The following is a 452,151-nucleotide window of genomic DNA, read 5'->3' on the forward strand; positions in this document are numbered from 1 at the left end:
CCCCAGTCACACCAGTTGGAACTATGAAAGACGTGATGAAGAATATACACTTCACACCACAGCAGTCATCCAGGAAGGGTTAATAATACCCCAATGCGCTCTCCTCCCCCTTCTTCCCTCTTGCTCCTCCACCAAGCAGCTAATGAGGGGCAGCTGCTAAAGAAGACTTCAAAACAGCTTGTGTAAAGGCAATGGGTGAAGATACCACAGGTGCCTTTGAAATGGCTGGAGCAGCCTGGTGGTGAGAGGAGCCTTGTCCACGGTGGAAGGCATCAGCAGGCTAACACAGGTTGCAGCCTGCAAGAGAAGCTGAATTTGAGCTGGCACTTCCCTGCAAAAGGAGAAATGTTGGCTCTGATATTAAAGGACTGATAATGCAGGACTAATCCATCCTTGGTTTTGTGTTACTCAGAGGTAGGTGATCCATGCTGTATGTAGGGGTAGTGAGGTGCTCCTGTGCAGACATTATGGGGTGTGCCTTAGAAATGGATGTTGGCTCTTGGCACCCTATACTGAGATTAAGAAAAAGCCTGATTAGATTGAAATGGGGGATTTAATTTTATTAAAAAAAAAAAAAAGTTTAATTTATTTTTTCCTCAATTTCATCTCAGAACTTTTTCTTCAACTCCCTCTTTACCAAAAGAAACCAATTCTGTAGTCTTACACTGCAGTGGTCCCCAGGGCCAGGCCAAGTTCTTCCATCAGTTGTAGCAATGAAGCTGTTAGGGAATGACAGCCCTAGGGAGGAATCACCTGAATTAAGAAGAGCAGAATCTTGCTTTCTGTGTCTGTGGTGACATTTGTTTTTACTTGAATAGCTTTTACGGCAGAGTTTACAAGTTTTTTTGCTGATGTGTAATAAAACACTTTTACTGTGGTTGGTTTAATTTTCAAAGCTTAAAAAAAAAAATCAATTTGTTTCTCTGTACTCAGTATATTGGAGTTGAAAACCGTAATGTACTATTACTTTGGGGTCAGTGCTTAACTTCTGTTGACCCTCTTGCCTGTGAATATTTCCTGGAGTTTATTACTACAGTCTGTCTCCTGGATTTTTTTATGCATAAACTTATCATTTCTTATTCTTAAGTAACCACTATCAGAGTCCTTAAGAACAATTATTTATTTTAGGGCAAAAACAATTTACCACATGCATGAACACAAAATCCATGAGACACTTCTCTTGAATACCCATGTTCTTCTCTTTGTACTGCAAAGATTTTGAGAGGTGTGAGAGATGCAGATGTTTCAGATGGAGCAATATACAATGGGGAAAGAAAACAAACAGTGCATAGAGCAAATAGGACACCTTAGCAAATATTATTCTTTGCAGCAATTTTGAGTTAAATACCTGCTATTGTATATCAACAGCTTCTTCAACCAGGAAGAGGAAGACAAGGACAACAGCAAAGCCTTGTCAAGCTTTTGACAATTGTTTTGTCTGTCAAATTACTGGAAATATTAAATTTTTTTTCATGCAGTCTTTAAGAGCTATTTAAAGTATTGCAAGTGGGTTGGAGAGTAGCATTAAAGGCAAACTAGAATTCCTGTTGTAACTGTCCACTAAATGGTTGGTCAGTGGAGTTTCTTCTTTCCAGGCAGCCATCAGCAGAACTGGGGACAATATATTACACCGCTTATCGCTGTTGTTAAAGGGTGGTATCTGGAGTTTTTTGACAGATGTATGTATTATTATAGTTACCACAAGAAAACTAAGATAAGATTTCTGTCTGAATATGTGTATGTCTATATTCAATTACTCTCTTATGCCTTACTAAAAACATCTCTCTCCTCATCAACAAGAAGGTGTTTTGTATAAGGACTTCTATTATTTCACTCCTACTAGCAAAAAAACCCCATTTTTTATAACAACGAAATATATATAATGGATGAGATGCCAGAGTTTCCTTCACTTTTGTTATCCAGTTTGGATGCTTTGTGACAGTATTTCTTACAATCCTAGTACCTCTGTGTTTTATAGGTTGTAGCAATATAATGATGCCACATTAGTCACACCACTGATTCTCACTCTACTTATCAAAGCAGTCTTTTGATAACTTCCAGATGAGACATGACAGTGGATAATCCATTATCCTCTTTGCTGGTTCTTTTGTCTTCTGAACAAAGGATTTGATTCAAATTATTAAATTTATTCCAAGACGTAGCAGTTAGCACCAGCATTTTTAAAATGTTTTTTCCATGTTTGAATGGAATGAATGAGCCTCTTCTACTTGCTCTAGGGAGAGAGGGCTAAGTATGGAGAGTGAGATAAATAATGGCCTGACTTAGTGGAGGAAAACTGCTGTTGGGAGAGAGAATACTAGGGGAAAAGACAAACAAACAAAACAAAACAAAAAAAAGATTTAAAAAAAAAAAACCAAAGCAGGAAATCTGAATGTTACTTGAGGAAGGTGGGGGAAATGTCTTAACAATCCTGCTCTTTGTGTGAACATTATAGGAGAGAGGAGAAAAAAAAACCCAAAACCAAAACACAACAAAAAACCAACAACAAAAAGAAACAATCAAAAACCCAAACAAACAAACATCCTCAGGGCATGACCTGCAGCTTGACAGACCTCAGGTCACCCAGGTTCTGAAGTGTGGGAATAGCACCATCTATTGCACAGCTGTCCTTACCAGTGCGGTGTCAGACCTCATAGCCTCCCTGCATGGTCCTCATAGCAGCTTTGTAAGGTAAGGACAGGGTATTTTCTTAGTTTAGGAGGGGGAATCAGCTTTCTTGGTGCCTCGCAAAAAGCCAGTGATAAAGCAGGGACTGAGCCCAGTTCTGTTTGACAAGCTCCTGCTGTAACTTCTGGCTCTGTTTCCTCTTCTACTAAGAAGTCCAATCTGCTTGAGAACCTTGATAAATCAGGCTAATGAGACCACTTGTAACTATATATCTTTCCACTAATCTTAGGGAGCATGTTCACCCTTAGCTTCCCATGTATGAGCTATGCTGTCTTTCAATTACAATTGCATCACATTTTTCAGGCACTAGAAAAAATGTGAATGTTTGTATTGGGAAAACATGTTTGCTAGGGTTGCAGGTAGAAAGTAAGACCAAGGAAATTTGTATAAGGATGTGGAAAGACAACACATACACTAGAACTTTTTAAAATCCAAGTTTGAAGCTTGGAAAATAGCTGCCCTTTTTGGAAAAATTACATTTCAGCATTTTTTCTTATTTTCTTGCAATTTGAAAGATTCAAGCAGTTATGATGTCTTGAAAATGCAGTTTAAAAGATGAGAAAAGAAGTCATCATGTTAGAACAGCTTCTTCTTTGAAAATTGGTATCTGTCCACAAACCACAACTTTCAAAAAGCAGGAAAGGGACTTAAAACATCATATCCGTGCTTCCATGCGTCATTTTTACGGATTGCTTTTAATTTTCTTACCTTTTATCATGTGACTCCCAAAATGAGAGTTGGATTAAAATGGGTCTGTCCAGACAGACGGCAAACTCCACCCAACGGAGTCAGTAACTGGAGAAGAAAACCACACAAAAATAATCATTGGACTTGGACTATAGTTACTAATATGCAGAAAATCTGCTGAAGAAAACATGAAAGAAAAGAAAAAAAACCCAGAAGGTTATAAGCATGCAGTGCTGTATTTCCATGTAAGCAGGAGAATAACCTGTCTTTAAGTTCTTGCCAAAAGCTGATAGTGTTGCATGGTGGCTACCTAAACATAAAAAAACCCAAACCAACCAAACAAAAAACCCACAGAAGTGTGATAATGTAATGACCCTTTGGAATATTAGATACTTATACGCTAAATAAACCTTGGCGACTGCTCAAATGGGAAAGAGTTAACTTACAACTCTCCTGCTACCAAAGAGGCCTGGGCTCACATTTTCCAGCTGGCAGAGGTGTGTGCTTGTACACACATCCCTCACAAACCCCCACCCTGCCTTTTCCCTTCCATATCAGCTTTGTAAAACTCTCCAAGTTACAGTCATGCTACCTAATAATTACATTTCACCTGATTGTTATCCAGCAAAACTAAAGGTATTGTAACATGTTAGACTCAGTTCATTTATTGTCATAAAAACATAACATTTTTTTAAATGCTGGATAACATTAAGGAAACAGCAGTTCTCTAATCGTTACCTGCATAATTGTTTCACCTGCTGAAAGACTGCAGGCTAGTCTGTAACTCATTTAGGGGGCTGTTCTGAAGAAGGGCTGTGGAGTCTGGCCATGTTCTTCCATTATATTGCAGAGCCTCAAGTAGTCTGAGCTGACATAACTCTCTTGGACATCCAAGGGTTTCAGTTCACACCAACTGCAGACCCTCCTGTGATATCTTAACCAGATAAGGCTTTTTGCCTGGCATCGGCCTGGATCTCTAACTGGATCTCTAGCTCCAGGAGGAGCTTTTGCTTGGCTATAGAAGAAAGTTAAAATATTCTACAATTGTTGTAGTGAACTAGCAGAAACAAAAACAAACAAAAAACAAACAAAAAACAACAGCAGCAACAAAAACAACAACAAAACAAATCAAAACAAAAACAAACAAACAAAACACAAACCAAAGAAACAAACAAAAGAAACTAGGAGGCCCGAGTCAGTTGTGTATGGGTTCTTTTTTTCCTCCCTAGACCACAACTGGTTATTATTTTATACATACTGGCTCAGTTGTCTAACTTGGCTAAATTACCTTAGCAGTGTTGAAACTGCAGTGCTACGTGACTGATGCTAGCCAAGAACCTCTCCCTCTGGTCCTGCACATTTAACTCTTATTCAGACCAATGTAATTGACATTACAAGGAATGTAGATAAACGGGAAACATAAGGCTTCTTCCTACTTATGTTTCAATGACTGATAGAAATAGTATTAGCTATATGAATTGCTGTGACTAACAGTCAGTAATGAATAAAATACTGAATTTGGGAAAATGTGCTGTTCTCTTTCCTAAACGAACAACAACAAAAAAATCAGATGTGTCCAAACCTCAAAAATTATAATTAAAAAGTATTTAATGATTTTGAAAAACACTTGGGCAGAATTAGTCTACTGTCAAACCTCTAAAAACAATTCAATTGAATGACAAAGACATTGTAAATTTTTGACGTATGTTTGACATAGACTTATTTGCACAGCCTACAGTTTATAACTTTCTTGCTTCAAAGCACCATTCTTCACAAGAAAAAAAAAAAGAGTAATAGCTAAGGAAAGATACAAAGAAAAAAAATACAGGTAGAAAGAAATTGATGATGGATTATAAATTAGAGGAGCTTCTTTTTCAGAACAGAGTTTGACTTGTGACACCGACTGACCTGCATCTTTGAATATATAGCTGCCAAAGTACCTAATAAAATTAATTTAGATAAAAATTCTCAGACCACACGCAAAGGAATTAGCTGTATAGATTTCTTATTTTATTACTGAAAAAAATGTAAGAGGTTTCTTTTGCATCTTTTCCTTCCTTTACATTATTAAATAGCTACTTGTTGCCAAAAGAACAGTGTGGTTTGAGGAGAAACCCTGAGTTATGACCTCATGAGCTAAACAGACTTCAGTTAACATTTTTATGTGTCATCTGTCCCTAAACATTCTTTAAGTGCTTCCAAACGTAATAAAATTTAGCACCATTTTCCTTTTGCTTGCTAGGATTCAAACACTGTCAATTTAAGATGTTATTCTCTATTTTGATTTTAAAAACATTTTGTTTTACAATCTACATATGCACTGTTTGTCTTCTGTATGCAATATTCGTTATGCAGTAGAAATAAAAGAATCTAATTCTTCTTGATGTTAACAGAGCAACTTTGACAGTTGCAGCTGGGCAACTCAGATCAGACTTCATGGTGAAGCATTCTACAACAAGGCAAGCCACCCAGTAGATGAGGGAAAGGCTGTGGATGATGTGTTCTTAGATTTCAGTAAAGCCTTTGACAGGGTATCCCACAGCATTCTCCTGTAGAAGCTGGCAGCTCATGGCCTAGATCACTTTCCTCTGCCATGGATAAAGAACTGGCTGGAGGGCTGGGCCCAAAGAGTTGTGGTGAACAGAGTCAAATCCAGTTGGCGCCTGGTCAAAAGTAGTGTTCCCCAGGCCTCAGTATTGGAGCCAGCTCTGTTTAATCTCTTTATCAACGATCTGGATGAGGGGATTGAGTGTACCCTTAGTAAGTTTGCAGATGACACCAAATTGGGTGGGAGTATTGATCTGCTGGAGGGTAGGAAGGCCATACAGAGGGATCTGGACTGGCTGGATCAATGAGCTAAGGTCAATTGTATGAGGTTCAACAAAGCCAAGTGCCGGGTCCTGCACTTGGGTCACAACAACCCCAGGCAGCACTACAGGCTCAGAGAAGAGTGGCTGGAAAGCTGCCTGGCAGAGAGGGATCTGGCGGTGTTGATCGACAGCCAGCTGCATATGACCAGCAGAGTGCCCAGGTGGCCAAAAAGACCAACAGCATCCTGGCTTGTATCAGGAATAAGTGTGACCAGCAGGACTAAGGAAGCGATCATGCCACTGTACTCAGCGCTGGTGAGGCCACACCTTGAATCCTGTGTTCAGTTTTGGGCCCTTCATAAGAAAGACGTTGAGGTACCAGTAAGAGTGCAGAGGAGGGCGACAAAGCTGGTGAGGGGTCTGGAGCACAAGTCTGATGAAGAGCAGCTGAGGGAAATGGGGCTGTTTGTCCTGGAGAAAAGGAGGCTGATGGGAGACCTTACCACAGTCTACAACTACCTGAAAGGAGGTTGTAGCATGGAGGGTGTTGGTCTCTTTTGCCAAGTAGGAAGTGATAGGACAAGAGGAAACGGCCTCAGGTTGTGCCAGGGGAGATTTAGCTTGGGTATCAGGAAAAGATCATTCACGGAAAGGGTTGTCAGGCATTGGAACAGGCTGCCCAGGGGAGTGGTGGAGTCACCTTGGAGGTGTTAAAAACACATTTAGATGTGGTTCTCAGGGACATGACTTAGTGCTAGAGGTAGGTTACAGTTGGACTCAATGATCCTGAGGGTCTCTTCCAACCAAAATGCTCCTATGATGAATCTGAGAGGCCATAATCTCAGAAAATTCTTATATTTACTGAGTGTTTATATGTCACTTGTACGTTTTTACTATCCTCTTATTTTGGAAATTCAATCTGAATTGGTGACATGACCATACTGGCAAGCTCTTTGAAAACTTATTTATTCAGCATTATGTGAATTAAATAGATGCAACAAACTGAAATTGTGAACAAGCATCCTGAAGCTTTGCACTTGATCCCTCAAAAATTAGAACTCCTATTGATTTAATGAGACTTCACTTAGTGTCATCATACAAACACTACCGTGAAATTGTTTTTTCTGATCACGTGAAATAAGACTGTTCAAAATTACTGTTTGGAGAAAGATAAGTTGACAAAGTAGTGCATGAAACATTTCTGAATCAAGCTTATGACTGGATTTTGAAAACAGTAACCTCAAAATGTTTGCATGAGCTGGCATTTTGACCTTGACAATTGACTAAGTAACAATAATAAAGATGTATACCTTGGTATGGTTTTTCCTGAAGATGTCAGCTGCTTGCCTTTGCCAAAGGTAAGAGAAATTTACATTTACTTAGAGCTTTGTTTTGAAATCTGACTCTTGGAGGTAATATCCACATACAATTTGGCATAGAACTAGATAAATTTTCTGAGATTCCCAAACTTTTCTGAGTTCTAAGGTACTCAAAGGGTTTGTCAGCAATACCAGTTTGTTTAGGTTCCATGAGGGAGATTAACTTCTGAATTATCAGAAGTGCCTGAGCTCATTTTAAACACCACAACAGGTTAATAAGAAAATCAGAAGTTTTATTATACCGAAAGGAAAAGTTCTAGGTTCTTAACCACAAAACTGGAAAATAGCTAATGTAGTCCTGATTCATGTTAACTGTAAACTTCTTCCATACCTTCTCTAGTGTCCTGGTTGACATGAGGCAACCCTGGCATGTTAACATCTCCTGTTTTCACAGCTGACTTGTCTTAGAGAACCTTCTGAATTTATATTTACTTTCTGGATCATGCTTAAACCAGAATCTTCTTCCCTTCCCTTTTCAGATCTCTTTTCCTAAGTCTATTATCTTGTAGGACTGCGCTAAGACAGCTCTTCATTAGTTATGACTAAGATAACTTAGTTTTCTCTTCCCCTGGTCAATACATTGCATAAAGTAAATACAGCAATGTTGGACATTTCCCGAGATTATCTCTGGGACTTAACATGTTCTTTAATTAGCATTAATTAAATAGCCTTTCTGCAAGTGTTAATGTTTTCAAGACTCTTAAATGAGATATATAAGCTGCAAATGCACATTATCAAACTCTTTAATCTCTAGGTCCCTGCTAAGGTCTACATAGGGACCATATGTGACCTAGCACATATGCCAGATTTATTACTGCTAATAACAGTGGGGTTTTATCCCAAACCACCTTATCGTTCTTCATCTTTCAAAAGTATTAGACGCTTGCATCACCACGAAACAAAGCTGTGTAAATAGGGTCATCCTGAGGTAAACATGTTAGGTACGTTGAATTGTTGCAGTTGAGTTTAAAAGAGGATGTAATCATCTCTTTCCACTGTCTAGACACTTGAAAGGGTTGTCAGGACTACAGCTACAGCTTACCAAGCATCTGCTTTTGCTCTGCAGGGAGAGCTAAATCTTTGAGATCAAAGTCTCATGATAAACACTTAGCTGGGGTGGATTTCTGACATGAAAAATCATCAAGTAAGTGCTACCCTTCACTGAACTCTTGCTTACCATTTCTCATTAGGCACAAAGCCAGGCTCCATGGTGTATGCAGAAGCCACAAAGAATCACATCTGGATGTTTATGAGGCTAAGGTGTTCAAGGGTAGGCTGGAATAACATGCAAATCACAGGGAAACCTTAGTGTGGAGAGAAGTGGAACCTGTCAGAAAGCAGGACTTAGTGCTTGGAGCTAGCCCATTGCCTGGCAAACGGGTATATCTACCTTTCTTGTCTTTCTGAGAGATAGGAGCCACTACAGAAATCTTTTCAATTTGCAATATCCAAGTAAGGACTTCATCTGCTTTAGCTTCCAACTGCTCCTGCACAGTTCTCCCCTTCTTGAAGACTTCCCTGGCAAAGGAAGTATTGCCACAGTGACTGAAAGGAGGAACACATGCTAGATTATACTCTTCTTTGAAGGTATATCCCCTCCTTAAGCCTACTATCAGCACAAGTCACAGTGGAATTTTGCAAATCTGCTGTGCATTCCTACACACTGAATGCTGATGATGCATTTTAAGATGCACCATCACAACACAAGAGAATTATTCTAAGCTGATGTCTAAGACAACACAGCTTCTGAGTAACTGCATTTCTCATTTCTTTGTAGCCAGAACAGCTCTGTACTGAAGGTGATTTAGCTCAGTTCAATAGAACCACTGCTAAAATTAATGTCTCTGGCAAATGCCATTCCCTGCCTGCACAGGCTGCAGCTTCTGTGAAAGGTTTAACTGATCAGGTCCCGGCTTGCCCACCCTGGTGTGGTCCTGAAATGCCCATGCTGAGGATGCAGGCTGCTAACACGCTTCTGAAGCAGGCTTCAGGGTATTCACATCCTACTCCTATGTGAGGTTCTGATGGGAGAATCATTTGGGAAGCACATGCAGAGGTCACACAAGCAGAGTAACTGGACATCAGAAAAGACCCAGGAACAGGAGGACTGCCTTGCAGTTAAAAGTTAATCTTCTTCTCTTTGGAATTGAGAAAGTCTATTCTAAAGTGTTCTGTGTTAATCTGGGCCTTTAAATTCCCCTGTTTATTAAAACTGTGCAGAGGAAAATGATACAGACCTAAGCATAAAGTCTTCAGCTAGACTGTGTCAGCTAGTAAGACTTACTGATTAATTTGTTGGTTGATAAAGACTCTTCAAGACTATTCCTTGAAAGTAAGCAAAATCCTCTCAACAGTTTTGCGGAAGAGATATAAGTGGATACACAAGTGCTACAAGGAAAAAACACAAAGCCTTAATACAGCAAGATGCTAATACAGCAAAATGCTCTTTTTCAGAAAAGAGCACATGCTGTCAAATGGGACTTTTGTGCTTGTCTAACCTGTGTAAACACCACACTGAGATAGATGGATGGATAGATAGACAGATAGATAGAAGTCCAGAACAAAAGCAGGACATATATTTGATAAAGGGGACAGCTAAGCCTAGATACATGAGCCCATATGATAGGGAATAAGCCACAGTTCTGTGCTGCATAGTCCTCATATTGTAAGGAAGCCAGTTGTTCAACAGTATTATTTCTTCCAGGTGTTAATTTGAAAAAAAAAAAAAAACAACAAACCACCATTTATAAGCTTCATCTTAAGCATGTTGCACAGTCTTGATGCCCATAATGAACCAAACCGTGGCAATCCAAGCTACACAGGTCTTCCTGGACACAAACTGCCAGAGCAGTCTGTGGTGTGGTTTCATCTGCAGGCATCTTGGGAAAAGGCAAATGGGCAATGAGCTGAAGGAGGTGCAGCAGATTGTTATGCTACTGTGGCCACTACACAAGAATGTGCTAGCTGTTTTCAAGACTTAACTCCCAAATTTTTGCTACTGGTTGCAGCTGTCCCATTCCCCTACTGCCGCAACCATAGTTAACACCAGACACTGACCCTCTGCAGAAGCTCTGTGCCATAGCCACGCCTGTGTCAGCTGTCTCAGCTAAACACTTGTTAAGATCATTCTAGCATTAAAGTTCTCCCAGGCTTGCTGACCTAAAACCTAATCCCAATCCAATTACTTTTGGTAACACCAGTCCTAACCTTTGTCTGCCTTCCCCTGCTGTGCCCAGCAGCAGATTTTGTTCTTTGGTCTCGGCTGATTAAAAAAAGTTAACTCTACTCACAACTGTATGGGCCATAGTAATTACTCAGGCCCTCCTACCAGCTCCAGATCATGAGTAAGAAAGGCCTTATTGTGGAATTGCTTGGTAAACTTCTGCAGATCCTAATAAAGGTTGCTTTATTGGAAAATGTGGTCAATGAAAAGATTTGTTCAAAACTTATTGGGTTTTCATTTTAGCTGATTTTTTTTTCCTATTCAAAAACTTTCCCCAGATTTCTTTAAATTAACTACTTCAGTGACTACTGGTACCAACATACCCACTAAGAAATGTGTCCATTCTGAATATCATTCTGTGCTGATTGCCACTGCCCTGACTGAGGCCTAGTGGATTGCTCGGGTCACCATTCCTCTTTTTAGTCCATCCAGCCTTCCCTGTGGCCACCCATTATAAAAGGCCTGGGTGCTGTGCACATACGGCTCATCATACAAAAGTTTGTATCCATATATATTAAAGTTTCCATCACAGCAATAGAGAAATGGCACTGGCAAAATTGCCTTTTTCTTCTTTCACTTTGATTTCCATGCTTGCTTTATCTTCTGTGCCATACTTTAGCCTCTTTCAGTTCTCTTACAGCTTTAACTTAGCCTGCTGACCAGTGCTATATTGAAATATGAACTTCTCTGTTAAACACGGCCCCGTCACAAGCATTCTGGGAGCCTTCTGGTTCTTTACCCATTCCTGGGTCCCATAGCTATCACTGTACTGGACATATGTCAAATAAGGGTCACAACCACAGTCTTTGCTGGAGTTGCAAGGATGGGATGTGGGACTTGGAACTCTCAGACCCTGTTTTGGGCTTTGCTGCCTTGTGGTTTTCAAAATTGAGTAATGTCCTTGGAGCTCCTGATCACAAGTAGGCAAAGGCATTGTTTGGTGCTGTGTTGCTGGTGCCTGTCTCAATGTTGTTGCAAAGGCAGATTCATTGAAAGAATGTGTGAAGCATGTCTAGTTCAAATAATTAAACTTTAGCTGGAACATTTTGGTTTCTCTTTTTGAAAGGATGTTCCTTTTCAAAAACTATTCCATTATTTTAAAATCATCCAGAACTCAATTAGGAATCAAAACTGGTTTAGATTAAACTTTTGTTTAACCTCAAACACTATTATTTTTTCATGCTGCCTTGCTTGCTGAAATGTTTCTCCTTAATTCCCGCCCCCCTTCAAATTGCCAGTGAACCAATTTATCACTACATATGATAAATAGACTGACTCCCAGTTTCCACATCACAAAGTGTCCACTACACCAGGAATCTGAACTATCTCTCCCCCCTCACAGAACCTCTCTCTAACCATAGATTCAGCCATAGGCATAAGGCAGTACATGTGGGAGGTTTGTCATACTGCTGTCCTAGAGATAAACAGAAAGCTTCACTGAACTAAGCTGCACCAGCATTAACCACACAGCAATTAGAGCTAAAGTATGGGCATATTCTAATTAATCACAATTATGCAAACTCATGCATTTGCATATTGTACTGCATGGAGTTACAGGGAATTTGGCAGATGCCTCCTGGATGTGACACAGCCAGGAAGGGAATGTCAGCGTTTGCCCCAGGAATTCAAGCTGAGTGGTGGGACTTCAGGCTCTCCCAGCCAGAGGAACAGGGTAAGAAACAAAGGCTCTTTTAAGAGTGCAGTGCCACTTCTCTGGAAATTTCCTGGTTTTCCCTATTTAATAAGGAAGGCACCTCTCCTCCTCATACCTCACATCTGAGTTTTGCATGGCCCTTTAGTGATTCAGCTAAAACGCTGTGCTCGTCCTTTGAACGGGCAGATTCAAAGGCAGCTGCCAGCTTGGCAGCACTCTAAATTCACAGCTCTAGCACCTCTACTTTGACAATACCAAACCTAATGCCTCAGCTGAATTCCCAATAGCAATACTATTCACCTTCTTGAGCCCTAATCAGCTATCAGCAGAGCTCCAAAGGGAGGGAGGTGAAACTCAGTGGGAAATTCACTCCAGGGCATTAAAGTCTATGTGCAGCATCAGTCTGTGATACTCTTAACATCAAGCTGTGGACTACTTACCTCATAAGGGTCACATACTCAGTTTTGTCCCTGTGGGGACTAATCCTGGAAGATCAGGTATTATTTATGGCTCTAAAATTATCTAGATCTTTTTGTCACTGCTGCTGGGAAAGTAGATAATTTTTAGACATTGCTCAGTTACAGAATAAGATATTGCTGGTTGTAGTCTATTTATTAATATGCAGGCGCAATCCTCTGCAGAACAACAGCAAATGAAGTTCACTAAACAGGAAAACTTGCTTTAGTTTGTTCCTGGAAGAGAATACAGAGGTATTCTCTCCCCTCTCATGGATGCTGCAATTACCTGTCAGTTTCTTTTTCCCAAATGGAGATCCTCCCCTGACTTCTCAAATTCAAAAGCAGGTATCCTTCCAGGGCAGCACTGAATGCTTACACGAGTGCAGCTGAGGGGTGCCTCAGCTCTACCTATCAGAGCAAAATAGATAACAGCATGTTAAAAAAAGGACAGAGAAAAGAAATGTTAAAAACTCCACTTTTCATAATCAGATGCAATAAGCCCAGAAGACATGTAGGTTGAAAAGCCTATGTTGATACAAAAAAAAAAAAAAGGCAGATTCTTAAATTAATGTGTGAATGAGAGTGAGCACTTGCAAGCCATATGACAGTGGAATACAATGAACAGGGAGAATCTTCCCACCTTTCTGTCCTGAATGATTGATGTTATAATCAGGGATACCAGAGCTATGCAAGAAGAGAAAAATATAAGGCCATATTCTTGACTGGTGAAAATGAAAGCATTCACATTGATTTCTATGGAGTCACTACAAGTTACACCACTGCAAAATACAACCCTGAGAGAGGTGAGATAATGTGCAAGGATGGTGAAGATAAAAGCACATAGGAGAAATGAAAACTTATCAGAGGCACTGTGCTCCAAATAACCACAGCTCATAACCTCAGGAAGCCTTCACAAAGTTGTTCTTTCAGTTTTACTTGTGCTTTATAAATAACAATGAATGCATCTCCAGAAATGACATGTTGTCATTAATCATTATAGGATTCATTATTAGCTTTCATCTGAGCTTTTTTTTTCAGTGCAATAAAATGTTTTGCCTGTGCTTTTACACATGATTGTACCAAGATATAGCTATGTCTCGATTATCTATTTGAATACCAGAGGGACAATGCATACAGCCTTCCTCAGAGAGCATGGTTTGAATTTTACCATGGAGCACGAGAGGTATTGAATGCAGTGACTGTATGCTAACCTCCCAGCATGCACACTGAGAAACTGTCACACAACAGCATAAAGCATTGCAAATTAGGACTGTGGGACCTAGTCTGTTGCTAGTACTTTTATCTGCAATGGCATGCTTCAGCTGACTATTGCTAATCCTTTCCTTTCATTAGTGTACCAAGTTTTTTGTAGTCCATCTATGAAGAATATAAATCTGAAACTATTAACTTCAGTAAGACTGAGAAACAGATGGCAAATGAAAGAAAATTTGAGTTGCCCTCATTTAGGCTTTTTAAAAATATACGTGGGGTCTTGAAGTATTTATTATTATTTATTCTAGCAACATGTAAACTTTTTTCCTCAAATTATTCAAGTTTTCTGTGTTTTAAGATTTACTATCACTTTATGATATGCTAATTTATGATAAAAATTACAAAAGCAGATGTAAAAAGATTTTGAAAGTTCTCCAGACCTTACTGTTCTGATTCTCACCTAATACTGCTGCAAACAGCTGAGAGAGAGAGAAGCAGTCCTTCTTTAAGACTTCCTCCCTACCCCTTCCAGTAAAGGCCAAAAGCTCAATAACCCTCTCAGCAACTTCAGCAAAACTTGGGGAAAATTAGGCAATCTGACCAAGTGTCAAGGAACAAATTGGTATTCAAACAGCACGAAGAAAACTCCCTCCCCCCATTTTGTTTAAGAAATGGCAATAGTTTAAATAATAACTTGACCAAATCTGCACAAACATCTGGCATAAGCCAGATCACCTAGTATACAGGGTGATCGCGCTCCCCAAATTCCCACAGATTTCAGTGAGGCCACGATGTCATTCCCGATGTTACTTAGCATAAGCTCTTCAATATTGTCTTCTCCTATAAAATAATTTCTGCAGTTACATTTTAGCAAGACCTGGACTGCTTGGTTTTGTTTTGGTTTAAGGAGATGTGCAAAAAGCTTGGACTACAAGGGCCTGCCACAAACTCAAATGGATAAACCTTACTCATATTAGCTTCCAGTATCCTATTTGAATATATGTTGAGAAAATTTTGCAAATTTCTGCTTATACTTCAAATATACTTCTTACAACCACAAGTGTTCTGCTTTGATTTATACATAAGCACATCAAAGATTAAAGAGCAAGTCAGTTACAATGGAGCTGATGAATTCTTAATCTCAGAAACAGTGGTAAATTAAGGGAAAACACATCCTTGTTACTGGTGGTTCTTTTGTGATTAAGTATTAGTTATCTGCTATGTTTGACATTCTGTAGCCCTATTTATTTGATTAACTTAATTGTCGTCTTAATTAATTTAATTATTTTGTAGCACGGGTTGAGAGGCTGGTGCATTCATGGATCTCTACATGGAGCTCAACTGATTACCAGCGCCACAATTTGCTGAACCGGTAAAAGGCCACCACCCGGTCTCCACTGCCCCTTTTGCTTGTCTGTGCTTGACTGATTTGCCCTCTGCTAGACTCTGTCTCCGCACCGTTGTTCACAGATTAATGTAGGGGATGGGATTATTCACAGTGCGTTAAATTAAGCATATAGATTTTTTTTTTTGTTGCGGGAGAGATCCCTCAATTCTTGCACTTTTGAAGTGATGACTCGTCGATTACCGAAGAGAAATCAAAGGGGGTGTGGGTGGGGAAGTGAGTGTGAAGAGAGGCTGGTTTCCCCAGAAGCACGAGGGGGTGGGATGGGGAAGGAAGCGGGATCTGGGGGTTGCTTTAGTTTGTCACTCCGCGAAACGGGCGCATCACTACAGAGCAACTTCTGAATAACCAGGCGACGGTGGGCTGGGCTCCCTCCATCCCGCGGAGCGGCGGGGCTCCAGCCGGGCCCTAGGGCCGTCCGTGCCGCCCGCCATCCTCTCCCCGCCCACACACCGTGCCGCTCCGCGGCCGCGCAAGGGGCGAGCATCGGCCCCAGCCTACCACCGTGCACGGGAGGTTCCAGCGCTCCGGGGCAGCGAGCCCCTCTGCGCGGGGAGCCGCGCTGTAACCGGGTGTCCGAGAAGGCAGCGCCTCCGGGAAACTCCCTCCGGCTCCCTGTTGTGGCCAAGCGGCAGCCCGCGCAGTTTAGCGCGGCCGCGGGAGCGCTCCATCGCCGTCAGTGGCTGGAAAGACGGTGCAGTACCGGCGCCTGCGCCCCACCGCGCTCCTGCGAGGGGGGTGTGGGGCAGAGCGAGAGGGGCAGCAAGGACCCGACCCAAGGCGAGCCCCCCACCCGCCCTTGCGCAGCGGGTGGCGGCGACAGCACGGGCGCACACGACAGTGGGGGATGCGCTGTGGGCCGGGGGAGCGCCCGTCTCTCGCGGCTGCCCTCAGCCCCGCACTAGCACCGCCGGCCGCGGAAACCGCCCCAAAAGAGGAGAACTTGTTCGTCTCTGCCTGCTTCCCCACCGCCCGCACATCCTCTCCCGCGGCGTATCCGCCCGCCCTTCGGGTCTTGCTCCCCCGCCAGGGCTCAGGGCCGACCCGCCAGCCGGCCAGCTGGAAGATTTCCCCGCTCATTTCCCTTGGAGGGGTTTTGCCGGTAGCGGTGTACCGAGGGGAGGCTCCGTCCCTAAGGCACCCTGCCTCACCCCGCGGGGGAAGGGAGCTGGGTGGGGGCAAGCCAGGAAGGGAGGATCTCAGTGGCTCTCCTGAAATCTATCACCAGGCTGCGAGGAGGGAAGAGTTTAGCACTTCGCAGGCGAGGCTGGGCTTGTTTTCCCCAGCGGTGATGCCGCTGGACTGAGAGCGGCGCGACCGTGCAAGTTGGGGGACGGAGCTCCCTCCCTTCACCGCCCCCCAGACCTGGTCCAGCGCTTTCAGCGCCAGCGGCTTGTCCCTGTCGTCCCCGCTGTATGAGAGCTCGTCCGAGGACTGAGCGATTGGGAGCCTGCTAGGGCTACTCTCCGCCGCCTCCCCCGGACTTTCCCACCCCAAACGAGGAGCGGCGCGCACCCCGCACCCCGGAGAGTTGTCTCGGCAGGCTCCGTGCTATGGCGAGGCTGCGGAGAAGCAAACTAGCCGCTGGATTTCTATTACTTTTCCAGTGTCTGAGCGAGCGCTGCCAGCTCGCCGGCGGGGAGACGCCGAGGCAGAGCCGCGGTAAGTGAGGCCGGTACCTGCCGGGCGGGGCTGGTCTGGGTGCTGCCGCGGAGCCCGGGGCAGCGCGGCCGGGCCGGGGGGGGGGGAGGGCCGGGGTGCCGAGCCGCCTTCCCGCAGCACCGGCACTGCGTGGGCTCCGCCGGCAGCTCCGCGGGCTGCGTACCCGGAGAGGGCAAACGCTGTTTGGGGGTTGGCTGCCCCTGCTCCCGAGGGAGGCCCGGGGTGCCCCGGTCCTGGCTTCTCATCCTTTCCTCCCCCGGCTTCTCCGGAAAGAGCTCTCCATTACTTCATGTTTTATTTTAATGAGAATTGGGGGTTTTCCTCTTTTCATAAATCTGACCAACGGTTACCGTGACCCGGTGCTGTTCCCCTCCCCAGCCTCCTCGCGGGGTCCCAGGAGCCTCCTTCCCAGCCGTGTACGAGACTCCCTTGAAGGCGAAGGGCTCCATTCAAGCGCCGGGAAGGGAGGGACGGAGACACCGGCGGCCCCGGGAGCCCGAGGCAGCGAGGAGCGCCGGCCCGGGCGCCCCGGCAACCTCCCCCCGCCCGCTCGCGGCGGGGCCCCGCTGCTCTCCCGGCAGCGAGCCGTGGAAGGGGAAGGGAAAGTTTCCCTGCAGATCCTGCCTGGGAGAGCTAGCGGGCACTCTCCTCCCCGGCGGAAGTCAGTAGCTTGCAGCCTTTCCTGGAAACCAGGCGTTGAGAGGAGCAAGATAAGGGAAGGAGCCCCACAGGGCTGTGGGACCTGTTCGTTAGGAGCGAGAAGTTCACTCTGTTGACTAAGTTTACTTGTGACAGTATTAGGGTCCTTTTGTCAGTCCTTCTTGGAGACACCTGCTAATGCGTGACACGGCACCTGTAGTGCTTTCTCTTGGGCCAGTTTCCTGCAGCATGGAGTTCCCTTTTTATCACTAAAGGCTTCTGTATCCCACATTCCTGTGCTGTGGAAGGGAAAGCTTCTAAAGGAAAGCTTGGTGAGCTTGTGGATAGATATTTACAGAGCTAGTGGGGAAAGTCGTGGGTTTTGTGTGTCAGGGGACCTTGCTGCAGCAGCTTCTAGCTTACAGATATTTTTAAAAGCTGTACCTTTATGTTTGAAATACCAGCCAGATCAGTGTCAGCTGAAACATGCCCACTGGCTTCCCTGGTGCAACAGAACTGCCCTTTCTTCATTTTCTAGAAGGTTTGATATAAATGTGAAGAATTTTGTGGTCACAGCATAACTGACCTGAACAAGAGAGACTGGGAAGTTTTTTTTTTAAATGACCGGTGAGATAATGTGCCAGACAGAATGAGGATTTTCCCAGGCAGGGGCCTACCACTGAGTTTGGGAATTACTAAATGACAAGGTAGCTCAGCAGGTTGCTGGGGCTTGTATGTCACTTGGGACCAAAGGGAAAAAAAACAGGAGAAGACTTTTCATGTGCTACTGCAAAATTAATGTGCTGCTCTCAGGGCTGTAGAAAACAAATGTTATTATTTGTTAATGTTAGTTATAAACAAAAAGAGAGTGTAGTGTAGAGATTAGAAAAGAAATTTACTATGTTGTGTGACGGTGGACTGAGCTTACAAAGTTGGCTCTTCTAGCCATTGTATCTAGAAAAGAAAATGTTAGTGCTAACTAAATGGAATATAAATTATCAGCGGGCAAATAATCACCACACATTTAGGCTATTAAGTTGTAGTAGTCATCAATGGCTGCACCAGGAGGTGCTAAATAGAAGGTATGCCAACAGCTTGCTTATCCATAAACCATTCATTAATGTCTTGTGTCTTCCTGAATGTGATATGAAGTATCAAGGAGTTTATAATCAGGCAAATATTATTTTGATATTTAATACATTCTGAAGAAAATATACTGATCGATTTTTTTCTTCAACCAGTAAGGTGGACAATCTGATGTCACTTTCGACTGCTGGATGTTTATAGCTTTGGTGTCTTCTCCTTCCCCCTTGGTTAAAAAGTCTGTATTATGACAGCAGTAACTAAATGTCATTAACATAATCAGAGTTGTATTTAACATGTTTGCATTTTTGTTTGTTTGGTATTAATACTGCTCTTAGGAAAAAAATGCAGTGAGGGACTGTGATCAGTAAGAAGACGATAATTACGTAAAGGTAGGGAAATTGAACTTAATGTTCTGTGGGTCAAAATAAAAAGTGCTGTTTCAAAGTTTTATTATATTTAGCATCTACTGTATGCCTTTGGATGAGCTCAGATAAAACCTTTGAAGAATTCGAGTAAAAAAGTAAATCTTTGAAGTGGCTGAAAATTATTAAAGGAAGGCTGTTGGGAGTATTCTTTGAATACTCAGTAGCAAAACGCCTTTTTGAAATGGAGTGAAATAATAGTATCAAGAAATGGAAATGTTGAGTATTCCCTGGCAGAGCTGGAGCCAGGAGAGGATTTCCAAGGATGCTACCAAAGTGATATGCCATGGTTCCAACAGGGATGGAAAGATACACACAGGCATTTTTTGCCAGCTCCTCAGAATTATCTTGCTGGGTAAAATCAGGTCAGTTCAATTCAATTTTAATGATTTTCTAGGCACGCCGGAACTTCTCTGGTTGCCTCTGAGTGTTTTTTATAACCCGGTTTTTGCGAGGAAGGTGCGAGGCTGCGCTGGCCGAGCGCGGCTGGCCCCGCCAGGGGGCGCAGCGGCGGCGGCGCGGGGCGCCCCCATCACCCCCCAAGGGCCGGACAGGGCCTGGGGTGTGCGGGCAAAACCGCTGCGGATCAAGGATGAAGGCTCCTAAGCATCAGGTTTGTGTGCGTGTGTGTTTGACAGTAAGCAAACTGAATATGACATGCGTTTAGTGAACTGAAGCAAATGGTCTTTTGAAAGCTCGCATGACGATTCCAGCTCCCAGTTGTTTAAGTGAGGGCTCGCTGCTTGTTGAAGTGTTGCCACAAAAAGCCTTCAAAAGGTTGCATTCTTTTGCAAAGACTATCAGTCAGAATTAGGAGGCTGTTATTGTAATTTTTCTTATGTCAATATTCCAGAATCCTGGTATAATTTTTATTCATTGGACTGCTGCTGTCTCCAGGCATCAGCATTCAGAGAGGGGCAGAATTATTTTTAAGGGATAAACTACTATTAAAGAATATTTATTTATCATTTATCTACTGCTGAAATGGTCACATTTTCTGTATTACCTGAGCTTTACTCCATTTAAAAACTAAACAACTGAAACCAACTTCCATTATTACACATTAGGACCTTCAGCTTTTATCTTAGAAGTATCAAAAGAAATACGATATTAGACAACATGTGCATAGGGATTTTTTTTCTCTTTGCATTCAAAATTACTTTTTTTTTTCCTGTACAGTATATATAAATGGGGAATTAGAGAAACCCAGTGACATTTGAGAGTAAATCCAATTTACATGTAATATGTATTTTATTAAGAATTCTCTCTAAAGAAGTAATCTTTTTTAACTTTCACCCTAGTTCTTCCTTTTCTTTTTCATGCTTTTTACCATTGTCATTTCATCTGAAAGGGTAGTTTGAATATTGTTAGTAAATAGTGGGTAACTTAAGACTATGATAAGGTTGACTTAGGTATTAAATTCAGTTTCACAGAAACTCATTTCCACAAAGTTAGACTAAGATCAATACTCATACTTCATTGAAGATTTAAAAATCCCTTGGGGAAAACAGTGTTTTTGTTTGTAAATATTCCGCTTCAGAGTTTACATCCTCGCACAGGCACTTAAAACCCAGCAAACACGTGACTCAGATGCTAGGTTTTGTCTGACACTTGGAGTTGATGATAAACAACAGGGAAACTAGCTCTCTACACTGTAAACAAATGTAGAAAATGAGGAAAGGTCTTCATAGTTTGATAAGTTCTTTTGTTCTGGGCAACAATTTATTAGCAACACAGACAAGCCATTTAGAGCAGAACGCTGGGACAAGGTCTGCTGCCTTGCTGAATACCAGATTCCTCTCAAAAAATTTGCAGTTAAGGAGGGCAGTTTCCTTTAGGGGAAGACAATCCTGAAACCATGAAGGAGGTAGATGAGGGAATTCATAGTGTCAGGTGATGAGAGAGACCCACTGAGGAAAATAATCACAGCTCTATGGTGAGTTTGCATTTTCATTAAGGATGTTTTGGCACATTTTTTGGTGAAGCAGTGCTGCAGGCCGCTGCACCTGCACACACCTCAGGAGATGGAGATTAGGGCCTGAAGCTTGTGTTTCCTGCAGCACTGCTGTGCAGCGATGCTTGGAAAGTTGCTTTGCTCTGAATTATGCTAAAGACAGCTATCACACAAGAAACATGGTCAGTTGAATCCTGCTGGTTTTCTCCACAAAGGAAATAAAAATTTCCCGTTAAAGAAATAAAAATAAAAGCATTGTTTGACTCCCTTTTTGATAAAAGTCACTGTGGTTTCACTGGACTGTCTGAAGTACTGAGCAGTTTCTGCTGCTCATACCCTTGACAGTGCTGGCAAAAAGAAAGCTCTATAGCTGCCCCAGTTTCAAAACTTAGCAAGGCTGCAGTCTCTTAGGCTGTGAACACAGCTGGGATAACTGGTGTGAGCGTATTCTGAATTCCTGGTGTGGTTCATGATTCCCAAGGAAAATGAGTATCAAAGCAATTTAAGAAGGCAGTAGTTAAGGTAAGTGTGTGCTGGGGGCTCTCTGCAGAGTGAACAAAAGGTAATTTGACAGGACCATTTCTCATCCAGTATAAGGAAATTTTGCAAGCTTGCCAGCAGTGTGAACTTATATCCAACTATTAGGTTTGATGAGGGCTGAGCTGGGAGTGTTAATGCGATGCAATTGGCAGATGTCGTATTTACTAAACTGGAGAATTGCATAATCACAGCAGGAACTGGAAGAACCCAGGAGATTACTTTCCATGGAGAAGTATGCAGAGAAGCCATGCTAAGTACACGTGGGTTTTGTTTTTGTTTTTGTTTGTGGCTTCTGACAAATGAGCATAAAACATTGCCCTGAGGTAATATTTGTGAGTGCTGGGTGCTGGGTCTCATCAGGGAACACTTCCTCCGCTTCCTCCTCTTTTCCCTCATCCAACTAATAAACAGAGCTTCAATTAGCACTCCTTGCTGTCAACATTGAGCAATCAGTTGTGCTAAATGCCCTAGTAAATTCTGGGTTTGAAAGATCTTGTGTAACATTTTCATGTCCCCTCGACCGAAAGGCAGTGCGTAGGAGTGTATTTTCAAGTTGGATTTGGCTCAACCTTTTTCTCTTCTGAAACAGGCAAATAGGGCAGGTTTTTAAGCCCGATCCAGGGTCAGGCTTGACTCTTGAATTGAACACACAGTTTCAAAAGTAGTAAACATCTTGATGGGATGATTCATCAAGAGAAATATAAGGATTAATATGAAGATAGATACAAGACATCACAAAAGTGATGCATGTGCTCTGCTCAAAAATTATAAGATCCCAACAGGAATATTCCCTTCAGTTTCAAGCACTGCACTTCTAGAAATACGTGGACTAATTGAGGAGTGTCATATGAAAAACAAAAGGAAAGAACACTGCTAGAGACCATGAAACTAAGAGATTACATGGTAACAATCTTCAAATGTGTAAATGGCTCCACAGAGAATGGACTAACTTGTCCTCAACAAAAAATAATTACTTAAATTGCAGCAAGGCAGACTTGTAAATGTTAAGGCTAGGGGAGCAGACTACTCTAAGTAGTCTTAATCACTGAAAACGTGTTAGATAAACATATGTCCGAAATGTCATTCTCTCCAGAAAGGCAGCTGTTTCTGCCTTGGAGCAAATGGCTGGACAATGTGACCTTTCAAGGTCTCACTCAGCCAACTTGAATGATTCTGTGTGGTAGATTTCAGTACACAAGGGTTCACCTTGAAGTTCCCACCTAGATAAAATATGAGCATGAATTCAAGTGCTTTCTTAGCTTGAGGCCTCTGTCTCTCATTTGCCAATGATATATGTGGCTTTAATGCTATTTTAACATACGCTTTTTGTGGCTGTAGACAAGTTTAAGACATTCATAATGCTGCTGTAGTTAGAGTTCTGATGTCATGAAATAAGGCTTTTGAAATCAGATTTTGTTCTTACTTGATTTAGAAATTTTGTCTTTTAATATGAGCAGATATATATGTTTTTCTTCTAAGATACTCTCATAGTGTTGTTTTTTGTTTTTTGTTTTTTTTTTTTACTTTATGGAAGCATCACTTATCTCATGTCATTTCATTGAGTGAAAAATGCTTGACTTGAATAGGGAGAGTTCCACAAATGGCATATATAAACCTTTCTATTTAACCTATCTCTAGTAACGTTTCAAGTATATGTTGTTTCACAGTTGATGCTAGGAGCTCTGGTCCTTTATAGATGTAATTGAACTGTGTCAAAGGGCTGCTTATATTACAATGATGCAATGACATTTGTAGTTTTTACTGTAGCTTCCCTTAACTGCTGTAGTTAGTAGGGCAGATTCTGTTAGAAATTTCATCTGCATTTAGTAGTAGAATAGGATAGATACAGTGGTTATCCAGTAATAACCACAAGCCAAGTTTTTTTTCTTCTATTCAAGCATTACCTTTTTTTATTTTTTCCCCTTTGGTCATAATGTCAGTTCTGCAAATATTAAATGGGTAATACTGTATCTGAGCTGAATAATTACAGTGTTTCTCTTCACAAGAGTTATTACATTACTAGTCTGATTGTAAAAAGCAAGTATCATCTGTTGTAACTTGAGGGTTTTCTGAAGATTGAAGTGTTAAAGACAGGGGAGTTCGCTACTATGGAGGTTCTTCTTTTTGAGAGTCAGCAGTTGAACTAAAAATCCATTGGAAAATGCTATCTTTACCTCTGTAGAGAATTGGGAGCCAGCATGAGTCTTTATTACTATAGTTGCTCCATGATATTCTCCAGCTGCATGTTTCTGGTTTCCTGTGCAGGTGTATGTGAATCTCCTTTTGAATTTGCAAGCCAGAAAGTATTTGTTTGCAATTCAGCCTCAGTCACCCCTGGGGTATAAACCTAAGGCCCTCTGTTAGGAGCCCTTTTGTGGCAGGACAGGTTTTAGCATCCCCAGGCTCTTCTCTCCCGTCCTTCATCTCCTCATTGCCCTCCCTGCCTGCTTCAGAGATTCCTTCCTCTTCACTTGCACTGTTTCAGTAGTTTGTGTGGCCATGCTCTAGGTCAGATGGGTAAGACCTGCTCTCATTAGTCAACTGAGATTTAAAAAAGATAGGGAGAGAGAGAAAATACTACATTGACGAAGAGGCAGGGGAGGTGAAAACAAAATTATGAAGAGAATGAATGTAGTATTTTTAAATCCTTGAGCATTATAAATCCTTTTAGAACAACATAAAAACTCTGCAAAAGTGGAATACCTGACTGCTGTTTACTAACACTAAGTGTTATATATGCTTAGTTAAAAAATGTTCAAAGAAAAAGCTAGTTGAAATGGGAAAATTACTACAAAGTTGACATGCTCTTGTCAAAATATTTGAACTGGGAGGTGTCAAAACAACAATTTTGAGTTTCTTATTTTGATGATGATGAAATGTCTCATTCAAAATTTTTCATTTTGACTTTTAGATTAAAATTATTAGGATATATAAGCATAAAGCACTTTGTTTTGGAGTTTGTCTCAGTATATATACATATTTTTCATTTCATATCCTATAGCAAGCATTTTAATCAGAACAAGGTAAAAATTTTGATTTAGGGTGGGAAATGAACTTTCTAGTCATCTCTAATTGAGACTGTTGTTGAGAATTTGACTATGTACTGTAAGCCCTATTAGAACAGACCATTTTATCTTGTAGAAACATTAATTTGATAACAGGAAAGGGGGTAATGGCTGAAAAAAAGTCTTCTTGATAATTCAGTAAGTTTTGTGGGGTTGGTTTGTTTGTTTGTTTGTTTGATGTTGTTGGTGTTTTTGTTGGTGTTTTTTGTCCGTTTGTTTTTTAACTTTATAACACATTTCTCATTCAGGTTGCTTCTTGGTTAATAGGATATTCATGAGGCAACTAAATTAAAAGAGAGCACATTTTCCAGATTGCAGCTGCTGTAAAGATAATAGATTTATGGTTTATTTGCAGTGAAGGCATTTATGGACTAGAAGCTCAGCATTTGGTTTATTGCAGAAACCTGACCTCAATATCAAAACAATTTATGACGTGTTCCTATTTAAACATATATACTGATCTAAGTTGTCGTCTCAAAACAAAGAAAATGGATAGAGTGAATGACCATTATAGATTATCATCAGTTCTGGTTTCCATTTACTTTTTCTGACATCTGTTATTAATTTTCTTTAAAAGCAGTTTTTATGAATAAAGTATCTGTAATGCAAAGCTTTTTGGTTTATTATGCAAATTATGCAAGACTTAATAATTGAAATTTATAGTTGTACACTGTGGAAGTACACAACTTTTCATGTTTGCATTCAACCTCAGAAAACCTAAAGGGTCTTCCTTCAATTAAACATCAAGCTAAGCAAAACCATAACAGCTTTCAGTTTTGCTAATGTTAATATATGTACCCTTCCCAAACCTTCTCATTTTACTTCTAATACTGCAAGCTGTTCAAGGCATTTCCATCTTTCCAATGCACAAATAAAACAATAACAATAATAGTAGTAAGTTATCCTAACAATTTCTTTTCTAGGACCACATAGCTAAAAGGGACTACCTAGGTCATCAAGTCCTTCCCTGGGATGAGAAGCAGTTGTGTCGTGGTTGTCTGTTCCACATGCCCCCATGTGCCGCAGGCCACCAGTAATGCTCTTCCCCATAACACTCTTCAGGCATGTGGTAAAATAGAAGTAGCCCCAAGAATAATGTGCTACAGGAGATAACAAGGGCATTGATAACAATTCAAGTTTAGGAAAGAATTTTTAATTTTAGTACGCTTTTTTTGAAAGCTTGTCTTTATCTGTCTTTGCTTAGCCTGTTTTTCTGCTTGTTTTTTTGTGTTTGTTTTTTACCTAATATACTTGTTTTTTTCAGCCCCTGCTTTGTTTCATGCACGATTACATGGACATTTATTGCAGAGTTGGTAATACTAGTTTTGTTTCAATTCAGAGCCATTTTCTTGAGTAGTATAAATGACCTGCAAAATGGCTCTTCCTATAGTAAACTTGTCAGCATTAAAGGAGAAAAGGAGCCACCATTACCTTTCGTCAGCCTCTGAGCTAGTCTGCCCACATCCTGAAAAGTGGGCTAGTGTTTAAAGCGAAGCAGGTCTGTACTCTGCCTCAGCTGGGATGCCTGAGGACTGGCAGTTCTATCATACGAAGGCCAAACTTTGTACTTGTTTTTTGTTGTTGTTGGTTTCTTTTTTTGTTGTTTTTGTTTTTCTGTTTGTTTGTTTTTCCTTTGGATATGAATTTATATTATTTCAGCTCTTTGGACTCATTTTAATCCTTTAAGATTGTGTCATACTGCAAGCTTGAATCCAGCTTGTGTTCCTAACTTAGTTTAAAGTATTCTCTGAGGTTCAACCCCAGATATTTTATTTTCATCACTCATCAGCAGGCAATTTGTACACTTTACATTTCCATTGCTGTTTGCAGGCCAGACTTGTCTTACAGCTTTCTCAATTATTCCCATAATCATCATAGCTATATGCTTTATATACCTGAGTATTTTTATTCTGTGAAAATCTTGTAGAAGTAAGGTAATATCCTGATTTTACAAATAGGAAGGTAGTTTTGGAAAAGTGGGTACCTTGCCCAAGTTAAAAATGTGTCACTCGTGTCTCAGAGTATAAGAGTTGCTTTTTATTCTGCAGTAGTACAATTGTCTTTTGAGTTTCCCCTTTCTTCACCAAATTCAGGGCTGTAATTTCTCTCTTTGTTCCCATCCTGGAATTCGCTAATCTAAGTTTTTAAATCTCAGTCAGACCCTGATCAAATAACTTGTGTCTGTCTTGAAAAAAATCCAGATTAAAGTTGACTAAGGGCTGTGGTTAGTGCAGAGACAAGAAGGCTTAGTTTGAGACTGCTGTAGATTTTGCTATTTCTTACGTTCCTCTTCTCTTTCAGTCTTGCAGCAGGAGAGGGATGTGTCTCTCAGCTGTTTATACAGTAGATCCTAAACTGCCACATTTTGTAGTCTAATGTAATAAGTTTCTTTTCTAAACATAAGTGTGTCTGAAGGATAGACAAATACTGGGTCAGATTTCTGCTACTTGGCAGTCTGGCAATTTGGAAGGATTATGTCCAAAATGTTTTGGTTTTGCCATTGAGTTCTTGGAGAGAACAATGGTGTTTCACAAACTGTAAAATTATTTTTCCTGTAATTAAATTTTGAGAATAACAATCCAGATTCAGTAATTACTAGTCAGAAGGATGATTTCCAAAGCAAACAGTTTGCAGCACTGCTGTTTTGGAATATTTGGGGTTGCATATCTAGGCTCCAGTTATGGAAAACTTCCCTGATTTAGAACTGTGTTTAAGTGTTTGCTTATCAGTAGCAACATATACAAGTGGTGTCCTACAGATGAGTGGACTCAAAAAGATGTAGCTGTTTAAGATATTTCACTGATCTTGGACACTGGAATTTAGTTGGCCCAAACATATGGGGCCATTTGCAAGAGTGGCAATAAGTTCTGCTGCATTGTTGCAGATCCTGAAGAAATTTCTGCAGAAAAGATGACTGCCACCTTCTTGTATTGTTGTAATGGATAACAGCAGAGGACTACAGAAAGTAATCTTCTGATGCATGCATGTTGCATTTCCCTTTAAGAGATGGGTGTTAGGATACTTTTTTTTCCCTGGTTATGAACAAGACATATTTAGGAGATGCATGAAGTAAATATTCACTTAGATTTTTATGATCTGTCTCCAAGGGACTGAATTGTGGCCTGAGCTTGAGAAGCAATAAGCACACACAGCTCACATCAAATTTAAGTGTAAACACTTATTACATGCTGTTTCTTGAATACAAATTTATAGTTTATTGTTCTACTCTTTACACAAACAAATTTGCTGTTAGCTTCAAGGGATGACCCAGAGATGTTAATGAATCACTTTTTTTTCCCCAGGCAGGCATAGATAATAATCTGAAGGTGAGATCTTCAGGATAGGAAGTTATGTCCAGCTTTATCAGCAGAAGTTTGCTGTAGTTAGTGTAGCCTGTAAAATGAAAACAATTATTTTAGCTTTAGCCTCTGCTGTCCCATGGCTATATTTGAATTTCATTATTTTATCCGTATTCTGCTATTTCATGGCACAGCTTAGTGGAGGTACACACCAAGCCAGCATTCCTACTGAAATTTAAAAACTCTGTGGCTGTGGAGACTGTCCAGTGTTTGGTTATGTCTTGCACCAACACAATCATGTTTTATTACTCAGCATAAATCCACTGCAGTTTTAACTTCATATCTCTAATTATCTGAGAGTCTTTGAGACTGATGCTGGTATGGTTGTAGAGCCAGCCAGTTGGCCCACTTATTCCAATAATCTAGTATTTGGAGACCTCGATAAAGGGGCTTTGGGTTGTGGGCTTTTTTGTTTGTTTGTTTTTGTTTTGTTTTGGGGTTTTTTTGCTTTTAAAGTAGTATACAAATCCATTTTGAGTTTTTCTATAAAGTAGGAGAAGACAGAGAAGAAAGATGTAAATTCATTATAAAAAGAAAAATAGTTGCTACCCTTGCAAGTCTTGATTTGGCATAACACTTAAAAATGTAACTGAAGTGTGTTCTTGAAGAGAAGTCCATATGTAAAGTCTTTACCAAACTGACTTGTGCTAGAACACACTGATAGGTGTTGCTAAAATGTTTATAGGGCCTTTTATATCTAGAAATTAATTTAGGAAAAAAAGAGGTTAAATTCTGCCCTCACATACTTCAACACAACCACAGTTTACTCCTCTAAGAGCAGTTTGGGTCTATTTGAAAAGAGTCTTTAGCCCACAAAGCCTTCCCTCTAATTCTGTCCAGAGCTCAACAACCCCTAGTGTATGTGAAATATTGCAGTGTGGGATCTTTGGTCACAGTGCAGTTTGATTCCACTTTCCCATGAGCAGCAAGCATGGCTTGTACACTCCTAGGAAGAGAATGAATGGGAGTGATTTTTACCTTGGTACTGAAGATATATTGCATTTCTCAAAGTTGTTCATTATACTCTTAGAAGGTATTTGGAAGGTTCTGAGTGTCTGTTGCTGATGTTTATAATTTAATTATCTGCGTATAATTTATGATAATGTCTTTTACTTAATTGGAAGGGTGAAGGAAGTGTGTTGTTTTTCAGAGTGCTTGAGGGTCTTGAAATGGGAAAAAGAGGAGCAAGTAGCGCAGTCTATGGATTGACTGGGAGAGCTATCAGAACATTTGCTGGGCAGGAATAAAAGGCCTGATTCAGTTCGCTCTATACATTTAAGCAGCCATATTAATTCTGTGGGGCTATTCAGCCTGGAAATCTAGAGGAAAGAGATCAAAACATCCACATTAATTAAAAAAAAAAAAAGGTTACTTTGAAGACAAATATTCTGCTCCTTTAATTTAAATCTACAGGGAGTTAGAAAGCAGAGATAGGAAAGGATATATTCAGAAGCTCTGTAGGGAAGCAGCATTCTTTTAGGGGAAACTACTGCATTTTCTATTCTAATTCAGTTTCTTTTTCAGTCTTTGAAAAGAAGCAAATAAAAAAAGAAAAAACACACAAAACACACACACACAAAAGACTTTTTCTGATTCTGTACTCCTGAAAATCACAGAAAGGAGCAACTATCTGTTGTACAGTTTAAGGAATGTCAGAAACTTCTTAATTATATAGGACAGGTAAACTGGAAAAGGAAGGTTCCCGACCTGTATCTCCCTGCCAGGTGACTGCTCTTATCAATGGCCGCCTTGTAAAAAATATCTGAGGAATGAAAAGACTTTTTGTCTGGGTCTGTGCTGGGCTATGCTTCTAGGCATTCAGGAGCAATGCTTCCTTTTTCATTCCTGAACACCTGTTTTAGCAAGGCATCACTAGATGGAGGGAGGATGGGCCAGAAGGGCAGAGTGGGGCCCTTCTGGTCCATAGCATTTCTTCAAAGATCCAGTTGTTTATACACTCCCGTAAACATGCTTTTATGAGGGGGAAAGAGGAACAAAAATGAATGATGATGATGAAGATAAGTACAGGCTGAGTTCTTTTGGCCCTGTGGTAATTATCTGTATATTTACAGCTGTACTGTGGCAACAGTGGTTCAACTTGTAACTTGACAGAATATCCTCTGACCATCATTGTGGCATTTCAAATCACAAAGATGTAACCCAAAATAATGGTTTCATTAGAAATGGGATGCTGAATGTAAATGTGTTCTGCTCTCACTGAGCATCCCTCTGCAGTTGTGGGCTGTACTTCCTTAATTTGTTAACCGACATGGTAGATAATTTATCTTTGTTTGCCAAGGCAAATTGCTCCAGTCTTCATCTTTCCCAGGAATCCTGAAACATGTTTCTGGGTCACAGATGCTCATCACCCTCAACTCGCTCTTATTTGTAATGAGGCATCTCTGCTCTTACTCAGGGATTTTGATACCCAGCTGCCAAGGTATTAGTAGGAAGTTCATTGAACTATAGCTATTCCTGCTGTTCATATTTATCCTGCCAAATGACATTTGAAGAAAAATAGCCATCATTCTACAAACACACCAAGGAATCCCATGTACATTTCATGATTTAAAGTCATGACATGTGCTTTTTCTCCCTCCCATCCCTCTTGATATTTATGATGTAATATGTTTTACTTAGCATTTGTGGATTTAGAATGGATGGCTTTGAATTTTGAAATAACTATTTATAAGCTTTTCTATAGGTTTCATCATCATCATATTTTAAAGTTCTTTGTAAAGACTGATGGATTTAGCCACAAAACTGCCATGTCTAATAACTGCTATTATTTATTTTCATTTTACCAATGGAACATGGGAGTATTGAATAACTTGCCAAGATCACACACAGCAAATTTGATGTAGGCACAAGAAAAAAAAATCTCACAGTTCTAATTTGTGTTTTCATGTTTAACCTTCAGAGCAGACATTGTGTATACTTCACATTGATAGAACTACAGACTCAAATATACTACTCATTAAAACAGAAGCCCATAGCCTCTTTACAGATTCTGTCAGAACTCCACCATACTGCCAACAGCTCTTTAACTTTCATTTAAATATTTGGCAGTCCAAGACCAGGTTTTTCATCTCTCTGTTGCTGCAAGGTGCCATTCAAGCTTACTGCTGAGTAGAGTTGCAGTCTCTTAAAGTAATTAGGGAATCGGTTTTGCTTCCATGGGAATATTGATATACACTTGACAAAAAACCCCAAAACAACAATAGCAACAACACCTCAAAGAAATCCACCCAATAAACAAATCCTCCCCCCAAAACAAATGAAAAACCCCACCTCTGTGTTAAGTTAGTAGTTTAGTTAGAGGTTGTATTTATTTGCCGTTTTAGATTTTTGAAAAACTTGCTGCAATTTATTCTCCTCTTTCTCAGCTCTTTACTTCTAATTTTTTCTTTCAATGCTATGAGCAAGAAGTAGAAGCTGAAGTTATGCGAGGTCAAAGGTACAGGCAGAGATCCACACTGTCCTAGAGCCAAGGCTTGTCAGAGAATGGAGGCCTGGAAGAGTCTAGGCTTACATTCAGCATCGCTTGTGTGTATGTGAAGGAGATAATGAAGGCCCTAGAAATCTTAGAAGAGAACAAAACTGGAGAGATGACATAGCCCAAGGATAGCTACATTACTAAGACATTTTTCCAAATGATCCTTTCCAATGGATTTCACTAATAGCATGCATTCCTCTACCTCAGTGTGCAAGGATAAAATAAAAAGTATATGACTCCTTAACATTTCTTCTGGCCTACACATTAAATGTACCTGTTTTTTAACTAAATTGCAGAACATTTTCACAGTCAGCAAAAAACTGACTTGATATTGTGACTGAGCTTGGCTTTGGGACCTACCAGCAGCAGAGGTACCCAAAATTTAAGCTCTGGTGCTAGAAGAGCCTCATATTCTTCAGGATGTGGAGCCTAGCACAACAGCCTTTTGCATTCTTTCCTTGACCTGAAGAATGTAAAGTGGGTAGCCTAGAAATCAATATATAAGTCATTCATCAGCTCAGTTTACCTTGAAAAAGGTACGCCAAGTTACTGAAGAGTTATTCCCAAAGAAATGATGACCAGGAAAAGGCAGCCAAATGTGAACTGTTAATTTTCTTGTGCAATATATGCAACTGAGCATTTAATCTAATTTATAGGACTTTTACAATATAAAATTAATGACCTGTATGATTTATTTTAAGGTCTGCTATAATTAAATGCATCAGCTGGATGTTTTTCTTTTCTCTAAAGAACAATTATCTGTTTTGGAAATTTAATCAAGTCATCAAGTAAAATTATTGTCTGAAGTCTGAAAGATATACAATTGTCTGAATATTTAGAGCAGATTTATAGGAACAAGTATATTAAAAGTTTTCTAATCCTTTGCTTAATAACTTCCATGAAACATGTGCTCCATTAAGCTTGGAATGTCTGGCTTTACAATGACCACATTACATTTGGAACCCCCTCAGCAGAACTGAAAGTACAAGACTTTAGTTAATAAGATGAAATTAACTTACAGTTATACCATGCAGTTCTCTGACTATTATTGTACTGTTCCCTAAGTGCTTGATCTTGGGCATTTAGCACTGGCGTCAGTGGGAGCTAAATGCCTGAAAATCTCCTTAAGCACTTCTAGATGTGCAGTATAGAAGGTTATATTTTACATTCAGTTTGGGACAGTTTATTTCCTATTCATTTTTAATAATACCAGGTAATATGGAGGTTTTGCAGCTTTGCAAGACTTTTCCTTGGGAGCAAATTGAATTCCAGCCATTTAGTCCTTGAAATCAAAGTATATAGAAAGGATAGAAGTCAGTCTTGGGACACGATGACTTCTGATCAGTAGTCCCATGTACTCACGGGACATTTGAACATGTGTTTCTTGAAAAACATTTCCCATCGATTCCTGAAGTGCTGAGCTCTGCAGCTCTCACGGGCCTGAGGGAAGCTGTTGGTCTGGGAAGAGCTGAGCTGCATGTACAAGGGGCTGCCAGGTCTCATGATCCTGGCTGTCTTTGTTTCCTGCCACTAAATATTATTTAAGGAAATGTAAAATGTCACAACTGTGTCAGAAGGATGCAAAATAAATTAGAAATATTTACAAGGAGCTGTGGGACATCGTGGCTTTGTATGTTGATAATATTTGTGAACCCATTTTCATTGGTGCCCAATTGCAAATCATTTTGTCATCAGTGTGTAACCTCTTACATAAATGTACAGATAGAAGGGGTGTGTATAGGTACATGTAGGTACATGTGTGTATATATAGACATATTTAAAGACAAGGCCCTGTATCAGTTATACAGTAAATTACATTGATTTTCATGGTCTCTATAATAAGTAAGTTATTTTGAACACTTAGTGTATTTACTTAGTGTATTTACTTCCCAGAGGTAACATTCCTTTTTCCGTTCTAAGAGTATATTCCACACCAAGTTTTGCTTTTATTTATTGATACAATGTGGTATATTCAGGAAAGTGCAACATTCTTTATACTAGCTTGATTACTGTTTACAATATTTTATAATAATTTTGTTCTCGGTAAAAATCAGTGATAAGTCAACAGAAGACTGAAAAGAGCATCTAGTAATTATATTTTCTTGAAGTCTACTTTTACTTTTCAACCTTTCACTTCTACTAGTACCTAATCCTGTTTCTAATAGGACCTCATAGTGCATTCAAATATCATGACTATATGACGATATCAGGGTTCTTCCAACCACTTTTTTTTGCTGGTCCTTATACAAGCGACTTTGCATGTTGATGATCGTATGCTTACAGATGTTAGTCTAAATTTGCTTTCCTTACTCTGGCAAGAATCCCAGTGGCTCCAGCAACAATTTGCCTATTAAGGTTTATAGCTGTCCCTGATGGAATGGCCGGGGTCCAGCTGCTCACAGTGGCTGCCTGGAGCCCAAGAGGAAGAAGGCGCGTGATGCTGAGGGAGCTCTCCGGTCCCGGAGGAAGAAGGTTCCCCAGTGCTGTCCTGTCAACTGACACGTGATGCAGCTCTTGGGAGGTGGGTGACTTCTCCCTGAGTCTTACAGCTGTGGCATAATAACACGGGGCCTTCAAAGGTTGTTAGAACTGGGGGCTAAAGCTCCTGTTGAAACAAAAGCTGAGTCATGTAGTATCGATACTATAGTAGGTATTTACTGCTTCAAAACTCCCCATGGGCTGCAGGATCAAGTTTCAAGGGAGAAAATCCCCCACTTGCTTATACATTTAATTGGTTTGTCTGTAGCAGGTGGATACTTTTTGTGCTTGGCATGAGTTATACGCTTAGCATATAAAAGCAAATAGCAAGAATAAGCTTAAATTAAAACAAGATGATTTGAGGTTACCAGTCCTAAAATGCTGTTCTCTTATTTGGGGAAGCAAGAACTAAAGAGACTGAGAATGTCTAATGACTTTTCATAAATAGCCCACATTGGCAGATATGCCTATGTAATTTCCTGCTCTTGAGAGTTTTATGACCTCTTCAGCCTGAGTCTCTGCCTTTTACTGCAGCCCTCCATCTGCTGAAGAGAATGAATCTTGCAAGAAATAGTTGTAAGTAGTGAAGCAGCTTTGTTGCTCTACCTTAGCAAATTATTACCAGCTTCCTCAGGATTCTGCATTAGGACACCTGAAGTGATGCATTTTTGAAGAGGGTTTAATTATAGGTCTAGTGAAACATGAATAAAGAAGGAGCTCAGCAGGCCCACAGATGTTGAAGCAAATTATAGAAAGTGCTTTGTTGAAAGAGTAGACTTCTTAAACATGCTCAAAAAGATTTCTCATAAGTTTATCCAGCAGTTTAGCAAAGAAGTTCCCTACCCTCTTCACCCCATAATAATACAAATCAAAACATTCTCAACTAAGTATCAGTCCAGGCTCAATCTGTATTTTAGTAGAGGAGGTGGTCTGTTTTGCAGCTGGTTTTGTAAGAAACATGTTTTTTCTTTTCTTTTCTTTTTTTTTTTTTTTTTTTTTTTTAGGACTTGGCTAAATGGGGCAAGTGTATTCATTAAAAAAAAAAAAAAAGCAGCTTTCACCTTTTCACCCTTTGGTTTTCAGTGTTTCTCTAGGAAAAAAGAATCTGTTTTTTATTTGGTAATACATGACATTTTGTCATGTTTCTCTTTTTTCAGAATGAGAAAAACAGTGATGCAGGCAATTATATTCTTGGGCTTTAGAACACATTTTGAAACAATAATTTAAAAATTGCAATGATACACTGATGTAGTGATTTACCATTGAGGGTTTTTTAATTTTTTTTTTAAGATCTAGGTGGTGGAATTTTTGAGAACAGGAAGATCATTGTTTTACTGTTTAGTGAAAGGAGTTAGTGGTATATCTTCTTTTCTTTCCAAAGTCATTTGGTATGCTATCACATGGCAGTTGTTAGTTCAGGTGGGGAAAATGGTTATGAACAGAAGAATTGTAATGGACATGGCAAGACTGTGTGAAAAAGAAAGTAGGAGTAGGTTCCCTCCGAGCAAATAGAACTTCTCATAAATTGGCTTTTAGGCTGGTGTTTTTTAGCATTTCCGTCATAAATTTGTCATAAAAAGTGGGAGTATGCCAGTAAATTCTGCTGTTGTACTGATGATTCCTTTTAATTTGAGTCAGAGGAGGACTAGAAAATAATTTAAAAATAATTAGGAAATGGTGGATATGAAAAAGGCATGAAATAATAGAAAGTTAAGTTTCACACATTTGGTGACAGCCAAAATTTCTGCTTCTAAGCTGAAAAAAACTTATAATCTGCCTCCTTACTGCAGAAGGACTGGACCTTAAAAATGTGTGACAGTTGTGGAAAAAGTGAATGTGCCTCTAGAAGATACAAGAACCAGCTTTTTCAGCAGCCTGAGGAAGTATGCCTGTATGGCTGCAAGTAAAATATTGCATAAAGTTCTATCATTCAGTTGCAATAAAAATTCATTCAAATTGCAACAGGTGCAGAGGAAGCCTATTTGGGATGAAAGTGCACAAAATCCTCTGTGAAGTAAGAAAAATTTCTTTAGTCTCAGAAAATAAAGTCTTGAAGAAGAAGTAATAGTTTTCTATAAATATATTTAGGGAGAAAAAAGCAGAGAAGATATATTTGAGATAAAGAACAAAAAGTTATGCATTGGCCATGAATAAATTTACACTGTAAATACAAAGATCAGTAACTAATAAAGCAGTTGTGCTTCCCTTTCAAAGTCAAAAAGCTCTCCTAACAGTGTGTACCTAAGATTTATGAAGCATTATATAGCAGATATATGTGGCTGTAGGGTGCTGGATTCCCAACTCCAGTGTCACCACTGCATGACTTAAACTGCTCCTTTCAGGTCCTGTTGTAAATACTGTGGAGGAAAGCATTTAGTCCATTTCAGGAGGTGATGAATGAGCCTCCCAACACTGCTCAGTCAATCTTCCACAGATAAACACCTGCAGGAAGAGTGCAAGGGAGGGGTGTTGTCCAAAGTCTTTGGTGGAAACGTAAGAGAAGTAAACATGTTCAGAGGCAATCTAGTTTTTTAGCATGTTCTGGCCTTGCAATTCCTTTTCTGCCACGAACCCAAAAGACACTTAAATTGTGTGTGCTAGACTCTGAAACAAATGCCACAGCTCCTGCTGCCTGGAGAGCATCCCAACAGGGCTTTGTCCAGGAGTCTTGGCTTGCAGTGTCACTGGCAGTGCTGTCTGTGGGCACAGATTATATCATAACTTTGCTGTTTCTGCTCCAGCTGTCCCAACAAGAGTGCGGTTTTTAGCATCACAGTTGTGTGACTCACCTGCTGGCTTCTGCACAGCCTTTATGGCATGGCTGTTTAACTACAGATTTCACTCGGGTTTTTCTATAATGACACTGTCATAGGCACTTACATGATCCTGCTAAACTCTTTTGCAGTCTGCCCAAACCTTGCAGCATGGTCATTTGTTTTTAAAACCACTGTGGCCCTTGTGTAGTGGAGGATTGAAAATGAAGCATCATAGCGCTGTGTTTGGGCCCTTCAAACATTCCCCTGAAGGGATACAGGCATGTCACGCACATGAGGCAGCCCATTCCCTAATCTTCTAATTAAGTTATGCTCAAGTACCATGTTTAGAACATGTTGGCTCCTGAAGGTAATTTCAGTTATGTGACTAATACATGTGTCATTACAAAGTTGGTGTGATTTCCATTAGTAAAATTTTGTCATTATGCATTAGGCTTTTAACTAGCAAAAGCAGTTTAAAGCTAATCCAGAAATTTAACATAATTAAGAAAAATCTAAAGATATTTTTTAAAAAAGGGGTGTGTGTGGGGGAAAATGTGTGTATCCTAGCACCCACTGACAGAAGAAGAGGAAGCAACCTTTGAAAGGACAAATGAGCAGGGCTCTGGCATTTGAAGTTCGGAAACAGTGAGAGGATCCCAGCTCCTTACTCTGCACCATTTTTTCCTTTTCGGAGGTGCTATTTAGTCAAAAGAAACCAGAAATGCTTGAAAGAAAGAAAATTCAGTAGCAAAGAGAATCTTGAAGAAGTGTAGAACTGGTGGCCAGAAGAGCTGTTTCAGAGAGAATGACCAAATGTAGCTCCGAATGCTTGCTAGTGTGGTAAGTTTGAGAAGCTGGCTGGTCAGTCTAACAAAGTAACTGTGCTGTTGGAGATGCTGATGATATGTTCTCTTGCTTTTGTCTTCTTGGAGCTTGTTTCAGTCTTGCAAAACTGTTCAGAGGGGACAAAGCACTTAACCCCTCTTCCATTGCCCCATGTCTCATAATCTTTCTTCAGAGTATTCAAGAGGTAACAGGGCCGTACAGGCTGGTAGGAATGTCTGCATGTCTACCCATTATCAAACTAACCTCAAAATCTCTGTGGTAGGGAGTAAGAGAGTGTCAGTTCCCGGGGTTCCATGGGAGTTTGCAACTTCCATGTTGTATTGTTAAGGCCTGGGTATATGTGTATTTTAAAAGAAGTCTCACTTAAAGACTTCAAGTAATGAAGACTGCAATATATAATTTCATCCTACAGTTGTAGGATAGTCACCAAACCAATTTTCAAGAGATCCAGTTTCAATCCTGGTTCTTTCAAGAGCTTATCTTCTCTGTGTCAAAGGACCTAACTGAAAATCAGTTTCTGTGCCTAGTCACCAGCAGTTTTGAGAACAGTGTTTCCTTCTTTATGACTTGTCTTTGAGGGTGGTGACAATTTTTAATACATTTGCATGTAAATCACAGGGGGAGTGAAATCACAACTGTGTTGTTTCGGCTCCAGGATTCATGCAAGCTGGTATTTATATTGCATGTGCTTCTCCACACACAAATAAAGACCCATGTCCAAAGACTTCAGCGAGAAAGGGAAGGATGGCTAAGGGAGCTTTGTACCCTGCCCCATCAACACCAATTGCACACATTTCTGCATCATATGAAGAGAAGCTCTAGGAGCACCTCTTCCTTCAGGAGTTCCAGAAAAGGCATGCGTTGCAGAAATTATTTGAAATACAATTATGATTTAGGAATTGAATTTTGGTAGTACATAATTTAATATAAAGTTGGGATTTTTTTACTGCATATCAAAAATGTATCAGGTAATGGGAACACCTGAAAACCAAAACTTCCATTCCATGTTAGTTTGATATTGGATTCTTTCTTTTGCTTTTGACTTAGTCTTTTGTTTGCTGAAGCACTGATTATAGTATCATAACCCATGTCATTATTAGCATCCAAGCACTGATTATAGGGCAGCAGATGTCAGAAAAACATCATACTAATAATGACATTACTGTAGCAGCCAGATTTTGCTCTGACTAGAAACCTTCTGTTTATGAGGAGCAAGTGCTGCAATGTTTTGCCTGACGCTAGTTTACTATATCCTTTAAAGTTATTTTTATCAGTGTAATTAGAGAAAATAAGAATGTGAAATTTTAGAATTTCTCCAGTGATGTTGGAATATATATTTCCTACTCCAGTATATAGATTGAACAAGCAATAGATTCACACTGGGACAGTGTTCAGACTTTCCAATACTGATGATAACAAACTTGTACCCCTGCCTTCATGAATCAAGCTTTACCATGCAACTGACTCCAAAATTAAATGTCACGAGTCTCCAGAAATCATGGGATTTGTTAGGAAATAATAATATTGGTTTGTTTGTTTCTTCTGTAATTTCTGAGTTGTGCAGACTTTTTCTTTTTTTTCCTGTAGATGCCAAAGAGTAAAAGCTTCAATCATTAAACAGTGGCAGGACTTCTGTAATCCATTTTTTAGAAGATGGAGTATGTGTGAGCTAATGGCACTTTATGTGTGAGACCCAAGTAGTATATTAAGCTTATTTAATATCTTGCCATTCATTGGCCACCTTTGCCCACTAGGTCTTAGGTACTCCAAGTAGTTTGTCTTTCTTCCCTATTTGAAGGTCTCTCCACATACTTGTTGGCCCATTAATTAGATGGTGCCAGCTTGTGTTGCTGTACCCTAGGCTGATAATCCTTTAAGTCTTCCTTGCTGGTGCTGCACCTTGCTGTGCTGAGAGATGGTTTTGCATCCCTGTATGATGTATGGTGTGCATTCTGTCTACCTTGGGACTGAAGAATGGCTAAATTCTCTTATTTAGGCAAAAAAATTAATCAGCTTTAGTGGCTGCTGGACTTGGATGATGGAATTTACAATTTACACATCGTTGGCATTTAACTTTAACGAGTACACTGGTTATATGTAGTACTAAATGGCAAATGGTGCAAACAGATCTTTGTCCCAGCTGTTCTCTGACCCTAACTTCAGAGCAGTGGTGACATTTGGTGGAGAGGGAACTTTGAAGCCAAACAATAAGGTTAGCACACCATTATCTGCTGACATGTGGAATGGGAACACAGAGTGGGATCTACTCCTCATATGAGGAATATGAGGCTCCTCTAACATTTTAATTTAGCACTGAATGTCCTTGAGAGCTGGCTTCATGTCTGAGAAGACCACAGATCTAATTTCAGTACTGACCCTGGGAAGAAAAAAGTTGTTCTCTTTTCCTCTCTCTCCATCCTGTGGCATTATAGGATTTATGATCTCAATTTTTAATTGAATAAGACCCTTCTTTCCCTCTCTACGACTTCCATAAAAATGTTTTTTGCTCTTAGTGCAGCAGTTATAATGTGTGAATTGTAAGTCTGTGATCTGCCTTGTAAGTCTGACTTGCATGTAAATCTCAATCAGTTTGAAGCCAGAGGATGTGGTTATTCATTTGGCACTGCTATGACATCTGGGGTGTTTATAGACAGCCATGTCCCTCTTATCCAGTGTTTCCATTAGAAAACCTGAGTATTATTTTGAAAACTGTCATTAAGTTCTGAAATTGCAGATATGGCAAGTGTCTTAAAACACTACAAAGGTATGTGAAGACTCTGGACAGACCTTTCAAAGGGGAATTAGGATTTCTTAAAATGTGAGTTTTTTTCAGGTATTTGTTTTATATACTAAAGTTGACTTTACATGCATTCATGTGCAAGTACTCACACATAGTTTTCCCAAAAGATTGTTTATACATTTTATTTTCTTCTGCTTCCTTTATTTACATCTCACTCACTGTAACCTTTGTGTTGCTGCATTTGTATCTTCATGTCTGATGGATTTTATTTTAGATAGCCAGGGGATAAGTGTTCAAGAAAATCACCACTGTGCTTCTAAGGCTTCAATTATCTCCTGGGGCTCTGCTTTCAGAAGCATACTTTCACAGTTTCTGACTTCATGAGAAGCTTCTGATGGAATAATAGTCTTGAATTCAATTAGGAACCATGTAGGAAAAAATGGAGAAGGTGGCTGTTTTCCATAAGCAACCTGTTTAATTTTCTTACAGTCTATCTCTACATTACACATGTGCTGCTCTTGTTGTCATTCATTAGTTTTCCTTTTGAGATGCTTGTTCAGTCATTATTTTCTGCCAGGTTCTGAAGAATGTATTTCTATATCTTTTTTTCAACTCCTCCTTTTTGTGAATTAATTATAAATTGAATTATTTGCTATCTGCTTGTCTACATTCCAAGCAAATGATAGTTGGATGTACATTTGATTGCATCAGTTATTATTTTATGTATTTCAATTTCTGAAGTAATCATAGTTTGACAAGTGCTGTCCATTCTTCTGCATCTCAAGGCCTGCATGCTCAGAGAAAGGAAATTACAGAGAAAACATGCACCACAACTGAATGTGCTATGTGGCTACCATTTAAAGGCTAGTATGGCTTCTTTCTTTTAGCATCCAGCTATAAGAGTTTTAGATAAGCTGTTGAAATGAGTCTTCATAAATAAAGTGGATATTTCCCTGATACAGATTAGGGAAATGGGTGCGTATGACTCGGTGTAATATACTGGTTGTTTTGTAGCTGTGATTAAACTGTGGCTACTATTGTAGGACTGTTGTAGAATTGGAAGCATTTTCTTTTTTGTTTTGAGAAGTCTTCAGTGCTGACAGATGACTGTGAAATGAGAGAAGCAGAAACTTGTATAGTTACGAAAGAGTCTAAGCTATGGTACAGTGAACCATGATGACTTTCTCTAGCATGTCAGGTTGCCACTTGTGATTTGCCTGTCTGTATGCTTGTGCTGTCACTAGCCTTTTCACAAAGGCTCCCAACAGAGTAACTAGAAGTGTAGAGGGTGACTTTGGGTCATATGTTCAGAAATATTCAAGCATGTTACAACAATGGGATTTTAGTGTCTAAATACTGTTCAGGATCTAGGTCTTTCTCTCTCTCTCTCTCCTTTTTTTTTTTTTTTTTTTTTTGCAATACTTGTGTATACAGTGAAATTAATCAAGAGAGACTTGACTTAGTGCTGAGCACTTTGGTCCCAGTCCAACATAACCTCCAAACTCAATTGTCAAGATCTTGGGTAATCCCATTGAAATACCTGTGTAACTCCTTGGCTGCAACAGAGTAGACTTGGCATCCTTTAGCCTGGCACTGTAGAGAACTACTTGTCTAGCCAGAAATTGCTCATCACAAGTCCAAAAAAAAGGACTGTGGTTGCCAACTCTTCTTGTTATTTGGGTCACTGAATAGTTACTGGACAGTAATATGTTATATCTGATGACCCAGCAGTTAAAGGTTATGTCACCATTATGAAACTGCCTCGCTTGTGGGGAAGCATTGGTGTGTGCTGATTACCTTCTTGGGTCATTGGCTGGTAAGTCTGTTCAGATTCATTGACATGTTGGTAGTTCAGGCTCTTTTATATAAAAAAGTGTTGTTCCTCTCTGAAAAGGTGAACAAATGGGAAGCTATTGATTTCACAGCCTGTTTACTTTACTGAGCCTCATGGTGGATAAACAGAAGGAATGCACTAAGTAAACTTAATCCAAGGTCTCAGTAAGCATTTCGTATAGTGTAGTGAACAGCAGATACTGTGCTCTGCCCAGTCTGGACATGGTATGTTGTCTGTTTATGCGCTGCAGGTGCCAAAGCTTTGGCATCCTGTCACTCTTGTACAGATTACTTTACTTGTAAGGCTGAGCTATAGTTTATTATGTTTTAATTATCTTGTGCCATGCTGCTGGGACTTCTGTCTTCTCAATCCTGAGGCACAGAATAACAGTGGAGGCTGAACTCTATTTTTTTATATGCCTGCTGCTGCCTGGAAGAGAGTCTTTATTGCGGTTGCACATAAATAAGTAAAGGAGAGGATGTTTTGAGTCTGCATTATCACAGATGTAAAATGAAGATGCTGTATTCTGCAGCCAGTATTTTTGGCTAGAGTGCACTCATATTCTTTGAAATGTGATCATTATTTAATGTTTTGAATTCACTGTTTTATGGTAAACAGCAACATGTTTACCTTCTGATGAAAATACACTTTTTACATGGCACCCAGAGGAAGCATTGCTTCAGTTCTCAGGCCTGATGTATCATAGATATCTTCCGTGTTGTTGAGGAAGAGAAGGAATGGATAAGAGAAGGTGTTAACTGAAAGTGCCAGTAGATGTCTGCAAATTCCAGTCCAAATACTGTGATTACAAAGGCCAAGCCAAGTGTGGCAGTGTGTGAAAACAGGAGGTGCTCTGTGGTTTGGTTTTCATAAAGCTTAACAAAGCAATGGCACCTGTGCTTACCTGGGAAAGTAACGGGTTAGAAAAATTACACATAATTCTAAATTACTGCGGCTGGATTGTGTTTACTGGTTGTTGTTTTTCCTCTTAAATGGGTTTAATTAATGGGTTTATCATTTCCTTTTAGGGCTTGGTCATGCACCATAAAAGTAACTGAGATTTTTTTCCAGTGGTGTGAATGTGACTCGCTCTACAATTAGCTTTACATTAGCAGCTAACAAGGCAGTGAAACCAGCACTGGAGACTAAAGTTGTTGTGTTGCCTTCAAGAGAGATGTTAAGAAATTCCTAAGAGTTTTTGTTAAGGGATGATTTGTACACTCACAAATCAGCCACCTGACTATTCCATCTTTCAAAGTGAAGGTGAATGTTGAAATAGATCCAGATAACATTTTACAAACTCACCTATGTTCAGCCTCCTCCAGCTGAGGACAGATCTTCTGTGTTTCAGGTGAAGTCTTCTGGGGTAGTGTGGAAGCATGTGCTCATATTTACTTTGTAAGTAGAGTAATGTCATTCAGAGTGACTGTGTCCTCTGCAAATATAAACTACTAAATCACTTTAGTCTGAGACTCCATAAAATAAAATGATTAAGAGAGTGGTATAACATTTTGCCGCTATAATTCTCCGAGTGTTATAAAATTCAAGGCTCCTGGCAGTAGCCAGGGGCAGCAGAAAAATCTCTTGCTATTACTGCAAAAGGCAAATTTTACTAGTATTGGTCATATTATTTAAAGTGTGGAAAACAGAATGAGCAAAAATAGGATTTAACATGACTTAAGAAATATTTTTGCCATCTTTTCTTGCTATCATAGCTCCATTTATTCCTATCTATATGGGAGCTTTTTTAGGGAAAAGAACCAAGAAAATCTTGAGCAATCTTTGTTTATGGTTATGTATACTCATTTCAGCCATTGTAATGCTTTGAGCACTGCTGAATTAGCAGTGCCCAAGACTGGAAATGTTTATCAGGCCTCCTAGAGCACTAGCTGCAGTCGTTATGGAAAAACTCATTAATGTTTATAAATATGTAAAGGGTGAGTGTCTCGAGGATGGAGCCAGGCTCTTCTCAGTCACAACCAGTGATAGCACAAGGGGCAGTAGGTACAAACTGGGACACAGGAGGTTCCGCTTAAATATGAGAAGAAACTTCTTCACAGTGAGGGTAACGGAACACTGGAACAGGCTGCCCAAGGAGGTTGTGGAGTCTCCTACTCTGGAGACATTCAAAACCTGCCTGGACACCTTCCTGTGTAACCTCACCTAGGTGTTCCTGCTTCAGCAGGGGGATTGGACTAGATGATCTTTCAAGGTCCCTTCCAATCGCTAACATTCTGTGATTCTGTGAACTGATGAATGCCTTGAGGTGCAAGCAGATTGCATGTCTGTTTCTTCCTTCTATGTTATTCCCAGTCATTCTAATGATGAGAATGGGAGAACACGCCATTTCATTTTGTGCCATTCTAGGGCTTTCTGTAAAGGTACCTCTTGATGTTGTTGCTTTTTCAGTGTCTTTGAGATTGCATATTGTCAATTTTTAGAAAAAATCATTCTAGTCTTTGTTTCACCCAGGTAGCCACCCGGCTTGTCTCATTGCATCTGTTCTGTGTATGACATTCCTTTTGCTTTTTTCCCTCTGTTGTTCTTTAAAAATATATCACTGACTGTCCTTAAATGAACTCAGCATTCAAGTAAAGGTCATCCTATATGAAATGAAAAGACAAGGGGTTCAGAAGTGAGCTAGAAAATAATTGGGGTTTAAAAGGCCTTTCAGATGGATGATATCTCTTTGTTTTAGACTCTTTAGTTCTGAAAGGCAACAACTGAGGAAAGATGGAAAAACTAACAAGGATGGAGCATACAAACCAAATGCTCTTCTCATGCTATTGGAAAGGCATATCCAGTAAAACTGAAGAGAACAAATAAAAAAGGTAAAGAAAACAAAAGCTATGATTTCTTCTGTCTTGTTTTGTTTTTTTTGTGTGATTCATGTTCAACCTGTGAGAACTCACTGACAAAAGTTGTGGAGTCTGAGAGTTCTGCTGAATTTCAAAAAAAGTCACTTACAAGGCTAATGTGAACATCTCCAACACAGTTATTAAAAATGTGCTTGAGGAGCAGGCACCATTCTTAGGGCTGTGATATATATAATTCTTAAATGCTGTTATTTATCTTCCTCAGTGGCTACAAATATCCCTTCTTTCCTGTTATCCTTCAGTGGAGCATTAACTGTTAAACAACTTCAGAGTTTTAAAGAGTTTGATTCATTCTCCATTTGCTACCAGTTTGAAAAGAGCTTTCTATTGTAATGAAATAAATGGGAGTTGTGGTGTCTACCTTTCAGCTCTTTGTATTGGAGTAGTAGGGGACTGGGTAAAGGCGCTTTTTTTTTTTTTTTGCTAATAATAGCTTATTAGACAACTGTGAAGCTATTCTCTATTCTGGATCCCTTTTTTCCCCTACATCTGTACAGAATTCCTGTACAGATTTTATTTACATATTTTCATTTGCCACTCAGATATTGAATGGAAATCAAACTTTGCATTAGTGGGATTGAAGGGCCAAAACCTATAAATATGGAGGTGTTTTTGTAATTAGTGTGACTTTAAATCAATAATTTATTTTAAAAGCTTGGGTAACAGAAATTATATTAACATAGGATATTCTGATTAGATATTATGATTTTTCTTTTTACCTTGAACATGATCAAATACTGGAATAAGATCCACAGAGAAGTTGTGGTGTCTCTGTCCTTGGAGGTTCTCAAGACTTGCTTGGACATGGGCTTGTGTAGCCTGATTTAAACACATTTGCTCTGAGCAGGTGTTGGACTAGATGATCCTGGAAGTCCCTTCTGACCTCAATTATTCTGTGATTCCATGATTCCATTTACCATTTTGAAGAAACTCACTCCTAACCATGCTTTCAATTAAAAGGAGTTCTCTCCCTCTCCTCTTTCCCACAATGTGGTGAGATTACAAAGGTTTCCAGGAGAAGCTGTGTTATACAACATAAATTTATAAACAGTTACTGTCTCCATACAATGTAAGAAAATGTGCTCTTACTGAATTATTAAGAAGGTTATTGAGGGATTTATCTGAAGCAATGCAAGAAGAAAAAAAAATATTTGTAAGACTTATTGAAACAAAAATTAATTGAAGTAAGAGCAACTGTCCTCTAAACGCTGTGCAGTCAATAGAAAGGAGTTATAAGTAACATTGCATCCCTATTGATTCTGTCACTGAGCATCTATTATGCAATGCATTCATTGGACTTCCCCTTTGTAAAATGCTTCAGAATTTTGTTTGCAAAATGTGTTTTACCAGGCTGTCAGGTTATGGGAAAAGATGGAAGGAAAAAGAGCTTTTTTTGGTGGAAAAAAGGGCAACAGAAGTAACAGTTGGTGTTACAGGTGGTGAATGTGTTAGGTAGTCATAACATTTTCAAAAATGAGTAAGCAATTCAGGACAGCATGGGGCAGGTGCAAGCCAGATTAGAATGAAATCAAGTCAGAGGATACTCTTCAGCTTCATAAATTAGGTGATTATTTCTGTGATGCATCCTGTTCAAGGGTACAGTACCTTCAGATCCAGTCATATTTTTGCAGACTAATGACTGGGTCATGGCAATACAGTTTGACTCCCTTCAGGACCAAAGCCAAGGATATTTTATTGAAATCAAGTTGCCTTTGCACCTCTCTTTGGTCTGTCATTGACCATATGTATGCCTAAGTCATTTCTGGAATGTAGATGATCAAATACAATGAAACAATTACAGGGTCCATTCCCAGGTACAAATTGCTTTCTATAGAACACTTGTGTTAAATTCTTCTCCAAATAGCCCCATTTCTTGGTCCTGCTCCAGCTGGCCAACTCAGCACTATTCAGTATTCTGGTTTTCACTCAAGTCTCACTTGCAGCATGCTTCAGAAATGAGCAGCAGATGCCCAGTTTGATGGTGCTGGTCCTCTGATCATTGAGCACATATGCTCTTTTGTCATTCTGTCTCAATAATTGAAAGTACTGTCAGATGAGAAAACAAAACAAAACGCTGCTAAGATCCTAAGGAAAAATTGTTTCTACCTAATCAGCCGTATGAATTTTCAGTTTACAAAGAGTTCCCTTGCACATTTATCATCTTCTGTCCAGGGAAAGTCTGTCTGTACTGATAACTCTCTGCTTTGCTTCCTGAGTGCCTCAGCCCACTCACCGTTTTCCTTTGCTATCATCTTGTATTCACATAGAGATATTTTCAGTTATTAGTCTAACTTATTGGTAATGAAGTATATTGGTAATGAAGTATATTTTGCTTCTTGCCTTTTTTGGTGGTATTCATGGTATTTGTGTGTATGGAAATAGTTATTGTCTGGCCATTTTGTTCTGTACTTTTGAACAGAAAAAAAGGTATTAGTGGAATAAGAAAGTTTTTTGGAGCCTACTTCACCAAAAATGACGAAATGATGGTTGGAATCTTTGGCAATTGCCAGCCATCTATTTTCATATTGAACAAACTGAAATGGAAACTCAGCTTCTGTACTGATGCATGTTTAATCTTTTTTTAAATTTTATTTTGGTATAAATATATATTTCATTTAAGATTACTTCAGCTGAATCTTTTGAAAATAGCAGAATTAAGCCCTTTGCTCATTTGGATGTGGGAGATCAAGAAGGAAAGTAAGCTGAGAGCTGAAATGTGGTGTAAGTAATTAAAAGGTTGCTTGCATCGACTGTCATCATACAGCATTGAAAATGTCTTACAGCATCTGTCAGAGAATACTTCACAGCTGATTTTTGATGGCACGTCACACCATATTGTTAGAGGAATATCTTGTGGATTATATCACTCTTAGAGAGCACAGGGGTCAAAGGAATGATCTGTAGAGAGGGCAATGAAAGAGCACTTTTCTAAAGTTATTTAACATGTTAGGAACCAAGACAGCAGTTTCTATTCCTGATTCAGTGGCAGATAATAGAGAGTAGGGTGAAACATGGAATAATGAATGCTAATTTATAAAGTTTTGACTTGGGGGATTTGACTCTTCTATCAAAGAGAGTTACAGAAGTTACTAGTTAATGAGAAATGATGGCACTTGAAGTGGTATTTGAAAGAACTGTGGGAACAAAGAGACACAAACTTCAATTACAGAGTTGATAGTTTGGAGAGATGAATTATGGGAACACGAAAGGTCTGATGTTTGAGGATACGAGAGGAATATTTTTCTGGTAAAATTAATTGGTTCTGATAGATTAGATAAATGAGATCTTTTAGAGCTTTCGTGAATCTGCAGAGAGCTGTTATCTACAAGGAAAAATGTGTTGTGGAAATGAATATTAGAAATCCTATTTTTATAGTTAGCTTCCTTTTTTAACAAGTTAGTTGAACAAAAAGAAGCAAACTGTGCAGTAACTCATAACTTTCTTGTTTCAAATTATATATCCTTTTGTGATATATAAATAAAATGGATAGGCTTTAGGGCATTCCAGTTCCTCTTTGAAGTGCATTCTGATCAATTCCAGGTTGTTTTCAACTTCAAAAATAGTCATACAGGAAAAGCAAGAATCATAACAGCTTGGATCTGTTCTTATTTTACCTCTACTGATTCAACTGTCCTCAGGCTTTTAAGAGATTTTGAACTAGATACTTGAGAAATGCTAGTGAAATATGCAGTGAAACAAGAATAATAATTACTGTGAGAGCAACAGTGAAAAGGCTTGTTTCCAGTCCCACAGCCATCAACTAATCAGAATAATTTAAGTCTTGGACACGTTTCAGAAAGGCCATTTATATAACGACTCCAAGTGAACTGTCTAGCTTAGGAGCTCTTCACTCTGTTGCTAATTTATCAGCTTTCATTCTGAGAAAACAGAAGATGCTGCTAATAGTTTTAAAGAATTCTGTAGTAAAGACCAGAGATGAAATGTAGAGCTTTTATTAGCCAGAGCTGTGGTTTTCTAACTGATGGAGAGATAATTTTTGTTTCTTACCTATGTGTCATACTTCATTGACAGTAATAATAGCTGTGTTCCACATTCCTGTTTTTCAGAAACTCCTTTCTGCAAAGATCAGTGGACAGCTTCAAATGATGGAGATGGTGCTGATGGAAAACACCCTTTCCATCATCCTGAAACATCCCCAAATTACATCCCCTATTTCACAGAACCTCCCATCTGAAACGTCTTTAGCCTCCCTCCACAGCTCAACTAAGAGTGTTCACACTGGAGTAGAATTTGTTAATTAAATTAGTGACTGTTGACCAGAGCCCATCCTCCAAGCCTTTGCTACAAGAAGTATCAGTTGAAGCAATGAGTTTTGTTTGCATTAAGCTTAAGACTTCAGTGGGCCTCAATGTGACATTATTTCCCCATAGGCACATGAAAAAATGGAGACTTAGGTACTATGTAGACTGTGATACTAGGCAGTGCAGCCTAACAGATTAGGGACTTTGTCCAAGAAATATGCCTAGCTTTGCCTAAAAAGTGTGTCACAAAGAGCTTTACACTATACATGTGTTAACTTTAAAACAAAAAAAAATAAGAGGCTTTTTTTTGGAATCCGTTGTGTAACTCATATGAACAGCTGCATATCAAGCAGATTATCTGCAAAGAGTAATGGCTACAAAACAGGAAACATTTTAGGTTTTAAAAAGTAAATATAATCATAAGTTGCACAACAGCAAACAACAGTAGTAGAGACAAACACTACCCTAACATTCTTTCAGCAATGAGAGGCTTAGTACACACTGTATAACACAATTATAAAGAACAGGCAAATTACTTGGGTGACAGTATACCTGGGAGGGAAAAAAAAAAAAAAAAAGGAGACTTCAGGATATAGTAGGGAAATAGGCATATAGGCATATTTTGTTCTATAGCTATGGATTCTATAATATTGAAAAGAAACTAAAGAAATGAGCAATTTTGTGCTCTCATCTGAGAACTTGAATGCTATTGCACATGCTAGACACGTTTACTAATAGGCTGTCAGCTTTGAAAAATCAACTGAGAAATACTTACTGAATTTGCAGATGAAGCAAAGGTGAGAGGATTAAAAGTACGTTGGAGGGTTGGATTCAGGATGATCATGACAAATGAGAGCAGCATTCTGAAAGAAACAGAAGCCAATTATACGTGTAAATGTGCAAGAATCTGTTCCTCAGGATAGTGTCTGCACCATTACAGGAATGAGAAAAAATGGGTGCAACAAAACACTCGTAATAGAAGTTTTAAAGCGAGAACAGGTCTGAAGAAGTAAGGCTGTCTGTTACCTTCTGAGCTCGTAAAGTCTCAACAGAAATGTTGCATCCAGGCTTGCATGTTTCAGTTTGGGAAGGATGCAAGCCAGCTAACTAGACCAAAGGAGATGACAAAGAAGATGTAGGAAATGTGACTTACATATCTGGAAGGTGTAGAAAAACATAACAGGGGCTTGGTTAGTAAAATAGGCAGCAGACTGAAGTGGAACACAAAGGTGCTTTTCAGGTGCTTAAAAAGGAGTTGCAAAGAAGACAACAGTTTGCTCTCCCTGTCCATTGTGGATGGGATGAGCAGTGCTGAGCTTAGATGGCAGCAAGGTAAACGAGAGTAGGAGGTTAGGAAAACCCTTGTGACTGTATGAGCAGTTAAGCTGTATAGTAAATTGCCTAATGACATGGAAAATCTCCACTGGTAGACGTACTTAAGAATGTATTAGCCAAATGTCTGGCAGGAATATGTGAGGTATAATTGAGCCTGCTTCCATGCAGAGGGATGTGATAGATTTCCTCTTGCTCAATTTTGTATGCTTTCTGTGAAATACATAAAAAGATATTCACTTTGTCTTTCTCTAGAGAGTCATTTATGTTTCCTGAACCATTTTAGTTCGAGGCATTTTGGCTGATTCTAGTGCTGAATAACTACTGCTGGCCAAATCTTGACTGTGGTTCCTTAGATGGACCCTGTGACTGAGGCACAGGCATCTGTGTATTCACCCTGGAAATCATCTTAACATACCCAAAGCAAAGATTAGTTAGAAAAGTTGCATTTGAGTTGATATTCTGACAGCTAGGAGTAAAGTACGGGCTTTCACTGGTAGAATATTTTGAGACAGAACTGAGCAACAGCTTTTATCTGTTTCAGAAAAAAAAATCTTTGGGAAGTTTTATTGCTGGTTTATTATGGACAGGCTTTATAAGATTAACATACTAAAATGTTGACAAGATGTCAGTCATTCTATCTGTACTCAATGACAGAAATACAATCACCATAACCAGAGGAAAGCGTAACAGAACAGTATTTCCTTCCAGAAGAAATTAGCACAACAACAGTTAGGAAAACTTGTGGAGATTCATTGCTATTACCCTCAGTTGTCACTGTGTTTACTTTTCATTCTGTTTTAAAATGTCATCTATGACTGTCTATATCCATATATGCTGACAGAAAGGCCTTAGGCTGAAGTTTGGATTCCCCTGAGTCAGGAAACTTTGCCAGTGTCTTGCATAAGGTCAAGACTTTGTCTCCAGTCTTCTCTTTTTCTCCTCATATCATAGTGGGATCTTTATTTGTATTCTTGCCTTCAGAATGGTAGATGAAGTCCAGGGACTTCATGAAACCTGAGACTCATGGGAATTTTTCTTGAAATAAAAAGAAATAAATCTGAACTGGAGCAGTGTTATATGAATGGGCTTCTGAGAGCTGGCTAGACTAGTGGCAAATGCTGTGTGCTTAGTTGTGATATAATCTAGTGCTGGAACTCAAACGTTCAAAGCTGTCAGACATGTTCATGCCTTTTCCTTAGAAGAGTAAATAATGGATGTGTTTGTGAGTGTCCTTCAGATGCTCTGAATTCCAGGTTGTGTAATCACCCTGAGTTTCAAGCTTGAGAATTAAAGCATATATTGCAATTACTCTTCTGGGATAATTGTTGTCTTGTTGAACAATAATTTTGTTGCTTTTGTTCCTTGGCCAATCCTGAAGCATTAAGTGCTTTAAATAACAAATAAAATAATTGAATTCACCTTTTATTTAGTGAGTGTGGTGGCTTGTATAAACTAAAATGCTTTTGGTTGGACTCACATTTTGTGCTGTATTATTCAGCACCACCTCTGGCTCTGAATTCAGGCAGCTGCCCTGGCTCCCAACCTTTACCTGGCAAACATACTCTTCCAGAAAACAAGCGTTTGCAGGGGCTAGGGAACAGGACACAGCAGCTGCGGATCACTACATGTGTATCTTCTAGATCCAATAGTATTTGGTTTCTTGAGAATTTAAGAAAACTCTAATATCCCATGCATTAGTAGAGTTAATTTTTTTTTTTTTTTTTTTTTTTTGAGGAGCTGGCTGATTCAGCATTTGGTAGGTCTGCCCCAAAGCTAAAAGAGATGAAGCAATTATGTTTCTTTACAGATGCATTTAGCTTATTTGCTTAATTACTATTCCTGCAATAGTTATAGTGCAGGTTTTTTGTTTGCACTTTGATGGTACTAAAGTCTTCAATTAAAGTTATTCCAGGTGTCTTGTAAATGTATTATGAATGCATTGTTTCATTTTTCATCTTTAATACTCCTTTGAACTCTTTTTGCTTTCTATAGTTTATTAAGGCCTTTTGAAGACAAAGGAAAGAAAACCAAATACAAAAAACCCAACAATTTTCCCTTCTCCAGAGACTGGTGCCTAATTATGTCAGTATGTACATATTTTGAAAATGAATCAGAATCTGAGTGCTTCCCAAGCAAAACTAAAATCTCGGCAGAATTTTTATGTCTCACTATTCAAGCTAGCAGGAGTAAGGAATATAGCAAAACCTCTGCACTCTGTTTATATGTCTGAGAACTTAATGAACAGCATCTTTAGCATTCAAGGACTGTCTTGCCTAGTAGTTAGTGGGACACTTAATGAAGATATTAGGATGTGAATTGCCTTTGTGGGAGAACTTAGAGTAAACTTTTTTTCTGCAGGAGGGCATGAGAATGCTTGAAAAGGATGTGGCTTCTGAAAGCCTGAGTTAATGAACCCACCTCCAGCAAGTCTAACTGTGCCTCATCCTCACACTGTGGTATCTTCTCATTGCGCTGTTCATTAATATAATTTTGTCAGACCAGACAGGGAGCATGTGCTGAGGCGTGTTGCACTAACAGAGGTCTTTTCTTGCTTACTAACCAGTATTACTGATTTGATATACTAAAAACCTTGCACATAAGTGCTTAGACCTTTCCAGCAAGTGGGTGATTTCAACCTAAAGCATCCAATTATTTTCCCTATTTTTTTCTGTCATTCTGATGGAATGAGTTTTCCTCTGTGGTGCGTGTCAGTTTCACGTAAAAGCTGTATAATTCTGTGACATAATTTGCCAGGTAAAATTTCTCCATTTTTTTCAGGCAGGAAAGCTGGTAATCTGCAAACATTCTTTCAGATTCCAGTTTTGCCAGATGTGTGACTACAAGAAGGTATGATGCTTCTGGATGGAACATCAGTTTTCTTCCAGAACTTTGTTTAAATAGACAGCAAATAATCCAGTCTGCTCAGAAACACCTTTGGAAGGAAGATTCGTAGTACCAGTACAAACCAAGCGACAGACACACAGTTTGTCTATTTTGTGCATGAAAATGGAAGTCTGTGTGAAAAGCTGTCTAAAATTCACCTGTGTATCTTCCTCTTCCTAGAGTTTTAATATTTACTCAGAAATTAATGCTATAAATGGAAAAATATATGCTTTTTATGCATACAGAAAAGAACACATCTTTCACAAATTTAACTTAGTGAAAGATCTTGAAATCACGTCAAAAAACACTATAGCTTGTGCTTAGGATTTGGACACCATTGCTGCTTCGCAGCAGAAATTGCTCCCTGTCTCCTCTTTCTTCTGTTCTACATAGAAGCAGAAATCTCATGTTTTAAAATCATTTAATGGTCTTAAACTCATATTAAAAAAAAGACCTAAAGGTAATTCTATCTTCTAAAAGCCTCACTGATTTGATTGGAGGTTTTGTTGCAGTTTTCTCTCTGTTCCCATAGTTTTTTGAGTTTTGGAGTTCTGTGTTGGGAGGGTATTTTACTCTTTCATTACCATTTCTTTGCAGTTGATGGATGATGGTCATTCTTTGCTACTTCCCATGAATTAATACTTCTGTCCACAACAGTGGATGTAACACAAGGAAAAGGAAAATATCACTTTCTTACCTGTAATTTTGACTTCTCTCAGTATTGATTTACTACTTAGTAAAGAGTTTTCTTAAAATAGTAATCTGTCTTACATTTGGCCTGTCATAGAACTCCTGTTTTTTTTGGATTTGTCTGAGTGAAGATAAGAGTGAGGATCACATAAGGTTAAACTTTCACATGTTGGTACCCTGCTGTGTCCTTTACATACTCAGTTCAGAGCCGCTAATTGTGGATAAGTTTTGTGTGTCTTCTGCTGTGGAAGTCTACTTCTAGGAAAGCTCCAATGGGCAGTGTAGTAAAACTCAAGTAGCAAGTTTTAAAAAAGAAATAGGAGAATTCATAAGCTTCCACTCATCTAGGTCATTATTGTAACACTTGAATTTGCAAGTGGTGAACCCATCATAAGAGAAAACAAAAGATCAAAAAAGAGAGAACCAATTTAGTTTTTTTTCAATATGAATATGCTATGAAGAAAATTATGCATCTCAACCTTAGACATCTGAAGCATTTTGCTGTTATTAATCCCAATTGCATTATATGCCAAACTTGATACTGTTTCAATTTAATTGTCTGAAAGCAATCTTTATGGGGAGGAAAAAAAAAAAAGCACATGACTGTAAGTTTGTAGAGAATAAAATGAAAGAATGTAGTCAAAACATCTTACGTTTTCACTGAAAAATCTTTCTGCCATTTCTTTTGTATTTTATTTAATCAATGTTTTTTTTCACATTTGGGCTTTGGTTATTAAAGAAGTGAACTGGGTTGAGTAACTGATGCCTAACTGCTAAGTCTTCCTACTTAATCTGTATTGCTACTTGCTTTTTGTTTATTTGAACCTATAAAAAATTTCTAATTTCCTGCCTGTTTTGAGCATAGAGAAAACATATTGGAGTGCGGTGGATTCTTCCCATTGTAAAGGTCGGCAGGAAGAGCTGTAGCTAAAGTTGCTTAAGCTGATGAGATGCTCCATATCCATGTTGCATTTACGTTTTGAATACCCTCTGAGGAAAAATGGAAAAAAATACAGAAGTTCTGTAAGTTGCATTGTTAAAGGAATTGTTGGGGTTTTTGTGTGTTTGTTGGGTTTATTTCAGTGTTTTGTTTGCTTATATTTTTCCCCTTGGCTTTCCATTTGTTGTCCCAGGGGCTACCATAAATTATTTGTTTTGAATGTTCTTGTTTCATCCTCTGTTAGATGTTTGTGCTAAAGTTGTATTGACATAAACATCTGCATAGATCCCAGTTCAAAAGAATACTTAGTTGAGGGACTTTTTACAGAAACAGCTGCCAGTTGACATCCTCTTACTGCGAGACTGGAGAGGCTGGCGTACACCTCACATTTTTCCCTTTCTCCCTATTGTGTATAGACAGCTGAGTTGGACAGAAATGGCATTCCATGTAGTAAAGACTGAAAGATTTGGCCAAATGTTCTAGACAGCCTGAGTTTAACTGACTCCTCATTAATTATTTAGCATGGTTTTGCTCACTCACTGTGCTCTTTCTTAAGATAAAAATATCAGGAATCTGTACAAATTTTAAAGAGGTGTAGAAACACCATAACATCCCTGTGCATATGAACAAACAATGGGTGAAAATAAAGGTAATATAATAGTAGTCTAATGTTAGTATAGGTTCTGTCTTCTCAAACTATGTCAACAGGCATAATCAGAAGCATACTAATCGCCAATGTTTTTTTCACTTTCAATTATAAGGGTAAAATTACAGTTTTTTTAAGCAATAACATTTTATTTTCATAATTGCTTCATTACTCCTTCCTCTCAGTTTTGAAAAGTAGGATACCAGAGGGGTCATAGGTTTTTGGGGAAGAGAAAGAGGGAAGGAGACCTGTGTGTTTTGTTTTGTGGTTCTTGTTGTTTTGTTTTGTTTCATTTTCTTCTCTCAACTGAAAAAGATTAAGAAATGCTGTTTGGGTTTTGTGCACATATTGCAATGCCAGGAGAACATTCTGTTTTTGCTGATGTAATGTTGGGAGTTGTCAGGGAGACATCAGGCATTTCTGCTCTATATACTAGTCAAATCCAGGAATTCGATGTTACAAGAAACAGAGCACCTGTTTCATTAGATTTCAAATTTTATAATGTATTATTGCTGTATTCCTAAGGCAATGGCATGTTTACCTAATACATGGAGTGAAGGGCAAGGATTTTATATGGACATAGATGATAATTGCCCAATAAAAGTTTCATTTCCAACTAAGGCAGTGATTAATGCTTGACAGATGAAACAGAGGAAGGAAGTGTCCATCAGTGCCTTTTAAAGTATAACAAGCCAATATGTTTGTGTTCAGTTTTCAAAGCTCAGGATGAGATACACAGCTGTTAGACAGTAGTGCATTTATAGGTTATGTATGTATTTGTTATGAATGACATTGTTAAAACAATTTTTAAAAGTTCTTCAGATGCACTTTTGATGAAGTATGTATCATTCTGTTAAGATTATTTTTACCTGTTCATTCATTCAAGGTAGGGTAAAAGGTCTGGCTCTTAAATGCATAGTTAAACAACTAAATGCATGCCACATTTTGAGTTTGGTTTTTATTGGCTTTTAAAAATCATATTGCGTGTCTGAATTTGGCAATGTAAAGACAATGTGAAAGATAGCTATAGGATATATTTGTTTTACAGGTGATGGGCTTGAAAACTAGCCAATTATGTATCATAAACGTGCAGTAATCAAAACAGGGCTTTATCTGATAATGTTTGATAATGAAATGTTGTACAGATCTCAAAATTAAAGCATTCACAGTGGTCTTATTTCACTGAATTAAGTTTGTTTGTTGGTTATTTTAAAGCAAGGTAATAACGAACAAAACGCTGAGCATTGCCATCTTTTGACACAGTGAGAGTATTTTCTCACAAATTCATTCAGGTCTCCCTCTTTTAGGTGTCAGTGCTCTATTGGGTGATGTAATGCAGAGGTTGGAAAGCCCCTTAGCAGTAAAGTGACAGTACTTCGGAAGGGAGAGAAAGACTTACAGTGCTTGAAATTCCTTAGGCTGATAATAGACATGAGCCAATGCTCTGATACCTTCCATCTACCCACAACGAATGTGGCAGCCCTGATGCGCATTGCTGGGTGCCTTACACTTCCCTGGGAGTGGCAGTTTATGACTTTTTTTCTCTCTTAAATAATATCTATTATCTATTAAATATATCTATAAAATATCTATTTTAAAATTTATTTAGAACAGAACAGGCTAGACTAGTCCCAATTACGAGGGACCTACAATAACCAACTTTTCCAACTGCCTGACCAATTCAGGGCTCACCAAAAGTTAAACCATGTTTTTAAGGGCATTGTCCAAATGACTCTTAAACACTGACAGTTTTGGGGCATTGACCACCTCTCTAGGGAGCCTGTTCCAGTGTTTGACCCCCCTCTTGGTAAAGAAATGTTCCTAATATCTAGTTTCATTTAAAAGCGAATGAAAGCTTTACACCAGTCACCTAAAACAAGCAACATTCTAGTGTTGACTAGTTGTCAATATTCTCTTTGTTTCAATTATGAGAAGGCATTTAACAACTGAAGCAAAATTAAATTGTGCTGTCATTTTCCTTAGAAAATGAGCTAGTGAAGTAACAGTATGTTGCAAGTATATCCTGTCTCTGCCTATACTGCAGGAACACTATTTTTCTAATACAGCTGAGGAAAAGTTACAGAGGCTAAACAGTATAGAATCAGAGAGTCATATAATAGTTTGGGTTGGAAGGGACCTTCAAAGGTCATCTAGTCCAATCCCCCTGCAATGAACACGGACATCTTCAACTAGATCAAGTTGCTCAGAGCCCCATCCAGCCTGGCCTTGAATGTTTCCAGGGATGGGGCATCTACGACTTCTCTGGGCAACCTGTGCCACTGTTTCACTTCCTCATTGTAAAAAATTTCTTCCTTACATCTAGTCTGAATCTACTCTCCTTTAGTTTAAAACTGTTTTCTTATGGTAACAGATTTGTGTATTATCAAACTGTGCTGCTATAGGTGCTGTTTAATCACAAAGGAAGGCAAGAGGTTTTCCATTTATTGGTATATATGCAAATACATTCCTACAAAGTTATTGAAATGTAGCTTTTAACAGACAAATTATAATACAGATTTTGGTGCTATATAAAAAAACTTTAAGACTATATATATTAAAAATAAATAAAATATAATAAGTTATAAGTAAAAGTTTTAAAGTGGTCAGAAAAATGTTGTAAGGATTTTAAACACTTAATTTTTCAGAAATGTCAGCTGGGACCTCTGAGATACTTGTGCTGGAAGCGTGTTGGTGCAGCAGGCTTTAGTGAGGGCTAATGAAAGGGAAGGGAAAAAGGAACTGACAGGCAAAGGAAATAATTCTTCTTGAGGTGTCCCTTGATTTTAATTAAAGAAAAAAATTAGCAATGAGGGTAGTAGAAATGATAGGAGGAAGAGAGCTAGATAATTACAAGCAGGTAAGGATTATTTTGAGACGCTTTACTGACTAGAATACCTTCATTAGTGAGTGTTGCCTTAGCAAAAGCTGGGGAATATACATTCAGTAAGTCCTAGTGGTTAAGCAAAAACTCCAAAATAAAGGTGTGGGTATTATTTTTGCTTGTAAAGACTTGGAAATTTTTCTTTAATTTACTAGATCATAGACAGAATCCTTTTTTTCTTTATGACTAATCCATCAGTCTTCCTTGGTTTCAGTTTCTTTTTTTTTAATTGTAGGTCTCTGGGGTTCTCTTAAAATGCCTTCACAGGTTTATCTGATCTGTGAAGTGATCTGGACAAAAGCAGAGGTTTCTGAGTTATCTGAGGTGCCTATAAGAATGAGTTGTGCATCTGTGCAAAAATAATGAGACTGTTTTATCTGGAATATGGCACCTCTGTAGCTCCAGCTCAGACAGATTTATCTGGCTAAAAGGTTATGCATTCAACACACCAATCTGTTTTGCATTCTTAAACATTAACTTTTCCTTGAATTCTCTGAGGTCAGCAGCAGGTTTTGTCCAGAAAGAAAGACAGAATCAAACTGGAGGACAGCCTTCTGTGCTTGGTTTCTGTTGCTGGTTATTTCTTTTTATATTAATAATGTTGATGTCAGCTGTGGGCACTGTTTGCCACAGAGAATCCCAAGCTGTGAAGAACGGCTAGTGCATTGCTCAACTTAAATTATCTTTTCTTAAGGAGGCAATGAGCTCATCAATATGCATCAGAAAGTATGTAACAAAGTACAATAGTAATCTCTGAAAGGTCAATGTTTTATCTTTTTGCCATGTTGTCAAGTTCTTCACAAATCAACATAAATTATTGTCATAACTGATCATCAAAAAACTTCTAATGCAGAGAAAATATCGTTAGATCTCATTTAGAAGAGTGTGAATTTTTCCTGAAAATAAACTAATGAGAAAGTTCCTTCTAATTAAAGTCTGTGAAGCATTAGCTAATGAAAATGCAAGTATCTGTTATTTCTTTTTGCCTTTCACTGTGTACACATTCAGTAAATCTTAGTGTACTAAAAAACGTTTTCAACTAGAAAGTTTTTAGAAGTTACATTTCACATAAGAAATGTCAGTTGCTCCAGCATAGCTTGGAATGTCCTTTGGGGATTTTCCAGCTCAGGCTGGTGGTGCCTTAAGCTTACGGTCAAGCTTATTTTTCAAGAGGATTGATGGCTGGGGACTGTTGGGAAATTGCTTTCTTCTTCTTTCCCAGTATAGGGTACAGAATCACCTGCAGTTTAGAATAATTTCCCATAAAGTACCTTTGGAAATCTAGATGAATAATGGGCAGAGAAGTAAAGCAAGGATTTTATGTTGTGCATATATCAAAGATTTTTCCATTTTAATATAATCATAAGTATACTGGGTCTTTTCATTAGTATGTGAACTTGAGGCTTGACTGCTGGACCTATTTGTACATCTCAGTCATACTGTCCATATTCTTCAAGGTCTTTATTTGATTATGTGTTTCACTCACAGTAATAAATACCATTAATGAAAAACGTTGTGGTTACAAAAAAAAAAAAGATTTTCTGAAACTTTAGGTATTGCTGCTGTTAGTTTAATACCATGTTCTGAGAAAACAGCTGTAGAGCAGAAGTAAAATGGCAGTCTATTGCTTTTCAAGTTTTGTTATATAGTTCCTGCCTAATTGCTTATACCTGGGAAATCTGAACACAGTGTTACAAATCTAATTAGGACTTCGGTTCTTCACATTTTTAAGCAACATAACACCTGCTGGGAGGTCGAGGTATTATAGAAATCTTGGCCCAATTTCCACAAAATGCTTTTCAGGGAACTTTTACCCCCTTTTGTGCAATTCACTTTGCGCAGGTGCCAGCTTCAGCGAGTGCCCCGAAGCTGCTCATCTCCCGCTGGCGTCTGTCCCCAGGCTCTCAGTGGAGCAGGGCTTGCCTGTCTGCAATATAGGTGTCTGCCTTCTAGAAAATGGGCTGTAAGCACACCTTTGAAAAGGGCATTTGAAAATTATGTTGGCTACGTTTCTGTTTCTAACTACTGCAGCAAGTGAAAAGCAAAAACAAATGTAGACTGCCTGGAGGATTCGCTTATTGAGAGCATTGTTGGGCTGTGTAATAGAACTGAGACTTGGTTGGTATGTTTAATCACTCACCTTTAATTCAGAAAGCAGACAGTTGTTTATTATTAATTGTCTAATAAGGCAAATACATCCCCATTCTAATTTGGTGGGTAGGAATGTATTTAGACTAGATGGTAAAGTTATTTTGATAACATGAGATGCTTGTGAGGTTTGGCTGTTCTGACACCAATGATTTTGATTGATATTCATGTAGTTACTGTGGTGTGATTAATGTGGATGTAATGTAAAAGAAAGTTTACTTGTTTTTGCTAATAAATTCCCAAATACACTGTAGGGCATGCAAAGACCTTTAATGTATATGGAAAAAAGTATGAAGAGGTGGTTTAGGAACGGCGTCCAAGATACTATATTTAAAAGCCAGCAGTTGGCTTAGTTTGCCAAGCCAAAGAAAACTCTGGATATGAAAATGATAAATAATAACTGCCAGCAAACTTTTTCTGTTATAATAGAGAGCAACATTTATATTTATTATTTTTGCTGGTAAACAAAGACAACAACAACAAATCACAAAAAAACCAAAACATTATTTGGGAAATATTTTAGTGACACTGGTCAGAGATGGAGTTGGCAAAAGTCATCTGCACCTTGTTTAAAGTCAAATGGTCATCAGCGGTTGATAAATAATTTAATTGTAGAAGGTAATGCTTAGCTGATAAAATTCAGGCTTTGGTAGATCTCTGTCAGAGCATTATAGAAAACAAAAGCATGTGCATTTAGAAAGGCATGAATGCGTAGCTCGCATATTTCCAAGGCAACAAATAATTGTTAATGCTACTTTTGGACTTAAAGCTAGTTAAGAAAGCAGAAATTGTAAACATAAGGTGTATTAGTCAGCATTTCTGCGAAGTTTGGTTATTCAGTAGGCCAACAAATCTACAAAGGAGAAGATGAGGCAAAAGATAATTCTTTAGGGTTTTTTTATGTGCATTTGCCACTTCTGTATGCAGTACAGAAAAAGTTACAAAAGGCAGAATATGTTGCTGTTGTTGATTTCTTGATCAACTGCTACCAGCATGTGACAGCAGGGAAAGAGTAAAATTTAAAGGATATATTTTGCTTGTAGGTTTCTTCCTGGCAGTGAGGCAAAGGTCTTAGCACAAGATTAAAAGTACAAATAATATCTAGAGGCTGTGGAAAAGGATAAAAACATCAACTGTTGAATCAGATAGATTCCCAATATCTTCTTTTTTTAAAAAAGTTTCATTTTCACTGAATTCACCTCACCAAGAGTTAGAAAAAAGCTGGAAAAACTCAATTCCTTTGATAAGTCTTCAACCTATATATCCTGCCACATTTGTGGGACTGTTGGGATGTTTGGAAGAAAAGATTAATGATTTCCTATTGCAGAGAGTTTGAAGGATATTTCTGACTAGGATACGATCCGTAGTTTTTTCAGTTTAGGTGAGATCATGGCCAGAGATACAGAGAAGAGGGGTAAGTTCCTAGAAATGTGGGAGCAACAGGGTGAACAAATTTGGAGCGTGGGAGAGTCCCAAAGGATGTGTTGTCTGAACAGGCTGCCCCATTCTGTGGGAAGCCATGCTGGTTCCCTCAGGCGTTTTAGGTTACACAGTGCAGCAGTATTCACAGGTAATTCTGGTGAAATGGCAATGCATCATTAAACCAGGTAATAAGCCTTGCTAGCCTCTCCCTGCAGTGAGTCCCAGTGAGAGCAGTGGTTAGAACCTGAGCCAGTAGTTCAGAGATGGCCCTTATTAGGTCACCTGTGACATCACCTCGATGTAATGATACTGCTTGCAGTAGCACGTGCCCAGGCAGGGACCTGCTTGGACTCTCTGATCTGTGCCCCACTGCACAGTGGTCACAGGCTCACTGAGGGGCTTCACAGCAGTTTTAAGAGGAAAGACTTGGAGGAAAGTTAAAAATAAGTAAAGGAAACCTCAGGGAGCAAGTGTGAACCTTCTAAATAATAGCAAAATGATTACAAGCTTTTCCTTTTCCCTTCATGCATGTACTCACAAACACATGCATACCTTGTAGGAATGGAAGTTAACTTCCATCATTTTGGAATTATTACCTCTAAATTTTTTACACAAAGATACTTATTTCTTTGTTCTATATTTTATGCAGAAAATCTGAGACTGTAGTACAAGGCACCCCCAAATCAACCCTTGCTGTAGGAAGTAGACCTTTATATCCAATTCTTCCAAAGTTTTTAACTGAATAGTGTTATCCCACATCTCAAAGGTAAAATGTTCCAGCAGCCACTGAAGTCTCTGTTGAAAAAAACTGTTGTCATCCTGGCTTATGTCTTTCTTCCTTTGCATCTTCATTGTGCTAAGTAGGATAAATTGAAAAAAAATACACATCTGGAAAGAATATGAAAAGATGCAGGCACAGTATTGTGTGGGGAATAGTAGACAGCTATAAACACGGAAAACCCAGAAATAACTGCAGATGCACCAGGCAAGCATACTATGCTGGAGATGGGAAAGAAGGCATAGGAGTTCTCAAGAAAGGACCTTTTTTATTACCTTGGCAACAATGTGGAAAATGCACAAGAAACAATGTTAGAGGTTAATTTTTTAGCGGCTGTAATTTACAATTCAAAGTGTTTGGAGTGCAGGCTTCTTGGCCAAACCGCGTAATGGAAAAGAAATGAGATGAGCACAGTAAAAACAATCACTAAATTCAGTAACAGCAGAGAAAGGCACACACGGTTTGTGCGTGCTCACCATGTGCAGTGGACTGCACAGACAGCTGAAGCCAGCACAAAAGATTTTGGGGAGCCAACTGGTGTCAGGTATCCTGTTAATTCCCTTAGGTTAATTCTTTCACCTTCTGCATCTTTGTTGACCACATCATCTGCTCTGTGTGGCAAAGTCTGCACTGCTGATTATAGAGACTCTGAGCATGATTTTGTTTTGCATTTTTCTTTGTACTTCATGGTTTATCTAATGGCTTATTGCCAAGTGGTAAACACAGAGGCAGAAAAATATGGATATTAATATGGCATAGACTGTGAAAATGAAAATCTGTGTCTGCTGTGTGAAATCTACATTAACTTATTCAGAATAATATAATAAATGATTGCTTTTTTCATTTACCTTTCTCTGTATACTTTGTTCTTATTGACATTAATGGAAATTATGCCTGTGGATCTGGGGAAGACTATGCCAGAATTTTACTGGCTAAATTATGCAACCTATTATCTTTTTGAAAACTTTTCATTTTAAAGTTAACACTCACCACCCATCTTGACCTGCAGACAACGACGTATGTGTCCATGAATAGAATTTTAATGGCAAAAGAGTTTTACAAAAGTATCATTTCTCATGTTACCCAATGTCAGATATACTTCAGATTGCTTTTCATCTTATGATACACAAGGGAACCTTTATGTGTCCACAAGTTGCACAGCACTTAATTCAGGAAGGCAAGAGGATGGGAAAGTATGTATGTACCTCAAAGGCAAGAAGCAGTTATATGGCAAGGCATCATGGTGGGCTGGGGACTGGGCTGCTTTGGGTGTGCAGCTGTGCTTTGTGTAACCCAGCAAGCCTGATCTCAGCAGCTCCCTTTTCATATTGTCAGTTGCTTTTGTGCTGGATTGCTTCTAATGCCAACCATATTCCAGGAAGGGACCAGCTTCTTGATCAGCACAAGAGAAGTGTTTGGTTTGGAAGCCGCAAGTTAATAGTCTTTGCTGTGTGCTCTGTTAAAGCACTTGTTGAAATAACAGTGAGAGTCGGAAGCATTGCAATATGAATTCTCATTTCCAGTATTGCAAAATGTGAAAGGACAGTAGCATTTTAATCCCATGGCATGCCTTATTTTTCTATCTCATTTCTCGTTGTTGTGTTGTATGAAATATGACAAAGTGTTTTTTTAAAGGTTACTATCACATTTTGCAATCAGAGTAATTTCAATGTGAAATTGAGATAAAAATAGTGCATTTTATTATTGTGTAATTAGCTAGAGTGTTTTGTAGAAATTGCTAAATCTGTTGGAGACTATTGTGCATCCACAGCTTAGCTAAATCGTGGGTATTTCTTGCACAACACAGCATAGAATAAGATAGCCAAGGAAACACCTGACCCTAAAACTGAGGCCCTGCTTTCTTCCTTCAAGAACACGTGTGACTCTTTTTGAAGACAGAGAACAGGCCAGGCTGCTTTAGATTGCTTTTAGCTTCTCATTTGTAGAACAGTTTTACCCTGACTTCAGTCCTTGTGAGCATCTTAGCAGACCCATTGTTTTTGGTAGGCTTTCTTATCTGAATAGCAATTATTTCTGTGAATAAGCATTTGTAGTGATGAGCTCTTAATCAGTCTTGCAATTGCCAAGTGTTAATAATGCACAACGTGTTCTGCATGAAGTTAGTCTGACAGTTGCCCTTAGCACCACTGTGAAACTCCTCCATTGCAAGTAGGCAAGACGATGTCCTGGCTTCCATTACTTCCTTTACCCTTTTTACCTTTTTAGAGTTTTCTAAAGTGATGCTTAATCTTACCAAACATTAGTTAAAGCCTTCTCTAAATTGAAAGGACTGCATCAAGATGTTAATCAATGAGGAAAAGCAAAACTGGCCTTTGGCTTTCTCCAGCATGGTGCAGGAGTCATGTTACTGCATCCTGTCTGTTCTTGGTCAATTCACTGATTGCTTTGGCTGGATGGAAGTTGTGAATCAGTGTAATCTGTTGACAATAACAAGTCCAGATACAAATTGAAAGTTCCTGGTTTGCACTCGCGTCTGGCTGGCTGGTGCTTAGCTTCTTCTTTCAATATTGCTCTCTGTGGAATTGTGTCACTCACAGTTCATCAGTAAATAAATGGGATGATTGATAGTCTTAGTTGTGGCTTTTATAATTATATGACAATTCATTTAGGAATAGAGATAGTTCAGATCTCTCAGAGAGATGTATTTGGGCTATCAGCATACTACCTGTTTAGTGATATGTTAAAGCCAGTAGGAGAACATTTAATTAAAGAATTTAGTAATTCCAGACCTTCAGAATATAATTAAGAATGTACAGTGTGTGATTGGTCACAGTGTGAAATTTTATGGATCCAGTTGCGATAAGTGTAGGAAAACCTTCCCATTAAAAAATGAAGAATTTTTTTTTTTTTGTCTATGTTGGAAGAAAGCAGTCTTGTTTCTTCTATTTTAACTTCAGGGCTATTTGTGGTTTTATATTATCGGTAGTCGGAGATGGTTCTGATTTACTGACAAAAGAAATTGCTAGAATTTCATAATCTTGCTTTAATTTATCTCCTCTTTATTTGTAGTAGCATTGATTTTTACATTTTTTTATATGAAGAAGTTTCAAATTCTCTGAAGATGCTGAGAGAAAGGTCGAGTAAAAATGCTGCTATGTGGATGTCTTCAAGTCCTTGCACAAGATGCCACTCTGCATTGTAGCAAATGTCAAAACTTTGATGGCTTGTCATATTGCAGTAGGAGACAGTGAGGGGGAGATCAGTGTGTCTTTAAAAGCAATTCAGTAAAGACACGTAACTTGCTTTTCTCTGCCATATATTTTCTGCTTTATGTTTTTAATAATGTTACTCATCTATCTAATGCACTAGACAATTAAAAACCAGTAAGGCAGAGACTTTTAACACTGTACATTTATAGGCTTCTATGTTTTTCTAGTGACTTCTGACTGCTTGTGCCGCTAATCTTATTTTACTGAAACTGGGTTTGCTTTTGTTAATTACCTATTGAGAACAACTTGGATGGAGTTCATAGAGCTTCAGACCCATAAACCACAAGTTAAATACTGTGAATTCAGTTAATTAGCTTAGTCAGAACTAACATAAATTATTTACATGGAGCTTGGTCCTTAGTATTTTATTATGAGAGAGTTAACACAACATAATATTCATAACAGAATAGTAAATCTTATCAGATTTTCTCTGGAATAATTAAAGATTTTTTAAGGCTGTGTTATTATATCCAGTCTACGTGTGTTTGTGTAGTTATCTTAGGAAACTAAACAGCATTATCATGTTTTGCAGAGACATTCTTTATTAGTTTGCAAGGTAGGATGATATTAATAGAAATTTCAAATATTTTATTACATTGGTTTTGAGCTAAAGAGAATATGGTTTGTTGACCTGCTAAGTCATTAAAATCCAGCATGAAGTTTTCAACAGGATTGGCTGAAATTTTGCTTTTAACACACTGGTAATCTCTGGTTTGGTGTGTTGTGGGGTTTTTGTGGGTTGGTTGGTTGGTTTGTTTGTTTATTGACAAGTTTATATTTTCAGTCTGAGCTGCCTTTCTCTTAGAATAAGGGAATAAACTGCTTTTGCTCCCAGCACACAGAGTGACATGGGGAGTTGAGCAGTCCTTTTCGTCTGGGACTGTCATGTAGGTACTGCTGGATACAAAATAGCTTTAAAATGTAATGTTCCTATTACAGAACAATGTGATTGTAAACTCAAAAACTTGTATTTAATTTTTACCAGCTCTATGCTTCTATGCTCATGTGACAATCTGCATTTATCAAGCAATGTATGTGACTTAAAGATTAAAATCTCACCTAAATGTTTGTTCAGTCCTTTCTTTAAAATAAAAGGAGATTTAATAAGTGGCATTAGGAAGTAATTGCTAAAAAATTGCTAAAGAAATAAACCTGGGCAAGGATGAGCACACCTGTAATAGACCAAATGGTAAAATTCCCATGCTCTTTGAATATATAAGTGCAACTGTGTTTATAGCAGTTATCACTGCTTGCCTCCTGGGGATTACATGCTTTTTCCTCTTTCTACCTAAGAAAAGCAAGCAGGATATGGCAATACATTTAAAGGTGGGAGCAGGTTGCTTCTCTGTTTTAGGCTGTTCATAGGCTTCTCAGAGTGACAATACAGTTCAGGAACTACCATAGGGCAGCACAAATGAATCTTAACACTTTAACTGAAATGTATAAAATGTGATAAAATGCATACAAAATATCATCTAGTCCTGAGAAAGTAGCAGTTTCAATAGATAAAATGGTGAACATCATTGCATCTTCCATGCTAATGAGAGAAAAGCCTGGTAGTTTGTTATACCAGGGCTTGCTCTGGGCATGGACAAAGCCAGGGCAGCCAAGTGCCAGGAGCATTCCCGCAGCATGGCTCTGCCTTCTGCTTTGTCCATCCCACAGGCAAGGAGGACTTGCAGGTCTGCTGCACCGTCATGGGCAGTGGGAGCAGAAAGCCCAGCTCCCCATGATTGTTGCCGTTTCTCCTGGGCACCCCAGTTGAGCCCTTTGACTTCAGCAACAGGCTCTTTATTACTGGTGTGGCAAAGCTGAGTTTTGCTTTTATTGTGAAGAAGCCTTGGGCTGTCCCTAACCCTATTGTGGGAACACTACAACGAGGGGTGGCACCAAATCTGCAACTAGTATGTAGCTCAGGTTACTGCAATGCCTCTTAAAAAATTTATAACTTTGTTTTTCCTTTCCCTTGTTTCTAGGAAATGCAGGCTGGGCTTTAAGGAGAGGAAAAATAGTTGGCTTTGAACACAGCCTAGGAGTTGGAATGCCTCTGGAGATGTATTTAGTTATATGTGTAATTGAACAGTGTTGTCTTCCATTGTTTTCTCTTCCCACCTTGCACGCAGATCTTGTCACTGGCTTCTTCCCCTGCACGCTGTAAAATTGAAATCCTGACACCTATGACCCGGGTGGAAGGGAGATGTTTCTCCTTCTTTAGCCAAAGTCATGGCAGTACGATGCTGTGGCGCTCAAATGTTCTTGTCTTTCATTCTCTACCCAAAACATAGGCTGTACTTGACTCATATGGGAGCTTATCATATGCACTATTACTAGAGATCCATGTGAGACAGGTTTACATATAGTCTGTTAATTTCATGTGCAAGATAATCTCTCCAGTCAAAACAGGATTGGGGGATATTTTATTTTATGGTTTTTTACATGCAAAGAGCAGTAATAACTTACTATTAAAGCAATTACTTACTTCCCTGGTTTAACTATGTATATGCAGTATGTCAGATTGTGTTTTTGAGAAATTCTGATGTCTTTAGGTTTCTACTTGCCTTTGAAATCTTTCAGTAACAGGTTCCATATTACAAAGACTCCCTGCCCCTTTCCCCAGCTCTGTGTAGATTTAGCTAAGTTACATTTTGTTAAAATTTCCTGCCTTTGGTGAGTGTTGTGCTGAGTTGAGTTTGGCAGCAGCTAGAAACACTTCACTTGCTGCCCATCCTGAGCAAGCTCCAGTGTGTTTTTTTCCAGTGTAAAACACAGACCTGCACTGCACAGATTTTGTATGAGAACGCAAGAAGATTTAGGATGTCTGAAAACTGGGACATGAATGCCAGTAATTGTGCAGCCAGGAAGTCCTCCATTCAGGAACATTTCTGTTAACAGGATACTATCCACCATTGGTATGGGGAATATATGCCTGAGGGAAGGACAACGTACTCTCCTGAGTAGCTGTTAACCTATTTTAACACAGGGTTAGGTGAGCCAGAGGAGCTGACATGGTGGCACACCAAAAGGACTGTGCTTTCCTTTTCACCACTGCTTGTCCCCAAATCTGGGTCCCTGGCCACAGTCCCTCTTGTGCATTGGCTTGTGTCAGCTGATTTGACACTTTAAGTCAGACAAGAATCCAACAAAAATTCTTTGCAGCTTGGTAAGGAAGTATCTGCTCCATCAGTCTCAACTGGCTATCTAGCTCTGGAAGCAATGGAGGAGAGGTCCTACATTGAATAATGTACCAGCTCTATGCACTCACTGAAGATGAGTTGCATTGTGGATGATTTGGAAACTTTTTGAAGAAAGTATTGTAACTGTGTATTCAGAAATGCCACCATAAAACATACACAGGGATTAAGTAAGTTTACATTGGCTTTTTCTACCTTTCAAGAACTGTTCTTTGTGAAGGTTTATTGGCACAGAGCATATTTTGAAGAAAAAGAACAAGGGAAAGACGAGGAGAGGCTGAGGGGCCTGGGACTGTTAAGCCCTAAGAAAAAAGGGAGAGGGGGGAACTTCACTGCTGTCTGCAGCTAAAAATGGGAGGTGGTAGGACAAGTAGCAATGGACACAAGTTGCAACAAAAGAAATCTAGTTAGATTTTAAGGAAAAGAAAAATCACAGTGTCAGTCATGCTTTGAGTAAGGGATTGAACCACATCACCCCCAGACATAATTAATCTCTGAATAATTATTTTAAGGGTGTTTTGGTATGTTATGTCCTGTATTGATGACCCATTACATCTCTCTGATAAATCAAGCTGGTTACTTCTTGTTTGGTTTTGGGACATAATCCTTTTTGTCTCTTATTGTTTCTGCTGGTTTGGGGGTTTGTATTTGTCTTTTAAAAAACAAATAAATAAAAGGGGGAAAGAAAAAAAAAGCTTGGTTTGGCCTGCAGTACCGATCCTATAATTGTGTCTTCTCACACTATAAATTGATCATAATAATTAGTTGCAGCTAAATTCTTCTCTTCTGCAAGTCCACCAACTTCAGTGTTACATAATATTGATTTGCCAGGATTATTAGATTGCACACGTCTGGCTCACTGAGTTATGGCTGTTGATGGAGTTTGACAGATGTCCTGGCCACTATCCACATTCCTCCTGTTCTGAAAAACAGAGGACATGAATCTGCAAGTCTGCCAAGCCAAGCCATTTCGTAACCTTTAAATTGATCTTATTTATTTTGCAAGGACGTCAGCAAAATGAAGTTTGTGTTGTTGCTGAGAGACTTATATATTCTAAAATCAGAATATAAAGTATTCAATACTGCCATCTTATTTTTTTGTTAAATATTTACAGCCTGATTAAATATATAGTTGCAATATGGCTCAGTTCACAAAATTATTTGGAATAAATATGACAAAGGTTTTGGAGAAAATAAGTAAAATTGATTTTGAGAGTTCAAATGGGTAATTGACTATTCTCAATGCAAACCTGAAAACTCAGCTATTTTAAATCTTTGAACTGAAATGTAATCTTAATTTAAAAACAAAACAAAACAAGACAAAACAAAACAGAAAACACAGAAAGAGAAAAACAAAGTTTTGGCAGGAATATGACTAGACAGTCACTGGGGTAGAAGAAGAAAGAAGAGAGTTGACCGTCTCCAAAACACGGCATGATCTCACAATTCTCTTCAATTTTTTCACTGTTGTTCTTTTGCAGATGACTCTGCCCAGAGGTTAGGAGTGCTGTGGCAGACTCTCTATAGACTACTGAATAAGCTATTAATATTTTAAGAAATAAGTGTGTGTGTGTGTTTGTGTGTTAGAAAAAGGCTAGGAAGGTCTTTTTGAGATTAATGTGATTTTCATGATTGTTCCTTTTTTCTGGAGCCAAGTTCTGCCTTGGACTCTGCACAGCTGTTTTTCCTGCTATGCAGAGAGGAGGGAGGGTTTGATACCTCACAAACACTGTTTGCTTTTGCTGAACACGAACTCCCTGTGTTGTCTGAGAGTGGAGGAAACTCTTATGCTGCCTGGGATCAAGAGTCAGCTCTGGAAACGAAGAAGGCCTTGTAAAATAACATTTGTGGCACTGAATCAGGCTGGTGTTCAATCTCGCTAGACTGATCCCTTTGATGTTCAGCAGCAGCTGCTTCAGACTAAGATGTGAAACCCATTATAATATACCTTACACCTTACGTACCTGTGTTTTTTCTAATTGAAAAAGCTGATGAGTTTTGGTGGGGTTTTTTTTGTTTGTTTGTTTGGATGGTTTGGTTTGTTTTTTTTGTTTTTGTTTTTTTGTTTGTGCTTTTTTGTTTGGTTGGTTTTTTTAAATTATTTTCCTAAATCACATCTCATCTACTTTCTAAGGGTTTAATACTTTTAATATTTTATTTTAGTGGTTCAAATACATATTATTTGTTCAAAAAAAAAAATGAAGAGGGAAAAATAAACCCTATAGATCTAATATATGTCTTTGTTATCTTGGAAAGAAAAAAGGAAGCATACCTTGCTGGCTAGTGGCTGTTACGCAATAATAATTATTACAATTTTTACCTTACTATTTCTACCAAAAGAAATATGCTTTGGGATAAACATAACATTCTAAAAATAAGTTAATACACATCTGAAAATGTGAAACCTAATGCTTAAAGATCCCACTATGATAGGTTAAGTATAGCTATGGTTTTTCCTAAACTCTGTAGGATTTTTTGATTTGTTTTTAAACTCTTCTCAGCAAAACACTTGCTGTGTAATAATGGTTATTTTTTCCTAATCTTTTCATAATGCTTTCAGCAAGTGTCATCTCTGCTTTATGAGACTCTGAATGAAGCCATGCCATGGTCAGAATGAATATTTACAAGTTCTAATACCAAAACATTGACATGCTGGCATGGAACAAGCTAAGATCACCAAAACATATGTTTAAAAAATGGATATGACAAATGATCATGTTCCAGACCATTCAAAACACTGCTATAATTTATGAAGTCTTATGTTATAACATTTCTGTATTGATCTCTATTTTACTACAATGTATTCCCTTTTTCACTGTGCTGCTCCATATAGGGTAGACTTCAGCACTGAGTCTTTGTGAGACCTGAATTTTTTTTACATACTGAAGTTATATGAAAATCTGTACAAATGAGACATAGTTATAACTGTGTAGATCACCTTGTCTGTCTTTATGTCCTTCATATGAGTTTCCTACATATATATTTTGCATTCTGATCTGAGAGGTGCGGAGAATCTACATTCTTCCAGTAAAGTTTTACAATTGCCTATACTTAAAATATTTGTTAATGTTGGCTCCCATTTTACATTATACTAAAACTATCCTGTAGATTAGATGATTATTTCTATTAGTGGTAAAGAAAGCTTGCCTATCTCTGCTTTTCATTCCCTGCCTCTTAGCCATCATCACACTGTCCGGAAGGCAGCTGCTGTGGGCAGCAAAAGGGTTAACAGGAATTGAAAGGGCTTACATAAAAGTGTAAGAAGAAAATAATTAAAGAATTGTTTTGTGGTAGGAAAGAAAAAGAGGTAGCTTTTTATAACTGCAGTTAGACAGCTCTGCCAGGGCATATGTCATTTTGAAACAGAGCTAAAGGTGAATCTGCTGAAGGCATAAGACAGACAAGGCATTTGGGGTCTAATATGATTTCAGTCCAGCCTATGCTCTTTCATGTTTAATTGCTTAATTACAGTTTACTGTACATTTTAATGGCACACACTCTGAATCACTCAAGCTAAAGCAGTATATGATGCTGTGGTGCTCACTGGTTTTTTTCAGTCTAAGTGGAATTCATTAATGTGCCTAGTCAAGCAAATGAAATGATCTTTTGTTCCATTTGCTGTTGTTCCTTCCTGGTTTTCTCAACTGACTAGCATCTTTGGGGGGGTTAACAGCTTTGCAAGTAAAAAAGGGAAGGAATAACAAGTGAGTAATGGGCTGGGTTTTGTGGTATTGAAAATGGCAAAAATATTGGCTGATGATACCTGATTAATCCAGCATTTAGCAGAAAACAGCAGATTTCCATTTTTCAAATACAGACTCCTGATTTGTTAACTATTGATTTATCTTGGTCACTGAAGCATGCTATAGTCTTAACACAATATTGAACTTCCAGATAGTCCTTCAGGGCAGTGTTAAAACCTTGTTGATGTTCAACAAATTATTTGACCATTAATTAAAGTCTAAATCAGTAAGTCAGTTACTACTACCTTTTCCTTTGCTTGCTTTTCCTTTTTTTTTCTTTTTTTTTCCTCTTTCCTTCTTTTCTTTTTTTAACCTCTTCCTTTCTCATGAAACAGAATACAAAAGCTATGTAGCTTGTTTTGAAATTTGCATGCTTTGGTTTGTACTGAATCTATGATGTAAATATAGAGTATTTACTACCACAACCAAACAGCTACTTGAGAGGCAGGGAAGAACTTTTATAGTATGTTAATAAACTCACCAGTTTTGCTGTACTTTGACAAATGATGATGGCTGCATGGCATATTACAAACAGGAGTTACAATCAGATTTGTCTTTTTCTGGGTTCTAGTGATTGTTCAAGAGTTTTGCTTGAGATCATCATCGATAGAGTTCAAATTAAATCCTGGCTGTAGTTAGAGTGATAAATATTTGATAGAGATTCATTAAAAGTGTCACCAGCTGTTTTGAATGATACACTTCAGAAAGAAACAAGACTCATTAGCTGTGAAATGAGTAGCTGCTTCTTTCTTCCTCATTAGTCTATCAGGAATGTCCTCATCAAGGAAGGGAGCATAGAGGACAACATTCTCATTTAAACCAGGCACAGAGGGTAAAGTGTTTCAAACAAATCAATAGTAAAACCATATTTGACTTCTATGGGACAAGTCTGGAACCTGTAGCAAATGCCACATTCCTTTCCTGAGTTTTTTGCAGAAGTGTCAGATGGTTTATTGTGATTGAGCAGTTTCCTGAGCAGGCCACCTTCTTTGCTGTTCACTGGGAAAAGCCTAATGCTTGTATACAAGATTGTGCTGTCTGCATTAGCTATTTAGTCCTCCAGGGCAGTAGCTGGGCCTGGGACTCTGCTCAAGTCCTAGAAAAAAGTAGAGGGTTGGAGCCTGAAGAACATGGCGGTGAGTGGGGCAGGGTTGGAGGCTAAACCTGGCTCTAGTCACAGCCTGCTGCTGCAGAGCTTCGAGTCATGGCTGTTAGAATGGTTCCTGTTTACATCAGTGTTTGGACTTGCGGTGCAGCTTTTCTGTACTCTGTAAAGTCTTGTACCATTGCTATTGGGCCATATGAAATAGAATATGGTTTTGTACGTTTATCCCCTCATCAGATTCCAAGGGGAAAGCGTCCATGTGTCTGCAGTGAGCTACCTTGTTTTCATAGGGCTTTTTTGTCATGAAGACTTTGTTACGATAGCATCTTGCCTCTCTAAACAGATTGTAGAGGCCCGTGTGGAAAAGGACAAAGCCACAGAAATGTGCCCTGTGCATGCAGCAGGTAGCAATAAGGGTTGTGGTGGTCATTTATGCTGCCTTCGATCAGGCTCTGAGAAGGTTTCTTGTCTAGAAACCACATTTATCCTTACAGTGGAGGTGCTTTATCTTTGCTGTGTCAGTATCTGACCTGTAGACTTGTAATACTGAGCCTGGTGCTTGCATGCTTATTTTATTCCCTTAGGAGCAAGGCATGGGTTATTAAATGGAGATACAAAAACCAGAGGTTTAAGTTGATGCCACAGGTGCAAATGAGAATCTTTGCCTGTATTACCAAACTAAAATTGATAGTAGAAATGAGTTGCTGTTAGAAAGATCAATTTGTGAAAATGTATTTTCTGCCTTACCTAGTCATCTCTTTATTTTTGCAGCTTGATCACTGCAAGAATGATTTTTCAGTGCTGTCGCTATTTTTCTCCCAGGCCAAATTGTCGAGTGCCAAAATGAACCATTTTTTCACTTTGAAAAATATATGAACTTCTGAAACTGGAGAGTTAAATGGCAGTGAGAACAATACCAGCTTACAGGAATTACTCACGGATGGCAGTTTCAAAATGTAATCTATTTGATATAAAAAAATACACCCTTCTCCTTTCTTAAGAGTGAAATGGTGGGAGAAGTGAAGGAGGGATAAGACAAAACTCAGTAAACTTCATTAAATGGCCTCGTCTGGTGAATGGAAGACCGAGCAGCAGCAGAGTGGTGTTTTGAGGGTATTCTTCATTTGTGTCTATGAAGAAGGTACTTTGCCCTTCTGATCCTGTGGGCAGGCAGGGTACTGACATACGCAGTAGTCCTGCCATACATATTGTTTCAAAAAATAAGATTTTTGTGCATTTCAACACCATTTCTTTTGAGATAAACCGGACAGACAGATGGAACAGAGAAATATTTCATAATGTACAGACATATACAGACCATCTATGCAAATACAGCCAGTGTGGCTAACCTTAGCTTTCCTAGCCTATATAATCTCCCTCTAGCTACAGCAGTATGAATAGCCTGTTGCCGCAAAGCACCCTTTGTGCTTTGCATAGTTATGCTACGCAAAGTAGTTATGCTTTTTCTCTTACATAATCTCTGCTCTGATGCAATCACTAAGGCTCATTTCCACACAAACAAGGAGTAGCAACAAAATATCCGGACATGTTTGAGCTTTCTTATGCCCTATGTTTACAGGCACATTTTCACAAACATGCTACAAATTGTTTCTCAAATGTAAATAAAAATCCTATGATTTCTGACCTGTGGTTGCCTCTGAAAGCTCTGTTAGCTAACAAAATTCAAAACGTGCTTCTGAAGCCCAGAGGGAGCAGCCAGTGCTGCCTGTGTACATCTCTGCCGGTACCTGTACCAGAAAACATCTGACCAGAGCGAGTCCGAGCATGTGTCCCATCCTCACACACACTGCCTGCCCACCGCTGAGGGAGATGAGCACTGCTGGTCCCTGCCATCACCTCATGTCCCCTGTGGCACTGGTTGTGCCAGAGTGCCTGGGCTTGTGCTTTCCCTGGCCCCTGATGTGCTCTGACATCCAGGCTAGAAGTGTGCCTGCTCACTCCCCTCTGTTTTCTATGAGCAGAGATTCCTCTTTATGTAAAGTATTACCTTCTGTGATAAGTCAGGACTTGCCATTTGTATTTGAATTGTCAGTCGCTCACATTAGCCAAAAGTGAAAGAGGATAATCATTCTTCATTTCCATTTTTAGGTATAGTGATCATGTAGATCAGTTGAACAGAATAGGATTTCCAGCATATGGTACAAATCAAATTTAAAAGCATAACTCCCATCAATGCAACCCGTGTGGCTGGTTTGCTCAATGCTGAAAATACATGTATTGCATTCATCTCAGATCCACTTAATTGCTGCTTACCATTGAATTTTTCTCATTGATCAAAGTCCAGTACTGTCTATTGCAGTGTAATGCTGGCTGTTACCAGACATCAGCAAGAGCAAGATACCCTCGAAATTAAGGTTCAGTTCCAGGAAATCTGAGCCCATGCTCAGTTGTATGGAGGCAATTTTATTGCTGTTGTAAAATGCTCTGCTTTTAAATCCTGCTGTTAAATTCTTTGCTGTTAAAATAATTCAGTAAATGAATGTGAAGTCTATTTATATGTTCTCTGTGTAGTTCTGAATTTACACATGCTCAGGTTATATCAGTCTTGAAACACATCTCTTAGCAGCTAAGAGGAACTAATGATATTGCAAGTTTCTCTTTTTTAATACCAGTGTGGCCAAAGTGCCCCTTGGCTTCCTCTGTGTCGTGTGAGTCAGGATTGTTCTGTGTAGATGTTTTGAAGATGCTGGCCTGCTTTATCTTCTGTCCTAAGGGACTGGTCCTGACCTTCTCTATTAAAAGCAATAATCCTGTTTTAGTGTGACTGACAAATGCAATCATATCTTACTAGTCACACTTATATAGGCTTTTGAGGAGTTTGGCACAGAGGATTGATTTAGAACAGTGTCTGTGCAAGCTTTTTTGCAACAAGGATAGATTTTTGCAGGAGCCCAGGTGTTCATGTAGCTTAAAATTACAGCTGAATTCCTACTCGTCCTAATCCTTACACTGCTCTATTTACAGGAGGATTATGTGATTTTCAAGGGTGGGGACACATTAAAAGAAAGTATTTGGTGTTGTTTAGACCTACTGCAGCTAATTTGTAAACAGAAACCAAAATCATCATTGCAGCTCTGCTACCGAAACTCAGCTAACTATACAAGGCATTATAGTAGTAGTGAACTGGAACCACTTAGGGAAAGCTTTTTTTGGCCAAAGAGAACATATATGACAGCAAGTAATATTGCAGCCTATATCATTTACTTCTCCTGCATGACTTTATTTTGCATTTTGTTATGTCTTTATTGACTTATTTGGACAACAATTGTATCATGTGCCAGAATGTTATTGTGTGCATAGGAATCAAACACAAATACAATTCAAAGGACACAGACTTGTTCTGAAGATCTGAGCACATTAGCAAAATCAAATTGTAAAATGCATTAACAAATCTATAGTCTCTCTTAAATTTAAACCCCCTAGGACAGTGGAAATCTGTAACAGTGAAATTAGTTGTGACAGCATTGCTGTCCACATGTTAGCAAAGTCTCAATAATAGCATAACCCCAAAGAAACAGTACTTACACTAATCTACCACAACTATTAAAAAGAGAAAGGGAAAACTAAGAATAATTGAGAGGCCAGAGACAGAGAATACATTAGCCAGAGCAGAATAAATGTTCAACTAATGTCAGTCTGCCAGGATGGGAAAAGCTCTAAACCTAAATCCACATAATTCTCTCAGATCTCCTCTCTACAAATTCACATTAGTCATGAATACCAAATACACTGATTAAAAAAGTACATGTGTAAGCTAAGTAGGCTAGAACAGAAAAAACACCACTGGTAAGACCATCCGCTGGTATTTGTGATGACACACTTTCCAGAACAAGCAAACAAAACGAAATAGAAAAAAGGAGAAGTGAAATCTGCAGAAATTGTGTTTCGTGTACAACCTCTTAATTGCTAGCAGGCATTTTTTCCCATGGTTCTTCAGAGAACAGATGGTGTCCTTGTTATTTGTAAATTGGTTGCAGTACTGCAGAAATGAATGTAACACTGCAGTTATTACATTTTGAATTGTACTCTTCCATTGCATCAGGACTGTGCATTGTAACGTCCACAGCCAACCCTTTTCTGATTGCTTTTAACATTTTATTCATTTTTTTTCTGTTTGAAGTTAGAAATGCTTGTTCAAAGGATCACTGCCCTGACATGACTGGTGAAATATAATGAAAGTGAGCTTCAGCTTAATCTTCATTCTTCTGAAGTTTTTAACAGAGATAGTTCCGTCAGAAATTTCACATCATGCTTATGCTGAAAACAAATAGGAATATTTGTGGTGTTTAAAAAAATGATTACATTATCAAAGTTACAGACTGCATTATAATATTTCAAATGAGGGATAATGATCTAATACATACTGGTACATATGAGCAAACTATAAATGGGCCATCTATAATGGTATTTCCTGGCAATTTAGAAAGGTAATTTTGCCCATTTGCAAATAGAGCTTTTTTTTTTCCCCACCCCCATGCACAGACTTCTTTATCCTCAGTCCCTGCAACTTCAGCACTGAATACATAAGAAAAAAATGACATTATGATGAATTGAAATCTGAAATACATCTTTTTTATTTTTTAAACACCCCACTCAATACCACTAAAAACAGAGTTACACAAAAGTAACCTTTGTACAAACCAAAGTGTTTTCAAAAGTAGTAACTCTAGGTTAGCTTAGAGCTTTGATGGTGACCAGTGAACATCATTTCCAGTATGGTGATGGAATGTTGAGACCAGCCATCATCTGCAGATGTATGAACCAGCTAAGAGGGACTAGAGATCCTATGCATCGTTAGAGGCCGTCATGCTGTTTCTTCAGAAATAATACTGATAATCTTGAAAAGACTGACGAAAGTGACCTTTTTTCCCAGTGAGAAGCTTGATCTGTTTAGCTTATCAATGGGAGAGAAAAATGGTGACATTTCTAATAGAGAACCACCCACTTTAGGAGAAAGTTGTAAAGTGTTCTGATGACTGAAGGCTTCAATCTAATTAAGACTTGAAAAGATACATGATTTTAACATAGCTAGGATAATTAACCCCAAGAACAGCTTGCACAGGTATTCAGCAGATTCTCCTACATGTAAAATCTTTAAATAGAGTTTTTTGCATGTCTTTCTGAAAGCTGAGTTGTAGAGAACAGAATGTTATGTACTGAATTCAGAGAGATGAGTGTCTGCACACTGAGCTAAACCTGGGCCTCTGCCAGTCTCTCCCAGCATCCAGAACATCCATCCCTGTATCTGGGCACCTTTTGTATCTTGAAATCTAATGGAGAACTTAGGATCAGGAAAAATCAAGGCCTCCCAGGTACAGTTCTCTGTCATGAGGACAGGGTGATGGCAAACCATGCTGAAACTTGGTGACAGGAACAACCTACCCAAACTATCCTTAGAGTGGGTAGGCACTTCTGGATCTATTTAAGTGTGAATCTGAGCGGTTTATGTTCAGTCAGCAAAAATGGAGAGAGAGCCTGCATGGTGAGTGATATCTGAAAGGTGATTTGCAGAGACAGTGGTTCTCATCTGTTTGTTGTAGCCTTCCAGAAAGAAGTGGCCTCAGGCCCAGCCTGCCTATGGGGAGCCCTCAGGGTGCATTAGTGCCCCATTAAAGAATAGAGCATGGTGCACAGTCCCATTTCACACGGTGGATCAGCAGGACTGTGCAGTGCCTGTCCCAGGGCCGGACAGGAGCTGCCGTCACATGTGAGCAGTGGCTGAGGCTGCCGTGTCACGCAGATCTTGTAACCTGCTGAACAGAGTAGGAGCCCCCCACGCACCAACATGTGAGCATGTATTTACCTGTGCAACCCCCTCCTTTCCTTTCTGTTCTTTTGCCCATCCACATCACAGCTCCATCTTGCCCTGAGAAGATGATTTCTAGCACTTTTTGTTTACTAACAGCAAATACTGTAAGGAATTATGTCTACTAATTGTCAGAGAATATCAGTGAATGAATGAAGCACAGCACTGTTTTCATCTTAATTGCATTCTGTTCGAGGAAGCATAAAATGCCATTTTCATTCTCATTCATTCTTAAAGGATATTTCACTGTTGTGTGTATGCGTGACACTCAATTGTAAGTATTGCTGTAGAATCTGCATGAAATGTGGAAGGAGGGCTGGCTGTGGTGGGATGAAAGCTTGAAAATGTGTGCATGTGGCTTAGAAGCACACTGGGATGCATCTCTCAAGGTGAATAGCTGCCCTAATATGGAGGTCCTTTTTTTCTATCCTTCGGTGCAGTGTTTTGTTGTATCTTTCTAGCACTTGGTGTAGGAAACATTCACCCTCTGGAATCACCAGAAGTGATGTCAAAAATTACTCTGGTCTAAAACTTTTGGAAGTAAAAGCAGGTCACTTTGAGTTGTATAACTTTTTTCCTGTGACAATAAAAGGAGTGGTGGGACACCTGCACCTGGATGTTACCAAACACTAAAAACACCAAGAAGTGCTGAGAGTGAATGAAATGTGAAGTTAACCTGATAGAGTTTGATCTGATGCTTGACTGAAGTTGGTAGCAACTGTCATGATCCTGGCAGGTTGCCACTGTAGACCTATAAATATTATTTGAATGTGTAAATTGCAACCCGTATACTCACTGGCTGTTACAAAAATAAGCGTCCAAATTGGCATTAAAAGTATCGCCTTCATACATGGGCTGGGAAAGAAATTTCTTTTCTGCAAATAAGTTTTCTGCTGTCCCTCTTCTTCCTGTGCAATGAATTGGGAGTGAATGCCATTTTCTGCAGCTGCTAATTCCACACCGGCCATAATGCAGAAAAAGTTTTGGTTTAAAAGGTAATGTCGAGGTGAAACATTTCATTCTGTGGGCAGGGTAGAAACAGTAGGGGAGGAGAGTCTCAAATAATTCAGTAATTGAATTAATAAATGTATAATAAGAAGAAAGACGGTTGCATATTTGTTCTGATTGACTTTCACCCTGTCTCTTTCAGTCACAGAAAAATGTAATGTTCAGCTTTGTTCTGCAAATATTCTCAAGATCATTCATTTACCCATTTTAACTTCTTATAATGCATTAATACAGGGGATTTTAATTAAAAAAAATATAGGCAAGGCTTATTTTATTTGGACCATTCAGTTTACATTTCAATCTTTTTTATGGATGCCTTGTTGAGCCCTTAGTTGCATGTCATTTACAGCCTCTGCATCTACCCTTTGGCATGATTTGAAATGAGAGAGTGGAGCTGTCTCATTCAAATTCGGCAGACTTTTCTATCTGAAAATTCCCACACACCTTTTTCTGCAATCCGGTTATACAGGAGCAGAGAAGTAACGCTTGCAATAACAGAAGCAGCATTCATGAAAAAATGAAACTAGGCGCTGATTGTGGGAGATAGAGCCCATAACAAGCCACTTCAAGTTATATGGTTCTCACTGATTTAATTCCTAAAGGAGGAAAGAACTCACAATTAAACTGCGTGGAAATTGGAGGTTCTTCAAGACTGTTGGTGTCATATATGGTCTCAGACTTACGTGGCAACATTTATGTCCCTGCTGAGTTTTCACTTCCAAGCAGTTCAGCTGTATGTATGTCTCTAGTTTATTGCTTATTTTATTTTTCCTTGCCTTTTTTGCTTTCCCCAACCTGATTTCCCAGGGTGTTATTTCTGGTGGCAGGTTGCAGGGTTTGGATGAATGACTCCGCAGGGGTTCTCCTGCTCAGTATTCTGCAGGGGTTCTTCTTGAAACCCTTTAAAGCCCGCTGGCAGTGAGAAGACACCGCTGACATGTGACCTCGCAACAGCTTTCCTCTGCTGCTGCACAACACCCCCTGGAATATTGCTACTAATTCTTATTTGTTAAACTCTGACACTGTGTCAGACACAAATATCAATCCAGTTCTGGTTTCAGAGAGTCATAGTCCAGAGAGCCAGAGAGGATGAGATGCATTGGGAGACTCAAGAGGCAAAACAAATTTACATGTAGGTGTGATGTGTATGTTTAATGTACAAACACCCTGTCAGAGTCCCCTGACCACACAATCAAACTTCCAAACAGATGTATAGCAGGTGACTTGCAGTTGGTTTAGCAGCAGTGCATTTGTACCTGAATGAATACCTTAATAATCAAGAGGAAAGATGCTGGATGAGAAGAGCTTAACAGGAACAAGAACACACTTTGATGAGCTGGCAAGTGCTTTCTTTAATAAGTCCAAATCAACTGACTACAATAGCGTAGTTTTCATCTTGTTTAAATGAGGGTGACCTTGCTGTGTCTGCTGGGGATACTTTCATTTACCCAACACCAAAAGCTGATGTCCTGGGTTTTTATAAATCTTTCATTTGAATTTTAATACCCTGCATTATATTATTTCTTTTAAGAAATGCCTATGAACTCTGTTTTCAGTTCTGTAATATATATTTATCACTTTCTATACAGACTATTTGCAGGTACCTATGTATTGAGTACTGTTAGTCCTTTACAAAGATAGGCATGTTTGCCATATTTCTCTTTAAATAATTTATCCTCTCCCCTTGTCTGCTTGCTCTGTTTATATTTTTGCTACTCCCATTATCAGGGAGTTTTCACTGTGTTGCAGAAACACACTAAGCAGCTTGACTGAGGTTTGTCATATGGGGTTCATTCTTTTTTTTCCTTTCTCCAGATGGGAGATTGCTTAAACAACATTGCTTTAGTTTTAAGGAGGTTTTGTAAAGTATGTGTACATCATACATGTGCTATAAAATACTGTGTTAGCAAAATCAAAGGAGTGCCTATTGCACCTGGAAAAAAACAAGATGGTGAGGTTTTCAGCTCCCATAGAAGGTTGTTCTGGTCTGAAAATTGTCTTCTGTGTAACTGAGCTTTACTCAGTTGTGATAAACTCTTCGTCTGTCTGTAGCCATAGCAGTCTTGCTATGGAAGGAAATAATTAGATTTCTTGGCTGTAAGAAATAGCACATGGAAGCTGAGATGTTTTAAAGTTTGTCACTGTTGAAGCAAGGATCACTATCATGTCTGGCATAGAGTTTCTTGCCAGTGATTGCTCAGATTTCTCTGTTGTAGACCAGCTGGCAAGAAACAAAGTTGGGTTATTGTTTGGGAGGAAAACAAAGCACCAACATATGGGATTTTTTTGTTTATCCCAAATCATGGAATATGCCTAAACATGGTCCATTCCATTGGCCATTGCTTTCAAAGTGTCAGAGGTGCTTAGGAGATTGTTATTTGCATGACTATGACTTCCATTTTCCTAAAATTGAGAGTATTTTTTCATGTCTGTAGGATTTGTAGTTTTCCATTCATTCTGCATGGGACATAAGCAAAATCTTTACAGAATCTGCAAATCTCCAATTCTACAATATCAAAATTCCTGTCATTTTTCACATTCACCTGGTACATGATAGATTTATTTTTTTTCCTGTGCTATATAAATCACTGATTTCAAGCATTTTTTTTTTTTTTTTTTTAATAGTGGTTTGCTATGAATGCATTCAGGCCTTGGCAGGGCTGAGGGTGGGGAAGAAAAGAAAAGGAAAAAAACAGAAAAAGAAAAAAAAAACAGAGCCGTCTAATACCAGGAAAAGTCAGTTTACGTTTAGGAAGCAGATGAGAATTTACATTAAATCATTTCTACACTGGAATTTTCAGTCATTTTTACAATTGTTTGAGATTTTACATTTTGATCCATTGGGCAGAGACCACAGTAAATCTGTTATGTCTGGTGCCAGTAATTCATGCAGAATGAATGAACTGTGATGGATTGCTTTGTTTCAACAATTGAAGTAAACAGATGAATTTTTTTACCTTGAGACTTAATAAGAGATGATGAATGAGAACTTCTGTGGAACAAGAAGTAAGGTGTACTTTCCTAGGGCATACTGTAATGCTGAGCAATCTCTGGGAATATGCTGAAAAGCAGACAAGGTGCTCCATGGAAATATACACTTTTCCAAATAGAGGAAGTGAGGCACTCAGTGGAGCATAACTTCATATGAATTGATCTCCAAAATGATAACAACTGGACTAAATGAAACCTCTCTTTCCTCCTGGCTTGTTCTCTTTTGCTCTATTTGTAATACTGCAATAGAGCAGCTCTTCCAAATTTCATACTTAATTTAGATGGAACTGAAAAGGTGTTGGTCTTGTTCTGCTTACATGCTTTCTCTTTTCTGTGGGGAAATGATTATCTCAAATGCAGTTTCAGGCACTGAATTTTTGGTAATTCCAAGATGGGACATCATGACATTTTAATTTTAGGCTCTGATAACCAATATCTTGCAGTTCTCACGTCCATTGAATGTTTTGATAGATTCAGCCTAGCTTCGAGAAATTGTTTCCAATTACAGTCTCACCACAGCAAAATATGAAGATGAGCATTGTCAGGCTTGCTTCTTGCTAAAGGCATCTGACCATCCTTATTGCTTATTGGAACTGAGTCTTGTATCACTGAGCTGGAAGCCTATTTATTAATAGAGGTTACAGGAATTTGCACACATTTAGTGCTCTCAGTCCAAGTGCTATTAGATTAAATAAACACTTGCTAATGAGAGCTAAACATATGACATGGAGAAATATGCCAAATTGCTCAAAGTGGTATAAAAAGCTTAGTGCATCCCTACAACATCCCAGTATAGGTGGAATTTACTCAGTTAAATCAATAGCCTGCAGTCTGTGTTTACACAGTGGCAGTCTCCATTTAATGAACCACAGTCTTTGTTTTATTCATCAATGGCCAGACACACTGTGCACAATGAAATTACAGTAATCTCTGGGTTTTTTGCTTCCTTCTACCCCCACCACTTTTTCTTAATTCCCTATAAATTTTATGAAAGGAATTCTGCCTCCTTCTTGCCGCACGTGCTCAGTAAGAATGGTGAGGTGTTCATTCCCTCTTGGAAGGCACAACAGACTGAAAAACAGAACTTGTACTTCTCCCCCGGTATTGTTTGATTGCCTGTGCTTTTCCCTGAAACATAGTAAAAACCACTGCTGACAGACAGACTGCATTCATTTGCACATATGACATTTATAACAGCATTTTAAGTAGAAGATGTATTCAGCATGATGCTCCCTTAATGAATGTATCTGAAATCAACAGCTTTCCTGCAGCATTCAGAAACATGTATTCATTAAAAAAAGTAATAACTGGATGATATAGCTTTAACTGCATGAGTGATTTAAACATGCAGACTTCTGCCTCTTAAGAGTCAAACCTGGGACACGTTCATGTGCTCGTAGTCACCTGTCCAGCTTCTTCTGTCTATATTGTTGAATCCAAGGCTGCTGGATTTTTCTAAGTCAGCAAAGTAGTGTGTCAGTGATTTTAAAACCAAGTTTAAGCCTGTGGAGTTCAAGAAAATGAGCTGTCTCTGAACTGTTTTGCTGAATAAGGAGAGCTGGAGTGGAGAGGTGCGCAGGAAGAAGGGTTGCCATCCAGCATCATCTGTCCTGCATATCAGGAGGCACACCTGGCTGTCTCGGTGCTGTGGATCCCTAGCAAGGTACTTTTTTTGTACAAGTTCAACGAAAGTAACACTGGATCTTGTACTGAGTTTACAGCACCTAAATTAATATGAAATGCAGGTTAAGAGGGTTAGTAATAATAATCAAACCTCTCTTTCTGGAGTTCTCTGCATACCTCCAAATTGTGTTCTAATCCTATATTTACTTGTATGTTGGCTATAGATCTATGTCCTATTTTTTACTGCATAAAAAACCCAGAACTTGATTTCAGGCTTAAAAGTGGTTTTAAAAATACTAGGGGGAAAAAAAGAAAAAAGAAAAAAAGAACAAAAAAAAGGTGAGGTTAATCTTCCTAAGCAGAGCAAATTTGTTATTTCATTAATGTGAAACCAAACAGTTCCACTTTGATAATCATGTCAGCTGCATGCCTACTGAGTACATGCCTTGTAGTCCTGTGAAAATAAGAAGGCATCCTCATATGCCTGATTTAAAAATGAGTGCAACTCCAAGAGTCAGGATGATCCCCTGAGTAAAATACTAAACAAGGGCTTGGTATAACTCTGAGATTTTCTCTGTTGCTTTTTCCTTGTATTATGTTTACCAGATTACTGTGGTCAAGATCAGAAAGTCTGTATTACTTAGGTGCATGAATTTATTGCTAGGTATTACTCTGACTTACTTTTTGGAAACTGTTCCATGAACTGCAGCTGCCTATGGAGCTGGGTTAGCCTGAGCTTGATTGGTTAATCAGCTAGGATCCATTTGTAACCAGTGGGGAGGTGTAAGTACCACCAGGTTTGATTCAGCCCAGACTACTGTGTGAAATGCTGGGACAAATGAACTTCTGGATGTGCTGGTATGTTGTCTTTCAACATTGTAGGGGCTGAGGCATCTAATTCAGACTAAATAAGACTAGTAACTTTGAGCTGCTGAAGTTAATTGAAATGAATCTCCAGCTCTTTTTGTTCTCCTTTGTATGTGGTCAGAGCACTTGATGGATACTGTGAAAATAAAAACACTAGAAACTGTGAAGTGCTTATATCAGTGACTGAGACTTAACACTATTTTCAGACCTTCAACCACTGTAAAGTCTGAGCAACTGTATGTCTTAGCTTTAGTCATGCACAAATACTCACAGAGTGTTAGGAAGGTAGAGAAAAGATGATTTCTTGTGGTTGGTTCAGCTTAATAAGTGTATAATTCAGTATGCCAGATTCTCCAAAACTTAGAAAACCTTTCTCATTCATGGTATATTGCTGTTGTTTTCCTTTGATCTTAGCCAATTCTAAGTAGGATATCCCATAGGGAAATGCTGGATTACTGCCTCAGGCTGTATGTTATTTTTCAGAGACCAGGGAACATTTTGGGAGGCTGAATCACAGAAAATCTAGTAATATCTGGTTTTGCTTCAAATTTTAGCATACTTCTAAACATGCTCTGTGATTAATTTCTTTGGCTTTGAGAAGAGTATTACAGCATACAAATATTTTCCTTAATGATTGCCTGTCACTGTAGTATGACATATATTCCTCTTAAGTTTCAGGAACTCTCTTAAGCTGTCTTCAGATTTTTGTGCTGTTCTAGAGGCTATACAAGAGTGAGGTTTTCAGTACATATGGTATTTGATATCTGATGCTTGATTTAAATGAGGGTTGGTAATTCTGACTTCAGGATGTACAAAAAATTCCTGTTACATTACATCTAGATTGCAACATTTTCCTACACTCACATTTAAGCCATGGCCTTATTTTTCTTTCTGCTTTTATTTCTGTCTTCTTTGACAAGGTTGAATCCAGTAAAATGCTGCCACTTTTAAGCCAACTGAAGCTAGCTGTGATTGTTGATGCTCAGAGTGTGACTGATGGTCCTTAGCACCAAGCAGAATCGGCTCCCCTGCATGTGTTAAATCTCCTCATGGCCTATTTAATCTGCAAACAGAGCTGTTATCTTTCAGCAGGAGTTTTCTCCAGCTTCCATTTCTAAAAGCAACTGCAAGAACAGATAAGGAATGATACCAGAAAGAAATAAGAAATGGAAAAATAAAGAAATGAGAACAAAAATGGCATATGTTATAAAAGAGCAGATAAATATTTGAAAGAGAACAGTCATAAAACATTAAAATTTACATTCTTACTCTCCTAACTCTTACAATCCCAGGAGATTTTAGGCATTTCTCTTATTTTGATATATAAATTAATACATGCAGCAGCTTCAAATGAGCTGACAATCTTTATACTTCAGCCAATACACAAACATGTGAGTTGTAGTATTTAACTTGAAGAGCTTGTAAGCTAGACAATTAATCCATCAGAGAAGGTGGCTATTTCAAAAATTGATTTGTTTTCATTTATTTTATTTTTTTAAATCTTAAAGTGAAATGACAATGGATGCTTCCAAGTATGGGATTCTTTTTAATTGTCAGGAGTTCAGGTGTTGCACCTTTGTTTTTTCAAGTTGGAAAGATCAGAAAAAAGAGATTTAATACCAGATAACCTGCTATGTGGAGGTCAGCATAAGTCTTTCACATCTTGTTTGGTGCTTTCATGTTCATCTCCTCTTCAGTCCTGATCAGAAGAACCTGTGGCCTCCAAGCTAAATGTAGCAAGGAGCCTGCAGATTGCCTGCAGCTCCATTTCACTGCCCTGTGGTACTAAGTTGTGACTTAACAGAAGGCTCATAATTTTCATTTTTAGCTGGTTTACACTTCAGAAAATTGTTTTTCTTCATAAGGAAAAGGTTCCCCTTGTGGAGCTCTTGGGGATGATAAGATGGCTGGTCTATTTCATGTTTTCCTGGCTTCCCACCTAATGTTGGGCAATCCTTCCCTCAAAAGCCTATGATTCAAGGACAAGGTGAACTGATACACAAATTTGTTGTGATGACATGAAATTTGGTCATGATTATTCCCAAGGAACTTTACTAAAGTCAATGTGGATGAAATGTGGTTTAACCTCTCATTGGTTTTGCCTCTTAATTTTAAGGAAAAATGTTACTACTATCACTATAAGCAATATTTTCTGATTCAGGGAATTAAAATACTGCTATATTTGTGTGGTTTATAGAACAGATTTTTAGGTCAATTTGGCACTGCAGAATTACCCAAGAGTTTTGTTGTTAATTTCAGTGGAATGAGATTTAAGAGTTAAAGAGCAAACATTCCTACTGGCAAATTGCTACGCTGAGAAGCATTTTTGGACACTGAAATTACACTGTATTGATTTACTGATTTATTGGTTTACATTTCTTTAGCTCTGGACACTCTTTACTTCCAAGGCAAGATACATGATTTAGAAAGTACTCTACTATACTTAATCCTCTGTAGGAAGGAATAATACAAGCCACTAAAAATAAATTAGTAAGATATCATCCTACTTCAGCATCAGATCTGCCCTGTGTCACAACAGGTGAATCATGGAGAAGATCAAGGCAACATTTAAAAAATTTATGAAGACAGCAAAGATAGTTGGCAAAATTAATCTGGAGGAGAAAAGCAAAATACAGGAGAAGGGTTTGGAAGAGAAAATTAGTCAAGGTACCAAAATTTTTTATTTTTCTGTACTTTTTAAAGACTGCTTAAATGTTTATAGGGTTCTTGGAGGTGATTGTTAGGTTTATAGAAAAATCTCTCTGTTTCCTTCTCAACACAGAATAAAATACAAAATTTCCAAAAATTTACCTGATTTAAAGCATCTCTACTCAGGCAGAGCTCTTATGCTTTGTCTTTTCTAGAATGACTGGTTGTGAAACCAAATCTGTTGGTTTCCTTTTCCTCAAGGTTAGTGCTGGAGGCAGAGGAGTATCTAGTGATAGACACTGCTGTTCTCATGTCAGTTCTGTTCACTGGCATAGGATGGTTAAAACCACATTATCTTGCATGTAGGTGCTTGTTAAAAGGAATGTGAACTCCTGATTCAAGTTGTCATACTTGCTCAGCTTGATGAGGAGCCTGTTGCAAAAATGGCAATGCCAGTTATGGAATTGAACAGTCTGTTCAGAACAACATTTCTAATGCATTCCAGTCTTGGGGGAAAAACACAAAACAAAACTGTCTCATTGCCACCCTTGGAGATCTGCAGTCTCATCCTGAGGTGGACATGTCATATGAACATTATTTTATTCCCTGATGAAAGCTTAGTGCAAGCTTTGTATCCTGTTATCAGAAAAATAATTTGTTGATTAGTTCTCTTTCTTTCTATTCCTTATTTTTTAAATAAATGTGATTTTTATTTAATTTGTGGTTTTGTGTGCGGTGTTGGATAACATGAGGTGGCTGTATTTTTAAGTCTTTTATGTGGCATGTTTGTTGTTTGCAATATGCTAGAGATTTGCTACCACTTACTTTGCATTGCAAGCAAAAATCTATTCTTCATAAAACTGCAGCCTTGCTAAATATTTTGATAGATGATGTTTTGCATCGTGGCAGAAGAGGCTAAGCGCCTGACCTGCTGGCCATTGTTCTTCGCACATTGTCAACACACAGTCCCTCATGATGTGCATGTTCTGTTCAAAATCTGTCTTCTGATTTAATAATAAAGGAATTTTGTTAATATATATTCCGTTCCCTGGGGAAGCGAAGTGTGCGATGATTAATAACCTCTAATGTCTATACATATTCCTCTGAGTATTTTGCATTGTTTTGCATATAGTAAGTTTCACAACATTTTTCTAACACACATTAAGTAACTTCTACTTATCTTTTGTATTTGAATCCTCCCTGCTATGTTATTTACATGTGGCTGAAATGAATTGCCTAACATAATACATCACCTAAACCCCTTGCATTATTCTTTGAATATGTCCACACAGAAGATGAAGATGACTGTCCTATGCATTGGCATGCACAACTTTAATTTAATCTGCCAGCAGAAGTGCAGGAAATGCTTTCTGATCCAAGAATGCTTCGATCCCAAGCACACCTCTGTAGCTACCTTGTCCTTGGCAGCCAGGCTGGCTGGATTAAAGCGATCATGTTCCACAACTGTAGACAAGAATCTTCATGCTCAGGATTTATTTTCTGGGTAGACATTTTACCCAGGTCAGCTCACATGCACCATTAACCCATACACAGGAAAAGTCATTCAGATGCAATATTTTCCTATCTATTATTGTTACTGTTATTAGTATTATTATAAAACAACCTTTATCATTAACTTGGCTCACATCATCATGTATCATTAATATGGCTCACAAGCATTTTTGGACACCAAATAGGTTTTCATCCTTAATACAAAATAGCAGTGTGAAAGTATTCAAATCAGTACCAGAAATACAATTTCCGGCGTTTTTGAGGATAGATCCAGAAATGAAGAAGATAACATAGAATCTTGAACAAAATACTTTTAAACCGATGTGTTAGAGAAATCAGAGCTTACCCCCAGGCATCAAAATGGTGATTCTGGTTTTTAAATTCAAGTTTAATAAAATTTCAACCTTAAAGGGTGACAGGTTTTAGAATCTTCTTAATAAAGGCAGTTATATATTTCACATTTAAAAAAAATACTCTGGGCCGTGCTTTACTTGAGAAATCTCAAAGTAATATTTCTTAAAACAGATTTTTTAAATGTATATCGTTTGGATTGCAGTACTCAAACTGAAAAAACCACAGAGCCAGGGAGGAAAGGAATAAGGGTGGCATGTTTGTTTAAATGTCACCTTTGTATTATAAAAATACTGTATCCATGCTGAGATGTATGTGGCAGACAATCCATTTAGATATTAACCTTGGCAGCACGTAGGGGTGCTTAAACAGTTTAAATTAACAGTTCAGAAACCTTCTCTTATGCTCTTTTTTTTTTTTTTTTTTTCTTTTCTTAATTTCTTTATTAGTATTAAGGACAGGAGTTTTAGTGTTGCATTTGTGTTTCAAACTGCAGTGTGTGTAGCTGCAAGACAGGGAAATGGGTACCCTAGTTTTTGATGTTCAAGTTCTGCACATGCCATGAAGATCGAACCTTTAGATGTCCATAGTGCTGGCTCAGGGCAACTGCAATTAGTAATTTAGGAAGAGGTCTGGCAATTTTAATCATCTTAGGTAACTAAATTTAGTTATGTAACAAGTTTCTTTTACTTTGCACAGAAATCAGTAATATTGTTCGATTTAAAACTATTTCCCTTTATTTTTGTTTTTAAATATGAACATTTTAATAAAATGTATGTTTGTATTTATTTCTCTTACTGTCAGCGGAAAATACAATTCGATTGCAAAGAAAAAAGACAAAATGAGATGACTTATCAGCCTTGCTATTGCTAGAAACAGTGTGCAGTGGAGAGGTGCTAGGGAATGCTGAGTTCTCAGAGCCGTAGCCAAGGGAACTCCAAGTTGCACGTTGTAAATGTTTTTTTGGTGCTTTTCTTGTTGTTGTTGTTTTCTGTGTTTGGGTTTTTTTGTTGTTGTTTTGGTTTTGGTTTTCTGAAAAGAGAATAAATGTCTCTTGGGCACTTTGGTTGGATCCTTTGCTCAGAGTCGTGGTGAGATCTTAAACAGAAGAACTCAAGACCAAGCAGGCTGTTGTGTCAGCCCCAGGGTAAGCATGTTTTATTCAGGATCAGGTTTAATGCAAATGCCAGGTAACAGCATTTTCAGTTCCTGTGATCATGTCTGGTCTTAGTTTTCTGCCTCTGAATAGGTATTAATTATTGTTGCTAATTAGAGCTGATTAGAAAACCTGAAAGCTGCATTATTTCCGTCCATGTGGTTTCGTTTTTTCCTACTCTTTCTATACTCAAGCATTTTCATGTTTATAATTCTTGTATAGCTATACTTCTTCCTCTGCTGTTTTTTTTCTAAGTTGCATTTAGGATGTTCTTATTACCTTTCAACATTTCAAACATTCATTCATCTTTTGGATTAAATTTTTTTTAATCTTTTTTGCCTTTGTTGATGGAGACTGTTTCTTGAACCAATCTGTTTCTTGAAGTAATCATGGTAAAATGCAAAATGATTATTACGTTTATTTGATCACAGCTTAAGTTTGTATTACTGAGGGAGGCTCTGTCTTAAGGTAGTGGGGAGCGAGCCATTCCTTACTTCAGATACTTGCATTAGGATGGGATGTGTCATCAGCTAGTGACAGACAGGTGTACCTGGTACTTGGTGATCCCAGCCTGTAGCTTCGAGGTGTGCTTTCCTAATGGAGGTGTCACCTCCAGTGCCTGAAACCACATCCAGATCTTTGCGGGTACCTGGCACACATTGTTCACATCCTCTAATTTGGTTAAATTGTCAAAGGTGGCAGTTCCTATGCAGGGCAAAGAGTTTGCTGTTTGCTCCCTCCAAAGAATAAATTCTTTAGGGGGAAAGAAAAAAAAAAAAGTCATAGGCTAAGGAAAATTACTTTCCATTCTGCTGCAGCAGCTCCTACCTGGAAATGAAAGGGGAAACATTGTTTTTAAGAGGCATCTATGTAACTGATAGATGAGAGCAGGTAGGAATGTAGATGAGAGACTCTAGCCATGGAGTTCCCCTTCTTCCTTTTGCTGTTTCACTGCCCCACAACTTCCTTCACTGATTTACAGAAGAGGAGCATGCAAAAAAGTAGTTCAGAGCTTACACAGGTTGCTTAAAGGAGATTAAGGAACAAAGAGGTTCCTCTTCATCTAGTGATTTTCTAGGAACTGCCTGGTTAGCACTGCCTCTTACATAAGATATTTCGCATGTGACGCCGTCGTTTTCATTCTGCACAAAGGGTTTTGGTTTATCTTCCTTTGGAAAGTTTCCTGAAATTGTCATGTGCTGATAATTAGAAGAGACACAGTGTCTGTAACGGGCATGTCTACCGATTTCCATTTATGAAGTTACCCATTGACTGTTCAATGCTTACACTTAAATGGTTTCACAGTTGAAGCCACTATGGGTGCAATCAATTTAATGGTGTTCTCTTAATTCAAGCATTGTTTTTTGTGCACTGCTGTACTTAAAATCCCCTGAGTAACGGCAGTAGCTACTCTCAAGTGCAGTTGTATAGAAACATAGTGATATGTCTCTTTGTTACTTCAGTGTTAAAAAGATTATAGCATTTGAAAAGTTAGTAGCTCTGAATATCTTCATGGCCAGACTTCACAGTGTTCACATATGTACAGAAACCTGACAGTACTGCTGGAATAAACTTAATATTCATAAGCTACTGCAAATGAAGGGCAATTGAGCATCACTTTAGAAATCAGGTTTCACGTAATTTAAGAATAGGGGGCCAAGGTTTCTTCCATGGTAAATACAGACATTAATCTTAAGGCTTTCACAAATGCGAGCTTTCTTTCTGCTCAAACAAATTTTGCTTTAAAATTTTAGTTTACTGAACATCTCTCCAACAGTAACCTTCAACAACCTAGTGAATTCATGTTGTCTGGGAGTAATTAAAAGTTCCTTTGAGCTTTTTAGTAATTTTTCTACACAGCTTTGTGTGTAAAATATGTTTGCCTGTATTCCATAATGAATAGAGATATTGAGGTACCTCCAGAAGCAATGTATTCCACTCTGAAACAACTGGGATAGCCTTTGTGGAGGTTCCCTTGCCATGGACACTGATTTTATTATAGTAGAAATCTAGATTACTAACTTATGCTTAGAATTTTAACTCTGGCATATTTCTAGCCAGGTGAAATGACTCCTATTCATACTGTACTGAATCGTTCACAAGGTTTTTCCACTGGACTTCTTGAAAACATTGATATGTTAATTTCTCGTAGACATTGTTTCCTATGATTTTGGGGGAGCAATTAGTAAAGGAAATCTAAATTATAGTAAAGATTTCCTCAAACACACTAAAAGCACCAAGTCTGCAAGAGTACCTGCAGATCTAGTAGAATTTTTACAGAGGAAGAGATGAAGAACATAGAACATAACAGAAAAGCTAAATCATGTCTTTGTGTTGATGTGCACTGTAAAAAAAGGAGCTGTAGAGATTTTCACAATGAAAATCTGGTGACTGAAGAAGAATGAAATCTGGTGGGTTTCTTTGTGGAGGACACGGTGGAGCATCAGTTAAAAATAAAAAGATGGAAGAAGATGTTATGGAACAAATTGACAAAAAGTAGCAAGTCTTAAGGATGATAGAGAGTTCAGAAAAGAGTTCTCTCAGAACTCATAGGTGAGTACAGTGAGAGTACCTACCCTCTTGCTTAAAACTGTGCCTTGGAGTCTGAAGACTGGAAGGAAGCAAATGTGGTGCAGGTTTTTGTAACAGGCTCTTAGGTACATGTAGGCAACTACAGTCTTGATGTGTCTCATCATGCAGAGACCAGAGATGTAGATGAAATTCACTAGAAATATTTATTTATTAAGTGATGCTTATGTGCAAAAAACCCCAATGCTAACTTCACAAACAGAATTATGGCCCTTAAGCTGCTGACCATTACTGCTGAAAAACAAGATGTAAGGGTTATGGCAGATATTTCTGTGAAAGCTTCAGATAAATATACAGGAATGGTCCAAAACCAAATAGAAATGTAGGGCTTATCAGGAAAGTAACAGAAAATTAAACATCACAGCATCGTTGTGCAATTGTTACATTATATGAGGCTCTTGCATATTGAATACTGTGTGCTGTCCTGGTCTCCCTGTTCCAAAAAGGGCATGGTAGAACTGGAAAAAGTTCAGAGCAAGGCACCAAGGATAATCCAAGGTCGTTATGCTCCTTATTATATTTTCATTTTCTAGTGTTATCGCAATGTCTACAACAGGATAATAGATCAAAATGTACTACCTCAAAGCCAAGAAAGAGGTTATTTTCTAACTGGTATTGTGACACATTAATTTTATGATAGAAATTCTTCTTCATGTGTTGTCTAGATAGAACTGACAATAAATAACTTCTGCAGCAGCTTCTCAACTGAAGTATTCACAATTTCAGGTACTGTACATCAATTTTACTTTATCCTAAACATGTTATCACAGCCCTATCCTGCTCAAGTAGGATATTTCTGTCTTTGCACAACTCAGTTGTAGACAGAGGTCTGGGGTGGGTAGTTGTGGTGGTGGTGGTGTGTGCTTTTAATAGGTCTGGGTTTCCTTTCAGCAGTAAATCTGCTGTGAAAAGAACAAGCATCCAAGCAGTGTTTTATTGCCTATAGCAGGATATTGTTAGCAGAACACCCCAGGGGCAGGGGAGATGTGATTTTCTACTTAATAGAAGCACCAGCAGGCAGAATTCTCAATCTCTTTTTTATTTTTTTTCCTCCTATAGTATTTTCATCAGGCATGGGAAATGTAATAAGCAATTACTAACAAACATTGCTTTAATTGTTTGTTTTAATGTTCTGAAATAGAGGTGAAAGACATGCTTTAGTTTTTTTTCTTTCTTTGGATAGGTACAAGCAATCTACTAATTCATCGCTGTTGTTTTTGTTTTTCTCTAATAATTCTGTCCCTGAAAAACATGTAAAATTTTGAAGAAATATGTGCTATCTAGATGAAAGATTATACAGTGATGGTTGCAAAATGCTTATTTTAACTCAGACTTACATTCTTATAGCGAAGAACCACAATTATAATGAGCTGATATGATCCAATGCACAAGTACTTTCTGAACATCTGTTTCTCCTAAAGCAAATTCCCTGAAAGCAAACAAACAAACAAACCCCCACACACCCCCTCCACCAAAACAAAACAAAATGAAAACAAACATAAAAGTGCCACCCCCTCCAACAAAACCCTAACAACAAAAGGATATTTAACATACTGTGTTTGTGGTAGACACCTTTTCGAAAGGCATCTGAGTGAATCACTGGAAGTCATTGGGCAATCACCTGAAACATACATTTGCTGAAGTGCAAAATCAGCTTCTGAAAGAAATATCCTAATCTTTGTCAGAAGTATTTTATTTAAGTTTATTCAGTGAGTTCTGTTTGGTGATTTATTCTCTACAAGCTAAGAGTCAATTTGAAATTAGAAAAGCTTGAAAGTTGGTATTATTTTAAACTTTTAGTTTATGGTTAAAATACAATATGATAGACAGGTACTAGTTACTAGTTCTAAAATTTTAAAGACTGGGCTAACAAAAATCAATCTATTTAAATTGCAAAATATAGATAGTGCATCCTTGGCATTTGAAATTATTTAATTTATTTAATAGTGTATGTTTTGGTAGCTTTTTTTTTCTCTTATGTTTCTCGTGCTCTTCAGTGTTTATATTAAATGATATGAGTGAGAATCATTACACCTAGCATTAGCTGTTGAATTCCAAGCAAAAAGTTTGGTTTCCCTTTTTAGTCAGTGGGATAAGACAGCCATTACAGGTAGCAAATCGTCTCATCCTCACTGAAATGTCATCTTATCTCCACTGACCACAAACAAGAGCCTCAGTTACTGGCTGAGACTAGGTGTTTAACTTTTAGATGGATGAAGTTAAGTAAGATTACTCCCTGACTAAAGTAGTTCAATTTGTTGTTGTTGTTGTTGTTGTTTACTTAAGCTGAGATACAATTTTCTACCTATATGGATAGACCCAAGTAAAATAATATGGTTTAACCATTATCCACTTAGTAAGAAATACTCTATTCACCATATTAATATTTAATAAAATAAAAAGATAAGAATAAATTTTTACTGAGAGACACAATTACATTGGTCACAGTTTATGGGTATATGGTGTTTAATGTTCATTGGCAGCAAAACAAGATGAAATATGTTACCAGCCAGAAAGATTCAACTTATCTTTAAAGAAAAAAACTCTACAAATGAAAGCCAAGATTAAACTAAAATAATTAAGTCAAGCTCTTCTGCTTACTGATTTAACTCCTGATTAAATTTGATGATTCCAAACATTTTGATTTAAATCTGTACACTCTGACATACAGTGAATTGCCCCATTAATTTTAATGAGTTGTATTTCATGTGCAAAGCAAAGCACCTGTGCACAGTCTTTGCAAAGACTAGTCCTTGGAGCATAAGGTTTCTCTTTTAATTATTAGCTAGTCTTGTTTTTAGTATTAATTTACAGTTTCTTTTTTTTTTTTTTAAGAGATGATGTACGTTAAGCACTTCATCTACAAGTTATACCTCAGAAGTGGGATTGTTGAAGGCTTTCTTCTCGAAGTGACTGAAGATTTTGCTTCATTCTTTTAACATCTGGGCTATGAACTAGGCAGAACTTAAGGAAATGTGAGAGTAAAGAAGTAGAATATTTGTGCTTTTATAAAACCACTTATTCAGCTTCTAAGTCTGTTAACAGGAAAGAGAGAGAGGTTTTGTTTTTTTCTTTTAAATCTATGATTTCAGTACCCAAAGTCTCAGTACCAAATGGCTGTGGAAATTCAAGTTCAAGTTAGGGCTGGATGCCAAACTAATTGGCAGGTTATTTGTATTGTATTTCCTATTCAAATAAATTCAGTAACGTAGTGCATTTTGCTAGATTTCCCATTAGATTTCAAAGGTCAAAGGACTAAATTGATGACAGCTGACAGAATTACATGTTTTGTCAATATGCTTGCTAGTATGCCTAGCAAACCTGCTCAACTTGTAAGTCAAAATTCAGCTTCTGAAAAAGTCATCTATTTTAAGAAACCTTCAGCAAATGCATTCATTTGTGGTATTGTCCTGAAATATTTAAGTGTAGCTTTTTCATGCTGGCAGTGAATTATCTAACATGCTAGTTTATTACTCTTCTGAAAACAGGCACGTATGCTGGGGTCGGAATGAACAGATCACTTTAGCAGAAGTCCAGACATCCAGCAGGCCAATGTAAGTGTAATAGTATTCCCAGAGCCTCATGTTTAAAAAGTAGGTCAGAAAGAAAAAGAAAGAATACAGAAGAAAAGACATCAGTGATTTAGTGTAAATGAAAAACCTCAGGTAAGGATCAGCTAGATGGGCTGCCATTATTGGGCTGAGAAAGACTATGGGATGTATGTGTTCGCTATGTCAGCAGGACGTTATAAAAAATAAAAATAAAAAAGCATCTTTAGCTCTTAAACTGATACAAAAGTGATGTTTGTTTATAAACAAATAGGATTTTACAAACTTGCTGATATCTTGTGGCACCTGGCATTCTAAATGTTCGAAAAAGTAGCTTGAGCTGTGAGTACTTTGAAGCAGAATATTTTTTAAAATGCAGGAAATATAATGGAGCTTTAATTTTAATTCATTCTATTGTTTTTATTTTATTCTATTTCTGAAAATGTCATTTTTTTAGTAATATACCACAACTAACTATTGTGAAAACAGCACTAACAAAAGTTAATAATGTTTCATTCTCAGCCCACCCATGTGAATGAATGTGTCTTTCTCAGCTCTTGGATCAAAAGGCAGTAGCAGCTGATGCAAGGAGCTGTATTTTTGGCACCCGACTCTGCTTCGTGTGTGCCTCAGGAAGCAGTTATTCCTCTGCCTCACCATCCCTCAGCGAGTTCAGGTTATGTAGCAGTGCTCTCCCCTGCTTATTTTTACTTACTGACAGCACTCCAAGTGATTGAAAAAAAAGAGGAGAGGGAAATGGTCTTCTTATTTATTTTCTTACAAATTCCCCAAATGTTCAATAAAGACAGTGTGAAGTTTAGAGGACATGTGCTGTTGAAGTGTGGGAATATCTTTAATTACCAGTGCTGTGGGGTGAACTGCAGAGCTTCCTCCAGCAGCACTCCTGACTGTGAGGAGCAACACCACTGCTCCAACATGTTAGTAAAGGTCCTGATTTCGTAAGACATTTCTGTTCACATTTATGCTTGCTTTACAGCCTTCTAAGCCTTCTTAAAGAACATAAGAATTTCCTGCTAGTTAATCTACAGCAGTTATAATCTGAATATGTGTATGTATTTGTGTGTGTGTACTTGAAATGCAAATCTGTTCTGTTTTATAGAATCCAGAGGTTATTTTATGTGACCAGCATTTAATCACTGTCATGCTTGAGCTTCACTGAAGTTGGCAGCATTACAGGTGTTGTTTTATGTGACCTGCATTTAATCACAGATGATCCATGAGTCTTGTTAAACATGGTAGCATTACAGAGATCCTATTTTCACATTCTCTAATGTAGTAACAAGAAACCTTTGTGCCAGTGGGACGTATACTTATGTTTCCTGATTTCCTACATCTAGCTAATTAATTTATCCTGGAAATTTCAAAGAAAGTTTGCTTCCATTCCTTGTCAAACTTCTCATATTTCAAAAATCAGAATAAAAACATCTTATATTCAGAGCTGATCTGGATATACTCACCCTGTCCCTCCAACTCTTCCTCTTCTTCCCACCCTCTCTCTCCTTCTTTCCTTATATAAAGCTGAAATCTGAAAAATTGTGTTACATAAAATATTTTTTACATCTGGTATGTCTAAATCCCACCCACATTTTTCTGAAGACTTCAGAATACATAGAAGTATTTTAACTGTTTACTGTCCATGTTATATTTTGTTGATTATTTTACAGATATTAACTTTATGTATTTACTTTAGTTTCTGATGGCAGAAAAAACACAGCATATTCCCCTAAAAAAACCTTTTTACTTACCCCTACTCAAATTATCTGAGGATTGCAATAGGAATGTTATGATATTTATGTATTATACCATACTGCTGAGGCTGTGGTTGACAGCAAGATTCACAAGGGTTTTTTACGATTCACTGTCACAAGTCAAGCTTAGTGTTATCTCTATAATTATCAAGCTCCAAAGTTTTACATCAAGGCTACACTCCATGAACAAAGTCATTTAACAAGATCAGCAAAACCTAGGGCCACATTTACACTCGAGAAGCAGCCTGGATTCTTGGTGGCAGATGCTATTTAGGTGTATGGAGCAGGACCTTTCACACCTTGGCATCCTTAGTAGCTAATTTAACAGTGGTGAGCAGCTGTCAGCAACAAATTCTGATAAAATTAACCTCTCTTTCTCAGTTCAGAAGAGTTTGCTGACTTGTTGCTTACTCCTCTAGGCAAAGAGGTTGTTTAAACTTATTCACCAGTGTTTTTAGAATTATTACATTAAGTGGATCAACAATATGTATTGCAAAATCAGAAAGCGTTTCTTATCTATATTTGATCAGAGAACCTGTACAGCATTTAATCAGATCTATGCCATGGTTTATACACCTTGTAAAATGAGATTAGGACACTTAATAGTTTGGTTCTAAGCATGTACTGTATAAATATTTTATCAACTGTATATTACAAAGCTTTGAACATCACTGGTCTGCATTTTTTAGCACAAAGAACACATGCTGGAATTTTTGAGAATATTCTGCACTCATGCACTGTCAAAAAATTTTAAGTGTTATCAGGAGAAAAAAACGTGGGTTTAAGGGCATAACGATGAGTACAGCTTTAATCTTTGCTCATTGAGTGTTTTTTGCTGGCAGTAAATGTTCTGATTTCTTTTTCATGTTTCTTTCGCTGTCAGGGGTGGAGGGAAAATGGTCAAGGCTTCTTTCCAGAACCTGCTACAATAGTTATTCTTCTTTATTTTTTCAGCGTTTTTCTACATATTTTTAATTGACTTTACATACCTTATAGCTAATAAAAGCTTGTCTAATGGTGTATGACAAGCTAAGTCAAAGTTTCATCTAAGGTGTGTGCAGAATATGTCGTACTTTCTCAGGTAAAGACAGAGTGTTGTTGAGAGTGGGAGCATCACCACTCCACAGCCTGAGGTACTCCTCAGTGTGTGTGGGTGTCTGTGTGTGCACATGAGCATGTTTGCAGTATATCTAATAACTGAGAGTAATGATTCTTCCCAAAATGTGAACAAGTGTTTGAAATGGTGATAGATCTTTACTTTTATGCAAATCACTCGGCTCTGTTGAGGTATAAACTGTTTCAGAGTGGATAAGAGTTTGAAGATTAAGTTGCTTAATCCTATGTAATCTTTTTTCACATTAATCCATTGCCTTTTTGTTTTAGTTGCCACAATATTTGTCACAACTTAGACCTGCATTGTCCTTTAGCAGTGGCTTTTTATTCCAGCTGAGCACAGAAAGAGCTACTTCTTTCCGTGAAGAAGTAAAAGAAGCAGCAAGACCAGTACTTCTTTTTTGAACATCTTTTTCCACCAGGAACACTCAGTTTTAAGTTCCAAAAAAGTTTCCAGTGTGGCTTGTTGAAGTCATCAGGAGGGCAACATGCCAAGAAGCATCTTTGCTCCTTAATGGTGAAAATTAACCCAAGGCATACAAATGCTAGAAAAAAATAGTGAGACGGGGAAAAAGTTGAGAAGGAGAAAACGAGAAGACACAGAAAATAAAGAATAGGCTGCAAAATAGGGAGGAAGGCGGATGAAAGAAAACATGGCAGGAGTTGTGCTATATAAACGGTGGGCAGAGGCTATCAATCCGCTTTGGTCAGAGGCTTCACTGGAGGATGAGGTGGACCAGGCTGTTTACATTTAAGCATGACTGAATTCAAGTCACAGCTAAATCAAGTCTTTTTCTGAAAGAGGAAAGGGTGACTACTTTTATGCACATCTATGTTTCCATGAATCAATCATACGTATCTATGTCTTGTATCTACATTTTGATGTTAGCAACACAGAATGATTATTTTTACTTAATTAAGTTTATCAAAAAGAAAAATTCAGAAATCAGTTATATTTGTATGTAGCAAGTCAGCAATGGAATAATTGGCATAGGGACTAAATTTCAGCAAATGCAGTGACAGGAGGACAGTGAGATCAACCCTGCCAAGAGTTTGACATATGTGTTTTTATCCTAATTTCATACCAAAATTGGGAACTCTACTTTTAACATATTCTTCTGTTCTTAGTTTGACATGCTGCCATCTCTCTTGGCTGCAGTCTCAGAACTTGGAGGAAACAGAGGTCATGTTTGTTTTAAGCAACACATATTGAATAAAATATATATCTTTTTGTTGCTGTTCTTGTATAGCTGATATTTAGTATTACTTTACCTGCTTGATAATATTCAGCAGGGTCAGTTGGATTTGCTGACAAATTTGTTAGGATGAAAACAGGAAAGAGAACAATTTCAGAGACAAAATGTCTCCATGAGAAACAGGAGGTCCTGTGAGAGCAGTAGGAGTGCTAATAAAGGGGAAATGTCAACCTCAATCCAGGTGGCCTAACAGGATCATAAGGTTTAGGACTGAAAGGGAAAGCTTAAAAGTGCCTGTTAACCCAGGAGGAAAGAGAGCCAGCTAAATCTGCTGGAAATGTTTCTCTGACAAATTGCTGAAAAACTGTCGCAGCAGGGTTATGATTGTTTGACTCTGACTTTAGCTCAGCTACACTTGCAATGAAAGGACAATATTTAAATAAGAACTTACAGCCTGACTCATTAAATGCATTCTTCATTTCAGTGGGAGTTAAGGATGCTAAACACTGAATATTCTGAATATTTCTGAGGTTCTGTACCAAACTGCATAAGACACTTTTTTAATCCTCACTGAGCAAATATCTAATATGGTATTTTGGCAAAACACTTTCAGTATCTTTAAAAATCTTCCAGAGAGAAGCTTTTTTCAAGAAAAGTATCCGTGGGGCCTGTCTTATTCCCAGGAGTAGTAAACAGGAATTTTTCCTGTTCTAGGCCAAGAAGAATCGGATCATAAGTGATTTTACGTCAGAGTGAGGTGGAAAAGTCCAGGCCTACCAACTGACATATGTGATAGGTAGATAGTGAAGGAATCTAAATTAAAGTTGTGACATAGTGAACAGAGTGTGTTATGACTTTACAGAGGAGTGAACTGCAGAAGGACCATGCTGATCATCTCTAGAAAGAGACAGTTTTCTGGAGAGTGGTCATGTCTTGAGAGAGACAGGACAAAATCAGGTGGCATTTACTAGAAGAACCTGTCACTTGAGCCCGCTTGATTTCAGCTGTTCAACATGTAAGATGTTGAACAAGACTGTTCATAAATATTAAAGGTTTTCTTTGTCCCAAACGGTTTTTAGCTTCGTTTAAAAGCTTAAGCACAGTGTTCAGGAATCATCAAAGAATAAGAGCACTGCACTTTGTTCGGGAAATATTAGATAAGACAAACCTGTCAGCATGGCTAGTTTCCTATATCAGCCCTGCTAATCTAACAGTGCTTTTGAACAATTTGTGTTTTCTTTGCTTTGGCTTAGTTCCAGCCATCTGAGAAATGTAGTGCTTTGCTCTTTTAAGTGTATTAAACTATTCTTGTGGAGTGAATTATGTTGATAACTTGTTTTCTTGGAGGAGAAGGCAGCAATAAAAATGATTTGTGGCCTTTTTTTTTTTTTTTTTGGCAAAGATAGACTTTGAACAACCAAGAAATCAGGATTTGTCCAACATAAAGCCCTATCACTTGAGCAAGTAGACTGCTATTAACCCTTACCACTGATAGTTTTTTTGTGTTGCCATACTTAGTCCCATTTTTACAGTAAGTCTGAAGGTGGTGTTTAAAAAAGCAAACAAACCAAACAAAATGACACCCAAACAAACAACAACCAAAAACCTCCAAACAAACAAACAAAAACAAAACCAGGTGAAAAATATGGTAAAGATATCTGAGTCACTTCATATTCTTATAAACCGATCCTTGGGATGTGTGCAAAGGAGAAAAAAGCTGTTAATATATGTAGAATTGATTCTGATTAATTATTCAACATGTAGGAATATAACGTATAATCTCTTTGAATAATCCTCCCATTTTAAACCCTTCAGTACTTTTGGGAGTGAACAATGCTGCCGGATAGTACTGAAAGTTGTAATACATTTTGATATGTCCTGTCTTCTTCTAGTAGAGGTAAATTAAAAGCAAATTTATTTCTAATTAGCCAGATGGATTGCTCAAAGGACTAGATCTACTAGGTGATGTTCAAGCTTTTTATTTCTTGTCATCTGAAGTTGAAGGTATATATCATTGATTATTTGAATATCTCAAAAATTAAGAAAGTCTTAAGCAAATCTAATGGACAGCCTGAGAAATTATGGTAGCTTGTGTTCAGAGCCATTATAAGACAGTTCACCATAGTGTGTTATGGCATTTAAAGTAAAATGTGTTTTCCTCTATTCTGAGAAGAAATTCAGTGACTGCCAGATTATAAGAGCTTTCAGAGCCTGGCATACGGGTTCGTTGGAAAAATTTATTTTGTGTTTTGCACCATTTGTTTGACTTTTTTTCTTTTCTTATTCTTGACTTGACTTGAAAACATAGCAATGCCATCTCACTGGGATACAAAGCCCAGTCTTGTTTGTGAGTAATGAGGGAGAGTTTCTTCTTATGGTTCACCAGTTGGTTTAATGCAGAACAGATTTGTTCCTGATGTAGAATATACTGTTCCAGATCTTTTTCAATTAATTTGTACATCACTCCTTTCATATGTACATCTCTAACAGCATCAGATATATCCTTGAAAAGACACACCTGGTCAAACTCAATGTCAGGAGTTATGAAGTAATCAATAACTGAAGAGAACGGTATCATTTCAGGAGGAGAAAAAATGTCCATAAACTGCTTAAGTGACAGACCCTTGCCATAGAAATCACCCAGCTGGTACAGGAAGGCTGAGCTGCTTGATATTTGTCCATGATTACCAGGGTAAATAACATGAAGGAGAAGACCTGTTTAAGATGAAGAATAATATTGGCACAACAATAAATACATATATACTACTTATGAATACATTTAAGTCAGAGTTTAGGAGAAATGTGTAAGACTTTCTGGATAGCTTTCTGCTAGGTTAGTAAGACCAAGCTACCAATTGACTGTCAATATGATCAGTTTATTAAGGAACTTGTGATTCATGGAATTAATAATGTTTTCTACATTAATGAACAAGATAAAGAGACAGAATGTGTCCCCTTGAGCCACCTTTATTTTTATTATGCACTCAACTGGATATATTAGGCTTGAGGTGTTTTCTGTAAGAGCTTGCTGTTCCATCAGAATTTCCACAGGTTTACTTTACCTCAGGTCTAAACTCTGTAGTTCATAATATGAGTCTGTTGTATACCTTAAAGCCACCTTTCTGTTCTTATTCTGTGCCTCTTCTTATGGTATCCAAGTGGCTTTCAGCAACATGTTGACCAATATGATTATAATGTGTCATACAAATGATTCTTTCTCTTTTTCTCATACTCTTAGGAAAAAGGGCTGTGTTGCACACACACACATGCAGGCCCACAAAAATATGTGGGGAAGACATGCTGAACAAATGGACCTTCTCATAGCATGTGTTGGTGAGGTGCTGAAATTAAACAGATTTTCAACCTGTATTCTTATATTGAGGTCTGTGTTCTGATTAAGTTATAGGACAGAGGAGTGAGGAGCATCTTGACTACATTCCTGAAAAGAGTGCCTGAGGAAAGGTTTTAGATACTCCAGCAATCATTAGCGGTCATGTTTTCAAAGGTAAAACTGTCAGAGGATGCAAGTCGGCATACTGAGACTTTCAGGAGCATTTTTGTAAGCCTTTCATTTCAATCAGCTGGAATTGAGCATTGAAAATCAAGCTAGTCATCTGCCTTATTTGATATGTAGATAACTTGGCAAATTTCTCACTGAGATCCTTAAAAACAAAGAATAAAATCAGTCTGACATTATATTTTATAATGAATCAGCATTATGAAAGGATTAGTGCTTGTAAACTTCTGAAAGTTTTTTTTTTTAATTATATGTTTATAAATAGCTTAGTTCTGTGTTGTCTGTTGTAACTGTAGTCTAAAAGAAGGTGTTTGCAGTAATCCAGATTGTTGAGAAAATGCAGTGTTTGCATTCATAACAAATGTAGCCTCTTGAGAGTGCATAGTTTCCTGTTGCTGTGCATTGCAGTGCTGCACAAATCAGAAATACTAAATGCATATATTGCTAAGTCCAAAAGATTATTTGTTGAGACAGAGAACTGCCTCCTAGGCAGCATTGGTGGTAGGACATGTGACTTTCAGAAGGCAGTACAGAAAAACATGGCACGGTAAGAGGCAGGTATATGCTTAAATCCCACACTTGACTCAACCATTTTTTTTTTTAAAGAATAGTGACAGTACTTAAAAACAAATTTCAGAAGAGCAAGCTGATCATGAGCACACTGTTTCAGACTATCACAACTGCAAATGTCATTCCTGGTTTCTGTACATTTTGGGCATGTATTCCACAGTCATGTTAAGTTTACGACAGCAGCCTTAGAATTAATTTTCAAAAAAGCAGGTTGAAACAAATTGATGAAGTGTTAGGAAAAATCCAACTACTAGTGAACTGTAGTAGTCACCATTATTATAAAGATTTAATAACATACAAGGTTTCATGAAGGATGCTAATTCCTCTGTAATGTCCCAGGTTAAATAGTACAGCTGGCAGCAGCTTCATCCTGAGCTCAAAGGCATCTGCATGTCTAACTGCAACAGCATCTGCATATCTTCTGGGAGTATGCAAGGTTAGACTTAGAGTTAAGTGCCAGTACTTAAAACAGTAATTTTGATAGCACTAGGGAAATATAATACTCATTGAATGAAATTAACTGAGGGGCAGACTGGAAAAAAATGCTAACTCTCTTCTTAAAATATGAATCATTCTGTCCAAATCTGACCAGAGTCAGCATAAGCTGAAGTGATGATTTTTCATTAACTGTCTGTTAATTGGTTTTATATTTGGTGTATTGTGGATATAACTGCAATTGTTTTGATTTGGCTTGGCAAAACTTACGCTGTAACTGATACTTATTGTCACCCTTTTTAGCTTACTCTGTTAAGTTGCCAAAAATCAAATGGATGTAAATTAAATTATCTTCTACTTCTACATCTCCGATCTCTAAGATATTTTTGTAGGTAAACTTGCTTTTCTGCTGCTCTTCCATTCAGTAAAAGGCACTTTAATTTCTAATACTGTCAAACTAGAAATGCCCTCTCCACTGGAATTTGGAGAAAATAATTCAAAGTGGTCAAAAGTGTCAAGAGATGAAAATCCGCTAGATGTGAGGTGAGATTCTCTCTTATTTTGTAGTTTCTGGTTCCTGGTTTTAAAAAGTAGAATAGAATAAAGTCAGACAAGTTACCACATTTCCTTTAATGTGAAATTCTGTGAGTCTTCGGATAAAGTCGTTTGGGCAAAGCTTAGCAATGTGTGCAGAAGCAAATCAACTCAGAGGAAAAAAAAAGTGATAATTGAAACTTTGGTTGCTTTGCAGACAGTGTTTAAGCAGCATTACAAGCCTGACTCAAAACATGAAATAAGTGAAAGTTTGGGATTTTTTTTATTTTCAAAAAACAACCTACTCAAGAGCTTATCTTCTGTTTGGCTAAGGAGAACATCTTTGAAGCAAGAGGAATTACACTGTTTTCCCAAAGTGGTACAAACCAGTCACAAATTAGTCCCCAAAATGTTTGTTCACCCTCATCTTTCCAAGCAAGTATACTAGGTGATATCTTGGGACATTCGGGTTGTTAATATAGTTGCTTCATTAGGTTAGAAGAATACATGGAAGACAAATTAAGGTATTATTAATTTAATGGAAAATTCTCATTAACTTCAATGAAACCCGTGTATGGCATTTCAGAGTAAATTGTCAATGGACCAGCAGTTGCAGATCCAAATTTGTATCTGTAAATTGCATACAGATTTCATAGAATCATAGAATGTCTTGAGTTGGAAGGGGTCCACAAGGATCATCAAGTTCAGGTCCTGGCCCTGCATGTGACAACCCCACAGCTGACACCATGTGTTTGAGGGTGTTGTCCAGTCTCTTGTTGAACACTGCCAGGCTTGGAGCTGTGACACCTCCCTGGGGAGCCTGTTCCAGTGCTCCAGCACCCTTTGGGGGAAGAACTTTTTCTTAATGTCCAACCTAAACCTCCCCTGCCATAGCTTCCTGCCATTCCCTCTGGTCCTAAACAGATTTAAATCTATTTTGTAATTTAAGGAATCCCTGTAAAATTCAAGGGGGTAGATATATCTACTATAGCATTCAAACTCTGGAGGGACATTGATACAGGATAGCCTGCTATACTAGTCAGGTAATGTTCTGGTTAACCGAAGAAGCAGCAGAACCCCTTATGCTCTGATCTTGAAAAGCAACATCATGCAACTAAAATACTTCACACTAAACTAAATCATCTGTGTATGTAATCATATAGTAAGCTGTGTTATCTTACTCCGTTTATGCTGGTTAATGACCTCAAAAAAATGCCCCAGCATTACAATGTAGGTCTCTTCAAACAATGCATCTTTCTTTCACCTCAGTCAGCAACTATTTTGAGGTCTGAAATAAGCTTTTGTCCTCAGTTGCATGTCTGCTAATGTCAATAACAAAATTACTGCTGACATCAGAGAAAGTAAAACAAAGTCCTTAAGACTTCCCAAATGCTGGATTTCTGTTGTAGCCATCACAGATGTTGTTTTATGTCTGATTTATTATGTTATATAATTGACAACAGATAAGTGTTAAGGCAGATGTCACTGCATGTGCAGTTACACATGTGCTTCCAAGTTCTTTTCCTTCGTGTGCGATGTAGTGAAGTACATGCTGCAGCATTTGTCTTCTGTTGCATTAGACTTGGCAGAAATAATGGTACTTAGATAGAAAGTTATATGACCATCACTAGAGCCTGCTGTCAGCATTGACCTTTCATCAGAGCTTGTTTTAGAAGCAGAATTTCTCCTGGAGAATGGTCTACTTTTATTGAGATGGAAAAAAAAAAAAAAGAAGAAATAATACTGCCTTTGATTTCTGTCAGATGCACTTAGAATATACTTATGGAGTAGAAGCTGTTCACAGCAGAGTTAATCTGGCAAATTAGTGCCTGGGTTAGACTAGTCTGGGTATGAAATTTCTGTATAAAAAGCTGTGTTAGAGCTGTTTTGTTCAAATGGGCATTGCATTGTCTCCAGTGAAATGGTGAGGCATATAAGGGAATATATCCCATGGTTCTCAGAGCTGCATTTGACTGCATGCCTTCGATTTAATTACTTCATAGTATAAAGTAGAAGAGATTCTACTCTTTCCGTGTCCCAGCAGATGTGAGTTTAACTCATCAGTGCAGTTAAGCTACTTCCCTCAGTCTGTAATGCACTGGATTTTCGACTGCAGCCTGTCTTCCCAACAGTAAAATGAATATCAGTGTTGACTGCTATTTTGGGAAACCCTGCCTATTACTTTCTGCCTCTCACTAATACTATGAGTTCCTCTATGAAAAGTTCTAATCATACATGTACAAGTTACAGTATGATGGCAGAATCATAAAGTTTGCATCTGGAAGCCAAAAAGCCTCTTAGACACCAGCAATTACATTTTTATTTCTGGGATCATCACATGCTGTGATGATAAAGGGCAAAGGCAAGAAAATAAAACACTTAAATAACCAGAAGGTGCAATTTTGGTTACCTGAGCACAGTCCAGAAGATCTGAAAAGGGGTTGCATACCTATATCTTTAGCGTGAAGAAACCTGTATTGAGAATGTGGTTGTGACCATGGATCTGGAGCATGGCCTTGGTGTGCTGTATGAGTTTGTATTTGAGACAAGCAGTTTTATATGTTATTATTTTGAAACTTTATTAAGCCCTTTGGTTTGAAATGTCTTCATTCCCAAACATTTCTCCTCTGAGAGACTGAACAGGAAAATAGTTTATTAAAAGTCAAAATGACAGGCAGCTCAGCAAACATAAAGCCTATAGTGCACTGCCCTCGTACGTGACCTTGTACTGGCACTGCAGTTACACACAGGCTGCAGCAGAATGGGGCAGGAGGGCTGCCCTGGCTGCCTCCCATGAGCCCCTGTTTTCCCAAGGCTGTGAGGATTGCTAGCAGCAAGAGAAGCCATCCTAACAGGCTGGGGTCTTGACCAGGACCAACATCTGCAGTGCTGAGCCTCACTGCCTCTGGGCCATTGCATGCCAGCAGCTGTCTGCAGACTTGACAATCCCAGTGGCAGTTCTGCTCCTTTATCGCTCTGTCCAGCTCAGGATAGTCTGTTATTAGCTTTCCTGGGTTAAACACGATTTGTGTTGCAGCCTCTGGCACTTTTTAGTTGCAAAGTCTTTCAACTCCGCAAACCAACTTTAATTTAATGAAAAGAGAAGAGATACTTGCATCCTGCAAACACATTATTTTTCTACAAGAGAAAAGAGGAGAGGAAGCAAGAGAAAAGAGTCTTCTCTCCAACTTGCTTAAAAGGAAATTGTGAGTTTTACCTCTGTAGTCATGAGTTCTGAAACTTTCTCCAGCTCTGCTCCTCTTTCTGCTCAACTTTTTAGTGAGTAAAATGTATTATGTGATTTATACTAAAGAAAAAACAATACAATAAAGATGCGATATTAGGTACTTTGATATATAGTCTGAAGAAGTCAAGGTCTTCTATTATTTGTGGTTGTGTTGGCAATAGAAAATAGGAACTTGCTGGGAGATCCTGGAGTAAAAACTGCAGTAGAAGGTCATCTATCTGTGCTATAATATTCTTCATCTTGTGGTGTGTGATTACCAGGTTAAAGCAGAAGGGGCTCTTCAGCTGCAAGGAGAAAATGGAAAACCTGCTTTGCCTGGAAATTCGGTTGCGTGTTCAGAGTTCTTGCTTCATCAGATGATCTCTTGCATCATTACCCAGCAATGAGCTAAAATTGAGGCCAGGATAAACAGGATGTTAAAATAAAATGCTGCAGCATACCAGCATTACAGATGTCTGTGCAACCCACGCCCCTCTTCTCTCCCAGCAGCTGGACACAGGATCTTTAGGGCCAAGAGTATTCTGGACATAACACTGCCTCAGTGCTCTTAGTGCCTAATATCTGTGTTGCCTCTGGTAATGCTCTAGAGCTGAATCCAGAAGGAAGGGAAAATATGTTGTCTTTTGTGTGTCTGAATAGTCCTGGATAGTACTAATCCCTTCTGTCTGCATGCAGCAGTGAGTACCAAAGTGAAGCCCCGGTTGCAGCTGTACCTGTGTCTGGTTTGGACCACAGCCGCTGTGGGCAGGGGAGCAGGACAAGGCAGGGCTGAAGGCAGCAGCAGATCTGCTCATCTCAGCTGAAGTGGCACAGTAAAAGCATCATCTCACAGCCTGCAAAATTTCTGGATTACTTACAAACATACTTAGAGGTGGTTTTAGTAAATGTGTAAAATTTCTGTGGCCACAGGAGATGATTATTTCTGTCTAATCCAGAAGTTGCCGTGAGCCAAGTTGCTATTTAATGAGCCAATATTATAGGCTCTCACAGTTAGTAACATACTATATTTGTTTTCAAAGGGCTCCATTACTTTTGAATTAGGATAATTATTTTCTTCTAATTTCTTGAATGACTAGTAGTATTATATTCCATGCACTGCTTTTTAATGTAAAAGGCTAAAGTAGATGAGTTCAAAGTTTAAAAGATTAATTTTAAAAGTTTAAAAGATCTATTAAAAGATGCCTTCAGGTTGATCAGCAATGCAGCCTGTTCCAAGAAGGGAAAATGGCCATGGTCAAGTTAGACTCTTTCGTAGGTAGAAGATAACAGGAAAAATTTGTTCCTAAAAAAAAAATACAAGACAAGCAGGTGAAAAATGAAACATTAATAATAGGTCTGTAGGATCGTGTTATTTTGATTATATTTTCTAGCTGAACTTAGAAAAAGATTGCATATCTTTAGAAATGCATTAAAACTAATCATAAACCAAATGGAGTGACAGAAAACTTTCCTGGTTTTACAAATCTCAGAAAATATATTTATCATTTCTGTTTTACATTTTAGAATGATTACCATCCTGAGCAAACTTTTTAAAGGTAAATCTGGGAATTATTAATGCAAAGATCGTCATATATTGGAAGCTAGAGTTGTTTTACATCAGTGGTCAGTGTGCCCATGGTGAATGTACTAAATTCATTGAAGTGGTGTGTATTTTTGCCCTTTCTATCACAGCTGATAATATTCCACTGGCTTTCTTTGAAATACTTTCCCTGGCAAAAAAAAATGTCAGTGAATCACTCTCTCCATTGGTCCCTAGTTTGTTCTTTGTTATGTCTTCATGAAACAGCAATTAGTGCTGGCAGTGCTACTCAGCAGAGTTCTCATATTCTTAACATATCCTTCGGGCATGAATGAAAGAGGCAGCAATCTACTTGCAAGGCTGCATTCTTGTTTTGAAAGCATAGCATGGTTTCTTTTTGAGTGAGAAATTTACTTAATTTTCACTTCTAGAGCTATTTTGAAGAGATAGGAAAATGTCTGTAATCTGCAGCCTGACATCTGAGTCACACCAGGGATTTACTTGGCTTAGAATCTAGTGCATAAAGACACCGTTATTTCAGCAATCAGAGGAACTAAGATGCTTTAGAAAATACTGGTGCTATTAAACCATCACTGATAAGTAGTTAACAACAAATCACTGTATTGAATCTCACAATGTATATTCACTCTTCAGTCAGTTGCATTTGGAAATTAAAATTTACAGCCCTGTGCAGAGCATTTTGTATAGCTCTTCACAGCACTGCCAGCTTACCTGCAGGACTGAGCTTCACAGTCTGACACATCTTACAAAATACTGTCTTGAAGTAAAATTAGGAAGAAAAATGCAGCACTTATATCCTGGAAAAAATAATAAGACCTGGGTGATAAAACCTGGGTAATATGTGAGCACCATTTTTTTGTGTGTGTTTATTTATTTTTACACCTATAGTTTCTTCAAATATTATACTGGGAAGGAAGAGTTTACCCACTTATTCCCTGGAGTGTTAAGGATGTTGGCATGCTCATGAGAACTTTGTCTTCAGGTTGTGTTTCCTCTTGCAGAGTGTTGTCCATTGTTTTTGGCAGGGGAGCGTCCAATCAGTTGTGATTCTGCCCTGGGGCAAGTTTGGCCCTGTATCTTGACACTGTTTCAATTCGTTTTGTAGCTGTGTAGAATACAGTGCATGTGAGCACATGTAGGGCTGATACATTTCCAGAAATTCACTATGTGATTTCATTATTCAGACTTGTGGATGTGTCACTTGATGATTTGCATATCTGCTTTTCATATGATGAAGCACAAGCCTATTTTGAAAGCTAGAAGATGACAAGGTGTAGATAAAATGCTTCCCTTGTATTATCTAAAATAATTTTACACTCTTTTTCTCCTCTAATGTGAGAAATAATTATTGTTTATGGCAGATGCTATATGTCTCAGTGCATGTCCGAGAAGACTCACCTTCATTACAGTACCTATGCTCCTGCTGGCTCAAATTCATGCTGTGTGGGAAAAAATGGAAATAATCTGGAGACTTTCAGTATCCTTCATCCTTATTCTTCAGGGCATAAAATGCCTCCTAACAGCTTCACACTTCCACCAGACCAGGAGGCACTTGTTCATATCAGGGGACTGTTTTCCACCCCAAAATTAGACAAGAAAAACACACAGTAACTTGTCTGTCTCTGCAGAGCAGATGATTGAGAACAGATAGAAAATGGGTTTAGTAATTTTAGGATTATATACAGCTGCCAATTAGAACAACAATGTCCTTGAAGACTGGGAATGGTAACAAAGTGTTTGGTGGAGTTCAAAGAGTTTTGCTGTCTTTGCTTTTAAAGTACTAAAATCACTGTATTAATTTGTCTACTCTTTTTGGTATATTACTCCTAATAGATTGTCTGCATTTTGAATACATTTGAGCTGCAAGATTGCAATGGTAGTTGTCATATTAAATCTCTTCTTATACCTCTGAAATTCTAGAAAGTAAATCTTACACTGATACTCTGCATGCTCTGAGTTTTTCCTCTGCTGTGCCAGACCTTTGTTTCTACTTTGGTACTTTACAACATTAAAGAGGCTAATGTGTAAACATAATTATGCTTTTTGACACTTGTACAATTCACAAAATCACTGAAGTCACACTGAAGATTAATAACATAATTACTGGTAAAACTTGCTTGGCTTGCAGAAGAGGTTTTGCATCCTAGAGAATATTGTTTGAAACATTTTCTAAAACACAGCTGAGCAACTAGATATTAACCTGAAAGATTTTCCCATGCATTCTTGAGCTAATTTAGCAGGCAGTCAGTTTATACTAATCTAGATAAATTGCTTTACCAAAGTAGGGATAAAATATTTTAAAACAGACAAAATGTTACTTGAAAAAATATACAGGTAATAGTCATTAATGATTATTAAATTCCATATTCTCAATATACTTTAAAGAGGCAATCGAACCTCTACCTTTCACGAGGAAGAAAATGTACATAAAAAGCAGATAAATAAAATGAAGAGATTTACAAAAAACTGAGTTTATGTTACCCTATTATATAACTCTAATATGTTTGTTGTTTCCTTATATTGAAATAAAATCTAAAAGACTTAATGTTCTTTATTTGTTGTTCTACCCAGTCAGCAGCTTTCATTTAGAGATGATTGTACATCACCATGTTCTTACATCCATGTCTCTTTAAGAAGCAGAAATTAGCTGCTTGGTTTACGTGTATTATTTTAAGTTATCTATTTGCTGAAATCTAAAGTTTAAAGGACTATTATAAGGTTATTACACTGTATAATTTTGCAGGGATAGTTTGTATATTAAAGGAATTAGCCCTCCAGCTCTCTTTGCACCTTTGCTTTTTTTGAAGCTGCACGAACAAAGCTGTTTTGTGAAAGCCCCATGTCACAGTCATCGGTCTTGTCCTACAGGCCTCTGCTGTGCAAATAGCATAGATCTCTCTCTGAATTAGGGAAATGCAACTGAAATTAGTGACTATATTAATTAATTAAATCTTTCATGTTAGACCACACTATACTGTTTTCAGTGTAGTCACCTTTCTATTCCACATACTGATATAGAGCATTAGATCCCACAGTTAGATAAATTTATGCTTTTAAACTATGTGGATGAAACTCTGCAAGCAGTTTTATAGCTTAGAACTGATTTAAAATCCAGATTCATAGTTGGCAATGAGGTATTTACCCGAGCTCTTCCCACTCTCATGCCATTTACCAGAGGGTGCTAGCTGATGCTCTGATGAAAACCTTCTTCCTTCATCTAGTCATCTGACATTACCCAATTCACTTTCTAAATTTGATGGCTCAGTTCAGCTCCTGAGTTTTCTGGTCTTGACCCACGTTTATCTGTATCAACATTTGTATTCACATTTCGTACTCCAGGGACAGAGGAAGGACCCCCAATTTATTAGAAACACATGTGTATCTTAATGGGCTACAGAAGCCTGAGACAGAAATTATTCTTATCCAAGCAGAAGAGTATGTTCTTGATTAAAAAATAAATAAATAAATAGGCAGACACTACATTCAAAGATGAGAATAAACCAGTACAATTCTAGATGATGTTCTACATGCAAGTTCTTCCTTAATTGGTGTGAAGTTTTCTCTGGTTATTGGAGCCTGCAAACTGGTTTCCTTCACCTTGGGCTGGTAAGTGCAAAACTGCAGGTCAAAAGACAGTTTTAAGTATATTGAAATGGATTATGAGGAGTTATTTGCTGGGCTGTGAGTGGGCTGCTTGCTTCACATGCTTCTCCTGCAGTAGCTTCACTGCTTGGTGTGGAAACCCAAACTTGTGAAAGAGAGTTCTGTGGAACAGTAGGTAGGGCTTTTCTTTTAAAATTTTGAACAATAAAGGATATTTCAAAATTTCTTCTAGAAAAGGAAATTGCAGGGATGAGTCCTGTCTACAAAACTTCAGATATGTTAGCAAAAATATGCATGTATATATGCATTTTCACTATGATATTTAGCCTTTTTCTCTCCTGAAGAAAAAAAAAAAAGGATGATATTTGGATGCAACAGTTAGATTGGTCTGGTGATAATGTTGCTCCCAGTTATGAGCTCATTTATGAATTTTTGCAATTTTGAAGGTATCTGAATAGTGCAGCAAATGCAAGAGTCTCTCTCCTTGACTGTGATGCAGGGCTCTGTATCCATTTCTAACCCTCCAGTGTACGCAGTCCACCAGATAAGGCTGGTGGACAGGTGGGAAGTGGGCAGGTGAGCGCAGCTGGAGCAAGGCACCCCCAGGGCAGGGATGGACATGGGCACAGGTGGCCCCCTTGTGACTGACAGCCTGTCCTTGCCCCAGGTTGGTGCCCTGGACTCACAGCTCAAGCTTCTGTCAATGTGCCACGTGAGGTTCTGGGGCTTCCTTCTGAAAGGGTGGAAGCATATGGAGAACTTGCACAAGGATCGAAATAAGCAGAACCCTTGTAAAAGTGAGATTTTATTTGCCTTACTGAGGGCTGGGCCAGAGCCCACCAAATATTGAGTCTGTTCTTGAATCTATGTGAATGGCTGCTTCTTGGCTGAAAGCTTGGCTGTTATCATATCAGTGTATTTGACTTAGCTAAATCACTGAAACAAAAGTAAATGCCAAGATTTATTTTTCCCGCAGGGCTTTTTTTGTTTGTTTCTAATTAAAACGTTTAGTCTTCAGAAACTTCCTTATTTGTGTTCTACAGTTACACTGCTGAGTAAGAAACAGGGGGTCTTTGCAAAGAACAAAGTGAATTAGTTTAGCTAACTGCGTCTGAAAAGCAGAGCACGTGATCTTTTGGCTTGCTCTGAGAGTAACTCAGCTAGCATTTTGGACAGCAAGCTCTCTGAATATCAGACCCAGGAAAAAATGTCACAGATTATTAGAAACGGGATGGATGGGAGCAGGCTTTACTGGAAACGTTGGCTAAGCTTACATTGTAATTGCTCTGCTGAAGCAGTAAACAGCTGCTGATCCTGTGATCTTTCTGCTGAAAAACAAGCATTTGTTGTAGTTATTTTTCAGATGTATGTTATTGTTTGCATGGTATTTCAAGTGTCCTACTTGGTATTTATATTATTAGCTCAGTGTTCTACATTACAATAAATGTGTTTACTTATTACAGAAATACTGACCCTTAAAACATCTGCTTCTCAGCTGAACATCCACAGCTCAGTGGGTGTGGGTAGCTTCTGTTAGCCATCCTTTCATAATATTTTGCAGTCTTTGGCAAGCAGTTTGAGTCAGATTCTGACCTCAGATGCACTCCTGTACAATGGGAATAGCTGTGCTCCAGTCAACAGCATACTTCTAGATTTATGTCAGTGTTAACTGAGGTCAGAGGACATGGCAGCGAGTGGGCCACAATCCTGTCTAATTTTTGCCTGGCGGAGTCCTTTAAGCAAAAGACATAAAAACTGTAGTGGCTTCAGACTGATGCCAAAATAACCCTCACTCTTCTAGGGATGTAGTGAGAGCAAATGATACAGCAGAAGATTAATCAAATTGTTATGATGAATTAAGGGTTCTGTGTCTATCAGCATCAGCAGGAGAGCCATAATCACAGTCTGACAGGCTTGGAAGAGCAGTGGCTGGCTGGAGCTTGTCTTGTGGTCTTGTGCTGTCTCTTGCCTCTACCAAATACTGGACCTGAGGGGAATGGTTTAGAGGTTCTTTTGGAGAAAAGAGCTTCTGTTGCCTCATGAAGCGGGGGATGGGAACACCCGTCGTTTCCTACAGCAGAAGGGAGAAAATGGTATTGAAGTCTCTGTGGTTGGTGTTAAAATGGGGAAACAATCATTTGAAGGGCTTTGCTGTCTTAGCAAAAAGTCATCATTTTCCTCTTTCGCCTTATTCTCAGCCTTAGGTCAGTATTTCTCAGCCCAGTCTCCCTTTTTCCCATCCCAAATGAATTTTCCATGGTCTGCAATCCATGCCCACTCTGCCCTTCATGCCTGTGGCTACCATTTCCACCCCTGATATCCCACTCCAAAGCTGTGGAAAGAGCACCCAACTCAGACCTCCCCCCCTGCTGCCATCTCTGCCACTGGCCCACTGTAGAAGCGGGAAGATGCTCAACAGTTCAGAAAACCCTGCATTTTTAGGCAAGATGCCTTCGGTCCTGTACTGCTTGTGGCTATATGTGATTAAAATGTTACAAGGAACCAGTCATCCTCTATAGTATATCTCAGGGCACAACCTTTAGCATGTACTTAACTCTTCACAGTATCACAATATGTTTGGCAACAGGGAGAATGAGACAGTCGTTTATTTTTTCTGCATTTGTAGAGCATCTACCATCATGGGTCTTGTTAAGTGAGAGAACTTAGCCATTACGATCATACAAGCAAAAAACAATGTCAACCAACCACAGGCCATGTGGGTTAGTATCAGCTAGGACTTCCATAGTGGAAAGAGTCCAAAAGTGAAAATGTGGTGTGAATTTAGTATACACAGCATCCCCTAGAGGTTTGCGTTGCAACTTACAGACTGAATAATTGAACAGTCCTTTTCCATAGCTGGCTCCTCTTACAGATACCATCTAGTAATCGTTGTAATAAGAATACATGTTGGAATTAGTTTGTAAGATGAGTCATGACTTGAACAGTATTGGTGATACATTTTGGAAAACAAGTCTCATTCTGAAATAGAAAAATATTTTGCAAAACTAGCAACATATCCTTTGCAGATTGGTGGAAAAATTGAGCTATTCTGTATTTCTATTCATTGCTTTATCACCAAACTGTTATTTCCCAAGTGTCTTTATTACCCTTTTAAAATTGATTAAATTGTTATATTTTCTAGTACATAGATTTAATGTTGATAGCATTCTTTCTGTGAATCAAAGGGACTCTTCCAAAGAACTTAAGGCAATACAAAATGTTCATCTTAGATAATGGGTATCCAAATCAAAATGCAGTGAAAGTTGGCCTGTGCAATAAATAGAAACATCTTGATATCATTAATTTGACATACAAATAAACCATATTCACACCCTGAATGAAACCACTTACTACAGGAAAAGATTCAGTGTTTCATCTGAAATTTCTCTTTGATGTGGAAGACAGTTTTGATATTTCCAAGCTGTAGTATTTCGTATGCCTCCTTTTGTAAACGAGGAAAACTCCTGAGCTATTCTGATGTTGGTGATGTCCTGCAGAAACTGGTGATTGAGCATGGAGAATACAGCAACAGATGGTATCACCCCACACGAGGTCAGTAAGCTGTGGAAATACAAAACTGCCAATGCTGAAATTGAAAACAGGTGGCAAAAATTTCACTTGGAGACTTGGCATCTGTAAGTAATCAGTTACTGTAAGAGCCTTGGTCAGACACAAATTAACTTCATTGCTGATTGCATTTTCAGTAAGTAAAGGAGAAAGCAGCTGCATTTGGTTAGAATCACAATGCAGGGTAGAAATACATAGGAAGTGTTTAGAAGCACTTAATTTTTTTTTTTTTTAAGCTGGTGTGAGTATAAACTGTTTGTTAGCTTTTTTAAAAAAAAAAAAATATATTTTTCTTCTCCCTAGTATTTTTGTTGAGGAAAAAAACATTTTACAACAGTTTAGCAATGCTTCAGGAATCAAGGCTTTTTCTCAGAGCTTTCAAACTGTTTCACACCATTCCTACATCACTTTCTGCTTTTAAAAAATGAAAATAAATACATAAACACAAGACATCTGGATTTTATTTGGAGCTTTTTAATTTCAAATGAGGAAATAAAAAAGCTATTTTGACTAGAGCTGAACTATGCTAATGTGGGATGTTTTGTTCTTGAACTTTGTCCTTGCTGGCAAGTCCTCCTTCTCCCCACAACTAGCAGTTACCTAATTGAAAATGCTAATGCTTGACAGTGACCTGGTGGTGACTTTCCTAGCAATGACAGGGAATTTCAGAGCAGGCAATGTGTTAGTGGGTGCTAATTTGAGAAAAATTAGGCTACTTGTACACCAGGTTAAAGTTTAGAATGCTTTCAAAACATATAAAGTTATTACGGTACAGGCAGCCAGCCAGCCTGAAGTGTTTTCCATATACAAGGGGAAAAACGTTGGTGTTGATCACCTAGTATATTCTAGATTTAAAGGATTTCAAGTTAGTTAGGCCAAAAAGGTTTGATCCATGGGGAAAAACTTATACAGCAACATTAGAGCTAGATCAAAGTTCAGAACTGCAGTATTCAGGAGGATTTAAAATAGGGGCAATGATATCCTCCTCCACCTGATGTCACATGAGGCATACAGATTTGTAAGAAGGTAGCAGTACCTGTTTCCAGAAATGCAGAAGTCTGTTACACCTGACTTCAACTGCATTTTTCACAGCTGGATGTTGCAGAGAGGCTTCCACCTACAGTCAGACACCATGCCATACTGGAATTGGATAGACATGAAAGGGATTCTGAACATCCACAACCCCACTGAAAACATTAGATCTTCAGAAGGTTGCATACTTGCATTTACTTATCCCAGAAGGAATGATCATAATTCTAAGCCTTGAACTGTGTGTGGACAGTGCCAATGTAAACAAGGAACGGAGCTTACTAACGGGAAGAACCAGAAGATCAAAAGTTGGTGGATATCTGTGGGGACATGTTTCTGGATGTTCAGAAAGTGCTAATAGGTCACCCTGCAAAAATTGTGCTTCTTAAAGATGCTTCCATCAGGCACCTGCAAAATGCGCTCAGTCATGTCAAGCAATGCTGGCCAAAAGGTTTGGTAATACAAATTGTTCACAAATTCATGTTTCAACAGAGATGTTGCCTCTTGGGCCTGCTTTCCAGCCCGTTTGCCATTGCATAGATTATTATCCTCTTTCTGGCAACAGAATAATATTCCTGTGGCAATTGCAGCAATTGCTTACATGGAACAATAAATATCAGCTAAATGTTTAATGTGAGCTTAACTTTTTAAATGTGTTTTAATAGCTGAATACAGAGAAGTCAGCATGCTGTGACTAATCCGCTCTCTGCAGACCACCAGCAAGTACTCCTAATCACTGTAATGCAAAATGTAGGGCTTCCAGATCACTTTGTAAGATTTAAAGATGCCCATTTCTTGGACATATGGTGCATCTTGCAGTAGAAGAATACTAGAATTCTGTCTTTTTCTGAGTTTTCTAGCATCTGAGTTTTCTAAGAGGCATGAGACAAGCCCGTTCTATGACTAGCAGTTTCATGGTGATGGTGTATGTTAGATATCAGTAAATTACCTTATTTGTTTTCCTGGAATCTAGACGTCCTACTGGACTCAATGTGCACAGCCATTTTATTTATTTCTGTCACTATGTGCATGCAGTGACTTTGCTGTTTTGCTGTTGCCTTGACTGAGTGATTTTCTTAGTGATGTATGTCACATTTATTCATGGAACAGCAAGTAGCAAATTATAATATGCATAGAAACTACTCTGTAACTTAAAACATGTAAGCTCATTGTCCACAGGTTTGAAGTGTGAAATAAGCCCAGTTCTGTTGCTATGCACTTGTAACACATTTCCGATATTAAGTTCAGATATGATAGGTCCTAAGTTTAAAACTAGAAATAAGATTCCTTTTGTGATACTGAGAAAATATGTGGTAGCAAAACAGAGTTCGAGCTTGTCATGTTGCTTATCAGTGCAGCAATTTTCTGACTCTGGGCAGAGCTGCACACGGTCTTACTCTCCCCTCTGCTGTTTTATCTTCTTCCGACAGGTCACCGGAGAGGATAACATCTAATTTCAGACAGTAAGGTTGGGAAGAGATAGCAAGCAAGTGGGACCAAAGCCTTAGTCTGATGCTACCAGACAGTCTCTGCATGCAACATCATCTTTTCCTCTCTGCTCTGGTCTGCCTCCTCCTCCCTGACAGCTAAGCTAAACAGAAGAGCTGGATGGGGTTCTGAGCAACCAGATCTAGTTGAAGATGTCCCTGCCCATGGAGGGGGGTTGGACTAGGTGACAGTTAAAAGTCCCTTCCAACCCAAACTATTCTATGATTCTATGGGGTCTGACACCATGCCTCTGCCTGGAACAGCACAAGCTGATCCGGGGAGACCAGGCGCTTGAGGAAAAGGGAAGAGGTTATCAGGATAGGGGTACAAAAAACAAAACAAAACAAAAAATCAAAAGGAAACTCAATTTGCATATATTTGAATACCAGTGCATTACAGACCTAAAAGAAATTATTTGAGCTCATGCTTGTAAAACCACTCGCATTTAAAGCTTAAGCTGAAAAACAATCTATTGAGGAGCCCATTTTTCCTGTGGAGAAGCTGTATTAGTGATACTGAAAGTTATCTTGCACAGCTTTCAGCCTCTTTACTTCAGCAAAACTGATGGGAGTAATAAAGTAAGTTGTTGCTTTTTTCCTTCTTACTGCATTTATGTGAGAGGAGGAGGCTGAATGTGCTGTCTTTTATTACTTTTCTCTTGCAGGAGTGGGCAAAAAGCGATATATGCTTCATCCTTTTTTTACAAACATGATACTAGACAGATGCTTAGAAGCAGCTTAGCTAAATCATGTGAAGGGAACCATACACTGTGTGGAAAACCTCCAACTTTTGGCATACACAGGCAGAAGTGAAGATTAATTTGGGTCACAAGAAGATGTGAGTTTTTGGTTTACCCTTAAAGAAAAGAGAGGGAGAATGGCCACTAGGAGTTATGCAATGGAGTTCAGTTAAATAACAGCCCTTTGAAAGGCCCTGGTTCATGGAAGTGTCAGTGGTTTTGGCGCTCCTTTAGAGCCAAACAATGTGCCCAAATGTATCAAACTATGAGAAACTTCCATATGACTGACATGAAACCGGAAAACTCAGATGTGATACACAGGCTTCAGAAGCAGATTTAGTCTTTAAACAAAGTGGGCATTTGCTGTCAGCACTGGGTAGTGTTTAACGAACTCTTCCTCCCAAATTTGTTTAAGGTTACACATGTGATAAAGGACTTGAGCATCTACAAGCCCAGTGTTTTCATGAAAAAAATCATAGCTTTCTAACTCTCAAGCAGATTTAAAGCCTTGTGTTAGGTGCTTACTGTTAACACTTAAGTTGCAATCCCAAACACCTGTTTGTGGATCTGGGCGTTACCTGAAAAATAGAAACAAAAAGAAGCAATGCTCATCATATATTTGAAATGCCACATCTTTCTGGGGATTAGCTCCTCAGTTAAGGGCTGCAAAAAGAGACCTAATTGGATCCAGCATGTGCAATGCATTTTTGAGAGTGGTACCTGCAGCTGGTCTTTGCAAGAAACAAGAAAAGCTCTCAGTTTATCTTCTAAGCCCAAGTACTGGTGTCTTCTCCATGGAACCAGGACAGAGAGTTCAAGGCTCTCTTTACCCTGGAGGAGGTCTTCCATCTCCTAGCAAGGTGTCCTGCTTTTGAAGTTGTTCCAGAAATTATTGAAGACTAATTGGAGCAAAAAAGAGGGAGCAGGATGGACAGTTCAGAAAACCCATGGGGCCTATTCTGTGATTCTGTGACTGTCACTAGCCATGACTGAAGAAGAAAAAGAGTTTACTCTGTGTTTTGAGAGACAGTTCTGTCACAGTGAACATGAGCTTTCTGAAACTGGAAAGCAGAAGCAAGGGAGCTGCTCAGGCAGGGAAGAAAGGTGGCCATTATCTCTTAGTAAGGTGGGAACACAAGGTCTGCCAGAGTCTTTTACTGACTGAGCCTCACTGCATCCTTTACTACTAGGTAGCTCATTTGTCTGAAGAGAAAATACTGTAGATCAGGCCTGTTAACTGCAGTGGGTTTGATGGGTCTGTGGGACATACTGCATAAGGAGAGCCAGCCTCTCCAAGCTTAGAAGTTGCATGTCCAGGACACCTAGACATCCAGGAATTGGTAATTTATCCCTCTCTAATTTAGACATGGAATGATATATCTGTAGTGACCGAGCTGTTTCCCTATGTGACTAAATTAGGTGTACATGATGAGGAAGGCAATCGCTATTGAGCAAGAAAACAGATTAATGTAAGATTAAGTCCTCAGTGAAGTGGAACTGACAGCCCTGTGGAAGATGAGCAGTTCTAGAGACTATTAAAGTCCCATTTAAGTTCACCAGGTTGAGACTTGCGTAACATGTAAGTGGTTTGACAGTGTGAATGTATGTGGAAGGGAGGCAGAGTTTATGCCATGCTATTTCTCTGTATTGAGCTAATGAGGAACAAAACCAAAAGGACTATGAATATATACTTGAGAAATTTCAGTATGATTTCTAGGGTCATATTCTGTCCAGGAATCAGGTAAATCTTTGTATTGTACTCTTATAACACTGAATGAAGTCTATCTGTTGTTGAATCAGTTCCATGTTGCAAGATGTAAAGAGTTGGTTTCCAAACCTTACTGTGGCTTCTGTGGCTCTGGATGGGCTGTCAGCCAGTCTGTGGGTTAAAACCTTGGCAGCAAGATGCATTAACATAGAAATATGAAACTGCTGTAAAAGATGGCTTTTCGTGCAACTGGCTAGTGCTTTACTGTCATTGAATCTCAAGGACAGGGTATGGGGAATCACAGCTGACTGCTGGCACTGTGCTTTGGAAAGGAAAAAAAATATAGCATGTTGAAACAGTGTTGATCTGTGCTTGTTAGGAATAAAATCTGTAGTGGGTAGAACAGGAAGAAAGAGGGGTGATTTTTCAAGTATATTTTATGGATCTATCAGTCTCTGTCTAACAAATAGGCCACATTTTGGCTGACTTGTTTTCTCAAATCCTTCTGTACGTGGAGTAATCCTGTCTTTGATGAATAAGCCAGGAAGAGGCAAACATTCAAATGTCATTGTGTCTAAAACCTTTTAAAACCCACTCTACTCTTATTTCCAGACATTTTTTTCCTCTTTCTTCTTTGATTTTCTCTTCTAACTAGTGATAATAAAGTACCTGAGCAACAGCTGGAGCAAGTCACTGAATAGAAGTGTAAATGCTCTGCACCATCATGGTTACCCAAGAAGGAAACAGATTTTCTTGTGAAGGTCTCTTCCTCACAGAGCCATCCCTTCAGCTCTCATAATGCACTGGGCAACATTTGCAGGCATCTAAGTCACTGAGTCTACCAAGTTTGAGCTCCTATAAGCTCAGCTTCATTTAGAAAATAAGCCCCTTCAAAGCATTGAAGTACACTTGCGTTTTTTGGTGTTGTGTTTTTTTTTTTTAAGAAATGTACCGAACCATCTTGTTCTGTGTGTTGCCTCTGTTTTTTTTTTACCCTCTGAAAAGTGAAATAACATACTCTTCATGTAATGATCGATGTGTAATGATCTTCACACATTACATAACATCCTATCTTCCACTTAGAAAAGCACGAGGCACAGCAAAGAGGGTTGTAAATCTGTCCTTTCCTAAGTGTAGAATGATGTAATTTAAGCTGGCTCATCCCTGCACGGCTTCCAAGGCACCATGTGCTTTGCAGTGCAGCAGTATCTGTCTCTGTCTCCTCATTAAGAAAATGCACAGATGAAACGTTCGTACACGGCACACAAGGAAAGCCACCCCAGCAGGAGTTTTGTGATGCTGTTTATGTTTTTTCTTGAGAATGTTGTGGTAGAATTGGAAGATTTATAATAAAGAAAAAACAAAACAAAACAAAACAAAAACCACATTTATTTGATCTTTTCCCAGAATTTGTCTATCCAAATAACTGAATAACTGAGTTCTGTGTTAGTTCCATGTGTTAAAAGTGGATGAGAGCAATGCAGTTTCCTCATTTTATTTTGGCGCAATGGAAGTGCATGTAAACAGTGTAAAACATAATGTATTATAAATCAAAAAATGCCCATACTCTATTTGTAAATGCTAAAACCCCTTTATAGGATTTGAGTCCTTCCAGTCTTCTTGGTTCATTAAAAACTGTCCTTTCTGCACTTTATCTGCACAGTCCACAGTACTAGTTTGTCTGTCTTTTGGGAGAACAGAAAGGCAGTATTCAATACTCCATATATTGGGCAGTCCAATTAAACATTTGTGAGATAATTTCATTGCTTTGACAAGTTTCAAGATTGATGCAATATTTTCTCTTCTGTTTCCCCAGTATCTCTGCCAATTTTCAAATGGATTATTTCTTTTCTGCCAAAGAATGTCTTTCTATCATTCATATCTCTAACTGGCTTAATTCTTATTTTTATGTCTCTGCTTCTTGATTGGTTTAATACAGCTGTTTTTTGACCCTAAATACATATCTACAACAATTCCTCCTTAATGTACCATTTATTTATTTTTTTTGTTCCCACATCAAGTCTAGCAATGCAGATTTTTGTGCCAGAGCTTAAGAACAGTCTCTGCTCTAAATTCCTCCCATTAGTGTTCTAGAAACATGATGTTTTTCTCCAGTAGATCTCCTGATGAAGCTAAAATGAGAATTTTTCCTGAAAAGGAGCTGGAGGCATTTAGACCCATTTTAATTTCAGTGACAAATTTAATCTTTGTTTGATAAGACAGAAAATAGTTCGCCCCTGCACAGTAAGAGAGTCTGGAAGAAATAAACAATGGTATTTCAGTAATAGAATAGTACATAGCTATTATCTAGTGCTTGTCATCAGTAACACAGAATATGTTTAACAGACAAAGCCAGTATCATTATCTGCCTCTTACAGATAGCAAAAGTGAAGCACCCATTGAACTATTATGCAAAAATACTATAAAAAATTAAGTAAACCAGGCTTTCACAGTACATTTTTATTTCCTTTTATTGTATCCATTTCTACACCATTTCTACACCATTTCTTTTGTGCTTCCTGTAAAGTTGAAAGGTTCTGACTTCTCTAGTGGTTCATCTTACGGAGTGCCATATCTACAGTACTGACTGCATCAGGCCAGGTTGGAGCCCTTATTGTTTAAAATCATTATTATGTTTTCAAAAGCCCTGAAAATACCCTATGGATAACAATGGAAGGCAATAGATCTTTTTTAGAAGTTTTGTGCTATTATTTTTGAAGAAATGAGGGAACTGCGTAAATGTATAGAGAAATTTAAGTTGAACAGCAATTGTGAGTTGAGGGTGAAGAGACACTGAAACAAGATTCAAGCTGTTCTTTCAAAAAAATTATCATTGTAGTTTCTTGACCATCCCATCTCTATGGAAAAAGCCTCAAGAATAAAACACAGTAAGCATAATTCAGTGATTCTGTAAAGCCAAGAAAATAAGGTCAAAAACATTTTGAGCATTTTAAAGTACTAATATTTAATGTAATTCTCAGTCATTGCTGACCTAAACATGTAACCCCACCACATAACCTCAATGAGGTTTATTTTTCCTGACCTGTGGAGTGACTCCATGTTTGGGTGTGCCAATTTACTACTTTTACTTTTGCAGGACATTTGATGAAAACCCTGTCTTGACACCACAGTGTAATGAATTCTGGCACTAAGCCTTCACTTTTTATTAAATGAATTCATTAATTCCACAAATGATCAAGCTATTTACTTGGAGCTGGTATAGTCTTTCCACATTCTGAATCACTGCTGGTCTAGGAAACCATGTACAGAAAATGAAGGAAGAAATTAAATTTCTTTCTTTAATTCATAGTGAAAATGAAGGGGTTTAAATTTTAAGTTCTGTCTGAAATTACTTCATGCATTTTAGCACTGAGCTGAAGGAAAGCCCAAGTTATGGCTCCACAAACAGTTGTAAATTTTAACTTTGACATCTTTGAAAACTTTCCTGTACAGCACAGTGGAAGAAAAGTCGTGCGGCTTTTTTCTTCAGCTTGTATAATGTCAGATACTATTGCATTCCTTGCTACACATTTCTGGGCAACAGCAATTACTTGTTCTTTTTCCAGTTTTCCAAATCCTGAGCTCCGTGAAACGTCTAATACCGCAAACCACTTCCTTTCTACTCCTGCAAGCGGGTCAGAGGGAACTGAGGACACAGCAGGAAAAATGTGTCATGGTTTAGTTGTGCCAGGACTATGTTGCATGATCTTCCTCGTTTGAAGGTGTACAGGTTAGTTTGGGTTCTGAGTAGTGGCACTCTTTACCTAGGCTGTATTTTGGCCCACTGACACAGAAATGAGTCAGAAATTAGTAAGGGGCTTAAGAGTTTGTCCCTTTTTGTAGACAAACTTGTTAACAAGGTGATTCCAGTCTGTTGGGCACTCCTGATTAGGGAGGAGAAGAAAATTTCGATGTGTGTGTCTTTCAGTGTTTGTTGTACCCAATGAGGTGTTATGCTGCCTTTCTTATTTCCACCACATTGAGTTGCTCAGATATTAATCTGTGCCAGTGAAGGTGATGTTGTGTATACATGTATGTACAGGTAGTTCCGTCGTGTTGATATATGAGTTTTGTTTTCTTCTCTGTATCTTTTTGCTTGAGCTACCAAATCCAGCATGGTGGCCTTTGGTGTGAATGCTAACACCGATCCTTATGCCTGACTCAAAGTCAGCCTGACAGGGCTACCCAGGCAGCCAATTACCCTCTGATGCTGCTCCGACACTCGTGAGTAACAGGCCTGTGGAGAGCTAACTGATGGTGTCTTGGCCAGAGCAGTGTCCATGGAATTGCTGCTCTTTGCCTCTGCAGACCACAAGAAGGCTAGCGCTGTCTGTGCTGATCTGTTTTTCAAGCAATGGGCTTGTGTGTCTCTCAGCCCCTGTTTTTTCCTGGGGCTGAAAATGAAGATAGCCCTTCTACCATTTTCATTTGCCATTGGCTGCTGGGAAGGGTGCAGATTAGCCAAGCTAACACAGTTTGGCACATCCCAAATATTTGCTCTCTTCTCTCTCGACAAGTCATGCAAAAGGACTTCCAAACATATGCTGCAGTTCAAATTATAAATTACTATTTCATTTTTGTATGCTTTTCTGTGCTGCCCAGAAACAGAAGTTAGTCCTAACAATGTGACTGCAAAATTGTCCATCTAGTTTTTTAACTCTGTTTTTGTAATCTATACATCTGTGCACAATTGGTGCCTATCTTCTAGATGAATGGATTGCTTGCTGGTTCTGGTTAAGCCTAAATCTAGAGGAGAAGCTGACCCACCATGGGGTTGGCATCCTTGGGTTGTTCTAGTGCACAGGTTTGCTGTGTCCTTCAGGAAAAAGAAAGACGCTTTCAAATTGGAACTGTGGGGTGGAAACATTGGAGATTGTAGTATCTGATGTTGGCAATTGTACTGTAATCCAGTTATCGACTAGAGAAAGCCTTTCTAAACTTTTCTCCAATGCCTTTAAATAATGTACAGTTGGTATTAGTATTCTCTGGAAAACTTTTGAATCTAGGTTGGGAAAGCATGAATTTGCATATAAATAGAATATTATGGTGAGAACTCCATTTCTCTTAGCAGGACAATTTTTTGTTGAATTCTTTATTTTTTTGCTACTTTTTACACAAATAACTTTGTGGTTTAGCAAGAATTTGTGATATAGTGAAGTCTGGACAGAAGATACATAAATTACACATGAATGAACATTTTGACACTATTGCTACAATGGTTAATCAGAAAACCTCAGATGATTTAAAACAATGTTAACCTCCTGTTTTTTTGTTCTGTAGTTTGATAATCCACAAGAAAATAGAACTATGAACATTTTGAGTTGTGTGCCAGGAACATAAGAACATTATAGATATTCTTCCCTTTGCTTTATGTGGAAGCTTGGTATGTGATAAATATTCACCTAAGTACACTTGGTATCTGCATTGCTGATAATTGTTGGAAGTGCTACTGGTAATGTGGATATGAAACCTATTTGTACAGTGTGCAAACATTAAGTGATGTTAATCATGCTGAATATGGGGAGCTGAAGGTAAAAATCTGGAAGGAAGAATCCCAGCACTGTTCACTGTCTCAGGAAGCACCTCTTTTCTGCTAGTCAGGTGAGATTAGGAGAGTCAGGCTTCCCCTTTAAAATGCAAGATTGTGTCCTGGAAAGGAGAGGAAAACAAGAACCTGGAAGCATACCTTTGAGTAAGCTTAAATTTACAACCCTACTAGGAAATTTTTAGGGATCACCAACTGAAAAAAAGAGGTTGAAGGCCAGTGTTAATAAATGGTTGTATGTATAACAAAGACCAAAGGTATGTAAAGAGAAGCTATACTGGAGTTACAGCATCAAAGAGAAGCTATACTGGAGTTACAGCATCTAAGACAAGCAATACTTAACGAGAAAAAAAACTCTTTACTTTCCCATTTTTCAGTTGGAGAAAGTATTTCAGTTGTGCATTGTGTACTGAGTTTAGATAGGTACTAATAGTATGAGTTTGACTTTTTTCATGTGTTCTTTGAGGTCCAGCTCTCTGACCTGATCCACCTGAAAGCTCTGGAAAATATCACTTCAGTAACAGCACATTTGTGGAGTTTTAAATTAAATAAGAACTACATGATTCTGGCTGTTCTGTTTTTATGTTAATAGGGATGCTGAGTAGTACTCAAATTGTATTTGCCATGGCTGGGTATCTAAGCCTATTAGAGGGGTTTTTTGTAAGGAAAGGCTAAACCAGAATCAATTCCATCTTGTTTTTCTGTGGTTTCTGTTCAAAATGATTTTGTCTCCTTATCTCAGAAAGTGGAGGGTTATAATAAAGGATTATACTCTGCATTGTTAGCGTAAACATAATTGTGATTTTTCTGTTCCAAAAGCAATACCAAAGGTCTCTGCCTGTGGGTTGCAGATGTGCATGAGACATGCAAGAGCCTAATAGGTGTAAAATGTTCTATGCCTTCCCTTTCTGTTACCATCCATGTTGCCTAGACTCTTGTCACTGTTTAAACCTCAGTTGTGAAGGCAACTTCAGTCTATCTAGATTGTGTGTGTAAAAAAATTTAAGGACATCAAATGATAACACATTTTTTTTCTTTTAAAATCTTCTTACTATAATGGCCTCAAAATCTCGATACTAGTTAGATTTATAATGATATCTGATAACACTGTTTACTGATCAAAACTCTCTCCCTTCTTATTACCCAGCATCTTCAAGGCTGCAAGCCTTCTTTGAGACATGAGTTTGGTTTGGGTTTTTTTTTGTTCTGCAATAAACTTCAGTCCTTGTCCCCAAGTGGAACTAGCAGGAAGAGTAGCAAAACTAATCCATAATACATTATAAATCAGATGGCTCATAAATTCAACATGCATGTAAATTATTGTGGTTATGTATCTGGAGAGTATGTATGAAACAAGGATTAGACCATAATTCCCAAGTACTGATGTTCACTAATTAAAGTTATGACATTGTTACCAGTGGACTCAGGCTCCTGACTTCAACAATTTTAATTTAGGAGTACAATTACATAAATAATTTCAAAATTAAAGTAAATCAGACAATAACCCCCAGCCCCTCCTTACCAGCAGTTGTAGTTGCGACAAAGATAAATTTCTGGAAGTGCGGTAATATGCACTTTGGGACCACTTACAGTAGTGAAAAATAATTGTTGAACAGAAGGAGTTTGCAAATGGAAAAGTCTGAATTTATATTGTTGATAAAATGCATATGTAAGGAAATTACCAGTTATGTTTCTTCCCTGCCATAGTACCTACTTTTATTGATACTAACTCTGCATTAGAAGTGAGTCTTAGTAGCTGTTGTGTAATTGCAAGAGAAACATTTATCAAGGTGGTGTTATCTTTTTAGACATTATTTGCTGTTCTGAGCATACAATTCAACAGCAGTACTTTCAGAACTGTGATCATAATCTATCACTGAGTATTTTGTTATTGGTAACCTCTGACTCCATTTGCATCCCCTGTTTGGTGAAAATACAATCATCATAAGTATCATTCTTACACATAACATTATTTTAGGAGTCTCAGACACGCTTTAAAAAGAAATTGTCAGGTTGTGGTCTTTTGTTGTTTTTAAAATCATTATACAAACTGCCACAGCTGCATGTGTGTTAATTGTCACTGTAGGACAGTTTTTACAAATCATGTAATTTGTAAGTTTGCAAAGACATTTATCCTATCATTACCATGGGCATATTGAAAGTCAAGCATATCTGTTATTTCTTTCCAAAATTAAGGTCAGAAAAATTGAAATGGTCCTAGTCCCATGAATGACGTGCAGCAGAAAATAAAGGCTCTGTAGTGTTGAGCTGTTCATAGGCAGAGATAATTTAAACTGGAAATTCTTCTTATGAGAAGCATGATTGATTTCACTGTGATACTGGGCATTCATTATATGAGCACTCTACTTGGAGAATCCGTTAAAGGAACATTTATGTTTTGAAGAATCTGTCACTTCATGGGTCCAGTATTCATATCTTCCACCAACATTTTTTGGTTTCTCATCTTTACTAATAAAATGGTCATAGAAGAAATAAAGATTCGTGAAACGGGCTGTAGAAAGTTACTTAACTTAAAAGAGCATGATGGCATTTTCAGTTCCTTGATGAATAAATTTGATTTTGCTGGTATTTGGGCTCTGGCAGATTTAGAAAGCTGATACTATCTCTCACAAGCAATCTGTTAAATGGAGGTTTCAATATGTGAGTATTTCTGGGACTTCAAAAAAAAGTCTTGTTGATTATGATGCAGTTATGAAATTAGTCAAATTGCAGAGTTGGCCTAAATATGTGCAATCATGAAATGTAATTAACACGTGTTTTTCAGAAATGCAGTTCTGAAATTCTAATGTGCTGAAACATTCCCAAACCCTCTCTTTGACCTCATAGAAAAAGGAAAAAACAAACAAACAAAACAAACAAAATAACCACCGCAGTTGAATGAGTGGTAGATAATTTACCTATTTGGCTTTTTTGTTTCAAAATACACTTCCTTTCTTTTTCAATTATATTGCTGTCCATAAAATTTTCAATGTTTCTTTTTCTTGTAAAATGTGAGCTAGATCCTAATTCTAAATAAAGCTTTATGCAAACCAGATTTCCCTACTAAATCAGAGTTGTATTAATTGTCAAGCTCTGCTGTTTCAATTTTATTTTATTTACTTAGAATTTTCCTCTTTTTGTTTGAGGGCAGACTTGGCAAAGCAGAGAACCTGTGCCCTTGCCATAGTCAGGTGGCATCTTCCCTTTCTGCAAATCTTTCTTATATAGCCCAATCCACACTTCCAGTCTGTAAGAGCTGCTTGCATAATTCACAATATTGAAGTAGACAAACTTCTCTGTGTATTCAGTTGTTGTCCACTTTCAGCATTGATTTATGTTAATATCTGTTAAGAAGTTCTGTGTATTTTTGTAGCACAGGACACACACCTTCCTGCCAAAAACCTCAGACTAGAAGAGCCACTTCAAAGGTCAGGTGTTGATGTACAAGAAGGTACAGGTTTTGGTATGTCCTCCATCAGGTTAGCTTAATACAGTTTAAAAACTTGTTCACTAATAGTTAAAATGCAAGCTAAGTTAGTAAAAAAAAACTATTATCTGGGTATATGGTGGTTTAGGCAATTGATGCCAAAATCTTTTAAATGTCTTTTACCTGTGAGCATGTAAGAAGGAAATTTAAAGCACGTGTCTTAGATGTGAGCAGAAGTAAGCCTGTGTGTAAATTTCAGCTATTCCCCTTCCCCAGTTTCCTCTCTAAATATTCTGCATAGGTCCTTCAAGTTTGTGTAAATCATGCCCCTATAACCTGAAAGCATTTGGTGGTAATTCTGATCAATAATATTGACAACAAAGGGCTGAACTGGCCAACTAGACAGGAGTTTCTGAACTTACCAACAGCCAGTCATTAACTCCAGATCATCGCAGAGGAATGAAAGCTTTTTATAGATTTGTTTCCCTCACCCCCACCCTACTGCCTTTCTAGCTTTATTCAACACAGAGTTGAAGTTTTAAATTTTTACTTAACCCAAGGGGGAAAGGAGCTGCAGACATAATGATTTTCATTGCTAATTTTTATGAAAACTTCAAGGACAAGAGCTGAAAGATCAGACCAAAACACCAGCTCAATTACATATTCATTGGAAAGTTCTGTAGTCTGTTTTCACTGCTTCCAAAATATTGCAGTACAATATCACTCTGCAGACCTTCACTCTGAGGTATTTGCATGCCAGTGGCAGACCTATATATAACACTCTTGTGTTTTGCACATAAAAATATCAGATGAAAGCTGTAATTCAAATTTTAAATGATTTGAAGGCTTGTTGTAGTTCTGAGCCTCTGCTTATACAGGTTGAACAAGTTACTACTCATTTATGTTTTCCAATATTATGATTTTATTATTAATCAGATATTACAGCATTTGGCCGCTTTCCAATTGATTTGAATGACATCTTCTCCTTCAGTGTTAATTAGGTGCAAGCTCAGAGATCTAGAAGATAAGAATAGAATACTTTGGTACATTTCCTCTAAAAAAGCCTTTTATGTAGTTTATTATCTACACAGGGATTTCAACCAGAAACATGAAATAGTTCTAACTTGTAAAGTATTGGAATTGTATGTCTCTGAATGTTTTTCCTTCATGAGCTGCTTGCATTTAGAACTTGAAAATTAATTTATCTATCCTTGTTTGTCCCTTTCTCAGCATTAGAGACCTTTTAGGATAAACCAGAGACACCACACTGGATCAGAGCTGGTCTGGCTAAACCCATCATCTCTCTCTCCATCCCCAGTAGCTTAAGGAAAAGGTTTAAGGAAGGAGGAAGCCTATAGTGAATTTCTCTCTTTATTCCCTTAGAACACATCCAGATTTTCTCTCACATTGAAGCTTCAGTATCCCTATTCTGCCAGTTTAGGACAGTTAACTAGTGTAGTGGTAACAATGGTAAAAGCTTTCACAGATAATAGTAAAAAAAGAAATACCTCACATGAAATATCTCCTCCTTCCCAGCACATGAAAGCATTATCAGTTCATGCTTTTAATTCTTGCTGCTATTAAATTTAGAAAGATATAATGCATTGTGAATACAGTTAGATGCTTATAAAGCTTCCTTGTGTCAGTGTAGCTTCTTGTACCTGTAAAATAATATTTATCAGTGTAATGGCAGTAACAATATGGTTTAGAACATTTTCCATTTCAAGAGAAAAATCACATAATTAAAACAGTTGAAACAGGATAAAAGTTGTGCATTGGCAACATCAAAGGTTTCTCTAACAGGGAATGGCCCATGCCAGATTTTGCAGATGCCATGATGCAATTATGCTATAAAAGATTATTATGAAGAAGAAAAGTGTTTGAATTTTCAAGCCAGTAGAAATACCTGAATGTTCATATCTCCTTTTTTTCTCCAGCACTATATTATTATTATTTTAAAAAGCAGTTTATGTTAGAACACCTTAAAGCTTAGAAACCACATTAGTTTCTATTCAGGGTATATAAAAAGTATAATTGCTTTTCTTTAGAGAGAAGGCTCAGCCTGAGGTGAATAGGATTTAAGACCCTCCCCTAACTTTCACATTTTCTATTTGCTAATTTTGGTGGCTGCCTCAACATGTTGATTGTTGACCAGAAAAAGAGCAGGCTGCAATAGGAGTGCAAAACGAGGGTAAATATGTTTTTTACCTCTCTGTTTTTACCTCACAAAGGGCAGCAAGGGAAGATGCTTGAGAAGAAGGGAGCGAGGTCCTGCAGACACATAGCTATTGCACTGTGACCCCTGTTTGTAGGTATCTGATGCTCCCTGTGCCCCACAGCAGGCGCTGAGGTGTCTTAGAGCTGCAGACATGGCTTGGGTGGGAGGACAAACACTGTCTCCATGGATCCAGCCTCAGGCATCTTGTATCACAGGCAGAAAGTGCCTCTCTGCAATTGTATCTGAGAAGGTTGCTGTGCCTGTCAGCTTTCTGATGCCCTATCCCCGTAACTCCATGGTGAGTGCCTCCAAGCTGAAGCAGAGAGGGCAGCTTTGAATGGATTTTGATAAGGACCAGGGAGGAATAAGTCAGTTCATCTGCTGAGCTGTCGCTCTGCATCTGGCAGCTGATTGCCTGATAAAAGAAGGAGTGCGGTGGCAATTTGTTGAAGACAAGTGTTCTAAGGCTTTTAAGAAACACAAGGAAACAGGTTTCAAAAAGTCACCAATTAAAAGAAGTCTGATTACTTGGGGTCTGAGCACAGTTATGGCCTAAGATTGTTTATTTTGCATCTCTGTTAAATTCTGATTTATCTAGGTGACAGAGCACCTTTGGCTCACATTAAATTCAGTGTGGTTGACCATGATCAAATAGCTTAGGAAATAAGTTTAGTAGATTTGGGGGAAATTGATAGAAAAATGGAATCACAAAGAACCTAAATCATATTAGAGATTTTTTTTCTGTACCGTAATTATTTCTGGTCTGTCAAGAACAATGTCTGCCAGATTCTCCTATATCCATGATGCCTGTATGTGTTCTTGCTATGGTGCAGTAAAATCTTAATTCTTATTTAAACCTTTGACAGATATTTTTCTATTTTTTCCATCTCTTGTGTATCTAGACAACGTATGCAATGCTTATTAAGGACTTAGAAGTGGTGCCTTCCTTTGGTCAGAAGTTTCTGCCAAACAGAGTAATGGAAATATTGGTAAAAGTAATGCCTTTACGAGTCTAACCTTTCAGTATTTTACTTGGCCACTTCTCTTGAGACTTCATTTGGAACCTCGCAGTTCTGTTTTTTGAACAATATCCCCTATATGGAAAGCACAGAGAACCCCTCCACTTCTCCTTTTAGACCTAAAGAGAGTATGAAAAGCAAATCTGATTTTCAGTGTAAAGTTTGCAAAATTACTCTACCCCCTCTTAAAGGTGTTAATTGAAATAAATTAACAAAAATACTTTCACTGACTTTTGGATTGGACAAAATTGAAACTCCTGAAGAGTTTATGAGTTTGTCTTGATGATAGTTTTACTAGCATGAAAAGGTTGTGAATGAACATAAGACAAAAAGAATATGTAAAACACACCACTCAACTGCTCACCCTCTGCAGGGGATATAGTAGGTGTCTGCAGACTTCACACGCCATTTGCATTTATCACTTACACAATGGGGAAGCTTTATTTTTACACTGGAACAGATGTTTATGGGAATTTCATGCCTCTCATAATGTTTATTTGGCTGCCTTGCACCATGGCTTCCAAGCTCTTTCCACACAAGACCAGTAGCAACAGCTCAGCCCCTGCCAGTGTTTCTCTGCCTCTTCTTCGTTTTGCTATATTAACTTTTTTTTTTCCATAGATTTCTTTTATTTTGAAAAGTGACATTTATGGGTAAGCAAGTAGCATACTTACAAAGATTACAGGGAAATCTTTTCCCATACATAAAATAAGCAGGACAGTAAAACATTTTGGATGTTTAGAGGAGTCTATAAAACTTAGTCAAAATTCTTTAATTTCGTGGAAGTATAATACACTGTCTCTTCTTTTAAAATCATATGCTGCTGTAGAGGCTTTATCAGAGAGATAATTGGCTGTGCTATGGAGTGGTTCAAAACATAAAATTGAAATATTATACTACTATTCTTGAGTTTTCAGTTATGATTAGGAATCCAAAGTTCCACTCACTTATCATCTTCTCTTTTTTTTTTTTTTCCTGTCAAACAGTTGTGTTTTATGACGTTGTTCAGAGCTTCCCTCGAGTGGAGGAAAATGTGCAAGTGGATTCACATGTAAGCAGCCACAGGTGGAGAAGGCACTCAGAGTCTCTCAAATCAGTCGACACCAACAGAGCCAGCATGGGGCAGGATTCCTCTGAGCCAGGGGGTTTCACAGACCTGCTGCTTGAAGAGGCACATGACAACACCACCCAGATTGAGGTAGAAATTAATTCTATCTATTGTTTTTTATTCCATTTTTTATCTTTGATCGAGGGTTAGTAAAAAATTAAGACATTTATTTCAGTGTACATGAACATTGGCAGAGGAAGAGAACTTCATGGTCTGTATTTGTGATCATGTCAGCACATGGAAGCCAGCAGAAAACAGGGTCTGGACCCTGTCCTGTCTGACTTTTGAAGAGAGTGTCTTGGGGATGTGTGTATCTCTGCTGGAAAACAGTTATGGGAAGTTGAGGGTTTTTGAAGTTCTTGCTGGAGAACTGGGAAATGAATTAGTATTAAAAAAAATTAATTATTTCTTAAAAGTTTGTATAAACTTCTCAATTTGTGGGATTTTTCCTGGTCTTTATGTAGAGTGATAGCCAGATATGAAGGAGGAAATGAAATGGCCCTGGAGACATAAGAAACTGGAAAGAATTCCAGGTTGGTCATTAAAAGAATTTGTCCATAATTTTGATTGTTGATCTTCCAAAGAATAATAACATGGATCAAATCTACCTAAGTGAAATCTTGGGATGTTCTCACCCTGTTTTATGGCTTAATTCAACTTTTGGTTGCTTGTTTAAAAAACTTTAGCTCCCAAATTACCCCCATATTGACATAATGTAAATCCAAGTAGGCACCAGTTCTGTCTATAAAGTTGCTCTCAGTTTCAAGTACTGTAGGGAGAATTTATTTTGTATTTATACACAGGAAGCAAGTGTTAATATTATAATTATTATGTTTTTACTGATATATTTTACGTATTAGGTTTGGGATTTCCTATTAATAAAATCTACATCCTGGTTTCCAATAAAATACAGCTTGGAGTAAGTTACACTAAATATTTTCAGTCAAAATATTCTGCTTCCACAGCAACAGTGCCATTTATTTTTCAGGTCTGAGGAGCTCACTCTCAGGCAAACAAAACAGTTTTCAGATTTTGAGTTGTTATCTTACACAATAACAAAAGCAAAGCAATATAAAACCCATCTGTAGAGACAATGGTGTCTCTGCAGCACGAGTCGAAAAATAACAATGCTTTCCGAGATGTATGTTTTGCATTTGCTATTTTTTAAGATTCTCAGTTTGCACAGTGCTAATTATGTTTCTTCTTTTGTAAACACGGAAATCGCTAGCTGGTAAATCATAATTTTGTATTGTATGTTCATGTTATTATTTGTCTTTTTGCTGCCTGTGTTCCCCATCTGGCTATACTTGTAGCAATTCACTAAGATGTGACACAGATTGATCCTTCTTCGAATTACTTCAGCAAATACAAGCAGGTTTGTGTAGCTGATGTTTCCATGGCTTACCAGTAGATCCCCATGCAGTATCTCCATTTGGTTGAGTTCCAAGCTCTTATGAAGCAAAATGGGCCAGAGCTTCCCCTCTAACACTCATATCTGTCGACATTCAGGAAAAAAAAATGAATGCTTGCAAATGGACATCTGTAGAACAGTATTTTTCCAGGGACAACTTTCCTGTCTGATTAATGTTCTTATGGTGTCTTAACCTCAAAAATATATCACCCTTAGTTTATTGAATTCAGGTTTTTTGTTCTGTCACGGCCCTCTCTTTTTCTAAACTCTTCTCAGCACAATAAGATAACCAAGTTGTGGTTTTACACATTATCGGATTCCGTTGTAAATCCCGACTGCAACACACAGGCATTTTACAAAAAAACCTTGATGCCCAGCTTTGTAGAGGAGGTAAAGCTTACAACACATATTCACAGCGAAAGAATCCAAATGTCGCAAAGTCTTCTGCAGCTTGGGAGCTTATCGGTGATGCTGGAGAGCGTATTGATTTTTTGAAACCCTGTGTGTGTTGCAGTTCTTGTTGAAGAAAATCCAGACAATGGGTACTACCTGCCACTCATATTTAATGACACTACAGAATTACAACATTCCTCCATTGCAGATGCTTTTCCTTTCTAAAGTATTTTGTAGACTTGTTATGCAGATGTGGAAGATGTCTTTTGCTGGAAGGCTAACAGTAATGAGCATATCTTTAAATTTCACTTGATATTATTTTCTGTTCTTCTGTATAATGATGAGGCTACTTTTACCCAGTTTTAAAAAACAAAACAAAACACCTCTCCAGCACCCCACAAAAAAAAAAGGCAAAAACCACCAAGAAACCAAAGAAACAAACAAGGACAAAAGAGAAGGCGGTATGCAGAAATTTCTGCACACAGTTTAAAAATCACTCTAAATGTTTCCAGTGTTATCAAATCTATACAATCATAATGTGGAAAATAATTAAATCAACCTGTGTGGAGCATAGCTTAGTTCCACTGGCTTTTCTTTATATTTTCAGCTAATGAGACTTTTCAATCATGTTTTTCCATTGGAATTATTGGGAGTTTTGTACCTTCACAGCAGCATCATCCTGGGTCTCTCATCATCCAGAGGCTATTTTAAGATCCACTTGAGTAGAACATGAAGTTCAGGCCTTCATGGACAGCCATAGAAAGTGCATTGTAAATCAGTTAATCACATCTTTGCAGTAGCCAGGGTGGACCCACTCCAGTATATAGGGAAGATGATAATGGCCAAATTCTCTTTAGAGATGCTGGCTCTCTGGCCCAAGAGCTGGAGTGGTGCAGCCACTAGAGACTCCAGGACATTGCTGTTGCTCTTCACAGTGCTGTTTTGCTTCCTCTAGTTATTTAGCAGTGTGATTTGGGACAGAACTCATGCAAAATGATGGACATATTCAGGTGTTTTTTTGAATAAAGATGTTCTCTTCAACTGGACTCTGTGGAAGTTGAACTGCATTGCAGAGACTAACAGAAGTAGTGGCTATAGTTATTTGATGTGCAGGACCTTCAGAAATGAGCGGAACCTTGGGATGGAGAAGATGACCTCCAAGGCCCATTGTGTTGCTGGAGAATAGGAATTTTGTGCTCTACAGGTGCAGTGTTGTGGCAGTAAAAACCCACATTTATTGTTTGTTTATTGTGCTCAGGACATTCAGAAGCGCCTTTTATTTAGAATTAATAAAGTCTAGCAAAGGCAATGTGTAGGGTGAAATTTGTTGCTGCAAACACTCTAAGTCCTTGAAAAAGCAGTGAGCATGAAAATACGTCTTAATGAATATATCTAGTTGGGCATGTCTTCTTTCAAGCAAGGAGAAAAATAGGATAAACATACTACCTACCTTTCTTCACATATATAAAATAAATGTATGCGCTATAATAATTCACTGTTATTAAGCAAATGACTTTACATGTATTAATATTGTTAAACTCAGATTCATGGTCATGGCAAGACTGACCCTTCTGTTGATCCCTGGAGCACTGCAGATGTAAAGGTAATGAATGTGGGTAGCAGAGGTTCTTGTTGCCTGTTGCTCTTTTGCATTTACTGGAGAAGAAACTGATCTCCAAAATTAATCTAGTATGAATGTTAAGTCCCTACTATCCACCCCTAAGGTATCCACAAATACATACTATTTTGCCACAGTGCTTGCTAATGTAGACGTGGCCACTGAGCACTGGAAAAGGCTTAATAATGCATTAATATATAATTGTGCGTTATGTAGATGCTGAATGATAATTTTACCACAGTTTGACGTGTGAACAGTTTTTGAAGTGATATCCTATGATTATGGCTATGTAGAGCTCTGTACAGAGGTGACTCTGCTTTTGTATTTATAGTTTTTGTCTCTTTATCCCAGATCTTCTGTAAAGCAGCTCCAGCTGCAAGCTTTATGGAAGATTTCTAGGCAACTTGCTTGGTTCTTTGCTTCACTATTCTCTGTCCCTGATCCTTGTGACTGCTAACTCCCACTGAACAGTACAACACTGAAAAATAAAATACAGAGAAATTGAAATGGAGCAGTCTCTAATATATAGCTTGTATTGGTGTTAGCAGAATATGACAAACTTTGCAAAATAACTTTGGGACATATGAATTACTTTTGAATTTGTTGCCACTGTATAGAGATCCTATATCAAAACAACAGTCTTTCACAAACTTCCAATATTAAAAAAGAAATCCAGCAATAACATAATAGATTAAATCATAGTCAAGCTTGAGCTGACTGCAGCCTTGCTAACAGTAAGGTTTTATTGCTTTGCACTATGAAAAGAGTGAGAAAAACATAATTTTCCACATAAAGTTTTAGAAGAGAATGAATGATTGCAACTATATGACAGGAAAAGATCCTGTTCCAAGCAAGAAACAGCCAAGTTTGATTTGACTGAGCATGCTTAACATGCTATATCTTACTTTCTTCACTTCTCCTAACATACTACTTGTGAGCATAGAAAATTGTGGCTATTTCAGTACAAAACAGATTTATTTTTTAGGTAGTGAAGTGATTCATTTATTCCTGTGGATCTCACTGATATCTCCCGCTGTGTATTACTTTAACCAAAACAGACTTGTTGCTAACTGAAGACACCCTTCTTCCTTTTCTGTCCTTTATTTAGTTTCTCTAGATGCTGTTTGAAATGTAAATTTTAGCAATTCCTTTAGTTTAGACCCAGGAAACATCTTGCCCCTATCAGAACACTGCTGGTGGATTTCCTACTGGCAACAATCTTCTGCTGAATTTTGTATTTTCTCCCAGAGTTTCTGCCCAGAAAAAGACTTCTACCTTATCAGTCCCAGTCAGTCATGGAAGTGAAGATGTGTGATTCTGACTGGCAAAAACAACAGAAGGGATTGAGTTTTACAGCCCTTGGGATTCGAGAGCAATTACTCTCATCTACTGACAGCAGTGTCAGCGTGTCCACTGCTGTGTTCTTACTGCAAATCTGAGCAAGGAAAAAAAAAATAATGGTTAAGATTAAATTTCACTCAGCTGGCCAAATGATAAGGCAGTCCTGCGATTACGGCTCTAATGGACTGTATTAAAAGTGGAAAAACTTCTCCATTCATAACTGAAGCCTCAAAACTAAACAACATCACAGTCGCACAGTGAGCTGTCAGTTTGGCCAAGCCTGCCTCTGTCTATTCCTATTTTTTTCTTTTCTTTTTTTAAACCCAATGCTTTAATGCCAGTTATATTTGAAATATTTAGGAATAAATAGCAGTGTTACTTATACTGCATTCTAAAACCACAGTCCCTCTAAGTTACTAAGAAAAATGTTCTGCATTTAAGAAAAAATACGTATTAACATGTAAGTTTAACAAGTATTTCTATTTTCTTTCCTCATCCCGACCTGTGAGAGAGACATGCTTTACTTCTATACTCTGTTTCCTGACTTGCCATCTCTTAGGGCCTTTAGTTATCTGTGTAGAGTTGCTGGCTTGTTTATCTTTTGAATTTATCGTTCAAAAATTTTGCTTAAGTAGTGCTTATATCTTCCTTTCTCTTTTGGAGATCCTTGGCAACGCAAGAATGAATTCCATGGATGACATTTTGATATATTCATTCAGTGTAATAAAAACAGGGATGCTATTGATCTCTGCATCATGACAGAATTCATTTTTAATGCATAGTCACATTTTAAAGTGGATTATAAAGTATCAAATCAATGCATATTCAGTACAAATGTTTAACCAGATTTTAGGTTTTTAATTTTTATTAGATTAAAACATACAACTGAGGAGGAATGAAGCTTTGCAGAACACAGATTTGTCACTGGAGTTCACTGATTCTTTAGGGATCAAAAGAGCAGTACTGCTGTTCTGAAATCTGTATTTGCAAAAAGCCATGTGGGAAAACAAAACAAACAAACAAACCCAAACAAAACAAACACTGGAAAAACAAAAGAGACAATCGGTTTTATCTTTGATGCCTATTTTCTAACATCGATTCATTTTGGGAACAGATCATAGACTGTATTACTGAGCTCAAATAATATTGAGCTCTTGCCTTAAATAAGGGAAATGGCAAATTTTGTTTTAAAATAATTTTAAGTGCTGAATGAAGAAATGCACTTTAACTATTTTAATAATGTGCCTGCAGCTCACCTGATCTAATTGCAAGACCTTTACTATAACAAAAGTTGCATTTATTCTTAATTTTAGGGAAGTATATTTTTTTCTTGTTCACAGTTAATTATTAATATGTTATGTGATTTTTGGTGTATGTGAAGGATTCATTCAAGAGAGGGAAGGAAACTTTGGGCTCCTGCAGTAGACTTGCAAATATTTTTTCGCAATCTCTGATTAACCTTCGGTCCTTTAGTATAGATGAAGCTTACTGACATTTACAGGGCCCAAACTACTGTGCCTAAAAAATGTGGTTTTACAGTTGAAGGTGGTGTGACATTGTGAATATATCTTTTGCTTTTGTATGTAGCAGAATATTTTCATGTGATACTTTTGTTGTAAGAGAACTAAAATTTTTCTTAAATGATATAGTAATTAAGGCTAAGATGTATAGGATTTTCTTGTGGTAGTTCTAAACAACTTTTATTACTCTCTTATCTGAAAAGGTTATTATTGCTATTTTAAAATGTTTTTTATTCACACTCCTCGAGAGTTTATTTCAGAAAATTGCTTCATTACTTTGGAGATGATGGAGATGTAGAATGTAATTTATTTTCAGAAAAATCATATCTCTTTTCAAGCAGCGTCAAGGGGAAAAAAAAAATGTTCCTCACTTCTTCATATGATGTTAGGGAAAGTGTTTGAACTGTCACAAAAAGCAAGCTGCTTCAAATGACATCCTAAGTCAAATTCAAATTTCTGTTAATTACTGCTAAATTCACTATTAATCTGCTTTTTAATAGTGATAAAGAAGAGTCCGAAAGTGAATTTATCTGGAAACAGAACAATTCAGACACAAAACATCCTAGTCCTCTTCTCTTACTAAATCATTTCAAACAGTATGTCACCTGCAACTAGAATTAGAATCTGGGACAATCATTAATTTCCTGACTTTTTTTCCACTTTTCCTGCTGAGTTTTCCACTAGTGATGTCACACTATCTGCTCAGTAGACTGATCAATCACTGTCTTGTTTTCTTTCAAGCTTTCAGTTGCACAATGGTAAACTAGACAAAAGACTCTAATTTTTTTGTATTTATTTTTTTTTAAATCATTTCAGTTGAAATAGACCCTCAGGATCATCAAGTCCAACCATAACCTAACTCTAGCACTAAAACATGCCCCTAAGAACCTCATTTAAATGCCTTTTAAACACCTCCAGGGATGGTGACTCCACCAATTCCAATGCCTGACAACCCTCTCTGTGAAGGTTTTTTTTCTAATATCCAATTTAAGCCTTCCCTGATGCAACTTGGGGCCATTTCCTCTTTTCCTATCACTTGCTGTTCAGGATAAGAGACCAACACCCATCTCACTACAACCTCCTTTCAGGCAGCTGTAGACGGTGATAAGGTCTCCCTTCAGCCTCCTTTTCTCCAGGCTAAACAGCCCCAGCTCCCTCAACCTCTCCTCATCAGACTTGTGCTCCAGGCCCCTCACCAGCTTTGTTGCCCTGCTATGCACTGTCTCTAGTACCTCAAAGTCTTTCTTATTATGAGGTGCCCAAAACTGCATTGCTTACTTAAACTGAGGTAATCTTGGCACTTGTACTGGGTCTTGCTGCAATCTTCAGCTGGACCGAATTCATTACCAGCTCTGCAAGAAGTGTTGTAGTAATGAACCTGTCAACTTTTCCATTATTCTTAATCTAAACTCAAGGGGTGATGATTCTACTAATAAAACAAATATAGATGAAAAAGGCAAAGGCTGAAGGTGAGATTCATTCTCTATGTCTTTTAAACTTGGGAGGGGGGAGTGAGGAGAAAGTAAAACCAAGTTTTTCCACTCCTAAGTAAGGGAATTCACAGTTCTCTGTGGTAATCCTGACTTCATTTCCACATGCTTAGCTATGTTGGCACACAAGGCATTTAATTTAATATGCTGATGATAATGAATTTTTATAGCAAGAAAGGAGACGGGGGATTCAGAATTTAATGGAATCTGCCTTTGAATTTTCTTTATGATAAAATTTTACATTTCCATATCCCTCTTCATCTCCAAGTTCCTAAAGCACATTACAATTATTCCAGAATCCCTGAACTCATCACTGAAAAGAGCTACGAGCGGTATCAACAGACCTTGTACATTCTTTCTGAAGTCATTATTTCAGTCATATATGCCTCAGCCCTTGCTTGCAGAAGTTGGCTGAAAATAGTTTCAGCTGGTGAAAACTGAATATTAGTGTGACTGTGAAGGCTGGAAAGGTCTCTTATTTCCAGTCACTTTCATTTTGACCCTCTTCACCACGTGCACCCTGGAATACCCTTCTAAGGAAGACTTGTATTGATCCAGTCATGCAAAAAGCTGAGGACAATGCTCATTTCAACCCATGCAAAACAACAGCCCTAGCTAATATAACAGCACACAGCAAATTGTACATAGCTGGTTTGGAGCAGGGAGTGAGGATGAATATATTACTGAGTCGTTAGTGCAGGGTAATTTCAGTAGGTAAGTAAAAAGTTGTTACGCTAAGCCACATAATTCCAGTTTGGATAACACCAGTCCTTGGGGATAGATTTTCAAAGCTGTAGAAATCTGGCTGACATTGATGAATTACTTCATGCCACTCTGAAAATCTTTCATGTTTGTGTAATATGGGAGAGTCAATTTTCTGTTATCCCAAAACAGTAACAACTTGGCATGTAAGCATGTACACCATTTGAGATTTGGTCAGACACTTCCTTTGACTGTATGTAAATTTAGTAAGTATAACTTGAGAGATTTCAGCATGCCTTCATTGTGATTGTGTGAGTTATACAGATTTTTCAAACAGAATAATAAATAGGGCCAAAGCTCAAAATTCATATCAAGAGAGGGATCAGAGTTAAAAAGGTTTCATTTGTAAAATGTCCATTTGTCCTTCCAAAAGTGCCAGCTAAATTCTATCAACTGCTGAAGAAAATGCTGATGAAACACTTTTAATAGCTGTAGAATAAAAGAATAAAAATAGCAGGGTTTTTTTGTCATTTTCTTTCATCTGTAACACTTGTACGCGTTCATGTTCAGCATGTCTAGATTTTCACAGACTATCAATAAGAAAAGAGTATATTTACTTCTAGAACACAAAATTGGCAATGGAGATTTTGGAGAGTCTGCAGCAAATAGCAATGTGAACAACAGGGAGAAAACAAACAAAAAAAACCAAACAGCAAGGCTTCACATATTCACCAGACTTTTAAGGGGCACAACATTTAACAGAAGAGATGTGACAGGGTTACTTGGAGGTTTGCTTAATGCATGTATAGAGCTGCATGAGTTTTCAAGAATTCCTATTAAAATATTTAAATAAATGAAAGCATCTCTGTCTTAACGTACTCTTTCTGTAGCCTTAGCAACAAAAGAATTAGGAAGAGGGAGAAACTGCAGACTGAAATCCTATCTGTCTGATCTCACACAGATGAAGCAGTAAAATGCCATGATCTTTTGGAGGCATTCTCCTTTTGCTCCAGTTCTGACAGCAAAACAAACAGCTTTCTTGGGCTCTTCCTGCCTCAGGCAAAGTGTGGATACCTCCTTCCCAGTGTATGATAGGAAAAGTGCCTTCCAGTGCTGTAACAGGCATAATCTGGCTCAAAAGTGCTACCACTGAGTTCAGCCATAGCCAGGAGTGGGCCAACAATGTGATGTCCGTACATCAGCAGCCTTGTGGGTTTGCTCATTTTGGGGGTATAACTGACTGGCTGGCACAGTGGTTTACAGCAAGATTGGTGACGATGTTTGCGACATCTTCCTTCCATAGTTATAAGCAAGTGCCCCAAATATCCCTATTTGTTTAAAAAACAAAACCCCAATACTTAGAGTTGTACAATGGATGACTGTGCAGTTGAATGAAATTGTAAGTTATTTCTGAGAAATTTCATTCTGTTGAAAAAGCAATTCATGTGCTATATAGCTGGACTACAGTTATATTAATGTGAGAAAAGGCTTTGAGTGTGTTTTTCCGACAAAAATGGAAATAGAACATTTTATGCTATTATCTAGTCATTAACATTGTATAAATTATGACTTCCTTGTATTATTATTATTATTATTATTATCTTCATGGTACATGTCAAGCATATTACTCCCTCACCTTGGAAATCAAAGTAATTTCTTAAATACAGTGCATAAATTTGATTCTTACATAAACATTCAATTAAAGGTGGCACACATCTGTATAGTGTTCTAATAATGTATATGAATTCATATAAAATACTAGCCTGTTTTGATATTTATGAAAGGCTGGAGTCTGTAGAGGTTTTTTAGTTGCAGTTAATACTGAATTTGAAGGTGAAATTCAGCTCTGCAGTTTGGTTACATAAGTACATGAAGTATGTGCAAACACTTGCATGTGAGGTAAACTATGCTGTCATAGGTGGTGGAAATTTAAGGTGAAATTCAGTTGCATAGCTATAGGTTTCTGGTATAATTTTAGGCATTGTGGTTTTACTGAATGGTATGTTACTCCTCCTGTAGAATATGGGTCTGCTGTAAGTCCTGGATCATACCTGCAAGTCTCAAATGGCCATGGGGTCTTCCTGTGCTTAGGCAACTTCTGCATCTCATCTGTGGTCAGTACAGGCAGTGCTGTCAAGATGAGTATTTGTTTTGCTCTAAAGTGGACCTGAAAGCTTGCTGAGCTTGCTGACAAACCTTCATTGACAGCATTTACTAGGTCTGTGGTTCTGATAATGAGAGCTTAGAAACCTAGCTCTTACGCAGACAGCTGCAGTGTCTAACCTGAAAACCACCCTGTTCAGCTACTTATTTGTTTCTCTAAATCTGAAGTGAAAAGGCCAAGATATTCTTTACAGATATACCAACAGCAAGAAATGCAAGTAAAATCTCATGTATTCGTCTTTCTCTGTTTTTCAGTGGTTAGGAGGAGATATATGTGTTTGCCATCACCTTTTTTTGCTTGAAATTGTGAAAAGACACCCTTCAAGTAAAAAGTAATTCTGTAGCACCTTGTGTTTTACCTGCTAGTGTCCTGTATTTAGCTGAAAGCCAAAAATGGAAATAAAAGTTTATAAAACTTTCCCACTTTGAATCACTCTACTTCTAAAGAGCAACAGAGAGTTGGAAATAATATACAAGAAAAAATAACATATATCAAAAAGAAAATAATGTGTTAGTGTAATTTTGAAATATTTGAAAATATTGGATCAACTGGATGCCGTGTTAACTTGAAAGCAGTTGTGCTTTTCAGAGACAGCAGAGGAAGGATATTATTTAGCATGTTGATCTTGTCTGAGGAATTGCAAAGTGCTCAGAGTGTCTCCACTGAAAAAAGCAAGAGTGCAGATCCTGCAGAAAGCTTGTTTGGAGTCTGATGTTATGCAAAGGGAGTGATTTGAAAGTGCCTGTCTAGCCAACATGTACCTCATCAAGCATCTCAATTAAATAGGATGCCTTGCAGTTGTGGCACTTATATTAGAGACCTCTCAAGGGATTTATTTATTTATTGAGCATTACTGCAAGATCAGGTAAAGAAGCATTTATCTGACAAGTCCTTAAAAAATGCAGCTAGTGAGAACAATTTGTTATAATTGTACATCATATTCAGTATTCTTGTATAGAATAATCTGGCTGAACTGCACTTACATATGTACATAGAAAAACATGTGAACAAAGCAAAATGCATACTTTTTCCAAAACAAAGCGCGAGCTTTCCAAAGAGCAATAGAAATCAGGGCTACAGCTTAACCACTTCAATCATCACTATCTTATCCCTCTCAGACATGAATGGTAATCTTGAAAGTTTGCATATTGGTGATGTATTTCAGCCAGTCCTGTTTTTTAGTCACTGAAGAATCAAGTGTATTGTATGTGAGAGCTAAACAAAAAAGTGCTCTGGTTGAACAGACAAACAGTTTAAACTGAGTGTCAAACTGGCGAAGACTGGTGCTCAATGAGGTGAGCATAAGACACCTTTAAAAGCTTCAAATTATATTTTATCCCCACAGGTAAAAAGCTACCACATTAATAAAATCATGTTCCTGCCTGTCTCAACTCAGTATCACTTGTGTGTGTTCTTACAACTGATTGCCCTACGATTTCAGCTGTGAGCCCTGGTGGATCCCTGAGACACACTATTAACTGCTCGAGAACTATGGCACGCACCAGCTTCCTTCACTGTTCTACATAAAGCCCTGATCAACTACAAACTATTTTAATCCCCCCATCGTCTTGACATATGCCCTTCAGATATTTGTAAGCATTTATAAGATCCCCTCTCAGCCCTTCCCCAGGCTCAACAGACCCAGCTCTCTCAGTCTTTCCTCATAAGAAAGGTGATCTAGACCCTTAATCATCTTCGTAGCCTGCTGCTGGACTCCCTCCAGTAATTCCTTGTTCTTCTTAAACTGGAGATCCCAGAACTGGATGCAGTACTCCAGTTGTGGCCTCACCAGGGCAGAGTAGAGGGGAAGGATAACCTCCCTCGACCTACTGGTCACACTTTTTCTAATGCACCCCAGGATACCATGGCACGTTGCTGACTCATGGTCAACCTGTTGTAAATCAGAACTCCCAGGTCCTTCTCTGCAATGCTGCTTTCCAGCAGGTCAACCCCTAACCTGTACTGGTACATGGGTTATTCTTCCCCAGGTGCAGGACCCTACACTTGCCATTGTTGAATTTCATCAAGTTCTTCTCTGCTCAGTCCTCCAGCCTGTCCAGGTCTCACTGAATGGTAGCACAGCCTTCTGGTGTATCAGCCCTTCCTCCTAGTTTAGTATCATCAGCAAACTTGCTGAGGATGCACCCACTCTCTTCATCCAGGTCACTGATGAACAGGTTGAACAGAACTGGACCTAATATGGACCCCTGGAGAACCCCACTAACTACAGGCCTCCAGTAAGAGCATTGATCACAGCTGTTGATTATATTCCACACAAGAAGTGAATCTTCAAATAGCTAAAATACTAAATCTTTAAAAATTAAGTTGACAAAAATGTAACTATTTGTGGCATTATCTGGACACAAGAGCCCCCAAGAATGGGGCTGGTAACAGATGTGGGGTCATAACCACTGATGCCTGTAGTCTAGGCCTGGGTCTTAGTTTTTTAGAAATTACACATTAGTAATTTATACATATCTACAAATGAGAAAATAAACTCTATAACATGTTTCATAATTAAACCATAATCAAAATGCTGCTAGCTGTTTTCATGGTCATTTTATTGCAATGGTTCCTATTGTTTTCTTTTAGTGGAGAGGATGCTGCAGAGCAGTCAATAAGTGCTTATTTTGAGAATGTAATTTCTCAAATCCCTGCTCCAGCAAATTAGGAACAAAACTGCATTAAAAATATTTCGCTACTGTAATTGGTTTTTTGAGTGACTTGGTGATTTGGCTTTTTTCATCTCTTAAGTAAGGCATTGCAGAGACTTCTGCTCTTTTGAAGCTTGTCTCTTATGACAAGACAGTCCACGGGGCTTTATAAGACTGCTGTAATGACCCCTAAATAGGCTGACAGTTTTATAGCAGTCCCCAAGAGGGAAGCTTCCTTTCAAAAGCGTCTGAATATCATGAAAAAGGCAATGACTCCACATTGACTTTTCACAAAGCTGGGAAGGCTAAATGGCTTTTTGGATTAATAACAGGTTTATGGCATCCTCCTCTGCCAGACTGTCTGTCAGTGTGTGACTCCCCATTACAGGTGCTGTCAGGTGCTCAGAAAAGTGCGCTTTGAAAACCTGGCACTTTAAGATGTTGTAGAGCTGAGTAAAGCCTTGTGTGTACATAGGGGCAAGAGCTGAGAGCTAAATGTTTTTGTTTCATCCCAGCTGATGACATAATTCAGTGTTTACAGTAACAACCTTCAGATGTAAATCTGTGAGATTCTGGGCAAAGTGACTTCCATACTGGCCATAGTTAAAACCTGAGTTTGAGGACTCCTGCACACACACACAATAGGCTTTCCAGACACTGCAGAGCACTTGAAGAATATAGTGTGAGATGAAGTTCTTTATCTCAGTGCACACAAAGGATTTCCGCCTATGTTAGATTGGGTTCCCCTCATTCATTAGACATGATACAGGCTGTTAAAAATGGATTTTGCTAAGGCTTGTCTAATCAACAGTCATGTTTGCAGCCTGTCTTCAGTTTTCTGCTGATTGTTGAGTGGAATAAGTATGGTATGTCCATATATATTTATATTTTTCCTAAGTTCTCACAACATTAGATATATAATAAAGAAAAAAAAAAAAACAACAACAAAAAAACCCCACAAGAGAACAGCTTGTACCTTTGTCATTGTGAAAGCAGCAAGGCAGTTTTCTAAATTGTGTGTTTCCTCAGTAGACATTCATAAGGAACAAATGCTTTTGTTAAGAAAGAGAGTTTAGTCTTGGTACAAAGTGCTTATGAAATGAAATCAGTACTTCTGAGCATCAGAGAACCACTCATAACAGTTCAGCTTCCTACGTAGCAGCCACTATATATAACCTCTGAAACACTTTCATGTGGTAGTTCACATGTAGCTTATCTACTGAAATTAGAGCTTTCATGTTCTGAGAGGCCAGTTCAAATTAAGCATTCCTCAGGGTTCTGTGGTTATCAGATCCCATAAAACTGTAAAATTCCATCATAACATTGCTATGTTATGATGATGATGATTACAGTACTCTGTATTAAAGTGCAGTTACACAGCAGCAGCATGCAAAGTGTCTCCTTCCTCATTTTCTCTGTCCTTAATCTTCCCATTAGGACCCAATCTCAGGTTAAATTATCTTTTTTCATACTCTCTCATTTCTTCTGCTAATGGCGGTTAGACCAGGGATATTCTCTACATGTCTTTGCCACCTACCTCTGCCTCATTCAGTGCCTGCCTAAAGTAAAGGTAAATAAATTAGGAAATTCAATTGTAACACTATACACACATGCTTCCTCTTCCCAGGTAACACAGAGTGTGGCCAAGTGTCTCTCCCACCCCTTCTAAGTGCTCAAGCACGTGCTGGCTGGAAGAGGTTTGACATCAGCTGCAATGCTGAGCCCAGCTGATCTCCTGCACAAGTTGTCATTTCTGTTCTCTCCTGTGCTGTTTTTAGCTGGGTGGCACTAACGATGTTCAGAAATCTGACACTAATTTTCTAACAAAAATCTTAAACAATTCAGAAGCCAATTTTAGCTCTATTGGGGGAGGCAGAGATGTGGTAAGAAAGTAAGAAGCATTCAGTGAGACTGGGTAAGAGTGCAAATAGTTTTGAGAAAGCTGATTTTGTTTTATCTGTGCAGGGCTATCTTGTTGCTGGCTCACTTTAATAAAAAAAAAAAGTGTTGTTTTGTTTTTTCCTCTGCAAAATGAATTCCCAGAACTGCTTTTCTTCATTATGGAAATTCTTTTAATTGCTTGCTCGTTTCCTTCCTCTAAATTTCGCAAGAAATATTTTATTATTATCTTTGCATTCTCCCTGAAACATAGTCTGTTTTTAAATATATAACTCCCTGCTTTCGTCTGCCAGCATTTCCTTTTTATTCTACAAATGCAGCTTTTAGAAAGCATAATTGTCTGATTAATTTCATAGGCTATTCATCTATAAGTGCTTAAATTATATTCGGAGTTAAAGGTGACTTTCTGAACTTAGTATTTGGTGATTAATTTCCTCAACACTAATTTTTGAGACAAATACCTGCAGCACTATCAGTTAATTTTAAAGTATGTCTAGTCTGTGCCTTAGAAACATCTAGGCAATATGTTAATATGTTTTATTAAAAATAGAATACCAGACCTTCCTTTTACAGTGATAAAATCAGGCATCTATGAAGTCTGACTCCATATCCTTGATGGCTTCAGAGTTTGTTTGTTGTGGTGTTGTCTCAATGGAAGTCTGAAAATGCAGCTTCAGTAAATAGAATGTCTGAAGGGACAGCAGTTATCAAATTACATGCAATCTAATTGTCTTCTATTGCTGCTGGCAATGATTCATGACAATTAATTACAGATATCTGAAGATAAGGAGCCTTGGATGACTAGGTTAGTTAGTTTTGATCAGTCATGTCACAGTCTCCCCGGACTGGGAGAAGGCAACCAAAACTTCAGCTATCGACATGTAACTGCTGGCTGGCTGGCTGATGTATGACTTGCTTTGTGAATGTCTTTCTTCTTTCAACTACAGAGAAACTAAGAGTTTCCCTACAGCGTACTACTGTGCAACAGCAGAGCTCATTCCTGGATGCTGCTTTTTCTCTGGTTGATGTTAGTAGTTTGTTTCAGTTACAGCCTCACAGATATAGATAGATAGATAGATAGATAGATAGATAGATAGATAGATAGATAGATAGATAGATAGATAGATAGATAGATAGATAGATATAGATAGATATGTAGCAAAATTTTTGTTCAGTAAGGTCTGTGGTTTGGATCCAGTTGGATCCAGTATTTAAAAACAAATTATTCATCCAGTTGCAGTTAACAGAAGGTTTTAGTTTTAACCTAAATCTTGTTTGATATTATCCTCTGTCCTCTAGAGATTTACAGTACCTTTCAATTTCTGTTAAAGAAAAAAACGTGACAGGAAGAGAATAAAACCTGTAAAGTCTCCTGCCTACTTATGTGATTGCATCGTTGTTGAATCGTGATGTCTTATTTAGTTGAGAGGAAGCTTCATTGTTTCATGTCTGTTTCATTAGTATTTTAATATACATCTTTGGCCAGAATCCCAGTTAGTAATTTGAAAGCATTTCAAAGACACAATGTAATGGTTACTTCTAAATATCACACACAGTTACATCATACTACCTTGACTGTGGCAGCTCACCTGGCACATTTGAAGCCTTAAACTATTACGGGACAGCTGTTAGTGAGGAAATGGGTATGTGATATTTGGACTGTATTTGGGAGTATCTGTATATGTAAGGTATGGAATGGATGTTCAGTCATTGAATTTCACAAATACTGAACACCAAGGCTTTAAAGAAGGTTTAATCTTCGGTTGTGCTGAGATTTCATGAACAGTGTATGTGTTCAGCACTCCTGAGAAAATTTAGTTGTAGTAGTATGGGAATATATTCAACGTGTCATCAGATAATATCTCTTGTGAAAACTGTAAGAAATTAATTTTCTTTACAATCTATGATAAGATAGCATCTCAGCATCGAGGAGTGCCTCAGGTAAAAAATAACTTATTTCCCCAATAGAGAAGAGTTATGAGAAAGGTTCTAATAAATATTGCCCTTACGCTCACAAAGGTTACCAACTGTAATCCCCACAGCTCGTCCAAGAAATCTCTGGAAAAGTCCTTTGCTTAAAAGCTGTACTTGTCAACATAAAATAGATGTTTTCTGCTTCATATATATGCAGTATTTTGACAGGATTGTATATCTAGAGAAGCAATGCGAAATAACTCATCTCTCCAAAATACCTGGAAAACAAAGAAAAAAATAAAAATTGTTTTGAAGTAGTAATGGATATGTTCTCTGCTTTTTCTGCATGTTCTTTCTTTCGGTAACATGCTTCTACGTCATTAAAACATACTGTAAATTTGTTTCCTTAATACTTGTATTGAAAGATAATTGTACCTACCTGCAGAAGTCTGCATCTGTGTGTCATGGAAATATTACAATTATTTTCTTAATTCACTCATTTATATGCAAATTCAGCATAATTTCTGAAACATTTTTCCATCTTCTTATGCATATAGTACTTGTAATGGATGGAATGTATTATGAAGTTGGTGCAATCAACCGAAGCCCATAAAGAGGTCTGTCAGAACGAAAACTCATAGGTATCTATTGCTACCCAAAAATTTCTCAGCTGTAGAGAAATATTTTATGGAAACTCCAACAATTTCATTTCTGTGGTAACACATGTTAAAAACTATGAAGGCAAAGACTTGGAATACAAGCATGGATCCTAACCTTACTAAGAGCCCCCGAGCTGCTCAGACCAACTGTAGTATTTAGCTGTGTGTTCATTTTTGTAGTCATACTGTAAATTTATGGATAGGGTTAAAATAAAATAGGCTGTGAGAGAGAAATAATTAATGATACATTCATAGATTTAATCTACATGAAGGTTACTAAGCTTTTCCAAGAGCAATTCTGTTTTCTTTCTATCATCCAAGTAAAAAAGAATTTATTTCCTTCCAGAGGTATCTGAGGTTAATTAACTTGAAATAAACAGTAAAAAAGACTTTTTTGACACAGAATTTGGTGGTTGTTTATACATCAGTGATTCCTCAAACAGTTGAGCTGAAGGCTATAATCTGCGTGATTTCCAAGATGTATGGTAAGTCTGCTTCAAGCAGGGCTCAATGTACCTTGTAAAGCATTCTTACAGAGCAACCAACCAGGCTGAGTGTTAGAGCTTTCTAGCTGGGCAGGTAGTGCCTTAGCTATTAGTAACTAAGTGGAATAACTTTATTAGTTATGAAAAACTGGAAATGCCAAAACTCTGCACAGTTTTAACTATACTTTAAGTATTGTGTGTTTATCTGAAACAAGCTTTTTTGGTAATTATTTCTTCTTCTTTGTCTCTCAGAGCTCTTTCCCTTAGACTTTGTGATGCCTTAAATGCAACTTTTAGTTTCTATGGAAATTCTATCAGAATAACAAATTGGACTAGGACAATAAATCTTTGTTGTCAAAAGCTTTTGATTTACTGTACCTCCTTTGTATACATGACAGTAATTGTTTCTTTTGACCATTAAAGAAGCAAAAAAATTGGTAAGGCTGGCTTTTGTCATCTTCCTGACAGTATACTTTAAATTATGTTTACTTGTGTGACTAAAATAGAGCTGCTGAAGTTGCTAGAAGTTGCTTCAAAAGTGTCACTGAGATTTACTGGGCAAGTACATCCTGGCATATGAAGTACAGCAGAAGATATAGAAAATGTCAAGGTGAAAATAACCTGATTGTATCTGCAACAGCTTAAGTAAAACATCAGTAATGGTGTTAATGTAGGATGAAAACCAGCTGAAACAGGATTTATGGTCAATATATTTAACCTAGAACATGAACAGTTTAATCTAGCATATAAACCCTTGCCAACTGTATCTTCAGCTCAGGACCATGTCAGTAGAAATGGGCTTCATACGTTCTAGGGAGTGCGCCATGTGGAGGGGGTGTCAGGTCTGCATGGCAGCACAGTGTGATGCGGGGGTGGTCCCACCCTGCTTGCTGGATACAGGAGGTGCTGCAGGAGAGGAGCTTCTCCATGTTTATTTTCTAAGTTTATTCTAATTTTAAAACATTACCATTGAGGCTTTGTTGATTTTTTGTTCTATGCAGAGGAGAAGGAACAGAGGAAAAAAATGAGAAATACAGCACATACTTCTTTAAAAGTATTATTTGTAGTTATTCAGCAGAATGTTGTCAATGCTGTTGATTTAAATCTTTTATGATTACAATAGCTTGGAAAGAGTTAAGGAAGACTGGGAATCCGGGATGTGTTTCATATCTCACCTCACGCCATACACTTTTTCTTTCCTTTCACTGTCTTGGGTATTTTTTACGAAGGTACAGATCATCAAAGCTACTGACATCAACAGAAATTTTGGAATTTCCTATACTTAGGTTTTTAAACATTTACTAAACTTTGCATAATGAGATTTCAAAATTTTACTTTTTTTACTGTGCTAAATGTATATGATTTTAAGTATAAACTAATTGCAGTGAGGTTGAGTGGCATGCAATGAGTCTGACATTGAAATAAATAGACATCATTACCAAGACTTCGTCTTCTGAACCATGGACTTTATTGTGGAATTGGATGCGTGCAAGCTTGATGGACCACTAGCACAATCTCCCACAGCACATGTAGGGCTCATGTATTTTACCTCTGAATTTGCTGTGATGTGAGCATGGTAGCAACTACTGTAATTTTAAAGACCACAAGAACTAGGAAGATTTCTTCCACAAATATATGTGTATTTGTCTCTATCTGAGTGGCAAATGTACCATGAACCAATCTTTTGGAGTTATAAAATGAAATAGCATTTTAAGCCTAAAGCTATTAGGGATTCTTTGGACATCTGTATATAGGTATTCTAGTACATGATGTATAGAAATGTTAAAAATACATTTTTTTAATGTTTTAGCTATGAGTGCTGCTTAGGACTTTGTTAGAGCATGGCTGTTGTTACAGGAACTTACTGGCCATCTTGCCTTGAAAGCCATCAAACGTTTTGCCATGGATTTTACTGATGCAGTTATAGGAACTGTATGATTGGGATATGAGAATAGTGCACATTATAGTCATAATAGAAGATGTTTGCATGAGGTAACTGTTTGCTTTGCTAACTGCATATGGTTAGGCGCAGAGCTGTCTTCCGCAACGCATTTACAATGTGTGCCTTTTTCTTCATTGTTGACATGCAGTGTAGTCTTTTCTGCTGCTCCTAGGAGCTACAGGACTCAGTCTTCCATGTTAATTTTTTTTTTTTTTTTCTTCTCCTTTTAGGAGGATACCGATCATAATTATTATACCTCAAGGACATATGGCCCATATGATTCTACCAGCCGGGATTTGTGGGTCAATATAGACCAAATGGAGAAAGACAAAGTGAAGATTCATGGGATCCTTTCCAATACCCATCGGCAAGCAGCAGTAAGTTATTACACCTTTTCCTCATGGACCGATGTGGATATTTTTCATCAGTGAACAACACAGTAGTATTATTAAGTATTGAGATTACTGTTCACAGAGCTTTACCTTTGAAGTTTAGTTAAACTATGAAAGTTTGCACAGTGTTGCTATCAAATGATTCCAAGTTGCCATTTTGTACCTTTTGCTATAACAATCCTTCAGAGATGCCTTTACAGATATATTAAATTTGCCTCTGTTTTTAAGGATCACAAGGTATCAAACAATAAACTAGTTGTGTTGCTGAAGTCAGAGAGAATTTTACAATTGAATTCAATAGCAACAGAACTGGGTTCAGGATTAAGTTGCTGAAGTTTCAGTCTCCCATGGAGCATATCTGTGTTTGCACTTCCATTTTGTCTAATGCATCTCACTTATTTTTGGTTTTGGGAGAACTGATAAAACTCCTGAGAAGGTCATAAGGTAACAGAAGTGATAGAGGGGATCACAATTTTTGGGTGTCAACAAATAAATATCATGTAAATACCAGTGTTGTTTAACTTATTGTAATCATACTGCATGGTAAAATGGGTATGAAAATAATGGTCATACACACTTAGAAGTGAAATTGAATACTGCATGATATATAGATTCTTGGATCTCTGCTGTGGCTGGAAACTGCATACACAGAAGAGCCAATATTAGCACAAATAAAATAGAGAAAATTACAACTCAGAATTGTGGTTTATGAGATTCTTGTTTCATCCATTCACCAGCTTATCTCCTAAAAAATATCCATTGTTTTCCCCCATTTAAAAATAAACTTTAGTTAATGCCTTGTTTAAAAGTTGTACAGTTTTTAAAGATGCAGGTGTGTTTAACAATTTTCAAACTCAAAGAAAAGCCAAGTTTATTTCATCATTTCTCTCACTTTATCTGTTATCTCCCTGGCACCAGCCAGGTGACTGGCTCAGAGGAATGTAAGCAGCAGCAAGAAGAAATACTGTGGTATTTAGCTCAGAATACAAAGAACAGAATGGAGTGATAAATCCACTACATGTGACTAACAGAGTCCAATACATAAAATATATTCTTCATAGTCAAAAAGACTGCAAGGAGCCAGGGATAATGCAAATCCAGAGGGTTCAGGCAGTTATATACCTTTGGGGTAGATTTAATAAAACACTGTATCAGCTCTTTTCTTAGGACAATTTGTTTCTAACAAGAAAAAAGCCTGAAGGTACCTAAAAGTAAGAATCTGTATTGTCTCCCTTGCCTTCTTCATCTGGAATCCTGGTGCTCTGTGTTGAGGGAGAGAATGGAAACACACAAAAAATGTAATAAAGGTACTAAAAATACCTATATGAGGTAAAATATTTTTCCCTAAAAAAGTAATTTTTGAGACTTGGGACCTAAAAGTTAGTGAAGTTCTTTTGAGAAATTTTAACCTATTATTTAATGATTAGTGAAGACTGCACCCTTCCATGCCTTTGTTCTGAGCACTTTTATTTCCAGTTGGATCCCTGAGATTATACACTTAAAAATGTCAATTCCAAGGGGGACGTTTTGTTGAAGTTGTTGAACCAGAGGTTTAAAATTAAATGATGCTTTTGGTCTGGGTGTGGGATCAATGTGGAGGACCATTCAGTATGGCAGAGGGGAGCTTGGCAGCAGGAGGTCTTCAACTCATTCTCCCCAAAACAAGAGCCCACTCTGCCTTTTTGTCTGTTCTGTCAGAGAATGCTGTGGTCCCAATTTAGCACGCTGATAGCCATCTCTTTTCATACTTACACAAATATCTTGGACTGTGAACTCAAGTGGCTGCAGCCATGTCTACATGCCTTTTTAAAAACCTCTTTTTCAGAGATTTGTTTTATGTCCCGCCTGAAGGATGAAAAATACCAGTGAGTCATTCTGTAAGGCTTTATATTTTATTTATGGCTCTATAATTGATTTCTTGTATGTGTCCAAGCAAACAACACCCATGTGTAATATGCAAAAACGTTATTTAAAAAAGTATTATCTATAACTGTGTAACAACTGTAAAGTCATGTGTTCTGAGGAGATCATATGTAACTAAGCAGCAATTTCTTCCATACAGATAATATTTGCCATTACACTTTTAAAAAGAGCATTTTGAACATCTTTCAGTGACTTAATGATTTATGTGCTGATAATTTCTAAAGATTATTCTCCAATTTGACAGTAGAACAAGGAGTTAAATTACTAAGTATTAATGATTTTTTCTAATCATGTCTGGGATTCTTTGAATGCTAAATTTGAATGCTGAATTTGTGTGTTTTTCTTCATTTGGAAGCATGTAATCCTAAGAGTTCCCAGAAGCTGCCAATTGGTTTTGCTTCTACAGGAAAAAGTAATAAAGACCCATGAGATGGTTTGGCTCTATAAAAAGCATAGTCATTGTTTGGGGAAAGTAACACACAAATATTAATGGAGCAATTAAAATGCCTAGTACTACAGGATTTATATCACTAATAGTGGGTTGTGGGTTTGGGGTTTTTTTTCAGTATATTATCACCATCTTTTTATAATAAAACTTTAGGTGTGGCTTGGATGCTCGGTGTGTTTAGGCTAGATATCTAATAGCTGATTACTCAAACACTGAATTAGATACAGGGTCACCTCATACTTGCGAAGCTCAATTCCCTTTCCTGTCAGGTCATTCTATCATTCATGCATGGAGAAATAATTTTTATTGCAGTATTTTGAAAATTCTGGTGTTCTTTCTGAAAAAGCAGAAATGCTTACTGGTGGCAGAAGTAAAAACACTTTTCTTTCTAGTGGCTGTTACAACATTACACTTTAAAACAGTCGTTAAATCTTTTGGTTCTTTATTACAGTATTAGGTTAAACAGTTGTCTATATTAAACATTTTTACCTTGCCAGAACTTAAGGCATCATTTTTTGATTGAAGTCAATAGGAGAGGTATATCTGGCTTGAGAGGGGATAGAAACAAACATTTTTATTGTAAACATCTTTATACTAATATTAATGTTATAGCAACTTAGAAGAGTGTTATGGTGACATAGTTGTCTTTTGAAGCAGTTTAATGCTTATCATGTTATCACCTAATAGGTAAAATGAACAATACTGTATAAAGGAAAGAGGGAAGGTTTGGTCAGAAAATTATGTTTTTAACAGTGTTTGGTAGAGCAAGGACTTAATTTAAATGGAGAGCATACATAAACATAGCATACACCTCAGCAGTGAAAACTTCATAACATGGAAAAAAATGATTTGTTTAGGTGAATTCATGACCTGTATTTTGCTTATGCCATTTTGATTAGAAATGTTCAGTTGTATATCCATATTTATATATATATACAGAAAAGGTCATTAGAACCTACTCAGTCCAATTAACACAATGCAAATGGATTTTGCATTCTAATTAAAAACAAACAAAAAAAGTGCTAATAAATTCTGACAAAATTCTGACTTCCACTTGAGTGGAAAGAAAATCTAATTTAAAGTTACTGTAAATCTTCAGCTGTTAATTTCATGCTAAATAATTCTTTAAGCATTTCTGGTGGATGTAAATATGCATCATGAGAGAACAAATACTCGGATATAATCCAAAAATAATAATAAAGCCAGGATAGAAATAATGGTGGGGAAAATAATATTTTTGTTGGTTTTTTGTTGTTGCTTTTGGTTTTTGTTTGTTTGTTGTTGTTGTTTTGTGGGGTTTTTAGTTTAGTTTTGTTGTGGGTTTTTTTGTTTTGTGTTGTTTGGGTTTTTTTTTTTTATGTAGGGACCTTTTCTTAAGTGGAGACATCAAAGGTTAGGATTGAGGGACAGTCACCAACAACCCATCTTCATACGAATTTTTACTGTAGTAACTCCTCCTAAATAACAGATAATAATGAGCTGAATACCCAGTTCCTGTTTGGACTTTGAGCCATTATGGAAGTGATGCGTTTTTAATGGGATATTACATTTAAACAGTGAAAAGACCTTACTGAGTTTTCAGCACTCCTTTGTGTCATGGCTACTAATTTGTTCAGAGTTGAACCAGGTGACACGCTAAGTGATGATAATGGGTGGCCACAATAATCAGTGAGCTTTGGGAAAGGAGTGGAATAGGTGGGAGAGAACCATGGGCAGAGAGGGAAAATGAGTTTGCATTTGAATGGTGCTTTATGAAGAGCTTAGGGAGGTGAAGGGTCTCCAAACTACAGTTCTCTGTTGTGAATTCAGCTGATAGACAACAGTCACCTATAGGCTCACACTGGGGGGAAAAAGATTTTTTTTTTCCTTTTTTATTTTGTAGTAAGTACCTTAAGTAGCATTTGTTAATATTTCTGTTGAATATTTCTTTACAAAACATTTAAGCTCCTAGTTAACAGCATAGAGAGGTTTGGGAACCAATGTCAAGTGGAACTGATGGAGGAATTGCCTTCCTTCCAGTGACCAGCCTTCATCAGATAAGCAACCAGATAGCAGTAGGATGTCAGGGAAAGCACTTGAATTTGAAGGAGCATTTGGCAGAGGAGAAAACCACCTGTAGCCAAGGCAGTGACCATCATATAGAACTTAGTTATTGCTAAGGCCTTAAATATTGATGGCTCCTCTTAAGGAGGAGGCTAGAAGAGTTTTTTTTAGGAAAAGCTCTACGAATTTTTATTAATGACATTCTTATGACAAAGTTATAGTGTCTGTTGATGTATTTTATTTTCTAAAGTCTTCAGTTACAAAGATCCACTGCTTTCAGGTGTTTAAGTGCTATACAGGGTTGTTTTCAGTTAGCTATTGGCAATTCCAAATTAAGAATAGCAAGGTTCCAGCTTGCTATAAAAAACAATGAAACAGGTGTTTGAAGGGGAGGACTGTTCATTTTGTTTTCTCTTACCTTTCTGCACAATATTGATTTTATTTTCTGGTGTTGTTCCTTTCAGAGAGTGAATCTGTCCTTCGATTTTCCATTTTATGGTCATTTTCTACGTGAAATTACTGTGGCAACTGGGGGTAAGTGGCTTTCTAACCATTTACGTTGAGTAATAAGAGAAGAGTTTCTTGCAGCTATTTAAAATACTTCCCCCCCCCCGCCCCAATATATGTCAAGAGATAAACTGCAGTATTTATATAGGAAATTTTGCTTTCCATGAAAAGAAAATTGCAAAATATCAATATGATGAAAAACCTCCAGCTGCTCAAGTTGAACTGTTATAAAAAGCTCTCAGTGTATATGACTTCATAACATTAATCATTTTCTATTTAGGTATTTTTCCCCTAGAAATCTTTTGTCTGTGTGTGCATCTGGAGCAGTTGTGCTTGTGGAGCTACTGCTGGTGCCAAAATAAGGAGGGAAATTTGGGGTTTGTCTGCATGAGGGCAGAAGATTTACTATCCAAAGATAAGAAGTGCTGCTGGAAATACATAACTTGTCACCTGTAAGACAAACCCCTAGTAGTGTGCTGCTTTGGTGTGGTACGGTGTCTGCAACCATACTGTGGTGTTCCTCTTACTGCCTCTGTGGGTTGAGATTTGGGGGTACAGCATAGCTCAGGCTCCTGGTCTTGTAACTTTGGGCTGTGGCTTGTGGTTGGGGCTTTCCCTCCCACTGCTGCTGGCTTCTCCTTGCACAAATCTCCTGCACTAGGAACAGCAATTGACCCCTTCTGCTCCATCTCCTTGAAAGACAAAGAGGAGAACAGAGGAAAAAATGAAATTGTGGGGAAGACAACAAATGAGAAAAAAGAAGGAGGAGGAGTAATGGTCAACAAAATGAAAACAGGGAGGCAGATGACAGCATCACAGAGAACACACCCACAGCATCCTCTGGTCCTCGAATGTGTCCAGCAAGTTCTTGAACTCTGGCTGGTGGTACTCTGCCTAGAGGACAAGGAAACAGAAGTAGGGGTCACCATCACCAGGGACTGATTCTGACCTGCCCCGGTCAAGGTTTCTCCTTCTCATGCTATGGCTGCCCAGCTGGCCAGGATTAGGGAATGCCCATGTCCCACATGAAATCTAAATATGTAGGGTGTGATAAAAATATTAGGGAAAAATTGTAGCAAGCGTCTCAACAAGAGTAAGAGCTGGAACAGATGTTTTTGTCATGCTCTGCGTCGTGATCTACATTTTGCTACCAAACCAGAAGAATACAAGAGATGGACAAAGTTGGATAAAGGCTGATATTAAATGGTTGATTTGCAGTCAGAATGATAAAAAGATGCAGCATTATGGGGTAACTTCAGTACAAGTGTTTTCTCTTCTTGATCAGCAATATTTTGATGCTGATTTGGATCAGATGAGCCATGAACTACTGACTGGAATTTTGAGACTTGTCTAATTTCTATTCTGCTTTGCTTTTAGTTTCATTTTGGTGCCTGATCATTGATGCCTAGTTCTGTATTCCCCCACTTTAGGAGTTGCATTTGATGGGGTGCCAAAATCAAGTGCATGGTTTCTGTAGCATGAAAGAATGGGGTGGGATGAATGCTGCACAGCTAAAACAACAGCAGTGAGGACAGTGTTCATTCTGGAAATGTCCCGTTATTCTTAGTGCTGAACTTGGTTCCTTAAAAAGTTCACTCTTTCCCTAAGTAATTCTTCTCTTGTGATCACTCTGCTGGGCCTTCACTTTCAATGGAAGCCCTGAATTTTTACCACTGCTGTCAGTAATATGCTGCTGTCATTAGTCTCCCCTCTCCACCCCAAAGAATTGTGAGTAAAGTTAAGCTCCTAAGGAGAGCTGTGTAGTAGTAAATTGTGATGGAAACATTTTTTCTTTTGGTGTAGAACATTTGGGGAATTTAGGTGTTTTGGTGTGGCTTGTTTGTTTGTTTTCTAAAGCATGTGAGGATTTAAGAATCACTGCAGCTCTGCAGCGGTCTCTTCTCTTGCTATTAGTGGAACACTGAATGATAATGCTGGTTTGGTTTTGGGAGGTTTTTGTTTTTTTTTTTTTTTCCTTCCACTTCTACTAAATAAAATAATATTGCTTTCAATAAATCGATGGTTTACTTTCAAGCTAAATAGGACTTTAACATCAGTCCTTTTACTATAGGCCACTGACATTAGCGCAGACATACTTCTTTCTTTCATGTGACACTTTTCAACCTGAAAATTGATCATGAACAAGTAGAATCTAGTCACTAAACACTTTTAAAATGCTATCTTGATAAAGCCCAGTAACTTTAAGGCATCTTGTCAATCCAGGACAAGATGCAAACTTTTCTACAACTTTAAGACTCCTACATCCATTTAGCAGGAAAAGAAAGATCTATTTCTGTTCTAACTCTCTGATAAATATTTTGCTTTGGCTATATTTGCAAATTTTATTACCATAAGTAATTGGTGCTGCAGCGTGGCTTATAGCCTAGCAACAGAGGATAGAGACAGGTTCCAAGTGCTTTTTATGCTGTATGGTCTGCTATTTCTTAGTAACTGAGATTTTACAATGGCATTACTATTATTAGAGATCTGGAACAATTCCAAAGGTTATTCCGAGATCAAAAGAATGACAGAGTTAATGTGTATAGGAGTCCCACATGACAAACGTCCACTTCCTGGAGAGTGGGATATGATTAATTATGCTAATGACAACACTACAAACTGTTTTTACCTCCAAATCATAAATTAAATAACCTTATTAAAAGGAAAGTTGAGGACAATGGCACATTAAATCTCTGTCACAATAAAAATGTCTACACAAATGGTTTCTGCCATCCTTCAGGGAGGTTGTGTTATGGCATGGTAGGGTTTCCAAGTTACTTAACATGACTTTGAAATCGCTGATGTATAGAAGTCAACTTTTTATTCAGTTTAACTAATGTTTATTTCCTCTTCCAAATGGTTTTGCTGATCTGATTGTGTTTGGCTAAAGAAAGTAAGAACAGGGAGTGAAAATAACTAGTTCAAGGGTTTTATTCACTGTTGACCTTAGCTTATATGTGATCAGGCTATTCAGTTCATAACTAGGAGGTAAGACAGTTTGTCATATTATTAACCTAATTAGTAATTCGTGGGTCTTTGGGATATGGGCATCTCTCTCCTTCCACTCTCTGGAGAGCTCTCAAAGCTTTGTTAATAGTAGATAACACAAGAAGCAGACGAGGGTTTATGGGGTTTTTTTTGTTCTGAAGCTTTCTAAAGTTTGTGCTCTCCAGGCCACAAGTGCAGTTATTTCTGTAATAAACCACTCATGAGTTAGTGAGTCATGTTGTGAATGTCAGAGAGCGAAGCTCATGAAGTCTGTTTTGGTGGCTGTCGCTGGTATCCCCACTGGAGCTTGGTAACTGTGGAGCTGGGAAAACCCTCCCTGTGCTACAGCTCTCCAGGCAGCAACACCACCTTTCTCATGGGGGTCCTAGATTTCTCCTGATGGCTTGAATTATAGAGGACATGAGGGGTCTTAAAGTAGTTTCAGTTTCTGTTCTTTTAATGGAATAACTGAATATGATTTTACATCACCTGTAAATCAAGAACATGTAGTACAACCAAGCTGCCTAGGAAGATAAAACATATTTGATTTTCACATTTAACTATAGATATTTGGAAGCAGCAAGGGAAACAGCAAACCTTAAGTCTGACAGATTTTATTGGACAGTACAGGCAACTTTGCTTGGGTAGACTTCTGGTATTTTATTAGGGAATCCTTCACAGTATTTTCAAATTGTTGTTTGTTTTGTTGTTTTGTTTTGGTTTTTAATATGTATTTTCTTTGAGGGTATTTTTTTCTCTATTTCAATAACAATAATATTTTTATAGGTAGTGTACCATATAAATATTGCAAGTTAGATTCAGAGATAGATCTTGAACTGACTTAAGTTTACACTGTTTTCTTGTAGTGGTTTGTGCTGTTGTCTTTTGAACTAGGATGAGTTCAGCAACATTCTTCTGGTACACCTTTGATTATAATTTTATCATCCTCACAATGACTTTAATAAGCCTATACAGTGTTCTTGAATTTACCTCTAGGCAACCAAGATTGAGGTATCATTTTATCTAGAGTTGACAGAAAAATAATGTATTATTTTATCAATCATATCTATGTTAAACATTATTTCACTTTTTTCATATTTTTTCCCTAAAATCTTTAGGAAAGTTTAGTTATTACTATTCATATTGTAGTTATCTTGCCCATATAGCGTGCATGTAATAAGAGTAGTTAGCACTGAATACACTGGTAGAGTTTTCAGAGATAAAGATACCAGCTAAATGTAGCTAAGAGCTTATACTGCAGGTAAATCTGGTTATCAGGTTATTGTATGGGGCTGACAACATAGAAATTCTTCAATATTTGTCCAAGGGTGGCTTCACAAGGCATCCTAGGTAAACAGGATTGAAGTCAGGAGCCAAAAACTTCTTGCTTGACCCATGCAGGATTCACACCCAGATTGTAGGCTTCAGGGTAGAAGTCTGTGAGTCAGCTTTTACAGAGATTAATGTTGTCCTGGCTCTTGCTCCAACTCCTCTTGTATACCCAGTGGCGACAACAGAATGAGAAACACCATCCCCATAGGCACTGGTAACTTATGGTGACAGAGAGGCCCAGAAATATTTCAACAGACTTTGTGCAGGAAACTGCAGTAGGAAACTACATTATGGAAACCAGGAGCATATCATGTTAGCATGAGCCCCGTATAGGTAGCAAAGCAAAGCCGAGCCCTTCATCCTTCCAGTCACTATCACTTTGTTTGCTGGAGCCCCAGTCTGTCTGATCCCATTAAGGTAATGAACTCCACAGCAGTCGCGCAGAATACCTGTTCGCTGGGGCTGAGATGAGATTTATTCTGTCCTCTGTCTTCTCATTGTTTTGTCTGTAGCAGGAAGCAGGCAGTAGTGGAAATTGCAGTGAATGCATAGAAATGGTGTTTAGAATATTATCAAAGTATTTGTACAGCTGAAAATAAAGCAAAACTCTTCCTCAAATACACATGTAGAACTTGGAGTTAATCTGCTGCTAATTCCTATTAGAGGAATCCATAAGTATATGATGGCAATAATTTTCCCTTACTTGAACGTTTATTTACTTCCCCTTTGCCCTTTTTTTTTTTTTCTGGCAGAGCAACATCTGGAAGCTCCAAAACAGATTAGATGACCCTGCCAGTCAATATAACCTTTGATTTAGTCAGTGTTTCAGGAATTGTCATTACAAAGAAAACCATGTGTGCATCAATGAAAAATTTTACAGTTTTGTTATAAGGAACTTATCAGCTTGGATTTAATTGTTATTTTTGTTTTGTTGTGCAAAACCTGTTTCTGTTAGATTTTCTCTACTGCTGGTGAATCTTTCTAGATTGAGCCAAAAAATTCTGTCATGCTAGAGTTTTCTGATATTGACGTTGTTTACTTTGAACCATCCATCATGATTTATTCCCAAAGCCAATCACTGGTTTGCAAAACAGAAGTGAATGCAAGTATTACTACGCTGACTTTGCCAAGAAAGGCTGGAACAGATGATCCTTGTGGTCCCTTCCAACCTGGTATTCTATGATCCTGTGATTGTATGATTATGACTGTACATGTGAATGTTTTGCTAGCAAATTCATTTCAGTTAGTTATGATATCATTACTGAAATGAAATTTACAGAATTGAAAGAAACTGTTACTACTTGAATGTTAGTCCCCAAAATGTAAGAGTAATTACTTTCAGCAAAGTAAAAATGGAAATTAGGTCTGTCAGCTAAATCCTGAAGTCTCTGGTTAATTTTTCACTCTGTCTTAACTCAGGCAGGTAACTACCAATTTCCAAGTTCAAAGGGAGAAAATAAGATCTGAATCTAGGAGAGAAAGTGATGAAGGGCATTGGAAGGTTGCAGCTTAGTTCCCTCTAGGAGATGAATGTGTAGACCCCAGCTAGGTGGACTGTACCAGGACAAGAGGATGGCGATGATTAGGGGACAGGATGAGTTGGAGGAAGGGGTTCTTTGTTGGAATTGCAGTGGTGAATTAAGGAGCCATGAGCCTTGTGAGGTAAAGAAGCTGAAAGAAATTTATACACAGAAAAGGTAGAATATAGCTGGATGTGGCTTCAACTGTGTCCTGATTTCAGCTGGGATAGATTTTATTTTCTTCCTAGGAGCTCCTTGGATTTAGTATGAAAATAATGTTGGTAATACACTGATATTTTAGTTGTTCCTAAGAAGTGCTTATACTAAGTCATGGATTTTTCAGCTTCCCATGCTCTGCCAGCGAGGAGGTGCACAAGAAGCTGTGAGGGGACATAGCAGGACAGCTGATCCAAACAGGCCAAAGGGATAGTCCATACCGTATGACGTGTATTCTCAGTCTATAAACTAGGGAAGAGTTAGCTGAGGGGCTACTGCTCAGGAACTGTAATCAGTCAGCAGGCAGTGAACAATTACATTGTGCATCACTTGTTTTTTATATTCTTTTATTGTTGTTATTATTATTATTTTATTTTATTTCAAATATTAAACTCTTCTTATCTCAACCCATGAGATTTCTCACTTTGGTTCTCCAGTTCTGTACCCCATCCCACAGGGAGCAGAGGGAGTGCTTGTCTGGGGCTTAGTTGCCAACTGTGGTTAAACCACGAAAAATTGGCAGAGAGCACTGGATTATAGCAAGGAGGTAGTGTTATCCCAGAAAATCTAGAGGGAAGGAAAGCTGCAGGAGAAATGGATGGGAGGGAGGAATCAAGCTGGAGGTCACTACTATGAAGATAACTAATAGCCATTTAATAGGTTGGCAATTTCAGTAGTAGGTCCCAGTGGGGAAGCTGTTGTTCTGGTGTTGATGAGCACAGATGAGTGGCACAAGAAGAAAATAATAAACAGGTGTGAATGAAAAGATGAAGCTTCAATGTCATACCTCTTTGGTGCTCTCTTTAACATGCAGCTTATTGTGTTGGAAATGAGTGCATTTCTGCAGGTATGTGAAACAAGAATACTTTGGAAATGACAGAAGAATGCAAATAACTGTGGCAGGCTTCTGTATGGAAAAAATATTTAAATCAGCATACTTAATAGTAAGAAAGTTGCACTAGGAAAACCACAGAATTGTAGGGGGATAGATTAGAAATTGAAAAAGTTAAGAGCAACCACCTGGTGACCTCTAGTAGGCAAAGATCACTATCTGCTCCAGTGTCCTCTAAACATGTCAGTAGCTGCCTGGACATCCCATGAAAAAATCAATTTGAATAAAATGTATGCTATCAAGAAGTAAAAAGTAACAGAGAAACAGGAGATTAATATTTGGTGAAGGAAAGCAAAAGGGGACTGAGCAACATGGTTATTGCTTTGTGAAAGCTTAGCTGATTCATGATGGGTTGATCGCTGGTACTGCTGGAAGGGACACTCGGCAGTGAAAGTGCACAGAGTCTGAAATGAGCTACAGTCATGGGTATAGCCTGCAAGCAAATTTACAAGTAAAAAAATATATATATAATATACAAAGGACACAATTCATCTAACTGTGCCAACATCTGTATCCACGTTTGTCAGCCTAAACTCATATGCAGTGAGTAGAGATGTTATCGATATATTTAGCAGAGCCTTTGAACACTGAAGGTAGATGTTTAGAGTAGGCTGGATGAATTGCATCCTGTGTCTAATTCTCTCTATATATCAATGTATATATATATATATATATTGCTACAAAAAGGAAATTGTGTGATCAGCTCATATACAGATGTTTACATTTTTAGATTTATAAAGCTGACTGAGTTGACTATTGAAACAGATTACCAGCTATCATGAAGAAGGCTCCAGAAATGTCCACTTACCCCATGCAATAGTAAATGCACAAATACAAGTCAGGAAAAAATGGAACTCAATGTTGTTACAGAGAAAAAACATGAGTCAAAAATGTTCTGCATATGTAGAAATCTTATATAAGAATTACAAGCAAAGCTTGCAACTGCTAAACCAGTGAAAAGATAGCTAAAATGGCATCTTGTAGGAAAAAAAAAAAATAGCACTGAAAATAAAATACTTGGGATGTTTGAAACAACCTGGAATGCCAAAGACAACATGTATTGGCCAAATACAATGAGGAATATTAGAAAGCTGATGGGAGTGTATGGGGAGTACAGCAGTAGAAGCCAACAAAAATCTGCAATACGTTTTGAAGCACAGTAGGGGTGGGCCTTTAAAAAGCAAGCCATGTATTACCTCATTGCTGTAGCTTACTGCTCAGAGATCTGGAAACTAGAGAAACTGTCAGACACTTCCACAGCAAACAATGGACACAAAGCACTGACATATGTCAGCTGAGCTGTAGGCTATTCCAGCTCAAGACAATTGAGGTAATGACTCCCAGTCACCCTGTAATGAGTTTCTGGCATTTATCTGAGGATAGGGATTCAGTCACGTATAGTGATGCTGAAGTTGGAGCAAGCAGTTGAATTAGTAAAGACCGTATTAAAATCTGGTGATATCATTTTTGATAAATCATCCTTCAGTAGAGGAACATTCCTGAGCAGCAGATGGAGGAACTACTTGAAATAATTTTACAGCTGGCTGAATATGAGCCAGCAGTGTGCCCAGTTGGCCAAGAAGGCCAACAGCATCCTGGCTTGTATCAGAAATAGTGTGGCCAGCAGGACTAGGGAAGGGATTGCCCCTTGTATGGGGCACTGGTAAGGCTGCACCTCAAATACTGTTTTCAGTTTTGGGCCCCTCATGACAAGAAAGACATTGAGGTGCTGGAGAGAGTTCAGAGAAGGGCAGTGAAGCTGGTGAGGGGTCTTGAGCTCAAGTCTGATGAGAAGCAGCTGAGGGAACTGGGGTTGTTTATCCTGGAGAAAAGGAGGCTGAGGGGAAACCTTATCGCTCTCTACAGCTACCTGAAAGGAGGTTGCAGAGAGGTGGGTGCTGGTCTCTTTTTCCTAGTAACAAGCAGTAGGACAAGAGCCAAATGGTCTCAAGTTGCTTGACGTGAGGTTTAGATTGGATATTAGGTAATATTTCTTCACTGAAAGGTCATCAAGCATTGGAACAAGCTGCCCAGGGAAGTGGTTGAGTCACCGTCGCTGGAGGTGTTTAAAAGACCTGTACACATGAAACTTAGGGACATGGTTTAGAGTTGGACTTGGCAGTGCTAGGTTAACAGTTGGCCTTGGTGATCTTAAAGGTATTTTGTCACGGAGGCACCCCAAAGTTAGTTTCAGGTGGACAACAAGGTCCAAACCAAACTTTTATTCTCGTCAAAAAGCTGCAGCAAATTAACTGATAAGAAACGGGGGTTATGCAATCAGTTAGCACTCCAGTAACATAAATACAGGTTCGAATATCAGTTGAGGAAATTATTGGGGTGCAGCAAATAATAGCAATAGAGACCCACAGTGTGCATACATGTGGCTCACGAAAAACAACACCAGAGCCATCCCTGACTCCGGGAAAAATACACGTGCTTATATTTAAGCATGGAATTATTTAATACACTCGCTTATCTGGCAAGGAAATACACTTACTTGTTTTAGCATGGAATTATTAAGTTATCACTCACCCACATGGTGCGGTGAAGCAGTGCCAGTCCCTGGTTACCTTAGGTGGCAATCTGGCCTAAGGGGAGGGTCTCTCGGCTGCATTTGGCCCACTGCTGTGAGAGGACACACACACAGAGATGCCTCAACGGGAGCCCCGTTTTTTATACTCTTGTCAGATCTGGCTGACAGAAGCTTCTCTGCTCCCCCACTCTGGCTGTGGGGTGCCCCAAAACTTCCCAGCACCCCCCCGCACTCTAGCTGTAGGAGCCCAGAAACTTCTCAGCTCCTTGGTGCCTCTGCGCCCTCTCCTCTTCTCTCTTACAGACCCTGGCCAACGGGCTCTGGGATCAAACAAAATAAGCTGTTTAACCCCATTGCAGGAGAGGCAGGGTGGGGAGATGTGTTGAGGGAGAGGGTGATGTGCCTTCACCTTCCATATCAAAGGACGGTGGGGGGTGGGGAGAGAGGGGGGGTGTGCAACTGCCACATCTTTTCTAACCTAAACGGTTCTATGATAATTCTTATGGTGGGTTGATCGCTGGTAATGCTGCCTGAGCATTTCTACCATTGTTGATGGAGTACCAAACAAAGAAATAAAAAGGCACATCAATATTAAATCCCACTGTCATCAAATTAAAGTTGGTTACTTTATAAAACTGAAATCAAGAACTCTTTTTATGATTATGTTACTTCCTAAGGTCAGATCATATGCTTAGGATGTTTTGTACTTATTAAAGAGTGAGGTCTTTGTGCATATAAGATAGACACAGCTTTTCATCAAAACCACAACTGTTTTATCTACTATTGACTCAAGATTAAATCATAGACATTGAAGGCATTGAAATAAATTTTCCACTGAAACCTGATGGTGATGGAACCTGTGTTTGTGAGCAGCTGCAAGGTAGCTGGGCAAGATTTCAAAACACTGACCAGTCAGGATGACTCTTTTAAAGTCATTTAGTATTCTCAGAAGAAAGAATCACACTTATTCCAGTGTCAAACTCTTTATTAGTGTGCATATAGCTTGTGGGAAAGTAACGGAGACAAAAAGTCTTGGGTTAGATAGCTAGCTGATTAGCTGTTTAAAAGTTTAAGTTCTATGCAGAGATAATATATTTGGAATTCCCTTTTTGACAATGAGTATGTAAACAGGATTATATTATGTTTAATTGTACTGTTTTCAATACACCAGGAGTGATATTATGAAAAATAAATACTGGTACAGAGGATCAAAATGTAAATTTGCATCACATTTTTCAGGACTTTCAGAGAAGCAGGATCAATGAAGGAAGAGAGTGTATGCTGTGCTGAAAGGAATAAAGCCTGATGTTGCACTGTCTGAGCTCTATTTTTTTTCTGTTGGCACACAGAGCAGTACCTCTGAGCAGGAGGAAAATCTGTCTGCCTAGCTTAGTAGTGCTATGGAAAGAGAAGGATCCACACAGGGTTAGGATCTGAGATTGTTAAGAGTGAGGATAGCTGTAAACTTTCAGCCTGGAATAAGCCTCGGCTCTTCAAACATTTCCAGATATCCAGTCCTTAGAGGAGAATTATGTTCACGTGCATTTTCCCCACATCCATAAATTTACTTTCTTAGATTTTTCAAAACTGGTGGATGAGTGAAGTTTGTTCTCTGGAGTATCAGTGTACTGCATGGAGCATCTTCTTGGGTCCCGCCAGAAACCTCAGTGAGGCTTTTCTGGTTGTTGCTGCTGCTCTGGCCTCTTCAGCACGGGAGCCAGCGGGAGGTGTGTTCATCGCTTAATGAAGATACCTCTTTGATAACAAAAATTACCCTATGGTCAACATCTGTTAAATGGCAAAGGTGATATAAAGCAGAGTCAAACATGGTGCTTCTAGCCAAAATCAGCAACTCCAGCTACCCTGTGTCAGTTGCAGGGGATTTTGCTTATCATCACCCATTGGTGGCTTGTCCTGTAAGGACTGTAGAGGTCTGCTGTTGACTGGCAAATACCATCTCACACAATTGCCTTCTATTTACATCCTCCATTCTGATGTCTTATGTTGCCGCACAGCTCTTAAAATTCTTTTCTACCTGTAAAGCTTTCTTTTCCTATGATTCCTGTGCCAAGTGTCCCTTCTGGAACTCCTGTTTCTGTAACTGGGTCCCCCTTCTATTAGCTTTCCCTTGAAACACTATTTTGTCTTGCCTTCCATCAGTGAACTCTCACAGCTCTTTCTGCTCCTGCCCTTATGCTTTATCTTTACAAATTCAATCAGAAACACTTAGGACAAAAAGAATGATAAGCTTTGTGAAAAACAAAACAAAAAAAAAACAACTAAAAAGTCCACGTGCCTTGACATCACCCTGATTGTTGTATAGAAAAGCATTTGCCAACTTTGACTGTGAGACTTACGGGCAGTAGCTGCACTGACATGGTAACAAACAGGATGTAAAATGACCACGTGTCTGTAAGGTTCTGTTTTATACAATAACAGATAACCAGCCAAACCATTTTCCTCATGTAATGCCAAACAAACACTTAAATAATTTTGCAGATCAGACACTTAATAATAAAGTAAATGGCTTAATGTTAAGGCAAAGAGCCTTCAAAATAGCCAGCAACTGAGCACTGGAAGCTGTTGAGTATAACCTATGTCTAAGATGGGTCCATCACTTTTTATTGCAGAATTTTGTGGTAGGAGTGTATCTTGTGTTCAGCCTTTATAGTAGCATTGCATAGTTTCAATAATATTGTGGTTTTGCACCATAGCAAAGATTTTTAACGGATGACAAGTCTTTATTTTCTATACCTCCTACAAAATATAATGTTTATTTGGTTTGCTGCGTGCTTGTACGTTAAAAAATAAACTTCATTCCATTTCTGCCTTTCTACCAGTTGACTTTATAAAAGTTGCTATGTATGTCCAGTCTCATAACATTTTATGTCATTTTATTTTGTCTTTCCTACCTTATACCACAATTTTAGCTCCTAATCTCAATGTAAACGCTTGAATAACTGAACTCTGCAAACCCCAGTTGAAAAGTCATTTACTGAGAAAAACAAAAAATCATTCCCAAACCAAAATTAGGCAACAGAAAGATGATGGGGAAAATTGATAATACATTTAGTTTCTAATTAAAAAAAGAAATTCCCGATAAAGAGTGTGAAACAGGCCTTTTGTTTTTATAAGGCACTGCTTCATAAAAATGGTGTATTAGTGTGAAAGTCCTGGGCCTAATGAAATATTTTCAGTCCATAAAGTTTCCAACATTTGTAAAATAGTACTTGTATATATCTGTTTCATAAAGTCAAAATAAACATGCTGGCAGTTTATTTACAAACATTTATTAAAAATTAAATCTTTCAAAGCATAGAGCATTTAGAGACTAATCAGGCTAGGCAATGTGTTGAAATTTCAGCTCAGAGTCACTATTAATTATTAAACAGAAGCACTGCTCTGTCCAAGTATAATCAAGGCATGGCCTTTTCCAAGAAGTTAATACCTAACTTTGGCAAAAGCTTTGTTGCCTATCAAGTAAGTTTTTACTGGTTTGTTTTTTATTTTGCTTTGGTTTTGTTGTTAGTTTTGTGTTGTTTGGTTTGGGGTTTTTTTTTTTGCTTGTTTGTATTTTTATGTGTTGTCTACCTAATGATATCAATTTAAGTGCAAAGGGCTATTGAAAGCTTTTCTGTAAGTTGGTCCCATGTGCATCGCAGTGAAGGCTCTTTCCTTTCATCTTTAAGGGGAACATGTTTTAGGTTTCAAATTGGGCTGCTGTAAATGCAGTATTAAAATTCTGGATGTGGAATCCTGTACATTATGCAATACTACAGCTGTCTGGTACCATAGTACCATGTACCATTGCTATTTACTTGTAACAGCTAGGGTAACTAAGGCCTTCATTTCCTTCACATGTCATCATCTATATCTGTAAAGATCACAAATTGATGTTCTTATTCCTAAAACACTTATGAAATTCAAATTGTTCCTCATCTTTCTGCTGAAATCTACAGACTCCTGCATTGACTGATCATTTGGTTTCCTTAAGAAATGACTGTTAAAATAATTGATCACAGAAACTATATTCTAATCCTGCTGCTATCAAAATAAAATCATAGAATCACAGAATCATAGAATACCAGGTTAGAAGGGACCACAATGATCATCTGGTCCAACCTTTCTTGATAAAAGCACGATCTACACAAATTGGCCCAGCACCCTGTCCAGCTGAATCTTAAAAGGTGTCCAGTGTTGGGGAATCCACTACTTCCCTGAGGAGATTATTTCAATGGCTGATTGTTCTCATCATGAAAACATTCCTTCTTTTGTCCAATCAGAATCTCCCCAGGACTAAGTTATACAAATTGCCTCTCATCTTTCCATGTGACTCCCTGTACAAAAAAAAGGGGGAGGGAGTCATCACCTTCTTTGTAGCCACCCTTTAAACAGTGGAACACAGTGATGAGTTCTCCCCTAAGCTTTCTTTTCTCAAGGCTGAAGACAGCCCAGTTCTCTCAGCCTTTCCTCACATGATGGCTTCTCAGTCCTTTGATCATATTTGTGGCCCTTCTGTGGACCCTCTCTAGCCTGTCCACATCTTATTTTGCATAACAGGGAGCAAAACTGAACACAGTATTCCAGGTGTGGTCTGACGAGCCCTCAGTAGAGCGGGATAATGACTTTGTCTCTGCTGATGATGCCCTTGCTAACGCAGCCCAGCATCAAGTTGGCAGGTCACTGTTCACTCATATTGAGCACATTGTCCACCAGGACCCCCAAGTCACTTTCTACAGAGCTGCTTCGCAGATGGGTAGATCCCAGCCTGTTCTGCACTCTTGGATTGTGTTTCCCCACCTTGTTGAATTTAATAAGTTTCTTATTAGCCCATTCTTCCAGTCTATCCAGGTCTTCCTACAGGGTGGGTCTTCCTTTCAAGATACAAAGCTCCGCATGTTGCTGCAGGATGGTTCCCTAATTGCCTATATTTCAAATCAGGGCAATTCTCCAACTCAAGGTAGCTGCTTTGTTAAAACCATGTTCTGCCTTGGTATGTGGCACCAGTAGACACTCCTGTTTCTCCTTGAAATAGCTCAGTATATTTACAAGCTGTAGCAGAGCAACAGTCAAAAGGTAAAGTGTCAGTCTATGGGGATTTTTTTCCACTTACGTTAGTAGTATTAAGTACAAGAAGAGAGTAATATGGGCAGGTTTTTTGCATGTGTATAGATAAAGTGCCTTTAATTCTGTCAGGAAAGGATATTAGAAATATGATATTTGGAAGAATTCATGAACTGCTATGTCAGTTCAGCTAAATGGTGTTTTTAAAACTGATTAGATGACACTCCTATCCAGTTAATATATTTTTTTTTCTAGCAATGAAGAAGACTTTCTCCACTTTTATGCTGTGCAATTTAATACCGTGAACAGTATTTTCAACAGCTCATATGATGATGTATAGCAAGGTATTTAAGCTAGTACAATGTTAGTACAACAGTTAAGCACTTATGCTATATTACCTTTGTAACTTAATCTAATACCTCTGCATTGCATTACATTAGCTTTAGTAGCTGTAACATGATGCAGCAGTACATGGAATAGATACGCTTATAAAGACTTGATCCAATAAATAAATAAATAACCTGAAGAACCATCATCCAAAGAACTAATTAATAAAAAATTTAAAAAATTAAAAAAAAAAAAAAAAAAAAAAAGATAAATTTAAAACCTTGAAACAATGTCCTAATTTGCAACCTGTAATATCTTGGAAGAAAAACTTATTTCTTCCCCTTTTATTTCACGTCAAGCTTACTAATTTGTTGGGACACTGACAATATATCCAAAACAATTCTTGCAAGTAGCAGTAGGTTTGGTTTCCAGCTGCATTAGTGAGTGTGGAGTTTTTGGTTGTTGTGCAGTAAGCAGCTTCTCTTATCTGCAAGAAAGGCTTGGAAGCTTACGCAGGCTTAATTAAAATCAATGAAGGATTTAGAAGTGAACACTGAAATTATTGCTGGAGAAATATAATTAACAAAGTAAACTGCATCCTAAAATGGTTCCAGATCAGCCCACAGGGACCCACTACCGGTACTCAGTGATGAGAAAGCATGAAATATCCTTTGTGAGCTAAAAGAAGGCAGCATTAAAAAAGACTGGAACCATCCTACTGATGGCACAGCCTTCCATTAGGAAGAGGCTATTTAGTCAGTTTTATATGTTACCAGCAACATTATTAAAAAATAAATATAGTTTCTCTTCCTCTTGCTATTAAGAGTCTGCTTTGTTGTATACAAAGCTACTGATCACTCATAATTTCCATTTCCTATCTGTGTTTCCGAAGAAAGGCTGCTGGAGAGTATGAAAAGCACATGAACCAAACCGTGCAAACCTTTTTATGTTTATTACTTCAGATAAAGTATTCTAATTTCCCTATTTGGGATCTGCCAATGTCAGAGGAAATGTCTGCACCAGGAATTTTGTTAGCATCTCTAACAGACAGTATAAGGAATACAGATTTTCTTAGTATCTCGACTGTGCTGCAATATGAATGTGATGACTGTCCTCCTCTGACTCTAGAAAAGTTTTAAGAAAAGCAAATGCTGCTACGTGGATTGCATGTTCAACAGCTGGAAAACAGAGTGCCTGCAACTGTTGTCTGAGTCACATTATGAAAAATCACTTGTCCATTGCCAGCTTCTTCATTATAACATCATTTCTTCCTTGGCAACAACCTTGTCTCAAGCCAGTCCTTGCTAAATTCATTACCCTTGCAAATAGTTCAGATTGATATCAGTCTGATTTCTGAAGCGGAGGCCACTGAAATAAATAGGTTCCCATGGATCTTTGTCAGTACTGAAGTGGGACATATGTTTCTTCACTCGCTTCTCACTTTTCCTTACAATTTTGGCCTTGTCTCTATTCACATCCTTTCCCCTTCCTTCTGTCAGTGTTGTCATTTGGCTTTGACATCCCCAACCTTCAAGCTTTTTCATGCATGTGCTTGTTCCTGAGGAGATGGTTCCAGGTACGAGCAGTGGAAAAGAATAATTTAGGAGTATAGTTTGCTTTTTAAGTAAATCTTAGGAAAGAATTTGTCAGAGTTTTTTTCTTTTTCCTTCCTAAATCTTGAACTGATAGTTTTGTGACAAAACATTGATTTAACTATGTATCATGAAAAATGGAACAAATAGAAAATGTTTTTTGTTGTTTTCATGGAAAGTTTTCCTCAAAACTAGGTATTTGTCTTCATGTGTTTCATTTTCATTTATTTTGAACAGATTCTTCATGTTCCAGTACATTGCTGTGACTATTCTAGATGGAGCTTTTATTTTATTACTATACCACTCCCCCAAAGTATAGTAATAATTTCACATGTTATGTGTGTCATTTTGATAGTGACAATGAAATAGGCTCCTAGTTCAGTCTGGAAAAGCAGCTTGTTGGTGTCCCTTTTGTGTGTGTGTCCAGGGAATTATAAGGTAGCCAGAATCATGTACAGTTCTCACTCTTGCCTCACCAACCTCAGCTCTTAAAAAGCGTGGGATGAATAGACGTGGGGTTAGGGCCATCGCTGTGAGTGCTGCTGCTCCTTCAAGTGTTAGTGGGTTCAAAGCCACCTTGTGTTGCCAGAGACAACGTTGGTTTAACTTAGCAGGCAGGGTCTGCCCTGCAATTCCTGTTAGAAGTGTTTTAACTTCACCCATTACTGTACTGCAAAATCTGTTCGAGCTGAAGTATAGCCTATAACTCTGCTTTGAACCAACCTGAAAAAAGAAAGCCAGACCTTGTAAAACTGCATCATGACCCTTGCTGCTTGGGGCCACTTACCTTGAAAAATCCTTTTGTAGCTATTTGCTCAAGTAGAAATGGTGACTTTTGGTTTCAAGCTGCTGCATGTGGCAGTCTGGGACGTGCCTGCACATCTGAGAGCAGAGTCTGAAGGCTATTGAAGACAACTTGAATGGTGTCTGTTTTAAGAATCAAAGGACATAACTGGCTTGCTAAGATTGAGATATTATCATATTGTTTCTTAAAAGAATTAATGTTTATTAATTTAAGAGTTTATAAATTAGAGTGAGCCAGCTGCATGATTGTTATGTCCTGAGCTGAATGGCAGTAGATGTGTGATTTCATAGATCTCACTAGTGTGTTGCAGTGAAGCCAAATACAAGGTGTAATTTGGCAATGACTTAATGATGCAACAAAATCAATTTCTATAAGCCCATTCTTTTTTACTGCATTTTACTTTCAGATTCCTACCCTCCAATTTCCACCTCTCTCACAAAATGCATTACAACCAGTATTTTAAGGGCAAAATTGTGTTTCTTAACTGATGGCCTGCATTTATTTCCTGAGGGGTATTCTGTAAGCCGTTAGACCTGGAGATTTTCAGACCTCCTTAATGACCAGGCCAATTATTGTGTGAACTGTACGCCTGCATCCCTGTCTAAATCATACACTCCTACCTGTGATCACTGCTTCATTTTCTCCACCTTAGCAGCTCTGAGCGGTACCTGGCTTCAAGTGTCAGAAAGTGGTTAGGTCAGAGTGTTACCTTGGTTACAAAAATCTATGTCCACAATTTCAGGAAAAAGGTCTTCAGGCCTTCTTTGAAACAAGTTTTGTTCTTAGCCATCCTACAAAATTATTGACTTCTTTTAAAAAGTGATGTTAAAAAGAAGCCATTTTTTACTGTGGAGGACACATGCTTGCATTGCCTGTAAACAGCCAGCCAGCACCTTGATTATGTACATAAAAATTTATGTTTAAGGAAAGTTTTTGAGTTTTTAAAAGCACTTTTTTTGACACTTCTTCAGCTGTAGCTTTTATGACTATTTTTTTTTGTTGTTAATTCCAGCTTCTACTATGAACATGAGCTTCTGATAACACATAGATGAGAAGGTTGTGCATTCAGCTGTGAAAATGTCCAAGGAATAATATTTGGCATTACTTCATATACATTTACTCAACAAATAGCGAAAAAGTTTGGTGGAGCAGCTTGCATCCTCTGGTACTTCTCAGAACTCAAAGGGCTTTAAAATCTAGCCCTGCAAGTGCATTTCTTTCAATTTTTAAAAATATATTTTTCATCTATTTGCATTGTGAGGAGAGGGAACAGGGCCAGGTATTTATGAGGCATACAGCTGGTTTTACACTACATGAAGAGTAACTCAAGTATTTCTTATCAAGAACTCTGGACATTTGGAAGGAGTATTTGGGGACATTTCATTATTTGAGACATGCTGTTTTCACTGCTAGCTGTGTGAGATTTATTCTATCATCACTGTTGTTTATTGAGAAAACACAATTTTGCTGGAAAAGCAAATGGACCACAAATAGTATCTGTCCATAAACGTGCATCTTAAAAGAGGGACAGTGAAACATGATACCAGTATAATTATCCAGTTATTCCTATAGATCTAATTATGTTCTATGCAGACCAGAGAAGAATGGTAAAATGTGGATTTTCTGTAGTAAATGATGTATTTAGTTTACTGTGAAATAAAAAAGTAGAAAAATATCTGTGGAGTACTCTATCCATTAAAAATGTATACTTTAAAATCCATGTGATGGGCAGTTTCTGCTTTGGAGACAGTTTCATGTATATGTTTTATTGACAGAATCCTAGTCTATTTCTCTCACATGTTCTTGTTAAGGCTACAGAGATGAGAAGGATCAGAATTTTCATGAATCTCATATGACATGTTTTCCTTTCAAGGGTGTTGAAGGTGCTTTCAGGCAAAAATGCAGTAGTGGCTAGGCAGTCAAGAAGATTCTCAAATATTTTGAGGTTGAAATGTAGTTGATGTGAAGTATAGGAATGTTGGTATGTTGTTTTCTTTTAAATTTAGCCACTTTGGAAGTCAGTACAGATGTTAAAGGTCAGCTCCACTCACAAAAGCACTTTAAACTTATCAGAGATTTGAAAACTAATGAAGGCATGGTTTTCATTCAGTATTTCCTATTTAGATGTCTGATTTTTTTTCTGAAACATTTATGGTTTGGGGTTTTTTACCTGAAGTCATGTTGTCAAGATGCCACACGCAGGTAACTGGTTTTTTTTTGGGATATTGTCTTGCAAAATGAAATGTAAGCACCACTATTGACTTGCAGCTCTTCTGCAGTCACTCAGATTCTGCTGTTTGCCATTGTGCAGCTTATAGAAAACAGTTCCATGGGAAAGGCCTTTTCAGTCTTGCTCCTTTATATGAGTCATCACTGAAAATGAGGACACATGGTAGCTTTTGTCCCACCCATAATGACTTCGGACATTTGGTCTTGTTGACATGGTCTGCATGAAATTGACCATCTAGCAGAGGCACTTTTTGTCTTGCAAATCCAGTAATCACAGATAGCAATGAACCATATTAAAATTGTTCTTTTACACAGATAAAAAATGTCCCCTTTAGAAAAAACAGTACAGTTCTGAAGGTGCAAAATGAAGGACTGAGGACTGCAATCCTCCAGCTCTGAAATGCAGAGCTACTGTCCTGTGCTACCAGAAACTTGGCATTAACAAGGCATGAATCAACTTTAAGAAACTTCTAAAATGAGTTCTCTGCCTGTTGATGATTCCCTCTGTACCACAGGTAGTTGGATGGTCAGAGGGTACTATATGCAGCTTTTTGTTGGGAGCACATTGACTTCTCTTTGTTCTTCAACCCTGCTTTAGCATTGCCCTCAGCAGTCAGTTGTCTTCCCTGGATATGTCAGAAGCGTGACTACTGTAAAAGCAAACACCACCACAGGGCTGGTAGGCAGCTTACTGGCGCATTTTTCACTAACGTGTCTGTCTGCTGTGCCCGTTAATTGTACTGCAACTGAACAGCAGTTATGGAGGAGAAAGATGGTTGTATTGCAACAAATAAGCTGGGCATTTTGATAATATGGCAAATAATTTTGTCACCTCAGTGCATTAATGTAAAATTGAGACAGTTGGAAAAAAAAGATTCTGTTTAGCAAGCAGTCAACTTGTCCTTTAAGCCACCAGGCTCTGAAAGTGTACTTATTGGACAGCAATGTGAAACAGGTGGTCTCCAAAGATAACCATGTACCAGCAGAAGCTTCAGTTAAAAAACTGTAAGGAGCAGGAGAAAGTAGAGCTCATTTTGAATAGGTTTATAGAGATCTTGTCACCTCATCATTATTTTCAGTGGCAGACTAGCACTTCTATTAATAGTTTGACTTCAAATTATCTAACATCATACCTTCAGTATGTTTGGCAGGGATTTTTTTGGTGGGGTTTGTCATGGGTTTGGTTTGTTTTGGTGGTGGTTTTTGGTTGGGTTTTGGCTTTGTTTTTTACACTTTCTTTAAGCTAATGCCCCTAGCTTCCACACAACTGGTAGGGTGCACTTAATAATATTATGCTTTTGAGTCATAGAACAAAAGGTCAGTCAAAACATAAATATTATGTTCTCACAAATCTCTTTATGGTAAGTACTATCATGCAACCTTGGTCTCATATTTTGGAGTAATGAGATGAGTCTTGGCATGACAGAAATTTGCACAACTTGGTGGAACCTCCTTCCCACAGGCGATCCATCACAAAAGCCCCAACAAGCTCAGCTAGCATCCCTTGTGTGTTGATACCAAGAGAATGGAGATCCCTTCACTGTTCATACAGATGATGAACTAGGTGGGTTCAGTGTGTCATGAAAAGTCTGTGTGGCCTTAACATTGAATGGCCACCCTTTTGTGGGGAAGCGGGCAATAGCTGGTTCAGGCAGATAGCCTGTGTCCAGACATAGCTTATGAGTATTTCTGTACTCGGCATAGTACTGAAATGTGTCCATGTGGGGCCACAGTAAGATTATAAATTCACAAATGATTTCATTGATTTGAGTAACTTTTTGCCAGAGAGAAAGAAAAAGTAAAAAAATATGCATCTGATCATGCATATCCTTATATATATTTGTTTATGTGACATCAGGATTATGAAAAATGTGTATTACTTGTTTAAATTACTATGAAGTCATGTTAGTCAGCTTTATAAATCCATCTTTAAGAGCGTTACAATTTTTGATGTAAGACTAGTCAGAATAAAGGGTCATGTTACTAGATTGTTGCATGTCATAAAACTGTGATGAAAATTTTATGAATTTTCTGTCGGAAGATTATTTTTTTCTATTCCATTTCCAGCAATAATACTGAATTTTAATTATATATGTAATTCTGTTTCTGTTCTTTGTTGATGTCTCCTGGAGATTTTCTTCTACTTGATCATGAATGTTTAGTGGTTTTTGGTGTCTCAAAGTGGGAGCAAAAGGCATTGATCAAGTTATCAGCTTTTCAAAAACAACGTTTTTCTCTGTTGAATGTAATGACATGGGTATCTCAGGCTTGTATCTGCTTTCTTTCCATTAGTTTCTTCATGATATACAACATTACATTTCGGTTTCAGACAGAAGAATCAGTTAATACATTCTTGGTCTTATTTCATTCATCTCTGGTTATATCAAGCCTTCTTGTCCTGTTGACAGTCTCAGAGCTTCAACCTGATTTGTTCTCTTTCTGCTTCTAGCTACTTCATTGTCTTCTTGCTGTTATTTTGGTGTCTTCTTTCTGTTATTTTGGTTTCTTCTGTATATTGTTTTTATTTAAAAATGCTACCAATACGGAGCCAATTTCTGTCTATATTTTAGCATATTCTCGAGCTTTAAAACAGTTATTGAAACAGAACCTTTCAGCAGCAACATTATCTCTTCAAAATCCATAGGAGATTTGTTATTGACTTCGACAAGAGTGAGAATCAATCTGTGATGCAGTTTAGCTTCATCCTCCTATTGTGTCTTGTCATTAACTGAGACTGAAAACTGTTGGATGGAAGAGCAATTTTGTTTATGGCATGTTTATACTAAACTTTCAAAAAAACAAAAAGAAAGAAAAAAAAAAGAAAAGGCTGAACCTCTGCATGTGACAGCCATATAAATAATCATAGAAATGTTGAACACTTCAGATTGAGGGATTTCAGAAATTCCTGTGTCCAGCCCTGGGCTCCAAGCAGGTTGCTAACAAATTAGTCTCACTTGAAATACTTACTCCTTCAATGTATTTAAATATACAAACCAGGGAAACAGATATTTAATTTAAAATCTTTATTATAGTTGCAATAAAATTTGGAATTAGGTGCTTAGGCTTTAAGCATTTCCAGTAATATTAGGGAGGCAGAAACATAGAATACACTTAAAACAGAGACCAAGGAGACTCACTAGTACACTGATATACAAAAAAAAAAAAATTTTGTGATGCAAAATGAGCAATCTTTGGTCTGCCCATAGGCATCCCTGCTTCATAAATATTCATCTGACCTTCTGGTTCAGCTGTAGTCAGAGGGTAAAAGCCCTTGTAGACTTGGTGAAGCAGGGCAGACCATGGTCATTAGGAAACAAGGACTCATTAGGTTTCTGTTACTGTTTGTTCCACTTAATTTCCATAAGAATGCAGGAACTTTTTACCTGTTAATGTCATCTTCATGTTATTAGCCTAATTCATTATTTTAATCTTAAACAGATGTTATGTGATACTTGGATAAAATTACAGAGCTGAGTACAGCTGTATGAAGCTGTTTTCATAAACACACAAATTTTCAGGTGATTTGGTTTGGTTTTTCTAAAGAGAAACAAAATTAACATTATTTAACCATTAACCATTTCTACCAGTTTTTCTGAGCATATGTTGACTGGTCCGTACCGTAGAAAGAATTAAAGCCTGACTGCTTCCCTTATGGATTTCATGAAAGCAAACATAACTGCATGAAAATTTTTCCTTTCACCTGCTCAAGGAAATGAATGAATTAAAAGCACTGGCCTAAAAGCCCATTTTGTGTCACAACACCTATAAGCGAGTTCTAGCTCAGTGGTTTCAGAGCAATAACCCTGGGGAAGAAACAAATAAAATGTTGCCTCTCTAATGAATGAGTGGAGAAACTTTAAAGAGACATGCAGTAGAAGAATCTCATTAAAGAGCTGATTGATATCCATTGAAACTTTCTCAGCCTTGTAAGGAGGTTGAGAAAATAAATAGCCATAAGAAAAATTACTGAATAGGACTTGGTACATTGTCATCAGTTAACTGGATGATTAAAATGAAGGAGCCTTTAGATTTGGCCACTCCTCCAACTCATCAACAAAATGAACACAGCGTATGCATGAATTTGTAACAAGCTGTGTGTTTTTTTGTGGGAAAGTTTCCGTGGAAATGCAGCAGAAAATCGATAAAAGGGTTGTGGTGTGATCTCAACAGTACCTCACCTCCCTGTAAAGTTTGAAGCAGTACGAAAACAGTATAGTTATCAGCAAACTGCAGACAGTTTGTGTAATTCAGCTGGCCACTTAATTTTATTCATGGATGACTCGCTAACTCCATCCTGTAAGATTGCCCTATTCTATAACTATAGCTTCTCCAACAGTGCAATTTAAGAATGAAATTATTGTGCCCCATGGGGCAGGTGATGATAACAACTTCAATAGTCAGGCAGTAAATACAAAGGACCACGACTGGATTAGTTTAGCAGGTCTGCTAGTGTTTTAATGACTTTGATCTCCATTAAATATTCTGTTTTCTAGTATATCAGCTTGATCTCATTACACTGCTGAGGCTGGAAAGAAAATTCATGAAATGTTCATTTATGGAATGATGCTTTTTAAGGCAGAATTTCTTATTAGTCTGAAAATTAATGGATATGTCACAAAACATACACATACTAGCCTTGCATGCGTTTGCCTTCAGTCAGTCACAGAGAGGGTAATTTTTGAACATCAAAGAATCAGAATCACAGAGGGGCGTCTGAGGTTGGAAGGGACCTCTAGAGGTCTTTGGTTCAAGCAGGGCCATCTAGATCTGGTTGTCCAGGACCATGTCCAGATGACTTTTGAATATCTCCAGGGCTGGAGACTCCACAACCTCCCTGGACAAGCTGTGCCAGTGCTCAGTCACCCTCACAGTGAAAAAGTGTTGCATAATGTTCAGAGGCAACCTCCTGCATTTCATTTTGTGCCCATGGCCTCTTCCCTGTCACTGGACACCACTGAGGAGAGCCTGGCTCCATCTTCTTTGCACCCTCCCTTCAGGTATTTATATACCTTGATGAAATCCACCCTGAGCCTTGTGTTCTCTAGGCTAAACAGCCCCTTAATAATCTTCACTGGACTGTCCTTGCTGGAGACTCCTTCACTGGACTCTCACCAGTAGCTCCACCTCTCGTGTTGGGGACCCCAGAGCTGGACACAGCACTCTGGATGTGTCCCACCATTACTGGCTCATGTTCAAGTTGGTGTCCACCAGAACTTCCAGGTCTTTTTCTGCAAAGCTCCTTTCCAGCCAACCACCCCCTAGTATATAGTCTTAAAGAAAAAACAAAACAAAACAAAACCAAAAACAAACAAACAAACAAAAAACATGAAAGTCTGAAGTCTCCAGCCAATATTCAGATTACTCATTAACTCACAAATACTGGAGTTATGTGTCTCTAACTTGGTGTCACCCGACCTTAAAATGATAGCTTGCCAATCTGCATCAATTTTATGGCATGGTCTTCCACATTTGCTCAGAAAGGTATATAATAGAATCAATTACTCCACTTGAGCTATACCAACTGTGACTTTGGAGCAAGAATGAAAATTTAGGTTTAATATCAAATTTCAATGTAAACAGCATGCTATAAATCTAACCGCAAACTCATTGTTTTAGAACTTGAAGGAAAGACATCTGACTGCACAGAGCTGTGATGGGAGGGATCTCACAAAGGTTTGCTTCAATGGTTGGTGCTTTCCTGCTACCAGCAGATAGTATATCTGACTTGCATCAGCTAATTTTCTGAAAACAGAGAAAGAGCAAAAAACTGGCAGAAGAATATTATAGTATATCTAGCTGTATACTTCCATGGGTCTCTTTCCACTGATTTTGTGTACATAGCACATGCTCTTATGACACCAGAATTACAAACACTAAAAATTACAATTCATGGATCTGAAAGTCCCAAAAGGTCAGAAGAATGGCCTTTTTCTTTCTTCAAGAAAAAAAGAACGTTTGCTTTGTGCTTACACAAGGTTCTTGGTGATTTTTTAATTTTTTTTTTCAAATGATTTTGATTGAGCATGTCCTTATCAAAATAGTTTAGCTTTGTAACGTATCTATATCACAACATGGTCCAGTTTGATTTAGTTTGATTGCATTTGGAAAGGTATTTCTCATATGACGTCCTGCTATAGGGAAAAAGGTATCACTTTCATTATTATATATAATAGAGGCTTTGTTGTGCAGCACTAATGTAAAGAAAAGAGAAAAAAAGGGAGGAGTACAGAGCTAGCAGGCACTTAACTGATCAACATTAGCTCTCAGATGAGGATATAGTATGTCACCTTGAGCAAAGATAATTTCCAAACAAACTAAAGCTTCAGGAATTAGTTACTTAAAATTGGATTCTCTTTAGCCATGCAATAAAAGAAAAGCTTGATTCAGCAAAACACAGTGTGTAGACCTGGGAGAGCTTTCTGTGAGACTCTTTATAACAGGGTAAACATAGGGTAGTGCTTGATGGGAGAGTACGAATTGTTAATGTTCCATTAACTCCCTTCCCTGTAAAGTCAAATGGTAACATAACAGGGAGGTTTTTTATGCAGCTCGATAACGGATATCTTACCAACCAAGACACATTTTTTCTTCCCATTTGTCTGCTGTTTCAGAAGTCAGAGACACTACTTGAAGTAAATCTTCATAGCAGAGCATTGTAGCACTACAGCACATTGTCACTTTGCTCCTTATATAGGAATTCACTCCCATTAAGAGTCTGTTGATGAGAAACCAAGAGCAGATCATACCTGATGAGATGGAGGAATATACTACCAGCACACCTTCACTCTGAGAAATGGAGAGAGTTACACCTGCTGACATCCCTGTAAGGTTTTCAGATCTCTGGTAGCAAAGACTGCAAATGTTCCAGTAAATAAAATGAGCAGTCCTTTGTTGAAGTGCAGTGTCAAAACGTGTGAGATGGAAGATGTCATCAGCAGGAGACTTATCAGGATGGAAAAATCCACAGCAATTAGGTGTGCGTTTGGGGCAGCAGCTAAAGCAGCTTATGTGAGCTAGTAGTCCTCTACTATCTCAGCTACCTTCAGTAGCATGCTTGATAGGCAGAAATAAGCAATAAACATTGTAGAAAACAAATTAAGAAACCCACAGTGTTATGATACTACCAAAAATATTATGAAGTATGCAGGCTGCATAACACAGATTATTATTTAAAATCAAGAGAGTTGTTCTGTTATGTACAGAATCCTTTGCCCATCTCTTTGAAAAAAATCCCTCAGTTAAAACAAGTGTAGTCACAATTAAACACTGAAGTTTAGAAAACATATTAAAAATCTTAGGGACAGTCTATTGCTGATAATGGTACAATTCTAACCTGGAGATCAGCAAGCCTGTTTCATGGGGAAAGACCCAAAGTATCAAAAACATGCAGCCTTGAGAAAGAAAACAGAACTTGATTACAGAGTTAAAGTATTTAAAAGACCAATGCAAGTGCCTCAGGAAATACCTACTCAGATTAAGGAGGATGGCAAAGCAAAAGACTTTGAATTGTGATTTGTTGAGAACTGACAGTAAAGGGAAAATTTATCTTTGACCATAGATGGATTGGTAGCAGTGAAAAGTCAAAATGAAATATTCAATATATTTGACTGGATAGTGAGCAATACCCTGCAAAGGGCTAAATCTGTAACACTGGTGTCTTAAATTCCTGTCTCCATAAGCACTAAAAGGAAGGAAAAGCAGCAAGTACTTTCGTAAATCCTGCCAACTTTTATTAAAGTATCAAAAGATCAGCAGAGTTCTTACTTTCCTGGCACCTTGTTCAGAAAACATTTGGCTGACTATGCATAAGATTAAAGGGTGTAGATCCAGTGAAGAGTTGCACCCAAGAACTGTATGAATTTGATAAGTCAGATATTACTTTTACCTAATTTTCTTTCTGTGTGGTCCATTTTGCTAAAAGTGGATACTATCTACTGAATAAGAAATGTACATGGATATGCAGATTTTTCCAAGGAGCCCTTGTCTACTAGCACAGCATGAAGAAGTTGGTTTTACAGAAGAAATTTAGACATAATTCTCGAAAAAGGCTCATTTTTGCTCCACAGTCTCATGGAAATAAAGCACGGATATCATAATGGGCTAGTTCAGATCAAAAGATGTCATTTCCCAATGGTAAGTGCCATGGGGATTCCAGCTTTATTTTGTGTGTGTGTGTGTGTGTGTGTGTGTGTCTGTGTGTGTGTGTCTGTGTGTCTGTGTGTCTGTGTGTCTGTGTGTCTGTGTGTGTGTGTGTGTGTGTGTGTGTGTGTGTGTGTGTGTGTGTGTTAGAGGCCTAGCAAAACTATGCCTGGGATATCTGCTTAAATTTGTCACTAATTAAAACTCATTATATGATTTCATACATTATTTCATTATGAACTTGCTTGGGAACATGTGATGGAAGAACTTGTGTGTCCTGTTTCACGTTGGTAACTCAATGGGAGCTCAGCCATAGTGTTTCAGCTGTATCAGAGTGTAAGTTGTGTGTGCTCTGTCAAGATAGATGCTTCTCTAAAAGACATAGCCACCAAATCTGAAGGTGTTCGCTGAGTTTGGGTGATGGGCATTACATGGTAGGTACATTCTGTCCTCTGAACTCAAAAAATGTAATAAATAAAGCAGTTTCATTTGGGCTTCATCCAAGAATAGCTCCTGCTAGCTGATATTGGTGCTTGTTCTACAAGGTATGAGTTTTCCCAGCTTATTAATTTTCAGGTCAAGTAAAGAGGCACAACTCACGTATCATATAAGAGGATGAAATGTGTAAAACCAAACAAATGACACATTCCCAAATAAAAGTTTAAGTGTGGCTGAAAACAAATTGTCACTGCAGGAATATTTTTGACTGCAGATTTCTACTCACTTTGGAAGTGTGTTGTTGTGCTGAAAATAAAATGTGCAAATAAGTCACATTTTAGTAGAAAAGGTGCTCCACTGCTTACTGTCCATGTGGACTTCTGGTATCCTGATCTTCACAAAAAGCACCCATGTTTAAAAACAATTAAAAAGGAGAAAATGAAGTAGAAACTGAACAAGTGGTAATAGAAGCAAATGTATTAACCTGTAATACCCACATACAGACTGACTGGTGCAATCTGTACAGAAAATAGCCAGCTTCAGGAAGTGAGGTGAAATAAGGAAAACCATTTGTCATCTTGAATTCTAGAAAGAGAGGAAGAACCATCCCTTTGCCCAAATTAGCCCACCACCTTTATTGGCTTTTCTGTATTGATGCTTTTAAATATGTTCTCTGCTTGCTCATTTCAGTAGTTCAAGAGAAAGAGCATATCAGTGGCATTGTCAAGTTGTTGTCTAGCTAGCAATAATATGAACATGACTGAAAAAAGTTTTTATAAGACATTTTTTCTTCTTAATATTATCTGAGTTTTATAGATCTTAAATTAAATATAGCAGACAAAAATTCTTTTTGGTGTTGTGATTTTTAAAGAAGCAATAATCTTTATACAATAAAAACTCTCCTTCTCTCTCTGAAGGTAGAAGGAAGGATGAAACAGGAGACATAGCAGGAGAGATGGAGCGCTCTTCAAATTAAGCCACACGTTGTCAATGCAACAAAAGAGCCAATTCAGAGCACCTATTTTGGCTTTCTCAGAAGAATAGCCTCTTAACCTGTGCAATAGGATTCATTCCCTAGAGCAGGGCCCTTCTGCCTCTGCAATCTGCAGATGTGCTGTGAGACCAGCCAGTGTGAAGTGTGTAAGCATTTCCTCTCCCATGCTTAGGTGTATATATGATTTCCACCTGCCAGAGGTATCAATACAATTCTTTTCTTGTGGTTGAATGAAAGGCTTGGAAGCAGCCTGAGGCAGAAAAGTCCCTAGACGTGACTGAATTCTTCTTTTCTCTGATGCTGTTGAACAAAATGGGAAACACTGTGTCTGGCATTCAGCCACTTGTGCTGCAAATGTTTGACTGCCAAGACGACTACATGTGAATGTCTTGTTAGTGCTTGCAGGGCCACCGTGAGTCAGTGCTCCCAGATATTCCTGCAGACCCTTAAAGTAGTAACTTAAGTCTGTGGAAGCTTAAATCTAGTTTCCACTAGTTTATTCCATGTGTGGCTGAATGGTAGCTATAGACTTTTCCTGAGTACCATGGCAATATTGGCAGGAGCTGTAGAGATAGGCATTATCCTTTGTTAAAAAAAAAAAAAAAAAAGTACAGGTGGAAAAATGGAAAAAAAGACTTGCTGTCAAAACCATTAGCCCTTTTGTAGTCTGTGAGCACCCTAAATATTGATTGAACTCAATAGGTATTGATGGTCCTTCAAGCCTTTGCCATCTCAAGCCCTTAAATACTTTTATAATTTACTAAATGTGAAAAGGCATCTCTGCAACTGGTAGAATATTCAGCCCTTTAGGGGTTTTCATTTTATTGTGTTACCAGTCTTTGCTGAATAACTGAAGCATTACATTTAGTCATAAAATGCATGGATTGCTTATAGGCTTCACTGTAAATAATGTGTATTTATTTTATGAAACATGATTTTCATCAGTATATGAAAAACTGTATTAAAATTTAGTTTGGATACTTAACATGAATCGAATAGTTGAGTTCCCTCTTTTTGTGATTCCATCTTGTGGATTCACCAGTCTTATTTCAACAGGTATTTTTAATAGAGCTTCGTCCTTATACTATTTCTACAGTTTGTGTATGTGACTAGAATTAAAGAGACAGGCCTGCATTTTTTTCTATTGAGAAATGGCTTGGCACTCATTTAAATCAAATTTATAAGCCATTGCTTTCAACCTGTTGGGGTTTAATGAGTTTTCAAAAGCTGAACTAAAGTGTGGGACTATGATTTCTGAAGAACCAATTTCGTTTTTTTCCACCGTAGAGAAACCTATCTCATGAAAGACAGATTTATGATCCTTCATAAGTTTCCTGGTTGGGTGATTTTAAGTATCTTGTTATAAACTTTTTTTTTCTTTTTTACTGGCTTATTTTGTGGCTGATCTGATGTTAAACATTCAGGTCCAGAATTTTCGTACTATATGACTGCTTCCTCATGCCTTGCCACTGAACCTGTATATTTGCAAATGAGAAGAAAATCTGTCTCTAGGGCATGTCTCTTCTACTGTCAGAAGCATCTTTCAGTCACTGTTGAGAAGAGTTTTTTAGCTGTCCCAGACCTGCAGGCACATGATTTCAGTTCAGGAGGGGTCTTTCACTCACCTGAGAACTGACGAAAAAAAGGTGAAGTCTAGCTAGCAGGTTTACACTTACTTTACACTTGCAGAAGTAAAAATTTTTGCTAGATGCAATTCAGACCAAAAATTTTAGAAGTTTGAGAGGTACTAGATTAGTCTACTGAAGAGTCTCAAGTGGAAATTGAAAGTTCTAGAGAATTTCAAAGTAGCATTAGTCATACTGACTTGTCTAAGGCTGGAAGTTCATAAAGACATTGAATTGGCATACAGCCAACAAACAAAGCAGTTTCGCTCACTGCTGACCCTGCCTGCTACCTTTAGGGCACTGTCCTTATGATGGAAAAATGGCTTGTACTGCAATACAGTGGAGTAATGAAGGTTTTATTGTGGTATTTTTGCTGGCTTAGTTTTCAGTCACTTGGTAGAAGGGATGTGAAAGCATGGAAAGAGGTTGGCGACAGTGTGTTGGATAGGGATGTAGGTTTACATCACCTCGGTATGTTCATTAAACTTAAGCTAATGAACTGAGAAGGTGCATTTGAATTGAGATGTGTGAGTCTAGTCGTGGGGGCAAAAAGGCTGTGGCATGAAGATTAGTGCCATGTCGGTGACAACCTCTTTCAAAGTTATAAACACATACTGGGCATTAATCTTGGTGTAAGCCAGGGATCCAGTGCCAGCCATCCATACTGTATGCAAAAGGAAGGCAGCCCTGTTCTGTGCTGGGCGTTTAAAGGCAGTTTCGCCAAGAACATAAGAAGGGAAAAGCTTTCACTTCTCATACCAGCCATCATTGCAGCAAACAGCATCAGAGAAAGGAACAGCCATGGTGCCCTACTATTTGACTTTAGGCACTGCCAGAGCAGTTCTGTTTTGGCCTTTCCTTTTGGGCAACTGCAGAAGGAACAGGAGAAGCAACAGCATGGATCTCTACATAGTTGTACTCATGGTATGCCTGTACCTGTTTTGAGAACTTCACTGTTCTTAATTGGCATCTTACATAATTTGCTTGAGCACACATGGATAGAAGAATCAATGTGAGTCACAGCAATCACATTGGTAGAAATCCTCAGCAGTTTTTTTTTTTTGAGGTGTTGCCCATTCTGCATAATATCAGAGTTTGTCTGAAGAGTAACAAGCTGTAGTTAAAGTTCATCTTGCAAATAGAGGAATATGGGCAGTGAAGACAGAATTTAAGGACAGAAATATGACCGTTCTCTCAAAAATCCCTGTTGACCTTGGCTCTTAATGCAGTGTTTCTGGTGACAGGAGAAGAGAGTTGACATGAGCATTTGGAAACTGCCTTTCCCTGAGCCAGATACCTTAGTGCAAAATAGGCAATAAACACCAGTGTTATTCAGGAGATTACATCCCTCAGCCCTCTAGCCCAGTATTATCACTGCATAACAGATATGGAGGTGATCACAGTGGGTTTGACTTGTTTGATTTCTCAGTGTGTTGGTCCTGTTGATCAGACATGTCCCAACCATTATCTTCTATAACAAGAAAAAATATTATTCTATCACCTTTTATGCCAGTGTAAATCACAATCAAAGTTTTCCTTCTGTCACTTTGATTGATGTAGGAAGTTGCATGGCATCTTTATCTTCCACAACTCCTTCCTTCCTGACTGATACTGTATGAGAAAGTCAGGATGCACAGGATGCTGTTAAGTCACTGTGCTGCTCTTGATCACTTTTGGTGTTGCCTTCCTCATCAGCAGTCACTGAGCTCAGAAAACTGTGCTCTGGCAATGTCAGGAATCACTGCAACTCCACTACTCACTGCTGTAGTGATTGACCTATGTCAGGAGAGTACAGATGAAGCTGGGTCTGCTCCCTTATCGGGATCCTGTTTTTCTGAAGTGCCTTATATAATGTTTGCGTGATTAGAAGGGAACAGATAGTACCAGGGTGGGAAGGCTGTAGCCAGACTCAGGATTGCACTACCCTTTGTATCAGCTATCCCTTCTTTACATTTCCAGATTAATAAAATCTCGGGGCAGGGCGGGGCGGGGCGGGGGGGGGGGGGAGGGAGGGCTTGGCATAGACTCAATTACAAAATCTTGGTTACTGCTAGCTATGACTTGCACTACATATACATGTGGTATAATTACTAATATAGGGTACAAGTTGGTTCCTCCTTGTTTCATGTTACCAAATGCATTTATGGTGAGAACAAATTATGATTGGTTTTATGAATTTGTATGTACACAGTGAATTTTAAAAATTGTAACCATCAAGTACTGGCCTGATAAGCCAGAATGAGTATCCAGGGAAGATGTAAAATAACTGTGTCCAGATGAGTGGATTCCCAGACTAGGGGCTCTTCTGGGGATAGAGCTGGGTCATATTATGCACTGCAATTCTTCATTCCTATGCTGTGACAGATGCAGAGGCACAAGCTCTTTTATCCATGACGGTGCAAGGGAGCTGAGGGTCTGTGTGACTGGCATTGGAGGCAACAATCTCCTGGTCCAGTGGTGGCTCACTCAGTGCAATGACTTTTGCAGAACAGCCAGCTGTGTAAGGGGCTGTGGGTACCTGGTTAACATCCCACTTCTGCCTAGTGATTCCTTTCCCATGACAGTCATCATCCTCTGAGTCCTCTTTAAGCTACTCTCAAACCTTTGCTCTAAAGTTTTTCCTGACATACCAGGGCTTCTTCCGTATTTTTACCCAGAATGTAAGAATGCTATCTGGAGGTCTGGGGTCAGAAAATTTGTCTGCAGAATGTTTGCTTCAGTTTATCTTGTGGTAATATCCAGACTTCTCACCACTCTCACAGCTCTGGTGTTTCTGTCAAGAGGCAGAAATCTTTTGTGCCTCTTGTCATTTAGGTTGATTAATACAGGTACTCATGGCTTCAGTGTGCTCCTCATCTCACTTGTCTGTGTAGAGAGGACAGCTCTCCCTTGCAGCCGTGTCTACTTTTTCCAATTTTATTATTGTCTTCAGTGCATTCGTTATCAACCCTATGATAAGAGGAAGTTTTCTCAGAAACTACCACGAAATGTCCATGCTCTGAAGCAATTAAAATTCCAAATAAGAAGTGACTGAATACATCCTGCAACTGCTATGCACAGAGGCAGAGAACAGATGAAGTGAAATCTGTATGGGTGTATTAGAACTATCCCAGCAAGAAGGGCTTACAAGTACACAAATGAACACAAACTTTACAAATCACTTAAACATTAAACTCCTGCTCAAAGTTGTAGCCAAAGACCAAAACTGTGGTTTCAGTTTTCACTGAAGAAGTTAGTTATCTATGCCCAAACCACCCCTCTTTTCTTCCTGTTCCATTCCCATGACATTCAAGCACAAAAGAACATTTCTAGGTACTTCTATCTACATATGATTCTCATATTAGTTTCCCATGTTAATGAAAACTTTGCAGTCCTGTCAGACCAAAAACATCCAAGAGTTAATTGCTGAATGCTCTGCAATGACCTTGAAAGGGAGTGATCTGTGGCTTTTAAAATCAGGTAGCCCAGATGTTGCTCGAAAGTGTGGAGTCATGTGATGGTGAGAACTGACCATTACAACTGAATCCTCAAACCAATGAAGATGGGCAGCCAGTTGTGTGAGCAGGTTGTCAAAGAATAAATAGTACTGATGTCCAGCTTTGAAAATTTTCTTTGTTCTCTGAGTGTCCCAAACTGTATACTCAGTGTGGACATTTGAAATCATTTCCTGCTGTCTTGTTCTTAAATTCTTGACAAAGAACATCAAATCCTGTGTTAGAAAAATGCATTCTTTCTTTTCCCCTAAATAACGGTATATGCAGCTTAACTGATGAGGTAATGTATTCTGAACACGTAATTATGTTCATCAAAGATATATTTTTAAATGTACTTAATTAGCTTTTTCTGTCACTTGGTTCACTGTTTTGTTTGATCACTGAAATGTGACATACTAGTAAATATGGCTTCAATTTCTGTAAATGATTTGATAAAAGTAATCTTTTTAAAAATATTCTCTATGTAATAAATCAATTCTCACTATCATGATGATAGCTATGGCTGTAAACAGGTGTATATAGCACATATTCCAATATTGTTGTGCACAGGACAAATAAATAACAATATTACATATAAACCTTTTAAACTTCCTTCTGAAAGAGCAATGGTGACACCCAGTAGCATGTGTTGTGTGGGAAAATCTTTTTTCAAAAACTGGTATTGTGAACTCAAGAGGCAGTATGCTCAAGAAGCATGAAGAACTGCTAGTCTGTTGTAGTATCTGCATGAATTTATTCTGCTTTTTTACTATTTCTTTTGCTCCTTGTAAGCTTTACTAATATCAGTCTGAGGAAGTAAGTTCCAGGGGATTGCACCTCCAAGCTGTTGCTTTTTTCTGCTCATTATCTCAGAGTGTGCTGCAATGTGTGCAGCACCGCCCTGTTGTTTTGAGCTACTTGGATGTGATATTCATGTCTGCCTCCTTGTCTGGCCTACAATCTCTCAGATCCGGTCCACAGCCCTCTCGCTCAGTCTCCAACTGACAGAAATGCTGGCTTATTTTCTGATTGTCTTGTTATTGACTTAGTGTGGCATGTGGGAAAGACAGTTCATTTTGCCAAGCTATGAATGAGTTGCTATACTGATGGCAACTTCTGAAAGTAGCAGCTTTTAGGCTATAAAATTTGGGCAAGAGTAAAGGTAATAATGAGTTCCCTATTGAAGCCACAGCAGCCGTGACAGCAGCCAGAAGGATACCAAGCCATATGTCTGTATACTTTCAAGGGAAATAATTAGAACCTGTGGGGTTGATTTTTGTTTTTTGTTTTGTTTTGGTTCGTTTTTTTTTTTGTACAAGGTGAATGAAGTAAAAAAAAATCATATATTCTCCATTTTTTCTCTCCTGCCTTTCATGACCTCCAACAATGAAAACAACTGTGAGTGCAGGTGGTAGCTGAAAGCACTTTTTGTTCCTGCATCTGCCTGTGCATGCTTCCTGAATTTAATCTTTCAGGAACTTCACTTCTTAAAAAAATAACAGAATGTGAACAAGACTATATTTTGCCCTCTGAGATTTTGTGGGAGGAAAGATTTTCTTCTTGATGGTTTAATCCATACTCTCCATTTTGTTATTCATTCAAAAGGAAGTGGGTAAAAAGCTCATGGAAAAAACTGTCACCACTCTTCTGTAGCTGTCATCTGATGGGAAGAGCAGCCTATTGTGTTTTCCACCACAGCAGGATAAAGCACCTTTATCCTCATTACGGCTAATGTCTGTTGAAGGCTTCATGCATTAAGAGTAGTCTTCTAGCTTTCCTGCCATAACTTTTATCTTTTGGATGAGTGATGAGTCGTGGAGCTACAGTTATGCTTCACCAGCTCCTAATGTTGAAAAGAATGAGTATGTTTTCTTTGAGCAAAACCTAAATGGCTTTTTCGTGGCATATACCATCCAGCCACATGTGATGATTACTTTTAGTAAGTCTAAACATAATTATGTTGTAACCTGCACTTTGGTTTAGGAGTCAGGGATCACTGTTTATGTACTCTGTAATTACGTGGTATTTACCACAGATATCCTACTGCTGCTTGTAACTTACCATATGATTAAATGACCAACATTTATCATCAGAGTGAAGTGTGTGTTGCATGATATGTCTTCCACAAAGTAGAACAATACTGTAGCTTAAGTTCTCAGCCCTTTTAAAATTAATTTTTGGTCTAGTTTAATCTAAAGGTATTTTCCATTTACTTCTTATGACTCTTCCTTCAGTAGTCATATTTGAGCTCATCAGGTGATTGTTGAAAGACTTATATAAAACATTTACAATCTGAGTCATTGATTCAGAGTTTCTTTCAGATCATGTAACATTGCATACTGAATTTGTGAAAGGTGACCTAGTCATTTGCAAATGTCTGAAAGACATGAACCAGCTGTATTTTCAGTGTAGAAACAAACCCAATTTCATGCTTGTGTTAGTACATGCTCACTTGTGCTTCAAGGCATTGGGGTAGAATTTACTTATTAAAGGCATCTGCCTAGCAGGGTTAATGCTAGCGTATGATAAAATGTCCAGGCAACCCATCACAGCATGTGCATCCCACTGGTGACTCTACCCTTCAGCCTGTTAAAAATGTAGTAAAAAAAAGAGCAATGAGACTTGGCAGAACTGTGTTTACTAAAGGGGTTTGCAGTGATTGCAGGCAAATCAGCTTCCTGCTGTTGACTTTTTATGCCTATGACATGCAGAGCTACATGTCACCAGTTGCCCAGCCATGGCCTATTTCCACACACTGACTGTATGGAAGAGATGGGTTATTACACATCTGATGTCTTCAGAGGGAAGGATTAATTCCTTTGTGCTCTTAAAGCTCTGCATGCACAACTCCAACATAGGCTCACCTCTGCCAAGGTTCTTTTATTTTAAGGGGCAACCCACATATTAAAAAGATGACTTGAATTAGAACTAAAGATTTTTCCTTTTTTCTTTTTATAACCATAAGAGAACTTATCTCACTATTCCCTTTAGAGCCCTTATTCACACACAAATTTTATTTTTAAAGTTGCAGCCATACTGCTGTTACTTTTACTGCAATCTTTGTGTTCAAAGTTGAGGCTAGTATGCTTTCTAGGGCAAAAATTTGTCATCAGCTGGTTCAAACTGGTATTGATTTTTTTTTTCCCATTCATTCTTTTTGGTCAGATTGTTAAAACCTTGGACTTGGAACTGTGATACAGAACAGTTCCTGTTCTAACAGGAAAATACGGGAAAGCATTTTCTCTGATTAAAAGAATTAATCTGAAGAGAGAGCATAATTACCGAATTTGACATTACAGGTTTTCATGACACCTTTATGAGACCTTTGTTAAGGTACTTTCTTAGAGAGAAAATTTCATCTTTCTGGATCTGAGTGAATATTTTCCTGTACTAACTAAGAAAGCTATTTTGCTTTTCTCAGGAAGGTGTTTGGTATTGAAATTATGTAAAAACCTAAACATAATAAAGGAACACTTTATCCAGGCAATAGTTGCCTTTATCAAAGGGAAGTCAGTCCATTTTCCCACCTGTTTGCAGAAGTTTTGTTTGTGTGCTTTGAAGTACAGATGAATACAGTGCTTTCATGTAATGTAATTCACTTTAATGTAAACTAATGCAGCAAAAGAGGGGAAACACAAGGGAATTACTGATGATACCAGAGCTAATGAGACCTAATTTCCAAACTCTAAACACTGAGACTAATATATTCTAGTCTTTCCCCCCACCTAGATTTTTGCGAGTTCTCAGTTTTCTGCTCCTTTAGTTGTTCTAAGCCAGATGTTTTCATAAATCCACTCCACAGCCGAAGAGCGTAGCCCAAAGTGATAGTGAAGCAATGAGTGGAGAAAGGAGGCAAAGAAAGGACAAGCCCCAAATTGGTGGCTTCAACTTCAGGATATGGTATTTCTGCTACAATTCTGGTTGAGTATTGATTTCCCTTTTTGCTATCCAGTCCTTGTCAGCTCACCAGATGGCCACCCTCACCCCCCCTGCCCACACAACCTTTGTCTAGCTCAGTAAGAGTTAGACCAGCAAGTTTATATTGGTCAAAAATGTTTGGGTTGGGTCTTATTTTTTGTTTGACCCAGAGTAGAGGTTCATCATCCAAAACATTACCCTCCAGTAGTTCACAAACCAGGGAAATAAATTGTCCTGTGAGGCCTGAGGAGTGGAGTTTCCAGTTCCGGTCATTAGGGTGAAGTCACAGAAAGGGGCAGAAACCGTCTACTTTTCTGTTACAATGGCTTCATTAGAGGAGTCCTCTTGGCAGGGTGCAGAGTTGAACTAGAGACCAGGGTAATATGCTTATGTATGCCCAACCTTTAACTGAGAAACACATGTGAACAAGAACCTCTTTCTGAACAGACACACATGACCTTGCTCCCCTGAAGTCCTAGTTTCACGTGAACATCTACCAGCTTCTCTTGTGTTGTTTCGAGCTGACTAGTCCTGCTGGAGGCAAACCCGTACTGCCTCCCCTCTGAACTCTGTGGCCAACACAAACAAACGTGGTGGGCAAACAAGGAACTGGAGAGCACGTAACTATGGCAGGATGTTGGCAATAGAAGGACACAGAGCTAAATGCCCTTCTGAAAAATTCCTGCTACCATGAAAAACATGTTCATTACATGCTATTTCTTAGTTAGTTTATAATTATATATCTGAAACATAGTTTAATGGCTTCTCTGAAATTTCTCTAGTGATGCATGCCAGCCTCTGCGGTATTCCCTGACATGCTGTAGGATGTTGTTTTACGTGGATAGAAGTATGTGAATGTTATATACATAGGATTAGCTTTAGTAGTTTAGGAAAGATTAATAGAAGTAATATAATAGTATTATATAATAGGCATGGAATTAATATAATACCTAATAATCCTAAAATTATATTTCAAATAATACTGATTTACTACAGCAGGAAAGAGACATTCAGCAAAGTTTCTTTCTGTTATGCAGAAATTTTAAGCAGACTTTTTAAACTTTAAGGAATAATGTTCTGCAACATTGTTTTCTTCTTGTTGCAAACTTCTGTAAAAATGAATGACAAACTCAGTTTGACAGCATTCATCATTTTTCTGAACTTTATTATTCTTTTATATACTTAATTTTTTTAAACTCTGGATAATAATGATTTCCTCATCACCTGGAAGTCTTTCATTTTTCATGAAATTCACATGTTTCATGTGATTCACATGATTAATATTTTACAAAATTTATCCAGTTAAGAACTAGCTTTAAAAGCTAGAATGAAGAGGAGAATAAACAGGGCAAGCAGAAAATATTATCATAGGGTTTATTTGTTGGATACAGGACAAAAATAACAAACAAAAAATCTATATTGATATTACAACATTTTGATTCAAAGAGGAACCATTTTTTATTTAAAGTTTTCCAACATTAAAAGACCGTTTTCCTCAGTTCCATCCCAACTTTTTTGTTGATGACAAGAGCTGTTCAGGCATGAGGATATTTTACCCAACCCGTGGAAGAGACCCTTATATCAGAAATGGATTGCAAAATAAGTTTTCCCCCCAACAGCTCTATTCAAGCCTTATCCTAGGATTTAGCAGCGCCAAGGTTACTGCACCGACACAGCTGCTAAGATATTCAGCCCAAGCAAGATAATCCTCCGGCCAACCTCTTTTCTCTGGTTCCAGCCTGTCTAGGCACCGTACTGGTCTTTGTTTGGCTGGAGCTGAGAGGCACTTGGGAGCTATCGCATGGCGGAATCTCACTGTGTAGATAGTGTATTTTGTTCCTCTGTCCAAGAATTTTCTCCAGGGAAGTGTGTGCCTGATCAGACAGGAACTGATGCATGTCATTAGACTCTAAACCTATGGGTTTGTTTCTCCTGAGCTTGAGAGCATTCACAATTTAGAGTCATTAAAAGTTACAATTAAATTTGCAAGTTGTTTGCAGTCCATCACAGTGTCCTTACTTAAAAGTGCTTGTCTTGCTTCTGTACACTTTCTAGTGATATCTAAAAACCTCCTGACAGAGGATGTCTTGTGACATGTCAGAAAAAAAAAAAACTCTACTGGAAGCATTTCATGATACATAATACCCTAAATCCCTTTTCTGAATGGAATAGGATTTTCATCAGAATGGATTGCGTTCCACTAGATCATATACTTTTCACAACAGCCATGAGTAGTAAGGAAACTAGAGCAAGATGGGAAACTTATTGGCATTCACTCAATGACATACATTACATGTTCTCAATTTTTCCAGATAATGTTTTTAGTATTAACAAAACAGCAGGAAAAATAATGGTGAAAAACTAATCCTCTGTCCTTTGAATATCTACATAAGATAACACAGAAGTACGGCCAAGAGTATGGCTGGCTTTTCTTTTTTTTCTCTCATGCACAAACATACAAGAAGTCAGTGTAAGATTCTGCAATTAAGAAAGTGTGTGATACTTATGCCTTCTGGGGCTTAGCTTTCAGATAGCCCACTTTTCAGGCTGGAAGAAGAAATGGGTTGTTGCATTCAATCCAGTCAAGCAAAATCGAAGCCGAAAAATATAATATGTATAATCTGTCTCTACTTAATTTTCCCCAGAAGGCTGAAAAAATTATAAAATAACCTGAGAGATTGGTTCATTTTTACACTGATCTTGAAAGCCCATTAAGGTATTTAACTTTCATGGATTGTCTGAGGGATCTGGAGTTGCTGTTATCCTTTTGTTTAATTACACTGTAATCTTCATGCAATTACAGTGATGATAACATTCTTCCACAGACATAACAATAAATTAGCCATCTGGGGATAAATGACATTACTTGAAGCTTACTTCAGTCAAGTACCAAAGAAATATTAATATGGCTATATAGGACAGTGTTTGAAGATAAATTACATTATCTGTTTCTAGAATTGAGCATTTCAATATATTTTACAGGCTTAACAGCATAACATATTCTTGAATTTGATTCATCATGAGAGAGTTGGTGGACAAATATCAGGAAAAGCAGAGGGAAAACACATTTTAACATAGTTGAAAAATACACAGTGCAGAGTTTTGTGGTCAATGCTTTATACACCTATACAACATTTGTCAGTCTCACCAAATAAACATGTGAGCAACACTGTTCCTGATATGTTTTATTTCCCCCATGAAATATCTTGCCATTTTTTCCATCAAATGTAAAAGTGTATTTTGGGTCCATTTGTAGTTTAATTCCAGAAATGGGAAGAGCTTCATAAGGTTTTTAGTGTTAGTGCTGAAGAGGAATAGAAAATTAAAAAAAAAAAAAAAATGAAAATAAGAGATATATCAGAAACAGTGAGATGGAGAACAAGAAGCATCCTGAAAATAAAATGCAAGTCAAAATTTTGAAGCTGTTTTCAGCGGCTCCAATTAAAATATTACAAACAAAATAGCATCCTGCTGGTCTTTCAACCAGAGACAAAACTTGCAGCTCTGACCTTTTCCAATTGAGGTATCAGATATGATCATAAACTGATGAAAATATTTTGAAAATATATTTTGAAATGGCAAAAAATGTGGCAACTTTACAGAGAGAATCCTACCAGTTGATAAAGCTCAAATACCTTTTTACTGGTTAGGGAGCTGGTCTGCTTATTCTCAGTTAATTTATATGATGTTGGTTATAATCGTACTAAGGCAAATTAAATGAAAGAGTGAAAATAAGATTATGTAAGAACTATTTCAAGAACATGTTTATACAGTGTCAATCTAAATAACTGTCTTCTAACCTAATGAGAAGGTGCATCTGAAGTAGTAATGTTTTATGACACTGGAGAAGAGTAGCTGCAACAAAAGGGACAAATCTTTCCCTACCAGTTAGAACAATTATATTTATTAAAAAGAAAGAGATGAGCAAGAATAGGTGTCAGTGTGTGTGGAAGAGTCTTTTATAGGAGGAGTCTGGTTTCTCTGGTCTCATTTACATGTGGCACAAAACATAATTTATTCTCTTGTTTAAACAGAGAAGAGGTCTTTGCAAATGAGTTGTTTTGTGTGCTGCAATTGAAATGAGTTTTCTTGGGTGGCTATTCAGTAAAAGAATGTCAGGATTTTATTAGGTGCTAATTTTTAGTAAAGCTTTGTTTACAAAAATCTTTTAGAAGTGAATGACTGCACGAGAACCAGTTGCTTAAAAGGTGGAGTTTTCTAGTGGTATAACAATTTGGAATTCTCTGGCAGTCTGAAAATACAAATGCATATCTTCTTGAGTTATGCTTGTGTTCTCTTATATTGATCCCAGCTGATGGTTATATATGCCTAAGTAACAACATTCTGGCTTTCCTACTGGGGAAAGCTTGATTGTGCTGAAGGCAGGAGAGGCCACAGCTTTCCCAAATAACAGCTGTGTTCGCCACTATCTTACTACAGAAAAAGTTCATTAAGGAATATCTGCTCACAGAGTGAAAGATTTTAATGGTTTGATTTTTGGTTTGGGTGTTTCTTTTTGTAGGTACATATTAGCACGTGGCTGGCAAATAGAAGAGATCTTAGGTGGGATGTCTGTGGGCTGGGCCCACTGAGCTGGACTCACTAATACGTCTGGACTAAGGTATTGGAGTGATTTGAGCAAGGGAAGAGCGCACACAGCATGGGGTGGCCCTGAGGGCAGAGGCTGTGGTTTCCTTCCTGCCTTTCACAAAGCTGTTGCTATGCTCCAGTAATCTTTACAGAGAGTGCAGACACGTTTCACTAGCTTATTTCACCACCTAAATCTGGGCTTTCTAGCTACAAACAGAAAAAAAAAAAAAAACAAAACAAAACAAAAACCACAACCCTATACACTGATTTCCCTATCTAATTTATTTGAAGCTTTCTATTTACAAATGGGAATATCCAGGAATTGCTGAAATGTTCTTTAAAGCTAGTCTCATGAAAATATGCTGAGATGTTGCTGGAGACAATTAAACACAATAATAATTGTCTCAAATGTGCTAAATCTGATAATTATTTTAATTTTTGAAATTACTTTTAGAACACCAGTCTTACAGGATGTTGATATAAACACTCATGTCCTACTTCTCAGTCCCTATCTCTGTTCTATTTTTCCTACTGTCCTGGCAATTTAACAAGAGAAGTGAATGCACCTTTTTGCATTACCAATGATTATAGTCAGCGAATTGGGGAACCTGGAGCAAAAATTTTTGTTCCACTTCCCAAATATTTTTCTTTGGCAAGATGGTATCTCTGGCACCTGCAGACATCAAGATGTTATATGAATCCATTTTAGGATTTGAGGGGTTTTAGCCCCCATTAAGTTGTGAGCAGCTTATCTTTGTCATGGTCGGTGATGCCGAGCTCTGCTTGAAAGAAGCCAGGCATTAAACACTTCTTTGGCCCCACAGCTGGTTACAGTGGGTTTTTTAAACAAGCCCAAGGTAAGCCTCTTACCATTTCTCTCCTAGCATCTTCTTCATCAGGAATGGGGAAGTAGATGAGGTAGATAACATATCCATTCTTTCAATAATATAATTGCTGGGTTGGGGGTAAAGTTTTGAAAATTGTGGTAAATCTTTATCTGCAGAGTACTGTAAGTATGGTTTCCAAAAAAAATGCATAGTGTGCTGGGTCTAAGATAGTAAAGATGGAGTAGAAGCACTGCTACCCATTGAGGTAGTTTTGGGGTCATATTAGATACCACCATACGCCCCAGGGCAGATCCTCTCAGAAGGCTTTGATTTTACTGAGACCAAAAGAGAAGCAGCCAGAGAGCCGGGAAGTGCCTGCCAATTCCTCTGCAGCTTTCTCTCTTGGCTGCACAAACAGTTTTCAGAGTTTTTTGGAGGAAAATGAGCAGCCGAAGTCATGTACTCCCACCCTGCTTAAGTAAGAAAATGAACAGGGAGAAAGGAAGTAAATTATTCCTTTGTAAAACATTTCAGGGGGTGTGTGAGAGTGCGTTGTTACATTTCTACAAAGCTCATTGCATATGTTAATATTGAAATTGAAATCAAGGCTTTCCCTTGGGTCATCTGGGTTGGGACCTACGCTCTTAGGGAAACCGCTTTTCCCTGGTTCCGTTTTTTGGAAGCTGCTTTGCTATTTCCCGTCTAGTTTGTATGCTGCAAGGGTGCTTGAGTAAACCCACACTGAACCGTGCACTTGAGCGGCAGCTCTGCCTTTGCCCAGTGACAGTCTCTCTCATGCAAAACCTTTCATTGTTCAGCTGCTGCTGGCAGGCAGTTACCTTTTCAGCTAAGCAACCACAGCTTGTTTTATTACTAAGAGTTTTAACATATGGTTTTACTTAACATCAGCTGCCTGATAGGGAAATTACTTTTTTTTTCCAGAGCAGTCTTATTTCTTTCTACATTTAATATTTTGTATGAGATGGTTAGATTTGTTCATTGTTTTGACCTCCAGGTTCCTCTACCACTCCATTTTTTGGAGTTTTCACAATTCTGTATTTGGTTTTAAATTCCAAGTGTCATCTTTTCGGTTCTCTGATCTCAAATTAAGCAAGGTGTCCCAAGAACAACGTACATCATGCTTCTTTTACTTCCCTATGATTCAACATCTTCAGGCATGTTGTATGACTGAAAAAGCCTTTGTTGGGGACTCCTTGACACACTTTGGATGATGTCAACCCATGTGGAATGGGAGCAGTTAGTTACCTTTAAAACACATCAGGCTTTGTAGATCATAAATCTGTATTGATGTCTGTAACTGAAACACAAATGCTGCTGTACAAAAGGTACATGAGCCAACTCTTACTATGATAGCAAAACCACCTGGTAAGTAGAGTTGGTTTATGGAGCTTCGGTGGAACTTACCTGCCATTCAGTCAAGCTCTCAAATTCTTCAGAACTATGAAAGGAAAGATTATTACAGGCCTGTGTCAAACTGCTTATTGGCAGGTATACAAAGTGGTTTTGAGCGTTCCTATTCTTGTCAAATGTGTTGGTTGGTATGGTTCTTTGGTTGAAAGAAGTATTGGTTTAGGTCTTTATTTCCAGTAAAGATTGTTTTGGGGAATAAGCAAAATCTTACACCCTTTTAATGAAACCAATGTCATGGCTATTCGAAGGAGTAATTCCACATCAACTTATTTCATTGCTGTTATTTAGCACCATTATTGTTTTTTATTTTTCAGAAGATACAATGAGATTTTTTTTTCCCTAGATCATTTTCTTTTTCCCAGAACATTTTTCCATATTTAGAAGACAAAAGGTATTATATAGTGGGAATGATGTGACCTGGGCAAGAGCTCTCAATCGCTGAGGATAAGACTGGTACATTAAGTACTCTGTTTCAGCTGCAAATTTCCACTTATCTTCTAGCAGAAAATCAGTAATATAAAAATAATTTAAAAAAAAAAACCCTCTTAATAAGAGACTAGAAATTCAGGTAGATAATGTTATTGCTGCATGTTAGGTAAAATAGTTGATATAGAAAATAAAATATGAAACATGTAATATATAAAATAAGTAAAATATTAGGTTAAGTCTTAGCTTGTATTAGGGGTCCATGGCAATGTTTTGGTAGTGGGGCATCTGCCTCTCGAGAAGGAGGTGAGGGGCTGTCCTGTGTCAGATAGAGATGGATCCAGCTGGCTCCAATGGACCCCCTGCGGTACACAGCTGACCCCACCTGCCAAACTGCTGGCACTTCTGGGAAAACATATGTAAGAAAGGGTAAAAAATGTTGCACAGCAGTATCAAGAGTGAGGAAAAAGTATGAGAAAAAACCCTGTGAAAATCAAGGTGAGAGACGATTGGGGAGGAGGTTGTCCAGGTGCCAAAACATCTATGGAGGAGACAAGGCTAAAGAAGGTATTTCCCTGCAGCCCACAGAAGAGCCCACATTGAAGCAGATATCCTCGCTGCAGCCTGTGAAGGACACCACTCTGGATATGTGGACATGTCCTGAAGGAATCATGGCTCATGGAGGAACCACACAGGAGCAGGTTTATCCTGAAGGACTGCAGCCTGTGGGCAGGACTTACACTGGAGCAGGGAAAAACATGAGGAGGAAAGAACGTCTGAGATGAAGTTCTATTAACTGACTGCAACCCAACCCTCATTCCTGATCCCCCTGGGCTGCTCTGTGGGGAGAAGGAGGTAGAAGGGTTGGGAATGAAGGAGTGACATTGAGCCTGGGAAAAAGGGAGGGGTGTGGCCAAGGTGTTGTTTTCATTTGTCTTTGTTTATCACTATCCAAACCTATTTTATCTGGCAATGAATTAAATTATTTTTTCCCAAGTGAGTTCTCGTTTAGCCATGACAGTAGTTGGCAAGTGTTCTCCCTGTCTATATCTGGACCCACAAGCTATTTCATCTTGTCTCCCTGTCCTGTTGAGGAGGAAGAGTGAGAGAGCAGCTGTGTAGGTGTCTGGCAGCTGTTAAAGGTCAACCCACCACATAGGTAAAGGATGAACTGTCATAATAGCTTTGAAGAAGTACTGAGCAACTAAAATATATATTCTCAAAATGGAGCCTATTCAGTACAAACACATAGAAGTATAATTATTTCACTTGTACCCTGTATTCAGTATAATACTTTTAAGATATGGCCAGTTGTTTCAGATATTTCAAAATAAAGCACACATGAAAGTATAATCTAAAGTGTGTTTTGTTTTAATTTGGTTAAATGCTGAAGTGCAAAAAAAGTTTATCATAATGTCGCATGTATAAAACCAGACTTAGTTTTATGTAACTTGCTCATGCATGGTCTTAGAAGGGAGAAGTCAGTTATCAACCTAGATATTTCATTTTTATGTTGCTTGCATATCCCATATCCTGCCGTATCTTTATAGACACACAACAGAAACTTCAAAGGGCTCATTGCCCATCCTGCCTAGAACCTATATTCCATTATTCTACACACTTGAGAAACATTGTTGAAAAACTTTCTAAATGGTACTGATTTTATGCACAGGTAGGAATACGAAAAGAAACCACAGAAAGCTTAAATGCAGATTGTTGTAATCTTGTATGTTAAAACACATGTAAATCTAATAAGTTAAAATGCAACCAATATGGACTATATTTTGGAATGGGTAAATTCAGATGTGCAACACATTCTTAAATCAAGTCAGGGCTCTGCATCAAGAAGAAGTGTGCTTTTAATTGTTTATATATATATATATATATATATATATATATATATATATATATATACACAGTTTTGCCCTATGTGTGAGTGTGCATTTTTATGCTAAGAGTATACCATATTTGATTTACAAGTGGCTTTAGTATTAATTCATCCTTAGTTTTAGTTAGATTTACATGTACATGTAAAGCTTACCAAGTGCTGAGCAGTCTTTCCTATTTGTCTTCATTCCAGTGTTAAGGAGCATACTGTGCTTCTAGGTATAGTACTTGTGAAGAGTTTTGGAAAGAGCTCTACCAACCCCTTCCACAAAGGAGAGATTAAGTGGTTCAGGAAATTGCAGGTCTGAAAAATTCTTCCTTGACTAAATGAATCAACCATGGACATTTGCCACTGTCAGAAAATTAGGTCACAGATAGTATAAGCCAATTTTCTGTGGAAGTCCATTCAGGAATAAGTTTATTTTACATTTGGTGCTTTCTTTAAGTAGTAGTGGCAATGATAAAATGTCCATGCTCAACAGTGGCTTCAGCCTTTGAATCTCTGGGATAATTTGAAATGACTTCGTGTTGCTTTTCAAGTTGTTCCAACGCATGACTGGAGTTCTCATTAGAATGATCTTCATGCAAGGTCTGCCTGCTTCCCAGCTATCATCTACCTCCTGCCTTCCATTTTTGTCTAAAGTAAAGCTGCATCTGGCAAACACTTGGAAATACGCTCTATGGATACTAATTACCTGAGCTGATTTATTTAGTTATGTGTTCCCACACAATTAAGTTCTTTGTTTTCCTATTGTATCTGCCTCATTATTAGTTATAATGGTGACATTTATACTGTAAATGGAATGAAAGCCTGAAAGGAAAACTGTGTAAAGATAGGACCATTGTGCAAGGGATGAATAAGTACTGAAGTTTTAAGGCTAATTGTAATACATTAATATGGATTCAAAGGTTTTGTTTATATTGTCTTCAAAATATTTTTGAGGAATGATTTCAAAGTTATAGATGTACCCAAGATTTTGTTAAAATATGCGTACACATGATGATAGGGATAATAAGCACCACATATATTCTATGAAATTATATGTATTTAAAATGTCTAAATAAGCATGAGGGAATATTTCTCAAGGGAATGACATTTTAGAAGCAGACAGCAATAAATAGGAAATAATGAAAATGCATTTCAGGGACTATACTTCGGCAGGACTGTTGGTTATCCTAAAATTATGAGTAATAGAGTAAAATTACACCCACATTTGTATATTCTGAAAGTTAAGTTCTATATATGATATGTAAATACGTGTGGGCAGATTTGTGTTTGTTTGTTTTATTCTGGTTTTGTTTTGTTGTTTAATTGGTATTTCTCTCTCCCTATAAATTAGTAAAAAAGTGGTATTTAGATATTTAACTGAGTCTCCCCCACTACAAAAAAAAAAAAAAAAAAAAAAAAGACAGTTGTAGTTCAGGCCTAAGAATTAATTTAGTAGTTAGGAGGTTTCCAGATATCCAGATATGAAAATACTTTATCATTTGAATAAATAGGTGTGTTTTAAATGAAGCAAGGCACTAGGTTCCTAGCTCACCCCTTTGTCAATGCCAGATGTTTCCATCTGAATCTTTTACTGTATTTTCCTCATGCCTGACTTTTTCTTAGATCTCCTATCACCTCCACTGGAGTTGACTTCATGGTACTTGATCTTAACTGGTAGCAGTCATGCAGGAAAATTATTCCAAAGAACCACCTTTTTTGTTTGCTTATTATAGCATCCTATGACTTGCAGAACTAGTTCTATGAACAGTTAGCAAGCATTTACCAACATTTTTCAGGAAGAAACAGGAGTAGAAGGATGCATAAAGCACTCCAGAAACTTGTTATTTTTTCATGCTCTCAGAGATTTCCTATATCCTGTCAAACAATCCTTTAACAAACCTGCCTCATCTCACAGTGGTTAGGATGAAGATACTACAATTAAGAAAGTGGAGTTGCACACTAATGCTTTTTTAATATCATGTATTAACTGAACTTTGCTCGAAAATGGTATTACTAACTTGAGGGTAATACCAGTTGTTCAGGTTTGTGTTTAGTTCTAGAACTTCACAATTGTGTTTCAGTGATAGATTTATATGTTCCTTCATAATGTGTTGTATTGTGATGATACTAAATTTGAGAAGAAAGGACCTCTTGGACTTGACAGTAAAAGGGGTTGTGGAGGAAGAGAGACTATCAATATGGCTGAAAAATTAAAAGAAAACACAAACCAGCATAAGACGTGTTGCAGTGGATACTATAATTTGCCAGTAAAGAATTGAATTTGCATGAGACATCTTCTAAATCTTTTCTGTTAGAAAATTTTCAGTCAACTCTAATATTGTTATTGGGGTGTTTGCTGTTGAAATATACTTCATTAAATCAATAGAAGTAGAAAAAGCAAAGACTTCAGCATAAAGTACCATCTGGTAATCACGAGGAGAAGTAATATGCCAACCTTACCTTTTAAAATCTACTTGTAGCTTCAATGAACTTAAAGTTTGTCAGTTTAGACCAGCAAGGCAAAGGCTAAAATAAAACTTAAGAAAAGACTCACTCTAGGGAGATGGAAGTTTTGAAGTCAGGGTTTAGGTTGGAGCATCTAAAGAAGTTAGTCAACTGAAGTGGAATTGGCAAATCTAAACACTACAGGTTTATTTGTAGACCATTTGTTGTTGAAAATGCCAAGGGTTTCCTGCCATAAAAATATGCAAAGTTTTGGTTTGAAGAAAACTATAGTATTACTGCATTCACCATAGATTACTGTTCTTCCTTGAAGGAAGAACTCCAGTTCTAAACCAGTAAGAGGTTTTGGGTGAGCACTTCTGATGGAAGAAGCCCACTATTGATCTGAGGAGTACTGTAGATTAAGGGATGAATAGGACAAACTAGTGAGATCTGACACTGCAGATAATGTAGCAGAAATGCTGCTTTGCTTAAAATTGTGAAAAAAATCCTGTCTGTTCCACTCTTCATTTGAATTTTTTTTCCTTTTTTTGAAGGTTTTCACCTCTTCTTGTCTGAAATTGTCTCTTATTCTTTGTCCTTAGAATATGAAAAAGGGTTAGACTAACTTTTGAAGAGGTAGGAATTTGCAAAAGCAAAAGAAATTGCAGATTTTTGGAAGAGATAAAAAGCACTATGAATATACATGGTAGTAAAGGCTCATTTTGATAATGCCACATATCTGCATTTTTTTCTTAACTGGAGTTATTCTTCCTTGAGTTTTTATTTCTGTATGAAAACTTGCTTTTTCAGCTTATTGTTCCACTGTTCATCTTGGATCTTGTTCTTCTGCAGGCATGACAGACATTTTCCTGAAATTTTAGCGCTAACTTAATTCACCATAAAATTGGTGGTGGTATTAATTTCTCTCAGATGACCCATTAATGCTCTGGCAATGCCTAGTTCAATCTGCCATTCTTTAAATCTTTTCAGAAGTTACTGAAATGGTCTCAATATTTGTTTTTTTATTGTAGGTTTCATATATACTGGAGAAGTTGTGCATCGAATGCTAACAGCTACACAATATATTGCACCCTTAATGGCAAATTTTGACCCCAGTGTGTCAAGAAATTCAACAGTCAGATACTTTGATAATGGTATGTAGTAGTCCTTCATAAATGAACGTGTCTGTGCCCCTTGGCTCTTCTTATTTTCAATAACTATTTTTGAAGGAAAAATTGAAGATTTTTATAAAATATTGGGGTTTGGGTTTTGCTTTTTTTTTTTTGTTTGTTTTGTTTTGTTTTTGTTTTGTTTTGTTTTAATTCACGGACTGGATGAAGCACATGGCTAGGCATCCATAAACAGTTCTTAATTTAGAGCACAGAGTCATGAATCCTTTTTGCTAATTGAACAAATATCTTCTGTATATTAAAATACATAGACTCAAATTAGCAATGTATTTTGTCAGTTTTAAAAGGAAAATTCTGTTTCGTATAAAAGTGCAAGTTCCTGTTACTTCAAAATATATATAGTGAGTACCACCCACCCACCAGCTAGATCAAAAATAGCATTTGTGGAATGCAGTAGAAAAAATACACAGAACCAGGGCAGATATAAGGTTAATATACCTGTCAATGACTAAGTGCGCATGGAGTCCCAGGACTGGAATCCAATACACTCACCTACTCCACGAGTTCTCAACAGTCCATTGTACAAAAGACTGAAAGGGTAAAAGGCAACACAGGGTTATACTTGAAGCTCTGTGAGATATTTCAAAGGCCTTGAATGTGTGGATACTTGTCTCATGAAGTCAGTTATAATCAATATTTTGAAAACATAACCTGTGTCATTAAAAGGCATTTGGGCCCGTAGTGATCAAATACAATATCAGTGACTGTTTATTCTGAATGTAGAAAGTAGAGGGTTTAGTATTGTGACTTAATATAATAAGATGTATGATTGTTTTAAATCTCCCTGGATAAGCTTGTGCCATTCTATTTATGTATATTCATAGTAAATTTAAACACAAATTCTAAATATGTCCAAACAATACATCACATTTCCAACTAGGTGTGTTAATTTTTATTCTTTAGATCAGGAATCAAAATGTATCCTATAAACCCTGCACTTAGGCATAATCTTTCCTTTCAATCTCGTCATTACTTACAGCATTTATTTGTTAAAAATCCAATAAAATAGACTATTCCTTGCATGGAGAGTTTTCAAGCAGAAACAAATATTTTTTCATTTCATAAATTATTTGACATTACGACCTGATATTTGTAATCTTTACTGAAAGAATCTGAGGATTCTGGGAAAGACATGGCTAATTTTCATTCTACTCCTGACTTCCAGTCTTCACACCAGGTGTATCAGGCTGTATCACATTGATTTAATGACAAGATTGAATACTTCTTTAAGATTTTGGATCCCTCTCCATGTATAAGGCATGACGATCTTTTAGACCTCGTGCTTTAGGACAAAGAATTTGCTATCTGTACCCCAAATAAAAAGGCACTGAGCAAATTGTATCTTCAGCTCCTTGTTTCTTACTCATCTACAGTCTATCCCCGTAAGTGTGCTGCTTTAGAGTGGTATCTGGAGTGAGTAAGCACAAAATGTGGTGACCCGTCTCAGTCCCACTCATGCAGCTAACTGCAAGGAACTTATGTACACTTCAGTCGTCCTAAAGGCCCTGGGAATAAGAAGACTGTTTTGGAGGCAGATGACTTCAAATTTAGCTTGGGGTTCTGAGATGCACATAGATCTGAGATACTCAAAGACTGACTATAAGAAGTTCTGGCTATTTTTGCTCCGATAATTTTTAAAATTCCCTGTAAATTCCTTTAAAATGAAGTTTAATACAATCAAATATTCAGAAAGCAGTTAATGAATATGGTCACAGAAGGAAAAATGCACTGTGTGCACAATTAATGAGCGTACAATAATATGGTGGACTTAAATGCAGTATGCACCAAAAATTTGGTTGTTCATAGTTTTGTGACATCTTCTGCCAGGATATGTTAATGAAAGTTACAGCACAGAAGATCTGTGACAAAAGATCTTGCAAGGATATATCAAGTATGCATAGAGCTGGATGCGCCCTGACCCACCTGTGAATCAAAGTACGTCACTCCCATTAGTGACAAAGAGAGAAGTGCGTTGAGGAAGGCATATAAAGATGAAAAAGCCATTTTTCATCACAGTTTTGGTGATACTGTCTTTCAGCCAAGCTGATTGAATGTGTCTATAACTCTAAACATCTGTAAAACATGCTTACAGGGTATGCAAGTCGCTTGGGGTACATTTTTAGTGCCATGAGTGGATATTCAGCTACAGAACTCCCATTAATATTAAGGAGCCTCTTGCAACTATATCTCTGCACACGAGACTCAAAATTTACCCCATCTATGCATTATTAATGGTTTTAATTTAAACTACATTTATTTGTTGCCAACACCTACTATTTTTCAACTTACAGAACCTCAACAACCATTTGCACCATGCAGGAAAAAAAATGCTTTTTATATTAATGCATAGTTAATGGAATAATCTAAATTTCTCAAATAATACCTTTTTCTAAACAGGTAATGCTATTAGCACTTTTCATTTCAGTCATCAGGGTGTGTATATATATATATATATATATATATGCACACACGTATATATGTGCAGTGTAAAAAAAGCCACTGCAGACCAGTGATTGTGGCAGCACCCCTGACCTCTGAGTGCTGGATCCTACCTTTATTGATTGCTGATGTCTTGTGCAATTCTGAACAAGTTACTGACCACTCTTACTTCAGCAGACTTCTGTGTGAGTAGTTGAGGCATTTATTTATGGCACTATGTTGTCTGCCTTTAAGAGGATTTCATTTGCAACTTGTGTTTGTAGTATCTTTGGCATTTCAAGATGCTGGGCGGAAAGTTGCTAAAAAAGAGACAAATCACTGTTCTTGTTTCAAGTAACTGCAGTTAAATACTTTTCCTACAGTCAGTTGATATTTTTCTCACATTTTTTCTTCCCTTTGCCTCTCTACCCCACTCTGGGGTTCACAGGCACAGCACTAGTTGTCCAGTGGGACCATGTACATCTGCAGGATAATTACAACCTGGGCAGTTTCACTTTTCAGGCCACCCTTCTCAATGATGGGCGTATCATTTTCGGCTACAAAGAAGTAAGTTGGGTCTGAAAACTGTTATTGCAGTGGACAAATTACTTTATACCTGCCAGGAATTTCCCAACATTTGGGGGGAGGGAGGGACATTTGAAAGTTCAGCTATATAAAGTAATTTTATTATATCGCTTATAAGATCACTGTTTTGCTGAAAATGACATTTTATTGTAAAAGTGATGTTCTTGTGATGGACTTGAAAACCATTAACATGCACAAGTGTGCTGCTCCTGGATTTCAACTGGCCTTTTTTGGCTGGTTGTAAGTGTTCAGTGTTTAGTAAATTGATTGTTTAATGAATTCCTCTTGGGTTTTGAAAGGTGGGGTCTAATTTGATCAATTAGTTTACCTAATCTGTGCCTGTTTGAAAATACTCTGGAATCAATGGTTAGTATAAAAGGGCAACTTTTTCCTGCAGCTATCATTTCTTGGCAACTGACATATTTGAAAATTCATATATTTCAAATAAGAAACTACTGGTTTGTATCTCTAGCTCTGTGAGATTTTATATATATATTAGTGATAACACTGGTTATATTAAGGCCATTTGGTTTGCCCTCATAGCACCAATGTGGTGTTGTCTCAGTGGGGCTCTTCTCTGTTCTCTAAGTGTTTCAGAATCTGAATTGTTACTTTAAGTGATTTTGTTTGTGTGTGCTAGAGTCCTAGAGGATATAGTCCAGAGGCTGTATCTCTGGTTGAATTTCATGCAAATGAGAATCAGACAGTAGAAAAGCTCAAAACTCTAGGAGCAAAGAACAATCTCTTTCTTTTTTTGGTTACTTAATCTCAGTTTGGCATGTAAAGTATGATTTTCTCTTTTTAAGATGTAAGTCTTGTCGCGGTTGAGACGGACAAACGACATGGACCAAATTCTTTCAAGATGAAAGTAATAGGTGCCATTTATTGCTACAAGTGCATTATACAATTCTACCAGTTCATGTGTCTTTTCACTATTGGTTACAAGTTACAGCACTAACATCTCATTGGTTAATTTTGCTATCATCCATGTTATTCTTCTATCCCCTTCTCTCTCACGGGTACATCTCTCCTCTCTCACGGGTACGACTCCATACCTCCGGATACTCCTTTACTCCCATCCTTCTCAAGGGTAAATCTTAATATCTTCAAGGCTGATCTCTACTCCCATATTTTCTGTCAAGGATTCCACAGACCCGCTGCAGTTTCCTACAAAGTCTCTCTATTATCCTTCTCATATTAAAAAAATGTAATCAGTGATACAACTGATTGTCCAGACTTGGAGAAAACTGGGTTCTCTTCTCTCTTTTCTGCAGACCAGTTATGATCCTCCAGGCTCATTTTTCATGCCTGTATTGAAGCCAGGCACCTGAATGAGGCAGAAATAATAGGACTCCTCTCCCCTTCATTAGAAAGCTAGTGAGGATCTGGGTTATTCTATTATTCTACTAGCCGCAGTCATATCTTCACCTAAGACAGATGTTTCTGTACCTTGCAAACAGGATTGCTGCAGGATACTCTTACTGGAATAGTTTTGTAGACAAAATACACTTCTGGCGTGCCCAAGTACCTGACTTTCCTTACTTTGTAAAATGCATGCTGATGCAAGTTGTGCTTTGGCTCTGTTTCTGAATGTTGTGCACAGGCTGATAGTCTTCATCTATGAAAATGAAGTTCATTTGCTTTTTGACTCCAGCTTCGTGAAAGTTTTGCTTAGCACAGTGGAGCCTGTACTTGATCAAAGGAGTGTGCACCAAAGCTTTGTTTATCTCCTGTTGGTGAAACCTTTTTAAAGAAAAAAAAATCTTTTTAAAGACCATAGAAAAAGTTCCTGCCTTTAGGACCCAGAGAAGTGGAAAGGGACACTACTTCAACTTGTAATTTTAAGATAAATTTGAGAAGAACTATATACACATTCTGACATTAAAATGGTGACATTTTCAAGAGACTGCTGTTCTCGGTTATGAGATGCTCTGCCCTGTTTGTTACTGTCCAGCCCCATGCGAAATACATCTAATATGGGTGATAGAAGCCATTGCTCTAAATTGATAGTATCCTGCATTCAATTTGCATAAATGTAATGATGATGCAGAGTTCCAGGCAGCATAAAACTTTATTTTTTAGGAAGACAGGAGGAAATGGGCCACCTAGAATTCCACCTAGGTTTCTTGTAATTGCATACAACTGTGTCATTTTAACTGAGGATAAACAAGTTCTGTGCTAGGATGGTGGAGGCTCCTTGCTCTCACTGCACTAGTGGAAGCTTCCTCCAGAACCACGGTGCTTTTGTGGGGGGAGTTACTAATGTTAGTTTCATTGATAATGAGATGGAAATAATTGGAATTTACAAATGGGGTAATTTTAATTTTTCCCACTGATGAATCTTTGAAATCCCCTGAGTTATTCTTGTCCTGAATGGAATTACCAAACACTCCTTTAGAACTATTGCACATAGTTAAAGAAAGAGACTTTTAAAAGTGGTAATAGTAACTTACTAGTGGTCTGTAAATCTTTTGCCAAAAGATATTTGTAACATCCTAGAATGTCACAACTATTGTATTCTATTGGAATTACTTGGGGAAAGAATTTGTAGGCTGTGGTTTCTAGAAGACTACACTCTTTATTTGCAGCTTGCCTTACTGCATTAGAACTACCTCAGCTTTTCACCTAAATGAGGAAAAATGAATAAAATTTCCAATCACTGATCAGACACAAGTTGTCTGAAAAGAAAAACTGAGACATTTGCAAATTAAAATTTTACTCTAGTGCTGTAAGTCTGGGTAGGAATTGATTTACTTTCCAGTGCTGAATCCATTGCTTTCTGAGGAAGCCCTTCCTTCTGGAACCATTTTTCTTGATGGTGAGTCATGTTGTCAGGAGCCCCATTAAATCCAGTAAGGTTACTTGTGTGAGTGCTCACTAGCATGAATAAAAGTTGCCCAAGAAGATTTCTACCTTCTTTTTGGTGCCATTTCATTTAAGCATCACAGTTCATCAAAAATGACAGTGATGTATGGCATATCTACAAAGTCTTCATTGCATTTTCGTCAGAAGTCTCCAAGCTGAAACACCATGTAAGAAATGCAGCAGACATTTTGCCAGTAACTTCATAAAGTATCCCACAGGGCTCCATACTAATGATATCAGGCATTTATCTTAAGAATCCACTTTTAAAATAACTGCGATTATACATTTAAGCGAGGTACAAATAGGGACCTTCATGTCTAAAGCATTTCAGGCAAATTTTACCTTTTATTTCTTATTTACTCAGGCCATTTGAAATTCCCTTTTTCATTTCCTTCCTGCTCCCACATCAGGTTTGCTATCTCATAGAGCTGGTGTTGACCACTAAGGCAGGATCTTGGCTGGGGTTTGCTGAGTATCAAAGGAGCTGTTTTGCTCAATCTTCTGCATTCTCTTGTTTTTCCAATGGGAAGCAGTCTGAAGTGCACAACTGTTATCCAAAACCCAGAATAGATTCTGAAAAAAAAAAAAAAATAGAAAAAGAACTAAGCCAACACGATAGTGAAATCTGGAGACATCAGAGTATCTTTCAGAATAGTTAGTGAGTAGGAGAAGGAGCTGTAAAGCCACGTTTTCAAAATGTAGAAACCATCTGAAATATAGGAAGGTTCCATAGCAAGTCAATTTCTTTACCAATTTACTTTGTTTACAGTGCAAATGTTAGTGTTCTGGAAAATGCTCAGTGTGTCAGGACACAAGAGCTGGCAGGAAAATTTTACTAGTGCACCTCTACTATGTATGAAATACATTACAGTACAAACTAGATATCAGAATATAGTAATAAAGAAAATTTCTGCAAAGGCATACCTTTTTATGTATTAGCAGTGAATACTCATTTCTTACGTTCTAAATTTCACAGAACTTCAGTTCTTAAGAGCTTTGCTTCTTTTTGAACAAAATAATTATTCTATACCGTCTTTTCCCATTATTGCTTATAGGTAATGTTCCTTGGCATAATTTTTGGTTTCTTTTTCTGTTCATGATCAATACAGGACAAAGTAGGCAAAGGTACCAAAGGCTTTGTTAACGGTTTGGGATCTTTGTCTTGAAGGCTTTCTTTGTTAATTTAAATAGTAATGACAATTTACATAGTCATCCAGAAAACATTATTAAGGTTGAAATGCTTGTTCAATTTGCCCAATATGTGAAGCTGGAAAATTATTCTGAAAGATACTTGTAGTATTTCTTTCTACTATGAAAGGAGGCAGAATTGAATGGAACTGCTTAAGTGCTAGCACTTAGATAAAATTGGTGCTCCTGCTATGCATGATGGAAAATATTCTGTTTTCAGTAACAAGACTCCAAACCTTGTGACTGTTTCCTGAAAACTGAAAAAAACATAAAAAATAAATGTAGTCTTCATGAATATTCTGCCTGCACTATACATGTCTGATATTTTTTTACCTTTGTTATTATCAAAAATATTAACATGGAAAGGGGAGTTTTGATTTTATGAGGTGATCAGTTTATGCAACTTAAAATTCCTGCTTAAGTTTCATGCAGTTTAGCCTGTAGAAGTTTCATGGAGTTTATCCTGTAGAGAAATTAAGAACTATTTAGGAAACTGGCAATGAAACAATGAAACCCCCATATAAGTACTATTGTGTTCCTAATTATTATTTTGCAGCATATTCTGGCTCTTATCTTTGACTCAGTTTTGAAGTGGAGCAGTAATTGCATTTTTTTTTTTAAAGTGGGGCAGTAACTGCACCTTCTCCTTCAGAATAAGGTCAGAGGCCATTTTTTATTCTTTCCTGATGGATAAGATTCTGAAATGTCCTCAGAGAAAGTTGAAAAGAGTAAAATTTGAGAACACTGATGGAAAATACTGTCTAGATTACAGTTTCCAATTATTATCTAAGTATCTTTCTCCCTATTGTTGAAGTGGATTATCCAAAATATCGACATGAATGGCCCCAGGGCTAGTATGCATTTGAGAAGCCTTCTCATAAGCTGGTGACTTGTACAACACAAGAGTTCTTGGTAGAGCTAACATAGATTTTGGAATTCTTCTAGTTAAAATCCATCCTCTGAATGTAAGGTCATAAAACCTCTGCCACCCATTAGCAACCACATGCACATTCCTAGCTTACTGTTCAACCATTTAATATGCCAGCCTGTCATGACATATCTTGCTATTCAGGTGAGAAATTCAGAACACTAGCTATCTGCTTGCTACCTGTGTTTCACTGTAATTTTCAATAAATTATTTTACCATTTACTACAAGCCTTCTGTCAAAAGGGCATATTTCCTAATAGACCATCATATGGTAAAAGCATATTTTATCTTGACATTTCATTCAAAAGATTTCACCTATAAATTGACACTAAGTACACTCACCACTGAATGACTGAAGTATTCAGCTGTGTAGAATTATTTATATTCCCACACATTAAAAGTAAACGTACGCTTTTGTAAATACAGGTTTAATAACACTGTGGTTTTTGAAGATAATAAAAGTTTTCCTTGGTCATGGATTCCCTTCTATTTTGGCTGCATTTCTCTTGGAATGGCTAATTGTTTGACATAGGTGGTACCTCAATTTGAGGAGCTGGCTATGCTAACCTAATTTATGGTTTCCCCACCTTACACAAGCAAGCACTTGTTTTTAAACTCTGTTTATAAAACATATATTGAAAATTTTGGCTACTTCTTGAAGCCGATAGTCTACTAGACTGGATCCTACTACAGCTTTGTTATTTGTTTTAGAAAATTATTCTGCAAGTTCTTCACTCTTGCTAGAATGCCCAGCACAAGAGAGCAGACACCTGCAGGCATTTTGGCAAAATCTACTGAGATACTTCTGCTCCAGAATTTTCTAATTGAAGTTTGTATTTTCTGTTCAACTTGTCTACAGCCTACTATTTTAGTACCAGATATTAGATTCATTCTTAAGTTTTGTTAAATAGTGACACTGAAAGTGATTTTCCAGCTCTGAAGCCAGTTGTATTGAAAATAAATAAATAAAAAACCACCCCACCACCAACAACAAAAACAATAACAACAACAATGACAAAGACCACAACTACTTGTGGCATCTGTACTGCAAGAACCCACAACTACTTCCTGCTCTCCTCTCACCACCGCCCCCACCCTCCCCCCCCAAAAAAGGGATAAATTAGTTTGCTGTTATCATCATGTTTTAGGGAAAGAGGCAAATTATTCAATTATTCACAAATTCACAAGAATCAGGTGAAAAGGCACTAGAATTAAAACAAGGAGGCTTATTCAAGGAGGACTGAGTGCAACTTCTCCTGGCTTGTACCCACATCTGAAAATGAGTATAATTATTTTCATGAATCAGACACAATTTGTGCTTTCAGCTGCAAATTTTGCCAGCACAGTTTGTTGGTCACACACTGACTTACAATGCTAATTCCAGCTACACTTTGTGCCCATAAAACTCTGATTTCTTTTTTTCAACTGCTGTGTTTACTCTGTAACTTGAAAGATAGTCATTAAATCCTTCTCATCAGTGCTTTTTCTAACTTTATTTTCAATAGCTTGTCTAGAGTACCATCAAAATCTTTTAAGATAGTTTCTTTCATCGTTAATATAAGTTTGTCTTTACAGTACTCCGAGACTGTGAATAAATCCCTTCTTTTGTTTATACGTTCATGCTGGAAAAAGTTTACAGACTTATTTCTGAACTCAGTGAGTCTTTTATTTTAAAGACTTTGAAAATATGGCTTTCAGCCTTCTTTTGTCATAGTCTCCAATAACTACATCAGAGCTAAGCTGATATAAGCCAAATTTAAACTGATGTATTAATGGCAGTATTTCCAAGCCACTTCTGTTTTTCTTGTTGGTTTAACTTCATTCCTTTTCTTACACTCAAGCAAATCATGAATGCAAGAAGCCTTGAATGCACCAACTAAATGAATCACTCAATCAAGTAAAAGAAATGGAAATTTATGACAGTGTTTAATTGACAAGAACTCACTTTTTCTGTTAATATTCTCAAATTTAGCCTTCCCTAGATAGATACCAGTGTAATCAGGAAAAAGCACAGCTAAATAATACTTTGGGAACAAGGAGAACAACTGCTAATGCTCAAATACCAGAAGTCATGTCATTAGTTTACACTTTTACTTTGGCTTTTTTCTGCTGTGTGAAAAATACAGACCAACAGTATAGTTTTGGTAGTTTTACACAGATAAAGTCAGAGAAGTGTATTAGATTAGCTGAGCTAGAACCTTGTGTTTCAGTTTCTTACACTTGATCAAGTTTCTTCAGTCTTCAGCCTGGTACTTGCTGGTTAATTGAAGGTCTGCTTTGAAAAATAAGCTATCAATTTGTGATTTGAAAGCAGCAATGAGTAGAAAATGATAATTTCCTTTGGTAGCTTATCCCACTGGTCAGTAACATTCAGTCAGAGAAACATGTGCCTTATTCTACTTTCAAGATATCTGTCTGCTCTTCCAGCTTCTGGTTTTATCTTTCTGTGCTAGATGAAAAAACTCTTTAGCCCTTGAGTAATTTCTCCTCATGACAGTACTTTCTTATGGTAATCCAGCCAGCTTTCCATTTTTCCTTTGAGAACCCAAACAGATAGAGCTCTTTAACTCTTCTGTTAATGGCATTTAAGAACTGCAGAAGTTTTCAAACTGTTTTTATGACTCTCTTAATCTTCCTTCTCTTAAGTTTTCAGCATATTTTAAGAAACAAGCTCTCCCAAAGTTTGTGTTGCATTTCAGTAATAATCTAATGTGCAGGTATAAGTAAAATGACCACCCCAGTCCTATATTCCAGTGTTTGTGTAACAAAATACCACATCAGTTAAGTTTTCTTGCCACAATGTCTCTTCTGACAGCTGGAGTTGTTTATTCGCTACAATCTCGAGTTTCCTTCCAGAACTGCTGGTCTCCAAATCTCTCTAAACCTCTCCAAACTTCTACTTTCCAGTCTTTGTTTTCTCAGTTAAAACTTTTTAATTTTTGCAAGATCTAACTTTGCTAATTGATCCTGGCATTTCATTATTTTTACTCTGCTAGTGTCATCTGCAGAACTGCTGGACAGTAAATTTATGTTTCCTTCCCCATCTTTGGCAAAATTTTAGAATACTATCTCTGATGTCTAGAGAAGCAAGATATACTGTAAATACACACTAAGTTTGAGCTGCTTCTTTAGTGGTGGCTGCTGTTTGTGATCAGTCAGTCTAGGTAACTATGTTAATATTGTATAAAGAGTACATGTCACTAAGTCAAACACCTTACAAAATTCTAAAGTTATTTCATCTGTACAAGTATCAGCCAAAGCTGCAATCTTCCCCAAAGAATTAAATAAAACTTGACACCTGATTTCATACAACCGTGTTGCCCAGCATCAGCATCTCTGTTATCTAAAGCTACTATTCCAGGACATATTAAACATTATATTGTTAGGTCAGAGCTCTCTTCAGATAGCTCTTCAGTGCAAGTTAACTGAGCCATAAGTTTTTAAAATGTTCATCCCAACTTTCACAGTTTGTTTCAACAGTAAACAAGAGGCATTGCCTCCTCCTCCTTGTCTGATACTGGCACATTGTCCCAAATTTTCTTCAGCTGGGGGAAATTAATTATGGAAAATTACTGCCTTTTTCTGTGTCATCATTAAGAATTGTTCCACCTCAAAGTGTTGATGTGAATATAGTTATATAAAAAGCAAAGCAAGCTAGAATAAAATAAAAATTAAAAACAGTAATTTCAATCTTCAATAAATCCTTAGTCATAGTATGCTGTGTTGTATAATATATTTATTTTGGACTTCTAATTTACACTGGCTAATTGTTCATTCTGACAGTGCTGTTACTTTTAGTCTGAATTTTTTACTTCAGTATTTCATGTATGTTTTCTTTTTGTCTTCCAGATTCCTGTTGCCGTGACACAGATAAGTTCCACCAATCACCCAGTGAAAGTGGGACTCTCAGATGCGTTTGTGGTTGTGCACAGGATCCAGCAGATTCCCAGTACGTAGTACTGTAGTGATGCTAATGGTTTGGAGGCTGAGGAATGAGTATAAGCTGATTTCATCAAGGATCATTAGCTGCACAACAAATCACTTAGCTCATTTCAGCTTGTTAATTCAAGTGTAATTTTATTTGCTTGATAATTCCCAATGCGGCTTTCTCTGTCATTGTTTCTTTTGAGGTGATAAATTAAGTAAATAAAACTAAATGGCCAGCCAAATAATGTAAAAGTAAACTGTCAACCAGCACAATTTGCTATTCCATAAGATTCTCTATCTGGATGTCTCCTTATCCATAGTAGGGAAGAAACAACCTGTTCAAAAATATCCAGGCTGGAAATTCTTGATAATTTAAATTCTGAACTTCAAATTCATACACAGATTTTAGTGAGAGAAAAGGAGAGATATTAATAACATCTTGGGCTTACATGTTTGTGGCAACAGTAATGTAGGTGATAGTTAATTTTCTCTATCATTAAGTATACTTTATATGGGTTGACTGCAAACAAAGAGTAGGAAATCAAGTGTGATTTCCTTAATGCTTTGTTTTAAGGTACTATGTTCAGAACCCTTTGAGGTTGTTCAGCCATTAGAGTATATTCTCTTTCCAAGTGTGCTGGTTTTATTTACACCTTTGAAGCAAATTTACGAAGTTCAGTTTTTGATGATGACTAATATCAGGGTGGAGATGGAGCTGCACTTGAAGCAGCCTCCTAGGACTGAGTGCAGGCATATTCTCCTACAGTGAACACTGACAGAAGTGTAACACAGATAAAGCTCATAAGGACTGACCTGAACTGGCCCATCTTTAAGACAGTCTGCAGATGGGGCTGACACCGAAGCTACAGGTACCATTGCCTCTCAGCTCATCCTATCCCCTCTTCATCACATTTTATCAGTATTTGATATGAGGAAGCATAAATCCCACGTCTCGTATGTCCTGCCATGGAGAAGATGGAAAATTTCAGTACTATCAGTTGCTTGTTGTGAACTCAGAGTAGTGTGAAGGAGGTTGACTTGTCCAGATTTCACTTAAGAGATCAGGTCTTGGGAGAAATATGTTTCTGAAGTATGATAGACAGTTGTGATGTGGCTATGGTCACATGGATTGCTTCTGAGTGCTTAGGAACAAATGAATCTAGACAACAGAATTCAGCAATTTGAGTGGTGTTTGTAAGTTAATTGTATGAATATATTGTATGAATATTTCTGTGACTCTTCAGTTTGTGAGAGCTCCTAAAATGGATTCAGTTAAAAATTAGGTTGATTGACTTGTGCAAATGGTTTATGAGAATAGTCACACAGAAATTCAATGTAAGAGGTGAAAGCAGTATGCATATCTTTTGGCATTAGGCCTCCAGCGTATTTTATATGTAAAATATATGGTATATGGGAGTCTTTGTTCTAGTTTGAATGTTCTTTTCTTTAGAAATATTTCAGATATGTACCTTGGTTTACTACCACTATATAATGATGGCTTTAATTAATACACAGGTCCTTACTAGTCTTCTATTTTAGTATTTCTGTAAATATTTTTTGTCACATGACACTTTCTGCCAAGTGAAGTGACTGTAATTATCAGAAAATCTGTCATCTTTCATCTTGAACTTACTCTGTTCATTAAGTTACATTAAGGAAAGTCAGGTAAGAAAAATAGAATACAGGTAAAGAGTCTCAAAAGGTGCCACTACCACAATAGTTTTGATAGCATTATATTGCTTTTCTGTATATAATGCACTGCTCTTCTCCTTAACAGCTGCTTATATGGATAGTAGCAATTCATTATTCTTTTTGCTAGTTTGCAGCTTATACTAGACCTAGTGTTAATCAAGGGAACCGTTAGTTTGCAGTAGATTTTTCTAAAGTCAAATTATGCTTTCAGTGAAGCAGGTTTATATTGGTACATACAGGTGAAATAATGGGACCCTGACTGAACAGGTAAATAATGTTGACCCACAGAGAGTGAGTGTCATATGCTCCTAAAATAGGCATGTGCTTGCATTCTTGAATTCTTGTTTTTCAGAGGTGTTAAATCAGCCATGGCTCTAGTCAATTACTGAAAAAGTGATATGATAGAATTGTTGTTTTACTTCATTTGTTAGCTCCTTAAAACAACAGAAGAATATAAATTGCTGTTTGTTTGTCCCAAAAGAAGGCTAAGATAGCATAGCTATTCTTGCTTAACACTTAAACAAAGACTTTTCTGTCAAGCAGAGACCAGCTTCCCTTTATGTTCATGGCACCAGCAACAAAACTACAATCCACAACAACAACTCTACTGCTTGAGTTTTGTCAGTTGTTTGTGTATACATCTTGCATTTGAAAAGGAAAGAGACATTAAGTGCAACACAAGCTTATTTGGACAAAAATATCCTCTCAGTTTTCAAAAATGCTGAATGTCTTTGGTGCATTATGTATGCTCACCGTTCTAAAATTTCAGCATAATAGTCCTAGTTTTATAGAAGCAAAATTGGAAGATTTAGACCCATTTATAAGATTGTTTCATTACTAACAACTTTTTTAGTACTTCTGAAAGGTGAGTTCTAAAGCCAGGCAAACCTATTTCATTCTTAGGAGAGAAAAACATGCTTTTTGATCAGCCATTTCATTTCAAAAGTGCATTTTAATGAGTGCTGAAAAGGATCATCTTGAAGAGCCAAGAGCAAAAAGAAAGGATTTTCTGAACTTTCTGAAATGGAGGACCTGGTCATTTCATATCAATTTTTATTAATATACTCCTACATATTAAAAGCTTTGCAGTAATAATCCTTTTATCTGTCCCTAAAAGAATACAGGTACCTACACTTTTTTACCTTATCTTATAAGAGCTAGAGCATGGAGAAGGGAGATTTTTGGCAGGTTGCTTTTTGCCTGTTTTTTATGTTTGATTTTTTTCCTTGATCTGCTACTACTGCTTATAAACAGACAATGTCTCTATTTTTGAGCCTATATGTGATACTATTATATTGATGCAGATCAGCCACTATTTTTTATTTCTGCATATTTATTTTGAGATACATATGCCTGGATATACTCTAGAGGTGCTCTGGAATGAATGGTAATGTGTGAAGGGAAGTGTATTTTTGCTTAACAGCAATTAATTTCAGAGGAAAAGTTTTGGCTTCTTCCAGGTAATCCAGGATGTAGAATTCTGCTTCTGATTTGTCCAATAAGTTAGGTGGACCACCCTGACTTCTTTTGCAGACAAACTGAAAATTAACTATTTTCCCTTTTGTAACAAAAGCACTGTTTTATGAAAGTCTTCCAGTTAGACAAGGCATTATTGGTGAAGATGGAGCTGGTAGATCACTTTACATGTCCCTCCAGCAAGTCTTCTCCCTCTTCATCATCTTCACTGTATCAGGAACCTTATGCCTGTCTCATTGCTATCATCTTCTCTCTTCCCTCTTACTTGTATTTTCTCAGCCATCTTTGGCATTCTGTTCTTAGTCCTTTCAGTCACCTATGTTGTCCTTTGTTTTCCCTTCTGCAGACTCCCAAGACCTCTCTAATTTCATGAGCATCTTTCTTCCCTTACATCTTTCATTTCTTTCATGATTTCCACATTTCTCTCCTTTATTCAGTGCTCTCTCTGTCTTTCATTAACTTTTTATTGTGCAAGAAAATGAAAAAGCATTTCTTGCAACCCGCTATGTCATTTTAGCAATGAAAAAGCCCACCAGCAAGCTTACCCAGATTGTGCCTTTTTCTTTTATTTTTTTTAGCATGCAAGCATGAAATACACTGGTAAAATGAGAGAGTGCCAAATTTAGGGGAACGAAACAGTGAATTGCTAATCTTGAGCTTACAGATACTGGCTAGGTTTTTCTCCACAATAAGATATACTTGTCCATGATCTTGGCCTCTACTGTATTAGGCAGAGCTTTTTTAGGAAATCCGTAACTTGACAACCCAACATTTAATGACACTGGACACAACACTGTGTACACAAATAAAATTGTAGCTGAGCTATGTGTTCGTAATATTCCAGTTTCAGTGCAATTAGTGACATTCAACAGGTAGTGTAACTCAAACTTATAATTAAATGACAACTCTGCATGTTATAACTGTTTGCTAAAGGTTTCTCTTCGGTTTGTTTACAGAAGTGAGGCCCCTGAAAGAACCTTAGCATTACCTTCCTGAAGGGTAAATGAAAACTAGGAGTTTATGTTGTGATATTTATTGTGTGAAGTTGCAGCATCATCTGGGAAATCACAAAGTCCAATTTGCTGCTACCTTACTGGTAATGTTGTCACTCTGTGCAAAGTGGGCTCCAAAGTTATTGCTCTAAATTCACAGTATTTATTCTCGCTTTCCACTAGTGTAACTAATTCCACAGAGTGCCAGCTCCTCCAGCCCTGCGTCTTTGTCTGCTGGCCCAAAAGGCATTAACCAGGCAGCTGGTTCCTTGGCACGACATCCCCGATTGAGGAGCAGTGAGGGAAAGAGGTGGGCATGCTGCCAGTGTTTGGTGGTATAACAGCACTTCAGGGACTGGTACGAGGTGATCAAAGTTTAAAATGTTCTCATTTTAGCCAAAGCCTTAAGTGGCCATCAACCAATCTCAGAATTAGACAGTTGGGTGCATGGTGGCTTAAGGGGATAAAGCATGTCTTTAACACTCAGATCCTGTATTAAGAGCAGCTCAGCTGGCATCAGGAATTGGGGTAAATCTGAAAGGACATGGAGAGTTCCAAAGTAAATGGTGTGTGGTAGGCACAGAGCATTGCTGCAGAACAGTTCTTCTGCATTGTTCATAAAGCAGCTCAGAGCCTACTTCAACTGGTTAGCTTATTCACAGATTATACATCTTTGAGGTGCAGCTTCCAGGTTTTAAAGCATTTTTAGTAACTTTTAGGAGAATGATAAAATTAATAAAATTAGGCAATCTGAGTTTTGAGCTAAATTCAGACATATAATAGTCCCTGGCCAACAGCAATTGTGGTGGTGGTTTGATTACAGACATGTGTGATCCCAGTGTCGGTGCCCTGAGAACTAGTTAATATTGATAAGTTTAGTAATATGAAGCTGTTAAAATCAAAGAGCAAAGGTTGCTTTGACCTTCTCATTCCCTTTCCTTTTATAGTAGTGGCAATCAGACATACCAGGTTGGCAAAATGTATATTTGCATGAAGATTTTATTCAGCCAGTGTGGTTAGACAAAGTTTCTATCAGGCAAAACCAGTGGCTGTATAACACAACAGCTTTGCCCATTGTTCTGTATCCCTTATATTTTTTCACAAATTGCTTGCAGTGTAAAATGAATATGTTTCATAAAATGTTTGCTTCAAATTGACTTCTGCATAATCAAATGCACTCTTTTACCATTTGTGTTTTGCCTATCAGCTAGACTTAAAAGCAAAAGTGCAGCTGTATGAATACATATGGCCTTGTTTAGCAGTTTTTGCTGGGTATATGGCTGATCTCAATTCCCTAGAAATCTTTCGCTAGCAAAGACTTTTTTTATTCGAGTGAACATACAATTTAAAAAAAATCAGACTGACTTCTCCAATATTTTCACATTTCACTGGGTTGCAGGTTTTAGCTGATGAATGCTGTGTGAGGAAAAGTGATTATGTGATGGAAAATTGCCAGAGAGATTGGTCATCTGTTGGTCACATATTTGGAATGGTTTATTACTAGCTACTGACCCTTCAGGTGTGTTAGGAACTTATTGATGCACTTCTGGCACTGCTCCATCTCCAGAGCATGCTCCCTATTTAGTGCATATAGTTAACTCTGGAAATTCTGCTTCATAGAATATTTATATGCCATTATTTAGTTTAAAAATACTGTGATAAAACCATATAGAAATTTTGTCTCACCAGAACCTTGCACATGTATAATTTACTAATCCATTGCTTAATCCCTTAAAAGGAATCTTTCAGTTGGCCTTCTGACCCACCACGTTATTTCTTTAGGTCACTGAGAAATGTACTTACCTCAAATAAGTACTGGTGGTTTTTTCATCTTTTTCTGCTGGGACTGTACCTTTGGCCTTGTATTCAAAGATTGTACATGCCACAGAAACAGACAAAAGTGCAATTTGGGCCATTCTGTAAATTAAACCAAATGTAAAAAAAGATGGTTAAAAAGTGTTTGATATACTCAGACCTACAGAATAGTAAAATATTTTCATGATTAGGAGAAGGACATCCACATATTTTCTGAAATTCAGAACCAGGAATGGTACTTCAGAAGCATATATGCATGCAAAAAGTCCTTTTCTTTTTCTCCCTTTGCTGTAATGCCTCTTTTCAGTAAAATACCTGCACATGCTGCTTAAATTTTTGTCTGTTACTACATCAAAAGATTTCACTAGTTCTTGTCAAGTTAAGGTGCATACTGAAGTACGTGAGCTCATAAGCTTTTTGTGATTCTGCACTTGCACTTGTTTGTAAAAGAGCTAAATAGACAGCATAAGTCAAAGAAGAACAAGTTCCACATGAGTGAAAGACAGTGTGTGTCTTGGGTTGGAGCAGGCCTGTGTGTGGAGAGGTTGAGGGGGAAAGTGTCAAGGGAGAGCATTCATTTTTCTGTTTATCTTGTTGAGTTTAGCTTTTCTAGCCTGTTTTATTAAGCAGATACAGGCTCAGAATTCTAAATTGTGAGGAAAAAGTCCATTTTGAGGAGCTAAGCATGGCGTCTTTCAAGTCAGAATTTCAGAAGAATCTTCACCTACTTTTTTTTACAACCTGGCCAGGCAGATAAATTTGAACACTCGGGTTTCCAGCCACCTGCCTGAAAATATATACAAAGCTGTTAGAAGGTGACCATGTCAATATCTCTCTGTGCTTACGTTTCTTACAGTAGATAGATCCCTCATATGCAAACTTACCTTCTGTGGTTGACAGAGTCTTCTTCCTGAAAAAGAAAAGATCAAATCTGAGTCTACCAGGCAGTGGGATTTAAAGGTATCAACAGTCATGCTGAACTACGCATGATTAGGATTTATTTTTGGGGGGAAAAACTTAATTCTCTTGAAATCAGTATTTTTTAGAGATTTCATGGGCTGGATGAGATAAAAGTGTCTGTGACCTGAGTCACTGATTCTTACTGGATTTTTGGAAAGACAGAAGCTCCTTTTTTCTCCCTGCAAGGAGTCTGTTAGGAAAGGTTTAGAGTAAGTGGGATTATATCATGTTAGTCTCGAGCACTATTGATAAGATGAAATGCAGTTCAATTAAATTGTCGGAACCTACCATTTAAATTTGTGTAATAATTTGCTTATTTTTTTGAGACAGATTAAGATTTCCATGGAAACAAGTTGCAGCCTTCAGCAATGACAGGAGTTAGTTTCAAACACATTTCCTGATCACTCTGATTTGGCAGGTGCATTTATGGGACTTATCATCCTGGGAACATAAACCTCTCACTGCTGGCAGGGGATTTCCTCCACCCTAGCACAAGATTAGCTTGGTCTTGAAAACCCTTTCTGTCCAGTGGCTTTGAAGTATATTGCTGTGGCATATATTGGGCCAAACATTTGGCACTTCCCCATATCTGTCTTTTAACTAGTCACGATGACTTTGCAGGTAGAACATAAAACTAGCTCAATTATAAGTGCATTTCACAGCAAAAGAGAAATCCACTCTCAGGAGTGGTGAGGCCATAGCAAAGTCAGCTTCAAATAAATAACAAGAGGAACTGTTTGGCAAAGGTGCTGATTTGGAGCTAAACAGAAATATTATTGTCTGAAAGCCAGATGCTGCTTACCTGCACCTGGGGGTTTGTGCAGTGAGAGAGGGCAGAGCAGCTGTTTCACATGCAGCCACCCTGGCTGAGGCAGAAGAGTTATCCCACCCAGCACAGCTCTGCTTCTACCTCCCCACCCCTCCTCAGAGATTCTCCTGTTTATTTCAACTAAAACCAATAACTTGACAGCTTTTTTGATGTGTGGCGTAAAGAGGATCCCCACTCTTGTGCTTTTAGAGGTTAGCCATCCTGCTTTTCTTAGAAAGCCTTGTCCACTTGAGTCAATAGCCAATAGCCTTAGTCACAGCATACCTTAGTGCACTTTCTCTTTTCCTTTAAAAATTAGTATTTATTTCTAGATTTATTTTAGTTGAGGTTCTGTTTTCTGTCTGAAAAATGTCTACAACATCCCTCCTAACAAGAGGTGGCCAAAACCACTCCAGATGTCATGGTATGTGATTGATTAACAGCTGGGGAGCCCATGTGAGCTGATGTCAAGCTGCAGAAACACCGCCTTCATAACAAGCGATGAGGTGTGCCCTCACCCACACAGGGCTGGCAACACAGAAGACTGCCTAAGACTGAGTCTGTGGCTATCTGCAATTCCTTTTCTTTTGTTGCAGGTAGACTCAGACCAGCCACTGACCAGAATAACCTATTGGTGTATAACCCTTTATTCCTCTCTGGCATGATTCCACAGGGTCAGTGGTTGTAGTATTGATTTCAGTTAGTTTAACAGACCTTCAGAAAGGACATAAGCTTGAATCCAGCACACCAGAAAATCATCATTTTTTTGTCAAATTGGCAGTATAGGCTGTGCTTTTTATTTGCAAATGTACAAGCTCACCAGTCTGCATTTCAGCCATGCACTTAAAATCTGGAGTATTCAGAATACACGATAGGATATTAATCTGGAAAGAAACAGTTATGTGATTATTTCACACTTCTCTTGTGCTTGGGTCTTACAGTCATCTGTGTGTTCAAAACCCATAAGAGCAGTGCATTGACTATATTGAATTACTACTTTGAGAAACTTAGGTGCAGTGCATTTCTCTAAAGATTATGCATAGCATTGGCTGGTTAGGAAGGCTTGTCTTCTTCAATGTAAGAATATGAAGAAATTTTCTAGTACATTTAGATGTAAGCTAGCTTGTTGCTAACAAATTCTATAAGCAATGAAATCAGTTTTGTTTGCACATCTTGACAACTGACAAAGTGAACATATAATCAAGTCTGCAAGCCAAGAAATGTCTTAGGAAAGCAGGCATCTGAAAGATAGCCTGAAATGTCTGACAGTATACTCCCTAGAATTTCTGCCTAAATGAATGACTTAAGATACTCGAGAGCACACTCAGCATTTTCATAATCCTTTACTGGGAATAGGCACCTATTCTGTCAACTCTGATGTTTTCTCAAGTCAAAAATTCTCTGTCTATAGCTTTTACATGTTCCTTCACGGTGTCTAAAGTTAAAAATATATTCTTGAGGAAAATTTGTGTCATGCGTGCACCTAAGGAACAGTGAGCAATCATTACATCAACTGTTTTTTACAATCTACAAACTACAATATAGTAAATGGTGAAAATATATTTATTTTTCTTTTTCTGGTAGATGTCCGCAGAAGAACAATTTATGAGTACCATAGAGTGGAGCTGCAGATGTCAAAGATTACCAATCTCTCAGCTGTTGAAATGATACCTCTACCAAGTAAGTAAAATATAACATGAGCAAGAGCCAGATCTGGGAAGGGTTCCCTTCCCCCTCCCAGCAATACATACACAATTTAAAATATTTTGGTTTATTTGTGGACTTGGAATCATGGACAGATTAATTTATCCTCTCTCAGATCTATTCCCAGGTGGATGATGCATTATCCAGTGCATCATCCTGTATCTCAAGTTTATAGGTATGCAGCTCCCAGTAGATTTTGAGTGAAATCTGTGCCAAATCATTTTTTTTTCAGAAAAAAAAAAAAATATATATATATATATATATATTGCCTTTAAATCTGTTTCCTCAAGAAAAAAAAAAAAACAGTTTTCATGCTTGCAAGGCAAACGCAAATTCTTCTGTGTGCTATATGTCTCATTGCAAAGGAATATCTCCAAACACATATTGCAGTTCATCTGCCTCTTTTGTCCAAGGTAAAACCACGTTGTTTAGAAATCTCTGAGTTTAAACTGCCAGCTGTACTACTGTGAAAAAATTGAAACAGCTGTTTTTCTTTTTTCTAATCCAATTATAGTTCTTGAACACTTTCCTGCCAGTCTTATCTGTTTATGTCTGAATGTTAGCAACACCAAGGAATACTGGAGCCAGTGAATAAAGAGATTTAAGGAAATACTTAATATTAAGCAAGAAGATAAAAATTTAGCAATAAAGTTGAATGAACAGATGTAGAAGTGGAAATACATTTACAACCAGAATACAAATATAATCCTACAGATAAAATGTACCTCTGTGCATGCAGTTGGCAATGCTTTATAATAGGCTGGGTTTAGTGTTCTATTTGAGACACGTGTGAACCTGTTGAGTCCCTAAATATGTATTGTCAGAAGATGTATGCTTCTTCTGTGCTTTTTATGAGAATTATTTGTGAGACTAATGTAATAAGTTGCATTTGTTTATCTACATCCTAGCTTGTCTCCAGTTTACCAGCTGTGGTACCTGTGTCACTGCCCAGATTGGTTTCAACTGCAGCTGGTGCAGCAAACTCCAAAGGTAAAGAAAAGAATTTTTTTTTCTTTTTTGCATGGGTATACAGCTGTGGTCAAAGGATATCCAAAAAACATTGTCCATAGGTTATTCAGCACAAAAGGTTGTTATATTTATGTCTTAAATACATGCATTCATGCAAACATACACCTCAGTTGCAATCACTAGCAACATAGCATTGTTCCATTTCACTTCAGCAGAGAAGTTAGGCAAGAATGGTCAAAAAGGTTGGTTTAGGACTTGAGCCCTCATTCCTGTTTCCTTAGCCCTACTTTTAAATCCTTTTGAAGGAGAACAAGTAGAAATCATAATAAAATTCATATTTTCTCCCTCTATCCCTGGCTTAATCACTGTCTAAAACAGTGTAATAGTTTGATATCATGCTGAAGAACTGATAAATAGCTGATGAACATGGTACGGAATTAGGAACTTCAGGTCACTTTTATTATGTTTTCTTATGCTTCTGCTGCCTTAGTAAATCATGTGAGAAGTCACTCTGTTGTCATTTTGTCTTGCACAAAATTCTTCAGTGGAATTAGAACTAAATTAAATCATTTCATAGAAAAGATATCAAACATCTTTGAGAGTAAGGATACTTATAGAAAACTCCTCCAAGCAAGCATGAAGAGATCTTACTTGCTTTAACCCATTTCTTAATTTCAAAAATTGCTTGATTTGACTTCCATTAATAAATGTTGTAGCACTGAGAATCTGTTGGCTTTAGTTTGAGCAAGGTCTGTTGGTTTGTGGCCAGTGTTCTGCCTTCTAGCAGGTAAGATTTGAAGAAATTGTGAAGTTCGGATCTCTTATGACAAATAGGTGAACCTTGAGATCCTGAAGAACTCAGTTTCCTGAGTTCTGGAATTGCTGGAAAATCTGTTTTGCTCACTAAGGAACAAACTCACTGTGAAGAACTAAAAGAGTTTTACCCTTTATCATTAGCAGGAAGCAACACCAGGCGTGTAGTTGCACTGTGTTTCCTTCTACATATTTAGGTGAATTTGTGGCTGTCCCTTCACAACCAGCAAAGTGTAATTTACTGCAGAAAAATATAGAGTCTCAACACACTTATTTTTATTCAGTTAAAGTTTGCATTAAAAAAAAAAAAAAATCATGCTTTTTGCTTGTGAAGATTACACTGCAATCAAAGGTGAACCTACTGTGAGTCATTCCTACACTGTTTCCCAAAAACAGCTGGCTCCATGCTGCAGCACATTTGTGCCTTTCACGAGCTGGAGCAGATACACTGAACATTTTTATTGGTGTTAATTAGCCCATTACTGACAGTAGTGAGATTGTTATTTCATGCTGACTGTGTTTGGACATTGTTTGACTAGCAGGAAAAGCAGGAACTGGAGTCAATTCCGTAAAAAAAATGCTGGATCCAGAGAATAAAACTAAGATTATGCTGCTACACAGGAATTTCAGTAGTTTAAAAACAGTCATACCATCCAATTTGCATCTAAATATGAATGATGTTGAGTTTGGTTTAAGCAAATGGAGAACTGTATACAGAATCATAAAACAGTTCAGAATAGGAGGTTCCACTAGAGGCCAACTCATCTAAGGTGCCACTCAAAGCAGGGCCAGCTGTGAGGTCAGACCAGTTTGTTCATGCCTTTGTTCAGCTGGGTCTTGAAAAGCTCTGAGGATATGGTCCAGTCCTCTAAATATCTTCTTCATTTTATACTACATTTTACACCTTATTTTTTATATTGTTATTTTCTCCAGAAACATGGCTTTGGTGATGATGTCTGTGGCCTGTTTCATTTCTTGGCCATTCTCTTCCAGTTTCTGAAATCACAGAATCACAGAACGTTAGGGATTGGAAGGGACCTCAAAAGATCATCTAGTCCAAACCCCCTGCTGGAGCAGGAACACCTAGATGAGGTTACATAGGAATGTGTCCAGGTGGGTTTTGAATGTCTCCAAAGAAGGAGACTCCACAACCTCCCTGAGCAGCCTGTTCCAGTGTTCTACCACTCTCACCGTGAAGAAGTTTCTTCTCAAATCTAAATGGAACCTCCTGTGTTCCAGTTTATACCCATTACCCCTTGTCTTATCATTGGTTGACACCGAGAAGAGCCTGACTCCATCCTCGTGACACTCACCCTTTATATATTTAGAAATGTTAATCAGGTCCCCCCTCAGTCTCCTCTTCTCCAAGCTAAAGAGACCCAGCTTCCTCAGCCTTTCCTCATAAGGGAGATGCTCCATTCCCTTAATCATCTTCGTTGCCCTGCACTGGACTCTCTCCAGCAGTTCCCTGTCCTTCTGGAACTGAGAGGCCCAGAACTGGACACAATATTCCAGATGTGGTCTCACCAGGGCAGAGTAGAGCGGGAGGAGAACCCCTCTGGACCTACTGACCACCCCCCTTCTAATACACCCCAGGATGCCACTGGCCTTCTTGTCCACAAGGGCACAGTGCTGGCTCATGGTCATCCTGCTGTCCACCAGGATCCCAAGGTTCCTTTCCCCTATGCTGCTCTCTAACAGGTCGTTCCCCAACTCATACTGGAACCTGGGGTTGGTCCTGCCCAGATGCAAGACTCTACACTTGCCCTTGTTCTATTTCATTAAATTTTTCCCCACCCAACTCTCCAGCCTGTCCAGGTCTCGCTGGATGGCAGCACAGCCTTGTGGCGTGTCAGCTACTTCTCCCAGTTTGGTGTCATCAGCAAACTTGCTGACAGTGCACTCTATTCCCTCATCCAAGTCGTTGATGAATATATTGAATAATACTGATCCCAGTACTGACCCTTGAGGCACTCCACTAGATACTGGCCTCCAACTAGACTCCTCCCCATTGACCACGGTTCTCTGGCTTCTTTCCTTCAGCCAGTTCACAGTCCACCTCACTACCCAATCATCCAGTCCACACTTCCTCAGTTTAGCAGCAAGGATGCTGTGGGAGACTGTGTCACATGCTTTGCTGACATCAAGATAGACCACGTCTATTAAATGAGCAGCTTATTTCAACTAATTTAGTTATACAGAGAAACAGATCTGAAATAATAAGTGGATGCATACTCTATGAAAAGAGGCAACTTGCTTTCCAAAATGTGAAGACTGAGCACTTAGTTAGGGTACATTACACTGCAGGATCATTGTGATCAGGACTCATTCCTGTCTCAACTTTGACAATTTTCTGTTCCCTACCAGTTCTGGATACTCTCACCTGCCTTTTAGTCCAGTGCCTCCACTTTTACCCTGCTGTTCCTCAGCATGTTTATTCATTTTACGGAGATATGAAAAAAAGCCTTATTCCATTCTCAATTGAGATGTCTGGATCACAGGAGAGTATTCAGAATCATTTACAACCACATTGTGGTTTTGCTTCCCACAAAAATAAATTTGCTCTGCTAAAATGTCCTTTTTGCATGTGATAGAGAAACACTTGCTCAACAAGACAGCACAAATGTCCTGTTAAAAATCATAAAGGATGGAAAAATGTGAGTTCTTTCATCACAGCTTTTTCTATGTGTCACTGCTCTTCAGTCACCAGCCTTGTAAATCAACCTAGACTTTTATCTCCTGTTCTGATGTACATTACTTCAGCAGAATACAATCTGCTTGGAAAAACAAGGGCAAAGCATTATATGAAATATTAACTTAAACATTTCAGAAGTGCCTACAGTACAATGAAAATTAATATTTACAGTCCACTTACAAATGAGTGCTCAGAGAAGTTTTTGAAGTAAGCAGAATCAGATGATTGGGAGTAATGCCTGAGTTGAGTTTCTGGGTTGCAAAGCTGACTGGAGACACTGTTCTGGGAGGTGAGAAACCAGATGTTGTCTCTCTTGCCTGTAGGCAGAGCCCAGGGTGGGGGAGGCAAATAGCCTTTGGTGCAAAAGTCTGAGGAAGGCTTTGAACTTGATAGTGATGGGTTTCCAGTGTGGCAATAATCTAATGACTGATCTAGTGCTCCAGTGTCTGCAGCTGGAGAATGACTATTTGCTCTTGGGGGCAATGAGGGCCAGATATGGCTATAAAAGACAGTGATGTTCCTCCTGTGAAGCCACAGTAGCACTTCGGTACTTTAAAGTGAGATCTCCGAGAGCAGAGAGGCTTCCATGTGGGCAACAAGCAAATGTATCCAGGAGGAGACAAAACTCTATACCAATTTTACAACCCTTTATTCTCAACAAGTTATAACCCCGTTTAGTCAGAGCAACGTTGCTACAAAGAACAACATATTTTCTATTTTTTCTCCTTGCATAAAATTTAAACCATATATTAAATTTTTTACACAACATAGTACAGTTTTTGGAAAAACAGAAAGTGTCTCTAAATCCTGTAACTGCACAAGTAAATTGAGCACAGAGCCATTGCTGAATAAGGGTACTCCCCCATGTGGGCAATATGTGTTGGAATGAAAATAACTTTATAACAGTGGGTTATTTCCTACCTGTAACTTCAGCCCAGCTCTGTAATCCTCAGAGACTCAGATTCTTCTTGTAGGTGATTCCTGTATTCCTGTTGCTCTCTACAACCTTAAATCACAGTTTTTCTTTTCATAAGGGATCAACAAGCTATTCACTCTGAAATCCAATACGAGGTATGTCATACAGTTTCATCATGACTGAAGCAAAGACACATTGTTTTCTTCTGTCTTCAGCAGATGGCAAATCTCCCTAGGAGGTTTTGTTTTGTTTCTTTCTTAGTTGTTTTGTTTTGTTTTTAACTATATATGTTCCATAACTGCTCCGTAAGAATAGTTGCATAAGTAAATGAGACTAACTACAAGTATGTAAGCTAAGATGGTATCCTAGCTTTTTCCTGCACAAGGATCTATGTCTGCAAAATGTCAGAAGCACTTATCATCTGCCTCATAATAGTCACCTGTGTCTGAAATTTGGGTTTTCTCTTCATTATCTCTGATTTCCCAGCATTTAAAAATTGGGAGAATTCATTAATGTTAGATCTGTTTGTATTATCTTTTCATGCTTCTGCAAATGTCTATATACTCTGGACATTTGGTATAGCCTGCATGTTAGGGATGTCATTTTCCAGGAAAGGTTTTAGAAGCTTTAAGGCAACTTTGCTGTTACATTATAGGTTCAATTTGTACAACTTTCTCACGTTACTGAAATAGTAAGTTCCTTTGGAAATACTTGAAGTTAATTGCCTAAGAAATAAATTGTGTTTGTTTACCTTAGAAGAGTTGGCACTGAAATATAATAGAATGGAAATATTATACTTAAATCACAGTATCACAGTATCACAGTATCGCAGTATCACAGTATGTTTGGGATTGGAAGGGACCTCAAAAGATCATCTAGTCCAATCCCCCTGCTGGAGCAGGAACGCCTAGGTGAGGTCGCACAGGAACATGTCCAGGTGGGTTTTGAATGTCTCTAGAGAAGGAGACTCCACAACCCCCCTGGGCAGCCTGTTCCAGTGCTCTGTCACCCTCACTGAGAAGAAGTTTTTTCTCAAATTTAAGTGGAACCTCTTGTGTTCCAGCTTGATCCCACTGGAAATAGGGAACTGGAGTACTGAAAGACTAAGGGCAAGAGTTGTGAACAGTTTAGATGATAGTTTTATTCAGCTGTCACTGTTGGTACCTCTATTCAAATTTTAAGTCCTCAAAACTGGTGGCCTTATCCAAAGGGCACCCAAAAACCTAACAGTTACATCCACAAGGGTGTTTTCCTGGTTTACTTAGTTTTTCAAGGGAAGTTATGCAGAATACAAAAGCAGTACTAAAAGTACCTTCTCACTAAACTCTGAACTTAAGTGTCTAAGAACAGAAAGGTCTCTTGGGCACTTTGTCTGAGGAAACACCTACAGCTGCCTGAGTCCAAGCAGGGCTCAGCAGTGAAGTCCCTGAGGCCCATGGATCTCCTCTGCTCATTATGTATAACACTGCCCTTCACACAACAACAGCCTCATAACAATCAGAGAATCCCCTAAGACATAGAGATAAGTGATCATGGGTCCTCTGAACCCAAGTCACCCCAAAGGGTGATCCATTAGATGTCAAGGTGCTTAAACCTGAGCAATGAAACTCATACCCCCTTGCATGGCTCCAGCTCAGAGCAGCTCTGCTACCCTCAGGCAGTGGCTGCCTAGAGACTCAGGGTCAGCTCCTGCCACTGCTCTCCAGGCAGGCCTGCAAAGAGAGATTAAACTTTGTGAGTCCCAGTTCACAAAAAGGTCTTGCTCATGTTAAGTGCTTAAATGCAATTTTATCCTTGAAAGTCTCTATTTTCCAGACTATGCATTGAACAATCTAGTTTGAGATCGTGCCAGTTTATGATATTGAGTGTAAGCTCCCAGTTTGAAAAGTGACCTGAAACAGGCTGCATGAATTCAAGTGTTGAACTTTCTGTGTGCAGTGATGAACCAGGGCACTCCAAGCACTCTATGTAGAGTTATTCTGTCCTTGTGTTTGTGCACAGCTCCCAAAGCTTCTGGTACTGTTAGGACAATACTGAGCTATAAAGATGGAAGAATCCCATTTGTGATACATTTCACTTCAATGCTTAATCCCTCATGCCAGCAACAGCACTCGTTGTGTAAAAGAAAAGGTTATGTCTGGTTTTATGGAATGTGTTCTGAGCAAAGTGAAAAATCAGAAATGTGTCTAGGAATAGCAGCAATAATGAGATTTAGGTCTTGATACTTCTAATCTTTTATTATGATAATCACTGTTCCCATCTAAGCAGGTAATAAAGAAAGAAATTGTTTTGCATTCCATGCTGATTAGCTAGAAAGAGGGGGAAGGGAAAAATCTTCAGGCACTTGCAGTTCTTAAGAAAACATTTTACAGTAGAAATATGAAATGACGGTTTTCTACAATACCCTTATGGTAATTGAAATAAAAAATGGTTGCCTATTATTTGTCTTCTGAACTTCTGGGAAAGCTTGAAATGTCTCGTTTGTTTATTCTTCCTTTAGAAAGAATTTGGAAACATATTTAGTTAACTTTCAAATCTGAGTTTATGTCTAGAAATTTTTAATATCAGGAAGAGGAAAAGGGTTAGGTTTTCTGTTTGTTTCTTGTAATGTATGTCCCACAAGACCTATTTTTATTAAAAAAATATGTTGAGTGAAATATTGTAGTATAACAGTCTTTCGTAATCTAAAATATTTATTAGCTGGGCAAAGTACCACCCATAAGAATTCCAAAGTAAAAAAAAAAGAAATCATACTATCTGACTACATAAAACTCCTCATGCACCACTGAGCTTGGTGTAATCTGCAAATTTGCTGAGGGTGCACTTAGTCCCAATGTCTCTGTCATTGATGAAGATATTAAACAGTGCTGGTCCCAGTACAGATCCATGAGGGACACCCTTTGTCACCAATCTCTATCTGGACATTGGGCCATTGACCACTACCCTCTGGATGCGACCATCCAGCCAATTACTCATCTACTGAACAGTTCACCCATCAAATCCATGTCTCTTCAATTTAGAGCGAAGGATGTTTTGAGGGACCATGTCAAAGGCCTTACAGAAGTGCAGACAGATGACATCTGTAGCTCTTCCCTTCTCCGCTGATGGAGTCACTCAATCATAAAAGGCTATTAGGTTTGTTCAAATGCTTGCTTTTAAATAATTCTTGGTTTTAACTATTTGAAGGTTTAATCTTCCTTGTTTGTTTGCTTTAGGCACATTACATATTTCAATTCCAAATTAAAAGATGGGAGGAAGACCTGCTGATTTATACTCAGGCTGTTTTTATCCCAACACTGTTTAACTGACAGTGGTGTGCTGTTATTACAAAATTGGCCACAGTATCTTAGCCATTGAATTACAAAATTAAAAAATGAGACATTTGTATGGATTAAGTAAACCACCAGAGGGAGCATATATAATCCAATCAGTGTAATGGATTCATATACAAATGACAAGGGAAATCTCATTTTAAATGCTTTAGAAGGGCTAGACATTTAAAATATAGTGTAGTCTGTAAAGTATATTCAATTTTATCAATGTGTAAAACTTCATTAATTTGCTGATCATCCTGCTGCTTCAGGCAATGCAAAAGAAATGTGCCCAGATTCTGCCTGTGTATAGAATTTATATTCCACTCCAGCAGTTCTTTATGCTGAAGTGGCTTCACATGAAAACATAGCAGATTCCTAACACCTGGGTCTTGACGGGGAGATTCTTGAATTAGGTCAAATTTACCCTGTGATAAGGAAAAGTAATGTCAGTCCAATTTTTCTAACTTGTGTACTGTTTCTTTGTCATTTATGGACCAATCATATGGAAAATCTGAGAAGTAGAAATTCTGGCCCTTTTACAGAGTTTGTTCTGATTAAAATCCAACATACTTTTCTTCTGTTTTAAAAGTTGTGTTGAGATGGCAATTGGTCTTTTTAATCTAGTGCAACAAATGTATCAAGAATGAGTGTGTAAATTTGTCAGCCCTGATACTTTACTGGTAAGGATGATACGATAACTAGATCTATACTTTATCGAGCAGAAAATTGCTCTACACTCAACTTCTTCAAATCCTTTCCAAGCTGCTCGGTCTTAATTGACAAGCTAGTTTGAACGCATGAACTGCAAGAAACTGTTAAGAAATTAGCATTCAATAATTGAGAATTTTGTATGCATGGCAAGCCTGATGGGAGTAAAGCAAGAAAAGAAAGTGGCACAGAAGTGCTTAAGGAACAAAGCATTTTCTCAGACCACAGTGAGCCCAGCAATTATATTGTTTGATGAAAGAAGCCTCACAAGATCACAGTAGTAGATATTCTCGTGTGGGAAGGCAGTTCTGTTTAGAAGACAGTGTAAGCTTCAGTGAGCCTGAAGGTACATTTAAAAATACATAACAATAAAGATGTACATATCAGTAAAATGTACATAACGGTACCTTTAAAAGTGCTTTTATGGAATGTATATGACCCTGAGCTCTTAACATGTTTTATTGAAAGTTACCCTGCAGGCAGATGAACTAACTTTTCGCTGAGATTGATACAGGGATAAATAGCCTTTCTAGGTTTTAGGATATGTTTGTGGAATTTGTTAGTAGCTGCATTCCATGGAATTAATGTGGAATTTCTGTAATTCTCCTTGATTAATACAAATAAACCTAAGAAGTTCAGTCTCTAAACAGAACCCTTGTGAAGGTACAGTAGTTTTCAGAGGCCTAGGACACGTCAGAACAAGACCAGCCAATTTACTAGATACAATGTGGAACCCGCTAGAGTAGAATCATCCCCTTGCATAGTTCAAAGCTGATATCTTAAGATGGATACATACTGTCTGAGAGCTATGTGGAATATCTTTTCAGGGCAAACACCTGAGTTTTCTCCTTCACTAGCAGAACTTTCTCTTACGAGCTTCATTCCTTGAGTTTCCTTCCTCCAGACGTTCTTCTGCTGTGTCCTCCTTTCTGCTTACTGATGTTCTTAGCAGCCCCAAGCTAGAAAATAAAACTATCCCTATACCACCATTAATAGATTTGATATCTACCCAAATGAATTTAAATCATGTTTTCATACAGAAACTAGCCAGTTCTCTTACAGCTGCAGCAGTCACACACTTTTACATATGTATGCCTTGCTCTGTTTTACTGAATAATTAAGAACAACATGAGGACAAGAGTTACAACTGATGCAGATCTTTACGAAAGGCAAGGCTGGGTTACAAAACTTCAAATTATTGCTAGAAAATAGGCAGAAGATTGCTACAAGTCTCATTACTCTGAAATCCTAATATTTTTATTTAAATATTTTCTTTGAACTCCTGAACCTGAAGACTGGGAAGCATTTCGAAGTTTCCTAAACTAGATGTAAACACAGTGATTTATTTAGGCCACATCAGTCACACCACTCATATTTTATATTTGTGTTTCTTACCATATCATTTGCCTTTCAGAACTTGAGATTGGTTTGGCTAGCTATTGTTTCCCTTGCCAGAGGTTTTGATGTGTCTTCTGGAGCTTAGAATCTCTGATCATTATCTACTCTCCAGGTTTCTGTGGTATTCAGTTTTGCAACACAGCTTGGCCAAGACACAGATATCACAGTCAATACAAAAAGGACAAGTGCTTAGACTGTTTTAAGACCTTAATGCAAAGTCTGTCTCATGTAGTTCTATCAAATACATCATATTCCTAAAGTGTATTTTTATAAATGCAGGAAGTAGTTATCAAAGTTAGAGGACAGTTAAGCACTTAAATCGCATTGAGAGGAGGGAAAGTAGGCATCCATCTGTCATTTATACCTTTGAGAAGATTTAATTTTGCTGATTAATTTTGAAGGAAGATCACAAAATCTGTGTTTCATTTTCATGTTTTCATTTTCACAGATGCACCTAAGGTACCCTAGTGCTAAAACACTAGATAAATAGGTGCGTAGCACAGCTCTTTTCTGTAGAAACTATTTTTGCATTTCTCTCACATACTAGTAACTATTTATTCTTCATTTATTTTATTAGAGCAATAACATAAAACCCCACTCAGTCTTTGATGAAATCTTTATGTCTAGAACTGCAACTTCTGTACCAGTAACAGAGCAAAATCAAAACAGAGTGAAGTTCAGACTTAATTCCATATTGTTTGTTTACCGTGAGTGATATAGCCATAAGAGTGGGTATTGCCCTGCCCTATAAAACAGGCATTCCCTCTGGGATTAAACTGTCATTCACTGGCAGAACTGCATCATGTTCCATCACACAGCAGCCCCAAATTCTGTTCTGATTGGTTTCATTTTTACCTGTTCATTTTTTACATTGATAGCTACTACCAGAAAGTTTGTGAATTCAAACATGTTCCTATTTCACTGGTGAAATGTGACACTGGACTGTGAAAAGGGTCCACAGACAGATGCTTCAGAATGTAATTTATATGTATCCTAGACATTTTAAGAAAATTGACCCAGACTTCTGGTCATTGTTCTGTGCCATGAGATGGACTTTCTCAGGACTGAGTTTCTACAGCAGGCATTATAGTGTGGCTGATTCCCAAATGTCTCCAATGGTGGTCTAATGTAACTATTAGAATTTAATTGTATAATCAGAAGAGTGCAAGGTATACCTATCAAAGAAAATAGGTTTTCCTGATAACAAATTAACAACATGCTTATGCATTACACTGGGTAAATAAAGTATAATGCAACACAGTTAGGATGTTAATTTGCATGATACCGTAATGTGAAATATAAGTAGATTATGCTTAGGTGAATACAGAACAGAAATGAAAATAGAAAAAATAAGATAGTTACTTAAACACAAGAGTAACGATTACTTCAAAAACACCAACAGAGAAGTTAGTGGATAAGGCAGAAATTTTACCTACTTTGCCTGACTTCAGAGACAGACCTTCAAGAAGGTTTTGACATTTGCAGGTAGGAAGGTCCTCTGTATGAGCACAGGTTTAAAGAGAGACGAATACAGTCAGAGTCTCAAACTCCTATTTGGTTGTCTCACTGTCATATAGCTTAGCCTACAACAGCTGGACAACTTGGGAGTTTTTTTTCTTTTCCAACAATGACACGTTAGAAAATACACAAATTTGACCAACCCAAGCCTTATGACTTAGGACAATTGATAAATTCCATTACAGAAAAAAGTTCATTAATGGATTAGCAAAAATAATGATTGTGGAGTAGGTGTATTTTGCCCAATAGGTCTTCTTGGCAGAACATTAATTTAGTGAGGAATAAGGTGTCAGATTTCTTCCCTTTTGTGTCTGAGATAATTTAATTTGTAGTTCCTGACTCCTTCCTTGACTGTTGGAAAGTGGCATGTTGTGAGAAATGAGTTGCTGTGTATCTTTTTTCAAATATTTGGATGTTCATATTCCAGAACCCAGATACCACATCCCCATTATGTCTTAAATTCTTGGGCTAGATAATAAATTTCTCAGCTGCCCTTTTCTTTCTTTATTCCAAGTGTTTATAAAAAGTGAAAGAACAGAAACTGAGAACAAAACATTTCAAAAAACCTCAAAGTTTAGGATAGAAATTCAGGACACATCTGTGGAGACAGGCAGACCAGGTTATCACACTTGACTCTAGGATACTGTATAGGATGAAGGTTAATGTACTTTTGTGGAAGCATTAGTTTTCTTCCCTTCATATAAGCACCCAACCCACTGCGTTACTGTGGAGAAATCTGTCTTCCACCAATTTTGTGACCCTCACTCTTCCTTTCCTCTGCTATCATTACAAGGGAAATAAATAAAACAAGGAATTAAATGAATCAAGTATTTTTAATGGAATAAATCAAGATTATTGTAATTGAAAGGTTTTGAACTATATCAAATTTTCTTCTCCTTTACTTTTTCTGTTTCACTGAAATATAATCCAGAAAGGCAGTCTCAGTTAGATTTGTTTAATGATCAGTTCAGCGGTCGTACAAAATCATCACTTGTACAGCTGTAGTTCATCTTCCCATACCAAATGTTTTTGACATAGAATTACTTGCTAATCAAACAGAGCCTATGAAGCTTCCTGGGCATTGGAAAATGATTGTCTGTGCCATTAAGTAGTCATGATGTTCCCTGATGTGATTTCAGTCCATACCCAGGACCACTGTCCAGAATTGTTCCCAGGCATGGTGCAGGAGTTGGACTTTTCCAGGAATTATTCCCAGTTATTCTCCTTCTTTTTGAGGTTGAAAGAGTTTGCTTGTTCCGGCATAAGCCATTCTGTGCCAGCAGTCTTCAGTGCCAAGGATGTGTTCGTTTTACTAGTAAAGAAACAGCCAAAATTACCACGATGGTCTTAACTCTTTCCAGAAGTGCTAACCTGTTATGGTTGTCCTCCTCAATATAACTTGAACATCACAGAAATCAGACTTGTCTTGTAGCCTCCTAGATATCACTTTTTAAGGAAGTGCAATAAATGAAAAGTCGATTCTGTTAGCATATTTTTTTATATTTTGCATATTGCTATATACATGCTCTTATGTAATGTTGCCAGAAATTTTTATTTAGATAAATCTGAAATCCTCATGTATATTCATAAAATTTGGATAATCTGAGATTAAAAGCTGCTGAGGTAAACTGTTCAATTTCTCCACATGATCTACTTGTTCTCTAGAGCATATTTATTTTGTCAGTCTTTCCAATCACCTTAAACAGTGGAGACTCTGTAACATTTCCCTGTAGGAGGTATTCCCAGTTTCAAAGAAATAAACAGTTTTTTCAGCATTCTCCCTAAATATCAAAGATTTTTTTGTGCACCATTAACTCTTTAGTTCCATCTCTATTCAGTTCTATTAACTCCTCCAAAATCTGCATTATCATATAGCATAAATTAAACCACTTGCTTACCCCCAGATATCACAGTAAATATTGATATGTACAACTAACAAAGAAATTTATGTACCCAAACTGTTCTGTAATTCTTTGGTAATTTATTTTGCAGGTTGTTCTTGCTGAATGTTGATTTCAGAATTTCACTGACTTTTAGATAAAAAATGAGATGCAAGGAGAATACTCATTTGGGACACAAATAACTTTCTGAACTTTGAGTTTGTTTGAACATAACCAGTTACAGAATGATTTACGTCCTTCCTTTCATTTGCTCCCTAGCTCCTTCTCCTCTCATATCTCCTGCTTCCTTAGACTTCTTACTCTTTAGAGTTGTAAATGAGGGATGACAGGCGCATTAACCTAGCCTAATGGAAACATCACTTCTCTTTCTAGCAGCTCAGATGCTGATGCCCACTAGTAGAGCAACAGCCATGCTGTGTATTGCACAATTGCTGGGGGTTCATGTCTGATAACAGAAATGTGAACAGTCCTATTTCATACTATCTCCAGGCATCACACCACATTCATCCTGTCCCAAGGACTCTACTACTTGTTAACGTTATCAGTGGTTTTTTATACAGGAGCAAAATCCCTGTAAAAGCCAATGAATAAAAAAGGGAGCTTGGCCAATGAGATCTGTGCCTTGGTCCATGCCACCCAAGACTTGATGTTTTCCAATATCATTCTCAGTTCTGCAATTTGTATGTTCCATGGGAATCATAGGAGCTGTGAATTAGTCTCCACTTGTCTTCTTTTCAGAAAATCTGGGCTTAACTCTAGATTCTGTTACAGAATTCTGTGCTATCTCAGCTTGTCATTTCATGGCTCCTATGCTATATTTCCTCACCTCTGAAGTGGAAAAGGAAATATTTTATCCAAAGGTAATTTTCATACTTTTATTTTAAAAATAAGAGAGAAAGCAAAGGGTATGTGAGGCTAACTGTACTTCTGAGGTTGCCAGTGTAAAGAACACTAAAGCAGCTTTCAAAATACAGCTGGCCACTCACGTTTATGTAGTTCACCAGAAGGAAATGTAACATGTCATAAAGGAAAAAAAAAAAAAAAAAGGTAAGATCATGGAGGCATCCACCCTAAAACTGAAAATATCATTTTGGATATTCAAAGATAGAAAGGAGTTTAGACAATCACGTAACGGTAAGGAATGGGATTAATTGTACTGGTTAGGATCACTAAGCAGACTGTAAAGTAAACCCAGTAGTGCTTCAGAGCTCCTTGCATTGAACCCTGAGTAATTACTTGTGTGCAAAACAGGTAGCAATGCCAACAGATCAGAATTCTCTGCTAACTTCTGTTGCTATAGGCACTTTATACCCACTTTAGCAGGTATAAATGCACAAAGGCCAAGGCAGTGGGAGAATATGATCTAGTATCAGAGACTGATTTCAGTGTGGCCCCTTCCCAAGAACACATTTGTTTGTTATTTTTTTCTGCTGATTCTGGTGGAAATTCTGCCACCATAATTGCATAAATTTGACTCTAGGGCTCTCCTCTTATATTTTTTTTTTCCTTCTAGCTATTCAAAGCAGGGCATTTAGCAACAGCTTTCTTTTTATTCTTTATCTGCTTTACAGTATGTTTCCTTTGTTGTTGTAACTGACATTGAGATTATAGAAAATATCCTCCTTTTCTTCTTTAATCAGAACTCTGCCAAGCCTCACCTTAACTAGGATTTTTACCTTTCTTTCTAGTTGAATTAGAAATAACACTTACTTCTTTTAGCCTACTTTTATTCTTAGACTCTACCAACTGCAAGAATTCCCTATGGGAGTCCTTATTTCCTACTGCCTATTCAAGTTTTGTCAGTTACAAATATTGAGTCTTACTCATGTTCAATCTTCTACTTTAAAATAACAGCCTTTTGTTTTTTCCTTTAACACTTTTTCACTTCTCTGTTTACCTGATATTGCAGAAGTATTTTACAGAACCTGTAGCAATATTTATCCAAATTTTCCATCCCATAAAATTGTGGAACCATCATCAGGTTGAAGATTGCCTGCTGAAATCTGTGCCACTCTCTGATCATCCTTATAATCATCTGAATGTTGTAAATTTTGAGAGGCACGCTATGTTAAGACAATGATGGAATTCAATGCTGCAGACACGGATATGCTGCTTTGAGCATAAACTATGCCTTAGTAATTAAATTTGAATTTTTCAAAAGCATTAAAATAGTATAGGCTGTTTGTAGTACTGTATGTTTAAAATCCTTGTATTAGCTATTCTTACCTTATGTCACCAAAATGGGAGCAAATCTTCTTCCAACAATCCAAATTGTCATCCTATTCTGAAGTACAGTTTAATTAAGCAATACATTTAAGTAAAGGACCAACAGAGACCACACATTTATGCTGGAATTCGGATATATGATTAGGTATATTGAGCTAGATGCTAAGCACAAATACCATTCAAATACTTTATGAATTCATACCACAGTCACTCACAGTGACACTTCACATGAACTTCATAAGTGCTTTGGGCTGTGATAAAATTCTGCATCTGTGACAAGGAGAAGTGGAAAATAACAAAGGGAGAAAATAGTCTTTTCCCAGACAGCACACTGTGACAAGAAAGTGATATTCAGAGCCTGTTCTGTGGTAAAGGGAGGTGAAGCCAGATCGAGCACAAAGTTAATGCTTTTTTTCCTCCAAAAATCACTCTATGGTTAGGGTATTTTCATTTGGACAGAAACAACGTTCAAGGCTTCCAATATTTTTATTTAAAAAAAAAAACTATAAATATATATATTACTTCCTACCTCCCTCAGCTTGGAAAAAAAAAATCCACTTTAAAATGTTCTAATACTTTTTTTAGTAATTCAAACATCCTAGCAAGTGTCAATCTTTTCCTGATGTGGTGGGCTTTCCTTAGTGCTTAAAGGCAGAAAAGAGTTCTGTCTGTTCAATTTTCTATTTAATTTTCCAGGTTAACCTTTTATTTAGAGGAGTTAATGAACATTTTAACTGAGCTGAGTAATTACATGATATTTAAGAAATCATTTCAGATTTCTGAAATGCCCTTCAGTTGCCAGAAATTCATTCTTCATATGCTATTACAGATATCCTGGCAAAACACAGCTAGGGAATAATTGATTTAAAGGACACGTGTTGTGCATTTTAATACTCCTGTTTTATATAAGCTCAACCTGGTGAAAAGATTTCTCCATCCAGACTTTGTCCCTTTCCTTTCCAATAATTTTCCAGCATGTTTTTAGCTTTTACAGGTTAAACCTTGATGAATTTTCCATATATAGGATATCTGATTTGTTATTATTGTTAATCCTCATTGAACTCTCTTAAGAGAGGAGCAGAAAAGGATTTCACTTCATGCACTGAATGGACACTTCTTGTCATTTAACTGTTCTCTGCTAAATAGAGGTAAATGACATCTGGTAGATGTGATGACATCTCCATCTCCTTTCTTCTTATGTACAGTTCACTGAAAGGATTCTGACATCTTTCATGCTACCCAGATTCAGCTGCATTAGTTATACCAAATCATCATTGCAGACTTTAATTCTCCCTTTGCTCCCTGAACCAGTGCTCCCAAGTTCCACAGAAATCCTGGAATTCTTTACATTTCATGAATGTCGCAATTCTCATTTCCTATAACATCTTGGTTGTTGCTTTGCAACTGGTTTTGGTCATCACTCGAAAATAACGTTTTCATAAAATGGCCATGTTGACAGATGGCATAAATGCCATGTAATCAAATCTGCTCCAGTGTTTTAGTGGCAACAGGGAATTGTCACCATGCTACTAGACGAAGCTCTTAAAAATGCAATCACCAGAGCGCGTGGTACACTGAAATGGCAGTTTCCAGAATTCTAAATCAGTGATGGAGCAATGATAGTACCTGCTACAGCTGATATCTCATTGACACATGCCTCAAAGGAAGTTTACAAACAGGCTGGAGCCTTTCTAGTTCCTGATAAAGCTGATTTCTGAAATGAACTCACAATTGCATCCATAGAAAATTTTAAATAAACAGTGTCCAGGGCTTAATGTCTTTTTTAAGGTAGGGTCACCTGAAGAGTGTCTCAGATGTTTGAAAGAGCCATTCCAAGTCATTGCATGTTGCATTCAGCTTTTGGTGGTGTGCTGGTTCCTTTTGAAGTTCTTCAGACTTTAAAGAAAAGTAAGAAAGATAAGACTTCAAAAATGTGTTCTATTCATACCTGGAATGTCATGTCATCATTTTTTTCATCTTACGAAGGTCCTCCTTGTTCTCTCAAGCATTCAAGGGGACAGAACACCCCAAAGATGGGGAGGCAGCACTGAGCTCCCAACATAACACCAATTCACTCACCCTTCAGCAAGAAGAAAAAGCTCTTTACTGTAGCCTTTATTCCCATCCATTGGGAAAAGGTCTCTGGATTTCTCTGGAATGCATTTCTCATTTGGACATCTTTTTTCTTCACTGCAGTATGTTTTTTGAAAAGCCAGTTTCTATAGAGTGACTGATAACTGACACCTGCTAGTATTGGAGCATTTTTTTAGTAACACTGCAAATAATGTAATGTGGATTAGTGTAAGTACAACTAACAAGAAAATCAACATTTTCTAAATCCTTTTATTGAAGACATTGTAAATTCTGCTCAGAATAATTATATGGAGAAGTTAATGACACCAAACGTATTGTTAGCATTGTTTTCACCCTCTTGTAACATCCTCTCCTACTGTAAAGGTGATTCCATGGTTCCATTCCTACAAATGCACCTGTTTTACCTTGGATGAAGTAGGGTAGTACTTAGTATGTCTTGGAATCTTTCAATTCATTGAGAACAAAACATTACCCCATAAATACAATTAACCATAACAGTGGGCTTGTATGCTTGCCCAGTCTTTTTAAAAGACAATGAGAAAGTTATTTGCTCTACAGTTGGGTAAGTTATGACCATGGATGCCAACTGACATCATCCTGTCTCATAACAAACTACTACAGGAATAAAATGCAGAAAACTAAGCAAAAATAAACAAACAAAAATTTAAAACCCTAACTGGGGAGAATCAAAGTTGGACATCATAGTTTAGTTATTTACTTGTCATTTTAATAATGCTTTCTGTTTGTAACGCTACTTGCTGTCTAGGAAACCATAAGTTACTGTATAAACCCTGATAACACTCTTGTGAGATGGGGATTGCCAGGGGAATCATTATATTAAAGTATTAGAAGTTCTTTAAAATTTCTTCACTACATATTGCAAACGAGAAAAGATATTGCAGGCAGGTTATTACCCTCATCTAATTTGATAAGAAATATGCATACAACTTAAGTTTTCTGCAGCAAGTGAGGAGGTAGATGCAACTGTATAGTATTCTCTAATTGTTGTGAAGGCTGTTCAGAGAAGCTCTTATCTAAATCTGTGAACATTGTTCGCATCATTATGTGTGTATCTTGATGTCTCAGATCACCTTGCCTGACAAAAGCAGTGACTGGTTCACTACATCCTTTGTGGGATTACATTTTCCTGACTAAGGAGTCTGGACAAAAATAATTAAACCAATTTACATCCATATGGCTGACATCAAAAATGCTATGGTTCAGTGCAGCCTTAAGAATAATTATCCAGTGGAAGGGAGACATTCCTATTTAAAACCTATGAAATAAGATAATAAAAAAAAGTAAAACCACCTGGAAAAATAACTCATTCATTGAAATGCCTTTCACTGAGTGGATTAAACGATTGACTCGTATTGCAAGCAACAGCCTCTTGAATAAAAGCAATACCACATAAATCATATGGATTTTAAAATAAATCACATTGTTTACTTATTCTCTCTGTCATTCTCTTCCTCCCTCTTCCTTTCTTCCTGTTTTCCTTCTATTTCCATCTGGACAACTCCTATCTATTTCATCATTTAAAGATGCTCCAGTGGATTTGACCGTCACCGGCAAGACTGGGTAGACAGTGGCTGCCCTGAAGAGGTATGTGAGTAGTTTACATCATCAGCCCATCAGAGGCCATTTATATACTTTTGATTAAATTCTTCATATCATGAAGCATGGTTTCAAGGCCAAAGACATGCTATTTTTATCGTTGTCATTCAGTGGAAATACTGTAAGGCATAATAAAGAAAAATAGGCTGAGCAATTTCTGTCCCCATTTCAGGGAATAAAATGGACACAAAATAAAAATACTTTAAATAGAAAATAAAAATACCAGAAGGCCTGACCCAAAACAATGTCCCTGCATTGTTTTTCACTTAGACCTCTGAATCTTGCCAGAAAATGGGGAAGAAACTGTGATGTTCCTCAAAGCAGAAAAGCCTCTGCCAGAGCAGTCTCAAGTGCAAAACAGGCATTTCATGACTTAATTTTGCTTATGAAAACTGTCCAAATAGTTTAGTACAAAACAAATTACATAGCAAATACTTTTAAAATAAGACAGAAACAAAAACCAAACCAAACCAAAAAACCTACAAGTCATTTGGATGTCCTTTCCTGGAGAGACAGTGAGAGAACAAGAAACATATCTGACTGTGATAGTGGTATACTGTCAAATAAGGACTCAGGCCTTTTCTCAAAGAGGTGCTTGGGGTACTTCTGAACCAGAGCCATTCATTTTTAATATCTTACTGCTGGTTCTTTCCCAATGTGCTCCCTTTAGGAGGCTTTTTGCTTTGAGGGTTCTTTTTTGTTGGTGAGGTTTTTTTTTCATTTGGGGAGTGTGGTAATAGGAACAAATTAATTTATGACGCTTTTAATCTCCTGATGGCCATAAAAAAGCAGTTACTTTTCCATTTTGGCTGAAAGGGCTACATTCTGTCATGAGTTTCAGCAACATAGCCCTTCTGAAGTGTAATGTCAGGTAAAACTGAGGGTAAAATGTAGCCCCAGGTGTCTAGTTAGAACAGCACATTCTGTTTTATTCTCAGAAGCAGCAAAGAGAAGTAATTATATAAATCCTGTCTGATGGAAGATTTTTTTTCTTATAACTGTAATCACAAAATAACTGCATCCTGCATACTGCCTTGTTGCTTGGGCTTGGAGCTTCAGCTTTGCAGTTTGTAAACTAACGATTTAAGAATGGAATTTCTGTGATATTTTTCATCTGCGGAGGACAGTATTTCAAGAACATGAAATAAAAGTTGCTGGGAGTAGTTGTTGTTATAGTGCACAACCTTCGTATTGCTTAAATCCAGATCAAAATTAGCTAGGACTCAGATGTGCCTGAAGATCAGGGGTGTCAAACTCATTTTCACTGGAGGCCATGTCAGCCTCGTGGTTGCCTTCAAAGGGCCGAATGTAATTTTAGAACTGTATAAATGTAGCTACTCTTGCTGTGGCCCCCGGTGAAGATGAATTTGACACCCCTGGATGAAGTTATCCAAAACCCTCTGTCTGCATGACAGTGGCATCCCTTTCTGCTGCTTCTTTCTTGTTTCAACACAACTAGTGCTACAAGGCTTAGTACATGATCTGAGAGGAAATTATTGATATACTAAGTGTATCTGAGAAGCTAGTAGTTTGATTTGCACAGTTTCAGGGTACTTGATTGCTGCTCACAGTCCAGCTTTCAGGCTCTGGAGCAGAAGCAACAGCTGACTTGACACCTTCCGGAATGATGCCTGAGCTGACTGCTGGAGTTCAATGAAGGATCAATAATTAGCACACAGAGGTTAATTTTAGAGGCATTCATTCAAGATGGTGAATAATGAGGATTCTCATAGTAATGTTTCCTTCTTTGTAATATAAATTTTGAGCTACATTTTTATTAAATTGCATCAGTGAAATTAAGAGTGGTTTTCCAACTAAAACATGAAGAAATTTGAAGAATAGCTATACTGCAAGTACTGACACCTTTTTAAAATGTAATATATATTTTTTCTTGTCAAACAAAGGACAATAAAATATCCAAGCATAATAAAAGTAAGACAACACTCACTGGGTTTTGACAGACGGATCTTAATAAAACGAAGAGGCTTTGCGGGATTCCACTTCTCAATAAAATGAATGGGGACAGCAGGAGTTACAGGCAATTCCCATATTTTCTGCTCGTTAATTGGATGTATTTTCCTGAAAAACTGTGTGATCCATAAAAGAAAATATTCATTACACCTGCAGAATTTTAAAAGTGTCCAGAAATTTAATTAAAAAAGACTCAAGATTTGTATTGAAATATTTGCTCATGAAAATAGAAGTTAAATAATTATATGATGGTAAATATTATTTATGGTGGACTAATATAATTATTTTAATGACTATTATTTTTATAGTTGATATTTTAGAACATTTATATTTTATATAATAATTGTTATATTGTATATACATATAATATATGAAATTTTAATATTGTATGGAATTCATAGGTATATAGTGAATGTGTTTCTCCATAGCGTGGTATATAAATATTCTATAAGCTGAATACGTGCACACAGTTTGTACACATGTGCATATTCTCCTGTGATAACTGCACGTAAAGCCTAATTAAATGCTCCAGTTAACTATACATACTCACTAGGAAGAGCTACAATTTAAGTCCCACATACTTTTTTAGCATGTCTTATGGCACTCAGACCAATAGCAGTGAGCATTCACAATAGTAGAGTGAAAATTTGAATTTTAATCTTAGGTGCTAGAATCTGATTGTGGGAAATAAAGTTTGACATTCAGGGGTGACTTTGAAGCCTTGTCATTAACAATTGAGCATTGTAAGTTTCGCAGCTAAATGAAAAATATATGTTGCTGAATGCTATATAGAGCACTTCAAAAAAAAAAAAAAAGCTCTTGAAATTCAGTGATTTAGTGTTTCCGTTTTCATTCTTTTTATCCTGACAGCTTGTCCATGCTTAAATTCTTCAGTGACAGTCTCCACTGAGAATTAATTTTCTCTTCTTTGTTTTTCTTGTTTCCCAACAGTCAAAAGATAAGATTTGTGAGAAGAATATAGACACAACTGAAACACCTCCATACTCCAGCACCGCCCTTCTGCCAACCACCACAAAGTTCAGAGTTTTAACAACCACCAGAGGATCCACCACTTCCCACCTGCCGACTAGCCTGCCCACGGAAGGTGAAGTGTATACACTGCATTACTGTATTGCACAAATACATCATCTACAAATCCAAAATACTTTTTTTCCTTTGAGTATGTGTTCATGTTGACCTTTTGTCTTTTGGGCAGTGGAAGGAGTGGGGAATTTCAGTCAAGGCAATATCAGCTACTGCTTTTAAACTGCCACTCGCTTTGACAACAGTGAAGCGAACGAGTGCTGGAGGAGGGGGCAGTGTGTGGGGTGCATGGACAAGCCAGACAGACTTCTGAGCAACTTATGGTTACAATGAGTTGTTCATGTTCCTTTAACCGTCAGGCCATACTCTGAAACCTGTTGAAACAGAAGATGGAGAGAGCCCTGCTAAAGTTAGCGATGAAACTTCCATCACAGACGCAATTAATTTGGAATCCCGTTGGCTATTCTGTGTAGCCGAATGAAAATTAGAGATAAACCAAATTAAAAACATCGTTGAAATTTGCCTGTTTACATTTTTTTTCAGTCAGTTGACACTGTTCTTTTCATGTAGTGCTCACTGTTGTGAAGTAGTTTCTGTAGGCTTCTGAATGGAATTAACTGGGCAAGTGATGGTGTGTCAGTTCCCACCCTTGTTCACTGGCTGCTTCCATCTTGCTTTTCTGTGGTTGTGCTATCCTGCTTTTGTCCTTCTGGGGAAAATTCAGCTGGGTAGAAAAGCTAACCCAGACTAATCAAATAGAATCTTAACATATATAAAAGGGAGGGAAGTTTTCTGTTAGATTTGTATGTTAACACAAGAAAAGTTATTAGGCACAGGCAGAGTTTTCAAGCAGCTCGTGACAGGAAAATTTCAACTGAAGGTATTTCAAGATGGGAATCTACTGATAAGAAAGGCTCATTTTCTTGGCAGCAAGAGAAGTTTAGAAACTGTCAGTGCAGGATTTGGACTGCATTAGCAGCATTATTCCCTGACATTTTGTACGTTAAAGCTCACAAAGAGAAGAGGAATATGGAAAGTATTAAAAATGGTAGATCTTTTCATGATCCTTAGAAGAGGAATTAAGTCATTGGTTTATTTTCATATATTGGTTCATGTAGTACTTAGTATGGCAGAATGCTCAAGCTATGTATCAACATGTAACATAAATGATTTGTGAATGTTATGAGGCAGACCCATATTTACCAATATTTTGAATCCTCCTTCACACTGCAACATTCTCATAAATGTTTTTTTAGTAGCAAGGAAATAAAACATTGCTCATTAAGAAATAATTTTCTAATTGTGAAAGTTCTTTGACACTAGAAAGTCATTCCTAAAATTACTCATGATCTAGAAAAATGCATTTTCCTACAACTGACTTTGAATTTTCTTTATAGATGACACCAAGATAGCGCTGCACCTAAAAGACAATGGAGGTAAGAGATGATTTTTTTTTGTTTGTTTGTAAAGAATGTCAGTAGTTTGTCGAATTATACTCCTCTGAACTTCATTAATCAAAATCAGACTGTAGAAATAGCTTTTATCAGACTCTCAAAGGACTTCAGCCTTCCACATCTATGTCAAACAGCAGCAGGGTAAATAAACTTAGCAACTGCTCAGTAAATTAAACATTTACAACTCTCTTTATAACTCTTTAATAAAACAACAGGTTTAATTAACTTCCAAATATGGCCATGCTAAGTAAATTTTTAACTGTATTGACTGTATTATAATACAGTATTATTTAACTGTACTAAGAGAAGATACAATGCTAGTTCTAAATAATAATACTGTGTTATAAACTCATTCATAGTAGAGAATTATTACATGACATTTCATTAATAAATATATCATTTTTATATCTGTGTCTCTCTACTAGCAGAGATCTTGTATTTCTCTCTGCGTGTTTCCCATGCAAGTTAATAAGATCACCTTGTCCTACTGGTAAAGGCCTCTGTTAAATGAGGTTCTACAGGGGACTGCTTTTGTTATCTTCATTGTGGGTTCAAGGGCTGAGACCTGAAGTTTTTTCCTTCTCCCTTTGAAGCTGCTGAGAATTTTGCTGTTAGTTAGAACAGGACTGGATCATTACATCTAGGCTGGATCTGTACTAACTGCTGATGGCAGAGCTTGCTTAGGAGAAGGGAAAGATTTAGGTTGTTTTCTACTGGCTTCAGAATGGTCTGTCAAAGCAGAGGATGATTTGCTGAGTAAATTGAAATACATTTTATTTCCTTTGATATAAAGGGGAGTATTATTGGCTCTGTTTGCCTTTCCTCCAGGCAGGGAGCACCGAGCTTCCCCCAGGGGCAGGGGAACCAGCAGCAATCATGGCAGCAGGAATGGGCTGGGCATGGTGTGAGCCCAGCAACACAGGGGCAACCTCAGACTACTGACCATCAGCCAAGTCTGCAAAGACAAGGCAGGCCTGGGGTCAAGGCAAGAAGCCAGGTTGGCAGGTTGGCAAGGCAAGGCTGGGAGTGGTGAGGAAGCAGGAGAAGCACAGGGGCCAGCAGCACAGCTCAGGCAAGGACTAAAGAAAGCAGCTCCCATCAGCAGTCCCAGAGAAGGTGAAGTGATGAACCAGGTCCATACAAGAAGTCTGATCAGTAGCAGAAAGAGATGGGGCCAGAGATAAGGCTACAACACAACTCCAACTTCCATCCAAGGAGACATGGACAAGGACAGGACTGGAGACAAGCTACCTTCAGCATAGATCCAAGGTTGATCCACAAGACAAGACCAAAGACAGAGCTGACTACCAGTTCACCTACAGCATAGTTTAGGCTTGTGCTTGAGCTTAAATGGAATCTCCAAGCCCATTGGCAGAGGTCCCAGGGGCAGTTGTAGCGTAATAGTCTCTCAGGGCCCTGGCAGAGAATTTTTCAAGCTTTGATAAAACACTGTATGCAGATGCCACTTGGCATTTTGGTCTGTTTTCCTGTCATTTGTTTTTAAGTAATATTCAGCCATTATTTTCTCCATCCCTCAAATTAGGGATCTGCTCAGTCCACAGGATGCAGTTGCCATCCCCTTCCTTACCAGTCCCTCCTCTAATTTTGCTGTCACTGAGCATGACATAGCTGGTCACATGCAATACTGGGCATTGAATTGTCCATTTGTTGGCAGTGTTGTTGTTTGACATGGCTTTGACACGTAAGTGGTCCCTTGGAATAAGGTCATCTATAAACTCAGGGTGATAATTTTAGGCATATTGTCTACAGGAATGCCCCTGAACTTTTCTACTTCTTGAAATCCAATTGGTTTTTTTATTTTGTTGTGAGAAGTGCTTCAGTGCTCTTAAAGATTAACAGGCAAGGTGAATCAGTCAGCACTTCACTTTCCTGTTTCGTATCTGCTCTGTACATGAGGCACATTCCCAGCTGAGCTCTACCCATGCTCTGCCCTGCAACCCATCGCTGCATGGCAGGCGGCTGGCCTGGGACCAGGCAGCTTTCCATCTCGAGCATCTTATGAACAGCTCAATAGTATGCTGTTACACTAAAAATAATTCAAAATGTGAGCTTTAGAAAACACATTCCAGGTTTCTTTTGATCTGGGAATTGCAACAGGATTATTCATTTCACTTGCCTACTCTTTGCCCAAGATCTGAAACAAAAAACCCTGTGAAAGCAAAGTAATGAATAGTAGAGCAAGTGAGGGATGGCTGTAGCCTACTTAGTAGAGTGAGGTGGTAAGGATTGTGGCATCACTTATCTTAAATATAGAAAGTCCATTTCCGTGCAGCAAGCTGCTGCATTTTAGAAGGACAAACCAGTACCTGATGTGATTATTCACTTTCCTTGCGCTGTTCCTTTTATTCTTGAATTTATTTTTTTTTTTTAATGAAACTGACTTCAAACAACACAGAAGCAAAGCAACACACCAGGATTTCTCATTCACACAGTAAACGTAGCTTTTAATCTGAGAAGTTCTTTTTGATGATACTTCAATTATGCATTGAATTTTCCAGTGACCCCTAGATTAGGCTCAGATAACACCCCTGTAGCTGCAGGAGCATTCTTTGATTCTCTATGATTTGTCAGCATTTCATAAAGAGTAGATTATTTCAGGTCACGAATACAGGGTCTTTATTTTCTCACACTAGATCCTTTAAAACTCTGTGAAAGGGAACCTTTTATAATGAAAAACGAAAGCTATATTGGATCAATGATGGCCTATAGCTTGATGTGTCCTTGAATGATAGCAGTCAATATCTGGCTGGGTACAACAAAAGGATTCTATAGAAATTCTGCATCTCACCTCTGCCTGGAACTTCTGAAACTAAATGCTATAAAGCAGCAACTAAATTTAAATTAAATTTCAAGTTCAGGTCAGACTGCTTTGACCTTTTAATTACATGAGAAAATCACTTGCAAGTTAGTACTGTAACTCACCCACAATCTTATGTGGCATATTTTAGCATACATTTCAAATTTGCTTGTTTCTCTTTCTTTTGTCTTCATTCTGTCTTAATAAACACGTTAGATGCCTAACACATCCATGTCTAAACCATTCTAAAATATAGCTGATGTGTCTTCACATTTTTGTTAAATCTTTATTCTCTTTAAAAGAAACATTCTGTAAGTTTTAGGATACGTCCAGCAATACAAATACAAATTTTTGTTATTAATTGCAGATTCTGGGTTTTTTTTGTTTGTTTGTTTTTGTTATAACACAAATGACTAAACAGTTTAAAAAACTAATTATTCATAAAAATTGTGAAAAACTGCCTGTGGCTACACAGTAGTGCAGTATTTTCCTGTTGAGAACTCCTTAGTTGATGATTTAGATGATTGCCCAGCACATCTAGACATTTTATTTGACCTTTTTAGGTACCTTATTGTGATGATTTGATTTCTATGAGTTTCTCTCAGTCCTTCAGCTCTATAAATCAATAGAAAAGTGCATGTGTGTTTGACAGCATCAGAGAAACTGCTACACTTCTCATTCATCAAGATGCACAGATATTGCTTTTACAAAAAAAAAAAAAAAAAAAAAAAAAAAAGTCAAGCTATGCAAAATCTATCTACCTGAGGGAGAAAGCTATTTTATTTATTTGTGTACAGGTGCATCCCAGCACATATAGTGCTAGGAGATGTCTGTGCCCTGCTGCTTATACTCTGTGGTGGACTTTTTCAAAGATCATCTAGGTATGAACTTTAGTGATATACAGGATTTACAGAGCTTAATTTGAGCTTGGAATATTAGGAAGCTCAGTAAGAAATTATTAAAATGCAGACCCAAGTTTTGAAAGAAAGAGTACCTTTATATACCTTATATACAGTGATACATTTACCCAAGGCTATTTTTCTTTTTTTTGACAGTCCCCTATGACCAGAAATTAGCTGCCATTAGTGATCTGTCTTCCTGTTTCCCTTAAAAATTGCAGCCTGGGCTCCTCTTACCAGAAGAATTCTTGAAAAATTATGAAGAAGACTCAGTCCTGTTTTTCTTGTGTACCCTGAATTCCAGCTGCAGCATGTTTAACACTAGTTCATGCCTGCTGATAATCATCTAACATTTCTTTCTAATTTTTAAGTTTCTAAATGATCCTGAAAATGAAACCTGCTTCAAGAAAGAGGCAAGTCAATCCTTTAGGAAAAAAAATATTTTTGACATAGCAAAAGTTATTATGGCCATACAGTCCAAAATAGCTAACTGAGGTAAAAAAAAGTCACTACAAATTAGCTGAGTGTGCTCTCCAATTTTAAAGTTAAAAAAAAAATCAACATTAAACAATGCTAAAACTAATCTTTGTGGTGGTTTAAAATGTTTTAAAGTGGACTTTGTATGGAGTATGGCTTTGTTTTATCATCAGATCTTGGCCTAGCCACAGGAAATGACCTTCCAGAGGCTCCATCTCATCTGATGTTAGTGAGAAAGTCACAAGCGCTTCTTTTGTGGCAAACAATAGGGAAGAGGAAGTAATTCATGTAAGCCTAAAAGAAGTACTCAAAGTGGCATAAGAAAGTGGCATAAGATACTACATAGAGGTGCCTAGCTCTGTCATCTACAGAGAAGAATCTAAATGATGTGTTAAGAGTGTGCCTCTAGGTACCTGAGCTTTCCTCACATTAACTCTTAACAGTGTCCTAGCTAATGTGTTCTGTTTTCCACTGCTGTCCAGTAACCTGGCAGGCCAAGATTCAGACATCTTCTACTCTTCTTGCATGAAAAAGGGAAGATTTAAAGTTTTTGCCATTATTGCAAAAATCCTGTTGAGAAGTTATGGATTATGTTCCACTTACTTGAAACTGCTGAACTGTTCTCCTAAAATTGCAGGGTTCACACAATTTTAGGCAAGCAAGGATTTCCCTGGAGACAACTTGTCATAAAGTATTCTTTATCTATGCTGTACCGTATGCTCTGCTGGTATAAAAAAAATCTTATCAAAGAACAGCTTTGGAATGGTTTCAGTAGTGATGGAAATAAAAGACATAGAGAAAAGCATCACAGAACAGAGATATGTAAAACAGGTGGTGATGGATATTAATATGTTAGTAGGACAAGATTATGTAGAAAGCTAAATCTTGCTCACTGCTTTCTGCAAGTTCAGCTGTAGCACTCAGAATAGGAAAACGTTATACTTAGGCAAAAGTGTCGGATCTAAGAGTATGTTACTGTAAGAAACATTAAGTTATTCTGTCAGTGTAATTCAAGTTCTTCCTTCTCAAGAAATCTTGTGACTTAAAGAAAGAACAGACAGACTTGCTGGTGTTCAGTATGGTGCAATATTGAGATTTGTGATGGCCATTTCTTGTTGCTACTAAGTACTGTAATGGTTTAAATGGCCTCAGGCAACTCAGACTAAAATTAATGGTGATGACAACTGTTGTAGTGTTAGGTGATATTTTAGAGAGGAAGAATGAAAGTCCTTAGCTAACACATTTAGTGTGCTGTCATCCTATAAACGGAGGGATTTTATTTTAGTGCACTCTCATCCATTTGCTGCATTAAGCAGTTGATCAGTCTTGGACAAACTTACCAAGTTGCCCTGGGTTCTGAAGAAATTGATAGCAAAGCCAGATATTGAATTCAGAATTTGTGGGTTACAGTTTGTAATATTCACACTCAAAGACCACCTTTCATTCCTTACATGCAATTGGAAACCAATTTTTAAAGCGTTACCTGAGCCATAAGTTTATAAATCATCATGAAACCAAGTAGAGTGTAGCAATAGCTTAACCTCAAAATGTTAACAAAAGCTAAAGGAATGAACCCACAAAAGTAAGAAAATCACACTCCATTACCATGGAGAAGCTAAGTCCGGACCAGGCTGTTCCTGAAAGAGTTAGAGAGAACATTTTTATGGAGTTTCCACTGAGCCTCTGGAGAATCCTTCTAACTGTACATTCCCTTATTCCCTCCCACAGTCACTGTATGTAGGTCATTAATCATCTGTTCAGGAATCTGCATTATCAGGAAAAATGCTTACGTTTGGAGAACCATATACCCACCCCATAAAACAAGCAGTCTCCTGGTATACTCACATTCCAGATGTAAACGGAGGCCTGAAAGAGGGGAAAAAATCCAGTAGCTCTGCTGAGTTTACTGTAGGCTGTGACCCTCTATGCTCAGCTGTCCTAAACATTAGGTCTTCCCTCTTACCAGTAGCATATTATCTCAAAGCCATGGTAATGCAAATAGGGTGATACAGCTTCCAGGCTAGAAATGATAGGCAATATTGTGGAGGGCTGCTGGAGTGAACTTGGATCTATAGGTGCAGGCTAGCCCAAAACCATGCAAGAGAGGGTTTCTGCTCTTTGGCTGCTCAAAGAGGAGAGCAAACACGTGGAAAAGAGGTGTTGCTAAATTGTTTGTAGAGATCTCTCATGTGGAAACATGACTCTCGTTTGTTTTCCAAGAAGAGCAAGAAAGCTGGTGAAAGGTCTGGAACACAAGTCTTATGAAGACACCCAACTCACTGCAATTTCCTTTCAGGTAGTTGTAGAGAGTAATAAGGTCTCCTCTCAGCCTCCTTTTCTCCAGGTTAAACAGCCCCAGATCTCTTAGCTGCTCCTCAGACTTGTGTTCCAGACCACCAGCTTCATTGCCTTTCTCTGAACTTGCTCCAGCACGTCAATGTCTTTCTTGTAGTGAGAGGCAAGAATTGAACACAGTATTTGAGGTGCAGCCTCACCAGTGCTGAGTACAGTTTCATATTCATCTGACCAACCAGCTGAAAAATATCATCAGTTTGATGAACATTAAGAATTCATCCAGTTCCTGCCATGTGACCCAACAGCGAACACTCACTTTGTTGTAAAGCATTCCTATATGAGAATAAATTACAGGTTTCATTCTCTCTTTGTGACAAATTCAGGGTTTTGCCATGAAAATTCGTTCATCTGGTAGAAAGAGGAGAGAAAAGAACAAAACTCAGTACTGACTTATCATCTTCAGGCTGATTGCTGCTACTTAGGTCATTTATATCCCTAGATTTGCTAGTGTAGCTGTGTCAGTCAGTAAGGTCAAATAAGGTATTACATTTATCCCTTAAAGATGCACGTGCACATGAGAATGGTGTTTGAATTGGAGCTTTTTACCATCTAATCAAAATGTAAGAGTAAAAAGGAATGACATGGCTCTGGAGGGAAAAACCAAAGCTTTATTTTCCAAGTCCACACAGTGAAATTCTTCTACTTTTTGTCTGCCATTTACCCTTGGTTCCATGTCGCTTTATATAAAGGAAAGCTTCTAGCCAGGAGGTAACAGAACTTCACCTATTTTTCATCTGTTTTGCCATAAAACTTTGTTGTATCTCTCCTCTCACAGGCAGAGATATTGTTCTCTGGTATGAACTCTTTTCCATCTCATATCATGGCAGGAGTTCAAGTGTGTACCACAATTTCGTTTTCTCATATATAAAACTATCACCATAGAAACTTTGTGTAAACCTTAAATTTAGAGAATGGAAAACACTGTATTTCATTATTTTACAGACCTCAATGGTTAATAAGCAATACTGAGATAAATAATATTAGGAAAGTATCCACAGTGTGTTTAGAAACACTCTAAATAACAGTCCCAGTTTGGACACACATTTGTTCCTGTTAAAGTCAGCATCACATTCACCAGGAACCAGGAAAAGATTTTCATTCCTGATAAATCCTTGAGTTTTTTGGTTTTCCTGCACCGAAAGAAGTTAACCCTGTTCCAACTAGAGACACAGTATAGTAATATAAAATCAAGGTTTATATGGTCTTTATGTATTTACTGTGCAAACAAGAATATTTTTATTGTGTTTTTCTTTTGTTGCCTTTTTGTTTGTTTGTTTAGGGGGGTGGTTTGTTTTGTTTTCTTATTTCTAAACAGCATTCCAGCAGAAGAACAGTTATTTCATGTTTGTGTTTTGTGCTTTTGTATTTGGCAAAAAAGGTTACTTGCTGTTTCTGTGCTGTCATTCAGCACATAATGAGAAAGCAGACTAACCTTGCAGATTCACATGCTCTTTCTGCTTAAAAGGTTCGTACATGTTAGAATTTGGGGAAACGTTATAAATAATGCATATTGTATGTAACAATTGCTTTTTTGAGCAAAAGAAAAGTTTGGGGAAAGTTCCACTGAGAAAGTTCTTTTTGGGAAAGGTTTGGTCATAAGACATATAACCCACCATGGGTTTAGCCTTGCCTGGAATGGCAGAAGTGCTGTTGTAATAAGATTTCTGTATCTGAAAAAAATTCTATGTCAATTTTTTTTCATCTGTTTCCCTTGGTGGCTTTTTAAAAGATCTGCCAGTTGATTTTGCAGCAGAGAGTATTTTCAAAGTTGACAACACTGTTTATTGTCTCTCTGCAAAGAAAGTGAAATCAATTTCTCATGAGTATTTGAGCCCTGGGGTCAATGAACTGAATTTTTATTATGGAAACTACAAGTTACTCACACTTGTTGTCATTTAAGAAAAACATTTATTGTATTTCATAGAGGTTTTTTGTATTTGATATTCTGATCACAGCGTTGATGTCCATGTAGTGCTCTTCTCTAGACTAGTAGAAATGTGGGCAGGCAGTTGTCACCTGTTACTTGGAAGAGACAAATCTAGATGCTAAACACTGAGAAAATATAAAATCAAAGGGGATTAATTTGACGGCTTTTACATGGTGGTTAGGACCTTTGCTGAAGTCCAGCATTTTTTAATCTGCAGAATATGATGCTCTGCCTTTAACAACACCAACAATGCATTCAGTGCAAATTGGCCTGAAAATGGGTACGAGGGATAAGGTAGTTTGTGATGCACCAATGTGGCATTGAATGGAAGAGCTGAAGAGTATGCAGCTGTCAAAAAGACAATTATGAGACAGACAAACTATGAATCCACTGCTCCTTCTGAGAGCAGTTACTTCCCAGCAGGGTGACTCACACAACTAACTGCTCATCATTGGGAATTAATAGCCCAGCCCAGAGCATGTTCAATAAAGCCGGCCTTTCCTGATGGCCTTTCAATTGCTTAATTTCCATTTTCTTGGCAATTTGAAATATATGTACAAGTACTAAATATTGTTACAGTGCATGAACAGAAATTAAGACTGGACCTTGTATACATTCATTTATTCTCAGCTGAAACTGAATGACTATTTAATAAATTATTAATGGCTATGTCAAGTAAAAGACTTTGCTGTCTGAAAGTCAGAGGAACATTTTTTAGTGTCACCTTTCTTTCTTGTCTTCTCCATGAATCTCATATCCCTTGCTACATAGTGCTACAACTACTAGGAAGTCATTTAAGTGCCCTGTGGATGGGAACACATCTGAAAATAGATCTTCCACATCCTGGGCAATGTTTCCTTTCTTTCACTGCAATGGCCTGGAAATTTTCACCACATGTACTGTGTTAAAAAAAAAAAAAAAATCAAATAAGGCTGACAGTGCTTTTATTTTTAAAAAGCTTCTATACATCTGTGTGAACTAAGCTTTAAGAAAGCTAAGTAAATCTCTTTGTAGGATTTGGGCAGAGCGAGGTTTGGTTCTTGGATCCTATTCATGCTTAAGCTCAATCTTGATGTCCACAGTCAGCACAATTAAATCTGAAGTTCCTGTGTGAACAGGTGCTCATGAACTTTTCAGTAAAAAGCAGTACCTGAGTGGGGATGCCTGCTTGCATTTTTTCATTAAATTCATTAATGCCTCCCACATCCTAGTTTAGCCTCTCAAATTGTTGTTTGTTGGGGTTTTTTAATTATTATTAATTTATATTAATTTATCCTCTGATTCTGTTGCTCAGCTCCTTCCTCCACAAGCTGTCTTATTGACTTCATGGGAAAGAGAAGAGCAACACTGTGAGGTTTCAGCTGCCCTGACTCAGGAATGACGAAACATAGACAAAAGCAGGGGAAGTTTATATTAATCCCTACACTCTCCCATAGATTCACTTCATATTGCAATTAGAAATAGCTCTTGGCTAAGATAATACATCTTCATTTTCTTTTTCTGCCTATTGTCACAATGGTTCCATGCAGTCCACTGTGCAGTGCAGCCTTCCTTGGTCTGGTGAGGAATAGTGCTGCCACACATGGATGAGCTGTTATACTGAGGTTAACTGTTCCTGTTTTCTTTTATTGATCCTCATACAAGACATTTAACACTGTACAAGGTCCTAGATCAATAGACCCTTCTTCTATTACTTTCCACTTCTCTTTTTTTAAATATTATTGTGTAGTGCTCTACTTACGATCTGATGAATGATAAAAGAACATGTACATTTATTGCTGTTATAGTTTTTATTGTTGTTACTAGTAATAACAATAACAGTATCTTGTTTGAAGTGGTACCCATAACTCAATAGCTGTTTTCCAAGAACAAATAAAAGGGACAATCCCCAACCTCACAGACCATGACACTCCAAGGCAACCAAAATAGTTTGGGGGGATGGCACAACAAAAAGAATAACTGCAGAAATAAAAAAAAAAAATCATTATAGTCACCTTGGCAAACAAGCATTTTGAAAGGAAATTTTAAAGTAGATTTGAAAGAAAATTTCTCATGAGCAAGATCAGAGACAGGTTTTGTATGGAATAAGGCATTTAAGGATTTCCAGAAAGGCAGAAAACAGTGGGAGTATTCGGACGATGATACAAGTTTGTGAGGCCAAATGGCCAGTGGTCTGCTGTTGTTTCTTAAATCTAGGACTTCTGAATCATTCATTTGCTTGCAGTGGCAGACAGAACAGCACTGCTTCTATGCATCAGGATGCTCAATAATCATCGCTTATCCCCGTGTTTGTACTTGCTGTGAAATTCCAGGTTGTCCCAACTAGAAATCACACCCAAGCACAGGGAGTTCTACAGATGTTGGCTAATTTTTGAGACTTTTTCCACAAAGGATACAGTGTTGTTAAAAGACTTTCGGTCACTTATTTGGAAGCACTGCTGATAGATTGCTTGTGTGACAGACACAGCTCTCTTTTCTCCTGATGAGAGCATAACATGAGTGGCCTCTTGGTATCAAGTTTAGTAAATGGATGGTCTTCCATTATACTTTGGTATGATGAGTGTTCCATTCAGACCAAGATTAGAATATTGCAGGGTCATTTAACATCCATCTGTTACACTTTTGGCTGTCTGATTCAGTTGCACAGGGTGATTCAGAAGCCCTCTCCAAGCTAATGAATCAGGCTTTCAGAATGTGTTTATTAGCTAGATCTCACAAGGGTTTGTGGCATGTCTCAACTTGAAGCTTAAAAAAAAAGAATAAAAATAAAAAGATCAAAATGTATTCCATTAGTACTTTTTGTCTGTAGGGCAACTGCAATAGTTTTATGAGATAATAAATGTAAAATTCATTATAAAGGTAATTAGAAACTTCATAATGTCCAGATTAATTCAAAAGAAAGGATATTAATTTTGTTTATTGAGTTAGAAATAGTAAAACATTTGGAAATGTCTGTTCATTAAGATTATGAGAGTATTCAGTTGTGGGAAAGAGATATCTAACACCTTTTTCCAACTTGGGCTGTGGAAAATGAGGAACATGTAACAAAAACCCACAAATGCTCCATTGCCAGCTGTGAAATGGAATGGATAAGATGTAAGCTACTGTGCTAATAAGTGTGCCATTTGTGCAGCTTCCACAGATGACAGTGCGGCAGAGAAGAAAGGTGGAACGCTTCATGCCGGTTTAATTGTCGGCATTCTAGTCTTGGTCCTCATTGTGGCTGCAGCCATCCTCGTGACTGTCTATATGTATCATCATCCAACATCAGCAGCTAGTCTCTTCTTTATAGAGGTAAGTAATATATTGTGCCACTAGTCTTTTCACTCGGCTAGTATAACTGGGGTTTCCAGAACAGAACTTTCTTAACTAAATCTAGAAAGTATTCTTGTGTTCATAGTGTAAGCTTTGAAGAGAGGGACCTACCTCACCTAGTAGGTGATGCTCTTTTGTTCTTAACATATTTGTCACTCAGCTGCTTCTTTAACTACTAAATATATTTTTTGTTGTTGTTTTTCTTACACAGGACATACATCTAAATGATATATCTCAGATATCACTCTCCTTCCCATCCTTCATTGTCCTCACCATAGGATTTTTCCATTAGTTGTTATGTGCACTGGCATTTTATTTTGGGACATATATTTTTTACAATTATTTTCCTGTGGAAACATTTAATATTTTCATTTATTAATTGTCCAGAAGAGCTGACTTAAAGTAAGTTTTTAGCTGGAAAAAAATGTTAGCTGTTCCATACATTCACTTTATAAATCTTTTAAGACTTTGTCACGGATTGCAGGAAAGGTTCTTTTCTCCTAGATTTAACATCTAAATCTAGCATCATCTCCCTTTGCTCTTTTTATTAGTGTAGAGAGAAACAAACTCCTTTAAACCATGATTCATCTGACCTATTTGAGACATCTCCTTTGGGATTAGATAAGTTACAATTTTTGCTCCTCAAATATAGATAGCTACCTCAGGCGTAGATATCTATACTGCAGATGCTGGCATTTAGTCAGCTCAACTCCACTCTACATGACAATATGAGAAAGGAACATTTTCCATAGATGTTTGATTCTACAAAAAGCTGTGAATACCTGTACTGACTTGTATTCTTTCCAACTCAGCAATATTCCTCTAACTTATGATAAGTATAGAGTTGCTAAACATGAAAGGAAACACTGATTGGTCATAACCCCCACCTGCAGTACTCCCTAACTTTTAAGAGCCCAGACAATTTCTAATGGGCAATAGTGAAGATGCAGAACCACTGGAAGTGGCACTAGGGACATAGCTAGGGATTGCTTAGGTAAAAGCCTGGACTAGGAAGACATAGACATTCATTCTTAGTGACAGCAGTGTGAATTGAAGTAAGACATGAACATGAACAGAATGATTCATCCTTAAAATCATATTATAATAAATATACCTGCTTACATGCAATAGTAGTGACAGAAATCAAACTGAATTGTTTGTCAGTATTCCAGGCTCAAGTGATGTAACTGCGTTAACCATCAGGGAACAGCATCTATGTAATAAAATCAATAGTTTTCTTTCATGTCTATGTGACATTTCAAGCCAGTTCTCCACTGATATAGACAAAAAAAACCCCTTCACTAAAGTCCTTGTACAAAAGAGAAGGAATTGTCCCTTTCTTTTTTTCACACGCAGACTGAATTGCCGTTTCTGTTTGAATTGCTGTTGAAAACAAGTTTCTTATCTGTTCTGATGTGACTGAAAGGCTAAATAAATAGCAACTCCATTTTTTAAGGAGTGAAGATTACCAAATTAAAACACGTATTTGTGTAATTTTGTTCTGAGTGCAGTAATGGCATATTAATTTATTTCATTTGTTGATACCATACTCATCATGCAAACATTGATGCCTTAGTCAGTTTTGTTAAACCCATTCCACTGAATATAGGCAGAATTGATCAATCTATACAGTCAAAGCTAAAATGTCTTTTAGCAAGCCATGTGGGTTTTAGAAAACAGAAAAATATAATCTTTCTCTTTAAAATAAAGGAGAAATAATTCAATATGGACAGGACAGAAGTAAATCAGTCAAAATCAAATATATGCAAAATGTGGTATAAACTACATCCTCTTTTGGTTACTAGCAATATTTTGATACTTGTGAAGAATCAGCCATCTAGCAAGAATTATAAAAAGTTCTAGCCGTGAAGGGGTGGTCTGTCCCTTTGAGGGGTAAAACCACTGACACGGTGGTAAAACCACAAATGATGGAGAAAGGGATTACTCTGTGTTGTAGAAAATTTCACAGAATCACAGAATCGACTGGGTTGGAAAAGACCTCAGAGATCATCAAGTCCAACCCTTGTTCCAACTCCAGTCCATTTACTAGATCATGGCACTAAGTGCCATGTCCAATCTCAAATTGGACATTTCCACAAATTCCAAAACTTTAAAGCCATTGTTGTTATCATAATAATAGAACAGAATAAGGTGATCCATTCTGGAAATGAAATTGCTTTTAAAAAGTTTAATCATTCAGCTTCCAAAGGAAAAAAAATATAGTTTGACCAATTCAAGAAATAAAGAGTAGAATATATTATTCTTATATTCATCTGATCTATAGAGTGTACATGTTTCTAATACAGAGGATAATGTATCTTTTCAGACTTGCACTTTGAAGTACAAAAAAATAACACGGCATAACTTGTATAAATAGATCACAGTTACAAAAAAGTGTTCCTTCTGCAATTGGAAAATATTTCTGAATAAGCTGTTACAGATAACATGGTACCCACAGAAGACAAGCTGAATTATTTATGGAAGATGAATGAAATGTGAATCTGATGTTACCACTCTGGGGAAGGAGCTCAAGAAGATTGCCATGGGCTTGGTCATGAAATGAGAATAAATGCATAAGTATTTCAGAAAATAATATTGTTTTGTATGAGTCCCTTGACTAATAAAGCAAGTTGCACAGTTAAATAAGATGTGACAGGTAGACAGGCAGCTTCCTCATGCAATTGTCTAAAAAATGACTACTACACTGTAGTCTACCATCAAGTTTTCTAGCCAAATCAAGATCTGCATCAGTTTATTTGTCATCAGTAATTAATATAAATCTAAGACTGGGACAAATGAAGAATGGAGACCTGCCCCATTTGTATTTACTTTTAAAGAAGCTACTTGACAGAGGCATGATGCTGACATTAAACACAGCATTCATTCAAAACTGTAACATGACTAACAAAGAAACATCTTTTACATCTAAGATTCTAGGATGCTGTCATGATTCTGTAGGTAAAGCATAATTTTCAGTCGGATTCTGTTGGGTTTTTTAGGTGAAGGGCTATGTAAGAATCTTTTAGTTGATTTGGTTTATGGTCAGGGTTACTGCTTACTAAGTAAAGTATGATAAGCCGATCCCGTATCTGAGGCTTTAAGTCTCTTTCTCCTTTGTGTTACCTGCAGATATCAGACCACATTCACTTACTACCTCACTCAAGTTTTCACATAACTCATCTTGAGTCCCACTCATGATGCCCCTCATGTTTGTCATGTAGTGCCTTTTCTCAATGAGCTCCCTCAGATAAGGATAAGTACACCCACATTTTGACTGCACTGTTTAAATTTGCACTGATAAATGCAATCCCTTGTGACACTTCTGAGCACCATTGAATGATATCCTGAGTACATTAGTTGGTTTAAATATGTGATACAGGAAAGCCAAGAAAAATGCCATTTATTCCAAAAGCAACTATTGTTTTAGAAGAGACTAACATTATTCTGTGATTTTTTTTACCCCTAAAGTCTGAAGAAAACTTTTCCTCTAGTGGTTTTCTTCATGGTTGTTGAGCACAATGCATATTTGCAGCCCCAACTGGAACAAAAATAGCTATTTTGAATGAACAGCTCTGTAAGTCTTAAATGCTAACACTATTCAATTTGCCATGATAATGTATCACTTTAAAAGAATACCATCCAAATAGTTTAATACTTTTTCAAAAAAATAGTTCCCCTTTCTGTTAAGTGTGTAGAAGATTCAAATAAAAATGCAATGTTTTCCTGTTTCTTCCAACTCCCATGCCATTCAACATGTATTTCATTGTTTAGTGAGACTCTTCTCTGGTGACCTAAAGACAGGATGAATTATCAAATTTTAAAGTTAGGGGAGTTCCAGTCAAAGTTCCAAGGAATGCAGACTCATTCTAAAAGCTGGCAGTAAATGTGGACTAAAGATTTCCTTGCACAGTGACAGAAGAGATGTTGTATGCTTTGGTCTTTTATTTAGGTATGCTTATCCCTGTGGTATTTTCTCTCTCTTGAATTTGATTTCGTTGCAAAGAATTTCCCCTTTTTGAATCAAGTTTCATACCTACTCTTACCTCGAGGAATCTTCAGTCTCTTGAGTATACTTTGAACTTAGTTGCACTGATTTTTTGAGCATACCATACATGTCAAATAGTGTTATTCATGTCTTTTTCAACAAAGCAGAAGCTTATGTCAGAAACCTACCTATAACACATATAGCTATACACTAACCATAGCAGAATTTAAAAGTAATTAATTTATTCACTAACCTATGTAGCATACTTGCATTCAGGATTTCAGGTTTGGTGGCCAGGAAGGCAAGCATGATGCCCCAGTTGTAGTGGATTACATGACTGTGATATAAATAATAGCACAAGTGCTATAGATGTCTGGAGCTGAATGTTAATGGGTGAAGAAACTCCTAGCTGTGTCAGATGGATTTGCTTAAATTTCAATGAGTTGCGAGCCAGATAGAAGCTTTAGGAGTATTTTAGATTCTACATCTTCCCTTATTTTTCTTCATGTTCTTTTTTTCATATATTTTTAACCTTTGTTGATTTGCATTTGTGTGTGAGCTTTGGCACTGAAAGTAATTACATCCAGGTAACATTTAACAAAGCAAAAAGCAAGGCATGAGGCAGACTGTCTTTTACTCGGCTATCCTGCGCCTGTTTGCACCAAGTTATCTGTGGACAGAAGGGTTGCAGGTGACACAAGAATTTTTAATATGCCTACTTTTTTTGTGTTTTTCTTACCTTCCTTAGTTATATGTTGGTCCAAAATCCTTTTAATCTTGGAAACTTACCTCGGCTGTCATCCCAGTGCTCTGTCTTTGTAGAACAAAGGCAGCATGATCTGGCCACAGTTGAGGAGACAGCAGCAGAATTGCCGGCCAACATGAAGGCAGGGAGTCAGGCGTTGTGATGTGTTTTCCCAGCTGGACACCAAGACACTGTGGCCAAATGTGCTTATGTAAGGCTTGACGACAGCAGAATAAAATTTTTCTGTGGTAGTTCTCTGAGGTTAGGGGATTTTAAGGACTCTAAACTAGCATTGCAGGTTGGGACCATCTTAACCTTCAGCTTGTAGGTATGAAACCAAATTCAACTTATTAACACACGTAGACTCTGAAGCTGTAGGGATGTGAGTGAATACAGAGCCTGTGTATTTCTTAATAGTGGCTGTGTATGTCTTAATTGCAGATAATGTCACACATTGAAGAGAAGTGTGGGTGCTTGTGGTTACATGTCATCATTCTTTCAAGTTAAGATCCTATTTTAAAGGTTATAGTATTTGCCTTCATGTTCCCACCCTCCCTGGAGTTTTTCTAAAGTTTATTGTGCTGATTCAGCTGCTTAGAATCATGCATGTACACTCACACGCACATAGCTATGTCTTTTTTAGTTGTTTGTTTTACTTCATTTTGGAAGTTTAAGATGGATAATTTCACGAATCTGGGTGGTTTTTTTTATATGGCCACACAGAGATTTGAACTGGTATTATGTAGCCAGGAGGTGACCTTGGGGAGAGAGGGAAGAAGGAATGAGCAGCTGCAAATCTTCAGCAAATAAATAATAGTGTGGGATCACAGCCTAGGGGATGCACCTCGCCTCTTCCTGATTTAACTTGAATTATGTCTTTACTGGTAAATTAAATAAGCCTGGACTGGTTTTTAGCCTAGAAACCAACCAGCATAGAAGGTTCTGTATTCCTGTCATTTAACTCTGTTAGCCTGACAGTAAGGTGACAGCGTGCAGACTGTTAGCATGGACTGAGGACCATTCCCAAATCCTGAGCCCTGGCTGGGGTGGTCTGAGAAAGCACTAATTGTTGGATACTTTTTCTAACAATTGAGCTGTATAGTGGATTGTGTTGCAGTATCTGGAAACATGCACTGGCATGCAGACCAGTAGCTTTTCTTCAGATTTTGATCTTCTCATCTTCTGTCTGCTTAGAGGAAGGCAACAGAAGGAGAAAATATTCAAAAAATCCAGAGACAGTTTTTCGTGTTTCAGAGCTCAGGGAGTTAATGAGCATTTGTGGCTCACTGTTATGCATCTCTGCTCATAGCAGCACAACACAAATAAGAGCCATTCTTTAACAGTCAGCCGTGTTCTCCATGCACCATTTCAAGGTTTCTGCATTAATGTCACAGATGCAATGTATATCTTCAAAAAAATGAAAAGTAAATAGGAGACAGTATAAGAAAGAAATAAAAAAAGCATTTTTTAAAAAGAGCCAGGTCCTCAGCTGGCTTAGAAAGGTAATGAAGCCCACACAGCTCTGCTAATTTCTTTTGCGATATGGCCCATTGTTTTTATTATATATACATTTTGCAGGGAATTATGCTTTTAGTTTGTAAAAGGCTTGACATGGACATCAATTTGTTTTTGCCCAGAAGTTTGGGCTGAATTGTGTTTCATGAAGATGATGATTAAAAAGAAAAGAACAAGTATCATTTTTCTCTTCTTTCAAAGTCCTGCAGTATCCTGGCAATTGGGGTATTGTCATTGATCTCACTGTCATTGCCTTGTACTGATAGTAAAGTTATTTTTTCCAAAGCTTATCCATCTCAGCAGGAACCAGCAGCTTAGCAAGGGAAACCTAAAGCAGCCACAAGGGAAAAACACTTAAATAAATAATCAACACTGACAATAAAAGTCAAAGGTGGAGAGGAAGGAGGCATTCTGTTTCTCGTCTGTCAGCAGCCAGCTACTTAGATGAACCTAAGACTGCAGAAACATTGTTATAACAAGAAGCGGTTTAAATCACAAAGGTATTTTAAACAAGCACTTCTATCAAAAAGGAAAAATAAATTAAGCCTGTAAATAATCCTACCGAATTTTAAGTCTGAAGCAATCTGGATTTCAGAACAGTTTCTGCAAAATATTAAATTAACTTGATGTCAGGCAATTGATCTTTTCTTATTCCTGGAAATACATATCAGAAGTATAGTTTCAGATATTTGAAGCCTCATCCATTTCTGACAAATTTCTGACAAATAAATTGGGTATTTCTAGGAGAGATTGAAGACTGATCCACAAGTTAAAACTGTCCAAACAATATTTCAGGTAACTGTGAGTACACAAACACATTTCCTGGACAAGGTAATTTATAACAGAAAGATCCATCCTTGTCCTGAGAAAGCAGAAGGCCTGGATGCACACATAGATTAGCAGTGGACAAGTGTACTTAGACTAATGCCTCTTGATGGTATCAGGTTAACATATGGTCATTTAGTAACAGACCTTTCTATAGGTTTCTCCCATTTTGTTAATCCATTTGAGTAAGTCATTAAAATTTTTCTGGGGTTTTGACAATTTATCCAGAATTTGGATAGCTCTCTATTTATGTCTTTCCAGTTAAGAAAGTTAAGTAGGCCTTTTTGGCAAAGTGTGGTTGAAGAGTACAGATTTTGAATATATTTAAGTATCTTTATGCCCTTGAATTGGGCAAAGAACTTCACATTGATGGAAATGTAAGATGCAGCCTTCAGTAGAAAGAGTGAAACAGTCCTCTGGAAGTTTAAAGATTTGAAATACAGGAAGATAATCAATAGAGAATACAAAGTTGCATTAGAGCATTCAACCTAAAAAGTATTCAGTAACTTGAGCTTTTGTGTAGTTTAGTGGGAAATCAAGTTTTTTAGGGACTCTGGCGAGTCTTTTAAAACTTTGAAAGATTGCCCTTCTCATGATAATTCAAGTATTTATAATCACGTAAACTCAGTTTGGAAAGAGAATCTGTGTGAGTCTTGGTGAGATACATTGATCAAGTTTAGCACTGAATAGGAATGAAGAGCTGATCTGTGCACAAGTGCTCTGGGATTTTATGCTGGTTGATATATATGAAGGAACTTTAGATAAACTGACAAAAATTTCAGAACAAAATGTGCATGTGGCAGGGTGGGGGAGAAGATAGAGGGGCAGATTTTTCATTATGTTTTCCCTTCACTGCTCTTCTGACCTTGCAGATCTGTACAGAATCATGCTAATTCAATTTTTCTGTAGTGAATGAAGGATAGGACAAGGATGGGATGGGGATAGTAGAGGATAGGATGTAAGAATATCAACTATGTACTACATGTTGCCAAGCACCTTCTGTCCATTATGGATAGAAACTTGTCTTCATGCATATGCATGAAAGGAAGTGTTAAAGCTTAGACTTACTGCAGCGAACAAAATATACATTATTACAATTGCTTTTAATGAATTACCATCTCAGGAGAAAATATTAACTGGCATAAATTTTAGAGATGGTGCATAATGTCAGCACCAGAATCTCTTAGCAGCAGGGCATCAGTCTTCACATACCAGCATTTCAATAAAACTTTGTTCAGCTGTCTGTCCTCATGTAATTGATCTTGTATATTACTTATCCCTTACATTTTTTTTTCCTGTGGCAGGTACAAAGTAGATTTCATTTCTTGTTTAAGTGCACTCAGTTTATTTTTTCAAATATTTTTAAAATTCATTCAAAAGTCTTGAATTTATTTTCTACCAGCTTTGCTGGAAGTCTGAATTGATCACTTCCTTTGTTTTCACGATAATATTAATTTGAGACACTGGTTTCTAGTCTGTGAGTCAGTGCAGAAATACATAATTCTTACCAAATCTTATCTCTTTACTAAATTGTAGTGGACTGTTCTGTTCTTATTTTATAGTTGCATCATTGGTTATCTGGTGGCTCATAATAGGTAGAAGCCTTGCTGACAGTAGAAAATAAATTACTTCACTCTAAATGGTATCTGGACAGTTAATAGAGGCCTGTAACATAAAAAGTGATGGGTCCTTTTCCATTTCCTTCATTTCAATATGGTCAACTTTACCAGAAATTTCTGTGTAAAATTCCACCAATACAGTCAAACACATACAGAAAGCACTGATCTATCTGAAATTTTCCTGTAGTTTTCAACTTGACCCACTTTTTTGCTTAAAAAAAGTTACTGTTCAGCAGGGAATAAGATGGTCTAAAGCTAGCAACCTCAAAAAAGTCATGGACTGTAGCACTGTTCATATCATACTAGCTGAATTGTGTTTAGATAATATTCAATTAAGTGCACCCAGATAGGTATCAAACCTTTTTTTAATTTTTGTTTCTTCTGTCTTAATGAGATGATACAATTTAGATGGATGAAAGATCCAATAAGGCTCAAAATTCCCTCCTGTTGGAAGATGTAAAAAGAAGAAAGTGGTCAACTACAGGAACACACTTGGACACCTTTTTGTGCAATAACAGTCAGAAGATACTCCAGTCTCCACCCTTTAGAATTCATATGTGGAATCCCCTCCATTTTCTTCTCAGAAGTAAGATGAATAATCTCAATGAGAAGTGGTGGATTCCCCAACACTGAACACTTTTAACATTCAACTGGAAGGGTGCTGAGACATCTTGTCTAGTCTGTGCTTTTGCCAAGAAGACTTGGACCAGATGATCTTTATGGTCCCTTCCAGCCTGGAATTCTATGAAATAGTATCCATTCCCCCTCTGCTGTAGACAAGCGTAATGTAAGAAACATGAAAGATGGGTCTCATTTCCCATGGATTTTCCAACTTTCATTTTATCTTATTGATCTTCAATAGGAACTAACTTTTTTAAAATGTGTTTCATAATTATTCTTCTGCATCCTGACAAGTATCTTCAGCATCCTGGTCATGTAAAGTCACAAGTGCTTTTCCGTCATCCTTGTTTTCTTAAAATAATGAACCCAAGGAAGCTTCAGACCTATAAGAAAAAAAAATTATTCTTTCTTTCTTGCTTTATAAAACACTGAAAGGAAGCTGGAATTACAAATCTCCAGCCACAGCTCAGAGGATTTCCCCTAAGAGTTCTAATTCTAGAAGAAGAAACATATTTTTTCCTGTTAAATTGGATGACAAAACTAAGAAACTAATTAAAATACTCAGCTTGCTTTCTCCCTGGTTTTGGTTGTTTGTGTTTTGAAGGTTTTGTGCTTTTCATTTGGTTGGTTGGTTGGTTGATTTGGTTTGGGTTATTTTGTTTGTTTGGTTGGTTTTTTTTGTTTGTTTGTTTGTTTGTTTTGGTTTTGGTTTTTTTTGAGGGGGGTGTTAGGTTTTGTTGTATCTTCTTATTACTCTTCTTATCAGCAAATAAAGTAGAAGAATGCATTAGGCATTTCCTGAGCTGCTTCGGTAACTCACAGACCTTTGTATCTCCTGATAACAAATAAGTTACTTTCGATTTTGTCAATTAAAACTGTGATGCCTCTACAGCTTCTTTGGGGTCAATACACAAGTCAATGAATTGATAACTTGTCAGTGCTTCCTTTTAAGACTGCCAACAATTTACAAAACCCACATGCACACAAAGAATTTGAAATTAAACGGTCTGTCACTAGGAGTGGAAAATCTCACCTCAGGCATGAAGAGAAACCATAGAAAGCTGCAACTGTAATATTTGGAAATGACCTTCTAATCTGTTTGTTTATTTCTGGAGCAACAGCTGATGTTTATGGTGTATGGCATTTTATCATTAGAACTGGTACACATCTGTCGCATATTTCATCATCTGGAAAGGCCAATCAAAAAGCGTAGCCCAAAATGGTATAATAGCTTTAGTTTCTAACAGTAATGTAGCAAGTAGTAACTAATCATGGGTACATCTTAAAATGAAATTAGGGAGCATCTTAATGGATTCAAAGTCAGCTCATCCTTTAATACTGCCATTTGAGACTGTTTCTAATTATTTTTTCCTCCTAGCTTTCCGGTGGTTTTTCATTTTCTCTTTTCATTAGAGACCTCTTGGTGAGATTCTTTTCTCATTTATACCAGTGTAAATCTGGATTAAGTCCTTTACATTTAATCACATTATTCTTGATTTACTTTAGTGAGTCTGAAAACAGAATATGACCCTTTTTCTTTATCAGTAACCAAACTGTCCTTCTTAATTTTGAAACCACACTGAATCAAGCCTAGGTAGAAAAAAAGTCTGCAAAGTTTGAATAGACTAGGTTTTGTTATTAAGAAAAGACATTCACTAAAGAGGACAGTGTTCTGCCCTCCAACTTTGTAGAAAGGTATTGCTTTGAAATGCCTGGGATTTTAAATTACCTGCCAAACAATTTAACTTTGGATGCTTCAGAAGTAATCTGATCCTGCAGTGGGAGAAAAAGAAATCAGTTGCTTTTTTACTTTACCCTTCTAATGGTGATCACTGAGGAAGACTGTGCTGTACCTGCAGACCAGCATATAGCTGCTGGTAACAAGATTCAGTGGTCCCCCAAGATTTGTTTAGTGGCTGCTGCCCAACAGCATCATGAGCTGTGGCTGTTTTGTGGTCCCCAACTGCCCCTCAAAAGCATGAAATATCATTAGTGATCAGAATGCAATCAAAATGGGGTATTGTGGGGACAGAAAATCAAATACAATGTTTATTTTCAGAAAAAAAAAAAAAAAGTTTACATTTTGAATTGTCACTGAAAATATGGTCTATAATTTGTCTTCACTGTTTCTCCTCTGATTTTCCTGTAATGTTTCTATATAGGTTCCTATATCTTCCAGCCCTCTTTCCAAGCAGGTTGTAAACATTGTCATTATAGGAAAAGAAGTATGTATCAGCATATTTGGCAGATAAAATTTTCAGTAGGGAATAATCATTTTAGGAGAGCTTTTTCTGCTGACTTTAAGAAAGTGTTTCCCTACTTTCCTGAAAACTGTTCCTTTTGACAGAAACTTGGCTTGCTCACCCAGAGTCTGAGCCTTCCAAAATATTAATTAGTGTGAAAATACAGAATTTTTAAAGAACTTTTCCTTCCCAGAGGCATCACAGTCATACAGGCATTGTGTCATCTACCTTAGAGAAGATTTATTTATTTCTCTATTTATTAGCTGGTTTTTAAAGCAGACACCAAAGATCCTAATGAAAATTGATTACAACTTCTTAGGACACTTATACCCAAAGTTCATAAGAGTTTAAATGAAAAGGTTGCTTCTATTTGAACCATCAAGGTAAACTACTCAAGTAGAAATTATGGCATTTGAAATAGGAAGTCATTATTGTAGTAGTCCTGCATAAGCATACCAGAATTTTGTCCTACACATTCTCCCATGGAGCAGAGTATGTTAGCAAATTCCTGTACAGAACTAGGAAGGAAGAACAGTGGACAGATCTTTTAGGGGGTGGTGGATCAGCAGATCTTTATATGACAAAATTCACAGATCCACTGGTCAACGGTTTTAGATAAGAGCTATTTTATCCTCTCCATTGTTAGAACTAGTGGTAGCTATAGGTCTTTGAGAACAGCCATCATCCACAAATTTAGAAAGAGGGATTCATTCCCTCTGCTGCTGCTGAACTGTGCTTCTTCATTCCTGTAGCAACTACACAGAGTGGGTTTTAGTATGATTTTGGAGATGAAAATTACAGGGCATTGTTGAAGTTTTTTATTAATAATTTATTATTGTATCCTTCATACTCTGAAAATTCATTTTCTTGTTTTTGCTGTTACAGCGACGTCCAAGCAGATGGCCAGCAATGAAATTCAGAAGAGGTTCTGGACATCCTGCCTATGCTGAAGTGGAACCAGTTGGAGAAAAAGAAGGGTTCATTGTATCAGAGCAGTGCTAAAACTTCTAGGACAGAACACCAGTACTGGCCTACAGGTGTAAGACATTTACTTTTTCTCTCTTTAAAGAAAAGGAGCCCTAAGCTGCTGTAGCCTGATAGAAGATTTTGGACAAGCTTAGTCCAAGAAGAAAAACTATCTAAGATACCAGATTACCACTGCACAGTAGTTTTTGTTAGTGGACTGAGACACAATGGTTCATGCAGAACACTTGTCAGTGGACACCTACGGTATCAGAACTATGGCACAAGTGCCATGTTATTGGCTTTAGGTATGGGGATGCACAGTAAACGAAAATATAATAAAGCTTTGGTGCACAAGGGTATTACCTTTTGGTTCAAGTGTTCTTCTCTGGTATCTCAAAGACTGAGTGAGAAATCTGTACCCTTTCAGTGCAAAGAGCACTCGTCAGTGATCACAGGTAATTGAGGAAAGTATCTCAATGCAGATAAAGAAGAAAAAAAAAAGTAATTTTCTAATACTTCTATAAATGGATGTGAAATGCACTCACTTTTTAATTATAAATTAAACTATCCACCTAACTGAGTGAGTCACAATGTATGTGCTTTCCAGGAGTAGTACAATGTTTCTTGTACATTGCTGATTACTTTCCTTCTAAACAACTCATGAAACACAAATTGGTAAGAAATGAAGACAACAGAACTTTCAAAATGGTGAAATGATTTTATTTCATGAGAGTTCACAATGAAATTGGGCTGATTTTGAGTTTCAATGCTCACTAAAAATTAATTATCAGGTTTGTTTCAAGGGATAATTTCATTTCTGAGCAGCAGACTGAAGTAACAGCAACAGATCCTTTTAGCTTCAAGGTATCTTACAGATCATTTCTTAGGTAATGTGAAATGAAAAATAAGATTGTAAACAAATGAGTTTCTATCCTTTGCCATTTCATTGTGAGTCCTTACTGAGAAGCACCACAGACTTCAATGCACCCCATCCCAAAATTCAGATACAAGTGTTATTGAACCCTGCTGATTCATACCGTGATTTTGTTTAATGCACATAGTAGTTGCATAAATATATATAAAAATATATTTTTTTTTATAGCTAACACAAGGCGGGCTCTTGTGACTGTTAAGACTGCATTTTTGTCATCCAGACAAAGGAAATGGATTGCATTACTGCATAGTTCCACTGAGTTGTAAAATAATCCTTAATATTAGAATATTTTTATGTTGTGTAGGGAAGGTGGTTCATGTAGTTGCAGTACCATAACCTATCTGCCTATTGGAACCACACTTTCTTTAATATTGACCCTTTCCCTCCCTGTATAGGGAAAGGCAAGACTATAAATTCACACCATCAAAAACAGTTAATCCTTTCATGGAAGGGGTTAATATAAACCGAGACCCAGATCTTCCATGAGGAGTGGGAACCTAAATACTTTATGATCTGGGCCTGAGCTATTAAAATATTAAATTCAGGTATTGTATGTACATTTCATCATAACCATTGACTATCCATTTTTCACATACTTTACAAGGCACTTGAATCATTTTAAAGTGAGGTATACGGCATTTGCAGTTTCGGATCTCACGCAATCAAAAAAAGTTGTGGATACCACCTTAATGGTACAGTTATTTACACTTCTTGTTGATGCTTGTATGGTCTAAATTTGATTACTTAATGCTGTTTTAAAAAACAAACAAACAAACATTACTTTTACTTGTTATTTTGTTCAGTAAATAATACAATACTATATTTTCTGTATTCTTTTATTTTGTGTAACACACTTTTATTTTCATCTGTTTTAAATCATCTAGTGTGAGTCTGAAACTGTTCAAAACCTAACTGATATTAATCTGAAGGTACTAACAAACACATTGTCTTGAAGCCTGATGAAAAGCCTGTGGCAAGTATTCATTTAAATTTGTGTTGGTCTGCTGAGCCCTGTTTCTAATAAACTGGGATTAAGTTGCAGGCTGTTAAATCCAATAGCAATAACCAAATGTATGCACATATATATCTGGTGACACTCATTTTTATTAAATAAAAAGTTATCAGTGCACATCATCTAGACACGTATTTGGTGTGCAATATTTATTATTAGTTTTTCTAGGAATATTGGAAGTCATCAGCTAGGGTTCATTGGCCAAATGAAGCAATTGTAGAGATTCCATTTGAAGCATGATGGATTCCTGTTTGAAATATTTTTTATTTCAGAGCACATCTTGGCAAATTATACTGAGAAATTTACAAAAATCTACATAGTGCTGCAATAAGTTCAAGGGATATTTCATATAATAAAGAAGATTTATATTACTATGGGTTTACAGATTTGCACTTTGGCTGATTCACTCATGTTTTTCTTGTTTTCACCCATGTATGTAATACATGTCACGCAGTGAAGCTGACAGAATGTTTGTAACATGATTAGACAAACACAACAGTAATTTTAAAATCCATCATTTTGATTAGTTTTGTTTTAAGGCCCTCTCGCACAGCTGAAGGATGTTCATTAGTATTTACAAACTAACATGCATTTCATACTCCTTTATAAAATAATAGCAATTATTTTTTTCATTCTTTGTCCACTTCTCAGAATTTGGTGGCAGATCTCACTGGTCTATGGGGAGCGTCATAGTGTACTACTTTGGACTTTTTTGCCATGATGTTATACGTTATGGATTATAACATGATGAGTTGCTGGGTTTATTAAATAAGATTGATAGGCATATGTTTATGTCTGACAAGAACTGATATCTGAAGAGAAAACCTCCTGCATACTAATGGATGTATATTGTCTCATTGGTGTCTGCTTTGATATATTCTGTGGTATGTTCTATTTATCCCAGTAGGCGAAAGTTAATTAACTAATCTGTTGCTGTTTTGTAATTCCATCTGGTTTTCTAATTTTTTTGATAATTAAAATTGCCACATTAAAAATTATACAAATACTAACCTATAGGTGTGATGAAATATTGAAATCAACAGAGAATCCTATTGCTACAATTTTACAAAGCAGCAGGTTAATTGATCCAGACCGAAAAAGTTTCACATAACTCCCCTCTCAGAGATCCAGCTGAAAGGTTATTCAAAAATTCATAAAGAAATTTCCATCCAGATCTCTGAAACAGTGGCTTAACTAGCATTCCCACTGGTCCTGCATTTGAAAGTACTTCAGAATATTTCATTTGTTTAAATGCTTACTTACAGACACATTTATTCTAATAGCTATTTTAACTCTTAAACTTTCCTGTAAATTTGTATATCTAATGCATGTAATGATTGCAAGATCTCCCAAAATTATTATTTCTTATTTTTTTCCATTTTCATGTTAAATGGTCCATAACACCTAACACTCTCAGTGCTATGCTTCAGTTCATCCTGTTTCACAGAAAAAAAAAGGAAAATTTGAAATACAAGGATTTAAAGCACATTACTAAATAGCCCTTTACATCTTAGTAAGATGAAACAATAAATCAGATATATGTATTCAGACATTAAGAAATTCTGGAACTGCAGAAGTAGCCAAATTATAATTTTATTTCCATGTGCATACATATAATGATGCAGTCTTATTTAATTGCCTGCTATGTTTCTCTGTGCACTCTGTGATGCATTGAACGTGGAGCATGCAGGCTATTCATAAGAAGTAGCTATTCCATATTTTTCTTTCCTTGCTCAAATTTTGTTGCATTTTGTAACATACTGCCCCAACCCTGCTCAGAAGACTTCGAAGACTTTTTTCTTTTATTTTTTTCATGGATTTTTCTTCCTTACCAATCGTCATTATGCTTGAGGGATACATACATCTTGATTTGTTTGTGTTCTGAGTATGCCTGTGAAGGGAGACAATTTTCCAGAGAAGACCAACGTGCAACAGTTCTTCCTTTTCCTGCAATTGCCTTCCTCATTTTCAACAGCTTCTGCTACAGAAGACATAGATGTCTTGTAAGTTATAACCTCCTTCATTGTGCTCTTATAATTTGGCCTCAGATCAAGTGCATTTTCTACAAATAATGTGTGTGATGGAATTCTGGGGAAAAACATAATACATCACTGTATTTTGGAAAATTGTGGAAGCCAAATTAAATTTTCACAAACTGAACAGAATATTTGACTTTGAAAACTTCACCATTTTTTCTTGGTCAACAGAGTTCAAACCATAAAAATCACTACACAAGTATCTGAGCCAGCTGAATAATTGAATCATTGGTTTGCCATCCAAATGTGGACATCAAGGGAAAAGGAAGTGGTGAGCCAGTTTGCCAGTGAGCAGGGAAGATATTTTCTTTACACAAAAGTAATAATGCTTCCAAGGAAAACATGAGAATATTTCTATATTCTATTAGAGCACCTCTTGGGTAGGCAAAAGAAGTTGTAAATGACAACATCCGTCTTTTTTATTAGTAGAGAATCTCTAAATAAGACTCTGCAAGCAGTTGTCATGAGCTGGCAGGGTTTAACATAGTAGGTGGGTGACGGGGGCATGCAGAATATCCCGTGTTGTCTCATGTTCCATCAAAGGAAGATTTCACTTTGAGTGCATACTGTGGCTGAAGCAATGGTTATGTTTTTATTTTCTGACACCAGCAATGAAGTTTTGTATAAAGATTTGGCATCCCCCTTAGAAGGTATCTCAGCTGTGCAAGATCATAGTGCCTACAGCCATAGTTTTGGCCATTAGGAGAAGAACTGGAATAGAGCACAAATTCGGCTCAAATCAACATTTTTGCTCTCCAGGAATTTATTCCTTCCAGTGAGGAGAAAGAAGAGCAGCAAGCACTGTTATTCAGAGTAAAATCACTAGAATCCTTACACATGTGCACCTTCTTGCAGAGAACTACTTGAAGCTTAAAGCCTAAAAAAACTTGGGAATTAAATGCTACTGAATGATAATGTAGCATTCACCCTAATTTTCATGTATTAGACAGAGATTTCAGGAGCTGACACCTGCTACTACTTTTCTTTACGGATTTAATGCTAAATTGGGTTTGGGTGCTGTTTTTGGGGGGTTGGGTGCTTTTGGAGTAGGCGGAGGAGAATATGCAGGAGGGGAGGGCTGTCAGTATCCCCATATGTTCTAGAGGCAAGGAACCTTATGTACAGCCTTGAGAGCATCAGTACCATGTGCCAATGGCACCGAGTGAGGACACATGAGGTCTTCCTTCATGTCCAGCTCCATCATTTAAAAAACAAAAATGTCACCAGAGCAACTAGATTCCATCTAAACCTGACGGGGTCCATATTTCGTCTCATGGAGGGTTTATGTCACCCCTTAAGGAAAAAAAGCTTGAACTACAGGCAGCATTTTAAGGTAGAACAGTGTGCCCATAGTGCTTTACCAGAAGTCAAATATGACAAAGTGGGAGACAGTTTACATAAAACTATAAGGGTCAAATAAGATTTTCTCACAGCAGCCAATATTTTTATGGCACAGGCACTAACAAAATATTCAAGTCTGTGAGCTGATTCGACTTGATTTAGACAATATCATGATCCTGAAGCTGGCCTTTAACTTATTAGTTTATTGTCAGATCTTAGGAGAGGTTCTTGACTTTTTCATTTTTATGGAAATGAAAACAGTTGAGGTTGCCAAGTGAAGTGAAGTAGCTTTCTGATAGGAAGAGAGTCTCATCCCCTGGCACAGTTGTCTTCTAACTAGACTAGATGCTTCCCTATGCACAGCTCATTTCAACAGGTCCAGTACTGACTCCAGGGTCTTTCCAAGATGTGTTTCATGTTTTTCAATGCAATTCTCTGCCTTGCAAGATTTTTCAATACCTCTCTCCTAGATCACATTTTGTTCTTGTCTTCAGTTCTTCTCCACCTCTGATCTAACTCTGCTTTCTCACTACTTTGCTTTCTTGCACTCCTCTAAGCCCTGAATGCTGAAATGACCACTTTCAGTGACACTCAAAATAAGCCTCAGTCTGAAGAAAGATCCACTTGTTTTTTCTTCTGTATGTGGGTTCTGGTCAATAACAACTATCTGAAGATAGATTTTCCTGTTATAGACTGAATTGCGTCCATGGGAGTTAGCAAGCTAAATTCTGAATCTCTTGGAAGCTTTTTGTTTAGACATTTTGGTCAAACAAATTACTGGTCTGTCCAGTGGATAACTTGTCCCAGATATTTTTTTAATGCAACAAAAGGACTTCAAAAGCAGGCCTCAAGACATTGCTTTTAATTACATGCATTTAACTAAGCAGATATTTTTGCCCAATTCATGTAGATGCCTGGTTCTCGGTTGTCTCTCGGGGAAGATAGTGTTTAGGGATATTTGTTAAACTCTTCCCATAGGGTTTCTATAATTTCCTTTGGAGTAGCTCTTATTTTTAAAAAACAAAAAGGCTCTTCTATTAATTGCTAATCTCAATTTGAAAGATACTTAGTTTATTGACTGCTTGGGTGGCATGTTGTTTCCTCAGACACCTAGAAGCTATTACTACTTTCACTAATAAGTATCACATAAGCCTATCTAGCTTTGTTTGGAGTGCTGTTTTTCTTACTCGTTTTTGTTTTGTTTTGTTTTTTTCAATAAGAGACATTAAATTTTGTTTGGGGAGGTAGCAAATGATGCTGTGATCCAATTGTTATGTTTGAGTACACATCAGAAATGGTGGCCTTTTATCTAAGTTTTTCAGCTCTGCCTTGCTTGTGGGGGCATTAGGATCACACCACACACCGCTCTTTTAGTGACAAATGCAGCTTTCTCAAAGGGAGGAAGTGGTGTGCATTTCATAGTCATGTGTGTATTTGCACAATGGCCTGTTTCCAGAAGGAATCCTCTTCCTAGAGAGAGGAGTCTGGCAGTCTAGCTTACAGAGTGTAAGTGAAAATAACTCTGTAAACCATGTACAGCTACAGTGTCACTGGATGAAATTATCTCCAGTGCTCATCAGCCTCTGGGCTGGGTCCCCAGCCTGGCCACAGCCCCTCTCCAGCGTGGAGGAGCCAGGGCAGGAGACCACAGGTAGACAGCAGGCACCTTGCTAAGGCTTCCACTCTCCAGAAAACAAGGGTGACCTCATGCCACCCCCTGCCTTGTCAGCGCTGAGGATGAGCACAGAGTCTTCTCGCCAGCCTGGTGAGGAAAGCACAGTGGGCCAAGATGGGAAGCATGGCACAGCCTTGTTTCAGTGCAGGACGGCACACTGCAGCCACCAACATGCACACTTGCATGCTGTCACATGCACCCACTTCTTCCAGCTGCTGTCAAGGATGCATTTTGGGTTTCAAGTGTTTTCTCTGTATAGAGCCTTGAATAGTGAGCAGTGCAGACAACACAAAAGCAAGAGCACTCTGTTACCTTAAAAGATGACACAAAGTCATTTTGCTCTGTTTCTCTCTGTACCTCCCATAACACCAACAAGCATCCCTGCTGTGAGGACCTGATAGATCTCCTCCCAGCACTTTGTTCTCACCTGAGGTGTAGGTGAGCATGTCAGTGAAAGGTTGCAAGTGCTTGGGGCTTGACTTGGCCTGTAGCTGCTGCCTAGATGGAGCTAGACATGACAAGGAGCCTGGTGGGAGCCGATGATCAATCTTTTTAAAAAGACCTAACATCTAAAATTTTAGCTAAGGATGTAAATTTTCCTTAGTGAAGTGACTTTGGTATGAAAAGTTGTTTGACTGAGTTATCCTGCTGAGTTATCCTTCACAGTATTGACCTCAAGGACCAGAGGAGCACATGACATATCCTTAACACTTGCCAAGAGCAGTCGTCACAGCAGAGAGCTTAGCAGCCATCTCCACCTATACTCAGGGCTAATGGTGATCTATGACCCCTCTTAGAGACTGAGTCTAGCAATTAGATCATTTGATCATGAGGTGACAGATGCAGCTGTCAGCCTGGGAGGCATGTATAGTGTCTTCATCCAGGAGGGCACCCCAACTAATGGCATGTACATTAAGCTTCCCCAGCCTCTTTCTAAAGAAGCTGTTCCATACCATGGTGAACAAAAGATGCAAGAGTCTTTGGACCCAAAGAGTGAGCGTGGAACAGGATTAGCCAGTGCCCAACTGTAAAAGGTCTGTGCCAAGGAACGAGGAGTGTGCTGGGTCCTGAATTCTGCTCTAGAAGTGGTATTTGAAATTGTACAAGTAGGAAGCAGTTTCAGGTTGCAGCTCTTACTCAAATATACGCTTAAATCAGGGATGCTGGACTCCCAAAATCAGTAAGATATGGATTTTCAGAAACATGCTGCTATTTTACTAGCAAAACACCCTTGCCTTTTATATCATGTGATTTTTTTATCAGCTTCATTCTCAGGAATCCAGTCCTCCATTATTTAGGTCTACAACATTTGCTTGGGAATTTAATTCCTGGAGCTGATGTGGAAATGCTCTGAATCACCATATGCTGTTCCCTGACTTGCTAGGTGCCTTAGGAGTGAGGATGTGTAAAACATTACTGCAGGATGCTGAGGTATTAGTGATGAACATCACTGAGAACAAAGAATACACTGATCCACACACAGCACAAAGAAAAAGCCAAACTCTTCTCTCTGCTACGCAACAGGAAATTCTGAGCGAGACACTAATGAAATCAGATGAACCCTTCACTGCAGAAGCGATGAAGTGCCGTGTGGAGGCTAGTCTAGCCACCATTTACTCAAATGGTTTAGCACTATCACCTTGTACTTTAGGAAGTAAATGATGTATGGAGTTTTTATTTGTCTGGTCTGTGTCTTCTCTCCAGCCACTGCCTATTCCAAATTGGAAATATGTCAGCTTTTCTACTTATAAGATACTACATACACAAACCCAAGGTTTATCAACACAGTTGTTTTAATAAGAGTTCTATCAGTTGTCCCTATATGGAAAAGCAATGATACTTTTGCTTAGAGAAACTCTGAGCCATGTTTTTGCTCCTTTCTGCAGTGGGTATTAATAGTTGTACAGCACGCAGAGAGCTCAGCTGAAGTATTAAAAAGAATGTCAGTTGCTACAAGTGGTAATGGGAAAAGAGTGAGTAAAATGACCCTCCACCAATACTCCTCACCATATCTAGTAATACTCAGATATTTTTGTGAAAACTATAACAGAATGAGTCTGAGTGTTAAATAAGCAGCAGTACATTTGATGTGAATAAAGGTTGTCTTTCATTTTCCATGGTTATAATCATAATCACCGCCCAAACTATGAATAAAAGGCAAACCTTTTTCATTAAGTTTAAAAATATGAATGCTTGCCTGGATTTATAGCATTAGTGGTTTTTTTTCCTTGCTGATTACCTGTAGGATGCCAGCCTGCTGTGCTGTGTATTATCAGTAAAAGCACTTCAGATGTTTTGAAATTCATTTTCTATATTAAATTAATTCAATCCTTGACATAAGCACTAAAACCACTGCAAATGTTTAAAATATTGGAAGGAGTATTAGCAAACATTTAGCAGTGGCATGTAAACACTAATAAAAATTTGCAAGTAAAGATCCAAAATACAAATGTCTTTTTACACATTTTACTCAAAAAAACTCCAAAGTGTGGAGGAAAAAAAAAAGTTAGATTTCAATACACTGACAAGCATCTTTCTTCATTAACCTTCCCACTGACCTCAGTGACAGAATGAAGAGCATCTTCGGAAAGCTAGATCCAAAAATGGCTATTTATCTGAGAAAGCTCGCGTTCCCTCCTACTGACATTAAATTGGAATATGGAAACCATTAAAAGTCATCAGTTAGTGAAGTGCCCAAAAATAGGGTACTTTAGCTGACTGACACCTCCTAGAGAGGCAAAGGGATGAAGGGATGCACAACTGAAGAGAAAGAGGAGAGCTTAATGGTATGCCCAGCCTCCATATTGAAACTTGTGAATACCCAAATCCTCGTGGATACTCTGTTTTTCTTCCTTCAGAGCAGATATACCAGCTATTGTAACCTGCAGAATGGATTACCCTCTAGCACTACACAGCAGCCAGTCCTGTTATTGCCCACCACTTCCAAAAAAAACACCAACCAAAACATAACAACAACAATAACAAATCTCAGCTAATTCATTACAGCACTTGAAAGATTATTAAGTTTTTAAAATAGTGATTAGTCAAATGGCTGGTGGAGGGTGTGCTGGTAGATTTGAAATGAGAATTATTGGATGACATTAGCATGACATTCTTGAAAATAAAGAGTAGATTAAACATCTGTGTCAGAGAAGCATTACAGACTAAATGGAACTAATGCCATGAAATACTGCTCATAAATATAAGTGCTGCTTTAGCTGTTACTCTTTTTTTTTTTTTTTCCCTCTTTTAGGGGTTTTGTAACACAATACATAACTTTACTCAGGATGGTAATTTGTGGCATGCTCATATATGACTTTGGCAGAGACACAGTCCCTTACAGGAAAACATTGCTGGCAACCAATAAAAATCCCTGCTCCAAAACACGTGAGATTGCATTGAAAAGAAAAACAGAAATCCAGCTCACACAAGGAATTTTCTGGTCTGATGCCTGCCCACACAGACATCAATGAGGGAGCAGGTTGCTGTGGAAATTGGCAAATCCTCACAACGACAGGCAGTCAGTGAAGCAGTCACTGGGACCCTGGCTGGGGAAGAAGCTGACAGCTGGTCGGCAGCACAGGCAAAAGCCTGGGCCTCAGTGGGAGGGAACACATGCCATCAGCTCTCCTGCCTCAAGGATATGGCACCCCTGAGGCCCTCAGACACCTCTGCTCTTATCGCAACAGAGACAGAAACCCAGAAGGCATAATATTGTCCTCCCACACGCCATCGTTTCTAGTGGTGGTGGTAGTGGTCTTACCAGTGGAAGTGAAGCACTCGACACTTCATTATTGGCTTCAAAAACCTAATGGTAAATGGCCATGCGACCTCCAGTTCCTCTTGCTGTTGGTATTGACCTTGGAAAGACTTGGATCCCTGAAGTGAGTTTCCAGCATCAACCTTATTGGCATAGCAGTGGAATAAGGGAACAATGGGAAGCAGAGCAACCATGCAGAAAGAAAACACAACACAACGTGGCGTTTCTGGTAGCAAGAGGTGGAGGTGAATTTCCTGCCTACAGTTTATTTTCTCTGACTTTTGTTTTAAGTGCTAACTGGCACAAAAATGTTCAATTTGATAAAAATTCCTGAAGTGAAAGTGCAACTACCCTTAGCCTTCCTAGGAAGGCTGAGTGAACAATCAACACAAGTGAAGCCAAAATTAGAAGTTGTTTCTGTACCTGAAGTACTTCAAAACCTCCAGAAAACATTTTAAAATGCACACATAGAAGAAACCACAGTCATTTACTTTAAAAATCCTTGTTCTTAAACACAAATTGTAATGGGGGTCCAGGAGAGGTCAGACTGTGTCATTATACAGATATTATGCAATGACCTCCTAAAGTCAAGCCAACACAGCCTCAGCCCAGTAATAGCACAGATACCCTTCATCATGTACCCAGCTGGCTCATGTCTGTCTGAACTGAAACATGGCCAAAGGAAGCTCCTGTCTGCTCACCTCTCACCACAGAACAGCTGTAACCAAGTTCATTGTATAATAGCTATGAGATTTCTACTGCAAAGCCTGAGCTTTCCAGTTCTCAAGTTCAACTTCTCACTTCCGCTTTTGTGAGGACAACACTACAAACTGCAAAGTACAATCTTATTTATGGAATGCTAGCAAGAGCTCCCAGGCTCTAGAAGTTTTATTTTCCTTGCAGGAGGTGAACAAGCCAAAGTGGAAGTATAAGCAGGTAAAAGCACACAAGACAAGTGTGAGTAGAAACACCAGGATAAAGCAGTGTCTGATTCAATATCAGACTCAAAACTCCAAGTGTAATTTGACCAGCGACAGCAAATCTGAGCATTCTCCATTTCCGTTCTTGCAGATATGCCAGGAAATAATGAGATCTCTGTACAGGACAACAATCCTGGGAGGAATCCTGAAGTACTGGCTGCAAACAGAGCCAGGCTTTCAAGACCCATTGGCAATGCATTTTATTGTTAATAACTCAAGCAACTCTGTTTCCAAACATTATAATCCAAGAGGTAATATTTTATTTCAATACAAACAAACAAACAAGCTAGTCTTTCCTGTGAGCTTTCCTGGTACTGAGCAGCAAAAGTCACTTTATTTCTTTTGCCCTCAAATGAAATTCAAAACTCAATGCTGCCAATTTAATTTTGTCCAAAATGCTAATTGGATCCGAGATAGGCTAGTTAATACTTCAATGGGGATCCATCTTGCAGCCCCGGGTATTGCAGAAGTTGTTTCCAAACAGTGGTCAATAATCGGACTACATAAACTAAATGGAGAGATTGGCTTATAATGCTCCAGGACTGCTTTACTGATAGCAAATGTGAATTTAAAAAAAAAGTAATCCCCTTTCTCATTTCAATGGAACTGGAAGCGAGATAAAGCATCAGACATATAGATTTATAAGAAACAGGACAAAGAAAATGCTGGGTTTATTTATGGACTTACAGATAGCTAAATACATTTCTAAATTAGATAGTTTACCATAAAATATAATCTTTCAATTTAGTTAAATGGAACACAAGAGAAGAAATTTATCTGGGAGGAATTCAATGTAAGGTCTTGATCTGTGTAAAAACTCCTGTAAGGAAAAAAAAAAAAAAAAAAGAAAAAAAAAGTTATATTTCAAATTAGTAGACCTCAAAGTTAATTTTATGTTCACATCCTTTCATCCTTTGAATAAGAGGCCAGCCACCATACCAGAACTCCTTTTTTCTATATATGTGAATGAAGCAGTGTTGCATTTATATTCTTCTGTCCATGTAACTTCTCACTTTTTTCCCTGTTTTACACCAAGGCTGCCAAAAGTGTGATGAATTAGTCTTTTTTTTTAAATGCTATGTTAGAAAAAATATGTGATACATAAAACTCCATTTCTTGGTTCTCAAACTAGTGCTGGTTACTTGTGAAAGTATGAAAATACCCTCTCATAAGTTTCTGTGGACTCCCAGCCTGCTATTATTTGGCTTTCTGATGGAGACCTTTGAGGTATATCTCAAACTATTTCCCCAAAAAAGTGCATCAGCCTACCAAACCAAATTCATATTCATAATAGGTTCACACCATGGATGAATATGACTATCAGTTATGCTGCCAACTTCAAATGAGATGTGGTGATCCACAGAGTTGGGGCTCTGGACCAGTAACTTGAAAAGAAAAAAAATCAATAAAATTACATTTAGAAAATATCATTCTGAACTAGTGTAGAGTCATAACATAAAGTGTCTGGTAAAAGTGTCATTGTGAGTATCCAAATCTTTTGTCCCTGGTAATTTCAAACGTAATTATTTTGTTTTATTGGATATAAACCTAGTTGTATCTTTGACTAAGTATTAGTCTGGGAAAATCATTGCTGCGTCCTGAAGGTTGATAGGACTGTTTTCTTCCCTATACATCAGCTCCACTAATACAGGTCGCATAAGGCTAAACACTGACATCAGATGTCTAGGCAGGTGGCTTGTTTTCCTCTTCTGCCTTGAGTGATACTTGTGAGTTTTGATTGTCCTCTGTGAATTTGCTGACATCTAACACTCATCCAGGAACTGGACTGCAGGAAGCAATGTGCTGGTGAGATGTGAGCAGAGGCACAATCCAGCTCGCTCACTTTTTCTGCCTTGGCAAATTGTGCTGCCTGGAGCAAATGGATTATTACAAACCCATCTTCCTTCACCATGTGTATTAATACACAGATTAGCTAAACAGGGAACCAAATTTGTTGAATAAGAAGACCTTATCGTGATCCAACCTTATGTAAAACAATAAAAGTGACAGGAAAAGCATTATACACTGTTAATAAGGTTTTCAGACAAGCAGAAATAACTGGAATGTCATGATTATCTGATTCAGAAAATTCACCATTTGCATCTATAAAGTCTAATAAATGTGTGGAACTATAACTTCTCATTTCTTATCTATTCACTTTTATTATAAGTAGACTTTTCCGGCTGAGCGTTTAATTATGATTATATATTGCAAGTCTCAGGTAGATAAAGTCATGGGGCTTTTAGTGTCATGTCTTTTACAACTGCCAGGTTGGCTATAACTAACCTATAATAAAAGGCCTGTTACTTAGATGAACAATATAGGCCCAGAAGATATAATGATTTGAATACCCCAGATTCCCACACATACTGCCCAATAGGTGCTATGCCATTTGCAGTGTTTGGTTCATTGGTAAGTAACAAATAAAATACATGTGTATCAATGTTGAATTTGGTCTTGGTATAAAACAAAAGTCATCATCTGTTCTTTTTTGATACAAAAGAGCATGAGACAGACACAGATGAAATGTGCGTGTACTGCATGATATCTACCCCCATGCACACCTTTCAGCTTTACTGCAATGCATTTTTCTAGCCACAGTCATTAGTGGACACAAACACTCTCAGTCCTTCTTGCTATTACCATTAGCTGTGATTAAGCTCATGGTGTAGAAGACCTTTTTGTGATTGCTATAGTTCGTTCATCTCAGGAAACTTGCCTTTTTTCTCAAAGTTATTTCATTGTTACTGTGATAGAGCTATTGCAGAAATGTTAATTTTTAGTTATTCTTTCTACCATAGACCTTCAGTCATTGCAGCTGCTTCCAAGCAAAATCAAAACATCAGCTTGTCCAGAAAAGATAAAATTTGTCATTGCTATGATAGAAATATCCCTCACTCTTCTTATTTTCTGGAATAATTTTCAAAAGCTCTTGCTAAATCTTGAGAGTGGAGGAAAAAAAAAAAAAGTCTCAGAGCTTTCAATTTCAACTCAAGTTCACGCCAAATGAAACCAAAGAATTAGTGACCTGTGTCATTGATTTATGCTAACTTTGCTTGTTCTTACCACCTCATCAAGTCCAAAACTACAAAGGACCAAAGCACCAAAGCTAGCTGGTGTGCCTCCTACATATTTGTGGCCAATGTATAAGCAAGCCTTTACCCCTCATATTATGCTGCACAAAATCCATAATGGTTACCAATAAACTATATTTTTCTCTTAGGTATCCCATTTTAACATGAAATCTTTTTGATAATTGAAGGTTACAGCTCACTTTGAATGCATTTCACACTTCTGGCATATGGTGATAGACACCATCAATACAAATCTTTATAAACTGGTATGTCAATCATGTGGAAAAACATCATGAAGAGGAACTCCACTCCCAATGCCATACAGCTCTCTCAGATCCTGTTGCTGGTGAGAAGGCTTCCCCACATCTGAGCAATTGTGCTCCTGCAACCCCATGCACTGTCCCAAACATCACCATAGATGCACAGGTTTCTAAGTGCAGTTACAAAGCAGAGCTCTCATATAAGGAACTCCGGGCAATACTATAATCTCTACCGTATGTTAGAGGGTATGCCGTAGCATGCATACTGACATTATATTCAGACCTGAGGACAGACCAAACTCAGGGCAGAAGCCAAACTACCACAGCATTTTTCACCCCAGGCAAGTGCAAGTTCTCTGCTTCATGTGCAAAAAGCCCAGCACTGAAGGTATTGCTCAGGGAAGTGTCTTTTTGCTTTTGTACAATGGAACAACATTATTTCAGACAAAAAGTTCCATACAAATGCTATGTCAAAGTTACTACTTTGTTAATTCTCCTCTTTCACCTGCTACATACTCTAAGAAACTAAATTGGCATAAAAATTCCATGTCAGATGCAAGACAGATCTTGCGATCTTCTGACTGCTAGTTGGTGGCATACCTCAGCAAGCAAAAAGGAGTTTTACAGTAACCTTCATCAACAGCATATCTTAACTGTGCAAGTGAAATTCATTACAACTTACAGAAGAAGTCTTGCCCCTTAAATTTGATTTTTAAGCATTTTTATTTTTTGTCTGAGTCTCATCTGTCTTTTCTAATTTTAGGATCAAGACCATGAATAACACTGGATATGATATAGGGAAGTAGTGGAAAGTGGGATGGAAAAAGTTTATTGATTTACTAATGACACATAATTACCAAGCAAATGTGTAGTTATCCTGAACAGCAACACCAGACATGATTAAAATGTTAATGAACACCAAGCTTCTAACAGTCTTTTATAGTTAATCCCCAAGGTGTGAGTCCTTCCCTTTTGCACCCACTGCTCTCTGTGCTTCTTTTCAAGATGACACCTTTTTTTAATAGACAATCTCTTCATAATGCCCAAGTCACAAGTGACATCAAGAGTCAGTGATAAAATGAGAAACTGAACTGTACTCCCTAAATCCCATTCACAGAGGCCAGCAATGCAATAATCCTTTCTCCCTTCACTCTCCTGTGCTATGACTGTAATGATTTTATCTTTCATAAATCTATTAAACTTTTTTTTTTTTCCCCAGCAAAATAGGGTGGTGCAAATAACTTTTTATTTGGTTAGGAAAATATGGAAAGTCACTTTCAAAATCAGGCCTATAATGCACATTACTTACCTCATACACTGCCTGTAAGTATTATTATTTACAGTAGGATCAACCTTCATTATTTTGTGAAGAGCCAGTTACCAACCTCATCAGATTATTAATAATTGCAGTATGTACGACTATTGACTTAGCACAGGAAAAACAGACGTCAACTGGCATGTGAAATCTCCTGTTGCAAGAAAGTTAACACTGTTGCTACATGACAATTTACAAATCCAGCCAGAAGTTAAAGCTTACAGAGCCATAAGATTTCTTTATGTTTTGGTGGGGTGCTGTTTCTTGGGTTTGGTTTGGTTTGGTTTGGTTTTTGAATACTGCTCCCTAGAACTGTCTTTAAAGTCTTGGTGCCATATTTTGAACCAAGAAATTGCAGGATGAAATCAAAGCTTGAGCTAGTCACCTAAAAAATGAAATCGAAATTTATTCTATATCTAAAAACATTGGACATATATATTTTAGGTATGCTTCATATAAAGCTACAGGTGCCAAAGCAAAGCAGTCTTGATTGTTACACTAATGGAATGGACAGTACTAATTTGAGGTGTTTTGTTTGTTTGTTTGTTTTTTTCCAGTTAACTATGTATGTACAACAGAACAATGGTTGCCCTGTTGTCTTACATAGTTATTAGTATGTCTCCTTTATTTTCTGCTTTCCTTAATTCTGTTTTCAGAATTCTGTATAAACATGAGGGCAATTTAAAATAGTGTATCACTCTTAACTTTCAGTTTCAGAGGAAGATGGAGATTTCATGCCAGGGACCCTGTAAAATGATGATTCATTGAAATTCAGTCACACGTATGTTGTAACACTGATCTTTTATAGCTTTCTGCAGGCTTCTGCTAGAAGATTTATAGTATGTGGTATACTATTTTCCAGTCCTTCAGTGTTCCAATGTTAAAAGGTTTCTGACCTTTAAAGAGCCAAATTTGAGGGGTTTATTAACACTTTGTCATTCTAGCTCATCAATGTTCCCATACTCGTCACTATTCTTCTTCTGAAAATACCTACATTAGTGTGAAGATGGTAGACAAGGTTCTTTTATTTCCAAGTGTCCTTCACACACATATTTATAACTTTTCCAGAACATCAGGGGATTTTCTTTTCACTATGGTGCTGTTCATTTTTCTCCCTCAGGTGCTCCACACATTCATGCATCCTGATGTATGTTGAGCTTCCAGAGAAGTCCAGGAAGTGCAGCCAGTCACTTGTTGTACAGAAAGCAAAACCAGAGTGCAATCTTTATTTCTCTTTAAAATGTAAATTAATTTGACTATTGATTTGGCCAAAGGAACATATTACACAGAGTATTGTTGTTTACCTGCTGAAAAGGAGTGGCAATGAGCTTTCTTACTAGGATAAAGAACATTTCTTTCATGGATGCATTATAAAGGCTAGTAGAGAAAAACTGATACCTAATTAGAGCTGATTATTAATGGTTGGTGACTTCTTTAATGGGAAATCTGAAATATCTGTTATTCAAAACCAGAGATTTTACATACAGTTAAGAAAATTCCACCCTAGAAGCCTGAATACAACTTTTAATGGTCCAGGCCTTCTGGATTTAAGCCTTAATTAAAGATCTACTTGATCAGGCCATTTGCTTAATAAAACACAAGGTTGGGAGACTTATAGGTTAAATGTCAACCATTGCACAAAGTAAAATCCACATTGTTCTGAAATGTTCAAGTCAAAGGGAAGATGTCGACTTCAAATTGCACTGGCAACAAGTAGTGCTTGATCTGTGAAAGCCAGCAGATGACAGAAGATCCATCTGCCCTAGCTTTCCAAAAGACAAAATCAAATAGGCAGAGAAAGGTAATCAAGTGCACTGCTAGGGCACATTACTTAGACATTTGAAAATTCACCTTCTTGTTTAAAACTGAGTTCAAATTTAGAGCAATCACCATCAGAACACCCTCTCTTACAGGCTCTGCAGAAAGCAGGGAAATATATTTTTTCAATCTCTTCTAGCATCACCAGCCAGTGTACTTTTCTTTGTTCCTGATTTTGTATTTCACAGCAGCTAAAATATTCTTAAAATTGAAACCCACTGTTCCAGATGCATTGCTCAAAGCCCAAGTGGGAGCTTGCAAAGGCTCCACTTGCCCATGAGAGAACACCTGAAACTGAGAGCTTCAAGGAGGTCTAGATTTCTAATGCAATTTTTTACACTTTGCTTATGAGATGTCTTAGGAGACAGAATGGACAATAACAATGGATGTGATTACCCTAAACTAGGCTAAATATACCAGACTGAACAGCAGTTTAATGCATGGCAAAAATCTCACATTAGAAAGGCCATACTATAGATGTCTGCTCTGAGAGGAAGCTTATTGACTAGTATGGGGGGGCTGGAAGGGGAAGGAGGATAGTAATTGTCAGTAATAGAAAGCCATCCTGGAAATAAGTATAGCTTTGATATGGCAAGGCTGGCATTGCTGCACATGAAAATATCATTGATAACAGGGTATCCAGAATAACCTATTTTTTATTTTTATTAGAAAAATCAGACTGTACCTGACTATTTCTCCTGCTGCTCATATCCTGTAACTCTTTTAAAGTACAGAGTACTTCTAGGACTCAAACTAGCTTTTATCATTACAAATATGTATTGTCAGTGCCTTGCTTTGTGTACATTTTAGAGCTGCTTTCCTCAGGCTATGTCACTAGACAAACAGAGCCATCAAAATCAAACATACATACATGCAAACACATATTACTAGGCAAGTTTTATTCTTATTTACAGCCCTTGCACAAGTGATAGGCTTGCTCAGTAACCTTGGGACATTTTATGGTCTTTTTTACATTTTTAATTTTCTGTTTCTTTCATTAATTAGGCATATGACACAGGTACTCCTTTGTAATCAGTCTTCTCTGATTTGTCTGATGATATTTGTTTTAGTTAATCTGCATTCTGATAGCTTTAAAATTGCCATGCTATAGCATGACATGCTAATTTTCACATGACTGTTTAAACTTCCATTTATTCAACAATGATTGATCATCTACACATTAAGATATAATAAAGCCAGCATCATTAGCTAGACTCCATGTTGTTTAAGCAGCTATACTGCAGTCATTTGTAAGCTGGTAAACATAAGGTCATTTTTTTAAATGTTCAAAAGGTTTCCACTGCACCACAACCCACTGAAATGTTTATGTAGTTTTGAAGGTGTGTTTTGGGACTGAAGGGGAAGCTCCCATACCTCCCGGCAAGGCAGATCTCCCCATCTCCAAATACTGCTATGTGAGTGACTTTGTAGCAGCCTTATGGATACCTTATTATGGCAGCAATTATTTCAATTCACTCAACCTGCTGGATGTGCTGACTGCAACATCCTGACAGAAACGGTCCCATGTAGCTTCAGACTGCTAAGAAGTCATTCAACAGCAATAATGTTTCTGTGGGTTATGGAGTGAAGCAGCTCTGGCCCTCATCCTCCCTGAATGAACAAAGCAACAGCTGATTGCCAAGGTGTCTCCACTTTTGACCACTTGCCCATGGCATCTTAATGGCCAGGGAGGTGATGGAGAAAGACTGCGGGCCACACAGGAGGGGGAAAGCCCAGCACTACACTGTAGCTGAAAAGCCCAATATTAAGCAGGCTTCCTTGGGCCACAGAGCTCCATGTGATATATTGTTCAAGTAGTATGGCCTCAGAGGCCCACAGTTTGAGATCTATTAGTGCCTCCTGTTCAAAAGGTTGTGGAGAAAAAAAGTGACTTGCTGGAGGCACAGCCTTTACCCCAGTGTACATATGTTGGTTTCTCACTTGCTTTTCTTTTCCTTCTCATTCATTGTCATTTCACATCACCTTGCTGCATTAGTTCCCAACTGCTTCGCTTTATGTTATATAAGCTTGTAAGGCAAATTCTCAGATCATAAGTCACCTGCATCTGTGCAGAATTGTTTCTGTCATCCATTAGCTTTAAATAATTCATGCCTTTCAGTATTTAGCTACATCCTTCCCCCATCCCATACAGCATTGCTTTCATCTGTTTTATCTGACTTAGAATAATGTAATGTAGGACATTTAAAATAATTTACATTGATTTTTTTTTTCCTTTGGCAGTATATTCTTTCTGCTTCAACAGGCAGCGGCAGTATTCCTTTTGCTATTAAAGCAGAACTTGCCATTGACACTTTTATGAGCAACTGAAGGAAACGCTTTTTTTGTCCTTGTTCTTTTTTTATTCCTTGCCCTCAACAGTTATATTAAAACACTGGAGATAAATGTCAGTTCAGTGCCTACATATTTTTGAATAAGCAGAATGAAAGAGGAGAAAAAGACGTATTTATCAGCTTCATTTGCACAAGGCAAAGAGGGAGTTGTCTTTGTTTCAAAAAAAAAGGAATTGTCTGGAAGGCTACCCTTTACTTTTGTCAGTGCTGATAACACGATTAACATGGTGGTTTCCACCGTGGAGAGTCACATTTGGCTGATAAAAATAGTTGAATGAAAAGAAGAAAGAACATTCTGTGGCTACTACAGATCTAGGATCTAGGAGATTACCATGCAATTCCATGACTGCTTAAGGCTTAAACTTCTGACTTGGGAAGTCGAGGACAGAAGCGTATCTGAAACACCCCATTTTAGCAGTGCCCCTAATACTGTTCTGGGTAGACATCTAATGGGGAAAAGAAACTTAGAGATTTAAATCCTCTTGTCTTCACCCTTTGAGTATCTTCAGCACAAAACTTTGCTAAATATTGCTTCTGTTTCCTGTCTTTGTCCAGTAATATGTTTGCCAAATAATTTCAACTGGTATTAAAATGAAAAATGATTTTGCTGAAAACAAGCCATTAAAAAGCAGTAGATTTGTGATATCTTTAGGCAAGATTCTATTTAAGAGCTGGAAGTCTTAAAGGTGACGTACAAAACCAAAGAAATCCATTTTCTGTTCTTTAATGTTTATTTATCACGTATAAAGAGCATTCAAGAATTTATTTTTCAAAATAATTGGACTTATGTTTAATGGCTTTAACCTCAAAGAGGCTAGATTTAGACTAAGTATAAGGAAGACATTTTTTACAATGAGGGTGCTGAAACACTGGCCCAGGTTGCCCAGAGAGGTGGTAGATGCCCCATCCCTGGAAACATTCAGGGCCAGGCTGGACAGGGCTCTGAGCAACTAGATCTAGTTGAAGATCTCCCTGCTCATTGCAGGGGGGGTTGGACTAGGTGACCTTAAAAAGGTCCCTTCCAACCCAAACTATTCTAGGACTCTTTTTTTTTTAATATATATTGTCTCCCTTTCAGATTAAAAATACCACATCCTTACTTTGTTCTCTGGGCTGCAGGAAATCTTGTCATCTTTGAAGAAAATCCAAAGAGAGGCTTCATAGCTCCACTGCTGGCTCAGACTTGTTCATTAGCAGTATGTCATTATTTAGTAGTATCAATTATGATCCCTTTCAGAGAGAATGGGTAAAAGAGATTTAAATTATTTTAAAGTTATAGAGGGAGTACTGGAGCCCCATTGAAGACTTGGTGAATGGTCCAGCTGACCACATGGAGCTTAGCTGGAATAAGACAAGAAGCTGCATTTAAGAGTCACTGTTGTCAACTCTGACAAAATTCTGCAATGTTTAGAAAAAGAGGTTATTTTTTAGTTGTGCCCTGTGTACAGTAATCAAACCTAACTAATGGGTAAACATTATTTTCTTGCTGTTAGCGGGATTCAAACACTCTTTCCTCTGCCAGTTTCAAAACATGTACCCCTGGGTGAAAATCACCATGCTGTATTCATAGACAGATCGAAAAATCATGGACTTGTTATTTTATCACAGTGTGTTCTGAGTAAATAAGACTATTCAAATATGCAATTTAGCATAAAATAAATCTAGTAGCTCTGATAAGCACTACCTTTTTTACTATTATGATTTTTCTATTTGCAGTATAGGAATTGCAACTGTACAGATAAAGAGGGGGTAGTTTCTGAAGATAAATATCTCTAAACTGGGCACTTCTTCATAGTACTGAACATCACTAAAATCGTGGGCTGTGTGTTTTCTCCAACACATATCAATTCCCTGTGTTCATGAGGAATCTGAAGTGGATGAATAGGTAAGTTAAAAGTTCGACAGCAAGGGAAATGAAATATTCCTTGTCAGGTATTTTACAAGCTGTATAACACACAGGTCTCGGCAGCCAGCTCAGAAGTATAAGAGGTGCTGGAGGTCATCAGCTTCAGTGCGATAAGGTACTATTCCTCCTGGTCCTGTAGACGTAATCACATAAAAGGTCTAACTACAGGTTTAATCCTTTTGCTTGATTTCTCAAACTATTAAAACATGAACTTAAGTGTTTTACTATATTACAAAAACACAAAGGTGCCTGAAATTAATTTCCTTTGCCTGCTAGTGGAGAAGCATTAAGGCATGTACCCACTAAATTAGCACTTCAGATAATGTTAAAACACACAAAAAAAAGCTTGTTTATGAGTGAATAATCACATTTATGCCTAAAAGCAAAGACCAGATAAGCAGGGCAGGATTTGCCTCATGCCATTTTTTTGCTTTCTGAAAGTGCAGGGGTCTCTCTATTAGATATCTAGGGCCAAAATACAGCTTGTGAACAGAAACTGTCACATCCAGAGGAACATTTTCCTTATCTACCTTAGAATAAGATGAAATAAACTCTAGAGGCATGTGTGACTCATCAGCTACTCTAGAGGGACCCAAAGTTATTAACCTAGTTAGAAATCCTTTTTTTCCAACTTAGGTGGGATGAATACTACCCATCTTATCCAGATAATTTTGCTGTTCTCATGAAACCCTATGTGGAGGGAAAGAAACTTCTGACTGTCCTTAAAAACATATAAGTAGTACCCTGATGATATTATATTCTTAAATTTTTTTAGAAATACGAAAAAAAAACATGTCTGGTAACTACTATAGTAAAGTGCTCCCTTTCTGACTGATGAAAGTATGAAATATTTTCCCTGGAAACTCAATGCCTTTGGTTGATTTTTTTATTTTTTTCTGAGGGAGTTATTTTCAGTGGCTTTCATGAATATGAAAATGGAATACGCAAAGACAATCCTCTTCCAAAAAAATAGACCCAAAACACTGAAGGACTTTAGAAGACAATAGGACTGCATGTTTGCTAAACTATTGCAACAGATTCATAGTAAATGGAAACATAAAAATAATTCTTGTTAAACCCAGATGATTTCAAAGGAACAAATGCTGTTTTCTTATGATAAGCAAGAGAAGCAGTGTGTAACTGCTCCTACCGCATTACAGTGTGTTTGCTCATAATGTTGAGATATTAATTTTTGGGTTTATTAAGACATTTGATGTGGTCTTTTGATTTGATTGCAAGAGGTACATGTTGTGCATGGCACAGTGAATCACACACCTCTCATCAAACACTATGGGTTAGAGAGGCTGCAGCACACCTACCCTATCAAGTTTTATGTCATCTGAACTCTTTTATTCTCACTGTTGAAATATTACTACATGTAATGGCCTAATTCCATGCTCATGTCTCAGACAGTTAAGTCCTCAGCAGCAGCTGAGGCTGGAATCATCAGCATCCATCCTTCCAGCTGTGCCTGAAAGAGTTCTCCTTTTACAAATGAGCACCAAAGCTTCTAGCTGTTCACTATGGAATCTGTCCTAAAAAGAAATAAGGTGCTTACATAAGTGAGGTTTTAAGTAGGCTGTAGGCGCATAAATTCAAAGTGGAAATTCCTACCTCCCCAATCACATAAACATCAAGCAACCTTAAGATGATATTTAATGCTGGAGCTGTCAGAAATTCATTGAGTGCTTACTGGTGACCACAAGAATGCTCACTGCAATTTGAAGTCAGTGTCAGTGACAACATCAGTCTCACCAACCAATGTATAAACTCCTGTGCCTGCTTCAGACAAAGAAATCAGAGAAGTACTCAGGTTCCTTGAGGGACAGAAGACACCCTTTGGAGATGTGCAAACATTACTCCAACTCCCTAATAGGAGCGCAATTATTTTGTGTTTTCTTATCTCAAACCCTAAGTCCCCCAAGCAAGGTACATAGGTTGCTGTTCCAAAGCCGAGATGCCAAAAAGATAAGATTTTCACCATTTCCTTTATAGACAATGAACGTTTTTATCGTTCCTAGGAGACCTATTTCCCCTAACAAAAACTGTTATAGTTCATGGGGAAAGATAATTGACAAACACTGCCAGCAATATATATTATATCCTTTGGCGGATCTCCTTCAGGAACACATATGCTTAAATTAATGCAGTATTGAGAAAAAATTTAGCACAGGATATGGAAACACATCTGTGTCTTTGGATGGGAGAGCAGTGACCTTGCTGACTTGACTATGTGTAGCATTAGAATTAGAATTATGGTGAATAACTGTAAAAACTCTGATTAATTTCATACATACATATTCCTAATTGTTTAGTAAAAGATTTCACATTAAATAAACCATTGAGCTGTTCATTCCAAATTAAAACTTATGTTTTGTTTTCTTTCATTATACTTATATGACAAGGATTTTGTTAACCTAAATATATTTTTCCCTTGTTTTTCCAAGAAGAAAAACATCCATTTAGAAATGAAAGTACTGTGCAGCAAAATTATTTTCACAGGATAAACACAAGCTTTGAATTGTTTTCTCTAAATGAAATTCTTCAGAATTTTAGCTCACTTAGGGCCCTTTACTGTCACAATGTTTACACATCTGATAATTTTGACACTCTCAAGCAAAACCAGTGAGAGCTGGAAGTGAAATACTGACAGTTTACTGTGAGTACACCTTCGGTTTTCTTTATTTAATGCTATACTAAAGCAGTGAATTTGAAAATGTACTAACCCCACATTAGTCAAGGCAATGTAATTCCAAACAGCTTTCTAATCCTTAGTTTGGTTTGTTTGTTCAAAAGCAAACAAAACACTCAGATAACAAACTACCCTGCCCATATAATTATCTGTAAATATCATCTAAGGAATATTGGTAAATAGTGTAGAGGTTAAAAAATATTTTGAGTAATTTAGCAAACAGATTTAACATATTTATATCATATTTTTCATTATCCATCATTACAAATACAGATAATGCTAAATAAATCTAAAAATTAAAAAAAAAAAAAAAATAAGAGAAGTAGCTAGCAAACCCAAGTTATAAAGAAGCCATAAGAAAAGGCTGTCAGTGTGTTTGGAGGCAATTGGTGCTCCCTGGATAGTGGTGTGAGCCATCAGGGCTTCAAGCCAAGCAGCTTCAACCACCTGTGAAGAGCAGTAATCTCCCTGGAAGTTCAGACTTGAATTTCTTGCTATGGTAACACAAATTAATTTCCTCTTTTTTCTTTGTTTCTGTCAGTTGAGGTACTGCCTGGTGTCTGTGGAACAGAATCAGCCAAGAATCCAATTCAAGGGTGGAGGGATGGAGGCCATCCTTCCTCTGCTCCTCCTCCCCCTTGGTACACTTACTCATACCTTCCTAAAAAAAAAAATCCTCCCTCAGCATTTATCAATACTGAGGTATGTTCATCTATTTGGCTGTTATTTGAATGAGTTAAAACTATTTACAAAGCACTTTAATTGTTGTGAGTTAATGTATCATCTATTTTGCCTTCAAGCTGATGAATCAATTTTTCTCTTTCATTAGCTCTGTGTGTTCCTCCTGCCCTTCCCCTGTCCCTGACCATTCTATACACCTGTGGTATGCCAAATTCTACAATCTGATTAGGCTCATAGGCTGCCTAAGAAAATCATTGGGATCCAAGAAACCATCAACACAGCTATTACGTTGTTGGTTTATGGTCTTCTACATAGGCTGTGTTTCAGCACATAGCCAAAAATCATGCTGCACAGAAGGGAACACATAAAGAATTATAACAGTAGCAGCAGATGTTTTTATTGTAGATCACTGTAAATATAGGAAGCCTTAGACTGACTTGCCAAATAGCTTCAGTAATTTCAGTGTTAACCAGACTTAATGCTATAAAAATCATCTAAACCACCAGTTCATTTGAAAGAGTTGTATATAGACAACAACATTTATCATAGCTACACTATATTTCTCAAATAAAATTATTAATACCTACTGTAAAAAGCTATTTTCCCATAACTGCTTACCCAGATGTGTTCATTTATGGTTCTTCTGGTATTCTTTAAAAGAAAGGGTGACTGAACGATTGTAACTGATGAGAGCAATTAAGTGATTGTCTCTGGGTTCTTTCTATGTGAACAGGTGTCACCAGGCAAAGATGTCACAAGAGGCACTAGCTGTCAACTGGCTGTCAGTTTTGGCAGAGGCTGTGGTAGCTTGATTTGCAGGCTCTCACTGACAGAGCAGGTCTGAATTGCTTATGACTGCTGATGTATTATCAGGGTGCACCAAAATCAGATCTGTTGCTTTGTTGGGCAACTGAACTACACAGACATCACTGGAGAGTACTGGTGGTTTTCTGGTCCTACCCAAGCCCTGAATTCACAGAAGGACACTTGTCAGACCATAACACCACAAAGAAGAATACTCATAGGTTTGTTCTGTCAAATTAAAGGTGGAGGCAGTGAAGATACTTAGTTCTGTTTCTCCAGTTCTCCTCTAAGTGAGCTTAGTTCAATAAACTTTGAGAGGGACGAGCAGGAAATATATTGAAGATTTTCAGCTGGAGAAGTCAGTATTATCCTTTTTACCTAGCTGATTCTTCTGAGGCACACCAGGATCTCATCCTCTGAGTTTGAGGAAAGGTGACTAAAGCCCTTGAGATTCTCCACCGGACTGATGTGTCTTTCACAGTCTTTCTTCACTACCCATTCCCTTTTGTTTTTCCTAAATTTAGGCTAAATTTAAATCCAAAATCTTAACTATAGAATCAGATCAGCTACTAAGGCATAGCTCTGCCTTCAGCTTGCAGATAGAACTCTGTGGGCATCACCCAGGAGCCTGCTCCCCTGGAAGGATCAGTATAAAGTCTATGTGTCTGTAACATGTAGCTCATCATTCGGGAATGTGAAGTTTAGGAAGAGAAGGAAAAGAGAGCGAGAAATGAATTGAGGAAATGATGTGATAAAAGTGTAGTTTTAAACTGCTCTTGTTTTTTGCTCTTGGCTATCTGCTTCAGTAGGATCTGTTGTCTAAAACAAATTACTGAAGGTCACTGGAACAGCTGTAATAACTTGTGACAGATGACTGTTTTGGTTTACACAGAGCCATAAGCTGAGGGTGGCTATGGACACTGATAAGCCTGGGTCCTGAGCATCTACAGACACCACCGAAAGGCTGGAGGAGGGAGAGTTTATCACTTAAAAAAAAAAAAGAGTCCAGAAAAAGTCACCTATAAACATAGACAAAAGAAAATGAAGACTTTTCCAAACTTCATCATGTCTGTTTGCTGAGGAGACATGTGACAGGTTCTTCAGCCAAGGCAGTAGAGGTTATTACTAGGAACACACTTGTTTGTTTAAATAAGTGGTTTCAAGGCAGCCTGCAGGGCTGTTGGGTCAATTCTTTGTCCTGAATTAACTGTGCAAATATTTACATGCCCAAATTGAAGACTATTTCTATCACCAAGGACAAACGCATAATTCTATCATATAACATATTATTATTTGAGAAGATGACACAGACGTGCCATTGGAGCTTTCATTTAGAGACAGAAGCTTATGTACAAATAGCTTGAAACTTACAAATTGGACAGAAAAATTACATATTTCAAAATCTAAAATATTGTGTTCTTTCAGTTAGTTTTTTTCTGTGCTCTGAAATAAACATAAAAGTTAATAGATACTATTCTAATTTTGAGATCATATTTCAGCTTTTCAAATTGTTTTGTTCATGATCAACTGGGCATTGATGTATAAGGTTTCAATTTCACAAAAGGAAATGTGATTCATTAAAAAGAAATCTAAGAGCAAGAAAAGTTTCCCATTTTCCTCTTGCAATTTGTGATAGTCACAGATTAAATATCATAGTAACTTCTGACACTTTTTTTTTTGCATCTAATAAGCTCCTACTTTCAGACTTTTGTTGTTTTTTGAAACTTGAATGTCTCTTTCAGTTCAGACACCACCTTTATCTGAATGTGCCTGGATACTTCAATAAGAAAAAGGATATAGTAAATACACTCTCTCCAGCAGACCAGATGCCATTACACTTATGGTGAAAAGCTAATCCAGTCTGCTTGAAGGAATCATGGGTTTACAGAGAGAAATAAACGCAGATGACAATTTCCTTGAGAAAAGAAGGATACTTGAAAAGGTTTGTACTCTTATGAATAACTGATTAACTGTGGAATAGCATATATTTAAATGGCCACAACATGCATGTGTATTTCTTCAATCTGCATACTATTTATCAATGGTATACTGCTGAGTTTGGATCTGAGAGGTTAGCAGCTACTGAACAGCAGATAGGGGCTACAAATCCTCTTTGTGTGTGCAGTGTTCTGGGAAATGTAATCAGGGAGAAAATCTATGTTTTGATATTATGAAGCCAAGATATGTGTTTTAAAATAATTTAGTTAATTTAATCTGTATTGCATCCTATTTATTATTGTTCTGATGTTTCTGTAGACATAAAAGACACAATCAGCTACTTTACGTGAAAATTATACACAATTCCTTCTCTTAGAGTGAGTAGTGATATTACAAAAGAGGATTTGGAAACTGCCAAACTACTTTGAAAGTATGTTAAGGACATAGCAGAAATCTATTGCCCAAGAAAAAATTACAACTGTAAATTGTACATGTATAAGCTGGACCAAATACATTCCAATCTGCAATCTACTTAGTCATATTTGCATGTAGTTTCATAAGAATTAATATTCAGTTTGCTTCTTTTATGTATTTTGAAGTATCCTTTATTACCATTGGGTCCTTAGAGATTATGAACTGATTCAGTATGCCAAATCCACTCTGAAATTATTCTTATTGTCATTTTTTATATAAGCTTCTGTTTGGACACAATGTTGATTTTCATGGCACACACGGCTTAACTTTTACTTTTTCTGTATGTTTATATTCTGTGTATTTATTATTATATTTATATTTATTATTATATGTTAATAGTCTTCCTTCTTCCATGGAAATTCTCTCCGTTATCTTCATTTTTAGGTCTAGATATCATCAGATCTGCTAGTTTCTGAAATATATCTATAATGACAGGAACTAAAATATTGTTTATACTACATGCTCATTAGAATGCATAAGGACACAGGAACAGCGTTATTAGCTTATTTGAAGAGTTCAAATAAACATCTGAAAATATGGGCAGTTTTCTGAGCTGCCCCAGTTTTCAGCACTTAGAGGTAACAAATGCTGGGTGGCTGGCCTCTCCCATCAGACCTCTCCCATTTGCACTGGCTGCAGTGAACCAAAAGGAAAAAGTATCTTAATATTTGCTCATTTCTAAGAGTGACATAAAGAAATGTGGTTGAAAAATATTTTGAATCACAATATTGAGGGAAATCAATGCAAGCCTAAAAATAAGCAGTGACTGAACATACACATACACGGGAAGTTTGTGTTTTGCACAAAATACTTGTACTTGAGCACAAATTTCACTGGTGCCTAATCACAGAACATTTTCAAAAATGTTTCTTTTCACAGTAGATACTCGAAGTTCTTATTAAAACATGATCATGTAGTTGAAACACAGCTTTGAATCAAAGACAAGTGAATAATTCTACCACATAGTGGTTGCTCCATTTCATCTCATGTTGTTCAGTAGCTTGGAAACATAAACTATTATTTTGATCATCTGTTATGATTGTAATGAATCGTTTTAAGGCCAAGAGATTTAAAACATTTTTAGTCATTATTTAAATTGCTAAGAAAGTTTTTCTGAACTAGTGATTTTTGTCATGTTCTGTGTTTGTATATCATTTCCCCTAAAACAGTGAATCCCTGTTCATTGGTCAGTTATTAAAGGAAATTTGGTTTTGTTTAATTTGCAGTTATAGACCATCCAGAGAAGGTAGGATTCATGTGTCTTAACTTTAGAAATCAGCACCTAATTTAAGTTAAATTCATTCTAGCTAGTTGTAGAAGACATGTACTTCCAAAGAGTGATTCATCCTAATCCAAAATAGCCAGATTCTTACTTTTTGCATTTTTTCTATCTTGTTCAAAAACAGCATATGCTGCATCACATATTGGCATGCCAAAAAATGTTTTTCTTACTGGGATTTGTGCCACTCTGTATTCTGTTGGAAACTAGAAGTGCATTAAAAATGCATAAAATCAACATGTTTGTATTGATTGAATACAAATGGATACAGATACAGAATATATATTAAAAAAATAGGCACATACAGACACCTTATAAAATTGAGGCAGTATTCCTATACTGAACAAAAGGACAAACTCCTTCTGATCATTATGAAGCAGCCATTCAGAAATATTTAGAGGCTAAATATGTGCTTGCTTGGTTTTTCAAAGCAAGTTAAATCTCCCCCACCTAGTGAAACTGCTACGTATGTGATGCCTAACTTGTTCAATGCACGAAAAAGAAATCCCAGGTGACACCTCACCCTTGTCTGTGATCAACACCAAGTCTCCTGTGTTCGTTAAACTCATACCACTAGTGCCCATCTCAACAGCCCCAGGCATGACAGTCACACCTGGTGCAGGTACAGCAGCATGGTAGCCTTTCCTCCACTTTGGGCAGCAGACAAGTTGTGGCTAGTTAGCACAAAGCACAGCCTCTGATCAATAGGCTAGTCTTAACAGAGTTATATTTGGAAAAATGCAGGTTCATTTCACAGATACAATTTGTGTGATAACTACACAGCTTTTAGTCACTGAACAATCTTCAAGTAATATTAATGGCCTTTCAACCCCTAGTTTGCATGTGTTGACATAAAAGCAAAGAAACCATTGAGATAAGAGACTGGAAGTCCATAAAAAGAAGACAGATGTCTGGATTCTTTTTCTTAAACCATCATAGTTTTTTAGCTCGGTTTTACAAACTATGATGCAAATCTTAGATCTTGTGTCTCTAAAAACAGCATGTCTGGTCTTCCTAGATCAAATTTTACTGTAAAAAACTAAAGTTGGGTAACTATTAGTCCTCTAACTAATATTAGTCATGATAAATATTGGCAGATGGCCCAAGTACAAAAGTCTTGTCCTGGTCCTGAGGTCTGACAGCCACTAGCAGCCAGCACTGGATTACCACAACTTAAGAGCAGACAAAATCATGGACATGCCATAGGGTCCGAGAGCAAAACTTCGGAAAGAATCTGTAACCATTTTTTAATGCACAGAGACAAGATATTGACAAAATAACAGAGAAACAGTGTATTCCTTGGCCTGGTAAAAAGTGTGGTTTGGAGTATCTCTTGTGAGGAATGTTATTTCAGTAGTATTGTCAGGAAGTCTGTTTGGAACAAGAGATGTAGGGAAGATAATTTAGACCAGACTTGAAGGTTACAAGTGGAAGGGAATCTGAAGGCACAGAGGAAACTGTCACACTGAAAAGAGAGACAAGATGAAGAAAGATATATAAGGCAGCCAATTAGCTAAGAAACTGGTATGTATTACTTCATTCAAAGACCTTAGTGAAGTTAATTTTGCAAAACAAAAGCCAAAGTCAAAGCTGGTTTGGCCTTGCTTCTAGCTTCATCCCACTACCAAAGCATCCCCAAGGTGGAAATTTATTTGGCTAAGTGTCTGGGTTTTGTCTGTGTTCATAGTCATCGAAAGAGAGCAATTGGAGGGCTAAGAACAGTCACTCTGTAAAATGCCTGTTGCAATACTACAAACTTCTCCTTTCCAGGTTACATTTTACTTTATGTGACTCAAATTGAATGGGAGAGAGTACACTCACTGCTCAGGGGTGTTTAGCTCAGTGTTGATGTTTTCAGAACCGTTTCCTCTGCAGTATGTGTACCTCTGAATACCTGTCTAATGGTTACAGAAGTTGCTGTTCCATGAAAAATCAAGCTTTGTGATAAGAACATTAATCAAAATACAGCACACTTCTAAGACCCCAGATGGATTGTCTGGATTCTAGCACAGGAATATTGTATAAACACAACTCCAATACACAAATTATGGTACTGGGCTATTTGACCTTTCCTCCTTTTCTCTTCATAGCTTCCCTCATGCAGGTTACAGTTCACACATTTCAGAAATCCATTAATTATTGGTGCTAAAGATAGTTTATTTAACAAATAAATAAGAAATACATTTTCCAACTCAAGTAACCAAAAACATTTCAGTCAAATGTCCTAGACAGATAATTTAATTCCAACTTTTTCATCAATATAATGACAATTTAAAACAAATATGATTTTATAACACTGCCATATCTTCAGATGCAGATAATTTTTTTGTAACAGACAGAGGATTTAGGTAGCTGTTCCCTTTGCAATATAAATAACTTGCAGCAGCCTGACTGTAATGAATTTTCTTATATTTTTCAGAATGTCCATAATAATTACACTTTACTACAGAAAATGGATGATGGCACCAACCTCCTTCTGTAAACAAAAAGAATGAACACTGCTCATTTCATGGGAATAACAATTATTTGGGGCTGTTACCGGGAGGGGATCCAAGGCTGTGATTATAAGTCCCTATCTAAAGCCATAGCCCTGAAAACACCTAGGTAAACAAAAAACAAAACAAAACAAAACAAAAGCAACAACAACAAAACAAACAGACAACTCCACATCCTCAGTATTTCCCATGGACTTGCACTAGATGGGTTACTCCATTGGTCATTTTTAGTTCCATCCTTATGTCTCTAATTTTTCTTTAAACTGTAGGAGGCCCAGTTCTGGATTCCTCTCTAGGAACTGAGTTGAAGAAATGCTCTCTGATGTGGCACCAAGTAGATGATTTAAGAGAAGAGATTGCAGTGAGACATGGAGAGAAGAATAATTTTTGGTTGCTGCTGTCACTGTTTCTGATTCAGTATCAATATGAAGGCAAAGGACACAAAGGGTAGATTAGCACATGCATTTTAGCAGATAGACCAATAACACATGTTTCAATTGGAAGTAACCAAACTGAAGAGAGGGATTATGAGAAAGGCATGTTGCTATGTATAAAATAGGAAAAAAATGCTAGTTTCCGCATATTTCAATGTTCCACCTGAAGGTGTCAAGACTTTAACTAAGCCATCTGGAGAGACTAAGAGGATATACAGTGACATAAAAGTGCTTGTTAAAAATCTAAGCTACTTGCAGGTCCAATTCCCAAGCAAAGAGTGAATCAACAGAGTTAAAGAGGAAATGGCAGTGTTTCCACAGAGACAGGAAAGGCAAATGAAATTGCTTTACTAGTGTGTAGGACATAGCAAGAAATTGCTTTTTATTCACTTCTATGGGCACATTCCTGGGATTTTAGGGACAGAAAAGGAACAAGGTATATTAATTTCTATTATGCTGAAGCAGAAGATTTTATGTAGTTATTTTCCTTTGGCTTAAGTCATAGATGTGACCATATCACAGAGGGAAGAGAGGAGAGCTTTTCTTAAGGAGAAAAGATTTTCTGAGTTGTGCTGGGAGGGTTAGCACATGGTGTTGTTAAAACTCAGAATATGAATAAAGCCAGTGCTCAAACAGCATTTAAGGAATAAAACTCTGATTAAACAATAATAGTGATGGAGCACATTTGACAAGTTCTTCAGACAGTAGTGGATCAGGGCATGGTTGACCAAGGAATAATCCTGCTCTCCTTTTATAAACTTCATAACATTAGCATGTACGAAGTATAACAGAAATGACAGATACCTGTTCAAAAATAAGCTTTTGCTGTGGTTTCTCTTTCAGTTGTATCTGATTTTGTAAAACTAATCACCTGTTTTTTAAAAAAATAATAATAATTATAAAAGTATTTAAGCTCAAGGACAGCCCTGGGATTTGTGTTGGCAAAGTGTTGGAGGTGGCCCTGGAAGCAGCTGAGCTCTGTCAAGTGTCCATTGCTGTCTCACAGGGTGCAGTAACGCACCCCAGAACATGCAGAAGCTAACATGTGGCAGCGCTGTGTTTCTGTGAGCTGAGTGGTGTTACTGTTGCACATGGTGTGAATTTTGGGTTTCTCTTATGCAGGGACAGGAGCTGAACTCAATGATACTTGTGGGTCCCTTCCAACCCAGGACATTCTGTGATTCTACAAAAAATAATTTTTTAGAGGTGTCACTCTAGAAATTCAGGTCAGAATTCAGAAGGTAGCATCTAGTCTCTGTTCCCCAGATTCTTCTGGAAACTTAGAGATACGGGAACAGACACTTTGTGTACAAAACTTTTTTTTTTGTATTATTATTCACAGCTGAATTTAGAGACTATTACCTGTTGTTACTTGTCAAATGAGTTAATGTTTTGTATTTTTCCCTTCTTCTCTATTTTACTAGCACTAATGCCATCTTTTTTTCAGATGTTAAGAGAAATTGTAATCAAAGAATACTGTTCAAGCTTCTTTTTTTCATATTTCAGTGTCAGCTGTATTTGAAATCTAACAGAAAACTTGTTTATGGAAGTACCAAGAGGGAAAGGTTTTGGCTTGGATTTTCAGGGTTCTTGGTATGTAGACACTTGGCTAGAGCTGGGGAAAAGTAAAGGCACTACAAGGACATTCTTGGACCCTTTTCAAAAACAGTTGCTTGTGGGACAAGCAGCTGAGGAGACACAGGGTAGGTTTTTGGTTAGACAGTTTGGGTTTGTTCAATAATTAACAAGCAGTCAGCAAATTCTGGGCCAGTTATTACATCACTAAAAGGTTTTGTGTTGAATTATGTGTTCATCATCATATCCTTTGGTGCCAAACATCATGTGCTCCTATGTAGTTGCCAAAATCCTAATTCCTTTCCTTGTCGTCAGTGGTCTAATTTTGTGACACTGACATGGAAAGGCAAAACATGGCTTTGTCCAACACTGATTTCTCTATTGAGACTTCACTATGGAGGGCAAGAGCCTTGTTGAGAAAAAGCAAAGTCCCAGCAGATGGAAACTTTATCTAGGATCTCTTGCCAGACTACTTTCTTCAGCAAGCAAAAGCACTCAGGTGTGCTAGCAGGTCATGTAGGCTTTTGTATACTAACACAGTAGTATGGCAACCCATCCTTTCTCTTGGTATTTGTGAGGCTGGTAGAGGAGGAAACCTTTCCAACATCAGAAAGCAGACAAGGGTGATATGGATAGGAAAGCTTTGCCAAACAGTGAGGAAAACCCTGCAGTTTCATTGGGCAAATTACACTGCAGTATACAACAGTATCACACTGACAGAATTTGCAGACAGAATATGTTTGAATTTTTAGGGGTTTCTGTTATTAGAATTTAAAATAAGCTGCATGGAGAAAATAACAGATTGACACAACAGGAAGAAAAGTGTTTAGGAAAGGCCTAGTTTGCTCTTGATCATCTCTTTTTTTTTTTTCAAGTTGCTAATATTGAAATGTACAGGAAATGCTATTGGAAAACTAAAAAAAGAGAACAATTGCCATATGTTTTCTACCTGAATGAAAATGTGCAGATTTGCCTTGATATTAATTCCTCTTTAAAAACTTTCTGAGTGGGTATTTAACAGTGTCTTGTGAAATTGAAAGGAATTGTACGGATACCACAGGAAAGAGCCATAGACTGCCTAACAATGCAGATGTAGGCAGCTTTATACAGGAGCTCAAGAGAAAAGAATTATTATAGGGAAATGAAGAAAATAAAGAGTATTTTTAAGGGAAATTGAGTAATGCTTGGGCTTACTTGAGGAGCTACAACATACCACCCAATTAGATCATATGCCTGGGATTAGCGACTTGATGAAAAGTGGATTTAAGGGAATCTGACAGGAGCAGCAGGAGGACGTTAGCAGTGTATGAACTCTGACCTGAAGTGACTTTATATTGGCATGAAATGTACAGAAGGGAAGATGAGATCAGTGAAGGATGTCAGGGACTACAATGAGTAATGGCAGGAAACTATGAGAGATGGACTTACTGGATCAAAACCAAAACTGTCTGAGGAATATACTACTTCTGACAACAAGTCATTAGACAACAGGAAGAGATACTCAAGCAGAAAAAGATGAGAAAATCCACATAGAGTATATCTTCTCTAAAATCTCATTGAATAAATTGGAAAATTACAAGTGACCTGACGAAGGAGGAAAGACAGAACAGTCTGAAGTTTTAACTATGACCACTCAAAATAGGTTATTTGCATAAGATATGTTAACGCAGAGACAGAAGACAGATGGTAGGGAAAAATGTGAATTCAGACAATAAAATGTGTGACCTGGCCTCATTAACTCTAAATCACGTTCAGTTAATGTTTCTAACTGTCTGGAGATGAGTATAAATTACTGCATTAGAAAGTTGGCAGTAATGTGCAGCAAGTAAGACAGTAGAAAATAAGAAATGAAAAAACATTACCAAAATTTTCAAACATCAGTCTTAATGGAATGGGAATATATGTGAGAAGACCAGATGCAGCAATAGCAAAGAATGGCAGAGATGCTTATGACATTGAAAGAACATAAAATATTGAACAGCAACAGTCAACAATGATAAGAATTGGGGAATGGAAAGCAGAAATGGAACACCAGTTATTTCTAGAGGACTGGAATTTTATCATAAGGATAACATATTAGAAATGTATAAATTGGAAGTCAGCTCTATTGTAGAAAGTCTTTTTGCAGTTGAGGCCAAAAAAAAAAAGCCAAATCTATCCTCAACATGCAGTGTGTCTTAAATACACCCAACTAGCAAATTATATCTTAGTATTAAGGGTACAATCCATCTTATGTCTGCTTGGTAGGTGGCTACATTGTCCTGATGGCAGGTTTTTGTTGTTGAATAGAAGAGGGAACATGTGTGTGCACGCACACACACACATACGAACACACAGAGGTACATATACTAGGTGTTTGTTTGTTTGTTTGTTTGTTTTAATAGGAGGAAGCAAGTGTGATTTGTGTATGTGCGTTATTTTATAAAAGAAACCTTTAAAATTTAAAATACCAATAAAAATGAAGTAGTGCAATTTTGCAAGCTTTAACTCTCACTGACTGTAACATTACTTTTCTTTAAGGAGGGGGAAAGGAGTGATATGTGCAACTTAAATCTCTGCCTATGATTTTCTTATGAGCATAAAAAGGTTTAGAAATTCTCCTGACAAAAACCTGGCTACTTTTTAACAAATGTGGTACTCAATGAAACAATAAGTTACGACTGAGTGCAGATCCAGTTTTTCAGGGGCAAGAACTCAAGTACTGGGCTCAGGTTTTAAGAGGGCCAGAAACCTTTATTTGGAGACACCTAAAGAGCTGCAGGCTTTTCTGGGAATGTGGGAGTAGACTAATTTATCATGAGTCCTCCAGAAGGCAACTCTGAAACACACCTATAAGATAATAAGGACAGTGGTAATGCATTAAGTGCATTAATCTAAGGCATATTCATATTAGCAATTTTATTCATCCAAGGATCCCAAACCCTCCACCTTTCTGTAATTACACTTATCAGGGATCTGGTTCTGTGTTTTATCTTTTACAGCTGGGACCCTTCCAGCTGGATTGGTCAGAATAACAACACAATAGTTCAGGGAGTCATAGATTTCTTCACTAAGCCAAGGAAATATAAGCTGTGACCCAATTTCCTTTATCGTACTGTAATATGAAATCACACATGACATCAGAGCTCATGCAGGGCAGTCCGGACTCTGACTCACTCTTTCTTTCAGCAGTTATAGTCAGATATAGGTTAAGACCACAATACATTGCTCTTTTAAAGTTTTATTTATGGTTATTTATGAAAATATTTTTTTCAAAGTGGAAGGAAGCTGAAAAATTCAAAAGGAAACAAACCTCAGAAAGCATAAAATATACCAAGTGGATGAAATAAGAGGAAGAGAAAAAAAGTACAGACCAAGTGGGCTGCAGGCAGGTGCCACAGCTACTGGACTGAGCCTTGGTGAGTCTAAGATGGACAGGGCAAGAAAACCCACAGGATGAACTAGCCTGAGAAGTCCTTGGATGTGACAGGTAACAGTGTCAGATGCCATCAAAAGTTACCGAGAGCTCTGTTGGAGAGGTCTGAATTTCACAGATGGTTAAGGAGAAGTTATGTGTGAAATCACTAGGGTTAACTAGATAGAGTCACTGGGGACCTCTGGGCTAATCAAGTCTTGCAAGGTCAACAGTGCCTGGGTGACCAGATCAGTAATAACCATGTAAGATTAAGATTACCAAAGCAATGGTAACAGAAATACCAAATATGGGTATGAATGTCCCAAAACTGGCAGAAATGGGAAAAGTAGATAGGGATTGGTTCTTTATCTGGGAGAAGATAGGGGCAAAGAACTCTAGGTGCAAGAGTGGGCAAAGGAAGGAACAAAAGCAATGCTATGCAAGGCTATTGGTCAAGTAGCCCTGTGCTTGATCACTACAGCCGGAGTAGGAAAATAAATCAAACCCACTATTCTGAACAACCATCAGGAGTCGCACGTCTCTGTAGTCAGGAGGACAGGTTACAGAGGTAGACTTCTAGGAGTGAGCTTCCAAGATACTATGTCACGTCTCGCTGGATGCTGCAAGTGTTTAAGTGGATGATGAAAATTGCTGAATTTTCTCATCCTGTGCTGGTAGATGAACAAGGTAAGTGCATGCCAGTCCTGGCGAAGATGTTTATATTCCAGAATGAACTTAAATGACATTCACTCCATTGTTTTCTCTAGGGCACAGCTCTCAGAAGATGGAGAAGAAGGAGGGGTGCTTTAGCACAGTAGAACCTTTTGCTTATTTATTTTGCAGGGTTTTTCTAGTGTCTTCTGAATTATATTAATAGACATGCCAAAGGGTACTGTGTTTCTAAATAGTTAAAGTTTTTGCTTATTGTTGAAATTTCAAATGGATAAACCTCAGCAAACCTAGTTCTGCTCTTTGTCAGTACATTGATCAAGTGCTTGCTATAATGAATTTCCTTACATCTTTCCCATTCTCTCAGGGTCCCAAGTGACAGGGCTTTACTGCATTCCATAAAGTTCTAGAGCTCATCAAAGTCACCAATCAGGAAGATTTGCTTCTCAAAAGTGGAGTTTTCATTTTCTTGTTACTTTGATGACATCCCCACTTATTGTCATTAAAGCAAATTTCTACCAGTCATGCAAAAATTACAAACCAAAACTAGGGCAATGTTATAATGACAGTGATTATTTCAACAGATCTGATAGACTATTTCCCACATAACTGTCTCCTATCCCAAGACATTTACACTTTTCTTTGTTTTCATTATGTTAAAAAGTTCTGTCACTTCTCTGTGTCCATACCCACTAAATGTTGAAAGACCTCTGTCATAATTCCGGTTAGCCATTAATCACTTGTGCAAGTTGCCATATGTATGTGTGGCTCTTCGTCTTCTCTGGAACGTCAGTCTCTTTGTCTCTTTGATGCTCTCATCATTACAATTTCTTTTCTCAGATCTCCCACTAAACGAATGCAGTGTTGCAGCACAGCTGTTTTGAAAGGGAATGTTACCACCCTGTTCTTTCATACAATACCTTTTCTTATGATAAATAGATTCTCAAATCCTGCTATTTATCCAGTGCAGGCAGCAGTGAATGACCTTTAAGCAAGCAAACTTCTAAAGAGAAAACACTTCAGCACATGTGGACAGAATATTTTTCAGTTATTTCACAGCAAAGATTTTAGAATATGCACTAACTTTTTCTATACATTCAGTTCTGTGACAAAACCATCATTATTTAAACTGGTAAATAGTGCTACAATAGCAGACACCATTCACAATCATTTAAGTTAGTCATATAGGTGTTTTCTTTCTCACTACCTGTTTAGGCATTTTATTCAGATTTCCAATAATGTTCAGAGACTGTTGAAAAAAAGTTAAGCTCTATTCTTGTACATCGTCAAAATGTGCCTCTAACCATTTGCCTAACAGCGCTTAGCTCTGTAGAGTAATATGTGAACAAACAAAAAGCTGACCCTTGCAACAGATTCACTCTGATCTCAGTGAAAGATGAGTGTCTATATGACACATTGGTTTGAAAAATTTTACCATACTTTTGCTAAATACATGTGTGCTTGAAGATCCGAGTGGGAATCTGGCATGGAACCACAGTTTCTGCATACCCTCTCTTGCATAGAGGTACGTATTTAAAGTGGTATAATGTGACTGATACTCATTTTACATTCACAGCTACTCGCTAATGGCTAATTCAGACTCATAATGCCCCAGTCAGGATTTCCTTCTGATTTTGTGTAGAACTGGTAATAGAACAAAATGAAACTGAAGTTAACAAGTGTCTCAAGGTAGTAAGGAGAAGTCAACACTCAGTCTGGAAAGGAGTTTCTTTTATGCTTCAAGGTCCTCCATCTGAGCATTTTTGTCCCTCAGATACCACCAGCAGTTTGCTGACCACAACTGCTGCAGACCTGTGTAGCTGGAAAGCCTTCAGTGGGGAAAGATGGTAAAATGGTGTGGAGAATAGGTTTGGCTCCTCTCCTTGATTTGGCCAGATACTTAGAGATTTTATCACCCTGAATTTAAATGCTGTCAATAATAAAATATTTGACAAGATTTCTCTGGAATGCTGTCACATCCCAGAAAGCATGAAAATACAGAAAGACCAAGAACAGAAATAAAAGTGAACTTCACTCAGTTACTTTCATTTCATTTAACTTGTGGTTTTAAAGATTTTTATTTTTTTTTCTCTCCAAGTTTAGAAAATCAATGCATTTAGAAATTTCTGATAGGGCTGTTTCCTGGTATAACATCATGTCTGATGATGCCAGGTTCATTCTAAGGTAAAAACCAGTATTTTCTACTTACAGCCATAATGGATATTTCCATTTAGAATATGAAAAAATAGCCTCTAAAAGTAGGATTTATAGTTTAATCCAGTAACCTCTGTCATCCCTCGGGAGACATAGTCACCTTCAGAGCAGTGATTCATTCCATCTGATGACAGGTGTCCGCGGCAAGCAAGACTGAGACTTTCATTCTCAGTTATTGCGAGATCCTATACACCTAAATTTTTAGAAGATTATCACTGAGTGAGATGAATCCCACTTTTGTTTATGAGTGTTAGATATATAAGAGCTTTACCAGCCTCTTCACAGCACTAAGGACAGTGAGGAACATGGCCTCGTGTGTGTGTGTGTGTGTGTGTACACACATGATCAGGAAGCACTAGAAAACCTATTATACACTGAAAGAAATGAGCCAGATAGAGTTTACTGTATTTCTTCTCTTCTCAGGTATCTCACCCACCAAAATATCCAGCTCTACTTTGTATCCCGTGGCTCGCTGCTAATCAGCTTGATATTTTAGGTATGGAACTATTCATACTAGGGCTTTGAAAGCAGTGGTCATATCCAGGGACAATAAAAGATTCAGCTAAATTCTGACTTTATCTACCCAGAAATCAGCAGTATGGTGCTTTAAAACCCTGTGAACATATTAAGGGGGCTGACAAGGGTGCTGTCAAAGCTTTACTTCATTGCTAGCAGGTGTGTAGTAAAAAGCTAGTCTAGACGTCACTAACCAAAATATATTTATGCAGCAAAGATTCCTAGCCTAAGAGAAAGGGTGTTTAGAGAGCACACAAGAAAAAGATTTTGCCACTTCTTAATTGTAATGGACAAAAAGTCATAGGAGAGGCTTGTACCAACACTACAAGATTGAAGAACTACTGTGATGTGTATTTGTTGTTTTCTTATGGAGTGCTTCTTATGTTGCATAAAGTAGAAGTTTTTAAACACAGCAATTGCTATGACCTTTTTATACCTCCATGTACAGAGTTAATGCAGAACAGAGTTCTCTCTCTGACTGATTTACCGCAAATGAATGCTTTTAGCATAATTGGTTCCCTGACATGTGATGGACCATTATGTTGACAGTCCTGACCCAAACCACACAGTCATTCATTCACTATGATTCTTTACAATTTCATCCATTGGAATAGCAGAGGAGAGACATAGAGAAACAGAATATACTGTAGAATTTTGTGTCTTAATTGTTCACTTTCAGTGTGAAATATAGCACTATATATATGTATATGTGCAATAAGCATTTCACCTGGGCAGAGATGACAATTCCTGAGGGAATCAGTAAAGAATCATTAAAGATTCCCGTAGTACAGTGTTACTTTAAAAGTCATAGCCATACTAATAAGCAAATCTAAATGGACATGATGCTGCACAATTTCCATTTTCAAACCTTTGCCCCGTATAAAATTACATGTACTGATTAATAGGCATAGCTCCATTTCATATCCACCCTGCACTTGTCCCACTGTGTCTACAGGAACATTATAATGACAGTGACTTTACTTGTGGTGGCATGAATAAGGGGAAACTGAAAAGTAGATCAATACTAATACAATCACAGGGAAAAAAATCTTGATCTCATAACATTGCAGATGTTGAAGTGGAGTTGATCACAACTTCTGACATGGACAAGAGAACTAAAGGAATACACACACAAACACCATTACCAGTGAAGTGGAGATGACCAGAGGAAATCTTTCAAACTGTCAGGCAGAAAGATGAGAAGAATATAGTGACAAATGAACTAAGCATGACTGATTTCTGGAATGAACAATTGGAATGGGGGGCATCATATAACCCTTTGGCAAAGTAGATTGAAAAAAGAATATGTGAATGAAGTGGTGTGATTAATCAAAGTGAAGTGCAGATCATGGAAGAGGAAGTTCACAGAAGACAGAGAAAATTACCTAATTGGAAAACACCAGGAAAAAAGGCAGAATCACTGATCATCAGCTAATAAGCTTTACAAACTAGTATCCTCAATTCAAAATACCTGTATGACAAACAAGGAAAAGATGTGTTTAGCTAGATAATAGCAGGAAAAAATCAATTAATTAAAAAGATTGAAAATGTGTTACACTAGAACAGGCTCACATGTGGGTTTTATGCTCCCAGAGAATGTACACAGCACAGGCTTGTCATAATATAATACCTGTCCCTTTGGAATGGATCTGCATTAGCCCTTGGAGTAAAAAGACTTTCTTGGCAGCTAAGAAGCAGGTCAGGCTCTCCCAGCCATCACAGACACTTGACAATTCCTGGAAAACAAGTTATTGTATCAGAGAAACAGAGCCTGAGGAAAGAAGGCAGGCATTGCAGCAGGGCAGGAGAGCCTTTTCCAGGGGAAAAGGGGAAGAAAAAAAAAAAAAAAAGAAAAAAAAAAGAAAAAAGCAGTCTTTAGATGAAATTTATCTAACACCAGAAAAATAGAAATTGTGTGATGGATCAGTTTGAATATGAGAAAGTTGAGGGAAAATACATTTTTTGTACCCTATGAGTCCAGTTGAAGCTGAGTTCATAATCCATCTATGTCACAGTCATCCATTATTGTTCTTTTATTTCATTTCTCTATTCCCCTTTCTAGCTCAGCTTTCTCTTTTTCTATGTATTTGAACTAATTTTCCTTTTCTGCTGCAAATAACCATCACTGTGTGGTTCAGTAAGAATGTTTCTCTGATTCTGATTTAATAAACACCTATGAATGTGGATATTTGTGTCAGATATTTTTCTGATACGACAATACGGGTTTTTACAAAGCTCTGAGACCACTGCCAGCAGAATTTAAATTCTGCAAGATCAAAACATTTTGTTCAAATGTAGAGATCCAATACAACTTTTCTAACTCTCGTGTGCTTTTCTAGCTTTGTAAAGTCTTTTATTTTTCTCTTGAATGTACCTGCTCAATTGGTTCCTTACACATTATGAAAAATATCTGGGATGTTCCTGTATTTGTAGTCAGGATACACAATGTAAAGTCTGTGGCTTTTGCTTTGATCTTGAAAATCAGTATGCTACAATCAAATTGATTAGACCTCCGGTACCATCTTAAAAAGGCAATATTTCAGATGATTAATTGCAATGCTGAAAATGCAGGAAAAACAAAACAAAACAAAACAAAACAAAACAAAACAAAACAAAACAACAAACTATTCATGTTGTCTTGAGCAAACCGTTAACCTTTCATTTGCAGCTGAGCAAACTGCAGATGATAGGTCATTTGGCCTCTGTAGAGGGCAAGTGTTATGAGGATGTAAATGTTAAGTATCTTTTTTTATTATTATTGCTGCCAATTCACACAAGGAACTTGGCAACAAGTGAGAGGCTGCGTTACTGCTCAATTCCAATATAAAAAGTTCTGGCTGACTGACTTTCTGAGAAATTGTTCTTTTTTCCATGTAATCTAGTGGCAGGAGAGGAAACAAACAGAGCTAACAGTTCAACTCTAGTTAATAGGAATTCATTCAGGCAATCAGGTGGTCTTCAATTAGATTAATGTATGCAACACCTGGGCTGATAATATTCTAAGCATATGCTCCTCACTGCTTGCAAATCTGCAGAACAGATGCAAATAAATTTAAGCCTTCAAAGTATTGCTACCTTTTTTCTGACTAGTGAAGGATTAGTAAAAAGCAAGAAAAGGATAATGAAAATAGCTTGCAGTGCTTTTCGTTAATATAGATTAGCAGTAGGCATAACTCAAATAGCTCTCCACTTCTCATCTGCTCAGATCCAAGCAGCCCTGAAGTAGAGCAGCTTTACTGTCTAAACTTGGATTTTGACAACTTCATCCCCGCATACTCCAGGCAACAATACAGAGGGACTGCCTCTCATAGACATTCATACACCAAAGGAAGCATGTATATGAGCTTAAAGGATGTATTATATCAGTCCAACGTCTTCACTCAAAACTGCTCCGTATTAGACCAGACCTTGTAGACCTCTTAGTAAAGAGCTAGTTTTAGGCACCTGCAGCTTTACACTGCCAGTTCCTCATGCATTTGGCAACAGGTACCCTAATCCACATTTGAAGGGTTGTTTAGACATCCATGTTCTGTATTCATCCTAAATGCACTACAAACTCTTCATACGTATTTCTGCACAGACTTGTTTTACATCAAGATAACATCTGATATATTTGGTGTCCAACTGCTACTCCTTTTCTGCCCCACTGGCATTTTACCAGCTGTGCTTTGGTGCATTCAAATGAGGTGACACACCAAATTATTGCTCTGAGTATATTGCTTTGCCACACACAAAGTCATCCAAAACCCATGTGTACAGATACTCATGAGAAAATCTCTGTCAATAGAGGTATAGCCTAAGACACAGTTCCTAAAACCCCAGATACTCTCAGCTTAGCTCTATCCCTGGAGAAACACCAGACAAGTTCTCTCCCTCCTGCCCTTCCCACTTTTATCTTAAACAATACAGTGGTGGTGCAGCGCCCCTGGGCCTCTCTGAGATCTCAGGATAAGCCCCCGTTGTTCTGTTATCTTGGTTACAAGCACAGTGGCTTGGGCATCAGTCACTCCCAGGTGAAACCTGTGTCATCTGCTGCTTGAATTGCATACCAGAACACCTCAGCATGAATTATGGCCACAATGAAAAATACTGAGAAAAGCCAGTCATCTCAAGATACTATAAATAGCCATCCAAAAGTGAGACCTTTTGAGGCCCCTGGAACCACAAGGGGCTGTGTGATCCAGTATCTCCCTTGAGCTGGGATGCCTGAGGGTGAATTTTGCAAGAACTGAAAGATCGTCCATTGATGATTTTGTGGTGTTGTATCTCTCTCTTGAAAAGCAAGAAGATGTAAAACCAAGTCTTTACAAACTTGATTCCATTCTCTGTTGCCACTTTGCTCTCAGGTGCCAATGACATGTGATTGGAACGAACCAATACGGATGTTTTAGCAGACTTGTATGAAAATCCCTCATTCCCATTACACTGGATCTGTCTCTGTGCTCTTATGTATTAGTTGGTGGTTATTCCTGCTAGACTGACTGCTATGCAGAGCAGGGCTGTCTCTGCAGGTTTTGCTTGAAAGGTGTAATACTGGCCAGCTAGAAACAAGCATGTTCTCTGAGCTCCTGATGGCTTGTTTGTTATTGCAAGAAGTTTTATGAGATTTTTGCTCCTAAAAAGGCTTAAGTTAAATATTGTTTGGTGAATGAAATCACTAATCTTTTTGTTATTACAAAATAAGAGACAAGTAAAACACTCTATAAATAAAATCACTTTAAAATTCAAGCAGTTTTAAAAATCCTAAAAAAAAATAATTTTTCATATGAATATTATAAAGGCAAAAAAAAAAATTTCATTCTGCTGAGTACTATGCATGAAGTGCTAACCTTTTAAGTCTATTTATCAGGCTGGACAGAACATGCCTAATAATAAACACAGAGACTAGACTCTTATTATTACAGCCTAAAAAACAAGAATTCTCTCTTACCTTGCTTTATGCTATCTTCTATGGAGCAGAAAGAAAATACATTTTCATGGAGTTATCATTCTTCATTCCTCAAATCTCTTCTTATCAGTATTTCAGAGAAATTGTTGAAAAATTGAGTGCTTGGAAAACTTAGGAAATTTTTGTCAGGAAGAGATAACTTGCCCCCAGGTCTGTGTACCTCATTTCTACAGGTATTTTTGAGGAGAAAACCCACAGGTAGTCTGACCATAGCAGGAAAATGTCATTTACTTTAGATAATACATTCCTTTTAAAAACTTTACCACTTGATTAACTTCACGGAAGGGGATTTTTATTACTTTTTGGGTTGGTTTGTTTTGAGTTTTGTCTTTTTGGGCTTTTTGGCTTTGGTTGGGGTTTTTGTTGTTGTTTGTTTGTAGGGGTTCACTTTGTTTTGGTTTTGTTTCAAATCACCTTCCATTTCCCTGCCCTATGAACAATCTCAAGAGGGATCCCTGGTGTGAAGCTGGGGAACTAGAGATGACTTGTACAGCTTTTGCATATGTCCTTTTCTATGCTCCTTGATCTGTGTGACTTTCTAGGTGCGTTTTGTTCTGTGCACCTGTAGCTGATATACTTGTGCACCTGTATGCATGTCATGAACTTGCACAAACAATGTGACCTAAAGATTTCTGAAGGACTCACTTCAGCTTGTCTGTGGAAATCAGCACAGATTAGGCTATTTGAGACACTCGCTTTAACAAACTCTATTTTCTGCCTGAGAGATCCCTCTTGCCTGCCAGTAAACTGTTTCAGGGATGTACTTCTCACTTGTTTGAAACATGCCAAACCCACTCTTCAGAGCTTTGCAAGGTGAAACATCCGTTCCTATCCCACATTCCTTCCTCTCTAGAAAGGATTTAGCAGGTCAACTTCCTTCTCTTCTAGAACTGAATTAACCTCTCTTTCTCTCCTGGAAAAACAGGCAATATATACCTCTTCAGGAGTCTTTGCTTTGTGTTTTCATTTGCTGTAACTTTTAGAGTAACCACCTATCTGAACTTGTAACAGTCACCTGGCCTTCCAGATCCAGAAGTTGTAGGTGCTTTTTAATTGAATCCACATACATTTTTTTCCTCTTCCCTGATCAAAGCACAGTAATTTTTCAGTGACCTCCCCACTTCAGTTTTACTTCTAGGCAAACCAGAATTCAGAGAAGTCAACACATGCCATTAGATTCAGTCCAATTGTGAAATTAAAAAAATTATTTCACTGTGATGCAGCAGCAAGGAAGAAGTCTGATAGTGCAGCTCAAGTATATCTTCTGTTTTCTTTTTCAAAGAAGAAAGACTTTTGTACAAAAGTTCATAAATTAAAAATGTCAGATTTCAGAAGGAAGGTTCTGGTGTACTATATATTCTATGCTATATCTGCTATATGTGTTCCTGCTTGACACAGTACTGATAAAGTGAATTACACTGAAAGTTTAATGCACCTAGAAGATTTCACCTAGGCTTGGAAGTGCAGCATACTGCTCCAGGGGTGTATTTTAAATGTATTATATTTCTCTATACAAGAAGATTGTTTTCTTCTTTTATTAATTACTGTATCATTATGACATTTACCAAAGTGATATTTTTTTCCCTGTGCTGTCCCTCTTTTCAATCAATTTTGTTACCTTATGGAACAGCAGCCAATGTGCCTTGCAGTGAATGCTGAATTTGTTGTCAGAAGGCATGAGAAATATGACACAATGAGTACTTGTTACTGGATAAACAAATGATTTTATTTAAAACATTATTTTAGAATCTAACACATCTTTAAAAAATGAGCTTTTAATAAAATTTGCCAATGTTTTCTACCACAAGGAACAGTTCTCTAACAGTTCTGTGTTCAAAAGAGGCAGGAATAATCATTGGCACAGAAACCATAGCTTAACCTTTGCTCTTCCCATATACCAGCAGGGCAGCACAAGGCTTGCTCCTTCTTGTCCTGGTCCTTTCTTTCTGTCTCCCTCCTGTGTACTCCCAGAGCATCCCTGGCATGGCACTGGCTCCTGTGAGGGAGTGACAGAGACAGCAGGGCCAGGGAGAGCATGGGCACTCAGACTTCACCTCTGGGTGCCAGCTATTTGGTTTATTTTCCTTTAAAGGAAAACTGAAGCCTCCATCACTCTTCCAAGAGATAAAACCAGTTGGATTTGAACCAGGCCTTCTGCTGAGCTCAGTGCTCCTGAAACCTCAGACACCTGTGGATGTCAGAGGAAAGCTTAGCACTTCTCTTCCTAGGACAGCAAAGGAGAGTAGGACATGGACCTAAGCTAGAGCTTCCAATTGTGGCAATAGATGAGGTAAACACTTAGACTTTATGTAGAGTCACTCAATGAACTGCAGCTGTTTCAAAGCAAAGTACATACTGGTACAAATCATACAAAAATTATTTTGTAATCAGTAACAAGGGAAAGGGAGATAAATTAGAGGCATGGAAGATTACTTAGGTGTTGTAAATACCAAAGTCAGCAGAGCCTGACAAAGTGTGCCCCTGAGGACTAACACCAGTAGCCAGAGCAGTTTCAGAACAATTAGCACTGATATCTAAGATGCTTAAAACAGTGTGATCCTAAAGGACTGAAAAAGTGCAAAGAGAAAATCCTTCTCAAAGAGTAAAAAGGTATATCTAAGGAATTAGTGACTATTCAACCTAACTTCAGTACCCCAGAGAACAGTGAAAAAGAAATATCAAATTACCTATTGGTTTGTTAACACCAAGGGGGTGATAAGAACCATTTAACATGTATTTGTCAAAACCAAATTGTGCTTATGCAATACAATTTCCTTCTCTGACAAAATAATTGGCTAAGTGAATGAGTGGGAAGCATTAAGTGTGACATATCTTGTCTTCACTATGGCTTCTGACACAGACTGACATGACATCTTCATAATCAAACTAGAGAAATACGTTCTATATAAAACTGCTGTACAGAAAGTTGAATAAAGAATAGTTCAACGTCTGTTTTCTACCAAAAGGAGACATAAATATATTCTTACAGAGATATGTCTTATGTCTTAAAATCTTCAATATTTTCACTAAGGTGGAAAATTATACTGAGAATATATTGGCAAAATTAATAGATGACACAAAATAGAAAGTTCTCTGGATAAGATCTCTGAAATTTAAAGAAGTTCACACATGATGAGTTACGTATGAGGCACATCACATGAAAAGGAAAAAGATTTAATGCATAAATGCAGAGTATGGAGTAAGAAGTTAAAAACTACGTTAAGAAAAGGATTAGAAGTATATTGTAAATCACAATGCTGCTTCAAAAAAGGCAAATCTCTTTCTGGCATGTACTAAAACTGCTTTCATAACTTAATTGTTTTACTATCTTGGACCACATATCTACTATATGCCCCTATTTTTAAACACTGCACATGAACAAAAATCTAAACAAAACAGAAAATTCAGAAGAAAGAAAAATATTGTAAAATATTTCTGGCATTTTGGAAAACACGAAGTAGTGGAGGTTGTTCATCAATGAAAAAGAACAAAAAAACCAATAGGCTGTGGATTCCATTTTCACATGAATAAAAAGTTGATTTGAAACTGACAGTGATACTCTACTTGCTATGGGACCAGCAAAGAAATTACTATAGACTGAAAATCATTGATATTTGAGTATATTTGGAAGAGCTCTTGATCAGAGATTTCAGATCAAGGAATATGCACATCCTCATGTCAGGGACGTGACTTATCACTGTGTAACCAAACTTCACTAAAAATCAAAAAGTAGATATTGGCTGCATACTAAGTTGCCTGAAGATCACACAACCACTGAACATTCATAAACTGACAGAGCATCTCTAGCTCTGTGGTCACCCAACCCTCAATTCCTTACACTCAGGTGTTGAGCATTGGGCAATGGGACAGAGGCTCCCAGCTGTGATTCTTCAGCCAGCACCCATGCATTGACAAAAATGAAAACATCAGCCCTGGAGAGGACTGAGAAGCAGAAATTCCTGGGAAGTAAAATGTGACCAAGAGTTGCACAAACAGCTTTAGAGAAAGGAAAGCCTGCCTGGAGTCACAAGCTGGCTGCTAGGGTTGCAGGCTCCTCATTTTGCCTACACAGAAGAGAGCTCTCACCTGTTACAGCAGCAACCTCATTCAAACTGCAGATTTCCTTTGCACAGTTTTCTACAGATGCTCCTTTTTTATCCTTCTCCCATCCATTCCCATCCCTCTGTCCTGCTGGGAGCAAGATTTTTAACCTTTACACTGGGATTTTTACCTTTACTCTGCAGCCCTGCCATATCTTCCTCGCTCAGCTTCTAGAAACCCATATATTTTTCTGCTGTAGTATCAGCCAATGTCATCTAAATGGCAAAGGAGAAAGTTGCAAAAACTGTTCTTCCCTACCCAAGAAACAGGCAGAGTTTAGAGGAAGAAATAGTGTCTTTTATTAGCTTGACTGACGAAGCTGGAAAAACAGTTGTGTTTGGGGGCTATCAAGCTCTGAATGATGCTGATTCTCTTACTAAAATATACTATCACCTTAAAACCTTGTGCATATAATACATTAAAGCATTGATCAATTTGTGACTGTTTTTGCTGAAAAACATTGAATAATTATTTGGGATAATCTCCTGAGATAGAAGATACATCAAGACAATTTAACAGCTCTCATCTGTAAATTGAAGTATTCTTTATTTTAAAAGCTAGAGTTTATTTAAGGATATACTTCAGGTTTCCTGGCTCCAGAAGAACCAAAACTCTTCCTGTGTTGACTTCCTAAATGCATTAAATGCTCTTCTAAATTGGAATCTCTGGATACCTCTGCAGTCTTCTATAACTCTAAAGTTTTCATCAGATATACATATCCAAACATTGAAACAGCTGGAACATTCCAACATGTTATATGAAACTTCATTTTAAAAAGATATCCAGGCAAGATTGGATTTATACTGCTCTAGGACTAGCACCACCAACACAGAATTCAAATAAAAAGAGAAAAACATTCTGCTTTATATCCTTTCTGTCATAAAAATTGGCTGAAAAACTGGAGGGGCATGGTATGGGAAAAAAAGCTCGCATTTTCCTTTATCTATCTCATAGAGACATAGACTCTACAAGGACTTCGAGACAGATGGGTGGGCATTTAGTCAGCTCGGTATCAGGTCAGAAGCACTGGATGGTGTCTGGTCCAGACAGAAGCGAAACATTTCTATTTTGGGGGTGCTTCAGTGTATATGGAGTCTAATGTCCTGGTTTCTTCAGATCATCAGGAAGATCCCTTTAGTGGTAAGATACTGTCACTATCATTTACTTAGTGATGTTGCAAGGGAGGAGTGATGGTTCTATAGTAAAATATGAAATACCTTTGTTGGTCCTGACACATTGTGTAGCATGAAGACACATATACAAAGGTGTAAACTTGTGGGCAGGGCAGCTGTGAGCCCAGCTTGTCACAGTGTCACCCATCCTGCCTAGACAAATGCCCTGCAGCCATCCTGGGCATTGCTCTGGAGGAAGTTGGCTGGTTACCTGACTGCAGAATGCACCCCAGGAGTAGTGACATCACCTGTTTATACAGATGATCAAGAAATCTGCTTCTGAGTTCACTTCAAAATATCATGCTATTTGGCAATGCCTAATTCCACTTCAAGAACAGCTGGTGATACCTGAGCTCTTTCTAAGTCAAAGAAAATGGGTTATATATGATATACTTTGTTTCAATATTCATTTGAATAATCAAATATCTATGCCAAAGGCTTTCTTCATGTAAAGTTGCAAGGAAAATAGTATCTGAAGAAAGTGCTGTTGTAATGTTTGGGGTTTTTTAAGCAGAACGTGACTAGATGTGCCTGATGTGTTCTCTTCTGTGGTATCTCACGTTTTACCACTCTCTTCAGTGCTGAATGACCCCACTCTCACAAATCAGGACTATTGAAAAGTATTTAAATTAAATCCATTCACACACTATTTCTGACAACAGAAATCTTAAGATATGCATCTATACAATTCCAACTACAAAAATAAATGAGGAACAATTATTATCAAGGAGAAACTTTGGCTATATTATTTAAGGAAAGATATTGATATATGCCAAGTTATAATATGTCACAGCATGCGTTCTTATTATTTCATACCAGGCCACCTTCTGCCAAGTGGCAATGGATTGGCTTCTCATGAAGGAAAGAGGATATTAATGACACTGAATTTGGAAATAATTTTATTATATCAACATTATATACATGTGTGAATTATGAAATCAGACAACTAATAAGCATGCAGGTTAATTCCTGCTCCCAGAGAGCTTGGCTCCGGACCAGCTTCTAGTTCCCAGACACTGGTGGTCCCTTAAGAGATAACACAGTAGGGACTTTGCAAAAATCACAAAACTTCCCAGTGTGCTAAAAAACAGAAGGGAGAAAACTTAATCTATAAACATGCTAGCTGGTGATGCTTGTCACAGCAGTATCTAAAAATGAAGACAGTTCCCAGATATTAAACTCTGTCTTGGATTACTGAAACAAAGCCCTTTTCCATTGTGGAAACAGGTCTTCTGGAATAATTTTTATTGGCTGCAGTGCATTTCTACTAATTATAATGCCCAGTTCCCTCTTTATAGATTTACTCCTGCTTCTCTCCAGCCCCTGGGGAAGGAAGTTTGCATTTATTTAAAGGATCTTCAGTAGTGTTCTTTTAAAAATACATCTTTGATCAGAAATCACCCTTGGGTATAGATAGCAATGCAGTATGCAGAGTGCTACAAACCTTTCCGGTATCCTTTCTTGCAGGAAATTAAAAGAAAGAATTCAAATATATCTTTGTAGACATTCATCTTTATCATGTACAGTAAACATCGGAGTGAGCAATGAAATAAATCTGACATAGGTTTCCTGTGCTTAAACCTTATAGAAAAAGAATGAAATCGATTATGAGCACTAGCTATCTCATTAGTTCCTTTCCTTGCATAACAATTGCCGGTGACAACTTTGGCTAGTAAATTTGAAATTATGTCTTTGGGAAAAGACACAACTTTGTCTGACTTTCAAATGGTTGTTATGTAAGGCTAAAAAGGTATTTAGTAGAAAGTGTCATTCACTTATAACATTGCAGCAGTTTAAATACATTTTAACTCCAGTAATCATACATTTGCCAAGTAAAATAGCTCACACAGAAAAGAGGAAGATGCAGGCCCCAGGAAAGAATAAAGCCCAATGCAAACTTCACAATGTAAAAAATAAAATGAGTCATGAGTCAAAGCATATATGAAAATTATGCCTGCTTGATATTTTCCATGTCCTGAAGTCTTCTGCTTTGAATTTGGACAGAGAGGCATTGAAAGCAAGAGAAAACACTTGCAGAGCCAAGATCTGAGAAGCAGACCATACATTTTGCTGGTATCCTGTAGTTTCACTAGTATTTAAAGCAGAAGTTTGATCCCCCGTAAGTGAAAAAGTGCCTGCAGATACTCACCATCAAAATGCTGTCTATAGAATTCAAGTTGCCAAGACAGTCAACCTGTCTGTTGCTAAATCAGAGTTCCCAGAATGAAATGTAAATGTGGTAGAGAAAATGTCAAATTTTTTCTTTGAAAATAGAGAGGCCCATAATACTCTCATTTCTCTCTGGAAAAAAAAAAATAAATCAATAACTGTGCATATATTCATTGCAGTTATTAAATAAAACCTCACAGAGTCAGGAAGCATACACTTTTAAGATAAGTCTTATTTGGCATCTGTGATAATGGAAATGTCATCTGTAGCACACCATCAACTCAGCGATCGCACATTAATGCTTAGAGCTATTCTGTGTACCGAAAGTGATAAAACACACTTTAGAAACAGTTTTTCAAGCATGGCCAGATACAAGAGAGTCAGATGTGGCATATCACATGTATTATATTATCATCAGAAGTCATGCATAACATACTCCTAAACTTTAAGTCTCAGGTGACTTGAGAAGCAGTATGAATTGCATGTTTAAGTATATTTTTTTTCTAAATAGACTTATCAGCTGACAGTCATAACTTGGTCTTAGTCAAAATCCATTGCATAACTGATTTACAGTGCTAGATAGATTTTAGGTGTTTTTAAAGATCTAGCCTATTACTTTCTCAGGTACTCTTTGTCAATGAAGAATGTTGCCTCTTTAGTTAAATGTTGCAAGACTCAAGAGATGGCTCTTTTCCAGCAACTTGCTGGTTAAATTTTGCATCTGGAATATTATCTGAGGCTTTGACACAGCAATATTTCCCTGCTTCATTTGAGCATGTTTTTATGCTCAGTTCAGCTTGAAGACTTAACGCATCATCATCTGGCATGCATATGCAAATACAGACCAGAAACACTTTCAAAAACATTCATACAAAAAAGGAAATGCCTATTATGCATATAGATTAAGAAAGAGGTACAAATACACAGAGTTACTGACCCTACGGCCTTAGGACATGACCCTGTGATTTCCTCCAGGCTGTGGAGCATTCCCCCTGCTCCCAGCAAAGCCCATAGCCAGCCTGGAAACCCTCAGACCTGACTACTGCTGCCCTCCCTTTTCCTCAAGTGTCAAACTTCTCTGACAGTACTCCAGTTCCCACACGATATTATTAACTACAAAGAGGCTTCTGAGAAGAAATAAGTGATTCTTAACTTGTGGCTGAGAAGGGAAAAAATTAATTTGAAAATTCTGGTGAAATACATATATATGATCAAACTAATTTGTATCACAGTCTTCAAGTTTCATCCTTCCTTATACATTACTGTTATCATCTTAATCTCTTCTTGACTGTGTACAAAATTAGGCAAAGCCAGTGCCTTTTTTAAAATATTGTTTCATTTAATCATAATTATTTATAGAAATCAGAGGGTTTATTGACAATTTCCATATATGTTGGCACACAAATGTGCACTGACTTACCTGTGACTTATCCTGCTTTGAGTTACACAAATCAGACACAACCTAATATAAAACAGACAATAAAATAAAGACATTCAGAAATGTTCCCTGTTAGCATCGCTGTGACCTTCTTGTTTGTCAGAAATCTGAGAACGGTAGTAAGTTTTTATTATTGTAGTAATTATAAGGGACACAGTGTAGGCGTTTGCTAGCCCTGTCTTCAGTCATTCACATCTCCCTTGCCACTGGAGTCAGAAAACTGCCTGCAGCAGGGCTTGTATCTCCCAAGCACAGCCCAGGCTCCTCCAGTCTGCAGGCAGAAGTCTGAGTGAACACAGTGTGCCTGTAACCTGAAGGCTGGCCATTCTTTCTCCATTGCTATTAGGATAAAAATTTTATGCATGATTTCAAAGTTCTCTTTTCCCTCTCTTTTGTCCATTCCCAGCAATCTCATTCCAGTCTTTCAGTGAAGCTGTGCCTCAGTCCTCATTTTTTATATAATCACCTAAACCAAAATAAACTAATGACTTTTCTCTTTTGGAATTTTATCCATCAACAAGAAGCATAAAATTTGCCTTTAACTGACATTTTGAACATGGCATGTTCACTTTTCAGGCCATCTGTTCTCCCTCTTTCCAAAGTACAGTTGTGACTATCAAGCTACATATTGCCTCAGCACAGGAAAATCAGTGAGCTTCACTGCTTGCACATGAAGGGCAAGTCTAAGCAGCATAAGTGTGTCAGGGAGAGATACCAAAGCAAACTTGTAATAGATTAACATGAGTATTGAAAACAGCATTGCCTGCATATTCCCTGCTGTATTATTTGTAGCCAACAGCGTTGTACTGCTTTCGGGACTCAAGCCAGTGTCTGAGAGCTACTCTCTGCACATGCCCCACTCAGCTGTATCAATGGAGTCTAAAACTGATCCCAGAGAGACAGTGACTTGAATGACGCTTAATTGTATGCAAAGATGAAATTTTTCTACCTCTCCCATTTTCACTGATAGATACTCCAGCTGTGGAGCCCTCAGCACTTTCTATTCTCTTTACTTTCCTAGTAGCTGTAGAACAGGCAGGCTGTCCAGCATCCTGGTGAGTAGCTCAGCAGATCCCTGTCATCAGTCCCCAGGTCTCTGCAGAGGCAGTTTGGATGAACTGCATTATTCCAAGTTTCATCAACACAGCCATAATTTTCTCCATTGCTTTATCCCAATATCTCCATTGTCTCATTCTTTGAGAAAATGTTGTTCATCCCACTGGCAGTGATTTCCAGCCTGGAGTATTAGACTGTAGGGTTTTTGCAGTAAGCTGTAGGAATTTCGAGGACTTTCTATTTCAAAGCATTCTGAGTTTGTTTTTGTCTGTTTGTTTGTTTGTTTTTCCCAAGAGAGGCAGTTGTCCCTTATAGAATTTTCCATATCTTTACATTTGCAACAGGAAAAAACACCGTACTGAATGATGGTGGGCTTCTTTATTAGCATAAAAAAGCTACAGAGTTAATTCTCTGTAAATTTTCTGGCAAGGCAGTGCCAGCAACCTCAAAACTAGATAATCAGTAACCAGCTCAAGTGAGAACTTCCCTTGAACTGTAGAAAATTTCCTCAGTCCCTTAGTAGATCTATTCACATGTAAAAAGCAACTCAGGATCCTGAGATTGCTCCAGTCCATTGTTGTCAATATGCTACATATAAAAACATTGTAATCCTCACCATGTTCATCAAAGAAACAGCATCCACTGTGCTTTTCTCATTCATGGCATATTATAAACACAAACTTGCTTATCATCTGTTTTCACTGGTATCTTTTGGGTTGTCTTTTTACTCTTCATCAGTAGACTCTTCATAAGATCATAATATACTATGAATATCGAGTCAAACCAGACAAAAGGCCACAAAAGCCTCTAAGACAGCCAGACTTCTTGTATTTGGGTGTTTTCTTGTTCACCTTGTGACTTCAGCCTCATCTATCTAACAAGTACATTTCTTGTGAGACAAAATTTTTCTGTGATCTTGACACTGAAAGACTTGCTTGTGTAATTGCACTTATTAATTTCAGGATGACAGAAAACTACTTCATATTTCTAATATGCATAGGCAAAATCCCAGGTATTACTTTAGTCGGAAGTGTAACGTCTCTGCAACACGTCTTTCATATCTCACATATGAGGACCCGGTTGTCAGATTCCTTATTCTTCTTTCCTCCACCCAGGACCTGGCTCTCTTCCATGCACCCCACAGCTCATGCAAAGCAGCGGTCCTGTGTCCTTTTCAGCCCTGCTTCTAGAACATCTAGCATACCTTAAGGCATTCTCAAAGTGATATTAACTATTGCAAACTAGGATTTACCAAATCTGGTCCTCTGTTCTACAAGTTTTTTTCTTGTATACATAGATTCTCACTATCATGTAACTATAACTATTCTAAAAATTATATTTTTATTCTATGAAGTCATACCTCTTATAGATTTCATTTAATTCTACGTATTGATATGGTTGCTATTAGTTCATGCTGAAAAAAATCAGGCTTTTAGACTGTGAGGGTCTCAATGAAACAAGGTTTAGTCCCCAAAAAAGCTCAAGCTTAAAATCAGCCATAACCTTACCAGAACAGAGTTAAGTAACATTTGCGACAATTTGAGATTACTTTCTTAGTTCACAACTTTGTTTTGATTAGGAAGTTTTCATTGTGCCTGTAGAATTTTCTTTCTGGAAGAGGAAGAGAAAGAGATGATCATGGTTTATTTCAAATGCATCAGCTAACACACACAACTAGCTGTTGAAGGGAAAAAGCAAAATCAAAAGGGAAAGTAGAATATTTACATTATAGCAGTATTGGTCACAGCATTACAGTTCCTGCTGTATCAGCATTTTTACTGTAAATGACTGTCAAGGTTTTATAATTCAGTTGCCACATTTTTTTCTGCCCTGAGACAAAATCTTCGGAAAATGGCTTTTTGATTTATCTGAATATTTAAACAAAAACACACATTTCATATAGTTTTGTCAGCCAGCTCACTGTAAAAGTCATTGTAAAATACATACGCTATTAAAAATGGATGTACTTAAAATCTACTCAACAGTTTGGTGACACATGCTTTAGTCATTTATACAAAGACAGAGGAACACCATTATATTGTGTCACTTTGAAGAGTAAGGCTTGCAGAAAAATAGAATTTTTCTGAGATTTCAGTCTAGCATTTGTCAGAACCATTTTACCATAGCTGGGAAAAATACTATAGATTGAAAAAGATAACAGCCATGCTAGCTATGGGTTAGCAACTGGCACGTGGCAGCCATTCTAGCAAGTGCTTCACCTGAGCCACAAGTGGTAGCTCACACCGGCGCACCATCACTGCCAGGCTGTGTCATTGGTGGCCACATTACACCCACTTGTAACATGACTAGAGACATTATAATTGCTAGCAACTTCTTTGTAAGTTAATGTAAAGTGTTTCTGGCAGGCTGCACTTCTCCTGAGTCAATTTTACATTTTCTGGACTGTGGTTTTCTGAAATTCCTTTTATGACAGTTGCACTGGCTTCCAAAAGCGAGGACAATTGTAATTGTCTAATTGGAAAACTACATTTGTACTTATTACCCTTCACTGTTTCAGTGAGGAATCAAACTAAAAATTAGTTAGGATTTGTACTTTGATTCAGAGAATAGCCATTTTTTTTCACTCTTAGAAGCCAATCACATTCAGACTGGTTGTTGAAAGAAACATATCCACCTTGTGTTGGATGGTATTCTTAGGCTGTCTTTATAAGTTTATTTTGAACTTTGTCATATTGTCATAACTAATCAAAAGAATATAAGTAAACTATACTTTAAAAGTATTACACTCTATAAAGAGAATAAAGTTAGGAGGACCTAATGGAGTTGTATATTTTAAATCTTCCTTCTATGGTCACTAAATAAGACCTTCCCTATTCATAGTCTTCATCTGGATATTGACACTCAAGTTTAGAGTCAAAGCTTTTTATAAAAGTTTAGTATGGAATATATCCATATTGACACACAGTCTATGCAAAAGCTTCTCTGATCAGAGCCAGAGCCAGCTGAATGCAAAGCCTCTCCAGTGAAGGATCATAGAATTATAGAAACATTTTGGTTGGAAGAGATCCTCAAGATCATCAAGTCCAGCTGTTAACCTCACACTGTTACTAAAAGAAGCTGAGCACAGCATCATGGCAGCAGCACTCCCCAGCCTAGCAGCCAAATCCCCACCCAGCAGTCAAACCCCCACCCAGCAGCCCCCTTGCTCTGGCCCAGATCAGGTGGACACGCTGCACATGGACCCCTCACAGCCATATGCCTCTGACACTGTGGCCCTCCTTTCTACTCTGAGTCCATACTATATGGTATGGATACAGTAAATCCAGGGCGGCATGGAAATGTCCATGGTGATGGTATTTTTGCCATGCTTTTACGTTATTGTTCTTTGGCTTCTGGTTGAATCTGGCTGGCTTCTCACAGAAGCTCACCAGGAGAATTTGCTCAGCCCACACTGCCCACCCTGCTGCAGGCACAATAGCTTCCAAGCAGTTGCACAAACCTTTCAAATAAACACAACAATTTCTGCTTTGGCCATCTGTCCATGGAATCAGATTAAAGCGCTTTTAGAGAAAATAATTCTTTGCCTTATTTTTATTATTATTATTATTCATTCCATATTAACTCTCCTGAGCCAGAGACAACATGATAGGTCAGATTTCCCATACATCTCCCATGGTTTCAAAACCAAAAAAACCTCTCCCTGAGCCATCAAAAAAAAAGCTTTAATCCTTAAACTAACAGTGTAATTATAAATCTACACCCCACCAAAATGTTCCCTACTAGTTACCACTGTCAATAGTAAATAATTCACATGGAGAGGCTCTAATGGCAAACACTCCACTTAAAAGCTCTCCACAGCATACAGCAGGATAACTGTAATTCAAGTCCAGAAGTGAGGAATGTTTGACTGTCATGCAATTTCCCCACTGACAAAGTGCAAACAAAATTCCATGGGTCTTCCTGCTGGAGGAAATGTGCTCAGTGGAACAGAGCTGTAAGGGTGTGGGGCAAGATGTGCAAATACATTACGGGCTGCTAAAACCAGTTCTGTCTAGCACTGCGCTAAATGATGCTTCTTGGAACAAAGCTGGGGAAAGTTTTATGAATGATAATACCCCTTCCCTCACTTTAGGGACTCTGTATGAGTATCTTGCATGGTCTTGCTGGGGAGAAGCGCTGCAAGGAACTCATCCTCATTTCTTCACCCTCTACACCCTACCACAAAGTAAGGCAGGAGCCCTGCGTTGAGCCAGATGATGATGACATGGCAGGCACCAGCCTCCACATCTGAACCTTGCCTCATCCTGCAGGGTACAGCATTACATGGACAGAAGGATTGAGAAGTAATGGAAATGGAGTGGAAATAGCCACTTTTAAGGAGTAGCAGAAAAAATAAATTCATTCAAAAGTAAAGCTGCTTGCAGACATCTTGTGCTTCGTAATGTTCAGTTGTCTAGTCCTGTCATAGTGACACCACCCTCCAGGTATGTGGACTGTCAGCACTCATGGTCCAGCTGTCCTCCCAGTGTGCCAGGTCAGGTACAGGGGGCCAAGACAGGTCCAGCACAAAATTGTAACTGCCCCATAGCAGAGGAACAAGTCGCTGTTATTCTTAAACCTTGAAATCAGCAGGAACCATTGGTATCCAGTGCTGGAAAAAGTCAGGACTTTAATCTGTCTGCCTCAGATTAAAACTTTGTTTCTAAACCCTTCTTTATTATTAGCTTTGGCATCTTCACTATTTTCTGTTTGAAAGAACTCATATCATGGAAGGCACATCTGAGAAAAAGTCAGGCGTAAATTGAACACATTGAGCAAGCTTAAGGCAATAACAAACAAAAAATACTCTTTAAAAATCACAAAACATTACCTTAAGTCACTTATTACATCGCCTTTGTCTCACCAGACATATATTTCTCACTGCTGTTTCATTAATGTTCTCCAGACAAAGCTATACAATCAGCAGAAAACCATTAAAGAGAAAAATTATTGCTACACTAAATAGCTTACTTGCTCTTCCTGCATGTCTCCAAACTATAGCTTATCTTGCTTTTTCCCATTCCTGACGACTGATCCAACATGATCAAATTTCATGTCAGTAAAACATATTAAAATGAGAGGATATTTTTAATTTTCTGGGGTTTTATTCCTGAAAAAGTCATATCAGCAATAGGGAAACTGAGTAGTATATATTATTTGCTTGATGCTTGGAGCTATGAAATATAGATTATTTCCTGTTATTTACTCCTTCCTGCTCACACTTAATGTTATTAAATTTGCTGTTATGCTGAGATATTTTTAGGGAATAATAAAAAAAGCCTAACTGCTTTAATGTGTCTTATGAGTAATATAATGCATTTAATTTGTCAGGTAGAATATTTAAAATTATGCTCATTTCAAGCTGAACAAAAAAAAGAGGAAGAGAAGTGGAGCAGAGTCATCTGTATATGAAATACTAATAAAAAATTGTATATTTAAAATGACCTGGGCAAATGGTCCTGTGACTTACTCTATATTTTCTGAAATTAGCATACACTCCAAAAATGAATACCAAGTAGAATGATGGACAATATGTAGAAGCATACTTGTTTTTACTATATCAAGTTGCTTATAATGAAGAAATCAAGAATTGAAACATATGGCTTGTCACAGCACATTTGTGTTTGCATGCTGTGATTCTGTCCTCAGATACAATTCTGCCTTTAAATATAAGATTCCACGCTCTTTTTCTGAGGGATGTCTGTCTCATTCTGTGCACAGCAGGAGGACCACCCTAGGAATAAATGCTCTGAATACAGCCATTGTCCATACTACATACTAGTTTTCCAAGCTTGCTTGCCTTTTTTTTTTTTTTTTTAAAAAAAAGAACCCCCCTACCATTCTGAAAGAAAATCAAGTCTGACCCACTCTTTCTGAGAAAAAAAAAAAAAAAGGACAGCTCAAACTATCATTTGACATTGTTAACATTTTGTTTATTTTCATGCTTCTGTGGGTAGATGGGTACACATCATAAAAGATTTCCAGTCATTTCATGATTAGCTTTCTGGTAGAGACCACAAGCTGAGAAATATTGATCTTTTTGTCTCTCTTACGGCAAATGTTTCTACTGGAGATTTTAAATATTAAGATTTTGAATATTTAAGAATTTTCACCTGGAAACAGAGAAATAATCATGAACTGCTATTCCAGCTTCTACCTCAAAGGACACAGATAATAAATGCTTCTCATGTAAACATTTTTAATATAAGCAAACAGTATTTTCCATCTATCTTTTTTTTTAATCTAAAATGGTTGAATTAATTTTGACTTATCTTTCAGACTATAATGAAAAGCTGACTATATGATATATCCCTGGGTGTAGACTCACAGAAGCAGAGCTGAAAATAAAAACAAAATCTTACAACGGCAAGTGACATTGTGAATCTTAACTAAAAGCAGAATAAGTAACTCTGGAGAGTGTCACACAATCTGTTGAAGGCATGATGGCTAGAGCTGAACAAGAGGAATGAGAAAATATTTTATTTTTAAATATATGAATGGTTGTGACACTTTATAAACAACACAAAGGCCAATTCTCTCACCCCATAGCTTTAAGTCTTAATTCCATGTCTGGTTTAAATTAGTAAGCAAATTGTTCTGCCACCCCATTACACATAGTAAAACCAAAGCCTCATAGCATGATTAAGGCACATTGCTGGAAGTCGCAGCCAGCTGGTTCTAAGAGTGTGGGGCAGCACAGCCTTTGCTCTGCCTGTCCAATGGCTTGGGCTGCTCTTCCCTTTGTACGTCGCATCGCACCAGTCTCTGTTCTGCGGGAAAGCATCTGAGTCCTGAATATGAGGGGTTCAGTGTATAGCTGACCTGCATCAGCCTGCATATGTCTCCTTAGTACCAGGAAAAAAAAAATCCCCTCTTTAAGGGATGGCAGATTTAATCAGAAAAGAAAACTATTGCAAGAAAAGTTCACCTTTGATTTGCAGCTGCTGTTTCAGGTACATTCCTAAAGCTCTCAATGGACCGAAGGCAAAGAGCTATGGCAGCTGAATACAATGATCACGGGAAATGTGCTGAGATTAAGAACTTAATTTATTGTTTTTTCTTACCTTTTTCTAATGGATATTTTCTGGTGGAGAGGACTCCCATGCAGATTTCCTCAGCTATGGGGCAGGGGTGGCCATTTGTGTAAAGGAAAAATGCAACTGAAGAACTCTTTTTGGATCCATAACTTTGAAGACTTTGAATACTTTCCTCAGTGTCATTCCCTTCCATGACAGCACTCAGCTCTAGTTCATGCAAAGCAGTTTTTAAGAACTATAATAATAATAATAATAATAATAATAATAATAATAATAATAATAATAATAATAATAATAATAATAATAATAATAATGGAAACACCACACACAGGTGGAGGCAGTGAGCAGTGCTGTGGTGGAAGAGAGAGAATCCTGAGTATTGAACTTGTGTTTTTTCCCCACCTGGCTTCTTAGTAGAACCCAAGTTCTACTGAAATTCCAATTATGGCTCTTTTCTTTGGTCCTCTTCAAATAGTACAAACTGTTTCTCTGAGAAGCATGAAAGATAAAATTTATATGGCGTCTATTTTCATGTCATTCCTGGAAGTGGACCTACAGTTTTATATTAACTCCTGATGCTTCCGAATAGTGAGCAGAAATATTTACTCTAAATGAAAAATACCTATTTACAGAGGAAAAAAAGATTATGTTTATAAAAACAAGATGTTGGCAGTACAGCTGTTCTGCAGCAAACAAAACAGACCAACCCAAACACATTTCATCCATCTTTAGTCTGTATAAGAATGCAATAAGCACTTCAAGTCAAGTGCTCTGAGGTGGAAAGGAACGGTTGGCTTATTCTTTTTTGAAGGCTGAAAGGCACTGTGTTTGGAAACACACCAATGCAGAGATGGGAATTTTTCTGCTTGAGAATGAACTTAATCAAGAATATTTGCAATTTGGAGATGAAATAAACAGATGTCTCCTTATTTACCAAGCTAAAATGAGATGGGAAAGGGATTGCCTACCTAGGAATACTAGCAGTTCAACATTTATTCCTCACACCTAGATCTGGCAAATGGCACTGGATTCAAGAAATATGAATATAAAACATATTTAAAAATATAAAAATCTATCATCTGTTCAGCTCTTTTTGGTCACGTCCTTTTCCACACCTGAAATCTCTGCAATCTGAAGAGATGTGTTTGAAACCTCCAGACTTTCCATAGCCCAAACACCTCCATTGTCTGTGTACAGGCTTGAGGCCAATCCAAGCTTCATCAGCTTTAGGGTTCAATGAGAAAACGGTGATTTACAGCCCTGGGGGTTCATATTTCTGTCTGGGATATCTGAGATTGAAATATGTGCTCAAGTACCGTACAGTGGCTAGACAGTGAGTTCATCATTGTGCAATGTCTCAGACTTACCATGCACGTGCTAAAGCAAAGGTCACCATCACCCTGGTCATCATCTGGTGCGGAGCATGTGGAACAGGGCTGATGGGAGCCAGGCACACAAACCCACTGTGCATCCGCAAACAAGAGAGCTGTGTAGATCACTATGGGTGTATTTCACTCCTTCCCATCTTAATTCTTGAGGCAGACAGCCTTGAGTTGAGCATGTGACATAAGGTACCTGGCCCATTCTCACAGAGCGGTTTCGAGAGGGTAATTGTCAACATATGTAGTATCAGCTTATTTTCTTGACCCATGACAATTGTTTCCCTTTCAAAATTAAGTCTGAATATATTTTCCCTTGTGAAAATTTATTTGTTACTTTTTGAACTTTAGGCAGCCTTAAGTATTCCCTAAACCAGGTGAAAAGCATGTTATCTGAATTTAGACACTCCAACCCTGCACACTCCATCACCTGCTTGAAACTAGAACAGATCTGCTTTGCTGGATGAAAAACAATGTGGGAATACAAATCAGAAAAGTCATCAAAATAGCTTCTGATAGTAGTCTCTCAGCACCTTGCAAACTAGGATGATGTTATGCATCTCTGTGTATAATAAACTTTCATTCCCAGTACTTGACTCATTTCAGACAAGGACCTCATATTCTAGACTTATCGTCAACAGGAGAAAATAATTCAGCTCATCAATTAGACCCAGTTTACAAATGCATTTCTTACTTTGTCAAAATCGTTTTAGTTTTTAACGCACAGAAATGTACAGCAATATAAGATGCATTTCATAATGTACTGACTTTGGTAGTAAATCTGGCTTAAGGATCTCTTAACAGATTTTTGCCTTCCTACTCCTCTAACTTATATTTGCTACTCTGTTGATATTCATCACATCCTTACAGATGGACAAACAGAGCAGTTTGCAGAGGTCACACAGTATTCAGGGATGATCTTTGTAAAAATAATCCACAGAAAAAAATGTCTCTTACAACTTCCTCCCATTTCTACTTTTCCAGCCATGAAAAGCGTCTTAAAATTGCAGCCCTTCACCAAAGAACAATTTTCTCATCAGATATTTTCAATGTAGACAGTGTGTCTTCCTCCTTCTCCAGGGCTGTGTCAGGTCCCAGACCCTTTTATATTCATTTAGGGCCTTTACCCAAAAGGTTGCACACCTCTTCAGTGCTTTCTTAGGTCATTTTAGTGTGGGCATCCCAGTCTGAAGCACTGTCTATATCCACGCTGCAGGTGCTTAGGATGCTGCAGAGCCAACCAGGTACATCTCTTTATCACATGAACAGGACACCCATGGACATGACAGGTTCTTACCTTCTTAAAACTCATCATTTCTGTAATTTACACCACTTCTCATCTGCATCCAGTTCAACCCATAGTATCACAGGATTAGTGATAAAAGTAATCCTATGCCCTCATCGTAAATGTAGTCTTACTTTAACAAGGCTGGCACCAGCTCGAATGACTGCAATGATTCCTGATCCTGGGGAAAATAAAAGGGAAATGTGTGTGTACATATTTGACAGTCCTTTCTGGTATAAACAGGTTCGGTGAAGATAGCCCTTTCCCACATTGCAGACTTAGAACTAACCACGATATGAAATACTTTATTATTACTATAGCCACATTTTCTACACTTTCACTTCTAAATCCACCATTGCTAAATAAAAGCAGCATATTTTTATATATGGCAGGGAAAATTAATGAACTGGCTTTCAACCATAAGCTTTCTTGCTCATTTTTTCCTACAGATGAAATAGGATCTTTTTTTGTGAACATGTAGATTCAGTGGTACCGTAACTCACGAGCTACAGAGGATAATCTAGCACTATTGAAGCATCATTCAGCTATGTCCAATTTTAATTATGACTCCTGGCAGTTTAGACCTGATTTGGATCACAAGACCAGCCATAGTCTTGTGACCATTCATAAACCAGCCATGTCAAAAAAATACTTTTTATTTTTTCTGACGAATTTTCAGTTGAGACTCATTGTAAGTTTCCATAAAAGCTTTTTAAATTTTGCTTAAGTGGAGCTGCAAGAAGTCATCCAGCTTAAATATTTATTTCAGTGAAACAACAAATTAGCACAGAAAATAAACCCTTGCTATCAGGAGGGCACAAAGATTAAATGCATCTGATATTAGATCCCAAATTGTCAAAAATATTTCTTTTTTTAAATTACTTGAAAAGGGGGGCTCAGCTTTGAGTTGTTCCTTATCAAGCTCATCATATGCTATTTCAGTGAGTTTTGATATCAGTGTGGAATACAAATACAGTAAGACTCTTTTCAGGGGGAGTACACAGACATTTCTGCACCGCTGACAGTTGTAATTTCTTGCACCTGTCATTTCAGAAAAATGCAAGAAATGACAAATAAAAAAATAAAATATAATTACTTTCTTCTTCTTTCATATCAGATTTACATACTTTCATTACCTATACATTTAGTAAATAAATGGTATCACACAATGTAAATTGTGGGCAACAACAACAAAGCTCTTCCCAGGTCTTAGAAGAGATAGTCACTTCTCTAAGTAGATCAGTTGGAATCAATTTACCTGTTAATTGCTTCATTTTCTCTTCCAGATCTTCAGATTGATTTTCTATTTCAGACACTGGGAGTTGGCTCAAGTTTGCTGGTAGCAAACACTGTCAGTCTCTGTTTCCTTATTTATCTCAGTGCATGAGTCTCAGTAAAAGATAGAATGGTGCCTAACAAAGGCCTTTTTGTGCAAGAGTTTTCTCCAAATATATCTCAAGTCACAGAAAACAATCAGTACCTCAAACTCTCATTGTTATCAGCATATTTGCAGTAGCCATTCCTGGACTACATTTCCAAAGGGGAAAAGTCCTGTTTGAAGATAACTGCAATTTACTGGACAGAAACGTGTCAGTTCAGGGGACCAGATACAACTGCTGTGTTATATATGGTCTCTTCATTTCTTTACGTTTCTTGTTTTTTTCCTGCCCACTCTTTACATACTAGATACCGCCTTTTTCAGCAAGTTAATAAACAAGGACGTTGTATTCCTAGTGTGCATAGCTCATGGGCTTCTCATCAGTACTCTGCTAGAGAACAGAATACATACAAATGTGCAGATCTTGATTCCATTAAACCAGAAGTCCAATTGCCTGCCCATATGTCCACCCCCATCCTCAACAACAAAATACAGAGAAAATTTCAGTCTTACTATGGCTTGGAATGCATTCTGTTCTTCTGTCCCATCATATTAAAGTGACTTTGTCTTTTATTCTCCTGGAGATGCAACTTCCCATTCTTTGCTGTCTAGTAAAATTCCTACTCTTCATACATATTCAGTGGTGATGTTTTATGAAGAAAACAAGATTTATTAATGAGAGTTGGGTGAAATCCAGGCTACATGATAGCCAGTAGAAGCTTTGTCATTGACTTCTAGAAAACCAGGACTTTATCCTGAGTATCTCTAAGCTGAAGTACAGCTTTTACCTTGTGAGGAGACCAGCAGACCTCAGGGGAAATTCCTACACGCAAACCTGTTTGAAGAACTAGGATCCAGGGAACATCAGTCAAGCTCATGGGTTAAGGCTGCATGTATCAATCTGCAAAACAAGTGCAAACTTTTCCCAGAAGATTTTCCTTTTGATGATTGTAGGTCTGCTGTTTACCAAGTATATAGTCCATCCACAGTTTGCAAAGGAACTTTTGTGTCTGACTGCTTTGAGACTCATATGCATAGCTAACAGCATAATCCACAGAGGAAAATTATTTGATTTAAATGTGTTTTCTAAAATTATTTCATTTCCATAAACCTGCATTCTTAATTTTCTGCTGTGATTTTTAATGCTTTGTAAGTCTTTAACAGATTCCATGCTTTGGTTTGAGCATTAACAGCCAATATCTTGTTTCATCTTCTAAGCTGCATGTAACAGGCTTGAGAACCAGTAGAATTAAAAGTTTTCCTTAATTACTCCTCAGTTAAAGCACTTTTCTTCCAGTGCTAGTCACTAGCTAAGTTTTTTATTCAGTCATAAGTGGAGATTTGAAACTCATCTAAGTACTAGCATCTTCTCTACCATGTGTAAGAAAGTGTTTATTTAACTTCTCTTTCAAATAAAACCTTTTGCAGTCATGTTTTTGGCATCTTTTCCTATTATTTTTATCTTTCCCATTAATGGAACACATACCTTCTTTTCTGTTTTTCAATACTCCAGGCTACTTCTTTATCATTTCAGGATCTATATGCAACGTAATTTAAAGCTCCTTGCAGCCCTTTGAGAAATGCTCAAGTTTTTTAATTATTTTGGGAGTTTATAGTCAGACCCAGAGTGGATGAACTTTTGCTGATTTTCTGTCACAAAGCTGGGACTGTTCCATATGGACAGCATGGTCTCAGAGCCATAGAGTAAATATATTTACTCTGCCAATATTATAATCAGATCTAGATTCCTCTGTTGATTTGGAATGGCTGAAAAAGCAATGTGTGATAACATCAAAAATATTCCAAGCTTATCACAAATCATTTCAGTGTGCTACTCTATTCCTTCACTTCACACTTTCAGCTTCAAGTGCTGCTCAAAATTACAAGGGGTAAATCCTCTTTATTAGCACTACCCACAAATCCCTGACTCTCCCTTTTGCTATAAAGAGCAGCATCGCCTGACTTGCCCTTAGTGTCCAGGACAAGTGGGGACCAGCAACCCTTCCCACAGAAAGAGGAGAGGTCCTCCTGTGCCCACCAGCATTCTGAACATGGTGGGAACAGCTCCAACCCAGGACCACACTACTGTTATCCTGTATGATCTTGCCCCTGTGCCTGGCAGGATTTGCTAGCTCTCTGGATCAAGAGAGGAACACGCACTTTGTTCACAAATTAAAAAAAAAAAAAAAAAAAAGTACAAATTTACAAATGCATGCCCACGTAGATATCACCATACAACAGAAATCAGACATGTCTCTATCGTAATAGGTACGCAGGTCTATTTCCAGGCTTAGCTAAAGGTGTACCAGTTAAGAGAGCTCAAAAACTTCCCTAACGAGTTAGCTTGTCTTATTCTGTCACAAAGTGACACAGCAACAAGGACTGGTGTTCATCTGTTAAATAATATTTCTCTATGCCCTGAACTCTAAACTCGTGTGTCCATCTGGAAAGTCAGAATAACACAGTTTAGCTCCCATGTATTGTGATTTTTCTAAAGCCAAGATCAGTGGAGAAGACAATTCAGCCCCCAAAGGTGAAAATTGCCATCAGAGACATATCTATTTCTTGTAATTAAGTATAGCAAGAGTTTAAAATGATCTCACTCACTATGTCAAAAATGTGCCGAACTTGACTAAGATGCAGTTCACTGGAAATCTGGAAGAATGCCCATCTTAGAAAGGGCTCATTTCTTCTCAAGTGCGAGGGGAATAGAAGCAGAAGGGCAGGGAGAAAGCTACATTCTTCACCCAAGAAACACTTGTCAATGTTAAGTGCCTTCCGTTTCAAGTGTTGGGGTACCACTGGTGCCAATTCACAACTCTCCTTTCCCAACTAGGAGCACATTAGACCTCAGTGCAATGTGATGTGCCTGTGCTAGACAGTAAAAACTGTTCATGCTGAGTGTATTGTAGCTGATAGGGATCATGAAGCACTTAAGCTGGCTAATAGCAAGTGCTGTGTAACTGGGCTGGCTAAACCATAAGACAGTCAATAATTTTCTAAAGTGTGTCATCTCTTTACTATTGATTTATCATCATTTGTATCAACTTATCCTCTGCTATTGATTGTAAGCTCTCTGGGGCATGAGTGGTTCCATTATTTTTTTCAGTTTGGATGGTGCTTATCAAAATTGGTGTGACTTGATAATAATTTGTATTGTAGTTTTCATAAACTGAGAGCAGACAATTGTTAACCCCTTGTATTTAATAATAGGTAATTTCAGTATAGTCAGAAAATATTAATTATTCTACTTATTTTACAATATCACAGAAGCTCACAATGCTTTATTAGACCTATTTCAATAAAATTATCTTTTGTTGACCAGAAAATACCCGTAAATGACACTTTTCACTGTATTTTACATTAGGTATTAGTTCTAGCTAATTGTAAGGCTCTGAGGTTTTTTTAGACTAGGGCTGAAATTTTTGTTAACTTGAGAAGTATTCCCAAGGTAAGCAGCTGCAGACAAAGGTTGGTTTTCAGAGATCTATGAAAATTACTCTCCTCATCTCCAGCTTTTGAAAAAGTCAAATGAATTCTTAAATGTGATTCTGATATAATATGCACATAAATGTCAGAAAATGGGTTATTACAGTTACTCACAGACAAGCAGGATAGGCTGGTAATAAATGCACAAATGTTGATATTAATGATTCAATTCCTACTGCATTTTTATGCCCAGAGACAAGAAGTTCTTTCCTTCCACTAAAGTGAGACAGCTACCTTTGCACTGAAAACTAACCAGCAAATTTCTCAAAAAGGAGTTTGCTGGAGCATGGGGGACCAAAACACAAACACAATTGCTGAAGTGATAAATAATCACATTACAATGGTCATTAAAAAGTCTATTTCTTAGCCACTGTTAATGAAAACATTTGTCCATATAAAGATTTCTTCATCACTTCATCACTAGAAAGAAATTATCTTTACATTATATGGACCATGAAAGAAAAGACAACTTTCTTGAGAAGTAGCCCCAGGCAACATTGTGTAACCATTGTATGTACTAAGAAAAAGTCTGTGGAATAAGTAAAGCACCCAGTTTCATTACTTATAACAACCAAAAATATACCACTAAATTGCTTTAAATAAGAATATGAAGAGAATAAAAGTAATGCTCTAGACTATCTTCACTTGGCTAGATAGTGTATTTACCTTGAAGTGATATACTCTGATGTGTTCAAAGGTAAAATTTCCACAAATAGTGCATCTTTAATGCCACCAAGGGGAATTATTAGCAGTACTAAAACATATGCTTTGTTGTCAAAGGCTCCTATCTTACAGCTTTTGGTCAGAGGGGAAAAGTTGGATCTCCCCGGGATTCAGTGTTGCCATTAAGATCTATAATGTTGGTTTCCCATTTCTTTCTCTGTGTGCCAGATGGCAAAATAAGGCAAGCCAGGGGTGCCTTAAAAATCATGTCGCTTCTTCCTGGGTTTGTATAGCAGAGAAAAAAAGACCCCTATATTTAATGAGATAATATTCAAGACCGAAATAAAACCTGCCCAAGGGACTTGCAGGCCTATTAGAAGAGGGTCCTGTGTTGCAGTCCTGCTCCTGGTACACTGAAGTGACACAGAGCAGCATCCCAGGTCCTGTGAGCACCAGGTCTCTGGCATGACACAGGCAGATTGACTGAATCACATCACCAGGAGTGCTTTTAGTTTCACTTAAGAGGATTTAGTTATTCTTTTTGACAGCATACACAAATCCAGGCAGTTGTGTGATCTTAACACCTGTCTGGTTTCAAATGCATTGGCTTTTTTAGTCACTCCAAGAAAGGTGGTCTGGAATTATTATACTACACAGTCTGTATGTCACAACATTAAAGCCATATCAGTTTCATTTCTGTAATAATTGCACTGTAACCAGAAAAGGTTACTCCTTGAAAAGCACTTTCATTTAATTATCTCTGTTCCTTTCTATTTGTTTCCCTTCTCGCATGTTTTAATTATAAGGCAACATGACTTGGATAAATTCATCCAGCAGAGAGAAAAAGAAAAAGATTAATTTATAAATGAAAATGAATGTAACTCTTTTAAGAAATATTAAGCCATTTGCAGCAGACCACTCATAAATATGATAAGCACAAAAATAATTGGGTGAACAAGTCTAAAATTTCAATGGAATTGAGTTTTTGTTCACTTCCTACCTTCCTTTGTCAGCACAATTTCACAACACCTTGTACTTCTGCTTTGAGAAGCAACCACCTTAAATCAAATAAAAGTCTCATTAAATTTCCCACACCCTCCTTAAGAAAAATACAGTGATATGGCATATCCCATTGTCTGTCTTTAGTGTTGTTTAGCAGGGTTATTGAAATGATGCTAAGACAGCAGCACAGGTGGATGCAGAATGTATTAATAACAAAATAATTGGAATGTCAAAGCTCATGAATTAGCACTTTTCAAATTCAACTGCAATCAGCAGATTATGGGTTTTGTGCCTTATACAAATTATAAACACCACAATTCATTATATGCACATACATTTTTCTTTTTCTGCAGGCTTCTTAGCCACTGAGTGTTAAATTAAGAAATTAATCTTTCAGAGGTCAATGAAAAAGGCTTTATTGCTATTCAGAAAATCAAATACTCAGAACAACAAACAGTCTAGGCAGCTCCCCCAGCTCAGTATATCACCACTCCATCTGTGCTTAGCATTCCTTCCCTAGAGACTTGGAGGGAATTTTTCAGGCTGAGCTGAAAATTCAGACAGTTCTCAGCTATTGCTCCTTTCTCCTGAAAACTCTAACTTCAATACATCAGACAAAATACTATTTCTGTAGGAGGAGAATGTGAACATGAATAAGGCTTAAATTCTTCCTCCCTGAGCCAGTCCCTCAGGACTGATCCTTGCCTCCCTTAAACACGCAGCTTTCTGCTGAACTCTCTTTCACTCCCACATGAAATAACATCATCTCCCTTTTCTTGCATGCATGTGCAGATACCTAACAGCTTTGTGATACTCCAAAGGACAATGACATATACCCATGAGCTAAAATTTGTTTAACGAGTAAGACTTGGGAAAAAGAAGCTGGGGAGGAGGTGGGCAGTAGAAGTCTCTTTTGCTAGCCTTCACAGTTGTGAATACAGAAAATTAATAATAAACCATATCTAGTCTTTACCTTTTTGATCTAGTGTTTTGTCTGAGCCTTTGGTTTCTTTACCTGGTATAGAACAGTTCAAAAGTTCAGTTCAGGTAAAAATTATTCTGGGTGAAAACAGAGACACCTTTTGGGTTTATTATTTACAGGTTTGTTGTTTTTGTTTTTGTTTTTGTTTTTTTTGTCACATAGAAAACCTAATTAAATCATTCATTGATGAGTTACCCAGGAGGGAATCCTTCTGTGCTTCTATGAGTCACTAACTCTTTTATATAGTATCCAGTTTGCAAAAACTCTTCCTCAGTGACTCTAGGGAAAACTACGCCTTATCTGGCATGCATCCAGTGCACAGCTCTTCAATAATACTAATGGACAATTATTTTTATAACCCTGTGATCCTCTGGATCATCGATTCCTCTAGTCTGTAGAAATGCCTATACCAAAAGGGCATGACCACTGGGAGCATATAATGTGATATGTGCTTAGCTTGCTTTCTTAACTGTATCAAAGATGACAGCTTTTTCTGTTTAAATATACCTCTTTCACTATATATACAAACACAACATATATATTGTTGCTCAGGAAAATACAGAAAGGGTAACCTGTATTATAATGTGGTTGTACTGCACAGAAACTCAAATTTGTAATGGTCCTGAACATTAAAAATTAAAGACACAAAAAACATTCTGCTTTTATGTCAGACCGATTTTCTTTCTTTCCCTTTCAACTTCAACTAATCACTGAGTGTTCGTAAGAAAATAATTCACTGTTCTCCCTCTCTCAGTACCACCTGGGCACTTCACTTGCTATGATATTCCCTTGGAGCATCTTGTCCTACTGATGCTAACCAGCTTTTTTCTCTGAATCTCTTACTGAATGTAAGCAAGTTAAATTCTAGCCAATTATTCTCCACTAGCATGTAGCTTTGAAGGTTGAGGCCTTATATTTCGAAAGTGTCGAAAGGTTTTTTATGCATTTAAATTTGTCTGTTTTTTTAATTATATCAGCTGGTCTAGTAAAAGGTTTCACATCTCCCCATGAACTTGGCTTAGTCCAGATTGCAAAGTATCACATTCATTTTTTCAGGTTTTTAATGGATATTCTGCTAAGACCTTTATGTTTGCAAATATCAAACACGTCATTGAATGTTACAAAACTGGTCTCTTACAGCTGTCAGTTAATTTATTCAAATACCAAAAGTAATGTATTTTGTATTAAACAACTAGTGAGCGAACAAAATAGAAAGCAGTCTTTATCTTTTTTTTTTTTTTTTTCCCTAGCAGCATCCTAGCCCTGCCTGTGGTCCACTCAATTTAGGGAATACATAATCTCTCTGTAAATTGCACAAGTGAGTGCTGCCTAGTTATTGTTACTGCAGAATGTCCAGCAAGAGGAAGCAAAGCTTGCAGAGGGATAACAGAGTATTCACATAGCTTTGCATAAATATTGGCTAATGGCTTCCCTCTGAGATATTTGTAATGCTCCAATATCAAAAGACTTATGCATTAAAAATAACTAGAACGTGTATCAGATTAGTCTTTTCACACTTCAGAATTATGCAGCTTGGAAGAGCACAAACATAGTGACGGTGTAACTCCCATTTGATACTTTCTGGACCTCATATGAAATATGCTTTTCCAAAATAAAACATCCAAAATAATTTATTTAAAAAGAAATTATGAATCTATTTATTAACATATGATCAACTTCTGACTTATAAATAAAACTATTTAAATAATCAGACAAATAGTAAGTCTGTCTAAGCAATTTATTCATCTGTGGAGTTTTCAGTCAAAATACATGACCTTAAATCATTCTGAGAATCTTTCTTGTACACAAACAGCAGGATCAGGCCAAAGAACTTTGCCAAGTTTCATTTCTGTACTTGCCTTCTTATACAGATCTCATATAGTAATGTCACAGGCATGTCGTTTACCCAGCAGACAGTATTTCCCTCCATAGGAGGCAGAAAAAAAACTAAGAAACTTTTTTTCATTTCCTTCATTGCAAGATTCTTGCTCTCAGGAAGGCCTTACCCAGCCTTGTGTAAAATGGCTCAGCAATGGGACTGACTTCATTCCCCTGGAAAAACACAGTTGTCAGCCTAGGAGTGCTTAATGTTGCTGAAATTCCCCTGACAAACAGGATACGCTTTATTTGGCTCACTATCTATATCATTTACAGATATTAAACTACTGATACTGCAAGACACTGAGTGCCTCCGGTTCCTACTGAAATTGAATATAATCTTGCAACAGGACAATTTATACTAGAGTTATTTGACTCTTTTCACCTTAGAAGTAAATTTCCTGTTAAATTAATGCATGTTAAGCCACAGTTAAATTTTAAACAGCAAACTGCTGCACAAGTGTTCGCTGTTGCAGAAGTTTATAAAGAGCAGCGGCCCAGCCTGCTGCTAAAACGCATTCAGGACAAAGCCAGACAACTTCACAAGGGGTGGAGTCCTTGAAATACAAAGAAAAAAAACCTCTCCATGCTCATATTTTCCTGATCAACCTGCAGTTTTGAGTATGACCCTGTGATCCCAATATACCACCCTGTTTGCTGTACAGCATTGGCTTACAACTCTACCACACTTACCTCAGCACACTGACCTCTGCAGAAAAGGGCAACAAGCCAGTTCCTCAGATGCTGTTTTTCTTAATCCTAACTCTCTTGCCAACCCTAAAGCTGGTCTCAATCATTACAAAAGCACCATTATCTGAAGTTAAACAGAAGATTTCTGTTCATGGACTTTTGTAAGCATTGCATTTTAGTTACGTAGGACTTTCCAATCGCATCAGTACAATGAGATCTTAAGCTTCTGGCAGCAACAGCCCTTTTCCTGATGTCATTGGATTTGAAAAACTTAGGAGTAAATACTGTTCTATAGTACTTCTCCTTCAGACACCTTCTCTGCCTCTCATATTATACTCAGCTATCCTGACTGATGACCAGTCTTCCAAGATTAAACAATCATTAAAGAACATGTCAGTAAGCCAAGTTCTAGTTACTCTTTCCCACACCTTAAGATTAAGCTAACCCTAAACTTAAGCATATACCATCACTATGACCCTTGCCTAGCTTAATATCCAACGTTCACCTCTAGCAGAACATGCTTCCTGTATCTGAATAGAAATATGTTTATACTACTTCAGACAGCAAGGTCTACAGGGCTTCATAATGTGATATCAGGTAGGTTGGTTAACTGATTTGGACTGGGAAATTTGACACAGTGGTATGAATACTAGTCAGGGAAAAGATATGGTGAGGATTAATGTAATGCTAGGGAGAGAAGAGGCTGCAGAATGCAGTTTATTGCTAAATTCTTCAAGATGTGGTGAGTTAATAGGACTGACAGTGATTGCAGTGCTGTGTCTCATGTTTATCAGAGCATAAGGCTGGAAATGGTCAAGGATAGCTTTGGAGTTTGAGCTTGAGTGAGGATGAAAGTTTAGAGCTCCAGGCATTAATGAACAGTTATTTCAGGATTTCACCATTCAGGACACAGTCCTCCAAATCATTAAATGCCAGTCAAGCACAATTGCACAGGATCTGCTCATATACAAAAGAATTCACTGCATAAGTTGGAAATTTTCTTGCTAAGTAGAAAAGGAGTCATTAACAGTGCTATGAATCAACTTGACCTATACAACCTGCCCACAGGGTAGTGTTAAGCTGAGGCTTCAGGTTTCTCTTCAACATCTTTCATGCTCTATAATAAACAAAACTGTGTCAGAGAAAATCTACTACCACCATCTTATCATCACCACCATTTAATTTTAGCATAGTCCCTGTTACACTTTAAGCTCCTACCATTTATTACTCTCTCAAAAAACCTTCCAGATACAAACTCCAAGTTAATACAAAAACAGGTGACTCAAGGGTAAAATAATTTAGCTCTATGCTTGTAAACTGTGCCATATCAGTTAGTCTTTGGGACCTAATGGTCTCTGTCATTTGGATGCTTGTCCAAACTCCATTTGATTCACACAAAATCTTTGGTATGCCCATTGCTGAAATGTCTCTGGCTCTCATAAGTAAATTATCACTCAAATCATAAAATAACATGGATACAAGTTTTGAAAGTCACCTCTCATGTCTCCACTGAATACTTCAAGTTGAAGAGACATGATTTTCTTCCTGACACCTGGCATCTTTCTCAAACATCTTCAAGTTTCCTGCAAGAGGTAGGATTGTTTCTTTTCTGTACATTTCCAAATTGGTACAGCTGAGGTCTTTGCCAACTGCCACTAAAAGTCTGGATCAGCAAATTCAAAAACTGAGCAGCTAACTTTGCTTGGTAAATGCTGGAAATGAACAAAAATTAACTAAGAATCACTGTGGTGATTTACTAGATCTGGTCCCTATTTCTTCCAGAAATTCAGCACTGTGGTCTCATATTTAAATATCCATTTTCTTTAGCATGGAAATAGGCACACTGCCTTGTGCTTGATAAAGCCTGTTAATTTATATAATTTTAAATTAAAATTATTAAACTGATGGAAGAACAATTTCCTATTCATTTTCATACTGAAAACAGCCATCACTGCCTTTTCATGAGAAATGAAAGCCTCTACTTTTTAATATCAGTCTCCAAATATATACAAATCACTTTCATACTTGGTTTTCATCATTGTTTCATGGCAAATTAAAAATGCAATCTATTTAGATCTTCCATGGTAGCAGATTCATGCAGTAGAATCACTGAGGTAATAGATTCAGATTTCACCCTTTCTTGTATGCAGAATATTTTGCATGAATGTAATTAAGACCTGAATGCAAAATTCATGAAATTCACTAAAATACATGTGAAAGCAGTAGAGATTAATGTTTGCACCTCAGTAAGGATGGTTACTAAGGTGTAATAAAACAGCACCGTTTTGTAAAATGGAAGGAAGAAATCTTGTGATACAAACAAAAAGAGAAATTGTGTCACATGGCCTACTCTATTAAGATATAACATAATTTTATATGCGGTATGAACATTAAATTAAACTAGCTATTCTTTCCCATTATTCATTAGCATTTCAAATTTGAAAAGCCTTTACTCTTTCAGTTTCAGCATTGCTACTGAATAAGACTAACATGGCTGCTTATAATCAGCCTTTCTTTAATTTTCTCCTGATAGATTTTCAATGCAGCTCTACTTTTCTGCAAGTAAAAGCATTTTACTCCATACATTTCTCATACTTGCTCATACATTCCTCATCCTTTCTTCATGCCACAACATCAATCATACTGAAAGCAATACATTTTCTTAATATTAATTTTGTAAAACACATTGAGCAAAAACACCCCCAATTCATTCACATTTGTGGATCTAAAGAGGCCAAATAAATAGTTAACTTTCTAGGAGAGCTAACTGGGTTCTGCATACCTGAAGAGCACCAAAAAATGTCTTAAATAATTTCCAATATTTAAGGCTTAATCCTTTCCCCCAAAACATAAATAAGAACACTTCATTATTACATTATCTTGAATCTGACCGTCATAAAGTAATTTCACATTCTGGAGGTGGTTGAGGGTGGAAATTATATCCAACAAAACATTTTCCCTTAGGACTCAGTCTTCTGTTGAAAACAGAGCATTTTTTTGAAAAAAAAAAAAAAAAAAAAAAAAGTTTGGATAGATTTTTGATAAGGTTGTTTGAAACTTGTATAGTTTCCTACCAACCCACCAACTTAGCTCCCTGACAACCTACCGAGCCAAAGCCCTTGAACTGTGGAAATGATGGTCCTGAAATTCTGCCCCTTCCTTATCTTATCCGCCTCAGAGATGAAACCGCCCTACACAGCCAGTCTCATGCAGCTAACTTGGTGCCAGGAGTTTCACTGTTTTCAGACACTGGAAGAAAAAAAAGCCTCTAAGTTTCAATTGCAGAATCTCCTCAATTGGTGGTTCATCTAGTATTTTCCCAGAGGGTGAAGTTATTGCACTATTTTTTATAGGTGCAGTGTGGCTTTTCACTCTTGTGGTTTATTTTAATTTCTTTACCTTTAAGAAGTGACAGATCAATGATCAGAAAAAAGTTTAGGAAAGAAAAATCTTTTTCCTGTCCTGAAGGAATTCATATTTCCACACAGTACACTACTATGTTATCAGGCTGAAGCACAGAAATCCACAATTCATATCAATAAAAGCAAAATCTTAATCAACTTGGACTGCATTTAGGTCAGGGAAAAGAATATTCTTTAGGTGAGCTATAGCAGAAATAGTTTCCTCTTCTTACTTCTCAAAGAAAGGTACTGAGGTAGTGACAAAGAAAGAATTTAGATTCCTGTTCGTTTTTGGATGCAGAGCTAGAACACTTCAAAGTTCCAAAACAATGAACTTCCTCAGCCCTGATGCTTGACACAGAGGTGTTTTGGCTTAGGCCATCATCTGACATGGAATATCAACCTAATTGAGTAATGTTTTGGCAAAATTTCTATCTATTTGTTAACTGTCTCATAAAAGGGAATTGGACAATGTTAGTTAAAACAGTACTTCCACCTCTGCCATAAACACAGCAGAGTGCAAGGAAACATTTTTCCCCCATGTCCAAACCCAAGAAAGGAACCTGGAAGAAACTTTTGTTAATAGTGAAAATTTTGTTCCTTACTGTCGTTTCTGCTTCTGGTGATTTCCCATTCTTGTCTTTTTTCAAACAAAAGTTGGGTAATTTGTATGCAGGGAGTGTTGTACAACTGTGCTGCTGCTCCCATTTCCGTTCATGAAAGAGTTCCCATTAACTTCAATGTGCTGGGGTGAAACTCTTGTATAAGACAGTATCCTTCCTTATTCAGATCAACAAACAGATGGTATCACTGCTAAGACTGAAGAGCTAGTGTTCAGAAAAATAAGATGGATCATTTTCTAAATCTCTTAATCAATGAAATAATTGCACACTTTCTAACTGTAGAATCACTGCAGGGGGGATATTAAAAAAACAACATGTTAAGAATCCAGATTGACCGCATTGCCCTGACATCTAAAAATAATGTCATTTTATGAACTGTAGTTTTCTACAGACATCACAATGCAGTTATGCCTTTTAAATGCAAGCTTTCAAATTGTATCATTCAAAATATATAGTAGACATTAATCAATTGCAAAAATGGCACTTTTAAGATTCAGCTGGATAGGGTGATGAGCCGTCTTAGCTAGATCACGCTTTTGCCAAGAAAGGTTGGACTAAATGATCCCTCTGGTCCCTTCCAACCTGGCATTCTATGAATTATTGAGTAAGATGTCCAAGTAGATCTTTGAACAATAAATGTCCTTTTTTTAATTCAAGTAATTTAATAATTTAGAAATATATATACCATTTGTACAAATTATAGATTAATTAGGGGTATGGAATACCATTAACCTATGCAGAGATAGTTATTGTCAGTGCTAATGGAACAAGAAAAAAAATGCACACATGAAAAAGAAGTTACATTGTTATGCTGTGAGATGTCATGATTCCTGAAAAAGCATTTACAGCACTTAGATATATAGTTGCTGCTGTGGCAATGCTGGCAACAGGTCTAGAGAAAAGAATTATTAGAGTGGCACTTCTTTTTTTTTCTTTTCAGGTAATCTGAGCAAGGAAACCCTTCACAGAAAATCAAAAACTACCTGGTGAAAACACATAATCTGTCTTCATCAGTCCCCCAGAAGACCTCAGACATATGATATACAGGAAGAAAAATCAACACCAACCATATGTGAATATGTTGAATCCTAGGACCCTTCTGAAGTATTAAGCTCAAAGGTAGAATGCATTTCTCTGTGCCAAGGGGACATGCTTTATTTCTGCTCTCTTCTAGAAGGCCTGCATGCCTCTGAACTGAAAGCTCAACACAATCACTGATCAAGTATTCCAGCTATGCAAAGAAAAGCAGATGGAGGGTTTATACTAGACTAGAGATCCAGCAAACCAGACTCAGTTTAATAAAAATTCCCCAAAGGTGCATTTTCTCTCTTGCTCCATCAGTTAATCAGATTTTTGTCAGAACAGATTAAACAATTAACATGACCTTCAGACAGTGCAATATGCAAAGAAAAATGTCTCTCTTCCTCCAAGCAACGATTAACCAAAGCACAGGCTGTATAGTCCTCCTGTGCCTTAGCCCTCCACGTAATACTCCCAACAGCTGTTGGGATATGAGCCATTTAAACTGATATCTGCTTGTCAGAATACAGTTCCTGATAGTTCCCTAGTGCCTTTGCCTAAATAAATAGCTTTTACTGGTAAATTATAACATTATGTTACATATACACTTAGCACTGCCAGAGAGACACAATTCACCCGATCACAAAAGTGCTAAGCAGTGATAAAATAGTTTTTTGAAGCTAATTTGCTAGGAAAATAGATTGTATATGGGCAGTCTCATAGAAAATGCACAAGCCTTCATAAAACACTCAGGAAATTTTAATGAAAACATACCAGAAATGTGAACCTGAAAAAGTCACTCATCATGTATTCTCGAGTGACATAATACTCCCTCAATGTTATGGATAATGAAGGTTTTTTCAGACAACACTTTTCCTGTTCTTGTGAGAGTACATGTATCTTTGTGATACGTTTTCCCAAACAAAAAGCCAGAAATGTCAGAGCATTTTCTTATATATAAATCAGAAAACTGAGAAAACCTCGTTCACATGTATATACCTAAACAACAAAAAAATATATATACAAAGAAGCTGAGGATGGTAACTTCATAGCATAGTGCACCCACCATGAGATAATAAATTGTTAGAATAAGTGTCAGGAACTGTTTTTTATCTATCTTGTGGGCAATTTTTTAGTCACAAAATGTCATTCTGACAAAACAATCTTCAAGATTAAAAGGTGAGGTGATACTTCCTTAAGTTCTCTGTGGTTTTATATTTTGAGTTTCATGTTTTGAAAAATGGAAGTAAATCAATTTGTTCTTCTTGCTGTCTTACCAATACATGGAAGGCAGGTTTATCCATCATATCTGTTCTGAAACCTCCAAACTCCTTCAACAGTATTTTTCATCTTTCCTTTCTTCTGTAAATTCATATATAAAGATAAATGAGGACATAAAAAAAAAGTTTCCAAAAAATCCTTTTTTCCCCTGCAATAAAACTCCCAGGACATTAAAGCATTTTATTTGAATTATATGTGAACACAGTGACATCTCTGCATAAACCAAACATTTTGCAACTAAAATATTTGTGTTTTCTCCAAAGAAATGCGTTCATTTTTCTTTCCCCGTATTCATCAAGGCTTTAGCAACCGTTTTAAAGTTTCTCCAGAACTGGAAAGTGTTTAAAAAAAAAAAAAAAGAAAGTAGAAACAATATTTACACTTATTTACTGCTTAATTTATTTTTCTTAAACTGGGATATGAATTGTTTTGGCATGATATTTTTATTTACTATTGATGTTACATTAAAGTCACCAGATACTGAGGAATTCCAAACATAGGAAAAACTTGTGAGGACTGTGTAATTTTTAAACAAAAATCTACTTCATGTTTCATTTACATTGGGGAGCCAACAAATTAGAAAGTGCTCTCACTGTCATCTAGAATCTGAAAGCTCTATCCTGGGAGCTAAATCTTTAAAGTATTATTAGGAAAGTTTTCTACTGTGACCACTTTCTTCTTTCACCTGTATAAAAAAGCAAAGCCAAACAAAGGTGGCACTAGACAATACAGGAAACTCCCAAATTCCTTTCATGTTCTTGGCCTGAACATCCATTTGTCACAGAGATGAATGTTTCCAAGGTGACAGAGGAAATAAAACTGAATTCTGTTCAGTAGTGTGGTACAGATAACAGTAAATTACAATAATAAAAAACCTCACTGCAAGGATGGCATCTTTATATTTCTTAGTGAAATTTTTACCAAAAAAAGTGCTTTCACATATATGAGAATCTGAGCTCTCTTTAGAAAAATCAACATTCACTTGTTGACTTTTTTTGCAAACTGCCTGAAAGCTCAGTTAGATGAGCTTTTTGGATGAATTATTTGAAGTCCTGTTCTCAGAAGATCATGAGATAGTTCTAGCTGGAAGGGACCCCAGGAGGTCTGTAATCTAACCTCCTGTTGAAAAGAGCATCAGCTACAAGGTCAGACCAGGTTGCTCAGCTCTTCTCTCTACAAACTGAGTCTTCCTGCTGTGTTTCTCTCCAGCAGGTCATCAAAGCATTAGAGGTAAGGTCATTTAGAGCATTTTCCATTTGGGCAAAAGGACAAGAAACTCCTGAGGCAGCTCTACCTCACTACCCCATGATGCAGACTGGCGGATCAGCATCTGGATATCTGTATTGCAAGTAGTCATTGACACAACAAATCTGGTAATATTCTGATAAAAGAGTGCTGTGTGTCTCACTTTGACATGATGACTGCTCTTTGGGAAGAAGGACTGTGGGATAGTTTCCAAATTGAAAGCAGTAGAATTGAGGGGAAAGCACAGGGTTTTGGAGACAATATAGGGTTTTGGTTCTTCAGAACAGATAGCCCCCTGCTTCCTAGTGAATGAGGAACTGAGTGCATATAAGAACAAGTGGTACCGGATTGAAGAAGAGGTCACAGCTTGCCAAGACCAGGTTCCTGAGTCCATGAGGCAGCAGCGCATTCTGAACAGAGAAAACCTTTCTACATTGAAGTTTCCTCATTCTAGCTCTCTGTCCTCTTGTATGGAGGTCCTTCCTTGGCACCTTAGCTTGCTCATGCATGCTCCAGTGCCAGAGACATGCAGATGTGCAGATACTTCTGTTTATTATTCCACGTAGGTTACCTACAGGTAGTAAGATGCTCCCTATAGACAACTTTTCTGAGGTCCCTAATTCTTCCTCTCTTGTGCAATAAATCCTGGTGTCATACTAGGATCATGTTACAGCAACTGCATGTTTAAATACTTTATCACTAATACTACAGAGTGATCTGTAATCTAATTTTTGAGTGGCTATGACCCCTGAAACTGGGCACCCTTCAGGAAGGTTTGAAACAAGAAAAGGTGGTTTAAATGTACAATAACAAATTCAGGCAACAGAACAGAAAACTAGGTCTTGGGTAAAGTTATCAGATGGAGGTGCCTTCAAATCAGGCACCAGAGAAAGTTATTGGCTTTATGGGAAGGAATGGAGGAAAGATCTTATGCTCTGTATATCTACAGGAAAAAAGGTCATGAACTCCAAACAAAATCAAGATACCAGTTCAAGAGATCAAAGGATTAAAACAAATTCTACAAGAAAATTACTTCATGTTGAGTACTAGAAGACAAATGGTCTCAACACTGTTTCCAAGAGGTCAAAGGAATGAGAAAATGAAGAGATGTATAAATTTCAGGCAATAGCATTCATTTTGCTTTGCAAAAGTTACAGTATTATACACAAAGGTAAGCACGAAGCATTAAAGAAAAAAAAATGGCAAAAGAACAAAGATTAGATGCAGTGTAGATGGTTCAAAACTTGAAGTGACAGGAAAGACTGTACTCAAAGTAGAGGAAATTTAAAATCAATGATTGAAAGAAGAAACATTTCTATGGAAGTAGAGAAGACCATCTACATTTTAAAATATGTCATGATACTAAAAGAAGTTCCATATTGAACAATTATCAGATTACAGCAAGGGATATGCTTACAATTAACATGCAACTTTCATATCCCAAGGGAAGTCCCTAAGACTCTGCCACTTTTTGTTGCACAGAATTAATCTCCAGGATTAAGCAGTACAAGAGCCCAAATACAGCAGTGCTTGTGGAATCTACAAAAAGGCTGCCACCTTCACTAACTTTCATTAGTTTTAGAATGTTTGAAACTATTCCTAGGTCAGTAGAACCCTCAAAGACCAAAAGAAGTGAAATCAATTTACAGCCTAAATAGGAAGCAGCCTTCCTTGCAAGGATGGTCATTTTCCCACCACAATTCCATAAGTACTGAACACATTTAATACAAGATACTACACTAGATCAGAGTTGTGCTGTGAGCAACTAAAAACTTTAAGCATTGCTGACCCTGAAGAATACTTTAACAGGCTGTGGAGCATTCAGCTGTCAGGATCCCACTTCCATTTCCATCATGGTAATCACAAGACTTCCATAAACTTCAAGCCTTCTGGAGCTTTGCAGTAAGAATGTCAAATCAGGACTCCAATCCAGGAAAAAAAAATTTCTGCCTCTGGCATATCCATGAAAAGTACCTTATGATCATTCTGTCCATTAAATTAGTTTATTATTTCACAGGAGCCATTTAATCCTAATAGTAATACCTCATCACTTACATTATTATCTGCTTCACGAGCACAGTATGGCTTGTTTTTTAGACTTGATTGCTCAATGTGGCTTGAAGGAAAATCTCTCCACATTTTTAATTTGACTGAACTGTCCTTTGTCTTTCAGAAGACAGCTGAAAATGAAATATGCTATGTCTGCCAGTAGCTGCTTGTGCTATTATTTTGAGCTTGTGTTATCTACTTGGTTATTTTTTCTTTCAGATTGAAGTTTTAATTTGTATAGACTGTGATCTGAGCATTAGTAGCTTAATAAATCAAAAAGAAAGGAAGTCAAGAAAGAAGGCTAAGGACTGCTCAGAGAATGAAAGGAAGGAAAAGCTGAGATTGTCCCTGCTCAGAAGTGCCATAGCATAAAAATACAGTGAGTGAAAACAAGTGGGAAGGGTCATGCTGTGCCCTCAGATGCACTCAGAGGTCTCCCATTGACTCCAATCAGAGCCAGATGCCAAAATCTTATGGCAGAATGTAACCCCAAGCAACCTTTTCAAACAGCAGACCAAACTGTGGTTTCAGATACACACACACACACACAAACTGTTCCCAAAACAGTGAGAGGCTGCAAGTGTTTTACATTTCCAGCCACGCTTTTCTTCACCAGGGACTTCTTGTTGGCTTAAGTCTGAACTTTACTCACAGTCTATGTTTGCAGGCTGTTTACCGTTGCTTAGCCCTCTATGATACACTCTCCCACCAAAATCAGAGGTACACAAAAATGCTTTCAATTATATCAAAAAATAATACTGTATTTCTAAAATACCTGTCATACCTTTTATAGCTGTGTCAAAAGCAAACAGATCCATGGTAAAAAAAAATACCTGCCCCAGGAGCCACACAGCAGATGACAGTGATCGAGGGGGATGAAATTAGCATAAATAGAGTTTATTTTTTAAATATATATTATTCTTGCGACTAATTATGACTGATTTGGACTGGGAGATTTGGACTTCTGAACAAAGCATCCTACAAATTAAATCCATCCATGCATTTTTAGCCACACTATGCAGGCCTAAAATTTGTTTCAATTTAAGACAACTATATCACATGCATATTACCTTAAAATTATTGAACATCCTAGCTCAAATTTTCCAGGTGCTCAAACCTGACAGTCTGCCCTGTGCCACAACAACCAAAAAAATAGAATTCTAGGTGAATAAAAGTATTGGCTGTGCAGCGTGCACCATAAAGCACCCATTCAGTTCATCTTGGTACATACAACTTAAATTTCTAAAACTAAATTTAAATGGTTATTGTACTAGCACAGCAATATCTGTACAGAGCCTTTAAAGCACAGACCCTGTGTGTCTGGCTGAAGAACAGGGGGAGAGTCTTGGTGCTAAATGCCAAGCCACAGCAGGATTATAGACATACCATGAAAGATAGTGGGAAAGACAACTCCTGGTCACACCAGGCGCACACGTGGAATAGCCTCAGTGGCTGTGGGACAATAGAGCAAGATCTGTAGTGACAGCTATAAGAGTCAAACCAGATTCATGACAGATTAAGTTTCAATAGGTTTAGGATTCCTATGAACAAAATAGTTTCAGATAACCATCAGGAGTGTTAGCCAATTAGTCTTCTCCAGGTGCACCGACCAGTTTTGTTGATGAGCTTTACAAAAGAGTTAATAAATTTATTCATTTTCCCCAAAAAGGTTGCACTCACACCAACTCATGCATGCGTTTTACAGCATTTGACGTGCAGCTTTTCTGTCTGTCTCAGTTGTTACTGACAGTGCACGTGTGTCTATTTGTGCCTCATCTCATACTGAAACTATGTTTAGGAGCTGGAAATCACCAAGTATTCAGGTGGTATATTATCCACGGTACCAGTAAACAGGTGTGGGATCTGAGTACTCAGGATCATTTCACGATTCAGTATCTGGAGACTGAGATTGCACACTATTATGAATATGGCAATATTTAAAGTAGTCAGTTTCTAAGTAACTATATTTTACTTCTTTAACTATAAGCAAAATGAATTGTTCTGTTGTAAAACTTTGTATGCCTACAACAGAAATTATCTACTTCAAAATACCATGAATTAATTTCCAACTTCCCCATCGTTCATAAAAATAAATTCAGATGAGATCCATGATCTTGTAAGTTTATCTAATGAATTTCTTTTTGTATTCTTTAACAAAAAAACCAACCAAACAACCAAACAAACAAACAAAAAAAACCCCACAGGTATGCCAAGAAAATAAGTATAAAGTTTTTTGCCCTTTAAATGTATGAGAAAAGTTCCTGAGATGCTCTGTTTTGTATATTTTTTGCTATTCTCTCTAAGCATGAAGTAATGAGTCAAAAATAATAATTTATCATAGTCACAGAAAATACATTTTATCAAACAAGGTAATTTATCAGTAAGTCCTGCTGAATTATGTACAGACTTACATAATGTTTAAGATGCTGTATGTATGTTTTAAAACATTACCTTTCCCAAGTCTAATTTTATATGACTGTCCCTTATTTTTACTCTTACTCGGAACTGAACAAACAGTGAATCTTTCTTGTACAGATTTTTTTTAAAAGAAACAATATCATATCTTTCTAATCTTGTAGCTGATATTTTATAAAACTTCACAGTTACAAGAATTCATCTTATGTCTGCACTTATACATTTACGTAATGCTTTTTCAATTAATCAAGCTGTCTTGGTAGACTTCTCTAGTGCTGATATGGTAGTGCTTCTCCCACCACCCCCTAAAGATATTAATCAAATCAGCAACTCTTTGCAAAGTTTTCTTTTATCCCTTTCATCCTTTTTTTCTTTTTTAAACAAATGGTTCCTGTCATTGTGATTTATACTCACAGTATCTCCCAGTAAAATTATATTTGCTGTGTAACCATCTAACAGCTTAGCTATGCCATGTCAACAGTCTGGGCTGTTTGAGTAGCCAGTCAACACATCCTGAATTTGAAGCCCAGGAGTTTGTGGAGCTCTCAGTCTCGCCTTTAGGCAGTGTGCATATACATACACATACACATATGCATATATTGGTTTTTTGTTTGGTTTTTGTTTGTTTGTTTGTTTACACCTGGGTTTGAGGGTGAGAAACCAAAACTCAAAGCAAAGAACTGAGGTTTCTATAGATTCCAGGAGAAAAGGGGGTACCACATGAGGGATGCCCAACATCCAGCACACTATCCCACAGGACGTGTCTGAGATCTGACTCCTCTTGGGAGCTCAGAAATCCAATTTGGGGCTGTCTCAGGAGGCCATAAAAAAACCCATAAAAATTTTGGTACAAGGACCACAGCTTGGCCCACAGAATCAGTTTTGTCTCACTTGCCTCCTGGTCACCACGTTTGCTATACGACTATAAGCTTGCGTGGCAAGAGGCAGGGTGCCATGCTCCCCTCCTCCACCCCAGATCACACCTCAGTGTATAGGCTGTCTCCATGGAAACCAACTTGAGGCTGTTACACAAAAAAATAGGGAATTAATGTTTCCAGCCACAATTTTTAACTGAGTGGTGAGAGCTACTCTTGTTTGCAGTGTCTGGTATATACACTCAGATGACTACCTAATGGATGGAGACAATTTTTAGGTTATCACCTGGCTGACCTAAGCACTGACCTCAGCACATGCTTTTCCCTACCAGAGTATGGGGTAAATGGAAGTCCAAAAGACATATTCAAGACTCCCAGCCATAGTCCCTCACGTAAATACCAGTCTCCTGGTCTTTATCAATCCATTCCTGTTTGCCTGAGGAGTCCAGGCTGGCTGGGGGCTGTGCTGCAAAGTAAAATGACGATGTAATACACAAAGGAAACCCAGGCATATTCCAAGGTCAGCCCCAGCACTGCCTTTGTGCTGGGACTCACATGCACCAGCATCATCTTCCCATCTTCTGACACTTCTTGGCCCAGGCACTCTGCTGCTCACACTCCAGTAGCTTTGGTGCATGGGGTACACAAAACTCAAAACCTACGAACGAAGGCTAAAAAGTTAGTTTTCCATATTGTCACACTGTAAAAACTTTTGGGAAAAAAATAATAATCATAATAATAATAATTCCTGCTTCTGTCTCATCTCTGCTGATGTGCTATGCTTTTTGGTTTCATGCTGAACAATTGAGCTTTACTGCAGTTCTCTTACCTTGAATTCAGCCACTTCAGTTTAAATCGTAGACTTCAATTTTCACTATGTAGAGAATGGGCAGATTTTTAATTCCTACGGTTTTTCACCAGATGTAACTCAAAGCAGCTTTGGATGCACTTTCAAGTCTAGTTTTAAAAATAATAACAAAATGAGGTGGTTTATCTTTTGGGGTGCTTCTGGCTAAATACATTTAAATAAATCAATAACAACAAAGGAAAGCACAATTTTAAAGGCAACTTACAAAACACATAGACAAAAATAACCTCAACAGATCTGGAATATAAAGTATATTAGTCATAACACACTAACTGGCAAGAAGTCAAGAATCGCTTCCTGCATTTTATTTTCAGGGACAATCGCAAAAGGAGAGTGATTTTGCCCAGATTATTAGCACCTGCTCCCTTCTCCTAAGAAGACTTTTCAATCCACATCAGCTATTCAATATCAACACAAGTGTCTTATTCCTGGTGCTTGCTATTGGCTGACAGCTGCTTTTCAAAGGGGAAGAGAGATTTGAAACAGCAACTAAGGTTGAATTTAACACATCTGAATCTGGTCATTTTGAAATATATTTTTTTCAGTGTTCAATGGCTTCTAGAATAGTTCTAAAGCCGTAAAGTGTATATACTCATTTAAAAGTTGAATGGAAAATGTCCATTTTCCATACAGAAATATTCACCAAAGATTTTTAGTACAAACAAATGATAATATCATAAAAAAAAAAAAAAACAAACACCTTGTCTTTTTTTTTAATGTATTCTCATCTAATTTTATTAAAAAAATCTGAACTTCCAATAGTAAGAAGGGAGAAAGAATTCAGCTAACATTCCCCATCTTTATTTTTCCATTTTCTATAAATTTTTTCAAATAGGAAAAATACATGTATCTTTCTCTTAAAGTCATTTTGTGAAAGTTATACTTTTAAGAAATGGAAGTTACTTTCTCTCTTTCTCAGATTCTCAGGAGGTGAGAAGGTCTAAACAGATAATGTTCACCCACTGTCTCAAGAGAAGCATTTCCATAAATACAGGAATGTATCAGGATTTTTCTGAATTCACCCACTTTTACAATATTTGAAGTGGTGACTTTTTAAAAGAACTCTGAATCATATTCCCTTTTTTCCACCGAGAAAACCTTATTCATAGAAAAAAAAAAGTTGTTATCAGGACAGAGATTTCTAACAAGCATGTTAAAGAACCATTAACCCATTTTTTATTCACAGAATGAAGTCTTAAGGGGACAATATCATGTCATTTGACACCATATATTCTGCAATTCAGATCTATGTTACAGGTGTATTTTTAGGCTCTGGAGTCACTTAGACATTATGAGTAACTCATTTCTTCTGAAAGGTCAGGGAGAACAGACTTTAAATTAAAAACCAGAAATCTCTCTAATCACACCTTACATATGCACAGACATAGTTTCATTTTACATTGTTACATTTCATATCTCCAGGGATAGAATAAGTACCTTTTAAAGAGGAGATACACAAAAAATAAAACATAATGCCAGAAAATATTTTTATTGTTGGTGTGCAGAGAATTTCTTACAAACACCTTTGCAGAAAACATTTTTAATAACTGTGTATGCAGAAGTCATCTCAATCCTTAACTCTTTCGGAGTATGATGCATAATCTGGGTAGCCTGAGTAATTTGCTAACATTATTGCTAACAACATCACCACCTGAGCAATTGTTTGGAACTGGGACTACACTTCCAGCTGTTCTCAATCCCCATGGTTTGCAAGGGTGAAGGTATAATGAGTTTAATGAGAGGGTGTCTGCCAGAAATTCAATAATTCCATGACAATCTGGAATAAAAGGCATTGATTACTTTGGAGATGCATTGACGACTGATCACATAGAAATTACCTTTTTTTTTTTTTAAGAAATATTTTGGTAGTAGCAGGCAGCAGAGGAACAGACAAAAATTAAAAGAAAAAAATTAAGGGAAATTTTTCAGTGAGAGGTGGACAAAATTGTCTGGGTGGCCCATTGACAGGTATGACAAAAAGTTAAAGGACTTGAGTGATAAACTGTATTGTAGGGTTAGAAAAAGTACAGTTAAGTTCATGTTTGCAAATTGCACAACTGTATTTTCCAGCATTAACTGGAATCAGAAGCAAAATTACTGGAATACAGGAAATTAGCTGAAACAAAGAAAAACACTGCTGACCTCAGGCTCTGTCCAGAATCAAATGTTATGATCTTAAAAACATCTGGAAAGGAATCAACACTGGTTTCAATGTTCTTGAAGGTTGTTTTTTCTCTTCCTACATAATCCTGAACACTCTAAAGAAGTAAGGTAATATTTCAGCCGTCTTTTCTGTTCTGTCACTCTTTGCCGCCTTGTTAAAAATCAGAAGCATTGGTGTGCAGAAAGAGAAAGAATGAGAAGTGAATAATGTTCAGATACAGCCCCAGAAGAAATCACTATACCAGACTCACTTAGTGGGGAATCACTTAGTGGGGAATTGGGGAAGGGATTTCTTGTGCTCTTCTCATCTGTACTAAATAGCTAATTATGACAAAGCATGACCTTATGGCTTGAGAGATTTGAGTTGCTCCAGTCTAAAAAAGCAGGTTTCAATTTTTTGTGTTTATGTTCACTTGGTAAATTGGCTGGTTTGCTCCAGACATTAGTTGGAGTATAAATCAATAAGCAGGTAATGCAGACAATCAGCTGTGTTGAGGCAAGTGCAAGCTGGAACCCTAATTTAACACAACAGTGTAGATGGCAAGAAAGTCTGGTCTGGAGTGGAGTTTCTTAACATCAAGATCAACCCTGTGGCTAACCATGTGTATTCCTACAATGAATCTATCCATACAGTGGCACTATGAATTGTTTTATCAATGAAGCATTAAACATGCTGCCACAATTTGTTAAGCTAGAAATTCTGCATTATCCTCTTAAGTTTTCTGTTTGTGTTGCAAATAAAATGCTATTACCCTTTGCTTATACCTACCTATTCAAACAGCCAGAGAAAATTTAAACTATATTCTACTTCGGTTTCTTACTTTATGGCATTGGCTCGAACTCCCAGGTATAAAAGTGAAACATGACTAACATGATAGGCAAAAATTTTCTTGTTAGAGCAGGGATCAGTTTAACCTTCATAAAGCCATGAAATACAGAAATACACAGAAATTTCAGAGTAACTTACACTTCCTAGGTGAAGCAACATCTGGTGTTGATAGTAAACTATCACGTCCAGGTGAGCAACGGGTCAGCACTGTGGGGCCATTCTATAATGGCTGGTGAGGAAGAACTGAGATGAGGCTATGAGTAAATCAAAAGCACAGTTAAGACTGTGAAGCTCTTCACTTGTCCACTCTAAATTATCAGCTTCAGCATCAGGTATCCCACAGCAGATTTCTAAAGCAATTACCTGACACATAGTTCTAATGAGTGCTTGCAATATTTGAGGGGAAATCTCAGATCCAAGGCTTCCAGAGTAAACTCTACTTTTTGGACTAACTCACTGCTCAAGGCTTGTTTCCCTAATTCAAGCCAATTTTAAAACATTTAATTTTCAGTACTAGCAATCAATATTTTTGATAACTCAGACCCTGGTTTAATACACTGGTAGACTAAAATGGAAACATTTGTAATGTCTGTTATTACCAAAATAATATGCCTAAATACAGGGAAAAAAAAAAAAAAAAGTTTGTTTGCTTGCTTACCATCAGCCTTATCACCACCATGTCAGACCTCTACTGTGTCAGTTTATACCTCATGTGTGGAAGGCCAAAAGATTGCTTGCATTAAAATTTTGGTACAATACACTCATCCACAAGCCTTTCAAGACAAAACATTTTCTACAGTGGTGGTTAGAGAAATGCTGTCTCAGAGAATAACAAACTTGGTATGTGTCAAAGAGAGGAATATTTGCAGGCAGGACTCCAGTTCCATGCCAGTGATTTCTATGATGCTACAAAGACAAAAATCCTCTCATGGCTACAGTTACTCTTAAGGATGAACTATTTATACAAATAATTATTTATCTATTCTTTTTACTTACTTTCTGATATAATTTTGATGGTGTCATACGAGAAAGTATTTCTTTCTACTTCCCAGTCCCCTCTTTTGTTGGTCTGCAAATTTTCTCTGCTTCTTAGAGCTGTGGCCATAAAGCATGCCAATGTGGGGTTTGCAGAGTTCTTCTGTGAGAAATGTCTCTGCAAAGCCATCAGCTCCTCTCCTATTCTTGTGTCAGTGAGGATTTGTCATGTGCTGGCAACTGTGCACTAAACAGGCAGGTAGATACCCTCAAATTGACAACAATCTACAAAACCTACTCCACTAAAGTAGCGAGAATTGATATTTTTCATCACATTTCCTACTTTCAGATACCTTGTAAATATTCATATTTACTTTTCCAGATGTCAAATTGATCACACTGTCCATTTCCTTCATCTGGGTGCATCAAATGATTTGGTTCATGTCTCTGTTACAAAGGATCTCATATACAGCAATGTGGTGAGCAAAACTATAATTTTATTTTATTTCTAACTCACATAATTTTGAAAACATTTCTTCCTTGGTTCAGAAAACTTTTCAGTGTCATTCAACACAACATTTTTAACCTTATGTAAATATTATCACATTTTAGAATAAATTAATATAGTGCTTTAAATGCTTGTTAGACACATCTGTTTGTTGTGTGACAGATCTGAATGTATATTTAGCATAATTATTAAATGTAATTAATGTTTTTCATGGCTTAATATTCAAGCAAGCTTCACAAAAACAGAATTTAAAAAATCAACGCTGTTCGATAATAGCACAGATCAGTCTTGGAGACTGAGAAAAAGTGTTATAGAAAATGTAAGGTGCTATTCATAATGATGACAAAAGATCCCTTGCACTCTACCTCACTTGTTTGCCTGCTCAAACTGCTGGTTAGTCTTTGGAAGATATAATTCCTACCACTTAAAGGTAAAAAACAAAAGGACGACATACAAGGATTCCATCTTAAAATACTCTCTTGTTTTGTTTTGTTTTGCTTTTTTCCTAGGGCTAATAATTATCAAATGTTGTCTGCTCAGCACTTTTTAAAATTGGAGACGACATACTGATGCCTTTAGGTTTTCTTTTGTGACTAGCTCTTAATGAAAAATGAAAACTCAGCTATTTCACAGAGCAAAGTGGTTTTATAGGTTCAGAAAGTTCCCAGGAGTAAAGCAATGACGGGTTAACTTACAAGATTCCTAATGGGACTGGCTGCAGTTCATATACAGGGGGAATGTCATATACTATGAGTCATAATAACATTCACTCTAGATCAAGTGAAGTAGCCAGGTAAGAAAGAAGAAATGTCAGGCCACTGGAGGCAGCAGGGTGTTTCTCCTCTGGTGTTTGCAGAAACAGTGTTTCCTCACATAATTTCTCCTTTTGCAACAGTGACATCCTATAAAGATAGAGGTGACATGCATGAAAACAAAAACCATTGCAGTTATAGGTTTCATATATACTATGTTTCCCCACTACATATATATGAATTACGGATACTTTGTATAATCACACTGGGATAGCACTGAAGTAGCTATATACAATTAATTTTTTTAAGTCGTTGCATAATTGGACTTGTAAAGCATTATATTTCATTACACCTATAGATACCTGGTCCACAAGTATCTTTACTGTCCCCCAGATCAAAATTTGAATATTTGCCTTCATCCCTCTGTGTCAATATATATATCTCATTTTTCCCTTTTCAAAAACATTTTCAGTACTGCCAAAACTGTTCCCTTTCTGGAAGTTTCTACATTGAAGCAAATCATCACATTTCTTCATTATCTGTCATTTTCATCCCACTACAGAAAACATGGACTGCAACACAGCCCATCCCACCCCCCCCAAAAAAATATCCTGCCCTGAACTAACTCCTTAGTCAAGGCATGTGTACTCGGCTTTTAAAAATACATCTACTCTACTGTTTTCTTAGTTGTTTTGCTAAATCACAATCCAATACATCTACCCTAATTCATATCAGACATTTGGGAAATAACTTTGCTGTGATTTTCTGTATGGCAGACTACTGAATTTTTATTTTTCCTAGGGCCCTTTGAAAGTGTCTGCAAAAGCATTCTGCTAACCTGTCTGACACTGTTGGCCGATAAGCAATAGACAGAGTGTGCTTTATTGAATTTCTCCTTAGGAATATTTGAAACTCTTCAGTAACAGACTGAGGACCTTTATTTGACATAATCTCTTCAGGTAACCCATAAGCAGCAAAAGGTTGTGTCTCAGCCCACCTTAGCAGTTGAAGTACTAATCCTGTGGATTTGGCTTGGCCACTCCAAACTCAATTAGGCAGTCGCCTACACTTTCAGGATACAATTCAGTTACAGGTGAGAAGGAACAGGTTCTAACCTGTTTGGTGGCTCCTAAATAGTTCATTCAAGTATGGTCAAGATATCTGTAGATACAGCCAGTTCACTGTGGTTAGTATTCTGCTGAAAAAATTTCTAGGATCCTTTTTTTTGTTTCCAAAGTGCAGTTTTCCCTCTAATTCAACCAGCATCTTAACATGCATATCCCTTTTATATTAAAATTCATGTAACTGTAATAAAGAATCTCCTTTGCCACTTAATATGATGATAAGAAGAAAGTATGTTGTGCTGTTTTAAGAAACAGTCTTTAAATATAAGGTACAAGCTGTTCACCTGTCACGTCTGTCTCAGATGAAGAACGGTTCACCTAAAGTGAAATAAGTGGTCTTATCTCCATGTTAAGAGTAAGTAGCATTTTTTTTCCCCTGCATTACTATATTCAACAGACCCTCTTGTTATAGTTTTTGGAAGGAAGCTTATAAACTTAGTTAGATGGAGCATATAAGCACAAAGTAGCTAAATAGTGGAAACATTTACCTTCCACAGTTTATTAATTATTATGTCTTTTTTACTTATGGGTAAGTAAGTACATACTGAAAGTTAAAGGAAACTTTTTTTTCAGCGGGAAGGGTGAGCTTTTTTGAAATCAAATGGTGCAGCTTGTTCTTTGGTTGACCAGCTCTCTCCTCTCAGACACTCTTGTATCATTAAGCCAAACATTTTCTCACTTTTTCCACAGAAACCAGTTCAACAGGGAAAGGAGCTCTTGGGATTTGTTAAAGATGGCCAGAAAGTCTCATTTTCTCTCAGCACACTCTTTGAATAAAATCAGGCTTTCAGCTCTAAGGTTCTTGCTAAATCTTCATAGTAAAATTCACCTAGTGTCTGTAGAAAACTTAAATCTTTTCATAACATAAATGCCACTTTTCCTGCTAGAATTCAGGCAAAGATTTTCCCTTACTAGTGTCTCTGAAAACACATGTATAAAAATATTACTGAACATCTTGAACTTGTGTTCCGTATTCTTACCACTCTCATTAAATTGAAAACCTCCCATGTTTTTATGTGTCCTTTCCACTATTGCTATTTTTATTCTTTTTTAATGACAAATAGTCTTTCACCACTTCTTCACTTTAAGCCATTTGTTTTTGCATGTCCTTGTTACCAAGTTTCTTCTTTCTAGCATACAAAAAAAGGCTCAAACTTTTTCAAGTTACTTACACATTAGTTGCTACCAAAAAAAACGCCATTTTTAGGGTATTAGGCACTCTGGACATAGTTCTTGCCTAAATCCACACCAATCCAAAATAAACTGATTTTAACTGCATAATCAATTAACTAGGATCCACCAAATAATATTATAGAACTCCTTCAAGTAACGTCAACGGGATAGACAGTTAAATCCAGACCATCTGTCATAGCATCCTTGTGCATGCACGATTTAATGCACTTTGGGAGGCCTCTTCTACCTGGAATACTAGCACTCAAGTTCAGTGGGACCAGGTCTTAAAATAGCACTGGTTCTTCTCAGTGCAAATGATCCCACTTCTCTGGATTATTTCTTCACTCCCCCATAGGAAGCTGTTTCCACCCACATCATACATTCTTCTCCAGCTTCCAGGACGAGGCTTGAGTATACACCATCCCCATAGGTTCTCTGGTGTCCTTTGGACCATGTGCTGCCTCTGTGGCACGGAGCCCAGATGATCTCCTGTATAAGAAACACCAGTCTGTACATCCCAGGTCTCCCTGTGCCACCTGGTCAAACTCTGCCTACCATGGATCTGTTGTGTTGTCCTCCCTGGTAATGTAGGGAGAGGACAGAAGGAGAACACAACAAAATCAAACACTGTACTCTGGGTAGCTGGCCCAGCCCAGCGTATTTGTTTGTACAGGTGGTCAAAGCTCTGGGCTGGGATGAGGCAGTGCCTCCAAACCATCTGTAATGAAAATGAGAATTAGAGTCATAATCCTGTTAATGTTTGTTCTAAATAAAGGAATGAAAGAGGGCACAGAATAAAACAAATATGAGCTTGGATTGAAAACAAATGTGATTTTTATTCCCTTTCCTCATTGTGCTCATCCATTTTATTTTGCTGAAAAATGTGTGTTCTGAAGCTAGATATGCAGCATGTTGTAAACGGAGATGAATATAAATACTGTAATTTTCATAGGAAAGGTAGGAAGAGTATTGTACAAGCATCATGCCGAAATATGCATCTGTCTTTTGCCAGGAATCCCAAAGATTCTGATGACTAAACCATTTATACTTAGCAGGTAGACAAATACTTTTTTTCCCTTGTTAAAGAAATTCACATAAAAGTTCCCTCCTGATTGTTTAAGATGTTGTTGAATTGGAAATGGTGTTCCACAGAAGACTGAGCATTCAAAGAAATCAACTCTCCCCACCTGCCATTTGATCAGAGGAAGCAAAGCTGAGAGCAATATTGACAGCAATAGGCAGACACACTCAGCTGAGCATAACTACCTAACTAAGATCTTAATACCAGGTCTGTCACTCCAAATAGAAGCAAGAAGTGAATACGTTCCATATTTTGTAGAACACGTGATGCTAAATACACACTCCTTACTGAGATTTGGTGACTAAGAAGGCAACCATGCATATCATATACATCTCAATACCTGTTGCTGGTTACCGTCAACCAAACTTTTCCTTCACTCACTCTTACAGCCTAAGGGTAAACAATGCATAGCATGACTGCAAGTTCACTACTCGCATGGGTTATTAATAAAGTGTGTCTATAATGTGCCCTCTGCTTATACCTTTCCTACTATTTAGCATTCACAAGAATGATCCTTGCCCAGTGGCTTTGGCTAATACATAAAACTCTGCTCTATTTCTCTGTATGTCATGGACACTAGACCAAAACTTCCTCTTTAGTAACAGAACTACAGTTTTTGACACCACAAAACCCCGCTCTTGCAGCAGTCATTCTTCTCCAACCACTGTAAAAAGACCTCTATCTGATATAGCATGTAGGGAAAAATTACTCAGCAGAGGTGACAGGATTCTGGCTGAGCGGTGTGAAGACTGTCTGGAGCTTATTAACTGTGCATTGCACACGTGTCCCTGCTCATGCTTGTAGCTGTGTTACAACAACAGCTGCCAGGACACTGTATTATTGTAAGTAAATACAATTTTCAGATGTGTTCCTAAAGTCTGAACTTTACAGAAACTTACACCTTTCCTGTTTCTTCATGATAAAGTTCAGCTGTTTTTTATAATACACAGTAAATCATTGTTTTTGTGACTTCTCCAAGCTGGATTTGAGTCAATGCCAAAATTCTCCCTGAAGTCTGCTTACTAATCTGAGCACACTTGCAGGCAATCCCCAGTGTTTGTGATATTCTGAGGTGCCTATGCGTGCCAAATTAGAGAGCTGGTTACCTGCTTCATTTCTGTCTCCTTTATAAAATCCCAGGCAGAATCCCATCAGCCTGGGAAATGGTATACCTGTCAAGAACACAGCAAATCTAGCTAATAAATGACACCACCTTTCCTAGCAGCTCTTTTTGCACTTTGTAGGTAATGATTAAAATTCTCTGGTTTTATTCCAACCAGAATCTCCTAGATGCCTCTAGTGCTGATTTCTTGTTGTGTCAAAGAAGTACTGAAAGCTCAATAGACTCCCAACAGCAGAAATATTCAGTACTCTGTCAATACCAGTACTGCAACATTTTACCATGGCTGGAATTAGGTGGCTTTCTTTTTATCATATTTCCTGTAAACCCAATATAACCAGTCACATAAACATTTTCTCTGTTTCCAATTTTTAAAATTAACTGTTATAGGCTTTCCTAACTACTATGCTTTGTTTGAAGCAATTAGCCTTTAATTTTAAAAACAGACTTATTGCTAAATTTACAGCTTAGACCACTAATGAAATGCAAAGATTTTGTGTAATCGAAATCCACCAGGTAATGGAAATAACCAGGTAATGTCTATTCATAATTATATTACTGATCCCAAAGGGAAAAGCTGTGGCACTTATATAAAGATGTAATTTTAGTGACTTTGTTGAAACTAGTAAGGGAACTACTGGGGTTTAAAAATATAATGGCCTAATGAACTATACACTGATAATGAATGGAAATGTCATTAAGATTGACATGAAGTGTGTCTCTTTTTTAACAAATTAGGTTTTCATGTTATGATGCTTCAATTTGGTAAAATCAGGGTATTTTTTAACTAACTAGGAAGAAAAATAATTATGATAGTTAGAAATTATATTTCATGACACAAACTATATTAACTGAAAAAAATGTGTGCATATGTGTGAACACAAGGTTAAGTACAGATGATGCTGTAGTTTAATGTACACTGTAGTGTTTCACAAATGGAGGTAAGCCAATGAAATATTGCTTACCAAATTTATTGTCAGGCCAGGAATATTGTAGGTATTTAATGAACCATATTGATGACTATAATTAAGCTGATTTGAAATGAAAACTCTATTAAAAGCAACCTTCAGAGCTTTTCTACAAGATGATGCCACAGAGTCTGTCATTCATTTCATGTCCAGCATTCCAAGAGTGCTGAAAAAGTTTGACTTTTTTGCAGCTGAGTTTTCTATCAACAATAAAGATGATCTCTTTTCTTGTTTTTCTCAATATTGAAAATGCAACTTTAATACAATGATTTTTTTGTAGGACAAACCTAACAAAACCAGCCTTTGTAAAAAATTGGGGATTTAACAAAAAAGTTCCAGAGCTAAACTCTACTAGATTTTTTTCCTGGAGGAAAGGGAAGTTGTTGATTTTTTCAAGGTTACAGGCTTTCTTAAATTCTGTAAATAATTTTACCACTTAACATGGGAATGTCTTTATTGTCATACAGATTGTATCATGAAAATGGGCTGGAACTTGGTGTTTTGCCAACTCTTAGGCTATACCTATGTTAGCAAATTAGACATAACCAGAATTTTTTCTCAGGCACCAGGGTCAGGCAAAACAGAATGGCTTTGGAGACACAGATAAAATCTCCATCTTACAAAACAGCATCCTCATCCAAATCACCTTTTGGAAATCCCTACGATCATATATGAGACCATGCTAACAGCTTACTTAGTACAGACAGCAGATTCCTGGTGCGCAAGAGCATTATCTACTACTGTTTAATTTATTAATACATAGCATTATGTTCTGGAATCAACAGATCTGTAAAGTTTCTTATATGTCTTTTTCTGGGAATTATTCCTTGTTCCTTGTGACATGAGTAGAGCCAGACTATTCTAAACAAGCTGCTGAGATACATCTCCTTAAATGAAAGAGAAAGACAAAAGCATAATGTTGATGTAAGAATTTAAATGGGGAAAAGATGTTTATTATCCTTATGGCAGTGATGTCACTTCTGGCCTCCTCATGCTCTAAGGCTAAGAATTTGAGAGAAGAAGTTGTTTGGAAGTGATGGATTATTAGTTTATTGTTAGTTTTATTATATTGCCATGACGTGGAAGCCAAGAGGGCAAATCACACCCTAGAGAGCATCAAACACTACATAATCGCCCAGTCAAAAGAGGTGATTATCCTTCTGTATTCTGCATTGGTATGGCCTCCCCTTGAATATTGTGTGCAATTCTGGACTCCACAAATTAAGAAGGATGGGAGGGTCCATGAATGCACTCAGAGGAGGGCAACAAAACTGGCGACAGGGTTGGAAGGAATGTCCTGTGAGGAGCAGCTGAAAACTCTGTTTTTTTCTAGTTTGGAGAAAAGGAGGCTGGGGGTCAACCTTGTTACTCTCTACAGCTTTCTGAGGAGGGGAAGAGAGAATGAAGGTGCCAAGCTCTTCTCCCTGGTATTCAGTGATAGGACATGTGAGAATCGTTCAAAGCTGCACCAGAGGAGGTTTAGACTGGACATTAGGAAGCATTTATTTACCAAGAGAGTGGTCGAACACTGGAACAGGCTTCCTAGAGAGGTGGTCAATGCCTCAAGTCTGTCAGTGTTTAAGAGCTGTTTGGACAAGGCCCTTAAAATGTTTCAACTTTTGGTGAGCCCTGAACTGGTCAGGCAGTTGGAATAGATGATGGTTGTAGGTTCCTTCCAGCTGAAATAGTCCTATTCTATTCTATGGTTCAGATTTCTTAAGCTGTTCCACCTAGGCTTGTTCATGATGTTTTGAGATGATTCTGCCAGGGCTACACTTTGAGACCAGGCAGCTCAGCAAGAGTCATTCTGAATTAAATCCTGTTGCCCAAATATAGGCACTGAAAGTTATCCAAAGGCACAGTACCTCCTCATCACAGAGATTTCAGATCCTTAGGGAATCTCAAGGACACCTATGTTTCAGCAACTGAATTGAGACCTCCATACGTCAAGACAATGACAAAAAATCAGGGCTTTGCATACATGCAAATAAGTGAAAACATGCTACACAGTAAAGATGTCAAGATTTTCAGTGACTCATTAAATATATCTCAACAGGTTTACATTCCAGAAAGCAGACTTAGGGTGAATGAGGTTTGCATATCCTGGGAGTACTTAAAAATGTTTCTGAGTTATCTTAACTAGAGAATGTAATTTCATGGGGATGCCTACTTATTGCATTGTTTGCATTTTTCTAAATGTCCTTTTAATAAAAATCTTGGGGAAGAGGAAGTCTGCCTGGAATGTGCCTGCTACGTGGTCTCAGGAATGACTCATAAGGCTGTATAACCACCATAAGACACCTGCATGAAATGCACTCATTCTGGGAACGTAGTGTGAGGAAGCAGGAGCCTACCTCCAGTGTCATGTCACAGAGCCTTGGCCTCATAATATGTCTAAAACCAAAACTTTTCAATAAAAAAAAGAGGAAGACCAGGACAAAGAATGCATTATGCTACAAAGACTATGTACAATTAACTTAGGAAATAGTTAGGAATAACAAAAGTTGGATCCTAAGAACAGAATACTGTGCATCCTGTTTTCTATGTTGTGCCCAGGTGTCATTGCTTTCCACTGTAGCAAATTCAACAAAAATTCTATTACTATCAATCTACCATTACTATAAAATGACTAATTAATTCCACATTTTAAATTGTCTGTGGAATGAGAATCCCACATCTTTAAATAAAGAAGCTAAAGATGGAATAGCATAGCTAATTATACATCTGTTATTTTTCCTTTTTCAAATGTTTAATTCATATTTCATAGGATAATGCTGTGGCAGATAGGACTACTCGCTATTCAATAAATTAAGAATTCTGATTAGGTATTATTTATAGTGCAATGTTTCTTATATGCCATAATATTGTTTATTTCAATGATAGCTATAGAAAGAACACAAAATAAGGTAATGCAATACTTTCTCAGATACAAATAATAAGGACCAAACCTGAAAGATGATACCTAAAGCTCTTGTCTATAAGCATCCTATCCCATTCTTCATCTCAAGAGACCATCCTACAAAGGAAGAGACATTAAAAATACTCAAAAATGTTGACATAAAACACACCAGGGACTGACAAGAGTGACAAGAACTGTGAGGATCAGAGTCTTTCTCTGAACTGAAAAGAAAATGAGACTTGGAAGGAGGCAGAAATCATATAGATAGATTAGTGGCTTTTGATATGATTTCTCTGTCAGTCTTTTGTTCTAAATAAACAATACTCTGCTTTAAAAAGGCAGTGTGTCACTGGCAGCACTTGAAGTTCAAAGACATGGAGAAAAATATTATGCTTTTTATTTTTTTTTTTTTTTAAATCTGTTTGATCACTTGTTTGTTTTAAAACAAACACATATCAGCTTTTGAGGGATAAAGACTCCCTTAGAAATGTTTGCTGGAACACAGTGCGAGTTTTTCTTCGAAAATTCTGAGCCTACAGAAGCCATGACATGCAGAAGGGGACAAAATCTTGCCTCCACACATCACCCAATCATCCAACTTCCAACCATGTCAGAACCCCCTTGGGCTGATGCAATTGCAGCTGCACAGCCTCATAGCCTGTGGGAAGCTCAGTTTCCGTGGGACCCTCAGAGGGCTCAGCAGTAGACTGATTTCAGAAGTTCATTCTTTATCCAAACTAAAACACTAACCTAGACTCACTTCCTGATTTTGTGCATAGTCATAGAGCCAGAGTGACTTCCAAAGCCTGCTGAGCTCAGGTGTAGGACAGCTTCGGAGTCCAGCTCCTAACGAGCTGGCATATCTTCCTTCTGGTTTACCCCACCATGACCCCTGGGCTTGGGTGACTGCTGCCACTGCTGCAAGGGACAAAGGCACACACAAGGAACTAAGGCTTGCTGAGGCAACCATGGGGGAGGAACTGCATCTCAGACTGATCTGTGGGAGGGAGAAGTCCACTGAACAAAAATAATAAAGTGTAATTGTGTTTTTTTCAATTATATTCTCAAAATATATGGAACATAATGTATTGAAAAGATTAGTAGGAAATTGGTATTCTTGCAGCAGTAGTTCATTTCTTAAGGCTGGCGTAGCAATACAGTAGATAAAATGTGTTCCATAATGCAAGCCCCCCATCCAGACAGATGTCAAACTCTTGCTGACAAAGAGAGAGAGAAAGAAGGGAAAAAAGAGAATATAGGAATGAAACAGAAAAGAGAGCTCATGGCTTAGTTTCACAATCCATGAAAAGTCAGACTTAAGGAAGGCAAAAAAATACCTCTCCAAAATCTCTTTCTTCTGCTTCTTGGGATACAGCTTCATCCAAATTACTATTACTCATTTTTTCTTCAAAGGCACCTCAGACTCTCAAATGCAGCCACACTGGGCAATAAGATCATCACTGATAAAAAACTGAAGCTTTAGCAAATATCCCTCAGGAATTAAAGCTTTATAAGAAGTAAAACCATATGTTGATATAAAGCATCCAAAGAAGAGGTCAAGAGATATATTTTCTTCAAGTACCTTATTCTTTCAGTTCCTATCAAGTACTAAACTATTCATACAAATGTACTTAATTTATCAGAGGTCAACAAGGATGTTCCATTTGGATGATTCTTGAATAAGCAAAACATATTTGGCTGCTTGAAACCTTGGAAAGCTAGTGTAAGGTCTGCCAAAGCAGAGGTTTTCTTCCATCTCACCTCTTTCTCTGTCACAACTAAGATATCACAAACATACTAAAAAGGCTGGAACTTCATTAAGCCTTTCTTCTTCCTCAGAAAAAACTCAAGGCAACTCATAACAACTAAACCCAGGAAGGAACAAAGCACAGCAAAAGCAGAGTCAATGAGATAAGAGATGATCCCCAAGTGAACATGCAAAACATACTATCTGTAAAGGGAAAGCAAATTATTCTTATAAGATACCAGCATGTAAATCAAGCCTGCCTGGGGAAAAATGAACTTGTGCATTAATTTTAGACAGATTTTCAACATACAGTTTGTGCACAGGTTTAGAAACAGATACTCATTCTTTGAACACCTTCTTCCAGCACAGGGTATATGTGCCACCTGTTCTTTGAAGGGAGCCAGGCCTCAGTGATGAGAAATTACAGTATACTAATAGCAAAAACTCTGAAATTGATCTATTTCCAAATCATTTCACTATGATCAATACTTACATGTATGTGTTTGCCATGATACCATATTTTGTTATGTATTGTATCAGTTTGTAATCTCCTCTCAGAGTACGATAATTTTGTTTCAGTGATATAATAATCTGGGGACTTGTACAGGAGTAATGGTATGGTAGGAATGGCCTGTGCTCTCAGGAGCACACAGAATGCCTGCCTTAGGGAAGTACAAGGCCCTGAAATACCCAAAAAGACAGAGACAGTGAAGGAAGAATGTCCAACAAGTGAGAAATAGGTGACTTAGGGAGGGAAAGTAGGCATACAGAACTTCTCCCAGGAACAGAGGATGAGAAAGCTTTATACAAGAAGAAGAAAACAAAAGTATACACATAGCCCTTGGTGAGGACAGGACAGCATGCAAGGTCTGAAATGGGATATGAGGACAGTGTCATCTGAGAAATGAAAGCACACATACTGCATGAGTGCAATAAAGCATGCATCCCTTTACTTGCCTAAGAAATCATTGTATTTTTGTTGAGGGTTGAGAATCATTTACACAGCGTTTCTAATACAGCAGCTTTTCCCTTCATACACTACCTTCATTTGTAAAGATGTCTTCTTGTAAAGACCTTTTCTTCTCTATCCTGAGCATCAGGGTGCAGCAAGCAGGGCCTGCCCCACAGGCGTGGGGAAGTGGGGACCAGCCGGGCAGGGTCTCACTGGCTAGGTCCCACACTGTGCAAGAGAGTCAAGCAGAGCTGGACCAGCATATGTGATCAGGGTCAGACACAGCCCAGCGTTGGCCAGACACGTCCCCAGCCCCAGGGTGGGTCCGAGGTCAAGCCAGGAAGTCAGTCAGCAGCTCAGGGTCTAGACATGGAAAAAAGAAATTAGGTAATAAAACACAGAGTGCCAGCAATCAATTTTTACATACAAGAAAAGCCACTTGTCATTAAACAGGACTGCAGTGTGCTACAAAAAAGTTGAGAATATTTTAAAATATGTTTAAAGTAGAGTAATGCGCTTAGTGTGAAGGATTCTAATGTACTCACTGAAACAAACAATTAGGAATATTGACTGATCCAAGTTACTGAAAATTAGATAAATATCTTCAAGCCTGTAGGTAATTATTTGAATTTAATCCTGTATCGTTAATGATTATCTAGTGTACTCGGCAGCTTGCCTGAAATTATCAGGGTCAGCTTTGAATGCGAAGAGGTGGCATTCATCTGCCTAATGCAGACATCCATATGAGCTAATCAACAAGGCTTTGTCTACTGTCAATGGAAATCTGTCTAGTCAGTGCAGCGGACACATCATTTATTTTACACTAAGTACATGCATAGAATAGGTAAGAGGAATTGCACCCAAAAAGTGCCTATTTCCCTTCACCAGCTATAAATGGATCCTTACAAGAGCAGTTCACATATAGATGAGTACACTACAGGCCTCTGAGGTCAGAAGAAATTACTAAGACTCTATATGCTCAGATGACAAAAGAATATTACTTATTGCCTAAAAACAGGACTGGCCAGCTGAAGACATAGGACTTGATTCAAAGCTTGCTCAAAGCTTTGGAAAAGTACGCCTCAATAATTTGGGTCTGGTGTTCCAAGTGTACAAAACCTGAAATTTTCATTCATTGTCTGGGGAGATCCTTCCAGGCCATGCATAAAACATATTTGTGAGATGACTTTTAAGCTAGGAAACAAGATCTTTCAGAGTATTAAGTTCTGTGAGTTTTTCTCCTCTTTTATCTGCCAATGATATTATGATGTTTACCCTTGATTCACTCTATTTAGCTGAGAAAAATTACACATACGTGCATGATTCTAAGTCACCTACGAAGATGCTGTGTAGTTAATTTTGCTATATATTCTTAACAAAAAAAAAAAAAAAAGCACCACAATACTGAGAAATAGAGCAAACGACCAGCTAAAAGACATTATTCAGTTCATTTTCACAGAGTAACTATCCAGATAAATAGTTTTCCTTGCTTTCTTTGTATTTCTAAAGCACTCAAACATGCGAATAGGGCAGTGGTAAGCGGGACTGTTGTTACCCAGGTGGATGACTTGCCCACTGCTTGTCCACTTGTAGTGCCAGTCAAAGTGTCAGCACACAGCAAATAATAATTGGTGTCAGAAGCATTACTGCTTGCAGAGGACATAGCTGCTGTCATTGTGCTATTTGTATTTCATACTCATAAAGAGAATAAAAGATTTATTTTTAATAGGTTTTCTTTCAACACTTAATATTTAATTTGATGTGGTTGTGGTACTTTTCTTAGTCTTAGGTGTATTGTATATAATAAAAAAATACAATGACACATGGGTATATGCACGTTCTTATCAAGTTGAAGTCTTCATGTTTGGGGAAAATATATTAATAAAATTTAAACAGATAAAAACTACCTGTGGAGCCCTGAACCAGCCAGCTTGTGCTGATTGAGTATGACTTTCTAGGCATAGTTTGACAAGACCATCTGCACTGTCACAAAGAGAGAAAATACTTGTGAATGTCAGTTTTGAAAACTTCCCACCAGCTATAGAGCAAAAAAAAAAAAAAAAATAAAATAAAATAAAAATCCCTAACCCTAGTTCTGCTGTATGCTCCAGGGTAAAGAAGATTCACAATATCAGAACCTTCTAAAGAAGACCTATATCAGAATATAAATAACAAACATAAGTCACTTTTTGCACTTATTAATCCAAACTGCTTTAGTTCAGAGCTGAGGAACCTTTGCTCTACTTTGGAGTCTTTGATACACTCTCCTCTTTCTATCAGATTCCTGAACAAGTCCTTTTCCAATCATCAAAGCTCACATTGTACAAATGTATATTGTCCCATCACCGTGTACTCTCTACTTCTCTCTCCTGACTTACTGATTTTTTTCCTTCCTGAGGACTTTTGGTAGATTCTTTGCATTGGATCTCGATGGTTCCCAGGTGCCTAATGGTAGGTTATCATTAGCTTCACCATTACTATATTCTAAATATTTCCATTTCCTTTCCACACAGCTCTAAAAGATTGTTGAAATTTCTAATAAATGTGAGCATTTGTTATAGATTCTTCCCATTTACTACTCAGTTCTTCCCTGAGACGTTCACTGTCAAACCATTTAGACATGTTTATCCCTTTGATATTTCCAACTTTCACATCCATATATTGAAGTAGAAATAGTATCATGACTGAAGATTTGTAGTAGTTCTGTCTTAAGGCTGTATATTTTTCTATGAGCCAGTTTCATTGAAATCAGTAGATACACCAGTGCCTTATAAGTTGGTGACGATATATCTTGCTGAATTATATATATTATTATCAGAGGAATTGAAAGGACTCCCTGTTTTCTGGTCTTTTCCTTCTGACAGAAGGCTTGCATTGAGTGTTTATGAAAAAAAAAAAAAAAAAAGAAAAAAAATCTGAAAGCTTTAGGTGAAAGTGTAGATTGGCTGAAGGGAATGATGACAATTTGAGATCGATTGGTCTCTGTAAGTGCCCACCAGTGGAGAAAATAGTTTATATTTAGTATAGGGAAACATCTGTCTCTGGACTACCAGCCTTGAAACTTGAAATTTAATGGAAAGTGCTGATATGTTACTTGCAGCTCATGAAAGAACCATTAAAGTCTGAGTTACATCAGGCAATCTTTCTTTCAAGAGGAATATTTTTTGCACCAACCCTTCTATAATGAATTAGCGGAAAATATTAGAGCTTTATATCCTATCAGATTGATTTTCCACAAAAAATATCGTTGGAAACTACTTACAGTCAGTGCAGTTATGGTACTCCACACTGTTTTCTTGTATGTTCTGGTCATGTGTTGTATTTTCTAAAACATTGTGTCCTCTGATGAAAATTTAGTTCATTCTTTTATTCTGCTTGTCCTTAAACACAGATACAATGGTCCTCATTGGTTCTATTAGTACACAATAAAATACAAAAATTAACAAAATACCTAGACTGAGACCAACAGCATACATACATTTTCTCAAAAAAGGACAATAGCTTTAATAAGGAAATGGTAAAACATGTTTCATGTAAATTGTGTACTCATGGATGTTTGATTTCAGTACACTCCCACTTCCCACCAGCATTTGTGTGTGTGTGTGTGTGTGTGTGTGTGTATGTGTAACCCAGTACCCCAAGCTTGAGGTTTGGAGACTGCAATGTAGATGCAAGAATGGTGCAAAATCATTCTAAAGCTGAAGCTTATTTTCTAGGAGAGGATAAATATGAGACAATCATCCTTACACTACTCTGATATGTCATGGGGGACCCTACTCCAAAATAAAGTCTTCCTTGCTAAGGAGTAAAATGAGGTTATGAGTGTGCAAATGGAAAGGTACAATAAAACCTCTGTGGTGATCTGAACCCTGCCTCTGCTGTGAATATAGCTATTGGTAGGGGTACAATATCTGGTTACAGCTGTTATATGAAACCTAAATTGCAGTAAGCTAGTAACACTAGCATACATTAGCATATATCTCAGAAAGTAAAAGAAAGATCTTTCCCTTCTCTGGCCAAAAGGATTTTCAACCTCACTTCTAACTACATTTGTAGGATTTCTTAGGAACCAGCCTAACACTTCCTAGCAACCTTTAAAGCAAAAATAAACACATCACTAACACCTTTCTTGAAGGGCAAAAATGAACTAGCAAAGGTAAGAATAATTAGTCAGAAGATGTTCCACTTACATATATTGTTCCTTTGTATCCCACTGCAGCAAAATATTTTTCCACTCTCCTCTGTTTCTTCACTTTTGTAAAGTTTGCTACAACTTTGCAGCTACTCAAATGTATTCAGTGCTTGAGATTACATTAAATTAACCATGCAATACAGTGGCTATTATAATCACTATTGCTATAGCCCAGTAAGTTAGGCACCCTAATCTTCTTGCTCTGTGGTAGTTGCTGATAGATGATGATTTTGTCTGTGACAACCACTGCAGAAAGGACCTGTTATCCCTGTATATTTTCCAAATCTCATGCCGAGCAATTAAGAACACTACATCCATTTCAGAAATATTAGCATACCAGTACTGGTTTGTAAGGATAAGTAAACTCATTTCACCAACTCGAGTTTTGCAGGAATAGAAGGATACTTATCCATCCAGTACACATAGAGTTATTGTGGTGCCAAAAGCAGCATAGCTGTAAGCACACCTCGCAGGGTAGCTAGATGTGCTGAGAAACCAAGGCAAACCCAAGTTCTGAAGTCCCTACACAACTTGTAGTGCCCCAGGTAATGATTTCAGAGCTAACTCAAGTATCTTGGCACTACACTGCATTCATGCACAGTCAGCTCCTCAGAAAAAGAATGACTACAAATCAGCAGCATTGAACATCTACTAATTGTTTTAATCTCTTAATTCCAATGAAATCTAGTAAGGTACCTACTTGACTTCTGTGGGCTTCCAGAATATCTCATCAGCATTGTCTTCCATCAGTGCAAAGGTATAATTATTGCTCTAATTTTTTGTTCTTATTTACAATGAAATAGATCAGCAGATGTATATACATTTCAAGTGAGGAACTCCACTACTTGTAAAATTAGCTATGTTTTTTTCTTATCGCTGTACTTCTAATCTATTCTGCATATTACTATATGTTTTTAATCTGGTTTGCCAAAACCAATCTTTGATGCAAGAGTGGTGAAACAGGAATAGTTATTTAATAAATAATGAAAAGGCATGCAGATGTTACAGTGGTGCTAAATATAGCTAAATATCACATGCACAATTTCTTCTTCTTCCAAGGACAGTTGCTTTTGTTGGTAGGCTGGAAGACACACTAGACAGGAACCATCACCCCAGGGACTCAGATTCACACTTGAAAACAAAACAGCTCTGGCTTCTCAGGCAGATTCATCACTTCAGAAGTATGCAAAGAGAACCTCGCCTTTGTTCTAGACAACCTAATCAGAAACAGAAATAATCATATAAATTGGTTAGTGTTTGTGAAGTTATTTTCCTTGATATGACATCCAGAAGAATAATCACAGTTAAGGAATCTTGCTAAATCTTTATGCAAATTGTGCAAAATCAGTTTAGTCCAGATTTCCATGGAAATCAAAGCAATTTACAAATCTAAATTTGACTTCCATTGAATCACTTACTTCTCAGGTGCCAACAAAAATTCCAGGCTATGACAGGTTGACAGTTCTGGACTGCCATCAGGAGGACTGGCTCTGTGAAGTTCCCTTCCCACACAAAGTCTGCATAAGTCTAAGTGACTATTGTGGTTTAACCCCAGCCGATAACTAAGCAGCACACAGCCACTCACTTCTCCCCCATGAGATCAGGGAAAGAATCAGAAGGGTAGAAGTGAGAAAACTCATGGGTTAAGCTAAAGAAAGTTTAATAGATAAAGCAAAAGCTGTGCATGCAAGCAAAGCAAAACAAGGAATTCATTCACTTCTTTCCCTTGGCAGGCAGTGGTTCAGCCATCTCCAGGACAGCTGGGCTCCAACATATGGAACGGGTACTTGGGAAGACAAACACCATCACTTCAAACATCCCCTCCTTCCTTCTTGTTCCCCCAGCTTTAGATACTGAGCATGATGTTGCATGGTGCAGAATATCCTCTTGGGTCAGCTGGGGTCAGCTGAAAATTAACTCTATCCCAGCCAAAACCAGGACAGTGACTGATAGAATCCCAGTCTCTGTAAGATTTTATCTGTTTCTAAATTGAGAAAGAAGGAAAAATAAAAGTTCAAATTTTTAACTAAAATGTGAGAACCTAATTTCTTGCTGAGAATCTCATTTATTGTCTGCTGGTTTGGGGGAAACACATTCCCCTTTCCTTCCAAGATATGCCGGTTCAGTTATTGGTTTCATCATGTTTTGTAAAATGGCACCTTAATCTCATCTCAAAGTTGGTCTGTCCAGATTTGCCAAATCTGAGGACAATCAGGTTGGACCTCTTTCACTGAATCTGGAATGTTTGTGGCTTAAATGATTTTTGTTATCACTCAAACTTCATAGAGATTATCTATGCAAGCTTGCCTCACTGGCTTCAGAGATCATTAAGTTTAGCAGTTTGAATTATTACCTTTGCTTCTGCTGGTATTTGATTGACACAGGGAATACACGTTTACTTTACTGGATCTTTACCTCCCTCGGTGCTTCTACATTCTTCATTCTGCTTCCATACACCGCCTCTCTAACCTGCTCTTGTTCTTATTCTTAATGTGAACAGAGAAGTCTCTATTAAATGGGTGTGGAGCACTCACATCTGTTTATGGTTTAGTGACAGATGATTGTAGTTCAGGATGTGATATGGCCACTAATCAAGTTATGAGTAATATACCTTGGAGAACATAAACCAATGTGAATTATTGAAGCAGCAAAGAGGTTTGCAGATGAGACTCTCAGGACATTAGCTTAAGTAGTGCAGCTTATTTCAAAACTAAAGAGCATTTGTGGCTTTATGAGTCTGGAAAGAGGCAATAGAAGCTGTTCTCCATAATATGTGACCTTCAGGCAAGGGCATCTCTCTGCTTAGCTCCTCTTTAAGCAGGAGTCACAAGCAGGTGTTCAGTTTTTGGGACTTGGTGGAGATTTTCTATCTGGGTAGTAACATTCAATAACATCAGACTTTATTAATAATGTGCCAATTACCACCATAATGATTTAGCTTTGCTCTCACCACAGTGAACCACAAGACTAAAATACTTTGCTCTGCACCTTTACTTTCATTTATTATTTGAAATGGTGGATGTTCAGGCTCTCTGATTCATGCATGAAACTTCATAAGAGATCTTGAGTGAAATAATGAAGAAGGATTCTCCCTCACCACATATACTTCATTCATGGGGGCATTTTGCAAGACATACAGCCCTTCAAACTTTCAGAAGGATCAGAGTTTATTTATTTTAAGAGAGAGCAGTCTTGGAGGGCAAATTGTAAACTGAGGATTAACAAGGAGTTCTTCAAAGGCATAAAGGGATGTCAGATGTCTAACACATTAAAAGTCAATAGGAGTTGAGCATTTAAACCCATTAGTGTCTTGGAAAAGCTGCTTTGAAAAGAAACTTTTACGTTCTCATTGAATTTTGAAGGAGCATTCTGAGAATTCCTGACTAGACTTGAGTTGCAGGTTCCCTGCATAACCGAACAGCAGTTAAAGGGTCTGGTTTTTTAAGCTATACAGCAGCTGGGATAAAATGCCAAATATATATGAGGTGTTTTCACCCACCAGCTGTTCTCCCCTTACATACTAAACACCTCACTACATGATGGCTGACCTCTCTTTTTTAAAGACAATTGATCACCCGTGATATTGCCCTCCCTTCCCCTTACCAGCTGTTTTCCTTCCTTGAGTAGTGCTTTTTGATGAGAAAAAGTTTTTTTTCAGCTCTCTGGTCTTCTTTCACTGGTTTGCCTTCAGTATAGTGCTTGCAAACCACCTTTCCCTATCACTTAAGTACACTCTTATTTTATTTACCTGTGTTCACCCACTGCCTCCCATAACAAAGGTATCCCCAAAGGGCTGCTGCTGTTCACTTTGCAGAGCTAGCTAGGCAAGCTCTTCCCATTTCTCATAAAGCTTTCCCAGCAGTTGCTCTGTATTTACTCACTATAGTTTAATCCACATGAGCTTGCATACCTCCCATTGTAACACTGTAATTGTTACTTAGAGCTCTGAACATGGAAGATGTTTATTTATCTAGCTGCACCCTCATATCACTTGAAGAATATATGTACCACTTTATCTGACATTCTCCATTTCGAAGCCAAAGCTGGAAATAGATAGCATGGAGATTAATCACCTAAATTTGTTATTTCAAGAAGGAAGGAGGACACACATTCATGACCCACATTTTTATGCTACAAGAATTGATTTTCTCTAGTGTAATAAAGAAAAAGGCTGAGATGCTGAGACGTAAGCTTTGCTTGAATCCTGCGCTTTGGCAGAGCAAGGCACAGAGAGGCAAGCATGGTGCTTGGTTGAAGCACACTGCTGCAGTTGCTGGAAAGCCCAGTAGCCGTCTGGAGACAGCAGAGAATTCCCATTAAGGCCAATCAGTCTACCAGGCTTCATACACCTGCCACCAGAGAAATTTGTCAACTGAGAGCATCAGGGAGAAAATTATACATCCAGAAGCTGGAGACATCCCCATAGACTCAGCAAACTGAACGATTCAAGACTAAGGTGTACGGCTGCAGAAGCAATGTCCCAGAACCTATCACCATATTTTCCACTCCGCTTACTCTCTGCTGTGTGTTTCATTGATGATACATCCACAACTGTTGCACCACCTGCAGCCTGATAAACTGCATTTGACCAACCCTCCCTGTGCAAGCAGGCACAGCTCCTTTTCATTCATTGGTAAATGTGTTGATGAAGGATTACAGGCATCAATAGTCACTCTAATGTTTTAGGAAAAGAGGAGGGTAGGAAGTAGAAAAAAGCCTCAGAAAGAGACACCTCAGCCATACAGATACACTTCACATAAATACTCCCAGATCTTAAGTAACGTTTGCTATAAGGCTTCAGTACAACCTACTGAAAATTCATGAGTAGTTTTCACACTGGCCTCAAAATATCATTAGTAAGAACAAACTCCATTTTTAAAACCTACTATTCTAGTATAAAAAATATTAAACATTAAAAAAAAAGAAAAAGAAAAAAATACTCTTCTAAATTTTTCCTCCTTACTTTAATTATTTCTTAGTGAGGAAAAGAGGAAAGAGAAGAGATACGTCTTCCAAATTCTCTCCCTTTTTCCTATTTTTCTCTTTCCTGAGTAAGAAAATGTAAATTGATGACAGAAAGACTGTTTTCTCCACAACTTCTTGCTTTACCCTTTCTTTTCCTTCCTTTCTGAGGAAGAAACCCCAGTATAAGAGCAAAGCATAGGAATTTTCATATCATTTTATAATAGAAGGGTTCTTGTTTAAAAGTTGCCTAAGAAAAATGGTCTTGTGTACATTACATTTCAAAGTTTGCATTCTATATTTGCTCACTATAAATACTGTGTCTCACTGAGGCTTATCTGGATGAAAATCAGCAGCTTGAACAAAACCACTACTGTAAGCTAAAATTGGGGGCTGGGGGAGGGGAGGGCAGGGAAGGAAAAAAAAAAAAAAAAAAAGCAAACCACAGATGAAAACAACAGCTCCTAATCAGGTGAAATACTCTTTCAATAAACTTCTGCACATATTTATGGTATCATTTTTACCCATCATCTAGAAAAGGAAACAAACACAAGTTAAGGAAATGTAAAGGTTGAGACATAGTATTACATATAAATATTAAGTATATATACAATATATACTTCATATATGTAGTACAGCATAGAATTGTATAGGAAAAAAATTGCATGCAGCTTGGGAAGTGTGGCAGAAACTGGTTGTGGCAAAACAATAATACAGAACAGATCTGGAAATCATAGAAATACATTAGCAAAATCCCACAAGTAGATACATTAAAACACATGCTTTTGTATGGTTGTTGAGAGGAATGTAATGTTATCCATGCAGTAGTCAATTTAAGTGAGAAATGTGAGAAGCATCAATGTTGTAACAGAAGTCTCAGGGACAGAGCATTACTTGTAAGACATATTTGCAAGGAGATATAACTACACAAAACACTTGAGCAGTTTTAGAGTGCCTAAGTGAAGGCATCATATTGCAATACAATAGCAGAGATGCACAAGATTAGGCACAGGGGGAAATCTGTAGCTCATGTAGATCCTGATGGCTCCATTGGCTTGTTTGCTGCTGGTGGAGCTGCAGGACGCGTGCTGGTCCTGTCACACTGCAGAACCCCAGGCACCTGGGGATGCTTCGTCATGGCCAGGGCTCTGGAGAATCTTGGGGAGCAGAAATGGGAATGTTCAGGACACAGAGGGACTGAATTATGGGGGAATTAAAAGAGCAGAGTCTGTGTAGTTTGGCTGAGTGTACTATTAAAGGGCAAGGGGAGGGGGGGCTTGCTAAAGGTTGTGGGACATCCTTTAGTACCATATAGGAAGTTACAGCCAGCAGCAATGACAGGAATTTAAGAAAGGAAAATTCATACTGAATGTCAGACAAATATCTTTCCTGATACTAAGTTCTATAAGAATAAAATCATTTTAAAAAAAGAAAAATCAGAGAACCTCGGAGACTTTTCAAATCAGGATGGACAAAATACTTAGAAAATGCAGAGAAAGAACCTGCTTTACCAGCAACACAGACTGGACTTTTTTAAAAGATCTTTCCTCACTTTTCAGTAAGAAAACAAAATTGTAGTGTTGAGAATAACAGATATTAGTCTAAAAATATTGAACAGTTAAAAATAAATACTTACTAGTGAACTAGATTAATCTAAACAATGTGATGGAATTCTAAAAGAACTGGATATGAAATTATATGTAGAATTTAGGCCACAAGTCAAAACCAGTTGTGAATGGAAAAAGTGCAGTCTGGCTGCAGTCTTCCTTCAATGCGATCTATCATTCTGGCCAACACAACTTCATGGGCCTGCCTAATGTTTGTAATGTTTGTTAAGTTCAGAAGAAGGGCAGTACTATTGATCCAAGGACAAAAGAAGTATGAGAAGAGACCATAAAATCTGAATTTATAGGCTATAAAAACACAGTCTGGGGAGATTTGATTTTGGTATATAAAATCTTAAACATTATAGTTAATGCCAAATGCACTTTTTTTTTTTACTTTTTTTTTTCTTTGGTGAGAGACAGATAAGAGGACAAGGGGCATAATTGCAAAGTAAAGAAAAACAAATTTGAAACAGATGTCATGTGTCCCATTTTTCTTTGCACAGAGCTGCCAAGTGTATGCAGAATAGCTTATGAGTGGGAGGCTAAAGCTTAAACACTGGAGGATCATTCAAGAAACAATTACAGCAAATGGCATCCCAAAGGGATTAGATATTAAAAGAAAATGAACCTTAATAGACTGAATAGACTCCACTTAGTCTCTGAAATTTATTAGGTTCATAAACCCCAAAACAAATACAGTAGCAGAAAGATAGAAGCTAAAGGTAGCCCACTTAATATTATTTTATTCTTTCTCTGTATTTGAGTTTAATTTTTGTCTTCACTTTTGCTGTTGAATGGTAACACAAATATCAAATGCACATAAATACATTAGAGACATTTCAAGCCATTCAGAATCTGCTCCAGGCAAAACTAAAAAGAGCATTGCATCTTAAATTTGGTGCAGCTGTTACTAATAAAAGAGCTAGTACTGCAGGCTGAAACAGCTGGGGATGATAAGTGAAAATAGAATTAAGGCTCAGCAATGCAGGTTTGCACTCTGGAGGGAATTCTGGACAAAACCTGCGTGTGGCCTCAGATCTGATTGGCTTGTCCTGTACAGAACCCTGGTGACACGGCACACAGTGCCCCAGCCCTGGCCTCTCTGAGGATGGACATGCAAGTTCTGGCAGATGGGAGACCCATGTATTCAGCTAGAAGCCCACGCACATGTTCACGTGTGAAGGTGAAAGCCTGCAAGTTGCACTTTTTGCAGAAGTGCAGTCCCTTCCTTGCTGCTGCTCTTCCTTCCCACCTGGGAGACCCCTGTGCCCTTGGTCTTACATTAAAACAGTTTCCTCCCTTCCCCAAATGTTCTGTGTCTCAACCACTTTCATGTGTGTGGCTGCCTCTTCCTGCATGGTGCAGTGCATGAGCACAGAGAGTAATGTCACACAACTCTAAAGTCTCCCTGTTTAGGTGGTCACCTTGCACTACAACATCTTACAATGCTTTTCACTAAATAATTCAAGACTGGTGTGCAACAGAAACAAGGAACCCTGCTACAGTGAAAAGCAATATTCTACATGCTACAGACCTTTCCGGGACTGTAGGAGAGAATGGAAGACATCAACTCCCCCTCCAGCTCCCTCAGCAGCGGAAAGAAGTGGAACAAAGGAGCATGGTTGCCCTGGGGCTGTCAAACTGATATCCTGCTCTAACAATGGCAGCACCACCTGCCTCAGCAGAAAATGCAAGATGAATATATAATAACATGCCCCTTAGAGGAAGTTTCTTTCTGACCCCAGGCTGGTAGTGAGTCCTTGCTCCTTGCTCTTCTCAGAGAATTTTGCAACACTCTGCTGTGCAAATGTAGCTTGTGACTAATGGGTATGCCTTGTCCCATAACTCAATTTAGACCCTTTCTATTATTGTTCAGGAGCACCTGTACCAGAAAATGTGGCACATAGGTCTCCGAAACTACACCAAAAAAAGTCTTTGGGAAGTTGTGTAACAGAGCATCAGGCTGTGTAAATGTGTCAACCTGGATCTGAAAACTACAGTCGTGGTCTCCAGGCCCTGTTAGTGCTGCAGTAGCACAGATCCAGCCAGGCTGTACACTGAAGTCACTGAGACAGTACCAAGGACTGAAGACCTAAACCACAGGAAATAAAACTTAAATGTAAATATGGATCAATTTCTTTTATAGGTAGCCCGAGGCTGGCTTGCAGCCTACCAGGAAGAGCTGGCCTGCCATCTACTTGGGGCAGCTGCAGTCTGATCCCGAATATTTTCTTTCCCAAGGACAACTGCGGGACAAATAAGATTGATTATGTCATGCAGTAGGTTGACTGCATTATATATGCTTCCAGGGTTTGGCCCTGTGACAGAGGAGAATACAAGGAAAAAAAAAAAGTATGGCTTCTTTTGGAACTTCAGTGAACTTCATAAGACTGCATCAGCAAACCAAATTTAGTGTACTGTGGTATTCCTTTGGATGAGTGCTGGACTTCAGAGGGGCTCTAAGATTTCTCTTTCCTGACAAATGCAATTAAAAATAAGCAAGCCAAGTATGTTAACAGATTTACACTCTGAACAATTTGGTAACAGGACTGTGATTCACTCCAGCAAGCCTAGCTGCTAACAGTGAGAGATGAGAAGTGGCTAAGAAGGTGGTCCCTCAACAGTTACCTTCCCGCTCTCATCTTTCTCTCTCCAACAGCTGTTTTGCTCTGGGGCTTCAACATGCTTTGCCAAGCCCTGGGGACATCACAGCTGTATCTGAGATTACCATGTGTCTACTCTTCCCTAGAAATATCCCCAGGGTCTCCTTTATATGGATTTTTTTTTAATTACTGGCTGCTTCTGGGTTGGAGGGAGAGGGTGATTTTAAGACCCCTCTTCTTCATTTTTCCACAAAAACCCACAAAATCTGCTACGGGCAAGGCAGCAGGAAGTGCCAGCCACCAAAATGGTACTGTTAACAGAGTGATGGAGTGTCTGAAGTGAGAAGCCTGTGACTGGGGACCAAGGAAAGAAGGACAAAAGAGCTTCTGTAGGAGGATGTTTTGGGGGAATGGGAGCAGTGTGGAGAACTGGGAAGGATCATGAGGAGGCAAGGTGCTGTGAAATTGATTATTGAGAAAAAAGGTATAGTTCTGGGGTGAAAAGAGTTAGCAAGACTTTGAGAGGAGCTTCTGTAAGGGTTGTGGTGGTGAGAGCAGAAGTTAGTTGTTGAGACAGCAAGGATGACAACTTGGGGCTCTGTCTACATTAAGAAGTGTTGAAAGTTTTGTAATCAAAGAGTGTGAAACAGCATAGAGCATTTTCCTCCTTAGGTGTTTTTTCCCAGGAAACTGTTCTGTAGTAGGGAGATACACTTTTATAGCCCCTCTGGTATTACATAGGACTTCTCCTCCCCAGGAGCCCTGACCAGGACTCCCTTTGTCCCCATCTCAATCTCTTTCTGCTTTTGCTACTTAAAATATATCATTACTCACAACAAGTTCTGGTGTTAGTAATACAGCTGAGCATTCTATTATCTTCATTTCATTAATATAAGCATCATGTCTTTACAGAGAGTATGGCAGTTTTTATACAAGTATTAAATATCTGTTGCGAGTGGGCCATTTGTTGCAAATAAATTTAATTCGATCCATGAAGAAGTCAACTGGCATGAGACACTCAAGCCAAAAAGAGCAAGGCTTCCTTCTATAGCAACCATGGAGGGTGGCAAGAGTAAAGCATCTAAAATTAAACTATTCAGTGCCAGATTCCCACTGAGAAGTACCTGGTTCTGTGCAGCCAACAGGCTGGACTCAGCCTGCAACTCTGCAGCCAGGTCTGCTTTTCCTCAAGTCTAGCAGTGAGTGCCTCTGTCGGGCAGGGGGACAGGGGGGTTTTCATCATCTTATCTGCTTTTGTTTCGTTCTGTCCCTTCTTTCCACACCCATGGCCACAACCTCAGCACATGCAGCATCTTCCCTGCCCCATGATTCTGGGTGGATACTGAGCAACCAGACACCTTTCTCCCTAAACTTGTTCCTTTAGTACTTATTCATTGATTTACAAAGGGCTGTGTTGACTTATACCACTAAGGATCTGGTTTCGCCTCCTTTATCACGCTGCAGTTAATTTGCAGCTTTCCTCCTTGCGTCCATGTATAGTAGAGTCCTGATGTTTTTAATTTCTACATTTAACTATCTTTCTTCCTGGGATACTACTTCTAAACATTTTCTATACCAGCACAAAGGTTCTGAGGGAGAGACAAAGTCATGACCACCTCCTCCCTGCCTTTCTTATACCTCTTCTTTATCCTCAGCCATGCACACAATTTCCAGTGCCCTACTCCCAAGTTTGATGAAAGCATCTTTCTTCAAGCCTGCATTTTTTTTGCATTACAGCCATCACCTCAAAATGACTGAACAGAGCCTGAGACTTAGTGCCTGCTGAAGCACAGCAATTCCACATTTCCAGGCTGACAGCACTGTTTTCTGCTTAGAGGAAAGCATTTGTCAACATTTGATCTCATAACCACACGCAGAGGTCACATGGCTTATAAAAAACCTATTGCATAGCTTTTCTACGTGCAACAGAATTCTGTTGAGAATCAAGATGTCAGGAATAATTTATACTCTTCAGTTTTTCTACCCCTGAGTAGATGTAAATAAATATCAGACATTCTGCACAGCCTTCTTCCTATTAAACACTGTTTATTAACATCTGTTAAAATTGATATTTTTTGTACCCTCTCACCATTTATCATTTTAGAATGTGCTGTGGTTGTTGTTAGTGCAGTGTGACAGGCAGTAGAGACCCTTCCCCTCTTGCTTTAATCTCTAGCAAATTACATTACAGTGGCATCCTTTGGGACTGCAGAGTTTTGGATACATCAGCATTTCCTTTTACCAATACCCATTTTCATTTCTAAAATTACTCGCTGCAATGGCTTGACACTCTGCACATGACATCTTAGATCATGCATTTGATTCACAAATATGTTAAATGTGCTTGTTCTTAACTTACAGAGCAGAGGGAAAAACAAACGAACAAGCAAACAAAAAACCTGTGGCCTATTGCAGTGTAAGATTTAAGTCCTGCAGAATTCTACACAAACTTCAATCATTACGAATTCCAGAAGGAGTTAACCTTAAGCTAAAATCTGCAGTTTCTCAACATAAATCCACAATGAGGTGTATGTTCATCAAGACTGAAAATGCAGTTATATTCACTACTGCTTCCCAGAACTCTTCTCAGGTCATGCAGTACCTGCTCCATTTCCTGAGAGCCCAGTGAGGATCTGTCCTCTAAGACCAATACCAAACCTGTACTGAGTTTGTGGCTAGAAACATACACTGCAAACAGCAGCCTTGCATCAGCAAGCCCTTTTTTTTAGCTGAAAATTAACATGGTCTACAGACAGCATTCAAATACATGCAAATATTTTATTAGTTATTACTATGTAATTCTACATCCTCTCACAAGAGGCTTCAGGACTGTGGCACATGCCAAGCAGCAGTGATTTGAAGTTGCAGAGCAAATGGATACAATTCCATATTACTTGAGGAACAGTTTATGACTGAGTAATTACAGGCCATATTGTGATGCATATGCTCCCCTGAGTGAATCAAGCACTGTTGACAGTGTTCATGTCTCCAAACAGAAGGAGACTGAAGAGATGCAGAAGGGTTTGTTTTTCAGTCCTGGAACACACCCAGAAACTATCATGTTTACTCTTGTGCTTTCAAAAGCTTCTAGAGACATTGTGTTGCCTGCAACGCTGAACCTGCAGCCAATTCAAATGGTTTCTTCACTGCTGTTGGGAAAGGAAAAATGGAAATATAGGATATAAATCCATGATATAGTTGCTGGCTTGAAGAGACCTTCAGTTCCCATCAGGCTCTATAGAAATTTATGATACTCTATACATCACAGAATCAGGAGTTCTGGGAAAAAATGGAATTCTTGGGCATAGAATAGAGCCAAATAAAGTTGACTAGTATAAAAGGTGAAAAAAACCCACAAAACTCTGAACAAACATATTCTCTTGATAATCTCAAACATCTCCTTTCTGCAAGCTACCGAATTCAACTACCAGGAGCTAGGGCATCACATCCACTTACAGAGACACTGTGTCAAATATAGTAACAAAGCTTCTGCTAGTGACTCCAGTGCCACTTAGAGTATTTTGTTCCCCGATTGCTATATTTTTTAGATCTCATTCTCACATTTTGTTGAAAACACCTAACACAAGCAAGGCCAGAGACAGAACGCATGCCCTGTGGACCAGAGACTAAGTTTCAAGATCATCCCCCATCAGAATATAAAAAGTGGAACCTGAGAAACAAAAGGCAATTGTATTTTCTACACCAGTGTATAAATCTATAGTAACCCAATTAACTTTACTATAATTATTTTTTTCATGGAGGCTTAGCAGATACTCCAGAAAAGCAACAGCATGAAAATCCATCTGAGAGAGGTTTGAGAAGATTTTCGCTGAGAAGCCAACAGTTTATTAGCCAAGATACAGAGACAGGCAGGAAATGGACATGAATAAAAGGGACATTCACAGTGCCAGTAATTAATTTTAATGAAAACTGCAGGGAAACAAAAATGTTTGTGTCAGAATTTTTTAGATGTCCCTGTGAAGTTTTGCATTTAATACCTGCCTTCTCTTGGGGCCCAAAGCACCTCGCGCTGGCCACTGTCGGAGGCAGGAGGTACCTCGGGTCTGAGCCAGGACCGCAATTCAGTGACTTGACATCAAGCCCACAATGAAGGAGGCATTGTTCCTCTTGAAGACTTTTGAACATTGTGTATAGTCCCTCTATCTTCCTGCACACTAACTGCACCAAGTGGCTCCTCCTCATGCCTCGTTGGTGGGAGAAAGCACTCATTATCCTGCTTTCAGGTGAAAAGGCAGCACAAGGGTTGTGTGTGGATGCTTGTCAATCACTCTGCTCACCTGTCAGACTCCATCCTCCTCATCCTGCTCCCACATCTTTTGAAACGGTGGGCAATTCCAGCTGCATTTGACAGAAGATAGTAAATCCCAGTCATTTGAGCAAGGGGATTACATCTCCCATATAATTTGACATCCGCTTCCTGAGACAGAACAGCGGTGGCTTCAAACACCAGCATCTCTCAGTGTCCCTGATCTCCTCCAGCTGATACAAGAGGTACCAACAGAGCACTACCAGGTACAGTAACTCTGAGGACATGCATGTCTTCCCACCAACTAGTCTCTGGACTTCTGGTTAGTAAAGAACTAAGACAGATGCTTCTGTTCCTTCCTAATGGCAAAAAAATCCAGCAACAATCAGAACAAAAGGACACACGTTCTGGTAATTATAACAGGAAAATGAAGATCCTTCATGCCCTTCTAAAGGCATCCATAATTCACAGCCATAACAGCTGTCACCAAAGTTCTTTCTAATTTAAGACTATGCTTTCATTTCCATTATCACAGCACATATAGAGAGGTTTATAACTTAACTAAACTGAATTCAGGTTAAAAAAAAAGGCCCAGATAGAGTAGTTTTCTGCAATATGATATTATCTGGATAATTTGCTTTTGAGAGCAGAATACATAAATTAAGGGTGCAGGCACAGAACATTACTGTCCATGTCCAGAAATGTCTATCATTTGGCAGGCAATGAAGTAAATAATTAGAAAAGCAATTAAAAAAATAACAAAAAGCCATATGCACTGCTGCAAATAAGATTTGCAGGATACATTTCCAGTCTCATAGAATCAGGCCATTAGAGCATTCCTACTTAGGGAAATTGATTGGCATAATGACAGTGTAATTTAACAGAATAATGTATTCTTCTTCTTTCCCTTATCTATCCCAGTTTACCTCCCCCATGTGGATATGATTCCAGATTAAACTGATTTTATTAAACAATAGCTTTATTAGAAATAAAAGACTATTAATCTATCAGTCAGCTTTCTCAAGTGGAAAGACTTTAAAGAACCATTATGAGATCACCAGCTTAAATAAAATTAAACAAATGGCTTCCTCAGCTCTAAGTACTGAGGTTCTGTCCCACATTTCTAAGTGCTGGGTGTGCAAACAGCTGAGATGGGCAGAGCTGGCTTTGAGTTCCACAACATATAACCACTGGGGACATTGCAAATGTATAACAACTACGTTTCCTTTTAATACACACCAGTTTCTAAAAATTCACCTTTTGTAGTAATCCTTTAAAGTCTAACATGACAGAAAATAATCACTGAGGATACAAGCAACTGGTAGCTGGTATTAGTTGTAGTAAGATGTGTGTAATATAAATCAATTTTTTGCATACAATGAAGAGACTCTGTGTCATTTACCTTCTGTGGCAAATATTTATATGATATCTCTGTCTTTCTCTAGTCTGGTAGGCTGGTCTGTGATAAGCAGGAGCTGGTTACAGAGGAATGGTAACCAAAAAGTTAGCAAACCTACACAGAAATGCTAGCGCTGGACCTTATTTTGAAGGGGGTCTGGATGTAATTCATTTTGGCTTAGGCATTTAGCTGTAGTGTCTCTGTTAGACATCTGGACATCATAAGGATTAACAGGATGATGCGGCTAATCTAAGAGCTAAATTACCCTTTGAAAATAAGGTGTCAGAGTTCAATGTTTTGAGGGTGATTGCAGTGGGTGAAAGTAGGTCCTCACGCCTATATGAAAACTGTTCTCCTTTACTTCTACTGTCACAATTACATCAGCAACCCCAACACCTCCCACCCAGGAATGCAGCTATGCTCACATGGAAGTAGTCACACTGATACCCTCCCAGTGATGACAGCATCTCCCTAGAGGACTTTAGCTGCTTAACGATGTAAATTAAAATTCCTACACCTCTGCATGTAACTTATTTCCTTAGTATAAATGGTATCTAAGTCACTTCTGGAAATAGGTCACAGACTCCCAACTTATTTCATGCATTAAAAACATTTATGACTTGATTTTATGTGCATTTTTCCAAATTTGCTTATATAGAACATTGTTTTAGTATTGCTCTTCACAGCATTCTGAAAAATTAAGGCTGTCTGCTGCTCTATTGCTTTTTCCCTCCCAAGTGCAGCAGTTCCCTGCCATGTACTTTTCTGTACCAAACCTGATCATTAGACTGGACAGGAATTTAATAATAACTAATTGCTCCTGTTATACTTAATATTTCCATGAAGCAGAGGTCCAGGTTACCCTGTATGTGTTACACCCTTCATTTGTTTTGCTGCTTTCTAAAGCCCATTGTGACAGCAAATTTGAATAGCTATCCTTTTACAAAGACATCCTCTGTAGTTTTGGAGAGAAGTATTACCACCCTGAATATCTGCATGATATGATTATATGTGTATACATGCATGCATCTTTGTAATCCATGCATTTATATACAACTTTCTATACTTATATATTAAAAAATCAGGTAATTAGTGGAGTAGAATGGTCAGAAGGCCTCACTAAGAACCTGTAGCACAGGTCTAAGCCCTGCTCTGAACTTCTGCTGAGGACTGCCTCCAAGCAAGCAAGCAAGCTGTAAGTGTTGCTGAGCTAAGGAATCAAAGATGGCCAGACATCATGCTATTATATATTATTCTTTTGCATACGATTCAGAAATAAGCGTACCTTACCCACATTAACTTGACAGGTCTTGGCCTGATGTTGCTGCTAAGAAATGTTATGAAAGGCTTGAAAGACTGTAGAAGAAATAATTCAGTGAAGTATTTTGTGTAATTCTTTAGGGTCTCTATTAAGTTTCTGGAAAATACTATTGGCTCATTCATCTTAAGTGCTATACGAATTTGCCACAGGACGTGTCTCTGGATAATTATTTTCTTCTCTTTTAATACACAGGCTAACCCAGCTTTTCTATGTTTTCCCTTCTTACTCTAGTGTGCTTTCCTGAGTTCTTTTGTCCTTAGAAACCTGCCATACAAAAGCTCCTGCTTCGATGCAAGGAATGTCTGATTTGAACCCAGGATGAGAGATCTGGCATTTGATGCCAGGTATAAACCCCTCCCTCTGCACTCACCTGGAAATCTTCACCTCTTCCTTCATCATGCAGTCACAGGATCTAAAACTGGAAAACCAACAGACGTGCAGGAAGTAATCAGATTTGTTAGTCTACTCCATAAAACAACATTCTTATTTGCTCTCCTGGTTTTGTTAAAAACAAGTTTCTCTTTCAGTGAATTTTGCCTGTCAGCTAAAGCCTTCATATTAACTGCATTTTCCTGGAGAACCAGACCCATGTTTTGGTAAACATAGCAATGGAATGCAAACTTATTGATAAGCATGGATGGACATCTTGTGAGAGGGGCGACAAGAAACAAGTGACTAAGAAACTGACCAACTGTGTATAACATTCCATTCACGTGAATACTTCATATAAAAGTGGGAGATCACGAGGATCTCGTCCCTTTTTCCTTATGGCTGACATTAGGAGAGGATCTTGCTACTCATCCCTGAGAACTGAGGCCTAGTGAGAGACTGAATCCAGCTCCACTTGGTTGCAGAGTCTAATCTAGGACTTTGGTGGCCGGCTCTGCAGTTGCTGAGACTTTCAAGATTGGTTTTGTATATTTTGTATTATTTTCTCTATTCTTATTAGTAGCATTAGTAAAACATCTTTAATTTTTCCAACTCTCTTCTCTCTGTCCTTCTTTCCCTCCCGATCACCTGTCCTGAGTGGGAAGGGGGGAGAGGGAGGGGCAAAAAGGGGGAAGTGGGAGGAAGAGGGGGTTAACAATACATCTGCCAGGGTTTTATTGTTACCCCACAATCTTAACCCTCGACATTTGCTCATGTGTATTTTATCAGAGGCAACCTCAAAGTTTGTAGAACCACCCAATTTATGTCTCTCTCATGGCAAGAATAAGGAATTCAGCAGTATTATCCTTCACTTCAGTGTGTGCCCCTGTTTAATATGCCTCTAACTCATTTCCTAATACTTTTTCGGCCATCAGATTATCTGATGTAGCAAATATAATGTTTTATCTGCATGGAGGACATCCTCTGTGCTCATTAAGTCTATGGCAAAATCACTCAACAAATTGCTCCACCAGTTCCCACTGCAGCTTGAGTCTACATATACCTTATTATGTAGCCTTGAGATTTGTTTTAAAAGCAAGTGGCTTAATCTGAGTGATTATACATTTACTTTCCAACCCAAGAGATATATTAGTATTGGTTTCTGTTTGTTTGTAAAGCAATATTGCGCTAGCTGCCAAGTCATTAAAACGTTATGGCCTTCAATCGTAATTTTTAAGAGCATTTCTTTGTTTACTTTTTGTCCCGAAGGTGATTAGCTCTTTTGCTAGAAGGTTACTTTGTTATTCTGTTACAAGGTTCTGGAATTAACTTCAGATGGGATTAGAAATTCCTCTGTAGCCAACAGTAGCACTTGCAAGTGTTGCTTTTATGCAAGCATATGACAGCATTCAAGCTCTGGCACTGGGGCTGATAGTCCCTCTGCACCCTCTTGTCCTGTACTCCTCTTCGCAAAGTTTCATCAGCCTTTGTTCACTGACCATAAAAAATAAGATCTTAAGCCATTCACTGCCACCTCAACCTGAAGATTTCTGGGGAGTAAACCCAAAAGGTGTGCAGCTTTGCGTAGTGTTTTTAAACCACGATTAACCTAAAGAATATGACAACATACTGTAAAGAAAAATTAAAAATTAATACATAATTGTTTCTTTGTGTTTCATTTTTAAAGCAGAGCTGAGATTAAAAAGCTAGTTTAAATTCACTGGTATGCTTAGAATCACTGACTCCTGAGGCTTTTGTACAATCACCACTATATATTCTGTCCATACTCCATACAAATAAATGTGTTTAGAGCCCTAAACTAAGCTGAAATTTGGTTTGTATAGGCACACAAAAAATATGTTTGCTCATCTAAACTATTATTCACCCTAAAAATGAAGTCAGAGCTCTGTTAGACTCTTGAAGCGAGTAAATCTGGGCTGGAAATCTCAAGAGAGAAGATATTATTGTATTTTATGCTTCCAGTTTTTTGGAAATAGCCCAAGAGCAGATATATAGAAAGGCAAATATAATGAGGATAAGTCAGCCAAGCTCTTTCAAAGGCTTGAAAAGTATTGAACTTGCTTTCTAGATGAATGTTTTTATTTCATCTTCAGTATTGGTATGTTTTGAGATATTTGTCCTGAAGCTCAGTATGGATACGTGCTTCATCAACACACACTTAAAGCACTATCACATGGATACATTTATGATCCTTCAAACTAATACTCTTATGGCTTTTTCTCCTCAAATCTGTATAGAGCTGATGAAAAATCTGAATGTATTTCAGATGCCATGTTAGACGTCAAAGTGAATAGGAATACTGTACTAAAAGTTACCTCTTTGATAAACCTAAAACATGAATTAGAAGTCAAACAAGCAAGAATCCAAAATAATTCTTCAGGTATAGCATTCTAAATAACTTTTAGTATCCTATCATCTCACCATAGATACAGAAATGCTTAGTACATACGTATCTCTGACTCATCTTACATATTGCAGATTCCTAGCATGAACCACATTTGCAAATCCAAAGCATTTTTATAGCCAAGTTCCTGAAAAACAGGTTGATTCAACCTAAAAGTCATAATTATGAAAGCAGTAAAAAGTAGTATAAATAGAAGTAAACTAATAATGACATATTTGAGGTAAAATTTTGTGATTAATATTGCACCAAAGCACATTACAACATTGTTGTAAAAATAACCCACAAACCTTCTATTTTCCAATTTAACAAGACCACTTATGCTCTGTAGTCATATATTCTCAACAGAACCTGAATTCTACTATTCTGCAGCAAAACATTTCACCTGAAGTGCTTCCCAGTACCTCTCAGTTCTCTCATAACTTATGACTCCAGGTTTGGAAGCTTTCCTGAAGCGTGTATTCCCCTGGCTCCTGACTGAACTGCACTAGGTTAGCATGGGGATGCTCTCTTTTACAGACAATGACACAGAAGCCTCCCAGGCAGAAAAAATATCATGCTTTACAAAGGGTCTAGGAATTACCTCAATTATTATTACACTGTAGTCATATCAGTAGAAAGTAATCTTTTCATCTTTTCCTCTGATAAGTGTTTTATTTTGAAGGGGATAAACAAAATGTTTGCTTTGAAGGAAATATATCCAATATTTTAGATTGAGCCACTTAATTAAATTATACTGAAGAGCAGAAAGGAATCATATCTTGAAGCAATTTCATCTAAAAGGACTTATATTAAATTAGCAAAAGTCTGAATCTTGAGGTCCTTCTTTAGTTTTCAGTGAAAAAATATTTAAAATTGCAGTGGAGATGAGCCATTTTAAACACAGGTAAACAAATCACAGTCTGAATGGTTCGAGCCAAAAATGAAATATAACAGGCAAGATCCTCAGCTGGTGGATAATTGCACTGCTTTTAGCTAATGTTTTTTGATTTATACCAAGCAATTTCCTCTCTTTTTTTTTTTTCTTTGAGGGTTTTTTTGTCCTCTTTCTACTAATCCCCTGCAGATCCAGGAAAAACATGAATACATGAATTGAATTTTAGTCTACAGGAATTTTGCCTCAAAGAAAAGCAAGGGTGATTTTGATGTCCACCCCACAGAAAAGGTAGGCACAGTCTGGGATGGAGTTAGAGACTGCAGTGATCAGCAACACATTACCTAACATTGATTTACATGATAGGATTCACAGTCATATACACAATCAATGAGCACAGAGAAAAAAAGCACCTCAGAATTAAATCCTATTTAAAAAAAATAAATAAATAAGTAATCCAACTTAGCTAACAGGGAAACACTGAACTAAGGCACAGGTCCTCAATCCCATCCATCTCTGAGGCATCATTTTGATAAGATGAGCTTTAGTGAGACAGCTGAGCCACTTCAGATTTAATTGCCCACTGCTCCCATGAATGAGGTCCTACCTCTCCTCCCCTTCTTCTTCTCCTCTCCTTTCTTCCAGCAGTGAAAATTACACGGTCCCCCAGTGATCAGCCAAGCTGAGTAAAGTACTTGTTTTATTGGTCAGTTAGGTTTCTGTCAAATTCAGTGAAACAAATCAACGTTTTGACAAACTCCAGAACTAGTGCAAGCTACAGGTTGGGAGTGTGCACATAGAGCAAGAGAGGGGAGATGAAGCAGGATGTTGCCTGTTACAGAACCAAAATATTAGATTAACCCCGTTTGGCTTATCTTTTTCTGAAGTTCAAGAAAAAATGTTTCTTTGATCAAGATTCAAAGGCCTGAACTCCCAAATCCACATAGTGGTGTGAAAATGGGTGTTTGGCTATTTCTGTTACACATTTTAACCAGTGACTTTCACTGTGTATTTTATTCAGTGTCTGAACTTCAGACAATTCTAGCGTTAGGCAGCTGCTCACTGAGATCCTGAGGACTGCAATTTTAGACTTCAATTTGTTAATCCTAAAGCAGTGTCTCAACAAGACATAGTTTCATAGTCAGTTAAAGGTACAACTTTATTGCAGTGGCAATAATATCAGATATTGTATTTAATTTAATTGTGTTTCTGAGGCCTTTAGCCAGCCACCACTCTAAGACCACAGTGCCTCAATAAACTGGGATGCAGTGTCCCTCCAGGCAGGTCCACTGCACCCCACCATAAGCAGAGTGGCTTGATTTCAGCTCTGTAAGACTCATGATTGTTCAGACAGCATGGCAGTAACAACTCTTTCACATAACCCATGCAAGGGCAATAAAAGAGACAGTTCCAAAGTAATGAGCAAGATACAAATATCTAGAGAGAGAATAATTACAGCCCCCCTTCAGCTACACTTTTAAGAAGAGCAGAGAGAACTACAGAAAAAGCAGGAATCAAGCTAGGGTGACGATGCAGGAAGCATCAGTACTAAAGTCTCCTAACAGCCATGATTTATATTGAGTAATTCACTGGCTGAGAATAGAACAGAGCTATCAACAGGGAAATGACAAGACCACCCTGTATGATCATGTGTTTCTTAAGACATATTTGATTTAGTCTGTTGCTCTGCAAAGGGAAAAACACACTGTCCGTAGACATCACTGTTAGTCTTGAGATGAACACTTAGCATTTACAAAATCCCTAAATAACTTCATCTGATTCAAAGAACTCCCACTGGCCAGCTGTCCTGTTGTGAGTATTTAGTCTTCTTCTCTTCTAGGGATATATTAATAAATCTGGTATTGGTCCTTGTGTATGTATCTTTACACACAATGTGTGGTGGTCAGCTGGTACAGGAATCTCAGAACCTCTATACGTGACATGTAAGTAAGCAAATCTGTAAGAGCCTGAATAATATGCTGAAATACCCATTGAGAAAAATGTCCTGAGGATCCTTATTTCAGATCAAGGGCCTGACACTAAATAATAATGCAAGTTAGCCCCAAATGAGGATACTGTCTATTGCCCGGTATTATTGAGACTTTTTTTATTACTGCATTCCCATAAACTTCCTCATTAAAAACTGGAACACAATTTTGAAACAAAATATGATAGAACTACAGAGAAACACCCACCTGGATTCTAGGCATGAGCAGCTGCATGAGCCATCTGCACATACCATATGTTTAGTGCTTGATTTAGGGGAAAAAATAACAGGGATTGGAGGTAGACTGAATACCTACAGTGCAGTTAAGATACTGCTTTCCTTCACAGTTTCTTACGCTTAAATCTCCCTTTGATTTTCTTGTGATGTAATTTTTTTCTCCCTTGTCCATTGGTAGCTATCAGTGCATATGAACAAAAACATTATCCAGCCCCAGTCTGGTGTAGGTCAAACACTGAGTCCTGTTTCAGACAATTGATAAGTTTAGATATTTTCAGACACCTCGTTTAGTTCCATGTTTTTGTCCTTGTCCCTCCCCATCCCCCCACTTCCAAACAGGACAACTTTATAAAAAACGTAGAAGAATTTGTTAATGAAATCAAGTGCAGCATACTTAAACTTCAAGCCATGCTTAACTTTACATGTTGGGAATAGTCTGAAGCCAGTTTTCATAGTGCTGCAGCTCTACTATCTGGTTCCAGAATTCAAGCTCAGGTTCACCCAAGAGTTTACAAGCCACATGTCAGAGTTGGCTCAAATTTCCCATGAATGCAGATCAAAAGCTTCAAGGACCTGAAAACACATTAAAAAAAAAAAAAAAAAAAACCAAAAACAAACAAAAACACCAACTCTATGGATCCAATGGAATTTTAGTTTGCATGTGGAGACTTGTTTAAAGCCCAAGTGCATTCAGAAATGCTGGAGTATGTGAACAGAAGCCATTAATTTTCCTGTTAGCTTTGGACTCTCTCTCACACCAAATATCAACATGCTTTTTTCTTCTACCAGCCAGGATTGTAGCTTGTTAGCAACATCCTGAGCCCAAGAGATTTTCAAGGACGATAGATTAAACTGCTTCATTTCTTACTCTGCTTGCAAACCAACAGCATACTGTGAACACCTCCAGAAACAAAATAGCAATAATTGTGTTATTGGTACTCATCATCCAGCTACAAAACATTTAAAACCTAGTATCTAAGGTATCTGCAGCACCTATTAATCGTTTTGCAAACTCGTAGAACATCCATAAAATGCACAAAATTTTAAATTGTTTCAATTCTTGCTTAGTTGCGTAGTAGAAACCCAAAGCAATTAAATTCAATACAATGAAGATAGACTAGACAGAGTAAATAGTGTTTAGTAACCATGTCTTTTCAAGATGTTAACAAGTTACAGCTGTGGCTTTGCAGGAGAAATGTCTTGAAGATTTGAAAAATAAAGCTTTTTGGTATACAATAAAGAGACTAAAATTGCGTATAGGGGTGTCTAGAGATACAGTATTTTGAAAAGTTTTACAATGTAGATGTCAGAAACCTTTCTTACTAGGAGATCTATCAGAAGTAGGTATGTGTGTGTGTGTGTGTGTGTGTGTGTGTGTGCATGTGTGTTCAGAGATAAGTGTGTGTTATATTCTAGCCATGTGTGTAATTTCCCCTGTAAGTGACAGTGATTCCAGTCCATAATATCTGTGCTTGAAATCTCTTTAGTAATCCTTATAAGATTTCTTGCTCTTTGTGTCATGATCTTTGGAAATCTCAGAACAAAAATTTTCAAAAATTTTCACCATCCTGAAGAGAAGAAATATGGCAGTACCAGCTGGATTTGCTTGACTGTAGGAACATAAAAAATGAAATTTGGAAAATAATTTTCCAGATCCTTTTGAACTAAACCCAGAAGTGTTAATAGGTGATTTTGTATCTGGAGATATGATTGTCCTATGACAAATCAGAACTTTCCAACCAAAAGTATTGTTTTCGTTGTGATTACCCCACACCAGCAGAATCTACTTAAATGCTTTCATTCATTCATAAAGAAAACTTAACTATCTAGTGGCTTGTCTACAAAAATTACAAAATTCAGAAAAATGTCCTTGTGACAGTTGAGACAGACAAACAACATAGACCAAGTTCTTCCAGGATGAAAGTAGTTGATGCCATTTATTGCCACAAGTGCATTTTTATACAGTTTTACCAATTCATGTGTCTCTTCACTATTGGTTACAAGTTACAGCAGTTACATCTCATCACCTATTTTTGCTATCAATGTTACTCTTTTACTCATGTCCGGATACTCCGTTACTCCCATTTTTCTCACAGGTAGGCCCCAACATCTTCAAGGCTAATTTCTGTTCGCATGCCCTCCGTCAGGGAATCCATGGACCCACCGTAGTCCCCCACATGTCCTGTTGGGGGAAAAGTCAAACTGGATACCTTGTATCCATGTTGTTCTATCATTGCATCTTATTTGATCAGATGATGGTTTAAATCAAAAGGACCCAGACAGGTTCCCTCATGCTTCACATTTTTCTAGAGGCAGCGTGTTAGATCTGGATCATAAAAACTTCCATCTTGACAGCATAACTCAGTCTGCATGCCAAAGAGTGATACTTTTCAACAGTCTTTTGAAGGCACATCCCTCTCTCAAAGAAAATGTCAATTGTCTTCGCTTGTACAGCTCAGTAGTACCAAATGGACTCATTATCATTTGTTAGCCAATTATTACCTTGTCAGTTCCTTACACTTGGTTGCAGTTTGCTATGACCACAAAGAACAGAAGCTTCCATCCCTCATCTCTGTTTTCAGTCCCCACAACATCCTATACACCCTCTCTCTAGATGCCTGCACAAGTATTAAATGTCATGAAGAATGCATTTCTCATTACCACATTAGAATCAACAAGTTGACAAGCAGCTGCAGGTGATGACTGCTACTGAGCTGAAATGTTTCACAGCTTGGCTCTTGGCACTGCTTATGTTGCATGGGCTTTCAGCAACTGGTAGTGGCTGATTGCCATGCTCAGAAGGCTCAGTTTGTTCTTTCACATGTATTTGGGACTCCAGCCATGATTTTGAAAGGTAAAATCCTCACAAGAGTTAAGCAACCATTTCCATATGTGAGGGCCTAAGCAAATGATTTAAAATCTGATACTGTTGACTCCTAGATATGTATATATCCATCTTAGTTCTGTTTCAAATCCTGGCTAGCTTCATGGCTTACAGAATTGCTATGCAGTCTTCCAGCCATGACATTAGACACTGAAGGCTGTGTCATGTGCAAGACAGAGACCATGCCATCCTGGACAGAAAAGTTACACATATGGGCCATTGGTCTTTCTTTGGCAGGAGTGGATTGGGGAAGTACATAAGACCTGAGAGCCAGAGACATGAATGGCGTGTGTCTGTCCCCAAATTGTCATCCTAAAAACCACATTCAGCTCACAAAATAGACCCCCAGCCACCTGCTTGAACTTTGTACAGACCAGCAACCTGCAGAGTTCAGCAGCTAAATAACTGTCTAAACCTGGTTTGATTCAGATGACAGTCATCTCCCTATTTAAGTCCCTTTGATAAGTGATCTAGCAGGTATTTTCAAAGCACATCACAAAACTGCAATAGTGTCCTCTACTTTCCTGTAAAATGCCATAGAGGACACACCACTTGTTGCTTTCATATAAACTCTTACTTGCTCCTGTGCTCATCTCAGCACTGGGAAGTAAGGGTTCAATATGCTTTCTGCCTAAAGAGATAAGAGCCTACATTTCATACTGTCCAGGCAATTACCACTTTCAAGGAGAGCACCCAAACTGCCAATTCTAAACATTTATGAATGGGAATGCAAATCCTACCGAGTATGTGCACTGAGCTGAAAATGAAAATTTACAGGATAAGAGAATGAGGAAGCAATGGCAAGTAAGTCTTTGACTTAACAACCCAATGTTTATGTCACTTAGTCAGGACCGACATATCTGTATTTTTGGTCACAGCTTCTAGTGCCATTATAGTTTAGCAACCAACTGTTTAATGTAAAATGCAGAAACCACTCAGAAGAGATACAGGAGTCCAGGACAGTCTTGGCAGTGACCCTCAGGACAGAATCATGCTTCTGCTCATGCACACCAGCTTTCTCTAAGCCAGTAGTGATGTCTTTGTAAGTAAACTAGATGTGTTCATGACCATTGCCTGGCCCTGAGGTCAGGTGGCATGGAACAACTGATATTCATGCTGCCAAACTTTCTTAACTTCCAAAACAAGGTGGCCACATGCAAACTGCCAGCTGGGAAAGGTCCCTGGCCTGCAATAGCTCCCAAACCAAGTAGCAGAACTGTCTGGAAAAATAGGAAGCCAAAGCCACACAGTTGCCCATTTAGAGAATTTAACAGTAAACACTGATTTTCCAACACCTGGAAGCATTTCCCAGAGCTGTTTAATTCACTCATACAGAACATGCAGCTTGATTCCCTTTTGCCAGCAGCATAGTTTCCATATGAGAGTCCGCCCCTACATCTCTTTAGCCTATAGCCTGGCCATCACAGACCTGCCCATAGGGAGCATATTTGTGGGCCAGAACCACCTGGATGCAGGAGGGGACAAACGTGGGCTCTCCAGTCTCAGGTGCCCTCGTCCCAAGGCTGTTAGGCAAAGTTAATGTGCCTTCTTCAGGCCTAGTTTTAACAGGATGGTATGGTCTGAATTGTGCAGGGCACTTGACCAGATGACCTCAGAAGTCCTTCCAATCTGGATTACTCTGTGATGCTATGACACAGCTACATTTTCTCAGACTTACTAACCTGTAAGTGCTTAGAGATTATCTGGTGGATTCCAGTCCTCTATCAGCCTCTCCAAACAAAGATACTGCATCCCCAGAAGAAATGCTCCTTCACGAGAGCATTTAGTGAATGATTTGATTCCTGGAATGAGGCAGCTAGACATAACCTGTGTCATGAGGCAAATACAGATGCACAGGTCTGGGGCCAAATGAGGACAGCTACTGCAAGTCTATAATCCCATGGGCTTGGATGGTCACTGCTCAGATTTTTCTGAGAGTACTTTATACAAAACTGAATTACATTTAATGTCCTGTATTAAACCCTGGTTTTGTATCTATCTAAATGTTAGATCAAAATTACTGGAACTCTTCTGTAAAATCAGGTTTTGCTAAGCCTTGTGAAGAGAAGGCTAAAGGAGAAATCTAGTTGCAATTACATACAATGTGAGTGTTACAGAGAAGACACTTAGACTTCCACTTCGGTGCACAGCCAAAGAATGAAAGGCAATGGTTACAAGCTAAAACAAGGGAAATTCTTATTATACATGGCAAAATATTCTTTACCATGTGAGTGGCTAAGCTGCTGGAACCAGATGCTCAGAGAGACTGTGGAACTTCCATCCCTGGAGATTTTCAAACCTCCCCTGGACTGGGCCCTGAGCATCCTGATCTAGATCTAAAGTTAGCCCTGCTCTGAGAGATGATAGAACTTCATGACCTCAAGAGCATTCTTTCAACCAAAATCTTTCTGTTATTCTATGATATTGTCTATACAGGCAACAAAAAGAGTCAATAGGATTTGGTTCCATTCGGACAATATGAGTGTCTTGCAGAAATCCATTTCTCCATCATCATCCAGTTACATTTATTCTTCTCAGCTCAAGCTATCATGTAATAAATAGTTGCTCAATAGTAATTTTTCTAGTAGGATCTACAATCAAGTAAATTACCATTCCTGGGAAAACCGGACATTAAAGTCCAAGTTATAATGACATAAGCATTATCAGAGCAACACCTCAGTTAATTAATTAAGTTGTAATAACTCAACATTAAATTGGACTTCAGTTTCACATTCAAGAATATGAACAAGAAATCTGTAGACTGGTTAGTGTTTCAAATGCCTGGCTTAGCCACCTATGAACTTGTTTCTCATGTCAGCTCAGCCTTCTTTAGCTTGTACAAAAAATTTTTTTGTAATCTAACTTTTCGCTTAGCAATTTTTTTCTGGTTTGATCACATCTGTTACTCATTTTTCTCTTATTTGCTGAAATATTTGTGTTGTCCCTTTGTTTTCTAGATCAATTGTTTAACATTTTGATTTATTTCTACCTTTCTGCTTTTTATTCTATATGCATTTCATTTGTCTTCATTTGCACTTATCTACTACAAGTAGGAAAGTATAAAAAAGTAAATAGTTCTTCTAATTAGTTGGACAGAACTTTTGTCATTTTCTTGAGAAAGCAAAATTTCAAGGATTACTTTTGCAAGAATAATAAATTTCTTATTGACAAAAGACAGCTCAATACTTTTAGATATCAGACACATTACAACAATGTAGGAGTTGTTTCCATAGGATTCAGTGTTTTGAGAAATGGAAGATATTAGTTGTGTATCTAGGTGATATTTCATTTTGAAATGTGATAGAGGAACTAAAAGAATGCATTGTTTACAAGAAAGGGGACATATAAGGCATTTTACTTTCAGACTCATCTAAAATGAACTCAGGTTTTGCCATATTTGCCCTTACCAAAGCTTTGATATTAATCTTTAATACTCTGCTTATCACAGATATTTCTACTGCACTGATTACGAGATTGTATATGACCATTAATTTGTGTGGACTTCACCACACATGCTTTGACAGTACACCACAATTAAATGTTCATTGGTTCATTAAACCATCACAGCCAACAGTGTCTGCTGAGCTTAATGAAGCTAATGTGAACATCTTGAGCAATGTCACAGTAAAGTGAATATTCTACATAAAAATGTTCATATCTGATTACCACTCTTTTGAAGTCAATTATTATGTTGCAGACTACAGGCTAAGGCTTTTTTTAGTGCACACTTCTTTGGAAACTGCTGTCATGCATTTGTTTTGCAGATCCCATGAGAAAACAGTGTTATTGACTCTAAGGTCAATAGCCCATGGGTATAAACAACCACAGCTTTGCATTTTGCTTCCCAAATGTTTAAATGCCAATTTTATACATATAGCTATATTTCTGAAGAAATCTCTTTAAGGAAATATCTCTTCCACTACATTATTCTTAAAAAGACTGTACACCACTCTGGACAATCAACCTTCGTATTTTAGCTTCATGTTCAGCCTTACCTAAAATATGACAAATATTCCCACTACCTAGCTGGATTAAAGATAAAAGTCATAGTTCATGCAATATAGCACAGAAGTATGCAGCAGGAACTCAGAATGGACAGAGAACGCGGAAGACATAGAGTGAGACTCCTGCCCTCAAACATACATGCGTTCAATGCAAATATCTGACATTCACTTGTGAACCTGCAGGTCAGACGGCTTTACATGTCAATAGGCAACTACACAGAGATCAAAATTCATCACACCAGAAGATCTAAGATCCTAAGACATCTAAAACAGATCACCTAAATCACATGCCAGAAATTGCTGTTACTCTCTATTGACCACTAGCACAAGTATACATCTCTACTAATGATGTCTAAACTTAGGCAAGAGCAATTTGATTCTAAACATTCAAACACATTGCAATTCAAGTTTACCACTTCAGTTTCCCCTCTGTTGCTTTAAATTAACCTCGCACTCACACTCCCCTATTTATTGGCAAAACTCAGGCAGCAAGAAAGTGAATGAATTAATCAGTGATGGCAACATTTCTAATATCTCGTGTCCGTAGCTTTAGAAGCAGAAGGCAAAGTAAAAGAAAGGTTTCTGCCTTCAGTAAAAGAAGGTGAACTATAAATTTAAAACGGCTGGCTCTTTAAAAATTCTAGGCGCACAAAATGAAGATATAAACTACTTCCATTTACAAATTTCCTCCAGGCAGCAGGGAAATGAAGCCTGATGTGATTTTTTATAATATATAGCCATGTCTTCTCAATCTGCAGTCAGACAGTTGATTTTCTTTTTGGTTAAATTTTTTACAAGGTAAGAAGAATAGCTGCTGCATTTTCACTTCTTAATGTTTCAATCACCGCAACTACTCTAACTTATTCCTGTTGTATAATACTATACACTGTAAAAACATGTACATGTGGTAGATAGATGTTATTCAAAATAATGTTACACAAATACATCACTTTAAGTGTGATTAAGGCTCTGTTTGTGTGAAATACTACTACTGCCTACATTGGCAACTATATTTAGGATAATTTCCCACAGAATTGTCATAAAATTACATGCAAACATGTACTTAGATGTCTAAATATCAAATGGTCTATGACTTTAGATATACCTTATAGAGATTGAACCAAAAGGCTGCTCCAAAGCACACAGCAGTTGATACAAATCACTCACAAGGCAGCTCAAATACACTCACTAAGCAACACATGTCCAGTACACTTCAACCACTAGAAATAATATGAGCAAAATTCTTGAATACTTTAAAATGAAAGAAAGGAACACAAATATAAGGTAAATGTTATTTTTATTAATTAAGAAATATGCACTGAATTAATTCCACAATTGATACGCATTCTCTGCAAATTTTCCATCTTAATGATGGTGACTCTCCAGGGTGGTGCCTGACTCAATATAAACAAACAGAATTAAGATCAAAAAGAGATGCTTTTCTTTTTTTTTTTAGCAAGTACAAATCACAAATCTTTGGTGTAAGAATAAATAAATAAATGAATAAACAAACAACAAGGTAAAAATTTGTTATTTCATTGCTTGGATAATAAGTCTATGAAACATATCCTAGATAACCTGCTTTCCACAGCACCAGCCATACTTGTTTTGGAACAAAATATGAATTTCAGATTAAAATTGAAGTTTCTTTAGAGTTCCTTGTATATGTCACCAACATGCTGTTTAAAAATACAAGATTATTTGATAAAAATCCGCAGTTATCCACTGCAAATGCCATTGTATTCATTTTTTTTAAGTATGTGGAAAACGACACTTCAGCTTTTTTGTAGAGACAGGGTTGACTGTACATATTTATTGGAATAGAGAGAGAGGTATGAAGCAACAGATTATGAGAAATGAGAAATCAGAAACACAGTGCTTGGCATTTTATGATGGGAATCTGGATCACATAATTTACCATTACTATTTTTGCACTGTAAAACTCACGAGCCTTTTAACTCAAGGGTGTGAAAGCCTTTTACCACACTGGGTTAATGGTCCCTGCTCAGAGGCACCCTTTTGACTACTGACAGTCCATCCTCCCATACTCTACTGCCTCTAATCATTAAAAGAAAATAAATTGCCCAAATATGCAAAGATGATATCAAGAAAGCACAGCGTCAAGAACCAGGCAGGCCGTTCATTCTGAAGTAAGGCTAAAATCTAACAGGAGACACTGCCCTACAAATTCTACTATATGTCAGGTATTCATATCCCCACAGGAAAATCTAAGCCACAGAGATACCTGTTTTGCCTTATCTGTCCTTAGCACATAGGTAGGATGTGGAAATCTGCTCACTCTCATAGCAGTCTCTCAGGATTAGTGATCTCTACAGAGAACCTCAATACACAAAGACTCCTGTGCAACACTTATAGACAAGGAAAATGAGCACAATCCTTTTCTTTTTGAAAAGTTTGAAGAATCGGACTGGTGCCAGCTTTATTGAGTGAAGACCCTTCATCTAAAATATTCATTTTTCATTTTGGATTTTTAGGGAAAAAATATAGTAAGCAAAATAATTTGCATTCCAACCTACTTCAAAAACTCTGTATACAGAAGATAAAGCTCTTCTGAAATGCTGATAGCCCAAGCCAGCTTTCCAAGACAATACTCTATTCCAAAACCTGGTATAATTAACCAAGAGAGTAAAAAAAAAATGTTTGGCAACAATGCAATCCCTTCCTCACAGCCTACCTGGTCCCACCCCACTGGGCTGGAATGGCAGGAAAAACCTTTGCTTACAGATACGACACACACACACCAACTCACCAGGGAAGGCATGTGTGGCTTAAAGCAGCATTTTACTCCTCTGATCCCAAGCCATCTGTGTAGCAGATGTCCTCTGGTGTAAACTGGATGATATTGAATGTTTGCTGCAGGGCTTTTCACACATTTCTTTGACTTGTCAGCAAACTTGTTTTAACATGAGAGATTTGTCCCCTATCTAACTCTGTTTCTCTCTTTTTCTTACAGACATATATATTCACACAAATATCCTACCTAACAGGCAGCAGAGAGCATTACAGGACAAACAGAAAAGAGACACCTGAATTCCTAAGATATTGTGTTATATTGCTGCCCACCACCATTCTAATTTCTTTCTATCTCTCACTCTGTACCTACCTGTAGATGATCTTGTGCAGTATTCAACACTTTTCCTGTTTCCATTGTCAAAATACTGTTAAGAGTATCCTTCTACATTGTTTTTTGTGGGGTGGGGTTTTTTTGTTTCTTGGGGTTTGTTTTTCGCTTGCCATATTTTCTTTCATCTCTTATTTGGGTGGATTTGGCATAAAAAAGGGCTGTAAGTGCTGAGAGGCTGAGAGCATCATTCTCACCATGTTAGAGAGAGGAATATTATGCAGCCACCTCTAGAGAACAGTAGGACACTTGATTCATCTATTCAGTTCTAAAATTTGGTTTCATAGCTATTTTATTTTTTCAACAGAGAAAACTTTATCCCAGGTAGTGACAAATCTTGTCCTTATTTCTTGGTCTGCTATAACAGTTAAAAAATCAAGCTGGAAAAACCCCTTTAAAATAACTGAGGTTTGCTGCACCAATAGCTCTGAAGAGTGAACCAGGTCACTAAACAGTCACCAGGAGTCCAGCAGTCACTATGGGAACTGGAGTATGTGGTAGCCTGAGCCATATTGTGTACCAGCAGGAAGAGCATTATACAGTAATCCCAATTGGAGCTGACAAATGGCTCGCTGTGACAAATGTGCTCATTCACTCTTTCCAGTGGATAGCTCTTTGCTCGAAAAGAAGGGCTGTTTCTTGAGAAGCTGGAGGTGAGAAAAGGCAATTTTAAACTCTGACATTTCCCAGTTACCCCATCTTAGCAAGGAGACCTGCAAGATGCTGTTTGCTTTGATGAACGGATCTTCAGAGGAAGAGAAGCAAGGTCCCAGGTAGTTTTCCAGTGCCTTCTCTCTACATTTCAGTTTAGTTTAGTTTAGTTTAATTGAAGTAGTCACTGCTCAGACAAAAGATTATTTCTTAGAGCCAAAGTGACTTTTTAGCTACCTCATTGAATATGCAAATAGCTGAAGGTTGCTGGCATTTGTAGCTGTTAAGTCCATTGCATTTCATCCTATCTCTAAACAAAAAAAATGCAGTTCTGGGATAGTAGATCCCTGAAAGAGATTTTCAAAGAAGATGTTACCAGACTCCAGCCTGGGGCACGGCCTCCAACCATCAGCATCTTCCACCCCGAGGAAGCCTATTGAAGCCACTATATAGCATTGTTTCCTCAGGTCACAAAGCAGCAGTGTAACAATGGCATGAGACAAGTAAAGCATCATGAATGTAAAGGTTTTGTCTACAGCCCTTCATTTAAGGAGGACATGTTCACTGCACAAGAATTCACACAGACCACATAGTTTTGCATTAGGAAGCAAATATTTCCAGAAAAAATCTCCAGGGAGGGCACACAAGGCGACCTGTCCTTGTCATGATTCAAACCCAGGGGTTTGCCCCCAAGTCACACACAGCTTCGGGTTCATGTGAATTCAGGTCATGGAAATGCCACAGAAGGACAAGAAGGCTTTTGGCAAGGGTCAATGTACACAGTGATGTTATGTCAGCCACTTCAGACCAGAGAAGCCATGAAAAGAAGGCAGAGGGACTAGAGGCAGAGGCTTTTCCCTTTTATTGAAAAATGCTCTATCTTAAGAGAAACTTGGTCCAAAGGGCTTCCTAGTAAAGGGCTCTGTGAAGCAAAGAAACACTGGACAGGACGCAAGAAATATTAGGAGAAAAAGTGACCTTAAGTCAGTTCAACTCTAGCACCAGAAAAGCTTTTCTCTGCCTTTTAATGCCCTCCATTGCTTCAAAGGGAAACAAATGAGAAACAGCCATTCAGAAAGGGCTCTTAGCCATGCACTCGTTAGACAATAAAATTTAGCAATGTTTCCTTGCCAGCAGTCCAACCCTAACATTACCAAACATCACTCACACAGTTCACACTGAGGTCATTCACAACCATTTTGCCACCACCAGCACTACTGAGCACGCAGAGCCAGAACCACCAGTGGATGCCAGCTGCTTTGTACCACTCCAGTGATGCGAAGCAGCTGTAAACCAGGTTTAACAGGCCAGTTAAACTAGCTTTATTATTCCTTTGTGTTGCTGACACAGTGCAAAGCTGCCAGAGCAGCCCAAGGAATCTGATCGTCTGTGTTCTTTTAGCAACGAAGTGGAAGTGCTAATCCCAATTCTAAATCCTCTCAAAATATTTAATAAAGCCCACTGGGAGGATCATACACATTGACTGCTTTAAACTGAGTTCACTAACTCTTCTGTAGACATGCCATTTCTGTCAATCTCCCTCAAAACAATGGATGTGCCCTCTGTGTGAGTGGCCATTGAGCCTTTTGCAATAACATACATTCATATGTATCAACAACTTAAAAATTAATATCTGCCCTCATTGACAACAATAACTTCTAATTTTATGATGACATAGTAAACAGAAAACCTTCCAGGCTGCCCACATCATGACACATGGTCTACTCAAGCAAGACTGTGATGCATAAAATTATCAATGTGCACGTTGATAATTTTACATACAAGTAACACACACATACTTACACAATAATCCCAGAGCAAGAAAACATTGTGACAAGGCAGTTTAATTGTTTTTATTACGGACCAAGAGGCGAGAGTTCAGACCTCCTTTGAGACTCATGAGGAAGCAAACTCCTGCTCTATGAAGCTATAAATAATACAAAGTTGATAGACCTGAGGCATCAAAGGCAGCTGAATGTGGTGATAGCCATGCTGGTTTCTGTGTGCTGTCAGCCACAGAAAACTGGCCTTTCTGTAGCTCAGTGGGACACCTTGGCTCAATCAGATGTTCAACTTTCTGAACTCTAAACAAAGGTTTGAAAAGAGTTGTCTGTCCAAAGAAACCTGTTAAAATGGATGAGCTGCAGATTTAAATACTGAAGTGTGGAGATCATTATCATTTATCTGCACAATTTGCCAAACCTCTGCTACATAAAATCTTGCCAGACCCCACTAGAGAGCAAAATTTCCTCCTTTCATTGCAAAGTTGTATTTGCATAATTATGATCATTCTCCTTTTCTCCTTTCAAGTTTTACGGATTCATTTTCAGCTTGACAAAAAACTACTAGATAAAGCTATAAGGCATTTTTGTGGATGAATTAATAGTCTCCAATACATCTGTTAAAAATGCTGTTATCAAAGGAAAAAAAAGACTTTGTCCTTCTGAATTCAAAATTATATAATTACGCAATGTCACTCTGAACAATAATGGCAAAACTGTTCTAAAAAAACCCAGTCTAGAAATTCATTAAAAATATATATCTTTATAAATTACCTACAGCATCTACATACAGAACATTAGAATTTTCCATTTCCAGATTAAACCTGACCACTCATAAATCTCTAGAAATTTGACATTAAGATTTAAATAACAACAGAGATAGTTTTTTGTATACTGCCTTTCCCATCTGTGACTGGAATAATACAATTTGTACTATTCACTTAGAATGACATTTTCTGTACGCAGAGACTGAAATGCCTCCAAATAAATTTCAAAATAACCTGGAAAAAAAACTAAGAAAATAAGTTTATGCCAGAAAGAAAAAAATCTTAACTTATTATTCTTTCTCCTTTTTCATTCTCCTCCTTAACCTGGTCTTGCAAGAATAGGAAGCAAGATCCACACTCATGAAGGTACTTGGAAATCTAATTTCTGTCTGGGTGTCTAACTTGCACTCAAACAAATTGGAAATCGATGGGAATTAGGTATCTAGTCTTATTTCTGGGCATGGACTGATGTTTGAGAAATAACAGAACATTCATATCCTGTAAAATTTGCATCGGGGAGACAGAAAAGGTTTTTTTTTTTCTCGGCCCTGGTGGCAGGAGAGATGCACTGGCAGATTTTGCTGGATCTGATAGAGAGATAGAGATAGAGCTAGAGATAGAGAGAGAGAGAGAGAGAGAGAGAGAGAGATGAAATAGAGATAGAGATAGAGATAGAGAGAGAGAGAGAGAGAGAGAGAGAGAGAGATAGAGATAGAGATAGAGATAGAGATAGAGATAGAGATAGAGATAGAGATAGAGATAGAGATAGAGATAGAGATAGAGATAGAGATAGAGATAGAGATAGAGATAGAGATAGATAGAGATAGAGATGATAGAGATAGATAGAGAGAGATGATGGAGATAGAGATAGATAGAGATATTGGCTACAATAAACTCAGGGAAAGAATACCTGCCTAACCAGATACTAGTGTGTCCTCATGGGGTGGAAGATGCAGCTTGACCTCCAGGTGAATAACACTGGGATGGGAGGGAATATAGGCAGGAGGGTATATAAGAGAATGATTTTGTTCAGCAAGTTGGTCCTTTCTGCCACCACCACAATTTGCATATTTTTCTCCACTGATTGTACAGAAACTCCAGGGTGAATAGCTCAGGTGTAGCTGTTCATACTGTATATGTTTAAAGTTAGCTCCCATTAAGTTCACCTCTGTTATTTACCAAAGTATGAGCAACAAAAACAGGATAGCCACTACTTTCTCTGTTGCATGTGGATTACCTGGTATCTGAATTCTCCCTGCCGTCTTTCTCTCAATAAGGATATACCAGGGCCTGTATCTTCAGCCTGGCTGTATATTTTCTTAAACCATATAGGAAATTATAGTTCTTCAGAGCACTTCCTCTTTTTATTAGATTGGATTTATATCAACGAACTGACTTATCCAGAAGAGGATTTGGAAAGCTATGCAAAGACATGCAGAGTGATACTACAACCCTTCCTCCCCTAGGGAGCCACACCAACGATATTTTAATTTAACAGACTAAAAAAAAAAAATCCATTAGAAAAACAGGAAAATAGCAGTTAGCATTCTATGGCAGCCTCCAAACTATGCCTCCTCTTTAATAAGCTGTCGTCTGTTTCACATATTTTAAGGGAAATCAAGAACTGAGCAGTGAACTGAAGCAGAGACTGTTCTTCTCTGCACTTCAGCAGAAGAGCCAACAACACCAATAATTCATGTAAAATGTGCCGTATCACACTGACATCTGCAAGAAGTTCATCATTCTTTGATGTATGCTTTTATAAAGCTTCTCTTTTCCTTAGCCTAACCACTACCACCCCCTATGCCAAATGAAAATCTGACAGCACAAAGTACCCTAAAGCATGTTAGCCTGAAACTGAAGACAAGCTGGAATATTCAAAGACTAGAGAATTTGAATTTTTCTCCTCGTCTGGCAGCTGCTCCTTGTAACTTGAGGCTCATCTCCATGAAACATTACCAAGACAAAAGCACTAGTGGCAATCTTTCACTGACCAGAACATGAATTTAATTCTCTTCAGTAACTCAGAAGTAATATCTGGTTCCCATACAGTAGACCCAGAGGAAATCTTTGCCAGGCAGAAGTTTAATTATCAAGCAGGATATTAAAATCCTGATACCAATGCTGTCAACATTTCAATAACAAATACGGTTCTGACAATTATTGCTTCTTGAAATATATCTTTAATCACTTCTAATGTAATAATATCCTTCAGCAAGTCCTGTTAATATTGGTTAAGTCAGGAGCCATATTAATCAGTGGTACAGATGGATAAATTCTGACTAGAAACAGCAGCTGAACTGATTACAAATTCTTGACAACTTCATGGAGAAGAACTGAATTGATTTTGAATTGTACACTTAAAAATTCCTCTGGTTCTACAATTTAAAAAAAAAAAAAGGCATCAAAATTTCCTACGGAGCAGCTGAATACACCGTACCTGGGGAGTTTTGTGGCAAGTCTCCTTCTTGTACAATGGCTTGGGCACAGAAGGGAGACACAGAAGGGATTCTGCAGTTTAATTCAGACATAATGTAAAGTTGTGTCCCAAGAAACCAATAACAAAGTGATAGATCAGCTGCCCCAAACTGCTCCAGGCTGCTCTGTGCTCAGTCACACTCAACGACATTCATATGATTAACAACACACATCTCTAGTGTAAACACAGCAGAGCGAGCCCTCCCATCCTGCTTCAGTCAACAGAGAATGAGTTAATGCTCAATAGACTCCAGGGTGCAATTCCTCTCATCCTAAGGTAGCCATTTAAAATAGGTCAGATAAATCTCACCCTACAACTCTACTCCTTGCTTTGACTATAAAGAGAGCCTTATGATGATCGACTCATAAGAAGCTGACAACTGCATGGCTGATTCCTAAGGCAGAGTTTATTTATTTGGGGCTATAGAAAATATAGAGGATCTAAGAGAGACTGGTGCCCCACTGTACTGGTAGCTGGAGGCCAGGTGGGAAACCCTAGGGCATGTGGGCTGTGTGTAAGCAACTGAATGAAGTCCTCTGAAGTAGAACAACCTTATTCCCTTCTCTCCTTCTGTGAAAGGACAGAGAGGACAAAGATCCATGTCCAACTTATCTAAGTCAGATTTGCACCAATTAATGGGTTAGAATCATAGAATCATTTAGGTTGGAAGAGACCTTTAAGATCCTTGAGTCCAACTGTAAACCTAGCACTGCCAGTTCCACCACACCATGTCCCTAAGCACCACATCTACACGTATTTTAAACACCTCCAGGGATGGTGACTCAACCACTTCCCTGGGCAACCTGTTCCAATGCCTGACAACCCTTTCTGTGAAGAATTTTTTTCCTAAGATCCAATCTAAATAACCCCAGTGCAACTTGAGGCTGTTTTTTCTTAAGTTACTTGGGAAAACAGACCAACACCCACCTCACTACAACCTCCTTTCAGATAGTTGTAGAGAGTAATGAGGTCTCCTCTCAGCCTCCTTTTCTCCAGAATAAACAACCCCAGTTGCCTCAGCTGCTCCTCATCAGACTTGTGCTCCAGACCCCTCAACAGCTTCATTGCCCTTCTCTGCACTCACTCCAGCACCTCAATGTCTTTCTTGTAGTGAGAGGCCCAAAAACAAACACAGGATTCAAGGTGCATCCTCTTGGCCTTTTTGGCCACCTAGTCACACTGCTGGCTCATGTTCAGCCGGCTGTTGATCAACACCCCCAGATCCCTCTCTGCCAGGCAGCTTTCCAGCCACTCTTCCCCAAGGTTGTAGCACTGCCTGGGATTATTGTGACACAAGTGGTGGACCCGGAACTTGGTCTTGTTAAACCTCATACAACTGGCCTCAGCCCAAAGATCCAGCCAGTCCAGATCCCTCTGTATGGTCTTCCTACCCTCCAACAGATCAACGCTCCCACCCAACTCGGTGCCGTCTGCAAACTTACTGAGAGGGCACTCTATCCCCTTGTCCAGATCATTGATAAAAGATTAAACAGGATTGGGCCCAGTACTGAGCCCTGGGAAACACCACTCATGACCGGCTGCCAACTGGATTTGATTCTATTCATCACAACTCTTTGGGCCCGGCCCTCCAGCCCGTTCTTTATCCACCGCAGAGTACACTCATCCAAGCCATGAGCAGCAAGCTCCTCCAGGAGACTGCTCTGGAAACCAGTCTCAAAGACTTTACTAAAGTCCAGGTAAACAATATCCACAGCCTTTCCCTCATCCATGAGGTGGGTCACCTTGTGATAGAAGGAGATCAGGTTAGACAAGCAGGACCTGCCTTTCATAAACCCATGATATTGGGCCTGATCGCCTGTTTGTCCTGTATGTGCCACATGATGTCACTCAGGATCTTCTGCTCCATGACCTTTCCTGGCACCAAGGTCAGACTGACAGCCCTGTAGTTCCCCAGATCCTCCTTCTGGCCCTTCTTGTAGATCAGCATCACATTTGCTAACCTCAAGACACCCTACTGTGACCATAGGCTAAACCTAGTTGCAAAAGAACAAGAAGGAGAATTGCAATAGTAATATTACTAACACACTTTTTAATGTACACTCAGCTATTTCCACTATGTTCTAGTCCTGTGAGAAAAGAAATCTTTGTTTCTCCACTGCCAGATGGATCAGAGCGAAAACATAAAACAAATCATTGCTTATTAGTGCACTCTGATCACACAGAACATCAGAGTCAAAGAGTTGTAACACTGAGGTGACATCCTCAGTGTGTTTTTACTTTCCAGGAGCTGATACAGTAATTTTGTCTATTTTCATTATAATGCTGTTCATCCTTTCATATTTCATAGCACATTTTGAAACCTGACACCCGACCCATCACACAGTACTGCTTAAATTATTCAATTTCCTGAAAATAAATTCTTTTTTTTTTTTTTCTCATGTTTAAGTTAGTGTAGCAACAATCACATTTTCAAAAGCCACCTCCATTTACTATCAAAAGAGAATGCAAGGAGGCAGGATCTATGGAAACAACTGTCTAGAAAAGGCAACATCTTCTGTTCCTGGAATATTAATGGTTTAGCCATGAGTCAAAAGTGCTGGCTAGAAGAATAAAGAAAACAGTAACAGAATTTGGAGGTTATTCTTCTTTAGTGCTCTCTACATTGGATTGTGCCTGGTTCTGAAGCTCTTGAAACTTAATCAAATTGTGTTTCTCTGGAGTGAGCTGCAGCATCAAATCTCAGATTGTTATGGTATCTCCTATTCTTATTTACAGGCTCTATTACTTACTTCTGTCTCTAAACGTGCATTGTTATTATAATAGTTTCCATATCTTACGACAGCATGCTGTCCTTCTAGAGGTGTTGAAAATAATTTTGACTTTATGAAATTTAAATTCAGGCCAGTATTTCCTTCCTTGCTGCCTAAAACATCTCTCAAAAGCTGCATTCTGCTGCAAAATAGTTTAGAGGTTTTTGTGATTCATATACTATGCCTCATGTCAGCCTTTCAAACTGCACAGGCTCAAGGTTGGGCTTTTACAGCTGTCTGTAAACTTTACACTGCCCCCAATAGCTGTTTGACTACCCAGCTGCTGCCTGAGCTCCAAGGCCATCAAAGAGTTATGTTGAACGAACTTCATTCGATACAATAGAAAATGCTGTTACTGATAGCAGGACAAGGGATGCTAACTTTGGCCAGACTCCCCTTCTATATATAACGTGAATATCAGAGTGATGGATTGGAGGAATTACAACAACATGCTTTGAGTTTGCAAAGGCATAGGCTGTTCATTCTTTTTTCTCCATTTGAAAAAGCCTGGCTGTCAGAATTAAGGCTTTGAAGCTCTTTCAGTCTCTTTTTTCCTGCCTGTTACTCACCAAGCCTTTAAAAGAAAATAATGACTTAGTAGTGTTCATCCAATTAGGTCATGTTTACAAATATTTCTCACTATCTGTCCAGTTTTAACGATGATATATGGTTGTTCTGGGGATGCACAGTAAGTTTGAAACTTTACATTTCAGACATAAAATCTATTGTGGAGTCCTGGTGCTTTTATTAAGCTGCACTCTCAGAGACAGAACCTCACTCAGCCCTTCTCAAGGGACTTTGTATATGTTATGTTAATTTTATATTTCTTTAAATATATTTAAATATATGCAATTCCAAGCTCTCATGGCCATAGCTTAACTGTAAAAAAAAAAACCTCATCCATAAATGATTTATGAGTATACTTGCTGGGATGGCGGAGGGGAGCAGGGAGGAAGAAGAACCAAATGTTCCTTAAAACTCTTGCCCTCCTGTATCCCAAAATACAATTTTTACTTGGTTTTGGACACAGGATTTTTGATAGCTGAAGCCTGAATTACACTACTACACTGTGTATGTCAGGTTTAAAATTAAGACAAGAAGCCTTCATCATCACCAAAGACATTTTAGGTATGTGCTCATTTTCTGAGCAGAAGAGGGAGGGATGTATCTAACAGGGTTGCTGGGATGGGAAAGTTGGGGCTTCTCCTGCACCAAGTGCCTGAGCACGTCAATGGGCGAAGGACCGAGGAATTAATACAGCTAATTCACCAGCTGAATGACTGCACAGTGAGTTGCTCTGATGTACTAGGACTGTATGAAATTAGGAAATGTTGTCAATTCATGCAGACTTGAATAGAAAGAATCTTCCTGACACAGAAAAGACGTAAGCAAACATTGCAATATGACTAATAATGGCTTTACAGGAGTGAAAAGACCAATTGAATATACACACACAGAAGCATAATTTAACAGGTAAAGCGTCTGTCTCTTGATGAATAGGTTAGAAATTCAATAGTAAAAAAAATGTAAATGTCTGTAAGGTTTTTTAAAGGGATGAAGACTGAAAATAGCCTATCTTTTTTCATTCTAATAAAGTTACCATCATTGTTTTCACATAAAATCAAAACTTCTTTATTTCTAATTGGGCTTGCTTGCAGAAAGCCTAGGCATTCAAACAGTTTACTTTCCTTCTACAATGTCTTGTTTTATAAAGTCATTGCTCTCATTCATGATCTTTTCTTTGATGAAAAAAATGTATTTAGATTCCAGTGAAGGAAAATAAAATACTAGAGGTAATGACTCTATTAGTGCTAATGAGTTTATGCCCACAGGTTAGGAATAAGAACGGGAAAGAATTGTCATCAGAGAAAGGAAACTCTCAGTTTGTCAACACCTATAACCAGCACTGCCTATATAATTTGCATTATTTTGGGTCTGCACAGGAATTCAGGAAACATGCAACCCAACATTCAAAATTTTTTTGTGTTATCATCTGTGCTGACCCAGCAGAAGTTTACATGCTTGTTTCTAAATATAGAAATTGAAAGCAATGAACACTAACATGAAATGATTATTTATTTGTAAAGATATCCCTAATGTTATCCAATTAATATTACAGGGATTATATAAACCAAGATGCAGATACTGTTGGTAGAGAACATTTTTCTGCTGCAAGGCCACATATACAGAATAGATATGTAATAACAGATCTTAACAAAACATGCATCCGTTTCCTAAATCAGCTGAAGATATAGCTGAAGACTGTCAAGTGAAAGGGCACTGATTTTCCAGGTAGCCCAGGAAGTTTCTCCCTTTTAAGAAAGAAAAAAAAAAAAAAAGTACTTTTTTTTCACAAAAACCTCAGTCTTCCTCTCCTTAGCATGCAGGATAACATCTTGGTGGAGCAAATCAATGGCAGGAATTAATGTTCCTCAGTGATATCTATAGTGTCTGAATTTCAACCTCAACTGTTTGGCTTTGGTATAGGTCACATAAAATCAAGCCCCAGAGTACCTTGATTTTTAGGCTTATTAGTTCTTTGTTTCTATTTTTCCCCTTGGGGAAAAATCAAGGGAAAAGGTCGAGCACAACTTCCTGCCCACAGTCTCTAATTTGGCTGGCACACTGTCATCTCAAATTGCAATCTTTTCCCTAACCCACATGAATCCCATTATGTTTCACTTACCCAGAACCTGAGCTGTTTGTCCTCTAATGAGTACTTTGCATTATTGTTTATCTCTTATTTGCTGGAAGTACACAAAGGGCATGTCCCTGCAGTTCAGGTAAACATGTCCAAGCTAGCCTTGATGTAGCTAATTCAGTATTGACAGCTACAGTAGGCAGAGTTCAGCACAGCAAAACACTGAAGTTCTCACCTAGCTCCTTGATCAGGTTTTACTTTTCACGCCATGGCTTCACAGCTGGCAGGATCCAGGTTATCTGTCTTAACACACCTCAAATACATTTACCTAAGCTACATAGCAAAACATCCCGTATTTTGCTTAAGAATCTTAGCAAACTTTCTTCAAAGAGTGGGCTGCTTGGCTTATAGAGCAGGAACAAGCTCAAAACACTGTCAGAAGATTTTAAATTCTAATGGATATGCTTCACACAAAATTTGACTTTAAAAGTTCTTACTGATAGGAGACTATGTGAATCAGAAGCTATGCTTTGTTTCAGACCTCACCTACATTGGACAAATGTACCATGAGAGCAACATGACATTCTCCAGTGAAACACCACATCACAACAGGGCTTCCTGGATGTCTACATCTGATGAAATTAACTGGTGTTAGCAAGGTAGGACATCAAGCTTTTACTATTCCTCTTTCTATTACAGTTCTTGAGCAAGACTGAAGCTTCATTGCTCTTTATGGTAGATACTCTAAGAAGTGGAGAAAAAACTTTTACCAAAAAAAGAAAAAAAAAAAAAAAGGTTATCCTACACTCTGGGAAACAGCAGTGAAAACAATGCTATAATGTCACTGATTCTCTACCAAGAAATTTATCTTCCACTAAAATCTCTGACAGGTTTTTTGCTCTTTTCTGGCTGACCTCTACCCCTGAGTAGCAGCTTGCATTGATCAGCCATGCCAGGACCTGGGACGGGGAATTGATCAAGGTTAAAACTAACTTCCTTTGTTTGTGGATTAGCTGTAGTTGTGCTCAGTTGTTGGATTTGGTTCACTAAGGTACAGACACTTCTGCTGGGGGAACAGTGAGGAGGGTATGGGGTAGAACAAAGGGCTGGTCAGGCAGGGCTGGTTCATTTACTCACTGACGTAGATCACATCAGGTAAAACAACTCACAGAACTTCAGTTATCTCTGCTTTCCATTTTGTTTTACACAACCAAAATCAAAGTTTAAACAACAAAGTCCCAGTGCTTTTAATTTATCTGTTAAGGTGTGTGTGTATATATATATAGGTGTGTATATATATATATATATACAGACCAATATATATCGGAATACACTTCAAAAGAAGCCAAAGTGAAAGTTTCTGAATAGCAACTAAAGCAGCATCTTTACTACACACCTTGTTTAAAAGTGAAAATATCAAGAGCCATCCTCCACTAGTTTATACAAAATAAGCAACTTGCCTGACTTGTATACAAACTCTTGGTAGGATCAAGAACCTAAGGAAAGTAACAGAGTCAAAACTTTACCCCATAATGTTATTCCAGCAGACAATCATGTAACAACCATTTGATAATTTTAAATGAAAGCTAAAAGACATTAGTCACTAAGGAATTTGATTTGCATCCATGGCATATACTGCCAAGAAAAGCTACTCAGTCACCAATAAGCTATTAATAAACGGTGATTCTTCTCCCAATTCTCAGTATTTCTTCCAAGGGAGAATTGACATAAGACACTTCTAAGACATAATTAGACACTCTTGATCTTAGGTATCCAAACATACTTTGGCATTGCCTTTTATTAGTACTTTTGGGCACTGCTTTAGGACAGCACCAATCACCTTCTTTGTTATGTGTAGGACAGAAATTAAGGATTCAAGAACCTTGATATATACAATTAATAATCTTTTTATGCCATTGCAGATACTGTATTTAACATCTGATGCACAGTACTACCAGTAAGATCTTAGTCAAGATGTAGAGATGTAAACGTATGATTCATTTCAAAACAAATTTATCCCATGAGCAAAGTTAAGCACTGAATATTTGGAATCAAGAACTGGAAGAGATATCTACAGGCCATAATATTCTCTTTAGTTCTGGGCCTGAAAATCGGTTACCATCTCTGATAGTTGTTTGGCTGTGACGATGTTTTCAGCCAGGGAAGCAAGAGCTGAACCGCAAGGTTTGTGGTGCAACTTCAAAACACCTGTCACATCCTCAATGAATTCTGCTGCACAGAGGCAACAAGGGTTACTGAATGAATTCCTCTAAATTATTTGACAGGTGATGTTTGAAGATCTGGGAAAACAAAGTGGGGGGGGTGGTAAAAACCACCACAAGCACTTCTCAATTGTCTAAGACAGATACATGTTCTATTGTTCTCTTTTCTCTCCTTTCTTCCACCTGTCACTTCTCTCAGAGTTTAAGGCTGAGGCTGACTGAGCAGATCATCTGTCTGCTTGCTCAGGAAGAGCCTTCAAAGCACACATATAAACATAGGAGAAATAGTCACTAAAATCTTCAGGAAACAAATGTCCAAGTTTTCACTGGAGAATCTAGTATTGTTTCATCCAGACCTATTTTCTAGTCATTGCATATATAAGCTACTCATAACATGACTTCTAAGACATAGCACCATCAGAGATAACTATTTCAGCAAAAGTCATTAGAAATTCCCTGTGAATTACTCATTGCTTACAAAATGTACCACCAAGCCATCTTGGGAAGCAGCAGCAATTCTAGTGTCATAAGGAACTCAAGAGCCCTGCTCTGTACCAGTAAAAGGTGGTCAGTGCAGCAGCCTGGACCCTACCTAGTATACCAAAAATGTATACCAACAAAATCAATGCTGTCTTACTGAAATCAATAAATTATTATGAAAATAGAAAGTAATTAGAATTATGAAATTAATGATGCAAACCCAAATTTGGTCAGGACACAGGGAATAGTACTCCTCCTGTTCTAAAATGTGCTTTAAGAGCGTGTGCACAATTTTAATGACGATTTTATGCATAGCAGTGTATTGCTCTACAGCACGCTATGTCAGGATCCTTAAACAAATCAGCCACAGAGCTGTTCCTTTACTGAGTCACCATTCATAGCTCCTACAGCATGCACAGGTGGTGGAGAAATATTCTTAATTTAAGGAATGACAACATGTCTGTAAAACTGTCTGGTTTAAAAGCTTCACACAGTCTTTCTGGGACAAAACTTGTGTTTTTCTCGAAAGGATAAACAGATGTTATATTCAGTCCAGCTTGTGTTCATTAGCTAATGTCCAGCTGTGAGATGTGCTGAACTTCAGCACTAAACAGTCATTAGCTGAACATAATTTGGTGCTTTATAAACACTCGGTAAATACGGTAATGTTTATCACAAATCTTCCATTAAAACTTAGGAAATACTGTTTTCCATGTTTGCAGAGGACTGAGGTCAGAAACAACTTGTACATTATGCCAGGGCAAAGATGATCAACCTTCAAGAATGGATTGGCTAAAAATAGCTCTCTAGCAGTACTCACAGTCTTGTCAAACACAGGTTAACAAATATCAACAACTAAAAGTTGAGGAAGAAAACAAACTAGGGTTGAAAGATGAAGCAGGGGAATTATTTCAATGACAGACCATAAATTAAGTCTTCATCAAAGCAGTTGGAAATGGTCTTCATCATATTGTGTAAATAATATACAAAGTTTAAAATTACTTCTGTAATGTTAGCACATTTCCTGTGGGACTGGATCACATTGCAAAGAAACTACTTTTAGCCCAGGTTTACAGAGCAGGTAACTGGAATTTAAAAGACTACAGCACGCTAAATAGCCTTATTTTAGTGTCCAGTATTCCTGCATTCAGTAATGTATTTTTTTCTTTTAATCAAAGTGTCTCTATAACATCTTGGCGATGACCTAGCAATAAACAAAATAAAAAAATCTGGAATCAAACTCAAGCTCTCATATCTTCTGCTCTGTTCTTTACTACATTCACAAAACACAGTGGAGGAATCCAGCAACTCTATAGTCAGAATTAATTAGGTAAATTGTTGCCTGTAGAGAAAAAAAAAAAAAAATACAAGCTGAAAGCAGCTTTGGAACTCTCTCTTCTAAAATTATATAGAAATAGTTATTATGATTGGAAAAGAGAATGCTTACAAAAATTTTTTTAAAACGCATCACAGTGATATTCAGGCTGAGTAGCTAGGGACCTAACTATGGAATTTAATGAACCACAGGCAATTAATTTTGAAAATTCAAGGCCATGAAGATTCCTTAAAAGTAACGCAAAGCTTGGAAAAGGGCAATCAAGGCAACTAACCACTTAGCAGCTGCTTTATTACACTCTCAACTAAAGGAGAGGAGCCTGTATGGTGCCACGCAGAAGGCCAGGAGAAGGAGGCCTCCACTGCACAATTTCTCAGAAGCCCATTCCCAGGGGCTGAAGCCAGTCTTTGGTTCTACTCAGAGGGGTGAAGCCACACAGCCACATCTAGACCTCCACGTTGGCCTGAGTCTGAATTCACTTTCATTGCAAATGCTCTGATCAACATGATTTTTACAGTGCCATGTTATCCAGTTCTAGTTTGGAGCACATGAACTGGATCACCAAGGCCAGGATACCCCAGTGTAGGAAAGAGCCACAGAAGACCCAGAGGACATGGACCCAAGGTGGAAGAAAGCAGTAAAGGAGATGTAATTTTACAGAGCAAATAAATATGAGGAAACAAGTGGATCTATAAGAGAAGCAGATTTCCTACAGAGGCCCAAGGGGAGCAGTAGCCAAGTCTTAGCAGTGTCTGATGGTGGAGATGCTGCCCAGGCTCTTCTCTCCATCACACTCATGGACCCCCAGCTAGACTCTGTGTCATTGGCTTCACTTCTTAGAGCAATGTAGGGATTGTTTTTCTTCCTGTGCTTCTGCTGAAGGTTTCTTAATCCTTGCACTCATTTTAGGAAATGAGGGAAACAAAGAGAAAATAAATGAAATTCAGAGAACTGAAATTATTTGCAATTGGCATACGAAGAAATTTTTAAGTAAATAATACATTTGGCAGCTGTGGAAGAGAGATTAAAGCTATGCTCAGGTAGAAAGCATCTACATAAAGAAAAGGCAAAGGAACTGCTTTATCATGTCAATAATGCAGGTCAGTAGGTAAAATGAAGAAATCATATATTTAGGGAACAGCAGTCAGGGAATATTCTGACAGTCAGATATCAACAGTTTGGAAAGGAATATCCTCATTTTTGATCTGTAACAATCCAAGCAAGGCTGAGAAACATACTTGGAAACATGAAAGGCAGCAGGGAAGCATCATCTACTTACCTCTGCACTGTCTCCATGTTAACAGAGCCCCCAGTGCTTCATTACAAGTTTTAATAATCTGCTGACATAATATTATGACAATGAAACGGAGATTGTAAACAGTCTTATGTGCATTTTCCTTCCATAGAAAAATAAAATCTCCCAAATGAACACTGAATTGCAGACTCACCCTGTATACATAAATGTAATAGCTTAATCTCTTGTACTAATTCCATTAATTTCAACATAGCCACAGTGAGGTTCTCATTAAATACCCCTGTTCCTGCAAAGCTTCATTTCTGTGTGTTGCATATTGAAAAATTTCAGATGAAACTGAATAGGAAAAGATTTTGAAGTTGGCGTTGCTTGAGCAACAAAGTGCTGTGTTAAGTCCATGTCCAGCCAGCAATTAAAGTTCATTTTTAATGGAATCACATGAAACAAAATTACTGCTTTTATTGCTAGAACTTGAGGTTTTTTCTTTTAATTAAAAAAAAAAAAAATCAAAAACATTAATTTGCTTTGGACAAAATATGGAACAGATCGGGTAATGAAGATGCTGTGTACGTAAAGGCAAGGAGAGGTTTGGGGAGGAAAATCCTGTCACAGCATGAGTAGCTGTCTCTGCAGCAAATTAGTTTGTCTTAATAGCATAATGAAACCTCTGCTGCTTTAGCATCTCTTACTGCAGCTTTTCCTTGACCATGCCTCCTGCACTGGCTTTCTTCTTGCAGTCATATACAGCTTTTTGTATTCTCATTTAACTCTATGAACTCATAAGACACCACTATAGGCACCACCACAGGTTTCCAAGTAATAGTCACTGTTCATGGAGCACATAGGCATTTTTAAGCACTAGTATAACTTTGAGCATCACAACAATATTTGGTGTCAATATGTTTACATTTTAAGTGTCGAATTATAATAGTTGAATGGCATCTCATCTGATCCAGAAAAAAAATATTAATGAAGCATTTTTATTCCGTAGTTATGTCTGATTTCATCTGCACTGGAAATCACATTTTGTAATCAATTTGTATTGCTCAAGCCTTTTGATTTTATGTAGAAATGTGAGTTTTCATTCCAGTTAACACAATTATCATAGCCATTTATGCACATAAGATGACAGTTAGCAGACTATATCTTGGTGCTAATTCTGATAATTCATAAACACAAACTATGAAGACGTTTTTAATGGTGCACATCTGCCCCCTTGTGCCAGTTATACTTGACTGCATTTTTATCGTTAAGGGGACTACAGAACTACAGCTCACTCAGTCCTGTAAGTTTTAAAAGCTCACATGCAGGTATTTTGCTCCTCAACTTCCCTTTCAGTGTACAATAGAAAAGAAGAAGAGATATTGGTGTACATCTCCATCTCGGCTGCTAGAGATTTATTTTTCTAAAAGCGCAGAGAGATTTAGAAAAATGTGGATAGGTACATAACTATCAGTGGTAGTGGTATGTGGAACAGGAGAATTACAGCAAACAACCATGGCCAGTAGCAGCTTCTGAATGTCTTGGCCAATTGCTGCACCTGCACCAGGTGAAGAGACCTTTGCTCCCATCACAGCAGGAAACTGCCCAAATAAAAGAAGACACAAAAGGAAGTTTGATCTGCAATTCAACAAGATAGAAAACAAGACATTACGAAGGCTTTTTTTCATTGTAAATTCTCGGTAGGCCAAGAGAGGCATCCAGTATTTTCAAGGATAATTTGATTCAAAGCAAAAAAAAAAAAAAAATTTAATCCAGGAATACTCCTTCTTTTCCTCCAGGTTTTGTAGGTGTAAACTATGGCCTGGAGACTGTGAAAAATATTCGTCACAAGTGCTCACATACATACTTAGGAGAAATGGTTCTTGACCATTCACCATGCTTTCTTGCCCACCACAAGTGGTGGGGCTCAGTTCCCGGGTGACTTAGTCTGTTCCAGCTCACTGGGGCACCTCCAGCTCCGTAGCTCCTCCTGCATCCCCCGGATCTGTATCCCCACCCAGCACCCAACATCCACCAACTCCAGAAGACATGTCCCCGTGTCCCTCCTGCCACAGCTACTGCTCTGCTGCCTGAGATAAAAATACACAACAAAGCAGAAAGTGCAACTTTTACAGAAAAATGTTTTTTAAAAAGAAAAGGAGGATTCAGAAATCTGCTTGTACTGAGTCAATGCTGAATGGCATGGCTGAGCCTGAGGAGCTGCAGCGTTTGAGAAAAGTGTCCGCGAGGCCACCCACTCAAGCACCTTACCCCAAGGAGGTCTGTGCTCAGGAGCCACTCTCACCAGCTGAGGGGAGGCACCACCAGCTCATTGAGGGCAAAATTTCAGAACTTTGTAAGGAGCATTCATACCTTTAGCAAAGCTGGGACACAAAATCGAGATTTGGCCCTCACTTATTCCAGGTGGCCCATTTCTGCTTGAGGATTTCCTGTCTGTTGAAGACAAACATGAACATTCCCTCACCTATTCCATACAACATGATTTAAAAATAACCCATGATAGGTGTCCAGCCACACGGGACATACTGACTCAGAGCTATGTGCTATATATTGCCCCTTTGTGGTTTCTTGACAGCATGTTGGCAATGCTGAGGCCAAAACCAGGTCTCAAGTATTTCCAAGGCTGAAGCTTCTCACCTGGGATGGCACAGTCATTCCCCACTCACAATTCACAGCCCTGAACATTTTGCTGAGGGTGTATCTCAGCCCTGTTATAAAACCAAGAAGAGATGGTCTTTCAGAGCATTACTAGTGGACATATTTACCCCTCTTTTAATCCAGCAACTTACATCCTGATCCAGGATTTGTTTGTTCTTCTCACTGTCAAAGGGGTTTGAATAATTATTTTGTCCAAGAATAACATCCTAACTGCCAAACCATGGTGAATTCAGAACTGACATCCATTTCATTGATGCAGTCCAATTTCATATAGCATAATTAAACATTCTTAAACTAAAGGGATGGAAAAAGACAATATAGCTCCAGTCTCATTGTTAGACACTTTCTTCAAGCCTGAGCAAAATTTTTATCATCCCTAATTCAGTGAACTTTTCACTATTTGTAGTTAGGACATTAAAGGATGATGACTGATCTCTTAAAGCTCATTGGAGTGTTAAAATGCTGAGTGACATCTTCAGCATCACTTTGTAACCAATGCTGATAATTTCAGCTGTGATTTGAAAATCCCACTTCTCTCTCATCTCCATGGTTGTGAACCTAAATATATTATAAAATCTGCCCCTTCAACCATGCTTTTGCCTCTGCTAAACACAAAGCATGATATCGACAAGAAATATGGCATACTAAGAAACCTTAGTCTGGACTAAGAAACAAGGTCCTCTCTGACATGATCCACCGCTTCCCAATGTTTCTTTCCAAAACCACATAAAACAGCTCAGTCTTGTACAGAACTCTTCACTGCATATTTGTACAGAATTCAAATGAGAAAAAGCTTTCTAAAACAAACTAGTGCACAGATGAGGTAGGCTTGTTCCACCTACCATATCAAGCTGTGAAGTTCTGGTCCAGTTGTAGGTTCCTAATGGTCATCAGGGTTAAAGCATGTTGCAAAAAGACATGAAAAACTTATTGTTATTTTATCAAAAAAAAAAAAAATAAAAAAAAAGGTTGTGTTTCTCAAACAGGATTCATGTAACCCTAAAATACATAATCACTAGACCAGCAGTATTTGGAGAAGGAACAATTTTTAGGGGCATAGAACTGTATGCACTTCATGGATCATCTGGAAAATAAACCAAGTTGCAAAATTGCAGCTTTACTGATCTCACAGAACACTGATACCACAGTGATGGGTGCTTTTTTCAAAGGAGTGATGAGCTAAGAAAGCTCTCATAGGAATATTTTCTACGTGTTTGCTCTAACATTGTGATTGCAGCTGCTAGAATTCATTGGAGCACATGTTCTCCCTTACATAATAATCACAGTTATGCAACAGAGCATCATGGCCAGGGGCATTTGGACAGGAAATATGTTATGTATTTTTGATATGTTGCTTGAGGGTGGAATAAAGGGCCTTGGAATGGAGGATATTCCACAGATGTTATTCAGCATAACAATGAAAAATTGTACGAAGAGAAAGTTATTTGAAGTACTCCGACATTTCTGGTCTTTTCCCCCTTCTCACAACGGTAAATGCCACAAGAAATGCAACCTTCAAAGTACAGCAGAGTAAAATAATTTTAGTAGTTATCGAGGGCCAACAGAAAATACAGAGGACCAAAGGGAAAGCTCATTTAAGTAAAAGGACCTTGAAACTTCAACATTTGAAAGCATAACTGTAAATTGTTGTCTTCCAGGATCTCACCCCTACCCTTGAATCTATTCTTCCATTAAAGATTAATTTGTCTAACAGCATGTTAAGTCATGCTGTGAGGAGCAGAGCTTTCTCATTACTTTTTTGAAAAAATTAGAAGGAAAGATAAAGGTTGGAAGTGCAAGCACACTGAATGTCAACCCAAATTTCTAGCCTGATGTTCAGCCTTCTTGTTTGCTCCAATTTGCACATGGTTTGCCAAAACTATCCAATTCACTTTCTGTACTTCCATGTTGATGGAGGAATTATTTAAGCTGCACAGCTAATTAGCTAATTGTCATCTAATTCTTGTTTTTGTTTTCAACTGATGGATCAGAAATGAAAATGACAGTCTCTTGAATAGCTGGGTCACTCAAATAAATCCAATACATTCTCAGTTGAACCACTCGCTATCAAGACCTGATAATGCCATTTTTCCTATCTGACTTGAGATATCCACTCTGTATAATAGCTGCAGATATCAAGGTCTGCCTAAACAGTCCCTTAGAGCCTAATTCATCTAACTCATTTTTTTATGTGTGCTTCCTAAGATCAGCACAAGCTACAAAACTGGAAGATGTCACTGTCATCTTGAGTCACAGGAAAAAGGGGGGGGAAAAGTGTTTATTTTAAATAATGACGTACTTATTTATAGAATGGCTGGATTTCAGTGAAGATAATCGTGTCTCACAGAGATCCTATGTGATTAATTCAGAATAAGTAGTGCTAGGAACTCAAATATTCCAGGAACCAGGATAGTGCCTATCAACACAGCTTCCACAGTCTGCAACACACTATATGTCATGAAACCTTCACTCTAACACTGATTGAAAGGCTCCTGAATCAAGAGTTCAACCAAAAATCGGTGATAACATAATGATTCTCCAATCCTTTGGAGAAAGGAAGGAATGAAAAATAATTTATTTGGGTATCGATGACACAGTGAAAAATGTGGTCTCCCTCTTTTTTGAAATCAGCAGCTGATCTCAGAAGCGGCCAGAATCATAGAATAGAATCAAAGAATCATAGAATCATTTAGGTTGGTAAAGACCTTTAAGATCTTTGAGTCCACTTGTAAGCCTGGCACTGCCATGTCCACGACTTAACCATGTTCCTAAGCACCACTTCTAACACATCTTTTAAATACCTCCAGGAATGGTGACTCAACCACTCTTTTGGGCAGCCTGCTCCAATGCTTGACAACCCTTTTGGATACAGTTTTTTTCCTAAAATCCAATCTAAACCTTCCCTGGTGCAACTTGAGGCCATTTCCTCTTGTCCTGTCACTTGCTACCTGGGAGAACAGACCAACAACCTCCCTGCTACACCCTCCCTGCTACAACCTCCTTTCAGGTAGTTGTAGAGAGTGATAAGGTCTCCCCTCAGCCTCCTTTAATCCAGGATAAACAACCCCAGTTCCCTCAGGTGCTCCTCATCAGACCTGTGCTCCAGACCCTTCACCAGTTTCATTGCCCTACTCTGCACTCACTCCAGCACCTCAATGTCTTTCTTCTAGTGAGGGGCCCAAAACCAAACACAGGATTCAAAGTGCAGCCTCACCAGTGCCCATATGAAGGGACAATCACTTCCTTAGTCCTACTGGACAGACTAGTTCTGATAAAATCCAGGATGCTTTTGGCCTTCTTGGCCACCCGGGCACACTGCTGGTTCATGGTCAGCTGACTGTTGACCAACACCCCCAGGTCCCTCTCTGCCAGGCAGCTTTCCAGCCACTCTTCCCTGAGCCTGTAGCACTGCCTGGGGTTGCTGTGACACAAGTCACGGATCCAGCACTTAGCCTTGTTGCACCTCAGACAGTTGACCTCAGCCCAATGACTCAGCCAGTCCAGATCCCTCTGTAGTGCCTTCCTATCCTCCAGTAGATCAGCACTCCCACCTGACTTGGTGTCCTCTGCAAACTTACTGAGGGTGCATTTGATCCCCTCGTCCAGATCATTGATAAAGAAATTAAACAGAACTGGTCCCAACACTGAGCCCCAGGGAACGCCACTTGTGACCAGCCACTAACCGGATTTAACTCCAGTCATCACAACTCTTCAGGCCACCCATTCATTTTTTTACCCAGCAAAGAGTACACCTGTCCAAGCCATGAGCAGCCAGTTTCTCCAAGGCTTTGGGAAACAGTCTTGAAGGCTCTACTAAACTCTAGGTACACAACCTTTCCTTCATCCACGAGGTGGGTCACCTTTTCATAGAAGGAGATTGGGTTAGTTAAGCAGGATCTGCCTTTCATAAACCCATGACAATGGGCCTGATTGCTTGATTGTCCTCTATGTGACACATGATCACACTCAAGATTGTCTGCTCCATAATCTTCCCCAGCACCGAGGTCAGACGGACAGACCTGTAATTCCCCAGATCCTCCTTCCAGAAGGAGGCACCCAGAGGCAAAGAGGGACAATGAAAGCCTAGTCAAGAAGACTCTTCACAGGGGATTGTTCCAGATGAGCTAACAGTAATGTAAGACTTCTTGGGATAAACAGGAATGTATCACTGTTCCTTGAGTTCTGCTCAAAGGTCTTGACAGGAGAACAGGTAGGTGAGCAACACTAAAGTCTCAGTCCTGATGTAGGAACTATGGAGGCCAGAGTGGTCTGAAGGCCTGACTTGAGTGGTCCTAAGCCCATTTGGTTTAGTGACAGACATGTCAGAGCCTGTCTGAAAGAAGAAGAGGCAAAAAGTCAAGATGTACAGTGAAGCCCATGTAGAGCTGCTGGGGGAGGGAGAGGTTAATGGCAAGATAACACTGTCATTTTGCAAGTAATTTAAATTCTTCTCAGTGCCTTGAGAAGCCTTTGGGTCCTGGCAAATCTGCTGTCCAAAACAGCACAGCCCCAGAGCCTGTAAGTCTGTCAAGAGAAGAAAAGATGGAGAAGGAGGAAAAACACAGAAAAATTCTGGCTTATATCAAAGAACAATCAAAACAGCTGCCAGCTATTTGTGAAATGATTGAAAATGGATATTTATCTGCCAAGCAATATTTCAAGGGCCAGATGTTAATACCTGGAGAATATATCCTTTTGCAGACACAAGTGGTCAATGCCACAAGCCAGAAGTCTTCTGCATGAGAACAGGCCTCTTCATATGTAGATTTTATCAGCAGCAGGTAGTTGGGAAAGAAAAGTTAAAGTGTAAAAAATCAAGGATTGCTTAGACCCCATTTAGGACATAGTACATAAATATGAATCTCCCGTTTCTGTTGTCATTGTTAAATATGTACCAAGCACATAGCACATCATGCAGTATAAAGTTTGTGGATCAGGTGAGCTCTGTGCTGCATCACCTCATCCCAATACTTACACAGTTCAGGGTTAGGAACTTGCTGCAATGCCACAGGGCTCAATCTTCTGACTGTACGTGACAGATTCCCTTCCCGCAGTGTACGAGAATACACAGTTTTAACTGACTGACAATTTTTTCCCTCTGTACTATCTGAAGTCTCATTTCCTGGAAAGATAAATTTGCCCTTATGAATGCCATATGCCAGTGGCTGGCCTGCCTCTGGGATTCAGACTAATTGCTTAAAAGCTGGACTATATATCTGCACACTACCCCATAGTAACTTCTGACACTACAGACATAAGCACAGAGACAGGCCAAGCACATGTATACACTATTGTTCGGCTTACAGGTTAGCTGTCCAACCAGCACTCTTAGACATAAGGTTGTCTTGTACTAACCTCTGCAGCAAAACCTGAGTAAGAAATCTGTGGCTTTTGAGTGCAGCCTTCCTTCCCACCTATATCATGCTACCTCTTTCCTTATTCTGATATTACTAGTTTTGAGGTTGTGCCATAAACTGAATCACTGAAAGAATGAGGATAAAAGGAATCATTTGGAAGAAAAAAGAAAGTCAAGATCATTTAGTGATACCATTACATTGTCTCCCACAGGTAGCTTCATGAAAAGAAGAGAGAGGCATACTGCAGGCCAGACTGGAAATGTGTTTGGGTTTGGTGATTTGAGTAGGAGGAGGTATGGCAGGCTGTACTTGTCACAGCCAATGCATTGGGCAACTATTCCCTCAGCACAGAGAACTCCATGCAAAATTAGTTTACTCTTGCTAATTAACACAACAGACAAAATCAAAAGTCCAGTTCTGT

At 37.9% G+C, this 452,151-nt stretch overlaps 1 protein-coding gene across 1 annotated transcript; it reads left to right on the plus strand.

Annotated features, from left to right (window-relative positions):
* Positions 1 to 16,480: 16,480 nt before the first annotated feature.
* Positions 16,481 to 288,800, plus strand: PLXDC2 (plexin domain containing 2). The gene is made up of 14 exons (XM_082044120.1): positions 16,481 to 17,178; positions 137,895 to 138,106; positions 158,439 to 158,585; positions 163,479 to 163,548; positions 214,233 to 214,355; positions 217,258 to 217,376; positions 226,225 to 226,324; positions 235,630 to 235,725; positions 236,658 to 236,739; positions 255,846 to 255,906; positions 258,841 to 258,994; positions 260,331 to 260,369; positions 271,997 to 272,157; positions 284,617 to 288,800. The coding sequence occupies exons 1-14, from the start codon at positions 17,070 to 17,072 to the stop codon at positions 284,731 to 284,733; spliced, it is 1,590 nt and encodes a 529-aa protein (XP_081900246.1). The 5' UTR covers positions 16,481 to 17,069; the 3' UTR covers positions 284,734 to 288,800.
* Positions 288,801 to 452,151: the final 163,351 nt, after the last annotated feature.

The sequence above is a fragment of the Streptopelia decaocto genome (assembly GCF_964273445.1).
Source record: "Streptopelia decaocto genome assembly, chromosome: 2".
Lineage (NCBI taxonomy): Eukaryota > Metazoa > Chordata > Aves > Columbiformes > Columbidae > Streptopelia > Streptopelia decaocto.

Bases quoted from the DNA above. Each gene is read 5' to 3' on its own strand.
- PLXDC2 (XM_082044120.1), top strand. From the start codon at position 17,070: ATGGCGAGGCTGCGGAGAAGCAAACTAGCCGCTGGATTTCTATTACTT. The intron at 214,356-217,257 runs GTATGTAGTAGT...TGGGGTTCACAG, and splicing joins AGTCAGATACTTTGATAATG to GCACAGCACTAGTTGTCCAG. The intron at 235,726-236,657 runs GTAAGTAAAATA...TCTACATCCTAG, and splicing joins TGAAATGATACCTCTACCAA to CTTGTCTCCAGTTTACCAGC.